We start from the raw sequence: 576716 nt of genomic DNA on the forward strand, positions 1-576716 counted from the left end.
AACCCCTACAGCACCCATGACAATCCCGAGCATCAGGAGGGTCACAACAAATGCTGCCTTCCAAGGATTGGTCCTGGGGAAGAAGGGCTCTGCCAGAGAGCACAGATCAACTCAAAACTCTTCATCATGTACACCTAGGCCACCTCAACTACCTCACATCCCAAATAACACCTCCTTGCTCCTTGCTTGTCTCTGAAGTAAGAAACACTAACCTGGGATAGAAATGGTTTCCACCCGCTCTTCACCAAAGAAAGGGTTCTTCATGGAGCAGGACACTGTTCTCTTGGAGCTGTCCCTCACAATGAGGGATGCTTCTATGTGGAACAAGCCATCATCATCTGGGGTCTCATCTTCAGATTGTGAATGGATCCTCGTTCCAATTTCATCTTCCCATTGTACCTCAGGCTTGGGAAACCATCCTTTCCCTGTGCATGTCACTTTTATTCCTTCTTCTTCTGGACCCACCATGCGTATGTGAGGACCAGAACCTAGCCCTGGGGAAAAAAGCCGTTTGTCTGAAACCTAGAATTTTTTGTTTTAGGCCAGATATCCTTAAAATTATATGAAACACCAGTGTGGGGAGAGGGACGAAGCATCCTAATTCTGAGTGGGAGTTGAGAACTTCTTTTACTGTCCCCATGAAATAGTTATGTATGTGTTGTGCCAAGTTACAGAAGACTTCTCTGGGCTTGAAACCGTGCTTATTCCTTAGCTGAATGAATACATAGTCTCCACCGAAGCATATCTGTAATTAGATTACAGAAAGATAAAGAAATGGAAGAGGAAAATTTGCCAAAGTTGAAGTACTGAGGTCCTTCTGAAAGATTTACCACGATAAACGTTCACAGAAGCCTAAACTAGATGCTTCATGGAGTCGTTTAATTGACCTGTCTCCCTTTGTAATGGTTCCAGCTTTCATGTTCTCTGTGTGGAAACTCAAAGGTGAAAGCGTCCGGGTGAAGTCAGTTAATTAAGGAGTCCAGGTGATTTCTGATTCCTCCACTCTATTCTCTCTCCTCTGTGTCATCTTTTTGACCCCCCATTTCCAACCCCGCTGCCGGAGTACTGAAGCAGCTAGCCTTTTGTTTTTAGTCTCTTTCTTTTACTGCGCACAGGCTGAATCTAGTGGGAGATCCATGGAATTTTCATCCATAGATAAGCTTGCTAATGTTCTGTTTTATAGATAGAGAGAGAGAGATGATGGTTAGATAGATATCCAGCAGGCAGATACACACAATTCTGATGTTGACGTGATGATATACATAAAGCAACACATTAGCGATTTCCATTATCTTTTTAAGAGTAAATAGCTATCCTGACTTCTAAGACTTGTTTCTGAAATTAAGACTGTCTTGTATAAACCCCTTTCAGTAGAGGGATTCAGTCCTACCCCATTTCCACAGATGTAGGAAATACAGTCGTAATCTCTGTTCATTTGTTTTTGGGGGGCAAGAATCATAAATACAAATAATGATTGGAATGAAAAATGAACTAGAAACAAGGATGACAAACAGTATAGTCCACTCATGCTCGGTGAATGTCAGTTTCATTCACATGTGCACAGTGGCCCCTCCCTTGAGCCCCTTTCAGCATTCCAAAATTTAACTTGGGTCGTGTGTTTCTGTACTTCTCTTTCACTTAGCTACGTAAGAGTTGGTTTCTGAGGCCAGTGCTCTAGTTGTAATTTTCCCTGCACTAGCATCATGCTTTTCCCAAACAATGCATTTACATTTGAGATTTGGTCATGAAGGCACTCAGGCGAGTCTCCGCCCATTGCTGTCCTTATTGGAGGCGGTGGCCTGAGAGTAGGGGTAGATTCTGGAACTATAATGATTGCTTTCAAAGTCCATAGCAACACTTTTGATTTAGTTATGCCTATCTAGCGCTCTATCAGCTCCAAGCGTACATGCCTCTTTATCTTTGTCCTATCCACAGTCCGCCTACCAGTTTACACACACAACACTCATATTTTTGTGGGGGTGATATATATTCTCAAAAAGGGACTTACCTATCACTTTCAGCTCTAAAATGGCCTCTTCGAAGTCATTGCCTTTCTTAAAGAAACACTTATAGATGCCATTGTCTGAAACTTGGAGGCTGTAGATTTTCACAGCAGCTCTTCCCTCCGTCATATAATCTTTCACCAACTCTGTTCTCCCTTTGAAATCTACCAGTTGCTCTCCCACCTGCTCCCTTCCATCCTGATACACATACACAGCCTCGGAGAACTGGGAGCGAAACCAGCGCAGCTCCATGTTCTCCACACTCATGACTGGAGACACTCGGCAGGGGAGCATGGTGTCTGCTCCCAGCATAGCGATAATGGGCTCAGAGGGACCAATCACCACAAATGCATCTGTGAAAAAGGAACGCAGTGAAAAGAGTGTCAGCATGACTGGCCTCCTGCATGCAGCATGTATTGCAATGCACATTCTGCCTAAGAAAGTGGTGATGTACAAACCAACGGGATTTCTGCAAGCTTACAATCAGCAGGGTAATGCCACATTGAATAAATGTGTCACTGCAACGGTGTGTACTTGTGGGAAGGAGGATGCTGGGAAATCACAACACTCAAGTTTGAGTCAGGGTTGTGACTTATTTCTACAGTCTTTCTACCTGCCTTTTCCTCTGTGAAGAGATTCAAACCGCACTCAAGCCGCCTCCAGTGCGTTGAGTTCACTCTGACTCATTTCAACACTATAGATAGGGTTTTCAAGATTCCAAATCTTCCCAGGAGCTAAGCCTCATAATTCCCCCACTGAATTCTGCTGAATACGAACCATTTACTTTGAGATTAGTAGCATAAAATCTAACTCATAGCACAACCAGACATCTTTTAAAGAGGTGTGTGGGTATATCAACCACTTCGACTGATTTAATAATTCTATTTTGAGGACCAGAGAGTTCACATAGGAAAAATAGAAACAAATATTAAAATATTTTACCTGAACCCCATGTGGATATCTGGAGAAGGAGCAGAGAGAGGAGGTTTCTTGTCCAAGAAAATTCCAGGGAATCTCCCATCTTTCCCATTGCAGGGAACAGAATCACATAGAGGAAGGTGCTGGGCACCACTGAGGTCTACATGAAAACAAGACCCACAAGGTGAAAAAAACAGAGCTAGCATGTTGACAGTGCTTCTGTAAAGGCCTCCTAGAACTCTCGGATCACAACTGCATTGTATTTTCCAGTCAGCATTAAAGACGGTCTTTCACATTCAAGGGAAAATGTATGTATATTAAATGTGTGTGTAAGTGTGTGTGTGTGTGTGTGTGTTTGTTGCTTTCATTTTCTAAGGGAAAACTCTTCATTTTAATAGCAGAGATAGGTCTGCTCCCAATCTCTCTAAACTCTTCCCTTAGTCAACATAATTTTGTCCTGTGGATGAGAGAAGCAATGGAGGAGGTGTCTCTAACACAAACGTTTACTCTGGTTTTGGTACAATTTCTACCTACACTTTACCACATGATTAAGTAGACAGCACTTAGTTGGTCCTTATCAATTCCCAAGGTCTTTGTCTGGATTCCCCCATTTCCACCCTCTTTTCCTTCACCCAGAAGATATTTCAGCCACACTCACATATTTTATGCTTTTCTTCCAGAGATGAAAACTTCTTGGACTTCTTACCCTCATTACTGCTGACTCCAGCACCACATACTTCCTTCCTCTTCTTCCTTGCCTGCCATCAGGTGTCTTCTATGAATCTTGCTCCAAGATACCAAGAAGAGACTGCATTTCAGAAAGTGGGTAACCCAGTCGGAGGTCGTGGGTGGTGTTTAAAGACCTTCAGCAAGTCAGAAGCAAGAATTTCAAAACTTCAGATAGTGACCCCGTGGCAATGCCCTTCTCTTTGGCCACTCTGCTGTTCTCAAAATGGAAAGTAAAATTAAATCAGGAAAGAGAACTTTGACCTGACCTGGGTCATAAATCCACCCAATTATTACATGTTAAACAAGGGTGGTGAGGATCAAAGCAATTGATATTAGTTTGGAGAAATATTATGCAGGTTAAAAGCACAGGCATTAGAACTTCACAGAACTGAACTAAAATTTAAAAAATATTGCTATCAAGTAAGTTCTACCCATAACAGTGTTTTGAAGGCTGTAAACCTACAGAAATGAATAGCTTCCTCTAGCTCTCTCAGAGAGGTGTGAGTTTGAATTGCTGGCCTTGCTGTTAACAGCCCATTGTTTACCTTATAGCACCACCAGGGCTCCTTAGTACTTGACTACCTGAGTTAAAAATCTTACCTAGGCTATTTACTAGCTCATGACAAGACACAGTGTCTGTGCCTCAGTTTCCTCATCAGATCTTGGGTTTAATAATAACTCTTACCTCAAGTTTTGGTGAGGTATACATGATTACACACACACACACCTTATTTTAAAATGTACAGGACACATGTAAGTTTTATATAAGGTATTTTATTTTAAATCCATACTCAAGTCACGTCACTATGCCTGCCATTATGGTTATACATTTCCTTCTGGCAGTTAGGACTTTTATTCTGTGAGACAGGGAACTGAAAAGACAGATATATTCAAAGTTTACAACTTTCCTCCTCTCCAGATGTAGATTTCCTCCAATGACATCTGTGTTATATCTAGGTTGAGCAGGAGAAACAGTACACCATCACTCAACAATTCTATGGACTCTTCCATCTCTCCTCCATTGTGTGAACCCTGAGAAAGAAATGGATAAAATTATTATCCTCTGTGTATATCATTCACTTTTGTTTTTAAGATCCTTTATATCCTAAAAATTATAAGATAATTATTTTCCCCACTTAGGATGACCAATAATTCTCTATTGGAATATGAGAGAATTAATAAAGCTTTAATCAACATTTTTGAAACCCTGTATCTAAGGTCAAACATCTATATACAATTTGAAAGAAATAAGAAAGCACAAATAAAACAAAAAGAATTGGCCATATACTTTAACAAAACTATAGAAATGCCATTATTAATATAGAAACAGAAATATCATTCAACTAGAAATCATTCAAACAAATAAGCTACCTTTTTTTTTAAGCTACCCTTTCAAAAGGGATGAGTTAGTCCTCAAAAACATATCCCTGACAGTAGAACTCTTACTGATGCTTCCAGATTTGAAATGAACTTAATTTCCTGGATCAACATTTAGCCAAACAATAGGCAAGTCTATAGAGAGAACATTAACAACGGAGTGCTACAAACACCTTAGAATAATAAATAATTTGAGATCAAAAGGACATCATTTATCCAAGAACAATGTTCAGAAGTAAGAAGGAGGATTAAAACAGGAATTACAGGGAGAAAGTGGGATCAGAGATGTTTCATTGTGAGGACTGCAAACGCTGAGATGACAGAAAATGTGTATGACTTGTTGGATGGACTGATCTGCTCTGTCAACATATCCAATTCACAATTAAAAGGAGAAGAAAGAACATACTATTGTTAAGTGTTGTATTTATGGTGCTAACAACATACAATAGAGTTTTAAAATTCAAAATCAGTTAGGAATTAAAAACAAAAGTTATAATTAATCAGAAACAAATAGAAAAGTTCCAACCATATAAAAAGATGTATAGATTTTAATAATAAAACAATTATGCTATATTAAGTCTTTTACTTTATGACTTGATGAGATCCCAATTTTAACAATTTTGATGGAATAGAAGAACATATAAAGGCAATTAAGATGGATTAATTGAATGATGCAATGTGATACTTGTGTGTCTCCCACTGTGTTGGAGTATCATGCTTTCCCTAAATCTGTTGATATAAATAAATCACAAAATATGTTTGCTCCAAGTGTTTCTTATGAAACGTGCTTAAGTACTGAATAATTTCTTTAGATATTTGGGTTTGCATATTTTGACATGCAACATTTTTGCATGGGAATTAGTGATGCTGCCCTATGTCAGAAAAAAACATTCAGTCTGCTGACATTAGTCCCTACTACAGGAAAGCCACACAATCTCACTGCAAACCACTCTTCTTAGAGAGGCTGCCACAGCCAGAAGGAAACAGATAAAATCAGCTTGTGTCTCCACCATGCTGAAGTGGCTGCCTTCCACAGACAACATCTGCCAACTCTTCTGTGCTTCCACTTAAAATACAATGAGAAACCAAAACAACGGACAACAACAAAATCCTCAAAGAGCAAACTCAGTGCAATCAAGTCGATTCTGATTCATGGCAACTCTCTACACAGTGAAGCGCTGTCCCTGTGGGCTTCATGTGTTACAGGAGCAGAAAGCCTCCTCTTTCTCTTGAGGAGTGCCTGGTGATTTTGAACTGCTGGTCTTGCAGTTAAGTGCCCAACAAATAACCACTCCACTCCCAGGGTTCCAATGACAACCAGGGGGTGAGTAAACAGAGGATGAGATGTATTCCAGAAGAATTTAACTCTGCCAACACCAAGCCGCTGAATGAAAGGAAATCTGAAACCCTGCTTGTCTAAAAATTGCTGTATTTTGTCCTCACACTTAAACGATACTTTTCTTAGATAATTTTAGTTTTTGTGACTATAAAGAAAATATTTTATTGGTATTTTTTTAATCAAGGAGTGACAGCTGTATGATGAAATATATGCCTTATTTTCTTTTGTAGATAACACATTACCTAGATTCTGCAGCTTTTGTTTGTTTAATCTTGGGAGCTCTAAATAATTACAAGATTGTATGTTTAAATGTCAAAATTTATTTTACACTAATACTTCAGCTTTTAAAATGAAATGCCCTTTTAATCGAAAGTTAATAAAATGAAGTTAAATTTTAGAATATAATGTATAAAGCCCTGGAGTTAGAAAACCAAAAGGGAAGAAAACCTGTGTCAGCTCTCAAGTCGAGAGAACTTAAGGGAAAAAAATCAAGTCTTGAAATTTTTCAGGATTCTTTGGGAAAAATATTGAGCAATGCAGAAAGCATCCAGGATAAAAGTAAAAAAGGAAGACAGTAGGAATATGCAGGCAATGTACCAAGAAATTGGTCGATATTCACCCATTTTAAGAGATAGGGTATAATCAAGAAACAGTGATATTTAAAGAAGGTGTGAGAGCTAAACTGAAGTCAATCACAGAAAACTCGCCCCTATGAATTGAGGGAAGACCAGCAGGAATGTGTCAACATATGAATGGAGACCACAAGTAACTTATGAATCTGTCAACGAATTTGGAACACAGCAACCTGACTAATCAACTGGAAAGGATTCATATTGTGCCATTAGCCAAGAAAAGTGATTCAGCAGAATGTTGAAAATACCAAATAATATCAATACTAATAAGGCTTTGCTGAAGGTAATTAAACATGAGAAATTCAAGCCAGATTCATAAGAGTACAAGGCAAAAAGGTCTATCACTGCTGATTTCAGATGGATCTTGGCTGAAAGCAGAAAATATCAGAAAGATATTTACTTGTATTTTATTTACTCTGCAAAGGTCTCACACTCTATAGATCATAACAAAATATAGATACGTTTTTTAATGGGAATCTCTGTGCGTTAGTCACATAATTTCATATTCACTTGATAAATAAGTCTAAGGGTGGATTATAACTTGTCCATGATCACAGCCTGATGATGCCTCCTTGTGGGCATGGACTTCTCATGAGGCTTCTGGGATCTCCATCTCTTCTTCCCTAGAGCGGGGGTACACCCTTTGTCTGCTTCACGTTCCTGCTGTTGGGCCACTCAGAGAGCAGACGAAGCCACATGAAGATGCTTCCACTGCCACTGGATCCACAAAACTTGTCACCCACTGGCCTGTGATCTTCCTGCATTTGGCATCATTGTGAGTGGCTACATGACCCTGCAGAGGAATTTATGGACTAGTAGCGGACATATGGGCTACTGTCGGACTTATGGACTTGTTCTGGAATGGGCTTGGATGTTTTCTCAATATACAATTGCTCTTTCATATAAAGCTCTTTCCTAGACATATGTGTGCATCCTTGGATTTGTTTCTCTTATCAACTTGGCTTAACACATACAGAACACTTAATTGAGCTCATGAGGAACCTGACTACTGACCACAGGACATTATTTAACAGCATAAGAAGAGACTAAACAAAATTTAAAATGCATAAAGTTATATGTAAGGGTGATGACCTTTCACCAAACTTAATCAGTATCCTGAGGAAGTAATGTAAGAAGCTGGACTATAGAAAGGAACCTGGAGCATCAGGATTAAAATCAGGCTCATTAACAACCTGCCACATGCATATCTTCTTTGCTTGCTGAAAGTGAAGAGGATGGGAAGAAATAACTGAGGAAGAGAAAAACTACAGACTTACTATAGATTACAACTCAATGTAAAGAAGACAAATCTTAACAATTGGACCAAGAAGCCTTATGGCGTTAACTGAAGAATACAATGAAGTTGTTATGGATATGATTTTGATTGTATTCATAATCAACATGCATGGAAGCAGCAATCAAGAAATAAAATGATGTGTTACATTGGGCAACTATGCACAAGACTTCTTACAAGTGTTTAAAGTGCAAAAATGTCCCTTTGCGTGTTAAAGCACTGCCTGATCCAAGTCATGGCACTATCTATCATCTCACATGCATGTGAATGTTGCACAATTAGTAAGGTGGCTATATGATTTATGCTGGTGGCAAAGAATATGGAAAGCATCAGGGACTTGTAGAAGAATGGACAATTCTGTCTTGGGCAATGAACAAGAAAATGTGGTGAAGAATGTTGATGGTCCCTGGCTATCAAAAGAGATAGTGTCTGGGGTCTTAAAGGCTTGAAGAAAAACAAGCGGCCATCTAGCTCAGAAGCAACCAAGCCCACATGGAAGAACACACCAGCCTGTGACATCATGTGGTTCCGAAGGGATCAGTTATCAGGCATCAAAGAACGGAAAATTACATCATTGTGTGCACACCTCCATGATACAATTGCCGAGGACAAACGGGTGCATAAGCAAATGTGTCGAAGAAAGCTTATGGAGCCAGGCTTTCAAAAGGGATAGTGTCTTGGGTCTTAAATGCTTGGAGGTGAACAAGCAGCCATCTATCTCAGAAGCAACAAAGCCCACATGGAAGAAACACACCAGCCTGTGTGAACATGAGGTGTTGAAGGGATCAAGTATAAGGCACCATCAGAAAAAAATAATCTTACCATAGTGAATGAAGGGGGAAGTGCAGACTGGAGACCCAAAGCCCATTTGTTGGCCGCTGGGAGATCCCCTCACAGAGGGGTCTAGGGGAGGAGATGAATCAGTCAGGTTGCAATGTAGCACCAATGAAGAATACAGCTTTCCTCCAGTTCCTAAATGCTTCCTCCCCGCCACCCCCACCCCAACTACTATGATTCGAATTCTACCTTGCAAGTCTGGATTGAGCAGAGGATGTACACTGGTGCAAATAGGAGCTGGAGGCACAGGGAATACAGGGTGGATGATCCCTTCAGGACTAGGGGTATGAGGGGCGATACTGGGAGGGTAGAGGGTGAGTGGGTTGGAAAGAGGGAACCAATTTCAAGGATCTACATGTGACCTCCTCCCTGGGGGATGGAAAACAGAAAAGGGGGTGAAGGGAGATGCCAGACAGGGCAAGATATGACAAAATATTAATTTATAAATTATCAAGGGCTCATGAGGGAGGTGGGAGCAGGGAGGGAGGGGAAAAAGAGGACTTGATGCAAAGGGCTTAAGTGGAGAGCAAATGCTTTGAAAACAATTAGGGCAAAAAATATACAGATGTGCTTTATACAATTGATGTATGTATGGATTGTGATAATAGTTGTATGAGTCCCTAATAAAATAAAAAAAATAATTTAAAAGTTTCAAAAAAAAGCCAAGCTGGCAACATTTCATCTGACATGCTTTGGTCATGTTAAGAGAGAGACAAGCCTCTAGCAAGGAAAATCCTTTTATAGTTGAGTAAAAGATCATTGAAAAGGAGGACGATTCTGAAGGAGATGGATTGACACAGTGACTACAACAAAGGACTGAAACGTAGCAATAATTGTGTGGATAATGATTCATCCAGTTGGTCTTATGGTTGCAGTAAGTCACAGCCAACTCAATGGGATCTAACATTATGAAAACACTTTCGGTCCAGGGGCTAGGATTTAATTTCAAATTTTACATAACCAAAGAAGTCAAAAATTAAAGTAACATATACCACATTATTTAGAATAGAAACAAAACTATTTTGGTGTAATAGTCTTTTTGGAATCCTGTTTATCTCTCTTAGGATGAAATGAATAGAAAGAGAAATAAGGAGCATTTCCAGGAGATGTAAGTATTAAAGAACAGATACAAATTGAAAATAGGAGGTTTTCTTACTCCTTGTGAATAACATTGGACGAGGTTTCCATCCTGCCCTCTTTCAGAATTCAATTTAGATAACTTATTGTATATTCTGATCATTAACCAGCAATGTGAATAGGCTAGCCCTCAGGTAGCAGGCCGTAGAGAGTGGATTACTACCTCTCCCAAAGGCACTACAAGGAGAAACAGACTAGCAATTGGAGACTTGCCTGTGTTTGCCCTTGATGACATTGTTTCACACCTACACATGTGACATTATTTATGGGCAAGATCTAATTCTCTTTCCAGGTGGACTTTCTGAGTAACTGGCTCTAAAGAGAGTGGTGTCATTGGTCTTCATTTCCATGGGGGTGACTCACAAGCAAACCCTTTTGGATTTATGAATGTTTCAGGACTTTCAGAAACTTTATGAAGTTTTATTAAATCTTGCTGTCGGTCTCGTTGTTTTTCCTCCAGATAGTTCATCCAGCCTGTCTTATTTAGACAGACCTGTGGAGATAATAACATGCACAGAAACAAGACAGAGGAAAACAAATATACACTATACAACAAAACAACAACAACAAACCACTGACAAAGAACAAAACAAAAGGCACCAAGAAAGAAAAGCTTGTAGTTAGTTCAAGAATCACTTGTTGGCCTTTAGGAGTGTTCTCCAGTCCAGTCTGTTGGGGCACTACACCCTGGTCCCAAAGTCCACCTTCAGCATTCCCTGGGGAACTCTCCGCTCCATTCCCTTGCTATTCCGCTGCACTCCCCCAGTGCTTTGGCTCAGTGTGGTGGGATCAGTTCAGACGCAATTCTCGCACTGTGTCTCAGGTGCTGTCCCCTGTAGCACCATGGATCAGTGAGGGACATCATGTCTCATTGTGGTGCCTATGGCTATGCATTTCTTGACTTAGGACATTTTCTAGAAAATGGTGCTCAGTTTCAGCATTTCACAGAGGTCATTTCCATTTTCAGGGAGCTGTAGCTTATTTTATTTGCAGTTTGGGTGAAGGTAGTGGTGCTGTGTCGTTTATTGCTTCATGAGTGATTGCTATCGTCTGAACTGTTGTGTGCATTTGAGGTGGTATCACCTGGAAGTGTGTGGGGACAGGCATTTGTTTCCTTCTGTTTTGAACACAGTTTGTCCTTTGGAAAGATAAAATGCCTGCTCATTACTCAGGCAGTAGAATCTGGCATTCCATTACCAAGAACCCTTTACAATACCAGAGACCCACTTTAAAAAGTTTTTTCCGTGATTTTTACATGGGCCAAGTGAACTGGAACTGTTTGAAATGATGTTGCTTTTGTTGTGCTACTTGGACAATGTTGTGCAGCTGTAACATTGAATATTATAAGGGGAAATTCATGAAGGGAGTAACCGTATAACCTATTTGCTACTTCTGAGGCTCAGTGAGTGTTTGACCTTCATCCAAGTTGGCATCCATTGGGAGAAGCTGCTTGTGGGTCAGGTAAAAAAGTGGATGAGAGCCTATCATAGACTTCAATTTTAACATTAAGGAAATGTTATTTGAGTTTTATTTTGTCCCCCGTTTCCATGAACAAATTATTTTTGAGAAAAATTTAAATGACCCATTCAAAGACTGCAATATATATATATATATATATTTATATTTATATTTATATTTATATATTTATTTAGCTGCTTTGATTTTGTAACATGTGGTGAGGATTTCTAAACCTGTAAAGAATTGCCATCTTGGAAATCCACAGGGGCAGTTCTGCTCTGTCTTCTAAGTTCACCATGATTCTGAAATAACTAGATGGCAGTGAGTAGTTTGCATGCTTATAAATGAAATTGCTTTATGATTATAAAGAATCTATGAAGTGGTTAATTTTTGACAGATTTTTGTATAAAACAAATTTAGAATCAAGATCTTTACAAGTAACTTGAATTAGATATTAAGGAATGCATTTCACTTAGGGAATAATAGAGATTATTAAGGTAAAGCCAATTTCTTCAGTTGTTTAGGTTAAAATTTTGCAAACTACTAGATCTAATGTTTGAGAGCAGCTAAAGAAAAGGAGAGCTGAGGTCTGAGCTTCTCAGGGTCCCAGGGAAACTTTATCAGAAACAAAAAAGCCATCCTAGATTACATGTAGAAATAGCCTTGGTGATGCAGTGGGCCAAGCTCTGGGAACCTAATCACAATGTGCTCTTCAAGCCCAATAGTCACTTTCAGAAAGCTCAACCTGCCTACATGCAAGTTTTCAAGCCTCCAAAACACGCGAAGCAGATTTTACTCTGTCCTGTAGGGTTGTTGTGAGTTAGGACCAACTTAATGACAAATTTATATTTTTTAATGTAGCCCTTTTAAAAGAATGACAAGGACTAAATTTAGATGAAGTAAGAAAAATAACTTTAAATGATTGTACTGGTGAGATTTATGTCAACTTGACCCTATGTGAAAGTGCAGTGCAGTGGTGGAATCCAGCCTAGCAGTCAGGTGGTAGCCTTGTGATGCTTTCGTGGGGATTTGGCATTGTTATGAGACAGGAACAACGTGTACTTCCCCTTCTAGGGCTCTTCACCTTCCTTCTTGCTGGCACTTTGTGTCTACCACCAGGAGCAGCCCCATGAGGGATGCCTGACCCTAGGTACGGTCTTTGTGCTATTTTCTCACTAACCTTGAACAAAACGACTCCGTATCGACTGGCCTATGACCCTACTGTAGTCCCATTCTTTTCTGCCTCCTCAGTCTACAGCTAGTCACATGAGTCTGAAGAGGGCACTGGATGGCCTCATGGACTCATAGACTTGAATTGTGCTAGACTGGAATAATATAAAAATTGGTCTAGACTTCTTGATATAAAGGTCTTGCTTTCACATATGAGTTTCATTGGTTTTGTATCCCAAGATAACCCAACCTAAAACAATGATTAAACTTTATTTCTTCAATGTTGCATTGTATGCAAAGAGTTTTAACATCTTTAAGTAATTTGCTGATATTGAGTTAACAAAATTTTTAATAATTTGATATTAAAAAATATATATAGGGGCATATAAAATAGTTTGTTCATTGTCCCCTTAAGAGGATTAATGTAAGAGGTATGCAACAAGAACAAAGTTTAATGTGTCATTAATGATCAGTTTATTTGATATATTTAAAGAGTTACCTCTATGAATAAGTTCAATAGTTTAAGATTTTGTAAGAATCTTTATTACTAGTAGTTGAAATTTGTCATTGCAATAACAAAAATATATTTTTATTATCAATTTCATTATTTAATAAATTCTTTGGAGAGTCTGGCTTCCAGTACAAAGATCAATTAGATTCACCAAACGACATGGTTCTGAAAAAATCTGATATCCAAGAGTCATTTCTCAGATTATTATACATCCCTGACAATTCCAAACTTCATGAGAAGTCATGTATTCTACACTTCACTTTCTTTGTGGTAGTTACCTTAACCTATGCCATTTTTGTCTTGTTTCTCACCTAAGCTACCATGGGATTATATATAACTTCCTGCATTGCTCTAAGACAGTTATGATTGTGTGACAGTCTGGATGATTTGATGTGCAGGTCCATCTAGACAAATCTGCCTATAGACTCATTAAGACATCCAAGGAGATTGCTTGTACATTACATATATTACTCTTAGTATTCATAGTGGATATTTACAACATGTGATTGTTAGTTTTATTTAATAGTTATCATTTAAATTATTTTCATTTTAACTTCTTTATTTTGAACCTAGTTACTTATCTGTACATTTATATCAGATGTTCCGTAACTTGATAGTTTGACATTATATCTGGGTTTTAAAAATTAAGATTAATTTTTGTTTTAGGTGGTATTTTTGTACAACATACTTTCTGACTCTTAATTAAATTTATTTAGCTTTATATTGGTTCCAAATTCCCATTAAGTCTTTCTTTATAAATTCTATTATTAATTAACCAGGGCCATGTCAGGTTTTGTTATCTACAGGTAAGCTTTTGCTTTGTGGACCTGTTAAAACACTTAAAAAATAAATAGACATCAAAAAAGGGTACGCTGAACTTACAAAAAGGACTTATAGGAGTAGATTTAATATTTATTTACTCTTCTTAGATAATACATTCTAGAAAACTGACAGATGTGCTTTGACCCTGTTCTACAGGGTCACAATGAGTTAGAATCGAATTGATGGCAATGAGTTAAGTTTAGTTCTTATCACTGGTATGATAATTCTATATTATTGGCTATTTTAATGATGCAATTATTAGAATGATCAAATGTTTCATGGATGTTGCTTATAAGATTATTTCTTTGAAATCTAATAAGCTGCCTGTGAAGTGGACCACAGATACATAAACTAAGCATATGAAAGAATTTTGAGTTTGTACCTTAAGACTTAAGTTTCAACCTGAGGACAATGTTGTTGCTATTGTTAGGTGCCATCAAGCTGATTCTGACCAGTAGCAACCCTAGGCATGCCAGCATCACATCTGTTCCTTTACCTGAGCCCTTGTTGCAGCCACTGTGCCAGTCCGTCTCTTTAAGAGCTTTCCTCTTTTCCCTGCCCCTCCATTTTGCCAAGCATAATGTCCTTCTCTAGGGACTGGTCTCTTCTGAAAATATATCCAAAGTACGTAAGATAAAGTCTTGCCATCCTTGCCTCTAAGGTGCAGTCTGACTTGACTTTAATCCAACACAGACCAGTTTGTCCTTTTAGCAGTTCGTGGTATTTTCAATATCCAGCACCACAATTCAAATGTACAAATTCTTCTTCAGGCTTCCTTATTCAATGTCCAACTTTCCCAATCATATGAGGCAATAGAAAATACCTCAGCTCCAATAAGGCACACTTTGATCCTTGATGTAACATCCCTGCTTTCCAGTATTCTAATGAGGTCTTGTACAACAGATATTCAACAACTCATTTGATCTTTTGACAACTGCTACCATGAGCATTGATTGTGGATACCAGCAAGACCAAAATTCTTGACTTCAATCTTTTTTTCCATTTACCATGACATTACCTACTGGTCAAGTTGTGAGGATTTTTGGTGTTCTTTATACTGGGTTGTAATCCATACTGAAGGCTGAAATCTTTAATCGTCATCAACAATAGCTTCAAGTCCTCATTTTCAGCAAGAAAAGATGTGTCTCTGTGTATTGAAGGTTTTTAATAATCCTTCCTCCAATCCTGATGTCACATTCTTCTTCATAAAATCCATCTTCACTAATGATTTGCTCAGTATATAGATTGAAGAAGTGTGCTGAGAGGATATGACCCTGTCATAAACATTTCCTGATTTTAAACCATGTGGTATTCCTTTATTCTGTTTGGAAAACTGCCTCTTGATCCATGTACAAATTCTTCATGAGCACACGTGTTTTGGGATTCCCATTCTTCTCAAGGTTTTCAATAGTTTATTGTGGTTCACACAGTCGAATGCCTTGACGTAGTAAAATTTAAGTACACATCTTTTTGGTATTCTTTGCTTTGAGACAATATCCATCAAACATTAGCAATGATATCCCTTGTTCCGCATCCTTTCCTGAATCTGACCTAAATTTCTGTCAATTCCCTGTGAATGTACTGCTGAAATTGTGATCTTCAACAAAGTTTTGCTCACATGTGATATCAATGACATTGTTCTATAATTTGAGCACTCTGTTTGGTTACCTTTCTTTGGAATGGGTACAAATATGGATCTGTATCCATCAGGTGGCCAAGTAGCTATTTCCCAAATTTCCTGGCATAGGTAAATGAGTTCCTCCAGTACTTTATCAACTTGCTGAAGGATTTCAGTTGGTATTCCATAAATTCCTGGAGCCTTGTTTTTGGCTAATATATTCAGTGCAACTTGGACTTTTTCCTTCAGCACCATTGATTCTTGCTCATATCTTACCTGCTTAAATGGTGGAAGGTCAACTAGTTCTATTTGGAACTATGACTGTGTACAATTGGAGGCTTGACATTTTTTTCTTGAGTTCTTTCCATTGCAAATATACTGAAGATGTGCTTCCCTCTTGGTTTTTTAATTCTAGGTCTTTGCATATTTCATTATAATACTTGGTTTTGTCTTTTTGAGCTGCACTCTGAAATTTTTTCCACAGCTCTTTAACTTCATCCTTTCTTCTATTTGTTTTATATGCTTTGTAATTAAGAGCATGTTTCAGGGTCTCTTTTGACATCCACATTGATCTTCCTTTCTTTCCTGTCTTTTAGATAATTTTTGCTTTCTTCATGACTGATGGCCTTGATGTCCCCCAGAACTCATATCTTCTGTCACTATTGTTCAGTGCAGAAAATATGGTCTGGATATGTTTTCAAAATTTAGAAGGGATAAACTCAAGGTCGCATTTTGGCTCGTGTGGACTTGCTTTAATGACCTTCAGCTTTATCCTAAACTTACAGGAGAATAATGATGTTCTGACCACATTCAGCCCCTGCCTACATTTATAACCTGATATTGAGCTTCACCATCTTGTCTTTCCACAATTGTAGATAATTTGTGCTCTGTGATTCCACCTGGGGAAGTCCATGTGTCTTTTATATTGTTGAAAAATGGTATTTCCTAGGAACAAGTAATTGGTTTTCTAAAACTCTATTATGCAACCTCAAGCATCATTTCTACCTCAAAAATATTTTCCAACTACTATTTCTTCCCATTTATTGCCAACAATTGCATTCCAATTGTCAATAATTATGACTGCATCTTCATTATATGTTTGATCACTTTCAGACTGAATTTGGTGGTAGAATTTGTCGATTTTTTATCACTAACCTTTTGAGTTCTCAGGTCTCTTGCTTTGTGATGGTTGGACCAGGGTGTAGCTGCCTTAGCCAGATCCCTGTTTCAGCTGACCAGGCTCACTTCCTGCAAGACATTCCCAAGGAGAAGACACATGGAAATACCCCAGTGCAGCCCTGGATGCTGGAGCAGCCGTGTGGAGACCTCTGCTAGCGCTGAGATGCTTACATGCTCACTGATTCGGCTTCATTCCTGCAGTCAGCATCATTGCGTGTGTTTTGTGACATGGAGGAAGACTTTGTGGATTGGTGTTGGACATATGGGTTAATGGGTTAATGTTGGACTTGTGTGCTGGCGTAGCACTGGGTTGGGATGTTTTCTTGATGTGCACTTAACTTTTTTATAAAACTCTCTCTTATATATAAGTTTCTGTGGATTAGTTTCTCTAAAGCACCCAGACTAGCAAACCTAGAAAATCAATCTTTATGTATTGCATCTCCTTTTTGACCACTTCCAATTTTCCTAGGTTCATATTTTGCACATTCCAATTCTGATCATTAGCAGTATCTTTGCAGCTGTTTCTCCTTACCCTGAGTCATGCCCCATTAGAAAATGAAGCTCCGGAAGGCTGCACAGCCACAGGCTTTTCCTGTTCATGTCACCACGGTCAGCTCCGTTCTGAGAAATCAGTTCCTCTACAGTGACATTTCAACTGCCTTCAGACCAGAGGGACCCATCGTTTGACACGATCTTTGAGAGTATTCTGCTTTCATTCTTTAGGCTTTCCATATCTGACAATGTTTTGAAACTATGCAGAAGCTTTGCAGTGGCTTCTTCTGAGATGCAGACGAGTCCTTCTTCATTGTCTGCTCTTAGTCTGGAAGCTCTGCGAAAGCCTATCCACTCCCAGAGAGCCTGCTGCCATTGGAAATAGTGAAAATATAAGTTCCAGCAGCACATGAGCCGCCACAGGACTTCAAACTGACAGACAAGTGGCAGTTCTAACAATTAGTTCTCATAGTGTGCTCTTGCTTGGTAGTATCATAAAATGATTGCTGGTGATGTGGGTGCTATAGCGAAATACAACGTACAAATCTGATAGTATCAACTACGTGAAACTGTGATGTCACCTTGGCATTCCTGGCTAGGGTGGGTTCAAACCTATCGATCAAGTAGCAGCTTGATGACATCTCCTTGATGTCATAAACTTTTTGTACAAGAGGGATAGACCAAGGGAAGTCTAATCTTCTGTGGCCCTTTACCTTCTGCAACAGCTGGATCACGTGTCTGATTGCTTAACGTCCTGTTGCATCATCTGCTGATCCAGGAGGCATCAGCAGACTTACTGTGGTGGATTAAGTTGGTCGATGTTGGACCTTTGCATCCACTAGCCTGTGCTCTCTGCTGTCTCTGTTCATTCTAATCTGTGTAGTATTCCAGCCAGCTGAGAGCTCCCTGAGATCCATGGAATAGCTGTTCAGGACAGGAGATGAAGTCATAAAGGAAAAGGAAGGTACTCAGAGGGGATAAGACCTCCTACCTCCTGGGTGCCTCTACTCAAAGCTTTATTAGTTCTCCAAAGGAGAAAGTTTACAAAAGTTCATATCAGGACTGTTCTAGGGCACAAGCACGACAGACTCACTATGTTCTCAAACTAACCAACTTACTGCACTTGAGTACATTCTGACTGCATGTGTTCCCTCTGACTGCAGCAAGGAATCGGCATTTGTGCTAAGCTCCTGGCACATGCAAATAGTCATGCACCCCAGGTTTACTCAAGGTTTTTCACTCAAGCAACCCTCCCAGGGGAAACAAGACAGTATTTCGCTACACATCTGCTTTCTTGGTCTACAACTCTGTAAGCAAATTCTTTATATGAAGATCTTTTGATATATAACATGTACAGGCATCATTGGTTTTGTTTCTTTATAGGACTCAGCTTAACACAGAAATAATAGTGTCTGGGATCTTGAAACAAGGGGCTATCTAAGGAGGTATTGGCTAGCCTCTGTGGAAGAAGCAATCCAGACTCAATATGTACAAAGGGATTTTTTTTTGGTATTAAGTTTGCAAAAGACTCGGGTTATCAGTGGACATCCTAAATCCATTTTGAGTCTTCATATAGCTTCAGTCTCCTCTGAATTATTTCTGACTATTAATATGGCACATGAATAACCTAGCCCGTAGGTAGAGTGCCTTACAGAGTGGATTGCTGCCACTCCCCTAGCCAGTTCAAGGAAGACTACAATTTGCGGATTTATCAGGGTGTGTCCTTAATGGAAATTAGGGTCTTAGGGTCAAATAGTCTCGAGTCACATTTTGACTCCCTTGGCTGGAGGGTCCCTGAACCAATCTTGTAAACTCTTCTAGCTAGCATCGTATATGTGGGCCCACCATGATCCCAATCTTGCTTCTGTGGTATTGTCTGCAACTGTGCTGCATTGATCTGCTGTCAGTTTATGTTCTGATTAAGTGCTGGGCTTCTTTCAATCCTTAGATGGCATAATCACAGGTTGGTTTCCCTCGTCTTTATAATGGGTGTTGTCATATCTTGTCCTGTTTAAAACTTAGTGAATGCATCTCTGTAAATTATAATTTGAGTTCAGGGCATCTTTTCTCCCCTTCAATGCATTGAACCATCAGCACACCCTATTTAATGCTCATTATGATTCCAATTAATGCTTATTGAGTAATAAAACCTTTTTTTTAATAGGTAGGTTTTCTGGGTTGAAGGTAGATTTTTAGTTACTTTTCCCCCAGGGAACTTTTTCTAAACATTTACTTCGGGTATCTGACTAAACTCTTAGTGGTCCTATAAGACGGCATTCTCCCCCCTGTGAGTTTCTGAGATTGTAACTCTTTCTGTGTTGGCATCAACTTGATGGCAGTCAGTTTGTGCTTTTGTTGTTGACCAAACTACTATTGGCTCACATACTAATATTATGTAGTAACAATCTGTGTCCTTGATTGTATTTCAGCTTAATGTGACATGAAAAAATGTGAATTAAATGTGAGAAGAATGTGAAATGGAGCACAGCTTATGTGATGGCCCGGGAGAATCACGTGTTTATTTCTATTCTATTTAAAGTCCTAACCTTCTTTGAAATTTAGAACTAAAGTTCTTGAAGGAAACCATCTACTCTTAAACCCGTTTTTCTTGCACAGCCATGCAGGTCACCTCAATTGTGAGTAATTATGTGAAAGAAAAAATCAGGCTCTCTTAGAGCTTATCTCCTCCTCCTGCACAGTGTGGGTCTAGGCTATTGGAGGTTATAAGGGAGCTACACCCAATGCTATCATTCTACATTGCAGCCCTGGTCAAAGTCCTTTAATGACTGGATTAATTCCACTTTCAGAGTCTTTGGAAAAACTGGAATGGGTCCTTGGCTTTTTGGATAAACTTGTGCTAGAAGAAGTATTCAAAAGCCAGTGTTTCCAACAGGCCTGCTTACCTCCCAGCCAAGAAGATTTTCCCCATCTAGGAATAAGTTAAAGGACTTAGGTCCCATCAACCTGCTCAGATACTGACTACAAGAACACGGAGAGCCAAGCCTTGCAGGAGTACTGAGAAACCAGAAGCTCCAGAAACTCCTGTGTTCAACTCATGTGGTAAGAGAACAATGTGTGGTGCTCTGCTCTGCAGGTGTGGATGCTGCAAAGGGAAGGGCTTGAATGCTCGTTCACAGGGTGTTTTAAGGGTAAGCCACAGAGGGGAATTTGTAAATGAGGAATAAATGAATGCAAGCAGCAATCAGTAAGATTGGCTGAAAGGAGTAGACTAGCTTTTGTGTCTAATTTTATTTCTAATCATTGAACTAGAAATTTTTGATTTAATGAGAGCCTGGGTGAGATAATTCCACTGATAAACAATAGAGTCCACAGGATGCAGGAGAATAATCTCAGGTTTACCATTCTCCACACCTGCAGAGGAAACTGGTGGTTTTCATGTAAAAGTCAGGGAAAGCAAACAACATATTGTGGTTGGAGTAGGGAAACCAGAATTTAAAAAAATTTCTTAGAATGCTTATGTTAAAGACTGTGAAGGATATATAGTGAAAAAACAAAATAGAACACAAACAAAAAAGCCACCAAACAAACGCATGAACAAATGTCCAAGGTTACTTGTAAGTCTTTGAACGAACCCTTTTTGTTTTGTTTTGTAAGAATTTTAACAGGGTTGCTTTTCTTCTACAGAGTCTCTAATTGTAAGAGTGAACACATCTGTTCGTCTGGCACACTCCATTTTCTGCTCTGAAGATGGTGGATTTTCCGTGCTTCTCTCCAGCTCGGTTTTCCATCCATCTTCTCCTTCTCCTGGCATCCACGTGCTGCACAGCAGGTCAGTGCTCTGTCTCATGCATGTTGTTAATTCATTCGTTACAATTGCTCTTTTGATGTAATCCACATAACCTGTTTCCTGTCAAAAATAATTATTCTAGTTGTCAAGTAAGGTGTGTCACCTACTATAGGAAATCCGTAGGTGCTGAGTAGGGATGGGGCAATCTCCTTCCCAAAAGCACTCCTTACTGCTTTGAGTTGTCCTTTTTAGCTCTCATAATATTAATATTTTTCTAAATTGTTATTGCGAATATTCTTTTTTGTTGTTGTTCAAGGATCATTTTGTTGGCTTTTAGGAGTGTTTTTCAGTCCTGTCTGTTGGGGCACCACGCCCTGGCCCCAAAGTCCACCTTCAGCATTCCCTGGGGACTTTGTCACTCCATTCCCTTGCTGTTCCGCTGCACTCCCCCAGTGCTTTGTCTTGATGTAGTGGGATCATGTCGGGCGCAATTCCCACACTGTGTCTCTGGTGCTGTCCCCTGCAGGGACATGGGTCAGTGAGGGACGTCATGTCTCATAGTGGGGCTGGCCATGTGATCCTCTCTGTGGACTGGCTGCTCTAATTAGGGTCATTGTCCTCAAGGCCTGGTGGGCCAAGATGTGCTCCACTCTCTCCTCCTGCCCCCTTGTGCTCCGATCAGATATATCCCTCTCCCAGGCTGCAGATTCAGTGTGGTGATCTGAAGTAAATTCTCCTGAGGGGAGGAGCAGGCGTCCTCTTAGGTCAGAGGAGCATATTCAATTTTAAGCAGTTCATTCTGGAAATAATTGTAAAAATATACTTGGTCACGGAGACTTCTGCATCAGAGCAAAGATATCGGAATCAAGATTCCGAAGTTCAAGCTGGTTGTGACCTCAGTTGAATTATCTCTGAGACTGCCCTGGCCTATAGCACACAGCAGCACAAACCAAGGAAACGTTTCCTTTGTATGATTTCTGCATCATTTCTTATGGATCAGACAGTGTTTTGTTTATTATTCATAAGGTTTTCACGTACTGGGTTTGGGAAGGAGATCACCAGGTCTTTTTCCATTGTCTTTCTTGATGTGAAAGCTCTACTGAAACCCAGTGAGCATTAGGGTCCTACCGTGAGTTGAAACTGTCCCACATGAAGTGTTTGATTAGGCCACGAGACCCTGCATGGACTTCCAGATCCACCATTCAGCGAGTAAATAAGTATGAGATCACAATAAAGACATCTTGCTATTGTATCTCTAATGTTAATTAGGCTATATATATATATATATATATATATATATATATATATATATATATATATATATATATATACTGTCCATCTGCATTGACTCTCCCATACTATGCAAGGAATAGCTTCCAAAGAGATGCGCTCACATGTATGTGTGTGCATGTATAAATCATTTGCATAAGAACGTTCACTGAAAAATTGTTAATCAAGATATTAAGTCAGAAACAGTAAAATTGTGCATCAGTGAAATCGTTTGACATTAAGCAGAGTTAAAGAAAATCAGATAAAGTTAGCTATATGTACTTAAATGATTCCTAGCCCTTGTCACAGAACTGGATATATAATAGTCCTACTTTTGTGAACTAGGAACCCTGGTAACAAGTGTGAAATGCATTAGGCTCCAAACTGCAAGGTAAATAATTTGAAACAACCAGGAGAAAGACGAGGCTTTCTACGCCCTAAAGTTACAGTTTCACAAACACACAGAAGCAGTTTTATCTTGTCCTATAGGGTCACCATGCATCCGAATCAACTTGATAGCAATGAATTTTGTTTTTGTTATTATTAATTTATGTGAAAAAGAATTCATTTTCCTACTAAATTTTCACTGAACTGTTTCATATCCTTTTCTAGATCAAATTGCTTACATAATATATACCAGTCAATGAACTAATGAGTGATATCCTTTAAGTTACAGGTATACCCTGAGATTGACACAAGATTCGAGAAAAAGAAAGGGCCATGCCCAGCATGTAGCATAAAGATCACTCTTACGCTCCCTGTGAGACTGTCTGATCAACCCTCTCTGGGACTGATGAATACTGGCAACTGTGCTCACAGGCACTGTCCTCACGGTCACCAATAAGAACATCCCTTTCTGAAATCTTTATTTTTTATCTTGGAGTCATTGCATAGGTAGGACCTTGAGTCCTGAGCAGCCACAGAACCTGCAATATTCTGATTCTCACATCCTACTTAGGGGCACCCGCCTCACCTCTCAGAGCTCTGAGCTTTCAGTAGTAAAATTAATGTTCAGGCAGATGGCTAAGATGACTGAAAGGGTCACCCTTTATAATTTAGATACAAAGTCCTTTTAAGATCTGCCACATCCTCCATCTCTTCCTTGGGCAATCCACCTACACTGTCAGCTCAAGAACATACTTCTCAATACTTGGAGCCACAGGTCTCTAAGTCTTGCTCCAATTCAGGCAGAAATATATATGTATAGAGAGATTTAATAACTTCATATTTATTTTGATACAATTATTCTTACCATATAAATCCTCCTTTTCACTTTGTAATAAAGCACTCATAATACTCTCACCTTCCAACATGGGGTAACCTAAAACTGAAGGGCAGAAATATCTGCCTATTTGCCTAAGGAAAATGATCTGGGAGACAGATATGAAAGAAGACACAAATATTTTTCATGTACCAAAATGTAGCAATGGCTTTATAAATTCCCTTGGCTCATTTAAATAACAAAAACTCTTATACAATTTTTATCTAACTTATATATGGATACTATTTGTAAATGAATAAAGAATAATAAATGAATAAGGGCAATTTAGGAAGAAATGATGGCTTTGAATGATGGTGTTGGTGAAGAAAATTAAATATAATGACTTAAACTGCTAGAAAACGTACACTAAGATTGCTCCTTAGAAGTAAATTTGGTGAGAATTCCTCTTCTGTATTTTATAACGCTCTCAAGAGGGTTCAGTCTCAGGGGAACATCATCCTTGGTAAAGTAGCAAGTTAGCAAAAAACCGAGGCAGACCTTCAAGAGATAGATAAAATGGCTGCAAACTTGTAGTTCTTGTAAGTATGAACAAAGATGGAACAGCGTTTCAATCTCGGGTCTCTGAGTCAGAAATGATTAGATTTTCCTAATAACAGCAGTTGTAAATGCATAAACAAATACGTTTCAAACTCTATAAATTGGCAACAGTTTTTACTTCCGGCAAAGCGAATGCCATGGATTGTTAAGAGGTACAAGGAGCATAGTTGACATTTAATGTCTCTTCTGCATGTGTTCTTTATCGTCTTCGTGTCATCTACTCCTTATACAGAAAACAATTCAAATAAGAAATATGTTTGAATCATTTAATAATGAAATGAAAGTTGTCCATCTCATTTGCTAGCACGTATCTTAATCTGTCTCTGATATCCATGCAGTGTTTGGGTTTACTGTCAAGGGACCAGCTGGGCCTGTTGCTGTTGTGCTTGGAGAAGATGCCACTCTGCCCTGCCAGCTCTCCCCTGAGAGGAGCGCAGCCCGCATGCACATCCGCTGGTACAGAAGCCAGCTCTCCCCTGCTGTGCACGTGTACCAGAATGGACAGGAACAAGGTGCCGAGCAGATGCTGGAGTATCGCAGCAGGACAGAGTTGACAAGAGATGCCATAGGCAAGGGGAGTGTGGCGCTGGTGATACAGCATATCCGTGTCTCTGATGACGGCCAGTACCGATGTCGTTTTAAAGATGGTGACATAATCCAAGAAGCCACTGTGAAGCTGAATGTCATAGGTATGATACTATGGTGTAGAGTGTGTATGTTAGAGTGTAAATCAGAGAAAAAATAAGGATATGTATATGTCCAACCGGCATTTCTTGTGCTCTTTCATAAGTTGCTATGCTCTATTACCTTATAGTATCTTTTCTTAAATTCCAAGTCAGACCGATTTGTAAAAATAAGGGGAAGAAAACAACACAAATTTCGTTTTCCTAAAATGCCCTGCAAAATGAATTAACTCGTATTGGTTCAGATAAATATGGACACTTTCTTCAATCATTAGTTTTTACTCCATCAGGAAAGAAAACAATCAGAAGAGTTAAACTTCTCTCCTATTTTTTATGACCTTATTTTCTTTCTGTTCCTGAAATGACCTCAAAGATTTTTTCAGTTGAAGAACAGGCTTTATGCTTCATTTAAAGTAGAATCACAGGCCACTCTCAAGTAGACCGTGAGTACTTCTGACATGTGAACTTTGGTTTAAGATCTACATACAGAAGGTCAGGCTAGGTTTCAATCTCAAAAGTTCGAGTCCAGAAAACTACAGACCTCACCCATGTGTTTACTTTCCTCAGGCTTAGGCTCTGCTCCTGAAGTATACATGACGGGACCCGAAGATGGTGGAATCAGAGTGCTGTGTTCCTCGGGAGGCTGGTTCCCTAAGCCCAAGGTGCAATGGAGAGACATGGCAGGAGTGAAGCTACCTTCCCTCTCTGAGGCCCAGTCTCAAGACGGAGATGGGCTTTTCCATGTCGAGGCATCTCTGGTGGTCAGAGAGCGCAGCATGGGCAATGTGACCTGCTCCATCGAAAACCCTCTCTCTGGACAAGAGAAAGCATCAGCCATCTTCCTTCCAGGTCGGTGAGACTCAAACCCCAATTCACAGTTGTGATGGGATTGGAGGCTGGGAGTCAGGGTCGAAAAGGAAAGCAGGTGAGTTAGAGAGAAGAAGACGTCCTCTGGTGAGTCACTCACTCTGTCTCCTTGGGCTCACGCCAGAGCCCTTCTTCCCCAGGATGTCTCCATGGAAAGCAGCCCTTGCCGGGACAGTTCCTGTGCTGGGCCTCCTCCTCATTGGAACCTGCTACTTTGGGTGGAGAGAACATCAAGCCAAAGAGAGAGAAATAAAGAAAATGAATGAAAAAGCTGACAAGAGAGAGAAAGCAAGGAATCAGATGGAAGAAAAGCTTCAGCAGAAAGGTAAAGGAGGGCAGCAGAGCTAACCAGAAGTTCATAGAAAAGCTGTTCATGTTGCTTGTGTCGGGTAGATAGAGAAACCAAAGGTTTCCCAAGGGCACCAGGGAAACACAAAGCACCAAGGAGTATCAAGAAGTGGCAGTCCTATGACAAGAAGATCCTTGAGAGAGTTTAGATTAGCAGGTATTGTTCAGGAAGCCTGCACAGCATAGCTCCTAAAGCTCATGCCATGCTCTTGATACCTCTGTGTCCGAACCTTGGCTTCTGTTTCGCTTTGTTAAAAATGGTATTCCTTACCTTGGCTTTCTATCAGCCTCCAACAGTAAGCTTCAGAAGCAACCTAAGAAATCTTCAAAAAAAAAAAAAAGAAGAAATCTTCACTTCTTGAGAGCATGGGCAGGTTTGCTAATGACTCCAGCGTACTTCCAGGATAGCTTTATGTAGTACTTGCCATGTGCTATTTGGTGTAAATGTTATCCAAACTTCCTTATTCACTTATGTATGGGATTCCCAAAGGAAGTTCACACTGAATTCGCTTCACATACTCCTTAAACTCACAGGGGAGATACAACCCACTCCGATTGATTTTATGTTTTTTCCTCTTTTAGAGAAGCTACAGAAAGAACTCAATGAGTCTTATTTCTTCTGTTAACTTATGTAGAATATTTACTTCCATTTTAACACCTGTTCTGAGCTTCTCATTATTTTTTTTCTTTTCTTCTTTTCTAGAAGAGCGGAAGGCCTTATACGATGAAGGTAGGCAACTCTGGGTTCCCATATCACTCGTTATCCTGATGCCCACAATTTCTTGGCTCTTTTCTTACAAGTATAAACTAAACACTTTTATGATAACTGATTAGAAAGGAGAGGCACATGAAGCCAGAAATTGATGTCTCACCTCATTTCTCCTGGATTTGTTCTGTTTTAGATTTGGAAAAGGCCATGCTATATCCTGGTAAGTAAGAGTCTTGTCTTACATCTTGTCAAGGGACCCTAGTATCCTGAGATTAAGTGCTATTAGGAAAACACACACACACGCTCTTGTCCACCACCTACAAGTTATTAAATCTTATCCTTACCTAGTAACATGACCAGTTGCATTTATACAGGTCTAGACAAAGACATGTACTTATGCAAATATATATATGAGAATGGGGAAATAGATCTATGTGTCTATAATTATAGGTTTATTATTAAGGTGGCAGAAGGACCTTGAGCCTCTACTCAAACACTCCCTCAATGTATGAATAATTTCTTCTATTAAATTGGCATTCTATGATGCTCACCCTCCCAACACAACCTCTGAAGCCAAAGCAGGTGAACAAGCAAATGTGGCGAAGAAAGCTTATGGTGCCTGGCTAGCAAAAGAGATAGTGCCTGGCGTCTTAAAAGCTTGAAGGTAAACAAACGGCCATCTAGCTCAGAAGCAACAAAACCCACATGGAAGAAGCACACCAGCCTGTGCGATCATGAGGTGTCGAAGGGATCAGGTATAAGGCATCATCAGGGGAAAAAAATCTTAGCATAGTGAATGAAGGGGGAAGTGCAGAGTGGAGACCCAAAGCCTATTAGTCGGCCACTGGAGATCCCCTCGCAGAGGGGTCTAGGGGAGGAGATGAGTCAGTCAAGGTGCGATGAAGCACCGGTGAAGAATACAGCTTTCCTCCAGTTCCTAAATGCTTCTTCCCCCCAACTACCATGATTCGAATTCTACCTCGCAAGTCTGGATAGAGCAGAGGATGTACACTGATGTAGATAGGAACTGGAGGCACAGGGAATACAGGGCAGATGATACCTTCAGGACCAGGGATGTGAGGGGCGATACTGGGAGGATAGAGGGTGAGTGGGTTGGAAAGAGGGAATCTATTACAAGAATCTACTTGTGACCTCCTCCCTGGGGCATGGACAACAGACAAAGGGGTGAAGGGAGATGCCAGACAGGGAAAGATATCACAAAATAATAATTCATAAATTATAAAGGGCTCATGAGGTAGGGGGGTGCGGGGAGGGAGGGGAAAAAAGAGGACTTGATACAAAGGGCTTAAGTGGAGAGGAAATTCTTTGAAAATTATCAGGGCAACGAATGTACAGGTTTGTTTTATACAATTGATGTATGTACCGATTGTGATAAGTGTTGCATGAGTCCCTAATAAAATGTTTTTTAAAAAGCATTAAGTTGTTCCAAAAGTTGATGAAATAAGATGCCACATTTTCGCTTAATTAGATATAATCAAGTAATCTTTACACTAGTTTTTTTTTAACATAACACAGCTATTCCTATCCCTCCATGATACTCAGACATGATGATTCCTTAGAGGCTTAGTATAATTGTGAAGGATAAGCTTTACCAATTTGTTGGCTGAGAGTGTCCACCCTCAGCCTTCAACACAAGAAAGCTCTGGCACAAACCCCTCCTCCAGATTGTATTATATCATTTACAACCCGTGGATCACACTAGTATCTGTACTTCTTCCTTATGGACTTGGTTGACTCTTCATCAGGATTCTGGGATATTTTAGGGACTTGTTAATTATGAAAACAAAGCAAACAATGTAGACACTTTATTCTTCAAAGAACTAAAATCCGATGACTGAAATAGTATCGGGCTTTGACTAGGAGTGTGTGAATCTAATGGAATGTTGCTCAAAGAAAAGGAAGGGCTCCCACCAGATTGAACTAAATTGAGTGAAATTCTGGTATGTCCCTTGAAGATGACTTTTTTACTGTTTTCTGACATATTTTGCTCTCTTTGTTATTTTGCTGGTTCACTTAGGGAAGAGAATGGTGAATGCAATATTTTCATCCATATGTGTAAGGTTTATTTGGGCACGAAACAGAACCAGAGATCCAATTAACAAAGTTTCAGGAGCAGGCTTTATTGAGAAGCTTGCGGGAGGGATCAGCAACTCAGGGCACTGAGTTATTGAAGCCGCGTAGTGGGAAGCTTGAGCTGTGTTTTTATACCCCTCTGGCTGTCAGGCACAGGGGAAAGGGGGGTGAATATGCCTACACAAGGGATTGTAAGAAAAAGAAGTAATTGCTAAATTTTCTGGGAGTTGGGCAAACTGGCTGAGCAAGCGTCCAGAAGTTGGGTAAGCTGGCTGAGCAAGCATCCTGTTAGTAAGAATATGCTTGTTTGGACATTTGTGGTTTATCAAAGGGAGGGGGGTGGGTGGGGTAGGTGAAGGGTTAGCTCAGGGATGGCAGAAATGGCCTGTTGTCTTAGGAGGTCTCGGAGTAAAGATAAGTATGGTACATAAGAGGCTAATGGAGGGCTGTCACACAGAGGGAGAGGGGAAAAGAGAAAGGGCCGTCCATAGGGTATTTCAAATGGACTGAGGCCGGACGGCTTCCTGGGGGGCCGCGCGTGAACGGGTGAGAGCAAGGGGTAATAACTGAGGCCAAGAAAGTCGCAGCTCTTGAGAGAGTTTGGTAAGCTGCTGCTTTATGAGACCGTTAGCTCCCTCGACCTTACCCGAAGATTGGGGGTGGTATGCAGCATGGAGTTTCCAGCAAATGTCTAGTGAGGCGTTCACTGCCTGTTGTACCTTAGATATAAAGGCCGGGCCATTGTCTGACTGGATTGAAGCAGGCTGGCCAAAACGAGGAATGATGTCTTGAAGAAGGTGAGTGACGACTACGTCAGCACTCTCAGAAGAGGTGGGAAAGGCTTCGATCCATCCTGAAAATGTGTCAACCATAATAAGGAGATATTTAAACTGCTTATGCTTAGGCATGTGAGTGAAATCTATTTGCCAATCCTGCCCTGGCAGGTGTCCCCGCATTTGGTGGAGCTGTTTATGAGGGTGTTGAGCACCTTGGCTTTTGGAGAGAGCACAAACGTTGCATTTTGCATGGACTGTGTTGATGGTGTTCTATAGCCGAGTGGGGTGAAAGATGGGGGTTAGAAATTCATATAAAGTTTTCGGCCCGATGTGTAAGAATTGTGTATGTCCGTAATTATCGCTTCCTGCTTTGACTTTGGGAGGATGAGTAGGTGGTCTTTGTACACCCACCCTTCTCATTGAGGAAGATTACAGTATTGGGTGTTTTCCTGTTCTGTGTATGTTGGGGAGTAATGGGGGACAGGAAGCATGTTGAACTAGGAACAGGAGAGGGAACTTGGGTTAATGAGCGAGCAGTATGATCTGTGAAAGCATTACCTTTAGCTACAGGGTCTCTGGAAACCTGGTGCCCTCAGCAGTGAATAATGGCTAATTTTTTTTTTTTTGGTAAGAGGATGGCTTTTTAATAGTTTAGCTATAAGCTGCCCGTTTATGATCGGGGTCCCTTTTGTGGTAAGAAAACCTCATTCCTTCCACAACATGCAGTGTGTATGAGCAATTAAAAAAAACATATTTGGAATCAGTGTATATATTTACAATACATTCCTTGGATACGGCGAGGCCCCGTGTGAGGGCAACCAATTCTGCTTGTTGTGAGGTGGTGCCTGAGGGAAGCGAGGCTGCCTCCACTACTTTGGAAGATGTTACCACCGCATAAGCTGCCTGTCGGCCTCCAGAGTTATTTACTAGAGAGCTTCCATCTACAAACAGGGTGAGCTGGGCATCTGGCAGAGGTTGATCTGTGAGGTCCTGTATAGGAGATTGAAAAGTGTGAATAATTTCAACACATGAGTGGGTCTGTTGGGGGCTTGCTCCGTAGCAGGCAAGAGAGTAGCCGGGTTAAGTAAGCTGCAGTGAGATAAAGTTATTGAGGGATTTTCTTAAAAAAGTAGATGATATAGTTGGATATGAGAGGGCCCCAGGTGAGGAAGAGCTTGCTGGGACAATAAGTCAGTTAGACGATGGGTAGAGAAAATGGTCAGGGGCTGTAATAGGTTGATCTTTCTGGTTTCGGTGGTGAGTTTGGCAGCAGCCGCAAGGACCACCCACATACAATGGGGTCTAATTGTTTGGAAAGATAAGCAACTGGGACAAGGGAGGAGCCTACCGGTTGCACTAGGACTCCTAACACCAATTGTTTTTCATCCACATACAGCAGGAATGGCCTGGAGGGGTGGGTAAAGCAAGGGCGGGAGCAGTGCAGAGGGCTTTTTGTAGCAAAAGGAAAGCATGATGCACCGTCTGAAGGGAAGTAAGGGGACCCAAGGGGGATTCGTTGACTGCCTGGTACAAGGGTTTGGCTAAAAGTGAGAAATTGGGAATCCTTTGTCTGAAGAATCCTGCTAATTCTAGAAAGGAGGTGATTTCTGAAGCAGACCTGGGAGCATAGATGTAGTGTACTGTAGATGTAGTGGAAACCTAAATCCCATCTGCAAGATAATTTGGTAGTCCCTGTCAGAAGGGCGGCATGGAATGAATGATAAATTCATGTGTACAGTGTGATCCTGATGAACTACCTAATTAATCTCTAGTTCATCTATATTTACTCACCTCGCTACTATTGTTTTTACTTGTTTTACTTCCTTAATTAAGCTTTATTTGCATACATTTATGTGCATATTTAGGATTATGCAGTACATGTAAACAAGATAGATAACCCTCCAGAAATAGTTACATGAGTAATGGCTCCGTGAGGGTGTGGAAATGGAGAGGGCAGGACAATGGGAGAATGAGGTGATCATTATACAACCTTCCTCTATGGGATGGAACATCAGAATTGATTGTGAATGGATATATTGGGTTGTAAAAGAAAATTCAAAAAACTATTGCATAACAAATAAAATAGAGAAGTTCTCTAAGAAAGAAATAGATTACTTTTATTTTCAAATAGGTGAATGTTACCACCCACTTTCACTATGTCTGCATCCTGAACTCATTACACAATGGGGTTTATAATTTACAAATAAACCATTGATTGTCACATTGACATTGCAAAGGAAAAAGAACATGCATATTTAAGAATTTGAAGATAGTACTTTAAAGGACAACATGCCCCCACCTATGCCACCTCCCCAAACTGAAGATACAGTTCTTCATGCAAAAACAATACAGTGATTTAAAGGAGTATCAGACCTTGAGTATGAGAGTGTGAATCCTTCTGTTTTACAGCTGATTTCCTATTAGAAGCCATTGAAGAACATGAGGCAGATGAACAATTCCACTAAAATGGTAACAGCATAGTGGCCCAGGGGAACACTGTGGAACTGATACTGTTGGTTTAGCAGACTGTAATTATTTAGAGGACAAGAAAGCCTTGCCTTCCTGCTGTGGAGTGGCTGGTATTTTCACACTGTTGACCTTGTTGTTTGCAGTCCAACTTGAAACAGCTGGATAGAAGAGGATGAAAAGTTAAACCATCCCCCAATCAGTTACCTCTAGGAGAGCAGAATTTGACTCATATCTTTATCCTAAGGAATAACCTGCCAATAAACAATTGAGAGTGGTTTAACTACCTTGTAAATTACTTGTAATTCTCCAAGGTAATCTACTGTTTTGTAAATGAAAGAAAGTCAGATGAAAATTTCATTGTTGTTCCTAAAAAAAAAGCCAAAAGGTCAATTTTCAAATATACACTCTGGGTGATCACTACCCTGCCATCTCTTTGACCAACTTTTCCTTGTTAAAACTCATCTATTTGGAAGTGGGCTCCTCCATTTGTAACGAGGGTCAATTAATTTGTAAATGAATTTATATATTATTCTCCATGTTTCACAGTATTAATTTTTAAACGAGGTTATTGGGCATGAAACACATATCATATTATTCAAACAAACACTCGCAGCAAGAAAGTACAATCAGTAACACAATCAATTCTTGAAATTTTTCCTTGTTCTCTTAGTCCTAAATTTGAACAGCCCATGCTCAGACAATATCTAAGGCGATACCCATGAATTTCATAATCTGGTTATGCAGTGTATAGATTTAATGACTTTGGAAATCATATACTGAAATGCACACAAAAAAGAACACAAGTAACAAAAACCCTAACAACAGTAACAAAATTAGAGAGAATCTTTAATTGAAAAGGAAGAAGATATTAAGAACTAGAACAATGTTCAAAAGTGTCAAAGAGAGGTCAAATGATAAGGTGTTCAATTTTAACCTAACAAGATCTGCTAGAGACCACTCTCCAATGCGTTCTGTGAGATACCAAGGCTGTTTCCCTTCGAGTTCTACGTTCAGAGTGGCTTCACCAATTGCTTAATCCAGGACTATAATCTCCTCATTTTTCATCGCAGTTAAATTTACATAACATTAAATGGGTCCAAAAGTTGATGAAATAAGTTGTGACATTTTCTCTTAATTAGATATTCACAGGTAATCTTTACTCTAGTTTTATTTTCACATAACAAAGCTATTCCTATAACTCCACGATAGTCAGACTTGATTCCTCAGAGGCTTTATATAGGTGAGAAGGTTAGGCTTTACCCATTTGTTGGCTGAGAGTGTCCAGTGTAGCCTTCAACACAAGAAAGCTCTGACACCAATTCCTCCTCTAGATTTGTATTATATCTTTACAATCCTTAGATTCACATTGGTATCTGTATTTCTTCCTTCTGGACTTGGGTGACTCTTCATCAGTATTATGGGGTATTTAAGGACTTGTTAATTACGAAAACAAAGCAAACAATGTAGACACTTTATTCTTCACAGAACTAAAAAATCCACGACTGAAGTACTATCAGGCATTGACTAGGAGTCTGTGAATCCAATGGAATGTTGCTCTTTTGCTGAAAGAAAAGGAAGGGTTCCCACCAGATTGAACTGATTTGAGTGAAATTCTGGTATTTTTCTTGAAGATTACTTTTTTCTGTTTTTCTGACATATTTTGCTCTCCTCAATATTTTGCAGGTTCACTAAGAGAAGAGATTGGTGAGTGCAATGTTTTCATCCTTATGAAGAAGGAGTAATGAAAGGGTGACATTCCTAGAAGACTATCGTGTGTTTCCATAAGCACCTTCAGATATTGCACTCTCTCACGATTTACCTTCCAAAATTTAGTGATATCAAACCTTTTGGGCAGACTTAACGGTTTATTTTGTGTTTTACTACATTTGCATCTGTTAATCAACTAAAAAAAGAGAAAGAAAGTTGCATTTCTTGCTAACTTTGAAGGTAAAAATGTAAAAAGGAAAGATCATGATTCCTAGTCTTAATGAATACAAGAGACTTGTTACTCATGCAGTAACATTTCTTTTATTTCCGACTTAATCTATTTAAACTCAACTTCCCTGAAGCTAGAAATATTTGTTTTTATTTGGCTTATAAGATTAGCTGCACCTAACAATTCATGTATGTGTGATATCTAAATAGAGAAGTGGGTCCAGCCTGTGTAATCATGAGGTGATTACAGGAGGAGGTAACACAAGTCCAAAAATGCAGAATCAAATTTACATAAAGGTGTTTAGATGTAGTGAATACCTAAAACCCAACTGCAAGATATTTGGGTATTCCCTGTCAGTAGGGCGACATGGAAAGGATGATAAATTCAGTGAGCAGTATGATATTGATGACCAACATAATTAATCTCTAGTTCATCAATATTTATTCACCTCACTGCTATCGTTTTTACTTCTTTAATTAAGTTAGATTTGCATACGTTCATTTGTATATATAAGATTATGCAGTAAATGAAAACAAGATAGATAACCCTCCAGATAATGGCTCCTTGAGGGTGTTGAAATTGAGAAGGAAGGAAAATGGGAGAATTAGGGGATCATATTACAACTTTACTATATGGAGTTGACAGCAGAAATGAATGTGAATGGATATATTGGATTGTGAAAGATAATTCAAAACACTATTGCATAGCAAATAAAATGGAGAAGTGTGTTAAGAAAGGAATAGATTAGTTTTATTTTCAAATATGTGAATATTAACATCTAGTTTCACTATGTGTGCATCCTCAAATCATTACACAATGAGGTTTATAATTTGTAAATAAACCAAACATTTTCATGTTGGCATTGCAAAGGAAAAAGAATCTACATTGTAAGAATTTGAAGACAGTACTTTAAAGGATAACATGCCCCCCGCCCCCAATCTGTCCCCTCCCAAACCTGAACATACAGTTCTTCATGCAACAGAAATACAGTGATTTAAAGGAGTATCAGACTTTGAGTATGAGGGTGTGAATCCAAAGGAACGTTGGTCTGATGATTAGTGGAAAGGAAGGGGTGCTGATACTTTTATATGAATGACTTGAGTTTCTCTTCTTCCCATTGAAAAATAATTCTATTTGTTTTCTAATATACTCTTGTTCTCTCTGTTACTTTGAAGATTCACTAAGAGAGAATAATCGTGAGTGCATTCTTTTCATCCATATGGGGAAAAAAGAGTATTTAAAGAGAAACCCTCCTTAAGAGCTGTAGAGGATATTTATCATTACATTGGTATTGTGTAGTCTATCATGGCCTCACCTCTTAATAATTGAGCTTCATTAATCCTCTTTGTGCCAATTAGAGAAGTAATTTTGTACTTCAGTTATATTGCATCTGTTGAAATGAGTCAAAGGAAAGAATGATGCACTTCTTGTGAATTTTGAAGGTAAAAAGTATCCACAAAGGATCAAAATTCCTAGTCTGTATAAATAAGGGAATTTTTTCTCATGGCACCACGCTCATTTCAGCCCCACTTGATGGTTCACCTGGAGGGAGAGAGAGACAGTTAATGCAAGCCCAGACTTTTATATTCTCTGGGGACATACTAGTCCCTAATCACAAGAAAGGGTTGTGATATAGGTAATGAAATAATGGGAGCAGGTGAGGTAGGGGTACCCACACAATAGGAAGAGGAGGGCTTGGGTGGTATACATGTGACAAGATGGGAGGATCCTAGATACAGAGGTGGCCTTGCTTTGGATGTCACAGAGCCGGTTTGGCTTGTTCCCTGGCTCAACTGATAGAGACCATTATCATTAGGGTGTGAACTCTGCCTACAGGAATCAAGCTAATGTTCTCAAGCCTTAGGGAGAAGCAATCAATTGACCCCAGCATCAGGGAGCAAGCTGACCCCAGTGGTGGGAGACAGCTGTCTGGCAGCCATTGCATTTAGAGAGGATGTCTGTAAACATCTGACCTCCTCCCACAAGTTCCCTTTTGTTTTATACATAGAATTAAAAAGCCACATGGGCGACATGGTTATTTTCTACACTATATTAAAAACTTCCAAGGTAAAACTTCATGATCCAATTAATATAGCCCAAAATTCAGGCTTTTAAAAACATTTAGAATCTAGGCGCTCAGGGTAAAGTCCCCTGATGTGCAATAGCTGTTTGGACCCTGTGGTGGGTTAACATAGAGTCAAATAGGAATGTCTGCTTCTATAGGGAGAATGAATCAACCAGGTGCTCACTTTAAGGCAGCATAGCACTAAGGGAGAAACTGTGGAAAAGATAGACAACCACAGGAACATGTATCTGGAGTATATCTCCAACTACCAAAGTGGTGGTCTTCCAGCCATGGAATACTAGTCTTCCAGATTCCCTCGGTACCACTCAGGGAATAAGTCCCAGTTTTATCTCCCTACAGTGCTAGTGTCCCCCATTTGCCCTTACTGCATTGCGTTTAAGATTTGATGGTGTCACGGAGGCAACATGGTCTCTCTTTATATCTATCAGCTTCCTATGGAAACGACATGGGACTGTGAGCATTAAAATTATGATGAATAGCAATACAGTCAGAATGGAGCTCAAGCTATGTGAGATACTCTGAGTCCAAGCTCGAGTATCCAACCCTTCCATGCCAGTCACCAACTGCTTAATCACATCAGAGCCAGGAGATGCCTCGAGTCTTTTTTGAATGTATAGAAAATATCATTTTTAAGCTGATCAACATCTAATGAAATGTTTCCCTCAAACCCTTGAAAATGTGTCTTAATCAAATCCCAATAATGCAATGTTATTTTGTATAGATAAGGAGTTACACAGAAATCAGTTACATTCCAATCTCATTATAGCATTGACAAGTCCAAAATCTTGAACTTTCAGCAAAACAGTCTGCAGTAATAATCCAGTCTATATTGTACAAAATGTTCAGTTATGATAGAGTCCCAGAGTTTTTCTTACACAGCGCCATCAATGGAAGAAATCTCTCAGCAGTCAGCAATTGCCATTCTCAGTGATCTGCCAGGTTTTCTTGACCTTTTGAATAACTTCAGTAACAAGACAGGGAATGTCTGGCTACACGTCAGCTTCCTTGCTTTCTTCTGGGACTTGCTGGCTGAAGAGAAATGCACCTATATCCTTTGCCTGCGAAAATATAAACAAATAGTTCCTTTCTTTGGGGTGTCATTATCCTGAAAAGGGTTCTTTATGTCCATCTTTCTACAAACTTTCTTGCGTCCTTCCGCAAAAATACAAATGCACAGCCCTTTCTTCAGGTAAATGGACCCGGATCCCAAAAGCGATTTCCATCTCCTTGGGATTTCTTAGGATCCGTTTTCTCTGGAGAAGTGAAAATGTGATTATCTGCCCTAATTGTGTTATAAGTTTTTAAGAAGGAAAAGTTTTTTTTGTTAAGTTGACCAATGAAATTCATCATACATAGGATTCCTCTTCTCCCCCTTCTGTTTTAACAATTTAGATCTCAAAGCACTGCTGTCCATATCATTTAACTTACTGTTTTTGAACCAGTAAAACTACTACTTTGATAGCCTCTATTGTTATGTAAATTCTGACTTTCAGCTCTCAGAGTATTAAGAGAGCTAACTAATTGGGAGAACTTCTTACCATACTTTGAAAGACTGAAAATTTTTAAAATAAATTTATTCATCTCTTCTTGAAATAACTTACCAAACAGACATTTATCTCCAAGCTTACCAATTAGGTCATAGGCTCAATTAAGCCTTTTTGCCTTTCAGGCTTCTCACACTGAATGATTGTACAATCTTACAACAGTCTCTCTTGGTTAACTTCCCTCATTCCTATCATGCTGGATTTAGAGGAAGTTAAAGGTAAGGTGTTAGGCTTTTCTGAATGCCCAAAAGTAATGACCCCACATAAAGAGTTTAAAAACCTTTTCCCTTCAATTTCTAATTCCATGTGGGGGCGCTGTTGTTTCCACACAACAGCATTCCAGAAGACCCCTTGATTTAATGGGTGGTCAGCTTTCTCAAGTACTCTTTCCTGATAGGCATACATTTTTACTCTAGAAATGCAAGGAAGCAAAAATTGGCTTAAGCGATCTTCCTTCTTTGTAAAGCATGGTATACAGAATTCATCACTGCCTTACCTTTTCATAATCCTGTTCAATAATTCCAGCAATACCTTGAGAATTCAGCTTGGGCTTTCCTAATAAACATCCTATAGTTCTTTTAGGTAGCGGACCCCAATTACTGCTCTTAATAATTTCTGATTCAATTATAGCTTTTGGCTTTTCCTCACAACTCTTATCAACCCCAGTATCACTTTGAATTTCTAGAGTACTTAAGTTAAACTACCTGATAAAAACTGTATTACTCTTGCAATAATAGGCTGCTTCTTTTTAGAATCAGCAAACTGCTGTGAGAGTTTCTGAGCCTTCTCTTGGTTAATCAAGGTTACAGCAGGCAGAACAAGGGCTGGGCTTTTGCCTGTTTGGGGAGGTTTGGTCTCAGCTGTTGTTTCCGTAAGATCTTTGCTTGGGCAGGCAGACACCTGGGCTCCCATCTTCTGCTGGGCAGGGTCTGTATCAAGCTCCTCCTCAATTACCTGCACTCCTTCAGAGGGGCTCAGGGACATCCCGCTATAAGTTTTGTTGGCTGGCCGTTACTTCCAGGTAAATGTTCTCTATTACTAAAGTTTAAATGACCATGCTCTGCCCAGTGACTACCTCTCTCGCAGCAGGGGCAAAATCCTGTTTCCTTGGACTCTTTCCCTGCGTCTTTTCCTCTGTGAATCGTCCTATTCTTTTGTCATATCTGCCTGCACTCTATCTGGTAATGTCCCTCTGCTCCATTTGTAAAGCTCCATTTGGCGTAGCTTGCCAAAGCAGCAGCCATGAGGTTGTCCCTGTGCTCATCTCTCCCTGCATCCCTGCATAGCCGGATATAATCTAACTGCAAGCTCTGTTCCTTGAAAGGGCGTATGACAACCTTACAAGATGTATTTGAGTTCTCAAATGCTAATGTAAAATAGGATTACCTACTGCCCCTTTGTCTGCCATATTTTTGTGGACAGCATCCAGCAATCTGGATATAAAATCTATATAGGGCTCATCATTCCTTTGCTTTACTGTCCTGTAACTTGGCCATCTGCTTCCTGATGGGATTACTTTCTCCCAGGCATTTAGAACGATTGCCTGTACCAGTGCAAACGTCTGCTCATCAAATTTTAATTGTGCCTCAATTGTGATATAATTCTCATCTCCTAGCAACCGATGAAACCCTTATAGCTATGCCCTCTTCTCATTTTTGCGTCCTTGTGCAAGAGCTGCCTCGTTCCATACCATCTGATTTGATTCTGAAGGGGAAAAATCATACTTTCGTCAAAGCTTTCCAGTCTTCTAGGATCTGATATTCTGTTAGGTTAGGTCTCTCTCTCCGGGCTAGATTTCAGCCTCGGTCCTTGGCTCCGCGCGAGAAAGATTTCACGCCGAAGTCGGGCTCATGATCCAAGTGAATTTAATGAGAGTTAAAAGAAGCTTCAGGTTTTACATGGCACCCATAGGATTCCTTTGACCATGCGGCCTGACAGAGACTTCCCCAGGTACTCAAGGATCCTTCTCCTCCTAAGAAGATGACCAGACCACCCAAGCAAGACCCTCTCTCTCTCAGTTCCTACCTTCTTAAGGGTTCCCGGGGGAGGCGTGGTGAACGACCCCAGGTTGATCCCATTGGCCAACTTGCAATCACCTGGCCCAGGTGGGCTGCTCTAGGTATAAGGGCCATCCGAGCCCACTGGTGGGAAAATCCAGCTTTCCTATGCTGGCTCTCCTGGGCATGCGTAAATGGACTTCCCAATTCCCTAAACTAAGCTGCCTAACAATTCCATATCTACCATATTCTTGATCATAACAATTATAAATGGTGAATAAGGACCATAACAAGATACTGCTTGCTTGAGATCTTTCAGAAGCTAAAAAGATTCCCTTCAGGGTGCTGCTCGTCAGGCTCCCTGTCTACAATTCTAACTGGACAAGCCATTCTGAATTCTCAGTCTGCTTCTTGAGCTATACTCATCACCATCCCTGAGAGCAAAGGTGCTTTCCTATTCCCTAACTCTTTGCTTCTCACTTTCTAGGTAAATCTGCCTATTTGCATTTCTTTGCATCTAATCTCTTGTCCTCCAGCACTGGTTTGCTTGATAGTACTATAATTCCCTGGGCTGTATTCTGGTGGGGCAGATGGTTCCACTTTGCTATCTCCTGATTCAAGCTTAGTTTTCTCAGCTACACCTAAAATCGTCTCATCTGCCTGAAATCATTCTGCCTGCTTTTCACCTGATTTGTCTGCGTAGCTTAAAGGTTTCTCACTACTCTGCCAGTCTTGATTCTTCACTCTCTCCCCTTGCAGCAGCCCCAACACTGCCTTAATCTGCACCTGCAGCTCCCAGGCCTCCATGGGTGTGCTCTGTCCTTCCCTGTGAGCTTTTTTCTTAAGTTGATGGCTACCAGATCTCCATATCAAAGCTTCCTGACTCTAGAAAAGAAAGATTAAATTTCTTTACCAATTGAAGAAACTCTTTCATCCTCTATTCCTTACCACTACGTTTTGTTACTTCAAGAGGTGGCAGAGAGTGATACCATTCTCTGTATTCTTGATCTTTGCCTGACCCATATCTCAACAGGGTTAAAAAAATTCACCTAAAAATGAATTTAAAATGATTTCCCAATTCATCCTCACTGTCTGATGAGGCTGTACAATTTTTGCACAGGTTACAACTGAAAGGAGTTGTTTTCCTATGAGTCCCCACATAATGGGGACCATCTGCCAGGGAGAGCCAGCCCCTAACACATCATCACGGGTTGAGGTGCAATTGTCCAGCAATAATAAGTAAAGATTATAGTAAAATTATAGAAAACATGAGAAATAGAAGAGAAATATTGAAATAAATGGAGTCAGACACATTTCATGGTAGCATGCTCACCTCAGCCCACTTGGAGGTTCACGTAGAGGGAGAGAGCAAATAAGTGCATTTTTATCGTGAAGTAAAATAGTTTTAGTCTTCTAACTCAATCTGATTAAACTTAACTTACTTGAAGCTAGAGATATTTGCTTTTACTTGGTGGATAAGATGAGCTGCATCTAATAATTCACATAACAGTGGCATCTAAAGAGAGAAGTGTTTTGTGAAAGTAAATAGAATTGTTTTCTCATTTCAAATAGGAGAATATTGCAGTCAGGTTTATTATTTCTGTATCCTGAATTTATTTTGCTATTGGGTTTAAGATTTAGAAATAAACTGAACATTGTGATTTGACATTGCAAAAGGAAAGCATACCTTTTGAGACAGATGCAAATTCACAAAATAGAGCAGCTCATTAGAAAAGAAAATAATTACGGCAATACTTTCTTTGAACTAGTCAAAGAACAAGAATGAAAGTAGTCCCCATCTCCAGGGTCTAGGATACCCTGGAAAGAACATAGTTTAGTATACACAGGAAAAATTCTAAAGCATACGCTGCACTACATGCACATCCTGCTTTCCCTACATGTTGTTTTAGTGGGTCCGTGGCATGGCAGTATCCCAACACCATAAGCAGGAGGGATTGCTATAAAGGACACCACTGTTTCTACAGAATTATTTTGGTGGTCAGGGAATATCCAAAGAGGTAAAACAAAAACCATGGCTTTTTGCAGGAAAACCTCATTCCTGCAGGTCCACACTCTTTCTATTTCATAGCTGATTTCCTATTAGAAGGCATTGAAGAACATCAGGCAGATAAACAATTCCACTAAAATGGTAACCGCATAGTGGCTCTGCGGAACACAGTAGAACTGTTTCTGTTGGTTTTGCATACTGTCACAATTTACAGGATGAGAAAACCTTGCCTTCCTTCTGTGGAGTGGCTGGTATTTTCACACTGTTGACCTTGTTGTTTGCAGCCCAACATGAGTCAGCTGGATAGAAGAGGATGAAAAGTTAAACAATCCTCCCAATCAGTTACCTCTAGGAGATGTGAATATGACTCTTATCTTCATCCTAATGAATAACCTGCCAATAAACAACGCAGAGTGGTTTAACTACCTTGTAAATCACTTTCATTTCTCTAAGTTCATCTACTGTTTTGTAAATGAAAGAAAGAAACTCAGATGAAAATTTCATTGTTGTTCCTAACAAAACAAAATGTTTAATTTTAAAATATGAGCTCTGGCTGATCACTATCCTGCCATCTAGGTGACCAACTTTTCCTTGGTAAAACTAATCTATTTGGAAGTGGGCTGCTCCATTTGTAACAAGGGTCAATTACTTTTAAAATGAATTTGTATATTATTCTTCATGTTTCACAATATTGATTTTTAAAAGAGGTAATTGGGCATAAAACACATATCATATAATTCAATCAATCACCCACAGCTAGAAAGTTTGTACAATCAGTAACACAATCAATTTTTGAAAATTTTCCTCTTTCTTGTAGTCCTATATGTGAACATCCTATGCTCAGACAAGCTCTACAGCGATACCCATGAAATCCATAATCTGGTTACGCAGTCTATAGGTTTAATGATCTTGGGTAACAAAATTAGAGAGAATCTTTATTGAAATGAAAGAAGATATTAAGAACTAGAACAACTTTCAAAAGTGTCAAAGGGAGGTCTAATGCTAAGGTGCTCAATTTTAACCTAGCAAGATCTGCTAGAAACCACTCTCCAATGCATGCTGTGAGATAGCAAGGCTGTTTTCCTCCTTGGTCTACATTCAGAGGGGATTCACCAAGTGCTTAATCCAGGAGTATAAACTCCTTATTTTGTTTTCCTCAGTTAAATTTACTTGACCTTAAATGGGTCCAAAAGTTGATGAAATAAGGTTCTAAGTTTTCACGTAAATAAGTATGCTCAGACGATCTTTCCACTAGCTTTTTCACATAACAAAGCTATTTCTATCTCTTCACAATAGTCAGACATTATTCCTCAGAGGCTTAATATAGGTGTGAAGGTTATCCTTTAATTGTTGGCTGAGACCATCTTCCATATTCTTCAACACAAGAAAACTCTGATATCAATCCCTCCTCCAGAATTGTATTATATCACTTACAATCCATGGATCACACTGGAATCTGTTTTTCTTCCTATGGACTTAGTTGACTCTTCATCAGATTTATGGGATATTTTAGAGACTTATTGATTACAAAAACAAAGCAAACAATGTAGACATTTTATTATTTACAGAAAAACAAAACCCCGGACTGAAGTTTATCAGGTCTTGACTAGGAGTATGTGAATCCAATGGAATGTTGGTCTTTGGTTTAAAGATAAGGAAGGGTTCATACCAGATTGCACTGAATTGATTGAAATTCTGGTATTCCCTTTGAAGATGACTTCTTTTTGTTTTTCTGACATCCTTTTGCTCTCTTTGTTATTTTGCAGGTTCACCGAGGGAAGAGAATTGTGAGTGCATTATTTTCATTCATTTGAAGAGAGAGACTAAAAGGGTGACATTCCTAGATGACTGTAGGGTATTTCCATAAGCACCTTCAGATATTGCAATCTACCATGACCTACCTCTGCCCAGTGACTACATCTCTCACAGCAGGGGCAAAATCCAGTTTCCTGGGACACTTTCACTGGGTCTTTTCCAGTATACATCATCCTACTCTTTTGTAATATCTGCCTGCAGTCTCTCTGGTAATGTCCCTTTGCTCCACATATAAAGCATCTCAATTGAGGTTTGTAGTAGGTTGCGAAAGCAGCAGCCATGAGGTTATCCCTGTGCTCATCTCTCCCTACATCCCTGCATATCCTCATATAATCTAACAGTGTGCTCTGTCCCTTGAAAGGGTGTATGGCAGCCTTAAAAGATGTATTCAAGTTCCTAAATGCTAATGTAAAATAGGATTATCTGCTGTCCTTTTGTCTGCCACATTCTTGTGGACAGCATCCTTCAATCTGGATATAAAATCTATATAAGGCTCATCATTCCTTTGCTTTACTGGCCTGTGACTTGATCGTCTGCTTCCTGATGGTATTACTTTCTCCCAGGCCTTTAGACAGACTTCCCATACCTCTGCGAAAGTCTGCTCATCAAATTTAATTGTGCCTCACTTGTGATATAATTCTCATCTCCTAGCAACTGATGAACGCCTTTATCTATGCCCTTTTCTGCATTTTTGCGTGCTCGTGCAAGGGCTGCTTTGTTCCATACCATCTGATATTGTAAAGATTCTGAAGGGGAAGTACTCTTTCATCAAAGCTTTTCAGTCTGCCGGGATTCAATATTCCATATCTGCCATATTCCTGACCATACCAATTACAAATGGTGAATAATCTGTACCACTACTAGCTACTGCTTGCTTGAGATATTTCAGTACCTTAAGGGAAAGGCAGTATATCGCCTTTCTTGATTCCCTTCACGGAGCTGCTCGTCAGGCTCCCTGTCTATAATTCTAACTTGACAAGCCTTTCTGAATTCTCAGTCTGCTTCTTCAGATATACTCATCACCATCCATGAGAGCAAAGGTGCTTTCCTATTCCGTAACTCTTTGCTTGCCAATTTCTGAGACTCACTTTCTAGGTTAAATCTGTCTATTTGCATTTCTTTGGATCTAATCTCTTATGCTCCAGCACTGGCTTGCTTGATAGTATTGTAATTCCCTGTGCTGTATTCTGGTGGGGCAGATGGTTCCACTCTGCTATCTCCTGATTCAAACTTAGTTTTCTCAGCTACACCTAATATCTTCTCTTCTTCCTGAAATTCATCCTGTCTGCTTCTCACCTGAGACAAGTCTATGTAATTTACAGGTTTCTCTCTGATCTCATGGGCTTGCTCCTAACTTTGCATGTAAAAATGTAAAATTAAAGGATCATGATTACTAGTCTTTATGAATACAAGAGATCTGTTACTCATGCAGTAAAATTTATTTTCCTTCTGATTTGATGTATTTAAACGTAACTTCCCTGAAGCTAGACATATTTGTTTTTATTACACTAGTAAGATTAACTGCATCTAAAAATTCACATTACTGTGATACCTAAGTAGAGAAGTGCTTCCTGCCAGTGTGATCATGAGGGGACTACAGGAAGAGGTAACTCATACCGAAAGCACACAACCAAATTTATACAAAGAGTTTACATGTAGTGGAGACCTAAAACCCATCTGTAAGATAATTGGGCTGTGTCTGCCAGGAGAGCGACATGGAATGGTATGTAAATTCAGTGTGTTCAGCAATTCCCAAAATCTATAGATTTAATGATCCTGGATGTCACACAGATAAATATATACCAAAATAGAATGGAAATACAAACAATAATAAAAAATTAAATAGAATATTTAATAAAAAGAATTCAGAAGATATTAAGAATTACAACAATGTTCAAAAGGGGCAAAGAGGAGATGAAATGATAAGGTGTTCAGTTCTCACCTGGTTAGAGCCCTAGACTCCACTCTTCAGTGCACACTGTGAGACACCAAGTGTATTCACCTATATGGTCTATGTTCAGAGGAGATTGATGAGGTATCAATCCACGATTATGCCCCTATCAATATTTGACCAGTTAAACTGATATAATTACAAAATGGATCTAAAAGGTGATCAAATATGATGTTTCATTATTACCTAACCAGACATACTCGAATGTTCTCTACAATAATTTCTCTCTGATAACAACTCTGTTCCCATTGCTACACTATGGTCAGAGGTTATTCCTCAGAGGCTTAATAGAAGTATGAAGTTTACCCATGACTTGTTTGCTGAGACTGTCATCCGTGGCATTCACCAAAGCGGTGTTTTGCATGAAAGCTCTGTTACCACTCCCTCCTGCATCATTTACAATCCATGGATCACACTGGAAAATGTGTTTTTTCCATGTGGACTTGGTTGACTCTTCACCTGTCCCTTAGAACGTTTTAAAGGATTTGTTTTCAACAAAAATTATTCATGGGAATATAGACACTTTATTCTTCAGACATGTTTGAAGTTGGATCAGTCTTGACTATGAATGTGTGATCCAATGAAATGCTGGTAATTTGCTTAAATAAAAGGCAGGGGCTGTGGCACATTTAACTGAATTGCTTGAATTTGTTATTCCTTTTGAGAATTACTTCAATTTGTTTTACTCATGTAGTTTTGTTCTCTGTATTATTTTTCAGATTCATTGAAAAAAGAGAACGGTGAGTGTATTATTTTCATCCATTTCAAATGAGAATCATAAAATAGCAAAATTCATCGACTTCTGAAGAGAATATCTGTCAGTACCAAGGGGTTGTGTAGTCTACAATGGCCTATTCGCTTAGTAATTTAGTGTCATTGAACCTCTTTATGTTGGCTGGGAAGTTAATTTTGTATTTTAGTGTATTTGCATATTCTTGGAGTAAAAGCAAAGAAAGATGCATTTTTTGCTAACATTTAACGTGAAATGTATAAATGAAGGATAAAGTTCATTTATCCTTATATTTATAATCTGTGCAATAAATTGTTTTTTTATCCAGTTTAATCTATTTAAAGTTAACTTACTTGAAACTAGAAATATTTCCTTTCCTTTGGTTAATAAAATGTGTTTTATCTATATTTTTCATAACTGACATACCTAAATACAGAAGTTCTTTGTGAAAATCAATAGTTTCCTCATTTCCAATAAGGGAATATTAAAGTCAGTTTCACTATGCCATTATTCTGAATTCATTACAGTATGGTGTTTATAGTTTCCAAGTAACTCGAACATTGTGATTTTGACATTGCAAAACAACACCAACAACATACATTTTTAAGACTGAGAAAAATTCACGGAAAAAGCCTAAATAGAAGAGGAAACATTATTGTCAACCCTTTCCTTACTCTAGCTAAACAATGTGGCTTTCCGGCTCATGGTGACCCTGGCGAGCAGGGAGAACTGCCTTTGTTGGTTTAGCAGACTGTAACCGTTACAGGAGGAGAAAGCCTAGTTTTTCCTCCTCTGGGGAGGCTGGTGGTTTCAAACTGCTGACCTTGCAGTTAGCAAGCCAACTTGTAACCACTGGATAGAAAAGGGATGAAAAGCTAAACAATTCTAAAACTCAGTCAAAAATAGCAAAGAGGAGAATGGGACACTTGTTTCCATCATTTATGAAGAGATAATGTGTAACCTACCATGAAAGAACTCACAGTTATTTAAATTCATTGTAAATTATTTTATTTCTCTAAGTATGTCTAATTATTTTTCTCAAAATAACCAAGGAACCCAAACAGCAGTTTTATTGTTTTTACTAAGATAGCAAAAGGATATAATACATTTTTGGAAAATATGGAATCTGTCCCATTAGTACTGTGCCACTACATAGGCCTTATTTTTCTCCTGGAAAGTCCACCTATTTGAAGATTAAATACTGCATTTGTAACTTGCTTCAATTTATTTGTAAATTAATTGTAACACTATTTAGCATGCTTTCCAATAATTATATTTTAGGACAGGTTTTTGAGATATAGTGCACATATCATATAATTTCAGCAGTAAGGCTTGTGCAATCATCACCACATTCAATTCTTAAACATTTTCTTCTTTCCTACACTACTTGTTAGGAGTTCCTGGTCTCCATTCAATCTCCTGCAGTACCCCACACTTGATGTTACCCAAAAGGCCTAGAAGCGATCCTGCAGTACCCGAAAACCATGAAATTGGGTTACTCTCTCTATAGCTTTATCCATCCTTTATGTCACGTACTGAACAATACAAAAAATCAGAACACAAATAAACAAAAAGGTCACAATCTGCAATAGAAAAGCAGACAGATGATATTAATAGCTAGAAAAATTTAAAAACGTAGGGGACATCAAATGATAATGTGTATAATTTTAATCTAGGTACCTATGCTATCCTCCTCTCTCTAATGCACACCATGTAATAACAAGGGGAGCCACCACCTTGTTCTATGGATCAGAAGGTATTCACCAGGGGTTTAATCCATTTATATATCCCCTTAATTTTTTTTTCTTCTTTTAAACTGGAAAACTTTTAAATGGGTCAAATGGGCTATAAAATCAGTTGTTACATTTTCACCTAACCAGATTTCCTGTAATCTGCTCTACAATATTCTCTGTCTGATAACGAGTCTATTCACATCCCTGTTCAATGATCAGAGCAGATTCACCAAAGGCTTAATATATACCGTATATACTTAAGTATAAGCTGACTGAATATTTTTGTTTGAAAAATTTGGGTTGGCTTATACTTGAGTATATATGGTATGTGAATTCTGTTCAGGGATTGTTGGCTTAAAAAGAAACCATCCTTCATGGACTTCTGCAAACCGGTGTTCAATATCATTCCCTCCTCAGATTTCCATTACATTATCTACAATCCATGCATCATACTGGGGGATGTGTGTTACTTCCTGCAGACTCAGCAGACTTTTTCACTCCCGCTTTGGAATGTTCTAATGGACTTTCCTTTCAGAAAATTGAAGTAAGGGAAACATAAACACTTAAGTCTTTACATAAACACAAAGCCCATGATTAAAGTAGTGTCAAGCATTATGAAATGGAATAATTCACATGACTGCTATAGCTAACTAGAGATGTGTTTTATGACTGTAAGTGGGATTGTTTTCTCATTTCAAATTGTTGAAAACTACAGTCAGTTTTACTAAGTCAGTGGCCTGAATTCATTAGACTATAAAATTTATAGTTTAGAAGCACACAGAGCATTTTGATTTCCACATTCCAAAGCAAAGTATAATTTTTTTCCATTGAAGAAAACTTTATAATAATAAAGATCATGAACCTGCAACATAAGAGTGGTTAGAAAGGTCCTAAGATTACATGAATTGAACACCATGCTCACATCATTCCTAAATGTATGACAATGAAATAAACATGAGTGAGACTTTGATTTTTTGGTACATAAAAGGGCATATTGATTGCTTTTTATTAAAAATTTTTTAAATGATGCTTAACTGAAGCAATAGTTCTCATAAAAAAAACTTACAGCCATCCATGCTGGGATAATATTTTCATGCTTTGAGAATGATGAGGGAAACAAATATACAAAAGTTCTTGACCCAATAGATGTATGTGTGAATTGTGATAAGAGTTGTACAAGCCCCCAATAAAAGTATTTAATTATAAAGAATGAAAATTATCTTGGAAAGAAATTGTACCTATCATAATTCATTCTTCTTTCTTGACAATAACACTTCCAAGAACAGCTCTTATCCCAGACTCCATAGGAAGCTTTTATCCTAGAATCCATGACTGCAAAGCATAAATTTTCAAGACATAAAATTCATGAAAAAGAGTAGCTTATCTGGACAGGACGCAATTTTGGCAGCCTGTTTCTTACTTTAGCCACACCACAGAAATGTACCCCTCGCGTCCAAAGTTGCCCAGAAAGGACGTAAATTCCACTTAACATTGGCAGAATAAAATCAGTACACTGTACTACATGTACATTCTGCCTTCATTCCACCCTGTGTTAGTGGGGACCTAGCACGTCAGCACCTCCCTAAGAACAGCAGGAGAAATGCAAGTCATCCCTCTGCCTTTTCTAGAGAATTGATTGTGGGAAATGGCAAACCTAAAGAGAAGCAACTCTGGAGAGTAACAGATGGAAAACCATGTCTCTTCCAGGACAACAATGTTTCTCTGTTACAGCTGATTCCCTATCAGAAATCACGGAAGAAAAATATCCCTAAAATGTTAAAAGTAAAGCTCTCTCAAATGAATTGTCTCTATCCAAACTCACTGCTCTGGAGGAGTCCTTTCTGAATCACAGTGACCCTAAAAGCCAAGGTAGAACTTCCCCAGTGGGTTTTGGAGTCTGCCTTTCTCCAAACAGGAAAGCCTGGTCTTCTCCTGAGAAGGGGGTGGTGGTTTCTAACAGGTGGCCTTGTAGGTAGCAGCTCAACGTGTGACCACTACAGTCTGTGTACAGTGTGAATGATGGCAGTGATGAAGGTCATATGTATATTCTTGAATTATGGAAATCTTAGAAAATTGTTTCATTGTAGATTTGCTTTAAAGTGAGAGTTCTGCAATGTGAAAGAGTGATAATACATTGAGTAGGAGAGCGTGTACAGGATATGCTGAATAAAACAGAATGAAAATTCATTCAAATATAGAATCAAATTAAACAAGGAATAGTATGCTTCTTATAGTCTTCAAAATATAAGGACACAATGACCAGTTTAAGAATTTTTGTTTTCCCTTTAAATGTAAATTTAAATTATCTTTATTTATTCTAATGAATATGTATGTAATTTTTTTTCCAGATAGAATATAGGAAAATGCAATATACTCATAATCTTGATTAGAATCAAACCAAAACAAAACCAGAAAATATGCAAATGAATCTCAGTTATTCAATTGGTTAGTTACTTTCATTTGTCTTTAATAAATTTTAGCCACTTTTCCAAAAATATTTTTGATTCCACTTCTGCCTTTTTCATTTCATGTGGTGTTTAGAGAAAATGAAGGAAGAAAAAGGCAGACTTTTGCTTCATTCAAAAACTATATCATCAAAAGAATGTCAGGCTTTCACCCTGTGTTTGTGAAACATATTTGTGTTTGGGTTTACTATAAAGGTAGCAAAGTAAAAGTAAGGATTTCCTCATAGGTCAACTGATTTACTTGCAACTTTACTTCCTTTGTAAATTGCTTCTATCTTTCCTTTTGTTGCTTTTCAGAAAAATTCAGAGAAGAATTCAGTGAGTTCTTTTCTATTACAGACACAATGTAATTGTGGGAGCTACTCTCTTAGATGATGTGAGGATGTATCTATTAATACCTTAATATTGTTGTTTCTTTGTACTTTACTCTCCTGGAACCTCATTCACTTTACTATAAAATTAAATATATACTTAAATAAAAAAAATTTTTAATTTGAGGAAAAGAAGTAAAAAGATTTTCTTTTCTTTTTTTTAAACATTTTATTGGGGGCTCATACAACTCTTATCACAATCCATACATATACATACATCAACTGTATAAAGCACATCTGTACATTCTTTGCCCTAATCATTTTCAAAGCATTTGCTCTCCACTTAAGCTCTTTGCATCAGGTCCTCTTGTTTTATTTTTCCCCTCCCTCCCTGCTCCCCCTCCCTCATGAGCCCTTGATAATTTATAGATTGTTATTTTCTCATATCTTACCCTATCTGGAGTCTCCTTTCACCCCCTTCTCTGCTATCCATCTCCCAGGTAGGAGGTCACATGTAGATCCTTGTAATCAGTTCCCCCTTTCCAACCCACTCACTCTCCACTCTCCCAGCATCGCCCCTCACACCCCTCGTCCTGAAGTTATCATCCACCCTGGATTCCCTGTGTCTCCAGCTCCTATATGCACCAGTGTACACCCTCTGCTCTATCCAGTCTTGCAAGGTAGAATTTGGATCATGGTAGTTGGGGGGAGGAAGCATCCAGGATCTGAGGGAAAGATGTATTCTTCATCGGTGCTACATCACACCGGGACTGACTCATCTCCTCCCATAGACCCCTTCTTTTCTGTAAGCAATGTAAAATATGTAAATGAAGGTTGAAAAGTACTGGCTTCAATAAAACTAGAGACTTGTTATTATGCAGTAAGATATGTTTTCCTGAATGTATTTGAAGCTAGATTATTTGAATACAGAAATCTTAAAAAATAATTCACATCATTGTTACATCTGAATAGAGTAGTGATGTAAAAGATAAATGGAAATACTGTTTCTCCTGCATCAAATAGATATGTATGATAGTGAATTTCAATCCATCAGTGTCATAAATTTATTAGACTATATTATTTCATTTAATTATATTATAAACCTCCATTGATAGCAAAATTATTTAATGAATCAATAATTATTTAAAATTTAATTTATTTTAAAAAATATTACTTAACTTTCTCTTCTGAATGATGGGAGAGAGATGTAGGTGAGGTTCTTGTCTTCCTTCACATATGAAACCCAACTCATTCCATTGGAATTTCCCTCCATTTTCCCAAGACTAACAGTAATGTAAAGGTATCTAACGTAAGCTTATATAGAACAATGTCATGATCATTCATGAAAACAATACGTTTTCAAAAAATACATGTTTACACTCTTAAAATCTTTTTAACAAGAGTGCCCAAATATTATTTAGCGAGCATCCACCTGCAGCTATCATGTGACTAAAGTAGGTAGGATCTTCACTGGAGACAGACAAGAAAGGAGGCTACCAAGAAATGACTCAGACTGTTTAATGGCAATGCATTTTGAAATTTAACAAGGAATAAAAAAGACAAGAGGTAGGAACAAAAGTTACTGTGAAAACTGAAAGGCATTTTGAAAAAAGATGGATATAAAGAAAAATTACCTGTAAAATGTAAAAAAAAAAAGTAGATACAGGACTCTAGTGTGAAGATGACCCAGAAATGGGCAGTGTTCTGTGCTGCTGCACACTGCGTTGCTCTGAATGGGCACTGAGTCGATGTCACCTAGCAACAAGACAATCCATAGCATGCTTGCTATGTGTCCTACTGGGAGAATTATTCAGATAGCCTTGATAGTAACCAGAGAATTCAACTTTTCCCTAATTTCTTCTTTTCCTGAAAGTGTCTTTCACTGCTGCGAAGTACACAAAACTATTGTCCCAGTGCCTCTCCTTGACCACATTAGTTTGGACCTACCACCCCTTGCCTTCTGTCAATTCCAACCTGACTGTCGTTAGATGCAACCCAGTCAGCTCTGACCCATAGTGACCCTATGGGCGATGGAAGGACACAGTAAACATTCCGTAGTCACCCTTACATTTGTTCCTATGCCTGGGACCATTGTTGCAGCTGCCATGTCACTCCATCTCCTCGAGGGCTGTCCTCTTTTGCATGGCTCCTGTCATTCTGCACACATGATGTCCTTCTCTGAGCACTGGTCTCTCCTGACAGGAGCAAAGAAGCTAAGAGAAGTCTTGCCAACATTGACTCTCAAGAGCACTCTGGTCTTATACTTAGGTTACAATCGAACAATTTATTATTTATTTTCCCTTCTTAGTTTTCTCTAGTAGTTCTTATTATCTGGGTTTTGATGATTGATGTTTTCCTGTGTTTCATTTGTTGTTGTCGTGTTTTTTGTTTTATTTTCCTTATATAAAATCCAGGAGAGCTAAATATAAAGAGAGTAACTAGATTAGTAGTCGTTTAGGTATACTGCAGGAAAAGGTGGAGGGCTCTGGTGAGCTAGTGATAATGGAGTCATGACTAAAAATGTTCAAAAGTCAATTGTGGTGATGAATGCCAACTGTATTCAATATATTTAACCATTGGATTGTATGGTATGCATATCACATGTCAATAAACAAAACACTGTATTTTAAAAGAGTCTCTTTTGCAGTTTTAAAAAATTCTGCACAGTTATCAATAGTGTTGGTTTTGTACATTTTTGAACTTCATGATCGTGAGAAATTTCTTATAAATTGAGAAACTCCACTGCATTGTTTTTTGCTATCATTACATTGAATGGATAAAGCCTTTAGTAAATATATAACTCACTGGATTCATCAAATAAACCATAGCTCTTCTTTCACAGGATATGTATAAGATGACAATCTTGTGAATAATGATAATATTCTGAAAGAGACCCTAAATAGCAATTATTTTGGAATTAATAGTTACCCCGATGAGGTCAAATATAGTTAGTTCACGAAATCATGTGTTTTCTTCTTTCTCTGTTTGTCCTAGAGCGCATGAATTGCCTAGAAAAGCATTATGAGTTTGTTTTTTTTCTTAATAACCTATCTCCTATCAACGTGCAGGAACACCCCAACAATTTTTTTCCCATAACATTAAAATGAATTGTAAAATTTTGCGTCAGTAAAACAATACAAAATTGGTAATTTTCCTCTCATGGTTAAAGTATTTGAAAGGTTATAGAATTCTATGTGAATCTTTTCTTGGGTCCCATCATCCATCCTACTTAATTCTATATTCTAGATACAATTCATTCTCTATATTGTCGGAATTTATTGTAGCTTTCCTGTTAGGAAAAAAGTTCCCTGACTATCTTGATTATATGTTTCAAATAAAAATAGGCTTAGGGAACACATTATTGAACTTTAGTTTATTCATGAGAAAGAACGTCAGAAGGCAGTCCTGGCTTGATTAATGTGATTGTAAAGATTACAGAAAACTTTCAGGCTAATGCATGTCTTTGCTTCTGTACTTGGTCTTTTGAATGCCCCAATTTATGCGTGTATTTCCTTTCAGGGGAAAGGAAGACTTTATTCCGGAATAGTGAATATTGATTATTTCAAAGATTACTTATTTCAAAGGACCAAATAGCAAATAGGAAGAGACAGATTTTTTTCAACCTTATGTCCCTGAGGGTAAAAAAAAAGAAAAGCCAAATATACTATTACCTATGCTCCCTCTAAGGATCGCTGGTGGTCTTACATGCTCAGGTGCTAACTAAAAGTTGGGCAAATAGAACCCACCAAACCTTCTCTGGGCAGAGGGGACAGTCGGCTTCCTTAATGGTGTGCAGTCTTAGAATCCCTTTGTGCCAGTTCCATCCTGGCCTGCAGAGTAGCTTGGAGTTTGAATGAACCCCATGACTTGAGTTAAGATCACTTTATAGGAGTGTAAATGGAAAAGGGAATCTGGAAAAGATATTGAATGCACTTTTATTTTTAAGTTGGAAAAGTGTTGGACTGAAATAATCAAGAGAAAGAACTGTTCCTATTTTAATTTTTTATTACCTTTTGTCACCTTTCTTTTATTTCCCTTCTCTTTTCTGTTTCCTGTTGTCTTACTCTCTTGCACTCTGGTGATTCTATATTTATTCCTACCTTTTCTCTCCCTTTAAAAATATCTTCCTTCTTTTATATTCATTTTTGGACTCTTACATCTTTCCTCACTTTCCTTTTGTTACTGTCTTTCTTTTCCCCCCCTCTTTGGTTTTAATGTACTTTCTTCTGGCTTTATATTTTTACACTTACACACAGATTAATGGTATTTTACTATTTTGTCCACTTGCAGACTGGCAGAATTCTTTTTTTTACCCTGGTAAGTGACATCTTTCATTTGTATATTTCTCAATTCTAAGTTCTTCTATGTTTTTAAAAGATATTTTCTTTATTTTCGTACCTTTCTATAATTCTTTAAACATACTATAATTTTGCCTTTTAAACATACTTACTTGTTGTGTCCCGTCCTGCGGGACACACGGGCAGGACCCCAGAGGGAAAGGCAAACCTGGATGAAAGAAAGACACAGAGGCATGGAGCAAGTCAAGTTGCTGATCAAGCTCGTTTATTAGGGTGAAGCTCGGGAAGGTATATATCTCCAACAAGGAGGAACTGGGAGGTGCATATTCTAATGAAGAATACTAAACAAGGGCCAATCAATTACATGTTCTGGGTATGATAATAAGGGCACTCAACAGTTCTCAACGACGTCCTCATGCAGATTAAGGTGCGCCAGATGTACTGCAAAGTCCTCCATATTCCTAATATGGTATGTTAACAAGCTAATGAATGGGCTGCGCTCTTATCCAATGGGAAGAAAGGTCAGCTTGCACAACAGCCTCGTCACTACGGGGAACGAGGGCAGCAGTCAGGAACACAAAATTTACATATAAAAACGAAACTTATTTAAGAATAGGAAGTAGGCCTAGAATTCAAGCATAGCAGGCCAAGGCGGCTTCCCACACTTACTTATCCCAATTTCCTCTTAATTCCCTTGTACATAATTCCCAACAATTTTTTGGATCATTTTCCTGGGGACTCGTACAACTCTTATCACAATCCATACATCCATCCATTGTGTCAAGCATATTTGTACATTTATTATCATTTTCAAAAAATGTTCTTTCTACTTGAGCCCTTGGTATCAGCTTCTCATTTTCCCCCTCCCTCCTCCACCTTCTCTTATCCGGAACCCTTGAAAATTTATAAAATTATTATTATTTTTACATGTCTTAGACTGACTGATGTCTCCCTTTACCCACTTTTCTATTGTCAAATGCCCTGGGAGGTGGCTAAAGATAGATAACTGTGATCAGTTGTCCCTTTCCCCCACACCTACTTCTTATGCTCATGGTATCGCTACTTTCAATATTGATCCTAAGGAGTTTATCTGTCCTGGATTCTCTGTGTTTCCAGCTCTTATCAGTACCCATGTACCCATATACATGGTCTAGCCAGAAGTGTAAAGTAGAATTGGGGTCATGATAGTGGGGAGAGTAAGCATTAAAGAACTAGAGGAAAGTTGTATGTTTCATTGGTGCTGTACGGCACCCTATCTGGCTCATCTCCTCCCCACAGCTCTTCTATAATTGGATGGTCGATTGTCTACAAATTGGCTTTTGTAAATTTATTTGGAAATGCATTTATTTTGATTTCTTCTTTAAACTTGTTTATATTGGTAATTCTCATCACAGTGTTCCTTTTATTCTTTATACAGAACCACTAGAAAAAAAGATAGGTGAGTATTTGATGTTCAACCTTACAAAAAGAGATTAATCAAAGGGATTTCTTGCTAATATTGGTTGTAAAATATAAAATAGAAATATAGAGATTCTTAATGTTTACAATTTAAATGTTTTTAAATTTTAACAAAGTCTATTTTAATCCAGCTTACTTGGAGCTAGTACCAATTTTGTTCATTACCTAATGAGTTTGGCTCCAAGCAGTAATTCACATAAAGGTTACAACTAGGCTGAGAAGAGTCTTTTTCCAAAGACAAAGGACAGATTTCGCATTTCAAATGGGTGCATGTTTACAGTCAGTTTCCAAAAGTCAGCATTGTGAATTACTGAGAGGACCAGGCAACAATGCTTCTATAGAACAATTGATTTCCTGTCTGAAGGCACCAAAAGATGAAAGAGAAGAAGAATATCATGAAAATGCTAAGATCCAAGATCTATGACACCTATTGTCTCTGTTCAAGCTCCACCCTATGAGGCAACTATTTTGACCCTCTGCGAACTGGATAAAAGGGTACAACTTCCCCTCTAGGTTTAGGTGACTGTGACTCTTTAAAACAGGAGAAATCTTCCTGGGAATCTTGTGAACTGGATCCTGGATTCCATTTATTTATCCTGTAAGTAGCATCCAAATTGAAAACCACTACATGGTAAAAGGATTGAAAACTAAGCACCTTTAAAAATCAGACAAAAGTAGAAAGCTTTCCCTCAATATTCATCCCTTTTGATGACTTAAATCAGTAAACTGTCTTTAAGCACTTCACATTTCGTTATATTTATGGTAAATTATTTTTTATCAAGTTCTGTTTTTATCAATATTTGGGGGAACCAAAACAACAGAAAGATGCTAAGAGAGGTGGGTACTGATTTCCAATTATGGAGGCATGGTGATTAGTACTCTTCCATTGCATCGATAAAAATATTTTCTATAAAACAGTCAAGTTTAACATAATCGACTACATGTCTTATTATATGAATTTTCTTGGAAATGAATTCATAAATTGTTTACCAGGATTTTAATATCATTTTTGAAAAATCATTTATTAGGGATGAATATATATAAACATTACAAAATCGAATCCATCCCTCACAGCAAAAGATTTGCTGTGAATATTCTCTTCTTCCATGAATTCCCAACTGTGATACCTATCCCCAAACCATGTTCCTTGAGACACACAGAAAACAAAACTCCAGTTATTCTCTGTAAATATTTACTGGTGTTTAATGACACACAACAAAAAGATTAGAAAAGCTACATGCAATGAAAAGTTTCAAAATCTAGCAATATTAACTAAATTAAATGGAGAAACTCATCAATCCAAGAGAAAACATCAGATATTATGTGCTAAAGCCATTTAAAAAAGGGCCAAAATTGATTTTTTTTAAAGTCTTCAATGTTCCCCTGGTTATGTCTACTAAATGGACTCTTCAAGTCACACTCTAGTCGATCAAGGTTCCTCACCACCCTGGCGATTACACAGAGGGAATTGACCAGGGGCTGTGTCCACCTCTATACCCCTAACAAGTGATTTTCCCCTAATCTTTCAAAATGATACAACAGTAAATGGGACTAAAGGAAGATCAAAGAAGACATAGGTCTAGATAAAGATATGTACATATGCAAAAATATTTATATATGAGGATGGGGAAATAGATCTATGTGCCTATATTTATAGGTTTAGTATTAAGGTAGCAGAAGGACATTGGACCTCCACTCAAGTACTCCCTCATTGCAAGAATATTTTCTTCTATTAAATTGGCATTCTATGATGCTCACCTGTCCGACACAACCGCTGAAGACAAAGTGGGTGAATAAGCAAAAGTGGTGAAGAAAGTTGATGGTGCCCGGCTACCAAAAGATATAGCATCTGGGCTGAAGGGATCAGTTATCAGGCATCAAAGAACAAAAGAATCATACAGTTGGATGCACATCTCCATGATATTATCGCTGAGGACAAATGGGTCCATAAGCAAATGTGGTGAAGAAAGCTGATGGTGCCTGGCTATCAAAAGGTATAGCATCTGCGTTCTTAAAGGTTGTAAAGGTAAACAAGTGGCCATCAAGCTCAGACGCAACAAAGCCCACATGGAAGTAGCACACCAGCCTGCGCGATCACGAGGTGTCGCAGAGATCAGGTATAAGGCATTGCCTTCACCTGGCAGGGGCAACAATGTACTTTCACATCTCTCCCCCAGGGGTACATCAACTCTTCTGCCCTGTGCCATAATTTAGTCCGAAGGGACCTTGACCACCTGTCTATTCCACAAAATGTCACACTGGTCCATTATATTGATGACATTATGTTGATTGGACCCACTAAGGAGGATGTATCAAAGACTCTAGATTCATCGGTATAATATCTGCGTACAAAGGGTTGGGAAATTAACCCAACAAAGATTCAGGTACCCTCCACATCAGTAAAATTTCTAGGGGTCCAGTGGTGTGGGGCATGTCGAAATATTCCTACTAAAGTGAAGGGTAAGCTATTACACTTAGCTCCCCCAATGACTAAAAAAGAGGCACAACGCCTAGTGGGCCTCTTCGGATTTTGGAGGCAACATATTCCTCACTTGGGTGTTCTACTTTGACCTATTCATCAAGTGACATGAAAAGCCTCCATTTTTGAGTGGGGCCCAGAACAAGAAAAGGCTCTTCAACAAGTTCAGGCTACAGTGCACGCTGCTTTGCCACTGGGACCATATGATCCAGCTGACCCAATGGTGCTAGAGGTGTCAGTTGTAGATAAAGATGCAGTGTGGAGTCTTTGGCAGACCCCTATTGGTGAATCACAGCGTAGACCATTGGGATTTTGGAGTAAAGTCTTGCCATCCTCTGCAAACAACTACTCCCCCTTTGAAAAACAGCTGTTGGCCTGTTACTGGGCCTTGGTGGAGACTGAACGCCTCACCATGGGCCACCCAGTCACCATGAGGCCTGAATTACCTATCATGAACTGGGTATTGTCTGACCCACGTGATCATAAAGTTGGACGTGCGCAGCAACACTCCATTGTTAAATGGAAGTGGTATATAAGAGATCGGGCCAAAGCAGGACCTGAAGGAACAAGTAAACTGCATGAAGAAGTGGCCCAAATGCCAACAGTCTCCACTCTTGTCACATTGCCTCCTTTCTCCCAGTCTGCACCTATGGCCTTCTGCAGAGTTCCTTACCATACTTTAAGTGATGACCAAAAAAGTCATGCTTGGTTTACGGATGGCTCTGCATGATATGCAGGTGCCACTCGTAAGTGGACAGCAGCAGCACTACAGTCTCTTTATGGGATCTCCCTAAAGGACAGTGGTGAAGGGAAATCTTCCCAATGGGCAGAACTTTGAGCAGTACACCTGGCCGTTCAGTTTGCATATAAGGAAAAATGGCCAGATGTGAGATTATATACTGATTCATGGGCTGTGGCTAATGGCTTGGCTGGATGGTCAGGGAATTGGAAGGACCATGATTGGAAAATTGGTGACAAGGAGGTGTGGGGAAGAGGTATGTGGACAGACCTCTCTGAATGGGCCAAGAAAGTAAAGTTAATTGCATCTCACATGAATGCTCACCAAAGGATTACCTCTGAAGAGGAGGACTTTAATAATAAAGTGGATAAGATGACACGCGCTGTGGAGACTGGTCCTCCTCTTTCCTCTGCCACCCCTGTTATCGCTCAATGGACACATGAACAAAGTGGACATGGCGGCAGGGATGGAGGTTATGCATGAGCACAGCAACATGGACTTCCACTCACCAAGGCTGACTTGGCCACTGCCACTGCTGAGTGTGTGTCCCATTTGCCATCAACAGAAACCAACATTAAGTCCAAGTTATGGGACAATTCCTCGGGGAGATCAACCAGCAACTTGGTGGCAGGTTGATTACATAGGACCACTTCCATCATGGAGGGGACAGCGTTTTGTTCTTACTGGAATAGACACCTACTCTGGATATGGATTTGCCTTCCCTGCACGTGATGCTTCTGCCAAAAATACTATTCGTGGACTTACAGAATGCCTCATCCACCGGCATGGCATCCCACATAGCATTGCTTCAGATCAAGGAACTCACTTTACAGCAAATACAGTGCCGCAATGGGCCCATTCCCATGGAATCCACTGGTCATATCATGTTCCTCATCATCCTGAAGCTGCCGGCTTGATAGAACAATGGAATGGGCTCCTAAAGACACAATTACGGTGCCAACTAGGTGGCAACAACTTTCAGGGCTGGGGCAATGTTCTCCAGGAAGCTGTATATGCTCTAAACCAGCGGCCAATAAATGGTGCTGTGTCTCCAATAGCCAGAATTCATGGGTCCAGGAACCAAGGGTGGAAGCTGGAGTGACATCACTCACTATTACTCCTAGTGATCCCCTTGCAGCATTTTTGCTTCCTGTCCAGCAACCCTGTGTTCCTCAGGCCTGGAGGTCCTGGTCCTGAAGAAAGGAACACTCCCACCTGGAAACACAGCACGGATTCCACTGAACTGGCAGCTGAGAATGTCCCCTGGGCACTTTGGACTTCTCATGCCTTTGGATCAACAGGTCAGGAAGAGTGTCACCATACTAAGTGGTGTGATTGATCCTGATTACCAAGGAGAAATTGGACTGGTACTACATAATGGAGGTAAAGAAGAATATGTCTGGAATCCAGGAGATCCCATAGGCCGACTCTTAGTGTTACCATGCCCTGTTATTAAAGTAAATGGTAAGTTGCAGCAACCCAATCCTAACAGGACTTATAATGACCCAGACCCCTGATTAATGAAGGTCTGGGTCACCCCGCCAGGCCAAAAACCACAGCCAGATGGGGTGCTTGCTGAGGGCAAAGGTAATACAGAATGGGTAGCAGTAGAAGGAAGTTCTAGCTATCAATTACAACCACGTGATCAATTGCAAAAGCGAGGCTTGTAATTGTCAATGTATTTTCTTTGTATGTGATTATTGCGTATATTTCCTTTGTTCAAGTATGTTATATCAGATATAATTTGACTCAGTGTGTTTTCATTTATATGTATGATAGATGATTGATGATAAGTATAAGTGTGATTTCATTAATATCTGGAAATTATATAAGTATGTATGGGTAAAGAATTGTGTACAGGTGCAAGGCTGGCAAGCAGTGGATTGCTATAGTTTATTGTGCCAGCCTGGCTGATAAACACAAGTAGGATTAATTGAAGGGCAGAGGGATAAATGGCTTGGTGAGCCTCACCTTGGTTGTTCTGTGCCTCAGTTTAAAGGGGTACACTACCTGTGGGATGCCTAGCCTGTGGACTGTGTCGCTGTACGTTGAGGTCCCTTTAAGCCCACACAATTGGAATGTTCATCTCTGGAGCTGGGGACTGACAGTTGATGACAGTTGGGGACCTGCCTTGCTGTTTGCTGCCTGGGTATATATAGCCCAGCTCTCTCTACAGAAGGGGACTGGCAACTGGTGGCTCTCAAGCCTTAAAATTCTGCCAGTGTCTCACTGCTTTATAATATAACTGTTAATTTCTTGTATTATCTATCTGTATATAATTTAATGGTTCATTTCTTGAATTATATATCTATCTTTATAAATATATAATATATTTATATTAATATATAATTACTAGCAATCTGGTTTGTCTCTCTAGAGAACCCTGTCCAACACAGTCATCATTAGAACAAAAAAAAATCTTACCATAGTGAATGAGGTGAGGAGTGTAGAGTGGAGACCCAAAGCCCACAGCAGCAATTGACCAGGGACTGTGTCCACTTCTATATCCCTAACAAGTGATCTGCCCCCTCCCCCGCCCTAGTCTTTAAAGTAATTCAACAGTAAATGGGACTAAGGGATCATCAAAGTACATGTTACAATTTCACAAGTTTTGATCTTTTCTTGTATTCTCTACCACATCTTTGTCAGATAGCAAGGCAATTCCCAGCCCTGCCTATGGTCAGTGGGAATGCTCAGAGTATATGGGGAAGCTTGCTCATAAATTTGGGGGGAGAATGTCATCCAAAACCACGTACAAGGCAGTTGTTCACCAGGTAACCTTTGATCGCATTGATGCCTCAATATCCGGGCTATATTATTTCAGAAGCTTTAATCACATAGCACAATGTACTTACAGCATAGGAATGAACCTACCTCCTGAATTTGGGGGGTGGGGTGGGCAGAAAGTTAGTCGTAGCCTTTTACAATTTGCCTGAAAGCTCTAATCCCAATGACGCCTCCAGATTTGCATTCTAGTATGTACAGTTCTAGGTTCACATGACACAGTGTGTTTCATCCACGAAAACTTCCATGATGATTCACTTGCATCTAGGGATATTTAAAGGACTCGTTTTTGACATAAGAGAAGGAAGAGAAAGTCAGACACTTGAGTATTCCCACAACCATAAAACACATGATGATAACACTGTCAGACCCAGAGGATGACAATATGACTGGAGAGGTGTAGTCGTGTTTACCATAAAGGAAAGGAATGGCTTTCTCCACATCAAATTGATAGAATTCAGCTCCTCCTTTAAAATTGCTTCTATTAGTAACTTCGATAACCTTCCTCCTTTTGTCTTTTTGCAGTAACGCTGGAAGCAGAGAAGAGTGAGTATTTTTACCTGTTCAATCTTACAGGAAGATCTAACTACAGGGCCTCAGTGCAAATGGAGAAGAAAGAGGCATTTCTTGCTAATTTTGAATATAAAATGTAAAATTGAAGGGTGACGATCCTAGGATTTAGAGTTAGAAATGACATCTTACTCCTGAAGTAAAATTGATTTTGTCATATAACTCAATGTGTTTGAACGTAGTTCATTGGTTCTACAAATATTTCCTTTATTTGGCTATTGATATTGCCTGCATTTGGTCGTTGACATAAGAATTACAACAAAGCAGATAAGAGTTTCATGAAAAATAGAATTGTATTCTTATTTCAACAAGTGGGTGAATGTTATTGTCATTGTCCCTTGGTTAGCACCGGGAATTGATGAAAGTCATGGGAAAGAGTGCTTCTATGGTACAGTTGATCTGAAGGCAATGAAAACTATCAAAAAGTAGGGTAATATCATGGAAATTCTAAACACAAAGATCTATCACACCTAGTGTCTCTGTCCAAACCCATTCCATGAGACACCTGTTTTGACACTCTGTGACCTGGAAATCAGAGTACTGCCGTCTCTCTATTTTTAGGTGACTGTGACTCTTCAGATCACCAGATATTCTGGCCTTTCTCTGGAGGAATGTCTCATAGATTCAAATTCTGGACCTTGTAGTGAGCATCCCGATTTGAATCCACTAAATGTTAAAAGGATGAAAAACTAAGCAACTCCATAAATCAGACACAAATGGAAAGTTTGACCCAAATATTCATTATTTTTGATGATATTAATAAAATCTCAGTCGACATTTTCCTCTTCTTTACGTTTTTTGGAAATTATTTTTAAGTACTTGTATTTTTTAGAAAGCATGGAGGAAACAAAACAGCAGCAAGATACAAAGAAAAGAGGGTACTGATTTCAAAACATGAGTGCATAATGATCTCTATTTGGTTGCTTGTAGATCATAAAGGTTTTCTACAAAACAGTCTACGTTAACGTGCACTACTATATTTGTTATTCTTTTCAATTTATTGGAAACGATTTTTTTCTGTTTCTTTTTAAAAATTGCTTTTAGCGAGTGGTAATTCTAATCGTTATTTTCTTTTTATTTTTTCAGAATCACTGGAGGAAAATATCAGTGAGTATTTGATGTTCAACATTATACAAAAAAGATTAATCAAAAGGATTTCTTGCTAATATTTAATGGAAAACATAAATTCAAATTATGGTGATTCCTAGTGTTTGTAATTGAAATGATTTTGCATTTTCACTCATTCAATTTGAACCTAGCTTACTTAAAGCTTGAAATGATTCTGTTCTTTAAGTAAGGAGATTGTCTATAACTAGTAATTCTGTCCAGGTTACAAGACAGCAGAGAAGAGCCTATTGAAAACACAAAGGACAGATTTGTCATTTGAAGTGGGTGAATGTTTGCAGCACCTTGAATTGCTGAGAGCAGCAATGCTTCAATAGAATAACTGATTTCCTATCTGAATACATCAAAAATGAAAGAGAAGAAGAATGTCATGAAAATGCTAAGATCCAGGATCTTTAACACCTATTGTCCCTGTTCAAGCTCCATCCAATGAGGCATCTATTTTGACCCTTGGTGACCTGGAAAACAGCTTACAACTGCTCCTGTTGGTTTAGGTGACTGTGACTCTTTAGAACATGAACAATTCTCCTGTGAATCTTGTGGACTGCCTCCTGGGTTCCAATTACTTACCCTTTAATTAGTATCCTAATTCAAAACCACTAGGTTGTAAAAGAATGAAAAATTGAGGAACTATAAAAATCAGACAAAAGTAGAAAACTTGATCCCAATATTCATCCTTTTTGATCACATGAATTAGGAAACTCTCTTTAAACACTTTTCACTTCTTTGTATTTATAGTAAATTATTTATTAATGACTTCTGTTTTTATCAATATGTGGAGGAACTGAAGCAACAGTAAGACACAAAGAGAGGAGGGTAATGATTTCCCATGATGAACGCATTGCGATCAGTACTTTGCCATTACCTAGATAAAAATATTTTCTAGAAACAGTCAAGTTTAACGTGATCTACTTACTACATGTTTCATTTTTTCAATTTATTTGAAAAAGAATACATAAATGCTTTTTCCCAGATTTTGAATATTTTTTTCAAAACTCATTTACTTGGACTGAAATATATATATATATATACAAAATCCAAACTTTCACTCACTGCAAAAGATTTGCAATCTGGAACAAACTCAATTGTGACTATTTTATTCTTCCATGAACTCTGGAATGTGTAACCCTGTCCCCAAACCATGTTCCCTGTGTTCCCTGAGATACACGGAAAGCAAAACTCCAGTTGTTCCCTGTATAGATTTAATGGTGTTGGATGACACATACTAAATAGATTAGAATAACTACATGCAAATAAAAGTTGAAAAAGCTAACAATATTACCAAAATGAAATGTAGACACTCATCAATTCAAAGGAAGGCATCAGTTATTATGTACTAAAACCATAGAAAAGGGGCCAAACGTGTTTAAAAGCAAATTCTTAAATTTTCCCATGGCTATATCTACTAAATCAACTCTCCCAGGCATACTCTAAGAGAGCTGGGTTCCTCACTTCCCTGTTGATTATACACAGGTGATTCACAAGGGGCTGTATCTACCTCTATACCACTAACAAGTGATTTCCCCCCTAATCTTTCAAAGTGATTCAATAATTAATGGGAACAAAGGCTCATCAAAAAAGGTGTTATAAATTGATATGTCTACATATTTTCTACTATTCTCTACCACATGGTTGACTGATAGCAAGGAAATTCCCAGCCCTGTCTATGGTCAGTAGAAATCCTCAGAGTATTTGGGGGAAGCGTGCCCTCGAATTTGTGGGGAAAATGTCATCCCAAACCACCTAACAGGCAGTTGTTCAGCAAGTAACGTCTGATCCCATTGACTCCTTCAGATTTGGGCTAAATAATGTCAGGAGCTTGAATCTCACAGCACAGTGTGCTTAGATCCTAAGCATGAACCTTCGCTTGAATTTAGGGGGATAAGCTCATCCATAGCCTTTTACCATCCAGGTGCTCTGCATACAAACTCTGATACCAAGGATGCCTCTAGATTTACATTGTAGTATGTACAGAAGTCGGTTCGCAGGTTAGTTTGTGTCTTCCATGAGAATTTATAAAACCATTCACTTGTATTTGGGATATTTTAAAGGACTCGTTTTTTATATAAAAGGACAAGAAAATCAGACCCTTTAATATCCTTACAGCCTCAAAGCACATGATGATAACACTGTTGGGTCTTGAGGATGACAATATGACTGGAGAGGTGTAGTGGTGTTTACTTTAAAGGAAAGGAATGGATCAAATTGATGGATTTAGAATTCAGTTCCTCCTTTGAAATTGCTTCTGTTAGTAACTCTGACAACTTTCCTCCTTTTGTTATTTTGCAGTAACATTGGAGGCAGAGAAGAGTGAGTACATTTATCTGTTCAATCTTATAGAAAGATCTAATCACAGGGCATCAGTGCAAACTGGGAAGAAAGAGGTATTTCTTGCTAATTTTTAATATAAAATGTAAAATTGAATAGGGAAGATCCGTGGGTTTAGTATTAGAAATGACATCTTTTTCCTGGTGTAAAATTGGTTTTGCCATATGACACAATGTGTTTGAATGTAGCTCATTTGATTCTACAAATGTTTCCTTTAATTTGCAATTGAGATTGCCTGCATTTGGTAATTGACATAAGAGTTACAACAAATCAGAGGACAAGTTCGTGAAAAGAAATAGAATGATGTCCTCATTTCAACAAATGGGTGAATGATATAGTCATTGTCCCTTGGTGAACACTGTGAACTGATGAGAGTAGCAGGCAAGAACACTTCTCTGGTATAGCTGATCTCATATCTGTAGGCACCAAAAACTGAAAATATTGGGATAATATCATGGAGCTACTACAAGCAAACATCTATCACAGCTAATGTCTTGGTCCAAACTCCATTCCCTGAGACATCTCTTTTTGACACCCTGTGACCTGGAGAACAGGGTACTGCGCCCTCTCTATTTTTAGGTGACTGTGACTATTCAGAGCACCAGAAACCCTGGCCTCCCTCTTTAGGAATGTCTGCTAGATTCAAATTCTGGACTTTGTAGTTAGCATCCAATTAGAATGCATTACATGGTAACAGGATAAAAATCTAAGCAATTGCACAAATCAGACACACATGGAAAGTTTGACACAAACCTTCATCATTTTTGGTGATGCAATAGTATAATCCCAGTCAACATTTTCTTCGTATTTACTTTTTTGTAATTTTTTAAGTACTTGTAGAGTTTTTTTTGAGAGAATATGGAGGAAACAAACAGCAGTAAGATACAATGAAAAGAAGATACTGATCTGCAATATGAAGGCATGATGATCACTACTTGGCCATTACGGAGATGAAAAATTTTCTAATAAAACAATCTACTTTAATGTGAACTTATATTTGTTATTAATTTAATTTTTGGGAAAAATTTATTTTGGTCTCTTCTTTAAAATTGCTTTTATTGGTAATTCTCATCACATTTTTCCTTTTATTGTTTTTTGCAGAATCACTGAAAGAAAATAATGGTGAGTATTTGATGTTCAACATTACAAAAAAAATAATCAAAGGGATTTCTTGCTAATTTTGAATGTACTATGTATATTTGAAATATGTAGATTCTGAGTGTTTATATTTGAAGTATTTCAGCACTGTAGCTCAATCTGTTTGAGCCTAGCTTACTTAGAGCTAGAAATGATTCTGTTCATTAGCTAATGAGATTGCCTGCAAGTGGTAATTTACCTAAAGTTGACCACTGAGCAGAGAACAACCTTTTTGAAAAGACATCGGAGACATTTCTTATTTCAAATGAGTGACTCTTTACAATCCGTTTCCAAAAGGCGGCATCTTGAATTGCTGAGAGCACCAGGCAACAATGCTTCCATAGAACAACTGATTTCCTATCTCAAGGCACCAAATAATGAAAGGGAGGAATAATATCATGAAAATGCTACCATCCAAGATCTATGACAGCGATTGTCTCTATTCATGCTCCATCCCATCAGACACCCATTTTGACCTTGTGTGACCTCTAAAACAGGGTACAACTGCCCCTGTAGGTGTAGGTGACTGTGACTCTAGAGCATGAGCAATCCTCCTGTGAATCTTCTGGACTGGTTCCTGGATTCCAATTCATTATCCTGTAATTAGCAACCCAATTCCAAAGCACTACATGGTAAAAGGATTAAAAACGAAGCACCTTCAAACATCAGACAAAAGTAGAAAGCTTTACCGCAATATTCATCCTTTTTGATGACATAAATCAGTAAACTCCTTTTAAACACTTGTCAATTCTTTGTTTATGGCAAATTATTATTATTTTAAAATCATTTTGGGGGGCTCATACAATTCTTATCACAATCCATACATCTATCCATTGTGTCAACCACATATGTACATATGTTGCCCTCTTCATTCTAAGAATATTTGCCTTCTACTTGAGCCCTTAATATTGGCTGCTCAATTTCACCCTCCATCCCCACTTCCCCCTACTTCATGAACCCTTCATAATTCATAAATTATTCTTATTTTGTCATGTGTTACACTGTCTGGCATCTCCCCACACCCTCTTATCTGCTGTCCATCCCCCAAAGAGGAGGCTATACATAGATTCTTGTAATTAGTTCCTCCTTTCTACGCCACATTCCCTCCACCCTCTAGGCATCACCACTATCACCACTGGTCCTGTAGGAGTCATCTGTCCAGGATTCCCTGTGTTTTCAGTTGCTATCTGTACCAATGTACATCCTCTGGTATAGCCAGATTTGTAAGGTAGAATTGGGATCATGATAGTGGGAGGGAGGATGTGGAGGAAACATTTAAGAACTCGAGGAATGTTATATGTTTCATCGTTGCTACCCTGCACCCTGACTGGCTCATCTCCTCCCCACAACCCTTCAGTAAGGGGGTGTGCATTTGGCTGCCAATGGGCTTTGAGTCTCCACTTTGCAGTCACCCACATTTACAATATATGATTTATTGTTCCTTGATGCTCAATATCTGATCCTCCCCCCCCCCCACACACACACAGCTCGTTGTCACATGGGCTGGTGCACCTCCTTCATGTGGGCTTTGCTGCTTCTGAACTAGATGGTCACTTGTTTATCTTCGAGCCTTTAAGAACCCAGACACTATATCCTTCGATAGCCGGGCACCATCAGCCTTCCTCACCACATTTGCTTATGCACACGCTTGTCTTCATTGATCGTATCGGGAAGGTGGGCACTCGCTGATATGATTTTTAGTCCTTTGATGTCTGATAACTGGTCCCTTCTATACCTCATTGTCAGACAGGCTGGTGCTCTTCTTCCATGTGGTCTTTGATGCGTTTGAGCTAGATGGCCATTTGTTTATCTTCAAGCCTTTAATACCCCAGATGCTATATCTTTTGATAGCCGAGCACCGTCAGCCTTCTTCTCCACGACTACTTATGCATACATTTTTCTTCAGCAGTCATGTTGGGAAGGTGTGCATCCTCGAATGCCAATTTAATAGAAAAACGTGTTCTTGCATTGAGTAAATGCTTGAGTGGAGGCCCAATGTCCATCTGCTGCCTTAATACTAAACCTATAAATATATGCACATAGATCAGTTTCCCCACACTCTTATAAAAATATATTTACATATGTACCTTCCAGTTTTTAGACCTCTATTAATACCCTTTGTCACCTAGTTCTTTCTTCTATTTCCTTTTACTTTCCTCTTGTCCCACTACCATGCTCAGCCTTCATTTTGGTTTCGGTTATTTTTCTCAGTTACCTTACCCTTTCTGTATTCCTAACAGTCCTCTCACACCCTTTTTGCCACTGATTTTGAATCACTTGTTGCTCTCCTGTCCCTGCATTGGTCAGCACCACCTCCTTACCCCTTCCTCCTCTTCTGCTGTGTCCCCCCGGAACCATTGGACCCATTGTTTTCTCCTCCAGACTATTCATTCCATCTATCTTATCTAGTTAGATATGTAGAGATAATAATATGCACAAAAAAATCAAGCCATAACAAGATAGGCAATGAATGAGAACACAGTGACAACAACAAAAAAGGAAACCATTTATCGAAAGAAGAATAAGTTATTAAAAGAAAAAAATTAAAAGAAAGAAAAACCTGTAAATAGATCAAGGTCTGATTTTTGATCTCTAGGCATGTCCTTCAGTCAGGTTCAATGTGGTACCATGCTTTGGCCCCAGAGTCTGTCCTTTTTACTCCCTAGGAGGCTCCCTGCTCTGCTCCCACGGTTGCTCTGCCACATGCTTTTAGTGGTTTGCCTCGGTGTCACAGGTCAGTCTTGGCCAGTCCAGAACCTGAGTATCCAGTGTTGTCCCCCTTAGGGCCCTGGGCCATCAAGGGATGGTGGGTCTCATAGTGGGATCAGCCATATTGTCCACTCTGTCCATTGGCTGTTCAGAGCAGGGATATCGTCCTTCAGGTCTGATGGGCCAGAATATGCTCCACTCTCTGTTCCTCCCACTTCATTTGCTCCCATTTGCTCTGATCAGACACGCCCCTCGCCTCTAGCTGCAGCTTCAGTGCCTTCCTCTCAAGTAAATTCTCCTGGGTTGAGGGGCAGTTGTCCACATAGCTGGTATGGGGGCCAAGCCCGCAGGCCACTCCACTGGCTCCACACTCCTTGCTGCCACACTGCATTCATCTGGAACTGGCTTTATATCTTGTCCCTCTTTTCCTGTGGAGAAACAAACAATAGCCTCCACTTGGGTGGGTTAGTGCCCTATTCCCCCATCACACATTTTTTTCTTTCCCCTTTCCTCCCTCCACCCCTATTTTAGTTGGCTACCATATGTACCCCCAGGATTTGGTCTGGCCCCTGCCATACTACCTGGAACACACCCCTGGAGTGTTTGTATAGAGTAGCTTGTTTTTAATGACTTTTGTTTTTATCAATATGTGGAGGGGCCAAAACAACAGTAGGACACAAAGAAAGGATGGTACTGATGTCCAATCATGAACGCATGGTGATCAGTATGTTGCCATGACATAGATGAAAATATTTTCTAGAAATTTGTCAAGTTTAATGTGATCTACTACATGTTTCATTTTAAATTTATTTGGAAATGCATTCATAACTTGTTTTCTAGGGTTTTAAATATTATTTTTCAAAAATCACTTATTTGGGCCGAATATATATTACAAAATTAATTCCATAACTCACAGCAAAATACTTGCAATCTTTAGCAAAATCAATTCTGAATATGACCATCTTCCATGAATTTCCGAGTGTGAAATCCCTCTCCAAACCATCTTCCCTGAGATGCACACAGAAACCAACAATCCAGTTATTCAGTGTTTAGAATTATTAGTGTTGGATGACACATACCCCAAAACCCCAGAAAATCTACATGCAAAGAAAACTTTAAAAAGATAACAATATCAGCTATATTAAAAGGAGAAGAACGTCTATCAAAAGGAAAGCAGCAGATATTATATTCTAAAACCATTTTAAAATGGGGCAAATGTGACATAAGAAAAGCCTTCAGTTTTTCACCTGGCTAAATCTACTGAATAGACTCTCCAAATGCATTTGGTAATCCACCTAAATAGTACAACAAAATAGAGAAGAACTTTGTGAAAAAAATAGAGTTGTTTTCTCATTTCTAATGTATGAATGTTACAATCAGTGTCCTGGTCTGCACCATACATTGACAGAGTACCGTGCAAGAGTGCTTCTGTGGTACATATATTCTCATATCTGAAGATAATTAAAAATATCAAAGAGTGGTGTAATATCATGCAAATTCTACAAGCAAAGATTGATCACACCAAATGTCTCTGTTCAAGCTTAATTCAACCATGCATCTATTTTTACACTATATGACCTGGAGCACCTGAAATCATGGCCTTACTCTTGTGGAGTGCCTGCTGGATTCAGATGACTCACCTTGTAATTAGCATCCTGATTTGAATCCACTGCATGGTAAAAGAATGCAAACTACGTAACTCTAAAAATCAGACAAAAATAGAGAATTTGACCCAAATCTTCATCATTAGTAAACTCGCTTTAATCACTTTACACTTCTTAATATTTATTGTAAGTTACTTTGTGAGGACTTCTAGTTTTTCTTTTATCCAAATACAAAACTGCTCTATTTGTTAATATTTTAAATTGGTAGGTATGAATTATATATTATTTTCCATGCTTTTGAATATTTTTTAAAAAGCATTTATTTGGACTGAACATACATATTACACAATTCAATCCACCACCAACAGCAAAATATTACAATTTTAAGCAATATCAGTTTTTTCTTTTTTTAATGAAATTCCTATTATGAAATCCATATCAACACACAATCTTTTGTGAGATCTATAAAGCAACCAAGAATCCGCTTCATCTGTGCATACATTTCCTAGTGTTAGATGACACTTAGCAAAAACTGAGAAAAAAATGATACAAAGAAAAAATTTTAAAGCTAACAATAGTAACTATATTAAATGAAGATACTTATATTGAAAGTAAGGTGATAGATATCATAAAACAAAGCCACTTAAAAAGGGTTTAAAGGAGATATCAAAAGAAAAAATCTTTCAATGTTCCAGCTGCTACATCTGATAAATCACAGATGTATGAAGCTTACCCATGACTTGTTGACTGAAACTACCATTCATGGCCTTCTCCAAAGCGGTGTTCAGCATGAAAGCTCTGGTACCATTCCCTCCTTCATCATTTACAATTCATGGATCACACTGGAGGATGTGTTTTTTTTTCCAAGTGGAATTGGTTGACTCATCACCTGTCCTTTGGAATATTTTAAAGGACTTGTTTTACACAAAAAATTAATTATGGGAATTTAGACACTATTCTTCAGAGAACAGCAAAACCCACGTTTGAAGTAGGATCAGTGTTGACTATGAAAGTGTGATCCAACTGGACGGTGGTCATTTGCTTGAATAAAAGACAAAAGTTCTGGCACATTTAACTGGATAGCTTGAATTTGCTATTCCTTGTGAGATTTATTTCAATTTGTTTTTCTCATATATTTTTGGTCTCTTTATTATTTATCAGATTCATTGAAAAAAGAGAAAGGTGAGTGTATTATTTTCATCCATTCCAAATGAGAGTCAGAAAATGGCCCCATTCATAGAAGTCTGGAGAGAATATCTATCAGTACCGTGGAGTTTTATTGTCTACAATGGCCCAGTCTCTTAATAATTTAGTGTCATTGACCCTCTTTGTGTTGACTGGGAATGTAATTTTGTATGTTAGTTTATTTGCATCTGTTTTGGGGAGTAAAAGGAAGGATAGATGCATTTCTTGCTAACATTGAAGGTGAAATGTATAGATGGAGGATAAAATTCTTTATCTTTATGAATGTAAGGGTTTTATAACCTGTGCAATAAATTGGTTTTTTCTCCTGTTTAATCTATTTAAAGTTAACTTATTTGAAACTACAAGTATTTCCTTTTCTTTGGCTATTAAAATGAGTTGAATATTTATTTTACATAACTAAGATATCTAAATAGAGAAGCTCTTTGTGAAAATCAATTGTTTTCTCATTTCCAATAGGGGAATATTAAAGTCAATTTTACTATGTCATTAGTCTGAATGCATTACAGTGTGGTGTTTATAGTTTACAAGTAAACAGAACATTGTGATTTTGACATTGCAAACACACACACACACACACACAATCACATAAATTTCCTAAGACTGAGAAAAATTCATGGAAAAAACTAATTAGAGGAGGAAACTTTATTTTCAACCCTTTCCTTACTCTAGCCAACCAATGTGGCCTTCTGACTCACATTGAGTCAGAACTGTCTAGAGAGCAGGGAGAACTGCCTTTGTTGGTTTAGCAGACTGTAACCATTACGTGAGGAGAAAGCCTGGTTTTATACCTAGTGGAGACTGGGAGTTTCAAAGTGCTGACCTTACAGTTAGCAGCCCAACTTGTAACCACTGGATAGAAAAGGAATGAAAAGCTAAACAATTCTAAAATCCAGTCAAAAATAGGAAAGAGGAGAATAGGACCCTTGCTTTCATTATTTATGAAGACATAACATATAACCTACCATTAAAGAACTCACCATTATTTAAATTCATTGTAAATTATTTTATTTCTCTAAGTATGTCTAATTATTTGTCTTAAAAAAATCAAGGACCCCAAACATCAATTTTATTGTCTTTACTAAGATAGCAAAAGGAGATAGTACATTTTTGGAATATATGAAATCTGGCCCGTGTGTATTTTGCATTACATAGACTTTATTTTCTTCTGGAAACTCCACCTATTTGAAAGTGAGCTACTTCATTTGTAAGCTGTTTCAATTTATTTGTAAGTGAATTTTAACACTATATTCCATGCTTTCCAATATTTATTTTTAAGACAGGTTTTTGAGATACAGTACACATACCATATAATTTCAGCAGTAAGGCTTTTGCAATCATTACCACAATCAATTCTTAAACATTTTCTTCTTTCCTATACTACTTATTATGAGTTCCTGGTCTCCAGTCACTCTCCCGCAGTACCCTCAAACCATGTAATCGGGTTACTCTCTACATATCTATCCTGGATGTTGCAAAGTGAACAATACACAAAAGCAGAACACAAAGAAACAAAAAAGCTCACAATCGGCAATAGAGAAGAAGGTAGAAGATATTAAGGACTAGAACAAGTTTAAGACGTTTGAAGGGGAGCTCAAATGTAATGTGTTTCATTTTAATCTAGTTACATATGCTGTCATCCACTCTCTAATACATGCTGTGTAACAGCAAGACCACTCCCTACTTCTATGTTCACAGGGTATTCACCAGGGGTTTAATCCATCTGTAGATCCACTTAATTTTTTTTCCTTTTAAACTTATACAACTTTTAAATGGTTCAATAGGGCAATCATATAAGTTGTTACAATTTCACCTAACCAGATCACTTGTAATCTTCTCTGCAGTATTCTCTGTCTGATGCCTGATAATGTCTATTCATATCCCTGTTGAATGATCAGAGCATATTCTCCAAGGCATAAATATATGCCATATATACCTAAGTATAAGCAAATGAAAATTTTACTTTGAAATTTTTGTGATGGCTCATATTTGAGTATATACAATATGTGAATTCTAGCCAGGAATTGTTGGCTTAAAAAGAAGCCATCACTCATAGACTTCTGCAAACCGGTGTTCACGCTGATATCATTCCCTCCTCAGATTTCTATTACATTATCTACAATCCATGGATCATACTGGGGTGGTGGTGTTACTTCCTGTAGACTCAGCAGACTTCTTCACTCCCAGTTTGGAATGTTCTAATGGACTTGTTTTTCAGAAAATTGAATTAAGGGAAATATAAACACTTAAATCTTCACATAAGCACAAAGCCCATGATTAAAATAGTGTCAAACACTATGAAGTGGAATAATTCACATGACTGTTATAGCTAAATAGAGATGTTCTTTGTGAATATAAATGGAATTGTTTTCTCCTTTCAAATAGGTGAAAACCAGCCAGTTTTTCTGTCAGTAGCCCCAATTCATTAGACTATAAGATTTGTAGTTTAGAGGCACACAAAGCATTGTGATTTTCACATTCCAATGCGAAGTATAAAATTTTTTGCCATTGAAGAAAACTTTATAATAATAAAGACCATGCACTTCCAAAAATAAGAGTGGTTTGGAAGTTCCAAAGATTATTTGAGTTCAACACCATTGTCAAATCATTCCTAAATATATGACAATGAAATAAACGTGAGTGACACTTTGACTTTTTGATACATAAAAGGACATAGTGTTTGCCTTTATTAAAGTTTTTAAAATTAGGCTTAACTAATGTTATACTTATCATAAAAATCCTTACAATTATGGATTCTGGGATATTTTATGCTTTGAGAATGATGAAGGAAACAAATGTACAAAAGTGCTTGACACAATGGATGTATGTGTGGATTGTGATAAATTTTGAACAAGCCCCTAATAAAATGATTTAGTTACAAAGAAAAAAAAGAAAATCATCTTGGAAGAGAAGTTAAACGTATCATAATTCTTTATTCTTTCTTGACAATTAATAACCAAGAAACAGTTCTTATCCCAGACTCCATAGGAAACTATTATCGCAGAATCCACGACTACAAAGCATAAATTTTTAAGACATAAAATTCATGAAAAAGAGTAGCTTATCAGAACAGGACACATTTCTGGCAACCTTTTTCTTACATTAGCCACACCACAGAAAGGTAGCCCTCACATCCAGTCAGAGTTGCTCAGAAAGGACATCAATTCCACTCAGCATTGCAGAATAAAATCAGTACACTGTACTACATGTACCTACTGCTTTCTTTCCAACCAGTGTTAGTGGGGACCTAGCATGTCGGCACTTCTCTAAGAACAGCAGGAGAAGTGAGAGTCAGGGCTCTGCCTTTCTAGAGAATGGATTGAGGAAAATGGCAAACCTAAAGAGAAGCAAATCTGGACAGTAGCAGATGGAAAACCACGTTTCTTCCAGGGCAACAACGTTTCTCTGTTACAGCTGATTTCCTATCAGAAATCATTGTAGAAAAATTTCCCTAAAATGTTAAGGGGAAAGATCTCTCAAATGAATCGTCTCTATCCAAACGCACTGCTCTGGAGGAGTTCTTTCCGGATCACAGTGACCCTAAAAGACAAGGTAGAACTGCCTCAGTGAGTTTTGGAGTCTGCCTTTCTCCAAACAGGAAAGCCTGGTCTTTCTGCTGAGAAGGGGTGGTGGCTTCCAACAGGTGACCTTGTAGTTAGCAGCTCAACTTGTGACCACTAGTCTGTGTACAGTGTGAATGATGGCAGCGATGAAGGTCATATGTATATTCTTGAATTATGGAAATCTTAGAAAATTGTTTTGCTGTAGACTAGTTTTAAATACATGCTAGTGATAGTTCTGCAATGTGAAAGAGTGATAACACATTGAGTAGGAGAGCGCGGACAAGATATGCTGAACAAAATAGAATGAATATTCAGTCAAATATAGAATCAAATTAAACAAGGAATAGTACGTTTCTTATGGTCTTCAATATATAAAGACACAATGACCAGTTTAAGGGTTTTTTCTCTTTAAATATAAATTATCTTTATTTGTTCTAATGAATATTTATATAATTTGTTTGCAGATAGAATATAGGAAAATATAATATGTTCGTAATCTTGATTAGAATCAAACAGAAAAACAAACCAGAAAATATGCAAATGGGGCTCTAAGTACGTTACCATTATGCAAAATCTTTGAATCTCTGTTATCCCATTTGTTATTTACTTCCATTTATCTTTAATGAATTTTAGCCATTTTCCAAAAATATTTCATTGATTTAACTTCTCCATTTTTTATTTAATTTGGTGTTTAGAGGAACTGAAGGAAGTAAAGGCAGCCTTTTTGCCTCATTCAAAAATTACATCATTAAAGGAATATCAGGCTTTGACCCTGTGTTTTTGTGTGTTTACTATAAAGGTAGCAAAGTAAGAGAAAGGATTTCCTCATAGGTCAACCGATTTACTTATAACTTTACTTCCTTTGTAAATTGCCTCTATCTTTCCTTTTGTTACATTTCAGAGAAATTGACAGAAGAAATTGGTGAGTTCTTTTCATTTATAGACACAATGTAATCGTAGGAGCTACTCTCCTAGATGATGTGAGGATGTATCTATCAATACCTTAATATTGTTGTTTCTTTGTGCTTTATTCTCCTGGAACCTCATTGGCTTTACTAGAAAATTAAGTATATACTTAAATATTTATTTTTTAATCTGGGAAAGAGAAGTAAAAAAGAAGACTTTCTTCTCTGTACGCAATGTAAAATATATAAATGAGCACACAATGATATGTGTTTTTGTTTTTTGATGCCTGATAACTGATCCCTTCAGACCCTCATAATCACCCAGATTGGTGTGCTTCTTCCATGTGGGCTTTGTAGCTTCTGAGCTACATGGCCGCTTGTTTATCTTTAAGACTTTAAGACCCCAGATGCTATATCTTTTGATAGAAGGGCACCATCAGTTTCCCTCACCACATTAGCTTATGCTCCCATTATTCTTCATCAATCTTATCAGGCAGGTGAGAACACAATGATATGATATTTTATTCTTTGAAGCCTGATAACTGATCCCTTTGGCACCACATAATCACACAGGCTGGTGTGTTTCCTCCATGAGGTCTTTGTTGCTTCTGAGCTAGATGGCTGCTTGTTTACCTTCAAGTCTTTAAGACCCTAGATACTATATCAAAGCAAAAAAAAAACATCATTTCATTTGGGGGCATGATAACTTTCTGTGTTTTATTGATTGTTGCTTTTTCATTTTTGTTTGATTTTCTTTACATAAAATTCATGACAGAAAAATACAGAGACTAACTAAATTAATAGTGTCTTAGGGTTATAGCAGGAAAGGTTGAGGGGATGAGGAGCTAGTGATAATGGATTTATGAATAAAATGTTCTAAAATTGTTGTGGTGATGGATACACAACTATTTTGAATATGTTAAAACCATTGAATTATTTGGTATGCAAATCATATGGTAATAAAACTGTTTTTTAAAAGAGTCTCTTTTGCCGTTTAACAAGTCTACACAGTTCACAAGAGTAAGACTTGGGTATGGTATTGAACTTTCTGATCCTCAGTATTTCTTATAAATTGAGAAACAATACTTCACAGTTATTTTGCTATAATTCAATTAAATACATAAATCAATTAGCAATATCTAACTCACTATAGTCGTCAAATAAATAGTAACTGTTCATTCACAGATGATGCATCATATGAAAATCTTGTGGGTAAATGATAATAGTCTGAAACTAACCCTACAGAGAAATTCACTGGGGAATTTAATAATTAGTCTCTTGTTAAGAAGACTTGCATTTTTCTTCTTTCCTCCCTTGCTGTAAAACACATGAGTGACTTAGTAAAGCAATATGAGTTTGTTTTTTATCTTAATAAAGAAACTCATGTCAATATGCTGAATTCCCCCCAACAAGTTTGGTTTTTTTTGCCCGTGACAATAAAATGAGTGTGAAAACGTGTGTTCTAGGAAAACATCAACAGAAAATTGGTCATTCTCACAGTTAACACCTTTGAAAGGTTAAAATATTCTATGGGCACTTACTCTTGAATCCTTCACCTCTTCTGATTAACTCTATATTCAAATAGAGACCAGGTGCCCTCTCTATTGTCTGTTTATACTGTAGCTTTCATGTTAGGAAAAGTTGCTTGCATACCTTGATTATGTTTTTAAAATAAAAACACACTTTGAGAACCTATAATTTAACTTTATTTTATTCGTGAGAAACAATGTCAGTAGGGAGCCATGGATAGACTAATGTGGTTCTAATGATTACAGAAAAACATCAGAAGAATTCATGTCCTTGTTTCTGCATCTTCGTCTTTTTGAAAGCCCAATTTATGTGTGTACTTCCTTTCAGATAAAAGGAAGGCTCAATTCCAGAATGGTAAGTGACTGAGTAATTATTTCAAAGGACCAAATGATAGCAGGAAGTGACACAGATTTTTTTTCAGTGTCAGTGCAGAAACAAAAGTCAAGTATACTCTCACCTATGGTCACTCTAAGGAGCCCTGGTGGTATTAAGAGCTCAACTGCTCACTAAAAGTTGGACAAATTGAACCCACCAGCCATTCTCTGGGAACCGATGTGACAGTTTGCTTCCTTGATGATGTCCCGCCTAGAAACCCTTTGGGGCAGTTCTATTCTGTCCTATAGAGTTTCTGTGAACTGGAATCAACTCAATGACAGTGAATTAAGATCACTTTATAAGTTTGTAAATGAAAGAGAATATTGAAGATATAATGAGCACATAGTTTTTGTTAACTTGGAACAGCCTTTCACTGAGATAATTGAAGAAAAAGAAATGTGACTATTTTAATATTTTGTTACCTTCTGTCACTCGTTTTTAAAACCCCCCCTTTCTTTACCGTTTCTTTCTATTTTACTCTGTTCAGTGCCTTGTTTGTCCAGTTTGTTTATTCCTATCGTTTGTCCCTATTCTTTCCTTCTTTCCTTCTTCATTTTCTCACTCTCACTGTTCTTTTGTTAGTATCTCTCTTCTTTTATCCTTTTCCTCTTTTGGTTTCATGTTTCTTTTTGTCTGGGTTTATTTTTATTCACACACACATATTAATGCTGTTTCACTATTTTGTGCACTTACAGACTGGCAGAATTCTTTATTGTACCCTGGTAAGCGACAATTTTCTTTTTTATATTTCTCAATTATACGCTTTAAAAATATTTTTTTAATTTACTGATATTTTAATTTGTTGCCAGTATACATTCCTCTAATCTTTGAAACATGCTATCAATTAATTTTTAAACATACTTACATGTTCTCATTCCCTTATATGTAATTCCTTACAAGTATGTTTTCCTCACATATTTTTCATAATTCCTGAATGTCTCAGATAGAAGAATACCAGGAACAGAGTATTATTGATACTATATTACAGCAGCCTTATATTCTGATTTATGGTGTGCCAAAAACATTTTTTCTTACTCTCTTTCTGTTTAATGACTGTAGAGAACTTCTTTGTACATAAAATATTCAAAGTTTATGAAAAAGCAGAATTGAAAAAAAGAAAAGGAACATTCCAAAGTCATTAGTCTCTGGCAGATGAGGTATCTTCTCAATATGTTTCTTGTGAATGTGTGTATTTAACATAGGTGCCTTGTGGTTATCCCAAGATCAGCATATTTAGTGGTCAGACAATTATCAGTCAGATGTTGCAGTTACAAAATTTGAGCCACTAAGGTTTTCCACATTAGTCAATGATTCCTTTTCTTCACTCTTTCAAATTTCAGGCAAGAGTAATGCAATTTTACCTTTTAAACTTGGCAAATTTAGGGCTTCATGTACAACCTGAAATAATGGAGTACTAGTTTAATCAAGAGGAATGCTGAGAAGAGGCATTTGTTGGATAGCTCAAAAGGACTATAGTCATTCTCAATATGTATAATCATCTTGGATTTTTGGAGAAACCACTGTAACTCAATCTCTGAAGCCTAATGATGCATCTGATTAAGAATCAGAGCTGAGAGGATGCGATTAAACTGGTACCTCATGTATGACTACCCTCTTTTGAGTCATCAAACACAAGCATTTTCAGTACACTCTGTGTGGTAAAAACTCAATCCTTGGAGAATAAAACCGGGAAAAGGAAGATCATAGAGATCCTTTATCCATAGGGCAAATGACGCAACATATGTGGAAGTGTTCCATAATTGTTAGAGATCTAACAGAATGACAACAAGTGGTGAAGTAGTTCCTGTTGCATGCTGTCAGTTTTCTATAAGTAATTAAAATGTCTTTCACTAATGCAAATATTGTTATGGGTCCTATTCAACCATAAGAGGATAAGATATTATATATAGATACCATAGCTCCAAATGCCATCCGCATTAGTGTGCTAAACTCAAAATATAAGTTCCATGGGGTTCATTCTGTCTCATACAGTCCCTAAAAGCCAGGATAGAACTCACTTCCCAGAGTATGTTTCTGAGACACCAACTCTATGGAAATAGCCTCATTTTTCTCCCACTGAACAGCTGGTGGTTTTGAACTGTTGATTTCTTGGTTACCCACCCAACATAATCCACTGCACAACCAGGCTCCTTAAGATAAGGCTAACATACCTGAAACTCAGATAATGGGTCTGGGAAAGAAACTTTCACAAGGTAACTGGTTGTGCTATGCACCCTGGATATATGTGAGGGAAAGTATCATCCAGGTGGCCCCAAAGACACACATGGAGTGCTTGGGTCTCTGTAGTGGCCATTTTTGGACCATTAAATTATGTCCCTACAACAGTAAACCTGTGTGTAATATTAGAATAGGCCACATAGATATAGCACCCATGAAGTAGTTGTTACTGCTGATTGCAAATTTCATTCGAGGACTGTGGTGGTTGATTGGAATCAAGAAAATGCTGTTAATGTAACATCTGTGTCCAACACAAGAGTCACTTTCTTGAGTTTGTGTGCAGCTTAACACACAGGTGTAACCATCGAGATGGTCAGGGGTATGTGAATGATCAGGATTCATTCGAGCTGTCTTGTGTCATTGAACTTCCTGAAATGTCTGTTGGTGATGATTGTTATGGACACCTTATACAGTTTACATTTTCACTGCATGGACTCCAAGCAGATTTAGTCCTTCTGTCAGCTCAGTTACTGGGCTTTATTGTGCCAGGGGAAGCCCGTCCCTAACACATCATTATGGGACTTTTCCCTGCAATTTCTAATTCGATGTTGGGGGTGCTCTTGTTTCCCCACACAGCATTCCAGATGATGCCTTGATTTAAAGAGTGGTCAAACTTCTCAAGTACTCTTTCCTGCCAGGCATAACTTTTAACTCTAGAAATATAAGGAAGCAAATATCGGCTTAAACGATCTTCCTTTTTAATAAACCATGGTATATCAAAATTCACCACTGCCTTAACTTTTTCATAAGACTTTTCAATAATTCCAGAAATAATCAGAACCCCTTGAGAATTTAGATTAGACATTCCTAATAAAAATTCCATAGTTCTTTTAGGTAGCAAACTCCAATTACGACTGTTAATAATTTCTGATTTAGTCACAGATTTTGGCTTTTCCTCAAAACTCTCATCAACTCCAGTATCAATTTTAATTTTTTGAGTACTTAAGCTCAAACTTCCTGTTAAAAACTGTATTACTCTTTCAATAAGATGTTCCTGCCTTTAGAATCAAACTGTTGTGAGGGCTTCTGAGCCATATCTTGGTTAATCAATCTAACTGCAGTGAGAACAGAGGCTGGTATTCTACATGTTTCATTAGGTCTGGTCCCCTGCTCTGAAGCTGGTTGATACCTGCAGTTTCTCTCCAAGATCTTGTTTGCTCTGACAGACAGACACCTTGCCTCCCATGCTCTGCTGGGCAGGGTCTGTATCAAGCTCCTTCCTCTATTCCCTGTGCTACGTTCAGAGGGGCTCAGAGCACGCCTCGCTACACGTTTTTTGGCTGGGCATTACTTCCAGGAAAATGTCCTCTATTGCTAAACTTTGAATGACCATTCTCTACCCAGTGACTACCTCTATCACAGCAGGGGCAAAATCCAGTTCCCTTGGTCAATTTCCTGCTGTGAATCATCCTGTTCTTTTGCAATATCTGCCTGCAGTCTCTCTGGTAATGTCCCTCTGCTCCACATGTAAAGCATGTCCATTTAGGTCTGGCATAACCTGCCAAAGTAGAAGTCATTAGGTTAGTTCTGTGCTCATCTATCCCTACATCCCTGCGTAGCCTGATATAATCTAACAGCATGCTCTGTTCTTTGAAAGGGCATATGGCAGCTTGACAAGATGTTTTCGAGTTCCCAAATGCTAATGTAAGAATAAGATTGTCGGCTGCCCCTTTGTCGTCTACATTCTTGTGGACAGCATCCTGCAACTTGGATATACAATCTATATAAGGCTCATCATCCCTTTGCTTTACTGTCGTGTAACTTGGCCTTCTCCTTCCTGATGGGATTAATTTCAACCAGGCCTTTAGACAGACTTCCCATACCTGTGCCAAAGTCTGCTCATAAAATTTTAATTATGCCCCAATTGTGATATTCTCATCTCTCAGCAGCTGATGAACGCTATAACTATGCCTCTTCTGCATTTTTTGCGTGCTCATGCAGGGCTGCCTCATTCCATAGCATCTGACATTGCAAAGATTTAAGAAGGGGAAAAGCACACTTTCGTCAAAGCTTTCCTGTCTGCCAGGATCCAATATTCCATATCTACCATATTCCTGACCATACCAATTACAAATGGTGAATCTGGAACACAATTAGATAATGATTGCTTGAGATCTTTCAGTCGCTTAAAAGGAATGGCAGTAAATCGCCTTTCTTCATTCCCTTCGGGGAGCTGCTTGTCAGGATTCCAGTCTATAATTCTAATGGGATAAGCCATTCTGAATTCTAAATCTGCTTTTTGAGCTATCCTCTTTTCAACCCATGAGAACAAAAGTGATGTCCTACTCCCTGACTCTTTGCCTCTCACTTTCTGAGCATCACCTTCTATGTTAAATCTCTCTATTTGCATTTCTTTGGATCTAGTCTCTTCTCCTTCAAAACTGGCTTGCTTGATAGCATTGTGATTCCCTGAGCTATATTCTGCCAGGAAGATGCTACTCTGCTATCTCCTGATTCAAACTTCGCCTTCTCAGTTACACCTAAAATCTTCTCATATGCCTGACACTCATTTTGCCTGCTTCTCACCTGATTTAAGTCTGCATAGCATAGAAGTTTCTCACTACTCTGATGGTCTTGATCCTTCCCTCTCTCACCTTGCAGTTCCTCCAACACTGCTTTAATCTGCACCCACAACTCCCAGGGCTCCATGGGTATGCTCTGTCTTTTCTTCTGAGCTTTTCTTAAATTAATTGTTACCTTTTTCCAGATCTCCATATCAAAGGTTCCTCACCTCAGAAAAGGATTAAATTTCTTTACCACGTGAAGAAACTCTCCCATTTTCTTATTCGTTACCAATACATTTTGTTTCTTCAAGAGGTAGCAAAGAGTGATACTGTACTCTGTATCCTTGCTGTGTACCTGACCCATATCTCACTCGGACTAAAAAATTCACTTAAACTTAAAAAAAAAAGTCCCCATTCACCCTCACTGTCCGATGAGGCCATGTAATTGTTACACGGGATATAGCTCAAAGAGTTCTTTTGCTACTGGGCCCCACGTTGGGCACCATATGCCCGTGGAAGCCAGCCCTTAACACATTACGGGTCCAGTAGGCACAATTGTACAGCGATAATAAGTAAAGATTATAGTAAAGTTATAGAGAGCCTGAGGGATAGAAGAGAAATACTGAAATAAATGGAGTCAGACTAAATTCATGGTAGCATTCTCACCTCAGCCCCACTTGGTGGTCCATGTGGAGGGAGAGAGAGAATCTTTAATGCTCACCAAGGCTTTTATATTCTCTGGGAACATGCAAGCCCCTAATTATAGGTGAAGACTTATGTCACAGGAAGGGGTTGTGCTATAGGTAATAGAGTCATTAAAGGGGGTGATTTAGGGGTATCCACACAATATAAAGGAGAGGGATTTTGGGTACACATGTGGCACAATGGGTAGATCCTAGAGTCAGAATGGCAGTTGGATTACCATAAAAACCTTTGGCAGTGGGGTGTAAAACCCACCTACAGGGACCAAGCCAATGGAGAAGTAATCCATTGTCTCCCGCTGCAGGGAGCAGGCCCACCCCTGTGGTGTGTTGAGACAGAAGCCTGGCAGTGACTGCCTTCAGGGAGGATGTCTGTAAGCATCTGACCTTCCCCCACATCATTACCTGTCCCAGCCCATTCAAATTCCTGCACCACAAATTGAGTATGCGCGAGAGGAGTATCTCCAAACTGAAATACAAGTTCACAAGTCACTGGTGTTTACTGACGGTCCATAATTTTCCAGAGTAAATGCTTCTCACTTCGATGTATGCCCTTATCAATTTCTATATTTTCAAAGAAATTTTGACAATATTTCCCATTTTAATGTTACTTTTTCAACAATAGATTTCAAAACTTGTCCACCCAGTCATTTCAGACATATTTCTCATTCAAGTTTGACAAAAGGTTTTCTTCTAAATATAAATTTTAGAAGAAATGTTGGAAGGTTTCTGTAATATTATGTATTGATAACACTTCCAAAGACTACTATGAATCGTTTTAGCTGGTTTATTTATATGTTTATGTATTTTTCTTAATAATTACTGTCTTGAAGCTACCTGGAGGAAAAGTGTGATATGCAATCATATTCTTATTTTCCCTAACTCTTTCTGAAATTGTACTACTTATTTTTCATAAGAATATATTTTTAAATGTTATATCTAGAAGAGTGGTTGGAACATATTTCTGTAAACATATGGCCTTTGCCAAAAATATTCAAATTTGCCTTCATAGGAAAGACAATATGAAAATTAATTAGTAATATTGTGTTCAATAATGAATTTACTTAGGGAAATGCAGTGAACTGAATCATGCCCATGTCCCACAGCTTGTATTTCTTTCCTAATTTCCAATAAGGCATTCTTTAAACCAGTGATATTACCCCATTTCCAGGATCTTTCATTCAACTTCCACTAAAAAAGTGAGTAATTATATCAAAAAAGGAGTTCTTTTTATGACAACATGTCAATTAGATGTTTTTAATTCCTTCAGATTTATAGTCACTTTTAGTCCATGACATGCTTCCAAAATATTATAGGTAATAATTTCAGCACTTTTTTATTATTGCTTGTTCAGTTGTTATTTTAGTTGTTGTTGTGACGTGAACTTCAGTTGGTTCTGCTTCCTAGCAAATTAATTTACAACTGTATGAAGTACTTCCTCTTCCTGCAGCATCCTCAAGATTGTTCTTATGTTTAAGCCCATTGATGTACTGCATTGTGATTTCAACTTATTGAAGGTCATTCTCTGTTTCCCTGACTTACTGCTTTACAAAACAGGATGTCCTCCAGGGACAGATTTCTCCTGATGTTTCAGAAGTACACAAGATAGTCTCACCATCCTCTAAGAAGCATTCTTTCTGTTCTTCCACCAACACAGATGTTTTTTCTGAACTCCATGTAACTTTCAATATTCTTCATCTGTACCATAATTCAAATATATTCATTCTACTTAGATCTTCCTTATTCAATGTTCAACCTTCATGTGCATAGGAGGCCATTGAAAATACAATTGCTTGGGTCAGACAAACAGTAATTCTCATAGTAACATTCTTGTTTTCAACACTATAGACAGGACTAGTGAGGCTGATTAACTTAATGCAATATATCATTTGATCTTTTTACTGGTTTTTCCTGGAGTATTGCTTGTGGATATAAGCAAGACTAAACCCTTGACAACTTCAATCTTTTCTCTGTTTATCCTGATGTTACCTACTGGTTCACTTGTGAGCATTTTGGTTTCTTAACATTGACCTGTAATCCATATTGAAGGCTGCAATCCCTAATCTTCATCAGCAAGTGCTTCAAATCCTCTTCACTTCCAGCAAGCAAGATTGTGTCATCTGCAGATGCAAACTGTTAATATGCCAACTTCCAGTCCTGATGCAGAACCAGACTTGTTGAGGTGGCCTATGGTGTTGGCTTCATTCTCAGAACACACCTACCTCCTCTACATTGCTTTTGCCCCCTATGTAGCTTTTAAGGAGAGATATACAGCACTTCCAATGTTACAGAAAACAAACCTGAGTGGTGACACTTCTGAAGAGGTCCCCCAGATGTGATAGCTCTTTTAGAATTTTCAAGATAGTTGCTTCTAATCTTAGAGATATGGAGAGGATACTAAGTGTTATCAAGAGAATGAGGATATGAGAAGAAGAGAGGTTGTTGGGAATATGATATTTTACTTCCATTCTAGCATTGATTTATTATTTTTTTACACACTCTTTCACCTTGTCTCCTCAAAGAAAATTTCTTTCTCTGTTGTTCAAAAAGGCTCCATTTTATGTGGTGAGACTTGCTGAACATCAACAGGCTGTTCTGTGTAATATATAAACTATAGTAATTAGTTCTTATGGGACTGTTTTATTCATTATAAACTGTTAGTTCATTGATGAATTTAGTAGAAACTTTAGGTCAGGTAAAAATGATAAATTGTAAAGATAATTTAAATGAAATGTAAATACTAGGTCAACTAATACACGTTATGTTTGCTTTTATTCAGATTGGAGGAAAGCATTTTTTAAAGCTGGTAAGTTATTTCTTGATGGTTAGGAAGAAATGTACTCCTTATACTCAGGCTCAGCATCAGAGGAAGTTGTTGGAGGAAAGCAGATATGTGAGCTTCCTGTTACTTCTGTATGAAATTATCACAGATTTCATAGTTTACACCACCATCATTGTTTAACAGTTGTGAAGGGCACAAGTATAAACATGATGGGCTGGTACGCTTGAAATCCTTTGAAAGTTCTAGGAAAGATACGTACCTTAATTATTTTTAACCTACTAGAGGTGGCCTTCATGTATTGGCTTGTGGATTATTTCCTGTAGTATTCAAAGGCAGTCACTGCAACCACTAGTCCACGTTGCATGCCCTTTCTCTGACATTGGTGCTCCTGTATCTGTGACATGAAGACGCTCATTACATGAAAATTACTGGACTGGCCTAGGGTACCCTCTTCATATTAAGATTTGTTTTACTTATTTACATTTGAGATGTACATTTTACAAATGAAATATAATGCACTCACAAGTTTTCTGGATATTGCAATAGGTACATGTTTGAAGGAATATTGTGCAGATTACCACAGCAGAAAATTGACTTCCCATGAGCACATATACATCTCTCAGAGAGTCTGAGATTTATCTTGATTATAACCTTTGCTTCCAAATCACTCTATTCTTTAAAGAGACTAAAGATCTCATTACCTTTGCAGAGAAGGTGATTCTGGGTGCAGACACAGCCCACCATAACCTCACCTTGTCTGAGGACAGAAGATGTGTCACCTGGGGAGAGATGCCTCAAGAACTACCTGATAATCCACAGAGATTTCATTCCCTTCCATGTGTGTTGGGTCAACAGCACTTCACCTCAGGGAACTGGTACTGGGAGGTGGAGGTTGATGAGAATGGAGCCTGGGACCTGGGGATTTGTAGGGATAGTGTAATGAGGAAGGGGAGGGTTGTCATGAAACCTGATGATGGATTCTGGGCCATCAGGTTTTATAAGCATGAGTACTGGGCACTCACCTCTCCAGAAACACTACTTACTCTAAGACATCGTACCACCAGGGTGTGCATTTTCCTAGAATATGAGCGTGGATGTATCTCATTCTACGATATGACAGATAATTCCCACATTCACACCTTTTCTCATTGCTCCTTCTCTGGATCTCTAAGACCTCTCTTCAGGCTTTGGTCCAGTGATTCAGGGGAGCTGAGAATCTGTCCAGTGTAAATCAACACAAATTGATTATTTCCCTGACCACCTTCCCATCCTTGTGCATGTAGACAATAATAGCATTTGCTGGTTAATGAGCATTGAAGCTTCTGGTGATGATGTTAACATTCTTACATCAGAAGCAAATTATTTGCTTTATTTTTATATTTTTGTATCAGTTTATCTTCTTCATCATTTCCTCCAAATATTAATGTGTACTGGAAAAAAGTATGGGCTGCTTATGGTATGTTTAGTTGTTTGATGTTAACATAAACATTGATATTTACCAGAGAAAATGTGGATGCCTGTTCCTTTAAATATTTGCAGCTTCAAGTCCCAGGAGCAGTCTACTCTGCAATACAATGTCATTATGAATCAGAATTAACTGATGGCAGTGTGCTTCATTTAAAAAAATTTATATATAACTGTATAATGCAATCATATCTGTTAAAACCCTTATAGCAAACTCATGGCAAAGATATGTAATGAACTTTGGTCTTTGATTACATAATGGTGTCGAAATTTCTATAATATGGAGTCTTACTAAGTTTTTGGTAATGTCGGCCTGTCAATCACAAGGTCGGGGCAGACTGACCAGCCACTCGTCGGGAGAACCATGAAGGCGTATGTTCTGATAAATAGTTTTATCCTTGGAAAGATTTTTGAGAGTCTACAAGATAGAATTAATTCCATGGAAGTGATTTTTGTTGGGGTGGGGCATACTATATAAAAGTAGGAAAGAATTATCTTTTTATGTTATATCCACCATTTTCTAATGTATGTTCATGGTGTTTTGTGCTTTATTACAAAATAGCATTCATTTATCTGTTTAAATAATTACAGTTTTCTCTGATATCTATGCCAGTATCAGCAGAAGGAAGAAACTGCTTATAAGTTTATCCTTCAGTTTCCTTTATGGAGCTTCATTATATTACATCCTTGATTCTTTTCTTTTTGGCCTTGCCATTTTCTCCTGAAAAATTAATTCATTCCTGACTTTTCCTACTTAACTTAATGGACACTTTGAAAATGTCCATATCCGAAAAATAATTTTTGAATGCATCTATGAATTTGAAGACATGTAGAGATTCATAACTTCCATGATTTCAGAATGATAAATCATATTATATCTGTAGACTCCCCAATGCAATCCCACATAGGTTTATTCACACTTCTATGCTGAGTATTGGGTTTTTAAAAAGCTACAGAGAACCTTGAAAGGCCAGCAATTAATAAAATTATTTTAATTTAAGTTCTAACATGCCCTGCCTACCTTGATTTGAAGGACCTAGATACATTTGTAATCTCCTCAGTATAACATAATATATGAATCCAAATCTTGTTCCTACTTCTATTTCTGTAGTCGCATCTGTAACTACTATGGACTCTTCTTCCACCAATCACAGTTTTGTTACAGTTTCTTTTGTACTCTGGGGTCCTTGTATGTCGCCAAATATCAGCAAGTCATTGGATGCCATCATGATCTCATGATAATGTTCTCACCCATCCTGATGATATAATTTTATCTTTGTGTGGTCAATGCCTTGTAAAAGACGAATAAAAGTTCTAATTAAATTATATTTGAAATGTGAATCATTTGTACCCTAAAACATAAGTAAGCCCTCTAGCAGTTCATCATCTTTCGAAAATCTGCTCAGTGAGTTTTGTAGGGTTGTATATTTTCTAGAACTGTCATATAAATGGAATCAAACAATTTGGAAGATACTGAGACTTGTTTTTTTCATATAGCTGACAGACATGTTACAATATAGGTTCAGTTAATTCTACAATTCCCTTCCCCTGAGAATTATCATATGGAATGTATATAGTTCGTGATGAAGAAATGGAGTATTGCCAACTGATTCATCATGAAATTGATGAAAATACATGGATATGTGTCAGTGACTAGAACCTGAAAGCTGGAATCAAGAACGTAGAAAATTCTTTGAAAACTATGACAATGGTGATAGAAACAAAGCTAGAGATCCATGATAGGATATTACAAAACCAATAACTTATGTATGGCAAATACTTTTTTTAAACAACCTAAATATTTACTGTTCACATGGACCTAATCAGATTTAATAAACAGGAATCAAATTGACTAACTCAGATTGTATAAGAAGCAGAGAGAGTGGCATAAGTATTCCTGTGTAAATGGTGGTCTTTGGACCTTGGGGGAATCCCAGTTTGGTGGGTGTCCAATTGAAAGGGACCCAGATCACCATATGGTTTGTACCTTGATGCATTCCTAGTCGTGGCATGACATGTCTTGAGCTGTTGGGCAGGGACTTGAACTTGGAAGAAATGCTCTAGGGAGTTTCGCTTTGCACCAGGTAACATGTTTAAGGCAAACATAGTTCATTTCAATGGGAGATTGTATAGCAGCAACTCAGGGTGTGCAGCTCGTGGTCGAATGGAACTGTTGGGTTTCTCTCTCCAGCCTAAATTCCAACCTCAGTCCTTGGCTCCACGCGAGAAAGATTTCACGCCGAAGCCGGGCTCCTGATCCAAGTGAATTTAATGAAAGTTCAAAGAAGCATCAGGTTTTACGCGGCACCCATAGGATTCCTTTGGCCATGCGACCTGGCAGAGACTTCCCCAGGTCACGCAAGGATCTCTCCCCTCCCACGAAGATGACGAGGCTGCACAAGCAAGCCAAGACAAGGCAAGACAAGCCAAGACAAGCCCCCTCCCCCTCTCAGTCCCTGCCTTTTCAAGGGTTCCCTGGGGAGGCGTGGTGAATGACCCCAGGTTGATCCCATTGACTGAATTGCAGTCACCTGCTCCAGGTGTAACACCCATCTGGGTCCACCGGCGGGAAAATCCAGCTTTTGTCCTTTGCTGGCTCTCCTGGGCATGTGTAAATGGACTTCCCAATTCCCTAGGCTAAGCTACCTAACATTCCCCCCTGAAGAGATATGGACCCAAATCTTTGGGGTACTGGATGACGACATCTCTAGCTGCTTCCTGCTGACAAAGGGGCGTAGTGGGGTTTTGTGTCCATACCCTTCCTACTCTGTTAGAAGGGGTTGTCCATTAAGAGCCCAGGATAGATGATTTCGAGGTGGGTTTTTTTGGAGGTGGTGGTCCTGGAGCTGGCACACTGGGTTTAGAGGCCTTTGTAACCTGAGAACTGGAAAACAAACAAACAACCGGTGAACAGATTAAGTGAGACATGGGCAAGATTGTAAGGTGGCAGTGCTCTTGAAGTTAGGTTAGTGTCACAGACTTTGGTCATTGTAAACACAGGAATGGAGGAAAGGTATTCACTGGCCTAAAGGCTGTGAGAGATCTGAGGTAGACTCATCTGTGCAGCCCTCATTTGTCCTGGGGTGGCGATGAAATACCATCCTCAGACCATCCAGTGGCTCACAGGAGTATTTGTCTGTTCCCACGGTTCCTGTGGGGGAATCTGAGGCTTCTCCACTGTGAGGAACAACTGGAAGCTGTAGAGGGACCTGGATGAGGCCAGATGACTGCAGGTATGCAGTTTGGAAAGCAGGTCTCAGCCTATGAGAGGAGCTTGACATTCAGGTATCACTAGGAAGCTGTGAGAAAAATAGAAGTTATCCCAAAGACATCTGAAAGGCTCAGTAATATGTTTAATGGCAGGTCTTCCTGACACTCCCCGGATAGAGCAGGTGCAGGGTGTGAGGGGTCCAGGGAAGAAAATAAGGACAGAGGAGGTGGCCCCTGTATCCAGATGAAAGTCCACTAACCTTCCCGCTATGTCAATGCTCACCTGAGGTTCCAGACCAGTGACAGCTATCTTATGCTGCTGGGCCATCCGGACCTGGCGCCTTCAGTCCTCCTCCTCCATCACCAGCTGCGCTTTGGCCTGTGGGTTCCTCCCCTCCAGGTTTTGGGCCTTAGGACAGAGGCCAGCCCAGTGGCCAGTCTGCTTGCAATGGATGCATGCCATCTGAGGAGGCTCGTTCCGGTCAGGGCAGTTCCTAGCGCAATGACCTGGTCGCCGGCAAATGTAGCATTTGGTACCTGGTTCAAAAGTCTGGGAAACCTGGGAGGCATTCGACGGGCATCTGCTATTGAGTGCAGCTAATATCTGGGCATGCCTAATGTCCTTTCTTTTCTCCTTTTCCTGGGCTCTAGCCTCGCTCTCCTGCTCCCTATTGTAAAAAGCCGTGGTGGCACAAGAAACCATCTCCTCCAGGGTAGCTCCTTCAGGCCTATGCAATAGTTTTTGGACTTTCTTATGAATGTCCTGTGCAGCCTGTGTGAGGAATTTGTCCTTGAGCAAGACTTGCCCCTCATAGGAGTCAATACCTAAGCAGTATGATTCTTTAGGGCTTCCTTTAGCCTCTCTAAGAAGCTTACAGGAGACTTGGTAGGTCCCTGGTGAATCGCTGTCACCTTGGCATAGTTAATGGCCTTTTGCCTGCCTGACTTTAGTCCCCCCGTGAAGCACATCAGGAAATGTTCCCATGCCCAGTTGTGCTGAGGCTTACTGTGACTCCACGCAGGGTCTGCGAAGGATACAGCAGTTTCCCCTACAAGGTATTTTTCATTCATCACATGTAACTCCTCTGCAAACTTTCTGGCACTTTTGAGCACACCCTCTTTCTCAAAATCCGTCATGGTCTGTCCTAGTATGATCATGACTTCTTTCCAGGTTAAAACATAGGCTAGGGTGAGGTGCTGGAAGTTCTCCATGTAGTTTTCAGGCTTGCTAGAGTAACTGCCCAAATCACTTTTAATCTGCTTGAGTTCATTTAGGGTAAAAGGTTTGTAAATTGCTTGGGGACCGTGTTCCCCCGCTGCCTCTACTACAGGTAGAATACTCTGGACTACTTCAGGGTTGAGACCACAGTCTCCCTCTTGTGCAGGGACCCTTAGGGGGTCCTGGGTGCACTGAGCATAAAGATCCCTATTTTTCCTTAAGAGGAAGAATGCTCTAATATACGGCATCTCCTCCCACTTTTCCATCCTTCCACAAAATAGTTGTAACTGCTGCAAAGTTGAGAGGGTAAGTGTACCATTGATTGGCCACGATTCTCCCTCTTCTAAAACATACTGCAGCCAAATGAAATTGCAGCGCATAGTCAGCCTCGGTTTCTCCAGCTTTTCCGGATAAAATCTTTCCCAATTGAACAGGATGCATCCGAGGGAGCAATCCCTGGGTATTGGTATCGAGCTGGTCTGTTCCATCTGGAAAGCAAACAACACGAAGATTACCAAGAGCTTGATGCCTCGAGCTTGGGTAATCGCACATTCAGCGCCCACGTCTGAGTGTCATGAATCTGAGGCCTTAGGCAGGTGCCCCCGCCCAAGGGAGGAGTCGGAGACCAGTTGTGAAATTCTGTTCTGACCGCTTCCAGATTCCAAACTGTGAGGGCCACTGCATGGCGTGGCAACCTGGCCTTCAGAGACGCCTGCTGGCAGGAGCAGACTTCCAAATCTCTGAAGGGAAGGGGGACATCTATCCAGCAGCTCGGGATCTCTGGCTGGAGCATCCTAGGAGTGGAACCATATTAAGAGCCTTTCCAGAAAATATCAGAGGCAGCATCATTGGAAGGTGAAAGTTAACAGCAGTTACTTGGGCCTGGCTTCCGAATGCCTTGGGCCTAGGCCTGGGCCACGGAAGAGCAGCCGGTATTAAGGAACAAACCCACACAGGTAGAACACCAACGCAGCATGTTTGGAAAACCAAGGGAAGCTAAAAGGGAATATAGAAGAAAGGGGAACATTTGGATCCGGGACTAGAGCAGGGGCTAGCTCCCGGAACCAGAGGAGGAGCTAGCTAACCAGGCACCGCCCCCCCCCCCCCATGAGGTTGGAGCGGTCAGTGCCATCTTGGCAGGGTCACATGCTCCGCTGACCCGTAGCAAAAATGACGGACACCAGGTGGCGCCATGTTGCCATGGCCCCGTGACTCACGTGGTCTGGAAAATGGCAGTCACCACTTGCAGCCTAGAGGGAGATCAGCATGGGGCAATTGAAATACAAAGAGGGTTGGGGAATGGTCTTCAGCCCACAGCATCCCAGCCCCTTCCCAGCAAGCCAGCCTGGGGAAGACATGCAAATTCCCAAGAAGGTGAGCACAGAGAGACAGACGTAAAATCCTGAACACCAAAAGAAGGAGAGGGGTATGGGAATACGTTACTGATGTCTTCATGGGTTGCCTTGAGGAGCCATCCATCTCCCAGACGTTGCCGGAGCACTTCAGCCTGAACTATTAGTTACACGCCATGTCCCAAGGGTGGGTGTGGTGAAAAGAGTTCAGAAAGTGCCCAAACCAGTGACACCAGGATTGGAGGGAGGGGAGTCCTTGGCTCGCTCTTTACCTGTGTTGATCCAAGTTGGTCACTGTACCACTTATGTTAGGTTTCTCTCTCCGGCCTAAATTCCAACCTCAGTCCTTGGCTTAACGCGAGAAAGATTTCACGCCGAAGCCGGTGAATTTAATGAAAGTTCAAAGAAGCATCAGGTTTTAAGTGGCACCCATAGGATTCCTTTGACCATGTGGCCTGGCAGAGACTGCCCCAGGTCATGCAAGGATCTCTCCGCTCCCACGAAGATGACCAGACTGCACAAGCAAGTCAAGACAAGCCAAGACAAGCCAAGACAAACCCCCTCTCCCTCTCGGTCCCTGCCTTTTCAAGGGTTCCCGGGGGAGGCGTGGTGAACGACCCCAGGTTGATCCCATTGGCTGAATTGCAGTCGCCTGGCCCAGATGGGCTGTTCCAGGTGTAATGCCCATCTGGGCCCACCGGTGGGAAATTCAGCTTTTGTCCTTTGCTGGCTCTCCTGGGCATGCGTAAATGGACTTCCCAATTCCCTAGGCTAAGCTACCTAACAGAGCTTGCATAGACTCCTGATGCCTACAGTGTCCACAGTGATGTGTCATTGGAAAAATTGATGATGGTACACTTGCAATCACCTTATATCTCAGGAAGCTGATGATCAACAAAGTTTTCCTTTGCTGCCTCTGTCAGTTTTGGTTTTTCTGCCTTTAGTTTGCTTGCTTTTTCTTGTCTTTTCTTGGATGCTAGTTGGTTTGTTGCTGCTATTGGGGAAGTTGGTCTTATGAAGTTTTAATTTGTCACAATACAACCACCACAGTAAACCTGAGCCATGCAATCCCAAGGAAAGCTGATAGATTCTGGCCCCGCAATGAACTCTAGTCCCAATTAAAGAACAGTTATTTCTGATAACACAGCCCTGCTCCATACTCACCTTCATGAAAAGATCACTGGTGGTAAAAGTGCTACACAAAAGAGTGGTGACGAAAGGAGATGATGCCTGGCTATCAATCATAATAGTGTCTGGGGTCTGAATGACTTGTACTCAAACAAGCAGCCATCGAAGCAGGAATTCTACTAAGTCACATGGAAGAACCACACTAGCTGTGTGATCCAAGTATGACAAAAGCAAAATTCAAATATGCCAAACAGAAATGCACCAGATTCTTAAATTGCAAAAACCCAATTTGTAGAAGGCTATGGAGTACAGCGTGTGCCTCAAAGCCATCTCCAGAATATCTAGCCATACTAAGCCTTTGGCAGATCCCCACTAGCCACAGGCAAGAGTATCAAGCAACTTTACTATTGGATAGGGATTATTGTTATCAGATAGGGATCACTGTAGGCAGTTTTGGTCATTTGATCTCCCACCTGACCCAACCAGAAACTCTTCTAGGTGCAAGTATTTCTTGATAGTTCCATGACAAAAATTTATTCCCTCACTTACATGTGCTTTATTGGCTATATAATGACATTTGAATGTGTGGATCATTGTAAATTATGCATAACATTGTAAGGAATTGTAATTCAGAACAGAACCTTTTTAAAATTTATATAATAGTCCCTCCTTTTTCACTTTTCCTAAACTGTCAGTTCCCACTCTCTCGCACTACCTCATTTTGTTTTTATTTGCTATTTCTCCCTCTGTTTTTCTCAATTTCCTTTTCTTTGCTTCTCTTCTTTCTATTCTATTTCTCATTTCTGGCACCACTTGAGATAGGAAATTGTGCATATGTGATGCAACTTTAACAATCACATAATAATGGCAAAGAAACTGCAATCAATCAAACAAAAATAGTTACAAACAAGTGTATCGAGCTCAGGTACAAAGAAATATCTGTTTAAAGAAAGCTTCTGGAACGCCTAGAAAAGCCATTCAGAAGAATGACATGGGGAAGAGGGGAAAAATGGAGACCAGATAGGACTCATCTGTCTGGAGCTCCTGCTGCCATACCAGAAAATTTGGCTGTCAAGAGAAAGAAACGGGGAGTTTGGGTCCTGAAATTAGAACAAGGGGACCAGGGTCCCTCCTGAACCCCCTTTTGAGTGGGATTTCCACTCACAAAGCAAACCAAGAACGCTCTAAAGAACTCTATCTATGGATGCCTGCTACACCCTTGTCGGGAGCAGCAATTTCTGCCGGCAGATGCCAGAGAGGGGAAAGAATCCCAGACACTTGTTTGGCTGCCTTGAGCTCACTGCCTGGGGAGTGGTGGTGGCATTTATCCATAATTTAGAGTCGAATAAAAAGTAGATTATAACCTCAGGTAGATTGCAGTGTGGGAGAAAATAGGTGGAAAGTCGGGAGTTCAGGAACAAATTTAGTTCCATTGACCGAGAAGGAAACAACCTCCCTGATAAGCTGATCTCACCCTATGGGGGTCAGCCTGACAGCCCCCAAATTGGACCACATCATAAGCATAGTAAAAAAGAGGGTGAAATATATATTATTGGTTTAAAACTGAAACCCAAGTCTGGTTGCTCAGCTCCAAGGAGCATGTAGGTGGAGGCTCTTAACATAAATCAGCATAAGAATAAACCTAACTGAGGAATGCCAGAACTCAGCTATAGGGCCTGGCAGCTTTTAGCATAAAAAAGACACGCTGTAGCAAATGTAATCTTTAAACAGCAAGGAGCTGCCGTCCAGTGACTGTGAGAGTCAATTTCATTGGATTTTATTCTAGCTGGCCAGGGGGATAAAAAAATAAAAAATAAAATCCTCTGATCTAGTAACCACAAGCAGACTAGATAGGACAATAAGCCCAGCATCCCTCTCAGTGATTGTACACATAGCTGGGGAGTCTCTGTCTGTGCAGGGGCCCTAGATGAGGCTGTGGGAACACCCCAGTGCCCCCCTCCTGACCCCTGCTGCAGTGCTACATACAACACAAGGCAGGTACACCAGTGAACCCAAATGACTCCTGACCACAGGTGTGAGCTTGCTTTTAAAGTAATCCCACACAGCATCTGTGGAACCCTACATCAAACGGGCACACCTCCCTGTTACTTTGAGGAAGAGTTGAAACTCTTCCAGCCTCACAGACAGGTGATCATCTCTGTTATTTCCTTACATACAACTCTATTTATTCTCATTTTATTCACTAGCCCTTCTTCTTTCCCACCACATTCAGTCTCAACTAGCTAAGGTTTGTGTTGGGATTTTATTTTCTCTTTCTGCTTTTTTCCCTCTTTCTCTTTGTCTCTTCCACTCTTTCCTATCATATGCCACTATTGGCTTCCAGGTCCCCACTCTCTGCTTAGTGAAACTCAATCCAAATAGCAGAGGGAACTCCAGCCTGCCCTCCATTAGAGTGCTCTACACCACACAAGGCAGCTGGGACAAACATCTACACCACGCTGAGCTGCTGAGGAAACCTCCGTCAGACCTCTAAGGTGATCTCATCAACTAGGGCAATTCTACCCAGCACCAGTTGGTCCTGGAATTAAAAGGGCACACCAACCTGCCATCTGGGGGCATGGTCTAAATCCTCTGGTCCTACATTCAAGCAATCAGGGATCAGCTATCTCTTTATTCTTTATTTCTGCCTTCTCTCTTTCGTCACACTTCAGCATCACAGCCGATTTAGTGAACTCAGTTGGGTTCTTCCCATTCTTTCTTTTTATTATCTTTTTCTTTATTTCCACTCTGTCTTTGCTCACTTTGCTTCTCTCTCTGCTTGTATGGTTCTCTCTGCTCTCTCTCATTCCTTTCACATGCCATTGCTGGTTCCTAGACCCCTACACTCAGCCTAGGGAAACCATGTCCTGCCAGTGCACAACCTGACCCCTAAGACAGTGCTGCACACAGGAAGAGTCAGTGCTATACACAGCAAAGCACGGAGTCAGCTATTTCTTTAACTATCTTTAAAATTCTCTCTCCGTCTCCTTCCTTTTTTCTTCTCTATTTTTTCTTTCATTGCGTTATTCTTTCATGTTTTCTTCCTTTCTCCTATCCCGCTAGCTCTTCTCTATTTCCTACCACAACCTCAGCAGATTTAGTTCTCCTTTTTTGTTGTTTATTTTCTTCTTTCTTTTTCTTTTTTTTTACTGTTTTCACCTTGGTTTCTTCTGTGAATTTTAGTTGTGCGTAGGTGAATGGGTGTCAATTTTTGAGTCAGTCAGTGTCTTCCTCTTTCTCTCATTTTCCTATCTTTTCACTCTCTTTGCTGTCACAAGACACTAGCAGCTTCCAGGCCACTCCCCTCTTCCTAGGCCAACCCTGAAGACCAAACATGGGGAGCTGTCACCCGCATTTATTGGCTTAGCAAGCAGCTGGGGAATTCATGCGGTTCTCTTCCACACACCAAGCAGCAGGTGGTTCTCCACTACAAAAATTGGGGGCATCCCCAGCCTAAATCCTGAGGCCCTACAAGTGACTGGGAGAAATACCTCACCGCCACTTTTGGGGCTTCACACTACTGCGGGAACATCCACCCAACTTCCAAGGCAATCTCTCGGTCTACGGTAATTCCCCTGCCAGGTACAGAGCTCTACACCAAGGAAGGTAAACCCACACGCCATCCTCAGCACTACTGTTGCAGAGATAAACACAACAGGTCATCCTAGGGCCTCCAAGAACTGGGTAGCCTACTTAGATATAGGCCAGGGAAGCAACAAAATCATGGGCCCATAATAACTTGACCAGTGTCACATGAGAGGAATATCCAACACGTATTCCAAATAAAAGAATTCTGGATGGATGGGGTAAGAGTGAAACCACAGGAAGAAAAACTGATACCCTGACCCCTCAGAACAACTACTGGCAGGTAGTTCAAAGAAGTACTCATAGAAATCTCCCAACAGAGAGCCCAGGGTTCTTCGACTAAGGAAGCTGGCTCGAGGCTCCTCTAAAACAACAGGAAAAGAGCAACCAGTTCCAACAGTTTCAATGAAAAATCAGGAGAAAGAGAAGACAATGCCAGAAGAAGTCATGAACCTAATGATGGGAATTGTAGAAGGAGACATTGACCTGCCAAAAAAACAAATTTTCAAAAAGCTGCTTGAAGTCATAAAGGATATGAGGGAAGCAATGCAGAAAAAAGAAGAAATGATAGAGGAGATAAAGGAAACACATCAAAGGAAAATACAAGGGTTAAGGGATGAAATAACAAAATCCAGTGACAAATTGACAGAGCTTGTGAATATGCTTGAGGAGGCAGAGAGTTGCACCAATGACCTAGAGGAAAACAAAGCAGATCTCAGCAAATTGGAAAAGCAATCAAATAAGACAATGAAAGAAGCTGAAGAAAACTTGAGTGCCTTGTGTGAGGCTATGAAAAGAAACAATATTAGAATAATTGGACTACCGGAACAAGACACAATAAAGGTGTCAACATCGAAAATAGCAAGGGAATTCTTAGAGGAAAACTCTCCCAGCTTAATAAATGAAAATCAGGGAACCATACAAGAAGTTGAAAGAACACCAGCCAGACTGAATCCCAAGAAGAAGTCACCAAGACACATAATTGTCAAATTATCCAACTATGAGGAAAGGGAGAAGATCATAAAAGCAGCTAGGGAAAAGCAAACAGTCACGTATAAAGGTACTCCAATAAGAGTATGTTCAGAACTATCAGCGGACTCTATGAAGAAGAGGAGGAAATCGAGTAACATATTCCAAAAATTGAAGGAAAACAATGGAAACCCAAGAATATTTTACCCAGCCAAATTATCTATTAAGATAGATGGAAAACTAAGAGTCTTCCCAGACAGGGACAACCTCAAAGAATATATAAAAAGAAACTCAACCCTACAAAAGATCCTAGCCGATCCAATATGGGCAGAAGTTCAACACTCACTGAGGCCAAATAAGAGACCATCACATAGAACAATTCCATCCATAGGGCGACAAACAGGAAACAGGCGCCAGGATAGCATCAGCTCAATAGTGGAAAGAAGGCACACATAAACCACACACAAAAAACAAACAGATAAGATAGGTAGATAGGAAAATATCCATCACAAAAGGTACAAGATGACATCACAGAGTCCACAGATGGATAAAATAACACTGAATATCAATTGCCTGAACTCAGGAACAAACTGGCTCAGGAAGCATAACCCGTCGATCTGCTGCCTCCAGATGACTCATCTCAAGATTACAGAAAAAAACAGATTCAGAATTAAAGGCTGGAGAAAAATATACCAAGTAAATGGTAATGCAACAAAATAAAAATCAGGAGTAGAGATATTAATATCTGACCAAATGGACCTCAAGATACAGGTCATAATAAGAGACAAGGAGGGGCACTATATAATGCTCAAGGGAACAATAGATCAAGAAGCATAATAATCATATGTGCACTTAAAGAGAGACCTGCGAAATTCATAAATCAAACCCTCCAAAAGATGAAAAAAGAGATCTCAGGCTCAACAATTATAGGTGGTGAATTTAATACACCACTCTGAAAAAGACAGAGTATTGGAAAAGAATTCCAACAAGGAGGCTAAGATCTAAACAGCACAATTGAACGATTTGACTTGATAGATATTTTCAGTGCTTTCTACCAGATGCAAACTAATTCACTTTCTTTTTAAGCCCACATGACACATATTCGAAAATAGACCACATATTGGGACACAATTCGATCTTGATTAAATTCAAGCACATAGATATTATTCAGACATCTCTCTCTGATCATTGCACCAGAAAGCTGGAAATTAACAGGAAAGAAACAGGTGGCAAAAGGTATTTATGGAGGTCTAAAGACTGGAAAGCACCTGTGTAAATATATTTATATAAGAGTGTGGGGAAACAGATCTATGTGCATATATTTATAGGTTTAGTATTAAGGCAGCAGATGGACTTACTCAATGCAAGAACACGTTGTTCTATTAAATTGACATTCCAGGATGCACACCTTCACGACACCATTGCCGAAGAAAAATGTGTGCATAAGCAAATGTGGTGAAGAAAGCTGACCATGCATGGCTATCAAAAGATACAGCGTCTGGAGTATTAAAGGCTTGAAGATTAACAAGCAGTCATCTAGCTGAGAAGCATCAAAGCCCACATGGAAGAAGCACACTAGCCTGTCTGACCATGAGGTGTAGCAGGGACCAGTTATCATATATCAAAACTAAAAATGATATCACTGGATGCCGACCTCCTTGATACAATCAATGAAGACAAGCATGTACATCAGCAAATGTGGTGAAGAAAGTTGATGGTGCCCACCTATCAAAAGATAAAGGGTCTAGGGCTCAGAGATAAACAAGTTGCCATCTAGTTCAGAAGCAACAAAGCCTACATGGAAAAACACACCAGCCTGTGTGACCACGAGCTGTCGAAGGGTTCAGGTATCAAGCATCAAGGAACAAAAAATCATATCATTGTAAATGTGGGTGAGTGCTGAGTGGAGGAGACTCAAAGACCATTTGTAGCCAACTGGACACCCCCTTACTGAAGGGTTGTAGGGAGGAGATGAACCAGTCTGTGTTCAGGGTAGCAGCAATGAAACATAAAACAATAATTCATAGAGAAAACAGGGCAAACAACCCTGGGGGAAATTTTCCAAGGTAGCCTATAAGAGGATAAAAGAATGATGATGCAGGAGGCAGAGAGAAGGGCAAATACATTAGCCACCCCAGGAAACATCATGACATATCATAGTCAAACCTTCAAATACCAAAGTCAAGGATAGAATCTGAGGAGCAGCCAGGAAAAAAGAACAGATATGTATAAAGGAAAACCTATAGCATAAATTTGGGATTTGCACAGAAACTGTGCAGGGAAGAAGACACTGGAATGGTATATACTTGTAAAGAAAGCAAATTTCTCATAACTAGATAACTAAGCAACATCAAGGCAAAAAGGGTCAAGTGTGAGGTTGCCAAGGATTTGATTGCATTTAGCTTGGATCCACACTTCTAAGGGTCTGTAAGAATTAATCCTAAAGAGGCTATGACTTGCCTTTTCAGAAAAGTAAGCATTCATTGAGAAAAAAAAAAGTGAATTAAATACAGTGTCAGCCAGCTCATAAAGGCTTGAGGTTGTGCTCTCAGATAGAATGTATATGCATTGGGCTGCAAACCATGAGATGAGTAGTTTGAAATCACCACCAACTCAAAAGGGGGAAAGATGAAGCCTTTTACTCTCATAAATCATTGAAGACTTGAAGATTTCCAAGAATATGGTGACTGAGTAACACATACCAGAGGGACTCCGCAGAAATCAGCCCAGGAGAGTAGGTAAGTAGGAAATTCAACACTGCCGGATCACAGGAGGAGCATCATAAAGATAAATAGGCACAGGTCCACAAGATTTTGAGGGACTAGGGGCTTTTGGCTTACCACAGAGAAGTCCAGCTAGGGTTTGAACTTAGCCCTGCCACTGTCGGCCAGAGCCAGAATCATTTGGAAGCAGCGCAGAGGCTTAATCTCAACACAGCCACAGTTTGTTGAATCCTCATGGAAGGGCTCAAACCCTTGCAGCTCCGCAGGCAGGGATCAGGATTCAGCTATACTGTTATGTCTGTTTCCCTCTTTTCTCTCTATCCCCCCACAGTTTCAGCAGGCTTAGTTTTTTTTCCCTCCTCTTTGTATCTTCCCTGTTCTCTCACACTCCACTCCCAGCCTCCAGACCACTCTCCTTAGACTAGGGAATTTACGCCTGCCCTCCACCCAGTTAGGTGGGCTCCACATCGTGCAGCATAGCTTGAGGCTAGGGAAAGCCTGCCTGCCCTCCACCAGGGCATAGTCCTCCCAAAATCTTCCAGTGGAATTAATGCCTGTGTGGCTAGGGGGAGATCCTATTTGTCCTCTGTGGGCCCACGTGACTAAGGGAACTTCCTCCTGCCTATTGTAGTGCCTCACAACTCCTAAGACATCTTGGCCAACACCTACCAATGTTCCAAGTTGCAGCAGTAACCTCTACCCAACCTCCAAAATGATCTAACTTACCAGGGCATTTCTGCCCACCATTTGCAATCTTCTACACCAAAGCAGGCAACCCACCAGCGTTCTGGCCACTCCTCTTGAGAGTGAAGCCACTGGAGGATAAAGTGATAGGCTAATTCCATAGTGAAATTAGCTGTAGGCAGTTCATAGAAGCATTCCTGTGAGTCTCCCAGAGAGAGCCAGTGCTCTTTGACTCACTGGAAAATGACACCTGTCTCCTCTAAAACAATGCAACACAAACAGCTATCACCGCCAATAACCTCAACGAAAAAAAACAGGAGAAACAAAAGGCAATGGCAAAAGATGTCTCGAATATAACGGCATGCATAGAAGAAGCAGGCATTGATCTGCAACAGAAAGAAATTTTCAGAATGCTTCTTGGCGTCATTCTGGATATGAGGGAAACAATGCAGGAAAGGGATGAAATGATAGAGGAGATAAAGTCCATACACCAAAGGGAAATACAAGAGCTTGGGAGAAGATAACAAAAACCAATAGCAGAATCAGGGACCTCAAGGATCAACTGGAGGAAGGAGAGAACCATACCAGTGACATGGAGGACAGTCAAGTAGACTTTAAAAATCATGAACAAAAATCTAATAAGATCATCAGAGAAGCTGAAGAAACCCTAAGAACTATGTTTGATGCTATGAAGAAAAACAACATCAGAATAATAGGATTACCTGAGGAAGACACAATAAAGAAGTCATGTGCCAACTATAGTGAGAGAATTCTTGGAGGAAAACTTCCCCAGATTAATGAAGGAAAACCAGGCAACCAAACAGAAGGCTGAAAGATCACCAGATAGACTAAATCCCAAGAAGAAGTCACCAAGGCACATAATAGTTAAACTATCCAACTTTGAGGAAAAGGAGAAAATCATGATAGCAGCTCAGGAAAAAAACAAGCAGTCACATATAAATTTTCCCAAATAAGAATATCCTCAGACATATCAGCAGAAACTGCAAAGGAGAGAGTGGAGTAACATATTCCTAATCTTGAAGGAAAATAACACAAACCCATGAATACTCTACCCAGTCAAATTATTGATCATGATTGATGAAAAGGAGTCTTCCCAGACAAGGAAACCTCATAGAACACTCTAGAAGAAACCCAACCCTGCAAAAGATCCTTACCAACCCAGTATGGGCAGAAGAAGAGCACTAATGAAGCATAAATAAGATACCGCCATATAGAACAACTTTACCCAGAGAGCAGCAAAGAGAAAACAGACCCCAGGATAGCATTGGCTAAATGGTGAAAAGAAGTCAAGAATGACACACACATACACACACATAAACACGCATGCACAACACACTAAGAAAGGAAGGTAGGAAAGCACTCAACACAAAAGCTATAGTAAGATGACATCACAGAGTCCGCAGAAGGAAATAATAACCCTGAATATCAATGGACTCAGCCACAGGTATTAAAAGACTGAGGCTAGCAGACTGGCTTAGAAAACACAACCCATCAATCTTCTGCCTACAGGAGACACCTCTCAAGGTTACAGTAAAAAAATAGAAACAAAATATCATCCTAACACAGGGACTTTTTGATTCTTTCAATTTTGACCAAGGTGTTTTCCTCTGTATGCTCCTAGGCAACAAAAGTATGTGCTCATCATTGAACCTCCACCTTGGGTTGAGAGTGCAAAGGATTCTGTGGACAGGCTGGACTGTTTGCAAAGTGACCACCTAGATTCATTTTTTGAATGGAAGTGGGGTAAATGTAGAAATGTGTTGGGACTGGTCACAGACATGTGTGGATCTTGTCCACAGAGACTTAAGAAGCGAGGAGAACATGTAGATTGGTCTGAAATTTATGGAGTTGAGCAGAAGAACCTATGACATGACCTACCTGAGGGAGGCTGATAACAATATTTGAAGATGCCAAAGGTCTCCAGTGGAAGGTGTTTTGTGGGAAACTTATTTTACACCCACTGACCTAGCATGGCATGGCTAAGACTGAATTGGCAATGACTAAATGAAGAAGAAGATGTTTAACGCTGAGCTGTTGCACATTGCTCACTAGTTTCATGAATTGCCTACTCTAGCTTTGACTTTGCATGTGGATGCAGACACATAAAGTTCCAAATTCAATGAACATCACATCAAAAATCTTGCTCTTTTTCTCAGAGCACAGAATGGATAGAAATGGGCAGCTTAGAAAATGGATACCCCAAATGGCAGTGAGTAGTGAGGGAATTTACAGTATCAAGTGGCTGATTTATAAAACGACATGGTTGTTTTTAGAGTTATGGAAGTTAAAAAGGCCAAATCCCCATTGAATAGTTATCTATTTTCTTAAAAGACCTAGGAAAGACAGGGTGTTGAGAAGATGTTACTAGGAATATAGGATTCAGTTATAAGTATTCACAAACTGTAATTGTTAGGGATATAATCTTTTTGTTTTGTTTATTTATAGAGTACAATATATAGACAGTTCTGCGATATTTTTAGTTGTATCATATTTGGCAAAAACATGATTTTTTATGATCTCTGTTTAGAGATAATTTTGTATACTTGCTATGTTGACAAATGGTGGCCTGTGATGCTTAGATTATATGTCAATGCGATGGTGAATATGTGTTGGTAAGGCAGGTATTTAACTGGTCAATTAGATGGTAGTCTGGTGCTCTCATTTTGAGGATGAACTTTCTATAAGAGTGATAGTAAGAACTTTTTCTTTAGTCTTTCACCTTGCTCTTTGTGTGAATTCTTTGTGTATCTTCAGAAGTGGCCTCATGTGGAGTGGTGACTTTGAGAGTTGTCAATATACTGCCATATCCCCAATGCCCTTGGGATCACTCAACTCAATACCTGCATGTTGTTGAACCCCTGCTTACTACTTCTCCATTTTGTATCATTGGACTTGAACTACAATACTGTACTTTGGATACGGTCTTTAAATTGGATTGAACAGGGAAAGTTACCTGATATATATAAGTATTCCTATATGTATACATCTGCACAATTGTTTAAGATTAATTTTCAAGAAGAGGAAGTAGAATTGCTAGGTCAAAATCTAAAATTGTATTTAAACAAAATTGTGAATATATATATTATAAAGTCCATAGTAGGATTTACTAATTTAAATCACCACCTACAGTGATGAGAATGTGTTTTCCCACATCAAGAAAATGAATTAATTGTTGTTTTCATTTTAATAAGGTTAAAATAAATTATAGTTTATAAGGATGAACTAATAGGAAAATATAACTTTCTATACATTCCATTTGTATTCTGTGTTATGAGTGAATGTGAGCATATTTTATATATTCATGGCCAATTTTATGTTGTTGGTGAGTAGGTAAGGAAATGGCATGAGGGCCATACATAACCTCTACATGCTATGAAAAGGGGAAGGAGAATAGAACTCAACATCATACCAAGCATACTCCTATTCTGACACCAACATTGTGATCCCAGGCACTCTGTGGCTCTCCTTGTTCCAATAATCAGACACAGCCCTTTTGTCTGAACTGTCTTTTCCCAACCCTACACAACAGAATGAAACACTTCCGGGGCATAGGCCAAAGATCCTGTTGCACCAATAAATACACAAAGGCCAATCTATCCTGCAAGTTTATCTCTGTCTGAAGGCACACAGTCTGGTTTGCTCCTTGGGCTGGGAAACCTGCTCTACCTCAAGGTGCAAGCAAAGTTTCTTCGCTGCATATGGTGGCCCAAGTACTATTCCTCTGCCACCCTTTTCACTCTTGGGTTTCTTCTTTTGCTGATCATAAGAATCTCTCTCTTTGCTTCTGAAATGGATCGTTTTATGTCCAATAAATAGAAAATTATCCAGTTACCTCATAAGAGTCCACTTTGTGTTATTTACACAATTCCACTAAAACATTTGGAAGTAATTACAGACACTATAGGTTGAAGAGTTATAACAAGTAATTTAACTTCATTGCAATAGCTTCTCCATGTTCTGCCTATACTTAGATTTAAAAAAAATCTGATTTATGAAGGTATAATTATAGTTTACAAATAATTTTGAATGCAGAAATGCAAGAATATTGATAAATGTATTTACCCCATAAACAACACTCTCTTCAAGTCATGCATTTCTGTTACTCCCAAAGTTCCCTTATGTTTTTTTGAGTCAATCCTCTCATCCATGGACCCAATACACTATGCTTTCTGTCATATCTAGAGTTTTATAGAAATGAAGTCATTCTTTTTTCCTTAATAAAAGTCACTTAATTTCATTCCCTTCTTGAAAGCATTTATAATTATCCTAAATATTGTATAAGTGTTCTGAGTATGTAATTTTTATGAGCATAAGATTTTATTTACCTTGTATTAATACCTAAAAATGTGTTTCTGGATCATATATAGTGCATTTATCTAAATTTTTAAGACACTGCCGACTTTTAAAAATTGTTTTACCATTTTATTTCCTCCAACAGTGTAAGAGGTTCCTAATTTTCACAGTTGTTGCCAATAATTTGAATTATCCAGCTTTATTATCTTCCCAAAACGTATGAATATATAAAAATTGCAATTTTGTTTATTTCATGCATTATGTTATTTTGCAGAATATTTCTAATTTGACAGAAGGAAAAGACATGTAGGACAGAGGGTTCCCGTATACTTCACTCCTGGTTTACTTTATTATTAATCCCTCAAATTAGCACGAGATGCAGAAAGCAATTGGACCTTTTTTTCCCCCTTCTTCGTGGTTCTGGTGAATCCAATGGACAAATGATGATTTGAAGGCTGATGGTTGTAGCTGGAACCCTAATGGGATAGAGGAATACCATAGGCTTGACTTGGATAATGGAAATGGAGGGTTTGTGTGCTGTTAAGGGCTTAGGCTCCTCACTGATTAGACCCTGAGATGATAGGGATAAGAAAGATAACTGCATGCACTCCTGAAACCGGAAGGGAAGTTGAATTTTTCCTATAACAAAAGAGGGTGTGAATTGGATCTTATTCACTGCAAATTCTGGTATTAAAGTTGAATGATCTTCACTTTCTTAGGCTTTGCACAGTCTGATACATTTGTTATATATTCTATTTTAATCATGAACAATTAAAATAAAAATTTCACTCAAACTTCTTACTTTTTTTAGCCAAAACCATTTTCTTAGGAGTCCTTACAGATATACTACCAATGAAGAGTTCAATCACATCACACAGTATGTTATACTTGCTGCTGCAATCAGTTTCAAAACATTTTCTTCCTTCTTGAACTCATGGACATCAGTTCCCCCTACTCTCACTCCCTACTGTAGCTCCCATTAATCATTATTCTACTTGTTGCAATAGTTTAATAAATCCTTGGTTTCATATGTTTTGTTTTGGCTTCAACCTAATAACAATGATGATGGATTTTCAAGTTCTTTTTGTGACCCATTAATTCAATCTGAATTGATTAAACATTCAATAAATATACACTGATAATGATTGGTAATTGGAATGTGAAAGTTGGAAACAAAGAAGAATCAGTAGTTGGAAAAGATATACTTGCTGATTTAAATTACTTAGGATAAAACATGATAAGGGTTTTGCTAACAAATAACCTGTGCATCACAAATTCATTTTTCATCAACATAAAAGACGGATAAACACATATGCTTAGTGAGATGCGATACACAGAAGTTGAATCACTTATATATGTGGAAAGTACAATATTATCAGTCTGAACAACGTCAAGGTGTTATTTCTCATAGCATATCAATTGTTCTTATGTAGGTTCAAGATGAAGATTAAACCATTTAAAACAGGTCCTAGAGCACCAGAAAATGTTATTGAGTATATCTCATCCGTATGTAAGGATAATCTAAGGAAATAAATCGGCACGTTGAATAGTAATGACTGAAGAGTACCTCAGTTGTGGGCTAACATCAAGGAAACCATACATGGAGAAAGAACGAGGCCACTAGAAAGACAAGAAACAAAGAAAAGACCAAAATGATTGTCAGAAGAAACTCTCAAATTGCTCTTGAGCACAGAGTAGCTATAGTGAATGGAAAAAAGGATGAAGAAAAAAACTTACATAAGATTTCAAATTGCACCTCAAGAAGACAAAGTGTTATCATGAAATGTGCAGAGTCCTGCAGTTAGAAAATTAAAAGAGAAGCCGCTCAGAATTCCTCAAGCTGTAAGAAAGAAGAAAATTTCAAACTTACTGACATGGAGTATATTTTATCTTGAAGTGACTGATACTTAAAGAAATCTACACCAAGAAATTTACTTTAATTGACAATTACTGTGACTGTTTGTTTCTTTCAATAAATTTTCAATCTCTGACAGACTGTATTAGGGTATATCTCCCCTGAGAACTTCACTTCCCTTTTGAATTGGAGATCTTGGGGCTTAAATTCAGTTCTACATGTGTCCATATTTCCCAGCAGACACCACTCCTGTGTACAGTGACACAAACATCAGTTCACATCCCCTACCAAGTATGACTCCCAGGGTTCACCTTTGGCATGGCATTCTTCTTTGTTTTCCTTCTCAGCTTCATACCATCTCTTCTTTTTTCTCTGATGTCCCCAGATGGAATCCCCTACAGCATCCATGAAAATCCCAAGCATCAGGAGGGTCACAACAAATGCTGACTTCCAAGGAGAGGTCCTGGGGAAGAAGGGCTCTGACAGAGAGTACAGTGTTCACCATAGAAGCCTAGCCCATTTCAATTTCCACATAACTCCTCCTGATTCTGTTCTTGTCTCTAAAAAAAGAAACACTAACCTGAGATAGAAATAGTTTCCATGCACTCTTCACCAAAGAAGGGGTTCTTCATGGAGCAGGACACTTTTCTCTTGGAGTTTTCTCTCAAAATCAGGGATGTCTCTATTTGCATCCACCCATCATCATCGTGCATCTCATTCAGATGGTGATGGGATCGTCTCTCTACTCTACTTTCATAACTCCATATTTCCAGCTGGAGAGATCATCCCTTCCCTGTGGATGCCACTTTTATTCTTCCTTTTAGGGACCCATCAAAGTATGTGAGAGACAGCACCCAAATCTGGGGAAGAAAGCCAAATTCCTGAACCCGAGAACCCTTTAGACTAGAAATCCTTAAAACTGTATCTAATCACCAGTGTGGTATCAGAATTCTGCGTGGGATTTGAAAACTTCTTTTACTCTCCCCATGCAATGGATATGTGTTTATGGTGCCAAGTCACAGGAGATTTCTCTAGGTTGAAGCTGATGTGAGTACTTATACCTAAGCTGAACCCATATTCTCCATCCAAGCACATCTTCAACTTGACCATTGAAATACAAAGGAAAGAACAGAGTAAAATTGACCAAAGTTAAGATACTGAGATCTTTCTGAAAGATTTCCAATGATAGATTTCCAGAGAATGCCAAACAGGAGACTTCTTGGAGTCCATGTGTTGAACTGTGTACTTGCTCCAGTTTCCATTTTGCTGATCAGTCTAATAGGTGAAATTACCCAGGAGAAGTGTGTTAATGAATGAGTCAAGGTGATTTCTGATTCTTCCATTTTGTCACCTTCCTTCTGCGTGTCATGCTTTATTTACCCAACCACACTGTCAGAGTACTGAAGCAGTCAGCTTTTGTGTTTTAACTTCTTTTATTGTCCACAAATTGGTAGATTGATGTAAGTTGTAGCCATACATGTTAATGTTCTGTTTTATAGATATATAGATATTGTGTTAGTCTTGGTAAACTAGGGAAAGAAACCACAGACACGCATATGTATATGAGGGAGTTTTATATAAAGGGTAAATGTACATTAAGAAAGCATCCCAACCCAGTGCTGTCGAAGCTCATAAATCCAACATTAGCCCATATGTCTGACACCAATCTACAAAGTCCTCCTCAATCTCATAAAACAAGTAATGATGCTAATTCAGGAGGAAAGCTGATTCAGTGAGCATGTTAGCATCTCAGTGCTGGCAGGGTTTCCCACACGGCTACCCCAGCACCCAGGGTTGCATCAGTAAGGTCCATGTGCCTTCTTCTCCGGGATGTCTCACAGAAGTGAGCCTTGCTGGCTCAAGCAGGAAACTGGCTAAGGCAACTGTACCCTGGTCTGACCATCAGAAATCAAGAGACCAAAGAACTAGAAAGGCGAGGCTCATTGAGCCATTTATATCTCCACCCTTCAATTAGCCCCACATGTGTTTATCAGCCAGTTTGGCACAATACATCTTTACTATCTCAGATATAGATATTGTGGTAGATAGAAATATACACAGAATTATGGACTTGAGGGGATGATTCCCACAATGCATTTGAAAGTCATAGCTATCCTGACTTCTAAGAACTTATGTTACTTAAATGTTTTTGAAATTTTTATCTCATTGTCTACAGCCCCCTTCAGTATACTTCCTCAGATATGGAAAATATATTTGGAAATGCAGTTCCATTATCTATTTTAGGCAATCATCATAATACAAGTAATGATTGCAAGGATAAATGAATAGAACAAATGAAGACAAAACCCAATATGGTTCACTCATGTTCTGGGGACTTCAGTGTGGCTAATATTTTTCTGCTGGCCTCTGATTTGAGGATCCTTCAACATTCCAAAATTCACCTTCATTAATGGTTTCCTTTATTTCTTCTTCACTTAGCTACTTAATAGTTATTTTCTGACATCAAGGCTATAGTTTTTAATATATTTTTCTGCAATATTAAACCACAAATTCTCCACATAATGCATTACCATTTCCCTAAACCTTAAGGCACCCTTTTTCAAAGTCTTCAGGAATAAATTTAATTTGTTTACATCCATCTAAAGTTTGATCAGATCCAAGAATACTTGCCTTTTTATGCTTTACCTATTCAAAATCACTCTCCCAAGATCAAACACATAATGCTCCAATTTTCTGGTGATGATGTATTCATATATTCTTAAATAATTACAGACTTATCAGTTTTAGATCCAAAATGGCCTGTTGAATATCATTGCTATTCTGAAATAATACTTATCCATGTCATTGTCTCAGACTTGGGTATCGTGTATTCTCACACTGACTCCTCCTTTAGTAATGGAATATTCCACCAACTCTTCTCTCCCTTTGCACACTACCAGTTTTTCTGCCACTTGGTGCATTCCATCCTCATGCACATTCACAGCCTCTGAGAACAAAGAGCAAAACCACTGCAGCTCCGTGTTCTCATCACTCAATCACTCCTGCCATGGGGACACAAGACCGTAAGCATGGTGTCTGCGCCCAGCATGGCCACAATAAGCACTCAGGTCCAATCACCAGGAATTCATCTGTGGAACGGGAACACAGTGACTGCATGAGTGTCCTCTTTCATACAGCAAATACTGTCCGCACATTTTCTGACTCACAATGTGGTGGTATACAAAGGAGATTCCTGATGAGTTCCCAGTGAGGATAATCTCACATTAAATAAATGCTTCATTGCAGTGGTGTTCAATTGCATGAAGGAGGAGAAGAGAATTGTGGGAAATGATAAAGTTCGAGGTTTGAATCAGGTTTGGGCATCAGAAAATGCATTCACCATGAAGCCAAGTTTGAATGAATAAGAAAATGTTAGTGCTGCATTTTACCTGCCTTTGCTCTTTAATGAGATACAAACCAAACCCACTGCCATCGAGTTGACTCTGACTGATATGTAGGGTTTCCAAATTTGAAAATCTTTACCAGAGTAGAGAAAGCTAATCTTCCCACCACCTGGGCAACTGTGGGTATGAACTCCTGACTTTCAGGTGAGCAGCTGAGTATCTCACTGACAGCCCCACCAGCGCTCTTTTAAAGAGGCTTGTGGGGGAGTCCACCACCCAGGCTACTGTAGCCATTCTGTTGTGAGAATCAGAGAATCCAGATAGGGAAAACAGGAAAAAATTAAAATGTTTCTACCCGAGCTTCACATGGACACCTGGAGAAGTAAGAGACAGGAGGTTTCTTGGCCAAGAAAGGCACAGGGAATTAATCATCATTCCCAATGCAGGGGACACAATAACATAGAGGAAGGTAGATGAGATAGAGACAAAAATTTGACACTCAAGCACAAAGAATATGGCTAGAATTTTCACAGTTTTTATAAAGAAGCCCTACTAAAATGGACTGATCAACAACTGCATTCTTTCACAGGCAGCATTAAGGACTGTCTACATTCAAGGGGACACACACACACACACACACACACACACTAATTTTCTAAGGAAACCCTTAAGAGCTCCATTCTGCCCACAAACTCTCTCAACTCTTCTCTTATTCAAAATTATTTTCCCTGGACTTGAGAAGAAAGGGACGTATTTCTAGAATAAACATTACTACGACTTCAGTGAAATTACTACCTGCATAATACTGCATGATCAAAGTAGATATTTTGTAGCCTGTCCTTATTAGTTAGCAGTGTCTTTGTCTGGGTTTTCCGTTCCTGCCCTCTTTCCCATCATGTGGAAAACAAACGTGTAACACTCACATCACTTGAGTTTTTCTGACGGAAATGAAACCCTCTTGGCCCTCTTACTGTCAGTGCTGCTGACAGCACCAGCACACCCGTCCTGCCATTTCCTTCTTGGCTGCCTTCAGGTGTCTGCTAGGAATCTGGTTCCAAGATAACAAGAGGAGGCCACATTTCCAAAAGAGTGCAATCCAGAAGGCAGTGTTAGGTGGGGTTTGAGGAGAGTCAGCAACTCAGAAGCAAGGCAATATTCACACAGGAAGCCCTTGTAATGCACTTGTATTTGGGCACCCGGTTTGTTTCAGAGCTGAAAGTAAAATTTAAAAAGGAAAGAGAATTTTGAACTCACCCTGGTAATAAATCTACCCAATAACTACATATTGACAAAGTGTGGAGATGATAAAAGTAAATAATATTAGTTTGGAGAAATACATTATCCAGGTTAAAAGCACACATGCTAGAACTTGTCAAAACTAAAGCAAAACACAATTGGCCTCACAATAAATTCTGACCCATAATACAGGGTTTTTGAGGCTGGGGATCTTTATAGGAGCAATTGGCCTCATATTTCACCCTCAGAGAAGTTTATGGGTTTGAATAGCTGGCCTTGCTGTTTACAGTCCATTGCTTACCTAATAGCACCAATCATTTTCTTAGAAGATGATTGCCTGGGTTAAAATCTTACCTAGGCTCTTTACTAGCTTATGACTAGACACCATGTCTCCATGTCTCAGTTTCCTTATCACACAACGGGTTTCATAATAACACCTCGAGTTCTGTGTGGGATATCCATGATTGTATAAACAGATCTCTTAGCAGTGTACAGAGCACATGTAAGTTTTCCAAGTTTTAGTTACTTTTATTTTAATGCTGTAACCGAGTCACCTTAAAATACCTGCCACTATGATGATATATCCTCTTATGACAGTTATAAGCTTCAATCTATGAGAAAAAGAATTGAAAAGACATGGGGACATTCAACTTTACAGCAGTCCCCATCTCTAGATAGAGACATGTCCTTTCATATCATCTGTCTTATAACTGTTTTTGCCAAGAGAAAAGATATACTTTAACTACTTCCCTGCCCCCCTTCATCTTCCTTCCATTCTGTCAACATATCCTTCCTTTCTGAGAAAGACAAAGAATGATATGGTTGTTTTAGGGCTCACTTTGGCAGCACATATTCTAAAATTGGAAAGGTAAAGAGAAGTTTACCCTTTAGGATTATAAAAAGAATTCTGGATTGGCATATGAGAGGATTATGAAAGATGTAAAAAACTTTGGATCTCAGAGCAAGTACAATTTAAAAGAAATCAAAAAGAGATTAGCCAAATATAAACCTAAGAACATGTAACAAAAACACAGATATGTCAGTATAACATGAAATACAAAATACCACCCAGAACCTAGAAATCATTCAAACAAACAAATAAGATACCATTCCTTAAGAAATGACTTTTCCTTCATCAAGAACATGTTCTTGACACTTGGGAAATTACTGACCTTTTAGGACTGGAAATGAGCTCAATTTCCTGCATCAATTTTTAGCCAAAACTTAGACAATTCTGTAAGTAGGATAATAACAATCTAAAGTTAAAAAAAAATCCTTGGAATAACAAATGCTTTGAGCTCAAAGGAGAAGCTTTTACCTACAAACAATGTCCACAAAGATTAGGTAAGAAGGCGGATTGAAACAGTAATCACGTGGAGCAAGCGGTAGAGACATTTCATTGCTGGATTCGAATCCGTGAGGTGAAACAAAATGTGAATAAATTGTTGAATAAAAGCATATCTGCTCTGTAAACCTACCTAATCACAATAAAAAGATAAGAAAGTACCTAATACTGTCTTGCAGTACATATATGGTTCTTAAAAAAAACAATATAATTAAAAATTTTTTTAATCAGTTGGGAATTAAAAGAGAAAGTTATAATTAATCAGAAGCAAATAGAAATTTTGACTCACAGCACATAAATTTATAGATTTTAAAATAATAAAACAATTGTGCTCTATCAAATCCTTTATTGTATCTCATCTTTTGATGAGATCGACATATTAAAAAATTGGTTAGATAGATAAGTACATAAAGGCATTTAAGATGGATTAATTGAATAATGCAATGTGAAACCTATGTATCTGACTCTTCCACTGTGTTTAGAATATCAAATCTTTCCCAGAACTGCTGATATAAATAAATCCTATAATATCTCTTTGCTCCAATGTTTCTTATGAAACTAGCTTAAGTACTGAGCAATTTCATTAGATATTTGGGTTCATATTTTTTTGACAAGTGAGTTCTTCACATGGGTCTGAATGATGCTGTCATGCTCTTGAAAAGCAATATATAGATCTGATGCTAGTCCCCCTCACAGGAAAGCCATAAAATCTCCTGTCAGACAGATCTACTGGGAGAGGTTACCAAATTCAGAAGCAAACAGCTCAAGTCAGCATGTGTCTCTCCGTGCTGAAGTGGCTAACTTCAACAGACAGCATCTGCCAAATCTCCTTGACTTCCACGCTGCTGCCATTCAAAAACCAATGACAACACAGGTGGGAAAAAAGAGAGGATGGGATGAATTCCAGAAGAGTTGAAATTTCTTCCCACTTCCAGCCCCTGCATTCAAAATCTGTAACCTTCACTTTTAAAAAGTGCAGATCTTTATGCAAGGAAATTAGGTTAACAGTTTGTCTAGAACTTTTTGTATTTTATCCTCATACTTAAGTGTCAATTTTGTGACTAAGTTAAATTTAGTTTTCACTGGGAAAAATAAAGAAAATATTCTATTGTTCAAGGAATGGCAGATGTATGATGAAATGTATGCCTTGTTTTCTTTTGCAGATAACAGATTTCCTATATTCTGAAGATGTTGTTGCCATTTATTTGTCTTGGGACTTCTAAATAGTTACAAGATTACAAGTTGGAGGTGAGTCCCAATCACATTCTCAAAATTAATATTGTTCCCCACTATATCCTCTCATAATAATGCTACCTTTAAGTTACTTCTTACAAGCACATGGCTGATTGCTGTGTAGCCGGGAGCTTTATTTGTAGGAGCAGACACATGCTATTGCTCTCTAGGCTCTGAAGACAACCCCTCCCCCTTTACTTGCCTGGGCACTGGTGTTGGGTGACTCCTCCATGATCCTCAGAGATCTTTAGGGTTAGGATACAGCCCACTTTGTTATATGGATATGATTACCTGTAATTAGAGGAGCTTACATACTCCCTGAGTATATGTAATTTTTGGTTGGAAATATATTCTGTCTCTGTGGATAGACCAGCCCCTGAAATCATGGTTGTCCCAGAGGTGAGCACTTTCATACTTTATCGTATCTGATGTCTCTTTAATTTTACCCCTCCACTACACAACTGCCCCTTGAGCCCATTCAATTGTGGGGGCTAGTGCCCTACACACAATGCTCAGAGTAAAAGGAGCATGGTTCTCTTGGCTTTAATCTCTCTGTCAGTTAGCTTTGTGACCTAAATATTGGCATGCTTGACAGACCCAACTATTACACAAGAAGATGGTCCCCTCCCCCTTCTCAATGTGCATCCATGTGACGGAAGGAATAGAAGGAAGTCAAATCCAACATGATCATTCTAGGTTCCAGCCCAGTCCAAAGGTCTTTGTGCTAGCTTTACTAGTTCTACTTTCAGAGTACCCGGAGGAATGAGAGGTAAGCTTTGACTTTTTAGTTTTACTTATTCTAGCAGTATACAGAAATCAGTGCCTCTATGCAGGTCTGTTTGCCTCCATCCCAAGAATATTTTCCCAGTCCAGGAATGAGTGAACGGCTTGGAGCCCATCAATCCTCTTGGATACTGACAGCAAGAATACTGGGAGCCACAACTCGCAAGTTCACTGAGGAAGCCAGGAATTCCAGAAAGTCCCCAGATCAACCCATGTGGTGAGAGAGCAATGTGTGGTGCTGTGAAGGTGTGCATGCTGAAAACAGAGGGGCTTGGACTCTGGTTTACATGCTGAGAGAACTCCTTTCTCTTCTCTGAGCTAAGCGACAGAGTTGAGTTTGGTAATAACCAATAAATAAATGCGAGAAGTATACACTAGATCGGCTGAGAGGAGTAGGCTAGTTTTGTGTATAATTTTATTTCTCATCTTTGAACTAGAGATTTTGAATTTCATGGCAACCCGAGTGAGAAGAAGAGTCCATAGATAACCAAGAGTTTCATACAACACAAGTGAACCCTCTACAGTTGACCATGCTCAACACATGCTCAGGAAACAGTTGGTTTTCATAAGACAGTCAAGGAAAATAGACAATGCACTGCGGTTTGGTGTAGAGGCTCCAGAATTTTAAACATATATTTAGAAATGTGTGTCTTAAAGTATATGAAGGATAAATGATAATAAACCACCCCCTGCCCCCCCCCACCAAAAAAAAGAGTCAAACAAGCGAATCAAACAAAACACCCAGGGTAGAGGTAAATCATGAAACAAAATTATTATTAGTATTCTTATTAGGTAAGAATTTACACGTTCTTTCTCTTATGCAGTGTCTCATGTTAAGAACGAGTATCTCTGTGCTTCTGACATATGCCACTTTCTGATTGCAGAAGATGGTGAATTTCCCCTGCTTCCCTCCAGCTCATGTTCTCACCCAGTTTCTCCTACTCTTGGCATCCACATGCTGCAGGGCAGGTCAGTGTTTTGTTTTCCTGTGTTTAATTTTCTTCTTTGATATTTTCAGTTGCTCCTCAAATGTAATTGACATAACCTGTTTCCCATCAAAGACAATGATTTGAGTGGGAAAGGAAGTGTGTGGTATCTACTAATAGGAAGTCTGTAGGGCAGGGTAGAAATTGGATGTTCTGCTTTATGTCAGCACTCCATACTGTTTGAGTAGTCCTCTTAGTTCACACAGCAGGTCTGTTTGTCTAAAGCATATTCAACTTATGCTGTTCCATCTTGAAATAATTGCAATTGGGTGACATGCTTTGAGTTATAGGTATTCCCTGAGATCACACATGATTAGAGAAAAAGAAAGGACCTTGCCCTGCCTCCCGCATATTGATCACTTGATCCACTGAGACTAATGGACACTGGCATCTTCCTCCAAGTTCACATGCCTTTGCCCCAGGGTCACAATAAGGATACCTGTTTCTGACATCTTCTCTTGTTTTGTTTTGAAGTCACCACATTGACTGGCCCCTGAGTCCTGAGCAGCCAATGAACCTACAATATGTTGGTCTCACGCTTTGCTCAGGGGCATCAGTCTCGCCTTTAACATAGCATTGGTCTCTGTAGTAAAATTAGTTTTCAGGCAGATGCATAAGTAATGGCTAAAGAAAGGATCTCCTTCTCTAACTTAGACACAGAGATCCCTTTTAGATCTGCGGAATTCTCTCCCTCTTCCTTGGCAATCCACCTGCGCTGTGAGGTCAAGACCACACTGTACCTCAGTACTTGAAGCCACAGGCCTCCAAGTCTTGCCTTAACTCAGGAAAACAAATGTTATAAAATCATGTTTTAGGATTCAATGAATTTATATTTATTTTTAAATAAAGCGTCTCTTACTTTATACATTCTACTTCTCAACTTAATTAAATAACTCATAATATTCTCACCCTCCAAGATAAACTAATCTAAAACTCAAGGACTGAATTCTTCAACTATGAATCTTGGAGCAGGGATCTGGCAAACAGATATGAGAGAGGAAACAAATATTTTTTAAGTTGCCAAAATATAATAAAACCTTAACAAATTGCCTTGCCCCACTAAGTTAATAATAAATCTTTAAAGGTTTATATAGTTTATATGTGACTACTATGTTTTTTTTAAGTAAGTAACAATAAATGAATATGGAAGACAAGAAGAACTGATACCTTTTATATTATGAATTTGGTGAAGAAAGTTGAATATAACATGGCCTGAGAAAAGAATGAATTTCTGTGGTAGAAACATTACAGTTAAAATGTTTCTTAGGAATAAATTTGGTGTGAGGGACTTCCCCTCCTGTACATTTCACAGTAGTCAGAAGGGGCCAATTTCCGTGGAACACCATACTTTGTAAAGTCGTAGGTCAGCAAAAAGCTCAAGGAGATACATGGACAAAGTGGCTACAAGAATGAATTTCAAAATTGAATCTATTGTAAGGAAAATGAAAGATGGAACCGTGTTTCTTTCTGTTGTACTTCATTTCCCTATGACTTGACTTTATCACTCAGCCACATTTCTAAATTCATAAATGAATAGATTTCAAACTGTCTAAAGTTTTTAATTCTTGAGAAGCTAATGCAATCTGTTGCTAATGGACAGTGAGAATGTTGTTGAAGTTTAGTTCCTCTTCTGCGTGTATTCTTTTATATAACTTCCTACCTTCAGAGAAAATAATACAAATGGGAAATGAGCTGTAATAATTTAATAATACAATACAGTTGGATTTCCATGTCATGTACTAGCACATATTCTCCTAATATGTCTCTGATATGCATATAGTGTTTGGATTTACTGTGAAAGGACCAGCTAAGACTGTGTTAGTCCTTCTTGAAGCAAATGCCACTCTGCCCTGTTAGCTCTCTCCTGAGAGGAGCAAAGCTCACATGCACATCCACTTATACAGAGCCCAGGCCTCCCCTGCTGTGCTCATGTAGGAGATGGACAGGAATAAGGTGGGGAGCAGATGCTAGAGTATCCTGACAAGACAGAGTAGCCACGAGATGCCTTATACAAGGAGAGTGTGGCGCTGATGATACATCATGGCCATGCCTCTGAGGACGGCCCTTAACAGTGTCATTTTAAGATGTTGGCATGTCCAAAGAAGCCACTGTAAAGTTGAAATTTATAGGAGTGATTCCATGGCACAGACTATGTTATAGTGTAAACAGAGCAGGGGTTTGGGGTGGAAGGATATCTATATCTCTTACCTGGCAGAGCTTGTGATCTTTCCTAAATTATTATGCTTCATTACTTTACAGTTAATTTAAAAAACTGGACAATGAAGGTAAGTCTCAATAATCTATTCTCTTAAATACCAAGTCTTGTTGGTTTATAAAAACAAGAACAAGACAAACAAATTTTGCTCCTAAAATATCCTGGAAAATGAATTCACTAATATTGGTTCAGAAATACAGACACCTTCTTCAATCATTAGTGTTCACTCAATCAGGAAAGAAAAGTAAAAAAAATAATTAAGCTTCTTTTCTAGTTTTTTTTAAATTATCTCTTTTGTTTTTAAAAAATAATCTCTTCCTGGCATAGCCCCGAAGTTCTCTCAGTTCAAGCACAGTGCAAAGGCTTTATGTTTAATTCCAAATAAACTCACAAGCCAGTCTAATTGGGCACAAGATTCTTCTTCTTTTTAAGACATGTGATCTTTGATTTAGGGATCAGTCTATTTCATCCTCTGAAATTTATCATACCAGAAAACTACTGGCCTCAGACATATGCTTTCTCTCCTCAGATTTGGGCTCTGCTCCTCATGTACATCGTGGAATCATACTGCTGGGTTCCTCAAGTGGTGAGTTCCTTAAACCCAAGATAGAATAGAGAGTTATGGCAGGAGTGAAGCTACCTTCAATTAAACTTGTCGGGAGGGATTCTCAGTCCCAGATTCAAGACGGAGATGGGCTTTTCCATTGCCCATTCCACAATTCTCTCTCTGGACAACAGGAAAAGTCAACCATCTGGGGTGATAAGGGAAAGTGGATATCAGGGAGGAAAAATGAAAAGAGTCTAAAGAGAGTTGGAAAAAGGGAACAAGATTCCTTGCTGATCTGTGTCTGATTGTGTCTCCATGTTCTCATGCCAGTGCCCTTGTCCCCCAAGATGTCTCCACGTGAAGTAGCCTTGACTGCAACAGTCCCTGTACTGGGTCTCCTCCTCATTGGAGTCACCTACTTTCTATTGAGAATACACAGAGACAAACAGAAATGGAAAAATACAGCTGGTAAGAGAGCTCATAAGAAATGTGAAGAAAATGATCCCTAAGAGCAAAGTAAGTCAGAGGAACCTGGAGATGCTGGGTATTTGAGTTGTTTGGGTGGATAATAAAACAAAAAGTTATCCAAGGGGGAACGGGAAAACAACGGACCAAGCTTTCCATAGACATGGAAATCCTATGAAGGGAACTGTGTGCCCAGATCAGAATGAATAAACCATATACAACTTTAATTAAAGTTAATAAGCTTTTATTATCCAGCAGTCGGGAGCCAGTAGAGCCTAATCCTCCCTTGACACCAATTACTTAAAATTAGAGGTTTTAATATGCTGGAATAAACAAGGCACAAGGGCAGGCGACTTCCTGCTATATGGAAAAACAGCAAGTTATAAAAATAAAACCGGGATTTACAAGTAACACCAGCAATTTCGAATATAAATTCTGTGGGTCAGCAACTACAGAAATTACCAAAAGAATTACAGTAGCTACAAAGTGGCCACACTTGGGTTAATATAAAATGACTGCACTCAGGCTAATGAGTACAATATGATTACATTGTTAAATTTCTACATTTAAGTTAAGGACAACATTAAGGTTACATTGGGGTTACCTGTGGGCATTTGCCACAGAACCACGTGATATTTTAGATTCCTAGGCAGTGTTCATGTAGTCTCTGAAATGTGCCTCCTAAAACTCATGCCAAACTTTTCTATACTGCAGTGTCCAAACCTTCCTTTCTGTTTTGCTTTATGAAAAATGTTTGCCGTATCTAAGACACAGAACATAACCATTCCCAAGGTGAAGAGTGGAGGGACATGGAGTAGAGGTCCAATGCCCATCTGTAGACAGTTGGATATCCCCTCACAGAGGGGTCACAGGGAAGAGATGAGCCAGTCAGTGTGAAGGATAACACCAATGAAACACACAAACTGTCCTCTAGTTCTTTAGTGCTACCTTATCCGGACGATCATGATCTCATGTCTACCTTACAAATCAGAGTAGACCAGAACATGCACACTGATACAGATAAGAGCCCGCAAGTCATGGAATCCAGGATAGATAAACCCCTCAGAGCCAATACTGAGAGTAGAGATACCAGGAGGATTAGGGGATGGTGGTGGGGGGGGGTGCCTGATGACAAGGATCAACTAGAACCCCCTCCCAAAGGGACGAATAACAAATGTGGGTAAGGATCGATGGAGGATGATGTAACATACGGAGATAATAATCTGTAACTTTTCAAGGGTGCATGAGGGAAGGCGGGTATGAGAAGAAGTGGGAAGAAATAGGGAGACAATATCAGGGGGTCGAGTGGGAAGAGAATGCTTTGAAAACGATGATGGCGGCATATGTGCCAAAGTGCTTGACACACTGGATGAATGTATGGATTGTGATAAGAGATGTAAGAGCCCCAATAAAAGTATATATTAAAAATGTTTGCCTTATTTTGGCTTTATAGCCACCTTCAAAGAATAAGTTTAAAATTACCTATGAAATCTTAAGTTGTTTAAACCACAGGTGTGTCTCCTCTGTGATGTCAGGGCACTTTGATGTAGCTCTTTTTAATTCAAGCTCTTTTCTATTTCACATAAATGCTACTTATATATGGAAATTTCAAATGAAGTTCAAACTGAAATTAATTTAAGTGCTCCTTAAACTAAGAGGGAAATAAAACAAATCTGATGGATTTTACATATTTTTCCTCTTTCAGACAACCTCTGGGAAGAGCTTGGTGAGTCTTATTTTTTTCTGTTGCCTTTGAAAGAATCTGCTTCTTTTTTGTAACATCTGTTCTGAGCTTCTCTTTGACAATCTCCTTCCCCCTCCCGCTTTTTCCCCAGAAGGGCAGAAGGCCTTATACCCTGAAAGTAGGTAACTTTGGGTTCCCATATCACCTGTCATCCTGCTGTTCGTTACTTTTAGCACGTCTTTCCACTTCTAAGTTGTACAAACTAATTTGATATCACTTTCTGATATTTTGTTAGAGTTTTAAATAATTGCCTGTGTATTCCCTTAGCCAAAGTTCTTAGGCTAGTCCCAATTCCCTCATTGATGGCTCTAATAGTTTTACCTCAAGGTCGTGATCCACCTTGAGTTTATTCTCATGCATGGAGTGAGGTAAGGGTCCTGCTTCAATTTTCTGCAGGGAGATATCCATTTTTTTCCAGCACCACTTGTTCAAGAGGGCATCTGCTTCACATCTGATATTCTTTTGGCCCTTATGAAAGATCAGTTTTCTGTATGCTGATTTTTTTATTTCTAAGTTTTAAGTTCTTTTCCATTGATCTGCATCTCTGCATTATAACAAAGCCACAATGTTTTGACTACTATGACTTTATAATGTGTGTTAAAGTCAGTTAGAACAAGCCTTCCCACTCTGTCCTCTTGAGGAGTTCTCTGCTAATTCTGGATTTCTTCCTCGCATACGAAGTTGGTTATCTGTTTTTCAATTATTTGAAGAAAGGTGATGGTTGATAGCATTAAGGTGATAGCATTAACCTTAAATAGTGCCAGGTCATAATTAACATTTTTATTATATTGAGTCTTCCATTCCACAAGATGTTCTTCCATTTGGTGAGGCCACTCTTGGTTTCTTGAATAGTGTTCTGTAATTTTCATCATACAAATATTTTTAAGTGAAGTACATCCCTAGCTATTCCAATTTGTGATTGGGTATTGTAAAGGGTACAACCCTTTTGATCCCCTCATCCTGGGTCTTGTCCGATGGGTATAGCAGTCCAGTAGACTTGTTTGTGGATCTTGTATCCTGCCACTCTGCCATATTCCTCTATTTTTTCCAGTATTCCCCTTGGGGACTTTTGGGATTTTCCATAGATAAAATCATATCATCTGTGAATAACAATAGTTTCATTTGTTCCTTCCCCAGGAGAATACCTTTGATGTCTTTTCTTTGCCATATGTTGTTAGCTAAAACCTCCAGCACTATGTTAAGTAAGAGTGGGGATGTGCTAGTCTGGGTACTTTAGAGAAACAAATCAATGGAAACACATGTATAAGAGAGAATTTTATATAAAGGGTAAGTGCACATCAAGAAAACATCCCAACCCAGTGCTGCCCAAACCCACAAGTCCACCATTAACCCATTAACCCTTATGTCCGACATCAATACACTAAGCCCTCTTCCATCTCACAAAACACACACTATGATGCTGACTGCAAGAAGAAAGTCTAATCAGTGAATGTGTAAGCATCTTAGCTCTGGCAGGGGTCTCCACATAGCTGCTCCAGCAGCAAGGACTGTATCAGTTAGGTCCATGTAGCTTCTCCTGGCGGATGTCTTGCAGGTAGTCAGCCTTGCAAGCTGAAGCAGGAAACTGCTAAGTCAGCTGCACCTTGGTGTGACTATGACAAAGCAAGAGACCCGAGAACTAAAAAGGTGAGGCTTGTTGAGCCATTGATACCTCCGCCCTTCAATTAAACCCACATGTGCTTATCATCCAGGTTGGCACACAAAAGTAACTACCTCAGTATACAAGGGTCAACATTGTCTGGCCCCCTTATTCAGAGGGGTTGTTTTTGTCTTTTCTCCATTAACAACCACATTGACCATTGTTTTTTCATATATAGCTTTTATTATATGGAGGAATTTTCCTTCCTTTCATATCTTCTTGAATGACTTAAACAGGAATTGGTATTGGAGGTTATTGATTGCCTTTTCTGCATCTATCGATATTATCACGTGACTCATAATTGTTCATGTCAATGTTGCAAATAATTCAAATGTGTCCTGTCCAGCAGGACATCAACAACGTGGACCTGAAAGAGGGACTGGGAATGAAGATGGACAAGGGCGCGAGAAATGGAGGCAAGGCAGGAATCTGATCAAGCCTCATTTATTGAGCTGAGAGCAGAGGTTTAAATAGCCAGCGAGGGGTTGGCACCATTATGTCACATGTACAATAAGGTACAGCTGAGGTAGCCAATAGTTGTGCATCTCCAAACAAGGAAGGAATGGCAGGCAACTGATCAAACAGGTAAGAATGCTAATGAAGCATTCCTGGTGAGCTTGGGGGGAGATGCCATCAGACATGTATTGACCAATGAGCATAGCAGCTACTAGTGTAAGATCACCAATCTTAGCAAGGGTCAGGGCAGCCACCCTCTGGCGGGAAAGGAACAAAGGGCAGAAAAACCTCTGGGCAGTTTGTATGGCGAGAGTAGATTCATGGCTAAAATCCAGGGTGGGGAGACACGCAGCTCCCTACACAAATGGTCTTTCATATGTTGAACCATCCCTGTATCCTTGGCATGAATCCAACTTGGTCATAGTGAATTATCTGTTTTATATAATTTTGTATTCTATTGTACAGTATTTTGTTAAGGATTTTTGCATTAATGTTCATTAGGGATATTGGTCTATAGTTATCTATTCTAGTAGGATCCTTTCCTAGTTTAGGTATCAAGAGTTATACTAGCTTCATAAAAGGACTTTGGATATTTTCCGTCTCTTTCTATATTCTGGAAGAGTTTGTGTAGGATTGGTGTTAGTTCTTCCCTGAATGCTTGGAAGAATTCTCCAGCGAAGCCATCTAGTCCAGGGGATTTTTTTGTTGGCAATCCCATGATAACCTTGTGTATTTCTGCTACTGATATGGTTCTGCTGATATTCTTGGCATACATTGGGGATACTCTAGTGAGGTATTGCTTTTCCAAGAATTTGTCCATGTCTTCCAAGTTGTTGAATGCATTGGAGTACAGTCCTTCATACTATTGTGTAATTATCCTTTTGATATAATTAGGGTCTTTTGTAATGTCCCCTCCTTCATCCCTCATTCTTGCTATTGAAATTTGTTTCCTCCTTTATTTGGTTAGGTTTGCTAGCGGTCTGTTGATTATGTTGATCCTTTCAAAGAACCAAGTTTTAGCAGCATTAAATTTTTCCATAGTTTTCTTATTTTCCCTCTCATGAATCTCAGCCTTGATTTTTATAATTTCTTTTCTTTTGCTATTAGTAGGATTGTCCTGCTAAATGTGCTCTAATTATTTTAAATTTTGTGATAGCATATCAAACATGAGTCTCTCTTCCTTTTTCAAGTGTGCATGTATTGCTGTCTAATTTCCTCTAATAACTGTCTTTTCTGTGTCCCAAAGTTTTTGGTAAGTAATATTCTCATTCTCATTGCTTTCTAGAAACTTCATGATTTCATTTCTGATCTCCGCCAAAACCCATTCCTTTTGCAATAAGTTATTCATCCTTCAATTGTTTGCCCTTATATTCTTAATCATTCTTTTGCTTATGTCCAGCCATATGGTAAAGTTATTGGAGAGATGTGTCTGTCTGATCTCTCTATCTTTGATTTGGTTTGTGTCCCAGAATTTGGTCTATCTTCATGTATGTGTCATGTGGACTTAAAAGCTGTGTAAATTTGTTTGCATTTGGGTGGACAGCTATGAAAATATCTATTAGATCAAGTAGTCTAATCATAATGTTTAGAACTATAGCCTCCTTGTTAAGCTAATTGCCCTGTGATCTATCCTTACTATCACAGTGGTGTATCAAAGTCAACTAATACAATTGCTGAAACCTGTAATTTCTTTTTTCACCTTTTGGAATGTTAGACTGATGAATGTCATGGTTTCTTGTTGGGTGTGTAGATATTTATTATGCCCACAGTTTATTGGTCTACTGTTTCCTAGAGCATTATATTGTTCCCTGCCTTATCTCTTGTTATGTCTTGCATCGTGAGATCAATTTGTCCAAGATTGTTATTACAACTCCCTTTTTTTGATATTGCCATTCACTTGGCTTATTTTCCTCCAGCCTTTGATTCTCAGTCTATTTGTGTCTGCAATCTTGAGACGTGTCTCCTGGTGGCAGCAGACTGTTGGGTTGTGTTTTCTAAGCCAGTGTGATAGCCTCAGCCTTTTAATGCCTGATTCCCCTCCATTGATATTTAGAGTTATTACAACTATCTGTGGACTCTGATGTCATCTTGTACCTTTTGTGTGTTATACTTGCATGTGTGTGATTCATTCTTGCCTTCTTTCCCCCCTTGAACCAATGCTGTCTTGTGGGCTATTTTGTCTTTGCTGCCCTCCAGGTGTTGTTGTTCAACGTAATGGTCTTTTATTTGTGCTCAATGGGTGCTGTACTTCTGCCTATACTGGATTGACAAGGCTCTTTGGCAGGGGTGGTTTTCTTCTAAGGCATTATTTCAGTTTTCCTGGTCTGGGAACCCTCTTCTTTCTCCATCTATCATGACAGACAATTTGGCTGGATAGAGTATTCTAGGATTTCCGTTATTTTCCTTCAATTTTTGGAGTATGTTACTCCTCTCTCTCTTTTTCTTCATAGTGTCCACAGATAGGTCTGAGAACATTCTTATTTGGATTCCTTTAAAAGTTACTGCATAATTTTACCTAGCTGCTCTTATGATATATTCCTTTTCATCAAAGTTGGATAGTTTAACTAATATATGCCTTTGTGACTTCCTGGGATTTAGTCTAATTGCTGTTCTTTCAGCATCCTGGCTGGATGTCTGGTTTTCATTAATTTAACTGGGGTAATTTTCCTCTAAGAATTGCCTCCCTAAGTTCACTGTTCACTTCTTTGTTGTGTCTTGTTCCAGAAGTCCAATTATCCTAATATTGTTCCTATTCATATGGTCAGAGTGAATCTCAGGTTTTCTTCCATTTCTCTAACTGTTATTTGTCTGCTTTCCCATTTTTTGAAGTCTGTTTGGTGACCCCCTAGGTCACTTTTGTGATTCTCTACGTCCTCAAGTCTTTTGGTGACATCAGTGAATTTGCTACTGGCTTTTGCTATATCATCCCTTAGTTCTTTTATTTCCCTTTGGCGCATGGCCTTTGTCTTTTCTATCATTTCATCCTTTTTCTGTATTATCCCCTCCTATCCTGTATGATTCCAAGCAGCGTTATGAAGATGACTTTCTCCAGCAGATCAATGTCTGCTTCTTCTATGCACATCGTTAGATTCAGGACTTCCTCGGACTTTGACTTTTGGTTATCCTGTTTTTAGTTAATTGAGGTATTTGGTTCTCCTCTTTTTTTCATTGTGGCTGATTGCTGTTTGTGTTGTGTTGTTTTGGAAGACCACGTCTCCATTCTTCAGAGTCATAGAGCATTGGGATCATTCTTTTTGGAGACACATAGCAAAGTGTCTTCAAACTGCCTGAAGCTGATCACACATTGGAGTCAGGCTACTGCTTTATCTTCCTGTGGTTTCACTCTTTACCAAGCCAAGCAGTATTATTTTATTTAGAGGGGAAATTGGATGGTCCTCTTTGGGGAGGGTGGGTGGTTCAGTGGTTTTATGCCAGTGAGGAGTGTACTGCACTAGATGATGTCATAGGAAGCTGTGTTGGAATGTCCCATAGTGGCATGGGGTATCTCTGAAGGTGTCCACGGGATTCTGCTGTCTTTGGAATGCTGCAGTTGGCAGGTGAATGTGTCCACTTGGAGTAGAGCACCACGGATGATGTGCAGAATTGTTATAGTTGTATAAATGACTTTGTAAATGAGGCAGAGGTTCCCCCAGCAGCATAGATCACTGGAGAGTGTTGGAAGAGCTGTATTAGGCCATATGAGGCACTACAGCAGTTGGCAGGAAGTTCCCACAGCCATGTAAAACCATGGAGGGTGTAGAGGGAATTCCCAGCCACTTATAGTGCCATGGAAATCGGGCATAGGTTTCCCCCACTCTAGTGGAGTACTTCAAAGGGCAGGAAGGACTTCTCCCAGTTGCTTAAAGCACTTTGAAGTGTAGCCATGAGATTCCCTGCGGCAGAAGATGGACGTGATTTCAAAACCACGTATCATGCCACAAAGATCAGGTGGGTGGGTTTTCCCCAGGCACGTAATGTGCCTTGAAATGTAGCCCTCAGTTTCCCAGTGGTGGAGGTGGGTGGAATTTCCCCAGACCCTTATTACTCCACAGAAGGCAGAGCTCCCTAAGCTGGGTAGAGTGCTGTGTATTTGCCCTAGGTAAAGGGGAGTGTCCAGGAGGCTGGCAGTGGAATGTGAGAGGATAGAAGGGAGAAAAAAAGACTGCACCCACTGAGACTCTATGGTTAAAGAGAGCAGAGAAGGAAACAATAGTATAGATATAGCTGAGCCCTGATGTCCTAACTGTGAGGATGGAGGGATTTAAAGCCTGCTCAGAGCTGGAGCAAACTGTGGCTGTGTTGAAATAAATTTGTTGTGCCAGTCGAAAGAGACCAGCTCTGGTTGAGATTGCAGCAGGTTTAAGGGGAAGTTTTAGGTTCCGTCGATAATGGTAGGTCAAAAGCCCACAGCTCCTCAAAACCTAGTGCATCGGTGCCTACTTATCTTTATGATGCTCCTGCTGTGACTAGGCAGTGTGGAATTTCCCTTTAACGACTTTCCTGTGCTGATTTCTGAGGAGTCCCTCAGGTGTGTGTTACTCAGTTTCCATTGTTTGTTTGTTTATGTAGAACTTAAACTCATTTCAGGACATAAGCTAATTACCAGACAACTGCACAGGCTGATAACTAATCTGATAGTGATAGGGAGGGTGGTCAGAGGAACCTATTCCTAATGATTATTAGAAAAATATTTTCTCTTGATAATTTACTTAGGAAAGTTGCATTAAATTATTCCTGATTACAGTGTAGCAAGCAAAGTTCTACTAAACATTTGAACTACAGGTATAGCTCTATCAATTAGTCCTGAGTAGTCTGTTCACATTCTCTTTATCTTCATTACCTTGCCATTAAAATGATGAGATTGCAACTCATATTCTTCTTGATTCTTACACTTATGGATACTTTTCATCAAGATCTGTTCTTAGAGAAGGGCAGAAGTTCTTACATGAGGGACCTTCTGAGAGGACATAAGGCATTGCTACACTCAAAAATTTTGAATATGCCCTTATCTGCCCATTTAAAAAAACGCAAATGTATCTGGTGTGTTAATACTAACCCATCTCATCTTAGAAGAAGAGGCCATGGCAGAATCAGGTGTAGTTCAAATCCCCATATGGAAGTTATCTCTGAAGACAAAGATAAATGTTCCTAATTACAAGGGTCAAAATGACAATTGTTAGGCCAATGATATTTTTCATAAGGCAAATACTTACTAAGAAGAGACCATAGGCTATAAACAGTTCAAAATATAATGATGTGAAAGGACAGTGACTATATCTCATTCTTACTTAGTAACACTATCTGTTGCCTTTGAATCAACTGAGTGTGTAAGAGTAGAGTGTTTTCAAAAGGATTTACAATAACAGATTTTTAGAAGTAGATTATCATACCTTTCTTTCAAGGCACCATTTAATGAACTTAGACCTCTCAAATTGCTACTGTAAAAACAGTAACAAGTCACTTCACTCAGGGCATCCCTCATTTGCTAACTGGTCCTTGGTTTACTGAATCTTTGAGCATTATATAGTGTCCCTCCTTGTCTCTTTTTATGGCTTGGACTTTGAAGTCCATTTTGTCAGAAATAAGATTTTCCACCCTTCTTTTTTTAAGTTTCCATTTTCCTGGTATACTTTCTGCCAGCCTTTGAGTCTTAGCTTATTTTTGGTCTTTGTGTTTAAGATGTGTCTTGCAGGCAACATATTGATGGATGTTTTCTGAGCCAATCCTCCAGAATTTTTCTTTTAATGTGTGAATTAAATCCATTGGAATCTATATATTACCACAATCTGTGGATTCATTATTGTCATACCATTTCTTGGTTTTTGGGTATTTTTCTATCTCTCTTTATATCAGTGTGCTGTGTTTTGGGGGGAAGTTTCTATCTTGTCTTCTCTTCCCTCTGAGGCCTTGTTTTCTTGGTAATTGTTGCTGGAATGTTGGCTTCTGGATGTAGATGGGTTATATCGTTGTCTGTTGCTTATGCTTGGTGGAGGTTAAGCCTTCGGCCATAGTGATTCTGCCAGTATCTTTGGCAGGGTCAGGTATCTTGCAGCATATTCTTTGAGTCTTTTCTTGTCCCGGAAGACACTTATTTCCCCATCTATTTTAATGAATAATTTGGCAGGGTAAAGGAGTCTTGGGAAGGCATTTTTTTAATTTCAGTTTTTGGAAGATATTGCTCCGCTCTCTTCCTCTTCATAATGTCTGCTGATTGTTCTGACCTTATTCGTACCTGAGCTACTTTGTGACTGTCTTCCATTCTCTTGCTACTCTGAAATTTTTCTCTTTTTCCTCAAAGTTGGACATTTTTACTATTACATGTCTTGATGAGTTCTTCTTGGGGTTTATTCTAGTTGTTGTCCTTTATCCTTCCTGTATGAGTGCCTGGTTCTCACACATTAAGGTGGGAAAGTTTTCTTCCAGAAATTCCTTCGCTATCTTTGCTGTCAAATTGTGTGGTGTGCTCTGCTCTGGTAGACCAATTATTCGAGTATTAGTCCCTTTCATAGCATCTGTCATTGATCTCAGGTAATGTTCTTCTTCTTTACATTTCATATCTGACTGTCTTTCTTGCTTGCTGAGATCTGTTTGAGTGCCTCAAGTCTAATTATAAATTCTCTAACCTTGTGTGTGGCTTCTGCTATCTCATCCATTAGTACCTGTATTTCCTTTCGGTGTGTGGACTTCATACCTTCTTTTGTTGACTTCATATCCTCTGTCATTATATTTTTATTCTGTATTGCTTCCCTCAGCCCCCATATTACTCCAAGCAGACCTCTGAAGATTTACTTCTGTGACAGATCTGTGTGTGATTCTTCTATGGGCATCATTAATTCTGCTCCTGTGTTTTGTCTCTCTGTTATTTCTTTCTTGAGAGTTATGCAGTCTGTTGATTTTTCCTAAATCCTTTAGTAGGCCCCATGTTTCTGGGAGACCATGGAGACGTTAGGTCTTTCTCTGTGTTACTAATAGGCAGGCATCCTCAAACTTTGACCTGTGGGCCACATGTGGCATGCTGAGGACATTTATCCAGCCCAGCAGGTATTTTTACCATTTGCTTTTTTACTTCAAAATAGGATATGTGAATGTGCATAGGAATTTGTTCATAGTTTTGTTTTAACTATTGTCCGGCATTCCAAAGAGTCAGAGGGATCAAGAACTGGTGCTCTGTTTAAAAAGTTTGAGGACCCCTGCTATTAAGTAAGCTTTTAGGGGGCTGCCAGCAACCTACTATAGATGTAGGTCAGACTGCCATGTAGGCAGAGTTCCTTGATGGTTCAGTGGCCAAAACTAGTGAGAAGATTTAGTGACTGGAATGGGGGCTGGAAAATACATGAATGTCCCTTGTCTCCTTTGACATGGTCTGTCAGGGGACACTTGATAGCTTTTTCCTTGTATAATTAAAAAAATAAACTAAATAAAAGATAAAGGAAAAGAAATAAAGAAGAGAAAAAAGTTAAAATGATGAAAAAAGAATGAAAGAAAAAATAAAAATTACTCCTTTTTCTCCTTCAAGTTTTAAAACTGCGGAATAAAAGCAAAGGCGGGGAAAGCCTTGCTGCCATGGGAGGTGGTGCTGTTCCTGGGCTCCAAAGCCAGGCTATGTGTGAGGAATGAATACTCTTCAGATCAAGCATGCATTCCCACGGGTCCCTATATGCCTGTAGTGTTGAGCAGGCAGTCAGAAGCTAGGCCTGCAGGAAGCACTTTACAGCGGTGACCCTCATGCATCAGCCAGAACAGGCTGGGTTCAAGAAGGCTTTTGGGACCGCTGGCGATGGGGACACTTCAGTGGCATGGGTCGGCCCAGAGCAGACAGAAAAATCTCCCGCGTGAAATGAAGGACCGGGTCTCTAGCCTCCTGCACAGCCAGGAATGATTAGCGCTCTGATGAGAGTGCTCAGGAAGCGCTTGTGTCACTGTCAGGGAATGACCGGGGTGGCTGGCGCACAGGGTGTGCTGCTATGAGGCCTCCCAGTCAAGGAGCAGGAGTGAAGCTGTCTGCGCAAGCGGGTGGACCTGGGTGCCAGTGGAGGCGTCCCAGGCGATATTGGGAGTAGTTTGCTTCCTGTCTCAAGTCACCATACCAGCTATGGGTAGACTGCAAATCAGTTCACAGGGCCCTTGGTGAATGCAAAGAGGGACCTAGCCTGGGGTCAGATTGGTACCACGTGGGGTGAGGGGAACTGTGGGAAAGGGGAACTTTTCTCCTAGTGGAGCATCATGAGTGAGCTGTTGCTGCAGGGGGTCCCGCCACAGCTACGTGTGTCTCTTGGCTGGGCTGCCAAGAAACTACTTGCATGGATACCGGGCCTTGGGGTGGAATGGGTATAGTACTGTTCAAGGCAGCGGTGGCAGTGCAGTGTGCTGGGGCTGCTCAGCCTCATGAGCTTAGATTTGCCATGGATCGGATCCCAGATCACCATTGCTCCGGCTCAGGACAGATATGTGGGGTGGGGGATGGGGTGGTCCCAGGGGGTTCTCCCACTCACCAGAATCCTTCCACTAGGCTTCCTGGACACTAAACCCACCTTGCACAAAAGCGACCTCAGTATGTGCCGCTCACCTGGGTGCCATCTTGACCCTCTCTCTTCAATCTCCTTTATCAACTTGTTTCAATTTATTTGTAAATGAATTTTAGCACTATTTTCCGTGATTTCCAATATTTAATTTTTAAGACCGGTTTTTGAGATATAGTGCACACATCATATAGTTTAATCACACACTTTCAGCAGTAAGGCTTGTGCAATCATTACCACAATCCATTCTTAAAACATTTTCTTCTCTCCTATACTCATTATGAGTTCCCAAACGCCAGTCAGTCTCCTGCAGTCCTCCAAACCATGTATTTGGCTTACTCTCTCTATAGATTTATCCATCCTGGAACTCACATACTAAATAATACACAAAAGCCGAACACAAAGAAACAAAAAAACTCACAACCTGCAATAGAAAAGGAAGTAGAAGATATTAGGAACTAGAACAACTTTAAAAAGGTCATATTGGAGATGAAATGATAACATGTTTAATTTTAATCTAGTTACATGTGCTACCATCCATTCTCTAATGCACACTGTGAAACAGAAAGACTACTCACCTCCTTGATTTATGTTCAGAGGGTATTCAGCACGGGTTTAATCCGTCTTTATATCTCCTTAACTTTTTTTCCTGTTAACTGATACAACTTTTAAATGGGTCAAAAAAGTGATCAAATCAGTTGTTACATTTTCACATATCCAGATCTCCTGTATTCTTCTCTACCCGATAACAAGTCTATTCACATCCCTGTTCAATGATCAGAGTAGATTCTTCAAAAGCCTGAATATATACTGTATATACCCAAGTATAAGCGACTGATAATTTTAGTTTGAAATTTTTGTGTTGGCTCATATTTGAGTATATACAATATGTGAATTCTACCCAGGAATTGGTTGCTGAAAAAGAAACCATCATTCATAGACTTCTGCAAACTGGTGTTCACTCTGGTATCATTCCCTCCTCAGATTTCCATTATATTATCTACAACCCATGGATCATACTGCGGAATGTGTGTTACTTCCTGTAGACTCAGCAGACTTCTTCACTCCCAGTTTGGAATGTTCTAATGGATTTGTTTTTCAGAAAATTGAAGTAAGGGAAAGATAGACACTTTAATCTACACATAAACACAAATCCCATGAGTAAAGTCGTGTCAAGTATTGACTACGAGTGTATGGAACTTTGGTAGTTTGCTCTTTCATTAAAAAAATGAAAGGGGTTGTGGCACATTTAGTTGCATTACTTGATTTTTGTTTGTTATTCCCTTTTTAAATTACTTCTATTTGTTTTTCTCGCATACTTTTGCTGTCATTGGTTTTTTCAGAGGCACTGAAAGCAGATAACAGTGTTTTACTGTCATCCATATTTAAGTTAAATAAATAATAAGTAACATTCCTAGAACAGAGGAGAGAATATCGATAATTACATTGGATTTTTATTGTCTACCATGGCTTACCTCTTAGTTATTTAGTGTAATTGTACCTCCTTTTCTGGACTAGAGAGTTAATTTTGTGTAATAATGAATTTTCATGTGGTAATTAGAGTCAAAAAAGATAAAGCAAGTAGTATTCTTTGCTAAGATTGGACATAAAATATATAAATGAAGGATGGAGATCCCTAGTCTATGATAATAAAGTACTTTTTACTTGTGTAGTAAACTTTGTTTTGTTTTAGTACTTAATCTGTTTGAATTAAGCCTAATCCATGCTAGAAATCTTTTCTATCCTTTTTAATAAGATTAACTATATCTAATAAATTCACATTGGATGCCTGAGAGTGAAGTTGTTGTACGCTGGGCTGTGGTCTGCAGTGTTGCTAGTTCATCACTAACAACACTTCCAAGAGGAAAATACTGTGTTTTCTTCTCTTATAAACAGGTACGGTTTCTGAAGCACGCTTTGACACCCTGTGAGTCAGCCTTGACTCATTGCTAGTAAGGTGGAATAATTCACATGACTGTTACAGCTACCTAGAGAAGTGCTTTGTGAATATAAATGGAATTGTTTTCTCATTTCAAATTGGTGAAAAGTTCAGTCAGCTTTACTATGGCCATACCCTGAATTAGACTATAAGATTTATATTTTAAGACCACACAATGTTGTGGTTTTCACATTCCAAAGCAAAGTATAATTTTTTTATCCGTGTAATATTTTCTTTTTATTTGTTTTATTTGTTTTTTAAACAATTTATTAGGGGCTCATACAACTCTTATCACAGTTCATACATATACATACATCAATTGTATAAAGCACATCTATACAGTCTTTGCCCTAATCATTTTTTCTCCTCTTTTCTTTTTTTACATTTTGTTGCAAAGTATAAATTTTAAGACCAAAAATTCATGAAAAAGAGTAGCTTATCAGAACAGGACACATTTTTGACAGGCCCTTTCTTATTTTAGCCACACAACAGTAATGTAGCCCTTGCCTCCAGTCAGAGTTGCTCAGAAATAATGTGAATTCCACTCAGCATTGGCAAAAATAAATCAGTACTCTGTACTACATGTACATTCTGTCTTTATTCCACCCTGTGTTACTGGGGACCTAGCACGTCAGCACCTCCCTAAGAACAGTAGGAGAAATGCTCGTCAGGGCTCTGCCTTCTCTAGAGAATTTATTGTGGGAATTGGCAAACCTAAAGAGAAGCAAATCTGGACAGTAGCAGATGGAAAACCACGTCTCTTCCAGGGCAACAATGTTTCTCTGTTGCAGCTGATTCCCTATCAGAAATCATGGAAGAAAAATATCCCTAAAATGGTAGGAGAAAATATCTCCCAAATGAATGCCTCTATCCAAACTCTCTGCTATGGAGGAGTTCATCTGGATCACAGTGACCCTAAAAGACAAGGTAGAACTGCTTCACTGGGTTTTGGAGTCTGCCTTTCTCCACTCAGGAAAACCTGGTATTCTCCTGTGAAGGGGTGGTGGTTTCCAACAAGTGACCTTGTAGTTAGTAGCTCAACTTGTGACCACTACAGTCTGGGTACACTGTGAATAATGGCAGTGATGAAGGTCATAAGTGCATTCTTGAATTATGTAAATCTTAGAAAATTTTTTCACTGTAGAGTTGCTTTAAATATATGCTAGTGAGCGTTCTGCAATGTGAATGAGAGTAATAACACATTGAGTAGGAGAGCGTGAACAGGATATGCTGAATAAAATAGAATAAAATTCCGTCAAATATAGAATCAAATTAAGCAAGGAATAGTTGTTTCTTACGGTCTTCATAATATAAGGATAAAATGACCAGTTTAAGGGTTTCAAATTTTTTTGCTTTTTAAATATAACTGCAAATTTTCTATGTTTATTCTAATGAATATTTATGTAATTTTTTGTGAATAGAATATAGGAAAATTAAATATGTTCATAATCTTGATTAGTTCTTCAAACTGCAGAAGAAACCAGAAAATATGAAAATGGGGCTCTAAGTACTTTACCATTACTTAATATTTTGGAATCTCAGTTATTCCATTTCTTATGTGCTTCCATTTATCTTTAATGAATTTTAGCCAGTTTTCCAAAAATATTTTATTGATTCTGCTTCTGTATTTTTCATTTCATATGGTGTTTAAAGAAATTGAAGGAGGATAAAGGCAGGCTTTTTGCTTCATTCAAAAACTATATCTTCAAAAGAATGTCGGTTTGACCCTGTGTTTGTGAAACATATAAGGAAGCAAAGTATAAGAAAGAACTTCTTTATAGGTAAACTGATTTACTTGTAAGTTTACTTCTTTTGTCAATTGCTCCTCTTTCCTTTTGCTTCTTTTCAGAGAAAGTGTTGATTTTTTTCATTTATAGACACAATGTAATTTTAGGAGGTTCACTTCTAGATGATGTGAGGATGTATCTATCAATACCTTCATATCATTGTTTCTTTTTAAAAAATCATTTTATTGGGGGCGCTAACAATTTTTATCACAATCCATATACACATCCATTGTGTCAAGAACATATGTACATTAGTTGCCATCTTCCTTCTCAAAATATTGGCCTTCTACTTGAGCCCTTAATATCTGCTGCTCATTTCCCCCTCCCTCCCCACTCCCCGTACCTTGTGAACCCTTCATCATTCATATGTTATTATTATTTTGTCATATATTACCCTGTCCGACATCTCCTCCTTCCCTCTTCTCTATTGTCCCTCCCTCAGGGAGGAGGCTATATGTAGATTCCTGTAATTAGTTCTCCCTTCCTACCCTCTCCACCCTCTACACTCTCTCCACCCTCCAGGCATCGCGACTCTCATCACTGGTTCTGGAGGAGTCATCTGTCCTGGACATCCTGTGCTTCCAGTTGCTATCTGTACCAATGTACATCCTCTGGTCTAACCAGATTTTCAAGGTAGTTTTGGGATCATGATAGTTGGGGGGAGGAAGTATTTAAGAACTAGAGGAAAGTTATATGTTTCATCGTTGATCCCTACACCCTGCCTAGTTCATCTCCTCTCCAAAACCCCTCAGCAAGGGGTGTCCGGTTAGCTACCAGTGGGCTTTGAGTCTCCACTCTGCAATCACCCACATTTTCAATGATATGATTTTATGTTCCTGGATGCTTGATACCTGATCCCTTCGACAGCGCGTGGTCACAATGGCTCATGTGTTTCTTCCATGTGGGCTTTGTTGCTTCTGAGCTATATGACCACTTGTTTATCTTCGGGCCTTAAGATCCCAGACGATATATCTTTTGATAGGTGCGCACGGTCTTCTTTCTTCACCACATTTGCTTATGCACATGTTTGGCTTCATTGATCATATCCGGGATGTGGGCACACACTGATATGGTTTTTAGCTCTTTGATGTCTGATAACTGGTCTATTCTGCACCTTGTGGTCAGACAAGCTCGTTTGCTTCTTCCTTGTGGGCTTTGATGCCTCTCAGCTAGATGGACAATTGTTTATCTTCAAGCTTTTAAGACCCTAGACTCTATGTCTTTTAATAGCTGGGCACCATTAGTTTTCTTCACCACATTTGCTTATGCACATGTTTGTCTTCAGTGGTTGTGTCAGGAAGGTGAGCACTCACTGATATGGTTTTAAGCAATTCAATGTCTGACAACTGGCCATTTCTACACCTCATGGTCAGCCAAGCTGGTGTGCTTCTTCCATGTGGACTTTGTTGGTTCTGAGCTAGATGGCCTCTTGTTTATCTTCAAGCCTTTAAGACCCCAGATGCTATATCTTTTGGTAGCAGGGCCCTGTCAGCTTTCTTCACCACATTTGCTTATGCACACATTTTTCTTCAGCAATCGTGTCGGGAAGATGTGCATCATGGAATGCCAATTTATTAGAACAAAGTGTTCTTGCATTGAGTAAGTGCTTGAGTGGAGGCCCAATGTCCATCTGCTGCCTTAATACTAAACCTCTAAATATATTCGCATAGATCTGTTTCCCCACACTCTTACATAAATATATTTAAATATGTACATTCCAGTCTTTGGACTTCTTTTTTTAAATAATTAGCAAAGTTTTATTTGCTCATTTTTTGCATTTAAAGTATTCTTCAATAACATCCTTGGCTTGAGATTCTTTGCCATAGTCCTTAACAACCACACAACTGCAACCAACCACTTTCCGGGGTTTTCCTTCTCTATCAATTTTGCAGAGGCCCACCCACTCTCCTAGTTTCTTGTTGTCATCAACCTTAATGAGGTTGATCTGGTGTTCAGCACATAGGGCCTCCACCAGCTTGACATACATCGGCTCATCACAGTTGGATGCAAGCACACAGAGATGAGCTTGGCGCTTGTCTAAGACTTTGGCAGCTTCGCGGATTCCACATGCTAGGCCATCGTGGATGAGGGCGGTCTTCAGCACCTCTTGTAATGCAGTGTTAACGTCCATTACACCTCCAGCAGCAATGCCTTCCTCGGCCATGGCGGTAGGTTACGGGTGGGATCGAATCTTGAACACACTGGAGCCTCCGCCTCCACACAGCTTGGCGAGGACAGGGAAAGAGCTCCAGTCTTTGGACTTCTATAAATACCCGTTATCACCTAGTTCTTTCCTCTAATTCCTTTTATTTTCCTCTTGTCCACTATCATGCTCAGCCTACATTTGGTTTTCAGTAATTTCTTTCGGTTACTTTGCCCTTGCTAACACCCTACCATGCCACTCACAGCCTCCTTGCTACTGATTTTGGATCACTTACTCCTCTTTTTTTTACATTTTATTAGGGACTCATACAACTCTTATCACTATCCATACATATACATACATCAATTGTATAACGCACATCCATACATTCCCTGCCCCAATCATTCTCAAAGCATTTGCTCTCCACTTAAGCCATTTGCATCAGGTCCTCTTTTTTTTTTATATATAAATAACTTTATTGGGGGCTCTTCTTAATGATACTGAACTGTTAAATTGCATGATATGTGAATTATATGATAATAAAACTATTAAAATAAAAGTAGTTACAGAATATTTTACAAGGATTATAATTTTTATAAGTCCCAAAGGATAAAAAATGAATATTTTCTTCCTTAATTGCTATTATTATTACTTTATTATTATTGTTATTATTATATTAACATAGGAGCCCTGGTGGCACAGTGATTAGGCATTGGACTGCTAATCACTAGGCCAACAGTTTGGAACCATCAGCTCCTCTGCAATCGAAAAATGAGGCTTTCTGTTCCGGTAAAGACTTTCAGTCTCAGAAACCCACCAGGGCAGTTCTGTTCTGTCCTGTAGGGTAGCTATGAGTCAGAATTGACTCTATGGCAATGGAATTTTTAGTTTTGTATTAACTTTTAAAATTTAAGTTGTTTACCTTTCTAAACAACATAGTGTTCTACTTAACATTTCTCTTTTCTTTTTTTTTTTAATTTTAACAATTTATTAGGGGCTCATACAATTCTTATCACAGTTCATACATATACACACATCAATTGTATAAAGCACATCTGTACAGTCTTTGCCCTAATCATTTTTTTTCTCCTCTTTCCTTTTTTTACATTTTATTAGGGACTCATACAACTCTTATCACCATCCATACATATACATACATCAATTGTATAAAACACATCCATACATTCCCTGCCCCAATCATTCTCAAGGCATTTGCTCTCCACTTAAGCGCCTTGCATCAGGTCCTCTTTTTTCCCCTCCCTCCCCGCTTCCCCCTCCCTCATGTGCCCTTTGTAATTTATACATAATTATTTTGTCATATCTTGCCCTATCCGGCGTCTCCCTTCCCCCCTTCTCTGCCGTCCCTCTCCCAGGGAGAAGGTCACATGTGGATCCTTGTCATCAGTTTCCCCTTTCCAACCCACTCACCCTCCACTCTCCCAGCATCGCCCCTCACACCCTTGGTCCTGAAGGTATCATCCACCCTGGATTCCCTGTGTCTCCAGCCCTCATATGAACCAGTGTACAACCTCTGCCCTATCCAGCCCTGCAAGGTAGAATTCGGATCATGGTAGTTGGGGGGAGGAAGCATCTAGGATCTGGGGGAAAGCTGTGTTCTTCATCGGTACTACCTCTCACGCTGATTGACCCATCTCCTCTCCTAAACCCCTGTGTGAGGGGATCTCCATTGTCCGACACTTGTCCTTCTTCTTGAGGAGTTCTCTGCTAATTCTGGACTTCTTCCCTCTCCATATGAAGTTGGTAATCTGTTTTTCCAATTCTTTGAGGAAGCATGGTGTTATTTGTATCGGGATAGAATTGAACTTATATAGTGCCTTGGGCAGAACTGACATCTTTACTATATTTAGTCTTCCAATCCATAAGCATGGGATATTCTTCCATTTGTTGAGGTCATGCTTGATTTCTTGAAGTAGTGTTTTATAATTTTGCTCATACAAATCTCTTGTTTTTTTAGTCAGGTATATCCCTAGGTATTTCAATGTGTGCTTGGCAATTGTAAAGGGTACTGCCTATTTAATCGTCTCTTCTGTAGTCGTGTACGATGTGTAGAGTAGTCCAGTAGATTTCTGTTTGTGGATTTTGTATCCTGCCAATCTTCCATATTCCTCTATTGCTTCCAACACTCTGTTTGTGGAGTTTAATGGATCTTCAATATATAGAATCATCTGCGAATAATGATACTTTTGCCTCTTCCTTCCCCAGCTGGATACTTTAATATCTTTCCTTTGTCTTATGTTGTTAGTTAGGACCTCCATATGATGTTAAATAGGAATGGGGACAAGGGACATCCTTGTCTGTTCCCCTTTTTCAGTGGAATTTTTTCATCCTTTCTACCACATTAACTGCCACATTAGCTGTTGGTTTTTCATATATGGCTTGTATAATATTGAGGAATTTTCCTTCTATTCCTATCTTCTTAAGTGTCTTAAACAGGAATGCGTGTTGGATGTTGTCAAATGGTTTTACTGAGTCTATTGATATTATCATGTGGTTCTTATAATTTTTTTCTGCTAATGCGGTGAATAATGCCGATGGTCTTTCATATGTTGCACCATCCCTGCATCCCAGGTATGAATCCCACTTGGTTGTGGTCAATTATTTTTAATATATTTTTGCATTCTCTTGGCCAGTATTTTGTTAAGGATTTTTGCATCGATGTTCATTAGGGATATTGGTCTATAGGTCTCAATTCTTGTGGCATCTTTTCCCGCTTTAGGTATCAAAGGTATACTAGCTTCATAGAAAGAATTTGGGAGTTTTCTGCCCTTTTCTATGTTCTGGAAGAGTTTGTATAGGGTTGGTGTCAGTTCTTCCCTGAATGGTTGGTAGAATTCTGTGAAGCCATCTGGCCCAGGGGATTTTTTGTTGGTAATCCCTTGGATACCTTGTCTATTTCTTCCTTTGCTATGGTTCTGTTGAGGTTGTTGACATCCATCTGGGATAGTCTAGGGAGGGATTTTGTTTCCAGATATTTGTCAATGTCTTCCAAATTGTTGAATTCATTAGAATATCAATCTTCTTAATACTGAGTAATTATCCTTTTGATTTCATTAGGTTCTGTTGTAATTTCCTCTGTTTCATCCTTCATCCCTGCAAATGTCAGTTGTTCCTTCCTTTCTATGGTTAGATTTGCTAGAGGTCTATCAATTCTGTTAATCCTTTCAAAGAACCAACTTTTAGTGGCATTAATTTTTCCATAGTTTCTTTTTCTCCCTCTCCTGTATCTCTGCTCTGATTTTTATTATATCTATCGTCTTACTGTTAGTAGGGTTGTTCTGTTGACTCTGCTCTAGTTTGTGTAAGTTTTGTGTCAACATATCATCCACGAGTCTCACTTCTTTTTTAATGTGTGCATTTATTGCTACCAGCCTTCCTCTGATAAATGCCTTTGCTGTGTCCCACAGTTTTGGTACATCATATTTGCATTCTCATTAGTTTCTAGAAACTTCCTTTGCAATAGGAAATTGTTCATCCTCCAATTTTTGACCCTTGTTTTCTTCACTGTCCTTCTGTTAATTTCCAGCTTTATGGCACAACGATCAGAGAGAGATGTCTGTATAATCTCTATGTGCTTGAATTACTCAAGTTCGACATGTGTCCCAGCATGCTGTCTATTTTTGAATATGTGCCATGTGAACTTGAAAAAAATGATTTTTTTTTGCATGTGGGTGGAAAGCTCTGAAAATATCTCTCACGTCAAATCGTCCAATTGTGCTATTTAGATCTGTAGCCTCCCTGTTCAGTTTCTTTCCTGATGATCTGTCTTTATCAGAGACTGGTGTATTATAGTCACCAACTATAGTTGTTGAGCCTGTGATATCTTTTTTCATCTTTTAGAGTGTTTTATTTACGAATTTCACAGGTCTCTCGTTAGGCACATATATGTTTATTATGCTCACTGGTTCTTTGTCTATTGTTCTCTTGAGCATAATATAGTGCCCCTCCTTGTCTCTTGTTATGTCCTGTATCTTGAAGAAAATTTGGTCAGATATTAAGATCACTACCCCTGCTTTTTTTGCATTACCATTTGCTTGATATATATTTTTTTCAGCCTTTAATTCTCAACCTGTTTTTGTCTGTAAGCTGAACACGAGTCTCCTGGAGGCAGCAAATTGATGGGTTATATTTCCTGAACCAGTCTGTTAGCCTCTGCCTTTTAATGTCTGAGTTCAGGCCATTGATATTCAGTGTTATTATATCTATCTGTGGACTCTGTGGGATGGATATTTTACCTTTTGGGATGGATATTTTTCTATCTACCTGTCTTATCTGTTTCTTTTGTGTGAGTGGTTTATATTTGCCTTCTTTCCACTATTGAACTGGTGCTGTACTTGGGGCTGTTTTCTCTTTGTCTCCCTATGGGTGGATTTGTTCTATGTGCTGGTCTCTTATTTGCCCTTGGTGGGTGTTGATCTTCTGCCCATACTGGATCAGCAAGGATCTTTTGTAGGACAAGGTTTGTTTTTATGTATTTTTTGAGGCTGTGACTGTCTGGGAAGACACTTACTTCTCCATCTATCTTAATAGATAGTTTGGCTGGGTAAAGTATTGTTGGATTTGCATTATTTTCCTTCAATTTTTGGAATATGTTACTCCATTCCCTCCTCTTATTCATCGTTTCCGCTGATAAATCTGAAATACTCTTTTTGGGGTAGCTTTATATGTGACTGTTTACTTTTCCCTAGCTGCTTTTATGATCTTCTTTTCTTCATAGTTGGATAGTTTGGCAATTATGTATCTTGGTGACTTCTTCTTGGGATTGAGTTTGGCTGGTGTTCTTTCAACCTCTTGTATGGTTGTTTGATTTTCATTTATTAAGCTGGTGAAGTTTTCCTCTAAGAATTCCCTTGCTATTGTCTCTGTTGACTTCTTTGTTGTGTCTTGTTCTGGTAGTCCAATTACTCTAATATTGTTTCTTTTCATAGCATCTGAAATGGTCCTCAAGTTTTCTTCAGTTTCTTTGATTGTCTTATTTGACTGTTTTTCCTGGTTGCTGAGGTCTGCTTGGTTGGCCTCTAGGTCACTGCTGCGATTTTCTGCCTCATGAAGCCTATTCGCTAGGTCTGCCAATTTGTCCCTGGATTCTGTTATTTCATCCCTTAACTCTTTTATTTCGCTTTGGTAGCGTTGCCTTTATCTCCTGTATTGCTTCATCTTTTTTCCTGAATTGCTTCCCTCATATCCTTTATGACTTTAAGCAGCCTTGTGAAAATTTCTTTTTGTGATAGGTCAATATCTGCTTCTTCTATGCATATCTTTAGGTTCATGACTTCTTCTGCCATTGTTTTCTGTTTTTCCTGCATTTTACTTGAAGCTGTTGGGACAGGTTGTTTTTTACGTTTTGTTTTACAGGAGCCTGGAGCTATATTCCTGAGTAGAAGATCCCTGGACTCTCTCTTGGGGGATTTGTATGAGTCCTTCTATGAACTAGCTGCCGGTAGCTGTTCTAAGGGGTCCAGCTATCGCTATATCTTCCTGTGGTTTCACCCTTTTCCTAACCATCCAGAATTCTGTTACTTGAAATGTATGTTGGATACTCCTCTCATGTGACACTGGTCGGAACTTTGTGGGCCCATGATGGCGTTGCATCCCTGGCCTACCTCTAAGTAGGCTTCACAGTTCTTGGGGCACCTCGGATGTCCTGTGGTGTTTTTCTCTGTTGCTGTGCTGCTGTTGAGCGTGTGTGGGTATATCCTCCTTGGTGTAGAGCTCTATAGCTGGCAGGGGAATTACCGTTGGCAGAAAGATTGCCTTGGAGGTTGGGAGTATGTACCCGCAGTAGCATGGAGCTCCACAAGTGGTGGTCAGGTGTTTCCCCCATTCCTTTGTAGAGTCTCAAGAATTAGGCTGTGAATTCCCCCACAATTTGCTTGGATGTTTGACCAAAGGGGTTTAGATCCTGCCTCCAAATGGATGGTTGGTGTGCCTTTTTAATGCCGGGACCAAGTGGTGCTGGGTAGAATTGCCCTAGTTGACGAGATCGCCTTAGAGGTCTGACGGAGGTTTCCTCAGCAGTGAAGCACGTTGTAAGTGTTTGTTATAGCTGCTTTGTGTGGTGTACAGGCAGGCTGGAGTTCCTCTTGCTATTTTGGTTGATTTGTCCTAAGCAGAGGGTAGTGACCTGAAAGTCAATAGTGGCATATGAAAGGAGAGAGTGGGAGAGAAGAGGAGAAAGAGGGGGGAAGGAGGGCGGAGGAAGAGGGATAAAGATGAACAAGAGAAAATAAACCCACAACACAAACCTGAGCTCATTGAGACTGCGTTCATTGGAAAAGTTAGAAGGGCTAGTGAATATAGACAGAAGAGATAGAGTGGTAGGTAAGAAAATAACTGAAACTTGATCACCTCTCTGTGAGACTGGAGGAGTTCCAACTCTTCTTCCAGGTAGCTGGATGGTATACCCCTTTGGTGTAGGGTTCCGCAGATGCTGTGTGGGGTTGCTTCAAAAGCAACTTTGCAATGTGACTAGGGTGTTCCTGGTGTACCTGCCTTGTGCTGTATATAGCACTGTAGGAGGGGCTGGGAGGGGGGCACTGGGGTGTTCCCTCAGGCCTGTCTAGAGTCCCAGGACAAGCAGGGCCTCCCCAGCTATGTGTAGAATCACTGAGAGGGAAGCTGGGCTTGTTGTCCTATCTAGATTGTTGGTGCTGACTAGATCAGAGAATTTTATTTTATTTTTCCCCCCTGGCCAACTAGAATGAAATCAAATGAAATAGTCTCTCACAGTCACTGGGCTGCACTCTTGCTGTTTAAAACTGACCTTTTATCTTTGTTATGCTAAAAACTGCCAGGCCTTGTAGCTGAGTTCAGGCATTACTTTGCTTGGTTGCTTCTTATGCTGATTTATGTTAATGGCCTCCCCTTCAGTGCTCCTAGGAGCTGAGCAACCAGATTTGGGTTGAGTTTTAGACCAATAATATATATTTCACCTTTTTCTTTTCTTTTTTTTTGCTTGCCACATGCTCTGATTTGGGGGCTGAAAAGCTGAAGCCCAGAAGGGGAAATCCAGCTTATAATGGGGCTTATTTCCTTCTCTTCCAATTGGAACTAGTTTTGCTCCCTGTATTCCCGACTTTCCGACTATTTTCTCCCACACCGGGATCTTCCTGAAGTAATAATATTTTTTCTTTTACTCTAAATTATGGCTACCCACCGCCACTCCCCTGGGCATGAGCTCAAGACAGCCAACCACGCAGAGAGCTCCGAAGTGGGATTCTCCTCCTGTCTGGGATTCTGTCCGGTCTTCCCCATCTGCCTGCAGAAATCGCTGCTCCAGCAAGGGGACAACAGGCACCTGTGGGCTCGCCAAAGCTAGAGCGCTTTAAAGCGTTCTTAGTTTGCTCTGTGAGTGGAAATCCAACACAAAAAGGGGTTCAAGAGAAACCCTGGTACCTTAGTTCTAATTTCAGGACTGCACCTCCCGGTTTCCTACACCTTACCTCCCAATTTCCTGGTGTGGGAGCAGGAGCTCCAGACAGATGAGTCCTATCTGGCTGCCATTCTCTAGCCTCCTCTGTCATTGTTTCTTTGTACTTTATTGTTCTTGAACCTCATTGACTTTATTAGGAAATTAATTATATACTTAAATAAATTTTTTTAATCTGAGGAAAGAAGTAAAAAAGACTTTCTTCTCTGTAAACAATGTAAAATATGAAAATGAAGTGTGAAAAGTCCTGGTTTTAATAAAACTAGAGACTTGTTATTGTTCAGTAAGATATGCTTTCCTGAATGTATTTGAAACTAGATTGTGTGAATACAGAAATCTTCAAAAATAATTCATGTTAGTGTTACATCTCAATAGTGTCATAAAAGATAAATAGAAATACTTTTTCTCCTGCATCAAATAGATACATATGATAGTAACTTTCACAGTATAAGTCACATAAATTTATTTGACCATATTATTACATTTAATTATATTATAAAAAATTATTGATAGCAAAATTATCGAATAAATCAATAATCATATAAAATTTATGTTATTAAAAATACTACTTAGTTTTATCTTCTAGGTGATGGGAGAGAGATGTAACCGAGTTTCTTGTCTTCTTGAACATATAAAACCCAACCTTTCAATTGGTAATATCACTCCATTTTTCCAAGACTAAAGGTAATGTAAAGGTACCTAATTTAAGATTACATAGAATAATGTCATTGCCATTTATTAAAACAATACATTTTCAAAATATATATGTACATGCATAATATGTTTGTATCAAGAGTGTCCAAATATTATTTAGCGAGTATACACACCTGAAGCTATCATATGACTAAAGTGGGTAGGATCTTCACTGGAGACAGACAAGAAAGGAGGCTACCAAGAAATGACTCAGATTGTTTAATGGCAATGAAATTTGAAATTTCACAAGCAATAAAAAAGACAAGAAGTAGGGACAGAAGTTACGAAGAAAACTGAAAGATATGGCTTTTTAAAAAAAATGGATGCCAAGAAAAAATACAGGCAAAAATGTCAAAAAAAGTAGATGCAGGAATCTAATTAGCATGATTTACTAATGAGATATTTTTGGTTGTCATAAAATTATGAGGATGGCACAGAAATGGGCAGTGTTCTGTGCTGCTGCATACTGGGAAATGTTCTGTGCTGCTGCATACTGGGAAATGACTCTATATCACCTAGCAACAAGACAATCCATAGCATGTTTGCTATGTGTCCTACTGGGAGAATTATTCAGATAGCCTTGATAGTAACCAGAGAATTCAACTTTCCCTAATTTCTTCCTCTTTTCCTGAAAGTGTCTTTCACTGCTGCGAAATACACAAAACTATTGTCCCAGAGCCTCTCCTTGACCACATTCTTTTTAACCTACCACCCCTTGCCTTCCTGTCAATTCCAACCTAACTGTCGTTAGATGCCACCCAATCAGCTCTGACCCATAGTGACTCTATGAGCGACAAAAGGACCCAGTAAACATTCCGTAGTCACCCTAAAAATTGCTCCTATGTTTGAGACCATTGTTGCAGCTGCTGTGTCAATCCATCTCCTCAAGGGCTTTCCTCCTTTGCACTGCCCCTCTCCTTCAGCACCCATAATGTCCTTCTCTGAGCACTGGTCTCTCCTGACAGGAGCAAAGCAGCTAAGAGAAATCTTGCCAACCTTGCCTCTCAAGAGCACTCTGGCCTTATAGTTAGGTTACAATCGAACAATTTATTATTTATTTTCCCTTCTTAGCTTGCTCTAGTAGTTCTTATTTTCTGGGTTTTGATTATTGATTATTTCCTCTGTTTCTTTGTTGTTGTGTTTTTTGTTTTATTTTCTTTATATGAAATCCAGGAGACCTAAATGTAAAGAGACAGTAACTAGATTAGTAGTTTCTTAGGGATATTGCAGGAAAAGGTGGGTGGCTCTGCTGAGCTAGTGATAAGGGAGTCATGACTAATAATGTTCCAAAGTCAATTTTGGTGATGAATGCCCAACTGTTTTCAATATATATAACCATTGGATTGTATATCACAAGTCAATAAACAAAACACTGTATTTTAAAAGAGTCTCTTTTGAAGTTTTAAAAATAAGTCTGCACAGTAATCAATAGTGTGGATTTTGTACATTTTTGAACTTTATGATACTGAGAAATTTCTTTTAAATTGAGAAACTCCACTGCATCGTTTTTCCTATAAGTATATTGAATGGATAAAGTCTTTAGTAAATATATAACTCACTGGATTCATCAAATAAATCATAGTTCTTTTTTCACAGAATATGTATAAGATGACATTCTTGTGAATAATGATAATATTCTGAAAGAGACGCTAAATAGCAATTATTTGGGAATGTAATAATTACCTAGATGAGATCAAATATATTTAGTTCAAGAAGTCATGTGTTTTCTTCTTTCCCGCTTTGTCCTAGAGTACACGAATCGCCTAGAAAATCAATATAAGTTTGTTTTTTATCTTAATAACTTATCTCCTATCAACGTGCAGGAACCCCCAACAAGTTTTTTTCCAACGACATTAAAATGAATTGTAAAATTTTGCATTAGTGAAATATCAATATAAAATTGGTAATTTTCCTCTCACAGTGAAAGTATTTGAAAGGGTATAGAATTCTATGCGAATCTTTTCTTAAGTCCCTTCATCTATCCCACTTAATTCTATATTCTAGATACAATTCATTCTCTATTTTATCTGCATTTATTGAAGCTTTCTTGTAAGGAAAAAGTTCCCTGGCCATCTTGATTATGTGTTTCAAGTAAAAATAGGTTTAGGGAACACATTATTGAACTTTATTTTAGTCATGAGAAAGAATGTCAGAACGTAGTCCTGGCTTGACTAATGTGATTGTAATGATTACAGAAAACCTTCAGGCTAATGCATGTCTTTGCTTCTGCACCTTGGTCTTTTGAATGCCCCATTTTATGCGTGTATTTCTTTTCAGAGGAAAGGAGGACTTTATTCCGAAATAGTAAGTATTAATTATTTCAAAGATTACTTATTTCAAAGGACCAGATAGCAAATAGGAAGAGACAAATATTTTTTCAGTCTTATGTGCCTGATGGGGGAAAAAAAAAAGGCAAATATACTGTTACCTATGCTCCCTCTAAGGTTCGCTGGTGGTATTACATGCTCAGATACTAAGTAAAAGTTGGGCAAATTGAACCCACCAAACCTTCTCTGGGCAGAGGGGACAGTTGGCTTCGTTAATGGTGTGCAGTCTTAGAATGACTTTTGGCCAGTTCCACCCTGGCCTGCAGAGTAGCTTTGAGTTTGAGTGAACCCCATAAAGTGAGTTAAGAGCACTTTATATGAGTATAAATGGGAGTGAATCTGGAAAATATATTGAACGCACTTTTTTTTAAGTTGGAAAATTGTTGCACTGAAATAATCAAGAGAAAGAAATATTCCTATTTTAATCTTTTATTATCTTTTGTCAACTTTCTTTTATTTCCCTTCTCTTTTCTTTTTCCCTTTGTCTTACTCTCTTTCACTTCTTTGTCTGATGACTATGTTTATTACTATCTTTGCTCCACCTTTAAAAATGTCTCCTACTTTTGTTCTTCATTTTTGGACTCTTCCATCTTTCCTCACTTCCCTTTTGTTACTGTCTTTCTTTTCTTTTTCCCTCTTTTGTTGTAATGTCCTCTTTCTTCTGGCTTTATGTTTTATACACTTACACAGAGATTAATGGTATTTTACTGTTTTGTCCACTTGCAGACTGGCAGAATTCTTTTTTGTACCCTGGTAAGTGACATTTTTCTTTTGTATATTTCTCCAATCTAAGTTCTATGTTTTTAAAATATATTTTTCTTTATTGTCATACCTTTGCATAATTCTTTAAACATACTACAATTTAGCCTTTTTAAACATATTTACTTATCTGATTTTCCTCTTAATTCCCTTATACATAATCCCCAACAATTTTTTGATCATTTTCTTGGGGACTCATACAACTCTTATCACAATCCATCCATCCATGCATCCATTGTGTCAAGCACATTTGTACATTTCTTGCCATTATCATTTTCAAATATTTTCTTTCTACTTGAGCTCTTGGTATTAGCTTCTCATTTCCCCCCTCCCTCCTCCACCCTCTCTTCCTCATGAACCCTTGATAATTTATAAATTATTTTTTTTCATCTTAGACTGACCTATGTCTCCCTTTACCCACTTTTCTATTGTCAAACACCCTGGGAGGTAGCTATAGATACATCATTTTGATCAATTGGCCCTTTCTCCTATTCCTCCCCCTAACACTCGTGATATCGCTATTTTATTTTTGATCCTGTGGAGTTTATCTGTCCTGGATTCCCTGTGTTTCCAGCTCTTATCAGTACCCGTGCACCATATACGTGGTCTAGCCAGAGGTGTAAGGTAGAATTGGGGTCATGATAGTGGGGAGAATAAGCATTTAAGAACTAGAGGAAAATTGTATGTTGAATTGGTGCTGTATGGCACCCTATGTGGCTCATCTCCTCCCCACAACCCTTCTGTAATTGGATGGCTGATTGTCTACAGATGGGCTTTGGGGATCCACACCCTAATCCCCTCATTCACAGTGAAATGAATTTTTGTTCTGAGTCTTTGATGCCTGAAACCTGATCCTATCAACACCTAATGATCATACAGGTTTGTGAGTTTCTTCCCTGTGGGCTTTGTTGTTTCTCATCTAGATGTCCACTTATTGATCTTCAAGCCTTCAGCTTTTTTCATTACATTTGGTTATGCACCACTTTGTCTTCAGTGATACAGTCGGGAAGGTGAGCATCATGGAATGCAAGTTTGATAGAACAAAGTGTTCTTGCATTGAGGGCGAGCGTGAGTAGAGGACCAATGTCTACCTGCTACCTGACTCCTAAACCTATAAATATATGTATAGAGATCTATTTCCCCAACATCATATAGAAATATATTTACATATGTACATGCCTATATTTAGACCAATATAAATGTCCCTTGTCTACTAGTTCTTTCCTCTATTTCCTTTTACTTTACTCTTGTCCAACTATCATGTCCAGCCTTCATTTGGGTTTCAGTAATTCCTCTCCATTACATTGAACTTGATCAAGTCTACCGGGACTCCTACACCCTACTTGCATTGGATTTTAGATCACTTGTGTTCCCTTGTCCCTGGGTTTGTTAACACCCACTTCCTTTCCCCCACCTCACCCTCTCCCATGTTCTCCTTGAAGTGTGCATCCAGTTGTTTTTCCCTCCAGATTTTTTTCCCGTCTATCTTATCTAGATAGACCTGTAGAGATAATTATATGCAAAAAATACAGAGCAAATCAAAGAAACAAAAGAGAGCAAAACAGCAACAACAAAAAACAAGGAGCAAAAAGAAAACTTCCAACAGTTGTTTTACTCACATATTTTTATAATTCCCGTTTTTTGAATACATCATCTTGAAACGAAAACAGAACATCATTTACAATATATTACAGCAGCCTTTTCTGCTTTTCATGATTGCCAAAATGATTTTTCTGTGCTTGCTTTTGTTTGTTTAATGACTTTCTTTAAATAACTATGTAAAGTAATTTTTTTATCCTCAGTGAACAAGATCATCAAAAGGTTTATGGAAAAACATAATTGAAAGATAATGGAATTTTCCTATGAACTTTTTGAAGTCACTGTGTAACTGATTGTGAAAAATCTGCTCAATATTTATTGTGAGTGTGTATGCATATAAATTGAATGTCAATTCGGTATACAAATATCAGCACATCTTGGTGGTCAGAAAATTATTAATTAGAAATTGCAATAAAAAACTTTGGAAAAGTAAGACGTTCAACCTTAGTTGACAATTCTCTTTCTTCTAGATAACTCTTTAAAGTTTCAGGCATAAATAATTCATTGAAAGCCTTTATCCATTTACTTTGGCAGTTTCAGGGCCGGAAGCACAACCTGAGATCATGTGGCTACTCAAAGATAGATGATAAGAGGAGGATGACCATTATCTTTGAACCATAATGTTGCTTCTAAATGAGGAGCAAAGCTGAAAGGATGCTGTCCAGACAGCGACATCACGTGTGATTACCTTCTTCTCGGGGTCATCAAATGTGAGAATGTGCACTCAGTCTGGGTGGTCAAAATTCAATCCTCGGAGAATAAAACTAGAGGAAAAAGCAAAAAAGAGGAAAACCCTTGGTGTTCTTTGTTCATTAGCATAGAGAAATGACATATTGTGGGAGTTTCCCATGTTTCCTGGGGAGCTTTTGAGGGAGAAGGAACAGCCACTGGTGAAAATTTTCATGTTGTATGCTTTCAGTTGTCTATGACAACTGACCAGTAGAGCTGGGGGTCCTTCAAACCCAAGAAGAACAGATATTCTCTCTATATATGTGCAAGAAGATTGAAAAATTGACCTGAAGCCAATTTCAGAGACATCATTTTGTTATAATTGAGATTTTAAAGACAGGAATGCAGTACTGCTTTGTCCGATGAGTTTTGGGTTGGAAAGAATATTTTCTGCTGAGGTGGGTCAATCTGGGGGATCCTTTTATATTGCCAGTGAGCTAGGTCTGGGGAAAGAGGCTGAACATACCTGCTACTGTCATCCACATTATGTTGCAAACAAACAAATCTCACTGCCATGGAGTTGATTCTGACCCATCGGGACCCTATGAGACATGGGAGAACTGCCCAAAGTGGGTTTCTGAGTCAGTAATTCCTTGGGAAGTAGAAAGCCTCCGATTTATCATACTGAGCAGTTTGTGGTTTTGAACAGTTATCCTTGTGATTAGCAGCCCAAGTGAACCCACTACTCAACCAGGGATAATTAATGTAAAGCTAACATACCTGACCCTCAGATAAGGGGAATGACCAAGAAGCTTCCATAATGCCTCTGGCTTTGCTGTGCACATTGAAAAATGGGGAAAATATCCTCTAGGTGGTCCCAGAGACACACAGGAAGTGCTTGGTTGGCTGCAATGGCCATGTTTGGAACATTAGCCTATTTCCCTACAACTGTGTATGTGCGTGTAAGATTTGATCAGACTAAATAGATATACGAATAGATATACTGTGAAGTAGTGTGACTCCTGGGTGGAAGTTTCTTCCCAGTACTGTGGTGTTTGCTTGGAATGAAGAAAAAGCTGCTAAGAAAACTCCTCTGTCCAACACAACAGACATTTTCTTAAGTATGTGTACAGTTTTATACACAGATGCAATCTTCCATGATCAGCGGTATATGATTGATCAGAATTCACTCTAGCTGTCTTGTTCCATGGACCTTCTTGCAATGTCTGTTGGTAGTTATTGCTACTGACAATTTATATAGGGCTGCATTTTCAGTGCATGGACTCCAAATCTGATCAGCTCTGCTACCGGGCCTCATTGCGTGACTGGCCTCATTGCGTGCCCCATCATATTTAACTTCCAGCATGACAAATTGAAGGATGGGAGAGGGGAGCACCTCTGAGCTAAAATGCTAGTTTAAAAACATTTTTCTTTAGTGAGTTTCATGCTTTTCATGTTGATCCATTTCTATATTTTCAAAGTGATTGTTTTAAGATATTTCCCATTTTATTATTACTTTTTCAAAAGTAGATTTGGTAATTCCAAGTGTCTGTCATTCCAGAAGTGTCTCTCATGCAATTTTGACAAATTATTTTCTTCTAAATAAACTTCTCAAATATTTCCTTTCAGTTACTATTATGCATCGATAACTGCATCCAAAGACTACTTTAAATATTTTACCTGATCTTTATGTGTCTATATTTCTCTTAATGATTGCTATATTGAAAGTAACTGGAGAAAGTGTGAAATGAACTTATATATTTCTCCTGGTGGTTGCGATAGTGAAGCTAACTAGAGAGAGTATGAACTTCAACCATTCTCTGTTTTATTTCCCTAACTCATTTTGATATTGTACTATTTGTTGTTACTAAGAAGCTATTTTAAATTTTTATCTCATTTTGGGAGCTCTAGAAGACAGCTTGGAACATATTTCTGTGAGAGTCAGAGTATACATTTTCTGAAGTATGGCATTCATGGTCACTACCGAAACTGTTCAAAGTTACCCTCATCAGATAGACAATCTAAAAATGAATTAGAAATAGTATGTTCAAAAATAAGTTTATTTAGAGAAACACGGTGAGCTGATTTATGTCCAGGATCCATACTTTGTATTATTTTCTTAATGCCAAAGAAATCATGCTTGAAACAAGTGCTATTTCCCCTTTTCTGGAATCTTTAATTTCGCTTCCAGGAAAAGAGGGAGTTAATTATATCCTAAAAGGAGTTTGAGAATTGCTTTGCAACAACATCTCAATGAATGCTTTCTTTTAAAAGAATTCCTTCATATTTAGTCACTTTAAGTTCATAACATGGTTTCAAAATAGCATAGGCAATAATTTGAGCACATAAAAACACATGGCACATCCTGCCCTTGTTGTTGTTGTTGTTAAGTGCAACTGAGTTGGTTCTGACTCATAATGTACCCATTTACAGCAGAACGAAATACTGCCTTTTCCTGTAAAATCCTCACTGTTGTTCTTGTGTTAGAGCCCATCTTGGAATGTCTTCCTCTTTTTCCCAGTCCTGATACTATAACAACCATGATGTTTTTCTCCAGGGACTTCTTTCTTCTGAAAAAATATCCATAGAGCAGGAGACAAAGTGTCATCATACTCTAAGAAACATTCTGTACTTCATCAAAGACAGAATGTTTATTCCTTTTGCAATCTGTAGAACTTTCAACTTTCTTCACCTATATCATAATTCAAATACATTGAATCTTCATTCATCTTCCTTACTCAGTGTTCAACTTTCAAATGCCTAGGAGACAACTGGAAGTACAATGGTTTGAATCGAGCAACACAAAACCCTTGATAACTTCATTCTTTTATTTGTTGATCCTGAAGTTAGCCACTGGTCCAGGTATGAGGATTTGGGTTGTCTTTACATTGAGTTGAAATCCATACTGAAGGGTGCAATCCTTAATCTTCCTCAGCAGGTGATTCAAGTTCTCCTCACTTCCAGCAAGCAAGGCTGTGTCATCTGCATATGCAGGTTGTTAATATACCGTCCTCCAACCCACATGCAGGACCAGGATTGTTAAGGAGGCTCATAGTGTTGGCTGGGTTCTCAGATCAAACTTGTCCCTCTAACTTGCTTTTTCCTCTCTGACTATGTAATGTTTAAGGAAAGAAATAAATGAGATGTGCTGGCAGAAAAGTGATCACATTTAACATAAGAGACTTTAGCTAGCTGACTGATTCTGAGAAATCTCTATTCAAGTATAGGTAAATGTCTTGAGTATAAATTTGACCCGTTGTCTCCAAAAGGATCCATACATAGGATGAAAACAGCAAGACAGGATAATAAATCAATGTGTGTTTGACATTTGCTTTATTGTCAGGTTTACAAAAATTAAACACTTATTTTAATTGTGTATTTCTATTGTTTTTTAAATACAGCACTTTAAATGTTAAACCAAACAAATGAACAAACTTGGTTGGCAGCTCTTCTGTAGGGTTCCCAAAATGTGATCACTCTTTTAGCAGCTTCTCAATTTTAACAGTCTATGGGTCCAATCTTATAGATATGGGGAGGAATTCAGGGTTTTTTTTAAAACAATTTATTAGAGGCTCATACAAATATTATCACAATCCATACATATACATACATCAATTGTATAAAGCACATCTGTACATTCTTTTCCCTAATCACTTTTTTCTCATCTTTTCTTTTTTTTACATTTTATTAGGGACTCATACAACTCTTATCACAATCCATACATATACATACATCAATTGTATAAAGCACATCCATACATTCCCTGCCTTAATCATTCTCAAAGCATTTGCTCTCTACTTAAGCCCTTTGCATCAGGTCCTCTTTTTTTTTCGCCTCCCTCCTCTCTCCCCCCTCCCTCATGTGCCCTTGGTAATTTAAACATCGTTATTTTGTCATATCTTGCCCTATCCGGAGTCTCCCCTCCCCCACTTCTCTGCTCTCCCTCTCCCAGGGAAGAGGTCACATGTGGATCCTTGTAATCAGTTTCCCCTTTCCAACCCACTCACCCTCCACTCTCCCAGCATCGCCCCTCACACCCTTGGTCCTGAAGGTATCATCCACCCTGGATTCCCTGTGTCTCCAGCCCTCATATGTACCAGTGTACAGCCTCTGCCCTATCCAGCCCTGCAAGGTAGAATTTGGATCATGGTAGTTGGGGGGAGGAAGCATCCAGGATCTGGGGGAAGGCTGTGTTCTTCATCGGTACTACCTCGCACCCTAATTAACCCATCTCCTCTCCTAAACCCCTCTATGAGGAGATCTCCATTGGCCGACACTTGGGCCTTGGGTCTCCGCTCTGCACTTCCCCCTTCATTTAATATGGTGTATATATATATATATATATATATATATATATATATATATATACATACACACACACATATATACATACACACACATATATCTTTTTTTTTTTTCATGATGCCTTATACCTGGTCCCTTGGCACCTCATGATCGCACTGGCTGGTGTGCTTCTTCCATGTGGGCTTTTTTGCTTTTGAGCTAGATGGCCGCTTGTTCACCTTCAAGCCTTTAAGACCACAGACACTATCTCTTTTGACAGCCGGACACCATCAGCTTTCTTCATCACATTTGCTTATGCACCCATTTGTCTTCAGCGATCCTATCATGGAGGTGTGCAGTCAATGATATGATTTTTTGTTCTTTGATGCCTGGTAACTGATCCCTTGGGGACCACTCGATCACACAGGCTGGTGTGTTCTTCCATGTGGACTTTGTTGCTTCTGAGCTAGATGGCCACTTGTTTATCTTCAAGCCTTTAAGACCCCAGTCACTATCTCTTTTGATAGCCGGGCACCATCAGCTTTCTTCACCACATTTATTTGTTCACCCCCTTTGGCTCCTGCAGTTGTGTCGGGAGAGTGAGTGTAATAGAGTTCCAATTTAATAAAAGAAAGTATTCATGCATTGAGGGAGTGTTTGAGTAGAGGCCCAAGGTCCTTCTGCCACCTTAATACTTAACCTATAAATATAGACACATAGATCTATTTCCCCATCCTCCTATATATATTTGCATGTACATGTCTTTGTCTAGACCTCCATAAATGCCCTTTGACTCCTAGCTCTTTCCTCCATCTCCCTTGACTTTCCTCCTGCCCTACTACCATGCTTTGTCGCCACCTGGGCTAGAGTATACCTCTTCTTTAAGCAACCTTACCCTTGATCATTCCCCACCAGGCCTGCCACTCCCCTCTCTCTACCATTTTGGGTCCCATGTTTTTCCCTAGTCCCTGTGTTTGTTAACACCACTTCCTTACCCCCCCTAACCCCCCACCCCAAGTTCCCCCAGAATTGTTGATCCCATTGTTTTTCCTCCAGATAGTTCATCCAGCCTGTCCTATTCAGACAGACCTGTGGAGACACTAACATGCACGAAAATAAGACAGAGGAAAACAAAGCAACAGTATGCAGCCAGACAACAAAACAACAAAAACAAACCACTGACAAAGAACAGAACAAAACAGTTCACAAGAGAAAAGCTTGTAGTTAGTTCAGGGATCGTTTGCTTGCCCTTAGAAGCATTTTCCAGTCCAGTCTGTTGGGGAACCACGCCCTGGCCCCAAAGTCCACTTTCAGCATTCCCTGGGGACCTTGCCACTCCATTCTCTTGCTGTTCCGCTGCACTCCCCCAGTGATTTGCCTCGGTGTGGTGGGATCAGGTCAGGTGCAATTCCCACACTGTGTCTCCGGTGCAGTCCCGTGTATCGCCCTTAGTCGCTGATTGGCATCATTTCTCATAGTAGGGCCAGCCATGTTGTTCTCTCTGTGGACTGGCTGCTCTACTCAGGAACATCATCCTCACGGCCTGGTGGGCCAGGCTGTGCTCCACTCTCTCCTCCTGCCCCTTCATCTGCTCCCATGTGCTCTGATCAGATATGTTCATCTCCCTGAGCTGCAGAGTCAATGTCGTCCTTTGGAACAAATTCTTTCCGGGGGAGGGGCAGGAGGAATTCAGTTTTATAAAGAGAATGAAAATATAAGAAGGAGGCAAGGGATATGGAATTTGAATGATTTATTTCCGATCTAGCACTAATTTGTGATTTTATTTGCTGCTCTCTGTTAGATTGTCTCCCCTGAGACAATTTCTTTGTTGTTGGGGGGTGGGGGGATGGGGGGGGGGCTATACTTATTGCTGTAAGACTTTCTGTATACCAATAGACTATCCCACTTAAAATATAAACTAGATGAATTAATTTTTATGGAACTGTTAGCTCATTAAGAATGATTAGTTCATTAAGAAAATTTAGTGAAGGCAAAAATCATCAAATCAAGAAAGCTGATGTTGCCCGGCTATCAAAAGACATAGCACCTGGGGCCTTCAAGGCTTGAAGGTAACAAGTGGCCATCTAGCTAGGAAGCCACAAAGCTCAGAGGAAAGAAGCACACCAGCCTGTGTTTTCATAAGGTGTTGAAGGGTCAGCTGGCATAAACCACAGAACAAAAGCGGTCATGGTGTGAAACGGTAAAGACAAATGAATACATAAATAAATGTGGTGAAGAAGGATGATGTTGCCCAGCTATCAAGAGATATAGCATCTGAGGTCTTAAAGTCTTGAAGGTAAACAAGCAGTCATCTAGCCCAGAAGCAAAAAAGCCCACGTGGAAGAAGCACACAAGTTTGTGTGATCACAAGGGGTCGAAGGGACCAAGTATCAAGCACCAAAGAACAAAACATCATATCATCATGATTGAGGGGGATTGCGGGATGGGGACTCAATGCCCATCTGTAGATAAGTGGACATCCCTTGCAGAGGGGTAGGGGGGAGGAGATGAGTCTCTCGGTGTGCAGTGTAGCATCGATGAAACATAAAGCTTTCCTCTGGTTCATAAAAGCTTCACCCTTCCCCCACTATCATGATCCCGGTAGTGTAAGCTATGATAAATTAATAATTTATAAATTATCAAGGGTTCATCAGGCAGGGGGGCATGGGAAGGGAGGGGGGAAAAGGAAAATGAGGAGCTGATTCCTGGAGCACAAGAGGAAAGCAAGTGTTTTGAGAAGGATGAGGGTAATGGATGTATAAGTGTGCTTTACATAATTGACATATGTATGGATAGTGATAAGAGTTGTATGAGCCTCAATAAAATGTTTGTTTAAAATTATCAATTCAATTTGGGATATAAGCAAAATGAAGTATTTGAAAAATAAAAAAGTTTTGACAGAAAATATGAACACTGGGTATACTAATACATATTAGGGTTTTTATTTTGTTTTGTTTCTTTCAGACTGGAGAAAAGAATTTTTTCAGGCTGGTAAGTCATTGCTTGATGGTTCAGGAAGGAATATACTTTTTAAACTCGCTCTCAGTCTCAGAGAAAGGTGTTGGAGGAGGGCAGATGCATTATCTTTCTATTGATTCTGTACAAAATTATCACAGATTGCATAATTTAAGGAACAGAACCTGTTCCCTTTTACAATTTTGGAGGACCCAAGTATGAAAATAGTGGGCTGGCCAGCCTGAGATCTGGTTTTAAAGCTACTAGATGCAGCCTTCAGTTACTACCTTGTGGCTCATTTCCAGCAATCTTCAAAGACCATCACTCCAACCTCCGTTTGCTGTCACAGCCACTTTCTCTGACATTGGTGCTCCTCCTCTCTCACATAAAGCCCCTTCTTATATTAAAACTACTGGGATGGCCCAGGGTAACATCTGCTTTTAAAAATTTCTTTCCCTTATTCGTATATTAAATTTACTTTTTACAAATGTAATATAACACATTCATGTTCTGGAGATTTGAATGTGGACATCTTTGAAGGCACATTATTTAGAATACCACAGCAGAAAAAATACTTCCCACAAGAACACATGCATCACACAGAGGTTCTGAATTAATGCTTGATAATAATCTTTCTTTCCAAGCCATTCTATTCTGTCAAGACATTAAAAAGCATATTATCTTTGCAGAGGAGGTGATTCTGGATGAAGACACAGCCAATCTTAACCTCCTATTGTCTGAAGACAGAAGATGTGTCACCTGGGGAGAGAAGCCTCAAGAACTACCCGATAATCCAGAGAGATTTCATTCCCTTCCCTGTGTGTTGGGTCAACAGCACTTCACCTCAGGGAACTTCTATTGGGAGGTGGATGTTGGGGACAGTAAGGACTGGGACCTGGGGATTTGTAAGGATAGTGTAATGAGGAAGGGGAGGGTTGTCATCAAACCTGATGATGGTTTCTGGGTCATCAGGTTTTATAAGCATGAGTACTGGGCACTCACCTCTCCAGAAACACGGCTTACTCTAAGACATCGTACCACCAGAGTGTGCATTTTCTTGGAATATGAGCGTGGATGTATCTCATTCTACAATATGACAGATAATTCCCACATTCACACCTTTTCTCAGTTGTCCTTCTCTGGATCTCTTAGACCTCTCTTCAGGCTTTGGTCCAGTGATTCAGGGCAGCTGAGCATCTGTCCAGTGCAAATCAACACAAATTGATGATCTCCCTGACCACCTGCCCATCCTTGTGCATGGAGACAATAATAGCACCTGCTGGTTTATGAGCATTGAAGTTTCTGGTGATGACATTAATATTCATACATCAGAAACAAATTATTTGCCTTAATATTATATTTTAGTTTAGTTTTTTCTTCACTAGCTCCCAAAATTAATGTGTACTGTGCAAAAGTGTGTGTTGCTTATGGTATGTTTAGTTTCTTAATGTTAACATAAACATGCATATCTGCTAGAGACAGATGAGATTGTGTGTTCTTGTAAAGATTTACAGCTTTCAAACCCCAGGAGCTGACTACTCTGCAATACAATGTCATTATGAATCAGAATTAACTGATGGCAGTGGGTTCCATTTTAATTTTTTTAATTTATATATAACTGTAGAGTGCATTCATATCTGTTAAAACTCCTATAGAAAACTCATGCTAAAGATATGTGATGTACTAGGGTCTGTGATTGCATAAGGGTGTCCGAATTTCTAGAATATAGAGCCCTAGTAGTTGGGTAACTGTCGACCTGACAATCACAAGGTTAGGGCAGACTGACCAGCCTCTGGTCAGAGGAAACATATTACTGTATGTTCTGGTAAATAGTTTTAGCCTGGGACACCCTATCTAGGGTCTATGAGATAGAATTAACTCCATGTAAGTGATTTTTTTAGGCGGGGGGCAGGTTAGATAAGAGTAGGAAAAATTATCTTTTTATGTTATAACTTTCATTTCTTAATCTATGTTTATGGTGTTTTAGCTTTATTATAAAATCACATTCATTTATATGTTTAAATAATTACAGATTTCTCTAATATCTATGCCAGTATCAGGAGAAGGAAAAACCTGCTTATAAGTTTATCCTTCAGTTTCCTTTATGTGACTTCACTGTATTTCATCCTTAATTCTTTTCTTTTTGGCCTTTCCTTTTTCTCCTCATAAATTAATTCATTCTAGTCTTTTCTTACTTAATTTAATGGATACTTTGAAAATATCCATACAGTAAACATAATTTTTAGTATGCTTCTATGAATTTTAAGACATGGAGATTCATAACTTACCCTATTTCAGAATGATAAATCTTATTATACCTGTACACTCCCCATTGTAATCCCACATAATTTTATTAGCACTTCTATTCTGAGTAATAGGTTTTAAAATGCTACAGAGAACATTGAAAGACCAACAATTTTTAAAAAAATTTAATTTAAGTTCTAACATGCCCTGCCTACCTTGACTTGAAGAACCTAGATTAATTTGTAATCTCTTTAGTATGATATAATGTATGATTCCAAATCTTGGTCCCCCTCCCATTTCTGTAAGTCCCATCTGTAACTGCGATGTACTGATCTTCCACCAATTACGTTTTTGTTACAGTTTCTTTTTTTCTCTTGGTTCCTTGTAAGTCTCCATATCTCAGCAAGCTATGGGGATGCCATTTTGATCTCATGAAAATGTTCTCACCCATCCTGATAATATATTTTTTTTCTTTGTGAGGTCAATGTCTTGTATAAGGCAAATAAAAGTTCTACTTAAATTATATTTGAAGTGTGAATCATTTGTATCCTAAAACAGAAGCCAGCCTTCTAGTAGTTCATCAACTTTTGAAAATCTGCTCAGTGAGTTTTCTAGCGTTTTATATTTTCCAGAACTGTCATATAAATTAAATCCAGCAATTTGGAACATACTGAGACTAGCTTTCTTCACACAGCAGACATGGTACAACGCATGTTAATAGTTAATCCTCCAATTCCTTCCCCCTGCGTATGATCATATGGAATGGATATACCTAGTGATGAGGAAAGTGAAGAATATTACCAACTGAATCATTGTGAAATTGATAAAAATGCATGGATATTTGTCAGTGATTGATCTGTCCCACAGGTCATCAACAATGTGGTACCTGAAACAGGGACTGGGAATGAAGATGGGCAAGAGACGCGAGAAATGGAGACAAGACAGGACTCTGATCAAGTCTCATTTATTGAGCAAAAGGCAGAGGCTTAAATAGCCAGCGAAGGGCAGCCACCATTATATCATATGGAAATAAGGTATAGCTGGGGTAGCCTATAGTCACACACCTACCAAATAAGGAATAAATAAATGGTGGGCGATTGTGCTCAAACAAGTCCGTATGCTAATGAGGTATACCGGGAGCCTAGCGGAAGTGCCGCCAGGTGTGTGTTGTCCAATGAGCATAGCGGCTGCTAACAATTGAGCACCAATCCTAGCAAAGGTCAAGTAAGTAATAACTGCAGGTGAAGCAAAGGCAGGAAGACCACTGGGCACAATTTATATGACAGGAAACCGAGAGTAAATACATGAAGGTTGTATATGGCTTTGATCCAAGGCTGAGGGACATGCAGTTTCCTACACGTCCCCCTTCTTTACTAAGAGGGCATCAGGTACAATAGTAAGCATGATCCCAACTTGGAGTGTCCCTTCGGCAGCTGCGCCTCTCTTAGGTTGTCGGGTTACTGACTCATCCTTATACCCGTCATTGGTCTCAAGGAATGCGTATTTTAAAAGCAAACCGGGGCCTGTCTTAGGTTGGTATGAGCCATACTCGATCTTACCCGTCATTGGCTGTCCAGCCCATCGCACAAGGGAAGGGGTCTGATCACTTGGGTGATTCTCAGGTGGGCCACCCGTGTTCATCATTTCCAGTTGATGGTAATGTACTTGAATAGGCTTAGCTTGAATTGCTTCAACATGCTGTTGCTTAGCTTGAATTGCTTCAACATGCTGTTGCTTAGCTTGAATTGCTTCAATATGCTGTTGCTTAGCTTGAATTGCTTCAATCTGCTGTTTTACGAACGCCACGAGTTTGTTGAACAATACAGGGCCCAGGGAAATAATGATCAGAATCACAATGAAAGGTTGAACAAAGGGGGCAATTGCGGAAAAAAGCAGGGGAGTTTGCAAGTTTAGTGAAAGTACAATTGCTGCAGTAATAGCAGTAGCAACTAAACAATATAACGAAAATACTTGCTATAAAAAAACCTTCAAAACGCTTAGGTCTGGTTAATGCTTTCTCAAATCTCTTCTAATACTTGTAACCATCTTTTTGAATATGAAGGCCCAGTAATATTCACTGGCAGCATAACAAAGGAAGATTGATACAAAATAGCAATGACAATACCTTCAGGGTCTAGGTAATACAATTAGACAAATTACAATTATTACAAGACATGCTACACTTACAATCATCACGATCTATAATGAAGTTCCCTGCCAAATGTACATAAGACGATGTTACACAGACAGTAACATTTCCTTGCAGTTTGGAGGAAGTGTTCATAAGCTTCACATTTCCAAAGTAGTCTCTATTTTCCATTTGGCAACATTTTTAAGTATTGTCCTGGTTGCCAGACCAATCGATGAGATATTTCTCTTTCGTGATGTTATACTAGATGGGCTTGTCCGTGAGACACGATCTCCACAATATGGTTTTATTATTCTTTTGAGTCTCTAGTCCACAAGGAGAAAAAGAATGCGGAGTGGATGAGATTGCATTTCCTTCACCTTGTACAGGGAAGACGTGTGTCATTAACCCACACTGTGGTTTCCAGACTCCCCAGACAGCAGGATGTCAGAGTGGTGGATCAGGAACTTAAGCCTAATACTACTCACTGTGTGTAGTCCTTAGAAGCACTTGGAGGCAAATTATTATCTGCATGGTTTGCAAACTGCACCAACCTTTCCATCAGTCACTGTGCTCAATCAGCATCCTGCAGAAAAAACACAAACATGCTCTCGTCCCCACATCAGGAGGGAGCTGGCTCTTACCATTTTCATTAAGTAGATCTTTCCATTTTAACTATACTTTGTCTTTATGTTTGGCAATCTTTTTCCAAAGGCAGTCAGCAGCAGACTGACCGTATAGATCCAAATTCAAGAATTTAAAAATAAATAAAGTATTATTAATTAAATTGGGAGAGGTAGAAGGGTATATCTCTCCCTTTTTATATTATCTAAATGTCGCTTAATAGTTTCATTGGCACGTTCCACAATACCTTGGCCTTGAGGATTATAAGGGATTCCAGTTATGTGTTTAATTCGAAAAGTCACACAAAATTGAATAAATGATTTACTAATATAAGCGGATCCATTATCTGTCTTTAAGCATTTAGGTACGCCAATTATAGCAAAACAATGTAACATGTGTTGAATAACTAAAGACGTTTTTTCACCAGTCATAAGAGTGGCCACAATCAATGCAGAGTAAGTGTCCACCGTAACATGCAAATAATTCAATTTACCAAATGAAGGAATGTGAGTAACATCCATCTGCCACAGACGTAATTGAAAAACTGCTATGACTGCATGTAGCTTAACTAATCATGCAGATTGAGCTGGAGTTTTTTTAACCATCGTATGTCCTTTATAAGAAATAGCTGCAGTTCCATTGGAGGAACTATCAGTAAATACTGTAAGGACATGAGCTATGGGTTTATTTTTACACATACTGGGGAAAACAAATAAATGTCTTTTAGCAAATTGTAACAATTTATCTGGAGGATAAATATTTGTCCCCAATCCACAAAACCCAGCAAATGCTATTCCCCATGAATCACAATTTTCCCATAACCAAGAAGTTTGGGGTCTGTCATAAGGTATGACTATAGAATTAGGGTCTTTTCCAAAATATTTAACTGTGGAGCGAGGTCAAATGCTAACAGACATCCTCCCCGAGGGCAGTTAGTCACCAGACTAGAGTAGGCCTCTAGGGAAGTTAATCACCAGACTACATGGCAGGCCTCACTCCCTGCTACCTGGCACAATAAGCTATTCCTCCCTGAGGCCTGCGACCAAGTGTTCTCACCCTACCTATAATGATCTCTATCAGATGAGTCAGAGAACAGGCAAAACTGACTCTGTGACATCCAAAGGTAAGTTTTCTGCCCATCTTATCACATGTATACCCCCAATTCCTCCTTTACTGTTGCATGTCTGTCCCTAGACCACCCCCTCTCATTACTGTATTACCTATGGCAAAGCCCCTCCCTGAGACATATGTACTCACCTGCAATTAGGGGGCTTGCACGTCCCCGGAGAATACAAAAAGCTTGGGATAACATTAAAGATGACTCTCTCCCTCCACGTGGATCACGGAGGGGGACAGAGGTGAACATACCACCATGAATCGTGTATGACTTCATTTATTTCACCACTTCCATCTCTCATGCTCTCTACAACTTCACTACGATCCCCACTCTTCATCACTGCACAATTGTGCCCACCGGACCCGCAATGATGTGTCAGGGGCTGGCTTCTCCTGATATTTAAGGGACTCAGATCTACCTTTCATCACTAATTCAGCTCTATTTTCATTTATTTTTTATTTTTTTTAAATAAGGTTTTAGAGCTCTTTTTCTTCAAGAAGCTAAATATACGCACAATAATGGTACTCCTTGCCATAATAGACCAGATGTAAAAGTACCGAGGTTTACCATACATAATGCACATAATATGTACATATATAATGTACATAATTTGAGGTTTACCATATATAATGTACATAATTTAAATATGTAAATTTACTAAATTTAAGGTTTGTTCTGCTAAAGGGGAATTTTCCCGAGTCGTATTTGGATCAGGATCTCCTTTTAAAATATCAAATAAAGGCTTAAGCTCTCCAGTACTTATTTTTAGATATGGTCTAGGCCAATTAATATCTCCTAATAATTTTTGAAAATTATTTAACGTTTGTAAGTGATCTTTTCTTATTTCTATCTTCTGGGGTTTAACAAAACCTTTTTGTAAAATATGTCCTAAATATTTGTAAGATTCAATTACTTGTACTTTTTCTTCTGCTATAACTAGAGCCTTTTTAATGCTTCTCATAATAAGTAAAAAATAAAGAGAGCCACTTTTTGGTCCCTATGAGCCATCAAAATATCATCAATGTAGTGAATGATAAAAACCGATATTTCAGAAGTGCTAACTGACTTTATAGCTGCAGTTACAAACTTTTGACATAAGGTGATGCTATTAGACATTCCCTGACATAAGACTCTGCACTGATAACATTCCATAGGTTCTTTAAAATTAACACTAGGAACAGTAAAAGCCAATCTTTTATAATTTTTGGGATCTAAGGAATGGTATAAAAACAAATTTTTAAATCTATAGTATCATTAATCCTCCTTTACTGTTTTTCCTTGCAAGCTCTGAGTAAAGGAAGGTTCAATTTCCTAATGTAGTCTGATATAATCCCACAGGTTTCCCTTTTTTCTAAAAGGTCTCAGCACTGCCTGGCAGGCAGTATTTGCATTTTCAAAAGCCAATTGTTTAATTTTTTATACAATTCCTGATTTGATTTAGACAAAGGGACAAAAATTAGCATATACTTGAAGGTTGCATAGTCTAAAAATGATGGCAATATTTTCCTTGAGAGAGTAGTTTCGTTGGTATAATTGTCTTTTAAATATTCAAAAAAGACTCAACTGTAAACGGTAATAAACACAAGCAAAAGTGATTTTATCCTTAATATAAATATTCAGAAAAACCTCTCCGTACATACAAGTGAAAGAGTATGTAATACACACACGTGCACACGCACTCATACACACACACACACACACAAACTTTGTTCACACAAACAGCTTATATCTGCTGTATTTTGAAAACTCTCAAGAAACTCTGATTTCCACAACAAGCTAATGACTCATACCCTTGCTCCCAGGCTACCGCCTTTGTTTAATCCCAGCAGGACTCCTGAGTCTCCTGCACCAGGTTTCAAATTCCTAAATCCTTATCATGATAATGTATTGACCCGCCCTCTAACTGCTCCCCTTCGCCAAGCCAAGGAGTTCCTCCTGCTGGCTTTCAAAGTCCTCAAGGTTAGCGGCTTCAGCTATGGAAGGAACTTTTCTTTCAATTTTGTTTGATCATGCAAACGAATTATTCTCCCCCCGGAGTCCCTCATGCCTAGGATCCAGGCTACCCATAAGTAAATCCCACGGACTAAATGTGTCTATGGGGACCTCACTAGGTCCCTTAACTGTTTCCCTACTTTTTGCCAAGTTACAGTATTTACAGTCCCGTCCTTAGGAAAACGAGGACATATCTTAACCACAAAATCTGAAAACTTCTCTACTCTTTAGTAGGTTATTTTTGTTCCTTTAGCTTTTAACATATTTTGAAGCATATTTACATACATACATTTATTTACTAGAAATCTGTCCCATCATTTATTACTCCCAGCTTTTCACCACTTACTCTTAATTTTTTCTGTAAATATTCTCGGCCGTCCTACTCAGTGGTGTCCGTCATGGGATTCTGTTTTCAATCACAACTTTTAACCTTCATTCTCCATGCCTTTAAAGCATCATGCAACTGTCCTACGAACAACTGATGCTGACTCAATTCTTGACACATAGTCGAGCAAAACCCACCTGGTTAGTCATTGCCGCAGGTCACAACGATGGTGTAGGGGCTTGATTAAGTCGATCGGTCGATCATTGATGACTTGCCTGCTTCCTCAGGGGGTTCAATCATTTTCAGGGCGCGTTGAACGAGGAGCGCCTCAAAGCCTCGAAGCGACAAAGGCACAGCGGCTGGATATTACTAATAAGTATTACAGCGCAGTTACAGCTCAGTTACAGCGCAGAGTTACAGCTCAATTACAGCACGGAGTTACAGCTTAGTCACAGCGCGGCGTTAAGCTCGGTCACAGCACAGTGTTACAGCTCAGATACATCTCAGTGTTAAAGCCAGATGCCAGCTGCGCAGGAGCTGAGGCTTTTCAACTCATTCGAGCCCCACGATGGGCGCCAAAATGACCCGTCCCGCAGGTCATCAACAATGTGGTACCTGAAACAGGGACTGGGAATGAAGATGGGCAAGAGACGCGAGAAATGGAGACAAGACAGGACTCTGATCAAGTCTCATTTATTGAGCAAAAGGCAGAGGCTTAAATAGCCAGCGAAGGGCAGCCACCATTATATCATATGGAAATAAGGTATAGCTGGGGTAGCCAATAGTCACGCACCTACCAAATAAGAAATAAATGGTGGGTGATTGTGCTCAAACAAGTCCGTATGCTAATGAGGTATACCGGGAGCCTAGCGGAAGTGCCGCCAGGTGTGTGTTGTCCAATGAGCATAGCGGCTGCTAACAATTGAGCACCAATCCTAGCAAAGGTCAAGTAACTAATAACTGCAGGTGAAACAGGCAGGAAGACCACTGGGCACAATTTATATGACAAGAAACCGAGAGTAAATACATGAAGGTTGTATATGGCTTTGATCCAAGGCTGAGGGACATGCACTTCCCTACAAGTGATTAGAACCTGAAAGCTGGAATCAAGAGCAGAGAATATTTGTTGAAAAGTATGATGACGGTGATAGAAACAAAGCTGGAGACTCATGAGAGGCTTTACAAAACCAATGATTTCTTTAGGGCAAATACTTTTTTTCAAGAACATACTGTTCATATGGACCTAATCAGATTTAATAACCAGGAATCAAATTGACTAACTTCAGACTGAATATGAAGCAGAGAGTGGCTGAACCAGACCTGTGTCAGTGGGGGTCAACTCCTTGTTGGAATCCCAGTTCTGTGGGTGTCCAATGGAAAGGGACCCAGATCACCGTATTTTCAGTACCTTGAGTCTTCCTTGTAGCTGCATGACATGTCTTGATCTGTTGTTCAGGAGTATGAACTTGGAAGAACTGATTCGGGAAGTTTCACCTGGTACGATTTCCCATGCTTAGGGTAAAAGAGCTCAGTCCAGTGGGAGATTGTGCTGTGTGGAACAACTCATGGTTTGCAACTCATGACGGAATGAAACCTGCACAGACTCCTCACCCTACAGTGCCTAGAGTGATGTGTCATTTGACCCATTGGAGTGATTTGTCATCTGGATAATTCTGCCTGTAGACTCATTCAGACATACAAGGATGTTGCTTGTGCTTCATAAATGTGACTCTTATATTTCTACCTCATGGGTATAGCGGACGTTTCCATTGTGTGCTTATCATGTTTTACTTAATAGGTTATCATTTATATTACTTTTATTTTTAACCATTTTTTTGAAACTAGCCACTTACCAATAAGCTTAATTCACGTAATCAGCAATATGACAATTTGACATTACATCTGAAGCTTATTAAACTTAAGATGCATTATTATGCTTCAGGTATTTTACACATAACATTCCTTATGACTTTTAATTAACTTTATTTGGCTTTACATTGGTTCCAAAATTCCCAACAAGTTTTCATTTTAAAATATTTTTTATGACCTAACTATGGTCACATTAGGTTTTGTAATCTATAGGTAATCTTTTGCTTTGTGAACCTGATTAAATACTTAACCACCCCCAAAAGGGACAACCAAAAAAGGATTATGCTGAACTTATTAAAGGGACTTATAATAGTAGATGGAGGTTCTATTTAATCATCTGACATAATATAATTATGGAAACCCACGGGTTTCCTTCAGGGTGAATCAGAGTTGCAACTGATTTGATGGTACACACATGAGAGAGATATTTAAAAATCATGAATACCTTAAATCTATATTATTGGATAAATTAATGATACTGTTGTTATTAGAATTATAAAATGTCTCTCTCAGGTTCCCTGTAATATTATCTCTCAAGAAGTTAGTAAGCTAGTGGACATGAGATGTAAATGCTATAAACACATGAAAATATTTTGAACTTGAACTGCGACACATAAGCTTCACAAGATGGTGACAGGTGAGATGAGTGCTATAGAAAAACACTGAAGAAATCTGCTGGTGCCCAGCTATCAGAAATTGTAATGGTTAGGATTTATGTCACCGAGACACTTCTGGCTAGGGATAGTGTCAGATCTGTCATTAAAGGTGCAACCTGATGTGTCGCAATCCAGCTGCAACAAGGTCCGGGGATCACTCAAGGTGGGTCACGGTGTCGGCGAGTGATAGACAGAAACTACACGACTCAAAGGTTGCGGATGACTGTTCCAATTTTATTCATGCAAAGCTTCAACTTATATGTTCTTTTTCTTGGCTTAAAGCTTATGGCCTCAGATCATACATCAGGAAATTCTCAGGCCACAAGACCATGACAAGTTACATAAATCACATCATGATTCTTGGTTAAAAATTAGTACATCTTGAAACTAAAACTTTCTCAACTACAAGGGTGACAGACACAAAACTTTTAACAATAAGTGAGCACACTGCATCCAACTAGGGCACATTGTTCTAACTATGAAATCAATATAGCATTAATACATTTCATTATCAATCACAAAAATTACTTGACAGACTTTGGCTGTTCTTTCTGTTCTTTCTTAGGCTGTTCCTCCAGGGCTTTCATTTCTTGTTCTTACTTTACCACCAAAATCCCATAAATTCAACTCCCAAAAGTCTTTCTGTACCAAGGTATGAGTTGCCTTACAATAGGTACTTTTGCTTCAGTGGACTTCAAGTTGCCTCACAATACGTAGCTTTGCCTCAGTGGACTTCAAACATCACGGAGGCCCTCTTGCTAACAATTCCATAAAACTTAAACGACTCAAAGGAACTTGTACACCTTCTTTGTTAACTATTCTTATGCCATTTTCATTACAAGCCCCTGTATAAGGTAAATCAGGGTCAGGAACTCAATCTCTCTTAGGGTGAATTCCTGGAGGGGGATGCCATATTGTATCCCCTATGCGGTAACCAATATAAGGAAAGGGAAAGACCATGGGAAGAGCACAATAAACTTTTTTAGAGTCTTGCACAGAAGCTTCCAAATGAGCTACTGAGTTTTCTGTGGGTTTTGATTGCAATAGCTCAGCCTGCTCAAGATCTACATAAATTCCTTAAGGGGGGCTCCTGGCTTCCAGGTTCTAATTTTATTATACAGTACACTTTGCACGCAGTCAGGACATGGATCTTTCAAAGCCATAGGAAAAGGAGTAACCCCAACTTCTGGGGAATATTCCTCAGTTGACATCAGTTGTTTCCTAAAAGGGGAAGTGATCAAAATTATCAGGAACCAGAGATCAGCTACAATTATTAGTAATGATGTCAGGCCAATAATTTCAAAGCGTTCATGGAAGAGACCTTCCTTGGTGGATCCTTCTTTGAAAGCTCCTCTTCCATGCGCTGACTTTGAAATGGCCCATGGTTGGAAGTGGTCTCAGCACTGATGAATTCTCCTGGATGTCACAAAACTTGTAAACTAGAGAGAGCATGTGGAGTGGAAGCCTCTTTGACCTTTCAACTTTAACAGAGTTGGAGAGTGTGTCTTGCTCAGAATATCCTGCCTATTCAGGAGCTGTCAGCAGGCTATGAAAAGTGAACTCAATCAGTGGACGTGGTATTTTTGTATCCACTAGCCTTTCCCCCACCACGCCCCCCCCCCCCCCGTCTCTGCTTTATCATCCTGTCCTTGTCCTGGATCTGCTGTTGCTTCTTGTTCATCAGCTTCCAGGCATCAGGAGAAGCCTGACAGGAACACTACTAGAATACTGATTTCCACCACTATGGAAGCCAACTCTTGATACACATCTGTTTCTATACACACCACAAACATGTGTCCCTGGTTTTGTTTCTCTACAGCACCCAAGTTGACACAGAAATAATAGTGTCAGGGGTCTTTAAACAAAGGGAAATGAAAGGAGGTATAGGCCAGCCTGTATGGAAGAAGCACGTCCGTTTAATTGAATCAAAAGAAGTTCAATGAAATTCATGAACACTGAAGGCGATGCATTATGGTTTAAATTTAAAATAATAAGTTAAAAAAGGATTCTGTTAACTGTGGACATCCTAAATTTCTTTTGACTCTTCTTATAAATTCTGTGGGTATTTAATTTTTTTCTCACCATTAATCGCAATGGGAAAAACCTTATCCCTCAGTAGACTGCATCAGAGAGTAGATTGCTACCACTCTCCTAGACAGTCTAAGGAAGACTTGCTTTTAGGGACTTGTCTGGTTGTGTCCTTAATGTAAGTTGGAATGCAAGGGTCAATAGTAATGAGTCTTATCCTGACCGCTTTGGTTTAAGGGCTCCTGAATCAATCTTGTATGTTCTTCTCTCTCAAATAATAAAGATGTCCCAACCACATTCCCACATCTGCTTCTGAATGCAGGAGGAGCACAGGACAATGGGTAGAAGCTCTTTGAATCCAGTGGCAGTGTAAGCATCACAGTGCTGATAGGGGTCTCCACGCAGGTTCTCCAGCACCCAGGGCTGCATCAAGGTAAGTCCATGTGGCTTCCCCTCAGGGATGTCTCGCAGGAAGTGATTTGCCAGCTAAGGCAGCCGCACACTGATTTAACCATCCCAGAACAAGAGACCAGAGAACCAAAATGGCAAGGCTAACAGAAACATTTATCTCTCTGCCTTTCAATTAATCCAACATGTATTTATCAGCCAGGTTGGCACAATAAACCTTAAGTGTCTCACACTATCAAGGTCCACTGGTTAATGTTGGCACAATAAACCTTAAGTGTCTCACACTATCAAAGTTCACTAGTTAATCAAGGTCCACTAGTTAATGATTATTCAACATTTACACCTGTCTCTCTCTCTCTCTCTCTCTCTCTCTCTCTCTCTCTCTCTCTCTCTCTCTCTCTCTCTCTCTCTCTCTCCCTTGATAGGTTTCTCTAGGCTGGGATTAGACATTAAGTCACTTTTTCCAACAGTATTTTTAAACATTTGTGAAAAATTATTGGTATGTGCATCATATTGCATGCAAAGCAAAGTACAAAGTTTATTATTTAGTACATTTATTATTTCTTTTGGAAATTGTGTCGGGAAATACCAGCAGAAATATGGGGGGACGTGCAGGACTAGAAAACAGGGTGAATTTATGAAGTCTCATAATTTTGATATCTAGAGTGTTCCATGCACCTCTTTCTAAAGATTTTTTTCACGTCTCTTTGATCAAACTATTATAGACCCCTTGTAATAAGGTAAAACTCTTGTAATTTGCAAGATTATGGTTACGCTATGAGTTGCAATTGACTGAATGACAGTGAGCTTTGGTTTGGTTTTTGTTGTTGACCACACTATTATTGGCTCACAGACTAATGTGAGGTAATTAGAATTTGTGTCGCTGATTATATTTCTGTTGTTAGAGACAAGAAGAAGTGTAAATTAAACGTGGAAAGAATGAAATGGAGCACAACCTATGTGATGATTCAGGAAAATTGTGTCATTATTTCTATTCTGTTATTGAAAGTTCTCAACATCTTGGAAATTTAGAACTAAGGTTCTAAGAGGACACAGTCTATTTTCAAACTCTTTTTTACTTACACAGATCAATGAGTGACCTTTATTATTACTAACTATAGAATTGGAAGACAGTGTATCAACTTTTTTCCCTTCCTCTGCTTCACCTCTCCCCTTTAGCATCATCTTTTAAGGAGCCCAGCAGGCTGGGTTTCTGAAGTGGAGGGAGGCTTTCACCCCTGAGAGTTGGAGGTGAGTCCCAAACCACATTCTCATAATTAATATTGTTCCTCACTATGTCCTACCATAATTGAGCTACCTTGAAGTTACTACTCACAAGCACATGGCTGATTGCTGTGTCGCCAGGAGCTTTATAAGTAGGAGCAGACACATGCTATTGCTCTCTATACTCTGAAGACAGCCCCTCCCCATTTACCTACCTGGGCACTGTTGTTGGGTGACTCCTCCATGATCCTCAAGGACTTTAAGGTCAGGGTACAGCCCACTTTGTTTTATGGATATGTTTACCTGTAATTAGAGGAGCTTACATAATTCCTGAGTATGTGTAATTTTTGGTTGGAAATATATTCTGTTTCTGTGGATAGACCTGCTCCTGAAATCATGGTTGTCCCAGAGGTGAGCACTTTCATACTTTATCATGTCTGATGTCTCTTTAATTTTACCCCTCCACTACACAACTGCCCCTTGGAACCATTCAATTGTTGGGGCTGGTGCCCCACACACAATGCTCAGTATAAAAGGAGCATGCATCTCTTGGCTTTGATTTTTCTGTCAGTTAGCTTTTTGACCTGAATATTGGCATGCTTGACAGAACAAACTATTACACAAGAAGATGGTCCCCTCTCCCTTCTCAACGTGCATCCATGGGACAGAAGGAATAGAAGGGAGCCAAATCCAGCCCTACCATTCTAGGTTCCAGCCCAGTCTAAAGGTCTTTGGGCTAGCTCTATTAGTTCCACTTTCAGAGTACCTGGAGGAACGAGGGGAGGTAAGCTTTTACTTTTTAATTATACTTTTTCTAGAAGTATTCAGAGATTAGTGCATCTCTGCAGGTCTGTGTGTCTCCATCCCAAGAATATATTCCCAGTCCAGGAATGAGTTAATGGCTTAGAGCCCTTCAACCCTCCTGGATACTGACAAGAATACTGGGAGCCACACCTTGCAAGTGCACTGAGGAAGCCAGGAATTCCAGAAAGTCCCCCTGATCAACTCATGTGGTGAGAGACAGAGAGCAATGTGTGGTGCTCTGCAGGTGTGTATGTTGAAAACAGAGGGGCTTGGACTCTGGTTTACATGCTGAGAAAGTTCCTTTCTCTTCTGTGAGCTAAGCGACAGAGTTGTGTTTGGTAATCATGAATAAATTATTGTTAGAAGGATACACTAGATAGGCTAGTTTTGTGTATAATTTTACTCCTCACCTTCGAACTAGAGATTTTCAATTTCATGGTAACCCAAGTGAGAATTAGAATCCATAGATAACCAAGAGGGTCCATACAACACAAGGGTACCATCTACAGTTCACCATGTTCCGCACTTGCTGAGGAAACAGTTGGTTTTCATAAGAAAGTCAAGGAAAGCAAATAATGCATTGTGGGTTGGTGTAGGGGCTCCAGAATTTAAAACATATATTTAGAAATGTATGTCTTAAAGTGTGCGAAGGAGAAACGATAATAAAACAAAACCAAATCCACACAACCAAATCAAACAAAAAACCCACAGTAGAAGTAAGTCTTTGAACGAAGTTATTATTATTGTTGTTGTTGTTATTTGTTAAGAATTTGCACTGAGCTGTCTTTCTCTCATGGAGTATCTATCTCGTTGTAAAAGCGAGTATATCTATCCTTCTGATATACTCCACTTTCTGTTTGCAGAAGATGGTGAATTTCTCCTGCTTCCCTCCAGCTCCTGTTCTCACCCAGTTTCTCCTTCTCCTGACATCCACATGCTGCAGGGCAGGTCAGTGCTTTGTCTCATGCTTTGTTTTCCTGGGGTTTGCTTTCTTTTTGATATTTTCAGTTGCTCCTCAAATGCAATTGACATAACCTGTTTCCCATCAAAGACATTTGTTTGAGTGGGAAAGGAAGTGAGTGATATCTACTAATAGGAAGTCTGTAGGGCAGGGCAGGAATGGGGTTTTCTGTTATATGTCAGCACACCATACTGCTTTGGGAAGTCCTTTTATCTCGCACAGCAGTACTATTTGTCTGAATTGTTAGTAAGCATATTCATTTTATGCTGTTCCATCTAGAAATAATTGTAATTCAGAGACATCCATTGAGTTACAGGTGTACCCTGAGATTACATAAGATTAGAGGGAAAAAAAGGGGCCATATCCTGCATTGATCATGCTGATCACTTGATCCTCTGAGGCTGATGGACACTGGTACCTTCCTCCAAGTTCACGTACCCTTTCTCCAGGGTCACCATGAGGACATCCATTTCTGAAATCTTGTTTTGTTTTGTCTTGATGTCACTGCATTGACTGGCCCCTGAGTCCTGAGCAGGAACTGAACCTACAATATTCTGGTTCTCACGCTTTGCTCAGGGGCACCAGTCTCACTTTGACATTCCATAGCTTTCTGTAGTAAAATTAATTTTCAGGCAGATGAGTAAGAAATGGCTAAAATATGGATATCCTTCTCTAATTTAGACACAGAGATCCCTTTTAGATCTGTGGAATTCTCCCCTCTTCCTTGGCAATCTACCTGCTCTGTCAGGTCAAGACCACACTGTACCTCAGTACTTGAAGCCACAGGCTTCCAAGTCGTGCCATAACTCAGGAAAATAAGTGTTATAAAATTCATTTTTATGATTCAATGAATTTGTATGTATTTTAAAATAAAACGTTTCTTTCCATATAGATTCTACTCATCACCTTAATTAAAGCATTCATAATAGTCTCACCCTCCAACACAGGGTAATCTAAAACTCAAGGACAGAAATATTCAAGTATGAATCAAGGAACAGGGATCTGGGAAATAGATGAGAGAAAAAACAAATATTTTAAGTTGCCCCCCCAAAATAATAAAAGCTTAACAATTTGCCTTGTCCCACTAAATTAATAGTAAATCTTTAAAGGTTTAATATAGTTTATATGTGATTACTATGTTTATGTAAATAAGTAACAATAAATGAATTAGAAAGAAGAGAAAACTGATGCCTTTGGATTATGATTTTTGTGAAAAAATTGAATGCAATGTCCTGAGAAAAGAATGGATGTCTATGGTAGAAGCATTGCAGTGAAAATGTTTCTTAGAAATAAATTTGGTCGGTGGGACTTCCCCTCCTGTACATTTCACAGTAGTCAGAAGTGTCCATTCTCAGTAGAACATTGCACTGAGTAATGCAGCAGGTCATCAGAATGCTCAGGGAGATATATGGACAAAGTGGCTACAACAATGGATTGCAACACTGTATTTATTGTGAGGATAATGAAAGGTGGCACCTTTTTTCTTTTGGTTGTACCTCGTTTCCCTCTGAGTCAGAACTGACTTGACTCTATCTAACAGCTACATTTCTAAATTCATAAACAAATGCAATTCAAACTGTCACAAAATTTTGCTTCTGGAATTGCTAATAACATCTGTTGCTAAGGGGCCCCGAGAATGTCATTGAGTTTTAATTCCTCTTTTGTATATATTCTTTTATATCCTTTCCTACTTTTTCATAAAATAATACAAATGGGATATGAGCTTGAATCACTTAATAATATAATACAGTTGGATTTCCATGTCATGTACTAGCACATATTCTCCTAATATGCCTCTGATATGCATGTAGTGTTTGAATTTACTGTGAAAGAACCAGCTAAGACTGTGGTAGACCGTCTTGAAGCAAATGCCACTCTGCCTGGCTAGCTCTATCCTGAGAGGAGTACAGCCCACATGCATACCTGCTAACACAGAGCCCAGGCCTCCCTGCTGTGCTCACACACCAGATAGACAGGAATAAGGTGGGGAAGAGGTGCTGGAGTATCCTGACAGGACAGAGTTGACACGAGATGCCTTAGACAAGGAGAGTGTTGTGAAGGTGATGCAGCATGGCCATGCCTCTGATGACAACGCTTAGCAGTGTGATTTTAGCGATGTGTCCCAAGAAGTCACTGTGAAGCTGCGTATTATAGGAGTGATACCATGGCACAGACTGTCTATGTTATAGTGTAAACAGAGGGAGTGTTGAAGGATATCTATATCTCTTACCTGGCAGTTCTTGTGATCTTTCCTAAATTATTATGCTTCATTACATTGCAGTTAATTTTTAAAACCAGAAAATGAAAATAAGTCTACACAATCTATTCTCTTAAATATCAAGTTTCATTTGTTTATAAAAACAATAGCAAGCCAAAACAAAGTTTGCTCCTAAAATATCCTGGAAAATGAATCCGCTTGTATTGGTTCAGATAAATACAGACACACAGTCTTCAATTATTAGTATTTACTCAATCAGGAAAGAAAACTAACAAAACAATTCAGTATCTTTTCTCGTTTTTTTCCTTGCTTCCCCTGTACTAATCCTTCCCCACTTACAAAAAAAAAAGAAAAGAAAAAACAAGAATTATCTCTTTGATTTAAAAAAAAAATCTCTTCCTGAATGCCCCTGAGCTTCTCTCAGGTCAAACACAGTGCAAAGACTAATTGTTTTAAAAGCTCACAAGCCAGTCTAAATGGCCATACGCTTCCTTTTCTTATCTTTAAGACATGTGATCTTTGGTTTAGTTGAACAGTCTATTTCAACCTCTGAAACTTTTGATACCAGGAAACTACTGGCCTCAGACACATGCTTTCTCCCCTCATATTTGCGCTCTGTTCCTCATGTATCATGACCAGCCCTGGGACTAGTGGAGTCATACTGCTGTGTTCCTCAAGTGGTGGGTTCCTTAAACCCAAGATAGAATGGAGAGTCATGGCAGGAGTGAAGCTACCTTCAGTTAAACTTGCCGGGAGGGATTATGAGTCCCAGACTCAAGATGGAGGTTGGCTTTTCCATGTGGAGGCATCTTGGGGTCACAGAGGGCAGCCTGGGCAATGTGACCTACCCATTCACAATTCGCTCTCTGGACAACTGGAAAAGTCAATCTTCTGAGGTGATAAGGGATAGTGGATATCAGGGTGGCCAAAGGAAAAAAAGGCTATAGAACTTTGTAAAAAGACATCACGACTCCTTGCTGATCTCTGTCTGATTGTATGTCCGTGGACCCAATTCCAGAGCCCGTCTCCACAAGTGAGTCTCCCGATGAAGTCACCCGGAATTGGACAGTCCCTGTGCTGTGCCTCCTCCTCAGCTGCTTTCTATGGAGAGAACATAGAGACAAACAGAAATGGGAAAGAAGAGCTGGTAAGAGAGCAGATAAACAATGTGAAGAAAATGAACCCTAAAAGCAAAGGTAAAGGCAGACAGAACAGCAAGTCAGAGGGTCATGGAGATGCTGGTTATTTGGGTTGTTTGGGTGGATAGTGAAATGAAAGGTTACCCAAGGGAGAACGGAAAAACAAGGGATCAAGCTTTCCATAGACATGGAAATCCTGTGAAGAGAACTGTTGTGCCCAGATCAGAATGAATAAACCATACACAACTTTAATTAAAGTTAATTAGCTTTTATTAGCCAGCAGTGGGGGGGGGGGCAATAGAACCTAATCCTCCTTGACAATGAGTACTTAAAGTGGGAGGTTTTAATATGGTGGGAATAAACAAGGAACAAAGGCGGATGGCTTCCTGCTATATGGAAAAAAGGAACTTATAAATTTAAACGGGTTTACAAGCAACAGGAGAAATTTCAAATACAAATACAATGGGTCGGCAGCTATGGAAATTATAAAAGGAATTTGAGTAGCTTCAAAGTGGCCACCTGGGTCAATCTAAAATGACTACACTCAGGCTAATTAATACAATAGGGTTACATAGTTAAAATTGCTACATTTAAGTTAATGACTACATAATGGTTACTGCATTATGGTTACATTGCAGTTACCTGTGGTGGATTACCACAAAACCACGTGACATGCTAGACTCTCAGACAGTGTTCATGAAGTCTCTGAAGTGATGCTCCTAAAACTCATGCCATGCTTTTTTATACTTCTGTGTCAAAAGCTTCCTTTCTGTTTTGCTTTATGAAAAAAGGTTGCCGTATCTAAGAGACATAACATAACCATACCCAAGGGGAATGGGGGTGGTCATGGAGCGGAGACCCAATACCCATCTATAGATAGTTCGACATCTTCTCACAGAGAGGTCACCGGGAAGAGATGAGCCAGTCAGGGTTGTACAGTATAGTACCAATGAAACACACGACCTTCCTCTGCTTCATTCGGGCTTTCTTCCCCCCACTATCATGACCTCAATTCTACCTTGCAAGTCGGATTAAACCAGGGCATGCACACTGCTGCAGATGAGAGCCTGCTACAAGGTATCAGGGTATCCGGGATAAGCTTCTCAGGGCCAAAAATGAGACTAGAGATACCAGGAGGATTAGGGGTGAGTGGGGAGTTGGGGGAGGGGAGAAAGTAGGAATTGATCACAAGCATCAACCTAGAACCCCCTCCCAAAGAATGAATAACAGAAAAGTGGGTGAGGGTGACAGAAGAAGATGTAAGTTATGGAAATAATAATCTATAATTTATCAAGTGTTCGTGAAGGAGGGTGGGTGGGATGGAGGGAGAAGAATTGGGGAGCTGATAGCAGGGGCTCAAATGGGAAGAGAATGCTTTGAAATTATGGTGGTGTTTTTGCTATTTTCTATTTGACATAGATGCTATCTAATCTTTCTTACGTTGTCACTTATATATGGGATTCTCAAAGGAATTTCAAACTGAATTTACTTTACTCCATAAACTCAGGAACTGATAAAACCAATCTGATGGATTTTATATATTTTTCCTCTTTCAGACACCATCTGGAAAGATATTGTTGACTCTTATTTTTTGTCTTGACTTAGGTAGAATCTGCTTCTCTTTTAGCATCTGTTCTGAACTTCTCATTGACATTATTTTCCCCCAGAAGAGCGGAAGGCCTTATGCCGTGAAGGTGGGGAACTTTGAGTTCCCAGATCACCTGTTAGCCTGGTGCCCCTGACTTTTGGCACTCCTTTCCACTTGTAAGTTGCACAAACTAATTCGACACCACTTTGTGACATTTTATTAGAGCTTTAAATAATTGATAGTGTTCCACAGCAAAAGGATAAGTAAGAAAGAACTACTACAGGAAAACTGACAATAGGGCTGGAATGAGAGTCAACATGTCTGGTTGGCCCATTCAGTATGGAGAGAGGATGAACACATTCAGAGTATTTTTAATGAGATTTGGGGGAAATAAACAGTGTCCTATTTTGTCAATACTTCTGTTAATGTTTCAGGAATACATAGAAAGTTTAAAAATGATAATGTATCATACAATTTTGTTTATGGAAAACATGCTAGCTATTGTATATATTCCCCAAAGTCAAGAACATTCAATATTCAGGAATATTAGTTTTTAAACAATCTTTCAAACACATTAAAGGTTTCAAAACATTGATCTGGTGGTAAAGAAAGTTACATATTTTTCTCCATCTATTATCTGTGTCTATGTACTGTCAGTGTTTAGAAAAGGGACGCAGAGAGGGAGGATGTGTAATATGAGGTGGGAGCTTATAGCTGTAGACATACTAGGTCACTCATGAAACCTATACTTTTGTCAAACAAATTTATATATACCAAATATTGTTCATTGTAAGGATATAAGTCACTTTAAAAATTATATTTCGGGGGGCTCCTGAAGCTCTTATCAACATCCATCCATCCATCCATTGTATCAAGCACATTTGTACATTTTTTGCCATCATTGTCAAAACAGTTTCTATCTATTGAGCCCTTGATATCAGCTTCTCGGTTTTTTTTACCTCCCTTCCCCTCCCTCCCTTCCTCACAAAACCTTGATAATTTTTTTTCAAGTCTTACACCGAGCACTGTCTCCCTTCACTCACTTTTCTAGTGTCCATCACCAGGAAGGGGGATTATATATAGATCATTGTGATTGTTGCCCTCTTTCTGCACCCACCTTATCCTTACCCACCTGATATCAGTACTCTCATTATTTTTCCTGAGGAGTTTATCTGTCCCGGATTCTAAGTGTTTCCAGCTTTTATCTGTACCCTTGTCCATACTCTGATCTAACCGGGTTTGTAAGGTAGAATTGGGATCAGCATACTTGTGGGTGGTGTGTGTGTGTGAGGGGTGGGTAGGGGAAGCATTAAATAACTAGAGGAAAGTTGTATGTTTTGTCAGTGCTCTACTGAACCCTGACTGGCTCGCATCTTCCTTGTGACCCTTTTGTAGGGGGTTGCCCAATTGTATACAGATGGGATTTGGATTTTCACTCTGCACTCCCACTCATTCACATTGATGTGATTTTTTTTGTTCTGAGTCTTTGATGCCCGATACCTGATCCCATGGATACCTTATGATCACTCTGGCTAGTGTGCTTCTACCATGTGCACTTTGTTGCTTCTCATCTCTATGATTGCTTGTTTATTTTCAAGCCTTTAAGACTCCAGATGCTATATCTTTTGATAGCCCAGTATCATCAGCTTTCTTCACCACATTTGCTATGCACTCATTTTGTCTTCAGCAATCCTGTAGGGAAGGTGAGCATTATGGAATGCCAGGTTATTAGAACAAAGTGTTTTTGCGTTGCAGGAGCACTTGAGTAGAGGGCGACTGCCCATCTGCTATTTTGAAACATAACATATAAATATATGTACATAGATCTATTTCCCTGCCATTATATAAAAATATATTTACATATATGCATGCCTCTATTTAAACCTCTATAAATGCCCTTTACTTCCTAGTTCTTTCCTCTATGTCCCTTTACTTTCCTCTTGTCCCACTATCATGTTGTGCCTTCACTCGGACTATAGCAATTTCTCTCAGTTAGATTGCCCTTGATCAAGCCCAACCAGCCATCCTATGCCCTCCTCATCATCTATTTTTTTTTACTGGTTGTTCCCTCATCCATGGGTTTAACACCCACTTCCTTCCCTGCTTCTCCTCTCCCATGTGTCCCTGCAACCGCTGTTCCTGGTGTTTTCTTCTCCAAATCGTGTATCCCACCTACCATCTACATAGACATAGAGAGACAATAATAAGCACAAAAACAAGGCAGAGGAAAACAAAACAAAAGAAAACCAAAAATCCAAACAACAAGTAAAAAAAAACAACAACGGAAATAAAAAGCCTATAAGTATTTCCAAGTCTGTTTGTTGACCTTTAGGCATATTTTCCTGTAGAGTCTGATGAGTTGCCATCCCCTGGCCCCAAAATCTATTTTTTATATTCCTTGTGTTTTATCTTCAGTATATCCCACTTGTCAATTTGTGCCTCATCTGCATTTGTGTCCTTCCCTATTTCCAATAGCCTATGGATTCCCTATGCCAACTTTCTTAGGTTTGTCCCAATTCCCTCATTTATGGCCCTAATAGTTTTACCTCAAGGTCTGTGATCAATCTTGAGTTTATTCTTGTGTGTGGAGTGAAGTAAGGATCTTGCTTCAATTGTCTGCAGGTAGATATCCATTTTTCCCCACCACCACTTGTTGAAGAGGGCATATGCTGCACATTTGATATTATTTTAGCCCTTATCAAAATCAGTTCTCTGTATTCTGATTATTTTATTTCTGGGTTTTCAGTCCTTTTCGACTGTTTTGAGTATCTGTCATTATACCAATACCACACTCTTTTGACTACTGTGGCTGTATAATATGTGCTAAAGTCAGGTAAAGCAAGCCCTCCCATTCTGTCCTTTTTGATGAGTTCTCTGCTAATTCTGGGCTTCGTCGTTCTCCATATGAAGTAGGTAATCAGTTTTTCCAATTCTTTGAAGAAAAATGATTTTTTTGCATCAGGATAGCCTTAACCTAATACAGTTATTTGGGCAAAACTGACAATTTTACAATATTGAGTCTTCTGATTCACCAGCAGAGGATATTCTTCCATTTGTTGAGGTCAATTTTGGTTTCTTGTAATAGTGTTCTATAATATTCATCGTACAAAAAATATTTTAGTGAAGTATATTCCTAGCTTTTTCACTTTGTAATTGACTATTGTGAAGGTTACAACCTTTGGGATCCCCTCTTTCGTGGTCTTATCTGGTGCATATAGCAGTCTGCTCGACTTCTGCTTGATGGTCTTGTATACTGCCACCGTGCCATATTCCTCTATTGCTTCCTATGTGGAGCTTTTGGAATTTTTCCATATATAAAATGATATCATCTGTGAATAAGAATATTTTCACCTCTTTCATCCCAGGTGAATACCATTAATGTCTTTTCTTTGCCTTATGTTGTTAGCTAGGACTTCCAGTAGGATATTAAATAAGAGCGGGGATAAGGGGCATCGTTGTCTGGTCACCTTTTTCAGTGGCATTGTTTATGTCTTTTCTCCATTGACTGTTGCTTTTTCATATATAGTTTGTATTATACTTCTTGGGGGTCTTAAACAGGAATTTGTGTTGGATGTTGTCGAATGAGTTTTCTGTATCTATCGATATTATCATGTGGTGCTTATAATTTTTCCTGCCAATGTGGCAAATTATACTGATGATTTTTCTTATGTTGAACCATCCCTGCATCCCTGGTATGAATCCCACTTGGTCATGGTGAATTATTTTTAATTTTTATTATTATTTTTATCATTTTATTGGGGATTGTACAATTCTTAACACAATCCATCCATCCATTGTGTCAAGAACATATGTACATTTGTTGCCATCATCATTCTCAAAACATTTGCCTTCTACTTGAGCCCTTAATATCTGCTGCTCATTTCCCCCCTCCCTTTGCACTCCCCCACACCTCATGAACCCTTCATGATTCATAAATTATTATTATGTCATATATTATTTATTTTATATACTTTTGAAGTCTATTGTCCAGTATTTTATTAAGAATTTTTGCATAGATGTTCATTACGGATATTGGTCTGTAGTTCTCAATTCTTGTAGGATCCTTGCCAAGTTTTGGTATAAGAGCTATACTAGTTTCATAGAAGACTTTGGGAGTTTTCTGATTTTTTTCTATGTTCTGGAATAGTTTATGTGGGTTGGTGTCAGTTCTTCCCTAACGTGATAGAATTCTCCTGTGAATCCATCTGGCCCAGGTGATTTTTTTTTGGTAATCCTGATAAACTTATCTATTTATTCTGTTAATATAGGTCTATTGAGATTCTTGACATCCATTTGGGTTAGTCTAAGGAGGGACAGTTTTTCCAAGTATTTGTCCAGATCTTTCAAGTGGTTACATTCATTGGAATACAGTCCTTCATAGTACAATGCGATTATCATTTGATTTCATTAGGGTCCATTGTAATGTCCCCTGGTTCATCCTTCATCCTTGCTATTAAAATGTGTTCCTTCCCTTCTTTGATTAGGTTTGCCAGTATTTGGTCGATTCTATTAATCCTTTCAAAGAACCAACTTTTAACAGCATTATTTTTTCCCATAGTTTCCTTGTTTTTCCTGTCATGAATCTCAGCCCTGATTTTTATTATTTCTTTTCTTTTGCTATTAGTAGGCTTGTCCTTTTGATTCTGTTCTAATTGCTTTAAGTTTTCTGTTAGCAAATCAATCATAAATCTCTCTTCCTTCCTCATTTGTGCATGTATTGCTGCCAGACTTCCTCTGATAACCAACCGCCTTTGCTGTGTCCCAAAGGTTTTGGTTTGTCATATTCTCATTTTTGTTGGTTTCTAGAAAACTACTGATTTCATCTCTGATCTGGGTCAAACCCCACTCCTTTAGCCATATAGCGTTATTAATTCTTCACTTGTTTTCCTCTGTTTTCTTAATAGTCCTTTGTTGTTTACGTCCATATGGTATAGTGATTGCAGAGAGATAAGTCTTTATGATTTCTATGTGCTTTAATTTACACAGATTCCGCTTGTGTCCTAGTATGTGGTCTGTCTTCAAGCATGTTCCATGTGGACTTGAAAAGTCTGTGAATTTGTTTGCTTTTGCGTGGCGAGCTTTGAAAATATCTATCAGGTCAATTCGTCTAATCATAATGTTTGGATCTACAGCGTCTTTATTAAGCTACTTACCCTGTGATCTCTTTCTCAGACAGTGGTGCACTAAAGTCACCTATTATAATTGTTGAAGCTGTAATTTCTTTTTTCATCTTTTGAAGTGGTAGATAGATGAATTCCATGGGTCTCTTGTTGGGTGTGTATATATTTATTATCTCACAAGTTATTGGTCTACTGGTTTCTTGAGCATTATAGAGTGTCACTCCTTATTACTTGTTATGTCTTGCACCTTGAGATCAATTTTGTCCAAGATTAGGATTGCAACCCCTGCTTCTTTTGTATTGCCATTTGCCTGTGATATTTTTCTCCAGCCTTTGATTCTCAGCCTATATTTGTCTGTAATTTTGAGATGTGTCCAGCTGATGGCAGCAGATTGACAGGTTGTTTTTCTAACCAGTGTGTTAGCCTCTGCCTTTTAAAACCTGAATTCAGTCCATTAATATTTACATTTAGTACTGTTAGTACTGTGGACTCTGATGTCATCTTGTAACTTTTATGTTGGGTGTTTTCATAACCCCCTTTCTTATCAGTGTGTTGTGCATGTGTATGTGTGATTTATTTTTGCCTTCTTTCCACCCTTGAGCCAATGCTATCTTGGCAGCTGTTTTCTCCTTGGTGACCTCTTGGTGGGGTTGTTCTTTGTAGTGATGTCTTATTTGGCCTCAGTGAGTGCTATTCTTCTGCCCATTCTGGGTTGGTAAGGATCTTTTGTAGGGCTGGGTCTCTGATCGTATTCTTTGAGATTTTCGTTGTCTGGAAAGACTCATTTCTTCATATAGATTGATACATAATTTGGCTGCATAGAGTATTCTTGGTTTTTCATTATTTTCACCCAATTTTTGGAGTATGTTACTCCACTCTCTCTTCTTCTTCACAGTGTCCTCTGATAGGTTTGAGCCCATTCTGATTTGGGTACCTTTATAAGTTACTGCTTGTTTTTCCTTAGCTGCACCTATGAGTTTCTCCTTTGCTTCAAAGTTGGATAATTTAACTATTATCAGCGTTTGTGGCTTCTTCTTCAGATTCAGTATAGCTGGTATTCTCTAAGTCTCTTGAATGATTGTCTGGTTGTCATGAATTAAGCTGGGGAAGTTTGCCTCTGAGAAACCCCTCCCTATTTTCACTGTTCACTTCTTTGTTGTGTTTTGTTCGAGTAGTCCAATTATTCTAATGCTTTATCTCTTCATAGCATCAGACATGGCTCTCAGGTTTTCTTCAGCTTTTCTGACTATCTTATTTGACTGCTTTTCCTATTTGTTGAAATATGCCTCGTTATTCTTTAACTCACTGGTATGATTCTCTGCTTCTTGAAGTCTTTTGGAAAAGTCTGTGAATTTGCTACTGGCTTTGCTATCTTGTCCCTTCAGTCTTCTATTTCCCTTTGATTTGTGATGTTTGTGTTTTCTATCATTTCATCCTTTTTCTATATTGTTTACCTCATATCCTGTATGATTCCAAGCAGCACTCTGAAGATGTCTTTCTGTGGAAGATCAATAACTGCTTCTTCAATTCATGTCATTAGGTCCAGGATTTCTTCCAACATTGCCCTTCCTTTTCCTGTTTTTTTTTTTTTTGGTGAGGTTGTTGGGGCTGATTCCTGTTTGCATTGTGTTGTCTTAGAGGAGCATGGCTCCATTCTCCAGAGAGCCATAGAACACTGGGCTGACTCTTTGGGACACTAATAGGAAAGGTTCTTCAAACTGCTTGCAACTAATTACATTTTGAGATCGGGCTACTTGTCTATCCTCCTGTGGGTTTACTCCTTCCCTAGACAACCAGTATTGTTATTTGGAGGACACATTCAATGGTCCTGTCACGGGAGGTTGGGTTGTTGGGTGTTAGCTTGTTAAGTGATTGTAGTTCCAGGAGAGTGCTGCACAGGATGATGTCACAGGAAGCTGTGTTGTTGTGGACTACGGTGTTTTGTAGAGTCTAAGGGGGTATGCCGTGATGTCTTCTGCCACCGGAGAGCTGCAGAGGGCAGTTGGATGTGCCCACTTGAAATAGAGTACTATGGATGATGAGCAGAATTGTGTCAGTTGGATAAATCGCCGCATAGCTCAGTCAGTGGCCGCTGCAGCAGCATGGATCACTTCAGAATGTTGGTAGATCTGCCTTAGGCCATATGAGCCACTATCGCACTTTTGTCATCCATGTTGGAACGTAGAGTACGTGCAGGCATTCCATCCATCATGTAGAGTACATTGGAAGCTGGGTAGAAGTTCCTCCAGCCAAGTGGAGTACCCCAAAGTGCAGGCAGGCCTTCTCCCAGCTGCTTAAAGCACCTTGGATGTTAGCTGTGAGTTTCCCTGAAGCAGAAGATTGGTGGAATTTTGAAGCCACGTGTTATACCACAGAGAGCAAGTGGGTGGGTTTTCCCCCACTGCATGAAGTGCCTTAAATGTAGGCATTAGCTCCCCAGTGGCAGAAGGTGGGTGGGATTTCACCAATTGCGTGTTACACCACAGAAGGCAGAGCTCCATAAGCTGCATGGAGGGAAGGCATAATTGCACTAGGCGGAGGGGAGTGGCCTTGAGTCCAGGAGTGTTGTTTGAGAAGAAAGAGAGGAGAAAATAAACTGAGCCCACTGAGACTGTTTGCGGAAAGAGAGTAAAGAGAGAAACAAAAGTAAAGATATAGCTGAGCCCTGATCACCTAACTATGGGGCTGGAGGGATTTAAACCCTGCCAGAGGAGCCAGCAAGCTGTGGCAGGGCTAAGGTGAAACTTCAGCCAGTCACCACAGTGGTAAGCCAAAAGCCGACAGCTCCTGAAACCCTAGTAGATCTGTGCCTACTTATCTTTATGATGCTCCTCCTGTGACCCAGCAGTGTGGAATTTTTCTCGATGACTCTGCTGTACTCATTTCTGGGGAGTCCCTCTCGTGGGTGTTACTCAGTCTCCATTGTTTGTTTATTTGTTTGTTTATGTAGAACTTAACCTCATTTCAGGTCATAAGCTAGCTACCAGACAACTGTACAGGCTGATAACTAATCTGATAGAGATAGGGAGGGTTGTCAGAAGTATCTGTTCCTAATATTTATTAGAAAAATCATCGTTCTTGATAATTTACTTAGGAAAGTTGCATTAAAATATTTCTGATTCCAGTGTACAAGCAGTGCTACTTAACAGTTGAACTTTAGTTATACCTCTATCAATTAATCCGGAGTAGTCTGGTCACATTCTCTTTCTTTATCTCAATTACACAGCCATTAAAATTACGAGATTGGAACTCATATCTTTGATTCTTACATTTATGGATACATTTCATCAAGTGCTTCACTTCTTAAAAAACATCAGTTCTTAGAGAAGGGCAGAAGTTCTAACACGAGGGAACTTCTGAGGGGACATAAGGCATTGCTACACTCAAATATTTTGAATATGTCCTTATCTACCCATTTCAAAAAAAACCCCAAAAGTATGTTGGTATGCTAATAATAACTCCTCTCATCTTAGAAGAGGTGGCCAAGGCAGAATTGGGTGTAGTTCAAATTCCCATATGGAAGTTATCTCTGAAGACAAAGATAAATATTCCTAATTAGAAGGGTACAAATGGCAATCATTATGCCAATGATTTTTTTTCCCATAAGGCTAATACCTACTATGAAGGGACCATAAGCTGTAAACAGTTCAAAATATAATGATGAAAGGACAGTGACTAAATCTCATTCATACTTAGTAACACTATCAGTTTGCCTTTGAACAAACTATGTCAGAGTAGAGTGTTTTCAAAAGGATTTTCAATAGCTGATTTTTGGAAGTAGATAATCAGACCTTTCTTTCTAGGCACCATTTGATGAACTCAGACGTCCCATATTGCTACAGCAAAAACAGTAATGATATACTTCACTCGGGGTATTCCTTATCCTAATCTGTGAAGACTGTAAAGGTCTGAAACGCATCATAATGGGGCACTTTGAGCACTAGCATACCCCAGGTGCTTCCCAAATCTGATTAATGATGGACAAGTTCATTCCTCCAGCATCAGGGTATCTTGAGACACAGCAAAGAAACACCACATGTTCTCCAGTTTTCACACACTACAGTTTATTGTATTTTTCATTACATAATTTTTACAATTTTTCATGCTATTGCTTATAATAGCATGTAACCTCATGTATTTGAATTCTTCATTCTGTTTCCTATTTTCATTTTAGGTTTTTTCCTAACCCTTCTGCCATCTGAACTTTGTCCTTGTGCAATTGCTACTCTTTGATCTCAAATAGTTTATCATGTTAAGGAGTGTAGCATAAAGAATATAACTCTTTATGGAAGTAGAAAATCTTATCTTTTTCTCATGGAGCAAATTGTGGTTTTTATCAGCTGACATTTTGGTGAGTAGACCAAAGCTCAACCATGACAACAATAGAGCTCATTATTGTGGTCCCAACTTACCTGAAATTCAGGTAAGATGGAAGGAGCAGGAAACATTCAAATTACCACTGGCTGAAGCCACTAAGTAGACTCTGCACTGCATCCTCTAAGACAGCAGGTTTTCTGACCTCCCGGGTCATTACATGGAAGGAATTCACCAGGTGCTGGGTCCACCTTTCTACCCCTGCAAGTGATTCTTTGTCCTAATCTTTCAAAGTGATACAACAACACTAAATGAGCCCAACGCTGAAAAATAAGATGTTTCAATTTGACATATCTCGATCATTTCTGATATTCTGTACTGTAATTGTGTGTGATAGCAAGGCAATTCCCATCCCTGCCTTTGGTCAGAGGGAATGCTCAAAGTATATGTTTGAAGCGTCCCCATGTATTTTGTGAGGAGAATATCTTCCTTAACCTTCTACAATCTGGTTGATCAGCCAGTAGGCTCCAGTGCTCATTCAGATGTGCATTACGTTGTGTTTGGACCACGAATCATATCACATAGTTTGCTTAGAGGGTATGTGTGAAGCATCCGCCTGAATTTTTGGGTGAGGTCCTCAGTACTCTTCTACACTGCAGGAGTTTCGCAAGAAAGCTCTGATCCCAACGACTCCCCTAGGATTACATAATACGGTGTGTAGTTCTAGGATCACATGGCAGAGAGTGTTTCTTCCTTGAGAACTTTGTTTATCGTTCACATGCTTTGGGGGATATTTTAACGGACTTGTTTTTGAGATAGATGACGGAAGAGAAATTTGGAAACTTGAATATTCCCACAACTACAAAGCCCATGATGAAAATCCACTCAAGCCTAGAGGATGACAATATGACTTCAGTGGTATAGTGGTCCCTCAATTACAGCAATACTCTTTATGGTTCACTCTTATAAAATGGGATGAATCACAGGTAATCAGAACAAATGGAGAAAGAAGGCGACATTTCTTCCTAACATTGAATATAATGTTTAAAATTGAAAGTTGAAGATTCCTAGGGTTTAAGGATAGAAGGCATATGTTCCTACAGGAGTAAAATTGGTCCTGTCATATAACTCAATTTATTTGAATGTAGCTCATTTCAAGCTACAAATGTTTCCTTTACTTGGCTCCTAAGATGGCCTGCATTTGGTAATTCACAGAAATGTGACAGCAAACCTGAGAAGAAATTTGTCAAAAGAAATAGAATAGTTTTCTCATTTCTAATGTGTGAATGTTACAGTCAGCGTCCTAGGTTGACACCATGCATTGATGGGAGTATTGTGCAAGAACGCTTCCATGGTAAAGCTGATCTGATTTCTGAAGGCAACAGAAAATATCAAAGAGTGGGGTAATACCATGGACATTCTACAAGCAAAGATCTATCACACCAAATGTCTCTGTCCAAGCTCACTTCCACCAGCATCTATTTTGACACCATGTGACCTGGAGCACAGGGAACTACTACTGCCTGTATTTTTAGGGGACTGTGACTCTTCAGAGCACCCAAAATCATGGATTTCCTCTGGTGGAATGTCTGCTGGATTCACATGACTGACCTTGTAGTTAGCATCCTGATTTGAACTCATTCAATGGTAAAAGGATGCAAAACTAGGCAACTCTAAAACTTAGACCAAAATAGAAATTTGGATACATTTTTGATGACATAAAATTGTAAACTGTCTTGAAGCAATTTTCCCATCGTTGTATTTATTAAAAATTATTTTAAGGACTTCTATTTTTTATTTTTATCAAAATGTGAGGGAAACAAAACAACATTAAGATATAAATAGCATAGGGTGCTGATTTTCAAACGTGAACGCACGTGGAAAAGTAGTTTGCCATTACGTAGATGAAAATGTTTTCTAGAAAAATAATCTAATTAAGTGAGCTACACTATGTCGTACAATTGCAAATCCATTTGGAAATGAATTCACATACTATTTTACATGCTTTTGAATATATTTTTTTGAAAATTATTTATTTGGACTGAATGTACATATTACAAAATTCAATCCATCACTCACAGAAAAATATTTACAATCTTTAGCAATATCAATTGTGAGTATTTCCTTCTTCCATGAACTCCCTCTTGTGAAATCCTTCTCCCCAAACAGTCTTCCCTGAGATCCATCAAGAGACCAAGAATGGGGTCAATCTGTGCATAGAATTTCTGGTGTTGGATGACACATACCAAAAACTGGACACAAAGAAATTTTGGAAGAGCTAACAATAGCAACTCTATATAATGAAGATACTCATATAGAAAAAACCGTGGCAGATATTATGAAATAAGTCTCTTAAAAATGGGACAAAGGAGATATAAAAAAAATCATTCAGGTTTTTAGCTGGCTGCAAATGTTAAATCACACTCCAATGTACACTCAAAGATAGCATGGTGGTTCACCTCCCTGATCATTCAATATTCAGAGGACATTCACCAGGTGATATATATATATATATATTATGCCTCACGAGTGCTTTTTTGTTTTTAAATGTCTCAAAGTGATACAACATAAAATGGACCTAAGGGCGATCAAAGAATGTGTTACATTTCCACCTATCTAGAACTTCTGTGGTCTTCTCTACCATATTTTTGGCTGACAGCACAGCGTTTGCCATATGTGCCTATGCTTAGATGAGTGCTCTAGTACATGTGTGAACCTTCTCCTTCAATGTTTGGGTAGGAATGTCTTCCATAGCCTCCTACACTCCTGGTGCTCAGCAAGTAAACTCTGACCCCTGAGTCCTCCAGATTTACATGATATGAAATACAGTCATTAGATCACAGAGCATGAGGTTCTTCCCCCATGTGAACTTAGTTGAACATTCCGTTGCACTTGGGGATATTTTAAAGGACATGTGTTGAGATAAATGAAGGAAGGGACAGTCAGACATTCCAATATTCTCATAACTGAAAAGCACAGGAGGATAATACTGTGAGATCTTGAGGCTGACAATGTGACTTTTGTGTTTTGTTGGTCTTTTTCTTAAAGAAAAGGAATGGGCTCTTCCAACATAAAACGGAATGATTTAAATATAGGTTTCTTATTTAAAGGTGCTTTTATTGGTCATTCTCATAGCTTTTCTCATTTTATTGTCTTTACAGAAACACTGGGAGCAAAGAACAGTGAGTACTGGCTGTCCAACATGATAAAAAAAGAATAATCAAAGGGATTTCTTGCTAATATTGAATGTAAAATGTAAATTAGAAGTGTGGAGATTCCTAGAGTTTATAAGTAGAAGGGACATGTTATCCAAGGATTACATTTGTTTTGTGTTTTAACGGGATCTGTCTCCACAGCAAATTGAAAGATTTACAATTGTTCCTCCTTTAAAATTGCTTGTGTTAGTAACTCTGATACCTTTTTTCCTTTTGTTATTATCAGAAACACTGGAAGATGAGAATGGTGAGTACTCAGTATGGTTCGATTTTATAAAAAGAGATTAATCCTAGAGAATCAGAACAAATGGAGAGAGAAGGCGGCATTTCTTGCTAATATTGAATATAATATGTAAAATTGAAGGGTGAATATTTCTACAGTTTGGTGTTAGAAAGAACAGCTTCCTCCAGGGGAAAAATTGGTTTTGCCATATACTGCAATTCGTTTCATCGTAGCTCATTTGAAGCTACAAATATTTCCTTTGCTTGACTGTTGAGATTGTCCACATTTCTTTTGTCCATCCCCCATGTAGGAGGTCACCTGTAGATCCTTGTAATCAGTTCCCCCTTTCCAACCTACTCTCCCACTACCCTGCCAGTATAGCCACTCACACCACTGGTCATAAAGGGATCATACGCCCTGGATTCCCCACATTTCCAGTTCCAGCCTGTACCAGTGTACTTCCTCTGGCGTAGTCAGATTTGTAAAGTAGAATTGGGATCATACTAGTGGGGGAAGAGGAAGCATTTAGGAACTAGAGGAAAGTTGCGTGTTTCATCGTCGCTACATAGCACCCTCACTGGCTCATCTCCTCCCTGAGACCCTTCTGAAAGGGAATGCCCAGTGGCATACAAATGGACCTTGGGTCTCTACTCCGCACTCCCCACCTCATTCAAAAGTATATGATATTTTGTTCTGATGATATCTGATCCCTTCGGCACCTAATGATCACACAGGCAGGTGTGCTTCTTCCATGTGGGCTTTGTTGCTTCCGAGCTACATGGCCACTAGTTTACCCTCAAACCATTAAGACCCCAGACACTATATCTTTTTATAGCCAAGCACCATCAGCTTTCTTCACCACATTTGCTTATCCACAGCTTTGTCTTCAGAGGTTGTGTCTGGAAGGTGAGCGTCATAGAATGCTAATTTAGTAGAAGAAAGTATTCTTGCATTGAGGGTTTACTTGAGTGGAGGCCCAATGTTCTTCTGCTACCGTAATACTAAACTTATAAATATATGCACATATATCTATTTCCCCATCCTCGTATATAAATATATTTGCATATGTACATGCCTTTATTTTGACCTCCAAAAATTCCCTTTGGCTCCTAGCTCTTTCCTTTATTTCCTTTGACTCTACTCTTGTCCCACTATCATGCTCAGTATTCATTTGTGTTGCAGTAATTCCTCTTGGTTCCATTACCCTTGATCACGCCTAACCAGGCCTCCTACACCCTCCTCACCACCGATTTGGGTCAGTTATTTTTCCCTTGTTCCTGGGTTTGTTAACACCACTACTTTTCCCCACCCCTTCCCCTATCCCATGTCCCCCCTGAACTGTCGGTCCCGTTGTTTCCTCTTTCCAGATTGTTCATGCAGTCTTTCTTTTTAGACAAGCCTGCGGAGATATTAACATGCACAAAAACAAGACAGAGCAAAACCAAGCACAATATACAACACAACAATACCAACAACAAACCAATGATGAAAAACAAAACAAAACACAACAAGAAAGAAAAGCTCATAGATAGTTCCAGAACTGTTTGTTGGCCTTTATGACGGTTTTCCAGTACAATCTGTTTCGGCAACACACCCTGGCTCCAAAGTCCAATTTCAGCATTCCATGGGGACCTAGCCGCTCAATTCCCTTGTTGTCCCGTTGCACCCGCTTAGTGTTTTGCCTCGGTGTGATGGATTCAGATCCTCAGCAATTCCCACACTGTGTCTCCGGTGTGGTCCTCTGTAGAGCTATGGGTCAGTGAGCACTGTCATGTCTCAAAGAGGGGCCGGCCATGCGGCCCTCTCTGTGGACTGGCTGCTCTAATTGGAACATTGTCCTCAAGGCCAAGTGGGCCAGGATATGCTCCACTTTCGCTTCCTCCCCTTCATCTGCTCCCACGTGCTCCAAAGAGCTAACAATAATAACTGTATTAAATTAAGATACTCATATTGAAAGGAAGGCAGCAGATATTGTGAAATACAGACACCTAAAAAGGGGTAAACGGAGGTATCAAAAGAAAAATGATTCCGTTTTCCAGCTGGCTACCTCTGATAAATCACACTCCAATGTATACTCAAAGATACCATGGTGGCTCAACTCCATGATCTATATTCAAAGGAAATTCAACAGCTGATTTTATATATATATGCCTCACAAGTGTTTTTTTGGTCTTTAAACCTCTCAAAGTGATACATTAAATGGACAAAAGACGATCAAAGAAATTGTTACATTTTCAACTCTCTAGAACTTCTGTGGTCTCATCTATCATATTTTTGGCTGACAGCATGGCAATTGCCATGCCTGCCTATGCTCTGAGAGATTGCTCAGATTTATGTGTGAACCTTCCCCTTGAATTATTGGATGGGACTGTCTTCCGTAGCCTCCCACACTCCTGGTGCTCAGCAAAAATGTCCTGACACCCTGAGTCCTCCAGATGTGCATTATATGTATTACAGTCCTTGGATCGCAGAGCATGGGGTGCTTCTTCCATGTGAACTTAGCAGACCATTCAGTTGTACTTGGGGATATTTTGAAGGACATGTTGTGAGATAAATGAAGGATGGGAAAATCAGACACCCGAATATTCTCACAAGGAAAGCACATGATGATAATACTCTGAGGCATTGAGGCTGATAATGTGACTTGTATGGTATGTTGGTCTTTTTCTTCCGTCATCAAACTGAAAGATTGAAATTTGATTTCTTCTTTTAACATGCTTTTAGTGATAATTCTTATACTCAGTACTCCTACTGTTAACTACTACATAGAAAAAGGATTAAAGGGTAAACAATTCTAAACTCCAGTTCAAAATACAAAGTTGACACGTGTCTTCATAAATGTTGGAGACATAGTAGTAGGTCCCATCCAATTCTTGAGATTCATTTTAACTTGCTTTATTTCTAAAGAAAGTATAATATTTTCTTTTTTGAGTAAAAGTGGGAGAAAGGAATCCACACTTCCATTATTTTTAGTAAAATACACAAAGAAGAGAGTACATTTTTCCAAACATGAACTAAGGCTATTAGTAATTTGCCATTCAGTAGAAGAAAATGCTTTCTGTGAAAGCCATCTATTTTAAAGTGAGCTACTCCATTTGTAATTTGCTTATATTTATTTGGAAAAGAATTCATATTTTATTCTCCATGTTTTCTAATGTTGTTTTCCAAAACACAATTATTTGGATGCAATCCAAATCTCATGAAAGTCAATCAATGAGTCAGAGTAAAATGACTGAGTTGTGCAATCTTTACCAAAATGGAAATTTTTCCTTATAAAAATTTAAAATTTTTCTTACTCTGTATGGTTGGTCCCACCAGCATTTAGCAACTTCATTTTCAATACTCCCTCTCCATCAGAGATGCAACCTGTGGTTCATATTGCAATCTTTTGTATTTTTTAAATCATTTTGTTAGGGACCCAAAAAGTTCTTATCCAAAACCATACATACATAATTATGTCAAGCACATTTGTACATATGTTGCCATCATCATTCTCAGAACACATGCTTTCTACTTGAACCCTTGGTATCAACTCCTCATTTGCCCCTCCCTCCCTGCTCTCCACTCCCCTCTGACCCCTTGATAATTTATAAATTATTATTATTTTTGTCATATCTTACACCATCCGATGTCTCCCCCGGCCCACTTCTCTGCTGTCCATCCATCCCCCAGCGAGGAGGTTATATGTAGGTATTGTAATCTGTTCCCCCTTTCTCCCTCGCCTCCCCTCCACCCTCCCAATATCACCCCTCTCACACTGGTCCTCAGCGGTTCATCTGTCCGAGATTCCCTGTATTTCCATTTCCTATCTGTACCAGAGTACATCCTCTGGTCCAGCTGGATATGTAAGGTAGAATTGTGATCACGTGGGGGAGGAAGCATTCAAGAACTAGAGGAAAATTGTGTATTTCAAAGATGCTACTCTGTACCCTGACTGGCTCGTCTCCTCCCCGCAGGACTTCTCTAGGGGGATGTCCAATTTCCCACAGTTGGACCCTGGATCTCCATTTCACATTCCACCTCATTCACAATGCTATGATTTTTTTTTCATATTTGATACCTGATGCCTGATCCCTTTGGTGCCTTCTGATCTCACAGGCTGGTGTGCTTTCTCCATGTGTTCTTTGTTGTTTCTTAGCTAGATGGCCTCCTGCTTATCTTCAAGCCTTTATGACCCCAGACGCTATATCATTTGATAGCTAGGTACCATCAGCTTTCTTCACCACTTCTGTTTCTGCACCCAATTTGTCCTCAGCAATCGATCGAGGCAAGACAGGCTCCTGTGTGTCTTCCTTGTGGATTTTGTTTGTTCTCAGCTGGATGGCTGCTTGTTTTTCTTTGGGACTTTAAGACTGAAGATTTAAATTTTTTTGCATTAATTCCCTATTATGCGATTTCTATCACCCAACTATCTCCCCTGATATCCGTAAAGAAACTTGTAAGTTATTTTTCTAAATACGTCTAATTTCTTTCCTTTTCTGTAAAGAAAAAGACGAGGAAACAAAGCAACAATTTACATTAAATTCACATTAAACTGAATCACTGAATTTCTGTTTCTTCTTTGTAAAATTGTTTCTTTTAAAAATAATTTTTATTATATTAAAAATATTTGAAAGATTGCCCACATATCATACAATTCAGCAGTTCAATCATACCAAGAAATATCATACACTCGTGACCATAATCAATTTTAGATCATTTTCTTTTTTATCATGGTTACATCACTTTAAAATTCATTTTGCTTTGGCCTCATAGATGTTATAACAATCCAGAAATCAGTTATATTAAGTGAACCTTTACAAAGGTATCCATCATCATTTTCAAAAATGATCAATAATTTCTCCTTATACGAAGTAAGGAACCAGGAATCGGGTTAATCTGTGCATAGATTTCCTGGTGTCAGATGACACTTACCAGAAACAGAAACAATGATGCAAAGAAAAATTTTGAAAGCTAAAAATCACATCGATATTAAATGAAGATACTTACATAGAAAATAAGGTGACAGATATAATGAAACAAAGCCACTTTAAAAAGGGTTAATTGGGATATCAAAAGGAAAATCATTCCATGTTCCACCTGGCTATATCTGTTAAATCCCACTCCAATATATACTGGATGACAGCACGATTGCTCACGTCCGTGGTCAATATTCAGAAGGAATTCACCAGGCGATGTATATATATATACACATATATATATTAATTATATGAATATATTCTGTATGTTCTAAACAGTGTTTTTAAATCTCTATCGTGATGCAACACTAAATTGACCAAAGGACTATCAAAGAAAGTGTTACATTTTCTACTATCTAGATTTTCTGTAGTCTTCTCTACCATATTTTTGTCTGAAAGCACAGCCTTTGCCATACTGCCTCTGCCTGAGTGAGTGCTCAGAGGACATGTGTGAAACTTCCCCTTGAAATATAAGGGTGGGAATATCTTCTGTAAACTCCTACACTCCTGGTGCTCAGCAAGTAAGCTCTGACCCACTGAGTCCTCCAGATTTACATGATATGATGTACAGTCCAAGGATCACAGAGTGTGGGTCGCTTCCTCCGTGTGAACCTAACTAAGTTGACCATTCAGTTGCACTTGGGGACATATTCAAGGACATGGTGTAAGAAAAATGAAGGATGGGAAAATCAGACCCATGAATGTTCTCACAATTGGAAAACACATGATGATAATACTGTGAGTCTTGAGAATGACAATATGACCTGTGTGGTTTATTGGTATTTTTCTTTAAGGATAGAAATGAAGTCTTCCCACATCAAATTGAAGGATTTAAATTTTGGTTTCTTCTTTAAAAGTTATTTTAATGACAATTCTCAAAACTTTTCTCCTTTTATTGCTTTTGCAGAAACACTGAAAACAAAGAACAGTGAGTATTTGCTGTCCAACGTGATAAAAAATGATTACTCAAAGGGATTACTTGCTCATATAGAATGTAAACTGTAAATTGAAGTATGGAGATTCCTAGTGTTTATTATTAAAAGGGGCATGTTACTCCAGGAGTAAATTCGTTTTTTTGTTTTAATGGAATCTTTGAACTTTGTTTACATGGAGCAAATAATGATAATTTTCCTTGGCTAATGAGATTGCCTGGATGTAGCACCTTACATAAAGGTTCCAGCGAAACAGAGAAGAGCTTCTTGAAGAGAGATAGAACGGATTTCTCATTTCAAATGGGTGAAAGTTTACCATCAGTCAGTGAAGGTCAACACATGAAGTGGTGAGAGCACCAGGCAACAATGCTTCCATGGATCAGCTGACTTCATATCTGAGACACCAACCGATGACAGAGAGAAGTAACATCCTCAGAAATGCTGAGAGCGCAGATCGGAGACGCAGACGGTCTCTACTGAAGCTCAGTTCTCTGTGGCATCTATTTTGACCCTCTGTGACCTGGAGAGCAGGCTACCACTGCCCCTGTAGGTTTAGGTGACTGTGGCTCTTTAGAGCAGGAGAAATCCTGGTCTGACTCAGGAGGACTGGCGCCTGGATTCCAATTACGTATCCTGCAATGAGCATCCTGATTCAATAAGACTACATGGGAAAAAGATAAAAAACAAAGCAAAACTTAACATCAGATAAAAATAGAAAGTTTGATCCAAATCTTCATTATTTTGATGACATAATTGTAAAACCCCATTCACCATTTTTCACTTCCCCATATTCAGTATAAGGTAGGGTTAAACCCTTATAATATGTTTTTTTTATAATATGGAGGAAACAATACAACAGTAAGACACAAAGAGCAGAGGGTTCTGGATTCCAATGTAAATGCATGGTGAATCATACTTTGCCGTTAGGTAGATGAAATTATTTTCTAGGAAAACAGTCTACTTCACCATGAGCCACGACATTTGTTATTTGTTCTGACCTATTTGAACATGAATTAATACATTATTTCCAATGCTTCGGAATTGATTTTACAGAAACCATTAACTGAATGTACATATTACAAATGTCTAGTCATTTCTCATAGCAAAAATTTCCAATGTTTAGCAAAATTAATTCTGATTATTCCCATCTTCCATGAATGTGAAATCCATCTCCCCAAACAATCTTCCCTGAGATGCATACAGAAACCAACAATCCAGTTATCTTGTATTATGAATTTTTGGTGTTGGATGACACATACCAAAAAGATGAGAAAATCTACATGCAAAGAAAATTTTAGAAAGCTCACAATATTAACTACATTAAAAGGAGAAGACCATCTATCAAAAAGAAAGCAGCAGATATTATGTTCTAAAACCATGAAAAAGGGGGCAAATGTGATTTTCAAGAAAGGCTTTCCGTTTTTCACTTGGCTGAAGCCATTAGTAGACTCTGCACTGCATCCTCTAAGACAGCAGGTTTTCTGACCTCCCGGGTCATTACATGGAAGGAATTCACCAGGTGCTGGGTCCACCTGTCTACCCCTGCAAGTGATTCTTTGTCGGTATCTTTCAAAGTGATACAACAACACTAAATGAGCCCAACGCTGAAAAATAAGATGTTTCAATTTGACATATCTCGATCATTTCTGATATTCTGTACTGTAATTGTGTGTGATAGCAAGGCAATTCCCATCCCTGCCTTTGGTCAGAGGGAATGCTCAAAGTATATGTTTGAAGCATCCCCATGTATTTTGTGAGGAGAATATCTTCCTTAACCTTCTACAATCTGGTTGATCAGCCAGTAGGCTCCAGTGCTCATTCAGATGTGCATTACGTTGTGTTTGGACCACGAATCATATCACATAGTTTGCTTAGAGGGTATGTGTGAAGCATCCGCCTGAATTTTTGGGTGAGGTCCTCAGTACTCTTCTACACTGCAGGAATTTCGCAAGAAAGCTCTGATCCCAACGACTCCCCTAGGATTACATAATACGCTGTATAGTTCTAGGATCACATGGCAGAGTGTGTTTCTTCCTTGAGAACTTTGTTTATCGTTCACTTGCTTTGGGGGATATTTTAACGGACTTGTTTTTGAGATAGATGAAGGAAGAGAAATTCAGAAACTTGAATATTCCCACAACTACAAAACCCATGATGATAATCCAGTCAAGCCTAGAGGATGACAATATGACTTCAGTGGTATAGTGGTCCCTCAATTACAGCAACGGAATGGCTCTCTCCACAGCAAATTGAAAGATTTAGAATTGGAATCCTCCTTTATAACTTTTCTGATAGTAAATCTAATACATTTTTTCCTTTTGCTATTTTTCAGAATCACTGGAAGATGACCAAAGTGAGTACTCTTTATGATTCACGCTTATAAAATGGGATGAATCACAAGTAATCAGAACAAATGGAGAAAGAAGGCGACATTTCTTCCTAACATTGAATATAATGTTTAAAATTGAAAGTTGAAGATTCCTAGGGTTTAAGGACAGAAAGCATATGTTCCTACAGGAGTAAAATTGGTCCTGTCATATAACTCAATTTATTTGAATGTAGCTCATTTCAAGCTACAAATGTTTCCTTTACTTGGCTCCTAAGATGGCCTGCATTTGGTAATTCACAGAAATGTGACAGCAAACCTGAGAAGAAATTTGTCAAAAGAAATAGAATAGTTTTCTCATTTCTAATGTGTGAATGTTACAGTCAGCGTCCTAGGTTGACACCATGCATTGATGGGAGTATTGTGCAAGAACGCTTCCATGGTAAAGCTGATCTGATTTCTGAAGGCAACAGAAAATATCAAAGAGTGGGGTAATACCATGGACATTCTACAAGCAAAGATCTATCACACCAAATGTCTCTGTCCAAGCTCACTTCCACCAGCATCTATTTTGACACCATGTGACCTGGAGCACAGGGAACTACTACTGCCTGTATTTTTAGGGGACTGTGACTCTTCAGAGCACCCAAAATCATGGATTTCCTCTGGTGGAATGTCTGCTGGATTCACATGACTGACCTTGTAGTTAGCATCCTGATTTGAACTCATTCAATGGTAAAAGGATGCAAAACTAGGCAACTCTAAAACTTAGACCAAAATAGAAATTTGGATACATTTTTGATGACATAAAATTGTAAACTGTCTTGAAGCAATTTTCCCATCGTTGTATTTATTAAAAATTATTTTAAGGACTTCTATTTTTTATTTTTATCAAAATGTGAGGGAAACAAAACAACATTAAGATATAAATAGCATAGGGTGCTGATTTTCAAACGTGAACGCACGTGGAAAAGTAGTTTGCCATTACGTAGATGAAAATGTTTTCTAGAAAAATAATCTAATTAAGTGAGCTACACTATGTTGTACAATTGCAAATCCATTTGGAAATGAATTCACATACTATTTTACATGCTTTTGAATATATTTTTTTGAAAATTATTTATTTGGACTGAATGTACATATTACAAAATTCAATCCATCACTCACAGAAAATATTTACAATCTTTAGCAATATCAATTGTGAGTATTTCCTTCTTCCATGAACTCCCTCTTGTGAAATCCTTCTCCCCAAACAGTCTTCCCTGAGATCCATCAAGAGACCAAGAATGGGGTCAATCTGTGCATAGAATTTCTGGTGTTGGATGACACATACCAAAAACTGGACACAAAGAAATTTTGGAAGAGCTAACAATAGCAACTCTATATAATGAAGATACTCATATAGAAAAAACCGTGGCAGATATTATGAAATAAGTCTCTTAAAAATGGGACAAAGGAGATATAAAAAAAATCATTCAGGTTTTTAGCTGGCTGCAAATGTTAAATCACACTCCAATGTACACTCAAAGATAGCATGGTGGTTCACCTCCCTGATCATTCAATATTCAGAGGACATTCACCAGGTGATATATATATATATATATATATATTATGCCTCACGAGTGCTTTTTTGTTTTTAAATGTCTCAAAGTGATACAACATAAAATGGACCTAAGGGCGATCAAAGAAAGTGTTACATTTTCACCTATCTAGACCTTCTGTGGTCTTCTCTACCATATTTTTGGCTGACAGCACAGCGTTTGCCATATGTGCCTATGCTTAGATGAGTGCTCTAGTACATGTGTGAACCTTCTCCTTCAATGTTTGGGTAGGAATGTCTTCCATAGCCTCCTACACTCCTGGTGCTCAGCAAGTAAACTCTGACCCCTGAGTCCTCCAGATTTACATGATATGAAATACAGTCATTAGATCACAGAGCGTGAGGTTCTTCCTCCATGTGAACTTAGTTGAACATTCCGTTGCACTTGGGGATACTTTAAAGGACATGTGTTGAGATAAATGAAGGAAGGGAAAGTCAGACATTCCAATATTCTCAACTGAAAAGCACAGGAGGATAATACTGTGAGATCTTGAGGCTGACAATGTGACTTTTGTGTTTTGTTGGTCTCTTTCTTAAAGAAAAGGAATGGGCTCTTCCCACATAAAACGGAATGATTTAAATATAGGTTTCTTATTTAAAAGTGCTTTTATTGGTAATTCTCATAGCTTTTCTCATTTTATTGTCTTTACAGAAACACTGGGAGCAAAGAACAGTGAGTACTGGCTGTCCAACATGATAAAAATAAGATTAATGAAGGGGATTTCTTGCTAATATTGAGTGTAAAATGTAAATTAGATGTGTGGAGATTCCTAGAGTTTATAACTAGAAGGGACATGTTATCCAAGGATTACATTTGTTTTGTGTTTTAACGGGATCTGTCTCCACAGCAAATTGAAAGATTTACAATTGGTCCTCCTTTAAAATTGCTTGTGTTAGTAACTCTGATACCTTTTTTCCTTTTGTTATTATCAGAAACACTGAAAGATGAGAATGGTGAGTACTCAGTATGGTTCGATTTTATAAAAAGAGATTAATCCTAGAGAATCAGAACAAATGGAGAGAGAAGGCGGCATTTCTTGCTAATATTGAATATAATATGTAAAATTGAAGGGTGAATATTTCTACAGTTTGGTGTTAGAAAGAACAGCTTCCTCCAGGGGAAAAATTGGTTTTGCCATATACTTCAATTCGTTTCATCGTAGCTCATTTGAAGCTACAAATATTTCCTTTGCTTGACTGTTGAGATTGTCCACATTTCTTTTGTCCATACCCCCATGTAGGAGGTCACCTGTAGATCCTTGTAATCAGTTCCCCCTTTCCAACCTACTCTCCTACTACCCTGCCAGTATAGCCACTCACACCACTGGTCATAAAGGGATCATACGCCCTGGATTCCCCACATTTCCAGTTCCAGCCTGTACCAGTGTACTTCCTCTGGCGTAGCCAGATTTGTAAACTAGAATTGGGATCATACTAGTGGGGGAAGAGGAAGCATTTAGGAACTAGAGGAAAGTAGTGTGTTTCATCGTCGCTACATAGCACCCTCCCTGGCTCATCTCCTCCCTGAGACCCTTCTGTAAGGGAATGCCCAGTGGCATACAAATGGACCTTGGGTCTCTACTCCTCACTCCCCACCTCATTCAAAAGTATATGATATTTTGTTCTGATGATATCTGATCCCTTCGACACCTAATGATCACACAGGCTGGTGTGCTTCTTCCATGTGGGCTTTGTTGCTTCCGAGCTACATGGCCACTTGTTTACCCTCAAACCATTAAGACCCCAGACACTATATCTTTTTATAGCCAAGCACCATCAACTTTCTTCACCACATTTGCTTATCCACAGCTTTGTCTTCAGAGGTTGTGTCTGGAAGGTGAGCGTCATAGAATGCCAATTTAGTAGAAGAAAGTATTCTTGCATTGAGGGTTTACTTGAGTGGAGGCCCAATGTTCTTCTGCTACCGTAATACTAAACTTATAAATATATGCACATAGATCTATTTCCCCATCCTCGTATATAAATATATTTGCATATGTACATGCCTTTATTTTGACCTCCAAAAATTCCCTTTGGCTCCTAGCTCTTTCCTTTATTTCCTTTGACTCTACTCTTGTCCCACTATCATGCTCAGTATTCATTTGTGTTGCAGTAATTCCTCTTGGATCCATTACCCTTGATCACGCCTAACCTGGCCTCCTACACCCTCCTCACCACCGATTTGGGTCAGTTATTTTTCCCTTGTTCCTGGGTTTGTTAACACCACTACTTTTCCCTACCCCTTCCCCTATCCCATGTCTCCCCTGAACTGTCGGTCCCGTTGTTTCCTCTTTCCAGATTGTTCATGCAGTCTTTCTTATTTAGACAAGCCTGCGGAGATATTAACATGCACAAAAACAAGACAGAGCAAAACCAAGCACAATATACAACAAAACAATACCAACAACAAACCAATGATGAAAAACAAAACAAAACACAACAAGAAAGAAAAGCTCATAGATAGTTACAGAACTGTTTGTTGGCTTTTATGACGGTTTTCCTTTACAATCTGTTGGGGCACCACACCCTGGCTCCAAAGTCCAACTTCAGCATTCCATGGGGACCTCGCCGCTCAATTCCCTTGCTGTCCCGGTGCACCTGCTTAGTGTTTTGCCTCGGTGTGATGGATTCAGATCCTCAGCAATTCCCACACTGTGTCTCCGGTGTGGTCCTCTGTAGAGCTATGGGTCAGTGAGCACTGTCATGTCTCAAAGAGGGGCCGGCCATGCGGCCCTCTCTGTGGACTGGCTGCTCTAATTGGAACATTGTCCTCAAGGCCAGGTGGGCCAGGATATGCTCCACTTTCGCTTCCTCCCCTTCATCTGCTCCCACGTGCTCCAAAGAGCTAACAATAATAACTGTATTAAATTAAGATACTCATATTGAAAGGAAGGCAGCAGATATTGTGAAATACAGACACCTAAAAAGGGGTAAACGGAGGTTTCAAAAGAAAAATGATTCCGTTTTCCAGCTGGCTACCTCTGATAAATCACACTCCAATGTATACTCAAAGATACCATGGTGGCTCAACTCCATGATCAATATTCAAAGGAAATTCAACAGCTGATTTTATATATATATGCCTCACAAGTGTTTTTTTGGTCTTTAAACCTCTCAAAGTGATACATTAAATGGACAAAAGACGATCAAAGAAATTGTTACATTTTCAACTCTCTAGAACTTCTGTGGTCTCATCTATCATATTTTTGGCTGACAGCATGGCAATTGCCATGCCTGCCTATGCTCTGAGAGATTGCTCAGATTTATGTGTGAACCTTCCCCTTGAATTATTGGATGGGACTGTCTTCCGTAGCCTCCCACACTCCTGGTGCTCAGCAAAAATGTCCTGACACCCTGAGTCCTCCAGATGTGCATTATATGTATTACAGTCCTTGGATCGCAGAGCATGGGGTGCTTCTTCCATGTGAACTTAGCAGACCATTCAGTTGTACTTGGGGATATTTTGAAGGACACGTTGTGAGATAAATGAAGGATGGGAAAATCAGACACCCGAATATTCTCACAAGGAAAGCACATGATGATAACACTCTGAGGCATTGAGGCTGATCATGTGACTTGTGTGTTATGTTGGTCTTTTTCTTCCCTCATCAAACTGAATGATTGAAATTTGATTTCTTCTTTTAACATGCTTTTAGTGATAATTCTTACACTCAGTACTCCTACTGTTAACTACTACGTAGAAAAAGGATTAAAGGGTAAACAATTCTAAACTCCAGTTCAAAATACAAAGTTGACCCGTGTCTTCATAAATGTTGGAGACATAGTAGTAGGTCCCATCCAATTCTTGAGATTCATTTTAACTTGCTTTATTTCTAAAGAAAGTATAATATTTTCTTTTTTGAGTAAAAGTGCGAGAAAGGAATCCACACTTCCATTATTTTTAGTAAAATACACAAAGAAGAGAGTACATTTTTCCAAACATGAACTAAGGCTATTAGTAATTTGCCATTCAGTAGAAGAAAATGCTTTCTGTGAAAGCCATCTATTTTAAAGTGAGCTACTCCATTTGTAATTTGCTTATATTTATTTGGAAAAGAATTCATATTTTATTCTCCATGTTTTCTAATGTTGTTTTCCAAAACACAATTATTTGGATGCAATCCAAATCTCATGAAAGTCAATCAATGAGTCAGAGTAAAATGACTGAGTTGTGCAATCTTTACCAAAATGGAAATTTTTCCTTATAAAAATTTAAAATTTTTCTTACTCTGTGTGGTTGGTCCCACCAGCATTTAGCAACTTCATTTTCAATACTCCCTCTCCATCAGAGATGCAACCTGTGGGTCATATTGCAATCTTTTGTATTTTTTAAATCATTTTGTTAGGGACCCAAAAAGTTCTTATCCAAAACCATACATACATAATTATGTCAAGCACATTTGTACATATGTTGCCATCATCATTCTCAGAACACATGCTTTCTACTTGAACCCTTGGTATCAACTCCTCATTTGCCCCTCCCTCCCTGCTCTCCACTCCCCTCTGACCCCTTGATAATTTATAAATTATTATTATTTTTGTCATATCTTACACCATCCGATGTCTCCCCCGGCCCACTTCTCTGCTGTCCATCCATCCCCCAGCGAGGAGGTTATATGTAGGTATTGTAATCTGTTCCCCCTTTCTCCCTCCCCTCCCCTCCACCCTCCCAATATCACCCCTCTCACACTGGTCCTCAGCGGTTCATCTGTCCGAGATTCCCTGTATTTCCATTTCCTATCTGTACCAGAGTACATCCTCTGGTCCAGCTGGATATGTAAGGTAGAATTGTGATCACGTGGGGGAGGAAGCATTCAAGAACTAGAGGAAAATTGTGTATTTCAAAGATGCTACTCTGTACCCTGACTGGCTCGTCTCCTCCCCGCAGGACTTCTCTAGGGGGATGTCCAATTTCCCACAGTTGGACCCTGGATCTCCATTTCACATTCCACCTCATTCACAATGCTATGATTTTTTTTTCATATTTGATACCTGATGCCTGATCCCTTTGGTGCCTTCTGATCTCACAGGCTGGTGTGCTTTCTCCATGTGTTCTTTGTTGTTTCTTAGCTAGATGGCCTCCTGCTTATCTTCAAGCCTTTATGACCCCAGACGCTATATCATTTGATAGCTAGGTACCATCAGCTTTCTTCACCACTTCTGTTTCTGCACCCAATTTGTCCTCAGCAATCGATCGAGGCAAGACAGGCTCCTGTGTGTCTTCCTTGTGGATTTTGTTTGTTCTCAGCTGGATGGCTGCTTGTTTTTCTTTGGGACTTTAAGACTGAAGATTTAAATTTTTTTGCATTAATTCCCTATTATGCGATTTCTATCACCCAACTATCTCCCCTGATATCCGTAAAGAAACTTGTAAGTTATTTTTCTAAATACGTCTAATTTCTTTCCTTTTCTGTAAAGAAAAAGACGAGGAAACAAAGCAACAATTCACATTAAATTCACATTAAACTGAATCACTGAATTTCTGTTTCTTCTTTGTAAAATTGTTTCTTTTAAAAATAATTTTTATTATATTAAAAATATTTGAAAGATTGCCCACATATCATACAATTCAGCAGTTCAATCATACCAAGAAATATCATACACTCGTGACCATAATCAATTTTAGATCATTTTCTTTTTTATCATGGTTACATCACTTTAAAATTCATTTTGCTTTGGCCTCATAGATGTTATAACAATCCAGAAATCAGTTATATTAAGTGAACCTTTACAAAGGTATCCATCATCATTTTCAAAAATGATCAATAATTTCTCCTTATACGAAGTAAGGAACCAGGAATCGGGTTAATCTGTGCATAGATTTCCTGGTGTCAGATGACACTTACCAGAAACAGAAACAATGATGCAAAGAAAAATTTTGAAAGCTAAAAATCACATCGATATTAAATGAAGATACTTACATAGAAAATAAGGTGACAGATATAATGAAACAAAGCCACTTTAAAAAGGGTTAATTGGGATATCAAAAGGAAAATCATTCCATGTTTCACCTGGCTAAATCTGTTAAATCCCACTCCAATATATACTGGATGACAGCACGATTGCTCACGTCCGTGGTCAATATTCAGAAGGAATTCACCAGGCGATGTATATATATATACACATATATATATATATTAATTATATGAATATATTCTGTATGTTCTAAACAGTGTTTTTAAATCTCTATCGTGATGCAACACTAAATTGACCAAAGGACTATCAAAGAAAGTGTTACATTTTCTACTATCTAGATTTTCTGTAGTCTTCTCTACCATATTTTTGTCTGAAAGCACAGCCTTTGCCATACTGCCTCTGCCTGAGTGAGTGCTCAGAGGACATGTGTGAAACTTCCCCTTGAAATATAAGGGTGGGAATATCTTCTGTAAACTCCTACACTCCTGGTGCTCAGCAAGTAAGCTCTGACCCACTGAGTCCTCCAGATTTACATGATATGATGTACAGTCCAAGGATCACAGAGTGTGGGTCGCTTCCTCCGTGTGAACCTAACTAAGTTGACCATTCAGTTGCACTTGGGGACATATTCAAGGACATGGTGTAAGAAAAATGAAGGATGGGAAAATCAGACCCATGAATGTTCTCACAATTGGAAAACACATGATGATAATACTGTGAGTCTTGAGAATGACAATATGACCTGTGTGGTTTATTGGTATTTTTCTTTAAGGATAGAAATGAAGTCTTCCCACTTCAAATTGAAGGATTTAAATTTTGGTTTCTTCTTTAAAAGTTATTTTAATGACAATTCTCAAAACTTTTCTCCTTTTATTGCTTTTGCAGAAACACTGAAAACAAAGAACAGTGAGTATTTGCTGTCCAACGTGATAAAAAATGATTACTCAAAGGGATTACTTGCTCATATAGAATGTAAACTGTAAATTGAAGTATGGAGATTCCTAGTGTTTATTATTAAAAGGGGCATGTTACTCCAGGAGTAAATTCGTTTTTTTGTTTTAATGGAATCTTTGAACTTTGTTTACATGGAGCAAATAATGATAATTTTCCTTGGCTAATGAGATTGCCTGGATGTAGCACCTTACATAAAGGTTCCAGCGAAACAGAGAAGAGCTTCTTGAAGAGAGATAGAACGGATTTCTCATTTCAAATGGGTGAAAGTTTACCATCAGTCAGTGAAGGTCAACACATGAAGTGGTGAGAGCACCAGGCAACAATGCTTCCATGGATCAGCTGACTTCATATCTGAGACACCAACCGATGACAGAGAGAAGTAACATCCTCAGAAATGCTGAGAGCGCAGATCGGAGACGCAGACGGTCTCTACTGAAGCTCAGTTCTCTGTGGCATCTATTTTGACCCTCTGTGACCTGGAGAGCAGGCTACCACTGCCCCTGTAGGTTTAGGTGACTGTGGCTCTTTAGAGCAGGAGAAATCCTGGTCTGACTCAGGAGGACTGGCGCCTGGATTCCAATTACGTATCCTGCAATGAGCATCCTGATTCAATAAGACTACATGGGAAAAAGATAAAAAACAAAGCAAAACAACATCAGATAAAAATAGAAAGTTTGATCCAAATCTTCATTATTTTGATGACATAATTGTAAAACCCCATTCACCATTTTTCACTTCCCCATATTCAGTATAAGGTAGGGTTAAACCCTTATAATATGTTTTTTTTATAATATGGAGGAAACAATACAACAGTAAGACACAAAGAGCAGAGGGTTCTGGATTCCAATGTAAATGCATGGTGAATCATACTTTGCCGTTAGGTAGATGAAATTATTTTCTAGGAAAACAGTCTACTTCACCATGAGCCACGACATTTGTTATTTGTTCTGACCTATTTGAACATGAATTAATACATTATTTCCAATGCTTCGGAATTGATTTTACAGAAACCATTAACTGAATGTACATATTACAAATGTCTAGTCATTTCTCATAGCAAAAATTTCCAATGTTTAGCAAAATTAATTCTGATTATTCCCATCTTCCATGAATGTGAAATCCATCTCCCCAAACAATCTTCCCTGAGATGCATACAGAAACCAACAATCCAGTTATCTTGTATTATGAATTTTTGGTGTTGGATGACACATACCAAAAAGATGAGAAAATCTACATGCAAAGAAAATTTTAGAAAGCTCACAATATTAACTACATTAAAAGGAGAAGACCATCTATCAAAAAGAAAGCAGCAGATATTATGTTCTAAAACCATGAAAAAGGGGGCAAATGTGATTTTCAAGAAAGGCTTTCCGTTTTTCACTTGGCTGAAGCCATTAGTAGACTCTGCACTGCATCCTCTAAGACAGCAGGTTTTCTGACCTCCCGGGTCATTACATGGAAGGAATTCACCAGGTGCTGGGTCCACCTGTCTACCCCTGCAAGTGATTCTTTGTCGGTATCTTTCAAAGTGATACAACAACACTAAATGAGCCCAACGCTGAAAAATAAGATGTTTCAATTTGACATATCTCGATCATTTCTGATATTCTGTACTGTAATTGTGTGTGATAGCAAGGCAATTCCCATCCCTGCCTTTGGTCAGAGGGAATGCTCAAAGTATATGTTTGAAGCATCCCCATGTATTTTGTGAGGAGAATATCTTCCTTAACCTTCTACAATCTGGTTGATCAGCCAGTAGGCTCCAGTGCTCATTCAGATGTGCATTACGTTGTGTTTGGACCACGAATCATATCACATAGTTTGCTTAGAGGGTATGTGTGAAGCATCCGCCTGAATTTTTGGGTGAGGTCCTCAGTACTCTTCTACACTGCAGGAATTTCGCAAGAAAGCTCTGATCCCAACGACTCCCCTAGGATTACATAATACGCTGTATAGTTCTAGGATCACATGGCAGAGTGTGTTTCTTCCTTGAGAACTTTGTTTATCGTTCACTTGCTTTGGGGGATATTTTAACGGACTTGTTTTTGAGATAGATGAAGGAAGAGAAATTCAGAAACTTGAATATTCCCACAACTACAAAACCCATGATGATAATCCAGTCAAGCCTAGAGGATGACAATATGACTTCAGTGGTATAGTGGTCCCTCAATTACAGCAACGGAATGGCTCTCTCCACAGCAAATTGAAAGATTTAGAATTGGAATCCTCCTTTATAACTTTTCTGATAGTAAATCTAATACATTTTTTCCTTTTGCTATTTTTCAGAATCACTGGAAGATGACCAAAGTGAGTACTCTTTATGATTCACGCTTATAAAATGGGATGAATCACAAGTAATCAGAACAAATGGAGAAAGAAGGCGACATTTCTTCCTAACATTGAATATAATGTTTAAAATTGAAAGTTGAAGATTCCTAGGGTTTAAGGACAGAAAGCATATGTTCCTACAGGAGTAAAATTGGTCCTGTCATATAACTCAATTTATTTGAATGTAGCTCATTTCAAGCTACAAATGTTTCCTTTACTTGGCTCCTAAGATGGCCTGCATTTGGTAATTCACAGAAATGTGACAGCAAACCTGAGAAGAAATTTGTCAAAAGAAATAGAATAGTTTTCTCATTTCTAATGTGTGAATGTTACAGTCAGCGTCCTAGGTTGACACCATGCATTGATGGGAGTATTGTGCAAGAACGCTTCCATGGTAAAGCTGATCTGATTTCTGAAGGCAACAGAAAATATCAAAGAGTGGGGTAATACCATGGACATTCTACAAGCAAAGATCTATCACACCAAATGTCTCTGTCCAAGCTCACTTCCACCAGCATCTATTTTGACACCATGTGACCTGGAGCACAGGGAACTACTACTGCCTGTATTTTTAGGGGACTGTGACTCTTCAGAGCACCCAAAATCATGGATTTCCTCTGGTGGAATGTCTGCTGGATTCACATGACTGACCTTGTAGTTAGCATCCTGATTTGAACTCACTCAATGGTAAAAGGATGCAAAACTAGGCAACTCTAAAACTTAGACCAAAATAGAAATTTGGATACATTTTTGATGACATAAAATTGTAAACTGTCTTGAAGCAATTTTCCCATCGTTGTATTTATTAAAAATTATTTTAAGGACTTCTATTTTTTATTTTTATCAAAATGTGAGGGAAACAAAACAACATTAAGATATAAATAGCATAGGGTGCTGATTTTCAAACGTGAACGCACGTGGAAAAGTAGTTTGCCATTACGTAGATGAAAATGTTTTCTAGAAAAATAATCTAATTAAGTGAGCTACACTATGTCGTACAATTGCAAATCCATTTGGAAATGAATTCACATACTATTTTACATGCTTTTGAATATATTTTTTGAAAATTATTTATTTGGACTGAATGTACATATTACAAAATTCAATCCATCACTCACAGAAAAATATTTACAATCTTTAGCAATATCAATTGTGAGTATTTCCTTCTTCCATGAACTCCCTCTTGTGAAATCCTTCTCCCCAAACAGTCTTCCCTGAGATCCATCAAGAGACCAAGAATGGGGTCAATCTGTGCATAGAATTTCTGGTGTTGGATGACACATACCAAAAACTGGACACAAAGAAATTTTGGAAGAGCTAACAATAGCAACTCTATATAATGAAGATACTCATATAGAAAAAACCGTGGCAGATATTATGAAATAAGTCTCTTAAAAATGGGACAAAGGAGATATAAAAAAAATCATTCAGGTTTTTAGCTGGCTGCAAATGTTAAATCACACTCCAATGTACACTCAAAGATAGCATGGTGGTTCACCTCCCTGATCATTCAATATTCAGAGGACATTCACCAGGTGATATATATATATATATATATATATATATATATATATATTATGCCTCACGAGTGCTTTTTTGTTTTTAAATGTCTCAAAGTGATACAACATAAAATGGACCTAAGGGCGATCAAAGAAAGTGTTACATTTTCACCTATCTAGACCTTCTGTGGTCTTCTCTACCATATTTTTGGCTGACAGCACAGCGTTTGCCATATGTGCCTATGCTTAGATGAGTGCTCTAGTACATGTGTGAACCTTCTCCTTCAATGTTTGGGTAGGAATGTCTTCCATAGCCTCCTACACTCCTGGTGCTCAGCAAGTAAACTCTGACCCCTGAGTCCTCCAGATTTACATGATATGAAATACAGTCATTAGATCACAGAGCGTGAGGTTCTTCCTCCATGTGAACTTAGTTGAACATTCCGTTGCACTTGGGGATACTTTAAAGGACATGTGTTGAGATAAATGAAGGAAGGGAAAGTCAGACATTCCAATATTCTCAACTGAAAAGCACAGGAGGATAATACTGTGAGATCTTGAGGCTGACAATGTGACTTTTGTGTTTTGTTGGTCTCTTTCTTAAAGAAAAGGAATGGGCTCTTCCCACATAAAACGGAATGATTTAAATATAGGTTTCTTATTTAAAAGTGCTTTTATTGGTAATTCTCATAGCTTTTCTCATTTTATTGTCTTTACAGAAACACTGGGAGCAAAGAACAGTGAGTACTGGCTGTCCAACATGATAAAAATAAGATTAATGAAGGGGATTTCTTGCTAATATTGAGTGTAAAATGTAAATTAGATGTGTGGAGATTCCTAGAGTTTATAACTAGAAGGGACATGTTATCCAAGGATTACATTTGTTTTGTGTTTTAACGGGATCTGTCTCCACAGCAAATTGAAAGATTTACAATTGGTCCTCCTTTAAAATTGCTTGTGTTAGTAACTCTGATACCTTTTTTCCTTTTGTTATTATCAGAAACACTGAAAGATGAGAATGGTGAGTACTCAGTATGGTTTGATTTTATAAAAAGAGATTAATCCTAGAGAATCAGAACAAATGGAGAGAGAAGGCGGCATTTCTTGCTAATATTGAATATAATATGTAAAATTGAAGGGTGAATATTTCTACAGTTTGGTGTTAGAAAGAACAGCTTCCTCCAGGGGAAAAATTGGTTTTGCCATATACTTCAATTCGTTTCATCGTAGCTCATTTGAAGCTACAAATATTTCCTTTGCTTGACTGTTGAGATTGTCCACATTTCTTTTGTCCATACCCCCATGTAGGAGGTCACCTGTAGATCCTTGTAATCAGTTCCCCCTTTCCAACCTACTCTCCTACTACCCTGCCAGTATAGCCACTCACACCACTGGTCATAAAGGGATCATACGCCCTGGATTCCCCATATTTCCAGTTCCAGCCTGTACCAGTGTACTTCCTCTGGCGTAGCCAGATTTGTAAACTAGAATTGGGATCATACTAGTGGGGGAAGAGGAAGCATTTAGGAACTAGAGGAAAGTAGTGTGTTTCATCGTCGCTACATAGCACCCTCCCTGGCTCATCTCCTCCCTGAGACCCTTCTGTAAGGGAATGCCCAGTGGCATACAAATGGACCTTGGGTCTCTACTCCTCACTCCCCACCTCATTCAAAAGTATATGATATTTTGTTCTGATGATATCTGATCCCTTCGACACCTAATGATCACACAGGCTGGTGTGCTTCTTCCATGTGGGCTTTGTTGCTTCCGAGCTACATGGCCACTTGTTTACCCTCAAACCATTAAGACCCCAGACACTATATCTTTTTATAGCCAAGCACCATCAACTTTCTTCACCACATTTGCTTATCCACAGCTTTGTCTTCAGAGGTTGTGTCTGGAAGGTGAGCGTCATAGAATGCCAATTTAGTAGAAGAAAGTATTCTTGCATTGAGGGTTTACTTGAGTGGAGGCCCAATGTTCTTCTGCTACCGTAATACTAAACTTATAAATATATGCACATAGATCTATTTCCCCATCCTCGTATATAAATATATTTGCATATGTACATGCCTTTATTTTGACCTCCAAAAATTCCCTTTGGCTCCTAGCTCTTTCCTTTATTTCCTTTGACTCTACTCTTGTCCCACTATCATGCTCAGTATTCATTTGTGTTGCAGTAATTCCTCTTGGATCCATTACCCTTGATCACGCCTAACCTGGCCTCCTACACCCTCCTCACCACCGATTTGGGTCAGTTATTTTTCCCTTGTTCCTGGGTTTGTTAACACCACTACTTTTCCCTACCCCTTCCCCTATCCCATGTCTCCCCTGAACTGTCGGTCCCGTTGTTTCCTCTTTCCAGATTGTTCATGCAGTCTTTCTTATTTAGACAAGCCTGCGGAGATATTAACATGCACAAAAACAAGACAGAGCAAAACCAAGCACAATATACAACAAAACAATACCAACAACAAACCAATGATGAAAAACAAAACAAAACACAACAAGAAAGAAAAGCTCATAGATAGTTCCAGAACTGTTTGTTGGCTTTTATGACGGTTTTCCTTTACAATCTGTTGGGGCACCACACCCTGGCTCCAAAGTCCAACTTCAGCATTCCATGGGGACCTCGCCGCTCAATTCCCTTGCTGTCCCGGTGCACCTGCTTAGTGTTTTGCCTCGGTGTGATGGATTCAGATCCTCAGCAATTCCCACACTGTGTCTCCGGTGTGGTCCTCTGTAGAGCTATGGGTCAGTGAGCACTGTCATGTCTCAAAGAGGGGCCGGCCATGCGGCCCTCTCTGTGGACTGGCTGCTCTAATTGGAACATTGTCCTCAAGGCCAGGTGGGCCAGGATATGCTCCACTTTCGCTTCCTCCCCTTCATCTGCTCCCACGTGCTCCAAAGAGCTAACAATAATAACTGTATTAAATTAAGATACTCATATTGAAAGGAAGGCAGCAGATATTGTGAAATACAGACACCTAAAAAGGGGTAAACGGAGGTTTCAAAAGAAAAATGATTCCGTTTTCCAGCTGGCTACCTCTGATAAATCACACTCCAATGTATACTCAAAGATACCATGGTGGCTCAACTCCATGATCAATATTCAAAGGAAATTCAACAGCTGATTTTATATATATATGCCTCACAAGTGTTTTTTTGGTCTTTAAACCTCTCAAAGTGATACATTAAATGGACAAAAGACGATCAAAGAAATTGTTACATTTTCAACTCTCTAGAACTTCTGTGGTCTCATCTATCATATTTTTGGCTGACAGCATGGCAATTGCCATGCCTGCCTATGCTCTGAGAGATTGCTCAGATTTATGTGTGAACCTTCCCCTTGAATTATTGGATGGGACTGTCTTCCGTAGCCTCCCACACTCCTGGTGCTCAGCAAAAATGTCCTGACACCCTGAGTCCTCCAGATGTGCATTATATGTATTACAGTCCTTGGATCGCAGAGCATGGGGTGCTTCTTCCATGTGAACTTAGCAGACCATTCAGTTGTACTTGGGGATATTTTGAAGGACACGTTGTGAGATAAATGAAGGATGGGAAAATCAGACACCCGAATATTCTCACAAGGAAAGCACATGATGATAACACTCTGAGGCATTGAGGCTGATCATGTGACTTGTGTGTTATGTTGGTCTTTTTCTTCCCTCATCAAACTGAATGATTGAAATTTGATTTCTTCTTTTAACATGCTTTTAGTGATAATTCTTACACTCAGTACTCCTACTGTTAACTACTACGTAGAAAAAGGATTAAAGGGTAAACAATTCTAAACTCCAGTTCAAAATACAAAGTTGACCCGTGTCTTCATAAATGTTGGAGACATAGTAGTAGGTCCCATCCAATTCTTGAGATTCATTTTAACTTGCTTTATTTCTAAAGAAAGTATAATATTTTCTTTTTTGAGTAAAAGTGCGAGAAAGGAATCCACACTTCCATTATTTTTAGTAAAATACACAAAGAAGAGAGTACATTTTTCCAAACATGAACTAAGGCTATTAGTAATTTGCCATTCAGTAGAAGAAAATGCTTTCTGTGAAAGCCATCTATTTTAAAGTGAGCTACTCCATTTGTAATTTGCTTATATTTATTTGGAAAAGAATTCATATTTTATTCTCCATGTTTTCTAATGTTGTTTTCCAAAACACAATTATTTGGATGCAATCCAAATCTCATGAAAGTCAATCAATGAGTCAGAGTAAAATGACTGAGTTGTGCAATCTTTACCAAAATGGAAATTTTTCCTTATAAAAATTTAAAATTTTTCTTACTCTGTATGGTTGGTCCCACCAGCATTTAGCAACTTCATTTTCAATACTCCCTCTCCATCAGAGATGCAACCTGTGGGTCATATTGCAATCTTTTGTATTTTTTAAATCATTTTGTTAGGGACCCAAAAAGTTCTTATCCAAAACCATACATACATAATTATGTCAAGCACATTTGTACATATGTTGCCATCATCATTCTCAGAACACATGCTTTCTACTTGAACCCTTGGTATCAACTCCTCATTTGCCCCTCCCTCCCTGCTCTCCACTCCCCTCTGACCCCTTGATAATTTATAAATTATTATTATTTTTGTCATATCTTACACCATCCGATGTCTCCCCCGGCCCACTTCTCTGCTGTCCATCCATCCCCCAGCGAGGAGGTTATATGTAGGTATTGTAATCTGTTCCCCCTTTCTCCCTCGCCTCCCCTCCACCCTCCCAATATCACCCCTCTCACACTGGTCCTCAGCGGTTCATCTGTCCGAGATTCCCTGTATTTCCATTTCCTATCTGTACCAGAGTACATCCTCTGGTCCAGCTGGATATGTAAGGTAGAATTGTGATCACGTGGGGGAGGAAGCATTCAAGAACTAGAGGAAAATTGTGTATTTCAAAGATGCTACTCTGTACCCTGACTGGCTCGTCTCCTCCCCGCAGGACTTCTCTAGGGGGATGTCCAATTTCCCACAGTTGGACCCTGGATCTCCATTTCACATTCCACCTCATTCACAATGCTATGATTTTTTTTTCATATTTGATACCTGATGCCTGATCCCTTTGGTGCCTTCTGATCTCACAGGCTGGTGTGCTTTCTCCATGTGTTCTTTGTTGTTTCTTAGCTAGATGGCCTCCTGCTTATCTTCAAGCCTTTATGACCCCAGACGCTATATCATTTGATAGCTAGGTACCATCAGCTTTCTTCACCACTTCTGTTTCTGCACCCAATTTGTCCTCAGCAATCGATCGAGGCAAGACAGGCTCCTGTGTGTCTTCCTTGTGGATTTTGTTTGTTCTCAGCTGGATGGCTGCTTGTTTTTCTTTGGGACTTTAAGACTGAAGATTTAAATTTTTTTGCATTAATTCCCTATTATGCGATTTCTATCACCCAACTATCTCCCCTGATATCCGTAAAGAAACTTGTAAGTTATTTTTCTAAATACGTCTAATTTCTTTCCTTTTCTGTAAAGAAAAAGACGAGGAAACAAAGCAACAATTTACATTAAATTCACATTAAACTGAATCACTGAATTTCTGTTTCTTCTTTGTAAAATTGTTTCTTTTAAAAATAATTTTTATTATATTAAAAATATTTGAAAGATTGCCCACATATCATACAATTCAGCAGTTCAATCATACCAAGAAATATCATACACTCGTGACCATAATCAATTTTAGATCATTTTCTTTTTTATCATGGTTACATCACTTTAAAATTCATTTTGCTTTGGCCTCATAGATGTTATAACAATCCAGAAATCAGTTATATTAAGTGAACCTTTACAAAGGTATCCATCATCATTTTCAAAAATGATCAATAATTTCTCCTTATACGAAGTAAGGAACCAGGAATCGGGTTAATCTGTGCATAGATTTCCTGGTGTCAGATGACACTTACCAGAAACAGAAACAATGATGCAAAGAAAAATTTTGAAAGCTAAAAATCACATCGATATTAAATGAAGACACTTACATAGAAAATAAGGTGACAGATATAATGAAACAAAGCCACTTTAAAAAGGGTTAATTGGGATATCAAAAGGAAAATCATTCCATGTTCCACCTGGCTATATCTGTTAAATCCCACTCCAATATATACTGGATGACAGCACGATTGCTCACGTCCGTGGTCAATATTCAGAAGGAATTCACCAGGCGATGTATATATATATACACATATATATATTAATTATATGAATATATTCTGTATGTTCTAAACAGTGTTTTTAAATCTCTATCGTGATGCAACACTAAATTGACCAAAGGACTATCAAAGAAAGTGTTACATTTTCTACTATCTAGATTTTCTGTAGTCTTCTCTACCATATTTTTGTCTGAAAGCACAGCCTTTGCCATACTGCCTCTGCCTGAGTGAGTGCTCAGAGGACATGTGTGAAACTTCCCCTTGAAATATAAGGGTGGGAATATCTTCTGTAAACTCCTACACTCCTGGTGCTCAGCAAGTAAGCTCTGACCCACTGAGTCCTCCAGATTTACATGATATGATGTACAGTCCAAGGATCACAGAGTGTGGGTCGCTTCCTCCGTGTGAACCTAACTAAGTTGACCATTCAGTTGCACTTGGGGACATATTCAAGGACATGGTGTAAGAAAAATGAAGGATGGGAAAATCAGACCCATGAATGTTCTCACAATTGGAAAACACATGATGATAATACTGTGAGTCTTGAGAATGACAATATGACCGGTGTGGTTTATTGGTATTTTTCTTTAAGGATAGAAATGAAGTCTTCCCACATCAAATTGAAGGATTTAAATTTTGGTTTCTTCTTTAAAAGTTATTTTAATGACAATTCTCAAAACTTTTCTCCTTTTATTGCTTTTGCAGAAACACTGAAAACAAAGAACAGTGAGTATTTGCTGTCCAACGTGATAAAAAATGATTACTCAAAGGGATTACTTGCTCATATAGAATGTAAACTGTAAATTGAAGTATGGAGATTCCTAGTGTTTATTATTAAAAGGGGCATGTTACTCCAGGAGTAAATTCGTTTTTTTGTTTTAATGGAATCTTTGAACTTTGTTTACATGGAGCAAATAATGATAATTTTCCTTGGCTAATGAGATTGCCTGGATGTAGCACCTTACATAAAGGTTCCAGCGAAACAGAGAAGAGCTTCTTGAAGAGAGATAGAACGGATTTCTCATTTCAAATGGGTGAAAGTTTACCATCAGTCAGTGAAGGTCAACACATGAAGTGGTGAGAGCACCAGGCAACAATGCTTCCATGGATCAGCTGACTTCATATCTGAGACACCAACCGATGACAGAGAGAAGTAACATCCTCAGAAATGCTGAGAGCGCAGATCGGAGACGCAGACGGTCTCTACTGAAGCTCAGTTCTCTGTGGCATCTATTTTGACCCTCTGTGACCTGGAGAGCAGGCTACCACTGCCCCTGTAGGTTTAGGTGACTGTGGCTCTTTAGAGCAGGAGAAATCCTGGTCTGACTCAGGAGGACTGGCGCCTGGATTCCAATTACGTATCCTGCAATGAGCATCCTGATTCAATAAGACTACATGGGAAAAAGATAAAAAACAAAGCAAAACTTAACATCAGATAAAAATAGAAAGTTTGATCCAAATCTTCATTATTTTGATGACATAATTGTAAAACCCCATTCACCATTTTTCACTTCCCCATATTCAGTATAAGGTAGGGTTAAACCCTTGTAATATGTTTTTTTAAATATGGAGGAAACAATACAACAGTAAGACACAAAGAGCAGAGGGTTCTGGATTCCAATGTAAATGCATGGTGAATCATACTTTGCCGTTAGGTAGATGAAATTATTTTCTAGGAAAACAGTCTACTTCACCATGAGCCACGACATTTGTTATTTGTTCTGACCTATTTGAACATGAATTAATACATTATTTCCAATGCTTCGGAATTGATTTTACAGAAACCATTAACTGAATGTACATATTACAAATGTCTAGTCATTTCTCATAGCAAAAATTTCCAATGTTTAGCAAAATTAATTCTGATTATTCCCATCTTCCATGAATGTGAAATCCCTCTCCCCAAACAATCTTCCCTGAGATGCATACAGAAACCAACAATCCAGTTATCTTGTATTATGAATTTTTGGTGTTGGATGACACATACCAAAAAGATGAGAAAATCTACATGCAAAGAAAATTTTAGAAAGCTCACAATATTAACTACATTAAAAGGAGAAGACCATCTATCAAAAAGAAAGCAGCAGATATTATGTTCTAAAACCATGAAAAAGGGGGCAAATGTGATTTTCAAGAAAGGCTTTCCGTTTTTCACCTGGCTGAAGCCACTAAGTAGAATCTGCACTGCATCCTCTACGACAGTAGGTTTTCTGACCTCCTGGGTCATTACATGGAAGGAATTCACCAGGTGCTGGGTCCACCTGTCTACCCCTGCAAGTGATTCTTTGTCCTAATCTTTCAAAGTGATACAACAACACTAAATGAGCCCAACGCTGAAAAATAAGATGTTTCAATTTGACATATCTCGATCATTTCTGATATTCTGTACTGTAATTGTGTGTGATAGCAAGGCAATTCCCATCCCTGCCTTTGGTCAGAGGGAATGCTCAAAGTATATGTTTGAAGCGTCCCCATGTATTTTGTGAGGAGAATATCTTCCTTAACCTTCTACAATCTGGTTGATCAGCCAGTAGGCTCCAGTGCTCATTCAGATGTGCATTACATTGTGTTTGGACCACGAATCATATCACATAGTTTGCTTAGAGGGTATGTGTGAAGCATCCGCCTGAATTTTTGGGTGAGGTCCTCAGTACTCTTCTACACTGCAGGAGTTTCGCAAGAAAGCTCTGATCCCAACGACTCCCCTAGGATTACATAATACGCTGTATAGTTCTAGGATCACATGGCAGAGTGTATTTCTTCCCTGAGAACTTTGTTTATCATTCACTTGCTTTGGGGGATATTTTAACGGACTTGTTTTTGAGATAGATGAAGGAAGAGAAATTCAGAAACTTGAATATTCCCACAACTACAAAGCCCATGATGATAATCCAGTCAAGCCTAGAGGATGACAATATGACTTCAGTGGTATAGTGGTTCCTCAATTACAGCAACGGAATGGCTCTCTCCACAGCAAATTGAAAGATTTAGAATTGGATTCCTCCTTTATAATTTTTCTGATAGTAAATCTAATACATTTTTTCCTTTCGCTATTTTTCAGAATCACTGGAAGATGACCAAAGTGAGTACTCTTTATGGTTCACTCTTATAAAATGGGATGAATCACAGGTAATCAGAACAAATGGAGAAAGAAGGCGACATTTCTTCCTAACATTGAATATAATGTTTAAAATTGAAAGTTGAAGATTCCTAGGGTTTAAGGATAGAAAGCATATGTTCCTACAGGAGTAAAATTGGTCCTGTCATATAACTCAATATATTTGAATGTAGCTCATTTCAAGCTACAAATGTTTCCTTTACTTGGCTCCTAAGATGGCCTGCATTTGGTAATTCACAGAAATGTGACAGCAAACCTGAGAAGAAATTTGTCAAAAGAAATAGAATAGTTTTCTCATTTCTAATGTGTGAATGTTACAGTCAGCGTCCTAGGTTGACACCATGCATTGATGGGTGTATTGTGCAAGAACGCTTCCATGGTAAAGCTGATCTGATTTCTGAAGGCAACAGAAAATATCAAAGAGTGGGGTAATACCATGGACATTCTACAAGCAAAGATCTATCACACCAAATGTCTCTGTCCAAGCTCACTTCCACCAGCATCTATTTTGACACCATGTGACCTGGAGCACAGGGAACTACTACTGCCTGTATTTTTAGGGGACTGTGACTCTTCAGAGCACCCAAAATCATGGATTTCCTCTGGTGGAATGTCTGCTGGATTCACATGACTGACCTTGTAGTTAGCATCCTGATTTGAACTCATTCAATGGTAAAAGGATGCAAAACTAGGCAACTCTAAAACTTAGACCAAAATAGAAATTTGGATACATTTTTGATGACATAAAATTGTAAACTGTCTTGAAGCAATTTTCCCATCGTTGTATTTATTAAAAATTATTTTAAGGACTTCTATTTTTTATTTTTATCAAAATGTGAGGGAAACAAAACAACATTAAGATATAAATAGCATAGGGTGCTGATTTTCAAACGTGAACGCACGTGGAAAAGTAGTTTGCCATTACGTAGATGAAAATGTTTTCTAGAAAAATAATCTAATTAAGTGAGCTACACTATGTCGTACAATTGCAAATCCATTTGGAAATGAATTCACATACTATTTTACATGCTTTTGAATATATTTTTTTGAAAATTATTTATTTGGACTGAATGTACATATTACAAAATTCAATCCATCACTCACAGAAAAATATTTACAATCTTTAGCAATATCAATTGTGAGTATTTCCTTCTTCCATGAACTCCCTCTTGTGAAATCCTTCTCCCCAAACAGTCTTCCCTGAGATCCATCAAGAGACCAAGAATGGGGTCAATCTGTGCATAGAATTTCTGGTGTTGGATGACACATACCAAAAACTGGACACAAAGAAATTTTGGAAGAGCTAACAATAGCAACTCTATATAATGAAGATACTCATATAGAAAAAACCGTGGCAGATATTATGAAATAAGTCTCTTAAAAATGGGACAAAGGAGATATAAAAAAAATCATTCAGGTTTTTAGCTGGCTGCAAATGTTAAATCACACTCCAATGTACACTCAAAGATAGCATGGTGGTTCACCTCCCTGATCATTCAATATTCAGAGGACATTCACCAGGTGATATATATATATATATATATATATATATATATATATATATATATATATATATATATATATATATATATATATATATATATATATATATTATGCCTCACGAGTGCTTTTTTGTTTTTAAATGTCTCAAAGTGATACAACATAAAATGGACCTAAGGGCGATCAAAGAAAGTGTTACATTTTCACCTATCTAGACCTTCTGTGGTCTTCTCTACCATATTTTTGGCTGACAGCACAGCGTTTGCCATATGTGCCTATGCTTAGATGAGTGCTCTAGTACATGTGTGAACCTTCTCCTTCAATGTTTGGGTAGGAATGTCTTCCATAGCCTCCTACACTCCTGGTGCTCAGCAAGTAAACTCTGACCCCTGAGTCCTCCAGATTTACATGATATGAAATACAGTCATTAGATCACAGAGCGTGAGGTTCTTCCTCCATGTGAACTTAGTTGAACATTCCGTTGCACTTGGGGATACTTTAAAGGACATGTGTTGAGATAAATGAAGGAAGGGAAAGTCAGACATTCCAATATTCTCAACTGAAAAGCACAGGAGGATAATACTGTGAGATCTTGAGGCTGACAATGTGACTTTTGTGTTTTGTTGGTCTCTTTCTTAAAGAAAAGGAATGGGCTCTTCCCACATAAAACGGAATGATTTAAATATAGGTTTCTTATTTAAAAGTGCTTTTATTGGTAATTCTCATAGCTTTTCTCATTTTATTGTCTTTACAGAAACACTGGGAGCAAAGAACAGTGAGTACTGGCTGTCCAACATGATAAAAATAAGATTAATGAAGGGGATTTCTTGCTAATATTGAGTGTAAAATGTAAATTAGATGTGTGGAGATTCCTAGAGTTTATAACTAGAAGGGACATGTTATCCAAGGATTACATTTGTTTTGTGTTTTAACGGGATCTGTCTCCACAGCAAATTGAAAGATTTACAATTGGTCCTCCTTTAAAATTGCTTGTGTTAGTAACTCTGATACCTTTTTTCCTTTTGTTATTATCAGAAACACTGAAAGATGAGAATGGTGAGTACTCAGTATGGTTCGATTTTATAAAAAGAGATTAATCCTAGAGAATCAGAACAAATGGAGAGAGAAGGCGGCATTTCTTGCTAATATTGAATATAATATGTAAAATTGAAGGGTGAATATTTCTACAGTTTGGTGTTAGAAAGAACAGCTTCCTCCAGGGGAAAAATTGGTTTTGCCATATACTTCAATTCGTTTCATCGTAGCTCATTTGAAGCTACAAATATTTCCTTTGCTTGACTGTTGAGATTGTCCACATTTCTTTTGTCCATACCCCCATGTAGGAGGTCACCTGTAGATCCTTGTAATCAGTTCCCCCTTTCCAACCTACTCTCCTACTACCCTGCCAGTATAGCCACTCACACCACTGGTCATAAAGGGATCATACGCCCTGGATTCCCCACATTTCCAGTTCCAGCCTGTACCAGTGTACTTCCTCTGGCGTAGCCAGATTTGTAAACTAGAATTGGGATCATACTAGTGGGGGAAGAGGAAGCATTTAGGAACTAGAGGAAAGTAGTGTGTTTCATCGTCGCTACATAGCACCCTCCCTGGCTCATCTCCTCCCTGAGACCCTTCTGTAAGGGAATGCCCAGTGGCATACAAATGGACCTTGGGTCTCTACTCCGCACTCCCCACCTCATTCAAAAGTATATGATATTTTGTTCTGATGATATCTGATCCCTTCGACACCTAATGATCACACAGGCTGGTGTGCTTCTTCCATGTGGGCTTTGTTGCTTCCGAGCTACATGGCCACTTGTTTACCCTCAAACCATTAAGACCCCAGACACTATATCTTTTTATAGCCAAGCACCATCAACTTTCTTCACCACATTTGCTTATCCACAGCTTTGTCTTCAGAGGTTGTGTCTGGAAGGTGAGCGTCATAGAATGCCAATTTAGTAGAAGAAAGTATTCTTGCATTGAGGGTTTACTTGAGTGGAGGCCCAATGTTCTTCTGCTACCGTAATACTAAACTTATAAATATATGCACATAGATCTATTTCCCCATCCTCGTATATAAATATATTTGCATATGTACATGCCTTTATTTTGACCTCCAAAAATTCCCTTTGGCTCCTAGCTCTTTCCTTTATTTCCTTTGACTCTACTCTTGTCCCACTATCATGCTCAGTATTCATTTGTGTTGCAGTAATTCCTCTTGGATCCATTACCCTTGATCACGCCTAACCTGGCCTCCTACACCCTCCTCACCACCGATTTGGGTCAGTTATTTTTCCCTTGTTCCTGGGTTTGTTAACACCACTACTTTTCCCTACCCCTTCCCCTATCCCATGTCTCCCCTGAACTGTCGGTCCCGTTGTTTCCTCTTTCCAGATTGTTCATGCAGTCTTTCTTATTTAGACAAGCCTGCGGAGATATTAACATGCACAAAAACAAGACAGAGCAAAACCAAGCACAATATACAACAAAACAATACCAACAACAAACCAATGATGAAAAACAAAACAAAACACAACAAGAAAGAAAAGCTCATAGATAGTTCCAGAACTGTTTGTTGGCTTTTATGACGGTTTTCCTTTACAATCTGTTGGGGCACCACACCCTGGCTCCAAAGTCCAACTTCAGCATTCCATGGGGACCTCGCCGCTCAATTCCCTTGCTGTCCCGGTGCACCTGCTTAGTGTTTTGCCTCGGTGTGATGGATTCAGATCCTCAGCAATTCCCACACTGTGTCTCCGGTGTGGTCCTCTGTAGAGCTATGGGTCAGTGAGCACTGTCATGTCTCAAAGAGGGGCCGGCCATGCGGCCCTCTCTGTGGACTGGCTGCTCTAATTGGAACATTGTCCTCAAGGCCAGGTGGGCCAGGATATGCTCCACTTTCGCTTCCTCCCCTTCATCTGCTCCCACGTGCTCCAAAGAGCTAACAATAATAACTGTATTAAATTAAGATACTCATATTGAAAGGAAGGCAGCAGATATTGTGAAATACAGACACCTAAAAAGGGGTAAACGGAGGTTTCAAAAGAAAAATGATTCCGTTTTCCAGCTGGCTACCTCTGATAAATCACACTCCAATGTATACTCAAAGATACCATGGTGGCTCAACTCCATGATCAATATTCAAAGGAAATTCAACAGCTGATTTTATATATATATGCCTCACAAGTGTTTTTTTGGTCTTTAAACCTCTCAAAGTGATACATTAAATGGACAAAAGACGATCAAAGAAATTGTTACATTTTCAACTCTCTAGAACTTCTGTGGTCTCATCTATCATATTTTTGGCTGACAGCATGGCAATTGCCATGCCTGCCTATGCTCTGAGAGATTGCTCAGATTTATGTGTGAACCTTCCCCTTGAATTATTGGATGGGACTGTCTTCCGTAGCCTCCCACACTCCTGGTGCTCAGCAAAAATGTCCTGACACCCTGAGTCCTCCAGATGTGCATTATATGTATTACAGTCCTTGGATCGCAGAGCATGGGGTGCTTCTTCCATGTGAACTTAGCAGACCATTCAGTTGTACTTGGGGATATTTTGAAGGACACGTTGTGAGATAAATGAAGGATGGGAAAATCAGACACCCGAATATTCTCACAAGGAAAGCACATGATGATAATACTCTGAGGCATTGAGGCTGATCATGTGACTTGTGTGTTATGTTGGTCTTTTTCTTCCCTCATCAAACTGAATGATTGAAATTTGATTTCTTCTTTTAACATGCTTTTAGTGATAATTCTTACACTCAGTACTCCTACTGTTAACTACTACGTAGAAAAAGGATTAAAGGGTAAACAATTCTAAACTCCAGTTCAAAATACAAAGTTGACCCGTGTCTTCATAAATGTTGGAGACATAGTAGTAGGTCCCATCCAATTCTTGAGATTCATTTTAACTTGCTTTATTTCTAAAGAAAGTATAATATTTTCTTTTTTGAGTAAAAGTGCGAGAAAGGAATCCACACTTCCATTATTTTTAGTAAAATACACAAAGAAGAGAGTACATTTTTCCAAACATGAACTAAGGCTATTAGTAATTTGCCATTCAGTAGAAGAAAATGCTTTCTGTGAAAGCCATCTATTTTAAAGTGAGCTACTCCATTTGTAATTTGCTTATATTTATTTGGAAAAGAATTCATATTTTATTCTCCATGTTTTCTAATGTTGTTTTCCAAAACACAATTATTTGGATGCAATCCAAATCTCATGAAAGTCAATCAATGAGTCAGAGTAAAATGACTGAGTTGTGCAATCTTTACCAAAATGGAAATTTTTCCTTATAAAAATTTAAAATTTTTCTTACTCTGTGTGGTTGGTCCCACCAGCATTTAGCAACTTCATTTTCAATACTCCCTCTCCATCAGAGATGCAACCTGTGGGTCATATTGCAATCTTTTGTATTTTTTAAATCATTTTGTTAGGGACCCAAAAAGTTCTTATCCAAAACCATACATACATAATTATGTCAAGCACATTTGTACATATGTTGCCATCATCATTCTCAGAACACATGCTTTCTACTTGAACCCTTGGTATCAACTCCTCATTTGCCCCTCCCTCCCTGCTCTCCACTCCCCTCTGACCCCTTGATAATTTATAAATTATTATTATTTTTGTCATATCTTACACCATCCGATGTCTCCCCCGGCCCACTTCTCTGCTGTCCATCCATCCCCCAGCGAGGAGGTTATATGTAGGTATTGTAATCTGTTCCCCCTTTCTCCCTCGCCTCCCCTCCACCCTCCCAATATCACCCCTCTCACACTGGTCCTCAGCGGTTCATCTGTCCGAGATTCCCTGTATTTCCATTTCCTATTTTTACCAGAGTACATCCTCTGGTCCAGCTGGATATGTAAGGTAGAATTGTGATCACTTGGGGGAGGAAGCATTCAAGAACTAGAGGAAAATTGTGTATTTCAAAGATGCTACTCTGTACCCTGACTGGCTCATCTCCTACCCGCAGGACTTCTCTAGGGGGATGTCCAATTTCCCACAGTTGGACCCTGGATCTCCATTTCACATTCCACCTCATTCACAATGCTATGATTTTTTTTTCATATTTGATACCTGATGCCTGGTCCCTTTGGTGCCTTCTGATCTCACAGGCTGGTGTGCTTTCTCCATGTGTTCTTTGTTGTTTCTTAGCTAGATGGCCTCCTGCTTATCTTCAAGCCTTTATGACCCCAGACGCTATATCATTTGATAGCTAGGTACCATCAGCTTTCTTCACCACTTCTGTTTCTGCACCCAATTTGTCCTCAGCAATTGATCAAGTCAAGACAGGCTCTTGTGTGTCTTCCTTGTGGATTTTGTTTGTTCTCAGCTGGATGGCTGCTTGTTTTTCTTTGGGTCTTTAAGACTGAAGATTTAAAAATTGTTTTGCATTAACTCCCTATTATGTGATTTCTATCACCCAACTATCTCCCCTGATATCCATAAAGAAACTTGTAAGTTATTTTTCTAAATACGTCTAATTTCTTTCCTTTTCTGTAAAGAAAAAGACGAGGAAACAAAGCAACAATTCACATTAAATTCACATTAAACTGAATCACTGAATTTCTGTTTCTTCTTTGTAAAATTGTTTCTTTTAAAAATAATTTTTATTATATTAAAAATATTTGAAAGATTGCCCACATATCATACAATTCAGCAGTTCAATCATACCAAGAAATATCATACACTCGTGACCATAATCAATTTTAGATCATTTTCTTTTTTATCATGGTTACATCACTTTAAAATTCATTTTGCTTTGGCCTCATAGATGTTATAACAATCCAGAAATCAGTTATATTAAGTGAACCTTTACAAAGGTATCCATCATCTTTTTCAAAAATGATCAATAATTTCTCCTTATACGAAGTAAGGAACCAGGAATCGGGTTAATCTGTGCATAGATTTCCTGGTGTCAGATGACACTTACCAGAAACAGAAACAATGATGCAAAGAAAAATTTTGAAAGCTAAAAATCACATCGATATTAAATGAAGATACTTACATAGAAAATAAGGTGACAGATATAATGAAACAAAGCCACTTTAAAAAGGGTTAATTGGGATATCAAAAGGAAAATCATTCCATGTTTCACCTGGCTAAATCTGTTAAATCCCACTCCAATATATACTGGATGACAGCACGATTGCTCACGTCCGTGGTAAATATTCAGAAGGAATTCACCAGGCGATGTATATATATATATATATATATATATACACACATATATATATTAATTATATGAATATATTCTGTATGTTCTAAACAGTGTTTTTAAATCTCTATCGTGATGCAACACTAAATTGACCAAAGGACTATCAAAGAAAGTGTTACATTTTCTACTATCTAGATCTTCTGTAGTCTTCTCTACCATATTTTTGTCTGAAAGCACAGCCTTTGCCATACTGCCTCTGCCTGAGTGAGTGCTCAGAGGACATGTGTGAACCTTCCCCTTGAAATATAAGGGTGGGAATATCTTCTGTAAACTCCTACACTCCTGGTGCTCAGCAAGTAAGCTCTGACCCACTGAGTCCTCCAGATTTACATGATATGATGTACAGTCCAAGCATCACAGAGTGTGGGTCGCTTCCTCCGTGTGAACCTAACTAAGTTGACCATTCAGTTGCACTTGTGGACATATTCAAGGACATGGTGTAAGAAAAATGAAGGATGGGAAAGTCAGACCCATGAATGTTCTCACAATTGGAAAACACATGATGATAATACTGTGAGTCTTGAGAATGACAATATGACCTGTGTGGTTTATTGGTATTTTTCTTTAAGGATAGAAATGAAGTCTTCCCACATCAAATTGAAGGATTTAAATTTTGGTTTCTTCTTTAAAAGTTATTTTAATACAATTCTCAAAACTTTTCTCCTTTTATTGCTTTTGCAGAAACACTGAAAACAAAGAACAGTGAGTATTTGCTGTCCAACGTGATAAAAAATGATTACTCAAAGGGATTACTTGCTCATATAGAATGTAAACTGTAAATTGAAGTATGGAGATTCCTAGTGTTTATTATTAAAAGGGGCATGTTACTCCAGGAGTAAATTCGTTTTTTTGTTTTAATGGAATCTTTGAACTTTGTTTACATGGAGCAAATAATGATAATTTTCCTTGGCTAATGAGATTGCCTGGATGTAGCACCTTACATAAAGGTTCCAGCGAAACAGAGAAGAGCTTCTTGAAGAGAGATAGAACGGATTTCTCATTTCAAATGGGTGAAAGTTTACCATCAGTCAGTGAAGGTCAACACATGAAGTGGTGAGAGCACCAGGCAACAATGCTTCCATGGATCAGCTGACTTCATATCTGAGACACCAACCGATGACAGAGAGAAGTAACATCCTCAGAAATGCTGAGAGCGCAGATCGGAGACGCACACGGTCTCTCCTGAAGCTCAGTTCTCTGTGGCATCTATTTTGACCCTCTGTGACCTGGAGAGCAGGCTACCACTGCCCCTGTAGGTTTAGGTGACTGTGGCTCTTTAGAGCAGGAGAAATCCTGGTCTGACTCAGGAGGACTGGCGCCTGGATTCCAATTACGTATCCTGCAATGAGCATCCTGATTCAATAAGACTACATGGGAAAAAGATAAAAAACAAAGCAAAACTTAACATCAGATAAAAATAGAAAGTTTGATCCAAATCTTCATTATTTTGATGACATAATTGTAAAACCCCATTCACCATTTTTCACTTCCCCATATTCAGTATAAGGTAGGGTTAAACCCTTGTAATATGTTTTTTTAAATGTGGAGGAAACAATACAACAGTAAGACACAAAGAGCAGAGGGTTCTGGATTCCAATGTAAATGCATGGTGAATCATACTTTGCCGTTAGGTAGATGAAATTATTTTCTAGGAAAACAGTCTACTTCACCATGAGCCACGACATTTGTTATTTGTTCTGACCTATTTGAACATGAATTAATACATTATTTCCAATGCTTCGGAATTGATTTTACAGAAACCATTAACTGAATGTACATATTACAAATGTCTAGTCATTTCTCATAGCAAAAATTTCCAATGTTTAGCAAAATTAATTCTGATTATTCCCATCTTCCATGAATGTGAAATCCCTCTCCCCAAACAATCTTCCCTGAGATGCATACAGAAACCAACAATCCAGTTATCTTGTATTATGAATTTTTGGTGTTGGATGACACATACCAAAAAGATGAGAAAATCTACATGCAAAGAAAATTTTAGAAAGCTCACAATATTAACTACATTAAAAGGAGAAGACCATCTATCAAAAAGAAAGCAGCACATATTATGTTCTAAAACCATGAAAAAGGGGGCAAATGTGATTTTCAAGAAAGGCTTTCCGTTTTTCACCTGGCTGAAGCCACTAAGTAGACTCTGCACTGCATCCTCTAAGACAGTAGGTTTTCTGACCTCCTGGGTCATTACATGGAAGGAATTCACCAGGTGCTGGGTCCACCTGTCTACCCCTGCAAGTGATTCTTTGTCCTAATCTTTCAAAGTGATACAACAACACTAAATGAGCCCAACGCTGAAAAATAAGATGTTTCAATTTGACATATCTCGATCATTTCTGATATTCTGTACTGTAATTGTGTGTGATAGCAAGGCAATTCCCATCCCTGCCTTTGGTCAGAGGGAATGCTCAAAGTATATGTTTGAAGCGTCCCCATGTATTTTGTGAGGAGAATATCTTCCTTAACCTTCTACAATCTGGTTGATCAGCCAGTAGGCTCCAGTGCTCATTCAGATGTGCATTACATTGTGTTTGGACCACAAATCATATCACATAGTTTGCTTAGAGGGTATGTGTGAAGCATCCGCCTGAATTTTTGGGTGAGGTCCTCAGTACTCTTCTACACTGCAGGAGTTTCGCAAGAAAGCTCTGATCCCAACGACTCCCCTAGGATTACATAATACGCTGTATAGTTCTAGGATCACATGGCAGAGTGTGTTTCTTCCCTGAGAACTTTGTTTATCATTCACTTGCTTTGGGGGATATTTTAACGGACTTGTTTTTGAGATAGATGAAGGAAGAGAAATTCAGAAACTTGAATATTCCCACAACTACAAAGCCCATGATGATAATCCAGTCAAGCCTAGAGGATGACAATATGACTTCAGTGGTATAGTGGTTCCTCAATTACAGCAACGGAATGGCTCTCTCCACAGCAAATTGAAAGATTTAGAATTGGAATCCTCCTTTATAATTTTTCTGATAGTAAATCTAATACATTTTTTCCTTTCGCTATTTTTCAGAATCACTGGAAGATGACCAAAGTGAGTACTCTTTATGGTTCACGCTTATAAAATGGGATGAATCACAGGTAATCAGAACAAATGGAGAAAGAAGGCGACATTTCTTCCTAACATTGAATATAATGTTTAAAATTGAAAGTTGAAGATTCCTAGGGTTTAAGGATAGAAAGCATATGTTCCTACAGGAGTAAAATTGGTCCTGTCATATAACTCAATTTATTTGAATGTAGCTCATTTCAAGCTACAAATGTTTCCTTTACTTGGCTCCTAAGATGGCCTGCATTTGGTAATTCACAGAAATGTGACAGCAAACCTGAGAAGAAATTTGTCAAAAGAAATAGAATAGTTTTCTCATTTCTAATGTGTGAATGTTACAGTCAGCGTCCTAGGTTGACACCATGCATTGATGGGAGTATTGTTCAAGAACGCTTCCATGGTAAAGCTGATCTGATTTCTGAAGGCAACAGAAAATATCAAAGAGTGGGGTAATACCATGGACATTCTACAAGCAAAGATCTATCACACCAAATGTCTCTGTCCAAGCTCACTTCCACCAGCATCTATTTTGACACTTGTGACCTGGAGCACAGGGAACTACTACTGCCTGTATTTTTAGGGGACTGTGACTCTTCAGAGCACCCAAAATCATGGATATCCTCTGGTGGAATGTCTGCTGGATTCACATGACTGACCTTGTAGTTAGCATCCTGATTTGAACTCATTCAATGGTAAAAGGATGCAAAACTAGGCAACTCTAAAACTTAGACCAAAATAGAAATTTGGATACATTTTTGATGACATAAAATTGTAAACTGTCTTGAAGCAATTTTCCCATCGTTGTATTTATTAAAAATTATTTTAAGGACTTCTATTTTTTATTTTTATCAAAATGTGAGGGAAACAAAACAACATTAAGATATAAATAGCATAGGGTGCTGATTTTCAAACGTGAACGCACGTGGAAAAGTAGTTTGCCATTACGTAGATGAAAATGTTTTCTAGAAAAATAATCTAATTAAGTGAGCTACACTATGTCGTACAATTGCAAATCCATTTGGAAATGAATTCACATACTATTTTACATGCTTTTGAATATATTTTTTTGAAAATTATTTATTTGGACTGAATGTACATATTACAAAATTCAATCCATCACTCACAGAAAAATATTTACAATCTTTAGCAATATCAATTGTGAGTATTTCCTTCTTCCATGAACTCCCTCTTGTGAAATCCTTCTCCCCAAACAGTCTTCCCTGAGATCCATCAAGAGACCAAGAATGGGGTCAATCTGTGCATAGAATTTCTGGTGTTGGATGACACATACCAAAAACTGGACACAAAGAAATTTTGGAAGAGCTAACAATAGCAACTCTATATAATGAAGATACTCATATAGAAAAAACCGTGGCAGATATTATGAAATAAGTCTCTTAAAAATGGGACAAAGGAGATATAAAAAAAATCATTCAGGTTTTTAGCTGGCTGCAAATGTTAAATCACACTCCAATGTACACTCAAAGATAGCATGGTGGTTCACCTCCCTGATCATTCAATATTCAGAGGACATTCACCAGGTGATATATATATATATATATATATATATATATATATATATATATATATTATGCCTCACGAGTGCTTTTTTGTTTTTAAATGTCTCAAAGTGATACAACATAAAATGGACCTAAGGGCGATCAAAGAAAGTGTTACATTTTCACCTATCTAGACCTTCTGTGGTCTTCTCTACCATATTTTTGGCTGACAGCACAGCGTTTGTCATATGTGCCTATGCTTAGATGAGTGCTCTAGTACATGTGTGAACCTTCTCCTTCAATGTTTGGGTAGGAATGTCTTCCATAGCCTCCTACACTCCTGGTGCTCAGCAAGTAAACTCTGACCCCTGAGTCCTCCAGATTTACATGATATGAAATACAGTCATTAGATCACAGAGCGTGAGGTTCTTCCTCCATGTGAACTTAGTTGAACATTCCGTTGCACTTGGGGATATTTTAAAGGACATGTGTTGAGTAAATGAAGGAAGGGAAAGTCAGACATTCCAATATTCTCAACTGAAAAGCACAGGAGGATAATACTGTGAGATCTTGAGGCTAACAATGTGACTTTTGTGTTTTGTTGGTCTCTTTCTTAAAGAAAAGGAATGGGCTCTTCCCACATAAAACGGAATGATTTAAATATAGTTTTCTTATTTAAAAGTGCTTTTATTGGTAATTCTCATAGCTTTTCTCATTTTATTGTCTTTACAGAAACACTGGGAGCAAAGAACAGTGAGTACTGGCTGTCCAACATGATAAAAAAAAGATTAATCAAGGGGATTTCTTGCTAATATTGAATGTAAAATGTAAATTAGAAGTGTGGAAATTCCTAGAGTTTATAACTAGAAGGGACATGTTATCCAAGGATTACATTTGTTTTGTGTTTTAACGGGATCTGTCTCCACAGCAAATTGAAAGATTTACAATTGGTCCTCCTTTAAAATTGCTTGTGTTAGTAACTCTGATACCTTTTTTCCTTTTGTTATTATCAGAAACACTGAAAGATGAGAATGGTGAGTACTCAGTATGGTTCGATTTTATAAAAAGAGATTAATCCTAGAGAATCAGAACAAATGGAGAGAGAAGGCGGCATTTCTTGCTAATATTGAATATAATATGTAAAATTGAAGGGTGAATATTTCTACAGTTTGGTGTTAGAAAGAACAGCTTCCTCCAGGGGAAAAATTGGTTTTGCCATATACTTCAATTCGTTTCATCGTAGCTCATTTGAAGCTACAAATATTTCCTTTGCTTGACTGTTGAGATTGTCCACATTTCTTTTGTCCATACCCCCATGTAGGAGGTCACCTGTAGATCCTTGTAATCAGTTCCCCCTTTCCAACCTACTCTCCTACTACCCTGCCAGTATAGCCACTCACACCACTGGTCATAAAGGGATCATACGCCCTGGATTCCCCACATTTCCAGTTCCAGCCTGTACCAGTGTACTTCCTCTGGCGTAGCCAGATTTGTAAACTAGAATTGGGATCATACTAGTGGGGGAAGAGGAAGCATTTAGGAACTAGAGGAAAGTAGTGTGTTTCATCGTCGCTACATAGCACCCTCCCTGGCTCATCTCCTCCCTGAGACCCTTCTGTAAGGGAATGCCCAGTGGCATACAAATGGACCTTGGGTCTCTACTCCTCACTCCCCACCTCATTCAAAAGTATATGATATTTTGTTCTGATGATATCTGATCCCTTCGACACCTAATGATCACACAGGCTGGTGTGCTTCTTCCATGTGGGCTTTGTTGCTTCCGAGCTACATGGCCACTTGTTTACCCTCAAACCATTAAGACCCCAGACACTATATCTTTTTATAGCCAAGCACCATCAACTTTCTTCACCACATTTGCTTATCCACAGCTTTGTCTTCAGAGGTTGTGTCTGGAAGGTGAGCGTCATAGAATGCCAATTTAGTAGAAGAAAGTATTCTTGCATTGAGGGTTTACTTGAGTGGAGGCCCAATGTTCTTCTGCTACCGTAATACTAAACTTATAAATATATGCACATAGATCTATTTCCCCATCCTCGTATATAAATATATTTGCATATGTACATGCCTTTATTTTGACCTCCAAAAATTCCCTTTGGCTCCTAGCTCTTTCCTTTATTTCCTTTGACTCTACTCTTGTCCCACTATCATGCTCAGTATTCATTTGTGTTGCAGTAATTCCTCTTGGATCCATTACCCTTGATCACGCCTAACCTGGCCTCCTACACCCTCCTCACCACCGATTTGGGTCAGTTATTTTTCCCTTGTTCCTGGGTTTGTTAACACCACTACTTTTCCCTACCCCTTCCCCTATCCCATGTCTCCCCTGAACTGTCGGTCCCGTTGTTTCCTCTTTCCAGATTGTTCATGCAGTCTTTCTTATTTAGACAAGCCTGCGGAGATATTAACATGCACAAAAACAAGACAGAGCAAAACCAAGCACAATATACAACAAAACAATACCAACAACAAACCAATGATGAAAAACAAAACAAAACACAACAAGAAAGAAAAGCTCATAGATAGTTCCAGAACTGTTTGTTGGCTTTTATGACGGTTTTCCTTTACAATCTGTTGGGGCACCACACCCTGGCTCCAAAGTCCAACTTCAGCATTCCATGGGGACCTCGCCGCTCAATTCCCTTGCTGTCCCGGTGCACCTGCTTAGTGTTTTGCCTCGGTGTGATGGATTCAGATCCTCAGCAATTCCCACACTGTGTCTCCGGTGTGGTCCTCTGTAGAGCTATGGGTCAGTGAGCACTGTCATGTCTCAAAGAGGGGCCGGCCATGCGGCCCTCTCTGTGGACTGGCTGCTCTAATTGGAACATTGTCCTCAAGGCCAGGTGGGCCAGGATATGCTCCACTTTCGCTTCCTCCCCTTCATCTGCTCCCACGTGCTCCAAAGAGCTAACAATAATAACTGTATTAAATTAAGATACTCATATTGAAAGGAAGGCAGCAGATATTGTGAAATACAGACACCTAAAAAGGGGTAAACGGAGGTTTCAAAAGAAAAATGATTCCGTTTTCCAGCTGGCTACCTCTGATAAATCACACTCCAATGTATACTCAAAGATACCATGGTGGCTCAACTCCATGATCAATATTCAAAGGAAATTCAACAGCTGATTTTATATATATATGCCTCACAAGTGTTTTTTTGGTCTTTAAACCTCTCAAAGTGATACATTAAATGGACAAAAGACGATCAAAGAAATTGTTACATTTTCAACTCTCTAGAACTTCTGTGGTCTCATCTATCATATTTTTGGCTGACAGCATGGCAATTGCCATGCCTGCCTATGCTCTGAGAGATTGCTCAGATTTATGTGTGAACCTTCCCCTTGAATTATTGGATGGGACTGTCTTCCGTAGCCTCCCACACTCCTGGTGCTCAGCAAAAATGTCCTGACACCCTGAGTCCTCCAGATGTGCATTATATGTATTACAGTCCTTGGATCGCAGAGCATGGGGTGCTTCTTCCATGTGAACTTAGCAGACCATTCAGTTGTACTTGGGGATATTTTGAAGGACACGTTGTGAGATAAATGAAGGATGGGAAAATCAGACACCCGAATATTCTCACAAGGAAAGCACATGATGATAATACTCTGAGGCATTGAGGCTGATCATGTGACTTGTGTGTTATGTTGGTCTTTTTCTTCCCTCATCAAACTGAATGATTGAAATTTGATTTCTTCTTTTAACATGCTTTTAGTGATAATTCTTACACTCAGTACTCCTACTGTTAACTACTACGTAGAAAAAGGATTAAAGGGTAAACAATTCTAAACTCCAGTTCAAAATACAAAGTTGACCCGTGTCTTCATAAATGTTGGAGACATAGTAGTAGGTCCCATCCAATTCTTGAGATTCATTTTAACTTGCTTTATTTCTAAAGAAAGTATAATATTTTCTTTTTTGAGTAAAAGTGCGAGAAAGGAATCCACACTTCCATTATTTTTAGTAAAATACACAAAGAAGAGAGTACATTTTTCCAAACATGAACTAAGGCTATTAGTAATTTGCCATTCAGTAGAAGAAAATGCTTTCTGTGAAAGCCATCTATTTTAAAGTGAGCTACTCCATTTGTAATTTGCTTATATTTATTTGGAAAAGAATTCATATTTTATTCTCCATGTTTTCTAATGTTGTTTTCCAAAACACAATTATTTGGATGCAATCCAAATCTCATGAAAGTCAATCAATGAGTCAGAGTAAAATGACTGAGTTGTGCAATCTTTACCAAAATGGAAATTTTTCCTTATAAAAATTTAAAATTTTTCTTACTCTGTGTGGTTGGTCCCACCAGCATTTAGCAACTTCATTTTCAATACTCCCTCTCCATCAGAGATGCAACCTGTGGGTCATATTGCAATCTTTTGTATTTTTTAAATCATTTTGTTAGGGACCCAAAAAGTTCTTATCCAAAACCATACATACATAATTATGTCAAGCACATTTGTACATATGTTGCCATCATCATTCTCAGAACACATGCTTTCTACTTGAACCCTTGGTATCAACTCCTCATTTGCTCCTCCCTCCCTGCTCTCCACTCCCCTCTGACCCCTTGATAATTTATAAATTATTATTATTTTTGTCATATCTTACACCATCCGATGTCTCCCCCGGCCCACTTCTCTGCTGTCCATCCATCCCCCAGCGAGGAGGTTATATGTAGGTATTGTAATCTGTTCCCCCTTTCTCCCTCGCCTCCCCTCCACCCTCCCAATATCACCCCTCTCACACTGGTCCTCAGCGGTTCATCTGTCCGAGATTCCCTGTATTTCCATTTCCTATTTTTACCAGAGTACATCCTCTGGTCCAGCTGGATATGTAAGGTAGAATTGTGATCACTTGGGGGAGGAAGCATTCAAGAACTAGAGGAAAATTGTGTATTTCAAAGATGCTACTCTGTACCCTGACTGGCTCATCTCCTACCCGCAGGACTTCTCTAGGGGGATGTCCAATTTCCCACAGTTGGACCCTGGATCTCCATTTCACATTCTACCTCATTCACAATGCTATGATTTTTTTTTCATATTTGATACCTGATGCCTGGTCCCTTTGGTGCCTTCTGATCTCACAGGCTGGTGTGCTTTCTCCATGTGTTCTTTGTTGTTTCTTAGCTAGATGGCCTCCTGCTTATCTTCAAGCCTTTATGACCCCAGACGCTATATCATTTGATAGCTAGGTACCATCAGCTTTCTTCACCACTTCTGTTTCTGCACCCAATTTGTCCTCAGCAATTGATCAAGTCAAGACAGGCTCTTGTGTGTCTTCCTTGTGGATTTTGTTTGTTCTCAGCTGGATGGCTGCTTGTTTTTCTTTGGGTCTTTAAGACTGAAGATTTAAAAATTGTTTTGCATTAACTCCCTATTATGTGATTTCTATCACCCAACTATCTCCCCTGATATCCATAAAGAAACTTGTAAGTTATTTTTCTAAATACGTCTAATTTCTTTCCTTTTCTGTAAAGAAAAAGACGAGGAAACAAAGCAACAATTCACATTAAATTCACATTAAACTGAATCACTGAATTTCTGTTTCTTCTTTGTAAAATTGTTTCTTTTAAAAATAATTTTTATTATATTAAAAATATTTGAAAGATTGCCCACATATCATACAATTCAGCAGTTCAATCATACCAAGAAATATCATACACTCGTGACCATAATCAATTTTAGATCATTTTCTTTTTTATCATGGTTACATCACTTTAAAATTCATTTTGCTTTGGCCTCATAGATGTTATAACAATCCAGAAATCAGTTATATTAAGTGAACCTTTACAAAGGTATCCATCATCATTTTCAAAAATGATCAATAATTTCTCCTTATACGAAGTAAGGAACCAGGAATCGGGTTAATCTGTGCATAGATTTCCTGGTGTCAGATGACACTTACCAGAAACAGAAACAATGATGCAAAGAAAAATTTTGAAAGCTAAAAATCACATCGATATTAAATGAAGATACTTACATAGAAAATAAGGTGACAGATATAATGAAACAAAGCCACTTTAAAAAGGGTTAATTGGGATATCAAAAGGAAAATCATTCCATGTTTCACCTGGCTAAATCTGTTAAATCCCACTCCAATATATACTGGATGACAGCACGATTGCTCACGTCCGAGGTAAATATTCAGAAGGAATTCACCAGGCGATGTATATATATATATATATATATATATATATACACACACATATATATATTAATTATATGAATATATTCTGTATGTTCTAAACAGTGTTTTTAAATCTCTATCGTGATGCAACACTAAATTGACCAAAGGACTATCAAAGAAAGTGTTACATTTTCTACTATCTAGATCTTCTGTAGTCTTCTCTACCATATTTTTGTCTGAAAGCACAGCCTTTGCCATACTGCCTCTGCCTGAGTGAGTGCTCAGAGGACATGTGTGAACCTTCCCCTTGAAATATAAGGGTGGGAATATCTTCTGTAAACTCCTACACTCCTGGTGCTCAGCAAGTAAGCTCTGACCCACTGAGTCCTCCAGATTTACATGATATGATGTACAGTCCAAGGATCACAGAGTGTGGGTCGCTTCCTCCGTGTGAACCTAACTAAGTTGACCATTCAGTTGCACTTGTGGACATATTCAAGGACATGGTGTAAGAAAAATGAAGGATGGGAAAGTCAGACCCATGAATGTTCTCACAATTGGAAAACACATGATGATAATACTGTGAGTCTTGAGAATGACAATATGACCTGTGTGGTTTATTGGTATTTTTCTTTAAGGATAGAAATGAAGTCTTCCCACATCAAATTGAAGGATTTAAATTTTGGTTTCTTCTTTAAAAGTTATTTTAATACAATTCTCAAAACTTTTCTCCTTTTATTGCTTTTGCAGAAACACTGAAAACAAAGAACAGTGAGTATTTGCTGTCCAACGTGATAAAAAATGATTACTCAAAGGGATTACTTGCTCATATAGAATGTAAACTGTAAATTGAAGTATGGAGATTCCTAGTGTTTATTATTAAAAGGGGCATGTTACTCCAGGAGTAAATTCGTTTTTTTGTTTTAATGGAATCTTTGAACTTTGTTTACATGGAGCAAATAATGATAATTTTCCTTGGCTAATGAGATTGCCTGGATGTAGCACCTTACATAAAGGTTCCAGCGAAACAGAGAAGAGCTTCTTGAAGAGAGATAGAACGGATTTCTCATTTCAAATGGGTGAAAGTTTACCATCAGTCAGTGAAGGTCAACACATGAAGTGGTGAGAGCACCAGGCAACAATGCTTCCATGGATCAGCTGACTTCATATCTGAGACACCAACCGATGACAGAGAGAAGTAACATCCTCAGAAATGCTGAGAGCGCAGATCGGAGACGCACACGGTCTCTCCTGAAGCTCAGTTCTCTGTGGCATCTATTTTGACCCTCTGTGACCTGGAGAGCAGGCTACCACTGCCCCTGTAGGTTTAGGTGACTGTGGCTCTTTAGAGCAGGAGAAATCCTGGTCTGACTCAGGAGGACTGGCGCCTGGATTCCAATTACGTATCCTGCAATGAGCATCCTGATTCAATAAGACTACATGGGAAAAAGATAAAAAACAAAGCAAAACTTAACATCAGATAAAAATAGAAAGTTTGATCCAAATCTTCATTATTTTGATGACATAATTGTAAAACCCCATTCACCATTTTTCACTTCCCCATATTCAGTATAAGGTAGGGTTAAACCCTTGTAATATGTTTTTTTAAATGTGGAGGAAACAATACAACAGTAAGACACAAAGAGCAGAGGGTTCTGGATTCCAATGTAAATGCATGGTGAATCATACTTTGCCGTTAGGTAGATGAAATTATTTTCTAGGAAAACAGTCTACTTCACCATGAGCCACGACATTTGTTATTTGTTCTGACCTATTTGAACATGAATTAATACATTATTTCCAATGCTTCGGAATTGATTTTACAGAAACCATTAACTGAATGTACATATTACAAATGTCTAGTCATTTCTCATAGCAAAAATTTCCAATGTTTAGCAAAATTAATTCTGATTATTCCCATCTTCCATGAATGTGAAATCCCTCTCCCCAAACAATCTTCCCTGAGATGCATACAGAAACCAACAATCCAGTTATCTTGTATTATGAATTTTTGGTGTTGGATGACACATACCAAAAAGATGAGAAAATCTACATGCAAAGAAAATTTTAGAAAGCTCACAATATTAACTACATTAAAAGGAGAAGACCATCTATCAAAAAGAAAGCAGCACATATTATGTTCTAAAACCATGAAAAAGGGGGCAAATGTGATTTTCAAGAAAGGCTTTCCGTTTTTCACCTGGCTGAAGCCACTAAGTAGACTCTGCACTGCATCCTCTAAGACAGTAGGTTTTCTGACCTCCTGGGTCATTACATGGAAGGAATTCACCAGGTGCTGGGTCCACCTGTCTACCCCTGCAAGTGATTCTTTGTCCTAATCTTTCAAAGTGATACAACAACACTAAATGAGCCCAACGCTGAAAAATAAGATGTTTCAATTTGACATATCTCGATCATTTCTGATATTCTGTACTGTAATTGTGTGTGATAGCAAGGCAATTCCCATCCCTGCCTTTGGTCAGAGGGAATGCTCAAAGTATATGTTTGAAGCGTCCCCATGTATTTTGTGAGGAGAATATCTTCCTTAACCTTCTACAATCTGGTTGATCAGCCAGTAGGCTCCAGTGCTCATTCAGATGTGCATTACATTGTGTTTGGACCACAAATCATATCACATAGTTTGCTTAGAGGGTATGTGTGAAGCATCCGCCTGAATTTTTGGGTGAGGTCCTCAGTACTCTTCTACACTGCAGGAGTTTCGCAAGAAAGCTCTGATCCCAACGACTCCCCTAGGATTACATAATACGCTGTATAGTTCTAGGATCACATGGCAGAGTGTGTTTCTTCCCTGAGAACTTTGTTTATCATTCACTTGCTTTGGGGGATATTTTAACGGACTTGTTTTTGAGATAGATGAAGGAAGAGAAATTCAGAAACTTGAATATTCCCACAACTACAAAGCCCATGATGATAATCCAGTCAAGCCTAGAGGATGACAATATGACTTCAGTGGTATAGTGGTTCCTCAATTACAGCAACGGAATGGCTCTCTCCACAGCAAATTGAAAGATTTAGAATTGGAATCCTCCTTTATAATTTTTCTGATAGTAAATCTAATACATTTTTTCCTTTCGCTATTTTTCAGAATCACTGGAAGATGACCAAAGTGAGTACTCTTTATGGTTCACGCTTATAAAATGGGATGAATCACAGGTAATCAGAACAAATGGAGAAAGAAGGCGACATTTCTTCCTAACATTGAATATAATGTTTAAAATTGAAAGTTGAAGATTCCTAGGGTTTAAGGATAGAAAGCATATGTTCCTACAGGAGTAAAATTGGTCCTGTCATATAACTCAATTTATTTGAATGTAGCTCATTTCAAGCTACAAATGTTTCCTTTACTTGGCTCCTAAGATGGCCTGCATTTGGTAATTCACAGAAATGTGACAGCAAACCTGAGAAGAAATTTGTCAAAAGAAATAGAATAGTTTTCTCATTTCTAATGTGTGAATGTTACAGTCAGCGTCCTAGGTTGACACCATGCATTGATGGGAGTATTGTGCAAGAACGCTTCCATGGTAAAGCTGATCTGATTTCTGAAGGCAACAGAAAATATCAAAGAGTGGGGTAATACCATGGACATTCTACAAGCAAAGATCTATCACACCAAATGTCTCTGTCCAAGCTCACTTCCACCAGCATCTATTTTGACACTTGTGACCTGGAGCACAGGGAACTACTACTGCCTGTATTTTTAGGGGACTGTGACTCTTCAGAGCACCCAAAATCATGGATATCCTCTGGTGGAATGTCTGCTGGATTCACATGACTGACCTTGTAGTTAGCATCCTGATTTGAACTCATTCAATGGTAAAAGGATGCAAAACTAGGCAACTCTAAAACTTAGACCAAAATAGACATTTGGATACATTTTTGATGACATAAAATTGTAAACTGTCTTGAAGCAATTTTCCCATCGTTGTATTTATTAAAAATTATTTTAAGGACTTCTATTTTTTATTTTTATCAAAATGTGAGGGAAACAAAACAACATTAAGATATAAATAGCATAGGGTGCTGATTTTCAAACGTGAACGCACGTGGAAAAGTAGTTTGCCATTACGTAGATGAAAATGTTTTCTAGAAAAATAATCTAATTAAGTGAGCTACACTATGTCGTACAATTGCAAATCCATTTGGAAATGAATTCACATACTATTTTACATGCTTTTGAATATATTTTTTTGAAAATTATTTATTTGGACTGAATGTACATATTACAAAATTCAATCCATCACTCACAGAAAAATATTTACAATCTTTAGCAATATCAATTGTGAGTATTTCCTTCTTCCATGAACTCCCTCTTGTGAAATCCTTCTCCCCAAACAGTCTTCCCTGAGATCCATCAAGAGACCAAGAATGGGGTCAATCTGTGCATAGAATTTCTGGTGTTGGATGACACATACCAAAAACTGGACACAAAGAAATTTTGGAAGAGCTAACAATAGCAACTCTATATAATGAAGATACTCATATAGAAAAAACCGTGGCAGATATTATGAAATAAGTCTCTTAAAAATGGGACAAAGGAGATATAAAAAAAATCATTCAGGTTTTTAGCTGGCTGCAAATGTTAAATCACACTCCAATGTACACTCAAAGATAGCATGGTGGTTCACCTCCCTGATCATTCAATATTCAGAGGACATTCACCAGGTGATATATATATATATATATATATATATATATATATATATATATATATATATATATATATATATATATATATATATATATATTATGCCTCACGAGTGCTTTTTTGTTTTTAAATGTCTCAAAGTGATACAACATAAAATGGACCTAAGGGCGATCAAAGAAAGTGTTACATTTTCACCTATCTAGACCTTCTGTGGTCTTCTCTACCATATTTTTGGCTGACAGCACAGCGTTTGTCATATGTGCCTATGCTTAGATGAGTGCTCTAGTACATGTGTGAACCTTCTCCTTCAATGTTTGGGTAGGAATGTCTTCCATAGCCTCCTACACTCCTGGTGCTCAGCAAGTAAACTCTGACCCCTGAGTCCTCCAGATTTACATGATATGAAATACAGTCATTAGATCACAGAGCGTGAGGTTCTTCCTCCATGTGAACTTAGTTGAACATTCCGTTGCACTTGGGGATATTTTAAAGGACATGTGTTGAGTAAATGAAGGAAGGGAAAGTCAGACATTCCAATATTCTCAACTGAAAAGCACAGGAGGATAATACTGTGAGATCTTGAGGCTAACAATGTGACTTTTGTGTTTTGTTGGTCTCTTTCTTAAAGAAAAGGAATGGGCTCTTCCCACATAAAACGGAATGATTTAAATATAGTTTTCTTATTTAAAAGTGCTTTTATTGGTAATTCTCATAGCTTTTCTCATTTTATTGTCTTTACAGAAACACTGGGAGCAAAGAACAGTGAGTACTGGCTGTCCAACATGATAAAAAAAAGATTAATCAAGGGGATTTCTTGCTAATATTGAATGTAAAATGTAAATTAGAAGTGTGGAAATTCCTAGAGTTTATAACTAGAAGGGACATGTTATCCAAGGATTACATTTGTTTTGTGTTTTAACGGGATCTGTCTCCACAGCAAATTGAAAGATTTACAATTGGTCCTCCTTTAAAATTGCTTGTGTTAGTAACTCTGATACCTTTTTTCCTTTTGTTATTATCAGAAACACTGAAAGATGAGAATGGTGAGTACTCAGTATGGTTCGATTTTATAAAAAGAGATTAATCCTAGAGAATCAGAACAAATGGAGAGAGAAGGTGGCATTTCTTGCTAATATTGAATATAATATGTAAAATTGAAGGGTGAATATTTCTACAGTTTGGTGTTAGAAAGAACAGCTTCCTCCAGGGGAAAAATTGGTTTTGCCATATACTTCAATTCATTTCATCGTAGCTCATTTGAAGCTACAAATATTTCCTTTGCTTGACTGTTGAGATTGTCCACATTTCTTTTGTCCATACCCCCATGTAGGAGGTCACCTGTAGATCCTTGTAATCAGTTCCCCCTTTCCAACCTACTCTCCTACTACCCTGCCAGTATAGCCACTCACACCACTGGTCATAAAGGGATCATATGCCCTGGATTCCCCACATTTCCAGTTCCAGCCTGTACCAGTGTACTTCCTCTGGCGTAGCCAGATTTGTAAACTAGAATTGGGATCATACTAGTGGGGGAAGAGGAAGCATTTAGGAACTAGAGGAAAGTAGTGTGTTTCATCGTCGCTACATAGCACCCTCCCTGGCTCATCTCCTCCCTGAGACCCTTCTGTAAGGGAATGCCCAGTGGCATACAAATGGACCTTGGGTCTCTACTCCGCACTCCCCACCTCATTCAAAAGTATATGATATTTTGTTCTGATGATATCTGATCCCTTCGACACCTAATGATCACACAGGCTGGTGTGCTTCTTCCATGTGGGCTTTGTTGCTTCCGAGCTACATGACCACTTGTTTACCCTCAAACCATTAAGACCCCAGACACTATATCTTTTTATAGCCAAGCACCATCAGCTTTCTTCACCACATTTGCTTATCCACAGCTTTGTCTTCAGAGGTTGTGTCTGGAAGGTGAGCGTCATAGAATGCCAATTTAGTAGAAGAAAGTATTCTTGCATTGAGGGTTTACTTGAGTGGAGGCCCAATGTTCTTCTGCTACCGTAATACTAAACTTATAAATATATGCACATAGATCTATTTCCCCATCCTCGTATATAAATATATTTGCATATGTACATGCCTTTATTTTGACCTCGAAAAATTCCCTTTGCCTCCTAGCTCTTTCCTTTATTTCCTTTGACTCTACTCTTGTCCCACTATCATGCTCAGTATTCATTTGTGTTGCAGTAATTCCTCTTGGATCCATTACCCTTGATCACGCCTAACCTGGCCTCCTACACCCTACTCACCACCGATTTGGGTCAGTTATTTTTCCCTTGTTCCTGGGTTTGTTAACACCACTACTTTTCCCTACCCCTTCCCCTATCCCATGTCCCCCCTGAACTGTCGGTCCCGTTGTTTCCTCTTTCCAGATTGTTCATGCAGTCTTTCTTATTTAGACAAGCCTGCGGAGATATTAACATGCACAAAAACAAGACAGAGCAAAACCAAGCACAATATACAACACAACAATACCAACAACAAACCAATGATGAAAAACAAAACAAAACACAACAAGAAAGAAAAGCTCAAAAATAGTTCCAGAACTGTTTGTTGGCTTTTATGACGGTTTTCCTTTACAATCTGTTGGGGCACCACTCCCTGGCTCCAAAGTCCAACTTCAGCATTCCATGGGGACCTCGCCGCTCAATTCCCTTGCTGTCCCGGTGCACCTGCTTAGTGTTTTGCCTCGGTGTGATGGATTCAGATCCTCAGCAATTCCCACACTGTGTCTCCGGTGTGGTCCTCTGTAGAGCTATGGGTCAGTGAGCACTGTCATGTCTCAAAGAGGGGCCGGCCATGCGGCCCTCTCTGTGGACTGGCTGCTCTAATTGGAACATTGTCCTCAAGGCCAGGTGGGCCAGGATATGCTCCACTTTCGCTTCCTCCCCTTCATCTGCTCCCACGTGCTCCAAAGAGCTAACAATAATAACTGTATTAAATTAAGATACTCATATTGAAAGGAAGGCAGCAGATATTGTGAAATACAGACACCTAAAAAGGGGTAAACGGAGGTTTCAAAAGAAAAATGATTCCGTTTTCCAGCTGGCTACCTCTGATAAATCACACTCCAATGTATACTCAAAGATACCATGGTGGCTCAACTCCATGATCAATATTCAAAGGAAATTCAACAGCTGATTTTATATATATATGCCTCACAAGTGTTTTTTTGGTCTTTAAACCTCTCAAAGTGATACATTAAATGGACAAAAGACGATCAAAGAAATTGTTACATTTTCAACTCTCTAGAACTTCTGTGGTCTCATCTATCATATTTTTGGCTGACAGCATGGCAATTGCCATGCCTGCCTATGCTCTGAGAGATTGCTCAGATTTATGTGTGAACCTTCCCCTTGAATTATTGGATGGGACTGTCTTCCGTAGCCTCCCACACTCCTGGTGCTCAGCAAAAATGTCCTGACACCCTGAGTCCTCCAGATGTGCATTATATGTATTACAGTCCTTGGATCGCAGAGCATGGGGTGCTTCTTCCATGTGAACTTAGCAGACCATTCAGTTGTACTTGGGGATATTTTGAAGGACACGTTGTGAGATAAATGAAGGATGGGAAAATCAGACACCCGAATATTCTCACAAGGAAAGCACATGATGATAACACTCTGAGGCATTGAGGCTGATCATGTGACTTGTGTGTTATGTTGGTCTTTTTCTTCCCTCATCAAACTGAATGATTGAAATTTGATTTCTTCTTTTAACATGCTTTTAGTGATAATTCTTACACTCAGTACTCCTACTGTTAACTACTACGTAGAATAAGGATTAAAGGGTAAACAATTCTAAACTCCAGTTCAAAATACAAAGTTGACCCGTGTCTTCATAAATGTTGGAGACATAGTAGTAGGTCCCATCCAATTCTTGAGATTCATTTTAACTTGCTTTATTTCTAAAGAAAGTATAATATTTTCTTTTTTGAGTAAAAGTGCGAGAAAGGAATCCACACTTCCATTATTTTTAGTAAAATACACAAAGAAGAGAGTACATTTTTCCAAACATGAACTAAGGCTATTAGTAATTTGCCATTCAGTAGAAGAAAATGCTTTCTGTGAAAGCCATCTATTTTAAAGTGAGCTACTCCATTTGTAATTTGCTTATATTTATTTGGAAAAGAATTCATATTTTATTCTCCATGTTTTCTAATGTTGTTTTCCAAAACACAATTATTTGGATGCAATCCAAATCTCATGAAAGTCAATCAATGAGTCAGAGTAAAATGACTGAGTTGTGCAATCTTTACCAAAATGGAAATTTTTCCTTATAAAAATTTAAAATTTTTCTTACTCTGTGTGGTTGGTCCCACCAGCATTTAGCAACTTCATTTTCAATACTCCCTCTCCATCAGAGATGCAACCTGTGGGTCATATTGCAATCTTTTGTATTTTTTAAATCATTTTGTTAGGGACCCAAAAAGTTCTTATCCAAAACCATACATACATAATTATGTCAAGCACATTTGTACATATGTTGCCATCATCATTCTCAGAACACATGCTTTCTACTTGAACCCTTGGTATCAACTCCTCTTTTGCCCCTCCCTCCCTGCTCTCCACTCCCCTCTGAACCCTTGATAATTTATAAATTATTATTATTTTTGTCATATCTTACACCATCCGATGTCTCCCCTGGCCCACTTCTCTGCTGTCCATCCATCCCCCAGCGAGGAGGTTATATGTAGGTATTGTAATCTGTTCCCCCTTTCTCCCTCGCCTCCCCTCCACCCTCCCAATATCACCCCTCTCACACTGGTCCTCAGCGGTTCATCTGTCCGAGATTCCCTGTATTTCCATTTCCTATCTGTACCAGAGTACATCCTCTGGTCCAGCTGGATATGTAAGGTAGAATTGTGATCACGTGGGGGAGGAAGCATTCAAGAACTAGAGGAAAATTGTGTATTTCAAAGATGCTACTCTGTACCCTGACTGGCTCGTCTCCTCCCCGCAGGACTTCTCTAGGGGGATGTCCAATTTCCCACAGTTGGACCCTGGATCTCCATTTCACATTCCACCTCATTCACAATGCTATGATTTTTTTTTCATATTTGATACCTGATGCCTGATCCCTTTGGTGCCTTCTGATCTCACAGGCTGGTGTGCTTTCTCCATGTGTTCTTTGTTGTTTCTTAGCTAGATGGCCTCCTGCTTATCTTCAAGCCTTTATGACCCCAGACGCTATATCATTTGATAGCTAGGTACCATCAGCTTTCTTCACCACTTCTGTTTCTGCACCCAATTTGTCCTCAGCAATCGATCGAGGCAAGACAGGCTCCTGTGTGTCTTCCTTGTGGATTTTGTTTGTTCTCAGCTGGATGGCTGCTTGTTTTTCTTTGGGACTTTAAGACTGAAGATTTAAATTTTTTTGCATTAATTCCCTATTATGCGATTTCTATCACCCAACTATCTCCCCTGATATCCGTAAAGAAACTTGTAAGTTATTTTTCTAAATACGTCTAATTTCTTTCCTTTTCTGTAAAGAAAAAGACGAGGAAACAAAGCAACAATTTACATTAAATTCACATTAAACTGAATCACTGAATTTCTGTTTCTTCTTTGTAAAATTGTTTCTTTTAAAAATAATTTTTATTATATTAAAAATATTTGAAAGATTGCCCACATATCATACAATTCAGCAGTTCAATCATACCAAGAAATATCATACACTCGTGACCATAATCAATTTTAGATCATTTTCTTTTTTATCATGGTTACATCACTTTAAAATTCATTTTGCTTTGGCCTCATAGATGTTATAACAATCCAGAAATCAGTTATATTAAGTGAACCTTTACAAAGGTATCCATCATCATTTTCAAAAATGATCAATAATTTCTCCTTATACGAAGTAAGGAACCAGGAATCGGGTTAATCTGTGCATAGATTTCCTGGTGTCAGATGACACTTACCAGAAACAGAAACAATGATGCAAAGAAAAATTTTGAAAGCTAAAAATCACATCGATATTAAATGAAGACACTTACATAGAAAATAAGGTGACAGATATAATGAAACAAAGCCACTTTAAAAAGGGTTAATTGGGATATCAAAAGGAAAATCATTCCATGTTTCACCTGGCTAAATCTGTTAAATCCCACTCCAATATATACTGGATGACAGCACGATTGCTCACGTCCGTGGTCAATATTCAGAAGGAATTCACCAGGCGATGTATATATATATACACATATATATATTAATTATATGAATATATTCTGTATGTTCTAAACAGTGTTTTTAAATCTCTATCGTGATGCAACACTAAATTGACCAAAGGACTATCAAAGAAAGTGTTACATTTTCTACTATCTAGATTTTCTGTAGTCTTCTCTACCATATTTTTGTCTGAAAGCACAGCCTTTGCCATACTGCCTCTGCCTGAGTGAGTGCTCAGAGGACATGTGTGAAACTTCCCCTTGAAATATAAGGGTGGGAATATCTTCTGTAAACTCCTACACTCCTGGTGCTCAGCAAGTAAGCTCTGACCCACTGAGTCCTCCAGATTTACATGATATGATGTACAGTCCAAGGATCACAGAGTGTGGGTCGCTTCCTCCGTGTGAACCTAACTAAGTTGACCATTCAGTTGCACTTGGGGACATATTCAAGGACATGGTGTAAGAAAAATGAAGGATGGGAAAATCAGACCCATGAATGTTCTCACAATTGGAAAACACATGATGATAATACTGTGAGTCTGGAGAATGACAATATGACCTGTGTGGTTTATTGGTATTTTTCTTTAAGGATAGAAATGAAGTCTTCCCACTTCAAATTGAAGGATTTAAATTTTGGTTTCTTCTTTAAAAGTTATTTTAATGACAATTCTCAAAACTTTTCTCCTTTTATTGCTTTTGCAGAAACACTGAAAACAAAGAACAGTGAGTATTTGCTGTCCAACGTGATAAAAAATGATTACTCAAAGGGATTACTTGCTCATATAGAATGTAAACTGTAAATTGAAGTATGGAGATTCCTAGTGTTTATTATTAAAAGGGGCATGTTACTCCAGGAGTAAATTCGTTTTTTTGTTTTAATGGAATCTTTGAACTTTGTTTACATGGAGCAAATAATGATAATTTTCCTTGGCTAATGAGATTGCCTGGATGTAGCACCTTACATAAAGGTTCCAGCGAAACAGAGAAGAGCTTCTTGAAGAGAGATAGAACGGATTTCTCATTTCAAATGGGTGAAAGTTTACCATCAGTCAGTGAAGGTCAACACATGAAGTGGTGAGAGCACCAGGCAACAATGCTTCCATGGATCAGCTGACTTCATATCTGAGACACCAACCGATGACAGAGAGAAGTAACATCCTCAGAAATGCTGAGAGCGCAGATCGGAGACGCAGACGGTCTCTACTGAAGCTCAGTTCTCTGTGGCATCTATTTTGACCCTCTGTGACCTGGAGAGCAGGCTACCACTGCCCCTGTAGGTTTAGGTGACTGTGGCTCTTTAGAGCAGGAGAAATCCTGGTCTGACTCAGGAGGACTGGCGCCTGGATTCCAATTACGTATCCTGCAATGAGCATCCTGATTCAATAAGACTACATGTGAAAAAGATAAAAAACAAAGCGAAACTTAACATCAGATAAAAATAGAAAGTTTGATCCAAATCTTCATTATTTTGATGACATAATTGTAAAACCCCATTCACCATTTTTCACTTCCCCATATTCAGTATAAGGTAGGGTTAAACCCTTATAATATGTTTTTTTTTTAAATATGGAGGAAACAATACAACAGTAAGACACAAAGAGCAGAGGGTTCTGGATTCCAATGTAAATGCATGGTGAATCATACTTTGCCGTTAGGTAGATGAAATTATTTTCTAGGAAAACAGTCTACTTCACCATGAGCCACGACATTTGTTATTTGTTCTGACCTATTTGAACATGAATTAATACATTATTTCCAATGCTTCGGAATTGATTTTACAGAAACCATTAACTGAATGTACATATTACAAATGTCTAGTCATTTCTCATAGCAAAAATTTCCAATGTTTAGCAAAATTAATTCTGATTATTCCCATCTTCCATGAATGTGAAATCCATCTCCCCAAACAATCTTCCCTGAGATGCATACAGAAACCAACAATCCAGTTATCTTGTATTATGAATTTTTGGTGTTGGATGACACATACCAAAAAGATGAGAAAATCTACATGCAAAGAAAATTTTAGAAAGCTCACAATATTAACTACATTAAAAGGAGAAGACCATCTATCAAAAAGAAAGCAGCAGATATTATGTTCTAAAACCATGAAAAAGGGGGCAAATGTGATTTTCAAGAAAGGCTTTCCGTTTTTCACTTGGCTGAAGCCATTAGTAGACTCTGCACTGCATCCTCTAAGACAGCAGGTTTTCTGACCTCCCGGGTCATTACATGGAAGGAATTCACCAGGTGCTGGGTCCACCTGTCTACCCCTGCAAGTGATTCTTTGTCGGTATCTTTCAAAGTGATACAACAACACTAAATGAGCCCAACGCTGAAAAATAAGATGTTTCAATTTGACATATCTCGATCATTTCTGATATTCTGTACTGTAATTGTGTGTGATAGCAAGGCAATTCCCATCCCTGCCTTTGGTCAGAGGGAATGCTCAAAGTATATGTTTGAAGCATCCCCATGTATTTTGTGAGGAGAATATCTTCCTTAACCTTCTACAATCTGGTTGATCAGCCAGTAGGCTCCAGTGCTCATTCAGATGTGCATTACGTTGTGTTTGGACCAGGAATCATATCACATAGTTTGCTTAGAGGGTATGTGTGAAGCATCCGCCTGAATTTTTGGGTGAGGTCCTCAGTACTCTTCTACACTGCAGGAATTTCGCAAGAAAGCTCTGATCCCAACGACTCCCCTAGGATTACATAATACGCTGTATAGTTCTAGGATCACATGGCAGAGTGTGTTTCTTCCTTGAGAACTTTGTTTATCGTTCACTTGCTTTGGGGGATATTTTAATGGACTTGTTTTTGAGATAGATGAAGGAAGAGAAATTCAGAAACTTGAATATTCCCACAACTACAAAACCCATGATGATAATCCAGTCAAGCCTAGAGGATGACAATATGACTTCAGTGGTATAGTGGTCCCTCAATTACAGCAACGGAATGGCTCTCTCCACAGCAAATTGAAAGATTTAGAATTGGAATCCTCCTTTATAACTTTTCTGATAGTAAATCTAATACATTTTTTCCTTTTGCTATTTTTCAGAATCACTGGAAGATGACCAAAGTGAGTACTCTTTATGATTCACGCTTATAAAATGGGATGAATCACAAGTAATCAGAACAAATGGAGAAAGAAGGCGACATTTCTTCCTAACATTGAATATAATGTTTAAAATTGAAAGTTGAAGATTCCTAGGGTTTAAGGACAGAAAGCATATGTTCCTACAGGAGTAAAATTGGTCCTGTCATATAACTCAATTTATTTGAATGTAGCTCATTTCAAGCTACAAATGTTTCCTTTACTTGGCTCCTAAGATGGCCTGCATTTGGTAATTCACAGAAATGTGACAGCAAACCTGAGAAGAAATTTGTCAAAAGAAATAGAATAGTTTTCTCATTTCTAATGTGTGAATGTTACAGTCAGCGTCCTAGGTTGACACCATGCATTGATGGGAGTATTGTGCAAGAACGCTTCCATGGTAAAGCTGATCTGATTTCTGAAGGCAACAGAAAATATCAAAGAGTGGGGTAATACCATGGACATTCTACAAGCAAAGATCTATCACACCAAATGTCTCTGTCCAAGCTCACGTCCACCAGCATCTATTTTGACACCATGTGACCTGGAGCACAGGGAACTACTACTGCCTGTATTTTTAGGGGACTGTGACTCTTCAGAGCACCCAAAATCATGGATTTCCTCTGGTGGAATGTCTGCTGGATTCACATGACTGACCTTGTAGTTAGCATCCTGATTTGAACTCATTCAATGGTAAAAGGATGCAAAACTAGGCAACTCTAAAACTTAGACCAAAATAGACATTTGGATACATTTTTGATGACATAAAATTGTAAACTGTCTTGAAGCAATTTTCCCATCGTTGTATTTATTAAAAATTATTTTAAGGACTTCTATTTTTGATTTTTATCAAAATGTGAGGGAAACAAAACAACATTAAGATATAAATAGCATAGGGTGCTGATTTTCAAACGTGAACGCACGTGGAAAAGTAGTTTGCCATTACGTAGATGAAAATGTTTTCTAGAAAAATAATCTAATTAAGTGAGCTACACTATGTCGTACAATTGCAAATCCATTTGGAAATGAATTCACATACTATTTTACATGCTTTTGAATATATTTTTTTGAAAATTATTTATTTGGACTGAATGTACATATTACAAAATTCAATCCATCACTCACAGAAAAATATTTACAATCTTTAGCAATATCAATTGTGAGTATTTCCTTCTTCCATGAACTCCCTCTTGTGAAATCCTTCTCCCCAAACAGTCTTCCCTGAGATCCATCAAGAGACCAAGAATGGGGTCAATCTGTGCATAGAATTTCTGGTGTTGGATGACACATACCAAAAACTGGACACAAAGAAATTTTGGAAGAGCTAACAATAGCAACTCTATATAATGAAGATACTCATATAGAAAAAACCGTGGCAGATATTATGAAATAAGTCTCTTAAAAATGGGACAAAGGAGATATAAAAAAAAATCATTCAGGTTTTTAGCTGGCTGCAAATGTTAAATCACACTCCAATGTACACTCAAAGATACCATGGTGGTTCACCTCCCTGATCATTCAATATTCAGAGGAAATTCACCAGGTGATATATATATATATATATTATGCCTCACGAGTGCTTTTTTGTTTTTAAATGTCTCAAAGTGATACAACATAAAATGGACGTAAGGGCGATCAAAGAAATTGTTACATTTTCACCTATCTAGACCTTCTGTGTTCTTCTCTACCATATTTTTGGCTGACAGCACAGCGTTTGTCATATGTGCCTATGCTTAGATGAGTGCTCTAGTACATGTGTGAACCTTCTCCTTCAATGTTTGGGTAGGAATGTCTTCCATAGCCTCCTACACTCCTGGTGCTCAGCAAGTAAACTCTGACCCCTGAGTCCTCCAGATTTACATGATATGAAATACAGTCATTAGATCACAGAGCGTGAGGTTCTTCCTCCATGTGAACTTAGTTGAACATTCCGTTGCACTTGGGGATATTTTAAAGGACATGTGTTGAGTAAATGAAGGAAGGGAAAGTCAGACATTCCAATATTCTCAACTGAAAAGCACAGGAGGATAATACTGTGAGATCTTGAGGCTAACAATGTGACTTTTGTGTTTTGTTGGTCTCTTTCTTAAAGAAAAGGAATGGGCTCTTCCCACATAAAACGGAATGATTTAAATATAGGTTTCTTATTTAAAAGTGCTTTTATTGGTAATTCTCATAGCTTTTCTCATTTTATTGTCTTTACAGAAACACTGGGAGCAAAGAACAGTGAGTACTGGCTGTCCAACATGATAAAAAAAAGATTAATCAAGGGGATTTCTTGCTAATATTGAATGTAAAATGTAAATTAGAAGTGTGGAAATTCCTAGAGTTTATAACTAGAAGGGACATGTTATCCAAGGATTACATTTGTTTTGTGTTTTAACGGGATCTGTCTCCACAGCAAATTGAAAGATTTACAATTGGTCCTCCTTTAAAATTGCTTGTGTTAGTAACTCTGATACCTTTTTTCCTTTTGTTATTATCAGAAACACTGAAAGATGAGAATGGTGAGTACTCAGTATGGTTCGATTTTATAAAAAGAGATTAATCCTAGAGAATCAGAACAAATGGAGAGAGAAGGTGGCATTTCTTGCTAATATTGAATATAATATGTAAAATTGAAGGGTGAATATTTCTACAGTTTGGTGTTAGAAAGAACAGCTTCCTCCAGGGGAAAAATTGGTTTTGCCATATACTTCAATTCGTTTCATCGTAGCTCATTTGAAGCTACAAATATTTCCTTTGCTTGACTGTTGAGATTGTCCACATTTCTTTTGTCCATACCCCCATGTAGGAGGTCACCTGTAGATCCTTGTAATCAGTTCCCCCTTTCCAACCTACTCTCCTACTACCCTGCCAGTATAGCCACTCACACCACTGGTCATAAAGGGATCATACGCCCTGGATTCCCCACATTTCCAGTTCCAGCCTGTACCAGTGTACTTCCTCTGGCGTAGCCAGATTTGTAAACTAGAATTGGGATCATACTAGTGGGGGAAGAGGAAGCATTTAGGAACTAGAGGAAAGTAGTGTGTTTCTTCGTCGCTACATAGCACCCTCACTGGCTCATCTCCTCCCTGAGACCCTTCTGTAAGGGAATGCCCAGTGGCATACAAATGGACCTTGGGTCTCTACTCCGCACTCCCCACCTCATTCAAAAGTATATGATATTTTGTTCTGATGATATCTGATCCCTTCGACACCTAATGATCACACAGGCTGGTGTGCTTCTTCCATGTGGGCTTTGTTGCTTCCGAGCTACATGGCCACTTGTTTACCCTCAAACCATTAAGACCCCAGACACTATATCTTTTTATAGCCAAGCACCATCAGCTTTCTTCACCACATTTGCTTATCCACAGCTTTGTCTTCAGAGGTTGTGTCTGGAAGGTGAGCGTCATAGAATGCCAATTTAGTAGAAGAAAGTATTCTTGCATTGAGGGTTTACTTGAGTGGAGGCCCAATGTTCTTCTGCTACCGTAATACTAAACTTATAAATATATGCACATAGATCAATTTCCCCATCCTCGTATATAAATATATTTGCATATGTACATGCCTTTATTTTGACCTCCAAAAATTCCCTTTGCCTCCTAGCTCTTTCCTTTATTTCCTTTGACTCTACTCTTGTCCCACTATCATGCTCAGTATTCATTTGTGTTGCAGTAATTCCTCTTGGATCCATTACCCTTGATCACGCCTAACCTGGCCTCCTACACCCTACTCACCACCGATTTGGGTCAGTTATTTTTCCCTTGTTCCTGGGTTTGTTAACACCACTACTTTTCCCCACCCCTTCCCCTATCCCATGTCCCCCCTGAACTGTCGGTCCCGTTGTTTCCTCTTTCCAGATTGTTCATGCAGTCTTTCTTATTTAGACAAGCCTGCGGAGATATTAACATGCACAAAAACAAGACAGAGCAAAACCAAGCACAATATACAACACAACAATACCAACAACAAACCAATGATGAAAAACAAAACAAAACACAACAAGAAAGAAAAGCTCATAGATAGTTCCAGAACTGTTTGTTGGCTTTTATGACGGTTTTCCTTTACAATCTGTTGGGGCACCACTCCCTGGCTCCAAAGTCCAACTTCAGCATTCCATGGGGACCTCGCCGCTCAATTCCCTTGCTGTCCCGGTGCACCTGCTTAGTGTTTTGCCTCGGTGTGATGGATTCAGATCCTCAGCAATTCCCACACTGTGTCTCCGGTGTGGTCCTCTGTAGAGCTATGGGTCAGTGAGCACTGTCATGTCTCAAAGAGGGGCCGGCCATGCGGCCCTCTCTGTGGACTGGCTGCTCTAATTGGAACATTGTCCTCAAGGCCAGGTGGGCCAGGATATGCTCCACTTTCGCTTCCTCCCCTTCATCTGCTCCCACGTGCTCCAAAGAGCTAACAATAATAACTGTATTAAATTAAGATACTCATATTGAAAGGAAGGCAGCAGATATTGTGAAATACAGACACCTAAAAAGGGGTAAACGGAGGTATCAAAAGAAAAATGATTCCGTTTTCCAGCTGGCTACCTCTGATAAATCACACTCCAATGTATACTCAAAGATACCATGGTGGCTCAACTCCATGATCAATATTCAAAGGAAATTCAACAGCTGATTTTATATATATATGCCTCACAAGTGTTTTTTTGGTCTTTAAACCTCTCAAAGTGATACATTAAATGGACAAAAGACGATCAAAGAAATTGTTACATTTTCAACTCTCTAGAACTTCTGTGGTCTCATCTATCATATTTTTGGCTGACAGCATGGCAATTGCCATGCCTGCCTATGCTCTGAGAGATTGCTCAGATTTATGTGTGAACCTTCCCCTTGAATTATTGGATGGGACTGTCTTCCGTAGCCTCCCACACTCCTGGTGCTCAGCAAAAATGTCCTGACACCCTGAGTCCTCCAGATGTGCATTATATGTATTACAGTCCTTGGATCGCAGAGCATGGGGTGCTTCTTCCATGTGAACTTAGCAGACCATTCAGTTGTACTTGGGGATATTTTGAAGGACACGTTGTGAGATAAATGAAGGATGGGAAAATCAGACACCCGAATATTCTCACAAGGAAAGCACATGATGATAATACTCTGAGGCATTGAGGCTGATCATGTGACTTGTGTGTTATGTTGGTCTTTTTCTTCCCTCATCAAACTGAATGATTGAAATTTGATTTCTTCTTTTAACATGCTTTTAGTGATAATTCTTACACTCAGTACTCCTACTGTTAACTACTACGTAGAAAAAGGATTAAAGGGTAAACAATTCTAAACTCCAGTTCAAAATACAAAGTTGACCCGTGTCTTCATAAATGTTGGAGACATAGTAGTAGGTCCCATCCAATTCTTGAGATTCATTTTAACTTGCTTTATTTCTAAAGAAAGTATAATATTTTCTTTTTTGAGTAAAAGTGCGAGAAAGGAATCCACACTTCCATTATTTTTAGTAAAATACACAAAGAAGAGAGTACATTTTTCCAAATATGAACTAAGGCTATTAGTAATTTGCCATTCAGTAGAAGAAAATGCTTTCTGTGAAAGCCATCTATTTTAAAGTGAGCTACTCCATTTGTAATTTGCTTATATTTATTTGGAAAAGAATTCATATTTTATTCTCCATGTTTTCTAATGTTGTTTTCCAAAACACAATATTTGGATGCAATCCAAATCTCATGAAAGTCAATCAATGAGTCAGAGTAAAATGACTGAGTTGTGCAATCTTTACCAAAATGGAAATTTTTCCTTAAAAAATTTTAAAATTTTTCTTACTCTGTGTGGTTGGTCCCACCAGCATTTAGCAACTTCATTTTCAATACTCCCTCTCCATCAGAGATGCAACCTGTGGGTCATATTGCAATCTTTTGTATTTTTTAAATCATTTTGTTAGGGACCCAAAAAGTTCTTATTCAAAACCATACATACATAATTGTGTCAAGCACATTTGTACATATGTTGCCATCATCATTCTCAGAACACATGCTTTCTACTTGAACCCTTGGTATCAACTCCTCATTTGCCCCTCCCTCCCTGCTCTCCACTCCCCTCTGAACCCTTGATAATTTATAAATTATTATTATTTTTGTCATATCTTACACCATCCGATGTCTCCCCCGGCCCACTTCTCTGCTGTCCATCCATCCCCCAGCGAGGAGGTTATATGTAGGTATTGTAATCTGTTCCCCCTTTCTCCCTCGCCTCCCCTCCACCCTCCCAATATCACCCCTCTCACACTGGTCCTCAGCGGTTCATCTGTCCGAGATTCCCTGTATTTCCATTTCCTATTTGTACCAGAGTACATCCTCTGGTCCAGCTGGATATGTAAGGTAGAATTGTGATCACTTGGGGGAGGAAGCATTCAAGAACTAGAGGAAAATTGTGTATTTCAAAGATGCTACTCTGTACCCTGACTGGCTCATCTCCTCCCCGCAGGACTTCTCTAGGGGGATGTCCAATTTCCCACAGTTGGACCCTGGATCTCCATTTCACATTCCACCTCATTCACAATGCTATGATTTTTTTTTCATATTTGATACCTGATGCCTGATCCCTTTGGTGCCTTCTGATCTCACAGGCTGGTGTGCTTTCTCCATGTGTTCTTTGTTGTTTCTTAGCTAGATGGCCTCCTGCTTATCTTCAAGCCTTTATGACCCCAGACGCTATATCATTTGATAGCTAGGTACCATCAGCTTTCTTCACCACTTCTGTTTCTGCACCCAATTTGTCCTCAGCAATCGATCAAGTCAAGACAGGCTCCTGTGTGTCTTCCTTGTGGATTTTGTTTGTTCTCAGCTGGATGGCTGCTTGTTTTTCTTTGGGTCTTTAAGACTGAAGATTTAAAATTGTTTTGCATTAACTCCCTATTATGCGATTTCTATCACCCAACTATCTCCCCTGATATCCATAAAGAAACTTGTAAGTTATTTTTCTAAATACGTCTAATTTCTTTCCTTTTCTGTAAAGAAAAAGATGAGGAAACAAAGCAACAATTTACATTAAATTCACATTAAACTGAATCACTGAATTTCTGTTTCTTCTTTGTAAAATTGTTTCTTTTAAAAATAATTTTTATTATATTAAAAATATTTGAAAGATTGCCCACATATCATACAATTCAGCAGTTCAATCATACCAAGAAATATCATACACTCGTGACCATAATCAATTTTAGATCATTTTCTTTTTTATCATGGTTACATCACTTTAAAATTCATTTTGCTTTGGCCTCATAGATGTTATAACAATCCAGAAATCAGTTATATTAAGTGAACCTTTACAAAGGTATCCATCATCATTTTCAAAAATGATCAATAATTTCTCCTTATACGAAGTAAGGAACCAGGAATCGGGTTAATCTGTGCATAGATTTCCTGGTGTCAGATGACACTTACCAGAAACAGAAACAATGATGCAAAGAAAAATTTTGAAAGCTAAAAATCACATCGATATTAAATGAAGATACTTACATAGAAAATAAGGTGACAGATATAATGAAACAAAGCCACTTTAAAAAGGGTTAATTGGGATATCAAAAGGAAAATCATTCCATGTTTCACCTGGCTAAATCTGTTAAATCCCACTCCAATATATACTGGATGACAGCACGATTGCTCACGTCCGTGGTAAATATTCAGAAGGAATTCACCAGGCGATGTATATATATATATATATATATATATATATACACACATATATATATTAATTATATGAATATATTCTGTATGTTCTAAACAGTGTTTTTAAATCTCTATCGTGATGCAACACTAAATTGACCAAAGGACTATCAAAGAAAGTGTTACATTTTCTACTATCTAGATCTTCTGTAGTCTTCTCTACCATATTTTTGTCTGAAAGCACAGCCTTTGCCATACTGCCTCTGCCTGAGTGAGTGCTCAGAGGACATGTGTGAACCTTCCCCTTGAAATATAAGGGTGGGAATATCTTCTGTAAACTCCTACACTCCTGGTGCTCAGCAAGTAAGCTCTGACCCACTGAGTCCTCCAGATTTACATGATATGATGTACAGTCCAAGGATCACAGAGTGTGGGTCGCTTCCTCCGTGTGAACCTAACTAAGTTGACCATTCAGTTGCACTTGTGGACATATTCAAGGACATGGTGTAAGAAAAATGAAGGATGGGAAAGTCAGACCCATGAATGTTCTCACAATTGGAAAACACATGATGATAATACTGTGAGTCTTGAGAATGACAATATGACCTGTGTGGTTTATTGGTATTTTTCTTTAAGGATAGAAATGAAGTCTTCCCACATCAAATTGAAGGATTTAAATTTTGGTTTCTTCTTTAAAAGTTATTTTAATGACAATTCTCAAAACTTTTCTCCTTTTATTGCTTTTGCAGAAACACTGAAAACAAAGAACAGTGAGTATTTGCTGTCCAACGTGATAAAAAATGATTACTCAAAGGGATTACTTGCTCATATAGAATGTAAACTGTAAATTGAAGTATAGAGATTCCTAGTGTTTATTATTAAAAGGGGCATGTTACTCCAGGAGTAAATTCATTTTTTTGTTTTAATGGAATCTTTGAACTTTGTTTACATGGAGCAAATAATGATAATTTTCCTTGGCTAATGAGATTGCCTGGATGTAGCACCTTACATAAAGGTTCCAGCGAAACAGAGAAGAGCTTCTTGAAGAGAGATAGAACGGATTTCTCATTTCAAATGGGTGAAAGTTTACCATCAGTTAGTGAAGGTCAACACATGAAGTGGTGAGAGCACCAGGCAACAATGCTTCCATGGATCAGCTGACTTCATATCTGAAACACCAACCGATGACAGAGAGAAGTAACATCCTCAGAAATGCTGAGAGCGCAGATCGGAGACGCACAGGGTCTCTACTGAAGCTCAGTTCTCTGTGGCATCTATTTTGACCCTCTGTGACCTGGAGAGCAGGCTACCACTGCCCCTGTAGGTTTAGGTGACTGTGGCTCTTTAGAGCAGGAGAAATCCTGGTCTGACTCAGGAGGACTGGCGCCTGGATTCCAATTACGTATCCTGCAATGAGCATCCTGATTCAATAAGACTACATGGGAAAAAGATAAAAAACAAAGCAAAACTTAACATCAGATAAAAATAGAAAGTTTGATCCAAATCTTCATTATTTTGATGACATAATTGTAAAACCCCATTCACCATTTTTCACTTCCCCATATTCAGTATAAGGTAGGGTTAAACCCTTGTAATATGTTTTTTTAAATATGGAGGAAACAATACAACAGTAAGACACAAAGAGCAGAGGGTTCTGGATTCCAATGTAAATGCATGGTGAATCATACTTTGCCGTTAGGTAGATGAAATTATTTTCTAGGAAAACAGTCTACTTCACCATGAGCCACGACATTTGTTATTTGTTCTGACCTATTTGAACATGAATTAATACATTATTTCCAATGCTTCGGAATTGATTTTACAGAAACCATTAACTGAATGTACATATTACAAATGTCTAGTCATTTCTCATAGCAAAAATTTCCAATGTGTAGCAAAATTAATTCTGATTATTCCCATCTTCCATGAATGTGAAATCCCTCTCCCCAAACAATCTTCCCTGAGATGCATACAGAAACCAACAATCCAGTTATCTTGTATTATGAATTTTTGGTGTTGGATGACACATACCAAAAAGATGAGAAAATCTACATGCAAAGAAAATTTTAGAAAGCTCACAATATTAACTACATTAAATGGAGAAGACCATCTATCAAAAAGAAAGCAGCAGATATTATGTTCTAAAACCATGAAAAAGGGGGCAAATGTGATTTTCAAGAAAGGCTTTCCGTTTTTCACCTGGCTGAAGCCATAAGTAGACTCTGCACTGCATCCTCTAAGACAGCAGGTTTTCTGACCTCCTGGGTCATTACATGGAAGGAATTCACCAGGTGCTGGGTCCACCTGTCTACCCCTGCAAGTGATTCTTTGTCCTAATCTTTCAAAGTGATACAACAACACTAAATGAGCCCAACGCTGAAAAATAAGATGTTTCAATTTGACATATCTCGATCATTTCTGATATTCTGTACTGTAATTGTGTGTGATAGCAAGGCAAGTCCCATCCCTGCCTTTGGTCAGAGGGAATGCTCAAAGTATATGTTTGAAGCGTCCCCATGTATTTTGTGAGGAGAATATCTTCCTTAACCTTCTACAATCTGGTTGATCAGCCAGTAGGCTCCAGTGCTCATTCAGATGTGCATTACATTGTGTTTGGACCACGAATCATATCACATAGTTTGCTTAGAGGGTATGTGTGAAGCATCCGCCTGAATTTTTGGGTGAGGTCCTCAGTACTCTTCTACACTGCAGGAGTTTCGCAAGAAAGCTCTGATCCCAACGACTCCCCTAGGATTACATAATACGCTGTATAGTTCTAGGATCACATGGCAGAGCGTGTTTCTTCCTTGAGAACTTTGTTTATCATTCACTTGCTTTGGGGGATATTTTAATGGACTTGTTTTTGAGATAGATGAAGGAAGAGAAATTCAGAAACTTGAATATTCCCACAACTACAAAACCCATGATGATAATCCAGTCAAGCCTAGAGGATGACAATATGACTTCAGTGGTATAGTGGTCCCTCAATTACAGCAACGGAATGGCTCTCTCCACAGCAAATTGAAAGATTTAGAATTGGATTCCTCCTTTATAACTTTTCTGATAGTAAATCTAATACATTTTTTCCTTTTGCTATTTTTCAGAATCACTGGAAGATGACCAAAGTGAGTACTCTTTATGGTTCACGCTTATAAAATGGGATGAATCAAAAGTAATTAGAACAAATGGAGAAAGAAGGCGACATTTCTTCCTAACATTGAATATAATGTTTAAAATTGAAAGTTGAAGATTCCTAGGGTTTAAGGATAGAAAGCATATGTTCCTACAGGAGTAAAATTGGTCCTGTCATATAACTCAATTTATTTGAATGTAGCTCATTTCAAGCTACAAATGTTTCCTTTACTTGGCTCCTAAGATGGCCTGCATTTGGTAATTCACAGAAATGTGACAGCAAACCTGAGAAGAAATTTGTCAAAAGAAATAGAATAGTTTTCTCATTTCTAATGTGTGAATGTTACAGTCAGCGTCCTAGGTTGACACCATGCATTGATGGGAGTATTGTTCAAGAACGCTTCCATGGTAAAGCTGATCTGATTTCTGAAGGCAACAGAAAATATCAAAGAGTGGGGTAATACCATGGACATTCTACAAGCAAAGATCTATCACACCAAATGTCTCTGTCCAAGCTCACGTCCACCAGCATCTATTTTGACACCATGTGACCTGGAGCACAGGGAACTACTACTGCCTGTATTTTTAGGGGACTGTGACTCTTCAGAGCACCCAAAATCATGGATATCCTCTGGTGGAATGTCTGCTGGATTCACATGACTGACCTTGTAGTTAGCATCCTGATTTGAACTCACTCAATGGTAAAAGGATGCAAAACTAGGCAACTCTAAAACTTAGACCAAAATAGAAATTTGGATACATTTTTGATGACATAAAATTGTAAACTGTCTTGAAGCAATTTTCCCATCGTTGTATTTATTAAAAATTATTTTAAGGACTTCTATTTTTTATTTTTATCAAAATGTGAGGGAAACAAAACAACATTAAGATATAAATAGCATAGGGTGCTGATTTTCAAACGTGAACGCACGTGGAAAAGTAGTTTGCCATTACGTAGATGAAAATGTTTTCTAGAAAAATAATCTAATTAAGTGAGCTACACTATGTCGTACAATTGCAAATCCATTTGGAAATGAATTCACATACTATTTTACATGCTTTTGAATATATTTTTTTGAAAATTATTTATTTGGACTGAATGTACATATTACAAAATTCAATCCATCACTCACAGAAAAATATTTACAATCTTTAGCAATATCAATTGTGAGTATTTCCTTCTTCCATGAACTCCCTCTTGTGAAATCCTTCTCCCCAAACAGTCTTCCCTGAGATCCATCAAGAGACCAAGAATGGGGTCAATCTGTGCATAGAATTTCTGGTGTTGGATGACACATACCAAAAACTGGACACAAAGAAATTTTGGAAGAGCTAACAATAGCAACTCTATATAATGAAGATACTCATATAGAAAAAACCGTGGCAGATATTATGAAATAAGTCTCTTAAAAATGGGACAAAGGAGATATAAAAAAAAATCATTCAGGTTTTTAGCTGGCTGCAAATGTTAAATCACACTCCAATGTACACTCAAAGATACCATGGTGGTTCACCTCCCTGATCATTCAATATTCAGAGGAAATTCACCAGGTGATATATATATATATATATATATTATGCCTCACGAGTGCTTTTTTGTTTTTAAATGTCTCAAAGTGATACAACATAAAATGGACCTAAGGGCGATCAAAGAAAGTGTTACATTTTCACCTATCTAGACCTTCTGTGGTCTTCTCTACCATATTTTTGGCTGACAGCACAGCGTTTGCCATATGTGCCTATGCTTAGATGAGTGCTCTAGTACATGTGTGAACCTTCTCCTTCAATGTTTGGGTAGGAATGTCTTCCATAGCCTCCTACACTCCTGGTGCTCAGCAAGTAAACTCTGACCCCTGAGTCCTCCAGATTTACATGATATGAAATACAGTCATTAGATCACAGAGCGTGAGGTTCTTCCTCCATGTGAACTTAGTTGAACATTCCGTTGCACTTGGGGATATTTTAAAGGACATGTGTTGAGATAAATGAAGGAAGGGAAAGTCAGACATTCCAATATTCTCAACTGAAAAGCACAGGAGGATAATACTGTGAGATCTTGAGGCTAACAATGTGACTTTTGTGTTTTGTTGGTCTCTTTCTTAAAGAAAAGGAATGGGCTCTTCCCACATAAAACGGAATGATTTAAATATAGGTTTCTTATTTAAAAGTGCTTTTATTGGTAATTCTCATAGCTTTTCTCATTTTATTGTCTTTACAGAAACACTGGGAGCAAAGAACAGTGAGTACTGGCTGTCCAACATGATAAAAAAAAGATTAATCAAGGGGATTTCTTGCTAATATTGAATGTAAAATGTAAATTAGAAGTGTGGAAATTCCTAGAGTTTATAACTAGAAGGGACATGTTATCCAAGGATTACATTTGTTTTGTGTTTTAACGGGATCTGTCTCCACAGCAAATTGAAAGATTTACAATTGGTCCTCCTTTAAAATTGCTTGTGTTAGTAACTCTGATACCTTTTTTCCTTTTGTTATTATCAGAAACACTGAAAGATGAGAATGGTGAGTACTCAGTATGGTTCGATTTTATAAAAAGAGATTAATCCTAGAGAATCAGAACAAATGGAGAGAGAAGGTGGCATTTCTTGCTAATATTGAATATAATATGTAAAATTGAAGGGTGAATATTTCTACAGTTTGGTGTTAGAAAGAACAGCTTCCTCCAGGGGAAAAATTGGTTTTGCCATATACTTCAATTCGTTTCATCGTAGCTCATTTGAAGCTACAAATATTTCCTTTGCTTGACTGTTGAGATTGTCCACATTTCTTTTGTCCATACCCCCATGTAGGAGGTCATCTGTAGATCCTTGTAATCAGTTCCCCCTTTCCAACCTACTCTCCTACTACCCTGCCAGTATAGCCACTCACACCACTGGTCATAAAGGGATCATACGCCCTGGATTCCCCACATTTCCAGTTCCAGCCTGTACCAGTGTACTTCCTCTGGCGTAGCCAGATTTGTAAACTAGAATTGGGATCATACTAGTGGGGGAAGAGGAAGCATTTAGGAACTAGAGGAAAGTAGTGTGTTTCTTCGTCGCTACATAGCACCCTCACTGGCTCATCTCCTTCCTGAGACCCTTCTGTAAGGGAATGCCCAGTGGCATACAAATGGACCTTGGGTCTCTACTCCGCACTCCCCACCTCATTCAAAAGTATATGATATTTTGTTCTGATGATATCTGATCCCTTCGACACCTAATGATCACACAGGCTGGTGTGCTTCTTCCATGTGGGCTTTGTTGCTTCCGAGCTACATGGCCACTTGTTTACCCTCAAACCATTAAGACCCCAGACACTATATCTTTTTATAGCCAAGCACCATCAGCTTTCTTCACCACATTTGCTTATCCACAGCTTTGTCTTCAGAGGTTGTGTCTGGAAGGTGAGCGTCATAGAATGCCAATTTAGTAGAAGAAAGTATTCTTGCATTGAGGGTTTACTTGAGTGGAGGCCCAATGTTCTTCTGCTACCGTAATACTAAACTTATAAATATATGCACATAGATCTATTTCCCCATCCTCGTATATAAATATATTTGCATATGTACATGCCTTTATTTAGACCTCCAAAAATTCCCTTTGGCTCCTAGCTCTTTCCTTTATTTCCTTTGACTCTACTCTTGTCCCACTATCATGCTCAGTATTCATTTTTGTTGCAGTAATTCCTCTTGGATCCATTACCCTTGATCACGCCTAACCTGGCCTCCTACACCCTACTCACCACCGATTTGGGTCAGTTATTTTTCCCTTGTTCCTGGGTTTGTTAACTCCACTACTTTTCCCCACCCCTTCCCCTATCCCATGTCTCCCCTGAACTGTCGGTCCCGTTGTTTCCTCTTTCCAGATTGTTCATGCAGTCTTTCTTATTTAGACAAGCCTGCGGAGATATTAACATGCACAAAAACAAGACAGAGCAAAACCAAGCACAATATACAACACAACAATACCAACAACAAACCAATGATGAAAAACAAAACAAAACACAACAAGAAAGAAAAGCTCATAGATAGTTCCAGAACTGTTTGTTGGCTTTTATGACGGTTTTCCTTTACAATCTGTTGGGGTACCACACCCTGGCTCCAAAGTCCAACTTCAGCATTCCATGGGGACCTCGCCGCTCAATTCCCTTGCTGTCCCGGTGCACCCGCTTAGTGTTTTGCCTCGGTGTGATGGATTCAGATCCTCAGCAATTCCCACACTGTGTCTCCGGTGTGATCCTCTGTAGAGCTATGGGTCAGTGAGCACTGTCATGTCTCAAAGAGGGGCCGGCCATGCAGCCCTCTCTGTGGACTTGCTGCTCTACTTGGAACATTGTCCTCAAGGCCAGGTGGGCCAGGATATGCTCCACTTTCTCCTCCTCCCCTTCACCTGCTCCCACGTGCTCCAAAGAGCTAACAATAATAACTGTATTAAATTAAGATACTCATATTGAAAGGAAGGCAGCAGATATTGTGAAATACAGACACCTAAAAAGGGGTAAACGGAGGTATCAAAAGAAAAATGATTCCGTTTTCCAGCTGGCTACCTCTGATAAATCACACTCCAATGTATACTCAAAGATACCATGGTGGCTCAACTCCATGATCAATATTCAAAGGAAATTCAACAGCTGATTATATATATATATGCCTCACAAGTGTTTTTTTGGTCTTTAAACCTCTCAAAGTGATACATTAAATGGACAAAAGACGATCAAAGAAATTGTTACATTTTCAACTCTCTAGAACTTCTGTGGTCTCATCTATCATATTTTTGGCTGACAGCATGGCAATTGCCATGCCTGCCTATGCTCTGAGAGATTGCTCAGATTTATGTGTGAACCTTCCCCTTGAATTATTGGATGGGACTGTCTTCCGTAGCCTCCCACACTCCTGGTGCTCAGCAAAAATGTCCTGACACCCTGAGTCCTCCAGATGTGCATTATATGTATTACAGTCCTTGGATCGCAGAGCATGGGGTGCTTCTTCCATGTGAACTTAGCAGACCATTCAGTTGTACTTGGGGATATTTTGAAGGACACGTTGTGAGATAAATGAAGGATGGGAAAATCAGACACCCGAATATTCTCACAAGGAAAGCACATGATGATAATACTCTGAGGCATTGAGGCTGATCATGTGACTTGTGTGTTATGTTGGTCTTTTTCTTCCCTCATCAAACTGAATGATTGAAATTTGATTTCTTCTTTTAACATGCTTTTAGTGATAATTCTTACACTCAGTACTCCTACTGTTAACTACTACGTAGAAAAAGGATTAAAGGGTAAACAATTCTAAACTCCAGTTCAAAATACAAAGTTGACCCGTGTCTTCATAAATGTTGGAGACATAGTAGTAGGTCCCATCCAATTCTTGAGATTCATTTTAACTTGCTTTATTTCTAAAGAAAGTATAATATTTTCTTTTTTGAGTAAAAGTGCGAGAAAGGAATCCACACTTCCATTATTTTTAGTAAAATACACAAAGAAGAGAGTACATTTTTCCAAATATGAACTAAGGCTATTAGTAATTTGCCATTCAGTAGAAGAAAATGCTTTCTGTGAAAGCCATCTATTTTAAAGTGAGCTACTCCATTTGTAATTTGCTTATATTTATTTGGAAAAGAATTCATATTTTATTCTCCATGTTTTCTAATGTTGTTTTCCAAAACACAATATTTGGATGCAATCCAAATCTCATGAAAGTCAATCAATGAGTCAGAGTAAAATGACTGAGTTGTGCAATCTTTACCAAAATGGAAATTTTTCCTTAAAAAATTTTAAAATTTTTCTTACTCTGTGTGGTTGGTCCCACCAGCATTTAGCAACTTCATTTTCAATACTCCCTCTCCATCAGAGATGCAACCTGTGGGTCATATTGCAATCTTTTGTATTTTTTAAATCATTTTGTTAGGGACCCAAAAAGTTCTTATTCAAAACCATACATACATAATTGTGTCAAGCACATTTGTACATATGTTGCCATCATCATTCTCAGAACACATGCTTTCTACTTGAACCCTTGGTATCAACTCCTCATTTGCCCCTCCCTCCCTGCTCTCCACTCCCCTCTGAACCCTTGATAATTTATAAATTATTATTATTTTTGTCATATCTTACACCATCCGATGTCTCCCCCGGCCCACTTCTCTGCTGTCCATCCATCCCCCAGCGAGGAGGTTATATGTAGGTATTGTAATCTGTTCCCCCTTTCTCCCTCGCCTCCCCTCCACCCTCCCAATATCACCCCTCTCACACTGGTCCTCAGCGGTTCATCTGTCCGAGATTCCCTGTATTTCCATTTCCTATTTGTACCAGAGTACATCCTCTGGTCCAGCTGGATATGTAAGGTAGAATTGTGATCACTTGGGGGAGGAAGCATTCAAGAACTAGAGGAAAATTGTGTATTTCAAAGATGCTACTCTGTACCCTGACTGGCTCATCTCCTCCCCGCAGGACTTCTCTAGGGGGATGTCCAATTTCCCACAGTTGGACCCTGGATCTCCATTTCACATTCCACCTCATTCACAATGCTATGATTTTTTTTTCATATTTGATACCTGATGCCTGATCCCTTTGGTGCCTTCTGATCTCACAGGCTGGTGTGCTTTCTCCATGTGTTCTTTGTTGTTTCTTAGCTAGATGGCCTCCTGCTTATCTTCAAGCCTTTATGACCCCAGACGCTATATCATTTGATAGCTAGGTACCATCAGCTTTCTTCACCACTTCTGTTTCTGCACCCAATTTGTCCTCAGCAATCGATCGAGGCAAGACAGGCTCCTGTGTGTCTTCCTTGTGGATTTTGTTTGTTCTCAGCTGGATGGCTGCTTGTTTTTCTTTGGGTCTTTAAGACTGAAGATTTAAAATTGTTTTGCATTAACTCCCTATTATGCGATTTCTATCACCCAACTATCTCCCCTGATATCCATAAAGAAACTTGTAAGTTATTTTTCTAAATACGTCTAATTTCTTTCCTTTTCTGTAAAGAAAAAGATGAGGAAACAAAGCAACAATTTACATTAAATTCACATTAAACTGAATCACTGAATTTCTGTTTTTTCTTTGTAAAATTGTTTCTTTTAAAAATAATTTTTATTATATTAAAAATATTTGAAAGATTGCCCACATATCATACAATTCAGCAGTTCAATCATACCAAGAAATATCATACACTCGTGACCATAATCAATTTTAGATCATTTTCTTTTTTATCATGGTTACATCACTTTAAAATTCATTTTGCTTTGGCCTCATAGATGTTATAACAATCCAGAAATCAGTTATATTAAGTGAACCTTTACAAAGGTATCCATCATCATTTTCAAAAATGATCAATAATTTCTCCTTATACGAAGTAAGGAACCAGGAATCGGGTTAATCTGTGCATAGATTTCCTGGTGTCAGATGACACTTACCAGAAACAGAAACAATGATGCAAAGAAAAATTTTGAAAGCTAAAAATCACATCGATATTAAATGAAGATACTTACATAGAAAATAAGGTGACAGATATAATGAAACAAAGCCACTTTAAAAAGGGTTAATTGGGATATCAAAAGGAAAGTCATTCCATGTTTCACCTGGCTAAATCTGTTAAATCCCACTCCAATATATACTGGATGACAGCACGATTGCTCACGTCCGTGGTAAATATTCAGAAGGAATTCACCAGGCGATGTATATATATATATATATATATACATATATATATATACACATATATATATTAATTATATGAATATATTCTGTATGTTCTAAACAGTGTTTTTAAATCTCTATCGTGATGCAACACTAAATTGACCAAAGGACTATCAAAGAAAGTGTTACATTTTCTACTATCTAGATCTTCTGTAGTCTTCTCTACCATATTTTTGTCTGAAAGCACAGCCTTTGCCATACTGCCTCTGCCTGAGTGAGTGCTCAGAGGACATGTGTGAACCTTCCCCTTGAAATATAAGGGTGGGAATATCTTCTGTAAACTCCTACACTCCTGGTGCTCAGCAAGTAAGCTCTGACCCACTGAGTCCTCCAGATTTACATGATATGATGTACAGTCCAAGGATCACAGAGTGTGGGTCGCTTCCTCCGTGTGAACCTAACTAAGTTGACCATTCAGTTGCACTTGTGGACATATTCAAGGACATGGTGTAAGAAAAATGAAGGATGGGAAAGTCAGACCCATGAATGTTCTCACAATTGGAAAACACATGATGATAATACTGTGAGTCTTGAGAATGACAATATGACCTGTGTGGTTTATTGGTATTTTTCTTTAAGGATAGAAATGAAGTCTTCCCACATCAAATTGAAGGATTTAAATTTTGGTTTCTTCTTTAAAAGTTATTTTAATGACAATTCTCAAAACTTTTCTCCTTTTATTGCTTTTGCAGAAACACTGAAAACAAAGAACAGTGAGTATTTGCTGTCCAACGTGATAAAAAATGATTACTCAAAGGGATTACTTGCTCATATAGAATGTAAACTGTAAATTGAAGTATAGAGATTCCTAGTGTTTATTATTAAAAGGGGCATGTTACTCCAGGAGTAAATTCGTTTTTTTGTTTTAATGGAATCTTTGAACTTTGTTTACATGGAGCAAATAATGATAATTTTCCTTGGCTAATGAGATTGCCTGGATGTAGCACCTTACATAAAGGTTCCAGCGAAACAGAGAAGAGCTTCTTGAAGAGAGATAGAACGGATTTCTCATTTCAAATGGGTGAAAGTTTACCATCAGTTAGTGAAGGTCAACACATGAAGTGGTGAGAGCACCAGGCAACAATGCTTCCATGGATCAGCTGACTTCATATCTGAAACACCAACCGATGACAGAGAGAAGTAACATCCTCAGAAATGCTGAGAGCGCAGATCGGAGACGCAGACGGTCTCTACTGAAGCTCAGTTCTCTGTGGCATCTATTTTGACCCTCTGTGACCTGGAGAGCAGGCTACCACTGCCCCTGTAGGTTTAGGTGACTGTGGCTCTTTAGAGCAGGAGAAATCCTGGTCTGACTCAGGAGGACTGGCGCCTGGATTCCAATTACGTATCCTGCAATGAGCATCCTGATTCAATAAGACTACATGGGAAAAAGATAAAAAACAAAGCAAAACTTAACATCAGATAAAAATAGAAAGTTTGATCCAAATCTTCATTATTTTGATGACATAATTGTAAAACCCCATTCACCATTTTTCACTTCCCCATATTCAGTATAAGGTAGGGTTAAACCCTTGTAATATGTTTTTTTAAATATGGAGGAAACAATACAACAGTAAGACACAAAGAGCAGAGGGTTCTGGATTCCAATGTAAATGCATGGTGAATCATACTTTGCCGTTAGGTAGATGAAATTATTTTCTAGGAAAACAGTCTACTTCACCATGAGCCACGACATTTGTTATTTGTTCTGACCTATTTGAACATGAATTAATACATTATTTCCAATGCTTCGGAATTGATTTTACAGAAACCATTAACTGAATGTACATATTACAAATGTCTAGTCATTTCTCATAGCAAAAATTTCCAATGTGTAGCAAAATTAATTCTGATTATTCCCATCTTCCATGAATGTGAAATCCATCTCCCCAAACAATCTTCCCTGAGATGCATACAGAAACCAACAATCCAGTTATCTTGTATTATGAATTTTTGGTGTTGGATGACACATACCAAAAAGATGAGAAAATCTACATGCAAAGAAAATTTTAGAAAGCTCACAATATTAACTACATTAAATGGAGAAGACCATCTATCAAAAAGAAAGCAGCAGATATTATGTTCTAAAACCATGAAAAAGGGGGCAAATGTGATTTTCAAGAAAGGCTTTCCGTTTTTCACCTGGCTGAAGCCATAAGTAGACTCTGCACTGCATCCTCTAAGACAGCAGGTTTTCTGACCTCCTGGGTCATTACATGGAAGGAATTCACCAGGTGCTGGGTCCACCTGTCTACCCCTGCAAGTGATTCTTTGTCGGTATCTTTCAAAGTGATACAACAACACTAAATGAGCCCAACGCTGAAAAATAAGATGTTTCAATTTGACATATCTCGATCATTTCTGATATTCTGTACTGTAATTGTGTGTGATAGCAAGGCAAGTCCCATCCCTGCCTTTGGTCAGAGGGAATGCTCAAAGTATATGTTTGAAGCGTCCCCATGTATTTTGTGAGGAGAATATCTTCCTTAACCTTCTACAATCTGGTTGATCAGCCAGTAGGCTCCAGTGCTCATTCAGATGTGCATTACATTGTGTTTGGACCACGAATCATATCACATAGTTTGCTTAGAGGGTATGTGTGAAGCATCCGCCTGAATTTTTGGGTGAGGTCCTCAGTACTCTTCTACACTGCAGGAGTTTCGCAAGAAAGCTCTGATCCCAACGACTCCCCTAGGATTACATAATACGCTGTATAGTTCTAGGATCACATGGCAGAGCGTGTTTCTTCCTTGAGAACTTTGTTTATCATTCACTTGCTTTGGGGGATATTTTAATGGACTTGTTTTTGAGATAGATGAAGGAAGAGAAATTCAGAAACTTGAATATTCCCACAACTACAAAACCCATGATGATAATCCAGTCAAGCCTAGAGGATGACAATATGACTTCAGTGGTATAGTGGTCCCTCAATTACAGCAACGGAATGGCTCTCTCCACAGCAAATTGAAAGATTTAGAATTGGATTCCTCCTTTATAACTTTTCTGATAGTAAATCTAATACATTTTTTCCTTTTGCTATTTTTCAGAATCACTGGAAGATGACCAAAGTGAGTACTCTTTATGGTTCACGCTTATAAAATGGGATGAATCAAAAGTAATTAGAACAAATGGAGAAAGAAGGCGACATTTCTTCCTAACATTGAATATAATGTTTAAAATTGAAAGTTGAAGATTCCTAGGGTTTAAGGATAGAAAGCATATGTTCCTACAGGAGTAAAATTGGTCCTGTCATATAACTCAATTTATTTGAATGTAGCTCATTTCAAGCTACAAATGTTTCCTTTACTTGGCTCCTAAGATGGCCTGCATTTGGTAATTCACAGAAATGTGACAGCAAACCTGAGAAGAAATTTGTCAAAAGAAATAGAATAGTTTTCTCATTTCTAATGTGTGAATGTTACAGTCAGCGTCCTAGGTTGACACCATGCATTGATGGGAGTATTGTTCAAGAACGCTTCCATGGTAAAGCTGATCTGATTTCTGAAGGCAACAGAAAATATCAAAGAGTGGGGTAATACCATGGACATTCTACAAGCAAAGATCTATCACACCAAATGTCTCTGTCCAAGCTCACGTCCACCAGCATCTATTTTGACACCATGTGACCTGGAGCACAGGGAACTACTACTGCCTGTATTTTTAGGGGACTGTGACTCTTCAGAGCACCCAAAATCATGGATATCCTCTGGTGGAATGTCTGCTGGATTCACATGACTGACCTTGTAGTTAGCATCCTGATTTGAACTCACTCAATGGTAAAAGGATGCAAAACTAGGCAACTCTAAAACTTAGACCAAAATAGAAATTTGGATACATTTTTGATGACATAAAATTGTAAACTGTCTTGAAGCAATTTTCCCATCGTTGTATTTATTAAAAATTATTTTAAGGACTTCTATTTTTTATTTTTATCAAAATGTGAGGGAAACAAAACAACATTAAGATATAAATAGCATAGGGTGCTGATTTTCAAACGTGAACGCACGTGGAAAAGTAGTTTGCCATTACGTAGATGAAAATGTTTTCTAGAAAAATAATCTAATTAAGTGAGCTACACTATGTCGTACAATTGCAAATCCATTTGGAAATGAATTCACATACTATTTTACATGCTTTTGAATATGTTTTTTCGAAAATTATTTATTTGGACTGAATGTACATATTACAAAATTCAATCCATCACTCACAGAAAAATATTTACAATCTTTAGCAATATCAATTGTGAGTATTTCCTTCTTCCATGAACTCCCTCTTGTGAAATCCTTCTCCCCAAACAGTCTTCCCTGAGATCCATCAAGAGACCAAGAATGGGGTCAATCTGTGCATAGAATTTCTGGTGTTGGATGACACATACCAAAAACTGGACACAAAGAAATTTTGGAAGAGCTAACAATAGCAACTCTATATAATGAAGATACTCATATAGAAAAAACCGTGGCAGATATTATGAAATAAGTCTCTTAAAAATGGGACAAAGGAGATATAAAAAAAAATCATTCAGGTTTTTAGCTGGCTGCAAATGTTAAATCACACTCCAATGTACACTCAAAGATACCATGGTGGTTCACCTCCCTGATCATTCAATATTCAGAGGAAATTCACCAGGTGATATATATATATATATATATATATTATGCCTCACGAGTGCTTTTTTGTTTTTAAATGTCTCAAAGTGATACAACATAAAATGGACCTAAGGGCGATCAAAGAAATTGTTACATTTTCACCTATCTAGACCTTCTGTGGTCTTCTCTACCATATTTTTGGCTGACAGCACAGCGTTTGTCATATGTGCCTATGCTTAGATGAGTGCTCTAGTACATGTGTGAACCTTCTCCTTCAATGTTTGGGTAGGAATGTCTTCCATAGCCTCCTACACTCCTGGTGCTCAGCAAGTAAACTCTGACCCCTGAGTCCTCCAGATTTACATGATATGAAATACAGTCATTAGATCACAGAGCGTGAGGTTCTTCCTCCATGTGAACTTAGTTGAACATTCCGTTGCACTTGGGGATATTTTAAAGGACATGTGTTGAGTAAATGAAGGAAGGGAAAGTCAGACATTCCAATATTCTCAACTGAAAAGCACAGGAGGATAATACTGTGAGATCTTGAGGCTAACAATGTGACTTTTGTGTTTTGTTGGTCTCTTTCTTAAAGAAAAGGAATGGGCTCTTCCCACATAAAACGGAATGATTTAAATATAGGTTTCTTATTTAAAAGTGCTTTTATTGGTAATTCTCATAGCTTTTCTCATTTTATTGTCTTTACAGAAACACTGGGAGCAAAGAACAGTGAGTACTGGCTGTCCAACATGATAAAAAAAAGATTAATCAAGGGGATTTCTTGCTAATATTGAATGTAAAATGTAAATTAGAAGTGTGGAAATTCCTAGAGTTTATAACTAGAAGGGACATGTTATCCAAGGATTACATTTGTTTTGTGTTTTAACGGGATCTGTCTCCACAGCAAATTGAAAGATTTACAATTGGTCCTCCTTTAAAATTGCTTGTGTTAGTAACTCTGATACCTTTTTTCCTTTTGTTATTATCAGAAACACTGAAAGATGAGAATGGTGAGTACTCAGTATGGTTCGATTTTATAAAAAGAGATTAATCCTAGAGAATCAGAACAAATGGAGAGAGAAGGTGGCATTTCTTGCTAATATTGAATATAATATGTAAAATTGAAGGGTGAATATTTCTACAGTTTGGTGTTAGAAAGAACAGCTTCCTCCAGGGGAAAAATTGGTTTTGCCATATACTTCAATTCGTTTCATCGTAGCTCATTTGAAGCTACAAATATTTCCTTTGCTTGACTGTTGAGATTGTCCACATTTCTTTTGTCCATACCCCCATGTAGGAGGTCACCTGTAGATCCTTGTAATCAGTTCCCCCTTTCCAACCTACTCTCCTACTACCCTGCCAGTATAGCCACTCACACCACTGGTCATAAAGGGATCATACGCCCTGGATTCCCCACATTTCCAGTTCCAGCCTGTACCAGTGTACTTCCTCTGGCGTAGCCAGATTTGTAAACTAGAATTGGGATCATACTAGTGGGGGAAGAGGAAGCATTTAGGAACTAGAGGAAAGTAGTGTGTTTCTTCGTCGCTACATAGCACCCTCACTGGCTCATCTCCTCCCTGAGACCCTTCTGAAAGGGAATGCCCAGTGGCATACAAATGGACCTTGGGTCTCTACTCCGCACTCCCCACCTCATTCAAAAGTATATGATATTTTGTTCTGATGATATCTGATCCCTTCGACACCTAATGATCACACAGGCTGGTGTGCTTCTTCCATGTGGGCTTTGTTGCTTCCGAGCTACATGGCCACTTGTTTACCCTCAAACCATTAAGACCCCAGACACTATATCTTTTTATAGCCAAGCACCATCAGCTTTCTTCACCACATTTGCTTATCCACAGCTTTGTCTTCAGAGGTTGTGTCTGGAAGGTGAGCGTCATAGAATGCCAATTTAGTAGAAGAAAGTATTCTTGCATTGAGGGTTTACTTGAGTGGAGGCCCAATGTTCTTCTGCTACCGTAATACTAAACTTATAAATATATGCACATAGATCTATTTCCCCATCCTCGTATATAAATATATTTGCATATGTACATGCCTTTATTTAGACCTCCAAAAATTCCCTTTGCCTCCTAGCTCTTTCCTTTATTTCCTTTGACTCTACTCTTGTCCCACTATCATGCTCAGTATTCATTTGTGTTGCAGTAATTCCTCTTGGATCCATTACCCTTGATCACGCCTAACCTGGCCTCCTACACCCTACTCACCACCGATTTGGGTCAGTTATTTTTCCCTTGTTCCTGGGTTTGTTAACTCCACTACTTTTCCCCACCCCTTCCCCTATCCCATGTCTCCCCTGAACTGTCGGTCCCGTTGTTTCCTCTTTCCAGATTGTTCATGCAGTCTTTCTTATTTAGACAAGCCTGCGGAGATATTAACATGCACAAAAACAAGACAGAGCAAAACCAAGCACAATATACAACACAACAATACCAACAACAAACCAATGATGAAAAACAAAACAAAACACAACAAGAAAGAAAAGCTCATAGATAGTTCCAGAACTGTTTGTTGGCTTTTATGACGGTTTTCCTTTACAATCTGTTGGGGTACCACACCCTGGCTCCAAAGTCCAACTTCAGCATTCCATGGGGACCTCGCCGCTCAATTCCCTTGCTGTCCCGGTGCACCCGCTTAGTGTTTTGCCTCGGTGTGATGGATTCAGATCCTCAGCAATTCCCACACTGTGTCTCCGGTGTGATCCTCTGTAGAGCTATGGGTCAGTGAGCACTGTCATGTCTCAAAGAGGGGCCGGCCATGCAGCCCTCTCTGTGGACTTGCTGCTCTACTTGGAACATTGTCCTCAAGGCCAGGTGGGCCAGGATATGCTCCACTTTCTCCTCCTCCCCTTCACCTGCTCCCACGTGCTCCAAAGAGCTAACAATAATAACTGTATTAAATTAAGATACTCATATTGAAAGGAAGGCATCAGATATTGTGAAATACAGACACCTAAAAAGGGGTAAACGGAGGTATCAAAAGAAAAATGATTCCGTTTTCCAGCTGGCTACCTCTGATAAATCACACTCCAATGTATACTCAAAGATACCATGGTGGCTCAACTCCATGATCAATATTCAAAGGAAATTCAACAGCTGATTTTATATATATATGCCTCACAAGTGTTTTTTTGGTCTTTAAACCTCTCAAAGTGATACATTAAATGGACAAAAGACGATCAAAGAAATTGTTACATTTTCAACTCTCTAGAACTTCTGTGGTCTCATCTATCATATTTTTGGCTGACAGCATGGCAATTGCCATGCCTGCCTATGCTCTGAGAGATTGCTCAGATTTATGTGTGAACCTTCCCCTTGAATTATTGGATGGGACTGTCTTCCGTAGCCTCCCACACTCCTGGTGCTCAGCAAAAATGTCCTGACACCCTGAGTCCTCCAGATGTGCATTATATGTATTACAGTCCTTGGATCGCAGAGCATGGGGTGCTTCTTCCATGTGAACTTAGCAGACCATTCAGTTGTACTTGGGGATATTTTGAAGGACACGTTGTGAGATAAATGAAGGATGGGAAAATCAGACACCCGAATATTCTCACAAGGAAAGCACATGATGATAATACTCTGAGGCATTGAGGCTGATCATGTGACTTGTGTGTTATGTTGGTCTTTTTCTTCCCTCATCAAACTGAATGATTGAAATTTGATTTCTTCTTTTAACATGCTTTTAGTGATAATTCTTACACTCAGTACTCCTACTGTTAACTACTACGTAGAAAAAGGATTAAAGGGTAAACAATTCTAAACTCCAGTTCAAAATACAAAGTTGACCCGTGTCTTCATAAATGTTGGAGACATAGTAGTAGGTCCCATCCAATTCTTGAGATTCATTTTAACTTGCTTTATTTCTAAAGAAAGTATAATATTTTCTTTTTTGAGTAAAAGTGCGAGAAAGGAATCCACACTTCCATTATTTTTAGTAAAATACACAAAGAAGAGAGTACATTTTTCCAAATATGAACTAAGGCTATTAGTAATTTGCCATTCAGTAGAAGAAAATGCTTTCTGTGAAAGCCATCTATTTTAAAGTGAGCTACTCCATTTGTAATTTGCTTATATTTATTTGGAAAAGAATTCATATTTTATTCTCCATGTTTTCTAATGTTGTTTTCCAAAACACAATATTTGGATGCAATCCAAATCTCATGAAAGTCAATCAATGAGTCAGAGTAAAATGACTGAGTTGTGCAATCTTTACCAAAATGGAAATTTTTCCTTAAAAAATTTTAAAATTTTTCTTACTCTGTGTGGTTGGTCCCACCAGCATTTAGCAACTTCATTTTCAATACTCCCTCTCCATCAGAGATGCAACCTGTGGGTCATATTGCAATCTTTTGTATTTTTTAAATCATTTTGTTAGGGACCCAAAAAGTTCTTATTCAAAACCATACATACATAATTATGTCAAGCACATTTGTACATATGTTGCCATCATCATTCTCAGAACACATGCTTTCTACTTGAACCCTTGGTATCAACTCCTCATTTGCCCCTCCCTCCCTGCTCTCCACTCCCCTCTGAACCCTTGATAATTTATAAATTATTATTATTTTTGTCATATCTTACACCATCCGATGTCTCCCCCGGCCCACTTCTCTGCTGTCCATCCATCCCCCAGCGAGGAGGTTATATGTAGGTATTGTAATCTGTTCCCCCTTTCTCCCTCGCCTCCCCTCCACCCTCCCAATATCACCCCTCTCACACTGGTCCTCAGCGGTTCATCTGTCCGAGATTCCCTGTATTTCCATTTCCTATTTGTACCAGAGTACATCCTCTGGTCCAGCTGGATATGTAAGGTAGAATTGTGATCACTTGGGGGAGGAAGCATTCAAGAACTAGAGGAAAATTTTGTATTTCAAAGATGCTACTCTGTACCCTGACTGGCTCATCTCCTCCCCGCAGGACTTCTCTAGGGGGATGTCCAATTTCCCACAGTTGGACCCTGGATCTCCATTTCACATTCCACCTCATTCACAATGCTATGATTTTTTTTTCATATTTGATACCTGATGCCTGATCCCTTTGGTGCCTTCTGATCTCACAGGCTGGTGTGCTTTCTCCATTTGTTCTTTGTTGTTTCTTAGCTAGATGGCCTCCTGCTTATCTTCAAGCCTTTATGACCCCAGACGCTATATCATTTGATAGCTAGGTACCATCAGCTTTCTTCACCACTTCTGTTTCTGCACCCAATTTGTCCTCAGCAATCGATCGAGGCAAGACAGGCTCCTGTGTGTCTTCCTTGTGGATTTTGTTTGTTCTCAGCTGGATGGCTGCTTGTTTTTCTTTGGGTCTTTAAGACTGAAGATTTAAAATTGTTTTGCATTAACTCCCTATTATGCGATTTCTATCACCCAACTATCTCCCCTGATATCCATAAAGAAACTTGTAAGTTATTTTTCTAAATACGTCTAATTTCTTTCCTTTTCTGTAAAGAAAAAGATGAGGAAACAAAGCAACAATTTACATTAAATTCACATTAAACTGAATCACTGAATTTCTGTTTCTTCTTTGTAAAATTGTTTCTTTTAAAAATAATTTTTATTATATTAAAAATATTTGAAAGATTGCCCACATATCATACAATTCAGCAGTTCAATCATACCAAGAAATATCATACACTCGTGACCATAATCAATTTTAGATCATTTTCTTTTTTATCATGGTTACATCACTTTAAAATTCATTTTGCTTTGGCCTCATAGATGTTATAACAATCCAGAAATCAGTTATATTAAGTGAACCTTTACAAAGGTATCCATCATCATTTTCAAAAATGATCAATAATTTCTCCTTATACGAAGTAAGGAACCAGGAATCGGGTTAATCTGTGCATAGATTTCCTGGTGTCAGTTGACACTTACCAGAAACAGAAACAATGATGCAAAGAAAAATTTTGAAAGCTAAAAATCACATCGATATTAAATGAAGACACTTACATAGAAAATAAGGTGACAGATATAATGAAACAAAGCCACTTTAAAAAGGGTTAATTGGGATATCAAAAGGAAAGTCATTCCATGTTTCACCTGGCTAAATCTGTTAAATCCCACTCCAATATATACTGGATGACAGCACGATTGCTCACGTCCGTGGTAAATATTCAGAAGGAATTCACCAGGCGATGTATACATATATACACATATATATTAATTATATGAATATATTCTGTATGTTCTAAACAAGTGTTTTTAAATCTCTAAACGTGATGCAACACTAAATTGACCAAAGGACTATCAAAGAAAGTGTTCCATTTTCTACTATCTAGATCTGTAATCTTCTCTACCATATTTTTGTCTGAAAGCACAGCCTTTGCCATACTGCCTCTGCTCTGAGTGAGTGCTCAGAGGACATGTGTGAACCTTCCCCTTGAAATATAAGGGTGGGAATATCTTCTGTAAACTCCTACACTCCTGGTGCTCAGCAAGTAAGCTCTGACCCACTGAGTCCTCCAGATTTACATGATATGATGTACAGTCCAAGGATCACAGAGTGTGGGACGCTTCCTCCGTGTGAACCTAACTAAGTTGACCATTCAGTTGCACTTGGGCACATATTCAAGGACATGGTGTAAGAAAAATGAAGGATGGGAAAATCAGACCCATGAATGTTCTCACAATTGGAAAGCACATGATGATAATACTGTGAGGCTTGAGATTGACAATATGACCTGTGTGGTTTATTGGTATTTTTCTTTTAGGATAGAAATGAAGTCTTCCCACATCAAATTGAATGATTTAAATTTTGGTTTCTTCTTTAAAAGTTATTTTAATGACAATTATCAAAACTTTTCTCCTTTTATTGCTTTTGCAGAAACTCTGAAAAGAAAGAACAGTGAGTATTTGCTGTCCAACGTGATAAAAAAATGATTACTCAAAGGGATTCCTTGCTAATATAAAATGTAAACTGTAAATTGAAGTTTGGAGATTCCTAGTGTTTATTATTAAAAGGGGCATGTTACTCCATAAGTAAATTCGTTTTTTTGTTTTAATGGAATCTTTGAACTTTGTTTACATGGACCAATTAATGATAATTTTCCTTGGCTAAAGAGATTGCCTGGATGTAGCACCTTAGCTAAAGTTTCCAGCTAAATAGAGAAGAGCTTCTTGAAGAGAGATAGAACGGATTTCTCATTTCAAATGGGTGAAAGTTTACCATCAGTCAGTGAAGGTCAACACATGAAGTGGTGAGAGCACCAGGCAACAATGCTTCCATGGATCAGCTGACTTCATATCTGAGACACCAACCGATGACAGAGAGAAGTAACATCCTCAGAAATGCTGAGAGCGCAGATCTGAGACACAGACGGTCTCTCCTGAAGCTCAGTTCTCTGTGGCATCTATTTTGACCCTCTGTGACCTGGAGAGCTGGATACAACTGCCCCTGTAGGTTTGGGTGACTGTGACTCTTTAGAGCAGGAGAAATCCTGGTCTGACTCAGGAGGACTGGCGCCTGGATTCCAATTACGTATCCTGCAATGAGCATCCTGATTCAATAAGACTACATGGTAAAAGATAAAAAACAAAGCAAAACTTAACATCAGATAAAAATAGAAAGTTTGATCCAAATCTTCATTATTTTTGATGACATAATTGTAAAACCCCATTCACCATTTTTCACTTCCCCATATTCAGTATAAGGTAGGGTTAAACCCTTGTAATATGTTTTTTAAAAATATGGAGGAAACAATACAACAGTAAGACACAAAGAGCAGAGGGTTCTGAATTCCAATGTAAGTGCATGGTGAATCATACTTTGCCGTTAGGTAGATGAAATTATTTTTAGGGAAACAGTCTACTTCACCATGAGACACAACATTTGTTATTTGTTCTGACCTATTTGAACATGAATTAATACATTATTTCCAATGCTTCGGAATTGATTTTACAGAAACCATTAACTGAATGTACATATTACAAATGTCTAGTCATTTCGCATAGCAAAAATTTCCAATGTTTAGCAAAATTAATTCTGATTATTCCCATCTTCCGTGAATGTGAAATCCCTCTCCCCAAACAATCTTCCCTGAGATGCATACAGAAACCAACAATCCAGTTATCTTGTGTTATGAATTTTTGGTGTTGGATGACACATACCAAAAAGATGAGAAAATCTACATGCAAAGAAAATTTTAGAAAGCTCACAATATTAACTACATTAAATGGAGAAGACCATCCATCAACAAGAAAGCAGCAGATACTGTGTTCTGAAACCATGAAAAAGGGGCGAATGTAATTTCAAGAAAGGCCTTCCGTTTTTCACCTGGCTGAAGCCACTAAGTAGACTCTGCACTGCATCCTCTAAGACAGCAGGTTTACTGACCTCCCGGGTCATTATATGGAAGGAATTCACCAGGTGCTGGGTCCACCTGTCTACCCCTGCAAGTGATTCTTTGTCCTAATCTTTCAAAGTGATACAACAACACTAAATGAGCCCAAAGCTGAAAAATAAGATGTTTCACTTTGACATATCTCGATCATTTCTGATATTCTGTACTGTAATTGTGTGTGATAGCAAGGCAATTCCCATCCCTGCCTTTGGTCAGAGGGAATGCTCAAAGTATATGTTTGAAGCGTCCCCATGTATTTTGTGAGGAGAATATCTTCCTTAACCTTCTACAATCTGGTTGATCAGCCAGTAGGCTCCAGTGCTCATTCAGATTTGCATTATGTTGTGTTTGGACCATGAATCATATCACATAGTTGGCTTAGAGGGTATGTGTGAAGCATCCGCCTGAATTTTTGGGTGAGGTCCTCAGTACTCTTCTACACTGCAGGAGTTCCGCAAGAAAGCTCTGATCCCAACGACTCCCCTAGGATTACATAATACGGTGTATAGTTCTAGGATCACATGGCAGAGTGTGTTTCTTCCCTGAGAACTTTGTTTATCGTTCACTTGCTTTGGGGGATATTTTAATGGACTTGTTTTTGAGATAGATGAAGGAAGAGAAATTCGGAAACTTGAATATTCCCACAACTACAAAGCCCATGATGATAATCCAGTCAAGCCTAGAGGATGACAATATGACTTCAGTGGTATAGTGGTCCCTCAATTACAGCAACGGAATGGCTCTCTCCACAGCAAATTGAAAGATTTAGAATTGGATTCCTCCTTTATAATTTTTCTGATAGTAAATCTAATACATTTTTTCCTTTTGCTATTTTTCAGAATCACTGGAAGATGACCAAAGTGAGTACTCTTTATGGTTCACTCTTATAAAATGGGATGAATCACAGGTAATCAGAACAAATGGAGAAAGAAGGCGACATTTTTCCCTAATATTGTAAGTTGAAGATTCCTAGGGTTTAAGGAGTATAAAGAAAGTGTTACATTTTTTACTATCTAGCTCTTCTGTAGTCTTCTCTACCATATTTTTGTCTGAAAGCACAGTATTTGCCATACTGCCTCTGCTCTGAATGAGTGCTCAGTGGACATGTGTGAACCTTCCCCTTGAAATATAAGGGTGGGTATATCTTCCGTGGACTCCTACTCTCCTGGTGCTCAACAAGTAAGCTCTGACCCACTGAGTCCTCCAGATTCACATGATATGATGTACAGTCCAAGGATCACAGTGTGTCGGGTGCTTCCTCTATGTGAACCAAACTAAGTTGACCATTCAGTTGCACTTGGGGACATATTCAAGGACATTTTGTAAGATAAATGAAGGTAGGGAAAATCAGACACAAGAATATTCTCACAATTAGAAAGCATATGATGAAAATACTATGAGTTTGTGGCTGGCAATGTGACTTGTGTGTGTATCGGTATTTTCCTTTAAGGAAAGAAATGGAGTCTTCCTACATAGAATTGAATGATTTAAGTTTTGGTTTCTTCTTTAAAAAGTGCTTTTATTGGTAATTCTCATAACTTTTCTCCTTTGATTGTTTTTGCAGGATCACTGGAAGCAAAGAACAGTGAGTATTTTCTGTTCAACATGAAACAATAAAAGATTAAGCAAAGGGATTACTTGCTAATATTGAATGCAAAATGTAATTTCAAAGTACGGAGTATCCGAGTGTTTATTCTTAGAAGGGCCATGTTACTGCAAGAGTAACTTTGTTTTTGTGTTTCAACTGAATCTATTTGAACTTAGCTTAGCTGTAGCTGGAATTGATTCTTTCCCTTGCCTAAGGAGATTGCCTGGATACAGTAATTTGCATAAAGGCTACAATTAAACAGAGAGGAGCTTCTTGAAGAGAAATAGAACAGTGTTCTTAATTCATATGGGTGATTGTTTAACATCAGCCTCCAAAAGTCAGCACCATGAAATGTTGAGAGCACCAGGCAACAATGCTCCAATGGATCAGGTGACTTCATATCTGAGACACCAACCGATGACAGAGAGGGGTAACATCATGAGAAATGCTGAGAGCGCAGAGCTGTGATACAGATGGTCTCTCCTGAAGCTCAGTTCTCTGTGGCATCTATTTTGACCCTCTGTGACGTGGAGAGCTGGCTACAACTGCCCCTGTAGGTTTAGGTGACTGTGACTCTTTAGAGCAGGAGAAACCCTGGTCTGACTCTGGAGGACTTGCTCCTGGATTCCAATTACTTATCTTGTAATGAGCATCCTGATTCAATAAGACTACATGGTAAAAAGATGAAAAGCAAGGCAATTATTAAAATCAGACAAAAATAGAAAGTCTGACCTAAATCTTCATTGTTTTTAGGATGACATAATATTAAAGCCCATTCAACATTTTTCACTTCCTTGAATTTCCTGTAAGGTATTTTTAAGTACTTCTATTTTATTTTTAGACAATATGGAGAAAACAAAACAACAGTAAGATACAAAAAGAAGAGGGTACTTATTGCCAACATAAATGCATGATGAAGCAAACTTTGCCATTAGGTAGATGAAAATGTTTTCTAGAAAAAAAATCTCCTTCCCTGTGAACTACTACATTTGTTATTTGTTCAAACTGATTGGACCATGAATTAATATACTATTTCTCATGCTTTTAATATTATTTTCAGAAAACATTAACTGAATGTATGTATTACAAAAGTCTAGCCATTTCTCACAGCTAAATATTTGCAATTTTTAGCAAAATCAATTCTGAATGTTGCCATTTTCCATGAACTTCCAAATGTGAAATTCCTCTCCACATTGAATCTTCCCTAACATGCATACAGAAACCAACAATCCAGTTATTCTGTGTTTTCAATTAATGCTGTTGGATGACACACACCAAAAAAATAAAAGAGAAAATCTACATGGAAAGGAAATTTTAGAAAGCTAACAATATCAACTACATTAAATGGAGAATATCATCTATAAAAAGAAAGCAGCCCATATTATGTTCTAAAACCATTTTAAAAGAGGGGAAATGTGAATTGCAAGAAACACCTTCAGTTTTTCACCTGGCTAAACCCACTAAGTAGAGACTCTCCAATGCATACTCCAAGATGGCAGGGTTTCTTACCTCCCATATCCCTGCAAGTGGTTCTTTTTCTTAATCTTTCAAAGTGATACAACACTAAATGGGATCAAGTGACGTTCAAAGAATATGTTACAATTTGACATATCTAGATCATTCCTACTATTCTGGGCCGTATGTTTTCTGATAGCAAGGCAATTTCCATCACTGCATTTGGTCGGAGGGAATGCTCAAGGTGTACTTGTGAGGAATCCCCATGAATTGACTGTGGAAAATATATTCTTTAACCTTCTACAATCCGGTTGATCAACAACTAAGCTCAGGTGTGTGACATTGACTCATCCAAATTTGCATATATTATATTTGGATCATGAATCACATAGCATACTGTGCTAAGAGGATATGCGGGAACCATCCTGCTGAAATTTGGGGCGAGAAGGTCATCAGTAGCCTTCTACGATGCAGGTACTCTGCAAGAAAACGCTGATCCCAATGACTCCTCCAGGATCACACTATATGATGTACAGTTCTAGATTCACATAGCACCTTGTGCTTCTCCCATGAAAAAATTGCTAACTAATCACTTTCTTTGGGGGATATTTTAACGGACTTGTTTTTGAGGTAAATGAACAAAAAGAAAATCAGGCCCTGGAATGTTCTCACAACTACAGAGACAGGATGAGAATACTCGCTGGCCTACAGGATGACAATATGACTTGAGTGGTATAGTGGTCATTCAATTAAAGCAAAGGAATGGCTCTCTCCACAGCAAATTGAACGATTTACAATTGGGTTCCTCCTTTACAATTTTTTCTGATAGTATCTCTGATACATTTTTTTCATTTTGTTATTAAGCAGAATCACTGGAAGATGGGAAATTGAGTACTCTTTATGGTTCAATCTCATAAAAAGAGATTAATCACAGAGAATCAGTGAATGCAGAAAGAAGATGGTTTTCTTGCTAATATTCAATATAAAATATAAAATTGAAGGGTGAATATTACTAGGGTTTAACAGGGCAAGATATTACAAAATAATAATTTATAAATTATCAAGGATTCACAAGGGAGGGGGAAGTGAGGAGGGAGGGTAAAAAATGAGGACCTGATGCTAGGGCTTTAGTGGAGAGCAAAAGTTTTGAGAAGGATTAGGGCAATCAATATACAGATGTGCTTTACACAATTGATGTATGTATGGATTGTGATAAGAGTTGCATGAGCCCCTAATAAATTTATAAAAAAGATCTTTCTAGAGACTGATACCAAGCAAAAAGAAAATGCATATTCCTCCAGATGTAAAATTGGTTTTGCCATCTAACTCAATTTATTTGAATGTAGCTCACTTGATTCTACAAATGTTTCCTTTATTTGAATATTGAGATTGCCTGCATTTGGTAAATCACATAAATGTGATGACATAACAGAGAAGAAATTTGTGAAAAGAAATAGAACAGTTTACTCATTTCAAATGACTGAATGTTACAGTCAGTGTCCTAGGTCGACACTGTACATTGATGAGAGTACCATGCATGAACATTTCCATGGTAAAACTGATCTGATTTCTGAAGGCAACAAAAATATCAAAGTGTGGGGTAATATCATGGAACTGCTACAAGCAAGAATGATCAAAACAAATGACTCTGTCCAAGCTCAATTCCACCAGGCATCTATTTTGGCACTGCTTGAACTTGAGCACAGGGTACTACTGCCCCTGTATTTTTAGGGGACTGTGACTCTTTAAAGCACCCAAAATCATGGCCTCCTTCTGGTGGAGTGCCTCCTGGATTCATATGACTGACCTTGTAATTAGCATCCCAATTGGAAAGCACTACATGGTAAAAGGATGCAAAGTAAGCAACTCTAAAAATCAGACAAAAATAGAAAATTTGATCCAAATCTTCATCATTTTTATGACATTCAATAGTAAATTATATTCCATGCTTCTAAATATTATATTTCAGAAAATGTTAACTGAATATAGGAATTGCAAAATTCAATCCATCACTCACAGCAAAAATTTGCAATCTTTAGCAAAACAATTCTGTATATTACTATCTTCCATGAACTCTCACATGTGAAATATTCCCTGAGATGTGTACAGAAACCAACCATCCAGTTATTCTGTGTTTGCACTTCCTGATGTTGGATGAGACATACTTAAAAATTTTAGAATATCTACATGTAAAGAAAAAATTTTAAAACTTACAATATTAACTACATAATTTGGAGAAGATCATCTATCTAAAAGAAAGCAGCAGATATTATGTTCTAAAACCATTTTAAGAGTGGGCAAAAATTATTTCAAAGAAATGCCTTCAATGTTCACTTGGTTAAATCTACTCAATCGACTCTCCAATGCACACTTTAACAGAGCAACCTTTCTCTCACCTCACTGGTTTCAATACAGAGGGAATTCATCAGGGGCTTTATCCTCCTGTACATCCCTGCAAGTGATACTTTGTTCCAATCTTTCCAAGTAATACAACACCAAATGGGACCAAAGAATGATAGAAGAAGATGTTTCAGTTTGACATATCTAGATCATTTCAATTATTCTTTACCATATTTTTTCGGATAGCAAGGAAATCTACCTATGGTCAGAAGGAATGCTCAACGTATATATGTGAACATTCCCCAGGAATTTTGTGGTGAGAATATTTACCTTAACCTTTTATCATCTGGTTGATCAGCAAGTAAGCTCTGGGGATTTTGTCTCGTCCAGATTTGCATTATACTATGAACACACAATGAATCACAGAGCATAGTGTGCTTAGAGTATATGTGTGAACTTTCCCCTTGACTTTTTGTGTGGAAATGTCATCTGTAGCCTTTTACACTACTGCTGTTCAACAAGTAAGCTTTGACGCCCAGAGTCTTCCAGATTTACATTATGTGATCCATAGTCCTTAGATTATAGAACAGGGGTGCTTTCTTCATATGAACTTAGTTGACCATTCAGTTGCGCTTGGGGATATTTTAACGGATATGTGTTGAGATAAATGAAGAGGGGGGGGATCAGACACATGGATAGTCTCACAACTGGAAAGTACATGATGATAATACTGTGAGGCCTTGAGACTGACAATGTGACTTGTGTGGTATGTTGGTCATTTTCTTAAAGAAAGAAATGAGCTCTTTCCACATCACATTGAATGATTTAAATTTTGGTTTCTTCTTTTAAAGTGCTTTTATTGGAATTCTTAGGACTCCTACTCTTAACCACTACATAGAAAAAGCATTAAAAGGTAAACAATTCTAAACTCCAGTTAAAAATAGAAAGCTAGAACCGTATCTTCCTACATTCTGGTGAAATAGTAGTAGCTCCCCTTAAATACCTTTCAATTCTTGATATTCCTTTTTAAAGCCATTTATTTCTAAAGTAAGTCTAAAAAATTCTTCTAGGAGTTAAAGTGGAGGAAAGGAATCTACACTTCCATTGTTTTCATATGATACACAAAGAAGAGAGTACATTTTTCCCAATATGAACTCAGGCTGTTAGTAATTTTCTGTTCAGTAGATGAAAATGCTTTCTGGAAAAGCCATCTATTATAAAGTGAGCTACGCCATCTGTTATGTGTTTAAACTTATTTGGAAAAGAATTCATATGTTATTCTCCATGCTTTCAAATATTGTTTTTCAAAACACTATTATTTAGATGCAAGCCACATCTCTAAAAGTCAATCAATCACAGTAAAACACGTTATGCAATCTTTACTAAAATTGATTTTGAATATTTTCTTCTTGCATAAATGCCCTACTATGGGATCTCTATCACTCAACTATGTCCCCTAAGGTCCATAAAGAAACTTTTATTATATTTTATTTTTCTAAGTATGTGTAATTTTTTTCTTGAGAAAAAGTGGAGGAAACAAAACAACAATTTACATTAAATTCACAATAAACTCAATTTATGTTTCTTCTTTGTAAAATTGATTGTATTTTAATTTTTTTATATTTTTAAAGTTTTAAAAAATTATTTTATTATGGTATCATGCAACTCTTATCTCAATCCATCCATACATCAATTGTGTAAAGCATACTTGTACATTCATTGCCCTCATCATTCTCAAAACACCTGCTCTCCACCTAGGACTCTGACAGCAAATCCTCATTTATTCCCTCTCCCTCCCTGCTCCCCTCTGCCTTATGAGCCCTTGATAATTTATAAATTATTATTTTGTCCTATATTTCCCTCTCCGACGTCTCCACCCACTTTTCTATTATCTATTCCCCATGGAAGAGGTCACATGTAGATCCTTGTAAATGGTGCCCCCTTTCCAACCCACCCTCCCAATATTATTGCCACTCACACCACTGGTCCTGGAAGTATCATCTGCCCTGTATTATATGTGTTTCCAGTTCCTCTCTGTACCAGTGCACATCCTCTGGTCTAGCAAGACTTGCAAGATAGCATTGGGATAAAGATATTGGAGTGGGTGGGGTCAGCAAAGGATGCATTTAGGAACTAGAGGAAAGTTGTATGTTTCATCGTTGCTACATCGCACCCTCACTGGCTCCTCTCCTCTCCAAGAGCCTTCTCTAATGGGATGTCCAGTGGGTCTCCACTCCGCACTACCCACTCATTCACTATGATAGGACTTTTGTTCTGGTGGTGCCTGATACCTGATCCCTTCGACACCTCATGATCACACAAGCTGGTGTCCTTTCATGTGGGCTTTGTTGCTTCTGAACTAGATGGCCCCTTCTTTACCTTCATTCCTTTAAGACCCCATACGTTATATCTTTTGTTAGCCTGGCATCATCAGCGTTCTTCACCACATTAGCTTATTCCCCCGCTTGTCTTCAGGTTTTGTGTTGGGAAGGTGAGCAACATAGAATGCCAATTTAATAGAAGAAAGTATTCTTACATTGATGGAGCACTTGAATAGAGGCCCAATGTCCTTCTGCTACCTTAATACTAAACCTATAAATATATGCACATAGATACATTTCCCCATCCTCATATATAAATGTATTGGTACATGCATATAATTGTAAAATTTTTTGGCACAAGTCAACATATCAAAAATTCGATAGTTGAATCATACCCAGAATTATCGTACATTCATTAGCACAATCATTTTTTTTAAATGCACTTGTTTGGGGGCTCATATATGTTACAACAATCCGTAAATCAAATATTTTAAGAGAACCTTGAGAAACATATCCATCATCAGTTTCAAAACAAGAGCAGCATTTCTGGAAGATGTAAGAGGTTCTATCAACAATTTGTGATTTTAATGACTGCCATAGCAATTTAGTAGTAACAGTGAACCACTAAATAGAAATTTTTGTGTGTTAATCATAGTAAAAGTAGAGAAAGGAAGAAGCATTTCTAGCCAACAGTGAATGTCAAATATGTAAACAAAGGTAGTCCCCATCTCCAGAGTCAAGGATACCCTGAAAAGAACATATTTTATTATACATAAGAACATTTTGAAAGGGTACAATGTGCTGCATGCACACTCTGCTTTCCCTACACATTGTTTTAGTGGGCCCATGGCATGCCAGTATCCCAACACAATAAGCAAGAGAGATTGCTCTATGGGACACCAGTGTTTCTAGAGAATTATTTTGGTGGTGAGGGAAAATTAAAGAGGAATCACCACACCCATTTTTTTTAAAGGAAAACATCATCCCTGCAGGTCAACAGTCGTTCTATTTTACAGCTAATTTCATATCAGAAATTATGGAAGAATATGAGAGAGATGAACAATACCACTAAAACGGGAACAGTATAGTGGCCCTGGGGAACACTGTAGAACTGCTTCTTTTGGTTCAGCAGACTGTGAAGATTCACAGGAGGAGAAAGCCTTGTCTTCCTGCTGTGGAGTGGCTAGTACTTTCACACTGTTGGCCGAGGTCTTAGCAGCCCAACTTGAGTCAGTTGGATACAAGAGGAAGTCAAGTTAAACAATCCTCCCTATCAGTTAATCCTAGGAGAGGAGAATATGACTCTTATCTTCATCCTTATGAGTAATCTGTGAATACTCAATTCAGAGTGGTTTAAGTACATTCTAAATTACATTATTTCTCTAAGTTCATCTACTGTTTTATAAAGAAAACAAAGAAAGTCAGATGACAAATTCATTGTCATTTCTAAAACAGAAATAAGGAAGTTCAATTTTAAAATATGGACTCCGGGTGATCACTACATTGTCATTTAGTTGACCCTATTTTCCTCGGTAAAACCAATCTTTTGGAAGTGCGTTACTCCATTTGTAACTAGGTTCAATTTATTTGTAAATGAATTTATATATTATTCTGCATACTTTCCAATATTAATTTTTTAAAAGGTGATTGTGCATAATCCACATATCATATCATACAATCACTTAATCAACCACAGCAAGAAATTTTCTATAATCTGTAACACAATTAATTCTGGAACTTATTCCTCTTTCTCGTGGTCCTTAGTTTGAAGCTCCCATGCTCAAGCAATCTCCCCAATGAAACCCAAGAGATCAACAACCTGGTTACAGCATCTCCAGATTTAAAGATCCTGGATGTCACATATCAAAATACATACAAAAATAGAACACAAAGAAACAAACACCTTAACAACAATAACAAAATTGACTAGATAGAATCTGTAATTTAAAAAAGACAAAGGTTCTAAGGACTAGAACAACTTTTAAATTTATCTAAGAGAGGTCAAATGATAAGATGTCCGACTGTAGCCTACTCATATCTATTAGAATCCACTCTCCAATGCACACTGTGAGATAGCAAGGCTGTTTCCCTCCTTTTTCCATGTTCATTGGGGAACTACCTAGTGCTTATTCCAGGACTATAAACTCCTAATTTTTATATGCAGTTAAATTTAAATAGAATTAAATTGGTCCAAACGATGCATAAATAAGATCCTACATTTTCACTAAATTAGATGTTCTATAATGATTTTACACTTTTTTTTTCATGTAACAAGGCTATTTCTGTCCCTCCAAGATAGTCAGGCATGATTCCTCAGAGACTTACTATAGGTGAGAAGGTTCACCTTTATTTGTTCTTTGAGACTGTCCTCTCTAGCCTTCAACACAAGAAAGATCTCATACCCGCCCCCACACCCCCAGATTTGTATTATACCACTATAATCCTTGCAGCAAACGGCACGGTATGTTTCATCCGTGTTGAATTTCATGACTCCTCATTAGAGTTATGGGATATTTTAAAGGACTTCTGTTTTTAGAAAACTGAAGCCACCAATGTAGACACTTTATTCTTCCCACAACAACAAAACTCATGACTGAAGTAGTATCAGTCCTTGACTATGAATGTGTGAATCCAATGGAATGTTGGTCTTTTGCTTAAAGCAGAGAAGGGCTCCCACCAGATTGAACTGAATTGCTTGAAATCCTGTTATTCCCCTTGGAGATTACTTCTATTTGATTTTCTGATAGACTTTTACTTTCTTTGTGATTTCGCAGGTTCACTGACAGAAGAGAACCATGAGTGCATTCTTTTCACCCTTATGAACCCCTATATCGATGCCCTCTTCTGCATTTCTGTGTGCTCGTGCAAGGAGTGCTCTGTTCCAGAGCATCTGATATTGCAAAGATTCTGAAGGGGAAAGACACGCATTTATCAGATAATCCCAGTCATCAGGGATCCAATATTTCATTTCTGCCAGTGATTTTACCATACTAATTACCCATGGAGAATCTGGACCATAACTAGATACTGCCTGTTTGAGGTCTTTCAGTAGCTTAAGGAGAAAGACTGTATATCACAGTTCTCATTTCTCTTTGGGGTGCTGCTCATAGGCTCCCTGTCTACATTTCTAATTGGATAAGTCTTTCTGAATTCTAAATCTGCTTCTTGAGCTATACTCTCTCTACCCTTGAGAGGACAGGTGCCTTCCGCATCCTTGCCTTTTGGCTTCTCATTTGTGGAGCCTCCCCTTCTATGGTAAATCTCTCCACTTGCATTTCTTTGGATCTAATCTCATCTCTCCCTCCAGCACTGACTTGCTATCTAGTATTGTGCTTCTGTAAACTATACTCATTGGGTGGCGAAGATGTTTGTAGTTCACTATCTCCATCTGATTCACACTTTTTTTCTCAGTTGTACTTAAAATGTTCTTGTCTGCCTGACACTTACCCTGCCAGGTTCTTACTTGATTTAAGTCTGCATAGCTTAGAGTCGTCCTGCTGCTATGCTGGTCTTGTTCTATTCCACTCTCACCTAGCGGAGGCTCCAACACTGCTTTAATCTGCACCCACACAACCCAGGTCTCCACGAGTGTGCTCTCTCCTTACCTGTGGGCTTTTCTTAAATTAGTGGCTACCTTATCGCAGATCTCCATATAAAAGGTTCCTCACTCTGGAAAAGAAGGATTAAATGTCTTTACCACTTGAAGAAATACTTTCATCCTCTTATTTGTTATCACTACATTTCATTCCTTTAAGAGGTCACAGAGCATAATACCTTACTCTGCACCCTTGCTCTTTGCCTGATCCACATCACTCTTGCACTAAAACACACTAAAAATAAATAAGAAACAAAAATGTGTTTTTTTCACAATTCACCCTCTCTGTCTGATGAGGCCTCACAATTGTCACAGGGGATATAACCCAAAAGTGTTCTTTTCCTCCAAGACCATATGTGATAGACTCCACATGACAGGGTATACCATCATCTAACACATCAACATGGGTCCGGTAGGTTAAATTGTAAAGCGATAATAAGTAAAGATCATAGTAAAGTCATAGAGAGCATGAGCGATAGAAGAGAGATTGGAATAATGGGGTCAGACATATTTCATGGTAGTATGATCACCATAGTCTCATTCAGGGCACCACGTGGAGAAAGAAAGTTATTGATTGCCAACCAAGACATTTATATTCTCTGGGGCCTAGGAAGCCCCGTAATTACAGGTGAAGACATACATCAAAGGAAAAGGTTCTGCTGTAGGTAATACAGTAATGGGAGGGGGTGATCTAGGGAAATGCACACAATAGGAAGAGGAGGGGTTGGGAGTATACATGTAACAAGATGGGTATACAGGTGACACTATGCCATCTTAGCATCAGAATGGCAGCCTAACTTTGGATGTCACTGAGCTGGTTTGACCTGTTCCCTGGCCCACCATAGAAACCATTATGTAACCCACCTGCAGGGACCAAGCTGATGGCCACTAGGCTCTGGGAATAAGTAGCCCATTGTCCTTAACAGCAGGAAGTTCGCCCTACTTTGATGGGATCACACAGTAGTCTGGCAGCTCACTGCCTTCAGGAAGGTAACTTGACAATCACTTACCATTAGTTGCAAGCAGTGTCCTCAGCCTAACACATATTTTGGGGAGATGACTTGGGAGAAATCTTTCTGTACCCCATATTTAGCAATATCTATGATGAATATTTTCTTTATTTATGAAGTAAGAAACCAGGATCTTTGTTAATCTGTATATATATATATATATATATATATATATATATATATATATATATATATATATAATTGTAAGGTTTATTTGGGTGAGAAACAGAATCAGAGATCCAATTTACAAAGTTTTAAAAGCAGGCTTTATTGTGAAGGTCGCAGATGCGTTCCGCAACTCGGGATATTGAGCTTAGTGAAGCCGCACAGTGGGAAATTTTAGCTGTGTTTTTATACCCCCTACTGCCAGGCACTGCGAGGGGGTGGGGGGGGGAGTTGTGCTTACACAAGGGGTTGCAAAATGGAAACAGTTGTTAAACTTTCTGGGGATTTGGTGGGAGTTGGGCAAACTGGCTGAGCAAGCATCCTGTTAGTAAGAACATGTAATTTTAAACGTTCTGGTTTACTGAAGGGAGGGGGAGGTTGGTGAGGGGTAAGTTTCAAGAACTATGATAGGGGTTCTTTGTTTCCACAGCAGGCAGTGTGTGTGTGTGTGCGATTAAAATGCATACCTGGAATCGATGTTTATGTTGACAAACTGTCCCCTAGATAGGGTGAGGGCCCAGGTGAGGGCAACCAGTTCTGCCTGCTGAGAGGTGGTGCCAGAAGGAAGCAGGGCTGCCTCTATTATTTTGGAAGATGTTACTACCGCATAAGCTGCCTATCGGCTTCCAGAGCCATTTAGTAGTGAGCTTCCGTCTACAAACAGGGTGAGCTCAGCATCTGGCAGAGGTTGATCTGTGAGATCAGGTCTGGGATTTTGGAAAGTATGAATAACTTCTACACATGAATGAGTTTGTATGGGGACCTGTTCTGGAGCAGGGAGAAGTGTAGCTGGATTAAGCAATCACAATGTGTAGAGATATTGAGGGGTCTTCTATTAATAGTAAATGGTACAGTTGAATGCGGGAGGGTCCCAAATGGGGAAGAGTTTGCTGAGATAAAGGTCATTGAGGCCGTGGGTGGAAAATACGGTGACAGGTTGTAATAAATTGATTTTTCTACCTTCAGTGGTTAAATCGGCTGCTGCCACTAGGGCTCGAAGGCACGGTGGTCACCCACAAATGTAGGGTCTAACTGTTTGGGGAGATAAGCGACTGGGATGGGAGAAGAGCCCATAGGCTGCACTAAGACTCCCAGTGCTAACTGCTGTTTTTCATCTACGTACTGAAGAAAAGGCCTACAGGGGTTTGGCAAAGCAAGGGCAGAGTATGTGTGAACCTTACCCATGAATCATAAGGGTGGGAATGTCTTCCATAGCCTCCTACATTCCTGGTGCTCAGCAAGTAAGCTTTGACCCACTGAGTCCTCCAGATTTACATGATATGATGTACAGCCCATGGATCACAGAATTCGGGGCGCTCCCTCCATGTGAACTTAACTAAGATGACTATTCAGTTGCCTTGGGGATATATTCAAGGACATGTTGTAAGATAAATGAAGGAAGGAAAAATCAGACACGCGAATATTCTCACAATTGGGAAGCACATGATGATAATACTGTGAGGCTTGAGGTTGACAATATGACCTGTGTGGATTTTTGGTATTTTTCTTTTAGGATAGAAATGAAGTCTTCCAACATCAAATTGAATGATTTAAATTGTGGTTTCTTCTTTAAAAGTGCTTTTATTGGTAATTCTCAAAACTTTTATCCTTTTAATGCTTTTGCAGGAACACTGAAAGCAAAGAACAGTGAGTATTTGCAATCCAACGTGATAAAAAAAAGATTAATCAAAGGGATTTCTTGCTCATATTGAATGCAAACTGTAAATCAAAGTATGGAGATTCCTAGTGTTATTATTAGAAGGGGCATGTTACTCCAGGCGTAAATTTATTTTTGTGTTTTTATGGAAACTATTTGAACTTTGCCTACCTGGAGCTATAGGTGATCTTTTTCCTTGGCCAATGAGATTGCCTGGATGCAGTAATTTACATAAAGTTTACAACTAAACAGAGAAGAGCTTCTTGAAGTGAAATCGAACGGTTTTCTCATTTCAAATGGGTGGGAGTTTCCCGTCAGTCTGTGAAGGTCAGCACATGAAGTGGTGAGAGCACCAGGCAACAATGCTTCCATGCATCAGCTGACTCCATATCTGAGACACCAAGCGATGACAGAGAGGAGTAATGTCTTGAGAAATGCTGAGATCACAGATCTGTGACACCGACGGTCTCTCCTGAAGCTCAGTTCTCTGTGGCATCTATTTTGACCCTCTGACCTGGAGAACTGGCTACCACTGCCCCTGTAGGTTTAGGTGACTTTGACCCTTTAGAGCAGGAGAAATCCTGGTCTGACTCTGGTGTACTGGCTCCAGGATGCCAATTACCCTGTAATGAGCATCCCGATTCAATATGACTACATTGTAAAAAGATCAAAAACAAAGTAAATTTTAAAATTAGACAAAAGTAGAAAGTTTGATCCAAAACTTCATTATTTTTTATGACATAATAGTAAAACCCCATTCAACATTTTTCACTTCCCTGCATTCAGTGTAAGGTAGGGTTAAATACTTCTTTTTTTTTTTTTCAAGAAAATAAGGAGAACACAAAACAACAGTAAGATACAAAAAGTAGAGGGCTCTGAATTCCAATGTAAGTGCATGGTGAAGCACACTTTGGGGTTAGGTAGATGAAAATATTTTCTAGGAAAACAGTCTACTTCACATGAGCTACTACATTTGTTATTTGTTCAGACTTATTTGAACATGAATTAATACATTATTTCCCATGCTTTTGAATATAATTTACATAAAACATTAACTGAATGCACATATTTCAAAATTTCTAGCCATTTCTCATAGCAAAAATTTTCAATTTTTAGTAAAATTAATTCTGACTCTTCCCATTTTCCATGAATGTGAAATCCTTCTCCCCAAACAATCTTCCCTGAGATGTATACAGAAACCAGCAATCCAGTTATTTTGTGTTTCAAATTTTTGGTGTTGGATGACACATACCAAAAAAAATGATAAAATCTACATGCCAAATAAAAATTTTAGAAAGCTCACAATATTAACTACATTAAATGGAGATAATCTATCAACAAGAAAGCAGCAGATATTATGTTCTAAAACCATTTAAAAAGGGGCAAATGTGATTTTCAAGGAAGACCTTCAGTTTTTCCCCTGGTTAAAGCAACTAAGTAGACTCTGCACTGCATCCTCTAAGACAGCAGGGTTTCTCACCTCCCGGGTAATTACATGGAAGGAATTCACCAGGTGCTGGGTCCACCTGTCTACCCCTGCAAGTGATTCTTTGTCCTAATCTTTCAAAGTGATACAACAACACTAAATGAGCCCAAAGCTGAAAAATAAGATGTTTCAATTTGACATATCTCGATCATTTCTAAAATTCTGTACTGTAATTGTGTGTGATAGCAAGGCAATTCCCATCCCTGCCTTTGGTCAGAGGGAATGCTCAAGGTATATGTTTGAAGCGTCCCCATGTATTTTGTGAGGAGAATATATTCTTTAACCTTCTACAATCCAGTTGATAAGCAAGTAGGCTCTGGTGCCACAGACTCGTTCAGATTTGCATTACATTGTGTTCGGACCACGAATCACATCACATAGTGTATTTAGAGGATATGTGTGAAGCATACGCCTGAATTTTTGGGTGAGGTCCTCAGTACTCTTCTACACTCCAGGAGTTCCGCATGAAATCTTTGATCCCAACAACTCCCCCAGGATCACATTGTACGATGTACAGTTCTAGGATCACATGGCAGAGTGTGTTTCTTCCATGAGAACACTGTTGACCGCTCACTTGCTTTGGGGGATATTTTAAAGGACTTGCTTTTGAGATAGATAAAGGAAGAGAAATTTGGACGCTTGAATATTCCCACAACTACAAAGCCCATGATGGTAATACAGTCAAGCATAGAGGATGACAATATGACTTGATTGGTAAGTGGCCCTTCAATTAAAGCAATGGAATGGCTCTCTCCACAGCAAATCGAACGAATTACAATTGGATTCCTCATTTACATTTTTTTCTGATAGTAGCTCTAATACATTTTTTCCTTTTGCTATTTTGCAGAATCACTGGAAGATGATAAAAGTGAGTAAAAAGGTATTAATCACAGATAATCAGAGCAAATGGAGAAAGAAGATGACATTTCTTGCCAATATTGAATATAAAATGTAAATTTGAAGGGTGAAGATTCCTAGGGGTTAGTGTTAGAAGATCATGATAAAGTAGCTTGTTTCTCTAGAAAACATTTTCTTCTACACAATGTCCAACTAGTGGCCATTATGCATTCACGTTTGGAAATCAGTGCCCCCTCTTCTTTGTATCTTACTGTTGTTTTCTTCCCTCCCTAGTTTCTCAAAAATATAATAGCAGTACTTAAAAATAATTTTCAAAAACATAAAGGTGAGGAAAATGTAGACTGGGATTTTATTGTTATATCATCATAATGATGAAGGTATGGATCAAACTTTCCATTTTGGTCTGATTTGCAAAGTTGCTTAGTTTTTCATCCATTTGCCATTTAGTGGATTGAAATCGGGATGCTAACTACAATGTGTGGAACTGGAATCTAGAAGGAATTACTCAAGTGTAAGACCAGAATTTCTGATGCTCTGAATAGTCACAGTCACCTAAAAATAGAGAGGACACGGTACCCTGTACCCCAGCTCACGGAATGTCAAAAGAGATATCTCATTGAATGGAGTTTGGAGTGAGACCTTAGATGGGACAGATCTTTCCTTCCAGTATTTCCATGACATGATTCCACTCTGAAAGTTTTCATTGCCTTTGGATTTGAGATCAGCTGTACCATAGAAATGTCCTTGCCCGCTACTCTCATGAGTTCATTGTGCTGACCAAGAGACAATGATTATAACATTCACACATTTGTTGAAATGAGGACACAATTCTATTTCTTTTCATGAAGGTCTTCTCTGCTTTGCTGTAACTCTTGTATCAATTACCAAATAAAGGTAATTTCAATAGCCAAGTAAAGGAACCATATGTAGAATCAAGTGAGCTACATTCAAATAAATCGAGTTACATTACAAAACCAATTTTACTTCAGGAGGAAGATGGCCTTTCTAACCCAAAACCTTAGTATTTTCACCCTTTAATTATACATTTATATTCAATATCAGAGAGAAATGCCTCCTGTATTCCCCATTTTCTCTGTGGCCTGAGATTAGTCTCTTTCCCTGAGTTTGAACAATTAAAATTATTCACCCTTATCCGTTTCCAGGTGTTCTGCAATGTAGAAAAAGTTGGAAAGTTATCAGAGTTACTAACAGAAGCAATTTTGAAGGAGGAAACACATTCTAAATCTATCAATTTGATGTGGAGAGAGCCGTTCCTTTCCCTTAAGTTAGATACATACATACATCATAAGCCATGTTGTCATCCTCAAGGCCAAACACACACATGGTATTATCATCGTGTGCTTTGTGGCTGTGAGAATACTCAAGTGTCTGATTTTCTCTTCCTTCTTTTATGTCAAAAACGAGTCCTTTAAATATCCCCAAATGCAAGTGAATAGTCATGGAAGTTCTCATGGAAGTAATACACTGCCGTGTGAACCTATAAATGTACAACCTGGAATGTAAATCTGCAGGCGTCATTGGGATCAGAGATTTCAGGCAGAAAACCTGGATTGTAAAAGGCGATGGATGAGTTTCTCCCCCCAAAATTCAGGGGGAATGTTCACCGTTCACATGTGTGCTCTAAGCACACTGTCTTCTGTGATTCAAGGTCCCAACAAAATATAACCCAAATCTAGAGGTGTCAATGGGATTAGAGTTCACTTGCTGAACAACTGCCTTGTAGGTGGTTTGGGATGGTGTTGTCCCCAAGTTCATGGGCAAGCTTCTCCCGTATACTCTGAGCATTCCCACTGACCATAGGCAGGGCTTGGATTTGCCTGCTATCCGATAAAGATGTGGTAGAGTATACTAGAAAACGTCTAGACATTTGAAACTATGACATCTTGTTTGATGATCCTTTGGTCCCATTTACTCTTGTTTCACTTTGAAAAATTAGGGGGAAATCACTTATTATGGATACAGAGGTGGATAAAGCACCTGGTGAATTCCCTCTTTGTAATGACCTGCAAGGTGAGGAACCTTGCTCTCCTAGAGTGTGCCTTGGAGAGTATATTTAGTAGATATGCGCAGGGGAAAATTGAAGACTTTCCTTATAAATCCCTTTTGGCTTCTTTTAAATGGTTTTAGCACATAATACCTGATGCATTCTTCTGGATTGATGAGTCTCTTCCTTCAAATTAGTTAATACTGTTAGCTTTTCAAACTTTATTTGCATGTAGATTTTCAAATCTTTTTTATATGTGTCACACAACCCAAGTAAATCTATACAGAGAATATCTGGAGTTTTGGTTTCTGTGTATCTCAGGGAGCATGGATTGGAAATAGGGTTTCACACTCAGAAGTTCATGGAAGATGAGCATATTCACAATTGAGTTTGTTCAAGATTGCAAATCTATTGCTGTGAGTCATGGATTGAATTGTCTTCCATATGTATATTCCAAATCAATGATTGTTTCAAAAATATTAAAGGTCCTGGAAATCTATTTATGAATTCATTTCCAAATAAATTTAAAATAATAAGACATGTAGAAGATCACATTAAACTTGACTGTTTTCTAGAAAATATTTTCATCTACATAATGGCAAAGTACTGATAGCCATGTGTTCATGATTGGAAATCAGTACCCTCCTCTCTTTGTGTCTTACTGTGGAAATGAATATTTTTCAGTTTCTTCTTTAAAATTGGTTTCATTGGTGATTCTATCATTAAACTGTGAAGATCCTAGGGGTTTGGGTTACAATGGTCATCTTCCTCCTGAACTAAAATTGAGATTGCCTGCATTTGGTAGTTGATATAAGAGTTGCAGCAAGGCAGAGAAATAGAATTGTGCCATCATTTCAACAAATGGGTGTATGTTATAGTCATTGTACTTTGGTCAGTCCCATGAAATGATGATGGTAGCAGGCAAGCATGCTTCTATGGTAGAGCTGATACTTTATGTGAAGGCAATGAAAGTCATCAAAAGATGGGGTAATGTCATGGAAATACTTCAATGAAAGATCTATCCCATCTAAGGTCTCACTCCAAACTCCATTCATCGAGGCATCTCTTTTTAAATTTTATTTATTTATTTATTTTTGAGGCATCTCTTTTGACACTCTGTGAGCAGGGGGACAGGGTACTGTGTCCTCTCTATTTTTAGGTGACTGGGACTCTTCCAAACACCAGAAATCCTGGCCTTACTCTTGAGGAATTCCTTCTAGATTCCAGTTCTACACATTGTCGTTAGCATTCTGATTTCAATCCACTAAATGGCAAATGGATGAAAAACTAAGCAACTCTGTAAATCAGACCAAAATGGAAAGTTTGACCCAAACCTTCACCATTTTTGGTCATATAACAGTAAAATCCCAGTCTACATTTTCCTCACCTTTATGTTTTTGAAAATTATTTTTAAGTACTGCTATTATATTTTTGAGAAACTATGGAGGGAAGAAAACAACAGTAAGATACAAAGAAGAGGGGGTACTGATTTCCAAACGTGAATGCATAATGGCCACTAGTTGGACATTGTGTAGAAGAAAATGTTTTCTAGAGAAATAGTCTACTTTATCGTGATCTGGTATATTTGTTATTATTTTGAATTTTTTTTGAAATGAATTTTTTTTCGGTTTCTTCTTTAAAATTACTTTTATTTGTGATTCTCATCACGGTTTTCCATTCATTGTTTTTGCATAATTGCTGGAAGAAAAGATAAGTTCGTATTTGATGTTCAACATTGTGAAAAAGGATTAAGCATAGGGATTTCTTGCTCATATTGAATGTAAAATATAAAGTCAATATATGGAGAATCCTAGTGTTTATAATTGCAATGTTTTTGCATTTAACTTAATCTATTTGTGCCTAGCTTACTTAGAGCTGGAAATGCTTCTGTTCATTAGCTATTGAGATTCCCTTCAAATAGTAATTCACAAAAAGATGCCAACTTGGCAGAAAGCAGCCTTTTTGAAAAGACTAGGACAGATTTCTCATTTTAACTGGGTGACTCTTTACAGTCAGTTTCCAAAAGACAGCAACTTTAACTGCTGAGAGCACCAGGCAACAATGCTTCTATTGAACAACTGATTCCCTATCTGAAGGCACCAAAAAATGAAAGAGAGGAATAATATCATGAAAATGCTAAGATCCAAGATCTATGACACCTATTGTCTCTGTTCAAGCTCTATCCTATGAGGTATCTATTTTGACCCTCTGTGACCTGGAGATCAGGGTACAACTGCCCCTCTAGGTGTAGGTGACTGTGACCCTCTTGAGCATGAGCAATCCTCTTGGGGATCTTGTGGACTGGCTCCTGGATTCCAATTACTTATCCTGTAATTAGCATCGCATTTCAAACCGTTCCATGGTAAAAGGATGAAATACTAAGCACCCCTTAAAATGAGAAAAAAAGTAGAAATCTTGACCCCAATTTTCATTTTTTTGGATGACATAAATTAGTAAACTTACTTTAAAGACTTTTCACTTCTTTATATTTAGGTAAATCATTTTTTAATGATTTCTGTTTTTATCAATATGTGGAGGAACCAAAACAATAGTAAGACACAAAGACAAGAGAGTACTGATTTCCAATCCTCAATGCATGGTGATAAATACTTTGCCATTACATAGATGAAAGTATGTTCTAGAGAACAGTCAAGTTTAACATGATCTACTACGTGTCATTTAAATTTACTTGGAAATTTTAATTTTACCTGGAAATGAATTCATAAATGGATTTCCAGATTTTTAAATATTTTTTCAAAATCATTTATTTGGAATATATATATATATATACACACATGTATATTACAAAATTCAATCCATCACTCACAACAAAAGATTTGCAATCTTGAGCAAATTCAATTGTAAATATTCTCTTCTTCCATGAACTCCCGAGTATGAAATTCTATCCCCAAACCATGTTTCCCGAGATACACAGAATCCAAAACTCCAGTTATTCTCTGTATAGATTTACTTGTGTTGCATTACACATATAAAAAAGATTAGAAACTCTACTTGAAAATAAAGTTTGAAAAGCTAACAATATTAACTAAATTAAAGGGAGAAACTCATCAATCCAAGAGAAAACATCAGGTAAACAAGCAGCCATCTAGCTCAGAAGCAACAAAGCCCACATGGAGGAAGCACACCAGCCTTTTTGATCACGAGGTTTTGACGGGATGGGATGTCAGGCATCATCAGAACAAAAAAATCTTACCATAGTGAATGAGGTGGGGAGTGCAGAGTGGAGACCCAAACCCATTTGTTGGTCACTGGAGATTCTCTTGCAGAGGGGTCTAGGGGAGGAGATGAGCCAGTCAAGGTGCGATGTAGCACCGATGAAAAATACAACTTTCCTCTAGTTCCTAAATTCTCCCTTCCCCCACCCCACCCCTCACCCCCACTGCCATGTTCCGAATTATATCTTGCAAGTCTGGTAAGATCAGAGGATGTGCACTGGTAGAGACAGGAACTGGAGACACAGCGAATCCAGGGCAGATGATATATTCAGGACTAGTGGTGTGAGTGGCTATACTGGGAGGGTAGAGGGAGGGTAGGTGGGAAAGAGGGAACTGATTACAAGGATCTACAAGTGACCTCCTCCCTGGGGGATGGACAGAAGAAAAGTGGGTGAAGGGAGATGTCGGATAGGGCAAGATATGAGAAATTAATAAAATATAAATTATCAAGGGCTCATGAGGAAGGGGGAAGCGGGGAGGGTGGGGAAAAATGAGGGCCTGATTCCAAATACTTAAGTGGAAAGCAAATGTTTTGATAATGATTAAGGCTATGAATGTACAGATTTGCTTAACACAATTGATGTATTTAAGGATTGTGATAGGAGTGTATGAGCCCCTAATAAAACGAATAAAAAAAGATGTTACAATTTGACATGTCTAGATCTTTTATAATATTCTGTACCACATCTTTGTCAGATAGTAAGGCAATTCCCAGCCCTGCCTAAGGTCAATAGGAATGCTCAGAGTATATGGGGGAAGCTTGTCCAAGATTTGGGGAGAGAATGTCATCCCAAACCATCTACAAGGCAGTCGTTCAGCAGGTAACCTCTGATCCCACTGACGCCTCAAGTTTCAGACTATATTATGTTGGGACCTTCAATCACATAGAACAGTGTGCTTAAAGCACATGTTTGAACCTTTCCTCTTAATTTTGGGTGAAGAAGCTCATCTGTACCTTTTTACAATCCAGGTGTTCTCCCTGAAAGCTCTCATCCCTATCACACCTCCAGATTTACATTGTATTATGTACAGTTGTAGGTTCACAGGGCACAGTGTACTTCTTCCATGAGAACATCCATGGCCATTCACTGTTGGGGGATATTTTAAAGGACTCATTTTTGACATAAATGAAGGAAGAGAAAATCAGACACTTGACTATTCCCACAGCCGCAAAGCACATAATGATTACATTGTTGGCTATGAAGATGACAATATGACTGGAGAGATGTAGTGGAGTTTATCTTAAAGGAAAGGAATGGCTCTGTCCACATCAAGTTGATAGATTTAAAACTCAGATCCACCTTTAAATTTGCTTGTATTAGAAGCTCTGATAACTTTCCTCCTTTTGTTATTTGGCAGTAACACTGGAAGAAGAGAAGAGCGAGTAGTTTTATCTGTTCAATCTTATAGGAAGGTCTAATCACAGGGTATCAGAGCAAACGGAGAAGAAGAGGCATTTCTCGATAAAACTGATTATAAAATGTAAAAATGAAGGGGGAAGATCATTGGGTTTAGTCTTAGGAAGGACATCTTCGTCCTGGAATAAAATTGGTTTTCTCACATAACTCAACGTGTTTGAACATAGCTCATTTGATTCTACGAAGTTTTCCATTACTTGGCTATTACTTGAGTTTGCCTGCATTTAGTAATTGACATAAGAGTTACAACAGATCAGAGGAGAAGTTCATGAAAAGAAAGACTTGTATTCTCACATCAAAAAGTGGGTGAAAGTTGTAGTCATTGCCCCTTGGTCAGCACCATGAATGATGGGAGTAGTGGGCAAGATCGCTTCTATGGTAGAGTTGATCTAAAGGCAATGAAAACTATCAAAGAATTGGGGTAATAGCATTGAAATACTACAAGCAAAGATCTATTCCACCTAAAGTCTCTGTCCAACTCCATTCCATGAGGCATTTCCTTTGACTCTGTGACCTGGAGAACAGGGTACTGTGTCCTTTCTATCGTTAGGTGACTGTGACTCTTCAGAGCACCAGAAATCCTGGCCTGACTCTTGAAATATGGCTGCTACATTCAAATTCTGGACCTTGTAGTTAGCATCCCGATTGGAATCCACTACATGGTAAAAGGTTGAAAAACTAAGCAACTCTATAAATCACACCAAAATGGAAAGTTTGACCCAAACCTCCATCATTTTGTTGATATAATAGTTAAATCCCAGTCATCATTTTCCTCTTCTTTATATATTTTTTGTAAATTATTTTAATTGCTTTTTTGAGACAATATGGAGGAAACAAAATAACATAAGATCTAAAGAAAAGAGGGTACTGATTTCCAAACATGAAGGCATAATGAGCACTCCTTGGCCATTTTGTAGATGAAAATGTTTCTATAAATCCAGTCTATGTTAACCTGGGCTCATATATTTGCTAATATTTCAAATTTATTTGGAAATGAATGTATTTCGGTTTCTTCTTTAAAATTTCTTTTATTGGTAATTCTCATCACTATTTTCCTTTTACTGGATTTGCAGAATCACTGGAAGAAGAGACTGGTGAGTATTCGATGTACAACATTTAAAAAGAAATTAATCAAAGGGATTTTTTGTTAATAATAAGTGTGAAATGTAAATTTCAAATATGGAGATTCCTACATTTTATAATTGAAATATTTTTGCATTTTCACTCAATTTACTTGAACCTAGCTTACTTGAAATGATTCTTTTGATTGGTAATGTGCTTGTCTGTACGTAGTAATGCACGTAAAGGTGACAACTAAGCAGAGAAGAGCCTTTTAGAAAAGACATAGGTCCGATTTCTCATTTCAAGTGGGTGAATGTTTGCAGTCAGTTTCGAAAAGGCAGCACCTTGAATTGCTGAAAGGACCGAGTAGGATCCTTCTATAGAACAACTGATTTCCTATCTGAAGGCAAAAAAAATGAATGAGAGGAATAATATAATCAATATGCTAACATCCAAGATCTATGACACCGATTATCTCTGTTCAAGCTCTATCCTATGAGGTACTATTTTGACCCTCTGTGACCTGGAGAACAGGGTACAACTGCCCCTCTAGGTGTAGGTGACTGTGACCCTCTTGAGCATGATCAATCCTCCTGGGAATGTTGTGGACTGGCTCCTGGATTCCAATTACTTATCCTGTAATGAGCATCCGAATTCAAAACCACTTCATGGTAAAAGGATGAAAAACTAAGCACCCCTGAAAATGAGACAAAAGTAGAAAGCTTGGCCCCAATTTTCATCCTTTTGGTTGACATAAATTAGTAAACTTCCTTTAACCACTTTTCACTTCTTTATATTTAGGTAAATAATTTTTTAATGATTTCTCTTTTCAATCAATATGTGGAGGAACCAAAACAACAGTAAGATACCAAGAGAGGAGGGCACTGATTTCCAATCATGAACGCATGGTGATCAGCACTTTGCCATTACGTAGTTGAAAATATTTTCTACGAAAGAGTCAAGTTTTAGGTGATATACTATGTCTTCTTATTTCTAATTTATTTGGGAATGAATTCATAAACCGTTTTCTAGGGATTTTAATATTATTTTTCAAGTATCATTTATTTGGACTGTGTATATATATACTACAAATTTCGATCCATCACACACAGCACAAAATTTACAATCTTTAGCAAATTCAATTGTGAATATTTTCTTCTTCAAAGAACTCCTGAATATCAAATACTAACCCAAACATGTTCCCTGAGATGCACAGAAACCAAAACTCCAGTTATTCTCTGTATAGATTCACTGGTGTTGAATGACACATATGAAAAAGAATAGAAAATCTACATGCAAAGAAAAGTTTGAAAAGCTAACAATATTAACTAAATTAAATAGAGAAACCCATCAATCCAAAAAAAGCAACAGATATTATGTGCTAAAACCATTTAAAAGGGGCCCAAAAGTGATTTAAAAGGAACGCCTTCATTTGTCCCCTGGCTGTATCTACTAAATGGACTCTCCAAGGCACACTCTAGGAGACCAAGGTTCCTCAGCTCCCTGGTTATTACACAGAAGGAATTCACCAGGGCTATATCCAACTCTATATCCCTAACAAGTGGTTTCCCCACAATCTTTCAAAGTGATGCAATAATAAATGGGAACAAAGGATCATCAAAGAAGATGCTACAATTTCACAGGTCTAGATCTTTTCTAGCATTCTGTACCACACTGTTGTCGGATGGCAAGACAATTCCCACCCCTGCCTATGGTCAGTGGGAATGCTCAGAGTATATGGGGGAACTTTGCCCACGAATTTGGGGGAAGAATGTCATCCCAAACTACCTACAAGGCAGTTGTTCAGCAGGTAACCTCTGATCTCTGAGCCCATCGTCTTCTCCAGATTCAGGCTATATATTGTCGGGAACTTGAATCACACAACACAGTGTGCTTAGAGCCCACATGTGAATCTTCCCCCTGAATTTTGGCCTTTTAAAATCCAGGTGTTCTGCTTGAAAGCTATGATACCAATGACGCCTCCAGATTCAGGTTCTAGTATGTACAGTTGTCGGTTCACATGGCACAGAGTACTTTTTTGATAACTTCCATGCCAATTCATTTGCATTTGGGGATATTTAAAAGGCTTTTTTTAAAACATAAAATTAGGAAGAGAAATTCCGACTTTTGAATCTTCCCCCTGACACAAAGCACATGATGATAACACTGTCCGGCTTTGAGGATGACAACATGACTTGTGATGTACACTGGTGTTTATCTTAAAGGAAAGGAATGAATCTCCCAACATCAAATTGATAGGTTTAGAATTCTGTTCCTCCTTCAAAATTGCTTCTATTAGTAACTCTGATAATTTTCCAACTTTTTATATTGCAGTAAAACTGGAAGCGGGCAAAAGTGAGTAATTTCAATTGTTCAAACTTAGAGAAAGAGACTAATCTCAGGGCATCAGAGCAAATGGAAAATAAAGGAGGCATTTCTTGCTGATATTGAATATAAAATGCATACTTGAAGGGTGAGGATCCAAGCGTCTTGGGTTAGAAAGGACATCTTCCTGCTGAAGTAAAACTGCTTTTGTCATATAACTCAAATTATTGACATAGTTCACTTGATTCTACAAATGGTCCCTTTACATGGCTATTGAGATTGCTGCATTTGGTAATTGACATAAGAGTTGCAACAATGCAGAGAAGAACTTCGTGAAGAGAAATAGAATTGTGTTCTCATTTCAACAAATGGGTGAATGTTACAATCACTGATCCTTGTTCAGCACTGTGAACTGAAGTAAGTAGCGGGCAATAACACTTCTATGATACAGCTGATCTCTTATTTAAAAGCAAGGGAAACTATCAAGGAGTGGGATAATGTCATGGAAATACTACAAGCAAAGATCTATCACACCTAATGTCTCTGTCCAAACTCCATTCCCTGAGACATCTCTTTTGACACTCTGTTACCTGGAAACAGGATATTGTGTCCTCTTTATTTTTAGGTCACTGGGACTCTGAGAGCACCAGAATCCCTGGACTTAGTCTTGAGGAATGCCTGCTAGATCCCATTCCAGACATTGTAGGTAGCATCCCGATTTGAATCCACTAAATGGTAAAAGGATGAAAAGCTAAGCAACTCTGTAAATCAGACCAAAATGGAACATTAGATCCAAAACGTCATCATTTTTGATGATATAATAGTAAAAATCCAGTCAACATTTTCCTCTTCTTTACTTTTTTGTAAATTATTTTTCAGTACTTGTATTTTTTGTAAAAAAAAATATGGAGGAAACAGAACAACAATAAGATACAAAGAAGAGAGGGTACTGATTTCCAAACACGAAGGCATATTGATCACTACTTGGCCATTATGTAGAGGAAAAAGTTTTCTAGAAAGCCAGTCGATGTTAACGGAGCTTGATTATTTGTTACTATTTCAAATTTATTTCTAAATGAATTTATTTCTGTTTCTTCTTTAAAATTGCTTTTATTGGTAATTCTCATCACTATTTTCCTTTTACTGGTTTTGCAGAATTACTGGAAGCAAAGAGGGGTGAGTATTTGATGTTCAACAGTAAAAACAGATTAATCAAAGGTATTTCTTGCTAATATTGAATGTGAAATATAAATTTGAAAATGGGGATTCCTACTGTTTATAATTGAAATATTTTTGCATTTCACTCAATCTATTTGAACCTAGCTCATTTAGAGCTAGAAATGATTCTGGTCATTAGGTAATGAGCTTGTCTGTAAGTAGTAATTCACGTACATGTTACAACTAAGCAGAGAAGAGTCTTTTTGAAAAGACATAGGACAGATTTCTCATTTCAAGTGCGTGGAAGTTTGCAGTCAGTTTCCAAACTGCTGAGAGCACCAGGAAGAACCCTTCTATAGAACAACTGATTTTCTATCTGAATGCACCAAAAATTGAAAGAGAGGAATAATATAAGGAATATGCTAATATCCAATGACACCGATTGTGTCTGTTCAAGCTCTATCCTATAAGGTATCTATTTTGACCCTCTGTGACCTGGAGAAGAGGGTACAACTGCTCCTGTAAGTTTAGGTGACTGTGACTCTTTAGAGCATGAGAATTCCTCCTGGGAATCTTGTGGACTGGCTCCTGAATTCCCATTACTTACTGTGTCATTAGCATCCAATTCAAAACCACTACTAAAAGAATGAAAAGCTAATCACCTCTAAAAATCAGACAAAAGTAGAAAGCTTAACCCCAATATTCATCCTATTTGATGACATAAATTAGTAAACTCTGAAAACCCCTTTAACTTCTTACATATGTATGTTAAATCATTTTACCAGGACTTAGACATTTTATTTTTATCAAAACGTGGAGGAAATAAATCCACAGTAAGATACAAAGAGAGGAGGGTACTGATTTCCACTCACATGCACAGGGTGATCAGTACATTGCCATTCGCATATGAAAATACTTTCTAGAAACAGTCAAGTTTAGTGTGATCTACTACAATTTGTATTATTTTAAATTAAAAAAATGAATTCATAAATGCTTTTCCAGGACTTTTAATATTATTTTTCAAAATCATTTATTTGGCATGAATTTATCTATTAGCAAATTTTGTGTATCTCTCATAGCAAATGATTTTCAAGCTTTAGCAAACACAATTCTGAAAATTATCTTCATCCATGAACTTTCTAGTGTGAAACCCTATCCGCAAACCATGATTCCTGAGATACACAGAAACCCAAACCACAGTTTTTCTCTGTATAAATTTACTGGTGTTGGATGACACTTAACAAAATATAAGAAAAAATACATGCAAAGAATAACTTAAAAAGCTCACAATTGACTACATTAAACAGAGAAACTTATTAATGCAAGAGAAAGCATCATATATTATGTGCTAAAACCATTTAAAAGGGGGCAAATATGATTTAAGAGTCTTAACTTCTCCCCTGCCTATATCTACTAAATGGACTCTCCCACGCACACTCTAGGAGAGCAAGGTTCCTCACCTCCCAGGTGATTACAAAGAAGGAATTCACCAGGGGTTTTATACACTTCTGTATCCCTAATAAATAATCCCCCCCAAATAATTCAAAGATACAACAATAAATGTGATCAAAGGATCATCAAATAATATACAATTTGACATATCTAGATCTTTTCTAGTATTCTCTTCCACATCTTTGTCAAAAAACAAGGCAATTCCCTGCCCTGCCTATGGTCAGTGGGAATCCTCAGTGTGTATGGGGTAAGATTGCCCATGACAAGAGGTAATTTCTGATCACATCAACTCTTCCAGATTTGGCCTAAATTATGTCGGGAACTTGAATCACATAGCACAGTATGCATAGAGCACACACGTGAACCTTCCCCATGAATTTTGGGAGGGAGAAGGTCATCCGTAGCTTTATACCATCCAGGTGTTCTGCCAGAAAGCTCTGATTCCAAGGACTCCTCCAGATTTACATTCTAGTCTGTACAGTTGTTGGTTCACCTGACACAGTGTGCTTATTCCATGAGAATGTCCATGACCATTCCCTTGCTTTAGGGGATATTTTAAAGGACTTGCTTTTGATATAAAAGAAGGAAGAGAAAATCAGACACTTGAGTATCCCGCAGCCAAAAGCCACATGATGATAACACTGTCGGGCTTTGAGGATGACAGAACGACTGGTGATGTATACTGATGTATATCTCAAAGGAAAGGAATGGCTCTCTCGACATCAAACTGATAGATTTAGGATTCAGTTCCTCCTCTAAAATTGCTTCTATTAGAAACTCGGATAAGTTTCCACATTTTGTAATTTTTCAGCAACACTGGAAGCAGAGAAGAGTGAGTACTTTTAGCTGTTCAATAGTATACAAAAATCTAATAACAGGACATCAGAGCAAATGGAGGAAGAAGGAGGCATTTCTTGGTAATTTTGCATGTACAATGTAAAATTGAAGGGAGAAGTTCCTGGAGTTTTGGTTAGAAAGGACTCCTTCCTCCTGGAGTAAAATTGGTTTTGTCATATAACTCAGTGTGTTTGAACGTAGCTCACTTGGTTCTACAAATTTTTCCTTTACTTGGCTCCTTTGATTGCCTGCATTTGGTAACTGACATAAGAGTTACAGCAAAGCAAAGAAGACCTTCGTGAAAAGAAAGAGAATTGTGTCCTCATTTCAACAAATGGGGGAATGTTATAGTCATTGTCTCTTGGTCAGCCCCATGAACTTATGACAGTAGCGGGCAAGAACGCTTCTATGGTAGAGCTGATCTCATACCTGAAGGCAACAAAACTATCAAAGAGTGGGGTAACGTCATAGAAATACTGCAAGGAAAGATCTATCCCACCTAATGTCTCTGTCCAAACTCCATTCCCTGAGGCATCTCTTTTGATACCCTGTGATTTGGAGGACAGGGTACTAGATCCTCTCTATTTTGAGTGACTGTGACTCTTCAGAGTACCAGAAACCCTGGCCTGACTCTGGAAGAATATCTGCTAGAGTCAAATTTCAGACCTTGTAGTTAGCATTCCGATTTGAATCCACTACATGTTAAAAAGTTTACTCAGCAACTCTGTAAACCAGCCAGAAATGGAAAATTTAACCCAAAACTTCATCATCTTTGATGATATAATAGTAAATTCCCAGTAAACATTTTCCTCTTTTCATGTTTTTTGTAAATTATTTCTAAGCACGCTTATATTTTTTACAAAATATGGAGAAGCAAAATAACATTAAGATGCAAAGATAACAGGGCACTGACTTCCAAACATGAATGCATAATGATCACTACTTGGCCATTACATAGATGAAAACGTTTTCTAGAAAAATAGTCCACATTAATTTAAGTTCATATATTTGTTATTATTTTAAAATTTATTTGGTAATAAATTTATTTTGGTTTCTTCTTTAAACTTGCTTTTATTTTTAATTCTATCATGTTATTCCTTTTATTTTTCACAGCTTCACTGGAAAAAGAGATCAGTGAGTATTTGAGGCTCAACATAAGAAAAAAAGATTAATCAAAGGGATTTCTTGCTAATATTTAATGTAAAATATAAACTGGAAATATGGAGATTCTGAGTGGTGATTATTAAAATGTCTTACCATTTTCACTCAATATATTTGAACCTAGTTTTCTTACAAGTAGAAATGATTCTGTTTCTTAGCTAATGAAATTGCCCACAAGCAGTAATTCATATAAAATTTACAACTCAGCAGAGAAGAAAGAGCCTTTTTAAAAAGACATATTTCAGATATCCCATTTCAAATTGGTGACACTTTACAGTATGTTTCCAAAAGGCAACACCTTGAAATGCTGAGAGGACCAGGCAGCAATGCTTGTATAGGACAACTCATTTCTTACCTGAAGGAACCAAAAATGAAAGAGAGGAATAAGATCATGAAATGCTACCATCCAAGATCTATGACAGCGATTGTCTCTATTCAAGCTCCATCCCATCAGACACCTATTTTGACCTTGTGTGACCTGGAAAACAGGGAACAACAGCCCCTGTAGGTTTAGGTGACTGTGACACTTTGGAACAGGAGAAATCCTCCTGGGGATCTTGTGGACTGGCTCCTGGATTCCAATTACTTACCCTGTAAGTGGCATCCCCATTATAAACCACTCCTTGGGAAAAAGACGAAACACTGAGAACCTCTAAAAATCAGACAAAAGTAGAAAGCTTCACCCCAATATTCATCTTTTTTGATGACATAAATTAGTAGACTCTCCTTCAATACTGTGCATTTCTTTATAGTTATGGTAAATTATTTTTTAATTATTTCTGGTTTTATCAATATGTTAAGGAACCAAAACAACAGTAAGACACCAAGAGAGCAAGGTACTGAATTCCAATCATGAACGCATGGTGATCAATACTTTGCCATGACACAGATGAAAATTTTCTAGAGAACAGTCAGGTTTAACATGACCTACTACATGTCTTATTATATTAATTTTTTGGAAAGGAATTCATACTTTACCAGGATATTTAATATTATTTTCGAAAAATCTTTATAAGGAAGGAATATATATATAAACATTAAAAAATTGAATCCATCATTCACAATAAAATATTTGCAATCTTGAGCAAACTCCATAGTGAATATTTTCTTCTTCCATGAACTCCCCAGTGTGAAACCCCATAGTCAAACCTGTTCCCTGAGATACACAGAAACCAAAACTCCTGTTATTCTCTGTGTAGATTTACTTGTGTTGGATGACACATATCAAAAAGATTAGAAAACCTACATGCAATGAAAAGTTTGAAAAGTTAACAGTATTGACTACATGAAATGGAGAAACGAATCAATCCAAGTGGAGGCATCAGATATTTTGTACTAAAACCGTTTAAAAAGGGGCCAAGGTGATTTAAAAGAAGAGTCTTCAATTTTCCCCCTGGTTATATCTACTAAATGGATTCTCCAAGGCACACTCTAGGAAAGTAAGGTTCCTCACCTCCCTGGTTATTACACAGAGGGATTTCACCAGGGGCTGTGTCCACCACTGTATCCCTAATAAGTGATTCCCCACCACCACGAATCTTTCAATGTGATACAAGAGTATATGGGACCAAAGAATCATTAAAGATGTAACAATTTGATGACATTACTAGACCTTTTCTAGTATTCTCTACACCATCTTTGTCTAATATCAAGGCATTTCCCTGACCTGCCTATGGTCATTGGGAATTCTCAGTGTATGGGGGGGAAGCTTGTCCATGAATTTTGGGGGAGAATGTCATCCCAAACCACCTACAAGTCAGTCATTCAGCAAGTAGTCTCTGATCCAATCGATTCCTCCAGATTTGGACTATATCAGCTGGGACCTTGAATCACATACAACAGTATGCTTAGAGCACACGTGTGAAATTCCCCCTGAATTTTGGGGAGAGAATTTCATTCATAGCCTTTTAAAATGCAGATATTTTGCCTGAAAGCCCTGATCCCTATGATGCCTACAGATTTACATTCTATTATGTACATTTGTCTGTTCACATGACAAAGTGTGCTTCTTCCATAACTTCCATGACTTTTTGCTTTCTTTAGGAGAGATTTTAAAGGACTCATTTTTGATATAAAAGATGGAGGAGAAAATCAGACACTAGAATATTCCCATAGCCAAAAATCACATGATCATTACACTGTCAGGCCTGGATGACAGTGTGACTTGTGATGTGTGCTGGTGCTTATCTCAAAGGAAAGGAATGGCTCTCTCAACATCAAACTGATAGATTTAGGATTCAGTTCCTCCTTTAAAATTGCAACTGTTAGTATCTCTGATAAGTGTTCACCTTTTGTTATTTTGCAGCAACACTGGAAGCAGAGAAGAGTGAGTACTTTTATATGTTCAATATTATACAAAAATCCAATCACAGGGCATCAGAGTAAACGGAGAAGGAGTAGGCATTTCTTGGTAATTTTGAAGACACAATGTAAAATTGAAGGGATAAGATCCTAGGGTTTTTATTTAGAAAGGACTCCTTCCTCCTGGAGTAAAATTGGTTTTCTCATATAACTCAATTCATTTGAACGTAGCTCACTTGGTTCTACAAATTTTTCCTTTACTTGGCTCTTGTGATTGCCTGCATTTGGTAATTGACATAAGAGTTACAACAAAGCAAAGAAGACCTTCATGAAAAGAAATAGAATGGTGTCCTCGATTCAACAACTGGGTGAATGTTATAGTCATTGTCCCTTGGTGAACACCGTGATCTGATGAGAGTAGCAGGCGAGAACATTTCTCTGGTACAGCTGATCTATATCTGTAGGCACCAAAACTGTTACACATTGGGGTAATATGATGGAAATACTACAAGCAAACATCTATCACATCTAATGTCTCTGTCCAAACTCCATTTAATTAGGCATCTCTTTTGACACTCTGTGACCTGGAGATCAGGGTACTCTGTCCTCTCTGTTTTCACGTGACTGTGACTCTTTAGAGAACAAGAAACCCTGGCCTTACTTTTGAGGAATGCTTGCTAGAGTCAAATTCTGGACCTTGTAGTTAGCATCCTGATTAGAATGCACTATATGGTAAAAGGATGAAAATCTAAGCAACTGCATAAATCAGACACAAATGGAAAGTTTGACCCAAACCTTCATCATTTTTGGTGATATAATAGTATAATCCCAGCCAACATTTTCTTTGTATTTACTTTTTTTGTAAATTAATTTTTAGTACTTGTGGAGTTTGTTGAGAAAACATGGAGGAAACCAAACAGCAGTAAGATACAACAAAAGAGGGTACTGAGCTGCAAATACGAAGGCATAATGATCACTACTTGCCCATTACGTAGATGAGAAATTTTTTCTAATAATGCAGTCTACTTTAACTTGAGCTTATATTTGTTATTAATTTAAATTTTGGGGGTGAGAATTATTTCTGTTTCTTCTTTAAAATTGCTTTTCTTTGTAATTCTTATCACATTTTCCCTTTTATTGTTTTTGCAGAAACACTGAAAGAAAAGAACGGTGAGTATTTGATGTTCGACATTACAAAAAAAGAATAATCAATGGGATATTTTGCTAATTTTGAATGTAATATGTATATTTGAAATATGGAGATTCTTAGTGTTTATAATTGAAGTGTTTCAGCATTGTAGCTGAATCTATATGAGCCTAGCTTACTTAGATCTAGAAATGATTCTGTTCATTAGCTAATAAGATTGCCTGCAGGGGTAATTAACATAAAGGTGACAACGAAGCAGAGAACAGCGTGTTTGAAAAGACATGAGACATTTCTTATTTCAAATGGGTGACTCTTAACAGTCAGTTTCCAAAGGCAGCACCTTTAATTGCTGAGAGCACCAGGCACAATGCTCCTATAGAACAACTGATTTGCTTTCCCAAGGCACTTAAAAATGAAAGAGAGTAATAACATCATGAAAATGCTAAGATCCAAGATCTATGACACCGATTGTCTCTGTTGAAGCCCCATCCTATAAGACATCTATATTGACCCTCTGTTACCTGGAGAACACGGTACAACTGCCCCTCTAGGTGTAGGTGACTGTGACCCTTTAGAGCAGGAGCAATCCTCTTGTGAATCTTGTGGACTGGCTCCTGGATTCCCACTACTTATCCTCTAACTAGCATCTGAATTCAAAACAGGTGCATGGTAAAAGAATGAAAAACTAAGCACCTTTAAACATCAGACAAAAGTAGAAAACTTGACCCCAATATTCATCCTTTCTGATGACATAAATCAGGAAACTCTGTTTAAACACTTTTAACTTGTTTATTTTTATGGCAAATTATTATTATTATTTAAATCATTTTATTGGTGGCTCGTACAATTCTTGTCACAATCCATACATACATCCTTTTGTGTCAAGCACAAATGTACATTTGTTGCCCTCATAGTTCTAAAAATATTTGCCTTCTATTTGAGCCTTAATATCGGCTGCTCATTTTCCCCCTCCATCCCCACTTCCCCCTAACTCATGAACACTTCATAAATCATACATTATTCTTATTTTGTCATATGTTACACTGTCTGACATCTCCCCCCTGCCCTCATCTCTGCTTTCTATCCCCCAAGGAAGAGGCTGTACATAGATTCTTGTAATCAGTTCCTTCTTTCTATACCACATTCCCTCCACCCTCCAGGCATCACCACTCTCACCATTGGTCCTGAAGGAGTCATCTGTCCTGGATTCCCTGTGTTTCCAGTTGCTATCTGTACCAATGTACATCCTCTTGTCTAGCCAGATTTGTAAGGTAAAGTTAGGATCATGATAGTGGGAGGGAGGGGGGACATGAAGCATTTAAGAACTCGAGGATAGTTATATTTTTCATCATTGCTACCCTGCACACTGACTGGCTCATCTCCCCACAACACTTCACTAAGAGGGTGTACAGTTGACTACCGATGGGCTTTCAGTCTCCACTCTGCATTCACCCACATTTGAAATATGATTTTTTTGTTCCTTGATGCTTAATATCTGATCCCCTCTGACAGCTCGTTGTAACACAGGATGGTGCCTCCTACATGTGGGCTTTGCTGCTTCTGAATTAGATGGTCACTGTGTATCTTCGACCCTTTAGGAACCCAAACACTATATCCTTTTATAGCCGGACACCATTAGCCTTCCTCACCACATTTGATTAGGCACACGTTTGTCTTCTTTGATCGTATCAGGAAGGTGGGCATTCACTGATATGATTTTTAGTTCTTTGATGTCTGATAACTGGTCCCTTCTATACCCCATTGTCAGACAAGCTGGTGTTCTTCTTCCATGTGGCCTTTGATGCTTCTTAGCTAGATTGCTGCTTGTTTATCTTCAAGCTTTTAATACTCCAGACGCTGTATCTTTTGATAGCTGGGCACCGTCAGCCTTCTTTTCCACGTGTGCTTATGCATACGTTTTTCTTCAGCGATCGTGTGGGAAGGCATGCATCCAGGAATGCCAATTTAATACAACAACGTGTTCTTGCATTGAGTAAGTGCTTGAGTGGAGGCCCAATGTCCATCTGCTGCCTTAATACTAAGCTTATAAATATATGCACATAGATCTGTTTCCCCACACTCTTATATAAATATATTTACATATGTACCTTCTAGTCTTTAGGTCTCTATAAATACCCTTTCCATCTATTCTTTCATCTATTTCCTTTTGATGTCCTCTTATCCCACTATCATGCTCGCCTTCATTTGGGTTTCAGTAATTCCTCTCCGTTACCTTGGCCTTTCTGAAACCCTACTAGACCTCTCACACCCTCCTTGCCACTGATTTTGGATCACTTGTTGCTCCCCTGTCTCTGGATTGGTCAGCACCACCTCCTTACCCCTTCCTCCCCCTCTGCTGTGTCCCCCCCCAGAACCATTGGTTCCATTGTTTTCTCCTACAGACTATTCATTCCATCTATCTTACCTTGCTAGATCTATAGTTCTTCTTCCATGTGGTCTTTGATGCTTCTCTACTAGATTGTTGTTTGTTTACCTTCAAGTCTTTAAGATCCTAGATGCTATATCAAAGCAAAAAAAATCATATAATTTGGGGGTATGATAACTTTCTGTGTTTTATTGGTTGTTTTTTTTTTCATTTTTGTTTGATTCTCTTTACATAAAATTCTTGACAGAAAAATATAGAGAGACTAAATTAATAGTTTCTTAGGCTTATAGGAGGAAAGGTTGAGGGGATGGGGAGCTAGTGATAATGGATTTATGAATAAAATTGTTGTGGTGATGAATACACAAGTATTTTGAATATGTTAAAACCATTGAATTATTTGGTATGCAAATCATATGACAATAAAACTGTTTTTTAAAAGAGTCTCTTGCCATTTAACAAGTCTACACAGTTAACAAGAGCAAGACTTGGGTTTGGTATTGAACTTTCTGATCCTCAGTATTTCTTATAATTTGAGAAACAATACTTCACAATTATTTTGCTATAATTCAATTAAATACATAAATCTCTTAGCAAATATATAACTCACTGTAGTTGTCAAATACATTGTAACTGTTCTTTCACAGATGATGCATCATATGAAAATCTTGTGGGTAAATGATAATATTCTGAAACTAACCCTACAGAGCAATTCACTGGGGAAGTTAATAATTACCCTCTTGGCTATCAACTATATTTATGTTAAGAAGAGATGCATTTTTCTTCTTTCCCCCTTTGCTGTAAAACACATGAATGACTTAGAAAAGCAATATGAGATTGCTTTTTTTATCTTAATAAAGAATCTCATGTCAATATGCTGGATCCTCCCAACAAGTTTGGGGTTTTTTGCACTGTGACAATAAAATGAATGTGAAAATTTGTGTTCTAGGATAACATCAACAGAAAATTGATCATTCTCACAGTTAATGTCTTTGAAAGGTTATAAAATTCTATGGGCACCTACTCTTGAATCCATCACCTCTTCTAATTAACTCTATATTCAAATAGAGACCAGGTGCCCTTTCTATTGTCTGTTTATACTGTAGCTTTCATGTTAAGAAAAGTTGCTTGCATACCTTGATTATGTATTTAAAATAAAAATACATTTCGAGGACCTGTAATTTAACTTTATTTAATTCATGAGAAACAATGTCAGTAGGGAGCCATGGCTAGACTAATGATTACAGAAAAACATCAGAAGCATACATGTCTGTGTTTCTGCATCTTTGTCTTTTTGTAAGCCAATTTATGCGTGTATTTCCTTTCAGATGAAAGGAAGACTCAATTCCAGAAGGGTAAGTGACTGAGTAATTATTTCAAAGGGCCAAATTATAGCAGGCAGTGACACCGATTTTTTTTTTTCAGCGTCAGTGCAGAAACAAAAGTCAAGTATACTATCACCTATGGTCACTCTAAGGAGTCCTGGTGGTATTAAGAGCTCAGCTGCTAACTAAAATTTGTACAAATTGAACCCACCAGCCATTCTCTGGGAACCGATGTGACAGTTTGCTTCCTTGATGATGTCCCGCCTAGAAACCCTTTGGGGCAGTTCTAATCTGTCCTATAGAGTTTCTGTGAATTGGGATCAACTCAATGACAGTGAGTTTTATAAGTTTATAAATGAAAGAGAACAATGAAAACATAATGAACACATAGTTTTGTTAACTTGGAACAGCCTTTCATTGAGATAATTGAAGAAAGAGAAATGTGACTATTTGAATATTTTGTTACCTTCTGTCCCTCCTTTTTTAGATCCCCGCCTTTCTTTACCGTTTCTTTCTATTTCACTCTGTTCAGTGCCTTTTTTGTCCAGTTTGTTTATTCCTATCGTTTGTCCCTATTCTTTTCCTTCTTTCCTTCTTCATTTTCTCACTCTCACTGTTCTTTTGTTAGGATCTTTCTTCTTTTATCCTTTTCCTCTTTTGGTTTCATGTTTGTTTTCATCTAGGTTTATCGTTCTACACACACATGTACACACACCGATTAATGCTATTTCACTATTTTGTGCACTTGCAGACTGGCGGAATACTTTATTGTACCCTGGTAAGTGACATTTTTCTTTTTTATATTTCTCAATTATAAGTTTTTAATTTTTTAAAATTTACTGATATTTCAATTTATTGTCATTATACGTTCATCTAATCTTACGATTATGCTATCAATTAATTTTTAAATATACTTACATGTTCTCATTCCCTTATATGTAATTCCTAAGATGTATGTTTTCCTCACATATTTTTCATAATTACTGAATGTCTCAGTTTAGAACAAAACCAGAAACAGAGCACTATTGATACTATATTACAGCAGCCTTATATTCTGATTTATGGAGTGCCAAAACATTTTCCCTGCTCTCTTTCTGTTTAAATACTATAGGGAACATTTTTCTTCTTTGTACACAAATTCTTCAAGGTTTATGAAAAAAGCAGAATCGCAAAAAATGGAACATTCCAAAGTCATTAGTCTATGGTTGATGAGGTGTCTTCTCAATATTTTTCTTGTGAATGTGTGTATTTAACTTGGCTGCCTCATGGTTATCCCAAGATCAGCATATCTTAGTGGTCAGACAATTATCAGTGAGATGTTGCAGTTAAAAACTTTGAGCCAGTAAGGCTTTCAACATTAGTCAATGATTCATTTTCTTCACTCTTTCAAATTTTGGCAAGAGTAATGCAATTTTACTTTTTAAAATTAGGGCTTCATATACAACCTGAAATAATGGAGTACTCATTTAATCTTGAGGAATGCTGAGAAGAGGCATCTGTTGGGTAGCCCAAAGGACTATAGTCATTCTTAATGTGTATAATCATTTTGGATTTTGGGAGAAACCACTGTAACTCAATCTCTGAAGCCTAATGATGCATCTAATTAAGGATCAGAGCTGAGAGGATGTGATTCAGTTGGTACATCATGTCTTACTACCCTCTTTTGAGTCATCAAACACAAGCATTTTCAGTACACTCTGTGTGGTTAAAAACTCAATCCTTGGAGAATAAAACCGGGAAAAGGAAGATCATAGACACCTTTATCCATAGGGCAAATGAGGCAACATATGTAGAAGTGTTCAATAATTGTTAGAGATCGAATTGAATGACAACGAGTGGTGAAGCAGTTCCTGTTGTATGCTGTCAGTTTTCTATAGGTAATTAAAATGTCTTTCACTAATTCAAATATTGTTATGGGTCCTATTCAACCACAAGAGGATAAGATACTATATATAAATACCAAGAGATAAAAAAACTGATCTGGAACAAATCTGAGTCACATCACCATAGTATAAGTGAGTGTTTACTGGCAGGAATGCAGTATTGATAAGTCCCATGAGTGCTGGGCTGGAAAGGAAAGTTTCTGCTGAGGGGAAAACTCTGGGAATCCATTCCAAAGTGGCAGTGAGCTGGGTCCAGGGAAAGTGGAACCCATAACTCTTAATGCCATCTGCATTAGAGTACTAAACTCAAAATATAAGTTCCATGGGGTTCATTCTGACTCATACAGTCCCTAAAAGCCAGGATAGAACTGCCCAGAGTATGTTTCTGAGACACCAACTCAATGGAAAAAGGCCCATTTTTCTCCCACTGAACAGCTGGTGGTTTTGAACTGTTGACTTTTTGGTTACCCACTCAACATAATCCACTGCACCACCTGGCTCCTTAATGTAAGGCTAACATACCTGAAACTCTGATTCAGGCTGGGAAAGAAACTTTCACAAGGCCACTGGCTGTGCTGTGCACCCTGGATATATGTGAGGGAAAGTATCATCCAGGTGGCCCCAAAGACACGCAGGGAGTGCTTGGGTAGCTGTAGTGGCCATTTTTGAACCATTAACTTATGTCCCTAAAACGTTGTACCTGTGTGTCAGTTTAGTTAGGCCACATAGATACAGCGACAATGACGTACTTGTTACTGCTTATTGCAAATTTCATCCCAGGACTGTGGTGGTTGATTGGAATCGAGAAAATGTTGGTAATGTAACATCTGTGTCCAACACAAGGTCACTTTCTTGAGTGTGTGTGCAGCTTCACACACAGGTGTAACCGTCCAGATGGTCAGGGGTATGTGAATGATCAGGATTCACTCGAGCTGTCTTGCGTCATTAAACTTCCTGAAGTGTCTGTTGGTGATGATTGCTATGGACACCTTATACAGTTTATATGTTCACTGCATGGACTCTAAGCTGATTTAGTCCTTCTGTCAGCTCATTTACTGGGCCTTATTATGCCAGGGAAAGCCCTTCCCTAACACATCATTATGGGTCTGGCAGGCCCAATTGTACACCAATAATAAGTAAAGATTATGGTAAAGTTATAGAGAGCATGAGAGATAGAAGAGAAATACTGAAATAAATGGAGCCACACAATTCATGGTAGCATGCTCACCTCAGCCTCGCTTGGTGGTCCACGTGGAGGGAGAGAGAGAATCTTTAATACTCACCAAGGATTTTATATTTTCTGGAAATATTCAAGCTCCTTAATTACAGGTGAAGACATATGTCACAGGAAGGGTTTGTGCTATAGTTAATATAGTAATGGAAGGGGATGATCTACAGGTATCAACACAATAGGAGAAGGAGGGATTGGGGGTACACATATGGCACTATGGGCGGATCCTAGAGTCTGGATGGCAGCTGGGTCTCTATAAGAACCATTAGCAGAAGGGTGTAAACCCCAACTATAGGAACTAAGCTAATGGTTGCAAAACCCACTCATGCAATGTTACAATAGATAGGTAAGGAGATACACAGAAATCAGTTACATTTCAATTACATTACAGCATTAATTGACAAGTCAAAAATCTTGATCTTTCAGCAAAGGAACAGTCTGGAGTAATAGTCCAGTCACTATTGTATAAAATGTTCACCTTTGATAGAGTCCCAGAGCGTCCCTTAGACAGCGTCAGCAATGGAAGGAATATATCATCAGTCAACAATCGCCATTCTCAGGAATCTGCCAGCTCTTCTTGACGTTTTGGATAACTTCAGTTACAGGACAGGGGCGTCAGATCACACATGAGCTTCCCTCCTTTCTTCTGGGCCTTGCTGACTAAAGAGAAATCCACCTAACTCCTTTGCCTGTGAAAATATAAACAAATAGTCCCTCTTCGAGATGTCAATAACCTGAAAAGGGAATAATGATTAATATTGGGTGACTTCTCCATCTCTTCCTTGTCCATCTTTCTCCATACGTGGTTGCTTCCTTCTAAGAGGAGTCCATCAACTTTATTCTGCAACAATATACATACATAGCCCTTTCTCCAGGTGAATGGACCCTGATCCCAAATGTGATTGCCATCTTCTTGGGACTTCTTAGGATTAGCTCTCTCCGTAGAAGTGAAAACGTGTTTGTCTGCCCTAATTTTATTACAAGCTTTTAGTAAGGAGAAAAAAATTTTTTTGTGAAAATCACTAAATGAAATTGGTCACACATAAGATTCCTCTTCTCCCCCTTCTGTTTTAACAATGTAAATACTAAAACATTGCTAGCAGTCTCAGTTACCTTGCTAGGTCTTGAACCAGTAAAACAACTAGTTAGATAGCCTTCATTGTTGTGTAAATATCCACTCCCAGATCTAAGATTAACTAAGAGGTGTAAATTGTGAGAACTTCCTACCATTCTTTGAAAGACTGAAAAAAATTGTTAATAAATTTGTTCAACTATTCTTTAAGTAACTTACCAAACAGACTTTTTTTTCCTTCAAATTTACCAATAAGGTTATAGCCTCAATTAAGCCGTTCTGCCTTTCAGGCTTCTCACACTATGATTTTACCTTCTTGCAATATTAGTCTTGGTTAACTTCTCTCATTCCTTCCATGCTGGATTTAGAGGAAGTTAATGGGAGGGTCTTAGGTCCTCCTAATTTCTCTAAAGAAATGACCCCCACATCAGTTTAAAATTCTTTTCCCTTCAATTTCTAATTCCATGTGGAAGGCTCTCTTGTTTCCCCACACAGCATTCCAGAAGACTCCTTGATTTAAAGAGTGGTCAGACTTCTCAAATTCTCTTTCCTGCCAGGCATAACTTTTAACTCAAGAAATGCAAGGAAGCAAAAATCGGCTTAAACTATCTTCCTTTTTTATAAGCCATGGTATATTAGAATTCATCACTGCTTTAACTTTTTCATAATCCTGTTCAATAATTCCAGCAATAATCAGAACCCCTTGATAATTTAGATTAGACTTTCCTAATAAACATCCCAAAGTTATTTTAGGTAGCAAACTCCAATTACGACTGTTAATAATTTCTGATTTAGTCACAGATTTTGACTTTTCCTCACAACTCTCATCAACTCCAGTATCAATTTTAATTTTTTGAGTACTTAGGTTAAAACCTCCTGATAAAAACTGTATTACTCTTTCAATAAGATGTTCCTGCCTTTAGAATCAAACTGTTGTGAGGGCTTCTGAGCCATCTCTTGGTTAATCAATCCAACTGCAACAAGAACACAGGCTGGGGTTCTGCAAGTTTGGCTAGGTCTGGTCTCCTGCTGTGAAACTGGGTGATACCTGCAGTTTCTCTCTAAGATCTTCTTTGCTCTGACAGACAGACACCTTGCCTCCCATGCTCTGCTGGGCAGGGTCTGTATCAAGCTCCGTTCTCTATTCCCGGTGCTAAGTTCAGAGGGGCTCAGAGCACGCCTCGCTACAAGTTTTTTGGATGGGCGTTCCTTCCAGGTAAATGTCCTCTATTGCTAAACTTTGAAAGACCATTCTCTACCCAGTGACTACCTCTGTCACAGCAAGGGGAAAATACAGTTCCCTCGGACACTTTCTTGCTGTGAATTGTCCTGTTCTTTTGCAATATCTGCCTGCAGTCTCTCTGGCAATGTCCCTCTGCTCCACATGTAAAGCATATCCCTTTAGGTCTGGCATAACCTGCCAAAGCAGAAGTCATGAGGTTAGTTCTGTGCTCATCTGTCCCTACATCCCTGCATAGCCTGATATAATCTAACAGCATGCTCTGTTCTTTGAAAGGGCGTATGGCAGTGTGACATGATGTTTTCGAGGTCCCAAATGCTAATGTAAGAATAAGATTATCGGCTGCCCCTTTGTCCTCTACATTTTTGTGGACAGCATCCTGCAACTTGGATATACAATCTATATAAGGCTCATCATTCTTTTGCTTTACTGTCGTGTAACTTGGCCTTCTCCTTCCTGATGGGATTAATTTCTCCCAGGCTTCTAGACAGAGTTCCCATACCTGTGTCAAAATCTGCTCATCAAATTTTAATTGTGGCTCAAATGTGATATTCTCATCTCTCAGCAGCTGATGAACCCCTATATCTAGGCCCTCTTCTGCATTTTTTGCGTGCTCATGCAGGGCTGCCTCATTCCATAGCATCTGATATTGCAAAGATTCTGAAGGGGAAAAGCTCACTTTTGTCAAAGCTTTCCAGTCTGCTGGGATCCAGTATTGCATATCTACCATATTCCTGACCATACCAATTACAAATGGTGAATCTGGAACATAATTAGATATTGATTGCTTGAGATCTTTCAGTAGCTCAAAGGGAATGGCAGTGATCGCGTTTCTTCATTCCCTTCGGGGAGCTGCTTGTCAGGCTCCAAGTCTATAATTCTAATGGGATAAGCTATTCTGAATTCTAAATCTGCTTCTTGAGCTATACTTCTTTCCACCCATGACAGCAAAGGTGCTGTCCTACTCCCTGACTCTTTGCCTTTCACTTCTGAGCATCACCTTCTATGTTAAATCTCTCTATTTGAATTTCTATGGATCTAGTCTCTTCTTCAAAACTGGCTTGCTTGATAGCATTGTGATTCCCTGAGCTATATTCTGCCAGGAAGCTGCTACGCTGCGATCTCCTGATTCAAACTTGACCTTCTCAACTCCACCTAAAATCTTCTCATCTGCCTGACACTCATTTTGCCTGCTTCTCACCTGATTTAAGTCTGCATAGCATAGAGGTTTCTCACTTCTCTGCTGGTCTTGAACTTTCCCTCTCTCACCTTGCAGTTCCTCCAACACTGCTTTAATCTGCACCCACAGCTCTCAGGCCTCCATGGGTATGCTCTGTCTTTTCCTATGAGTTTTTCTTAAATTAATCATTACCTTGTTCCAGATCTCCATATCAAAAGTTCCTGACCCCAGAAAAGAAAGATTAAATTTCTTTACCACTTGAAGAAACTATCTCATTTTCTTATTCGTTATCAATACATTTTGTTTCTTCAAGAGGTGGCAAAGAGTGATACCGTACTCTGTATCCATGGTCTTTACCTGGCCCATATCTCACTTGGACTAAAAAATTCACTTAAACATAAAAAAAAAAAATGTCCCTATTCACCCTCACTGTCCGAAGAGGCCGTATAATTGTTACATGGGATATAGCTCAAAGAGTTCTTTTTCTACGGGGCCCCACATTGGGTGCCATATGCCAGGAGAAGGCAGCCCCTAACACATCATTACGGGTCCAGTAGGCACAATTATACAGCGATAATATGTAAAGATTATAGTAAAGTTATAGAGAGAATGAGAGATAGAAGAGAAATATTGAAATAAATGGAGTAAGACACAATTCATGGTAGCATGCTCACCGCAGCCCCACTTGGTGGTCCACGTGGAGGGAGAGAATCTTTAATGTTCACCAAGGCTTTTATATTCTCTGGAAATATGTAAGCTCCCTAATTATAGGTGAAGACTTATGTCACAGGAAGGGGTTGTGCTATAGGTAATAGAGTAATGGAAGGGGGTGATCTAGGGGTATCCACGCAATAGGAAGAGGAGGGATTGGGGGTACACATGTGGCACGATGGGTGGATCGTAGAGTCAGAATGGCAGCTGGATCCCCATAAAAACCTTTATCAGTAGGGTGTAAACCCCACCTACAGGAACGAAGCTAATAGTTGCAACCTTCAGGGAGAAGTAATGCATTGTCTCCAGCTACAGGGAGCAGGCCCACTCCTGTGGTGGGTTGAGACAGCAGCCTGGCCATGACTGTCTTCAGAGTGGATGTCTGTAAGCATTTGACCTACCCCCACATCATGACCTGTCCCAGCCCATTCAAATTCCTGCACCACAAATTGAGTATTCACGAGAGGAGTATCTCCAAACTGAAATACAAGTTCACAAGGCACTGGTGTTTACTGACGGTCCATAATTTTCCAGAATAAATATTTCCCACTTTGATGTATGCCCTTATCACTTTCTATATTTTCAAAGAGGTTTTGGTAAGATTTCCTATTTTAATGTTATTTTTTCAAGAATAAATTTCAAAACTTTTACACTGAGTCATTTCAGACGTATCTCTCATACAAGTTTGACAAAAGATTTTCTTCTAAATATATTATAGGTAATAGTTTCAGCACATTTTTATTATTGGTTGTTCAGCTGTTATTTTAGTTGTTGTTACATTCCCTTCAGTTGGTTCTGCTTCCTAGAAAATTTATTTACAACCGAATGAAGTACTTCCTCTTCCTGTGCAGTTCTCAAGATTGTTCTTATGTTTAAGCCCATTGATGTACTGCATTGTGATTTCAACTGGTTGAAGGTCTTCCTCTGTTTCCCTGACTTACTACTTTACTAAGCAGGATGTCCTCCAGGGACTGATTTCTTCTGATGTGTCAGAAGTACACAAGACAGTCTCACCGTCCTCTAAGAAGCACTCTGGCTGTTCTTCCACCAAGACAGATCTGTTCTTTCTGAACTCCATGTAACTTTCAATATTCTTCATCTGTACAATTATTCAAATGTATCCATTCTACTTAGTTCTTCCTTATTCAATGTTCAACCTTCATGTGCATAGGAGGCCTTTGAAAATACAATTGCTTGGGTCAGACAAACAGTAATCCTCATAGTAACATTCTTGTTTTCAGCACTATAGAGAGGACGTGTGAGGTTGATAAACCTAATGCAATATGTCATTTGATCTTTTTTACTGCTGTTTCCTTGAGTATTGCTTGTGGATATAAGCAAGAAAAACCTTTGAAAACTTAAATCTTTTCTCTGTTTATCCTGATGTTACCTATTGGATTACTTGTGAGCATTTTGGTTTCTTTACATTGAACTGTAATCCATATAGAAGGCTGCAGTCCTTAGTCTTCCTCAGCAAGTCCTTCAAATCCTCCTCACTTCCAGCATGCAAGGCTGTGTCATCTGCAAATGCAGGCTCTTAATATGCCGACTTCCAATCCTGATGCAGAACCAGACTTATTGAGGAGGCCTATGGGGTTTGCTTCATTCTCAGAGCATACCTACCTCCTCTAATGGGATTTTACCCCACTATGTAGTTTTTAAGGAGAGAAATTCAGAACTTCCAATATTACAGAAAACAACCGTGAGTGGTAACTCTTCTGAAGAGTTTCCCCAGATGTGATAACCTTTTTAGAATTTTCAAGATAATTGCTTCTACTCTGATAGATATGGAGAGGGTCCAGAGTGTTATCAAGAGATTGAGGATATGAGAAGAAGAGAGGTTGTTGGGAATATGATATTTTATTTCAATTCTAGAATTGCTTTATTATTTTTTACACATTCTTTCACCTTGTCTCCTCGAAGAAAATTTCTTTCTCTGTTGTTCAAAAAAGTTCCATTTTATATTGGTGAGACTTGCTAAGCATCAACAGGCTGTTCTGTGTAACATATAAACTATGGGGATTGGTTCATATAGGGCTGTTTTATTCATTATAAACTGTTAGTTCATTGAGGAATTTGGTAGAAACTTAAGTAAGGGAAAATGAAAAGTTGTAAAGATAATTTAAATGTAATGTAAAGACTAGGTCTCCTAATGCACGTTATGTTTGCTTTTATTCAGATTGGAGGAAGGCATTTTTTAAAGCTGGTAAGTCATTTCTTGATCGTTAGGAAGAAATGTACTCCTTATACTCAGGCGCACCATCAGAGGAAGTTGTTGGAGGAAAGCAGATATGTGAGCTTCCTGTTGCTTCTGTATGAAATTATCACAGATTTCATAGTTTACACCACCATCTGTTAGGGTGTGGAGGGCACAAGTATAAACATGATGGGCTGGTATGCTTGAAATACTTTGAAGGTTCTAGGAAAGATACATACATTAATTATTTTTAACCTACTAGAGGTAGCCTTCATGTATTGGCTTGTGTCTCATTTTCTGTAGTCTTCAAAGACCATCACTGCAACCACTAATCCATGTCACATGTCCTTTCTCTGACATTGGTGCTCCTGTATCTGTGACATGAAGACCCTCATTATATGACAGCTACTGGGCTGGTCCAGGGTATTTTGCTTCCAAGTCACTTTATCCTTTTTTTTTTATCCTCACTTCTTTTTTTTAAAATTAATTAATTAATTTATTTTAACAATTTATTGGGGCTCATACAATTCTTTTCACAGTTCATACATATACATACATCAATTGTATAAAGCACATCTGTACAGTCTTTGCCCTCATCATTTTTTTCTCTTTTCTTCTTTTACATTTTATTAGGGACTCATACAACTCTTACCACAATCCATACATATACATACATCAATTGTATAAAGCACATCCGTACATTCCCTGCCCCAATCATTCTCAAGGCATTTGCTCTCCACTTAAGCCCCTTGCATCAGGTCCTCTTTTTTTTATCCCCTCACTCCCCATTCCCCCCTCCCTCATGTGCCCTTGGTAATTTATACATCGTTATTTTGTCATATCTTGCCCTATCCGGAGTCTCCCTTCCCCCCTCCTCTGCTGTATCTCTCCCAGGGAAGAGGTCACATGTGGATCCTTGTCATCAGTTCCCCCCTTTCCAACCCACTCACCCTCCACTCTCCCAGCATCGTTCCTCACACCCTTGGTCCTGAAGGTATCATCCACCCTGGATTCCCTGTACCTGCAGCCCTCAAATGTACCAGTGTACAGCCTCTGTCCTATCCAGCCCTGCAAGGTAGAATTCGGATCATGGTAGTTGGGGGAAGGAAGCATCCAGGATCTGGGGGAAAGCTGTGTTCTTCATCGATACTACCTCACACCCTAATTAACCCATCTCCTCTACTAAACCCCTCTATGAGGGAAACTCTATTGGCCGACACTTGGGCCTTGGGTCTCCACTCTGCACTTCCCCCTTCATTTAATATGATATATATATACATATATACATATACATATATACATATACACATACATACACACACATATCTTTTTTTTTTGCATGATGCCTTATACCTGGTCCCTTGGGCACCTCGTGATCGCACTGGCCGGTGTACTTCTTCCATGTGGGCTTATTTGCTTCTGAGCTAGATGGCCGCTTGTTCACCTTCAAGCCTTTAAGACCCCAGACACTATCTCTTTTGATAGCCGGGCACCATCAGCTTTCTTCACCACATTTACTTGTTCACCCACTTTGGCTCCAGCTGTTGTGTCGGGAGAGTGATCATCATAGAGTTCCAATTTAATAAAAGAAGGTATTCATGCATTGAGGGAGTGTTTGAGTAGAGGCCCAAGGTCCTTCCGCCACTTTATCCTTTTAAGAGACTAAAGATCTCATTATCTTCTCAGAGGAAGTGATTCTGGATGCAGAAACAGCCCACCGTAACCTCATCTTGTCTGAGGACAGAAGATGTGTCACCTGGGTAGAGAAGCCTCAAGAACTACCTGATAACCTACAGAGATTTCATTCCCTTCCGTGTGTGTTGGGTCAAAAGCGCTTCACCTCAGGGAACTGGTACTGGGAGGTGGAGGTTGATGAGAATGGAGCCTGGGACCTGGGGATGTGTAAGGATAATGTAATGAGGAAGGGGAGGGTTGTCCTCAAACCTGAGGATGGTTTCTGGGTCATCAGGTTTTATAAGCATGAGTACTGGGCACTCACCTCTCCAGAAACACAGCTTAATCTAAGACATCGTACCACCAGGGTGTGCATTTTCCTGGAATATGAGCGTGGATGTATCTCATTCTACAATATGACAGATAATTCCCACATTTACACCTTTTCTCAATGTTTCTTCTCTGGATCTCTAAGAGCTCTCTTCAGGCTTTGGTCCAGTGATTCAGGGCAGCTGAGAATCTGTCCAGTGCAAATCAGCACAAATTGATGATCTCTCTGACCACCTGGCCATCCTTGTGCATGGAGACAATAATAGCATTGTCTGGTTAATGAGTATTGAAGCTTCTGGTGATGACGTTAATATTCGTATGCCAGAAGCAAATTATTTGCTTTATAATTATATTTTTGTATCATTTTATCTTCTTCATCATTTCCTCTCAACATTAATGTGTACTGGGCAAAAGAATGGGCTGCTTATTGTATGTTTAGTTGCTTGATGTTAACATAAACATTGATATTTACCAGAGAAAGATGAGGATGTCTGTTCCTGTAATGATTTACATCTTCAAGTCGCAGGAGCAGTCTATTCTGCAATACAATGTCATTATGAATCAGAATTAACTGATGGCAGTGTGCTTCGTTTAAAAAATTATATATAACTGTGTAATGCAATCATATCTGTTAAAATCCTTATAGCAAACTCATGGTAAATATATGTGATGAACTAGGGTCTTTGATTATATTATGGTGTTGAAATTTCTATAATATGGAGTCCTACTAGGTTTTGGGTAAGTGTCGGGCTGACAATCACAAGGTTGGGGTAGACTGACCAGCCACTCATCTGGAGAACCATGAAGCTGTATGTTCTGGTAAATAGTTTTATCTTTGGTAAGATTTTCAAGGGCCTATGAAATAGAATTAACTCCATGGAAATGATTTTTGTAGGGTTAGGGCATGCTATATAACAATAGGAAAAATATCTTTCTGTGTTGTATCCTAAGTTTTCTAATCTATGTTTATGGTGTTTTGTACTTTATTACAAAATAACATTCATTTATCTGTTTAAATAATTACAGTTTTCTCTGATATATATGCCAGTATCAGCAGAAGGAAGAAACTGCTTATAAGTTTCCTTTATGGGGCTTCATTATATTTCATCCTTGATTCTTTTCTTTTTGGTCTTTCCATTTTCTCCTGAAAAATCAATTCATTCATGACTTTTCCTACTCAACTTAATGGACACTTTGAAAATGTCCATACATGAAAAATAATTTTTAATGCGTCTATGAATTTTAAGACATGTAGAGATTCATAACTTCCACGATTTCAGAATGATAAGTCATATTATATCTGTACACTCCCCAGTGTAATCCCACATAGGTTTATTCACACTTCTATTCTGAGTATTAGCTTTCAAAAAGCTCCAGAGAACAGTGAAATGCCAGCAATTATTAAAATTATTTTAGTTTAACATGCCCTGCCTACCTTGATTTGAAGGACCTAGATACATTTGTAATCTCCTCAGTATAACATAATATATGAATCCAATTCTTGTTCCTATTTCAATTCTGTAGTCGCATCTGTAACTGCTATGTACTCTTCTTCCACCACTCACACTTTTGTTACAGTTTCTTTTGTACTCTCAGGTCCTTGTAAGTCTCCAAATCTCAGGAAGTCATTGGATGCCCTCATGATCTCATGATAATGTTCTCACCCATCCTGATGATTTAATTTTAGCTTTGTGTGGTCAATGCCTTGCAAAAGACAAATAAAAATTCTAATTAAATTATATTTGAAAATTGAATCATTTGTACCCTAAAACATAAGCAAGCCCTCTAGCAGTCCATCAACTTTTGAAAATCTGCTCAGTGAGTTTTGTAGGGTTGTATATTTTCTAAAACTGTCAAATAAATGGAATCAAACAATTTGGAACATACTGAGACTAGTTTTCTTCACATAGCCAACAGACATGTTACAATGCAGGTTAGCAATTAATTCTACAATTACCTTCCCCTGAGTATTATTATATGGAATGTATATAGTTAGTGATGAAGAAATTAAAAATATTGCCAATTGAATCATCGTGAAATTGATGAAAATACATGGATATGTGTCAATGATTACAACATGAAAGCTGGAATCAAGAACATAGAAAATTCATTGAAAATTATGACAATGTTGATAGAAACAAAGCTAGAGATCCATGATAGGATATTACAAAACCAATAACTTATGTATGGCAAATACATTTTTTAAACAACATAAATATTTACTGTTCACATGGACCTAATCAGATTTAATAAACAGGAATCAAATTGACTAACTCAGATTGTATAAGAATCAGAGAGTGGCCACACCACACCTGTGTAAATGGTGGTCTTTGGACCTTGGGGGAATCCCAGTTTGGTGGGTGTCCAATCGAAAGGGACCCAGATCACCATATGGTTCATACCTAGATGCATTCCTCGTAGTGGCATGACATGTCTTGAGCTTCTGGGCAAGGATTTGAACTTGGAAGAACTGCTCCAGGGAGTTTCAGTTGGCACCAGGGAACATGTTTAGGGAAAACATAGTTCAATACAATGGGAGATTGTAATATGAAGCAGCAACTCTTGGTTTACAGCTTGAGGTGGAATGGAAATGGCATAGACACTTCACACCTGCACTGTCCACAGTGATGTGTCATTGGAAAAATTGATGATGGTACACTTGCAATCACCTTATATCCCAGGAAGATGATCAACAAAGTTTTTCTTTGCTGCCTCTGTCAGTTTTGGTTTTTCTGCCTTTAGCTTGCTTGTTTTTGCTTGTCTTTTCTTCGATGCTAGTTGGTTTGTTGCTGCTATTGGGGTAGTTGGTCTTATGAAGTTTGTCAGAATACAACCACCACAATAAACCTGAGTCATGAAATCCCAAGGAAAGCTGATAGATTCTGGGCCCCCAATGAACTCTAGTCCCAATTAAATAACAGTTATTTCTGATAACACAGCCCTGCTCCATACTCACCTTCATGAAAAGATCACTTGTGGCAAAAATGCTACAGCAAGGAGTGGTGACGAAAGGAGATGATGCCTGGCTATCAATCAGAATAGTGTCTGGGGTCTGAATGAGTTGTACTCAAACAAGCCGCCATCTAAGAAGGAAGTGTACTAAGTAACATGGAAGAAGCACACTAGCTGTGTGATCCATGGATGACAAAACAAAATTCAAATATGACAAACAGAAGTGCACCAGAATCTAAATTGCAAAATCCCAAATTGTAGGAGGCTATGGAGTACAGCGTGTGCCTCAAACCCATATCCAGAATATCTAGTCATATTAAGCCTTTGGCAGATCCCCACTAGCCACAGGCAAGGGTATCAAGCAATTTTACTGTCGGATAGGGAATATTGCTATCAGGTAGGGATCACTCTAGGCAGACTTGGTAAGTTGATCACCCACCTAACCCAACCAGAAACTCTTCTGGTGCAAGTATTTCTTGACAGTTCCATGACAAAAATTTCTTCCCCAGTTTACATGTACTTTATTAGCTATATAATGACATTTGAATGTGGGGATAATTGTAAATTATACATAACATTGTAAAGAATTTTTGTTCAGAATAGAACCTTTTTAAATTTATATAATAACGCCTCCTTTTTCACTTTCCGTAAACTGACACTTCCCATTCTTTCACACTACCTAATTTTTGTTCGTTTTTTACTATTTCTCCCTCTGGTTTTCTCAATTTCTTTTTCTTTTCTTAACTTTTTTCTATTCTATTTCTCATTACTGGCACCACTTGAGATAGGAAATTGTGCATACTTGATGCAACTTTAACAATCACATAAAGATGCCACATAAATTGGAATCAATCAAACAACAATAGTTACAAACAAGTGAACCAAGCTCAGGTACAAAGGAATTTCTGTTTAAGGAAAGCTTCTTCCCAGAAAAACCACTCAGAAGAATTATATGGGGAGGTGGGGGAAAATTGGCGAACTGATGGGACTCATCCATCTGGAGCTCCTGCTGCCAGACCAGAAAATTGGGAGGCAAGGCAAAGGAAATGGGGAGCTGGAGTGCTGAAATTAGAACTAGGGAACCAGGGTCTCTTCTGAACCCCTTTTTTGAATGGGATTTACACACACAAAGCAAACCAAGAATGCTCTAAAGAGCTCTAGCTATGGGGGCCTGCTGTGACATTGCAGGGAGCTGCAATTTCTGCAGGCAGACACCAGAGAGGGGAAAGAATACCAGCCATGAGAGGAATCTCACACTGGAGCTGTCCATGAAGTTGGCTTCCTTGAGCTCAGGCCCTGGGTACTGGTGTTGGCAGGTAGCCATATTTAAAGTAGAAGGAAAAGTAGATTATTACCTCAGGTAGATTGCGGTGTGGGAGAAAAAAAGGCGGAAAGTCGGGAGTCCAGGAGCAAATTTAGTTTCAATTGGCCTAGAAGGAAAAAAAACCCTTGATAAGCTGGTTCTCCCCCTCTGGGGGTTGGCATGGCAGCCCCCCAAATTGGAGCACACCACAAGCATAATTTTTAAAAAGAGGGTGAAATATATATTTTTGGTTTAAAACTCAAACCCAAGTCTGGTTGCTCACCTCCAAGGAGCACATAGGTGGAGGCCCTTAACATAAATCAGCATTAGAAGAAGCCCAACTAAGGAATGCCAGAACTCAGCTACAGGGACTGGCAGCTTTTAGCATAACAAAGACATGCTGTTGCAAGTGTCTCCTTTAAACAGCACAGAGCTGCAGCCCAGTGACTGTGAGAGAAAATATCATTTGATTTTAGTCTAGCTGGACAGGCGGATAAAGAAATAAAAAATAAAATCCTCTGATCTAGTAAGCACCAGCTCATTAGATAGGACAGTAAACCCAGATTCCCTCTCAGTGATTCTACACATAGCTGGAGAGGTCTTGCCTAACCAGGGACCCTAGATGGGGCTGTGGGAACACTCAGTGCCCACCTCCCGGCTACCTGCTACAGTGCTACATATAGTACAAGGCAGGTACACCAGCGAACTCCAGCATCCAAGTGACTCCTGGCCATGGGTGTGATCTTGCTTTTAAAGTAATCCCACACAGCATCTGTGGAGCCCTACATCAAACAGGCACACCACCCTACTACTTTGAGGGAGATTTGGAACTCCTCCGGCTTCACAGACAGGTGCTTAAGTCTCAGTTATTTCCTCCCCTACTACTCTATTTCTTCTCTGTTTTTCTTCACAAGTCCTTCTATCTTTCCCACCGCACTCAGTCTTTTCTTTCTTCTTTTTCCCTCTTTTTTTCTTCTTTTTGCCCCTTTCTCCTTTCTTCTCTCACTCCCTCCTATCATATGCCACTACAGGCTTCCAGGTCACTACACTCCGCTTAGTGCAAATTAACCCAAACAGCAGTTAGAATTCCAGTCTTCACTCCGTGTGAGTGCTGTACACAACATATGACAGCTGGGACAAACATCTACACCATGCGGGGCTGCTGAAGAAACCTCCATCAGAAATCTAAAGCGATCTGATCTCGTCAACTAGGGAAATTTTTCCCAGCACCACTCGGTCCCGGCATTGAAAGCGCACACCACATTGCCATTTAGGGGCAGAGTTTTAATCCCTCTATCTGTCTTTGTTCTCTTTGGTTCTCTCTCTGTTTGCTCTGCACCCTCTCATTCCTTTCACATGCCACTACTTGTTCCCAGATGCCTACACTCGGCCTAAGGCAACCCTGCCCTCCCAATGGGCAACCTGACCCCTAAGACAGTGCTGCACACAGGAAGAGTCAGTGCTACACACAGCACAGTGCGGGGCCAGCTATTCCTTTAACTATTTAAAAATCCTCTGACCTTTTCCTTTCTTTTCTCTTCTCTATTTTTTTTATTTCATTGCCTCCAGACCACTCCCCTCAGCATAAGGAATCTCTGAAGGGCCAACTAGGGGAGCTCTCACCCTCATTTATTGGCTTGGCAAGCATCTTGGGAATTCACGCTGGTCCTCTTCCTCACACCAAGCATCAGGGGTTTCTCACCTACAAAAAGTGGGGGTATCCCAAACCTAAACCCCGAGGCCCGACAAGTGACTACTGCGGGAATATCCAACCACCTCCAAGGTGATCTCTCTGTCTACGGTAAATCCCCTGCCAGGTACAGAGCTCTACACCAAGGAGGGTATATCCGCACTCCCTCAGCAGCACTACAATTTCAGAGAAAAACACCACAAGCCACCCTAAGTGATCCAAGAACTGTGAAGACTACTTAGAGATAGGCCAGGGAAGCGACAAACTCAAGGGCGCACAACAACCTGACCAGTGTCACATGAGAGGAATATCCAAGACACAATCCATAACAGAATTCTGGATGGATAGGATAAGAGTGAACCCACAGGAAGATAGGGTGATATCCTCACTCCTCAGAAGAGCTACCGAGAGTAGTTTGTAGAATACTCATACAAATCCCCCAGAGAGAGTGCAGGGTTCTTCAACTCAGGAAGATGGCTCCAAACTTCTCTAAAACAGCACGTTTACAGAAACCAGTTCTAACCACTTAAACAAAAAAGGAGGAGAAACAGAAGATAATGCTGGAAGAAGTCATGAACCTAATGATGGGCAGACAAGGAGCAGATATTGACCTGCCACAAAAAGAAATTTTCAAAATGCTGCTTGAAGTCATAAAGGATATGAGGGAAGCAATGCAGAAAAAAGATTAAATGATAGAGGGGGTAAAGGCGATGCACCAAAGGGAAATACTAGAGTTAAGGGGTGAATAACAAAATCCAGTGACAAATTGACAGACCTTGTGAATAGGCTTGAGGAGGCACAGAATCGAACCAGTGACCTAGAGGACAACCAAGCAGACTTCAGCTAATGGGAAAAGCAGCCAAATAAGACAATCAAAGAAGCTGAAGAAAAGTGGAGGGCCATGTGTGATACTGTGAAAAGAAAGAATATAAGAATAATTGAACTACCTGTACAAGACATGATAAAGATGTCAACCGCGAAAATAGCAAGGGAATTCTTAGTGGAAACCTCCCCCAGCTTAATAAATGAAAATCAGGCAACCATACAAGAGGCTGAAAGAACACCAGCCAGACAGAATCTCAAGATGAAGTCACCAAGCCACATAGTTGTCAAATTATCCAACTATGAGGAAAAGGAGAAGATCATAAAAACAGCTAGGGAAAAGCAAACAGTCACGTATAAAGGTACCCCAATAAGAGTATGTTCAGAACTATCAGCAGAAACTATGAAGAAGAGGAGGGAATGGAGTAACGTATTCCAAAAATTGAAGGAATACAACGCAAACCCAAGAATATTTTACCAAGCCAAATTATCTATTAAGATAGATGGAGAAGTAAAAGTCTTCCCAGACAGGGACAACCTCAAGGAATACATAAAAAGAAACCCAGCCCTACAGAATATCCTTGCAATTTAAATATAGGCAGAAGATCAACACTCACTGATGCCAAATAAGAGAACATTACATACAACAACTCCACCCAGAGGGCGACAAACAGGAATCAGCCCCCTGGATAGCATCATCTCAATAGTGGGAAAAGGCACACATAAACTACACACACAAAACAATCATATACGTTAGGTAGATAGGTAAATATTCATCACAAAATGTACAAGATGACATCACGGAGTCCACAGATGGATATAATAACACTTAATATCAAGGGCCTGAACTCAGGCATTAAAAGGCGGAGACTAACAGGTTGGCTCAGGAAACATAACCCATTGATCTGCTGCCTCCAGGAGACTCATCTCAAGCTTACAGACAAAAACAGTTTGAGAATTAAAGGCTTGAGAAAAATATACCAAGCAAATGGTAATGCAAAATAGGCAGGGGTAAAGATCTTAATATCTGGTCAAATTGACATCAAGATTCAGGCCATAACAAGGGACAAGGAGGGACACTATATAATGGTCAAGGGAAAAAATAGACCAAGAACCAGTGAGCATAATAAACATATATGCACCTAACGAGGTACCTGCGAAAATCATAAATCAAACACTCCAAAAGATGAAAAAAGAGATCTCAGCCTCAACAACAATAGTTGTTGACATTAATACATCACTCTTTGAAAAAGAGATCATTGGGAAAGAACCTCAACAAGGAGGCAACAGATCCAAATAGCACAATTGGAAGACTTGACTTGATAGATATTTTCAGAGCTTTCCATCTCATGAAAAATAATTCATTTTTTTCTAGCCCACCTGGCACAGTTAGAAAATAGAGCACAAGGTGGGACACAATTTGAACTTGAGCAAATTCAAGCACATAGACATTATACAGCCATCTCTCTCTGATCATTGTGCCTGAAATCTGGAAATTAACAGAGGAAAGAACTAGGTGACAAAGGGTATTTATAGAGGTCTAAAGACTGGAATGTACATATGTAAATATATTTATATAAGAGCGTGGGGAAACAGATCTATGTGCATATATTTATAGGTTTAGTATTAAGGTAGCAGATGGACATAGGGCCTCCACTCAAGCACTTAATGCAAGAACACATTGTTCTATTAAATTGACATTCCAGGATGCACACCTTCATGACAGGATTGCTGAAGAAAATGTGTGCATAAGCAAATGTGGTGAAGAAAGCTCACGGTGCCTGGCTATCAAAAGATATAGCGTCTGGGGTATTAAAGTCTCGAAGATACACAAGCAACCATGTAGCTGAGAAGCATCAAAGCCCACATGGAAGAAGTACACTAGCCTGTCTGTCCACGAGGTTTAGACGGGACCAGTTATCAGACATCAAAGAGCTAAAAATCATATCAGTGAGTGCCCACCTTCCTGATAAGATCACTGAAGACAAATGTGTGCTTAAGCAATGTGGTGAAGAAAGCTAATGGTACCCAGCAATCAAAAGATATAGCGTCTGGGGTATTAAAGACTTGTGGATAAACAAGTGGCCCTCAAGCTGAGAAGCATCAAAGTCCATGTGGAAGAATCATACTAGATCGTCTGACAAACTGTAGCAGGGACCAGTTATCATACATCAAAGAACTAAAAATCATATCAGTGGGTACCCACCTCCCTAAAACGATCAATGAAGACAAGCATGTGCATATCAAATTTGGTGAAGAAAGCTGATGGTGCCCGGGTATCAAAAGATATAGCATCTGGGTCTTAAAGGCTCAAAGATAAACAAGTGACCATCTAGTTCGGAAGTAACAAAGACCACATGGAAGAAACACACTAGCCTGTGTGACCATGAGCTGTCGAAGGGATCAGGTATCAAGCATCAAGGAACAAAAAATCATATTATTGTTAATGTGGGTTAGTGCCGAGTGGAAACTCAAAGGCCGTTTAGAGCCAACTGGACACACCCTTACTGAAGGGTTGTGGGGTGGAGATGAGCCAGTCAGGGTGCAGGGTAGCAAGGATGAAACATATAACTTACCTCCAGTTCTTAAATGCTTCCTCCCCCCCTGTACCCCGCTATCATGGCTCCAATTCTACCTAGTACAAATAGCAACTGGAAACACAGGGAATCCAGGGCAGATAACTCCTTCAGGACCAGTGGTGAGAGTATTGATGCCTGGAGGGTGGAGAGAAAGTGGTGTATAACAGGGAAATGATTACAAGAATCTACATATAGCCTCGTCCCTGGGGGGTGGACAGAAGAGAAGAAGGTGTGAACAGATATCAGACAGTGTAACATATGACAAAATAGTAATAATTTATGAATGATGACGGTTTCATCAGGTAGGGAAGAGTGGAGAGGGAGTGGGAAAATGAGCAGCACATATTAAGGACTAATGTAGAATGCAAATATTTTGAAAATGATGATGACAACAAATGTGCATGTTCTTGACACATGGATATATGTATGGATAGTGATAAGAATTGTATTAGCCCCCAATAAAATGATTTTTAAAAAAGTCTACAGGGGACGTTCTACTCTGTCTATATGGCCATTACAAGTCAGGACTGGGTATATTGCAGTGAGTTTTGGAATTTATGGAATCTGATGGCCACATCTTTTTCCCCTGGAACAGGTGGTGAGTTCAAATAAAGGCTTCAAGAATGACTTGAAGGTTGAAGGTACTTTCAAAGAGTTCACCAGAACAAATGAGAGAAGAAAAATGAAGGAAAGAAGGAACTTATAGAAATCGTAAAACTAAAATACCAGATTTTGAGAACAATTTTAATTGTCACAGAAATAGAATGCAATAATTGGACAGCCAAATGCATGAGCATGAAAGCAAATCTCTTTACTCCAACATATGATAGGATCAATCTACGAAATCAAAGGAGCTTGAAGAAAGTCTAAGAATTATGTGTTGAGATTCTAGGACACAAACAAGTAAACAATAAATCACAGAGGAAACAGAGCGAGAAATCATGAGGGGAATTTTCTTTAACAGCATATAAGAGGATAAAAGAATGATGATGCAGGAAAGAGAGAGAAGGCCAAACCAATTAGCCACCCCCAAAACATCATGACATATCATACTCAAATTTTCCAATAACGAAGTCAAGAACAGATATCGATAAAGGAAAATCTATAGCATAAGCTTGGGATTTGGACAGAAACTGTGCAGGCAAGAAGACACTGGAATGGTATATACTTGTAAAGAAAGCAAAATTTCCCATAACTAGGAAAATCCAGACAAAAAGTGTCAAGTGTGAGGTTGCCAAGCACTTGATTGTATTTTGCTTGGATCCATACTTGTAAGGGTCTGCAAGAATTAATTCTAAAGGTTGAGGTGCTCTCAAATAGAATGTATACACATTGGGCTGCTAACCATGAGATGAGCAGTTTGAAATCACCATCAACACCAAGGGGGGAAAGATGAAGCCTTTAACTCTTAAAAAACATTGAAGTCTCAAGGACTTCTGGGAAGATGGTGACCGAGCAACACATAACAGAGGGACTCCAAAGAAATCATCCCAGGAGAGTTACTCAGTGGGAAATTCAACACTGCCTGATCGCAGGAGCAGCATCATAAAGATAAGCAGGCACGGATCCAGAATAATTTGAAGGGCTAGGTGCTTTTGTCTTATGACAACAGAGGCAGGCTAAGATTTGAGCTTAGCCCTGCCACTGTCTCAGTCAGAGCCAGGACCATTGGGAGTGAGCACAGGGACTTAATCTCAACACAGACACAGTTTGCTGCCTCCTCGTGTCAGGGATTAAACCCTTTTCAGCTCCACAGGCAGGGATCAGGACTCAGCTCTATTGTTACTTTTGTTTCCCTCTTTTCTCTCTATCTGCCCACAGTCTCAGCAGTCTGCACAGGAGCTTTATCTCAACACAGCCACAGCTTAACACCAACTTTGGGATGGGATTAAACCCTTGCAGCCCCATGGGCTGGGATTTGGACTCAAGTATATTGATACTTTTCCCTCCTTTATTCGATCTATGCCCCACCATTTTCAGAAAGGTTAGTTTTTTTCTCCTCTTTTTTCTCTTCCCTGTTCTCTCACACTCCAGTCCGACCTCAAGCCCACTCTCCATAGCCTATGGCATTTACGCTTGCCCTCTACCAGGTTAAGTGAGCTCCATACCGTGCAGCATAGCTTGAAGCCAAGGAAAGCCAGCCTGCCCTCAACAACAGTTTATTCTGCCCAAAATCTTCCTTTGAAATTCCTGCCTGTGTGGCTATGGGAGATCCTATTTGTCCTCTGTGGGCCCACGTGAGTAAGGGAAATTCCTCCCGACAATTGTAGTGTCTCACACAGCCTAAGGTAGTTCGGCCAACACTCACCAATGTTCCAAGTTGCTGCAGTAACCTCCTCCCAACCTTCACAGTGATCTACCTGAACAGAGCATTTACAGCCACCATTCGCAGTGTTCTACACCAAAGCAGGCAAACCATCAGCATTCCGGGCACTCCCCTTGGGAATGAAGACACAGACGGATAAAGTGGTAGGCTAATTCCATAGTGAAATTAGCTGTAGGTAGTTCATAAAAGCATTCGTGTGAGTCTCCCAGAGAGAGCAAGTGCTCTTTAACTCTCTGGAAAATGGCACCTGGCTCCTCTAAAACAGTGCAACACAAACAGCTATCAGCACCAATTACCTCTACGGAAAAAAAAACAAAACCAGGAGAAATAAAAGGCAATGGCAGAAGATGTCCTGAAACTATTGACATGTATAGAAAAAGCAGACATTGCTCTGCTCAGAAAAAAATTTCAGAATGCTGCTTGGAGTCAGTCCAGATATGAGGGAAACAATACAGAAAAAGGGTGAAATGGTGGAGGAGATAAAGTCCATACACCAAAGGGAAATACAAGAGAATGGAAGGAGATAACAAAAACCGGTAGCAGAGTCATGGACCTCGAGAATCAACTGGAGGAAGGAGAGAACCACATTAGTGACTTGGAGGACAGTCAACAGACTTTAACAAACATGAACAAAAATCTAATAAGACCATCACAGAAGCTGAGGAAAACCTAAGAGCTATGTCTGATGATATGAAGCTGAACAACATTAGAATTATTGGCTTCCAGGAGGAAGACACAACAAAGAAGTCATCTGCAACAATAGTGACAGTATCCTTGGAGGAAAGCTTCCCCAACTTAATGAATGAAAACCAGGCAACCAATCAGGAGGCTGAAAGAACGCCAATTAGATAGTTAAACTGTCCTGCTTTGAGGAAAAGGAGAGCAGCTAGGGAAAAACAAGCAATCACATATAAAGGTTCCCAAATAAGAGTATGCTCAGACCTATAAGCAGGACCTATGAAATAGAGGAGAGATTGCATTAACATATGCCAGTAATTGAATGATAACAACGCAAACCCAAGAATAATCTACTCAGCCAAATGATTGATCAGGATAGAAGGAGAAGTATGAGTCTTCCCAGACAAGGGAAAACTTAAAGTATACATTAGAAGGAACCCAACCCTACAAAAGATCCTTTTCAAGGAAGTATGGGCGGAACTACACTCACCAAGCATAAATAAGAGATCACTACATAGAACAACCTCACCCAGAGGGCAACAAAGAGAATACAGACCCCAAGATAGCATTGACTTACAGATGGAAAGAAGTCAAGAATCACACACACACACACACACACACACACACACACACACACACACACACATGGAAACACACTAATGAGAAAGGAATGTGGGAAACGCCCAACAAAAGTTATAAGATGACATCAAAGAATCTGCAGATGGAGATAATGACCCTGAATATCAATGGTCTGAACTCAGGCATTGAAAGACTTATACTAGCAGAATGGCTTTTAAAACAGAACCCATCCATCTGTTGCCTACAGGAGGCACATCTCAAGGTTACAGACAAAACTAGGCTGAGAATCAAAGGCTAGAGAAATGCATACCAAGCAAACAGCAATTCAAAAAAAGCAAGGGTTGCAATCTTAATCTCAGATAAAATTGACCTCAGAGTGAAAACCATGAAAAGAGATAAAGAGGGACACTATATAATGTTCAAGGGAATGGTAGAAACAGAACCACTAAGCTTTGTAAACATATATTCCCCGAATGTGAGACTTGCTGAATAAGTCAACCAAACACTCTAAAAGATTAAAAAAGAAATCATAGCCTCAATAATTATAGTGGGTGACTTGAACACACCACTCTCTGACAAAGATATATCATAGGGAAAGAAACTCAACAAGAAGGCTATAGATCTCAACACTGCAATTAGACAATATATGAAAAATATCCTGGACCAAGGCTTCACTGGAGAATTCTACCAAGCAGTTAGGGAAGAACTGTCACCAATCCTGCACATACTCCTCCAGAGCATAGAAAAAGACAGCAAATTCCTGAACTTCTTCTATGACTTATATAACTCTGATACCAAAACCAGACAAGAATCTCACAAGAATCGAGAATTACAGACCCATAAACCTAATGAATATCAGTGCAAAAAAATCTTAGCAAAATACTAACCAACAGAATACAAAAGTGTATAAAACAAATAATTCCCAATTGATCAAGTGAGATTCATGCCAGGGATGCAGGGATGGTTCAACATACAAAGGACCATTAGTATTATTCAGCATATTGATATGAAAAACTGTAAGAACCATATGATAATGTTGATAGATGCAAAAAAAAGCATTTGACAACATCCAACACCAATTCCTGTTTAAGACACTTTAGAAGATAGGAATGGAAACAAAGTTCCTCTAAACAATACAAGTTATATATGAAAAACCAACAGCCAAAATGTTAGTCAATGGAGACAAAACTAACACAATCCCACTGAAAAAGGGAACCAGACAAGGATGCACCTAGTTTCCACTCTTATTTTATATCATGCTTAAAGTTTTAGCTAACAGCATAAGGCAAAGAAGAGACATGAAGGGTACTTGTGTAGGGAAGGAAGAGACGAATCTATCATTATTTGCAGATGATATGGTTTTATATACGGAAAATCCCAAAAGTTCAACAAAGGGATTACTGGAATCAGAGGAGTGGTTTGGCAGAGTGGCAGGATACAAGAACAATAAACAGAAGTCCATCGGTCTGTTATACACATCAGATAAGACCACAGAAGAAGAGATCAAAAAGGTGATACCCTTCATAAAAGCCAAATACAAATTGAAATATCTAGGGATATAGCTGACTAAAAGAATAAAAGTCCTATATGGGGAAAACTACAGAACACTATTACAAGAAATCAAGGGCAACCTCAAGAAATGGAAGAATATCCCATGCTCGTGGATTGGAAGACTCAATATAATCAAGATGTCAGTTTTTCCAAAGTTAGTACATGTTTAATGCAATCCTGATATAATTACCATCATCTTTCTTCAAAGAAATGGAAAAAAATTGATTACCAAGTTCATATGGAGAGGGAAGAACCTCAGAATTAGCAGAGAACTCCTCAAGAAGAAGGACACAGTGGGAGGGCTTCCTTTACCTGGCTTTAGCACATACTACATAGCCACAGTTGTCAAAACCACATGGTATTGGTACAATTATGGATACTCAGACCAATGGAAAAGAACTGAAAACCCAGAATTAAAATCATCAGCATACAGACAACTAACTTTGATAAGGGTCCAAAATATCTCAAATGAAAAACAGATGTCCTTTTAATAAGCGGTGCTGGAAAAAAATGGATATTTATGTGCATACAAATGAAGCAAGATGCCTATCTCACTCCATGCACAAGAAGAAATGCAAGGTGGATCAGAGACCTTGATGTTAAAACACAAACGATCAGGGCCATCAATGAGGGAATTGGGACCAACTTGAGAACTTTGGCCCAGGGAAAACACAGGCTATCAGAAATAGGGAAGGACAAAAATACAGCGGAGGCACAAATTGACAAATGGGATATACTGAAGATAAAACACTTGTGTACATCGAAAGAATTCACCAAGAGAGTAATAAGAGAGTACATGGACTGGGAAAACTTCTTTAGCAATGTCACATCAGACAAAGGTCTTACTACTACAATCTACAATACCCTGCTAACTTTCAAAAAGAAGAAAACCTAATTGACCACTTGAGAGGTGGGTAAAGGACTTGAACAGAAGTTTCTCAGGTGCAGAAATCCGAATGGCCAACAAATATATGAGAAAGTGTTCCTGATCATTAGCCATAAGAGAAATGCAAATCAAAACAACAATGAGGTGCCACCTAACACCCTCAAAGGTAGCTCAATTCAAAAAATCAGAAAGCAACAAGTGTTGGAGGGCTGTGGGGAGACAGGAACTCTCATTCACTGCTGTTGGACCTGTAAGTATGTACAGCCACTATGGAAATCAATCTGGCGATATCTAAAATGGATGGAAATCGAGCTACCATATGACTCAGAAATCCCTCTGCTGGGCATATTATACCCAGAAGAGGCAAGAAACAAACCAAGGCCAGACATCTCTGCTCCAATGTTCATTGCAGCACAGTTCACAATTGCAAGGAGTTGGAAGCAACCCAAATTTCCATCAACTGACGATTGGATTAAAAAACGGTTGTGTATACATACAATGGAGTACTACGCATCACTAAAAAACAGTGATGAACATATGAAACATATCGCTTCATGGGAGGATCTCGAGGAAATCATGCTAAGCGAAGTAAATCAGGCACAAAAGGACAAGTACAACATGAGTCTGCTGAGGTAAGCATTAAAAAAATGCAAAAGGGGCATAGCTAAAAAGCTACTGTAGACAAGCATTCTTGGGGTGAGGACTGTGTAGTATGGCAGGGACCAGATCAAATCCAGGGATGCACATGGTAGATAATTGGGGAGAAGATAGCGAAAGGAGAAAAAAAAAGGATGAAAATAAGGAAGAAAAAGGTAGCGGGGGCTTGGGGTGCTAACCCACCCAAGGGGAGAGTATTGTTTATATCTCCACAGGGACAGAGGGACCAGACTTCAACCCAGTGTCCCAACGTGTGAATGCAACATTCCGGCGTGGAGTGGGGAACCAGTGGAGAGGTCTGGGAGGCTGGCCCCAGAACCAAATAAGTGGATACCTGAGCCTCTCACCAGAATAATTTATTTCAAACGGCGGCATTGAATCTGAAGCTCTGGGAGAGGGACATATCTGAGCACACTGGAGCAGATGAAGTGGGAGTAGGAGAGAGTGGAGCACATCCTGGCACACTAGGCCCTGAGGACGATAACCCCAATTAGAGCAGCCAGTCCACAGAGAGGACCACATGGCCGGACCCACTATGAGACATGACGTCTATTCCTGACCCATGGACCTGTGGGGGACAGCACCAGAGACGGAGTGTGGGAATTGCGACTGACCAGATCCCACCCCACCGAAGCAAAGCACTCGGGGAGTGTAGTGGAACAGCAAGGGAATAGAGCGGCAAGGTCCCCAGGGAATGCTGAAAGTGGACTTTGGGCCCAGGGCATGGTGCCCCAACAGACTGGACTGGAAAACTCTCCTAAAGGCCAAAAAATGATCCTTGAACTAACTACAAGCTTTTTTTCCTTGTGTTTTGCTTTGTTCTTTGTCAGTTTGTTGTGTTGTTTTGTTGTATAATTTTGCTTGGTTTTGCTCTGTCTTGTTTTTGTGCATGTTATTATCTCCTCAGGTCTGTCTAAGTAAGATAGGCTGGATGAATAATCTGGAGGAGATAACAACGAGACCGACAGTTTCAGGGGGACATGGGAGAAGGGGATGTGGGGGGAAAGGTAGTGGTGTTAACAAACCCAGTGATAAAGGAACAACAATTGATCCAAAATGGTGGTGAGGTGGGTGTGGGAGGCCTAGTAGGGCATGATCAAGTGTAATGTAATGAAGAGGTATTGCTGAAACCCAGGTGGGGAGGGTGCATGAAAGTGGGACAGGAGCAAAATCAAGGAAAATACATGAAAGAGCTGGAAGGCAAAGGGCATTTATAGAGGTCTGGACAAAGACATGTACACATGCAAACATATATATATATGGATGGGGAAATAGATCTATGTGACTATATTTACAGGTTTAGTATTAAGGTGGCGGAAAGACATTGGGCCTCTACACAAGTACTCCTTCAGTGCAAGAATACTTTCTTCTATTAAATTGGCATTCTATGATGCTCACCCTCCCAACACAACTGAAGACAAAGCAGGTGAATAAGTAAATGTGGTGAAGAATGCTGATGGTGCCTGACTATCAAAAGATATAGCATTTGGGGTCTTAAAGGTTTGAGGGCAAAAAAGGGGCCATATAGCTCAAAAGCAAAGCCCGCATAGAATAATCACACCATCCTGTGTGATCACGAGGTGTTGAAGGGATCAGAAATCAGGCATCAAAGAACAATAAATCATATCATTGGCTGAAAATCTCCATGAAACGATCGCTTAGGAAAAACGGATGCATAAGTATGGTGCCAGGCTATCAAAAGATATAGCTTCTGGGATCTTAAAGTTAAACAAGCGGCCATCTTGCTCAGAAGCAACAAAGCCCACATGGAAGAAGCACACAAGCTTGTGAGATAACTAGGTGTTAAAGGGATTAGGTATAAGGCATCATCAGAAAAAAAACTTACCATAGTTAATGGAGGGTGAAGTGCACCGTGTAGACCCCAAGCCCATTTATCGGCCACTGGAGATCCCCTTGCAGAGGGTTCTAGGGGAGGAGATGAGTCAGTCAGGGTGGGATGTAGAACCGATGAAGAATACAGCCTCCCTCTAGTTCCTAAATGCTCCCTCCCCCCTTCCCCACTATCATGATCCAAATCTAGCTTGCAATTCTGGCAAGACCAGAGGATATACACTAGTGCAGATAGGAGCTAGAGGCACAGGGCACAGGGAATCCAGGTGGATGATACCTTCTGAGTGGCGATACTGGGAGCGTAGAGGAAGAGTGAGTTGGAAAGAGGGAACCGATTACAAGGATCTACATATGACTTCCTCCCTCGGGGACAGACAACAGCAAAGGGGGTGAAGGGAGACGTCAGACAGGGCAAGATATGACAAAATAATAATTTATAAATTATCAAGGGCTCATGTGGGAGGGGGAAACATGGAAGGAGGGGGGAAAAAAAGAAGACCTGATGCAACGGGCTTAAGTGGAGAGCAAGTGCTTTGAAAATGATGAGGGCAATGAATGTACAGAAGTGCTTTATCCAATTGATGTATGTATGGATTATGATAAGAGTTGTATGAGTCCCTAAAAATGTATAAAAAAAGAGTTGTAAGAGCCCCTAATAAAACGTTTAAAAGAATGAAAAATTATTAGCTACTGTTTTATTTAGCTCAATAGTATTTAGACAGGTGAATATAGTCAAATGATGGTCCTTAGATAACTTACATTGGCTATATGTTCCTTCACAATGGTTGAAATAACACTTGATTTTTTTGTTGTTGCTGCTTGTATTTTAGGTTCCTTGTCCCCCTCAAAGGAGCCCTGGTGTGTGGTGGGCTAAACATTTGGCTGCTAACCAAAATATAGGTGCTTTGAATGGAACTCACCAGCCATTTTACTGGGAGCAATTCTGCTGTGTCTTGCAGTGCTGCTATGAGTTGGAATGTCTGGACAACATTGGATCAGTGAATTCCCAATGTGGCTGTTTCTTTTTTTTAACTATATCTATGTTAACATATATTACTATGTAATATTTCCTAAATTTTCATAACTTTACACAAAAAAGTAATTAAGAAAATTATATGTAAGAGCAGTTGCACACTGTAGTGATTATGTATTGGACTTCTAACTGCCAGTTCAGTAGTCAAACCACCAGCCACTGCCAGTAGAGAAAAAGGAGGTTTTCTACCCTCTAAATGAGTTACAGTTTCTGAAACCCACAAGGGCAGTTCTACCCTGTGTCTGAGGTCACTATTAGTTAGGATAGAGTCTATGGCAGTGAGTCAATGATTCTACCTACACATACTCAGTCTTAATACTCATCTCCATGTGTATCTTATTTAGTTTCTGATTAATCCTACTTTTTAAAAATTTTAGTGCATATATTTCACAAATAATAAAATCCAATTGTTCAGTCGTATTAGGAAGAGTTGTACACCATTATCACAATCACAATTAAAACACGTTTGCCTTTCTGGTACTCGTTGTTAGCTCTCCATTTCCCCCCAACCTTCCCTGCCACCCACCCAAGGAACCACCAATCCAGTTACTGTCTCTGTAAGTTTGCCTATTTTGAATTTCATATACAGAACATTGAAACATCAGGACAAAAACTAACAACAGTAACAAAGTAAAACAGAGAGAAATCTCAATCAAATGAAGGCAGAAAATAATAAAAACCAGAAACATTTTAAATGGATCCAATGCATTCTGCATGATAGCAAGGCTATTCACATCCCGGGTCGATAATCAGAGATTAATCTGAGGATTGATCCACATGAATTATCCCTTCATTTTTCCCTTTTACATTGAAGCAACTTTTAAATTGGTCACAAGGGAGATTAATTGATAAGATTTAACCTAATTACATAGGCCATAATTGACTTTCCGGCACTCTTGGTCTGATGACGAGGCTATTCACAGCCCTCAGCTATGGTCACAGGTTTCACTGGAGTCTTCATCCATGTGTTGACCCTGAAAATTAATTTTGGACTTTTTTGTTCCCTGTCCGTGAGCAAACACCTAGATGCCATGTACTTCCTGGTCTATCTTATCTTTCCATAATCACTCCATCGAAATGTCTCCCTGTGACAAAGTGTTCCTGATCCAAAATACTCTCATTGGTTTCATACTCCCCTTGGTGTGTTTGGGATCATCGTCATGAAGAATATTCTTTGACCAAGAAATAAGTCTTCTGTTCACAGATTAAGTTGTGGTTATAATCAGCTAAGTCTGCATCCAAAGAAACAGAGACTGTATTTGTGAAGAAAGAAACAAAAAATAAGTCAGGCTACCAAATGAGATTGTTTAGCTCTAGGTAAGAAACAAATCTAAGAAAAGACAAAGGGAAGAAAACAGAAAACAAAGAAGAGAAGAAAGCATCCACACACAAAAGTCGCATTGCTGTTGAGTCAGTTCTGACATGTTTGATAGTGTTTATGAGGCTGTAAATTTTTATCGAAGTGGACAGCTTTATCTATCTGTCACAGAGGTTTTGGTGGGTTTAAACCACAGGCTTTTTCCATACATCCCAACACTCAGCCCATTGCATTATCAGCACTCCTTTGGAGACAAAAAGAGGAAAGGAAATGGCAGAATAGGTAAAGGAATATTTGCCCTTTGTCCATTAAGGACAGCCATAGAATGTGTAAAACATAGAAAGACAGAGCTGGCCAGGAAGATGGTGGTCTCATCTAAAAACCCGGCATCAAACACCCAAACAGGTGGCTCCCTCTTCCTTCAAATGCTGTGTTTTTACTGCTTACTCTTGTTACTGAAGTCCTGCTATACTTACACTTGCAATGTGCTTATGTTCACCTAAGTCTCCTTGGTATCAATATTCTGGTAAACTTATATAACCACAACAGTCATTCAATTTTCTTATTTAAACTAATATTCAATTCCAATATTACTAATGGCTTTGTAGTCAGAAAAGATTTGGATTTTGATAATATCTGTCTTAATACCTGTTTGCCTTGGTGAAGTAACTTTGCTTCTCTCCACCTCAATCCAACTTCATCATTATGTACATAACTACGATGCCTTAACAAGATTATTAAGATATATAATTGAGATAGGGAACAGAGAGGTTACACTATGTATTGCTCACATTTAACAGTTGATATCTTTCAGTTTTCAACAAGTATAGTGGCACTAATATCAGTGGCAATGATGATTATAATACAGTTATTAATTAATGTGCTTTTATCAAACCAAAATTTACCAATTTTTAAAATTTTCTTAAAAGGAATTACATATGGGATATTTGAATATGTTTCAACATTTGGAGGATCAAAAGATTAGGACATATTTATGGACATAGGGGGTAAATCATAGGAGGATACCATACATTACAAATGGGTAATGTACCCACAATTCTAGGAAAATTCTAAATTGGTCAAGTCATATTTGTACTTCATAGAGATGCAGTCTTAGGCCACTTACAAATGAATAGTCTTCCTTTGATTGTGCTAGCCTTCTAGTGTTATTCACATGAATATTACACCACATTATTGGAGTATAATATCAAATGTCATCTAATGCAAACACGTTTCTCCCAGCAATCTCATTCCTTCATAACACTTGTCACAATTTGTATGTTTCCTTAACTATGAAGTTAGAGGTCAGATCGGCTGTATTTTGTAGCAGATGAAATTTTGTATAAACTTCTGAATAAATGAATTAATGCTATAAAAATAGAAATATGTTAACACTTCTGCATGTATCCCATGAGACCCCATCATAAGGAGGCAAAACACTAAGGGAGTACAACAGAACAGCAAGGGAAGTAGAGAATAGAATCCCGAGGGAGTATCAAAAATAGACTTTGGGACCAGAGACACCTGCCATCTGACTTAACTGGAAAACACTCTTAAACGTCAACAAACAGACCTTGAGCTGTTTGTAGTCTTTCCTTTGTTTTTGTCATTGGTTATTTGTGGTGGTGGTTTTGTTTTCTTTTGTTGATTTGTTTTTGCTCTATCTTGTTTTGTTTTTGTGCATATTATTATCTCTGCATATCTATCTACATAAGATATCCTGCATAAACAATCTGGAGACAAAAGTAAAGGGAACAACAGTTGGAGGGCGGGGGGAATGGAAGAGGGGGACATGGGGGAAAGGAAGTGGTGTTTATACACCCAGGGACAACTCTACAACAAGTGATCCAAAATCACTGACAGGGAGGTTTTAAGAGGCCTGGTAGCACTTGATCAAGGGCAACGTAACTGAGAGGAATTACTGAAACCCAAATGAAGGCTGATCATGATAGTGGGACAAGAGGAAAGTCAAAGGAACTAGAGGAACGAACTGGAGGCAAAGGGCATTTATAGATGTCTAAATACAGGCATGTACATATGTAAATGTATTTATATATGATGAGGAGGAAATAGATCTGTCTACATATTTATAGGTTTAGTATTAAGGTAGCAGATGTACACTGAGTTTCCATTCAAGTACTCCCTCAATGCAAGAACACGTTTTTCTATTAAAATGGCATTCCATGATGCTCACCTTCCTCACATGGTCATTGAAGACAGATGGGTGCATAAGCAAATTTGGTGAAGAAAGCTGATGGTGCTTGACTATCAAAAGTTATAGCGTGTGGGGTCTTAAAGGTTTGAAGGTAAACAAGCAGCCATCTAGCTCACAAGCAACAAAGCCATATGGAAGATGCACACCAGCCTGTGTGATCTGGAGGTGTAGAAGGGATCAGGTATCACACATCAGGCATCAAAGAGCAAAACATCATATCGTTATGAATGATAGTGAGTACAGAGTGGAGACCCAAAGCCTATCTGTATGCAACTGGACATCCCCTTACAGAAGGGTCCCTGGGAAGAGACGGGCCAGTCACAGTGCAGTGTAGCAATAATGAAACATACAACTTTCCTCTAGTTCTTAAATGTGCCCCCCACCCACACACAAGCACTATCATCATTCCAATTCTAAATTAAAAATCCAGCTAGACCAGAGGATGTACACTGACTGGTACAGATAGGAACTATAAATACAAGGAATACAGGAGAGGTGTATCCCTCAGGACCAGTGATGAGAGTGGCAATACAAGGAAGGTGGAGGGAATGTGAGGGATAAAGGGGGGAACATATCACAAGGATCTTCATATAACCCCTTCCCTGGGGGACTGATAACAGAAAAGTGGGTGAAGGGAGACATCGGACTGTGTAAGACATGACAAAATAATAATTTACAAATTATCAAGGGTTCATGAGGGAGTGGAGCTGGGAGGGAGGGGGAAAATGAGGAGCTGATACCAAGGGCTCAAGTAGAAAGCAAATGTTTTGAGAATGATGATGGCAACAAATGCACAAATGGGCTTGACACAATGGTTGGATGGATGGATTGTGATCAGTTGTATGAACCTTCAATAAAATGATTAAGAATAAACAAATAAATAATAAAAGATAATACACAGGGAGAAAGGTGATCAAATGGAAGAATACGTAATCAATTGGCAAACTTCACCTGGATGCTTTCACCTATTAGCCTTTCTAGGAAAATGAATACTGGAGATTATTCAACACAATGATGCCAAGAAGCCTCTAGTTTAGCCTTCTATGGGACATCTTTAATTGGAAATATTTCATAGAATCTCAACACCACAATTTTGCCAAATTTTTCTCTGTCCCTGACCTTTGTCTTTCAAGGATCTAATTGTGGATATGGTTAGATAAAGGAAAGGTATTAGATTAGGTTTAGGGATAAGTCCTAACATCAGCTTTGACCTAGAGAAATCTCCTGTGACTTGGGACCACAAGCACATCTATTTGATGTGCAGAGTAATAGAAGCTCTCAACTCCCACTCAGAATTATGATTATCCACTTTCCCCACATTGGTGTTTAAGTACAACTTTATGGATTTCTAGACTAAAATAATCTAGGTTTCAGGAAAATTGATTTTTTTTCCAGGGCTGGGTTCAGATCCTCACTAATTTATGGTGGGTCAAGAAAGGGATGAATGAAATTCACATGTACAGGAAAAAGATGGTTTCCCCAATCTGTGGTACAATAGAATGATGAAACTTGAGAGAGGACCTCATCACTGTCTGAAGATGAGACCCATGATGATGATGGTGACTTGCTCCAAAAAGAGGCAGCCTTCACTGTGAGAGGCAGTTCCAAGAGAAAAGTGTTCTACTCTACGAAAAACCATTTCTTTGATGAAGAGTGGGTGGAAACCATTTCTAACCCAGGTTAGTGATGCTGATTTAGTGACAAGAAAGGCGTTATTTGGGGCTTGATTTGAATGGTTTTATATGATGAACGTTTTCAATCATGTCTTGGGCTCTGTTCCCTTAGGGCCTATCCTTGGGAGGTAGCATTTATTGTGATTCCAAAAAATCTCCTTTATTAATTTCTCTTATTTGTAGAATCACTCAAGACATAATTGGCTAATTTGCACATTTTCTTTGCACGTATTAGTGAGGCTTGTCCTATTAATCCTATATATAACTAGAAATTTTGATTTGTGCTTTTCTATTGTGAAGGGTAGCACCTTTTTGATCTTGTCTGTGGTATTATTCAGTGTGTGTAGCATTCTGATTGACTTCTGTTTCCTAATTTACCTGTTCATTTCTTGTGTTATCTATCTTCTCTCTCTCTCTCTAAATATATATATATATATATATATATATATATATATATATATATATATATATATATATATATATCAGAAATGTGGTTCTTTCTCACTAGAGAACCCTGTCTAACACACGTCTGTACAGGGTGTAGCACTCATAGCTTGGTGGAGGGAAAGTGGAAATGCCCTAGGCTAAGGGGAGTGTTCTTGAATTCAGCAATGGCATGTGAGAGAAAAAGGAAGAGAAAATGAAATTGAAAAAAAATATTAAGCCCACCGAGACTGTGAGGGGATAGAAAAAAGATAGAGAAACAAAAGTAATATAGCTGAGCCCCGATCCCTGACTGTGGGGCTAGAGGAGTTTATTCCATTCCCTGCAATGGCAGCAAGCTGTGGCTGTGTTCAGATAAAGCCCCTGGGCCGGCTCCAAATGGTCCCAGCTCCAGCTGAGTTAGTGGTGGGTCTAAGGTCAACCCTAACTGGCCTCTACTGTGGTAAGCTAAAAGCCCCCAGCCCTTCAAAACCGAGTGCATCTGTGCCTATTTATCTTTATGATGCTCCTCCTATGACCGGCCATGTTGAATTTCCCTCTAAGTTACACTCCTGGTTTTTGAAGAATCCCTCTGGTATGTGTTATCAGGCACCATCATCTTGGAAGTTGCGTGTCATCTTTTATTTCACCTTTCTGCCCTATAAACCCATCTCAGAGTACTTAAGCAGTTACTTTTTTTTCATATATATTTTACTGTCCACAAGCGGGTAGATCCATGAAACTAGTAGTCATATATATATTTGATGATGTTCCATTTTAGAGGAATCTAGAAGGATAGATAGATACACACAACTATGAAGTCGAGGGGAAGATGTATGTAAACCTACAGTTTAGTGACTTCCGTGATCACTGAGAGTAAGAGCTATCTGACTTCTAAAACCATATATTGCCTTCTTGTTTTCAAAATTAATATCATATTTTTGAACCCCCATCAGTATAGTTCAGTCCTAACCCAGTTTCTGAGACATAGAAGATGCATACGAAATCTGTTCCAGCATCTCTTTTAGGTAATAATCACCATAAAATGATTATTGTAATGAAAAATGAAATTGCATGAATGATAACAAAACCCGTTATGGCCGCCTCAAGTTCTGTGAATTCAAGCATTGCCCACGGTTTCATGGTTGCCCCTTTTTCAGGCCCTTTCAAGAATCCAAAATGCATCCCATTTTATGGTTTCCTTTACTTCTCCATCACTAATATAATTAATAGTTATTTGCTGACATCAGTGTTCTGGCTATAAATGTTTCCTGAAATAGCAATCCACCTTTTCTCTAAAGAATGCATTTGTAGTTTAGGCCTGTCCATTAAGTCACCCAGCTGAATCTTAATCCATTACAATAGTTACTTAGGATGCTAGCCTGAGGATAATAATGGATTCTGGGAATTATAAAGCTTTCTTTCAAAGTCCTTAATAATAAATTTAAGCCTGGACTTTTTCACAATCATTCTTTTAAGATTAAACACATAACACTCTCATTTCCTGGAGTTGATATACATATTCTCAAATAATTATGTACCTACCACTTTTAGCTCCAAAATTATTGCCTGAAAAAACATTGCCTTTCTTAAAGAAACATATATATCATTGTCTGAGTCTTGAAAACTATGGATTCTTACACAGCCTCTTCCTTCACCAATTTTTCACCCTTTGAAGTCTATCAGTTGTTTTTCCACTACTCCATTCCATCCTGATGCACATCCACAGCCCCTGAGAACCGGAAGTGAAACACTGAAGCTCCATGTTCTCCACACTCATGGCTGGAGATACACATCAGGAAAACGGGGTGTCTGCTCCCACTATGGCTATAAAGGGCCCCCGAGCCATCAACCACATGAATGCATCTGTGGAATCTATATGTTTGACTATTTTCTGTTTTAGAGGTAGATATATGGATAGAGAGATACACACAATCATGGAGTCGTGATAAACAGTGTTAGAGTATCAGAATTACAGTCCTCTGTCATACAGAAACATTTGGCAGCACGGTTTCTGGCTCACAATGTGGTAGTTTACAAAGGGTATGCTTTATGAGCACACAATAAGGATAATGTCACATTAAAATATTTCATTGCAATGGTGTTGAATTATATAAAGTAGGATAAGCAAATTCTGGGTGATCATAAAGCTTGAGTTTTGAGTTCGATTTGGACCATCAGAAAATGCATTCCCATGAAGGAGCCCTGGTTATGTGTAGGGCTGCTAGCTTCAAGGTCAGTGATACATAGTTTTTCCAAATCTGAAAATATTTATAAGCATGGAAAAACCTAATCTTTCCCCACCAAGTGGCTATGGGTTTGAACCATTGACCTTAGGATTAGCAGCTAAATATCTAACTCACAGCACCACCAAAGCTCTTTGTGGCTGAATCAACCATCCAGGCTGATTTAATCATTCTCTTTGAGAATCAGAGAATCCAGATAGAGAAAATAGGAAAATAATAAAATGTTTTTACCTGAGCTCCACCTGGAAAACTGGAGAAGCAAGAAATTAGCGGTTTCTTGGCTCCCAAAACTCCAGGGAATCTATCATCTTTCCCAATGCAGGGGATAGAGTAACATAGAGACAGGTGCTGCACATAACAGAGATAAAACAAAAGTAAGACACACAAAGTGAGAAAAACATGGCTAGAATGTTCACCGTCGTTTTATAGATGGCCTCCAACTTTCTTTACAACAACTGCATTGTCTTTTCCAGACAACATACATTAAGAACAGTCTTTGACATTCAAGAGTATGTCTGTGTGTGTGTGTGTGTGTGTGTGTGCATGTGTATCCACATTATGACCACAATCTCTCTAAACTCTTCCCTTATTCATCATAATTATGTTCTCTGGATGAGGGAAAAAAGGGAGGTGTCTCTCGCACAAACATTACTGATTTTAGTGGCATTTCTATCTAAATAATCATGCATGATCAAAGTAGATATTGCATAGTCTGTTCTGATCAATTCCCCAGGTCTTTGTCTGGGTTTTCTGATTTCTGACCTCTTTCCTGTCACCCTACACACTCGTGAAACACTCACATCTTTAGAGCTCTTCTTAAAGAGATAATCTTCAATCTCTTAACCTTACCACTGTTTTGGTATTCTGAAACCTGAAAGTAAAATTAAATAAGGAAAGAGAACTTTGACCTGACCCGGGTAATAAATTTACCCTACATGTCAGCAAAGTGTGGAGATGACAAAAGCAAGTGATTTTGGTTTTTAGAAATATATTATCCAGCACAGATATTAGAACTTGACTAAACTAAAAAAATACTTTGCCTTTAAGTCCATTCTGACCTATATATGTAAGTTTACATGTACCTATACACATATCACCGAGCACATGTTAGTTTTAGCTATTTTTATTGTAATGCCACACTTAAGTCACCTAAAATACCTGCCACTATGATTATATATTTTATTATGCCAGTTATAAGTTTCATTCTATTAGACAAAGAATTGGAAATACATGGGCAAATTCAAACTTTGCAACCTTCCTCCTACCCAGAAGTATAAATGTCCTCTAATGGCATTGTGGAAGGAGAAAAGACTCACTGCCCCTAAATGATTCTCTGACCCCATTTATCTTCCTTCCATTCTTGGAGCACCGAGAAAAGATGAACTTGTTATTCTTTGCTTACATCATTCCTTTTTGTTTGTAATATTCTGTGTCCAACAAATTCTAAGGCGATTATTTTCTTAGCTTAAGATTATAGAAATAATTCTAGATTGACATATGAGGGAATTAAGAAAGCCTTAATTAATATTTTGGAAACCTTGTATCTAATTATATACAATTTAAAAGAAAATAGAAAGCAAATGATAAAGAGATTAGCCAAAAATACAAACCTATGATACTCTAACAAAACCACTGAAATGTAAGAATAAATGTCCAAACAAAATTACTACCTAGAAACCATTCCTTCAAACAAACAAAAAAGTTCATTCAATAAGAAATGAGTTTTTATTTATCAAGATCATGTTCTGGACACATGGGCACTTATGGACCTTTCAGGACTGCAAATGAACTCAACTTCTTGCATCAATTTTTAGCCAAACCACAGACAAGTCTAACAATAACAATGGAAAGGTTAATAAATTTACAATAATAAATAATTAGAATTAAAAGGGCAGAATTTACCCATTTGAAAGAACAGTACGGGTCTGAGTGTAAAGAGAAGAGATGTATCCCAGAAGAATTGAAATTTCTTCCCACTTCAACTCCCTACATTCAAATCCCACAAATTACACTTTTTAAAATGAAGGTCTTTATGAAAGGAAACCTGAATCCCTGCTTCTCTAAAATTTTCTGTATTTTATATTCACACTTAAGTGTTAATTTTGTTTCTGAGATAATTTTATTTTTTTGCTGGGTAATATAAAGAAATTATTCTATTGTTTTAAGCAAGGAATGGAAAATGCACAAGGAAATATATGCTTTGTTTTCTTTGGTATATTATACATTTCTTATATTCTGAAGACATTGTTTGGGTGTTAGCTTGTTCATTTGTAATAGTTACAAGGTTATATGTTAAAATGACCCATACTTTTTCAACGAATAATCCATATTTTAAATTAGATACACTTTCAATGGCAAGTTAAAAAGACAAAGTCATATTTTATGATAAAATGTACAAGGACCCAGAATTAGAAAACCACACGGAAAGAAAGCATTCAGTATCTCAAGCATAAAGACCGGAAGGGAAAAAAATCCAAATCTCAAGCTGAAATTTTGAAGGGTTTTATGGACAGAATATTGAATTGTAAAGAAAGCAGGGAGAAAAAAAATGAAGAAAGACAATTTTAAAGGTAGGAATAAACAGTCCGTGAACTCAAAACAATTAGTCAATATTCGACTACTTCAAAAGGTAGTGTATAATCAAGAAACCGTATCAAAAGAAGGTGTGTAAGCTACACTAAAGGCAATAGCAAACAACACGTCTCCAGGAATTGAGAGAAGAGCAACTACAGTACTTCACCACATTGATGCAGTGCTCAAATCACCCCCTAGTCTATGGAAAGAAGTTTGGAAAACTACCATCTGCCTAAACAACTAGAAACGATCCATATTTGTGCCATTTTCAAAGAAAAGTTATTCAACAAAATTCAGAGATTATCAAATAAAATCCATAGGATCACATGCAAGTAAATTTTTGCTGAAGAAAACTGCAAATTGGTTGTAGCAATGTATCAACAGGTAACTTCCAGAAGTTGAAGCCAGATTCAGAAGAGGACCTAGGAAACCAGGTATCATTGCTGAGTTCAGATGGAGCTTGACTAAAATCAGAGAACACCAGTGAGGTGTTTACTTATGTTTCACTTACTATAGAGAAGCATTCAACTGTATTGATCATAAAAAACTATAGATAGCATTGCAAAAATGGAAGTCCAGAACACTTAATTGTACTCATGCAGAACCTAGCCATGGACCTAGTATTCCATTTGTATAGAGCAAGGAGAGGCTACCATCTTTTAAAAAAAGGAAATGGGTGCTTCAGGATTGTATCTTTTCACCATACTTAATCTATATCCTGAGCAAGTACTGTAAGAAGCTGAACTATATGCAGAAGAAGGGAGCATTAAGAGCAAATAGAGCTTATTAACTACTCATCAGATGCACATCTGCTTTGCTTGCCGTAAATGAGGAGGGCTTGAAGCACTTACTGCGGAAAATCAAAGTTACTATTATTAAGAATAAATTCAATGGTTAATTTTAACAGATATTTGTATATAGCAACTTTAAAATGAATATCTTTATAAGTATCTTTACAAGATATTAAGGAATGAGATTTACTTAAGGAATTAAAGAGGTTATTGAGGTAAAACAAAGTTTTCCAGTAAGCCAGATAAAAAGCTTTAAAATTACTAGGTCTAGGGTTTAATAGTAGCCAAAGAAAATCAAGTGCCAAAGTCAGAGCTTCATATGGTCCTAGGAAAATCATTTTCAGAATGAAAAGCCACTCCCAAATTAAGTGTTGAAAAAGCCTGAGTAGTGGAGTGGATGAAGCTCTGCACTGCCTACCAAAATTGTGGCTGTTTTTTTGTCCAAGAACCACTTTCAGAGGGACCCACCTGTCTACATGCACTGAGTTTCAAGTCCAAGAAACCTTGGGAAGTAGTTTTCACTCTGTCCTTTAGGGTTGTTGTCCATCAGGGCCAACTCAATGGCTCAGTTAATTTCTAAAAATGTAGACATCTGAGAAGAATTAGAAAGGGTTAAATTTAATCAATTAAAGAAGTATTACTTAAAATAATGACGGTTGCTAGATTTTATGTTGACTTGAACTCGTGTGAAAATGTACGGTGTGATCCAACTTGTCAATCAGGTGGTAACCTAGTGATGCTTAATTGGTAATTTGGGAGACACTGGGGATGTTTTTCACTTCCTTTGAATCTTCACCTTCCGCTTTGCCAAGACTATGTGTCTCTTCTTCCAGGGGTGACCCCCTGTGGGCTGCCTGGCCCTGGGAGCCATCTCTGTGCAGTCTTCTCACCACCCTTGGATCCACATGACTCTGTGCACCCACATGCCTTGGACCTCCCTACACCCTGCTTTTCGCATCACTTTTCTGCATCATCAGCCTGAAGCTATGTGAGTCTGAAGAGGACTCGCGAGCATCTCAGACTCATGCACTTGCATTTGACCAGGCTGGGATGCCTTTTTGTCATAATGTTATTACTCATGCATATATGAATGTCACTGATTTCCTTTCTCAAGACAACCCAGCGAGGGCTTTATAGTATACAGATGAATTTAAGGTCTTTAAGAATTTTGCTTCGATTATGGCGTGTTAGCAAATGTTTGGTATAATTGGAAATGAACATTTCTTTTAAAATCTGTGTATCTGTATCAGGTCTGCTAAATAGTGTGTTTGTTTTTTCACTTTAAGAAAAGGAGATAATTAAAAGGAATATACAAAGGGTAATAAAAGAGACATGCATCAATAGTAATGTTTAAAGTATTCATTAATGATATATTTGATATATTAAGAACTTTCTCTCTGATTAAATGTTAATAGTTTAAGACTTTGTGTAGAACATTAATATTAAATAGCATAAGTTAAAATTTGCCATTGCAGTGTATATTTTTTATTAGTTAAAAGATTTAATCCTTTTTTGGATAATCTGGCTTCCGGTACAAGGGTGAATGAGATTCACCAAAGCATATGGATTTGGAAAAGGCTGATGTCCAGGTGTCATGTCTCATAACTTTCTAACCAAGCAAAAGTTCATGGGAAGTCATTTAATCTAGACTTACTTCCCATTTGTAGCTAGCCTACGTCACTCGATGTGTGCGGTGTTCCTCACCGCAGGTGACGTGACATTTTACATAAATCCTTTATTGCTCTAAGACTGATGTGGTTGTGTGACAGCCTGGATGATGTTTTTGCATGGTCACCTGGACTATTCTGACTATAGACTCATGAAGACCCAAAGTAATCGCTTGTGCATCATAAATGCTACCCTTATGTTGTATCTGATGGTAATAGTGGGCATTTACATTATGTGATGATCATTTTTACTTCATAGTTTATTATTTAAATTATTTATAACCTTTTATTTGGAACCTAGCCTCTTAACCTATAAGTTTAATTTAGAGATTCAGTAACTACAGAGTTTGGCATTATATCTGAAAAATTTTAAACTGAAGATTAATTATTAGATTTTAGGATATATTTCCCATGACACTCCTTTCTAACGGTTAATTAACTTTATTGATCTTTTCTATGGGTTCTAAATTCCCACCAAGTCTTTCATTTTGAACTATTTTTATGAATTGCCTATGGTCACTTCAGGTTTTATCATCTACAGGTAAACTTTTGCTTGGTGGATTAAATACTGATTAAATACTTGACCAAAAAAAAAAAAAGGACAACCAAAATAGGACTATATCGATGATATTAAAAGTACCGGGAGTAGCAGACTACTTTATATTTAATCTTCTTGCATAATACATTCTTGGAATCACACAGGGGTAGCTCTACTCTGTCCTGTAGGATCACAGGTGGAACCAACTACATGGCTGTGATATTTGATATATCACTAATATTTTAAATCTATGCTATTGGCTAGATTAATGATGCTATTATTATTAGATTTATCAAAATCTCATGCAGGTTGCTGATAATATTATTTCTCAGGAAACTAGTATGCTGCCTCTGTAGTGCAAGAGACATATAAAAACATAAACATATGAAAATATTTTGAGCTTGCCCTTTAAGACATAAGATTCAAACAGAGTAAAATTAGTTCTTATAATGTGGTTCGGCTCAATACTCTTATAACATGGTAGTAGAGCAAAACACGATGGAGAAATCTGGTGTTACCCTGCTATCAGAATTTGTGATAGTTAGGATTTATGTCCTTTAGACAGTCCTGGCTAGCGATCAGATCAATCCCATCAGTCAAGTCACAGCCTGATGAAACCACCTGATGTCATAAAATTTTATATAAGAGGGAGAGACCAAGCAGCGACAAATCGTTTTTGATCCTTCACCCTCTACCAGCACTGGATCTTCTGTCTGGCTCCTTAATGCCCTGTCTATCCAGGAGTCATCAGCATGCTACCAAAAGTGGATGCATTTGACCAACTTCATATCTTTGCATCCACTAGCCTGTGTCCCCTGCCGTCGCTGCTTCCTCATCCTGGTCTGGTTCCTCGATTTCTTGTTACTTCCAATTCATTAGCTTCCAGCCCTCAGGAAAAGTCAGACCTGAACAGGACTAGATTTACCTATTTTTACAACTGTGGAAGCCAATTCTTGCTATAAATTTCGTTCTATCTACAACATATACAAGTCACTGGTTTTGTTTCTCTTGAGAATCCAAATTAACACAGAACTAATAGTGTTGGGGTCTTTAAACAAGGGGCCATCTAAGAAGGGTCAGCTAGTCTCTGTAATGAAATTCAGTGAAGAGAATGCATTAGAGTTTAAATTTTGAGTATTCAGTTTGAGAAGGCTAGAGTTAACTGTTGATATGCTGGATTCTTCATATAGATTCAGCCTCTATTGAATTCTTTCTGACTATTAATCTGCAATGTGAACACTTTTGCCCCTCAGTAGGATGCATTAGAGAGTGAATGAATACCATCCCCCTAGTCAATCGAAGGAAGACTAAATTTTATAGACTGGTCTGTATGTGTCCTTAATGGAAGATGGAGTGCTAAGGTAAAATAGTGCTGAGGAATATCCTGATTGCTTTTGTTTGAAGGCCCCCAAATCAATCCTGTATGTTATTTTCCCTGACATTACAGACATGTCCAAATGATGGTCCCATTCCTGCTTCTCTGATTTTCCTACTGCCAATCTCTATTTTTAAAAAATGATTGCCTTTCTGTAACACCTTAGATGACATTATGTTCTCATCTTGGTTTCCTTCATCTGGAAAATATGTCTTTGTCTTATCTTTTTCTGTTTAACACTTACTGAATGCATCATTGTAAATTGTAGTTTGAATTCAGTGCATCTTTTCTCCCATACAACACATCGCACTGACATGGTCCTCTATTTAATCCTTATAATTATTCCACTTAATACTTATTCAATAATAACATTTTTTGGTAGATAAAGTATCTGCTTTTGGGATAGGCTTTTAGTTACTCATCCCCAACAGTATTTGTCAACATTTGTGAAGTTTTATTGGAATATGCATTTCAAAATTGTACATCCTACTGCATGTCAATCAAAGCACATAGGATTTTTAAAAATATTTAATAAATATATTATTTCTTTTGGAGATGATCTCAGGAAGTACCAGTAGTCACTTGGGAGAAAGTAAAGGAATATAATACAGGATCAATTTATGAAACCTCATAATTTAGATATCTAGAATGACACATGTACCTCTTTATAAACATTTATTTAAAGGTTCTTTGACCAAACTCCTCTTGACCCTATAGAATGAGGTAAAATTCCTGCAGTGAGTTTTCAATACTACTGTAACTCTAGGAGTTGGCATTAACTCAATGGTAGTGACTCTCATTTTGTGGTGTTTTTTCGGGGGAGGTCGGGGGGGAATTCTTGGTTGACCAAAATACTATTGGCTCACACACTAATGTGACATAATAATAATTTTTGTCCCTGGTTATATTTCAGCCTCAAGTGATATGAAGAAGTGTGAATTAAATGTGGAAATAATGTGAAATTGAGTACCTCCTATGACATGACTCAGGGCACTTGTGCTATTGTTGTTCTGTTATTCTATTATTGAAAGTTCAAACATCTTGGAAATTTAGAGCAAAGGTTCTAAGAGGGAAAAGGCTATTTTCAACCTCTGATTTGCTTGCACAGCTAAGCAGGTTACCTGCATTGTTACTGATACTATGATAAAAAGAACACATTCCTCTTGGTTTTATTCTCTCCACTAGTTAGCCCTGTGACCTGATCATTGGCATGCTTGACAGACCCAAAAACGGCACAAGAAGAAGCTCCCCTCCCCCTCCTCAATGTGGATCCAGGTGATTGAAGTCAAAGGAGGGAGCTCAATGGAACACGATCATTCTACTTTCCAGCCCAGTCCAAAGTTCTTTGTGATAGCTTTATTAGTTTCACTTTCAAAACACCTGAAAGAACTGCAGTTGAGCTTTGACTTTTTAATTAGATTTCTTCTGGAAGTATTGAAAAGTCAGTGCGTCTCAACAGACCTGCTTGTCTGTGTACCAAGAATATTTTCCCAATTGTAGAAGAAGTTATGGTCAAGGGTTTAGGCCATTTGAAGGCAAACATCTCGGATACTGACCACAAGCATACTAGGAGCCTAACCTTGTAAGTGCACTGAGGAAACCAGGAGTTCCAGAAACTTCCCAAACTCGACTCATCAGGTAAGAGAGCAATCCGAAGGCTGGATGCTGAAAACAGAGGGGCTCCATGTAGTGAGAAAACTTCTTTTTCTTTTGGGAGCTAAGCCACAGAGTTGAATTTGGTAATTATGAATAAATTAATGCAAGAAGAATACACTAGATAGGCTGAGAGGAGTAGGCTGATTGTGTAGTTTTGTGTCTCATATTGTTTCTCATCTTTGAATTGAAATTTTCAATTGCATGAAAACATGGATGAGTCTTTGTTTACAGACATAAATTTTAGTGATGTTGTGCTCATTGCTAAGTATATTTTTAAAATTACCCCAAGATTGAGTGGCCTAAGATTGAATATGCTCATTAGCATATTAAAGCTATAAGTGTTAAAAGAACTGCTCCAAGCAGACTCAAGTGCTGATCTAAAAGACAATATCCCATTTCTACCCAAGATCCCTGAGTTGTGTTTGGCTGTGACTTCAGAGAAATCACTTGTTCCCTTGGAGTCTGCACTGGCCCGTAACGTACAGCAGCAAACAGAAGGAACTCTGTCCTACTTTGTGGCATCTCCATAATTTCTCATGGCTCAGGCAATGTTTGCTTGCGATTCGCAGGGTTTTCACTTGCTGGGTTTGGAGGTAGATCACCAGGTTTTCTTCATTGTGTGCCTTGAAGTGAAAGCTCTACTGCAACCTGGCAAGCACCACAGTCTCACAACGAGGTGCAACTGTCTCCACGTGACCTGTTTTAGGAGGTCATGAATCCTTGGAGGGATGTCCCAATGCCCCATTTAGAGAGTAAATAACTATAAGTGCACAACATTGACATTTTGCTTTTGTTTCTCTACTCTCAATTAGGCAGGAACTATAAAAACGTTTACATGTTCATCCAAATGGACTCAGAAATACTATGCTAGGAACAACATCCAAAAAGATGTATATATATATATATATATTCATTGCTAAACTGTTTATGATTTTATCAGGTCAGAGCAGTGTAATGTGCATTAGTAAAATAGTTTAACATTATGATGTAGGCATTCTTAAAGACAATGAGGTAGAGTTGGCAATATGTACTTAAGTGATTCCCTAACCCCTTATCTCAGAAACGGATATATAGTAGTCCTATAGATGTGAATTAGGAATTCAGGTCACATAGTGTGTAGTGCATTAGAGTGAGATCTGCAAGATCAAGAATTCAAAACTACCAGCCGCTGTGTGGGAGAAGATAAGGCTTTGTATTCCTGTAAAGTTCCAATTTTGCAAATGCATACAGGAAGGTCTACCCTGTCCGTAGGGGTTGCTGTGAGTCAGAATTGACTTGATTGCCATGAATTTGGTTTTGGTGTTCTTCTTCATTTAATTTATGGGAAGTAGAATTCCTTTTCCTACTACATTTTCACTTAAATAACGTCTCAGAATCTTTTCCAAATCAAACTGCATATAAATGATTACCCACAGATTTACACCAGATTAGAGAAAAAGAAAGGGCCATGTTCTGCACGCAGCATAGTGATCATTCTTCAACTTTCTGCTCAGACTATCTGATCAACCCTCTCTGGGGATGGTGGACACTATCAACTTCCTCCATCTCACATGCCCTTGCCTCAGGGTCACCGTGAGGACGTCTGGTTCTGAAATCTCCTTTTGGTCTTGAAGTCACTGCATTGAGTGTCCCCTGAGTCCTGAGCAGCCACAGAACCTACAATATTCTGGTTTTCGCGCTTTGCTCAGGGGCACCAGTCTCACCTTTCACATATCATTTGTTCCTGTATTAAAATTAGTTTTCAGGCAAATGGCTAAGCAATGAGTGAAGAAAGGATCACCTTCTTTAATTTAGACACAGAGTTCCATTTCTGCAATCTCCACTATTTTCTCCTTGGGCAATTCACCCACCTGTTAGGTCAGGACCACGGTGCCCTCAGTACTTGAAACCACAGACCTTCAAGTCTAGCTTGAACTCAGGAAAAGTGATTTGTATAAAATGGTTCTTATGATCAAATGACTTAATAGGTATTTTAAAATAAATATTTTCTTGCCTTATCAATTCTACTTTGCACCTTGAAGTGAAGCACTCATAAAATTCTCACCCTCACACACTGGGTAACCTATTACTCAAGGGCAGCAATGTCTATCTATGAACCCAAGAGCAGGGATCTGGGGCACTGATACGAGATAAGAAACAAATACTATTCAGATATCAAAAAGTAATCGTAGCTTAATGAGTTACTTTGGGCCATTGAATTAGTACAAAATCTGATATGGGCTTTTTATAGCTTATATGAATACCATTTGAATCTGAATAAGAAAATAAATGAATAAGGAAGACTTAAGAACTGATGCCCTTGAATAGTGATTTTGGTGAAGAAAATTACATATGATACGACCTGAGATAAGAACATGTCTGTGCTAGAAAAATTACAGTAAGAATGCCCTTTAGAAATAAGTTTGGGGGCACTTCCTCTCCTGTATTTTTCATTGTTGTCTGGAGGGTCCAATCTCAGGAGAACATCATACTTAGTAAAGTAACAGATCAGCAAACAGCAAGGAAGACTTCCATGGAGGTAGATGGAGAGCTAGCACCGGGGTGAAGCTGTCTTCCCTGTCTGAGTCCCAGCCACAACCTAGAGAGGGCTGTTCCATGTGGAAGCATCTCTTGTGGGAGGAGATAGCAACCTGGGTCTTGTGACCTGCTCCATCCAAGACCCTCTCTCTGGACAAGAGGAAGCATTAGCCATCTTACTCACAGGTGAGAGAGCATAAAATGGCACTGCATAGCTGAGAGGTGATAAGAGAGAGCAGAAATCCTGGGGGGGGGGGGGGAGGGGAGGAAAAGGGCCTAAAGGGAGTTAGAGAGTGAGGACAAGACGCCCTTCTAGTCTGTGTCTGATTGTGTCTCCATGGGCTCATGCCAGAGCCCTTCTCCCCCAGGATGTCGCCACTTGAAGTAGCCCTAATTGTGACAGTCGCTGTGCTGGGCCTCCTCTTCATTGGAGTCAGCTACTTTCTATGGAGAGAACGTAGAGATAAACTGAAATGGAAAGAAAATGCTGGTAAGAGAGCAGGTAAATAATGTGAAGAAAACTATACCTAAGTGCAAAGGTAAAGGTGGGCAACAGAGCAAATCATGGAAAAACTGTGTCTGTGGGTTGTGTGGGGTGAATGAAGAAACCAAAATTATCCACGGATGAAAGGCAAACGTAAGGTACCAAGCTTTCTATGAAGCTGGAAGTCCTATAAAGGGGATGAACCATGTGGGATGTTAGAGTAGTCGACAGTTTTCATGAGGTCTCTGAGAGTGACTCTTAAAAAACCATGCCACGCTCTTTCATATCTCTGTGTTCAAACCTTTGCTTCCGTCTTGCTGTGGGGAAAAAGGTTGGCTTTATTTTGGCTTTCTATCCTCCTTCCAAGAATTGAATTCTTTGAATTCTTACCTTCTCTCAAGCATGGGCACATGTTCTCTAGGACCCCATGATGCTTCTCAGGTAGCTTCTCTTAGTGCTCCTCATTTTCTATTTGGGACACACATTATCTAAGCCTTCTTACTCCCTTTGATATGGGATTCTCAAAGGAAGTTCAATTCTTTTTAAGTGCCCCTTAAACTCAGGGGTTGATACAACTCAATGTGATGGACTTTTTTCTTTCTCTTTCACACACCCTCGAGGAAGGACGTTTTGAGCCTTATTTCTTCTGTTGACTGACGTAGAATGTGCGTCCACTTTATCATCTCTTCTGAGTGACTTGCTGACATTTCCCCCTTCCCATTCTTTTGTTTACAGGAGAACGGGGGCTTTATTCCACACAGGTAGGCCATGCTGGGTGCCCATGGCACTTGTTATCCGATACCCATAATTCCTTGGCACTCCTGCCCACTTGTCAGCGCTACAAATTAATGTAATAGAGCACTGTGATATTTTATTGTAAGTTCAAATAAATGCTTGTTTTTTTTTCAGAGTTAGGGATAAAGGAGAAATTACTGCTACGGGAAAATTCACTAACAACAGGGATGGAATGAGACTGAACATAAATGACAAGCCCACCCAATATGGAGAGAGCTTGACACACATTCAGAGGTTTTGGTAAAATAAACAATTCCCTATTTTGTCAGTGGTTCTGTTGATATATCAGGAGTACGTGGAACGTTTCAAAGATGATATTGTATCATATCATTTTTCATTTGGAATAATATATTAGCTATTATTTTATAAATTCCAAATAAAGACAGCAACATTAAATATTCATGAACTGAAGCGAAAAAACAATCTTTCAAATATATTAATATTGTTTCAAAACATTTACCTAGCCGTAGGTGAAGCGGCTGTTTTTAAACCTCCTAATATCTGTGTCTATGTTGTCAGTGATTAACATACACACACACTACACACAGAAAGAGACTGAGAGGGAGAGAGAGAGAGAGAGAGAGCGAGAGAGAGAGAGAGAATGAGTAATACAAGGTTGGAGCTGATAACATACATGCTAGGTCATTATTCGTCATTATTCTTGGAACATATACTTGTACTAAACAAATTCATGTATACTAGACATTGTGCATTGTGACGAGATAAATAATTTTTTCTAATATACAACTTAAGCTCATTTGATGAAGTAAGCTAGTTACCAGACAACTACCCCGTCTGGTAAGTATTCTAATAGGGAGGAAGTTCAAATAAAGCCTACCTAATGCTTACTGGGTACATAGTTTGTCTTGATAATTTACTTAGGAACGTTTCTTGATAATATTCCGGTGCTTCCACTGTTAGCAAGCAAAGTTCTAATGAACATCTGAGCTTTAGTTATAACTCCCTCAATTACTGCTGAGTCGTCTGGTCACATTCTCTTTCTTGTTCTCAATATCCTTGGCTTTAAAATGAAGAGATTGCAACTCATGTCCTTCTTGAGTCTTACATTCATGGATACTTTACATCCAGTACTACACTTCTAATAAAAGACCAGCTCTTAGAGAAGGGGAGAGGTTCTTACCTAAGGGAAGTTCCCTGAGGATCACCACACAGGATTTATGAATATGTCCTGATCTGCCTATTGCACCGAAACCCCAAAGTATTGTGGGATGCAACTAATCACCCATCTTTATCTTAGAAGAAGTGGCCACAGGCAGTGTCAGGTGTAAATAAAGTCCCCATAAGGAACATGACTCTGAACAAAAAGATAAATGTTTCGAATTACAAGAGCCAAATGCCATGGTCAGGCCAATGGTCTTGAGGAGACCCCAGGCTGGAGAAATGATAAACTAGAATGAAATGAAAGGACAGTGACTACATCTCATCCTTCCCTAAAACACCATCAGCTGCCTCCTCATCAACTGAATGTGTCAGAGTAGACGTGTCTTCCAAAGGATTTTCCGTGATTGACTTTCAGAAGTCGTTAATCAGATCTTTCTTTCAAGACAGAATTGGAGGAACTCCAGCCTTCCATCTTTCACTTTGCATCCACAGCAGAGACCATTTACACCTCTCAGGGTGTTAGGTTCCTCATTTACATCTTCAACCATGAAGCCCATGAAGGTTTGAAAAGCACAATAATGGGGTGCTTTTAGCACTCACTTACCCCAGGTGGTCTCCAAATCTGGGTCAAGATGGACAAGTCCATTCCCCCAGCATCAGGGTATTTTGGGGGCAGAACGAAGAAACCACACCATGTCTTCTCTAGTTTTCAGACATTGCCGTTTATTGTATTTTTCCTTTAAAAATTTATAGAGATTTATTTCACGTCATTGATTGTAATCCCCAATGTAGCACTTCATACACTTCCTCCTTGTGTTCCCTGTTTTCATTTTATGTTATTTCCTAACCTTCTGCCATCTGAACTTTGTTCTTGGCAAATGCTACCTTTTTTTTTTTTTTACATTTTATTAGGGGCTCATACAACTCTTATCACAATCCATACATATACATATGCATACATCAATTGTATAAAGCACATCCGTACATTCTTTGCCTTAATCATTTTCTTTTTTTTTTAATATTTTTATTGGGGCTCATAAGGCTCTTATCACAATCTGTACATACATCAAATGAGCAAAGCACCCTTATACATTCCTTGCACTCGTCACTCTCATAATTCACCTTCCACTTGGGTTCCTGGAATCAGCTCGGTTTCCCTTTTTTTTCCCCCATCCCCCTCCCTCCCCGATCCCACCCCTGGTCCCTTGATAGTTTATAAATAATTATTATATCTTATCTTACACTCCCCGGCATCTCCCCTCACCTGCCTCCCCCTTGCCAATCTCCCAGAGAGGAGGTTACACATAGATCTCCGAGATCGGTTCTCCCTTTCTACATGCCCTTCCCTCCTGGTGTCGCCACTCCCACCGCTGGTGTTGAAGGGTTCGTCTGTCCTAGATTCCCTGTGCCTCCAGATCCCCACTGCACCGCTGTACATCCTCTGGTACAACCAGGTCCGTAAGGCAAGGTAGGATTGGGGTCATGATGATTGGGGGGGGGGAGGGAGGAAGCGTTCAGGAACTAGAGGAAGGTTTTGAGTTTCATTGTTGTTACACTGAACCCTGTGTGGCCCATCTCCTCCTCACTACCCCTCTGGAAGGGGTGTTCAGCTCTCTACAGGTGGGCATTGGGTCCCCATCATGCACTCCCCCTCTTTCACGGTGATGTGATTCTCACCACCACCCCACCTTTGATGTTGGAGACCTGGTCTCCTCTGTCCTTCATGGTCACCTATGTTGGTGTGCTGCTTCCGTGTGGGCTCGGTTGCTTCTGTGCTAGATGGCCGCTTGTTTGCTTTCAAGCCTTTAAGTTCCCAGACGCTATATCTCTCAGTAGCCGGGCACCATCCGCCTTCTTCACCACACTTGCTTATGCACACTTTCGTCTTCAGCCATTATGAGAGGAAGGTGATCACACAATGATTGTTTTTGTTCCTTTGTATCTGCTACATGGTCCATTCAACACCTTGTATTCGCTTAGGCCGTGTGCTTCTTCTCTGTGGGCTTTGTTGCTTCTGAGCTAGATGGCCGCTTATTTGCCTTCAAGCCTTTAAGACCCCAGATGCTATATCTTTTTTTGATAGCCGGACACCATCAGCTTTCTTCACCACATTTGCTTACACACACGGCTGTCTTCAGTGATCATGTCGGGAAGATGGGTATCCTGCAATGGCTGCTTAGCAGGGCGAGGTGCTATTGTATTGGGGGATTATGCATGAGGAGGCCCAATGTCCATATACTACCCTACTACTGAACCTATAAATATATGCGTATAAATCTATTGCCCCCATAATCATAAATATATTTACATATGTACATGTCTGTATTTAGGCTTCTCTGTATGCACTTTGCCTCCTACTCCTTTCCTCTATTTCCTTTCGCTTTCCTCCTGACCCATTACCATGTTTGGCCTTCATTCTGGATTCAGTAGTTCCTCTCAGTTACCTTGCTCTTGGTCACTCCCTTCCAGTCCTCCCCTCACCTCCCTCCTCTGGTTTTGAACCATTCGCTGTTCCCTTTTATTTTCCTTCTGTCCCAGTATCATGTTCAGCCTTCATTTAGTTTTCAGTAATTCCTCTTGCTTATTTTGCCTGTGATCAAGACCTGCCAGGCCTCTTACAACCTCCTCACCATCGATTTTGGATTATTTGTTGTTCCTCTTTCTCTGAGTTTTTTAACACCCACTTCTTTCCCCATCTCCCCATCTCCCATGTTCCCCTGGAATTCTCTGTTCTGTACTGTTGTTTTTGCCTCCTGATTGTTTATCCCACCATCTTATCTACATAGACCTGTAGAGATGATAATACTATGCACATAAAAAAAAACATAGCAAAGCTTGAAAACATAGCAAAACAAAAGAAAACAAAGCAACAACGTTTAAAAAAAGAAAGAAAGAAAAGAAAAACATGCAGTTAGTTCAAGGTATTTTTCTGGATCTTTAGAGTGTTTTCTGGTGGAGCCTGGTGGGGTGCCATGCCCTAGCCCAAAAGTCTATTTTTGGTACACCCTGGGGACTTCATTGTTCCGTTCATCTTGCTGTTTTGTTGGAATATCTCAGTGTTTTGCCTAGGTGTGGTTGGGTCAGTTCAGGTGCAATTCTCACACTGTGTCTCCAGTTTGGTCCCCTCTAGCACTATGGGTCAGTGAGGGCTGTCGTGTTTGTAGTGAGGCGGGCCCTATGGTCCTCTCTGTGCTTTGGCTGCTCTGAGTGGGAACGTTGTCTTCAGGGATTTATGTGCTAGGATGTGTTCCACTCTCTCTTCCTCTCCCTCATTTGCTCCTGTATGCTCTGATCTGACAGACCCTCAGTGATATGAAGGTTTTAGGAGTATAAGGCACTTCTTAGCTGTACAGCAAAACTTTTTTTCCACTAAAACTTAATCCATTTGAACTTAACATATTTGAAACTGAAAATATTTAGTTTTATTTCACTAATAAGATTTGCTATATCTAATAATTAACATAACTATATATACATATATTTAGAGAAAGAGAAAAGTACTCTGTGAAAATAGAGTATTCTCTACCACATCTTTGTCTGAAAGCAAGAAAATTCTTAGCCATGCCTAGGGTGAGTGGAGGAAGCTTGCCAATGAATTTGCCAGGAGAATGTCATCTCAAACCACCTACAAGGTAGTTTGTTCGGCAAGGAACCTCTGATCCCATCGACTCCTCAAGATTTGAGCTATATTAGATCGGGGCCGTGAATCGTGTAGCAAAGTATGCTTAGAGCACACGCGTGACCTTCTCCCTGAATTCTGGGGGCAGAAGTCATCCTTAGCCTTTTAAAATCCAGGTGTTCTGCCTGAAAGCTCTGATCCCAAGGACGTTTCCAGATTTACACTCTAGTATGTACAGTTGTCGGTTCACATGACACAGTGTGCTTCTTCCATGAGAACTTCCATGACCATTCACTTGCATTTGGGGCTATTTTAAAGGACTCGTTGTTGACATAAATGAAGGAAGAGACAAGCAGACACTTGAATGTTCTCACAGAAACGAAGCACATAACGACAACACTGTCGGACTTGAGGATGACAACAGGACTTGTGATGTACATTAGCGTTTACCTTAAGAAAAGGAACGGATCTCTCCACATCAAACTGACAGATTTGAAATTCAGTTCCTCCTCTAAAATTGCTTCTGTTAGTAACTCTGATACTCCTCCTCCTTTTGTTATTTGCAATAATACTGGAAGTAGAGAAGAGTGTGTACTTTTAATTGTCCAATCTTCTAGAAAGATTTAATCACTGGACATCAGAGCAAAAGGGGAAAGAAGGAGGCATTTCTTGCTAATTTTGAATATAAAATGTAAAATTGAAGGGGAAAGATCCTAACCTAAGGTTTAGGGCTAGAAAGGATATTTTCCTCCTGAAGTAAAATTGGTTTTCTCAAATAAATCAATTTATTTGAACGTAGCTCATTTGATTCTACAAATGTTTTCTTTACTTGGCTCTTGAGATTGCCTGCATTTGATAATTGGCATAAGAGTTACAACAAAGCAGAGAAGAACTTGAAGAACTTTGAAAATAAATAGAATTGTGTCCTCATTTCAACAAATGGGTGAATGTTATATTCATTGTCCCTTGGTGAGCAACATGAACTGATGAGAATAGTGGGCAAGAACACTTCTATGGTACAGTTGATCTTATACCTAAAGGCAACAAAAACTATCAAACAGAGGGGTAGTGTAGTGGAAATTATACAAGTAAAGATCTATCACATATAATGTCTATGTCCAAACTCCATTCCATGAGGCATCTATTTTGACCCTGTGACCTGGAGAACAGGTTACAGATTTATTTCTATATTTAGGTGAATGTGGCTCTTTGGAGCACCAGAAACCCTGGCCCTACTCTTGAGCAATGTCTGCCAGAGTCAAATTCTGACTTTGTAGTTACTATCCTGATTTGAAGCCACTACATGGTAAAATTATGAAAAACTAAGCAACTCTATAAATCAGACCAAAATGGAAAGTTTTACCCAAACCTTCATCATTTTTGATGATATAATAGTAAAATCCTAGTCAACAGTTTCCTCTCTTTACATTTTTTGTGAATTATTTTTAAATGCCTATACTTTTATGGAGAAAATATGGAGGAAACAAAACAGCATTGGAATATAAAGAAAAGAGGGTAGTGATCTCCAAACATGAATGCATAATGATCACTACTTGGCCATTATGTATATGAAAAGGTTTTTTTACAATAACAGTCTACTTTTATGTGAGATCATATATTTTTTATTATTTTAAATTTATTAGGAAATGAATATATTTCGATTTCCCTTTTAAATATTATTTTACGGGTAATTCTTATCACGGTTTTCCTGTTATTGCTTTTTCAGAATCATTGAAAGAAAAGATCAGTGAGTATTTTATGTTGAACATTACAAAAAAAGATTAATCAAAGGGATTCTTGCTAATCCGGGATGTAAAATATATATTCTAAATGTTGAGATTCTTAGTGTTTATAATTGAAATGCTTTTGCACTCTCACCCAGTCTATTTGAATCCAGCTTACTTAGAGCTACTAATGATTCTGTTCATTAGCTAAAGAGATTGCCTGCAAGTAGTAATTCACGTACAGGTTACAACTGAGCAGAGAACAGCCTTTTGGAAAAGACATGGGACAGATTTCTCATTTCAAATTGGTGAATGTTTGCAGTCAGTTTCCAAAAGGCAGCAGCTTGAATTGCTGAGAGCACCAGGCAGCAATGCTTCTATGGAACAACCGATTTCCTGTCTTAAATGCACCAAAAATGAAAGAGGAATAATATGAAAATGCTAAGATCCAAGATTTTTGACACCAATTATCTCTGTTCAAGATCCATCCTATGAGGCAACTATTTTGACCCTCTGTGACCTGGAAAACAGGGGGCAAGGGCCCCTGTAGGTTTAGGTGACTGTGACTCTTTAGAATATGAGAAAACCTACGGTGAATCTTGTAGTCTGGCTCCTGGATGCCAATTCCTTATCCTGTAAGTAGCATCCCATTTCAAAACCACTACATGATAAAAAGATGAAAAACTAAGCTCCTCTAAAAATCAGACAAATGTAGAAAGCTTGACCCCAATATTCATCCTTTTTTGATTACATAAATTAGTAGACTCTCCTTAAATACTATGCACTTCTTTATATTTATTGTAAATTATTTTTTAATGATATCTGTTTTTATCAATATGTGAAGGAACCGAAACAACAGTAAGACACAAAGAGAACTGTTCAGAGCGGGAATATTGTCAACCAGGTCTGATGAGCCAGGATGTGCTCCACTCTCTCTTCCTCCCCCTTCATTTGCTCCCATTTGCTCTGATCAGACATGCCCCTCTCCTCTAGCTGCGGCTTCAGTGCCATCCTCTCAAGTAAATTCTTCTTGGGTGAGGGGCAGTCGTCCATATAACTGTTGTGGGGGTGGAGCCTTCAGGCCCCTCCACTGGCTCCCCACTCCTTGCCAGCACACTGCATTTGTCTGGCACTGGCTTTATATCTGGTCCCTCTTTCACTGTGGAGACACAAACAATACCCTCTGCTTGGGTGGGTCAGTGCCCTATTCCCCTATCACACATCTTTTTTTTCTTTCCCCTTTCCTTCCTTCACTCCCTTTTTGGTTGGCTACCATATGTACCCCTGAATTTGGTTTGGCCTCTGCCATACTACCTGGAACTCACCCATGGAGTGTTTGTATAAAGTAGCTTTTTTAAATGACTTCTGTTTTTAGCAATATGTGGAGGAGCCAAAACAACAGTGGGAAACAAAGAGAGGAGGGTACTGATGTCCAATCATGAATGCATGGTGATTAGTACATTGCCATGACGTAAATGAAAATATTTTCTAGAAATCTGTCAAGCTTGACATGATCTATTACATGTCTTCTAATTTTTAATTTATTTGAAAATGAATTCATAACTTTTTCCCAGGGTTTTAAATATTATTTTTCAAAAATCATTTATTTGGACCGAATATATATTACAAAATTCATTCCATAACCCACAGAAAAATATTTGCAATCTTTAGCAAAATTAATTCTGAATATTGCCTTCTTCCATGAATTCCCGAGTGTGAAATTCTGTCCGCAAACAATCTTCCCTGAGATGCATACAGAAACCAACAATCCAGTTATTCTGTGTTTAGTATTATTGGTGTTGGATGACACATATGCAAAAAAACCAAAATAATCTACATATAAAGAAAACTTTATAAAGCTAACAATATAAGCTACATTAACGGAGAAGAACATTTATCAAAAAGAAAGCAGCAGATATTATGTTCTAAAAACATTCAAAAATGGGGCAAGTGTGACTTATAAGAAAAGCCTTCAGTTTTTCACCTGGCTAAATCTGCTGAATAGACTCCCCAATGCATTTGGTAATCCACCTAAATAGTACAACACAACAGAGAAGAACTTTGTGAAAAGAAAGAGAGTTGATTTCTCATTTCTAATGTATGAATGTTGTAATCAGTGTCCTAGGTCTGCACCATACATTGAAAGAGTCCCGTGCAAGAGTGCTTCTATGGTACAGCTAATCTCATGTCTGAAGACAATGAAAAATATCAATGTGTGGTGTAATATCGTGGAAATTCTACAAGCAACGATTGATTACACCAAATGTCTCTGTCCAAGCTCAATTCCACCAGGTACCTATTTTGACACAATGTGCCCTGGAGCACAGCATACTGCTGCCTCTGTATTTGTAAGTGGCTGTGATTCTTTGGAGCACCCAAAATTATGGCCGTACTCTTGTGGAGTGCCTGCTGGATTCAGATTACTGACCTTGTAATTAGCAAGCCGATTTGAAACCACTACATGGTAAAGGGATAAAAATCTAAGCAGCTCTAAAAATCACACAACAATAGAAAATTTGACCCAAATCTTCATCATTAGAAAACTCGCTTTAAACACTTTTCAGTTCTTTATATTTATTGTAAATTACTTTGTGAGGACTTCCATATTTTCTTTTTATCCAAATACAGAACTATTATACTTGTTATTATTTTAAATTGGTAAGTAAGAATTCTATAGTAATTCCCATGCTTTTGAATATTGCTCTTTAAAAATCATTTATTTGGACTGAACATACATATTACACAATTCAATCCATCACTAACTGAAAAATATTACAATTTTAGAAATATCAATTTTTCTTTTTTATGAACTTCCTATTATGAAATCCATATCAACACACAATCTTTCCAGAGATCCATAAAGCAACCAAGAATCTGCTTCATCTGTGCATATATTTCCTAGTGTTAGATGATACTTAGCAAAAACTGAAAAAAAATTGACACAAAGAAAAAATTTTAAAGCTAATCATAGTAACTATATTAAATGAAGATACTTATATTGAAAGTAAGGTGACAGATATTATAAAACAAAGCCAGTTAAAAAGGGGTTAAAGGAGATATGAAAAGAAAAATCTTTCAATGTTCCAGCTGCTACATCTGATAAATCACAGATGTATGAAAAAAAACTTCTTTTTAAATCACAGATGTATGAAGCTTACCCCTGACTTGTTGACTGAGACTGTCATTCATGGCCTTCTCCAAAGCGGTGTTCAGCATGAAAGCTCTGGTACCATTCCCTCCTCCATCCATCCTTTACTATCCATGGATCACACTCGAGGATGTGTTTTTTCCAGTGGAGTTGGTTGACATATCACCTGTCCTTTGGAATATTTTAAAGGATTTATTTTACACAAAAAATTAGTCATGGAAATGTAGACACTATTCTTCAGAGAACAGCAAAACCCACGTTTGAAGTAGGATCAGTCTTGACTATGAAAGTGTGATCCAATAGGACGGTGGTCATTTGCTTGAATAAAAGGCAAGAGTCCTGGCACATTTAACTGAATTGCTTGAATTAGTTATTCCTTATGAGATTTTTTTCAATTTGTTTTTCTCATATATTTTGGTCCCTTTATTATTTTTCAGATTTATTGCAAAAAGAGAAAAGTGAGCGTATTATTTTCATCCATTTCAAAAGAGAGTCATAAAGTGGCAACATTCATAGAAGTCTGGAGAGAATATCTATCAGTACTATGGAGTTTTATAGTCTACAATTGCCTATTCTCTTAATAATTTAGTGTCATTGAACCTCTTTGTGTTGACTGGGAAGTTAATTTTGTATATTAGTCTATTTGCATCTGTTTTTAGAGTAAAAGGAAAGAAAGATGCATTTCTTGTTAACATTGAAGGTGAAATGTATAGATGGAGGATAAAATTCTTTATCTTTATGAATGCAAGGCATTTATAACCTGTGCAATAAATTTTTTTCTCCTATTTAAACTATTTAACCTTAATTTATTTGAAAATAGAAGTATTTCCTTTTCTTTGACTAATAAAATGAGTGTTATCTTTATTTTACATATCTGTGATATCTAAATAGAGAAGCTCTTTGGGAAAATCAATTGTTTTCTCATTTCCAATAGGGGAATATTGAAGTCAGTTTCACTATGTCATTAGTCTGAACGCATGACAGTATGGTGTTTATAGTTTACAAGTCAACAGAACATTGTGATTTTGACATTGCAAACACACACACACACACATACTCAAAACCACATAATTTTTTTAAGACTGAGAAAAATTCATGGAAAAACATAATTAGAAGAGGAAACTTTATTGTCAACCCTTCCCTTACTCTAGCCAACCAATGTGGCTTTCTGACTCACAGTGACTCTAGAGAGCAGGGAGAACTGCCTTTGTTGCTTTAGCAGACTGTAACCATTACAGGAAGAGAAAGCTTGTCTTTTTCCCTTGTGGAGAGGCTGGTGGTTACAAACTGCTGACCTTGCAGTTAGTAGCCCAACTTGAAACCACTGGATAGAAAAAGAATGAAAACCTAACAATTCTAAAACTCAGTCTAAATAAAATAGGAGAGTAGGACCCTTGTTTTCAACATTTATGAAGACATAGCGTGAACCTACGATGAAAGAACTCACTATTTTTAAAATTCATTGTAAATTATTTTATTTCTCTAAGTATGTCTAAATATTTTTCTTTAAAAATAAAGGACCTCAAACATTAATTTTATTGTCTTTACTAAGATAGCAAAAGGAGATAGTACATTTTTGGAATATATGAAATCTGGCCCGTGAGTACTTTGCCATTACATCGACTTTATTTTCTTCTGGAATGTCCACCTATTTGAAAGTGAGCTACTGCATTTGTAACTTGTTTCAATTTATATGTAAATGAATTTTAACACTATAATCCATGCTGTCCAATATTTGTTTTTTAAGACAGGCTTTTGAGATACAGTGCACGTACCATATAATTTCAGCAGTAAGGTTTGTGCAATCATTACCACAATCAATTCTTAAACATTTTCTTCTTTCTTATACTACTTGTTATAAGTTCCTGGTCTCCAGTCAATCTCCTGCAGTACCCTCAAACCATTTAATTGGGTTACTCTATAGATTTATCTTTCCTGGGTGTCACAAACTGAACAATACACAAAAACAGAACACAACAAAACAAAAACACTCACAATCTGCAACAGACAAGACGGTAGAAGATATTAAGAACTAGAACAAGTTTAAGACGTTTGAAGGGGAGCTCAAATGTAACGTGTTTCATTTTAATCTAGTTACATATGCTGTCATCCGCTCTCTAATGCATGCTGTGTAACAGCAAGACCACTCCCTACTTCGTCTATGTTCACAGGGTATTCACCAGGGGTTTAATCCATCTGTATATCCCCTTAATTTTTTTCCCCTTTTAAACTGATACAACTTTTAAATGGGTCAATAGGGCGATCAAATCAGTTGTTACATTTTCACCTAACCAGACCCTTGTAATCTTCTCTGCACTATTCTCTACCTGATGACAAGTCTATTGACATCCCTGTTCAATGATCAGAGCAGATTCTCCAAAGTCTGAATATAAACCATATATACCTAAGTATAAGTGACTGACTATTTTAGTTTGAAATTTTTGTGTTGGCTCATATTTGAGTATATACAATATGTGAATTCTACCCAGGAATTGTTGGCTTAAACAAAAATAATCATTCATAGACTTCTGCAAACCGGTGTTCACTCTGATATCATTCTCTCCTCAGATTTCCATTACATTATCTACAATCCATGGATCATACTGGGTGGTGGGTTACTTCCTGTAGACTCAGCCGACTTCTTTACTCTCACTTTGGAATGTTCTACTGGACTTGTTTTTCAGAAAATTGAAGTAAGGGAAATATAAACACTTAAGTCTTCACATAAACACAAACCGCATGATTAAAGTAGTGTCAAGAATTATGAAATGGAATAGTTTACATGACTGTTATAGCTAACTAGAGAAGAGTTTTGTGAATATAAATGGAATTGTTTTTCATTTCCAATATGTGAAACCTACAGTCAGTTTTTCTATGGAAGTAGCCTCAATCCATTAGACTATACGATTTATAGTTTAGGAGCACACAAAGCATTGTGATTTTCACATTCCAAAGCAAAGTATAATTTTTTTCCATTGAAGAAAACCATATAATAATAAAGATCACGAACTTTGAAAAATAAGAGTGTTTTGAAAGGTCCAAAGATTATTTGAATTCAACACCATTGTCACATCATTCCTAAATGTTTGACAATGAAATAAACATGAGCAAGACTTTGACTTTTTGATACATAAAAGGGCATTTACTTGCTTTAATTAAAAAAATTTAAAATTATGCTTAACTAATGTAATATTTCTCATAAAAACCTTACAATCATGGATTCTGGGATAATATTTTTATGCGTTGAGAATGATAGGGAAACAAATGTGCAAAGTGCTTGACAAAAAGGATGTAGGTGTTGATTGTGATAAGGCTTTTACAAGCTACCAATGAAATTATTTAATTACAAAGAAAAGAAAAGAAAATCATCTTGAAAGACAAGTTGAACCTATCATAATTCTTTATTCTTTCCTGACAATTAATAACACTTCCAAGAAACAGCTCTTATCCCAGACTCCATAGGAAACTATTATCGCAGAATCCGCAACAGCAAAGCATAAATTTTTAAGACATAAAATTCACAAAGAAGAGTAGCTTATCAGAACAGGACACATTTCTGGCAGCCCTTTTCTTACATTAGCCACACCACAGAAAGGTAGGCCTCACCTCCAGTCAGAGTTTCCCAGAAAGGATGTAAATTCCACTTAACATTGGCAGAATAAAATCAGTACACTCTGTTACATGTACATTGTGCCTTCATTCCACCATGTGTTAGTGGGGACCTAGCACGTCAGCACCTCCCTAAGAACAGCAGGAAAAATTTTAGCCAGGGCTCTGCCTTTTCTAGAGAATTGATTGTGGGAAATGGCGAACCTAAAGAGAAGCAACTCTGGACAGTAGCAGATGGAAAACCATGTCTCTTCCAGGACAACAATGCTTCTCTGTTACAGCTGATTTCCTATCTGAAATCATGGAAGAAAAATATCCCTAAAATGTTAAGATAAAAGATCTCTCAAATGAATTGCCTCTATCCAAACTCACTGCTATGAAGGAGTTCATTCTGGATCACAGTGACCCTAAAAGGCAAGGTAGAACTGCCCCAGTGGGTTTTGGAGCCTGCCTTTCTCCAAACAGGGAAGCCTGGTCTTCTGTGAAGGGGTGGTGGTTTCCAACAGGTGACCTTGTAGTTAGCAGCTCAACTTGTGAATGATGGCAGTGATGAAGGTCATATGTATATTCTTGAATTATGGAAATCTTAGAAAATTATTTCACTGTAGATTTGCTTTAAATACATGCTAGTGAGCATTCTGCAATCTGAAAGAAAGTGATAACACATTGAATAGGAGAGCATGAACAGGATATGCTGAAGGAAACAGAATGAAAATTCAGTCAAATATAGAATCATATTAAACAAGGAATAGTATGTTTCATATGGTCTTCAATATATAAGGACATAATGAACAGTGTGGGGGTTTTGCTTTTTAAATATAACTAAGTTATCTTTATTTCTTCTAATGAATAGTTATGTAATTTTTTGCAGATAGAATACAGGAAAATGCAATATGTTCGTAATCTTGATTAGAACCAAACCAAAATCAAATCAGATAATATTCAAATGGGGGTCTAAGTACTTTACCATTATGCAAAATCTTTGAATCTCAATTATTCCATTTGTTATTGACTTGCATTTATCGTTAATGAATTTTAGCCATTTTTCCAAAAATAGTTCATTGATTCCACTTCTGCATTTTTCATTAAATTTGGTGTTTAGAGGAATGGAACGAAGTAAATGCAGGCTTTTTGCTTCATTCAAAAATTACATCATTTAAGGAATGTCGGGCTTTGACCCGGTGTTTGGGTGTGTTTACTATAAAGGTAGCAAAGTAAAAGAAAGGATTTCCTCATAGGTCAACTGATTTACTTGTAAATTTACTTCCTTTGTAAATTGCTTCAATCTTTCTTTTTGTTACTTTTCAGAGAAATTGAGAGAAGAAATTGGTGAGTTATTTTCCTTTATAGACACAATGTAATTGTAGTAGCTACTCTCCTAGGTGATGTGAGGACGTATCTATCAATACCTTAATATCGTTGTTTCTTTGTGCTTTATTCTCCTTGAACCTCACTGGCTTTACTAGAAAATTAAATATATTCTTAAATATTGATTTTTTTCCTGTGAGGAAAAGAAGTAAAAAGGAAGACTTTCTTCTCTCTATGCAGTGTAAAATATATAAATGAGCACACAGTGATATGATATTTTGTTCTTTGATGCCTGATAACTGATCCCTTCAGCACCTCATAACCCAGGCTACTGGGCTTCTTCCATGTGGGCTTTGTTGCTTCTCAGCTAGATGGCCGCTTGTTTGCCTTCAAGCATTTAAGACCCTTGATGCTATATTAAAGGAAAAAAATCATATAATTTGGGGGGAATGATATATTTCTGTGTTTTATTGGGTGTTGTTTTTTCATTTTTTGTTTAATTTTCTTTACATAAAATTCATGATAGAAAAATATAGGGAGACTAACTAATTTAATAATTTCTTAGGGTCAAAGCAGGAAAGTTTGAGGGGTTGGGGAGCTAGTGATAATGGATTCATGAATAAAATGTTCTATAATTGTTGTTGTGATGGATGCACAACTATATTTAATATATTAAAACCATTGTATCACTTGGTATGCAGATTATATGGCAATAAAACTGTTTTTAAAAAGTCTCTTTTGCAATTTAACAAATCTACACAGTTACCCAGAGTAAGACCTCAGTATTTCTTATAAATTGAGAAACAATACTTCACAATTATTTTGCTGTAGTTCAATTAAATACATAAATCTCTTAGCAAATATCTAACTCACTGGAGTTGTCAAATAAATTGTAGCTGTTCTTTCACAGATGATGAATCATATGACAATCTTTGGGGTAAATGATAATATTCTGAAACAAACCCTACAGAGCAATTCACTGGGGAATTTAATAATTACCATCTTGGCTATCAACTATATTTATGTTAAGAAGACATGCATTTTTTCTTTTCCCCTTTGCCGTAAAACACATGAATGACTTAGAAAAGCAATATGAGTTTTGTTTTGTTTTTATCTTAATAAATGATCCCATGTCAATATGCAGGATCCTCCCAACAAGTTTTTTGGGGGGTTTTTTGCCCCTGTGACAAAAAAATGAGTGTGAAAATGTGTGTTCTAGGAAAACATCAACAGAAAATTGGTCATTCTCACAGTTAATGTCTTTGAAAGGTTATAAAATTCTATGGGCACCTACTCTTGAATCCATCATCTCTTCTACTTAACTCTATATTCAAATAGAGTCCAGGTGCCCTCTCTATTGTCTGTTTATACTGTAGCTTTCATGTTAGGAAAATTACTTGAATACCTTGATTATGTGTTTAAAGTAAGAAGACATTTCGAGAACCAAAAATTTAACTTTATTTAATTCATGAGAAACAATGTCAGTAGGAAGCCATGGATTGACTAATGTGGTTCTAATGATTACAGGAAAACATCAGAAGAATACATGTCTTTGCTTCTGCATCTTCATCTTTTTGAAAGCCCAATTTATGTGTGCATTTATTTCTTTTCAGATGAAAGGAAGGCTCAATTCCAGAATGGTAAGTGACTGAGTAATTATTTCAAAGGGCCAAATTATAGCAGGCAGAGACACAGATATTTTCAGCGTCAGTGCAGAAACAAAAGTCAAATATACTGTTACCTATGGTCACTCTAAGGAGCCCTGGTGGTATTAAGAGCTTAGCTGCTAACTAAAAGTTGGACAAATTGAAACCACCAGCCGTTCTATGGGGACAGATGTGTCAATCTGCTTCCTTGATGATGTACTGCCTAGAAACCCTTTGGGGCAGTTCTATTTTTTCCTATAGAGTTTCTGTGAGTTGGAATCCACTCAACGACATTGAGTTAAGATCACTTCATAAGTTTATAAATGAAAGAGAGCATTGGAAATATAATTAGCACATGTTTTGTCTAAGTAGGAAAAGCCTTACACTGAGATAATTAAAAAAGAAATGTGACTATTTTCATATTTTGTTACCTTCTGTCACCCTTTTTTAAATCTCCCCTTTCTTTCCTGTCTCTTTCTGTGTTTATCTTTCTACATGCAAACCCACATGGATTGATGCTATTTCATTATTTTGTGTGCTTTCAGACTGGCAGAATTCTTTTTTGTACCCTGGTAAGTGACATTTCTCTTTTATATTTATAGAACCTTTATATTTATATATAAATATAACATTCTCTTTTATATTTCTCAATTCTAAATTTTTAAATAATTTGTATTTATTTATTGATAATTTATTGTCATTATGCATTCCTCTATTGTCTGAAGCTTGCCTTGCTATCAATTAACTTTTAAACATACTTACATATGCTAATTCCCTTATATATAATTCCTAACAAGTATGTTTTACCCACATATTTTTTCATAATTCCTGAATGTCTCAGTTTAGAACAAAACCAGACACAGAACATTATTGATACCATATTACAGCAACCTTACATTCTGCTTTATGTAGTGCCAAAACATTTTCCCCTGCTCTCTTTCTGTTTAATGTCTTACTAAAAATACCTGTAGAGAACGTTTTTCTTCTTTGTACACAAAATATTCAAGGTTTATCAAAAAGCAGAATTGCAAAATATGGAACCTTTGAAAGTCATTAGACTATGGCTGATGAGTTATCTTCTGAAATTTTTTGTATGAATGTGTGTATTTAACTTGGCTACCTCATGGTTATACCAAGATCAGCATATCTTGCTGATCAGACAATTATCAGTGAGATGTTCCAGTTGAAAATTTTGAGCCAGTAAGGCTTTCAACGTTAGTCAATGATTCATTTTCTTCACTCTTTCAAATTTCAGGCACAAGTAATGCAAGTTTACTTTTTAAACGTGACAAATTTAGGGCTTCATATACAACCTGAAATAATGGAATACTCATTTAATCAAGATGAATGATGAGAAGATGCATCTGTTGGATAGACCAAGTAGAATATAGTCACTCTCACTTTCGGAGAAACCAGTGTACCTCAATCTCTGAAGCCTAATGCTGAATCTAATTAAGGATCAGCACTGAGAGGATGCAATTCCAGTTGGAACCTCATGTGTTCAATAATTAATTTATTTAGAGAAATGCAGTGAGGTGAATAATGCTCATGTCCCACAGCTTGTATTTCTTTCCTAATGTCCAATAAAGCATCCTTTAAACCAGTGATATTAACCCATTTCCGGAATCTTTCATTTCATTTCCACTAAAATACTGAGTAATTATATCAGAAAAGGAGTTCGTTTTGTAACATGTCAATTAGTATTTTTTTTAGTTCTTTCAGATTTACAGTCACTTTAAGTCTATGACATGCTTTCAAGATATTATAGGTAATAGTTTCAGCACATTTTTATCACTGGTTGTTCAGTTGTTATTTTAGTTGTTGTTACATGCCCTTCAGTTGGTTCTGCTTCCTAGAAAATTTATTTACAACCGAATGAAGTACTTCCTCTTCCTGTGCAGTTCTCAAGATTGTTCTTATGTTTAAGCCCATTGATGTACTGCATTGTGATTTCAACTGGTTGAAGGTCTTCCTCTGTTTCCCTGACTTACTACTTTACCAAACAAGATGTCCTCTAGGGACTGATTTCTCCTAACATGTCAGAAGTACACAAGACAAAGTCTCACAATCCTCTAAGAAGCACGATGGCTGCTCTTCCACCAAAACAGATCTGTTCTTTCTGAAGTTCATGTAATTTTCAAAATTCTTCATCTGTACAATTATTCAAATATATTCATTCTACTTAGTTATACCTTATTCAATGTTCAACCTTCATGTGCATAGGAGTCCATTGAAAATACAATTGCTTGGGTCAGACAAACAGTAAACCTCATAGTAACATTCTTGTTTTCAACACTATAGAGAGGGCTTGTGAGGTTGATAAACCTAATGCAATATATCATTTGATCTTTTTACTGCTGTTTCCTTGAGTATTGGTTGTGGATATAAGCAAGACAAAACCATTGAAAACTTCAATATTTTCTCTGTTTATTCTGATGTTACCTATTGGATCACTTGTGAGAATTTTGGTTTCTTTACATTGAGCTGTAATCCATATTGAAGGCTGCACTCCTTAATCTTCCTCAGCAAGTGCTTCAAATCCTTCTCACTTCCAGCATGCAAGGCTGTGTCATCTGCAAATGCAGGCTGTTAATATGCCAACTTCCAGTCCTGATGCAGAACCAGACTTGTTGAGGAGGCCTATGGTGTTAGCTTCATTCTCAGAGAACACCTGCCTCCTCTAATGGGCTTTTGCCCCTCTATGTAGCTTTTCAGGAGAGAAATACAGCACTTCCAATGTTACAGAAAACAAACCTGAGTGGTAACTCTTCTGAAGAGGTCCCCCTGATGTGATAACTCTTTTAGCATTTTCAAGATAGTTGCTTCTAATCTTATAGATATGGAGAGGGTACCGAATGTTATCAAGAGAATGAGGATAAGAGAAGAAAAGAGGTTGTTGGAAATATGATATTTTATTTCCTTTCTAGCATTGATTTATTATTTTTTACACATTTTTTCACCTTGTGTCCTCAAAGAAAATTTCTTTCTCTGTTGTTCATAAAGGCTCCATTTTATATTGCTGAGATTTCCTGAACATCAACAGGCTATTTTGTATAACATATAAACTATAGGAATTAGTTCTTATGGGACTGTCTTATTCATTATAAATTTTTAGTTCATTGAGAAATTTAGTAGAAACTTTAGGTCAGGTAAAAATATTCAATTGCAAAGATAATTTAAATGTAATGTAAATACTAGGACTACTAATGCTTGTTATGTTTGCTTCTATTCAGACTGGAGGAAATCATGCGTGAAAGCTGGTAAGTCGTTTCTTGATGGTTTAGGAAGAAATGTACTCCTTATACTCAGACACGGCGTCAGAAGTAGTTGTTGGAGGAAAGCAGATATGTGAGCTTCCTGTTGCTTCTGTATGAAATTATCACAGATTTAATAGTTTACACCACCATCATTGTTAGGGTGTGGAGGGCACAAGTATAAACATGATGAGCTTGTATGCTTGAAATACTTTGAAGGTTCTCGGAAAGATACATACCTTAATTATTTTTAACCTGCTAGAGTTGGCCTTCATGTATTGCCTTGTGGCTCATTTCCTGTAGTCTTCAAAGACCATCACTGCAACCACTAATCCATGTCACATGTCCTTTCTCTGACATTGGTGCTCCTGTATCTGTGACATGAAGACCCTCATTACATGACAGCTACTGGGTTGGCCCAGGTTACCCTCTCCATATTAAGATTTGTTTTACTTATTTACATTTGAAATGTACATTTTACAAATGTAATATAACGCTCTCGCATGTTTTCTGGAGATTGCAATATGTACATCTTTGAAGGAACATTATGCAGATTACCACAGCAGAAAATTGACTTCTCATGAGAACATATGCAACTCCCAGAGAGTCTGAGACTTATCTTGATTATAATCTTTGTTTCCAAGCCACTCTATCCTCTTAAGAGACTAAAGATCTCATTATCTTTGCAGAAGAGGTGATTCTGGATGCAGACACAGCCCACCATAACCTCACATTGTCTGAGGACAGAAGATGTGTCACCTGGGGAGAGAAGCCTCAAGAACTACCTGATAACCCACAACGATTTCATTCCCTTCCCTGTGTGTTGGGTCAACAGCACTTCACCTCAGGGAACTGCTACTGGGAGGTGGAAGTTGATGAGAATGGAACCTGGGACCTGGGGATTTGTAAGGATAGTGTAATGAGGAAGGGGAGGGTTGTCCTCAAACCTGAGGATGGTTTCTGGATCATCAGGTTTTATAAGGATGAGTACTGGGCACTCACCTCTCCAGAAACACGGCTTATTCTAAGACATCGTACCACCAGAGTGTGCATTTTCTTAGAATATGAGCGTGGATGTATCTCATTCTACAATATGACAGATAATTCCCACATTCACACCTTTTCTCAGTTCTCCTTCTCTGGATCTCTTAGACCTCTCTTCAGGCTTTGGTCCAGTGATTCAGGGAAGCTGAGCATCTGTCCAGTGCAAATCAACACAAATTGATGATCTCCCTGACCACCTGCCCATCTTTGTGTATGGAGACAATAATAGCACTTGCTGATTTATGAGCATTGAAGCTTCTGGTGATGACGTTAATATTCACATCAGAAGCAAATTATTTGCCTTATTATTGTATTTTTGTTTCATTTTATCTCCATCATTTGCTCCCACAATTAATGTATACTTGGCAAAAGTATGTGCTGCTTATGGTATATTTAGTTGCTTGATGTTAACATAAACATTGATATTTACTAGAGAAAGATGTGTATATCTGTTTCTGTAAAGATTTGCAGGTTCAAGTCACAGGAGCAGTCTAGTCTGCAATACAATGTCATTATGAATCAGAATTAACTGATGGCAGTGTGCTTCATTTAAAAAAACTATATAACTTTATAATGCAATCATATCTGTTAAAACCCTTTAGCAAATTCATGGTAAAGATATGTAATGTACTCGGGTCTGTGATTGCATAATGGTGTCGAAATTTCTAGAATATGGAGTCCTACTACGTGTTGGGTAAGTGTAGGCCTGACAATCACAAGGTTGGGGCAGAGTAACCAGCCATCCATTAAGGGAACCATGAAGCTGTATGTTCTCATAAATAGTTTTATCCTTGGAAAGATTTTTGAGGGTCAATGAGATAGAATTAACTCCATGGAAGTGATTTTTGTAGGGTGGAGTATACTATATAAAAGGAAAAATTATCTTTTGTTGTTGTAACCTTCATTTTCTAATCTATGTTTTTGGTGCTTTGTGCTTTATTACAAAATAACATTCATTTATATATTTAAATAATTACAGTCTTCTCTGATATCTATGCCAGTATCAGGAGAAGGAAGAAACTGCTTATAAGTTTATCCTTCAGTTTCCTTTGTGTGCCTTCATTATATTTCATCCTTGATTCTTTTATTTTTGGCCTTTCCATTTTCTCCTGAAAAATTAATTCATTCCTGACTTTTCCTACTTAACTTAATGGACACTTTGAAAATGTCCATACAGTAAACATAATTTTTTGAATGCATCTATGAATTTTAAGACATGTAGAGATTCATAACTTCCATGATTTCAGAATGGTAAGTCATATTATATCTGTACACTCCCCAATGTAATCCCACATAGGTTTATTCACACTTCTATTCTGAGTATTAGGCTTTCAAAAAGGTACAGAGAACAGTGAAATGCCAACAATTTAAAAAATTATTTAAGTTCTAACATCCCCTGCCTACCTTGATTTGAAGGACCTAGATACATTCGTAATCTCCTCAACACAATATAATATATGATTCCCAATCTTGTTCCTACTTCTATTTCTGTAGTCACGTCAGTGACTGCTATGTACTCTTCTTCCACCACTCACACTTTTGTTACAGTTTCTTTTGTACTCTAGGTTCCTTGTAAGTCTCCAAATCTCAGCAAGTCATTGGATGCCATCGTGATCTCATGATAATGTTCTCACACATCCTGATGATATAATTTTATCTTTGTGTAGGCAATGCCTTGTAAAAGACAAATAAAAGTTCTAATTAAATTGTATTTGAAATGTGAATCATTTGTACCCTAAAACATAAGCAAGCCCTCTAGCAGTTCATCAACCTTTGAAAATCTGCTCAGTGAGTTTTGTAGGGTTGCATATTTTCTAGAACTGTCATATAAATGGAATCAAACAATTTGGAACATACTGAGACTAGTTTTCTTCACACAGCAGACAGACATGTTACAATGCATGTTAACAGTTAATTCTCCAATTCCCTCCACCTGAGTATTTTCATATGGAATATATATTGTTAGTGAAGAAATTGAAGAATATTACCAACTGAATCATCATGAAATTGATGAAAATGCATGTAGTTTTGTCAGTGATTAGAACCTTAAAGCTGAAATCAAGAGTTTAGAAAAATTGTTGAAAAAATATGAGAATGGTGATAGAAACAAAGCTAGAGATTCATGATAGGATTTTACAGAACCAATAACTTATGTACGGCAAATACTTTTTAAAACAATATAAATATTTACTGTTCACAATGACCTAATGAGATTTAATAAACAGGAAGCAAATTGACTAACTCAGATTGTATAAGAAGCAGAGAGTGGCCGCACCAGACCTGTGTAAATGGTGGTCTTTGGACCTTGGGGGAATCCCAGTTTGGTGGGTATCCAATCGAAAGGGACCCAGATCACCATATGGTTAGTACCTAGATGCATTCCTCGTAGCGGCATGACATGTCTTGATCTGTTGGGCAGGGATTTGAACTTGGAAGAACTGTTCTAGGGAATTTCCCTTGGCACCAGGGAACTTGCTTATGATAAACATAGTTCAATACAATGGGAGATAGTATTATGGAGCAACAACTCTGGGTTTGCAGCTCGTGGTCGAATGGAACTTGCATAGACACCTCACACCTATAGTGTCCACAGTGATGTGACATTGGAAAAATTGATGATGGCACACTTGAAATCACCTATATCCCAGGAAGATGATCAACAAAGTTTCCTTTGCTGCCTCTGTCGGTTTTGGTTTTCCCGCCTTTAGTTTGCTTGTATTTGCTTTTCTTTTCTTGGATGCTAGTTGGTTTGTTGCTGCTATTGGGGTAGTTGGTCTTATGAAGTTTGAATTTTTCAGAATACAACCAGCACAGTAAACCTGAGTCATGCACATTCCAAGGAAAGCTGATAGATTCTGTGCCCCCAATGAAATCTAGTCCCAATTTAAGAACAGTTATTTCTTATAACACAGCCCTGCTCCATATTCACCTTCATGAAAAGATCACAGGCGATAACAGTGCTACATCAAAGAGTGGTGACGAAAGGAGATGATGCCTGGCTATCAATCAGAATAGTGTCTGGGGTCTGAATGAGTTGTACTCAAACAAGCCACCATCTAAGAAGGAAGTCTACTAAGTCACATGGAAGAAGCACACTAGCTGTGTGAGGCAAGGATGACAAAAACAAAAATAAAATATGACAAACAGAAATGCATGAGAATCTAAATTGCAAAAACCCAAATTGTAGGAGGTTATGGAGTACAGCATGTGCCTCAAACCCATCTCCAGAATATCTAGTCATAGTAAGCCTTTGGCAGATCCCCACAAGCTACAGGCTAGGGTATCCAGCAACTTTACTATCAGCTAGGGATTATTGCTATCAGATAGGGATCACTGTAGGCAGACTGGTCAGTTGATCTCCCACCTGACCCAATCAGAAACTCTTCTAGGTGCAAGTATTTCTTGATAGCCCCATGACAAAAATTTCTTCCCTAGTTTACATGTATTTTATTGGCTATATAATGACACTTGAATGTGTGGATCATTATAAATTATGTATAACATTGTAAAGAATTGTGGTTCAGAACAGAACCTTTTTTCTTTTAATTTCTATAATAGCACCTCCTTTTTCACTTTCCGTAAACTGACACTTCCCATTTTTTCACACTACCTAATTTTTGTTTGTTCTTTGCTATTTATCCTTCTGGTTCTCTCAACTTCCTTTTCTTTGCTTCTCTTTTTTCTGTTTCTCATTTCTGGCACCACTTGAGATAGGATATTGTGCATACTTGATGCAACTTTAACAATCACGTAATGAAGCCACAGAAATTGCAATCAATCAAACAATGATTACAAACAAGTGAACCACGCTCAGGTACAAAGGAATTTCTGTTTAAGGAAAGCTTCTGGAACTCCCAGAAAAAACATTCAGAAGAATGACATGAGAAGGAGGAGGAAAAATGGCGACATGATAGGACTCATCCATCCGGAGCTCCAGCTGCCAGACGAGAAAATTGGGAGGTAAGGCAAAGGAAATGGGAAGGTGGAGTCCTGAAATTAGAACTACGGTACCAGGTATTCTCCTGAACCCCTTTTTTGGGTCAGATTTCCACTCACAAAGCAAATTAAGAATGCTTGAAAAGGTCTAGCTTTGGGGGCCTGCTGTGCCCTTGCCAGGAGCTGCAATTTCTGCAGGTAGACACCAGAGAGCGGAAAGAATCAGACTGGAGGGGAAGCTCATACCGCAGCTGTCCGTGCGGTTGATTGCCTTGAGCTCATGGCCTGGGGAGTGGTGTTGGCAGGTAGCCATAATTTATAGTTGAAGAAAAAGTAGATTATTACCTCAGGTAGATTGCGGTGTGGGAGAAAAAAAGGCAGAAAGTCAGGAATTCAGGAGCAAATTTAGTTCTAATTGGCAGAGAAGGAAAAAAGAACCCTCATAATCTTGATCTCCCCCTCTGGGGGTCACCCTGACAGCCCCCAAATTGGAGCACATCACAAGCATGATTTTTTTTAAAAGGTGAAATATATATTTTTGTTTTAAAACTCAAACCCAACTCTGGTTGGTTAGCTCCAAGGAGCACATAGGTGGAGACCCTTAACATAAATCAGCATTAAAAAAACCAAACTTAGGAATGCCAGAACTCAGTTACAGGGCCTGGCATTTTTTAGCATAACAAAGACAGGCTGTAGCAATTGTCACCTTTAAACAGCACAGAGCTGCAGCCCAGTGAATGTGAGAGAAAATTTCATTTGATTTTATTCTAGCTGGACAGGCGGATAAAGAAATAAAAAATAAAATCCTCTGATCTAGTAAACACTAGCAGATTAGATAGGACAATAGCCCAGCTTCCCTCTCAGTGATTCTACACAGAGCTGGGAGACCTTGCCTGTCCTGGGACCCTAGACAGGGCTGTAGAAACACTCAGTGCCCCCCTCCTGGCCCCTGCTGCAGTGCTACTTACAGTATAAGGCAGGTACACCAGCAAACTCCAGCACCCAAGTGACCCCTGGCCACGGGTGTGATCTTGATGTTAAAGAAATCCCACACAGCATCTGTGGAACCCTACACCAAAAGGGTACACCTCCCTGCTACTTTGAATGAGAGTTGGAACTCCTCTGGCCTCACAGACAGGCGATCAAGCCTCAGTTATCTCCTTCCCTACTACTCCATTTCTTCTCACTTTATTGACTAGCCCTTCTATCTTTCCCACTGCACTCAGTCTCAATGAGCTCAGGTTTCTGTTGGGGTTGTATTTTCTCTTTCTTCTTTTTCCCTCTTTTTTTCCCTCTTTTTGTGTCTTTCTCCTCTCCTCTCCCACTCTCTCCTATTATATGCCACTACTGGCTTCCAGGTCACTACCCTCTGCTTAGGGCAAATTAACCCAACAGCAGTCAGAATTCCAGCCTGTACTCCGTGGGAGTGTTGTACCCTTAATATGACAGCTGGGGCAAACATCTACACCACGTGGTGATGATGAAGAATCCTCTGTCAGACCTCTAAAGCAATCTCATCAAGTAGGGAAGTTTTGCCCAGCACCACTCGGTCCCGTCATTGAAAGCACTCACTTAACTATCATTTAGGGGCAGAGTCTTCATCCCTCTGGTCCCACATTCAAGCAATCGGGGATCCGCTATCTCTTTATTCTTTATTTCCCCCTTCTCCCTCTTGTCCTTCTTTACCATCACAGCCAATCTTAATGAACTCAGTTGGGTTTTTTCCCCTTCTTTCTCTTTATTTTGTTTTTCTTTCTACCCTCTTTCTATCTTTGTTATCTTCACTTCTCTCTCTGCTCGTAGGATTCTCTCTCCTCCCTCTCATTCCTTTCACATGCCACTGCTGGTTCCCAGACCACTACACTCGGCCTTGAGCAACCTGATCCCCCCAGTGGGCAGGCTGACCCCAAAGACAGTACTGCACATAGGAAGAGTCAGTCTTACACACATCACAGCACCAGCTATATCTTTAACTATTTTAAAAATTCTGCTTCCTTTTCCCTTCTCTAGTTTTTCTTTCATTGCATTCTTCTTACACGTTTTCTTCTTTTGTCCTCTCCTTCCAGCTCTACTCTATTTCCTATCACGACCTTGGTAGATTTAGTTGTCCTTTTTAGTTGTTTTCTTTTCTTTCTTCTCTTTTCTCTTTTAAAAAACTATTTTCACCTTCGATCACTGTGTGCATTTTAGTTGTGCGTGTGTGAAGGGGTGTCAATTTGCTTGGCATTATTGCCCCAGTGTGTGTCTTCCTCTTTCGCCCGTTTTCTTATCCTTTCACTCTCATTCCTTTCACAAGACAAAAATGGCCTCTAGGCCACACCCCTCTGCCTAAGAAACTCTGAAGGCCCAACTAGGGTAGCTCTCACCCTCATTTATTGGCTTGGCAATTGTCTAGGGAATTCACACTGGTCCTGTTCCCCACACTAAGCAGCAAGTGGTTCTGACCCACAAAATGTGGGGATATCCACAGCCTAAACCCTGAGGCCCTACAAGTGACTACTGCAGAAACATTCACCCACTTCCAAGGTGATCTCTCTGTCTATGGTAAATCCCGTGCCAGGTACAGAGCTCTACACCAAGGAGGGTATACCTGCACTCCCTCCTCAGCACTACAATTTCAGAGAAAAAACACCACAGGCCAACCTAGGTGATCCAAAAACTGTGAAGCCTACTTAGAGATAGGCCAGGGAAGTGACAAACTCATGGGCACACAACAACCCGACCCGTGTCACATGAGAGGAATAGCCAACACACATTCCAGTAACAGAATTCTGGACTGATAAGATATGAGCGAAACCACAGGAAGATATAGCGATAGCCTCACTCCTCAGAACAGCTACCAGCAGGTAGTTCATAGCAGTACTCATACAAATTTCCCAAGAGAGAGCCCATGGTTCTTCGACTCAGGAAGATGGCTTCAAGCTCCTTTAAAACAACACATAAACAGCAACCAGTACTAACAGCTTAAAGGAAATTGCAGGAAAAACAGAAGACAATGCAGGAAGAAGTCATGAACCTAATGATGGGCATACAAAAAGCACATATTGACCTGACACAAAAGGAAATTTTCAAAATGCTGTTTGAAATCATAAAGGATAAGGGGGAAGCAATGCAGAAAAAAGATGAAATGATAGAGGACATAAAGGCAACGCACCAAAGGGAAATACAAGAGTTAAGGAGTGAAATAACAAAATACAGTGACAAATTGACAGACCTTGTGAATAGGCTTGAGGAGGCACAGAATGGCACCAGTGACCTAGATGACAACCAAGCAGACTTCAGCTAACGGGAAAAGCAGCCAAATAAGACAATCAAAGAAGCTGAAGAAAAGTTGAGGGTCATGTGTGATGCTGTGAAAAGAAATAATATTAGGATGATTGGACTATCAAAGATAAACAAATGGCCATCTAGTTCAGAAGCAACAAAGACCACATGGAAGAAACACACCAGCCTGTGTGACCACGGGTTGTTGAAGGGATCAGGTATCAAATATAAAGGAACAAAAAATCATATCATTGTTAATGTGGGTTAGTGCCGAGTGGAGTCTCAAAGCTCATCGAGAGCCAACTGGACACCCCCAACCACTGAAGGGTTGTGGAGAGATGAGCCAGTTAGGGTGCAGGGTAGCAACAATGAATCATGTAACTTTCATCAAGTTCTTAAATGCTTCCTCCCTCTCTGCCACTGCTATCATGACCCCAGTTCCACTTTAAAAATCCGGCTAGACCAGAGGATTGCATAGGTACAGAGAGCAACTGGAAACACAGAGGATCCAGGACAGATGACTACTTCAGGACCAGTGGTGAGAGTATCGATGCCTCGAGAGTGGAGAAAACTGGAGTAGAACAGGGAAAATGATTACAAGAATCTATGTATAGCCTCCTCCCTGGGGAATTGACAGAAGGGAAGAAGGCGTCAGCAGACATCTGACAGTGTAACATATGACAAAATAATAATAATTTATGAATGATGAAGGGATCATCCGGTAGGGAAGAGTGGGGAGGGTGTGGAAAAATGACAGCAGAAATTAAGGGCTCATGTAGAGGGCAAATATTTTGAGAATGATGATGGCAACAAATGTACATATGTTCTTGACACAAGGATATATGTATGGATAGTGATAAGAATTTTATGAGCCTCCAATAAATGATTTTAAAAACAAAACAAAAAAAAGCTTACAGGGGCAGTTCTACTCTGTCCTCTAGGGCCACTACAAGTCAGGACTGAGTATATTGCAGTGAGTTTTGGAATTTATGGAATTAGATGGCCACATCTTTCTTCCCTGGAACAGGTGATGAGTTCAAATAAAGGCTTTGAACAAGCAAAAAAAGAACGACGTGAAAGTACTTTCAAAGAGTTCAGCAGAACAAATGAGAGGAGAAAAATAAAGGAAAGAAGGAACTTATAGAAATCATAAAACTAAAATACCAGATTTTGAGAACAATTTTATTTGGCACAGAAATAGAATGCAATAAATGGAAAGCCACATGCATGAGCATGAATGTGAATCTCTTTACTCCAACATATGAGAGGATCAATCTACGAAATCAAAGGAGCATGTAGAAAGTCTAAGAATTATGTGTTGAGATACAAGGACAGAAACAAACAAACAATAATTCAAAGAGAAAACTGGATAAGAAATCCTGGGGGGAAATTTCCCTGACAGCATATAAAATGATAAAAGAATGATGATGCCAGAAAGAGAGAGAAGGCCAAATGAATTAGCCATGCCCCAAAACATCATGACATATCATACTCAAACTTTCCAATACCAGTGTCAAAGATAGAAACTGAGGAGCAGCCAGGTAAAAGAACAGATATCTATAAAGGAAAATCTTTTGCATAAGCCTGGGATTTTCAAGAAACTGTGCAAGCAAGAAGACACTGGAATGATATATACTTGTAAAGAAAAGAAAATTTCTCATAACTAGATCACTCAGCAACATCAAGACAAAGAGAGTCAAGTGTGAGGTTGTCAAGAACTTGATTGTATTTTGCTTGGATCCACACTTGTAAGGGTCTGTAAGAATTAATCTTAAAGCTTGAATGTATACACATTGGGCTGCTAACCATGAGATGAGCAGTTTGAAATCACCATCAACACCAAGCGGGGAAAGATGAAGCATTTCACTCTAATCAAATGCTGAAGTCTCAAGGACTTCCGGGAAGATGGTAACTGAGTAACACAAAACAGAGGGATTCCAAAGAAATCATCCAAGGAGAGTTATTAAGTGGAAAATTCAACACTGCCGGATCCCAGGAGCAGCATCATAAAGATAAGTAGGCACAGATCCACAATATTTTGAGGGGCTAGGTGCTTTTTGCTTACGACAGTGGAGGTCGGCTATGGTTTGAAATTAGCCCTGCCACTGTCTCACGTGGAGCCAGAACCATTGGGAGCGAGAAAAGGGGGTTAATCTCAACACAGACACAGTTTTCCGCCTCCACATGTCAGGGATTAAACCCTTTCAGCTCCACAGGGAGGGATTGGGACTCAGCTCTATTGTTAATTTTGTTGCCCTCTTTTCTCTCTATCTGCCCACAGACTCAGCAGTCTACACAGGAGCTTTATCTCAACACAGCCACAGCTTAACACCAACTTGGGGAAGGGATTAAACCCTTGCAGTCCCATGGACTGGGATGTATGGTCAACTGTATCGATACTTTTTCACCCTCTCTTCAATCTATGCCCCTGCAGTTTAAGAAGGCTTAGTTTTTTTTCTCCTCATTGTCTCTACCTGTTCTCTCACCCTCCACTACGACCTCCAGATCACTCTCCATAGCCTGGGGCATTTATGCTTGCCCTCTACCAGGACAGGTGAGCTCCACATCGTGAAGCATAGCTTGAAGCCAGGGAACGCCTGCCTGCCCTCATCCCGAGTATATTCTGCCCAAAATCTTCCTGAGCAAGTCCTGCCTCTGTGACTATAGGAAATCCAATTTGTCCTCTATGGGCCCACGTGAGTAAGGGAAATTACTCCCAACTATTGTAGTATCTCACACAGCCCAAGGCAGTTCAGCCAATACTCACCAATATTCCAAATTGCTGCAGTAACCCCCTCCCAACCTTCACAGTGATCTACCTGACCAGGGCATTTACAGCCACCATTTTCAGTGTTCTATACCAAAGCAGGCAACCCACCAGCATTCTAGGCACGCCACTTGTGAATAAAGCCACTAGTGGATAAAGTGGAAGGCTAATTCCATAGTGAAATTAGCTATAGGCAGGTCACAGAAGCATTCGTGTGAGTCTCCAAGAGAGAGTCAGTGCTCTTTGACAATCTGGAAAATGGCAGCTGGCTCCTCTAAAACAATGCAACACGAACAGCTATCAGCGCCAATAACCTCAATGAAAAAGCAGGAAATAGGAAAGGCAATGAAACTATTGGCGTGTATAGAAGAAGCAGACATTGATCTGCTCAGAAAAAAATTTCAGAAAGCTGCTTGGATTCATACCAGATATGAGGGAAACGATACACACAAAGGATGAAATGATAGAGGAAATAAAGTCCATACACCAAAGGGAAATACAAGAGAATGGACGGAGATAAGAAAAACCGGTAACAGGCTCATGGACCTCGAGAATCAACTGGAGGAAGGAGAGAACCGCATTAGTGACTTGGAGGGCAGCCAACAGACTTTAACAAACATGAACAAAAATCTAATAAAACCATCACAGAAGCTGAGAAAAACCTAAGAGCTGTCTGATGCTATGAAGCTGAACATTAGAATTATTGGCTTACAGGAGGAAGACACAACAAAAAGTCATCTGCAACCATAATGAGAGTATTCTTGGTGAAGTCTCCCCCAGTTTAATGAATGAACACCAGGCAACCAATCAGGAGGCTGAAAGAATGCCAACTAGAATGAATCCCAAGAAGAAGTCACCAAGGCACATAATGGTTAAACTACCCAACTTTGAGGAAAAGGAGAAAATCATGAGACCAGCTAGGGAAAAACAAACAATCACATATAAAGGTTCCCAAATAAGAATGTGCTCAGACCTATCAGCAGGACCTATGAAGAAGAGGAGAGATTGCATTAACATATTCCAATATTTGAATGATAACAACACAAACCCAAGACTAATCTACTCAGCCTAATTATTGATCAAGACAGTTGAAGAAGTATGAGTCTTCCCAGACAAGGGAAAACTCAAAGAATACGTTAGAAGGAACCCAGCCCTACAAAAGATCCTTGCCAACTCAGTATGGGCGGAACAACACTACCAAGCATAAATAAGAGACTACCACATAGAAAAAAATCATCCAAAGGGCAACAAAGAGTATATAGATCCCAAGATAGCATTGGCTTATGGATGGAAAGAAGTTAAGAATCACACACACACACACACACACACACACATACACACACACACACACACACATATGCACAACACACCAATGAGAAAGGAAAGTAGGAAACTCCGAACAAAAGGTATAAGATGACATCAAAGAGTCTACAGATGGAGATAATAACGCTGAATATCAATGGTCTGAACTCAGGCACTAAAATATTTATACTAGCAGAATGGCTTAGAAAACAGAACCCATCAATCTGCTGCCTACATGAGGCAAATCTCAAGGTTACAGACAAAAATAGGCTGAGAATCATAGGCTGGAAAGGCATACCAAGCAAACAGCAATTTAAAAAAGGAAGGGTTGCCATCCTAATCTCAGATAAAATTGATCTCAAAGTGCAAACTATGAAAAGAGATAAGGAAGGACACTGTATAATGCTCAAAGGAATGGTGGAAACAGAACCACTAAGCTTTGTAAGCATATATTCTCCGAATGAGAGACCTGAGGAATAAGTCAACCAAACACTCTAAAAGATTAAAAAAGAAACCATAGCCTCAATAATTTTAGTGGGAGACTTGAACACCACTCTCTGAGAAAGGCAGGTCACAGGGAAAGAAACACAATAAGGAGGCTAGAGATCTAAACACTGCAATGAGACAATTTGACCTGATAGATATTTGCAGAGCTTTTCATTCAAATACAAAAATTCACATTCTTTTTTATCCTATATGGCACATATTCAAAGATACGCCATATGCTGTGGCATAAGTCAAATCTACATAAATTTAAGCACATGGAAATCATCCAGCTTTCTCTCTCTCTCTCTGAACACTGTGCCATAATGCTGGAAATCAACAAAAGGAAGACAAAGAAAACAAAAGCTAACTATTGGAGGATGTATAACTCTCTACTGCAAAAGGAGTGTGTATTGGAGCAGATCAGAGATGAAATTAGGAAATATCTAGAAACCAATGAGAATGAGCACACGATGTCCCAAAACTTATGGGACAAAGCAAAGAGGAAGTTTCATACCAATACATGTACACCTGAGAAAGGAGGAGACTCATGATTGATATATTGGCACTAAATTTACATCCACTAGAGCAGAGTCAGCTGAACAATTCTACTAATAGCAAAATAAATGAAAAAATCAGGGCTGAGATTCAGGAGAGGGAAAACAAGAATACTATGGGGAAAAGTAATACTGCTAAAGGCTAGTTCTTTGAAAGGATAAACAGAATTGATAGACCACTGGCAAACCTCACCAAAAAAGAGGGAACAAATTTCATTAGCAAGAATAAGAATAAGATGAAAGAGGGGACATACAACAGATCCTAAGGAAATCAAAAGGATAGTTACACAGTACTGTGAAAGATTATACTCCAATGAATTCAACAACTTGGAAGACGTGGACAACCTCTTGGAAAAACAATCGCTCCCTAGACTATCCTTGATGGACATCAAGAATATGAACAGACCCATAGCAATAGAAGAAATAGACACGTTTATCAAGGGATTACCAATAAAATATATCCTAAACCAGAAGGCTTCACTAGAGAATTCTACCAAGCACTTAGGGAAGAACTGTCACCAATCCTACACATACTCTTCCAGAACATAGATAAAGATGGCAAACTCCTGAACTTCTTCTATAAAGCTTGTATAACTCTGACACCAAAACCAGACAAGGATCCCACAAGAATTGAGAAGTAGAGACCCATAACCTTAATGAACATCGGTGCAAAAAATCTTAACAAAATACTAACCAACAGAATACAAAAGTGTATAAAACAAATAATTCACCATGACCAAGTGAGATTCATGCCAGGGATTCAAGGATGGTTCAACATGAGAAAGACCATTAGTAGTATTCAGCATATTGACATGAAAAACTGTAAGAACCACATGATAATATTGATAGATGCAGAAAAAGCATTCGACAACATCCAACACCAATTCCTGTTTAAGACACTTTAGAAGATAGGAATGGAGCAAAGTTCCTCAAAACAATACAATCTGTATATGAAAAACCAACAGCCACAGTGGTAGTCAGTGAAGAAAAGACTAACACAATCCCACTGAAAATGGTAACCAGGCAAGGATGCCTCTTGTCTCCACTCTCATTTTATATCGTGATGATAGTTTTAGCTAACAGCATAAGGCAAAGAAGAGACATCAAAGGTATTCGTCTGGGGAAGGAAGAGGCGAAACTATCGTTATTTGCAGATGATATGATTTTATATATGAAAAATCCCAAAAGTTCAAAAAGGGATTACTGGAATCAGAAGAGTAGTTTGGCAGAATGGCAGGATACAAGAACAACAAACAGAAGTCCATCGGTCTGTTATACACATCAGATAAGACCACAGAAGAAGAGATCAAAAAGGCGATACCCTTCATAGAAGCCAAATACTAATAGAAATATCTAGGGATATAGCTGACTGAAAGAACAAAAGTCCTATACGGGGAAAACTACAGAACACTATTACAAGAAATCAAGGGCAATCTCAAGAAATGGAAGAATATCCCATGCTCAAGGATTGGAAGACTCAATATAATCAAGATGTCAGTTTTTCCAAAGTTAGTACATGTTTAATGCAATCCTGATATAATTACCATCATCTTTCTTCAAAGAAATGGAAAAAAAATGATTACCAAGTTCATATGGAGAGGGAAGAAACCCAGAATTAGCAGAGAACTCCTCAAGAAAAAGGACACAGTGGGAGGGCTTCCTTTACCTGGCTTTAGCACATACTATATAGCCACAGTTGTCAAAACCGCGTGGAATTGGTACAATGACGGATACTCAGACCAATGGAAAAGAACTGAAAACCCAGAATTAAAATCGTCAGCATACAGACAACTAAACTTTGATAAGGGTCCAAAATATCTCAAATGAAAAACAGATGTCCTTTTAATAAGTGGTGCTGGAAAAAATGGATATTTACGTGCATACAAATGAAGCAAGATGCTTATCTCACTCCATGCACAAGAAGAAATGCAAGGTGGATCAGAGACCTTGACGTTAAAACACAAACGATCAGGGCCATCAATGAGGGAATTGGGACCAACTTGAGAACTTTAGCCCAGGGAAAACACAGGCTATCAGAAATAGAGAAGGACAAAAATACAGAGGAGGCACAAATTGACAAATGAGATATACTGAAGATAAAACACCTGTGTACATCAAAAGAATACAACAGGAGATTAATAAGAGAGTACATGGACTGGGAAAACTTCTTTAGCAATGTCTAATCAGACAAAGGTCTTACTACTACAATTTACAGTACCCTGCTAACTTTCAAAAAGAAGAAAACCTAATTGACCACTTGAGAGGTGGGTAAAGGACTTGAACAGAAGTTTCTCAGGTACAGAAATCCGAATGGCCAACAAATATATGAGAAAGTGTTCCTGATCTTTAGCCATAAGAAAAATGCAAATTAAAACAACAATGAGGTATCACCTAACACCCTCAAAGGTAGCCCAATTCAAAAAATCAGAGAGCAACATGTGTTCGAGGGCTGTGGGGAGACAGGAACTCTCATCCACTGCTGGTGGACTTGTAAGTATGTACAACCACTATGGAAATCGATCTGGTGATATCTAAAACAGATGGAAAATTGAGTTACCATAGACCCAGCAATACCCCTACTTGGCATAATCCCCCCAAAAGGCAGGAAACAAACCAAGGCCAGACATCTGTGCTCCAATGTTCATTGCAGCACAGTTCACAATTGCAAGGAGATGGAAGCAACCCAAATTTCCATCAACTGACGATTGGATTAAAAAACTGTAGTATATACATACAATGGAGTACTATGCATCACTAAAGCAATGATGAACATATGAAGCATATCGCTGCATGGGAAGATCTGGAGGAATTCATGCTAAGTGAAGTAAGTCAGGCACAAAAGAACAAGTACAACATGAGCCCGCTGAGGTAAGCATTTAAAAAAATGCAAAAGGGGCATAGGGAAAAAGCTGCTGTAGACAAGCATTCTTGGATTGAGGACTGTGTAGTATGGCAGGGGCCAGATCAAATCCAGGGATTCACATGGTAGATAACTGTGGAGGAGGTGGCTAAATGGGAAAAAAAGAATGAAAATAAGGAAGGAAAGGGCAGGGGGGCTTAGGGCGCTAACCCACCAAGGGGAGGGTATTGTTTATATCTCCACAGGGACATAGGGACCAGACTTCAACCCAGTGCCCCATGGTGTGAATGCAACATTCCGGCGTGGAGTGGGGAACCAGTGGAGATGTCTGGGGGGCTGGGTCCAGAAACAAATACTAAGTGGATGCCTGCCCCTCGCCCCAGAAGAATTTATTTCAAAGGCAGCATTGAATCTGCAGCTCGGGGAGAGGGACATATCTGATCAGAGCACATCGGAGTAGATGAAGGGGGTGTAGGAGGGAGTGGAGCACATCCTGGCCCAACAGGCCCTAAGGACGATGACTCCAATTGGAGCAGACAATCCACACAGAGGACAACATGGCCGGACCCACTATGAGACATGATGTCCCTTACTGACCCATGGACCTGCGGGGGACAGCACCAGAGCTACAGTGTGGGAATTGCGTCCGACCTGATCCCGCCACACTGAGGCAAAGCTCCTGGGAAGTGTAGTGGAACAGCAAGGGAAGAGTGCGGCAAGGTCCCCAGGGAATGTTGACAGTGGACTTTGGGGCCAGGGCGTGGTGCCCCAACAGACTGCACTGGAAAACGCTCCTAAAGGCCAACAAATGATCCTTGAACTAACTACAAGCTTTTCTTTCTTGTTTTGTTTTGTTTTGTTCTTTGTCAGTAGTTGGTTGTTGTTGTATATTGTTGCTTGGTTTTGCTCTGTCTTGTTTTTGTGCATGTTATTATCTCCTCAGGTCTGTCTAAATAAGATAGGCTGGATGAATAATCTGGAGGAGATAACAATGAAGACCGATAGTTTCAGGGGGACATGGGAGAAGGGGATGTGGGGGGAAAGGTAGTGGTGTTAACAAACCCAGTGATAAGGGAACAACAAGTGATCCAAAACGGTGGTGAGGTGGATGTGGGTGGACTGGTAGGGCATAATCAAGGGTAATGTAGCAAAGAGGTATTGCTGAAACCCAGGTGGGGACGGTGCATGATAGTGGGACAGGAGGAAAGTCAAGGGAAATAGATGAAAGAGCTGGAAGGCAAAGGGCATTTATAGAGGTCTAGACAAAGAACTGTACATATGCAAATATATGTACATATACACACACATATATATGGATGGGGAAATAGATCTATGTGCCTATATTTATAGGTTTAGTATTAAGGTGGCAGAAGGACATGGGGCCTCTGCTAAAGTACTCCCTCAATGCAAGAATACTTTCTTCTATTAAATTGGCATTCTATGATGCTCACCCTCCCGACACAACAACTGAAGACAAAGCGGGTGAATAAGCAAATGTGGTGAAGCAAGCGATGGTGCCCAGCTATCAAAAGGTATAGCGTCTGGGGTCTTAAAGGTTTGAGGATAATCTAGGGGCCATATAGCTCAAAAGCAAAGCCCACATAGAAGAAGCACACCAGCCTGTGTGATCACGAGTTGTCGAAGGGATCGGATATCAGGCATCAAAGCACAATACATCATATCATTGGGCACATATCTCCATGAAACAATTGCTTAGGAAAAACGGATGCATAAGCATATGTGGCAAAGAAAGCTTATGGTGCCAGGCTATCAAAAGAGATAGCTTCTGGGATCTTAAAGGCTTAAAGGTAAACAAGCGGCCATCTTGCTCAGCAGCAACAAAGCCCACATGGAAGAAGCACACAAGCCTGTGCAATCACGAGGTGTCGAAGGGATTAGGTATAAGGCATCATCATCAGAAAAAGAAAACAACTTACCATAGTGAATGAAGGGGGAAGTGCAGAATGAAAACCCAAGCCCATTTGTCGGCCACTGGAGATCCCCTTGCAGAGGGTTCTAGGGGAGGAAATGAGTCAGTCAGGGTGCCGTGTAGCGCCGATGAAGAATACAGCTTCCCTCTAGCTCCTAAATGCTTCCTCCCCCCACCCCCACCCCCAACTCATGATCTGAATTCTACCTTGCAAGTCTGGCAAGACCAGAGGATGTATACTTGTGAAGATAGGAGCTGGAGGCACAGGGAATCCAGGGTGGATAATACTGTCAAGACCAGGGGTGTGAGTGGCGATACTGGGAGTGTAGAGAAAGAGTGAGTTGGGAAGAGGGAACCGATTACAAGGATCTACATGTAACTTCCTCCCTAGGGGACGGACAACAGCAAAGGAGGTGAAGGGAGATGTCAGACAGGGCAAGATATGACAAAATAATAATTTATAAATTATCAAGGGCTCATGTGGGAGGGGAAGTGGGGAGGGAGGGGGCGAAAAAGACCTGATGCCAGGGGCTTAAGTGGAGAACAAGTGCTTTGAAAATGATGAGGTCAAGTGTTTTGAAAATGATGAATGTACAGATGTGCTTTACACAATTGATGGATTGTGATAAGAGTTTTATGAGCCCCTAATAAAATGTTTAAAAGAATGAAAAATTATTAGTTACTGTTTTATTTAGCCCAATAGTATTTAGACAGGTGAATATAGTCAAATGATGGTCCTTAGATAACTTACATTGGCTATATGTTCCTTCACAATGGTTGAAATAACACTTGATTTTTTTGTTGTTGCTGTTTGTATTTTAGGTTCCTTGTCCCCCTCAAAGGAGTACTGGTGCTGTTGTGGGCTAAACATTTGGCTGCTAACCAAAATATAGGTGCTTTGAACGGAACTCACCAGCCTCTCCACTGGGAGAAATTCAGCTTTGTCTTGCAGTGCTGCTATGAGTTGGAATGTCTGGACAACATTGGATCAGTGAATTTCCCAATGTGGCTGTTTCGTGTTTTACTATATCTATATTAATATATATTAATATGTAACATTTTCTAAGTTTCATAACTTTACAAGAAAAGTAATTAAGAAAATATATGTTAAGAGCAGTTGCACCCTGTAGTGATTATGTTTTGAACTTCTAACTGCCAGTTCAGTATTCAAACCGCCAGCTACTGCCAGTAGAGAAAAATGAAGTTTTCTACCCTCCCTCAAAATGCGTTACAATTTCTGAAACCCACAGGGGAAGTTCTACCCTGTGAATGGGGTCACTATTAGTTAGGATAGAGTCTATGTCAGTGAGTCAATGATTCTACCTGTACTTACTCAATCTTACTACTCATCTCCATATGTAACTTATTTAGTTTTTAATTAATCCTACTTTTTTCTTTTTTTACATTTTAAGTGCACATATTTAACAAATAATATAATCCAATTCTTCAGTCATATTAGGAAGAGTTGTACACCATCACCATAATCACAATTAAAACATGTTTGTCTTTCTGGTACTCATTGTTAGCTCTCCATTTCTCCCCAACCTTCCCTGCCACCCTCCCAAGGAACCACCAATCCAGTTACTGTCTCTGTAGGTTTAGCTATTTTGAATTTCATATACAGAACATTGAAACAGCAAAAAACGAACAACAGTAACAAAGTAAAACAGGGAGAAATCTCAATCAAAAGAAAGCAGAAAGAAAATAAAAAACAGAAACATTTTAAATAGATCCAAAGAGAGATCAAATGATAAGGTGTTAAATCTTAGCCCCACTGCTCCATCAATAATTCACTTTCCAATGCATTCTGCATGATAGCAAAGCTATTCACATGCCTAGCCGATAATCAGAGATTAATCTGAGGATTAATCCACTTGAATTATCCCTTCATTTTTTCCTTTTAAACTGAAGCAACTTTAAAATTGTTCACAAGGGAGATTAAATGATAAGATATTACATTTTAACCTAATTAGGTATGCCATAATTGACACTATGGCACTCTTGAGCTGATGATGAGGCTATTCACAGCCTTCAGGTTTGGTATGTTTCACTGGAGGCTTCATCCATGTGTCAACCCTGAGAATGAATTTTGGACTTCCACTGGATGTACACAGTTTACACAAACCAGGTGTTTACACTCTAAGCTCTGATACCATTCCCCCATTTTGATTTTTCTTTTGATATTTGCAACCCTTGGATCACACACAAGCTGGTGTGCTTACTCTATGTGGACTTGGTGGCTGCCTCACTTAGATTTCTCTTTGTTGGAAGACAAGCTTTGAAGACCTGAGATGCTATTCCTTCTGAAAGCCAAGCACTACCTAGGTGCTTCGCCACACTTTACTATAGTACCTACGTATCTTCAGGGATCTGTTCATGAAGCAGGGACCTGTGTTAAGAACTGGCACATTATAGAAGACAAACTAATGATCTGGGACATTCATTACATATAAGATATTCTTAACATATAAGATTTATGCACATCAAAAGAATTCACATAAAGAATTAAAAGAAAATTTATAGACTGGGAAATATTTAGTAACAATAATTCAGTGAAAGGGCTAAACTCCAATGTCTAGAGAAACAAGGAAAAAGGTTTCTCTCAGTGATACATCTTAAAAAGAAACAAAGTTAACAACAAAATAATAAAAAATGCACAGAAGGCATGAATACACAATTCACCCCAAATGATATCCAACTTGTCAAATGCAACATGAAGAAATGTTTGCATTTATTCACAGGAAGAGAAGTAACAATTAAAACAAGGAGATACCATATATATTTGTGTATAAATCAACTTTCCAGGCACATTTTAATGCTGTTTTTGTGGTAAATTAGGTAAAATGAGATGTCTCACTGATATTCAATGTTTCATTGACTGTGTGGGCCATAATAAACTGTGTACCACCTTGAGAGGAATGTGAATTCCAAGGGAAAAAAAATCTTGTCTCATGGATCAAGAGGCAGTTGTGCCAAGAGAACAAGGGCATAGTTCATGGTTTAAAATCAGGAAAGGTGTACATCATGGTTGCATCCTTTCACCACGCTTGCTCAATCTGTCTTCTGAGCAAATCACTCGAGAACCTGATGAAGAATGGAGCATCAGGATTGGAGGAAGGCTTGTGGACAGCCAGCGATATGCAGAGGACACAACCTCGCTTGCTGAAATTGAAGAAGACCTCCAGTACTTCCTGATGAAAATCAAGAATGGTAGCCTTGAGTTGTAGTATGGATTATAAGTCAATACAAAGAAGACTAAAACCCTCACAATTGAACCAATAGATAACATCATGATAAATCTAAAAAAAGTTGAAGTTGGCAAGGATTTTGTATTGCTTGAATCCACAATCAATGCTTATGGAAGCAGGAGTCAAGAGATCAAGATATTGATTGCATTAGGTAAAGCTGCTGCCCAAGCACTTTTTAGAACATGGAAGAGCAAGGATGTCACTTTGAGGACTAAGATACCCTTGACCCAAGTCTTATGTGCTAGGTTGAGATGACTAGAGAAAACAAATCCAGTGACACCCATCTATGTGTAAAAGACCTTTATACCAAGAAGCTTTACATATCAGGAGAATATGCCAGCCCAGCCCAAGTCAAGGTATAAATCTGATACTAATGCATAAATCCCTCTTGAGACTCGGGCAGTCGCATGCAATGAAGCGGAATGCAGAAAGATCACAGGCTGGTGGTTGCAAAGTCTTGTGGATCTAATGGTAGTGGACACATCTCTAGGACTCTGGCAGGTCTCAGCATGGTGTGTCAACAGGACGGTGAAAGCAGAGAGCGAGCAGGAGCCTGCAGGATCCTCCTTATGAGAAGGTCACACCCACAAGGAGGTACCATCAGGCTGTGACCTGATTGACAGGTTAGACTGCACCCCTATACTCATAGCTTCATGTTCACATGAAACTATGTATCTACCACACCATGGTATTCTCTTTTGCCTCACATACATGTGAAAGTTAGATTCTGAATAAGGAAGACTGAAGAAGAACTGGTGCATTGGAATTGTGGTGCAGGAGAACAATATTGAAAGTACCATGGCTGTTGAAAGGACAAACTGAACAGTCTTATAAGAAATATGGTCAGAGTGCCAATTAGAGGCAAGGATGGCAAGAGTTTGTCATACATTCTTTAAACATTTTGCGAAGAGACACCAGTCCCCTGAAGAAAGACATCCCCTTTTGTTAAAGTGGAAAGGTAGTGAAAAAGCGGGCTTTGCTTAATGAGATAAATTGATACAGTGGCTGAATCACTGGGCTCAGTCATAAGAGCGATTGTGACGATAGCACAGGACCATGAAATGTTTAGTTTTGTTGTGCATAGGTCCTATGGATTGTCTAGGACTTGTTGTCACCTTACAACAAGAAGGAGTATTTCTAAGATTTGTTCATTCACCTGGTAACTTATTAGACATTTAATATTATTCACCACTATAATTCTAAGATACCTATTTTCATCATGATAATAATAATTACTTGGTACTCTTGGTTTATAAATATGATTGGGATGATAGAAATAGAACATAAGTAGAAACAAGATTTCTAAAAGCCTTCTAAAACTACCTCTGATCTGAACGGGTCAAATTTAAGCCTGTTACCCATACAGTTAATGTTTAATTGCAGGTCATACTTTCACTTTAGCTCACGTCTTAAGAACGTTTATGGCAATGAAGAGACAGAAAGCCTGGGTAAAGCGTTAAAGGTAACCTTTGTACTTACACTACCTGTCATAAAGATAATGCTGACACTAAAGTGAAACAGGGAGAGGTAACAAACCTTAGACGTAGAGGTACACTTTGAGCTCAAACTTAACTGTAAAGCCCTAACTTTAAAAAAAATCAGTTCTTATGATATGGGCCTACTATTAGAGAGTACAGCATATGTGGTGTGAAAAGCTTGTCTTAAAACAAGCAGCTCTGTACATGAGCTTCCAGAGAAGCCCACATGGAAGAAGGACGTCAGTCTGTATGATCCAAGGATTGTACATTTCAAAGCCCACGGTCAGAGGAGGAAATTATGTTAGAGTTTAAATTCTAAGCACACTGTTTGCAGAAGTCTAGTGATGGCAATGAAAACCTGAAATCCATTTGCAGAGTTTGCATTCTGCATGGAGACTCAGCCGCTTTGAATTTTCTCAGACCATTGACTAGAGATGTGAATAGCCTCACTCTCAGTCAGAGTGCATCAGAAAATGCACTAATGAAGATAGAGTTAGGTTAAATTTTAACATCTTATCATTTGCTTTCCTTTTGGACCCATTTTAAAATGTCTTCTAATCTTTATTATTTTCTGCTTTCTTTTGAAGTCCCCCCTACCCAGTGTTTTAGTTCGAAATTGTTGTTGTTATTTTATACATGATTTCCTTTATATGAAATTCAGAATATATAAACCTATGGAAACAAAAACTAGAATAATAGTTTCTTCAGGTTATGGCAGCTAAGGTTGGCTAGAAATGGGGAGCAAATGTGTATAAAATGAAGGGAGTGTTCTAAAATGGATCATGGTGATGATTATAGAACTCTGTTTAATATATTTTGATTTTATGATACATGAAGTATGTGGCCATAAAACTGAAAAAAAGTAAACTTTTACTTCAATGTATCAAGTATCTCAAATCTCTTTTTAAAAGAAGTGTAAAAGTAGAGGCAAAGACAGAATTCCAGTTCTTACATGAACACATAATGCTATATACATGAACACAAAATGCAAATATATCAATGAGGTTCACACCAGAACTCCAAAGTTCCCCGGGTATTGGAAGAGGAGCAGTGAGAGCACCAACTGAGTGGAACATTGAAAGGAAATAGTGAGCTAGAGATGTGTTAACGGTGTGAAAAAAAATCTGAGTGTAACCTCGACAGAAATACTACTAAAAGTGTAAGGTTTATTGAACAGGCGACGCATCCATTTTGTATCCCTGGAAATATAAACATGAAGATGAGTAGCTGCAGAGGACTTGGGGGACGTGAGAAGCGCACGGCTAGAGAGAAATAACGGAAGAGAAGCCGAGCAGAAAGAAAGGAGTGAAAGCCATCAATACTGTGAATATGTGTCTGTGTTTCTACTATTTTCTCCTTCAGAAAGCAGAAGTTGTAATATAAACACAGTTTTCTCTTACCGGCACATAGGACATGATTCTGAAACTACATTAAGACCTTTACTCTCAAGGAGTTTAGGACTCTGATGAAATGATTCATCGCTATACACCTGCCAGTTCCATCATTTGAAAAACGTGCAATGAAGAAGTTGAGGGTATGCTAGAGCATTGAGAGTAGAAAGATTGAGCTATTAATTTTCATTAGACTTGTACACAATTCTGTGTGTGGTAATGTAGATTGAGAATGTAACCATTCCCTTCCCACTGGCCCCTTTCCCGTGTTTGATAACAAAAAAGTTAAAAGATGTTCATTTTTTAATTTAAATGTTGCTTTAAAATTTTTGCTTCAACAGATACTGAGCAGACAAACAAAAAGAATCCTATGCATTTGTTTGGAGGTTGCTGGTGACAGAGCATGTTTTGTACCTACCTACAATAAGATTCTGTTTTCAGAAAAGTAACACTAGAAGGAATTCTCTAAGACATTTTCAAGCTGTCCTAATTTCTTTTTCTCTCTTCCTCATTGAGAGAGGGCTATTATCATATTTAGTGACTCACTCTTAATCCCAGGACAGCATATTTTGCGGAACATAAGTAGTTTGAGTGTGCACAACAATCTCATGGGGTCAACACTTCACTTCTTATTGAGGTAATAGGGCTTTGGCTTCTTGGGAAATAATCACATTTCTATTTCTTTTATTCCACACCCCCAACGCCATTTTATTGGGAGATAATACAGATATTGTTTCATTCCATGGTTCAATCTTACCAAGCAATATTGTACAATTGCTGCCATTATCAGTTTCAAAACATTGTCTTCCTTCTTGACGTTAGTTCCCCTTTCCTCCCTGCCCCTCCTCACACACTTTTCTCTCTCCCCACAAGAATCCTTACTCTAAAGGCTCTCTCAATAGCGAGAGGTCAACACTGAGATATAGACTTGAGACAAAGAACGTGAGGTTGAGAGTGGCTTTATTGGGGTAGGGAAAGAGCTCCCGGGAGGGAAGGGAGAGCAGAGAAGGGACCAGAGTATCTTCAGCTCCTGGGCTGATTCCACGAACCAATGAGTTAGGTTAGGGAAATTACTCTCCTTGGTGGGGTAGTGGGGTATTTGTATGATTTGAGTCTGGGGACGATGCAAATGAGGTGAAGAAAGCTGATGGTGCCTGTGCCGATAAGGAGAAGGGAGGTTTCCTCCAGCTGCAGAGTCTGAGTCTTTCACAGTCCAGCTTCTTGGAATGTGGGGGACGAGGCTACACAGTCCAGCGCTGGCCTTGAGAAGCTGGGGGAAGGGGCCTGCTCAGAGAAATAAGCTCCTTGGAATGCTGGCGGCAGTGACCACAAAGTCCAGCATGCCATATTCTTTTGAGAGGATTGGGGAAGGGACTGCGCGGTCTGGACCTGGCCCAAACAAATAGGTCCATCGACCTTGGGTTTCAATACTGAAAAAAAAAAACAACTTAAAAAAATAGAACAAAAATTCAAGAGTGTTACCCCCAATGACAAAATACATGAGATAAACCCAATATGAAAATAAACCATACAGAAAATGTTGAAAACCAGATTAGACCCAGCGTGCATGGGAGGTGGGGTGGGAGGCAGGGAGTGTCAACTGACAAGGTCTTAACCAATCAAGTCAGGCTTATCATTTTTATCTCCTACAGTCATTTTTTCAATGTATTCCACTTGGTAACCAGGTTCTTCCCTAAATCACTGGAGGCATTTCCTGGGTAGATCTTACAAGTGTATCTTGGACTTCCACTGTCATCCATAGCCTTTTGCAAATGAGAATCAAACAATTTAGACTCTGAAACTATCCCCTCCTTTGACTTCAGAGTATATGATTTACTATCCTTTTGTCACTGATGTTGGTGTGCTTCTGCATATGGACTTAGTGGACATTTCACGTAAATGGATGTTTGTTTGGAAACAAGTCTTTAAGAACCCACATGTTATTATGATATCTGGTCACCATCTAATTTATTCACCACTCTTTGCTATGACACCCATATATTCTGTGTTTCCCTCATGAGGGTGAGCATCAATAAAGGCCATGGTATAAGAACCAATTGTTCTTAAATTTAAGCTAGCATTTAGTGTGAGCTCAAAATTCATTCCTAGAGCCCTGGTTTTAATCTGCTTTGCTCCCCCTTAGAGACCTCCATGATAATTTGTGGCAGAGTTTTATTGAGCACATCTTGGGAGCATAAAGATCTTCCGTTCATATTGTTATTTAAAAACACCCTTAAGAGAGAGAGATTAGACCAGAATAGACTAATTCCATATGAAAATACCTGTATTATTTACTTGTACAGAATAAATCCTTTCATGGTCAAACACTATTTACACAAACAATGGAAGTTGGTTGTTAGGGAAATTTAAAAGTAATATTCACTGAGCACGCTAGTTACAGGTTTGCCAGAATACCATCTATCTTAATACAGCTTAAAGGGCATGGATATAGTAAGCCAATGATTGTCTGCCTACTGATAGGTCAAAATTGATATAGCTCTCCTCTGCTTCTTCAAACACCATGAGTTTTTCGGTGTTAAGTCCTCAGCTTACAAGTGCATTTGAGGTAGAGTCCAGTTCATCTAGTGGGGTTTCTGCCTTGGGTCTGTCTGATGTAGTCATTGGAGCATGTTATGTGCCTTGTAGATGCGGGCTCAATGTCCCTGTGTTCTACAGCACGTGGCCTGGGTCCCCAGGATGTGCCCACTCTGGCCACTGTGGTTTATTTGGTGCATATTACCAGGGATTCAAACCAGTTAGGGGCCTTAATAATATTTTTAGTCATTTTCCTCCCCCTTTTCTACCAACAGTCATGCACTTGTGTTCCCCCAGATGTGTCTACTCCCTTTCCCCTATCCCGACTTGCCTTTCCAACCAGTATCCCTTATTTCTCTGATCGGAATGTCTACCTGTCTGGGCAAAGGTGGAGGATCATCAGAACTTTGCATGGCAGCCACTGAGTAGTGAATATCTCCTCTCCCCTTCCTTCACAATTTGATCCTAGCTGACATTAGGTGCCCTCACCAAAGAGACCTTTAAGATACATACCTAGAGAGGGAAGTGCATGGTTCCTTGGCATCAATCAGGGTCTCTACCAGGCTGTCTGGCCATGTGGCCAACAGACTGGATATACTGAAAGCCTGAGCTTGTGTCCATCCTCTTTTATACATGAACTAGAGAGGTCATTGGAGCAGAACCAAGATAATTTTCAGTGTGATCAGAAGCTAAGGAAATGGTTGCAGATGTATCAGAATTCTGGACCCTGGACCCTGAACCTCTGTTAAAAAAGGGCAGAGGGTCCCACAGCAGCTGATTCTAGTAAAGGAGTAGATGTGAGGCCTATCTGTCATGATGTAAAGGGATACATCCCTAGAGTCCCAGGCTAGGAAAACACCTATTCTGCAGGGATGCTGCCTTCGGCACAAAGACACTGGAGGAGAGGTGAGAGGTTTGACTTCCGCTTCAGTGCATGCCACCAGCCAGAAATTCTTTTATGGTTGCTTTAAAACCACCCCTTTTTGTTCACTGTTTGTGAGCAAACACCCAGATACCATCTACTTCCTGGTCTACCTTCTCTTTCCATAATCACTCCATCCAAATGTCTCCCTATGACAAAGTGTTCCTGATCCAAAATATTCTCATTGGTTTCATATTCCTCTTGCCCTTGTTGTGTTTGGGGATCGCCGTCATGAAGAATATTCTCTGAACAAGAAATAAGTCTTCTGTTCACAGATTAAATTGTGGTTATAATCAGCTAAGTCTGCATCCAAAGAAACAGAGACTGTATTTGTGAAGAACCAAACAAAACAGAAGTCAGTCTAGCAAGTGAGATTCTTTAGCTCCAGGTAAGATACAAATCGAAGAAAAGACGAGGGGAAGAAAAGAGAAAACAAAGAAGAGAAGAAAACACACACACACACAAAAGCCGCATTGCTGTTGAGTCAGTTCTGACATGTTTGATAGTGTTTATGAGGCTGTAAATTTTTCTCGAAGTGGACAGCTTTATCTATCTGCCACAGAGAAGCTGGTGGATTTAAACCACAGACTTTTTGCATACAACCCAACACTCAGCCCATTGCATTATCAGGACTCCTTTGGAGACAAAAAGAGAAAAGGAAATGGCAGAATAGGTAAAGGAATGTTTGCACTTTGTCCATTAAGGACAGCCATAGAATGTGTAAAACATAGAAAGACAGAGCTGGCCAGGAAGAGGGTGGTCTCATCTAAAAACCTGGCATCAAGCACCCAAACAATGTTGCTCCCTCTTCCTTCAAATGCTGTGTATTTACTGCTTACTCTTGTTACTGAAGTCCTGCTACACTTACACTTGCAATGTGCTTACGTTCACCTAAGTCTCCTTGGTATCACTATTTTGGTAAACTTATATAACCACAACAGTCATTCAATTTTCTTATTTAAACTAATATTCAATTCCAATATTACTAATGGCTTTGGAATCAGAAAAGATTTGGATTTTGGTAATGTCTGTCTTAATACCTGTATGCCTTTGGCGAAGTAACTTTGCTTCTTTCCATCTCAATATACCTTCATGATTATGTACTTATCTATGATGCCTTAACAAGATTATTGAAATATGTAATACAGATAATGAGCAGAGATGTTACACTATGCATTACTCACATTTAACAAGTGATATATTTTAGTTTTTAATAAATAGAGTGGTACAAATATCAGTGGCAGTGATGATTATAATACTGTTATTAATTAATGTGCTCTTATAAAACCAAAATTTACCAATTTTTAAAATTTTCTTGAAAGGAATTACATATGGGATATTTGAATATGTTTCAACATTTGGCGGATCAAAAGATTAGGACATATTTATGGACATAGGGGGTAAATCATAGGAGGATACCATACATTACAAATGGGTAATGTACCCATAATTCTAGGAAAATTCTAAATTGGTCAAGTCATATTTGTACTTTCATAGAGATGCAGTCTTAGGCCACTTACAAATGAATAGTCTTCCTTTGATTGTACTACCCACTAGTGTTATTCACGTGAATATTGCACCACATTATTGGAGTATAATCTCAAATGTCATCTCATGCAAACACGTTTCTCCCAACAAGCTCTTATTCCTTCATAACACTTGTCACAATTTGTATGTTTCCTTAACTATGAAGTTAGAGGTCAGATCAGCTTTATTTTGTAGCAGATGAAATTTTGTATAAACTTCCGAATAAATGAATTAATGGTATAAAAATAGAAATATGTTAATACTTCTGCATGTATCCCCTGAGACCCCATTACAAGGAGGCAAAACACTAAGGGAGTACAACGGAACAGCAAGGGAAGTAGCGAATAGAATCCCGAGGGAGTATCAAAAATAGACTTTGGGATCAGAGGCACCTGCCATCTGACTTAACCGGAAAACACTCTTAAACGTCAACAAACAGACCTTGAGCTGTTTGTAGTCTTTCCTTTGTTTCTGTCATTGGTTATTTGTGGTGGTGGTTTTGTTTTCTTTTGTTGATTTGTTTTTGCTCTATCTTGTTTTGTTTTTGTGCATATTATTATCTCTGCATATCTATCTACATAAGATATCCTGCATAAACAATCTGGAGACAAAAGTAAAGGGAACAACAGTTGGAGGGGCGGGGGGAATGGAAGAGGGGGACATAGGGGAAAGGAAGTGGTGTTTATACACCCATGGACAACTCTACAACAAGTGATCCAAAATCACTGACAGGGAGGTTTTAAGAGGCCTGGTAGCACTTGATCAAGGGTCATGTAACTGAGAGGAATTCCTGAAACCCAAATGAAGACTGATCATGATAGTGGGACAAGAGGAAAGTCAAAGGAACTAGAGGAACGAACTGGAGGCAAAGGGCATTTATAGATGTCTAAACACAGGCATGTACACATGTAAATGTATTTATATATGATGAGGAGGAAATAGATCTGTTTTCATATTTATAGGTTTAGTATTAAGGTAGCAAAACATCAGATTGTTATGAATGATAGTGAGTACAGAGTGGAGACCCAAAGCCTATCTGTATGCAACTGGACATCCCCTTACAGAAGTGTCCCTGGGAGGAGACGGGCCAGTCACAGTGCAGTGTAGCAATGATGAAACATACAACTTTCCTCTAGTTCTTAAATGTGCAACCCCCCCCCCCACACACAAACACTATCATCATTCCAATTCTAAATTAAAAATCCAGCTAGACCAGAGGATGTACACTGACTGGTACAGATAGGAACTATAAACACAAGGAATACAGGAGAGGTGTACCCCTCAGGACCAGTGATGAGAGTGGCAATACAAGGAAGGTGGAATGTGAGGGAGAAAGGGGGAACAGATCACAAGGATCTTCATATAACCCCTTCCCTGGGGGACTGATAACAGAAAAGTGGGTGAAGGGAAACATCGGACTGTGTAAGACATGAAAAAATAATAATTTACAAATTATCAAGGGTTCATGAGGGAGCAGAGCTGGGAGGGAAGGGGGAAATGAGGAGCTGATACCAAGGGCTCAAGTAGAAAGCAAATGTTTTGGGAATGATGATGGCAACAAATGCACAAATGGGCTTGACACAATGGATGGATGGATTGTGATGATTTGTATGAGCCCCCAAGACAATTATTAAGAATAAACAAATAAATAATAAAAGATTATATACAGGGAGAAAGGTGATCAAATGGAAGAATAAGTAATCAATTGGCAAACTTCACCTGGATGCTTTCACCTATTAGCCTTTCTAGGAAAATGAATACTGGAGATTATTCAACACAATGATGCCAAGAAACCTCTAGTTTAGCCTTCTATGGGACATCTTTAATTGGAAATCTTTCATAGAATCTCAACACCACAATTTTGGCAACTTTTTCTCTGTCTCTGACCTTTGTCTTTCAAGAATCTAATTGTGGATATGGTTAGATAAAGGAAAGATATTTGATTAGTTTTAGGGATAAGTCCTAACATCAGCTTTGACCTAGAGAAATCTCCTGTGACTTGGGACCACAAGCACATCTATTTCATGTGCAGCGTAAAAGAAGTTCTCAACTCTCACCCAGAATTATGATGCCTCTTCCCGCTACCCACATTGGTGTTTAAGTACAACCTTATGGATTTCTAGACTAAAATAATGTAGGTTTCAGCAAATGGATTTTTCCCCCAGGACTGGGTTCAGATCCTCACTAACTTATGGTGGGTCTAGAAACAGATAAATAAAAGTCACATGTACAGGAAAGAGATGGTTTCCCCAGTCTGAGGTACAACGGAATGATGAAAATGGAGGGGGATTCCATCACTGTCTGAAGATGAGACCCATGATGATGATGGTGACTTGCTCCAGAAAGAGGCAGCCCTCACTGTGAGAGGCAGCTCCAAGAGAAAAGTGTTCTACTCTACGAAGATGAAGAGTGGGTGGAAACCATTTCTAACCCAGGTTAGTGATGCTTATTTAGTGACAAGAAAGGAGTTATTTGGGACTTGAGGTGGGATGGGTTTATATGATGAGCATTTTCAATCATGTCTTGGGCTCTGTTCCCTTAGGACCTATCTTGGGAGGTAGCATTTATGGTGATTCTATAAAATCTCCTTTATTAATTTCTCTTATTTTTAGAATTACTCAAGACATAATTTGCTAAATTCCACATTTTCTTTGCAAATATCAGTGAGACTTGTCCTATTAGTCCTGTATATACCTAGATATTTCAATTTGTGCCTGTCTATTTTAAAGGGTAGCACCTTTTGTTCTCGTCTGTGGTCTTATCCAATGTGTATAGCAGTCTGATGCACTTCCGTTTCTTGATTTTGTATCCTGCCAGTCTGGCATACTCCTCTATTGCATCCAGTACTTCTCTTGTGGAGTTTTAGAGATTTTCCATATACAACATCATATTATCTGTGAGATAGTTATCGTGGCAGCCTGGCCGATAAACACATGTGTGATTAATTGAAGGGTGGACAGATAAATGTTTTGGTGAGCATCTCCTTTTGTCTCTATCTTTGATCATTGGACCAGTGTATGGCTGCCTTGCTTGTTTTGTGCCTCAAATTTGAAAGCTAAACGATCTGTGGGACACCTAACCTGTGGACTATGTCGCTGTATTTGAGGTTCCTTCAAGACCTTCTTTGCCACACAATTGCAATTTACATGTCTTGACCTGGGGACGGACTGTTGGTGACCTGACTGTTGGTGACCTGGATTACTGTTGGTGACCTGGATGACTGTTGGTGACCTGCCTTGCTGTTTGCTGCCTGTACCGAGACAGCCTGAATCTCTCTACAGAGAATTACCTGGCGGTGCTTATGACTTGAAGGACTGCCAGAGTCTCATAACTCTCTCATGGGAGTGAGTTGTACTGAGCCATTTACATTGCTTTATAATTTAACTGTTCACTTCTTGTGATATGTTAGCAATCTGGTTCTGTCTCTCTAGAGAACCACATCTAACACACATCTGTAAATAATGATAATATCACCTACACATTCCCTATGCAAATACCTTTGATGTCTTTTTTGCCTTATGCTGTTAGGGAAAACATTCAGTACAATGTTGAATAAAAGTGGGGACAAGGGGCTTCCTTGTCTGGTTCCCTTTTTCAGTGGGACTGTGTTCATCTTTTCTTCATTGACTACCACATTGGCTGTTGGATTTTCATATTTAGTTTGTATTATCTTGAGGAATTTTCCTTCCATTCCTATCTTCCTGAGTGTCTTAAACAAGAATTGATATTGGATGTTGTTCAATGCTTTTTCCACATCTATCAATATTATCATGTGGTTGTTATAGTTTATCAGTCAATGTGGCAAATGATAGTACTGGTCTTTCATATGATGAACCATCCCTGCATCCCTGGTATGTATCCCATTTGGTAATGGAGAATTATTTGTTTTATATACTTTTGTATTCTATTGGCCAGTATTTTGTTAAAGATTTTTACATCAATGTTTATTACTGATATTGGTCTGTAGTTCTCGATTCTTGTGGGATCCTTGCCTGATTTTGGTGTCAGAGTTATAATTGCTTAATAGAAGGAGTTCGGGAATTTGCCGTCTTTTTCAATGTTATGGAAGCATGTCATGTCAGTTCTTCCCTGAATGCTTGGTAGAATTCTGTGAATCCATCTGGTCCAGGGACTTTTTGATTGATAATCCCTTGATAACCTTTTCTATTTCTTCTATTGCTATGGGTCTGTTGAGATAGTTGACATCCATTGTGGATAATCTAGGGAGGGATTTTTTTTCTAAGAATTTTTCAATGTCTTCCAATTTGTTGAATTCATTGGGGTACAGACCTTCATAATAGTGTGTAATTATCCATTTGATTTCATTAGGGTCTTTTATAATGCCCCTCTTTTATCCTTGCTATTGATATTTATTCACCCTTTCTTAGACTATTGTGAAGGTTTGCCAGAGGTTTTTCAATTTTGTTGATCCTTTCAAAGAACCACTTTTAGCAGCATTCGTTTTTCCATAGATTTCTTATTTCCCTGCCCTGAATCTCAGCCCTGAATTTTATTATGTCTTTTATTTTGCTATTAGTAAAATTGTCCTGTTGTCTCTTCTCTAATTGCTATAAATTTTGTGGCACTATATGAATCATAAGTCGCTCTTTTTCATGTGTGCATTTATAGCTATGAAACTTCCACTGATAACTGTCTTTCCTATAAGTTTTGTTACATCTTGTTCTCATTCTCATTGGTTTCTAGAAATTTCCTAATTTCATCTCTGATCTGGGCCAGTACGCACTCCCTTTGCAATAGAGCATTATTCATCCTCCAGTTATTTGCTCTTGCTATCTTCACCTTCCTTTTGCTGATTTCCAGCCTTAGGGCACCATGGTTAGAGAGATATCAAACTTAAATTTATGCAGATTAACCTTATGCCCCAACATGTGCTCTGCCTTCCAATATCTGCTGTATGAGCTTTAAACGATGTGAATTTTTTTTGGTATTTGCATGAAAAGCTCTAGATCTATCATGTCAAATTGTCTAAATGTTGTATTAAGATCTTTCCCTGTGATCTCTCTTTGTCAGAGAGCAGTGTATTGAAGTCACCACTCTAATAGTTGAGGTGTGACTTCTTTTTTCATCTTTTGGAGTGTTTGGTTTATGTATTCGGTGGCTCTCTTATTTGGGGAATACATGTTTTAAAATGCGTAGTGGTTCTTTGTCTACCGTTCCCTTAAGCATTGCATAGTGTCCATCCTTAGCGCTTTCTATGGTTTACACTTTGAGGTCAATTTTTCAGAGATTAGGATTGTAACCCCTCCTTTTTTTAATTGCTGTTTGTCTGGTATACCCTTTTCCAGTCTTTCATCCTCATCCCATTTTTGTCTGTACTCTTGAGATATGTCTCCTGTAGGCAGCAGATTGATGGGTTTTGTTTTCTAAGTCAGTTTGCTATTTTCACTCTTTTAATGACCGAGTTCAGGCCATTGATGTTCAGAGGTATTATCTCCCTCTGTGAACCTCTGTGATGTCATCTTCTACATTTTGTGGGGTGTTTTTCTACCTCCCTTCATTATCAGTGTTTTGTGCATATGTATGTGTGAGTGTTTGTGTGTGTTTCATTCTTGACTTCTTTTCACCCTTAAGACAATGCTATCCTGAGGACAGTTTTTCTTTGTCCCCGTCTGGGTTGGGTTGTTCTAGGTGGTGATCTCTCATTTGTGCTTGGTGAGTGCTGTTCTTCTGCCCATGCTGGGTTCTCAAGAATCTTTTGGATGGCTGTGTTTCTTCTAATGTATTCTTTGAGTTTTTCCTTGTCTGGGAAGAATCTTACTTCTCCATCTATATTGATAGATAATTTGGCTGGGTAGAGTATTCTTGCATTTGCATTCTTTTCCTTCAATTGGAATATATTATTTCACTCTCTCCTCTTCTTCATAGTGTCTACTGATAGGTCTGAGCATCTTCTTATTTGGGAAGCTGTCTATGTGATTGCTTGTTTTTCCCTAGCTGCTTTTATGATTGTTTTCTTTTTGTCAAAGTTGAATAGTTTAACTATTATGTGCCTTGGTGATTTCTTCTTGTGATTCAGTCTAGCTGATGATTTCTCAGCCTCCTGAATGGTTGCCTGGTTTTCATTCATTAAGCTGGGGTAGTTTTCCATCAAGAATTCTCTCACTAGTGTTGTAGATGACAACTTTTTCGTGTTTTCCTCTGCTAATCCAATCATTTTGATGCTATCTCTCTTCATAGCATCAGACATAGCTCTTAGGTTTTATTTTGTTTTTTTCCAGCTTGTCTGATGATCTTATTAGATTTTTTTTCATGTTTGTGAAAGTCTGCTTGGTGGTCCTCTAGGACAGTGGTGCGATTATCTGCCTCCTCCAGTTGATTGGCAATGTCTTCGGGCCTACTACTGGTTTTTGTTACCTCATCCTTAAGCTCTTGTATTTCCCTTTGGTGTATGGACTTTATCTCCTATTTCATTTCATTATTTTCTGTATTGTTTTCCTCATGTCCGATATGACTCCAAGCAGCCATCTAAAATTTTGTTTCTGTGGCAGATCAATGTCTGCTTCTTCTATGCAACATCTATTCTATATCTTTAGGTTCAGGATATCTTCTGTCATTTCCTTTTGTTTCTCCTGTTTTTTGGCATTGAGATCGTTGGGGTTCATTGTTGTTTCTTTTGCGTTGTTTTAGAGCAGCCAGGTGCCATTTTCCATAGTTGAAGTGCACTGGCTTTCTCATCGAGACTGGTAGGAAAGCTTCTTCGAACAGTCTGTAGCTAATTTCACTATGGAGTTGACCTACAACCCTATCCTCCTGTGATTTCACTCTTTCCCTAGGCAACCAATATTCTGCTATTTTGAGGGCAAGCAGAATGGTCCTCTCAAGGCGTGCCGGTTGGTTTGTTGTGGACCCCCAAGGATGGTGCTGTACTGGGTGGTCTCACAACGAGCCATAATGGTGTCACCCATGACAGCTTGAGGTACTAGAGAGAGAATGCTGGGGTGTCCACTGCAACAGGAGTGCCACAGAAGGCTGGTGGTTTGCAAACTTTCTTGTAGAGCACTGCGAATGGTGGATGGAATCTACCTGGTCAGGTAGATCACAGTGGAGGTTGGGCAGAGGTTCCCACAGCTGCATGGAACATTGCTGAGTGTTGGACTTAGGTTTTGTGAAGGACTATGGCAGACAGGAGGAAGTCACTCATCCATGAAGGCAAGATTTCCCCTGAAGAAGGCCGGCATGATTTTCCAAGCCATGTGTTAAGCATGATGGAAAGCGGGTGAGCAGAATTTTCCTGGGAAGAAGTTGGGTGGCGTATCCTCTGCTGGAGGTCGGGGGTAGGCTTTCTCCAGCCTTGGGTTATGCTGCAGAGGGTTTAGCACTCATAGTTGGGTGAAGAGAAGATGTAAATTCCCCAGATAAGGGGAGTATTCTTGAGTTCAGCAATGGCATTTGAGAGAAAAAAGAAGAGAAAATGAAACAAAACAAAAACCATAAAGCCCACTGAGACTGTGGGTGGATAGAAAGAAGATAGGGAAACAAAAGTAATAATACAGCAGATCCCTAATCCCTGACTATGGGGCTAGAGGGGTTTAATCCATTCCCTGCAGTGGCAGGAAGCTGTGGCTGTGTTCAGATAAAGCCCCTGGGCCGGCTCCAAATGGTCCCAGCTCCAGCTGAGGCAGTGGCGGGTCTAAGGTCAACCCTAGCCAGCCTCTACTGTGGTAAGCTAAAACCCCCAGCCTTTTAGCGCCGAGTGCATCTGTGCCTATTTATCTTTATGATGCTGCTATGACCGGCAGTGTTGAATTTCCCCCTAAATAACTCTCCTGATTTCTGCAGAATCCCTCTGGTGTATGCTAGCAGTCACCATCATCTTGTAAGTAGTGTGTCATCTTTTATTTCACCTTTCCGCACCACCCCCCCTCACACACACACACATCTCAGAGTACTTAAGCAGTTACTTTTTTCATATTTGTTTTACTGTCCACAAGCGGGTAGATCCATGAAGCTAGCATTCATATATCTCTTTGATGGTTTCCATTTTAGAGGAAGCTAGAAGGATAGATAGATACACACAACTATGAAGTTGAGGGGACAATGTATGTAAAACGGCAGTTTAGTGACTCCCATGATCCCTGAGAGTAAGAGCAATCTGACTTCTAAAACCATATATTGCCTGCTTGCTTTCCAAATTAACATCACATTGTGTGAACCCCCTTCAGTATAGTTCAGTCCTAAGCCAGTTCCTGAGACAGGGAATATGCACAAGGAATATGTTGCATCGTCTCTTTTAGGTAATAATCACCATAAAATAATTATTGTAGTGAAAAATGAAATTACACCATTTATGACAAAACATGTTATGGCCCCCTCATGTTCTGTGAATTTAAGTTTTGCCCACGTTTCCATGGAGGCCCCTTTTGAGGTTCTTTCAAGAATCCAAAATGCATCTCAGTTAATGGTTTCCTTTACTTCTCCATCATTAATACACTTAATAGTTATTTGCTGACATCAGTGCTCTGGCTATAAATTTTTCCTGAGATAGCAATCCACCTTTTCTCTAAAGAATGCATTTGTTGGAAATCAATCTGGCGATACCTAAAACAGATGGAAATAGAGTTACCATATGACCCAGCAATCCCTCTACTGGGCATATACCCAGAAGAGGCAAGAAACAAACCAAGACCAGACATCTGTACTGCAATGTTCATTGCGGCACAGTTCACAATTGCAAGGAGTTGGAAGCAACCCAAATTTCCATCAACTGACGATTGGATTAAAAAACTGTGGTATATACATACAATGGAATACTATGCATCACTAAAAAGCAGTGATGAACGTATGAGGCCAATAGCAGCATGGGAAGAACTGGAGGAAATCATGCTAAGCGAAGTAAGTCAGGCACAAAAGGACAAGTACAACATGAGTCCGCTGAGGTAAGAATTTAAAAATTTTTTTTAAAAAGCAAAAGTGGCATAGGGAAAAAAGCTACTGTATACAAACATTTTAGGGGTGAAGACGGTGTAGTATGGATGAGACCAGACCAAAACCAGGGATGTAGATGGTAGATAATGGTGGAGGAGGTGGGGAAAGGAAAACAAAAGGATGAATACAAGGAAGAAAAGGGTAGTGGGGTCATGGGGCATTAATCCACCCAAGGGGAGGGTATTGTTTATATCTCCACAGGGAAAGTGGGACCAGACTTCAACCCAGTGTCGCAAGGTGTGAATGCAATATCCCGGCGTGGAGGAGGGAACCAGTGGAGAGGTCTGGGAGGCTGGCCCCAGCACCATAAATTAAGTGGATTCCTGCCCCTCCCCCGAAAAGAATTTGTTCCAAAGGACGGCATTGACTCTGCAGCTCCGGGAGATGGACATACCTGATCAGAGCACATGGGAGCAGATGAAGGGGCAGGAGGAGAGAATGGAGCACAGCCTGGCCCACCAGGCCATGATGATGATGTTCCTGAGTAGAGCAGCAAGTCCACAGAGAGAACAACATGGCTGGCCCTACTATGAGACATGATGCCCTTCAGTGACTAAGGGCGATACAGGGGACAGCACCGGAGACACAGTGTGGGAATTGCACCTGACCTGATCCCACCACACCGAGGCAAATCACTGGGGGAGTGCAGCAGAACAGCAAGGGAATGGAGTGGCAAGGTACCCAGGGAATGCTGAAAGTGGACTTTGGGGCCAGGGCGTGGTGCCCCAACAGACTGGACTGGAAAACGCTCCTAAGGGCCAGCAAATGATCCCTGAACTAACTACAAGCTTTTTTCTTGTGAACTGTTTTGTTCTGTTCTTTGTCAGTGGTTTGTTTTTGTTGTTTTGTTGTCTGGTTGTATACTGTTGCTTTGTTTTCCTCTGTCTTGTTTTCGTGCATGTTAGTGACTCCACAGGTCTGTCTGAATAGGACAGGCTGGATGAACTATCTGGAGGAAAAACAACGGGACCGACAGTTCCGGGGGGACTTGGGGTGGGGGGGTAGGGGGTTTAAGGAAGTGGTGTTAACAAACCCAGGGACAAGGGAAAAACATGGGACCCCAAATGGTAGAGAAGGGGGAGTGGCAGGCCTGGTGGGAAATGATCAAGTGTAAGGTTGCTTAGAGAAGAGGTATACTCTAGCCCAGGTGGCGATGAAGCATGGTAGTAGGGCAGGAGGAAAGTCAAGGGAGATGGAGGAAAGAACTAGGAGTTAAAGGGCATTCATGGAGGTCTAGACAAAGACATGTACATGCAAATATATATAGGAGGATGGGGAAATAGATCTATGTGTCTATATTTATAGGTCAAGTATTAAGGTGGCGGAAGGACCTTGGGCCTCTACTCAAACACTCCCTCAATGCCTGAATACCTTCTTTTATTAAATTGGAACTCTATGATGCTCACTCTCCCGACACAACGGCTGGAGCCAAAGTGGGTGAACAAGTAAATGTGGTGAAGAAAGCTGATGGTGCCCGGCTATCAAAAGAGATAGTGACTGGGGTCTTAAAGGCTTGAAGATAAACAAGCGTCCATCTAGCTCAGAAGCAACAAAGTCCACATGGAAGAACACACCAGCCTGTGTGATCGAGTGGTCCCCAAGGGATCAGTTACCAGGCATCAAAGAACAAAAAATCATATCATTGACTGCACACCTCCATGATAGGATCGCTGAAGACAAATGGGTGCATAAGCAAATGTGGTGAAGAAAGCTGATGGTGCCCGGCTATCAAAAGAGATAGTGTCTGGGGTCTTAAAGGCTTGAAGACAAACAAGTGGCCATCTAGCTCAGAAGCAAAAAAGCCCACATGGAAGAAGCACACCGGCCAGTGCGATCACGAGGTGCCAAGGGACCAGGTATAAGGCATCATGCAAAAAAAAAACAAAACTATAAAAGTGTGTGTATGTATGTGTATATATGTGTATGTGTATATGTATATATATACCATATTAAATGAAGGGGGAAGTGCAGAGTGGAGACCCAAGGACCAAGTGTCGGCCAATGGAGATCCCCTCATAGAGGCGTTTAGGAGAGGAGATGGGTTAATTAGGGTGCGAGGTAGTACCGATGAAGAACACAGCTTTCCCCCAGATCCTGGATGCTTCCTCCCCCCAACTACCATGATCCGAATTCTACCTTGCAGGCCTGGATAGGACAGAGGCTGTACACTGGTACATATGAGGGCTGGAGGTACAGGGAATCCAGGGTGGATAATACCTTCAGGACCAAGGGTGTGAGGGACGATGCTGGGAGAGTGGAGGGTGAGTGGGTTAGAAAGGGGGAACTATTACAAGGATCCACATGTGACCTCTTCCCTGGGAGAGGGACAGCAGAGAAGCGGGGAAGGGAGACTCCGGATAGGGCAAGATATGACAAAATAACGAGGTATAAATTACCAAGGGCACATGAGGGAGGGGGGAAAGGGGAAGGACGGGAAAAAAAAAAGAGGACCTGATGCAAGGGGCTTAAGTGGAGAGCAAATGCCTTGAGGATGATTGGGGCAGGGAATGTATGGATGTGCTTTATACAATTGATGTATGTATATGTATGGATGGTGATAAGAGTTGTATGAGTCCCTAATAAAATGTTAAAAAAAAGAAAAGAGGAGAAAAAAATGATTAGGGGAAAGACTGTACAGATGTGCTTTATACAATTGATGTATGTATATGTATGGACTGTGATAAGAATTGTATGAGCCCCTAATAAATTGTTAAAATTAAAAAAAAAAAGAAAGAATGCATTTGTAGTTTAGGCCTGGCCATTAAGTCACCCAGTCGAATCTTAATCCATTATGGTAGTTACTTAGAATGCTAGCCTGAGGATAATAATGGATTCTGGGATTGTAAAGCTCTTTCAAAATCCTTAACAATACATTTAATTTATTTAATTTGATTTGATCAGTCCCAAGCATACTTGCCTCTTTATCCTGGTTCTTTTCACAATCATTCTTTTAAGATAACATATATAACACTCACAATTCCTGGAGATAATATATATATATTCTCAAATAATTTCTTACCTACCACTTTTAGCTCCAAAATTATTGCCCGAAAGAACATTGCCTTTCTTAAAGAAACACTTACAGATGTCATTGTTTGAGTCTTGGAAATTATGGATTCTCATACGGACTCTTCCTTCATCAACTGTTCTCCCTTTGAGGTCTACCAGTTGTAATTCCACCTACTCGATCCCATCCTGATCCACATCCACAGCCTCTGAGAACCGGAAATGAAACACTGAAGCTCCATGTTCTCCACACTCATGGCTTGAGACACACGACAGGGAAACAAGATGCCTGCTCCCACTACGGCTATGAAGGGCTCTGAGCCATTAGCCCCACGAACACACCTGTGGAATGTATATGTTTGACAATTTTCAGTTTTAGAGGTAGGTAGATGGATAGAGAGCTACACACAATAATGGAGTCACAATAAACAGTAAATTGTGTTAGAGAATCAGAATGGCAGTCCTCTTCCATACGGAAACACATGGCAGCACGGTTTCTGGCTCACAATGTGGTAGTTTACAAAGGGTATGCTTTATGAACTCACAATAAGGATAATGTCACATTAAATAAATACTTCACTGCAATGGTGTTGAATTATATAAAGTAGGATAAGCAAATTCTGGGAGACAAAGCTTGAGTTTTGAGTTTGGTTTGGACCATCAGAAAATGCATTACAATGAGGGTGAGGTCTGAATGAATTAAAAAAGGGTGGGTGAAGTATTTCTACCTGCCTTTACTCTATAATGAAGTATAAACCAAACCCAAACCAAATCTACTGCCATTGAGCTGACTCTGATGCATACAAACACTATACATAGTTTTTCCAAATCTGAAAATCTTTATAGGCATAGATAAACCTAATCTTTCCCCACCAAGTGGTTATGGGTTTGAACCATTGACCTTAGGACTAGCAGCTTAATATCTAACTCACAGCACCACCAAAGATCGTTGTGGGTGAATCAACCATCCTGGCTGATTTAGTCATTCTCTTCGGGAATCAGAGAATCCAGGTAGGGAACATAGGAAAATATTAAAATGCTTTTACCTGAGCTCCCCCTAGAAAATTGGATAAGTGAGAAATTAGTGGTTTCTTGGCCCCCGAAATTCCATGGAATCTATCATCTCTCCCAATGCAGGTGAGAGAGTAACATAGAGACAGGTGCTGCAAATAACAAAGCTAAAAGCAAAAGTAAGACACACAAAGTGAGAAAAACATGGCTAGAATGTTCCGTCTTTTATAGATGGCCTCCAACTCTCTTTACAACAACTGCATTGTCTTTTCCAGACAACACACATTAAGGACAGTCTTTGACATATAAGGGAATGTGTGTGTGTGTGGTGTGTCCACATTCTGACCATAAACTCTCTAAACTCCTCCCTTCTTCAGCATAATTTTGTTCTCTGGATGAGGGAAGTAAGGGAGGTGTCTCTAGCACAAACATTACTGATTTTTGTGGCATTTCTATCTAAGTAATCCTGTATAATCAAAGTAGATATTACATAGTCTGGTCTGATCAATTCCCAAGGTCTTTGTCTGGGTTTTCTGGTTTCTGACCTCTTTTCTGTCACCCTACACACTTGTGAAACACTCACATCTTTAGAGCTTCTCTTAAAGAGATGAAAAAATCTTGGACCTCACCACTACTGATACCAGCAGCACGCACTTCCTGCCATCCCCTCCTGGCTGCTTTCAAAAGTCTGCTATAAATATTGCTCCAAGATATAAAGAGGAGGCCACATTTCATAAAGTGTTGAGCCAGGAGGAAGTCTTAAGTGGCGTTTTGGCAATTGACTAGTAAGAAGATATACACACCCCTTCTTAGGGCCCCTTGGTATTCTGAAACCTGAAAGTAAAATTAAACAAGGAAAGAGATCTTTGACCTGACCCGGGTAATAAATTTACCCAATATGTCAGCAAAGTGTGGAGATGACAAAAGCAAGTTTTTAGTTTTGAGAAATACATTATCCTGCACAGATATTAGAACTTGACTAAACTAAAACAAACAACACATTGCCTTTAAGTCCATTCTGACCTATAACATAGTGTTTTTGAGGCTGGAGATCTGTACAGGAGCAATTAGCCTTAAACATCTCCCTCAGAGAGGTTGTGGGTTTGAATGGTTGACCTTGACATTAACAGTCCAATACTTACCTAATAGTAACACCGGGACTCCTTAGAACCGAACTGCCTAAGGTAACATGATACCTAGGCCATTTACTAGCTAAGACTAGACATAATGTCCCTGCGCCTGAGTTTCCTCATCAGACAATGGACTTAATAATAACACGTACCTTATGTTTTGTGAGGTATCCAAGATTATATGCAACTATATGCATATATATGTAAGTATTCATGTACCTATACACATGTCACCGAGCACATGTTAGTTTTAGCTATTTTTATTGTAATGCACACTTAAGTCACCAGAAAATACATGCCACTATGATTATATATTTTATTATTCCAGTTATAAGTTTCATTCTATTAGACAAAGAATTGGAAATACATGGGTACATTCAAACTTTGCAACCCTCCTCCTACACAGATGTAGAAATGTCCTCTAATGGCATTGTGGAAGAAGAAAAGATACACTGACCCTAAATGATCCTCTGACCCCATTCATCTTCCTTCCATTCTGAGAGCACTGAAAAGATGAAATTGTTATTCTTTGCTTACATCACACTTTTTTTTAATATTCTGTGTGTCCTACAAATTCTAAGGCGATTATTTTCTTAGCTTACGATTATAGAAATAATTCTGCATTGGCATATGAGTAATTGAGAAAGCTGTAATTAATATTTTGAAAACCTTGTAAATAATTATATACAATTTAAAAGAAAATGGAAAGCAAAAAATAAAAATAGATTAGCCAAAAATACAAACCTAAGATATTCTAACAAAACCACTGAAATGTAAGAATAAATGTCAAAACAAAATTCTACCTAGTACTTAGAAATCACTCATTCAACAAACAAGCAAACAAGTTCACTCAATAAGAAATGAGTTTTTATTGATCAATATGTTCTGGACATATGAACACTTACTGACGTTTCAGGACTGAAAATAAACTCAACTTCTTGGATAAATTTTTAGCCAAACCACAGAGGAGTCTACAGGAGGAACAATAACAATTGAAAGGTAAATAAAATTTACAATAATAAATAATTTGAATCAAAAGGGCGGAATTTACCCAAGAACAATGTTCGGAAGGATTAGGAAAGAAGGTGGAATAAAACAGAAATCACACAGAGAAAACGGAATTAGAGATGTTTCATTGTAGGAATTGCAATCAGTGAGATGAAACAAACTGTGTATGAATTGTTGAATGGAAAACTGATCTGCTCTGTAAATCTACCCAATTCACAATAAAAAGTGAAGGAGAATAAGGAACATATTACTGTCATGGATTGTATGTATGGTGCTAACAATAGGCAACATAATTGTAAAATTTAAAATCAGTTGGGAATTAAAAAGAAAGTTATAATTAATCAGAAACAAAATTTCAGAGCACATAAATGTATAATTTAAAAAATAATAAAACTATGATGATATATCAAACCTTTTACTTTATGATTTGTTGAGATCCGAGTTTTAAATTGTTTGGTTAAATAGAAAATCATATAAAGGAATTAATAAGTATTCATAGAATGATGCAGTGTGATACCTATGCATCTCACACTTCCACTATGCTTAGTGTATCAAATATTGCCCATATCTGCTGATATAAATAAATCTATTTGCTTCAACTCTTCTCATGAAGCTTGTTTAAGTACTGAGTAATTTCATTAGATATTTGGGCTTACATATCTTTTGACAAGTAAGATTTTTACTGGGTATTAGTGATGTTGTCATGCTTTTGAAAAACAATTTAGTCTTCTGACATCAGTCCCCACCACAGGAGAGTCACACAATCTCCCTTCATACATACATACTGGATTGGCTAGCAAACCAAGAAGAAAACAGGTTAAGTCAGCATGCCTCCTCCATGCTGACGTGCTCACCTCAAGAGGCAGCATCTGCCAAATCTCCTGGGCTTCCACACTGCTTCATTTGAAAGAACAGCACGGGTGTGAGTGTAAAGAGGAAGAGATGTATCCCAGAAGAATTGAAATTTCTTCCCACTTCAACTCCATACATTCAAATCCTACAAACTACACTTTTAAAAGTGAAGACCTTTATGAAAGGAAGCCTGAATCCCTGCTTCTCTAAATGTTTCTGTATTTTATACTCACACTTAAGTGTTAATTTTGTTTCTGAGATAATTTTATTTTTTCCTGGGTACTATAAAGAAATTATTCTATTGTTTTAAGCAAGGAATGGAAAATGCACAAGGAAATATATGCTTTGTTTTCTTTGGTAGGTCATACATTTTTTATATTCTGAAGACATTGTTTGGGTGTTAGCTTGTTTATTTGTAATATTTACAAGATTATATGTTACAATGACCCATACTTTTTCCATGAATAATCCATGTTTTAAATAAAATACACTTTCAATGGCAAGTTAAAAAGACAAAGTCATATTTTTTGATAAAATGTACAAAGACCCAGAATTAGAAAACCACAAGGAAAGAAAGCATTCAGCATATCTCAAGGCTAAAGACCGGAAGAAAAAAAACCCCAAATCTCAAGCTGAAATTTTGAAGGGTTTTATGGACAGAATATTGAATTGTAAAGAAAGCAGGGAGAAAAAAAATGAAGAAAGACAATTTTAAAGGTAGGAATTAACAGTCAGTGAACTCAAAACAATTAGTCAATATTCAACTACTTCAAAAGGTAGTGTATAATCAAGAAACCGTATCAAAAGAAGGTGTGTAAGCTACACTAAAGGCAATAGCAAACAACACGTCTCCAGGAATTGAGAGAAGAGCAACTACAGTACTTCACCACATTGATGCAGTGCTCAAATCACCCCCTAGTCTATGGAAAGAAGTTTGGAAAACTACCATCTGCCTAAACAACTAGAAACGATCCATATTTGTGCCATTTTCAAAGAAAAGTTATTCAACAGAATTCAGAGATTATCAAATAAAATCCATAGGATCACATGCAAGTAAATTTTTGCTGAAGAAAACTGCAAATTGGTTGTAGCAATGTATCAACAGGCAACTTCCAGAAGTTGAAGCCAGATTCAGAAGAGGACCTAGGAAACCAGGTATCATTGCTGAGTTCAGATGGAGCTTGACTAAAATCAGAGAACACCAGTGAGGTGTTTACTTATGTTTCACTTACTATAGAGAAGCATTCAACTGTATTGATCATAAAAAACTATAGATAGCATTGCAAAAATGGAAGTCCAGAACACTTAATTGTACTCATGTAGAACCTAGCCATGGACCTAGGATTCCATTTGTATAGAACAAGGAGAGGCTACCATCTTTTAAAAAAAGGAAATGGGTGCTTCAGGATTGTATCTTTTCACCATACTTAATCTATATCCTGAGCAAATACTGTAAGAAGCGGAACTATATGCAGAAGAAGGGAGCATCAGGAGCAAATAGAGCTTATTAACTACTCGTCAGATGCACATCTGCTTTGCTTGCCGTAAATGAGGAGGGCTTGAAGCACTTACTGAGGAAGATCAAAGTTACTATTTTTAAGAATAAATGCAATGGTTAATTTTTAACATATATTTGTATTAGCAACTTTAAAATGAAGATCTTTATAAGTATCTTATTTAGATATTAAGGAATGTGATTTACTAAAGGAATAAAAAAGGTTTTTGAGGTAAATCAAGGTTTTCCAGTAAGCCAGATAAAAAATTTGAAAATTCCTAGGTCTAGGGTTTGATAGTAGCCAAAGAAAATCAAGTGCCAAAGTCAGAGCTTCATATGGTCCTAGGAAAAACATTTTCAGAATGAAAAGCCACTCCCAAATTAAGTGTTGAAAAAACCTGAGTGGTGGAGTGAATGAAGCTCTGTGCTACCTATCAATATGGTGGCTGTTGTTTTGTGCAAGAACCACTTTCAGAAGGACCCACCTGTCTACATGCACTGAGTTTCAAGTCCAAGAAACCTTGGGACGTAGTTTTCACTCAGTCTGTTAGGGTTGCTGTCTATCAAGGCCAACTCAATGACTCATTTAATTTCTAAAAATGTAGACATCTGAGAAAAATTAGAAAGGGTTAAATGTAATCAAGTAAAGAAGAAGAATTACTTAAAATAATGGTGATTGCTAGATTTTATGTCAACTTGAACCCGTGTGAAAGTGAGGGGGTGTGATCCAACCTGTCAGTCAGGTGGTAGCCGAGTGATGCTTAATTGGAATTTGGGAGACACTGGGAATGATTTTCACTTCCTTTGACTCTTCAACTTCCTCCTTGCCAAGACTGTGTGCCTGCTGCCAGGGGTGCCCCCCTTGGGCTGCCTGACCCTGGGAGCCATCTCTGTGCAGTCTTCTCACCACCCTTGGATCCACATGACTCTGTGCACCCACTTGCCTAGGACCCCCCTGCACCCTGCTTTTTGCATCACCTTTCTGCATCATCAGCCTGAAGCTATGTGAGTCTGAAGAGGACTCGCGAGCACCTTGGACTCATGCACTTGAATTTCACCAGGCTGGGATGCCTTTTTGTCATAAAGTTATTACTCATACATATATGAATGTCACTGATTTCCTTTCTCAAGACAACCCAGCCAGGGATTTATAGTTTAAAGATGAATTTAAGGTCTTTAATTATTTTGCTTCAATTATGGTGTGTTAGCAAATGTTTGGTATAATTAGAAATGAAAATTTCTTTTAAAATATGTGTACCTGTATCAGGTCTGCTAAATAGTGTGTTCGTTTTTTCACTTTAAGAAAGGAGATAATTAAAATATTAAAAGGGTAATAAAAGAGACATGCATCAATAGTAATGTTTAAAATCTTCATTAATGATAAATTTAATATAGTAAGAACGTTCACTCTGATTAAAGGTTAAGAGTTTAAGATTTTGTGCAGAACTTTAATATTAAACAGCATAAGTTAAAATTTGCCATTGTAGTATGTATTTGTTGTTAGTTAAAACATGTAATCCCTTTTTTGGATAATCTGGCTTTCCGTACAAGGGTAAATGAGATTCACCAAAGCATATAGTTTTGAAAAAGGCTGATGTCCAGGTGTCATGTCTCATAACATTCTAACCAATCAAAAGTTCATGGGAAGTCATTTAATCTAGACTTACTTCCCATTTGTAGCTAGCCAAAGACATTTGATGATTGCCGTGTTCCTCATCCCAGGTGACATTGCATTTTAGTAATTTATTTATTTCTCTAAAACAGATGTGGTTGTGTGACAACCTGGATGACATCAGTTTCATGATCATCTGGACTATTCTGATTATAGACTCATCAAGACACACGGAGATCGCTTGTGCATCATAAATATTACTCTTTTTGTTGTATCTCATGGTAATAATGGGCATTTTCATTTTGTGATGATAATTTTTACTTCATGCATTATTATTTAAATTATTTTAATTTTTAACCTTATCTTTTGAACCTAGCCACTTAACCTTTAAGTTTAATTTTGAGATTTAGTAACTAGAGAGTGTGGCATTATATCTGAAAGTTTTAAAACTGAAGATTAATTATTAGGTTGTAGGATATTTTTCCCATGACATTCCTTCTGACCGTTAATTAACTTTATTGGTCTTTACATTGGTTTCCAAACTCCCACCAAGTCTCTCATTTTGAACTATTTTCATGAATTACCTATGGTCACATCAGGTTTTATCATCTACAGGTAAATTTTGCTTGGTGGATTAAATACTAATTAAATACTTGACCAAACAAAAAGGACAATCAAAATAGGACTATATCGATCATATTAAAAGTACCGCTATTAGAAGACTTAGTTTCTATTTAATCTTCTTGGATAATACATTATTGGAAGCACATAGAGGTAATTCTAACCTGTCCTGTAGGACCACTGTGAGGCGAAACAAACTAGATGGCAGTGATATTTAAATTATCACTAATATTTTAAATCTATGCTATTGGCTAGATTAATGATGCTATTATTATTAGATTTATCAAAATCTCATGCAGGTTGCTCATAGTATTATTTCTCAGGAAATGAGTATGCTGCCTCTGTAGTGCACAAGAGATATAAAAATATAAATATATGAAAATATTTTGAGCTTGCACTGTAAGACATAAGCTTCAAACTGAGAACAATTAATTCTTATAATGTGGTTCGGCTCAATACCCTCATAACATGATACTTCACAACGAGTTCTAGAGTAAACCATAGGGAGAAATCTGGTGGTGCCCAGCTATCAGAAATTGTGATGGTAAGAATTTATGTCGTGTAGAAACTCCTGGTTAGCGATCAGATCAAACCTGTCAGTCAAGTCAGAGCCTGATGAAGCCACCTGATGTTATAAAATTTTATATAAGTGGGAGAGACCAATCAGGGTCAAATCCTCTTTGATCCCACATCCTCTTCCAGGACTGGATCTTCTGTCTGGCTCGTTAATGCCCTGCCGATCCAGGAGTTGTCAGCATGCTACCAAAGGTGGATGCATTTGATCAACTTCATATCTTTGCCTCTACTAGCTTGTGTCCCCTACCGTCGCTGCTTCTTCATCCTGGTCTGGTTCCTCATTTCCTTGTTACTTCCTGTTCATCATCTTCCAACCCTCAAGAAAAGTCAGACCTGAACAGGACTAGATTTACCTATTTTTACAACTGTGGAAGCCAATTCTTGCTATAAATTCCTTTCTATCTACAACATATACAAGTCACTGGTTTTGTTTCTCTTGAGAATCCAAATTAACACAGAACTAATAGTGTGTTGTCTTTAAACCAGGGCCCATCTAAGAAGGGGTCAGCTAGTCTGTGTGGAAAAAGCACTTCACACTGAATCCAATCAAAGGAGGTTTAATGAAATTCAGTGAAGAGAATGCATTAGGGTTTAAATTTTGAGTATTCATTTTGGAGAAGGCTACAGTTACCTGTCGACATGCTGAAGCTCTTGATTCTTCATATAGATTCAGCCTTTATTGTATTCTTTCTGACTTTTAATCTGCAATGTGAACACCTTTGCCCCTCAGTAGGATGCATTAGAAAGTGACTGAATACCATCCCCCTAGTCAATCCAAGGTAGACTAAATTTTAGAGACCGGTCTGTATGTGTCCTTAATGGAAGATGTAGTGCTAAGGTCAAATAGTGCTGAGGACTATCCTGATTGCTTTTGTTTGAAGGCCCCCAAACCAATCCTGTATGTTATTTTCCCTGATATTACAGACATGTCCAGATGATGGTCCCATTCCTGCTTCTCTGATTTTCCTACTGCCAATCACGATTTTTAAAAAATGATTGGCTTTCTGTAAAACCTTAGATGACATTGTGATCTCATCTTGGTTTCCTTCATCTGGATATGTCTTTTTCTGTTTAACATTTAGTTAATGTGTCACTGTAAATTGTTGTTTGAATTCAGTGCATCTTTTCTCCCATACAACACATAGCACTGTCATGGTCCTCTATTTAATCCTTATAATTATTCCACTTAATATTTATTCAATAATAACATTTTTCTTTTTTTGTAGATAAAGTATCTGTTTTGGGATAGACTTTTAGGTACTCATCCCCAACAGTATTTGTAAACATTTGTGAAGTTTTATTGGAATATGCATTTCAAAATTGTACCTCCTATTGCATGTCAATCAAAGCACATAGGATTTTTAAAAATATTTAATAAATATATTATTTCATTTGGAGATGATCTCAGGAAGTACCAGTAGTAACTTGGGGGAAAGTACAGAAATATAATACAGGATGAATTTATGAAACCTCATAATTTTGATATCTAGAATGGTACATGTACATATTTACAAACACTTATTTAGGGGTTCTTTGACCAAATTCCTCATGACCCTATAGAATGTGGTGAAATTCCTGCAGTGAGTTTTCAATACTACTGTAACTCTAGGAGTTGGCATTAACTCAATGGTAGTGACTCTCATTTTGTGGTGTTTTTTCGGGGGAGGTCGGGGGGGAATTCTTGGTTGACCAAAATACTATTGGCTCACATACTAATGTGATGTAATAATCATTTTTGTCCCTGGTTATATTTCAGCCTCAAGTGATATGAAGAAGTATGAATTAAATGTGGAAATAATGTGAAATTGAGTACCTCCTATGACATGACTCAGGGCACTTGTGCTATTGTTGTTCTGTTATTCTATTATTGAAAGTTCAAACATCTTGGAAATTTAGAGCAAAGGTTCTAAGAGGGAAAAGGCTATTTTCAACCTCTGATTTGCTTGCACAGCTAAGCAGGTTACCTGCATTGTTACTGATACTATGATAAAAAGAACACATTCCTCTTGGTTTTATTCTCTCCACTAGTTAGCCTTGTGACCTGATCATTGGCATCCTTGACAGACCCAAAAACGGCACAAGAAGAAGCTCCCCTCCCCCTCCTCAATGTGGATCCAGGTGATTGAAGTCAAAGGAGGGAGCTCAATGGAACAAGATCATTCTACATTCCAGCTCAGTCCAAAGTTCTTTGTGATAGCTTTATTAGTTCCACTTTCAAAGCACCTGAAAAAACTGCAGTTGAGCTTTGACTTTTTAATTAGATTTCTTCTAGAAGTATTGAAAGTCAGTGCGTCTCAACAGGCCTGCTTGTCTCTGTACCAAGAATATTTTCCCAATCGTCGAATGAGTTATGGTCAAGGTTGAGGCCATTTGAAGGCAAACACCTCGGATACTGACCACAAGCATACTAGGAGCCTAGCCTTGTAAGTGCACTGAGGAAACCAGGAGTTCCAGAAACTTCCCAAACTCGACTCATAAGGTAAGAGAGTAATCCGAAGGCTGGATGCTGAAAACAGAGGGGCTCCATGTAGTGAGAAAACTTCTTTTTCTTTTGGGAGCTAAGCCACAGAGTTGAATTTGGTAATAGTGAATAAATTAATGCAAGAAGGATACACTAGAGAGGCTGAGAGGAGTAGGCTGATTGTGTAGTTTTGTGTCTCATATTATTTCTCATCTTTGAATTGAAATTTTCAATTGCATGAAAACGTGGATGAGTTTTTGTTTACAAATTTTAGTGATGTTGTGCTCATTGCTAAGTAAATTTTTAAAATTACCCCAAGATTTAGTGGCCTAAGATTGAATATGCTCATTAGCATATTAATGCTATAAGCGTTAAAAGAACTGCTCCAAGCAGACTCAAGTGCTGATCTAAAAGACAATATCCCATTTCTACCCAAGATCCCTGACTTATCTTTGGTTGTGACTTCAGAGAAATCACTTGTTCCCTTGGAGTCTGCACTGGCCCGTAACGTACAGCAGCAAACAGAAGGAACTCTGTCCTACTTTGTGGCATCTCCATAATTTCTCCTGGTTCGGGCAGTGTTTTTTTTGCAATTCCCAGATTTTTCACTTGCTGGGTTTGCAGGTAGATCACCAGGTTTTCTTCATTGTGTGCCTTGATGTGAAAGCTCTACTGCAACCTGGCAAGCACCACAGTCTCACCACGAGGTCCAACTGTCTCTATATGAGCTGTCATAGGAGGTCATGAATCCCTGGAGGGATGTCCCAATGCCCCATTTAGAGAGTAAACAACTATAAGTGCACAACAATGACATTTTGCTGTTGTTTCTCTACTCTCAATTAGGCAGGACTATAAAAACTTTTAAATGTTGATCTAAATGGACTCAGCAATACTATGCTAGGAACAGCTTCCAAAGAGATGCATATATATATAATCACTGCTAAACTGTTTATGATTATATGAAGTCAGAGCAGTGTAATATGCATTAATAAATTAGTTTAATACTATGATGTAGGCATTCTTAAAGACAATCAGGTAGAGTTGGCAATATGTACTTAAGTGATTCCCTAACCCCTTATCACAGAAACGGATATATAGTAGTCCTATTGATGTCAATTAGGAATTCAGGTCACATAGTGTGTAGTGCATTAGAGTGCAACCTGCAAGATCAGCAGTTCAACATTACCAACCGCTGTGTGGGAGAAGATGTGGCTTTGTATTCCTGTAAAGTTCCAATTTTGCAAATGCATACAGGAAGGTCTACCCTGTCCGTAGGGGTCGCTATGAGTCAGAATTGACTTGATAGCCATGAATTTGGTTTTGGTGTTCTTCTTCATTTAATTTATGGAAGTAGAATTCCTTTTCCTACTACATTTTCACTTAGATAACGTCTCAGAACCTTTTCTACATCAACCTGCTTATCCATGAGTACCCACAGATTTACACCAGATTAGAGGGGGGGAAAGGACCATGCTCTGCATGCAGTATAGTGATCATTCTTCTGCTTTCTGCCCAGACTATCTGATCAACCTTCTCTGGGGATGATGGATACTGTCAACTTCCTCCATCTCACATGCCCTTGCCTCAGGTTCACCGTGAGGACATCTGGTTCTGAAATCTCTTTTGGTCTTGAAGTCACTGCATTGACTGTCCCCTGAGTCCTGAGCACCCACAGAACCTATAATATTCTGGTTTTCGCGCTTTGCTCAGGGGCACCAGTCTCACCTTTCACATATCATATGTTCCTGTATTAAAATTGATTTTCAGGCAAATGGCTAAGAAATGACTGAAGAAAGGATTACCTTCTTTAATTTAGACACAGAGTTCCATTTCTGCAACCTCTGTTATTTTCTCCTTGGGCAATTCACCTACCTGTTAGGTCAAGACCACGGTGCCCTCAGTACTTGAATCCAGAGACCTTCAAGTCTAGATTGAACTCAGGAAAATGATTTTTTATAAAATGTTTCTTATAATCAAATGACTTCATATTTATTTTAAAATAAATTTTGTCTTGCCTTATCAATTCTACTTTGCACCTTTAAGTGAAGCCCTCATAAAATTCTCACCCTCACACACTGGGTAACCTATTACTCAAGGGCAACAATTTCTATCTATGAACCCAGGAGCAGGGATCTGGGGCACTGATACGAGATAAGAAACAAATACTATTCAGATATCAAAAAGTAATCGTAGCTTAATGAGTTACTTTGGGCCATTGAATTAGTACAAAATCTGATATGGGCTTTTTATAGCTTATATGAATACCATTTGAATCTGAATAAGAAAATAAATGAATAAGGAAGACTTAAGAACTGATGCCCTTGAATAGTGATTTTGGTGAAGAAAATTACATATGATACGACCTGAGATAAGAACATGTCTGTGCTAGAAAAATTACAGTAAGTATGCCCTTTAGAAATAAGTTTGGGGGCACTTCCTCTCCCGTATTTTTCATTGTTGTCTGGAGGGTCCAATCTCAGGAGAACATCATACTTAGTAAAGTAACAGATCAGCAAACAGCAAGGAAGACTTCCATGGAGGTAGATGGAGAGCTAGCACCGGGGTGAAGCTGTCTTCCCTGTCTGAGTCCCAGCCACAACCTAGAGAGGGCTGTTCCATGTGGAAACATCTCTTGTGGGAGGAGATAGCAACCTGGGTCTTGTGACCTGCTCCATCCAAGACCCTCTCTCTGGACAAGAGGAAGTGTCAGCCATCTTACTCACAGGTGAGAGAGCATAAAATGGCACTGTATAGCTGAGAGGTGATAAGAGAGAGCGGAAATCCTGGGGGAGGGGGGGAGGAAAAGGGCCTAAAGGGAGTTAGAGAGTGAGGACAAGACGCCCTTCTAGTCTGTGTCTGATTGTGTCTCCATGGGCTCATGCCAGAGCCCTTCTCCCCCAGGATGTCGCCACTTGAAGTAGCCCTAATTGTGACAGTCGCTGTGCTGGGCGTCCTCTTCATTGGAGTCAGCTACTTTCTATGGAGAGAACGTAGAGATAAACTGAAATGGAAAGAAAATGCTGGTAAGAGAGCAGGTAAATAATGTGAAGAAAACTATACCTAAGTGCAAAGGTAAAGGTGGGCAACAGAGCAAATCATGGAAAAGCTGTGTCTGTGGGTTGCGTGGTGTGAATGAAGAAACCAAAATTATCCACGGATCAAAGGCAAACGTAAGGTACCAAGCTTTCTATGAAGCTGGAAGTCCTATAAAGGGGATGAACCATGTGGGATGTTAGAGTAGTCGACAGTTTTCATGAGGTCTCTGAGAGTGACTCTTAAAACCATGCCATGCTCTTTCATATCTCTGTGTTCAACCTTTGCTTCCGTCTTGCTGTGGGGAAAAAGGTTGGCTTTATTTTGGCTTTCTATCCACCTTCCAAGAAGGAGCTCTGAATTCTTACCTTCTCTCAAGCATGGGCACATGTTCTCTAGGACCCCATGATGCTTCTCAGGTAGCTTCTCTTAGTGCTCCTCATTTTCTATTTGGCACACACGTTATCTACGCCTTCATACTCCCTTTGATATGGGATTCTCAAAGGAAGTTCAATTCTTTTTAAGTGCCCCTTAAACTCAGGGGTTGATACAACTCAATGTGATGGACTTTTTTCTTTCTCTTTCAGACACCCTCGAGGAAGGATGTGGTGAGCCTATTTCTTCTCTTGACTGACGTAGAATGTGCGTCCACTTTATCATCTCTTCTGAGTGACTTGCTGACATTTCCCCCTTCCCATTCTTTTGTTTACAGGAGAACAGGGGCCTTTATTCCGCACAGGTAGGCCATGCTGGTGCCCATGGCACTTGTTATCCGATACCCATAATTTCTTGACCATCCTGCCCACTTGTCAGCTGTACAAATTAATTTAATACAACACTGTGATATTTTATTGTAAGTTCAAATAAATGCTTGCTTTTTTTCAGAGTTAGGGATAAAGGAGAAATTACTGCTACGGGAAAATTCACTAACAACAGGGATGGAATGAGACTGAACATAAATGACAAGCCCACCCAATATGGAGAGAGTTTGACACACATTTAGAGATTTGGGAAAAATAAATCGTTCCCTATGTTGTCAGTGGTTCTGTTGATATATCATGAGTACATGGAAAGTTTCAAAACTGATAATGTTTCATATAATTTTGCATTAGAAATCGTATATGAGCTATTAGTTTTATAAATTCCAAATAAAAACAGCAGCATTTAATATTCAGGAATGGAAACTTAAAAACAATCTTTCAAATATATTAATATTGTTTCAAAACATTTACCTGGTGGTAGGTGAAGGGGCTATTTTTAGTCCTCCTAATATCTGTGTCTATGTATTGTCAGTGATTAACACGCACACACACACACACACACACACATACCACAGGGAGAGAAAGAGAGGGAGAGAGAGAGAAAAAGAGAGAGAGAGAGAGAGAATGAGTAATACAAAATTGGAAGTGATAATATACAAGCTAGATCATTATTCATCATTATTCTTGGAACATATACTTGTATTAAACAAATTTGTATATACTAGACACTATGCATTGTGACAATATAAATAATTTTTTTTTCTGATATAGAACTTAAGCTCACTTACTGAAGTAAGCTAGTTACCAGACAGCTACCCTGCCTGGTAAGTATTCTAATAGGGAGGAGGGTCAGAGGAGGTCTACCTAATACTTACTGACAATATAGTTTGTCTTGATAATTTACTTAGGAACGTTTCTTTATAATATTCCGGTGCTTCCGCTGTTAACAAGCAAAGCGCTAATGAACATTTGAGCTTTAGTTATAACTCCCTCAATTACTGCTGAGTCGTCTGGTCACATTTTCTTTCTTTAAAATGAGGAGATTGCAACTCATGTCCTTCTTGAGTCTTACATTCATGGATACTTTACATCCAGTACTACACTTCTAATAAAAGACCAGCTCTTAGAGAAGGGGAGAGGTTCTTACGTGAGGGAAGTTCCCTGAGGATCACCACTCAGGAGTTATGAATATGTCCTGATCTGCCTATTGCACCGAAACCCCGAAGTATTCTGGGATGCAACTGATCACCCATCTTTATCTTAGAAGAAGTGGCCACAGGCAGTGTCAGGTGTAATTCAAGTCAACATATGGAACATGACTCTGAACAAAAAGATAAATGTTTTGAATTACAAGGGCCAAATGCCAGGAGTCAGGCCAATGGTCTTGAGGAGACCCCAGGCTGGAGAAATGATAAACTAGAATGAAATGAAAGGACAGTGACTACATCTCATCCTTCCCTAAAACACCATCAGCTGCCTCCTCATCAACTGAATGTGTCAGAGTAGACCTGTCTTCCAAAGGATTTCCCGTGATTGACTTTCAGAAGTCGTTAATCAGATCTTTCTTTCAAGACAGAATTGGAGGGACTCCAGCCTTCCATCTTTCACTTTGCATCAACAGCAGAGACCATTTACACCTCTCAGGGTGTTAGGTTCCTCATTTACATCCTCAACCATGAAGCCCATGAAGGTTTAAAAGCACAATAATGGGGTGCTTTTAGCACTCGCTTACCCCAGGTGTTCTCCAAATCTGGGTCAAGATGGACAAGTCCATTCCCCCAGCATCAGGGTATTTTGGGGGCAGAACGAAGAAACCACACCACGTCTTCACTAGTTTTCAGACATTGCCGTTTATTGTATTTTTCCTTTAAAAATTTATAGAGATTTATTTCACGTCATTGATTGTAATCCCCAATGTAGCACTTCATACACTTCCTCCTTGTGTTCCCTGTTTTCATTTTATGTTATTTCCTAACCTTCTGCCATCTGAACTTTGTTCTTGGCAAATGCTACCTTTTTTTTAACCTCAAATGATTTACTATGCTAAGGAATGTACCATAAAGAAAAGAACTCATAAAAAGTTCTGTAAAACACTTTTGTGAAAAAAGTAGAAAATCTTATCTTTCTTCCCTTGGGTGACTGGGGACTTGAACTGCTGATCTTCTGGTGAGCAGAACAAAGCTCACCCACACCAACATCGGTGCTCCTTGTTATGGCATCGACATGCCAGAAACTCAGACAAGAGGGAGGAAGCAGGAAACCTTCCCAATGGCAATCGCTCTGTTGGGCTTCCTGGAGGTCTGTAGGGAAAGGTGTCTTCCAGGTGGTGACAGGACAGGCGGGGGGTGCCTGCTGACCTGCCATGGCCCGCTTTTGAAGCATTACCCCATGTCCCCAAACTTATGTACATGTCTTGTGTGTAAGACTATTTCAGGCTAAATGGGCATGAAGTAGTTGGCACTACTGGGTGGAATTTTCATCCGAGGACTTTGGGTGTGTAAACTAACTTATTTTACTTAATGTCCTTAGAAAAATCCCTCTTATAAAATACAGTTAAACTAACTTCTTTCCTGACTGTAACTTCTATGGAATTTGTATAACTTGGTACATTTCTCAAAAGCAGACAGGTGGGATGCTGACATCACCTTAAAAGGGCGAGGTAATGCGGAGAGTCTTTCCTTAGGTACCATCCATTGAGCCATCAGACCTAGTGGATTGGTGTGATTTGTTGGATTGCTAACCTTAAGGTCAGCAGTTTGAAACCACCAGCTGCTCTGCAGAAGAAAGATCAGATTTTCTATTCTCATAAAGAGTTACAGTTTCGGAAACCCACGGGGGCAGTCCTATCCTGTCCGATAAGGTCCCAGTGAATCCAAATCACACTTAGTTTTTTGAGTTTTTACTGATTGGATTCACTGAGTTTTTCGTGATTGATAGTGAAATCTGCTATCTAGATAGTCAACAAAGTCAACAAAGACTTCTTAAAAGCCCGCTCTGAGATACTTGCTTGCTCTTGGTGAGCAGTGGTTTCCAGTGGTTACCTTGAAGCCTGAGTTCAAGTAAAACATTTATACATGACTCCCCAAAGTGTAAATACCCAAGCCAAAGGTATACATTCTCTATGGATTCTGATTTCAATCAAGGCACCACAAAGGCAGTCTTTTTGACCCTGCCGTGTTCTCCTTGCTGGAACACTCTTTAAATAAAACCTTCTCTTGTTCCTCTGACTCAGAGGGGGTAAATTGGCTGCACTGCTTCAAGGTAAAATACTTGCATGTCAGGTGACACATGTGCATTGTTAGTATGGGTAAAACAAAAGAAAAAATATATATATATATACACATATATACTAGAGAACAACTTGTCTGGTCTTTTCCGTGGGAGTGCTGTTTTAAATTTTCTTAAAATATCTTCCTCCGTACTCGTGTGTTCATCCTATGTCCTTTGAGGAAATCCATCAGGAACACCCCTTTAAATCACTGACATTGAGTTGATTCTAATTGCAGCAACCCTATAAGACAGGGTAGAACTCTCCCAGTGCGTTCCTGAGATGAAGTCTTTTTGGGAATAGAAAGGCTTGTCTTTCTCCGGTACAGTGGTTGGGGTTTTGGAACTGATGGACTTGAAGTTAACGGCCCAAAGTTTAACTACTAGATAGAAATAGCATGAAATGCTAGTAAGTTTTAGAAATCAGTAAATAAAAAAATAGGAAAGAAAAGATGCTGATTATCATCATCAGTTATGAAAGTATAATGAAAACTATAACAGATTTGCCTCTATTTAAATGTAATATTTATTATTATTTTCTATATATATGTTTATTTTTTTGTAGAGAAATTAAGGGAAACAGTATAATTTTATAATATTTAAAATGATAATATAGAAGAAAACATATTTTTAGAAAATATGAACACTGGGCCATAAAAACTTTAAAATTACATAGACCACATTTCATCTGTAAAAATAATCTATCTGAAACTGATTTACTCCATTTGAAATTTCCTTGTAAATAACTTTTGATATTTTCTTCAATATTTTAGCAGACTTGTTTTTGAAAAAAATGAAGGAAGTAAAAGGTAGATTTAAAAAAAATCTTTAGACAACAAAGTCCATGATTTAAAAAGTGTCAGGCCATGACTATGACTGTGTGAAACTTTATCTGGTATGTTGATCTTTAAGTTAGAGAAAAGAAACTCCCCTTATGTTAAACTAATTGACTTGAACTTGTGAAACTCCATTTGCACATTGCCTCTGTTTTATCATACGCATTTATCTTTTGTTACTTTTTGGAGACATTGAGAGACAAGAATAATGAGCTTATTATTTTCATCCATATGAAAAAATGTTAATAAAGAACAATATCCCAAGAGGATGTGAGAGGATATTTGTCAGTACCTGGGAATGTTAGAGAACAAAATACCTTAGTTCCTGGTAATTCCATTTCACTGAACCTCTTTGTCTTCATTTGAGAATTAATTTCATATTTTAGTTAACTTTCATTTGTTAATCAGAGTAAAGAGAGAAAACGAAAGATGCATTTCTTGCTACTACCGAGTCTAAAAGGTATGTTGAAAGGTGGCCAGCTCTAGGCTTTATGAGAATAGGGGACTGGTTACTTGTGTATTAAAATAGACTTTGTCTTAAAATAGAATCTGTTTGAACTTAGCTTACTTGAAGCTAGAGATATTTGCTTTGCTAACTGCTCTATGAAAATAAGTAGAATTACATTCTCATTTCAAACAGCTACATATTACAGTCTGTTTTACTATGCCAGTACCATAGATTCATTAGATTATAAGGTTTATAATTCACAAATGAACAGACTGTTGTAATGTTGACATTGTATAGAAAAATATAAATTTTTAAGACATGCGAAATTCATGATAAATAGTGTCCCAACAGAAGAGGAAACATTTTTGGCACCCCTTTTGCTGTGTCAGCCCAACAGCACGAGAAGTGTCCTCAGTTCCAGTGTCAGCACTGCCCAGAAAGGACCTGAATTATGTACACAAAAGGCAAAATAAGACAATCCGCTGTTCTGCATGTACACTCTGCTCCACCCCGCCTGTCAAATGTCAGCGCAAAAGTGGACAGATTGTAAATCAGCGCTCTATTTTTGTACAGAATTATTTGTGGGTCAAGGCAAATTTAAACAGAAACTAATCTAGAAACCAGCTGAAAGAAAGTATCTTAGTCTTCTTTTTTTAAAAAATTATTTTATTGGGGACTCATACAACTCATTTCTTTTTCTTTTTAAAATCATTTTCTTGGGGACTTATACAACTCTTATCACAATCCACACATACTTCCATTGTGTCAAGCACATTTCTACATTCGTTGTCCTCATCATTCTCAAAATATTTCCTTTCTACCTAATCCCTTGCTATCAGCTCCTCATTTTTTCCCTCCCTCCCCTCTCCTTCCTCCCTCATGAAGCCTTGATAATTTATAAATTATTATTATTTTGTCATTTCTTCCACTGTCCAACATATCTCTTCACCCACTTTTCTGTTTTCCGACCCCCAGGGAGGAAGTTATATGTAGATCCTTGTAATCGGTTCCCCCTAAGATAGCATCTTCTAGAAGGCTACAATTCTCCTTTATTTCAGCTGATTTCATATCAGAAGTCAGGGAAGACAATGACAGAGTGGAACAATACCACTAAAATGCTAAGAGCAAAGATCTATCGAGCTAAATGTCTCTGTTCAAACTCACTGACACGGAGGTGTCCTTGCTGACTCCCAGTGACCCCCGAGGACCCGGTAGAGGTGCTACTGTCATGACTGACGAACTCTTCACAGGAGGAGAAGGCCTGGTCTTTCTTCTGCGGAGTGACTAGAGGTTTCAAACTCTACCTGGCAGTGAGCGGCACAACTCACAACCGCTGGATTGAAAAAGGATGAAAAGCTAGGCAATTTTAAAACTCAATCAAAAATAGGAAAAGGGAGAGGATGACCTTATCGTCATTGTTTATGGTGACATAATGATTAATCCACTGTTAAACAATTTACAGTTATATCAATGCATTGTAAATAATTTTATATCTGTAAGTACATATAATTTTTCTTTGTGTAGAGAAAGTAGAGGAAACAAAACAATTTCATTGTTTCTTCTAATATATAAAGTAAGAAATTCATTTTTAGAGAATACCAATGATGCACGATCAGTATTCTGCCAATTTAAAGCCATATTTCCCAGTAAAAAATTTAATCTATTTGAAAGTGAGATACTCTATTTTTAACTTCATTCAGTTTATTTTTGAAGGAGCTTGCACATTACTTCCCAGTCTTTCCAATACTTACTTTTAAACAGGTCTATTGGGTCATAATTCAATTAAAATATTCTATCATTCAATCATTACTGGGAAGGATGTGTTATGTTCCTGGATTGGAGTACCTCATTTCTTGCTTTGTGGCACTGAAAGAATTCACGTGGAGGAAGCACGTTTGTAATTCAAGTGATCTTTATGAGGAAAAGGGAAGTGTCAGGTATTACTGGAATCAAAAAGGACACGCTGTTTCAGGACAGTGTTTAGGACCGCGTGGGAGACTCACAAAAGTTCACGGCTGAATGTGAGAAACCACGTATTAAAGATACAAGAACATAAGGCCACCCCCTCGGTTGCTGCACCCACAAATCCCAGGGGCCAAGAGAGAGTTGTGGCTTGGAGCAGGTCCTGGGTGGACACGTGCATGCCTGCACATGGGAAGGACTCCCACCCTCTGCCTGCAGAGTGCAGCTGAGCACAAGCAGAGTAAGACACTGGCCTGCTTGTGGCCTGTGTATTTCAGCTGTCTAACTGGGGAGGTGCAGTTGAAGGTATTGGTAGCATTTAAGCACACTTGGGCAATGTCGATGTCATGGGGCTGGGCTAAATCTGTGCTCCCAAGTGAACTTCCCACTTTGGCCTAGGGGGCATGCTCAGTCCTGCATTTTCCCATAGGTGTGCAATTAGTGTGCCTAATCTCTTTCCAACTCCTGTTTTGAGGCCCTATACAGGCACTGGGGAGTTAACTCCCCCCCTTAGTTCTTTATTGTATCTACCGATTAGTTGTACAATCCTTACAAAAGTCAACTTTTGAACATTTTATTCTTCCTTGTGCTCCTCGTTATGAACTCCCCTTCTCCAGCCTCTCTCCCATGGGACAAAGCAAGAAACCAATAATCTGGTCCCTCTGTTTATATATTTACCTTACTGTGATGTCACATATCAATAAATGCACAGAAAGAGATGACAAGGAGACAAAAACACTAACAACAATGACAAAATTACATATAGAAAAGCTACTATCAAAAACAAAGCAGAAAATTTAAAGAACTAGAATAATTTTTTAAAGGAGCAAAGGTTACAGCAAATATTAAGGTGTTCATGTTTAACCTAGCTACGCCTGGATACAGTAATTTGCATAAAAGTTGCAGCTAAACAGAGAAGAGCTTCTTGAAGAGAGATAGAATGGTTTTCTCATTTTAAATGGGTGAAAGTTTACTGTCAGTCTGTGAAGGTCAGCACATGAAGTGGTGAGAGCACCAGGCAACAATGCTTCCATGGATCAGCTGACTCCATATCTGAGACACCAACTGATGACAGAGAGGAGTAACGTCATGAGAAATGCTGAGAGTGCAGAGCTGGGATGCAGACGTTCTCTTCTGAAGCTCAGTTCTCTGTGGCATCTATTTTGACCCTCTGTGACCTGGAGAGTTGGCTACCACTGCCCCATAGGTTTTGGTGACTGTGACCCTTTAGAGCAGGAGAAACGCTGGTCTGACTCTGGAGGACTGTCTCCAGGATTCCATTTACTTACCCTGTAATGCGCATCCCAATTCAATATGACTACATGGTAAAATTATCAAAAACAAAGTAATTCTTAAAATCAGACAAAAATAGAAAGTTTGACCCAAATTTTCATCATTTTTGATGACATAATAGTAAAATTTCATTCAACATTTTTCATTTCCCTATATTCACTGTAAGGTATTTTAAAGTATTCCTATTTTACTTTTAGAGAATATTGAGAGAACAACACGACAGTAAGATAAAAAGAGCAGAGGGTACTGATTTCCAACATAAACACGGTAAAGAGTATTTTGCCATTAGGTTGATGAAAATGTTTTCTAGAAAAGCAGTCTACTTCACGGTGAGCTACTACATTTGTTATTTGTTCAAACTTATTTGAACATGAATTCATACATTATTCCCCATGATTTTGAATATTATTTTTAAGAAAATATTAACTGAATATCCATATTATAAAATTCTAGCAATAACTCATAGTAAAACATTCACAAACTTTAGCAAAATCTATTCTGAATATTGCCATCTTCCATGACCCGAGTGCGAAATCCCTCTCCCCAAACAATCTTCCCTGAGATGCATACAGAAACCAGCAATCCAGTTATTCTGAGTTTAGAATTATTGGAGGGGGATGACACATACCAAAAAAGAAATAGAAAATCTACATGTAAAAAAATATTAAAGAGCTAAGGGTATTAAGTACATTTTTCATAGCAAAATTTTTCAATTTTTAGCAAAATTAATTCCAATTATTCCCATCTTCCGTGAATGTGAAATCCCTCTCCCCAAACAATCTTCCCTGAGATGCATACAGAAACCAACAACCCAGTTATCTTGTGTTATGAATTTTTGGTGTTGGATGACACATACCAAAAAAAATGAGAAAATCTACATGCAAAGAAAATTTTAGAAAGCTCACAATATTAACTACATTAAATGGAGAAGACCATCCATCAACAAGAAAGCAGCAGATATTATGTTCTAAAACCATGAAAAAGGGGCGAATGTGATTTCAAGAAAGGCCTTCCGTTTTTCACCTGGCTGAAGCCACTAAGTAGACTCCGCACTGCATCCTCTAAGACAGCAGGTTTTCTGACCTCCCGGGTCATTACATGGAAGGAATTCACCAGGTGCTGGGTCCATCTGTCTACCCCTGCAAGTGATTCTTTGTCCTAATCTTTCAAAGTGATACAACAACACTAAATGAGCCCAAAGCTGAAAAATAAGATGTTTCAATTTGACATATCTCGATCATTTCTTGTATTCTGTACCATAATTTTGTGTGATGGCAAGGCAATTCCCATCCTTGCCTTTGGTCACAGGGAATGCTCAAGGTATATGTGTGAAGCATCCCCATGAATTTTGCAGGGAGAATATCTTCCTTAACCTTCAACAATCCGGTTAATCAGCAAGTAATCTCTGGTGCCCTTGGCTCGTCCAGATTTGCATTATATTATGTACGGACCACGAATCACATAGCATACTGGATAAAGGATATGTGTGAACCTTCCACCTGGATTTTGGGGAGAGAAGGTCATCAGTACTCTTCTACAATCTAGGTGTTCCCCAAGAAAGCTCTGATCCCAATGACTCCTCCAGGATCACATTATATGATGTCCAGTTCTCTGATCACAGAGCATGGAGGGCTTCCTCCATGTGAACCTAGATGACCATTCAGTTGCCCTTGGGAATGTTTTAAAGGACATGATTTGAGATAACTAAAGGAAGAGAAAATCAGACACTCAAATCTTCTTACAACTGTACAGCACATGATGATAATAGTGTGAAGCCGTGAGGCTGACAGTGTGACTTGTGTGGTCTATTGGTCTTTTTTTTTACAGGAAAGAAATGGACACTTCCTCCATCAAATGGAATGATTTAAATTTTGGTTCCTTCTTTAAAGGTGTTGTTATTGGTAACTCTGACAATGTTTCTCCCTGTATTGTTTTTGCAGAATCACTGGAAGCAAAGATCAGTGAGTACTTGATGTTCAACGTGATAAAAAAATGATTAATTGAAAGGATTTCTTGCTAATATTGAATATAAAATGTAAATTAGAAGGATAGAGATTCCTATTGCTTATAATTAGAAGGGACATGTTACTCTAGGAGTAACTTTGTTTTTGTGTTTTAGCTGAATCTATTTGAACTTTGCTTTCTTGGAGCTAGAAATGATTCTTTTCCTTGGCTAATGAGATTTCCTGGATGCAGTAATTTACATAAAGTTTACAACTAAACAGAGAAGAGCTTCTTGAGAAGAAATCGAATGGTTTTCTCATTTCAAATGGGTGAAAGTTTCCCGTCAGTCTGCGAAAGTCAGCACATGAAGTGGTGAGAGCACCAGGCAACAATGCTGCCATGGATCAGCTGACTCCATGTCTGAGACACCAACCGATGACAGAGAGGAGTAACGTCATGAGAAATGCTGAGAGCGCAGAGCTGAGATGCAGATGGTCTCTCCTGAAGCTCAGTTCTCTGTGGCACCTATTTTGACCCTCTGTGACCTGGAGAGCTGGCTACCACTGCCCCTGTAGGTTTAGGCGACTGCGACGCTTTAGAGCAGGAGAAATCCTGGTCTGACTCCGGTGGACTGGCTCCAAGATTCCAATTACTTACCCTGTAATGAGCATCCCGATTCAATATGACTACATGGTAAAAAGATCAAAAAAGCAAATCTTAAAATCAGACAAAAATGGAAAGTTTGACCCAAATATTCATCATTCCTTATGACATAATAGTAAAATCCCATTCAACATTTTTCACTTCCCTATATTCACTTTAAGGTATTTTTAAGTACTCCTAGTTTATTTTTAGACAATATGGAGAAAACAAAACAACAGTAAGATACAAAGAGCAGAGTGTACTGATTTCCAACATAAATGCATGGTGAAGCGTACTTTGCAGTTAGGTGGAAGAAATACCTTCTGGAAAACAGTCTACTTCACAGTGAGCTAGTACATTTGTTATTTGTTCAAATTTTTTTGAACATGAATCCATACATTATTTACCATGCTTTTGAATATGATTTTTTCAGAAAACATTAACTGAATGTACACATTACAAAGTTCTAGCCATTACCCATAGCAAACATTTGCAATCTTTAGCAAAATCAATTCTGAATATTGCCATTTTCCATGAACTCACAAGTGTTAAATCCCTCTCCTCAAACAATCGTCCCTGAGATGCATACAGAAACCAGTAATCCAGTTATTCTGTGTTTAGAATTACTGGTGGTGGATAACACGTACAAAAAAAATAAAAGAGATAGAGAGACCATTTACATGCAAAGAAATTTTAGAAAGTTAAAATATTAACCATGTTAAATTAAGATCATCTATCAAAAAGAAAGCAACAGATATTATGTTCTAAAACCATTTAAAAAGGGGGCAAATATGATTTGCAAGAAAAGCCTTCAGTTTTTCACCTGGCTAAAGCTACTAAATAGACTCTCTAATGCAGAGTCTAAAATAGCAGAGTTTCTCACCTCCCCAGTAATTATACGGAGAGAATTCACCAGCGGCTGGATCCATCTGTATAACCCTGTAAGTGATACTTTTTCCTAATCTTTCAAAGTGATACAACCCTAATTGGGACCAAAGGATGAGCAAAGAATATGTTACAATTTGACATATCTAGGTCATTTATAGTATTCTGTACCGTCTTATTGTCTGATAGCAAGGCAATTCCCATCCCTGCCTTTGGTCATAGGGATTGCTCAAGGTATATGTGTGAATCGTCCCCATGAATTTTGCGGGGAGATTATCTTCCTTAACCTTCTACAATCCGGTACATCAGCAAGTAATCTCTGGTGCCCTTGGCTCGTCCAGATTTGCATTATATTATGTATGGACCACGAATCACATAGCATAGTGGATAAAGGATATGTGTGAACCTTCCACCTGGATTTTTGGGTGAGAAGGTCATCAATACCCTTCTACAATCCGGGTGTTCCCCAAGAAAGTTCTGATCCCAATGACTCCTCCAGGATCACATATGATGTACAGTTCTAGGATCACTTACATAATGAGCTTCTCCCAAGAGAACTTTGTTGACCGTTCATTTTCTTTTAGGGATGTTTTAAAGAACTTATTTTTGAGGTAAATAAATGAAGTGAAAATCAGGCTCTTGAATGTTCTCAGAACTACAGAGATAGGATGATAAGACTCTCCGAACTACAGGATGACAATATGACTTGAGTGGTAAAGTTGTCTTTCAATTAAAAGATAGGAATGGCTCTTTCAATATCATTTAATGATTAAAATTCTGTTTCTGCTTAAAATTGCTTCTTTTAGTAATTCTGATACATTGTTTCCTTTTGTTATTTTGCAGAATCATTGGAAGATGACAAAAGTGAGTACTCTATATGGTTCAATCTTATAAAAAGGGATTACTCACAGATAATCAGATCAAATGGAGAAAGAAGGTGGCATTTCTTGCTCATACTGAATATAAAATGTAAAATTGAAAGGTGAAGATTCCTAGGGTTTGATGTTAGAAAGGATATCTTCATCCAGGAGAAAAATTGGTTTTGCCATATACTTCACTTAGCATGAATGTAGCTCATTTGAAATACAAATGTTTCCTTTTCTTGACTATTGACATTGCCTACATTTGGTAATTCACAAAAAGGGTACAACAAAACATAGAAGAGCTTTGTGAAAAGAAATATAATAATTTTCTCATTTCTAATGTGTGAATATTACAGTCAGTGTCCTAGTCAGCACTGTACATTGAGAGGGTACCGTGCAAGAATGTTTCTATGGTACAGCTGATCTCATACCTGAAGGCAAAGAAAAATATCAAAGAGAGGGGTAATATCATGGAAACACTACAAGCAAAGATCTATCACCCTAAATGTCCTTGTTCAAGCTCAATTCCACCACGCATCTGTTGTGACACTATATGAATTGGAGAACAGGCTACTGATGCGTCTGTATTTTTAGGTGACTCCCACTCTTTAGAGCATGAGAAATCCAGGGCCTGCTTTTGCTGAGTGCCTGCTAGATTCAGGTGACTGACCTTGTCATGAGCATCCCGATTTGAAAACTACAAGATACAAGGACGCAAATCTAAGCAACTCTAAAATTCAAACAAAAATAAAAAGTGAGACCCAAATCTTCATCATTTTTGATTACATAAATTAGGAAACTCTCTTAGAACATGTTCACTTCTTCATATTTATTGTAGGTTATTTTTCAAGGACTTCTATTTTTATTCTTATCAACATGTGGAGGAAACAAAACAATAGCAAAATAAAAAGAGATGCGGGTTCTGATTTCCAAACTTGAAGCTAGGTGATCAGTAGTACTTTGCCATTATGTAGATGAAAATGTTTCTTGGTAAAACAATCTACATTACCAAGAGCTACTACATTTGTTAATATTTTAAACTTATTTGGAATGAATTCATATATTATTTTCCATGTCTTGAATATTATTTTTCAAAAATAATTTATCTGGACTGATTATCCATAATACAAAGATCAATCCATCACTCAAAGTAAAAATTTTTCAAACTTTAGCAATATCAATTCCAAATATTTTCTTTTTCCTAGCACTTCTTATTATGAAATCCATATCTCCACATCATCTTCGCAGAGATACATAAAGACACCAAGCATCCGGTTAATCTTTGCATAGATTCCCTGGTGGTGGATGACACTTACCAAAAACTTAGAAAATCTACATGAAAATATCATTCTTAATGGCTAATGATATAAACTATATGAGAAGGAGAGACTCATCTATCATAAAGAATGTGGCAGATATTATATTCTGACAACATTTAAAAAGGGGGGGAAATGTAATTTTAAAGAAAAGTCTTCAATTTTTCACCTGGTTACATCTATAGAATCAACTCTCAAATGCATACTCTAGGATAGTAAGATTACTCATCTGCCTGCTTATTATACAGAGGGAATTCACCAGGGGACAGACCCACCCGTATACCTCTACAAGTGAAAATTTCCCCTAATCTTTGAAAGTGATACAACACTAAATGGCACCAAAGGACGATCAAAGAAGATATTACAAGTTGACATATCTAGATTATTTCTTGTCTTCGCTACCGTATTTGTATCTGATAGCAAGGCAATTCCCCTCCCTGCCTATGGACGGAGTGAATGCTCAGGGTATATGTGTGAAGTCCCGCGTGAATTTTGAGGGGGATAGAATGTCATGCCTAACCTGCTACAATCTAGTTGTTCAGCAAGTATACTCTGGACCCAGTGACTTTTCCAGATTTACATATTATGCATGGACTGTGAATCACATAACATAGTGTGCTGAGAGTGTATTTGTGAACTTTCCCCCTGAGTTTTTGGGTGAGAAGGTCATCCATAGCCTTCTACAATCTGGTGGTTCTGCAGGGAGCCTCTGATTCCAATGACTCCTGAAGAATTGCGTTATGTTATGCACAGTTCTAGAATCCCCTTGCATATTCTTCTTCTTCCATGAAAATTCAGTAGACCATTCACTTGCATTTGGGGATATTTTAAAAGACTTGTTTTGGAGATAAACTAAGGAAGAGAAAATCAGGCATTTGAATATACTCACAACTGAAAAGCATATGATGATAATATTATCATACCTTGAGGATGACAATGTGACTTGCATGGCATAGTGGTCTTTCAATTTAAGGATTTGAATGGCTCTTCCATATCACCGAATGATCAAAATTCAGTTCCTCCTTTAAAATTGCTTCTGTTGGTAAGTCTGATAAGGTTTTTCCTTTTGTTATTTTGCAGAATCACTGAAAGAGGAGAAAGGTGAGGACTCTTATGGTTCAATCTTACAAAAGAGATTAATCACAGGGAATCACAGCAAATGGAGAAAGAAGGCATCTTTTCTTGTCAATATTGAATATAAATGTAAAATTAAAGGGTAAAGATTCCTAGGGTTTAGGATTAGAAAGGACATCTTCATCCAGGAGTAAAATCGGGTTTGCCATATAATTCAATTTATTTGATCGTAGATCATTTGAAGCTACAAATATTTCCTTTATTTGGCTCTTGGGATTGCCTTCATTTGGTAATCCACCTAAATGGTACAACAAAACACAGAAGAGCTTTGTGAAAAAAAATAGGACAGTTGCCTTATTTCTAATGTGTGAATGTTACAATCCGTGTACTAGGTCAGCACCGCACATTGAGGGAGCACCGCATAAGAATGCTTCCATGGTACAGCTGATCTCATATCTGCACGCAACGAAAAACATCGATTGGGGAAATATCGTGGAGCTGCTATAAGCAAAGATCTATAACCACAAATTTCCCTGTGCAAGCTCTATTCCACAAGGCATCCATTTTGACACTCTGTGACCTGGAGCACAAGGGGCTACTGCCTCTGTATTTTTTAGGAGACTGTGACGCTTTAGAGCAGCGGAAATCATGGCCTTCCTCTGGTGAAGTGCCTGCTGGATTCTAATTACTGACCTTGTGATTAACGTCCTGATTGGAAACCACTACATGGTAAAGGGATAAAAACGTAAGCAACTCTAAAAATCAGACAAAAATAGGTAATTTGACCCAAATCTTCATCATTAGTAAACTCTCTTTAAACACTTTTCATTCCTTAATATTTATTTTAAATTGCTTTGTGAAGACTTCTATATTTTATTTTTATTCAAATGTGGAGCTACTATATTTGTCATTATTTTAAATTATTAAGAATGAATTCTATATTCTTTTCCATGCTTTTGAATATTGTTTTTTTAAAATATTTATTTGGACTGAACATACATCACTAACAGCAAAACATGTGAGATTTTTAGGAATATCAATTCTTAATATTTTCTTCTTCCACGAACTTCCTTTCATGAAATCCACATCAATCTTTCCTGAGATGCATAAAGCAGTCAAAATAAGTTTCATCTGTAAATAGATTTCCTGATGTGGGATGACACATACCCAAAACTGAAAAAAGTTGACACAAAGAAAAACTTTTAAAACTAACAATAGAAACTATATTAAATGAAGATACTCTTATATGGAAAGTAAGGCAACTGATATTATGAAACAAAGCCACATAAAAAGGGGACACAGGGGATATCAAACAAAAACACATTTTATGTTTCAGTTGGATACATCTGTTAAATCGCACTCCAATCTATACTGGATGATAACACCATTTCTCACCTCCCAGATCAATATTTAGGCGGTGTTCACCAGGTGATTTATATATACACATTATATATAAATTATATATGTATATTGCATATATACTCTATATTCCTCCAAAGTTTTTGTTTGTTTTTAAATCTCTCGAAGTGATAGAACCATAAACAGAGCAAAGGACAATTAGCGAATGTATTACATTTCCAGCTATCTAGAAATTCTATTGTCTTTTCTATCATATTTTTGTTTGCAAGGCAATTGCCATACCTGCCTGTGCTCTGAGCGAGTGCTGAGAGTATATGTGTGACCCTTCCCCTTGAATTCTTGGGTGGGAATGTCTTCCATAGTCTTCTACACTCCTGGTGCTCAGCAAGTAAGCGCTGACCCGAGTCCTCCAGATGTACATTATATGATGTACAGTTCTTGGATCACAGAGCATGGGGGGCTTCCTCCATGTGAACCTAGATGACCATTCAGTTGCCCTTGGGAATGTTTTAAAGGACATGATTTGAGATAACTAAAGGAAGAGAAAATCAGACACTCAAATCTTCTTACCACTGTACAGCACATGATGATAATAGTGTGAAGCCGTGAGGCTGACAGTGTGACTTGTGTGGTCTATTGGTCTTTTTTTTTACAGGAAAGAAATGGACACTTCCTCCATCAAATGGAATGATTTAAATTTTGGTTCCTTCTTTAAAGGTGTTGTTATTGGTAACTCTGACAATGTTTCTCCCTGTATTGTTTTTGCAGAATCACTGGAAGCAAAGATCAGTGAGTACTTGATGTTCAACGTGATAAAAAAATGATTAATTGAAAGGATTTCTTGCTAATATTGAATATAAAATGTAAATTAGAAGGATAGAGATTCCTAGTGCTTATAATTAGAAGGGACATGTTACTCTAGGAGTAACTTTGTTTTTGTGTTTTAGCTGAATCTATTTGAACTTTGCTTTCTTGGAGCTAGAAATGATTCTTTTCCTTGGCTAATGAGATTTCCTGGATGCAGTAATTTACATAAAGTTTACAACTAAACAGAGAAGAGCTTCTTGAGAAGAAATCGAATGGTTTTCTCATTTCAAATGGGTGAAAGTTTCCCGTCAGTCTGCGAAAGTCAGCACATGAAGTGGTGAGAGCACCAGGCAACAATGCTGCCATGGATCAGCTGACTCCATGTCTGAGACACCAACCGATGACAGAGAGGAGTAACGTCATGAGAAATGCTGAGAGCGCAGAGCTGAGATGCAGATGGTCTCTCCTGAAGCTCAGTTCTCTGTGGCACCTATTTTGACCCTCTGTGACCTGGAGAGCTGGCTACCACTGCCCCTGTAGGTTTAGGCGACTGCGACGCTTTAGAGCAGGAGAAATCCTGGTCTGACTCCGGTGGACTGGCTCCAAGATTCCAATTACTTACCCTGTAATGAGCATCCCGATTCAATATGACTACATGGTAAAAAGATCAAAAAAGCAAATCTTAAAATCAGACAAAAATGGAAAGTTTGACCCAAATATTCATCATTCCTTATGACATAATAGTAAAATCCCATTCAACATTTTTCACTTCCCTATATTCACTTTAAGGTATTTTTAAGTACTCCTAGTTTATTTTTAGACAATATGGAGAAAACAAAACAACAGTAAGATAAAAAGAGCAAAGGGTACTGATTTCCAACATATATGCATGGTGAAGCGTACTTTGTTGTTAGATGAAAATGTTTTCTAGAAGAACAGTCAACTTCACGGTGAGCTGCTACATTTGTTCAAAAATATTTGAACATGAATTTATACATTATTTCCCAGGCTTTTGAGTATGATTTTTTGGAAAACATTAACTGAATAAACATATTACAAAATTCTAGCCATATTTCACAGCCAAATATTTGCCATCTCTAGCAAAATCAATTCTGAATATTGCCATTTTGCATGAACTCCCGAGTGTCAATTCCCTCTCCCCAAACAGTCTTCCCTGAGATGTATAGAGAAACCAACAGTCCAATTATTCTGCATTTAGAATTGTTGGTGTTGGAAGAGACATACAAAAACAGAGAAAATCTACATGCAAAGAAATTTTTTAAAGCTAACTATATTAACTACATTAAATAGAAAAGATCATCTATCAAAAAGAAAGCAGCAGATATTTTGTTCTACAACAATTTAAAAGGGGGATAAATGTTATTTTCAAGAAAAGCCTTCAGTTTCTTGCCTGTATAAAGCCACTAAGTAGACTCTCTAATGCATAGTCGAAGGTAGCAGGGTTTCTCACCTCCCCTGTCATTATATGGAGGGAATTCATCAAGGGCTGAATCCGCCTGTTTATCCCTGCAAGTGGTTCTTTTCCTAATATTTCTAAGTGATACAACACTAGCTGAGACTAAAGGATGATAAAAGATATGTTTCAATTTGACATATCTAGATCATTTCTAGTATTCTGTACCATATTTTTGTCTGATGGCAAGGCAATTCCCATCCCTGCCTTTGGTCACAGGGAATGCTCAAGGTATATGTGTGAAGCATCCCCATGAATTTTGCAGGGAGAATATCTTCCTTAACCTTCTACCATTCGGTTCATCAGCAAGTAGGCTCCGGTGCCATTGACTCGTGCAGATTTGCATTATATTATGTTCAGACCATGAATCACATCGCATAGTGTGCTCAGAGAAAAAGTGTGAACTGTCCCCCTAAATTTTGGGGTGAAAATGTCATCAGTACTCTTCTACACTCCAGGAGTTCCGCAAGAAAGCTCTGATTCCAACGACTCCCCCAGGATCACATTATATGATGTACAGTTCTAGGATCACATGGCAGAGTGTGCTTCTTCCATGAGAACTTTGTTGACCTTTCGCTTGCTTTTTGGGATATTTTAAAGGACTTGTTTTTTAGATAAATGAAGGAAGAGAAATTTGCACACTTGGATATGTGCACAATTACAAAGCCATGATGATAATACAGTCAGGCCTAGAGGATGACAATATGACTTCAGTGGTATAGTGGGCTTTCAATTAAAGCAACGGAATGGCTCTCTCCACAGCAAATTGAAAGATTTACAATTGGATCCTCCTTTAAAATTGCTTGTGTTAGTAAGTCTGATACATTTTTTTCCTTTTGTTATTATTCAGAATCACTGGAAGATGAGAAAGGTAAGTACTCTTTATGGTTCAATCTTATAAAAAGAGATTAATCCTAGAGAATCAGAGCAAATAGAGAAAGAAGGCGGCATTTCTTACTAATATTGAATGTAAAATTAAAGGGTGAAGATTCCTAGGGTTTGATGTTAGAAAGGACATCTTCTTCCAGGAGAAAAATTGGTCCTGTCATATAACTCAATTTATTTGAACATAGCTCATTTCAAGATAAAAATGTTTCCTTTACTTGACTATTGAGATTGCCTGCATTTAGTAATTTACATAAATGTGACAACAAAACAGAGAAGAAATTTGTGAGAAGAAATAGAATAGTTGTTTTTCATTTCAAAGGTGTGAATGTTACAGTCAGCATCCTAGGTCGACTCCATACATTGATTAGAGTACTGTGTAAGAATGCTTCCATGGTATAGCTGATCTGACTTCTGAAGGCAATAAAAAATATCAAAGAGTGGGGTAATATCACAGAACTGCTACAAGCAAAGACTGATCACATCAAATATCTCTGTCCAAGCTCAATTCCACCAGGCATCTATTTTGACACCATATGACCTGGGGCACAGGGTACTGCTGCCTCTGTACTTGTCAGTGACTGACCCTTTAGAGCACCTGAAATCATGGCCCTACTCTTTTGGAGTCCTTGCTGGATTGAGATGACTGACCTTGAAATTATCATCCTGATTTGAAACCATTACATGGTAAAAGCATGAAAACTAAGCAACTCTAAAAATCAGAAAAAAATAGAAAGTTTGATACAAATCTTCATCATTTTTATGACATAAAATTGTGAACTCTCTTGAAAGAATTTTCACTCCATTATATTTATTATAAATTTTTGTTTGAGAATTTCTAGTTTCTATTTTTGTCAAAATGTGGAGGAAAGGAAACAACAGTGAGATACAAAGAGAATAGGGTACAGATTTCCAAGCTTGAATGCATGAGGATAAATTATTTGCCATTACGTAGATGAAAAGTTTTCTAGGAAAACAATCTACTTTAGTGAGCTACTGCATTTGTTATTATTGTAAATTCATTTGGAAATGAATTAATAAATTTTTCCATGATATGAATATTATTTTTCAAAAATCATTTATTTGGACTGAATATACATATTACAAAATTCAATCCCTCATTCACAGAAAAACATTTGCAATCTTTAGCAATATAAATTCTTAATATTTATTCTTTCATGAACTCCCTATTGTGAAAACTTTCTCCCCAAAAGTCTTCCCTGAGATCCATAAAGAGACCAAGTCTCTGGTCAGATTTTCTGGTGTTGAATGACACATACCAAAAATTAGAATGACTGGACGCAAAGAAAAATTTTTAATCGTTTTATTAGGGGCTCATACAACTCTTATCACAATCCATACATATGTCAATCGTATAAAGCACATTTGTACATTCATTGTCTTCATCATTCTCAAAACATTTGCTCTCAACTTAAACCCCAGGCATCAGCTCCTCATTTTTTCCTTCCCTCCTGGCTCCCCCCTCCCTCATGATAATTTATTTATTATCTTGTCATATCTTGCCCTGTCTGAAGTCTCCCTTTACCCACATTTCTTTTGTCCACCCCCCAGGGAGGAGGTCATCTGTAGATCCTTGAAATCAGTTCCCCCTTTCCAACCCACCCTACCTCTACCCTCCCAGTATAGCCACTCACACCACTGGTCCTGAAGGGGTCATGCGCCCTGGATTCTCCACATTTCCAGTAACAGTCTGTACCAGTGTACCTCCTCTGGTGTAGCCAGATTTGTAAGGTAGAATTGGGATCATGATAGTGGGGAAGGAGGAAGCATTTAGGAACTAGAGGAAAGTTGTATTTTTCATTGTTGCTACATTGTACCCTGACTGGGTTGTCTCCTCCCTGAGAATCTTCTGTAAGGGGATGTCCAGTGGCATACAAATGGGCCTTGGGTAGCCACTCCACACTCCCCCGCTCATTCACTATGATAAGATTTTTTGTTCTGATGATGCCTAATATATCTGATCCCTTTGACACCTCGTGATCACACAGGCTGGTGTGCTACTTCCATGTGGGCTTTGTTGCTTCTGAGCTAGATGGCCGCTTGTTTACCCTCAAACCTTTAAGACCTCAGACAGTATATCTTTTGATAGCCAAGCACCATCAGCTTTCTTCACCACATTTGCTTATTCACCCGATTTGTCTTCAGAGATTGTGTCTGGAAGGTAAGCATCATAGAACACCAATTTAATAGAAGAAAGTATTCTTACATTGAGGGTTTATTTGAGTGGAGACCCAATGTCCTCCTGCTACTGTAATACTAAACCTACAAATATATGCACATAGATCTATTTACCCATCCTCGTATATAAATATATTTGCATATGTACATGCCTTTATTTAGACCTCCAAAAATTCCCTTTGACTCCTAGCTCTTTCCTTTATTTCCTTTGACTTTCCTCTTGTCCCACTATCATGCTCAGTCTTCATTTGTGTTGCAGTAATTCTTCTTGGTTCCATTACCCTTGATCACGCCCTACCAGGCCTCCTACACCCTCCTCATCAATTTGCATCAGCTGTTTTTCCCTTGTCCCTGGGTTTGTTAACACCACTACCTTTCCCCACACCTTCCCCTCTCCCATGTCCCTCCTGACCTGTTGGTCCGTTGTTTTCTCCACCAGATTGTTCATCCAGCCTTTCTTATTTAGACAAACCTGCGGAGATATTAACATGTACAAAAACAAGACAGAGCAAAACCAAGCACAATATACAATAAAACAATAACAACACCAAACCAATGACAAAAAGCAAACCAAAACATAAAAAAAAAGAAAAGCTTGTAGTTAGTTCCAGGACTCTTTGTTGGCTTTTGTGAGTGTTTTCCAGTACAGTCTGTTGGGGCACCATGACCTGACCCCAAAGTCCACCTTCAACACTCTATGGGGACCTCACTGCTCAATTCTCTTGCTGTTCTGTTGCACCCACTTACTGTTTTGCCTTGGTGTGGTGAAATCAGATCCAGCGCAATTCCCTCACTGTGTTCCCTGTAGGACTATGGGTCAGTGAGCACTGTCGTTTCTCATAGTGGGGCTGGCCATGTGGTCCTCTCTGTGGACTGGCTGCTCTAATTTGGAACATTGTCCTCAAGGCCTGGTGGACCAGGATATGCTCCACTCTCTCCTCCTCCCCCTTCATCTGCTCCAGGGTACTCCAAAGAGCTAACAATAGTAACTGTATTAAATTAAGATACTCATATTGAAATGAAGGCTGCAGATATTATGAAATAAGGTCATTTAAAAAGGGGTGAAAGGAGATATCAAAAGAAAAATAATTCCGTTTTTCATCTGCCTACCTCTGATAAATCACACTCCAAGGTACACTCGAAGATACCATGGTGGCTCAACTGCCTTATGTATTCAAAGGAAACTCACCAGGTGTGATATATAAATATATATAAATTGTATATGAATCACAAGTGTTTTTTTTTGCTTTTAAATTTCTCAAAGTGATACAAAATTGAAGGGACAAAAGATAATCAAAGAAAGTGTTACATTTTCAATTATCTAGAACTTCTGTGGTCTTCTCTATCATATTTTTGGCTAACAGCATGGCAATTGCCATACCTGCCTATGCTCTGAAAGAGTGCTCAGAGTTATGTGTGAACCTTCCACTTGAATTTTTTGGTGGGAATGTCTTCCGTAGCCTCCCACACTTCTGGTGCTCAGGAAATAACCCCTGACCCCCTGAGTCCTCCAGTTGTGCATTACATGAATTACAGTCCTTGGATCACAGAGCATTGGGGTGCTTCTTCCATGTGAACTTAGCTGACCATTCAGTTGCACTTGGGGATATTTTAAAGGACATGTTGTGAGACAAATGAAGGAAGAGAAAATCAGACCCTCAAATATTCTCACAACTGAAAAGCACATGATGATTATACTGTGAGGCCTTGAGGCTGACAATGTGACTTGTGTGGTATGTTGGTCTTTTTCTTAAAGAAAAGAATGGGATCTACCCACATCAAATTGAATGATTTACATTTTGGTTTCTTCTTTAAAAATATTTTTATTGGTAATTCTTGCACTCAGTACTCCTACTGTTAAACACTACAGAGAAAAAGGATTAAAGGTAAACTATTCTAAACTCCAGTTAAAAATAGGAAGTTGATCCGTGTCTTATCTTTTAGGCGTAAAGTGGGAGAAAGGAATCCACACTTCCATTATATTTAGTACAGTACACAAAGAAGAGAGTACATTTTTCCCAATATGAACACAGGTTATTAGTAATTTACTATTCAGTAGAAGAAAATGCTTTCTGTTAAAGCCATCTATTTTAAACTGAGCTACTCCATTTGTAATTTGCTTACATTTATTTTGGAAAGAATTCATATGTTATTCTCCATGCTTTCTAATATTGTTTTCCAAAACACAATTATTTGGATGCAATCCACATCTTATAAAAGTCAATCAATCGGTCAGAGTAAAATGACTGAGTTGTGCAATCATTACCAAAATGGATTTTTTTTCTTTTAAAAATTTAATTTTTTTCTTTCTTTGTATGGTCCCACCAGAATTTAGCAACATCATTTTAAATACTACCTCTCCATCAGTGATGTGACCGGTGGGTCATATTGCAATCATTTGTATTTTTTTATCATTTTATTAGGGGCTCAAAAACTCTTATCCCAAATCATACATACATAATTGTGTCAAGCACATTTGTGCATATGTTGTCATCATCATTCTCAAAACACATGCTTTCTACTTGAACCCTTGGTATCAACTCCTCATTTCCCCCCTCCCTCCCTGCTCCTCCCTCCCCTCTGAACCCTTGAAATTTTATAAATTATTATTATTTTTGTCATATCTTACACCATCCGATGTCTCCCCTGCCCACTTCTCTGCTGTCCATCCATCCCCCAGCGAGGAGGTTATATGTAGGTATTGTAATCTGTTCCCCCTTTCTCCCTCGCCTTCCCTCCACCCTCCCAATATCACCCCTCTCACACTGGTCCTCAGCGGTTCATCTGTCCGAGATTCCCTGTATTTCCATTTCCTATCTGTACCAGAGTACATCCTCTGGTCCAGCTGGATATGTAAGGTAGAATTGTGATCACATGGGGGAGGAAGCAGGAGAAATCCTGGTCTGACTCAGGAGGACTGGCGCCTGGATTCCAATTACGTATCCTGCAATGAGCATCCTGATTCAATAAGACTACATGGTAAAAAGACAAAAAACAAAGCAAAACTTAACATCAGATAAAAATAGAAAGTTTGATCCAAATCTTCATTATTTTTGATGACATAATTGTAAAACCCCATTCACCATTTTTCACTTCCCCATATTCAGTATAAGGTAGGGTTAAACCCTTGTAATATGTTTTTTAAAACTATGGAGGAAACAATACAACAGTAATACACAAAGAGCAGTGGGTTCTGAATTCCAATGTAAATGCATGGTGAATCATACTTTGCCGTTAGGTAGATGAAATTATTTTCTAGGGAAACAGTCTACTTCACCATGAGCCACGACATTTGTTATTTCTTCTGACCTATTTGAACATGAATTAATACATTATTTCCAATGCTTCGGAATTGATTTTACAGAAACCATTAACTGAATGTACATATTACAAATGTCTAGTCATTTCTCATAGCAAAAATTTCCAATGTTTAGCAAAATTAATTCTGATTATTTCCAACTTCCGTGAATGTGAAATCCCTCTCCCCAAACAATCTTCCCTGAGATGCATACAGAAACCAACAATCCAGTTATCTTGTGTTATGAATTTTTGGTGTTGGATGACACATACCAAAAAGATGAGAAAATCTACATGCAAAGAAAATTTTAGAAAGCTCACAACATTAACTACATTAAATGGAGAAGACCATCCGTCAACAAGAAAGCAGCAGATATTGTGTTCTAAAACCATGAAAAAGGGGCGAATGTGATTTCAAGAAAGGCCTTCCGTTTTTCGCCTGGCTGAAGCCACTAAGTAGACTCCGCACTGCATCCTCTAAGACAGCAGGGTTTCTGACCTCCCGGGTCATTACATGGAAGGAATTCACCAGGTGCTGGGTCCACCTGTCTACGCCTGCAAGTGATTCTTTGTCCTAACCTTTCAATGTGATACAACAACACTAAATGAGCCCAAAGTTGAAAAATAAGATGTTTCAATTTGACATATCTCTATCATTTCTGATATTCTGTACTGTAATTGTGTGTGATAGCAAGGCAATTCCCATCCCTGCCTTTGGTCAGAGGGAATGCTCAAGGTATATGTTTGAAGCATCCCCATGTATTTTGTGAGGAGAATATCTTCCTTAACCTTCTACAATCTGGTTGATCAGCCAGTAGGCTCCAGAGCTCATTCAGATTTGCATTACGTTCTGTTTGGAGCACGAATCCTATCACATAGTTGGCTTAGAGGGTATGTGTGAAGCATCCGCCTGAATTTTTGGGTGAAGTCCTCAGTACTCTTCTACACTGCAGGAGTTCCGCAAGAAAGCTCTGATCCCAACGACTCCCCTAGGATTACATAATATGGTGTATAGTTCTAGGATCACATGGCAGAGTGTGTTTCTTCCTTGAGAACTTTGTTTATCGTTCACTTGCTTTGGGGGATATTTTAACGGACTTGTTTTTGAGATAGATGAAGGAAGAGAAATTCGGAAACTTGAATATTCCCACAACTACAAAGCCCAAGATGACAATCCAGTCAAGCCTAGAGGATGACAATATGACTTCAGTGGTATAGTGGTCCCTCAATTACAGCAACGGAATGGCTCTCTCCACAGCAAATTGAAAGATTTAGAATTGGATTCCTCCTTTATAATTTTTCTGATAGTAAGTCTAATACATTTTTTCCTTTTGCTATTTTTCAGAATCACTGGAAGATGACCAAAGTGAGTACTCTTTATGGTTCACGCTTATAAAATGGGATGAATCACAGGTAATCAGAACAAATGGAGAAAGAAGGCGACATTTCTTCCTAACATTGAATATAATGTTTAAAATTGAAAGTTGAAGATTCCTAGGGTTTAAGGATAGAAAGCATATGTTCCTACAGGAGTAAAATTGGTCCTGTCATATAACTCAATTTATTTGAATGTAGCTCATTTCAAGCTACAAATGTTTCCTTTACTTGGCTCCTATGATGGCCTGCATTTGGTAATTCACAGAAATGTGACAGCAAACCTGAGAAGAAATTTGTCAAAAGAAATAGAATAGTTTTCTCATTTCTAATGTGTGAATGTTACAGTCAGCGTCCTAGGTTGACACCATGCAGTGATGGGAGTATTGTGCAAGAACGCTTCCATGGTAAAGCTGATCTGATTTCTGAAGGCAACAGAAAATATCAAAGAGTGGGGTAATACCATGGACATTCTACAAGCAACGATCTATCACACCAAATGTCTCTGTCCAAGCTCACTTCCACCAGCATCTATTTTGACACCATGTGACCTGGAGCACAGGGAACTACTACTGCCTGTATTTTTAGGGGACTGTGACTCTTCAGAGCACCCAAAATCATGGATTTCCTCTGGTGGAATGTCTGCTGGATTCACATGACTGACCTTGTAGTGAGCATCCTGATTTGAACTCACTCAATGGTAAAAGGATGCAAAACTAGGCAACTCTAAAACTTAGACCAAAATAGAAATTTGGATACATTTTTGATGACATAAAATTGTAAACTGTCTTGAAGCAATTTTCCCATCGTTGTATTTATTAAAAATTATTTTAAGGACTTCTATTTTTTATTTTTATCAAAATGTGAGGGAAACAAAACAACATTAAGATATAAATAGCATAGGTTGCTGATTTTCAAACGTGAACGCACGTGGAAAAGTAGTTTGCCATCACGTAGATGAAAATGTTTTCTAGAAAAATAATCTAATTAAGTGAGCTACACTATGTCGTACAATTGCAAATCCATTTGGAAATGAATTCACATACTATTTTACATGCTTTTGAATATATTTTTTCGAAAATTATTTATTTGGACTGAATGTACATATTACAAAATTCAATCCATCACTCACAGAAAAATATTTACAATCTTTAGCAATATCAATTGTGAGTATTTCCTTCTTCCATGAACTCCCTCTTGTGAAATCCTTCTCCCCAACAGTCTTCCCTGAGATCCATCAAGAGACCAAGAATGGGGTCAATCTGTGCATAGAATTTCTGGTGTTGGATGACACATACCAAAAACTGGACACAAAGAAATTATGGAAGAGCTAACAATAGCAACTCTATATAATAAAGACACTCATATAGAAAAAACCGTGGCAGATATTATGAAATAAATCTCTTAAAAAGGGGACAAAGGAGATATAAAAAATCATTCAGGTTTTTAGCTGGCTGCAAATGTTAAATCACACTCCAATGTACACTCAAAGATAGCATGGTGGTTCACCTCCCTGATCATTCAATATTCAGAGGAAATTCACCAGGTGAGATATATATATATATTATGCCTCACGAGTGCTTTTTTGTTTTTAAATGTCTCAAAGTGATACAACATAAAATGGACCTAAGGGCGATCAAAGAAAGTGTTACATTTTCACCTATCTAGAACTTCTGTGGTCTTCTCTACCATATTTTTGGCTGACAGCACAGCGTTTGCCATACGTGCCTATGCTTAGATGAGTGCTCTAGTACATGTGTGAACCTTCTCCTTCAATGTTTGGGTAGGAATGTCTTCCATAGCCTCCTACACTCCTGGTGCTCAACAAGTAAACTCTGACCCCTGAGTCCTCCAGATTTACATGATATGAAATACAGTCATTAGATCACAGAGCGTGAGGTTCTTCCTCCATGTGAACTTAGTTGAACATTCCGTTGCACTTGGGGATATTTTAAAGGACATGTGTTGAGATAAATGAAGGAAGGGAAAGTCAGACATTCCAATATTCTCACAACTGAAAAGCACAGGAGGATAATACTGTGAGATCTTGAGGCTGACAATGTGACTTTTGTGTTTTGTTGGTCTTTTTCTTAAAGAAAAGGAATGGGCTCTTCCCACATAAAATGGAATGATCTAAATATAGGTTTCTTATTTAAAAGTGCTTTTATTGGTAATTCTCATAGCTTTTCTCATTTTATTGTCTTTACAGAAGCACTGGGAGCAAAGAACAGTGAGTACTGGCTGTCCAACATGATAAAAAAAGATTAATCAAAGGGATTTCTTGCTAATATTGAATGTAAAATGTAAATTAGAAGTGTGGAGATTCCTAGAGTTTATAAGTAGAAGGGACATGTTATCCAAGGATTACATTTGTTTTGTGTTTTAACGGGATCTGTCTCCACAGCAAATTGAAAGATTTACAATTGGTCCTCCTTTAAAATTGCTTGTGTTAGTAATTCTGATACCTTTTTTCCTTTTGTTATTATCAGAAACACTGGAAGATGAGAATGGTGAGTACTCAGTATGGTTCGATTTTATAAAAAGAGATTAATCCTAGAGAATCAGAACAAATGGAGAGAGAAGGCGGCATTTCTTGCTAATATTGAATATAATATGTAAAATTGAAGGGTGAATATTTCTACAGTTTGGTGTTAGAAATAACAGCTTCCTCCAGGGGAAAAATTGGTTTTGCCATATACTTCAATTAGTTTCATCGTAGCTCATTTGAAGCTACAAATATTTCCTTTGCTTGACTGTTGAGATTGTCCACATTTCTTTTGTCCATCCCCCATGTAGGAGGTCACCTGTAGATCCTTGTAATCAGTTCCCCCTTTCCAACCTACTCTCCCACTACCCTGCCAGTACAGCCACTCACACCACTGGTCATAAAGGGATCATACGCCCTGGATTCCCCACATTTCCAGTTCCAGCCTGTACCAGTGTACTTCCTCTGGCGTAGCCAGATTTGTAAAGTAGAATTGGGATCATACTAATGGGGGAAGAGGAAGCATTTAGGAACTAGAGGAAAGTTGTGTGTTTCATCGTCGCTACATAGCACCCTCACTGGCTCATCTCCTCCCTGAGACCCTTCTGTAAGGGAATGCCCAGTGGCATACAAATGGACCTTGGGTCTCTACTCCGCACTCCCCACCTCATTCAAAAGTATATGATATTTTGTTCTGATGATATCTGATCCCTTCGACACCTAATGATCACACAGGCTGGTGTGCTTCTTCCATGTGGGCTTTGTTGCTTCCGAGCTACATGGCCACTTGTTTACCCTCAAACCATTAAGACCCCAGACACTATATCTTTTTATAGCCAAGCACCATCAGCTTTCTTCACCACATTTGCTTATCCACAGCTTTGTCTTCAGAGGTTGTGTCTGGAAGGTGAGCGTCATAGAATGCCAATTTAGTAGAAGAAAGTATTCTTGCATTGAGGGTTTACTTGAGTGGAGGCCCAATGTTCTTCTGCTACCGTAATACTAAACTTATAAATATATGCACATAGATCTATTTCCCCATCCTCGTATATAAATATATTTGCATATGTACATACCTTTATTTAGCCCTCCAAAAATTCCCTTTGGCTCCTGGCTCTTTCCTTTATTTCCTTTGACTCTGCTCTTGTCCCACTATCATGCTCAGTATTCATTTGTGTTGCAGTAATTCCTCTTGGTTCCATTACCCTTGATCACGCCTAACCTGGCCTCCTACACCCTCCTCACCACCGATTTGGGTCAGTTATTTTTCCCTTGTTCCTGGGTTTGTTAACACCACTACTTTTCCCCACCCCTTCCCCTATCCCATGTCCCCCCTGAACTGTCGGTCCCGTTGTTTCCTCTTTCCAGATTGTTCATGCAGTCTTTCTTATTTAGACAAGCCTGCGGAGATATTAACATGCACAAAAACAAGACAGAGCAAAACCAAGCACAATATACAACAAAACAATACCAACAACAAACCAATGATGAAAAACAAAACAAAACACAACAAGAAAGAAAAGCTCATAGATAGTTCCAGAACTGTTTGTTGGCTTTTATGACGGTTTTCCTTTATAATCTGTTGGGGCACCACACCCTGGCTCCAAAGTCCAACTTCAGCATTCCATGGGGACCTCGCTGCTCAATTCCCTTGCTGTCCCGTTGCACCCGCTTAGTGTTTTGCCTCGGTGTGATGGATTCAGATCCTCAGCAATTCCCACACTGTGTCTCCGGTGTGGTCCTCTGTAGAGCTATGGGTCAGTGAGCACTGCCATGTCTCAAAGAGGGGCCGGCCATGCGGCCCTCTCTGTGGACTGGCTGCTCTAATTGGAATATTGTCCTCAAGGCCAGGTGGGCCAGGATATGCTCCACTTTCTCCTCCTCCCCTTCATCTGCTCCCACGTGCTCCAAAGAGCTAACAATAATAACTGAATTAAATTAAGATACTCATATTGAAAGGAAGGCAGCAGATATTGTGAAATACAGACACCTAAAAAGGGGTAAACCGAGGTATCAAAAGAAAAATGATTCCGTTTTCCAGCTGGCTACCTCTGATAAATCACACTCCAATGTATACTCAAAGATACCATGGTGGCTCAACTCCCTGATCAATATTCAAAGGAAATTCAACAGCTGATTTTATATATATATGCCTCACAAGTGTTTTTTTGGTCTTTAAACCTCTCAAAGTGATACATTAAATGGACAAAAGACGATCAAAGAAATTGTTACATTTTCAACTCTCTAGAACTTCTGTGGTCTCATCTATCATATTTTTGGATGACAGCATGGCAATTGCCATGCCTGCCTATGCTCTGAGAGATTGCTCAGATTTATGTGTGAACCTTCCCCTTGAATTATTGGATGGGACTGTCTTCCGTAGCCTCCCACACTGCTGGTGCTCAGCAAAAATGTCCTGACACCCTGAGTCCTCCAGATGTGCATTATATGTATTACAATCCTTGGATCGCAGAGCATGGGGTGCTTCTTCCATGTGAACTTAGCAGACCATTCAGTTGTACTTGGGGATATTTTGAAGGACACGTTGTGAGATAAATGAAGGATGGGAAAATCAGACACCCGAATATTCTCACAAGGAAAGCACATGATGATAATACTCTGAGGCATTGAGGCTGATAATGTGACTTGTGTGGTATGTTGGTCTTTTTCTTCCCTCATCAAACTGAATGATTGAAATTTGATTTCTTCTTTTAACATGCTTTTCGTGATAATTCTTACACTCAGTACTCCTACTGTTAACTACTACATAGAAAAAGGATTAAAGGGTAAACAATTCTAAACTCCAGTTCAAAATAGAAAGTTGACCCGTGTCTTCATAAATGTTGGTGACATAGTAGTAGGTCCCATCCAATTCTTGAGATTCATTTTAACTTGCTTCATTTCTAAAGAAAGTATAATATTTTCTTTTTTGAGTAATAGTGCGAGAAAGGAATCCACACTTCCATTATTTTTAGTAAAATACACAAAGAAGAGAGTACATTTTTCCAAACATGAACTAAGGCTATTAGTAATTTGCCATTCAGTAGAAGAAAATGCTTTCTGTGAAAGCCATCTATTTTAAAGTGAGCTACTCCATTTGTAATTTGCTTATATTTATTTGGAAAAGAATTCATATTTTATTCTCCATGTTTTCTAATGTTGTTTTCCAAAACACAATTATTTGGATGCAATCCACATCTCATGAAAGTCAATCAATGAGTCAGAGTAAAATGACTGAGTTGTGCAATCTTTACCAAAATGGAAATTTTTCCTAATAAAAATTTAAAATTTTTCTTACTCTGTGTGGTTGGTCCCACCAGCATTTAGCAACTTCATTTTAAATACTCCCTCTCCATCAGAGATGCAACCTGTGGGTCATATTGCAATCTTTTGTATCTTTAAATCATTTTGTTAGGGACCCAAAAAGTTCTTATCCAAAACCATACATACATAATTGTGTCAAGCACATTTGTACATATGTTGCCATCATCATTCTCAGAACACATGCTTTCTACTTGAACCCTTGGTATCAACTCCTCATTTGCCCCTCCCTCCCTGCTCTCCACTCCCCTCTGAACCCTTGATAATTTATAAATTATTATTATTTTTGTCATATCTTACACCATCCGATGTCTCCCCTGCCCACTTCTCTGCTGTCCATCCATCCCCCAGCGAGGAGGTTATATGTAGGTATTGTAATCTGTTCCCCCTTTCTCCCTCGCCTTCCCTCCACCCTCCCAATATCACCCCTCTCACACTGGTCCTCAGCGGTTCATCTGTCCGAGATTCCCTGTATTTCCATTTCCTATCTGTACCAGAGTACATCCTCTGGTCCAGCTGGATATGTAAGGTAGAATTGTGATCACGTGGGGGAGGAAGCATTCAAGAACTAGAGGAAATTTGTGTATTTCAAAGATGCTACTCTGTACCCTGACTGGCTCATCTCCTCCCCGCAGGACTTCTCTAGGGGAATGTCCAATTTCCCACAGTTGGACCCTGGATCTCCATTTCACATTCCCCCTCATTCACAATGCTTTGATTTTTTTTTTCATCTTTGATATCTGATGCCTGATCCCTTTGGTGCCTTCTGATCTCACAGGCTGGTGTGCTTTCTCCATGTGTTCTTTGTTGTTTCTTAGCTAGATGGCCTCCTGCTTATCTTCAAGCCTTTATGACCCCAGACGCTATATCATTTGATAGCTAGGTACCATCAGCTTTCTTCACCACTTCTGTTTCTGCACCCAATTTGTCCTCAGCAATCGATCGAGGCAAGACAGGCTGGTGTGTGTCTTCCTTGTGGATTTTGTTTGTTCTCAGCTGGATGGCTGCTTGTTTATCTTTGGGTCTTTAAGACTGAAGATTTAAATTTTTTTTGCATTAACTCCCTATTATGCGATTTCTATCGCCCAACTACCTCCCCTGATATCCATAAAGAAACTTGTAAGTTATTTTTCTAAATACGTCTAATTTCTTTCCTTTTTTGTAAAGAAATAGACGAGGAAACAAAGCAACAATTTACATTAAATTCACATTAAACTGAATCACTGAATTTCTGTTTCTTCTTTGTAAAATTGTTTCTTTTAAAAATAATTTTTATTATATTAAAAATATTTGAAAGATTGCCCACATATCATACAATTCAGCAGTTCAATCATACCAAGAAATATCATACACTCGTGATCATAATCAATTTTAGATCATTTTCTTTTTTATCATGGTTACATCACTTTAAAATTCATTTTGCTTTGGCCTCATAGATGTTATAACAATCCAGAAATCAGTTATATTAAGGGAACCTTTACAAAGGTATCCATCATCATTTTCAAAATGATCAATAATTTCTCCTTATACGAAGTAAGGAACCAGGAATCGGGTTAATCTGTGCATAGATTTCCTGGTGTCAGATGACACTTACCAGAAACAGAAACAATGATGCAAAGAAAAATTTTGAAAGCTAAAAATCACATCGATATTAAATGAAGACACTTACATAGAAAATAAGGTGGCAGATATAATGAAACAAAGCCACTTTAAAAAGGGTTAATTGGGATATCAAAAGGAAAATCATTCCATGTTTCACCTGGCTAAATCTGTTAAATCCCACTCCAATATATACTGGATGACAGCACGATTGCTCACGTCCGTGGTAAATATTCAGAAGGAATTCACCAGGCGATGTATATATATATATACACATATATATACATATTAATTATATGAATATATTCTGTATGTTCTAAACAGTGTTTTTAAATCTCTATCGTGATGCAACACTAAATTGACCAAAGGACTATCAAAGAAAGTGTTACATTTTCTACTATCTAGATCTTCTGTAATCTTCTCTACCATATTTTTGTCTGAAAGCACAGCCTTTGCCATACTGCCTCTGCTCTGAGTGAGTGCTCAGAGGACATGTGTGAACCTTCCCCTTGAAATATAAGGGTGGGAATATCTTCCGTAGACTCCTACACTCCTGGTGCTCAACCAGTAAGCTCTGACCCACTGAGTCCTCCAGATTTACATGACATGATGTACAGTCCAAGAATCACAGAGTGTGGGACGCTTCCTCCGTGTGAACCTAACTAAGTTGACCATTCAGTTGCACTTGGGGACATATTCAAGGACATGTTGTAAGAATAATGAAGGATGGGAAAATCAGACCCATGAATGTTCTCACAATTGGAAAGCACATGATGATAATACTGTGAGGCTTGAGAATGACAATATGACCTGTGTGGTTTATTGGTATTTTTCTTGAAGGATAGAAATGAAGTCTTCCCACATCAAATTGAATGATTTAAATTTTGGTTTCTTCTTTAAAAGTTATTTGAATGACAATTCTCAAATCTTTTCTCCTTTTATTGCTTTTGCAGAAACTCTGAAAACAAAGAACAGTGAGTATTTGCTGTCCAACGTGATAAAAAATGATTACTCAAAGGGATTACTTGCTCATATAGAATGTAAACTGTAAATTGAAGTATGGAGATTCCTAGTGTTTATTATTAAAAGGGGCATGTTACTCCAGGAGTAAATTCGTTTTTTTGTTTTAATGGAATCTTTGAACTTTGTTTACATGGAGCAATTAATGATAATTTTCCTTGGCTAATGAGATTGCCTGGATGTAGCACCTTACATAAAGGTTCCAGCTAAACAGAGAAGAGCTTCTTGAAGAGAGATAGAACGGATTTCTCATTTCAAATGGGTGAAAGTTTACCATCAGTCAGTGAAGGTCAACACATGAAGTGGTGAGAGCACCAGGCAACAATGCTTCCATGGATCAGCTGACTTCATATCCGAGACACCAACCGATGACAGAGAGAAGTAACATCCTCAGAAATGCTGAGAGCGCAGATCTGAGACGCACACGGTCTCTCCTGAAGCTCAGTTCTCTGTGGCATCTATTTTGACCCTCTGTGACCTGGAGAGCAGGCTACCACTGCCCCTGTAGGTTTAGGTGACTGTGGCTCTTTAGAGCAGGAGAAATCCTGGTCTGACTCAGGAGGACTGGCGCCTGGATTCCAATTACGTATCCTGCAATGAGCATCCTGATTCAATAAGACTACATGGGAAAAAGACAAAAAACAAAGCAAAACTAACATCAGATAAAAATAGAAAGTTTGATCCAAATCTTCATTATTTTTGATGACATAATTGTAAAACCCCATTCACCATTTTTCACTTCCCCATATTCAGTATAAGGTAGGGTTAAACCCTTGTAATATGTTTTTTAAAAATATGGAGGAAACAATACAACAGTAAGACACAAAGAGCAGAGGGTTCTGTATTCCAATGTAAATGCATGGTGAATCATACTTTGCCGTTAGGTAGATGAAATTATTTTCTAGGGAAACAGTCTACTTCACCATGAGCCACGACATTTGTTATTTGTTCTGACCTATTTGAACATGAATTAATACATTATTTCCAATGCTTCGGAATTGATTTTACAGAAACCATTAACTGAATGTACATATTACAAATGTCTAGTCATTTCTCATAGCAAAAATTTCCAATGTTTAGCAAATTTAATTCTGATTATTCCCATCTTCCGTGAATGTGAAATCCCTCTCCCCAAACAATCTTCCCTGAGATGCATACAGAAACCAACAATCCAGTTATCTTGTGTTATGAATTTTTGGTGTTGGATGACACATACCAAAAAGATGAGAAAATCTACATGCAAAGAAAATTTTAGAAAGCTCACAATATTAACTACATTAAATGGAGAAGACCATCCATCAACGAGAAAGCAGCAGATATTGTGTTCTAAAACCATGAAAAAGGGGCGAATGTGATTTCAAGAAAGGCCTTCCGTTTTTCGCCTGGCTGAAGCCACTAAGTAGACTCCGCACTGCATCCTCTAAGACAGCAGGGTTTCTGACCTCCCGGGTCATTACATGGAAGGAATTCACCAGGTGCTGGGTCCACCTGTCTACGCCTGCAAGTGATTCTTTGTCCTAACCTTTCAAAGTGATACAACAACACTAAATGAGCCCAAAGCTGAAAAATAAGATGTTTCAATTTGACATATCTCGATCATTTCTGATATTCTGTACTGTAATTGTGTGTGATAGCAAGGCAATTCCCATCCCTGGCTTTGGTCAGAGGGAATGCTCAAGGTATATGTTTGAAGCGTCCCCATGTATTTTGTGAGGTGAATATCTTCCTTAACCTTCTACAATCTGGTTGATCAGCCAGTAGGCTCCAGTGCTCATTCAGATTTGCATTACGTTGTGTTTGGACCACGAATCCTATCACATAGTTGTCTTAGAGGGTATGTGTGAAGCATCCGCCTGAATTTTTGGGTGAAGTCTTCAGTACTCTTCTACACTGCAGGAGTTCCGCAAGAAAGCTCTGATCCCAACGACTCCCCTAGGATTACATAATACGGTGTATAGTTCTAGGATCACATGGCAGAGTGTGTTTCTTCCTTGAGAACTTTGTTTATCGTTCACTTGCTTTGGGGGATATTTTAACGGACTTGTTTTTGAGATAGATGAAGGAAGAGAAATTCGGAAACTTGAATATTCCCACAACTACAAAGCCCAAGATGATAATCCAGTCAAGCCTAGAGGATGACAATATGACTTCAGTGGTATAGTGGTCCCTCAATTACAGCAACGGAATGGCTCTCTCCACAGCAAATTGAAAGATTTAGAATTGGATTCCTCCTTTATAATTTTTCTGATAGTAAGTCTAATACATTTTTTCCTTTTGCTATTTTTCAGAATCACTGGAAGATGACCAAAGTGAGTACTCTTTATGGTTCACGCTTATAAAATGGGATGAATCACAGGTAATCAGAACAAATGGAGAAAGAAGGCGACATTTCTTCCTAACATTGAATATAATGTTTAAAATTGAAAGTTGAAGATTCCTAGGGTTTAAGGATAGAAAGCATATGTTCCTACAGGAGTAAAATTGGTCCTGTCATATAACTCAATTTATTTGAATGTAGCTCATTTCAAGCTACAAATGTTTCCTTTACTTGGCTCCTAAGATGGCCTGCATTTGGTAATTCGCAGAAATGTGACAGCAAACCTGAGAAGAAATTTGTCAAAAGAAATAGAATAGTTTTCTCATTTCTAATGTGTGAATGTTACAGTCAGCGTCCTAGGTTGACACCATGCAGTGATGGGAGTATTGTGCAAGAAGGCTTCCATGGTAAAGCTGATCTGATTTCTGAAGGCAACAGAAAATATCAAAGAGTGGGGTAATACCATGGACATTCTACAAGCAACGATCTATCACACCAAATGTCTCTGTCCAAGCTCACTTCCACCAGCATCTATTTTGACACCATGTGACCTGGAGCACAGGGAACTACTACTGCCTGTATTTTTAGGGGACTGTGACTCTTCAGAGCACCCAAAATCATGGATTTCCTCTGGTGGAATGTCTGCTGGATTCACATGACTGACCTTGTAGTGAGCATCCTGATTTGAACTCACTCAATGGTAAAAGGATGCAAAACTAGGCAACTCTAAAACTTAGACCAAAATAGAAATTTTGATACATTTTTGATGACATAAAATTGTAAACTGTCTTGAAGCAATTTTCCCATCGTTGTATTTATTAAAAATTATTTTAAGGACTTCTATTTTTTATTTTTATCAAAATGTGAGGGAAACAAAACAACATTAAGATATAAATAGCATAGGTTGCTGATTTTCAAACGTGAACGCACGTGGAAAAGTAGTTTGCCATCACGTAGATGAAAATGTTTTCTAGAAAAATAATCTAATTAAGTGAGCTACACTATGTCGTACAATTGCAAATCCATTTGGAAATGAATTCACATACTATTTTACATGCTTTTGAATATATTTTTTCGAAAATTATTTATTTGGACTGAATGTACATATTACAAAATTCAATCCATCACTCACAGAAAAATATTTACAATCTTTAGCAATATCAATTGTGAGTATTTCCTTCTTCCATGAACTCCCTCTTGTGAAATCCTTCTCCCCAACAGTCTTCCCTGAGATCCATCAAGAGACCAAGAATGGGGTCAATCTGTGCATAGAATTTCTGGTGTTGGATGACACATACCAAAAACTGGACACAAAGAAATTTTGGAAGAGCTAACAATAGCAACTCTATATAATAAAGACACTCATATAGAAAAAACCGTGGCAGATATTATGAAATAAATCTCTTAAAAAGGGGACAAAGGAGATATAAAAAATCATTCAGGTTTTTAGCTGGCTGCAAATGTTAAATCACACTCCAATGTACACTCAAAGATAGCATGGTGGTTCACCTCCCTGATCATTCAATATTCAGAGGAAATTCACCAGGTGAGATATATATATATATTATGCCTCACGAGTGCTTTTTTGTTTTTAAATGTCTCAAAGTGATACAACATAAAATGGACCTAAGGGCGATCAAAGAAAGTGTTACATTTTCACCTCTCTAGAACTTCTGTGGTCTTCTCTACCATATTTTTGGCTGACAGCACAGCGTTTGCCATACGTGCCTATGCTTAGATGAGTGCTCTAGTACATGTGTGAACCTTCTCCTTCAATGTTTGGGTAGGAATGTCTTCCATAGCCTCCTACACTCCTGGTGCTCAGCAAGTAAACTCTGACCCCTGAGTCCTCCAGATTTACATGATATGAAATACAGGCATTAGATCACAGAGCGTGAGGTTCTTCCTCCATGTGAACTTAGTTGAACATTCCGTTGCACTTGGGGATATTTTAAAGGACATGTGTTGAGATAAATGAAGGAAGGGAAAGTCAGACATTCCAATATTCTCACAACTGAAAAGCACAGGAGGATAATACTGTGAGATCCTGAGGCTGACAATGTGACTTTTGTGTTTTGTTGGTCTTTTTCTTAAAGAAAAGGAATGGGCTCTTCCCACATAAAATGGAATGATCTAAATATAGGTTTCTTATTTAAAAGTGCTTTTATTGTTAATTCTCATAGCTTTTCTCATTTTATTGTCTTTACAGAAACACTGGGAGCAAAGAACAGTGAGTACTGGCTGTCCAACATGATAAAAAAAGATTAATCAAGGGGATTTCTTGCTAATATTGAATGTAAAATGTAAATTAGAAGTGTGGAGATTCCTAGAGTTTATAAGTAGAAGGGACATGTTATCCAAGGATTACATTTGTTTTGTGTTTTAACGGGATCTGTCTCCACAGCAAATTGAAAGATTTACAATTGGTCCTCCTTTAAAATTGCTTGTGTTAGTAACTCTGATACCTTTTTTCCTTTTGTTATTATCAGAAACACTGGAAGATGAGAATGGTGAGTACTCAGTATGGTTCGATTTTATAAAAAGAGATTAATCCTAGAGAATCAGAACAAATGGAGAGAGAAGGTGGCATTTCTTGCTAATATTGAATATAATATGTAAAATTGAAGGGTGAATATTTCTACAGTTTGGTGTTAGAAATAACAGCTTCCTCCAGGGGAAAAATTGGTTTTGCCATATACTTCAATTAGTTTCATCGTAGCTCATTTGAAGCTACAAATATTTCCTTTGCTTGACTGTTGAGATTGTCCACATTTCTTTTGTCCATCCCCCATGTAGGAGGTCACCTGTAGATCCTTGTAATCAGTTCCCCCTTTCCAACTTACTCTCCCACTACCCTGCCAGTACAGCCACTCACACCACTGGTCATAAAGGGATCATACGCCCTGGATTCCCCACATTTCCAGTTCCAGCCTGTACCAGTGTACTTCCTCTGGCGTAGCCAGATTTGTAAAGTAGAATTGGGATCATACTAGTGGGGGAAGAGGAAGCATTTAGGAACTAGAGGAAAGTTGTGTGTTTCATCGTCGCTACATAGCACCCTCACTGGCTCATCTCCTCCCTGAGACCCTTCTGTAAGGGAATGCCCAGTGGCATACAAATGGACCTTGGGTCTCTACTCCGCACTCCCCACCTCATTAAAAAGTATATGATATTTTGTTCTGATGATATCTGATCCCTTCGACACCTAATGATCACACAGGCTGGTGTGCTTCTTCCATGTGGGCTTTGTTGCTTCCGAGCTACATGGCCACTTGTTTACCCTCAAACCATTAAGACCCCAGACACTATATCTTTTTATAGCCAAGCACCATCAGCTTTCTTCACCACATTTGCTTATCCACAGCTTTGTCTTCAGAGGTTGTCTGGAAGGTGGGCGTCATAGAATGCCAATTTAGTAGAAGAAAGTATTCTTGCATTGAGGGTTTACTTGAGTGGAGGCCCAATGTTCTTCTGCTACCGTAATACTAAACTTATAAATATATGCACATAGATCTATTTCCCCATCCTCGTATATAAATATATTTGCATATGTACATGCCTTTATTTACACCTCCAAAAATTCCCTTTGGCTCCTAGCTCTTTCCTTTATTTCCTTTGACTCTACTCTTGTCCCACTATCATGCTCAGTATTCATTTGTGTTGCAGTAATTCCTCTTGGTTCCATTACCCTTGATCACGCCTAACCTGGCCTCCTACACCCTCCTCACCACCGATTTGGGTCAGTTATTTTTCCCTTGTTCCTGGGTTTGTTAACACCACTACTTTTCCCCACCCCTTCCCCTATCCCATGTCCCCCCTGAACTGTCGGTCCCGTTGTTTCCTCTTTCCAGATTGTTCATGCAGTCTTTCTTATTTAGACAAGCCTGCGGAGATATTAACATGCACAAAAACAAGACAGAGCAAAACCAAGCACAATATACAACAAAACAATACCAACAACAAACCAATGATGAAAAACAAAACAAAACACAACAAGAAAGAAAAGCTCATAGATAGTTCCAGAACTGTTTGTTGGCTTTTATGACGGTTTTCCTTTACAATCTGTTGGGGCACCACACCCTGGCTCCAAAGTCCAACTTCAGCATGCCATGGGGACCTCGCCGCTCAATTCCCTTGCTGTCCCGTTGCACCCGCTTAGTGTTTTGCCTCGGTGTGATGGATTCAGATCCTCAGCAATTCCCACACTGTGTCTCCGGTGTGGTCCTCTGTAGAGCTATGGGTCAGTGAGCACTGTCATGTCTCAAAGAGGGGCCGGCCATGCGGCCCTCTCTGTGGACTGGCTGCTCTAATTGGAACATTGTCCTCAAGGCCAGGTGGGCCAGGATATGCTCCACTTTCTCCTCCTCCCCTTCATCTGCTCCCACGTGCTCCAAAGAGCTAACAATAATAACTGTATTAAATTAAGATACTCATATTGAAAGGAAGGCAGCAGATATTGTGAAATACAGACACCTAAAAAGGGGTAAACGGAGGTATCAAAAGAAAAATGATTCCGTTTTCCAGCTGGCTACCTCTGATAAATCACACTCCAATGTATACTCAAAGATACCATGGTGGCTCAACTCCCTGATCAATATTCAAAGGAAATTCAACAGCTGATTTTATATATATATGCCTCACAAGTGTTTTTTTGGTCTTTAAACCTCTCAAAGTGATACATTAAATGGACAAAAGACGATCAAAGAAATTGTTACATTTTCAACTCTCTAGAAATTCTGTGGTCTCATCTATCATATTTTTGGCTGACAGCATGGCAATTGCCATGCCTGCCTATGCTCTGAGAGATTGCTCAGATTTATGTGTGAACCTTCCCCTTGAATTATTGGATGGGACTGTCTTCCGTAGCCTCCCACACTGCTGGTGCTCAGCAAAAATGTCCTGACACCCTGAGTCCTCCAGATGTGCATTATATGTATTACAGTCCTTGGATCGCAGAGCATGGGGTGCTTCTTCCATGTGAACTTAGCAGACCATTCAGTTGTACTTGGGGATATTTTGAAGGACACGTTGTGAGATAAATGAAGGATGGGAAAATCAGACACCCGAATATTCTCACAAGGAAAGCACATGATGATAATTCTCTGAGGCATTGAGGCTGATAATGTGACTTGTGTGGTATGTTGGTCTTTTTCTTCCCTCATCAAACTGAATGATTGAAATTTAATTTCTTCTTTTAACATGCTTTTCGTGATAATTCTTACACTCAGTACTCCTACTGTTAACTACTACATAGAAAAAGGATTAAAGGGTAAACAATTCTAAACTCCAGTTCAAAATAGAAAGTTGACCCGTGTCTTCATAAATGTTGGTGACATAGTAGTAGGTCCCATCCAATTCTTGAGATTCATTTTAACTTGCTTTATTTCTAAAGAAAGTATAATATTTTCTTTTTTGAGTAATAGTGCGAGAAAGGAATCCACACTTCCATTATTTTTAGTAAAATACACAAAGAAGAGAGTACATTTTTCCAAACATGAACTAAGGCTATTAGTAATTTGCCATTCAGTAGAAGAAAATGCTTTCTGTGAAAGCCATCTATTTTAAAGTGAGCTACTCCATTTGTAATTTGCTTATATTTATTTGGAAAAGAATTCATATTTTATTCTCCATGTTTTCTAATGTTGTTTTCCAAAACACAATTATTTGGATGCAATCCACATCTCATGAAAGTCAATCAATGAGTCAGAGTAAAATGACTGAGTTGTGCAATCTTTACCAAAATGGAAATTTTTCCTAATAAAAATTTAAAATTTTTCTTACTCTGTGTGGTTGGTCCCACCAGCATTTAGCAACTTCATTTTAAATACTCCCTCTCCATCAGAGATGCAACCTGTGGGTCATATTGCAATCTTTTGTATTTTTTAAATCATTTTGTTAGGGACCCAAAAAGTTCTTATCCAAAACCATACATACATAATTGTGTCAAGCACATTTGTACATATGTTGCCATCATCATTCTCAGAACACATGCTTTCTACTTGAACCCTTGGTATCAACTCCTCATTTGCCCCTCCCTCCCTGCTCTCCACTCCCCTCTGAACCCTTGATAATTTATAAATTATTATTATTTTTGTCATATCTTACACCATCCGATGTCTCCCCTGCCCACTTCTCTGCTGTCCATCCATCCCCCAGCGAGGAGGTTATATGTAGGTATTGTAATCTGTTCCCCCTTTCTCCCTCGCCTTCCCTCCACCCTCCCAATATCATCCCTCTCACACTGGTCCTCAGCGGTTCATCTGTCCGAGATTCCCTGTATTTCCATTTCCTATCTGTACCAGAGTACATCCTCTGGTCCAGCTGGATATGTAAGGTAGAATTGTGATCACGTGGGGGAGGAAGCATTCAAGAACTAGAGGAAATTTGTGTATTTCAAAGATGCTACTCTGTACCCTGACTGGCTCATCTCCTCCCCGCAGGACTTCTCTAAGGGAATGTCCAATTTCCCACAGTTGGACCCTGGATCTCCATTTCACATTCCCCCTCATTCACAATGCTTTGATTTTTTTTTTCATCTTTGATATCTGATGCCTGATCCCTTTGGTGCCTTCTGATCTCACAGGCTGGTGTGCTTTCTCCATGTGTTCTTTGTTGTTTCTTAGCTAGATGGCCTCCTGCTTATCTTCAAGCCTTTATGACCCCAGACGCTATATCATTTGATAGCTAGGTACCATCAGCTTTCTTCACCACTTCTGTTTCTGCACCCAATTTGTCCTCAGCAATCGATCGAGGCAAGACAGGCTGGTGTGTGTCTTCCTTGTGGATTTTGTTTGTTCTCAGCTGGATGGCTGCTTGTTTATCTTTCGGTCTTTAAGACTGAAGATTTAAATTTTTTTTGCATTAACTCCCTATTATGCGATTTCTATCGCCCAACTACCTCCCCTGATATCCATAAAGAAACTTGTAAGTTATTTTTCTAAATACGTCTAATTTCTTTCCTTTTTTGTAAAGAAAAAGGCGAGGAAACAAAGCAACAGTTTACATTAAATTCACATTAAACTGAATCACTGAATTTCTGTTTCTTCTTTGTAAAATTGTTTCTTTTAAAAATAATTTTTATTATATTAAAAATATTTGAAAGATTGCCCACAAATCATACAATTCAGCAGTTCAATCATACCAAGAAATATCATACACTCGTGACCATAATCAATTTTAGATCATTTTCTTTTTTATCATGGTTACATCACTTTAAAATTCATTTTGCTTTGGCCTCATAGATGTTATAACAATCCAGAAATCAGTTATATTAAGTGAACCTTTACAAAGGTATCCATCATCATTTTCAAAAATGATCAATAATTTCTCCTTATACAAAGTAAAGAACCAGGAATCGGGTTAATCTGTGCATAGATTTCCTGGTGTCAGATGATACTTACCAGAAACAGAAACAATGATGCAAAGAAAAATTTTGAAAGCTAAAAATCACATCGATATTAAATGAAGACACTTACATAGAAAATAAGGTGACAGATATAATGAAACAAAGCCACTTTAAAAAGGGTTAATTGGGATATCAAAAGGAAAATCATTCCATGTTTCACCTGGCTAAATCTGTTAAATCCCACTCCAATATATACTGGATGACAGCATGATTGCTCACGTCCGTGGTAAATATTCAGAAGGAATTCACCAGGCAATGTATATATATATATATACACATATATATATATTAATTATATGAATATATTCTGTATGTTCTAAACAGTGTTTTTAAATCTCTATCGTGATGCAACACTAAATTGACCAAAGGACTATCAAAGAAAGTGTTACATTTTCTACTATCTAGATCTTCTGTAATCTTCTCTACCATATTTTTGTCTGAAAGCACAGCCTTTGCCATACTGCCACTGCTCTGAGTGAGTGCTCAGAGGACATGTGTGAACCTTCCCCTTGAAATATAAGGGTGGGAATATCTTCCGTAGACTCCTACACTCCTGGTGCTCAACCAGTAAGCTCTGACCCACTGAGTCCTCCAGATTTACATGACATGATGTACAGTCCAAGGATCACAGAGTGTGGGACGCTTCCTCCGTGTGAACCTAACTAAGTTGACCATTCAGTTGCACTTGGGGACATATTCAAGGACATGTTGTAAGAATAATGAAGGATGGGAAAATCAGACCCATGAATGTTCTCACAATTGGAAAGCACATGATGATAATACTGTGAGGCTTGAGAATGACAATATGACCTGTGTGGTTTATTGGTATTTTTCTTGAAGGATAGAAATGAAGTCTTCCCACATCAAATTGAATGATTTAAATTTTGGTTTCTTCTTTAAAAGTTATTTGAATGACAATTCTCAAATCTTTTCTCCTTTTATTGCTTTTGCAGAAACACTGAAAACAAAGAACAGTGAGTATTTGCTGTCCAACGTGATAAAAAATGATTACTCAAAGGGATTACTTGCTCATATAGAATGTAAACTGTAAATTGAAGTATGGAGATTCCTAGTGTTTATTATTAAAAGGGGCATGTTACTCCAGGAGTAAATTCGTTTTTTTGTTTTAATGGAATCTTTGAACTTTGTTTACATGGAGCAATTAATGATAATTTTCCTTGGCTAATGAGATTGCCTGGATGTAGCACCTTACATAAAGGTTCCAGCTAAACAGAGAAGAGCTTCTTGAAGAGAGGTAGAACGGATTTCTCATTTCAAATGGGTGAAAGTTTACCATCAGTCAGTGAAGGTCAACACATGAAGTGGTGAGAGCACCAGGCAACAATGCTTCCATGGATCAGCTGACTTCATATCCGAGACACCAACCGATGACAGAGAGAAGTAACATCCTCAGAAATGCTGAGAGCGCAGATCTGAGACGCACACGGTCTCTCCTGAAGCTCAGTTCTCTGTGGCATCTATTTTGACCCTCTGTGACCTGGAGAGCAGGCTACCACTGCCCCTGTAGGTTTAGGTGACTGTGGCTCTTTAGAGCAGGAGAAATCCTGGTCTGACTCAGGAGGACTGGCGCCTGGATTCCAATTACGTATCCTGCAATGAGCATCCTGATTCAATAAGACTACATGGGAAAAAGATAAAAAACAAAGCAAAACTAACATCAGATAAAAATAGAAAGTTTGATCCAAATCTTCATTATTTTTGATGACATAATTGTAAAACCCCATTCACCATTTTTCACTTCCCCATATTCAGTATAAGGTAGGGTTAAACCCTTGTAATATGTTTTTTAAAAATATGGAGGAAACAATACAACAGTAAGACACAAAGAGCAGAGGGTTCTGAATACTAATGTAAATGCATGGTGAATCATACTTTGCCGTTAGGTAGATGAAATTATTTTCTAGGGAAACAGTCTACTTCACCATGAGCCACGACATTTGTTATTTGTTCTGACCTATTTGAACATGAATTAATACATTATTTCCAATGCTTCGGAATTGATTTTACAGAAACCATTAACTGAATGTACATATTACAAATGTCTAGTCATTTCTCATAGCAAAAATTTCCAATGTTTAGCAAATTTAATTCTGATTATTCCCATCTTCCGTGAATGTGAAATCCCTCTCCCCAAACAATCTTCCCTGAGATGCATACAGAAACCAACAATCCAGTTATCTTGTGTTATGAATTTTTGGTGTTGGATGACACATACCAAAAAGATGAGAAAATCTACATGCAAAGAAAATTTTAGAAAGCTCACAATATTAACTACATTAAATGGAGAAGACCATCCATCAACGAGAAAGCAGCAGATATTGTGTTCTAAAACCATGAAAAAGGGGCGAATGTGATTTCAAGAAAGGCCTTCCGTGTTTCACCTGGCTGAAGCCACTAAGTAGACCCCGCACTGCATCCTCTAAGACAGCAGGGTTTCTGACCTCCCGGGTCATTACATGGAAGGAATTCACCAGGTGCTGGGTCCACCTGTCTACGCCTGCAAGTGATTCTTTGTCCTAACCTTTCAAAGTGATACAACAACACTAAATGAGCCCAAAGCTGAAAAATAAGATGTTTCAATTTGACATATCTCGATCATTTCTGATATTCTGTACTGTAATTGTGTGTGATAGCAAGGCAATTCCCATCCCTGCCTTTGGTCAGAGGGAATGCTCAAGGTATATGTTTGAAGCGTCCCCATGTATTTTGTGAGGTGAATATCTTCCTTAACCTTCTACAATCTGGTTGATCAGCCAGTAGGCTCCAGTGCTCATTCAGATTTGCATTACGTTGTGTTTGGACCACGAATCCTATCACATAGTTGGCTTAGAGGGTATGTGTGAAGCATCCGCCTGAATTTTTGGGTGAAGTCTTCAGTACTCTTCTACACTGCAGGAGTTCCGCAAGAAAGCTCTGATCCCAACGACTCCCCTAGGATTACATAATATGGTGTATAGTTCTAGGATCACATGGCAGAGTGTGTTTCTTCCTTGAGAACTTTGTTTATCGTTCACTTGCTTTGGGGGATATTTTAACGGACTTGTTTTTGAGATAGATGAAGGAAGAGAAATTCGGAAACTTGAATATTCCCACAACTACAAAGCCCAAGATGATAATCCAGTCAAGCCTAGAGGATGACAATATGACTTCAGTGGTATAGTGGTCCCTCAATTACAGCAACGGAATGGCTCTCTCCACAGCAAATTGAAAGATTTAGAATTGGATTCCTCCTTTATAATTTTTCTGATAGTAAGTCTAATACATTTTTTCCTTTTGCTATTTTTCAGAATCACTGGAAGATGACCAAAGTGAGTACTCTTTATGGTTCACGCTTATAAAATGGGATGAATCACAGGTAATCAGAACAAATGGAGAAAGAAGGCGACATTTCTTCCTAACATTGAATATAATGTTTAAAATTGAAAGTTGAAGATTCCTAGGGTTTAAGGATAGAAAGCATATGTTCCTACAGGAGTAAAATTGGTCCTGTCATATAACTCAATTTATTTGAATGTAGCTCATTTCAAGCTACAAATGTTTCCTTTACTTGGCTCCTATGATGGCCTGCATTTGGTAATTCGCAGAAATGTGACAGCAAACCTGAGAAGAAATTTGTCAAAAGAAATAGAATAGTTTTCTCATTTCTAATGTGTGAATGTTACAGTCAGCGTCCTAGGTTGACACCATGCAGTGATGGGAGTATTGTGCAAGAACGCTTCCATGGTAAAGCTGATCTGATTTCTGAAGGCAACAGAAAATATCAAAGAGTGGGGTAATACCATGGACATTCTACAAGCAACGATCTATCACACCAAATGTCTCTGTCCAAACTGACTTCCACAAGCATCTATTTTGACACCATGTGACCTGGAGCACAGGGAACTACTACTGCCTGTATTTTTAGGGGACTGTGACTCTTCAGAGCACCCAAAATCATGGATTTCCTCTGGTGGAATGTCTGCTGGATTCACATGACTGACCTTGTAGTGAGCATCCTGATTTGAACTCACTCAATGGTAAAAGGATGCAAAACTAGGCAACTCTAAAACTTAGACCAAAATAGAAATTTTGATACATTTTTGATGACATAAAATTGTAAACTGTCTTGAAGCAATTTTCCCATCGTTGTATTTATTAAAAATTATTTTAAGGACTTCTATTTTTTATTTTTATCAAAATGTGAGGGAAACAAAACAACATTAAGATATAAATAGCATAGGTTGCTGATTTTCAAACGTGAACGCACGTGGAAAAGTAGTTTGCCATCACGTAGATGAAAATGTTTTCTAGAAAAATAATCTAATTAAGTGAGCTACACTATGTCGTACAATTGCAAATCCATTTGGAAATGAATTCACATACTATTTTACATGCTTTTGAATATATTTTTTCGAAAATTATTTATTTGGACTGAATGTACATATTACAAAATTCAATCCATCACTCACAGAAAAATATTTACAATCTTTAGCAATATCAATTGTGAGTATTTCCTTCTTCCATGAACTCCCTCTTGTGAAATCCTTCTCCCCAACAGTCTTCCCTGAGATCCATCAAGAGACCAAGAATGGGGTCAATCTGTGCATAGAATTTCTGGTGTTGGATGACACATACCAAAAACTGGACACAAAGAAATTTTGGAAGAGCTAACAATAGCAACTCTATATAATAAAGACACTCATATAGAAAAAACCGTGGCAGATATTATGAAATAAATCTCTTAAAAAGGGGACAAAGGAGATATAAAAAATCATTCAGGTTTTTAGCTGGCTGCAAATGTTAAATCACACTCCAATGTACACTCAAAGATAGCATGGTGGTTCACCTCCCTGATCATTCAATATTCAGAGGAAATTCACCAGGTGAGATATATATATATATATTATGCCTCACGAGTGCTTTTTTGTTTTTAAATGTCTCAAAGTGATACAACATAAAATGGACCTAAGGGCGATCAAAGAAAGTGTTACATTTTCACCTCTCTAGAACTTCTGTGGTCTTCTCTACCATATTTTTGGCTGACAGCACAGCGTTTGCCATACGTGCCTATGCTTAGATGAGTGCTCTAGTACATGTGTGAACCTTCTCCTTCAATGTTTGGGTAGGAATGTCTTCCATAGCCTCCTACACTCCTGGTGCTCAGCAAGTAAACTCTGACCCCTGAGTCCTCCAGATTTACATGATATGAAATACAGGCATTAGATCACAGAGCGTGAGGTTCTTCCTCCATGTGAACTTAGTTGAACATTCCGTTGCACTTGGGGATATTTTAAAGGACATGTGTTGAGATAAATGAAGGAAGGGAAAGTCAGACATTCCAATATTCTCACAACTGAAAAGCACAGGAGGATAATACTGTGAGATCTTGAGGCTGACAATGTGACTTTTGTGTTTTGTTGGTCTTTTTCTTAAAGAAAAGGAATGGGCTCTTCCCACATAAAATGGAATGATCTAAATATAGGTTTCTTATTTAAAAGTGCTTTTATTGTTAATTCTCATAGCTTTTCTCATTTTATTGTCTTTACAGAAACACTGGGAGCAAAGAACAGTGAGTACTGGCTGTCCAACATGATAAAAAAAGATTAATCAAGGGGATTTCTTGCTAATATTGAATGTAAAATGTAAATTAGAAGTGTGGAGATTCCTAGAGTTTATAAGTAGAAGGGACATGTTATCCAAGGATTACATTTGTTTTGTGTTTTAACGGGATCTGTCTCCACAGCAAATTGAAAGATTTACAATTGGTCCTCCTTTAAAATTGCTTGTGTTAGTAACTCTGATACCTTTTTTCCTTTTGTTATTATCAGAAACACTGGAAGATGAGAATGGTGAGTACTCAGTATGGTTCGATTTTATAAAAAGAGATTAATCCTAGAGAATCAGAACAAATGGAGAGAGAAGGCGGCATTTCTTGCTAATATTGAATATAATATGTAAAATTGAAGGGTGAATATTTCTACAGTTTGGTGTTAGAAAGAACCGCTTCCTCCAGGGGAAAAATTGGTTTTGCCATATACTTCAATTAGTTTCATCGTAGCTCATTTGAAGCTACAAATATTTCCTTTGCTTGACTGTTGAGATTGTCCACATTTCTTTTGTCCATCCCCCATGTAGGAGGTCACCTGTAGATCCTTGTAATCAGTTCCCCCTTTCCAACCTACTCTCCCACTACCCTGCCAGTACAGCCACTCACACCACTGGTCATAAAGGGATCATACGCCCTGGATTCCCCACATTTCCAGTTCCAGCCTGTACCAGTGTACTTCCTCTGGCGTAGCCAGATTTGTAAAGTAGAATTGGGATCATACTAGTGGGGGAAGAGGAAGCATTTAGGAACTAGAGGAAAGTTGTGTGTTTCATCGTCGCTACATAGCACCCTCACTGGCTCATCTCCTCCCTGAGACCCTTCTGTAAGGGAATGCCCAGTGGCATACAAATGGACCTTGGGTCTCTACTCCGCACTCCCCACCTCATTAAAAAGTATATGATATTTTGTTCTGATGATATCTGATCCCTTCGACACCTAATGATCACACAGGCTGGTGTGCTTCTTCCATGTGGGCTTTGTTGCTTCCGAGCTACATGGCCACTTGTTTACCCTCAAACCATTAAGACCCCAGACACTATATCTTTTTATAGCCAAGCACCATCAGCTTTCTTCACCACATTTGCTTATCCACAGCTTTGTCTTCAGAGGTTGTGTCTGGAAGGTGAGCGTCATAGAATGCCAATTTAGTAGAAGAAAGTATTCTTGCATTGAGGGTTTACTTGAGTGGAGGCCCAATGTTCTTCTGCTACCGTAATACTAAACTTATAAATATATGCACATAGATCTATTTCCCCATCCTCGTATATAAATATATTTGCATATGTACATACCTTTATTTAGCCCTCCAAAAATTCCCTTTGGCTCCTGGCTCTTTCCTTTATTTCCTTTGACTCTGCTCTTGTCCCACTATCATGCTCAGTATTCATTTGTGTTGCAGTAATTCCTCTTGGTTCCATTACCCTTGATCACGCCTAACCTGGCCTCCTACACCCTCCTCACCACCGATTTGGGTCAGTTATTTTTCCCTTGTTCCTGGGTTTGTTAACACCACTACTTTTCCCCACCCCTTCCCCTATCCCATGTCCCCCCTGAACTGTCGGTCCCGTTGTTTCCTCTTTCCAGATTGTTCATGCAGTCTTTCTTATTTAGACAAGCCTGCGGAGATATTAACATGCACAAAAACGAGACAGAGCAAAACCAAGCACAATATACAACAAAACAATACCAACAACAAACCAATGATGAAAAACAAAACAAAACACAACAAGAAAGAAAAGCTCATAGATAGTTCCAGAACTGTTTGTTGGCTTTTATGACGGTTTTCCTTTATAATCTGTTGGGGCACCACACCCTGGCTCCAAAGTCCAACTTCAGCATTCCATGGGGACCTCGCTGCTCAATTCCCTTGCTGTCCCGTTGCACCCGCTTAGTGTTTTGCCTCGGTGTGATGGATTCAGATCCTCAGCAATTCCCACACTGTGTCTCCGGTGTGGTCCTCTGTAGAGCTATGGGTCAGTGAGCACTGCCATGTCTCAAAGAGGGGCCGGCCATGCGGCCCTCTCTGTGGACTGGCTGCTCTAATTGGAATATTGTCCTCAAGGCCAGGTGGGCCAGGATATGCTCCACTTTCTCCTCCTCCCCTTCATCTGCTCCCACGTGCTCCAAAGAGCTAACAATAATAACTGAATTAAATTAAGATACTCATATTGAAAGGAAGGCAGCAGATATTGTGAAATACAGACACCTAAAAAGGGGTAAACCGAGGTATCAAAAGAAAAATGATTCCGTTTTCCAGCTGGCTACCTCTGATAAATCACACTCCAATGTATACTCAAAGATACCATGGTGGCTCAACTCCCTGATCAATATTCAAAGGAAATTCAACAGCTGATTTTATATATATATGCCTCACAAGTGTTTTTTTGGTCTTTAAACCTCTCAAAGTGATACATTAAATGGACAAAAGACGATCAAAGAAATTGTTACATTTTCAACTCTCTAGAAATTCTGTGGTCTCATCTATCATATTTTTGGCTGACAGCATGGCAATTGCCATGCCTGCCTATGCTCTGAGAGATTGCTCAGATTTATGTGTGAACCTTCCCCTTGAATTATTGGATGGGACTGTCTTCCGTAGCCTCCCACACTGCTGGTGCTCAGCAAAAAAGTCCTGACACCCTGAGTCCTCCAGATGTGCATTATATGTATTACAGTCCTTGGATCGCAGAGCATGGGGTGCTTCTTCCATGTGAACTTAGCAGACCATTCAGTTGTACTTGGGGATATTTTGAAGGACACGTTGTGAGATAAATGAAGGATGGGAAAATCAGACACCCGAATATTCTCACAAGGAAAGCACATGATGGTAATACTCTGAGGCATTGAGGCTGATCATGTGACTTGTGTGGTATGTTGGTCTTTTTCTTCCCTCATCAAACTGAATGATTGAAATTTGATTTCTTCTTTTAACATGCTTTTAGTGATAATTCTTACACTCAGTACTCCTACTGTTAACTACTACATAGAAAAGGATTAAAGGGTAAACAATTCTAAACTCCAGTTCAAAATACAAAGTTGACCCGTGTCTTCATAAATGTTGGTGACATAGTAGTAGGTCCCATCCAATTCTTGAGATTCATTTTAACTTGCTTTATTTCTAAAGAAAGTATAATATTTTCTTTTTTGAGTAATAGTGCGAGAAAGGAATCCACACTTCCATTATTTTTAGTAAAATACACAAAGAAGAGAGTACATTTTTCCAAACATGAACTAAGGCTATTAGTAATTTGCCATTCAGTAGAAGAAAATGCTTTCTGTGAAAGCCATCTATTTTAAAGTGAGCTACTCCATTTGTAATTTGCTTATATATATTTGGAAAAGAATTCATATTTTATTCTCCATGTTTTCTAATGTTGTTTTCCAAAACACAATTATTTGGATGCAATCCACATCTCATGAAAGTCAATCAATGAGTCAGAGTAAAATGACTGAGTTGTGCAATCTTTACCAAAATGGAATTTTTTCCTTTTAAAAATTAAAATTTTTTCTTTCTCTGTGTGGTTGGTCCCACCAGCATTTAGCAACTTCATTTTAAATACTCCCTCTCCATCAGAGATGCAACCTGTGGGTCATATTGCAATCTTTTGTATTTTTTAAATCATTTTGTTAGGGACCCAAAAAGTTCTTATCCAAAACTATACATACATAATTGTGTCAAGCACATTTGTACATATGTTGCCATCATCATTCTCAGAACACATGCTTTCTACTTGAACCCTTGGTATCAACTCCTCATTTGCCCCTCCCTCCCTGCTCTCCCCTCCCCTCTGAACCCTTGAAAATTTATAAATTATTATTATTTTTGTCATATCTTACACCATCCGATGTCTCCCCTGCCCACTTCTCCGCTGTCCATCCATCCCCCAGCGAGGAGGTTATATGTAGGTATTGTAATCTGTTCCCCCTTTCTCCCTCGCCTTCCCTCCATCCTCCCAATATCACCCCTCTCACACTGGACCTCAGCGGGTCATCCGTCCGAGATTCCCTGTATTTCCATTTCCTATCTGTACCAGAGTACATCCTCTGGTCCAGCTGGATATGTAAGGTAGAATTGTGATCACGTGGGGGAGGAAGCATTCAAGAACTAGAGGAAATTTGTGTATTTCAAAGATGCTACTCTGCACCCTGACTGGCTCATCTCCTCCCCGCAGGATTCTCTAGGGGGATGTCCAATTTCCCACAGATGGACCCTGGATCTCCATTCCACATTCCCCCTCATTCACAATTCTATGATTTTTTTTTTCATCTTTGATATCTGATGCCTGATCCCTTTGGTGTCTTCTGATCTCACAGGCTGGTGTGCTTCTCCATGTGTTCTTTGTTGTTTCTTAGCTAGATGGCCGCCTGCTTATCTTCAAGACTTTATGACCCCAGACGCTATATCATTTGATAGCTAGGTACCATCAGCTTTCTTCACCACTTCTGTTTCTGTACCCAATTTGTCCTCAGCGATAGATCGAGTCACGACAGGCTGGTGTGTGTCTTCCTTGTGTATTTTGTTTGTTCTCAGCTGGATGGCTGCTTGTTTATCTTTGGGTCTTTAAGACTGAAGATTTAAATTTTTTTGCATTAACTCCCTATTATGCGATTTCTATCACCCAACTATCTCTCCTGATATCCATAAAGAAACTTGTAAGTTATTTTTCTAAATACGTCTAATTTCTTTCCTTTTTTGTAAAGAAATAGATGAGGAAACAAAGCAACAATTTACATTAAATTCACATTAAACTGAATCACTGAATTTCTGTTTCTTCTTTGTAAAATTGTTTCTTTTAAAAATAATTTTTATTATATTAAAAATATTTGAAAGATTGCCCACATATCATACAATTCAGCAGTTCAATCATACCAAGAAATATCATACACTCGTGACCATAATCAATTTTAGATCATTTTCTTTTTTATCATGGTTACATCACTTTAAAATTCATTTTGCTTTGGCCTCATAGATGTTATAACAATCCAGAAATCAGTTATATTAAGTGAACCTTTACAAAGGTATCCATCATCATTTTCAAAACATAGGTAAGAGCTGCATTTCTGGAAGATGTGAGAGGATATGAATCAAGCATTTGTGTTTTTATTGTCTACCATAGCCTACCTCTTAGAAACTCATATCATTGAATATGTTCATATGAATTTTCATGTATTAATCATAGTAAAAGAAGAAAAAGCATTTCCAGTTAACATTGAATGTAAAATATATACATGATGGTAGTCCGCATCTCCAGGGTCAAAGATACCCTGAAAAGAATGCTTTTTATTATACATAGGAACATTGTGAAAGAGCACAATGTGCTGCATGCACACTCTGCTTTCCCTACACATTGTTTCAGTGGGACTATGGCATGTCAGTATCCCAACACAATAAGCAAGAGAGATTGCCGTACCGAGCACCATTGTTCCTAGAGAATAATTTTGGTGGTGAGGGAAAATATAAAGAAGTAACCAAAAAAACGGTTGTGTTTTTTTTATGAAAAAAAAATCATCCCTGCAGCTCAACAGTCCTTCTAGTTTATAGCTGATTTCATATCAGAAATTATGAAAGATCATGAAAGAGATGAACAATACCACTAAAACGGGAACAGCATAGCGGCCCTAGGGAACACTGTATAACTGCTTCTGTTGGCGTAGCAGACTCTTAACGATTTACAAGATGAGAAAGCCATGCCTTCCTGCTGTGGAGTGGCTGGTACTTTCACACTGTTGGCCTACATTTTCGCAGCCAAATTTGAGTCAGCTGAATAGAAGAGGATGGCAAGTTAAACAATCCTCCCTACGAGTTAATCCTAGGACAGGAGAATATGACTCTAATCTTCATCCTAATGAGCAACCTGAGAATATGAAACACAGAGTGGTTTAAGTACATTGTAAATTATGTTATTTCTCTAAGTTCATCTACTGTTGTGTAAAGAAAACCAAGAAAGTCGAAAATTTCATTGTCGCTCCTAAGATGCAGAAACAAGAAAGTTCAATTTTAAAATTTGGACTCCGGGTGATCACTGCATTGTCATTTAGTTGACCGCATTTTCCTCGGTAAAATCAATCTATGGGAAGTGAGAAACTCCTTTTGTAACTAGGTTCAATTTATTTGTAAATGAATTTATATATTATTCTGCATGCTTTCCATATTAATTTTTAAAAGAGGTTATTGTGCATAATCCACATATCATATCATTCAATCAGTCAGAGCAAGAAAGTTTGTACAATTGGTAACACAATCCATTCTGGAACCTTTTGCTCTTTCTTGTGGTCCTGAGATTGCCATGCTCAGGGAATCTCCCCAAGGAAACCCAAGAGATCAACAACATGTTTAGAGCATCTCCAGATTTAATGATCCTGGATGCCAGATACATACAAAAATAGAACACATGAAACAAACACCTTAACAACAACAAAATTAAAAGGAGAGAACCTGTACTCATAAAAAGACAAAAGTTTTGAGGACTAGAACAACTTTCAAAAATGCCCAAGTGAGCGCAAATGATAAGGTGTCCAATTTTAGTCTAGTCGGTTCTGCTAGAATCCACTCTCCAATGCACACTGTGAGATTCCAAGGCCATTTCCCTCCTTGTTCTATGTTCTGAGGGGATCCTCCAAATGCTTGATCCAGGATGATAAACACCTCATTCTTTTATGTAGGTGAATTTAAATAGCATTAAATTGGTCCAAAAAGTGATGAAATAAGATGCTACATTTTCACTTAATTAGATGACCTCTAATCATCTTTACACTAGTTTTTTTTTCACATAACAAAGCTATTTCTTTCCCTCCACGATAGTCAGACATTATTCTCCAGAGACTTAATATAGGTGAGAAGGTTAGCCATTACTTGTGGCTGAGACTGTCCTCTCTAGCCTTCAACACAAGAAAGCTCACCTATCACCAACTGCGCCCCAGATTTATATTATATATAACATTGTAACCCTTGTATCATGCGGGAAGATTTGTTTCTTCCACATGGAATAGCTTCACTTTTCATTAGAGTTATGGGATGTTTTAAAGGATATAGTTTCTTAGAAAACTGAAGCCACCGATGTAGACACTTTATTCTTCCCACAACAACAAAACTCATGACTGAAGTAGTATCAGTCCGTGACTATGAATGTGTGAATCCAATGGAATGTTGGTCTTTTGCTTAAAGCAGAGAAGGGCTCCCACCAGATTGAACCGAATTGCTTGAAATTCTGTTATTCCCCTTGAAGATTACTTCTATTTGCTTTTCTGATCAACTTTTCCTTTCTTTGTGATTTTGCAGGTAAGCTGAGAGAAGAGAACCGTGAGTGCATTCTTTTCACCCTTATGAACCCCTACATCAATGCCCTCTTCTGCATTTCTGTGTGCTCGTGCAAGGACTACTACCTTCCACAGCATCTGATATTGCAAAGATTGTGAAGGAAAAAGACACGATTTTGTCAGAGATTTCCAGTCAGCCAGGATCCAATGTTACTGTTACATCAGCTAATTTACAATACTAATTAAAAATGGTGAATCCGGACCAGAAGTAGATACTGCCTGTTTGAGGTCTTTCAGTAGCTTCAAGGGAAATGCAGTGTATTGCTGTTCTTGTTTCCCTTCTGGGTGCTGCTCCTCAGGCCCCCTGTCTCCAATTCTAATGGGATAAGTCTTTCTGAATTCTAAATCTGCTTCTTGAGCTATACTCTCTCCACCCTTGAGAGCAAAGGTCCCTTCCTACTGCCTGACTCTTTGCTTAACCCTTAGGGAGCATCACCTTCTATGTTAAATCTCTCCACTTGCATTTCTTTGGATCTAATCTCATCTCTCCCTCCAACACAGACTTGCTCCATAGTATTGTGCTTTCCTAGGCTACACTCTGGTGGTGACACGCATGCATCTAGTCTGCTATCTTCTTCTGATTCAGACTTCCTTCTCAACATTGTACTTAAAATCATGTCATCTGCCTGGCACTCATTCTGTCTGTTTCTTACCTGTTTTTTAAGTCTTCTTAGCTTAGAGTCTTCTCACTGTTGTGATGGTCTTGTTCTTTGGCTCTCTCACTCAGTAGAGGCCAACACTGTTTTTAATTGGCACACACACAGGCCAGGTTTCCATGAGTGTGCTCTGTCGTTCCCTGGTGGGCTTTTCTTAAGTTAATGGCTACCTTATCCCAGACATCCATATGAAAGGTTCCTCAGCTGGAAAAGAAGGATTAAATTTCATTAGGACTTGATGAACTCTTTCTTTCTCTTATTCTAGGTATCAATGCATGATATAATATCATACTCTGTTTCCTTGCTCTTTGCCTGACCCATATCACTTTCAGACTAGAAACACAATAAAAAAATAAGAAACAAAAAAAAAGATTTTTTTTCACAATTCACCCTCTCTGTCTGATGAGACAGTACAATTGTAATACAGCATATAACTCAAAAGAGTTCTTTCCCTATAAGACCACATGTGATAGACACCACATGACAGCGTATACCAGACCTAACACATAATCATGGGTCTGGTAGGTTAAATTGTACGGCAATAATAAGTAAAGATTATAGTAAAGTCATAGAGAGCATGAGAGACAGAGGAGAGATTGAAATAATGGGGTCAGACCCACTTCATGGTAGTATGCTCACCTCAGCCTCATTTGGTGGTCCACATGGAGAAAGAGAAAGATTAATTGCAAACCAGGGCTTTTATATTCTCTGGGGACATGGAAGCCCCCTAATTACAGGTGAAGACATACATCAAAGGAAAGGGTTGTGCTATAGGTAATGCAGTAGTAATTGGAGGGACATGATCTAGGGCTATTGATTCAACAGGAAGAGGAGGGTTTGGGAGCATACATGTGATAAGATGGGTATACATATGACAACTTAGCTTTAGGGTGGCAGCCTAACTTTGGATGTCACTGAGCTGGTTTGACCTGTTCCCTGGCCCACCATAGAAACCCACCCTGCAGGGACCAAACTGATGGCTGATAGCCTCTGGGGGGAAGTAGCCCATTGTCCTTAACAGCAGGAAGTGGGCCTTACTTGTGCTGGAACCAGACAGGAGTCTGGCAGCTGACTGCCTTCAGGAAAGTCACTTGACAATCATTTATCATTAGCTGCAACCAGTGCCCTAAGTCTAACATATATTTGGGGGAGACGACTTGGGAGAAATCTTTCTGTGTACCATATTTAGCAACATCTATGATGACTATATTTTTCCTCTATGAAATAAGGAACCAGGAATCTGGTTAATCTGTGCATAGATTTCCTGTTGTCGGATGACACCAAAAACAGAAAAAAAAAATGATGCAAAGAAAAATTTTGAAAACTAATAAACCTATCTTTATTAAATGAAGACACTCTTACATCAAAAATAAGGTGACAGATATAATGAAAGAAAGCCACTTTAAAAGGGCTTAATTGGGATATCGAAAGAAAAATCGTTCAATGTTTCAGCTGGCTAAATCTGTTACCACACTCCGACATATATTGGATGACAGCACGATTGCTCACCTCCCTCGTCAATATGCAGAAGGAATTTACCGGATGATTTATATATATATAAAATATATAAATTATATGAGTGTAGTATGAACATATTCTCTTTTTGGTTTTTTTGTTTTGTTTTGTTTTTTAGTATGAATATATTATGTATGTCCTCAACAAGTGTAATTTTTTTTGTTTTAAAATCTCTAAATGTAATGCAACATTAAATGGACCAAAGGACTATCAAAGAAAGTGTTACATTTTCTACTATCTAGACCTTTTGTAGTCCTCTCTACCATATTTTTGTCTGAAAGCATGGCATTTGCCATACTGCCTCCGCTCTGAGTGAGTGCTCAGAGGACATGTGTGAACCTTGCCAATGAATGATAAGGGTGGGAATATCTTCCGTAACCTCCTACACTCCTGGTGCTCAGCAAGTAAGCTCTGACCCCCTGAATCCTCCAGATTTACATGATATGATGTACAGTCCAAGAATCACAGAGTGTGGGGCATTTCCTCCATGTGAACCTAAGTTGAGCATTCAGTTGCACTTGGGGACATATTCAAGGACATGTTGTAAAACAAATGAAGGAAGGGAAAATCAGACTCAAGAATATTCTCACAATGAGAAAGCACATGATGATAATACTATGAGGCTTGTGGCTGACAATGTGACTTGTGTGTGTATTGGTATTTTCCTTAAGGAAAGAAATGGGCTCTTCCCACATCAAATTGAGTGATTTAAATTTTGATTTCTTCTTTAAAAGTGCTTTTATTGGTAATTCTCATAGCATTTCTCCTTTTGTTGTTTTTGCAGGATCACTGGAAGCAAAGAACAGTGAGTATTTGCTGTCCAACATAATAAAAAAAAGATTAATCAAATGGATTTCTTGCTAATATTGAATGCAAAATGTAATTTCAAAGTATGGAGATTCCTAGTGTTTATTATTAGAAGGGACATGTTACTCCACGAGTAACTTTGTGTTTCAACTGAATCTATTTGAACTTAGCTGAGCTGGAGCTGGACTTGATTCTTTCCCTTGGCTAAGGAGATTGCCTGGATACAGTAATTTGCATAAAGGTTACAACTAAACAAAGGGGACCTTCTTGAAGAGAATTCGAACAGTGTTCTTAATTCATATGGGTGATTGTTTAACATTAGTCTCCAAAGGTCAGCACCTTGAAATGTTGAGAGCACCAGGGAACAATGCTTCCATGGATCAGGTGACTTCATATCTGAAAACACCAACCAATGACAGAGAGAAGTAACGTCATGAGAAATGCTGAGATCACAGAGTTTTGATGCAGACCGTCTCTACTGAAGCTCAGTTCTCTGTGGCATCTATTTTGACCCTCTGTGACCTGGAGAACTGGCTACAACTGACCCTGTTGGTTTTGGTGACTGGGACCCTTTAGAGCAGGAGAAATCCTGGTCTGACTGGTGGACTGGCTCCAGGATGCCGATTCCTTACCCTATGATGAGCATCCCTATTCAATACATGGTAGAAAGATCAAAAACAAAGCAATTCTTAAAGTCAGACAAAAATAGAAAGTCTGACCCAAATCTTCATTATTTTTGATGACATAATATTAAAGCCCATTCAACATTTTTCACTTCCTTGTATTTACTGTATGGTCTTTTTAAGTACTTCTATTTTATTTTTAGAAAATATGGAGAAAACAAAACAACAGTAAGATACAAAGAGCAGAGGGTTCTGAATTCCAGTGTAAATGCATGGTGAAGCATACTTTGCCATTAAGTAGATGAAAATGTTTTCTAGAAAAACAATCTACTTCACTGTGACTACTACATTTGCTATTTGTTCAAACTGATTGGAACATGAATTAATATATTATTTACCATGCTTTGGAATATTATTTTTCAGAAAACATTAACTGAGTGTATGTATTACAAATGTCTAGCCATTTCTCACAGCTAAATATTTGCTATTTTTAACAAAATCTATTCTGAATATTGCCATTTTCCATGAACTCCCGAATGTGAAATCCCTCTCCCCATTGAATCATCCCTAACATGCATACAGAAACCAACAATCCAGTTATTCTGTGTTTACAATTAATGCTGTTGGATGACACATACTGAAAACAAAGAGAAAATCTACATGCAAAGGAAATTTTAGAAAGCTCACAATATCAACTACATTAAATGGAGAAGATCATCTATCAAAAAGAAAGCAGCAGATATTATGTTCTAAAACCATTTAAAAGGGGGATAAATGTGATTTTCAAGAAAAGCCTTCAGTTTTTCACCTGGCTAGAGCCACTAAATAGACTCTCCAATGCATACTCCAAGATGGCAGGGTTTCTCACCTCCCACATCCCTGCAAGTGGTTCTTTTTCCTAATCTCTCAAAGTGATACAACACTAAATGGGACCAAAGGATGATCAAAGAATATGTTTCTATTTGACATATGTAGATCATTTCTAGTATTCTGTACCATATTTTTTCTGATAGCAAGGTAATCTCCATCACTGCCTTTGGTCAGAGGGAATGTTCAAGGTATAATTGTGCAGTGTCCCCATGAATTTAGTGGGGAAAATATTTTCTTTAACCTTCTACAATCCAGGTGATCAGCAAGTAAGGTCAGGTGTGTGACATTGACTCACCCAGATTTGCATTATATTATGTTCGGATGATGAATCACATAGAATACTGTGCTTAGAGGATATGTGGGAACCATCTCACTGAAATTTTGGGTGAGAAGGTTATCAGTCGCCTTCTATGATCCAGGTGTTCTGCAAAAAAAGTCTGATTCCAATGACTTGTCCAGTATCACATTATATGATGTGTAGTTCTAGATTCACATAGCATCTTGTGCTTCTCCTATGAGAAATTTGTTGACTAATCACTTTCTTTGGGGGATATTTTTGTTCATTTACCTCAAAAACGGACTTGTTTTTGAGGTAAATGAACAAAAAGAAAATCAGGCACTGGAATGTTCTCACAACTACAGAGATCGGATGAGAATACTCGCTGGCCTACAGGATGACAATATGACTTGAGTGGTATAGTGGTCATTCAATTAAAGCAAAGGAATGGCTCTCTCCACAGCAAAGTGAATGATTTAAAATTGGATTCCTCATTTACAATTTTTTCTAATAGTATCTCTGATACATTTTTTTCATTTTGTTACTATGCAGAATCACTGGAAGATGGGAAAGGTGAGTATTCTTTATGGTTCAATCTCATAAAAGCGATTAATCACAGAGAATCAGAGCAAATGCAGAAAGAAGATGGCATTTCTTGCTAATATTCAATATAAAATGTAAAATTGAAAGGTGAATATTATTAAGGTTTGACAGGGCAAGATATTACAAAATAATAATTTATAAATTAACAAGGGTTCACAAGGGAGGGGGCAGTGAGGAGGGAGGGTAAAAAATGAGGACCTGATGCAAAGGGCTTTCGTGGAGAGCAAAAGTTTTGAGAAGGATTAGGGCAATCAATGTACATATGTGCTTTACACAATTGATGCATGCATGGATTGTGATAAGAGTTGTATGAGCCCCTAATAAAATTATTAAAAAGATATTTCTAGAGATTGATACCAAGCAAAAAGAAAATGCATATTCCTCCAGATGTAAAATTGGTTTTGCCATCTAACTCAATTTATTTGAATGTAGCTCACTTGATTCTACAAATGTTTCCTTTCCTTGACTATTGAAATTGCCTGCATTTGGTAAATCACATAAATGTGACAACATAACAGAGAAGAAATTTTGAAAAGAAATAGAATAGTTTACTCATTTCAAATGCCTGAATGTTACAGTCAATGTCCTAGATTGACACTGTACATTGATGAGAGTACCGTGCAAGAACGCTTCCATGATAAAGCTGATCTGAATTCTGAAGGCAACAAAAATATCAAAGTGTGGGGTAATATCATGGAACTGCGACAAGCAAGAATGATCACAACAAATGACTCTGTCCAAGCTCAATTCTACCAGGCATCTATTTTGGCACTATTTGACCTGGAGCACAGGGTACTACTGCCTGTATTTTCAGGGGACTGTGACTCTTTAGAGCACCCGAAATCATGGCCTTCCTCTGGTGGAGTGCCTCCTGGATTCTGATGACTGCCCTTGTAGTTAGCATCCCAATTGGAAAACAATACATGGTAAAAGGATGCAAAGTAAGCAACTCTAAAAATCAGACAAAAATAGAAAATTTGATCCAAATATTCATCCTTTTTTATGACATTCAGTAGTAAATGCTCTTGAAACAATTTTTTTCACTTCAGTATATTTATTATAAATTATTTTAATGACTTCTATTTTTTATTTTTGTCCAAATGTGGAGGAAACAAAACAGCAGTGAGATACAAAGAGAGTAGGGTCCTGATTTCTCAACATGAACACATGTGGAAAAGTAGTTGGCCATTAATTACGTAGATGAAAACGTTTTCTAGAAAAAAAATCTACTAAGTGAGGTACTGCATTTGCTATTACTGTAAATTTATTTGAAAAATAATTTATATATTATTTCCCTGTTTTTGAATATTGTTTTTCACAGATCATTTATTTGGACTGAGTATTCATATTACAGAATTCAATCTGTCATTCACAGAAAAGCATTTCCAATCATTAGCAATATCAATTCTGAATATTTCCTTCTTCCATGAACTCCCTAGTGTGAAATCCTTCTCCCCAATCTTCCCTGAGCTCCATAAAGATACCATGAATCTGGTGAATCTGTGCATAGATTTTCTGGTGTTGGATGACACACACCCAAAACTTAGAGTGAATGGACACAAAGAAATTTTGTAAGAGGTAACAATGGTAACTCTATTAAATGAAGATACTCATATCGAAAAGAAGGAGGCAGATATTATGAAATAAAGCCACTTAAAAAGAGGTCAAAGGAGCTATTAAGAGAAAAATCATTCAGGTTTTCAGCTGGCTGCATCTGTTAATGACACCCCAATGTATACTTGAAGAGAGCATGGTGGCTCACCTCCATGATCAATATTCAGAGGAAATTAACCAGGTGATTTGTGTGTGTATAGATTTATATATATATATATATAATATTCATCGCAAGTTTTTTTTGTTTTTAAATCTCTCAAAATGATACAACATTAAATAGACCAAAGGACGATCAAAGAGAGTTTTACATTTTCACCTATCTAGAACTTCTGTGGTCTTCTCTACCATATTTTTGGCTAACAGTGCGGTGTTTTCCACACCTGCCTGTGCTCTCAGTGAGTGCCCAGACTATATGTGTGAACCTTCCCTTTGAATTTTTGGGTGGGCATGCCTTCCATTGCCTCCTACACTCCTGGTGCTCAGCAAGAAATCTCTGACTCCCTGAGTCCTACAGATTTACATAAAGTGGTGGACAGTTCTTGGATCACAGAGCATGCGGTGTTTCCTCCATGTGAACTTAACTGACTATTCTGTTGAACTTGGGGATATGTTCAAGGACAGGTGTTGAGATAAATGAAGAAAGTGAAAATCAGACACTCAAATATTCTCACAACTGAAAACCACATGATGATAACACTGACAATGTGACTTGAGTGGCATATTGGTATTTTACTTAAAGAAAAGGAATGGGCTCTTCCCACATCAAACTGAATGATTTAAATCTTGATTTCTTCTTTAAAAACGCTTTTATTGTTAATTCTTATAACTTTTCTCCTTTTATTGTTTTTGCAGAAACACTGGAAGCAATGAACAGTGAGTAATTGATGTTTACCATTATGAAGAAAGGCTAATTAAAGGGATTTCTTGTTAATATTGAATATACCATGTAAATTTGAAGTATGGAGATTCCTAGTGTTTATTATTAGAAGGGACATGCTACTCCAGGAGTAATTTTGTTTTTGTGTTTTAACTGAATCTCTTTGAACTGAGCTTACTTGAATCTAGAAATGGTTCATTTCTTTGGCTAATAAGATTGCCTAGATATAGTAATTTACATAAAGTTTACAGCTAAAGAGAGAAGAGTTTCATGAAGAGAAACTGAACAGTTTTCTCAAGTCAAATGGGTGAATGCTACCCGTCACTCTCCAAAGATCAGCACCATGAATGGATGAGGGCACCAGGCAACAATGCTTCTAGAGAACAGCTGGTGTCATATCTGAGGGGAACAAAGAATGACAGAGAGGAGTAATGTCATGAGAATACTGAGAGCACAGGTCTGTGACACCGATGGTCTCGGTTCAAGCTCACTTTTAGGAGGCATCTCTTTTTACTCTCTATGACCTAGAGACAGAGTACTACTGCCCATGTAAGTTTCAATAATTGTGAATCTTTAGAGCAGGAGAACTCCTGGTCTGACTCATGTGGAAGACTACTGGATTCAAATTATTTATCCTGGAATTAGCATCCTTATTCGAAACCACTACAGTGTAAAAAGAGGAAAAACAAACCAACTCTAAAAATCAGACAAAGATAAAAAGGTCGACCCAAATCTTCACCATCTGTGTTGACACAACAGTAAATGCCTATTCAGCATTTTCAGTTCTCTATATTTACTGTAATGTATTTTAAGTAATTCTCTATATTTTTTAAACATGGAGGAAACAAGGGTTTGATACAAAGAGAAGAGTGTACTGATTTCGACACATGAACGCATAGTAATCCATAATTTGCCATTGGGTAGATGAAAATGTTTTCTAGACCAAGAATCTACTTCAGTTGCTATATTTGTTATTTGTTCAAACTTATTTAAAAGTGAATCCATAAATTATATTCCATGCTTCTGAATATTATTTTTCAGAAAATGTTAACTTAATATAGGAATTTCAAAATTCAATCCATCACTCACAGCAAAAAATTTGCAATCTTTAGCAAATCAATTCTGGATATTACTATCTTCCAAAAACTCTCACGTGTGAAATCTCTCTCACCAAACAGTCTTCCCTGAGATGCATACAGAAACCAACTATCCAGTCAATCTGTGTTTACATTTACTGGTGTTGGATGACAGATTCTTTTAAAAAATTAGAATATCCACATGTAAAGAAAAAATTTATAAATTGTTAAAATAAAAAAAAATAAACCCACAGGGGCCTTTAAAAAAAATAAATAAATAAAGCAAAAATATTCCCCCCCAAAAAAAGAAAAAATTTAAAAGCTAACAGTATTAAACTGGAGAAGATCATCTATCTAAAAGAAAGCGGCGGATATTATGTTCTGAAATCATTTTAAAAGTGGGCAAAAGTTATTTCCAAGAAATGCCTTTAATTGTTCACTTGGCTAAATCCACTCAATCGACTCTCCAATGCATACATTAACAGAGCAAGCTTTCTCACCTTACCGGTTTCAGTACACAGGGAATTCATCGGGGGCTTTATCCTCCTGTATATCCCTGCAAGCGATTCTTTGTTCCAATCTTTCCAAGTGATACAACACTGAGTGGGACCAAAGAATGATCAAAGAAGATGCTTCAATTTGACATATCAAGATCATTTCTAGTATTCTTTACCATATTTTTTTCTGATAGCAAGGCAATTCCCATCCCTACCTATGGTCAGAGGGAATGCTCAATGTATATATGTGAACAGTACCCAGAAATTTTGCAGTGAGAATATTTACCTTAACCTTCTACCATCCGGTTGATCAGCAAGAAAGCTCTGGGGATTTAGACTCATCCAGATTTGCATTATATTATGAACACACAATGAATCACTGAGCATAGTGTGCTTAGAGTATATGTGTGAACTTTCCCCTTGACTTTTTGGGTGAAAATGCCATCCGTAACCCTCTACACTCCTGGTGCTCAACAAGTAAGCTCTGGCGCACTGAGTCCTCCAGATTTACATGATATGATGTACAGTCCTTGGATCAAAGAGCATGGGGTGCTTCCTCCATGTAAACTTAGTTGACCATTCAGTTGTACTTGGGGATATTTTAACGGACATGTGTTGAGATAAATGAAGGGGGGGGGGAATCAGACACATGGATAGTCTCACAACTGAAAAGCACATGATGATAATACTGTGAGGCCTTGAGGCTGACAATGTGACTTGTGTGGTATGTTCATCTTTTACTTAAGGAAAGAAATGGGCTCTTCCCACGTCAAATGGAATGATTTAAATTTTGGTTTCTTCTTTAAAAGTGCTTTTATTGGTAATTCTTGCACGTAGTACTCCTACTCTTAACCACTACATAGAAAAAGGATTAAAAGGTAAACAATTCTAAACTCCAGTTAAAAATAGAAAGTTGACCCGTGTCTTCATAAATTCTCATGAAATAGTAGTAGCTCCCCTTAAATCCCTTTCAATTATTGATATTCACTTTAAATCATTTTATTTCTAAAGTAAGTCCAATAAATTCTTTTAGGAGTGAAAGTGGAAAAAAGGAATCCACACTTCCATTGTTTTTAGTATGATACACAAAGAAGTGAGTACATTTTTCCAATATGAACTCAGGCTGTTTAATTGGCTGTTAAGTAGATGAAAATGCTTTCTGGGAAAGCCATCTATTTTAAAGTGAGCTACTCCATCTGTTATTTGTTTAAATTTATTTGGAAAAGAATTCATGTTATTCTCCATGCTTTCAATTATTGTTTTTCCAAACTCTAATATTTAGATGCAATCCACATTTCTAAAAGTCAATCAATCAGTCAGAGTAAACAAGTTGTACCTTTTCACAAAAATTGATTTTTGAATATTTTCTTCTCGCATAAATGCCCTACTATGCGATCTCTATCACTCAACTACCTTCCCTGAGATCCATAAAGAAACTTGTAAGTTATTTTATTTTTCTAAGTATGTCTAATTTTTTTCTTGAGAAAAAATGGAGGAAACAAAACAACAATTTACATTAAATTCACATTAAACTGAATTTATGTTTCTTCTTTGTAAAATTGATTGTATTTCAAAAAATATTTTATTGTTATTTTTTAAGTCTATTTTAATCATTTAATTAGGGGCTCATACAACTCTTATTGCAATCCTTACATACATCAGTTGTGTAAAGCACATGTGTACTTTCATTTTCCTCATCATTCTCAAAATGCCTGGTCTCCACCTAAGCCCCTGACACCAATTCATCATTTTCCCCCTTCCCTCAACATTCGGCTCTCCCTCATGAACCCTTGGCAATTTATAAATTATTATTTTGCCCTATCTTTCCCTGTGAGACATCTCTTCCCTTCACCCACATTTCTATTGCCCATCACCTAGGGAGGAGGTCACATGTAGATCCTTGTAATTGGTTCCCCCTTTCCAACCCACCCTCCCACTATTATGGACACTCACACCACTGGTCCTGAAGGGATCATCCGCCCTGGATTCTCTGTGTTTCTAGTTCTTCTTTGTACCAGTGAACATCCTCTGGTCTAGCCAGATTTTCAAGGTAGAATTGGGATCATGATAGTGGGGGGATTGTGGTCGGGGAAGGAAGCATTGGGAGCTAGAGGAAAGTAGTATGTTTCATCGTTGCTGCATCACACCCTCACAGGCTCATCTCCTCCTCAAGAGCCTTCTCTAATGAGATGTGCAGTGGCCTGTGAATGGGCTTTGGGTCCCCACTCCACATTCCCCACCATCATTCATTATGATAGGATTTGGTGTTCTGTTGATGCCTGATACCTGAGCCCTTCGACACCTCGTGATCGCACAGGCTGGTGTGCTTCTGCCATGTGGGCTTTGTTGCTTCTGAGCTAGATGCCTGCTTGTTCACCTTCAAGCCTTTAAGACCCCAGAAGCTATATCTTTTGATATTTGGGCACCATCAGCGTTCTTCACCATATTTGCTTATTCCTCTGTTTTGTGTTCGGATATTGTGTTGGGAAGGTGAGCAACATAGAATGCCAATTTAATAGAAGAAAGTATTCTTGCATTGAGGGAGTACTTGAGTGGATTCCCAATGCCCTTCTGCTACCTTAATACTAAACCTATAAATATATGCAAGTCGATCTATTTCCCCATCCTCATACATAAATGAATTGGCATATGTACATATTTTTTAATTTGGCACAAGTCAACATATCACAGAGTTCAATAATTGAATCATGCCCAGAATTATCATACATTCATTACAACAATCAATTTTTTTAAATGCATTTCGTTTGGGGTTCTTATATGTAATAACAATCCATAAATCAATTATATTAAGCGAACCTTTACAAATGTATCCATCATCAGTTTCAAAGCATAGATAAGAGCAGCATTTCTGGAAGATGTAAGAGGTTCTATCAATAATTTGTGTTTTTACTGTCTATCATCGCCTACCTCTTAGCAATTTAGTATCACTGAACCTCTAAATGGGAATTTTCATGTGTTAATTATAGGAAAAGAAGAAAAAGCAAGAAGCATGTCTAGCTAACATTGAATGTAAAATATACACATGAAGGTAGTCCCCATCTCCAGGGTCAAGGATACCCTGAAAACAACATATTTTATTTTACGTAGGAAAATTTTTGAAATGGTACAATGTACTGCATGCAGACTCTGCTTTCCCTACACATAGTTTTAGTGGGGCCATGGCATGTCAGTATCCCAACACAATAAGCAAGAGAGATTGCTGTACGGAGCACCATTATTCCTAGAGAATAATTTTGGTGGTGAGGGAAAATTAAAGAGGAAACACAAAACCCATGGTTTTTTTTGAAGGAAAACGTCATCCCTGCAGTAAACAGTCCTTCTATTTTACAGCTGATTTCATAGCAGAAATCATGGGAGAACATGGTAATAGCATAGTGGTCCTGGGGAACACTGTAGAACTGCTTCTGTGGGTTTAGCAGACTGTCACGATTTACAGGACAAGAAAGCCATGCCTTCCTGCTGTGGAGTGGCTGGTACTTTCACACTGCTGGCCTAGCTCTTAGCAGCCAAACTGGAGTCAGCTGAATAGAGGAGGAAGCCAAGTTAAACAATCTCCCTATCAGTTAATCCTAGGACAGGAGAATATGATTCTTATCTTCATCCCAATGAATAACCTGAGAATATGAAACACAGAGTGGTTTAAGTACATTATAAATTATGTTACTTCTCTAAGTTCATCTACTGTTTTGTAAAGAAAACAAAGAAAGTCAGATGACAATTTCATTGTCGTTCCTAAGATGCAGAAATAAAGTTCAATTTTAAAATATGGAATCCGGGGAATTATTACATTGTTACTTGGTTGACCATATTTTCCTCGGTAAAACCAATCTATTGGAAGTGAGCTACTCCATTCATATCTAGGTTCAATATATTTGTAAATGAATTTATATATTATTCAGCATGCTTTCAAATATTAATTTTTAAAAGAGGTTAGTGTGCATAATCCACATATCATATCATTCAATAACTTAATCAATCACAGCAACAAAGTTTGTACAATCAGTAGTACAATCAATTTTGGAACCTTTTCCTCTTTCTCGTGGTCCTGAGTTTGAACCTCCAATGCTCAGACAATCTCCCCAATGAAACCCAAGAGATCAACAACCTGGTTACAGCATCTCCAGATTTAATGATCCTGGATGTCACATACAAAAATACATACAAAAATAGAACACAAAGAAACAATCACCTTAACAACAATAACAAAATTGAATAGATAGAATCTGTAATCATAAAAAGACAAAGGTTTAAGGACTAGGACAACTTTCAAAATTGTATAAGGGAGGACAAATGATAAGGTGTCTAATCTGCTAGAATCCACTCTTCAATGCACACTGTCAGATAGCAAGGCTGTTTCCCTCCTTGTCTTATATTCAGTGGGAACCACCAAGTGCTTATTCCAGGACTATAAACTCCTCATTTTGTTATGCAGTTAAATTTAAATAATATTAAATTGGTCCAAAAGATGATGAAATAAGATGCTACATTTTCACTTAATTGGATGTTCTCTAATCTTTCCACTAGTTTTATCACATTACAAAGCTATTCTGATCCATGCCCTATAGTCAGACATTATTCCATAAGGGCTTAATATAGGTGAGAAGTTTAGCCATTACTTGTTGGCTGAGATTGTCTTCTATAGCCTTCAACAAAGAAAGCTCTGATACCAATCCCTCCCTGAGATTTGTATTATAACACTATAAACTTTGGATCACACGGGGAGGTGTGTTTCTTCCATGTGGAATTTCTTGACTATTCATCAGAGTTATGAGATATTTTAAAAGGCTTCTGTTTTTAGAAAACGGAAGCAACCAATGTAGACACTTTATTCTTCACAGAACAGCGAAAACCCATGACTGAAGTAGTATCAGGCCTTAACAATGAGTGTGTGAATCCAATGGAATGTAGGTCGTTTTCTTAAAGCAAAAGAAGGTCTCCCACCAGATTTAATGGAATTGCTTGAAATTCTGTGATTCCCCTTGAAGATTCCTTCGACTATCTTTTCTGATATACTTGTACTTTCTTTGTTATTTCGCAGGTTCACTGACAAAAGAGAACCGTGAGTGTATTTTCCTCACCCTTATGAACCCATATATCTATGTCCTCTCTGAATTTCTGTGTGTTTGTGCAAGGGTTGCTGATATTGCAAAGATTCAGAATGGGAAAGACACACATTTATAGAGAATTACAGTCATCAGGGATCCTATATTCCATTTCTGCTAGAGATTTTACCATACTAATTACAAATGGTGAATCTGGACCATAACTAGATACTGCCTGTTTGAGGCCTTTCAGTAGCTTAACGAGAAAGACAGTATATCCCAGTTCTCGTTTCCCTTTGGGGTGCTGCTCGTCAGGATCCCTGTCTACATTTCTAATGGGACAAGTCTTTCTGAATTCTAAATCTGCTTCTTGAGCTATACTCCCTCCACCCTTGAGAGGAAAGGTGCCTTCCTACTCCTTACCTCTTTACTTCTCACTTGTGGAGCCTCCCCTTCTATGGTAAATCTCTCCACTTGCATTTCTTTGGATCTAATCTCATCTCTCCCTCCAACACTGACTTGCTTGATAGTATTGTGCTTCCCAAAATTATACTCTGTGGGTGGCGCAGATGTTTCTAGTTCACTATCTCCTTCTGATTCACACCTCTTTCTCTCAGTTGTACTTAAAATTTTCCTTTCTGCCTGACACTCATTCTGCCTGTTTCTTACCTGATTTAAGTCTGTATAGCTTAGAGTCTTCTCACTGTTGTGCTGGTCTTGTTGTTTTGCTCTATCACCCAACACTGTTTTAATCTGCACCCACACAGCCCAGGTTTCCATGAGTGTGCTCTGTCCTTACCTGTGAGCTTTTCTTAAAGTAATGGCTTCCTTATCCCAGATCTACATATAAAAGGATCCTCACTCTGAAAAAAAAATTAAATTTCTTTACCACTTGAAGAAATTCTTTCATCCTCTTATTTGTTACCACTACATTTTCTTTCTCTAAAAGGTGGCAAAGCATGATACCGTACACTGTATCCTTGCTCTTCGCCTGATCCATATCACTCTCAGACTAAAACACACTAAAAATAAATAAGAAACAAAAAAGATTGTTTTTTTTTCACAATTCACTCTTTCTGTCTGATGAGGATATACAATTGTCACAGGGGATATAACTCAAAAGCGTTCTTTTCCTACAAGACCACATTGATAGACACCACATGACAGGGTATACCAGCCCCTGACACATCATCACGGACCCGATAGCTTAAATTGTGCTGTGATAACAAGTAAATACTGTAGTAAAGTCATAGAGAGCATGAGAGATAGAAGAGAGGTTGAAATAATGTGGTCAGACACGTTTCTTGTTAGCATGCTCCTCTCAGCCTCATTTGGTGGTCCACGTGGAGAAAGACAGAAAGAGATTGATTGCTAACCAAGGCTTTCCTATTCTCCGGGGCCTTGGAAGCCCCATAATTACAGGTGAAGACATACATCAAAGGAACGGGTTCTGCTGTAGGTAATAGAGTAATGGGAGGAGGTGACCTGGGGCAATGCACACAATAGGAAAAGGAGGGATTGGGAGTTTACATGTGACAAGATGGGTATACACGTGACACTATGCCATCTTACCTTCAGAATGGCAGTTTAAATTTGGATGTCACTGAGCTGGTTTGACCTGTTCCCTGACCCACCATAGAAACTATTATCAGTAGTGTATAAACCCAACTTGCAGTGACCAAGCTGATGGCCACTAGGCTCTGGGAAAAAGTAGCCCATTGTCCTTAACAGAAGGAAGTGGGCCCTACTTGTGATGGGATCACACAGTAGTCTGGCAGCTGACTGCCTTCAGGAAGGTAACTTGGCAATCATTTACCATTAGATGCAAGCAGTGCCCTAAGTCTAACATATATTTAGGGGAGACGGCTTGGCAGAAATCTTTCTGTTTCCCATATTAAGCAATATCTATGATGAATATTTTCTTCCTTTATGAAGTAAGGAACCAGGATCTTTGTTAATCTGTATATATATATATATATATATATATATATATATATATATATATATATATATATATAACCAGGGGGGAGAGCAATCATTAGCTAATGAGATTGCCTGCAAGTAGTAATTCACAAAAAGATGACAACTTGGCAGAGAAAAGCCTTTCTGAAAAGACTAGGATAGATTTCTCATTTCAAATGGGTGACTCTTTAGAGTCAGTTTCCAAAAGAGAGTATCTTTAATTGCTGAGAACACCAGGCAACAATGCTTTTATAGAACAACTGATTTCCTATCAAAAGACACCAAAAATGAAAGAGAGGAATAATATCATGAAAATGCTAAGATCCGAGATCTATGACACTGATTGTCTCTGTTCAAGCTCCATCATACGAGGCATCTATTTTGACCCTCTGTGACCTGGAGAACAGCCTACAACTGCCCCTGTAGGTTTAGGTGACTGTGACCCTTTAGAGCAGGAGCAATCCTTCTGTGAATATTGTGGACTGGCTCCGGTATTCCAATTACTTACCCTGCAATTAGCATCCCAAATCAAAACCACTACATGAGAAAATGTTGGAAAACTAAGCAACTCTAACAATTAGACAAAAGTAGAAAGCTTGACCGTAATAGTTGTCCTGTTTGATGATGTATATTAGTCAACTCTCTTGGAATAATGTGCAATTCTTAATATTTATGGAAAATTAGTTTTTCATGACTTCTGTTTATATCAATATGTCGAGGAACCAAAAGAACAGTAACACACAAACAGAGGAGTGTACTGATTTCCTCCAATCATGAACGCATAGTGATCCATACTTTGCCATTACATAGATGAAATATTTTCTAGAAAGCAGTCAAGTTGAACGTGATCTATGATATGTCTTATTATTTTAAATTACGTTGGAAATGATTTTTAATCATTTTTATATATTTGATATTATAGTTCCAATATAATTGATTTGGATCAAATATATATACATATATATTACAAAATTCAATCCATCATTCATAGCAAAATATTTACAATCTTTATTACACTTAGGGTTTGGGTTGGATTAAGTTAGGGTAAAGAAAAAAAAGATTTGCACTCTTGAGCAAACTCAATTGTGAATATTCTCTTTTTTCATGCACTTCTGAGTGTGAAATCCTATAGCCAACGTCTGTTCCCTGAGATACACAGAAACCAAAACTCCGGATATTCTCTGTATAGGTTTACTGGTGTTGGAAGACACACATCAAAAAGATTAGAAAATCTGCATGCAGAGAAAAGTTTATAAGTTAACAATATTAACTAAATTAAATGTAGAACTTCATCAATCCAAAGGAAGGCATCAGATATTACGCATTAAAACCATTTAAAAGGGGGACCCAAAGTGATTTAAAAGCAACGTCTTCACTTCTCCCCTGGCTATATCTACTAAATGGACTCTCTAAGGTACACTCTAGGAGAGCAAGATTCTTCACCTCCCTGGTCATTACACAGAGGGAATTCACCAGGGGCCTTATACACTTCTGCATCCCTAACAAGCAATATTCTCCCCCTAGTCTTTCAAAGTGAATCAAAAGTAGGTGGGACCAAAGGATCATAAAAATCCAACTCCTAGGGTTTAGGGTTAAAAAGGACTTCCTCTTGAAGTAAAATTACTTTTGTCATAAATCTCAAATTATTTGAACGTAGACCATTTGATTCAACAAATTGCCTGCATTTTGTAATTAAAATAAGAGTTACAATAAAGCCAAGAAGAGCTTAAAAATGGAATTTTGTTCACATCTCAACAAATGGGTAAATGTTGTAGTCATTGTCCCTTGGTCAGCACCGTGAACGGATGAGACTATTGGGCAAGAACGCTTCTATGGTAGAACTGATCTCACATCTGAAGGCAATGAAAACTATCAAGGAGTGGCGTAATGTCATGGAAATACTAAAAGCAAAGATCTATCACATGTAATGTCTCTGTCCAAACTCCATTCCATGAGGCATCTCTTTGGATTCTGTGACCTGAAGAACAGGGCACTGTTTTCTCTCTGTTTTTAGGTGACTGTGACTCTTCGGAGCACCAGAAATCCTGGCCTAATTCTTGACAAATGCCTGCTAGAGTCAAATTCTGGACCTTGTAGTTAGCATCCTGATTTCAATCCACTACATGGTACAAGGACGACAAACCAACCAACTCTATAAATCAGACCAAACAGAAAATTTGACCCAAACCATCAACATTTTTTGATGATATAATAATAAAATCCCAGTCAAAAATTTCCTCTTCGGTCCTTTTTTTGTGAATTATTTTTAAGTAAATGTATTTTTTGGGAGAATATATGGAGGAAACAAAACAGCAGTAAGATACAAAGAAAAGAGGGTTCTGATTTTCAAACGTGAATGCCTAATGATCACTACTTAGCCATTTCGTAGATCAAAATGTTTCCTAGAAAACAGTCTACATTTACGTGAGCGCCTATATTTGTTAAAATTTTATGGTAATTTGGAAATGAATTTATTCTGCTTTCTTCTTTAAAATTGCTTTTAGCGGTAAGTCTCATCGCTGTTTTCTTTTCTTTCTTTCTTTTTTTGCAGAATTACAGGAAGAAAAGATCAGTGAGTATTTGATGTTCAACATTATACAAAAAAAATTAATCAAAGAGATTTCTGGCTAGTATTAAAAGGAAAATGTAAATTAGAAATATGGTGATTCCTAGAGATTGTAATTGAAATGTGCTTGCGTTTTCACTCATTCTATTTAAACCAACTTACTTAAAGCTACAAAGACTCTGTTCATTAGATATGGAAATTGTAAGTAGTAATCTACATACAGGTTAAAAGAAAGCAGATAAGTGCCTTAGAACAGTCAGGTATAATATAATCTACTACATGTATTATTATTATACAATTTTGGAAAGGAATTCATAGTTTACCAGGATATTTAGTATTATTTTCAAAAAACCATTTATTGGAAGGAATATATAAATATTAAAAATTTTAATCCATCACTCACAGCAAAAGATTTGCAATCTTGAGCAAACTCCATAGTGAATATTTCTTCTTCCATGAACTCCCCAGTGTGAAACCCTATAGTCAAACCCTGATCCCTGAGATACACAGAAACCAAAACTCCAGTTATTCTCTGTGTAGATTTACTGGTCTTGGATGACACATATCAAAAGGATTAGAAAAACTACATGCAATGTAAAGTTTCAAAAGCTAACAGTATTAACTAAGTTAAATGGAGAAATGAATCAATCCTAGTGAAGGCATCGGATATTTTGTACTAAAACCATTTAACAAGGGGCCAAGGTGATTTAAAAGAAGAGACTTCAATTTTCCCCTGGCTGTATCTACTACATGGATTCTACAAGGCACACTCTGGGAAAGTAAGGTTCCTCAACTCCCCGGTCATTACACAGAGGGATTTCACCAGGGGCTGTGTCCACCACTGTATCCCTAATAGGTTTTCTCCCCACACCACCACCACTAATCTTTCAATGTGATACAAGAGTAATTGGGACCAAAGAATCGTCAAAGAAGATGTTACAATTTGATGACATCACTAGACCTTTTCTAGTATGCTCTACACCATCTTTATCTGATAGCAAGGCACTTACTAGACCTGACTATGGTAAGTGGGAATTCTCAGTGTATGTGGGGTAAGCTTGTCCATGAATTTTGGGGGAGAATGTCATCCCAAACCACCTACAAGTCTGTCATTCAGCAAGTAATCTCTGATCCAATCGACTCCTCCAGATTTAGACTATGTTAGCTGGGACTATGAAACACATACAACGTTATGCTTAGAGCACGCGTGCGAACTTTCCCCTGAATTTTATGGGAGAAGCTCATTTTACAATCCAGGTGTTCTGCTTGAATGCCCTGACCCGATGACGCCTACAATTTACATTCTATGACGTACATTTGTCTGTGCACATGACTAAGTGTGCTACTTCCAGAACTTCCATGATCATTCGCTTTGTTTAGGAGAGATTCTAAAGGACTCCTTTTTGATATTAAAGAAGGAGGAGAAGATCAGACACTTGAATATTCCCACAGCCAAAAGCCACATGATGATAACACTGTCGGTCCTTGAGGATGACAGTGTGACTTGTGATGTATACTGATGTTTATCTCAAAGGAAGGGAATGGCTCTCTCCACATCAATCTGATAGACTTAGGATTCAGTTCTTCCTTTAAAATTGCTTCTGTTAGTAACTCTGATAAGTGTCCACCTTTTGTTATTTTGCAGCAACACTGGAAGTAGAGAAGAGTGAGTACTTTTATCTGTTCAATATTATACAAAGATCTCATAACAGGGCATCAGAGCAAACGGGGAAAGAAAGAGGCGTTTCTTGGTAATTTTGAAGACACGTGTAAAATTGAAGGGAGAAGATCCTAGGGCTTAGATTTAGAAAGGACTACTTCCACCAGGAGTAAAATTGGTTTTCTCATACAACTCAATTTATTTGAACGTAGCTCACTTGGTTCTACAAATTCTTCCTTTACTTGGCTCTTGTGATTGCCTGCATTTGGTAATTGACATAAGAGTTACAACAAAGCAAAGAAGACCTTCGTGAAAAGAAATAGAATGGTGTCCTCGATTCAACAAATGGGTGAATGTTATAGGCATTGTCCCTTGGTGAACACCGTGATCTGATGAGAGTAGCAGGCAAGAACGCTTCTATGGTAGAGCCGATCTCATACGTGAAGACAACGAAAACTATCAAAGAGTGGGGTAATGTCATCGAAATACTGCAAGCAAAGATCTATCCCACCTAATGTCTCTGTCCAAACGCCATTCCCTGAGGCATCTCTTTTGACACCCTGTAATCTGGAGGACAGGGTACTGGGTCCTCTCTATTTTTAGTGACTGTACATCTTCAGAGCAACAGAAACCCTGGCTGACTCTGGAGGAATATCTGCTAGAGTCAAATTCCATACCTTGTAATTAGCTTCCTGATATGAATCCACTACATGTTTAAAGTTTTACTCAGCAACTCTGTAATTCAGCCAGAAATGGAAAGTTGGACCCAAACTATCATCATCAATGATGATATAATAGTAAAATCCTAGTCAACATATTCTTTGTTTCCTGTTATTTGTAAATTATTTCTAAGGCCTCATATATTTTTTTAGAAAATATGGAGAAATAAAACAATGGTAAGGTACAAAGACAACAAGGCACTGATTTCCAAAGATGAATGCATAATGATCACTACTTGGCCATTACATAGATGAAAATGTTTTCTAGTAAAATAATCATATATTTGTGATTATTTTAAAATATATTTGGTAATAAATTTATTTTGTTTTCTTCTTTCAACTTGCTTTTATTTTTGATTCTATCATGTGATTCCTTTTATTGTTTTGTAACTTCACTGGAGAAAATGATCAGTGAGTATTTGTTGCTCAACATTAGAAAAAAAGATTAATCATAGGGATTTCTTGCTAATATTGAATGTAAAATATAAACAGGAAATATGGAGATTCTGAGTGGTTATTATTAAAATGTCTCACCATTTTCACTCAATCTATTTGAACCTAGTTTTCTTAGAAGTAGACATGATTCCGTTCCTTAGCTAATGAGATTGCCCACAAGTAGTAATTCATATCAATGTTACAACTGAGCAGAGAGGAAAGGGCCTTTTACAAAAGACATAGTTCAGATTTCCCTTTTCTAATTGGTGACTCCTTAAAGTCCGTTTCCAAAAAGCAGCACCTTGAATTGCTGAGAGGACCCGGCAGCAATGCTTGTATAGGACAACTCAATTTTTATCTGAAGGTACCAAAAATGAAACAGGGTAATAAGATCATGAAATGCTACCATCCAAGATCTATGACAGCAATTGTCTCTATTCAAGCTCCATCCCATCAGACACCTATTTTGACCTTGTTATACCTGCAAAACAGGGAACAACAGCCCCTGTAGATTTAGGTGACTGTGACTCGAGAGCAGGAGAAATACTCCTAGGGATTTTGTGGACAGGCCCTTGGATTCCAATTACGTACCCTGTAAGTAGCATCCCAATTATAATCAACTGCTTGGGGAAAAGATGGACCACTGAGAACCTGAAAAATCAGAGAGTAATAAAAAGCTTGACCCCTATGTTCATTCTTTTTGATGACATAAATTAGTAGACTCTCCTTTAATACTATGCATTTCTTTATAATTATGGCAAATTATTTTTTAATTATTTCTGTATTTATCAATATGTCTAGGAGCCAAAACAACAGTAAGATAAACAAGAGAGCTGGGTACCGAAATCCAATCATGAACGCATGGTGATCAATACTTTCCCAAAGGACAGATGAAAACTATCTAGAGAAAAGACAAGTTTAACATGACATACTACATGTCTTATTATATTAATTTTGTTGGAAAGGAATTCATAGTTTACCAGGATATTTAATATTATTTTCAAAAAATCATTTAAAAGAAGGAATATATATAAACATTAAAAAATTGAATCCATCACCCACAGAATAAGATTTGCAATCTTGAGAAAACTCCATAGTGAATATTTTCTTCTTCCATGAACTCCCCAGTGTGAAACGCTATAGCCAAACCCTGTTCCCTGAGATACACAGAAACCAAAACTCCAGTTGTTCTCTGTGCAGATTTACTGGTGTTGGCTGACCCATATCAAAAGGATTAGAAAACCCACATGCAATGTAAAGTTTGAAATGCTAACAGTATTAACTAAGTTAAATGGAGAAACGAATCAATCCAAGTGAAGGCATCGGATATTTTGTACTAAAATCATTTAACAAGGGGCCCAAGGTGATTTAAAAGAAGAGTCTTCCATTTTCCCAGGCTATATCTACAACATGGATTCTCCAAGGCACACTATGGGAAAATAAGGTTCCTCACCTCCCTGGTTATTACACAGAGGGATTTCACCAGGGGCTGTGTCTACCACTGTATCCCTAATAGGTTTTCTCCCCACACCACCACCACTAATCTTTCAATGTGATACAAGAATAAATGGGACCACAGAATCTTCCAAGAAGACGTTACAATTTGACCTCATTACTAGACCTTTTCTAGTATTCTTTGCACCATCTTTGTCTGATAGCAAGGCACTTCCCAGACCTGCCTATGATCAGTCGGAATTCTAGGTGTATGTGGGGGAAGCTTGTCCATGAATTTTGGGGAGAATGTCATTCCAAACAACCTACAAGTCAGCAAGTAATCTCTGATTCAATAGGCTCCTCCAGATTTGGACCATATTAGCTGGGACCTTGAATCACATACAACAGAATGCTCAGAGTACACGTGTGAACTTCCCCCTGAATTTTGAGGGAAGAAGGTCATTCATAGCATTTTACAATACGGGTGTTCTGCCTGAAAGCCCTGATCCCTAAGACGCCTACAGATTTACATTCTATGACGTACATTTGTCTGTTCACATGACAAAGGGAGCTTCTTCTATGAGAATGTCCATGATCATTCGCGTTGTTTAGGAGATATTTTAAGGACTCCTTTTTGATATAAAAGAAGGAGGAGAAAATCAGACACTTGAATATTCCCACAGCCAAAAATCACTTGAGGATAACACTGTCGGGCCTTGATGACAGTGTGACTTGTGATGTATACTGATGTTTATCTCAAAGGAAGGGAATGGCTCTCTCCACATCAATCTGATAGACTTAGGATTCAGCTCCTCCTTTAAAATTGCTTCTGTTAGTAACTCTGATAAGTGTCCATCTTTTGTTATTTTGCAGCAACACTGGAAGTAGAGAAGAGTGAGTATTTTATCTGTTCAATATTATACAAAGATCTCATAACAGGGCATCAGAGCAAACGGGGAAAGAAAGAGGCGTTTCTTGGTAATTTTGAAGACACATGTAAAATTGAAGGGAGAAGATCCTAGAGTTTGGGTTAGAAAGGACTTCTTCCTCCAGGAGTAAAATGTTTTTCTCATGTAACTCAATTAATTTCACCGTAGCTCATTTTGTTCTACAAAGTCTTCCTTTCCTTGGCTTTTCTGATTGCCTGCATGTGGTAATGGACATGAGGATTACAAGAAAGCAAAGAAGACCATTGTGAAAAAAAATAGAATGGTGTCCTCATTTCAACAAAGTCATTTACCCTTGGTCAGCCCATGAACTTATGACAGTAGCGAGCAAGAACACTTATAGAGTAGAGCTGATTTCATAACTAAAGGCAATAAAAACTATCAAATGGTGGGGTAATATCATAGAAATAATGCAAAGAGAGATCTATCCCACCTAATGTCTCTGTCCAAACTCCATTCCCTGAGGCATCTCTTCTGACACCCTGTGATCTGGAGGACAGGGTACTAGGTCATCTCTATTTTAGTAACTGCGACTCTTCAGAGCCCCAGAAACCGTGGCTTGACTCTGGAGGAATATCTGCTAGAGTCAAATCCCAGACCTTGTGGTTAGCCTCCTGATTTGAATCCACTACATGTTAAAAGGTTTACTGAGCAACTCTGTTAACCAGCCAAAAATGAAGAGTTGGACTCAAACCTTTATCATCTTTGAACATATAATAGTAAAATCCCAGTCAACATTTTCCTCTTTTCGTATTTTTTGTAAATTATTTCTAAGTGCTCACATATATTTTTGGAAAATATGGAGAAACAAAACAACATTTAGATACAAAGATAACAGAGCACTGATTTCCAAACATAAATGCATAATGATCACTACTTGGCCATTATATAGGTGAAAATGTTGTCTAAAATAATCGTCTACTTTAATGTAAGTTCATATATTTGTGATTATTTTCAAATTTCTTTGGTACTGAATTTATTTCATTTCTTTAAAATTGCTTTTATTTTAAATTCTCATCATGTTTTCCATTTTATTGTGTTTGCAGATTCACTGAAAGAAAAGACAAGTGAGTATTTGATGTGCAACATTACAAAAGAAGATTTTTCCAAGGGATTTCTTGCTAATATTGAATGTAAAATATAAACTGGAATGGTTGAGATTCTTTGTGTTTATCATTGAAATGTCTCCCCATTTGCACTCAATCTATTTGAACCTAGTTTTCTTAGAAGTAGACATGATTCCGTTCCTTAGCTAATGAGATTGCCCACAAGTAGTAATTCATATAAAGGTTACAACTGAGCAGAGAAGAAAGAGCCTTTTTCAAAAGACATAGTTCTGATTTCCCATTTCAAAACGGTGACTCCGTGGGTCCGTTTCCAAAAGACAGCACCTTGAATTGCTGAGAGGACCAGTCAGCAATGCTTGTAAAGGACAACTCATTCCTTACCAGAAGGTTCCAAAAATGAAAGAGGGGAATAAGATCATGAAATGCTACCATCCAAGATCTATGACAGAGATTGTCTCTATTCAAGCTCCATTCCATGAGACACCTATTTTGATCTTGTGTGACCTGGGAAACAGGGAACCAGAGCCCCTATAGGTTTAGGTGACTGTGACTCTTTAGAACAGGAGAAAGCCTCCTGGGGATCTTGTGGACTGGCTCCTGGATTCCAATTACTTACCCTGTAAGTGGCATCCCCATTATAAACCACTGCTTGGGAAAAAGACGAAACACTGAGAACCTCCAAAAATCAGACAAGAGTAGAAAGCTTGATCCCAATCTCCATCCTTTGTGATGACATAAATTAGTAGACTCTCCTTTAATACTATGCATTTCTTTATAGTTATAGTAAATTATTTTTTAATTATCTGTTTTTAATCAATATGTTGAGGAACCAAAACAACCGTAAGACAACCAAGAGAGCAAGGTACTGAATTCCAATCATGAACGCATGGTGATCAGTACTTTGCCATGACACAGATGAAAATATTCTAGAGAACAGTCAGGTTTAACATGATTTACTACATGTATTATTATATAATATTTATGGAATGGAATTCATAGTTTACGAGGATATTTAATATTATTTTTGAAAAATCTTTATAAGGAAGGAATATATATAAACATTAAAAAATTGAATCCATTATTCATAGCAAAAGATTGGCCATCTTGAGCAAACTCCATAGTGAATATTTTCTTCCTCCATGAACTCCCCAGTGTGAAACGCTATAGCCAAACCCTGTTCCCGGAGATACACAGAAACCAAAACTCCAGTTATTCTCTGTGTAGATTTACTGGTGTTGCCTGACCCATATCAAAAGAATTTGAAAACCTACGTACAATGTAAAGTTTGAAAAGCTAACAGTATTAACTTAGTTAAATAGAGAAACGAATCAATCCAAGTGAAGGCATCGGATATTTTGTACTAAAACCATTTAACAAGGGGCCAAGGTGATTTAAAAGAAGAGTCTTCAATTTTCCGCTGGCTATATCTACTACATGGATTCACCAAGGCACACTCTACGAAAGTAACGTTCCTCACCTCCCTGGTCATTACACAGAGAGGTTTCATCATGGGCTGTGTCCACAACTGTATCCCTGATAGGTTTTCTCACCACACCACCGCCACTAATTTTTCAATGTGATACAAGAGTAAATGGGACCAGAGTATCTTCAAAGAAGATGTTACAATTTGACGACATGACTAGACTTTTCCTAGTATCCTCTACACCATCTTTGTCTGATAACAAGGCACTTCCCAGACCTGCCTATGGTCAGTAGGAATTCTCCGTGTATGTGGGGGAAGTTTGTCCATGAATTTTGGGGGAGAATATCATCCCAAACCACCTTCAATCAGGCATTCATCAAGTAATCTCTGATCCAATGGACTCCTCCAGATTTGGACTGTATTAGCTGGGACCTTGAATCACATACAACAGTATGCTTAGAGCACACATGTGAACTTCCCTCTGAATTTTGGCGGGAGAAAGTCATTCATAGCCTTTTACAATCCAGGTGTTCTGCCTGAAAGCCCTGACCCTATGACGCCTACAGATTTACATTCTATGACGTACATTTGTCTGCTCACACGACAAAGTGTGCTTCTTCCAGAACTTCCATGATATTCGCTTTGTTTGGGAGATATTTTAAAGGACTCTTTTTTGATATAAAAGGAGGAGAAGATCAGACACTTGAATATTCCCACAGCCAAAAATCACATCATGACAACACTGTCAGGCCTGGATGACAGCGTGACCTGTGATGTATATAGCTGTTTATCTCAAAGGAAAGGAATGGCTCCCTCCACATCAAACTGATAGATTTAGGATTCAGTTCCTACTTTAAAATTGCTTTTACTAGTAATTGGGATAAATGTCCACCATTTGTTATTTTGCAGCAAATCTAGAAGGAGAGAATGGTGAGTACTTTTATTTGTTCAACATTATACAAAGATCTAAGGACAGGGCATCAGAGCAAACGGAGAAGAAGGAGGCATTTATTGGTAATTTTGATGACACATGTAAAATTGAAGGGAGAAGATACTAGGGTTTGGGTTAGAAAGGACTCCTTCCTCCAGGAGTAAAATGGATTTTCTCCTGTAACTCAATTTATTTCAACGTAACTCACTTGGTTGTACAAATATTTCCATTTCTTGGCTCTTGTGACTGCCTGCATGTGGTAATGGGCATGAGGGTTACAAGAAAGCAAAGAAGACCATTGTGAAAAAAAATAGAATGGTGTCCTCATTTCAACAAAGGGGGGAATGTTATAGTCATTGTCCCTTGGTCAGCCCATGAACTTATGACAGTAGCGAACAAGAACACTTACGTGGTAGAGTTGATCTCATAACTGAAGGCAATGAAAACTATCAAAGGGCGGGGTAATATTTTAGAAATAATGCAAGGAATGATCTATCCCACCTAATGTCTCTGTCCAAACTCCATTCCCTGAGGAATCTCTTCTGACACCCTGTGATCTGGAGGACAGGGTACTAGGTCCTCTCTATTTTTAGTGACTACGACTCTTCAGAGCCCCAGATACCGTGGCTTGACTCTGGAGGAATATCTGCTAGAGTCAAATTCCAGACCTTGTGGTTAGCCTCCCGATTTGAATAGACTACATGTTAAAAGGTTTATTGAGCAACTCTGTTAACCAGCCAAAAATGGAAAGTTGGACTCAAACCTTCATCATCTTTGAATTTATAATAGTAAAATCCCAGTCAACATTTTCCTCTTTTCGAATTTTTTTGTAAATTATTTCTAAGTGCTCACATATTTTTTTGGAAAATATGGAGAAACAAAACAACATTTAGATACAAAGATAACAGGGCACTGATTTCCAAACATAAATGCATAATGATCACTACTTGGCCATTACATAGGTGAAAATGTTTTCCAGAAAAATAGTCTACTTTAATGTACGTTCATATATTTGAGATTATTATGAAATTTAATTGGTATAGAATTTATTTCAGTTCTTTAAAATTGGTTTGATTTTGAATTCTCATCGTTTTTCATTTTATTGTGTTTTCAGAATTACTGAAAGAAGAGAAAAGTGAGTATTTGATATGAAACATTAGAAAGAAGATTTTTCAAAGGGATTTCTTGCTAATATTGAATGTAAATATAAACGGGAAAGGTTGAGATTCTGTGTGCTTATCATTGAAATGTCTCCCCATTTTCACTAAATCGATTTGAACCTAGTTTTCTTAGAAGTAGACATGATTTCACTCCTTAGCTAATGAGATTGCCCACAAGTAGTAATTCATATAAAGGTTACAACTGAGCAGAGAAGAAAGAGCCTCTTTCAAAAGACATAGTTCTGATTTCCCATTTCAAAACGGTGACTCCTTAAAGTCCGTTTCCAAAAGGCAGCACCTTGAATTGCTGAGAGGACCAGTCAGCAATGCTTGTAAAGGACAACTCATTCCTTACCAGAAGGTACCAAAAATGAAAGAGGGGAATAAGATCATGGAATGCTACCATCCAAGATCTATGACAGCGATTGTCTCTATTCAAGCTCCATTCCATCAGACACCTATTTTGATCTTGTGTGACCTGGGAAACAGGGAACCAGAGCCCTGTAGGTTTAGGTGACTGTGACTCTTTAGAACAGGAGAAACCCTCCTGGGTACTTGTGGACTGGCTCCTGGATTCCAATTACTTACCCTGTAAGTGGCATCCCCATTAGAAACCACTGCTTGGGAAAAAGACGAAACACTGAGAACCTCCAAAAATCAGACAAGAGTAGAAAGCTTGATCCCAATCTTCATCATTTGTGATGACATAAATTAGTAGACTCTCCTTTAATTCTATGCATTTCTTTATATTTATAGTAAATTATTTTTTTATTATTTCTGTTTTTAATCAATATGTTGAGGAACCAAAACAACCGTAATACAACCCAGAGAGCAAGGTACTGAATTCCAATCATGAACGCATGGTGATCAGTACTTTGCCATGACACAGATGAAAATATTCTAGAGAACAGTCAGGTTTAATATGATCTACTACATGTATTATTATATAATATTTTTTGGAAAGGTATTCACAGTTTACCAAGATATTTAATATTATTTTTGAAAAATCATTTATAAGGAAGGAATATATATAAACATTATAAAATTGAATCCATCACTCACAGCAAAAGATTTGCAATCTTGAGCAAACTCCATAGTGAATATTTTCTTCTTCCATGAACTCCCCAGTGTGAAATCCTATAGTCAAACCCTGTTCCCTGAGATACACAGAAACAAAAACTCCAGCTATTCTCTGTGTACATTTACTGGTGGCTGACACATATCAAAAGGATTAGGAAACCTACATGCAATGTAAAGTTTGAAAAGCTAACAGTATTAACTAAGATAAATGGAGAAACGAATCAATCCAAGTGAAGGCATCGGATATTTTGTACTAATACCATTTAACAAGGGGCCAAGGTGACTTAATGGAAGAGTCTTCAATTTTCCCCTGGCTATATCTACTACATGGATTCTCCAAGGCACACTCTAGGAAAGTAAGGTTTCTCACCTCCCCGGTCATTACACAGAGGGATTTCACCAGGGGCTGTGTCCACCACTGTATCCCTAAAAGATTTTCTCCCCACACCACCACCACTAATCTTTCAATGTGATACAAGAGTAAATAGGACCAAAGAATCTTCAAAGAAGATGTTACAATTTGATGACAATACTAGACAATTTCTAGTATCCTCAACACTATCTTTGTCTGATACCAAGGCACTTCTAAAGCCAGCCTATGGTCAGTGGGAATTCTCAGTTATGTGGGGGAACCTTGTCCATGAATTTAGAGGGAGAATATCATCCCAAACCACCTCCAATCAGTCATTCAGCAAGTAATCTCTGATCCAATTGACTCCTCCAGATTTGGACCATATTAGCTGAGACAATGAAACACATACAACGCTATGCTTAGAGCACGCGTGCGAACTTCCCCCAGAATTTTATGGGAGAAGCTCATTCATAGCCTTTCACAATCCAGGTGTTCTGCCTGGAAGCCCTGACCCTATGACGCCTACAGATTTACGTTCTATGACGTACATTTGTCTGCTCACATGACAAAGTGTGCTACTTCCCGAACTTCCATGACCATTCGCTTTGTTTAGGAGAGATTTTAAAGGACTCCTTTTTGATATGAAAGAAGGACGAGAAAATCAGTCACTTAAATATTCCCACAGCCAAAAATCACTTGATGATAACACTGTCGGGCATTGATGACAGTATGACTTCTGATGTATACTTGTGTTTATCTCCAACGAAAGGAATGGCTAACTCCACATGTAACTGATAAATTTAGGATTCAATTCCTCCTATAAAATTGCTTCTGTTGGTAACACTGATAACTGTCCACCTTTTTTATTTTGCAGCAATACTGGAATCAGAGAAGAGTGAGTACTTTTATCTGTTCAATATTATGCAAAGATCTAATAACAGGCCATCAGAGCAAATGGAGAAGAGGGAGGCATTTCTTGGTAATTTTGAAGACACATGTAAAATTGAAGGGAGAAGATACTAGGGTTTGGGATAGAAAGGACTCCTTCCTCCAGGAGTAAAATGGATTCTCTCATGTAACTCAATTTATTTCACCGTAGCTCACTTGGTTCTACAAATTTTTCCATTCCTTGGCTCTTGTTACGGCCTGCATGTGGTAATGGACATGAGAGTTACAAGAAAGCAAAGAAGACCATTGTGAAAAAAAAATAGAATGGTGTCCTCATTTCAACAAAGGGGGGAATGTTGTAGTCATTGTCCCTTGGTCAGCCCATGAACTTATGACTGTAGCGAGCAAGAACACTTATATGGTAGAGCTGATTTCATACCTAAAGGCAATGAATACTAATAAAGAATGGGATAATGTGTTAGAAATGCTGCAAGGAGAGATCGATCCCACCTAATGTCTCTGTCCAAACTCCATTCCCTGAGACATCTCTTCTGACACCCTGTGATCTGGAGGACAGGGTACTAGGTCCTCTCTATTTTTAGTGACTACGACTCTTCAGAGCCCCAGAAACCGTGGCTTGACTCTGGAGGAATATCTGCTAGAGTCAAATTCCAGACCTTGTGGTTAGCCTCCTGATTTGAATCGACTACATGTTAAAAGGTTTACTGAGCAACTCTGTAAACCAGCCAAAAATGGAATGTTGGACTGAAACCTTCATCATCTCTGAATATGTAATAGTAAAATACCAGTCAACATTTTCCTCTTTTCATATTTTTTGTAAATTATTTCTAAGTACTCACATATTTTTTTGGAATATATGGAGAAAGAAAACAACATTTAGATACAAAGATAACAGGGCACTGATTTCCAAACATAAATGCATGATGATCACTACTTGGCCATTACATAGGTGAAAATGTTGTCTAAAATAATCGTCTACTTTAATGTAAGTTCATATATTTGTGATTATTTTCAAATTTCTTTGGAATTGAATTTATTTCACTCTTTAAAATTGCTTTTATTTTAAATTCTCATCATGTTTTCCATTTTATTGTGTTTGCAGATTCACTGAAAGAAAAGACAAGTGAGTATTTGATGTGCAACATTAGAAAAGCAGATTTTTCCAAGGGATTTCTTGCTAATATTGAATGTAAAATATAAACTGGAATGGTTGAGATTCTTTGTGTTTATCATTGAAATGTCTCCCCATTTGCACTCAATCTATTTGAACCTAGTTTTCTTAGAAGTAGACATGATTCCGTTCCTTAGCTAATGAGATTGCCCACAAGTAGTAATTCATATAAAGGTTACAACTGAGCAGAGAAGAAAGAGCCTTTTTCAAAAGACATAGTTCAGATTTCCCATTTCAAATCGGCAACTCCGTGGGTCCGTTTCCAAAAGACAGCACCTTGAATTGCTGAGAGGACCAGTCAGCAATGCTTATAAAGGACAACTCATTCCTTACCAGAAGGTACCAAAAATGAAAGAGGGGAATAAGATCATGGAATGCTACCATCCAAGATCTATGACAGCGATTGTCTCTATTCAAGCTCCATTCCATCAGACACCTATTTTGATCTTGTGTGACCTGGGAAACAGGGAACCAGAGCCCCTGTAGGTTTAGGTGACTGTGACTCTTTAGAACAGGAGAAACACTCCTGGGTACTTGTGGACTGGCTCCTGGATTCCAATTACTTACCCTGTAAGTGGCATCCCCATTATAAACCACTGCTTGGGAAAAAGACGGAACACTGAGAACCTCCAAAAATCAGACAAGAGTAGAAAGCTTGATCCCAATCTTCATCCTTTGTGATGACATAAATTAGTAGACTCTCCTTTAATACTATGCATTTCTTTATAGTTATAGTAAATTATTTTTTTATTATTTCTGTTTTTAATCAATATGTTGAGGAACCAAAACAACCGTAAGACAACCAAGAGAGCAAGGTACTGAATTCCAATCATGATCGCATGGTGATCAGTACTTTGCCATGACACAGATGAAAATATTCTAGAGAACAGTCAGGTTTAACATGATTTACTACATGTATTATTATATAATATTTTTTGTTTGGAATTCATAGTTACGAGGATATTTAATATTATTTTCAAAAAATCTTTATAAGGAAGGAATATATATAAACATTAAAAAATTGAATCCATCATTCATAGCAAAAGATTTGCAATCTTGAGCAAACTCCATAGTGAATATTTTCTTCCTCCATGAACTCCCCAGTGTGAAACGCTATAGCCAAACCCTGTTCCCGGAGATACACTGAAACCAAAACTCCAGTTGTTCTCTGTGTAGATTTACTGGTGTTGGCTGACCCATATCAAAAGCATTAGAAAACCTACGTACAATGTAAAGTTTGAAAAGCTAACAGTATTAACTTAGTTAAATGGAGAAACGAATCAATCCAAGTGAAGGCATCGGATATTTTGTACTAAAACCAAATAACAAGGGGCCAAGGTGATTTAAAAGAAGAGTCTTCAATTTTCCCCTGGCTATATCTACTACATGGATTCACCAAGGCACACTTTAGGAAAGTAAGCTTCCTCACCTCCCTGGTCATTACACAGAGGGGTTTCACCAGGGGCTGTGTCCACAACTGTATCCCTGATACGTTTTCTCACCACACCACCACCACTAATCTTTCAATGTGATACAAGAGTAAATGGGACCAGAGAATCTTCAAAGAAGATGTTACAATTTGACGACATGACTAGACTTTTCCTAGTATCCTCTACACCATCTTTGTCTGATAACAAGGCACTTCCCAGACCTGCCTATGGTCAGTGGGAATTCTCCTTGTATGTGGGGGAAGTTTGTCCATGAATTTTTGGGGAGAATATCATCCCAAACCACCTTCAATCAGGCATTCATCAAGTAATCTCTGATCCAATGGACTCCTCCAGATTTGGACTGTATTAGCTGGGACCTTGAATCACATACAACAGTATGATTAGAGCAAACATGTGAACTTCCCTCTGAATTTTGGGGGGAGAATGTCATTCATAGCCTTTTACAATCCAGGTGTTCTGCCTGAAAGCCCTGATCCCTATGATTTACATTCTATGACGTACGTTTGTCTGCTCACACGACAAAGTGTGCTTCTTCCAGAACTTCCATGATATTCGCTTTGTTTGGGAGATATTTTAAAGGACTCCTTTTTGATATAAAAGAAGGGGGAGAACATCAGAAACTTGAATATTCCCACAGCCAAAAATCACATGATGATAACACTGTCAGGCCTGGATGACAGTGTGACTTGTGATGTATACTGGTGTTTATCTCAAACAAAAGGAATGGCTTCCTCCACATCAAACTGATAGACTTAGGAATCCATTCCTCCTTAAAATTGCTTTTGTTAGTAACTGGGATAAGTGTCCACCTTTTGTTATTTTGCAGAAAATCTGGAAGCAGAGAAGGGTGAGTACTTTTATTAGTTCAATATTATACAATGATCTAATAACGGGGCATCAGAGCAAACGGAGAAGAGGGAGGCATTTCTTGGTAATTTTGAAGACACAATGTAAAATTGAAGGGAGAAGATCCTAGGGTTTGGGTTAGAAAGGACTCCATCCCCAAAGAGTAAAATGGATTTTCTCATGTAACTCAATTTATTTCAACGTAGCTCACTTGGTTCTACAAATTTTTCCTTTCTTTGGCTCTTGTGATTGCCTGCATTTGGTAATGGACATGAGGGTTACAAGAAAGCAAAGAAGGCCTTCATGAAAAGAAATAGGATGGTGTCCTCGTTTCAACAAATGGGGGAAAGTTATAGTCATTGTCCCTTGGTCAGCCCCATGAACTTATGACAGTAGCGAACAAGAACACTTACATGGTAGAGCTGAACTCAGAACGGAAGGCAATGAAAACTATCAAAGGGTGGGGTAATATCATAGAAATAATGCAGGAACGATCTATCCCACCGAATGTCTCTGTCCAAACTCCATTCCCTGAGGCATCTCTTCTGACACCCTGTGATCTGGAGGACAGGGTACTAGGTCCTCTCTATTTTTAGTGACTGTGACTCTTCAGAGCCCCAGAAACCGTGGCTTGACTCTGGAGGAATATCTGCTAGAGTCAAATTCCAGACCTTGTGGTTAGCCTCCCGATTTGAATCTAGTACATGTGAAAAGGTTTACTGAGCAACTCTGTAAAGCAGCCAAAAATGGAAAGTTGGACTCAAACCTTCATCATCTTTGAATATGTAATAGTAAAAATCCCGGTCAACATTTTCCTCTTTTCGTATTTTTTGTAAATTATTTCTAAGTACTCACATATTTTTTTGGACAATATGGAGAAACAAAACAACATTTAAATACAAAGATAACAGAGCACTGATTTCCAAACATAAATGCATAATGATCACTATTTGGCCATTACATAGATGAAAATGTTTTCTAGAAAAGTAGTCTACTTTAATGTAAGCTCATATGTTTGTGAATATTTTCAAATTTATTTGGTATTGAATTTATTTCAGTTCTTTAAAATTGGTTTGATTTTGAATTCTCATCATGTTTTTCATTTTTTTGTGTTTGCAGATTCACTGGAAAAAGAGAAAAGTGAGTATTTTATAGGCAACATTAGAAAGAAGATTTTTCCAAGGGATTTCTTGTTATATTGAATGTAAAATATAAACGGTACAGATTGAGATTCTGTGTGCTTATCATTGAAATGTCTCCCCATTTTCACTCAATCAATTTGAACCTAGTTTTCTTGGAAGTAGACATGATTGCACTCCTTAGCTAATGAGATTGCCCACAAGTAGTAATTCATATAAAGGTTACAACTGAGCAGAGAAGAAACAGCCTTTTTCAAAAGACATAGTTCAGATTTCACATTTCAAATCGGCGACTCCGTGGGTCCGTTTCCAAAAGGCAGCACCTTGAATTGCTGAGAGGACCAGGCAGCAATGCTTGTAAAGGACAACTCATTCCTTACCAGAAGGTACCAAAAATGAAAGAGGGGAATAAGATCATGAAATGCTACCATCCAAGATCTATGACAGCGATTGTCTCTATTCAAGCTCCATTCCATCAGACACCTATTTTGATCTTGTGTGACCTGGGAAACAGGGAACCAGAGCCCCTGTAGGTTTAGGTGACTGTGACTCTTTAGAACAGGAGAAACCCTCCTGGGGATCTTGTGGACTAGCTCCTGGATTCCAATTACTTACCCTGTAAGTGGCATCCCCATTATAAACCACTGCTTGGGAAAAAGACGAAACACTGAGAACCTCCAAAAATCAGACAAGAGTAGAAAGCTTGATCCCAATCTTCATCCTTTGTGATGACATAAATTAGTAGACTCTCCTTTAATACTGTGCATTTCTTTATAGTTATAGTAAATTATTTTTTAATTATTTCTGTTTTTAATCAATATGTTGAGGAACCAAAACAACCGTAAGACAACCAAGAGAGCAAGGTGCTGAATTCCAATCATGAACGCATGGTGATCAGTACTTTGCCATGACACAGATGAAAATATTCTAGAGAACAGTCAGGTTTAACATGATCTACTACATGTATTATTATATAATATGTTTTGGAAAGGTATTCACAGTTTACCAAGATATTTAATATTATTTTTGAAAAATCATTTATAAGGAAGGAATATATATAAACATTATAAAATTGAATCCATCATTCATAGCAAAAGATTTGCAATCTTGAGCAAACTCCATAGTGAATATTTTCTTCTTCCATGAACTCCCCAGTGTGAAATCCTATAGTCAAACCCTGTTCCCTGACATACACAGAAACAAAAACTCCAGCTATTCTCTGTGTAGATTTACTGGTGGCTGACACATATCAAAAGGATTAGAAAAACTACATGCAATGTAAAGTTTGAAAAGCTAACAGTATTAACTAAGATAAATGGAGAAACGAATCAATCAAAGTGAAGGCATCGGATATTTTGTACTAAAACCATTTAACAAGGGGCCAAGGTGATTTAAAAGAAGAGACTTCAATTTTCCCCTGGCTATATCTACTACATGGATTCTCCAAGGCACACTCTAGGAAAGTAAGGTTCCTCACCTCCCTGGTCATTACACAGAGGGGTTTCACCAGGGGCTGTGTCCACAACTGTATCCCTGATAGGTTTTCTCCCCACACCACCACCACTAATCTTTCAATGTGATACAAGAGTAAATGGGACCAGAGAATCTTCAAAGAAGATGTTACAATTTGACGACATTACTAGAATTTTCCTAGTATCCTCTACACCATCTTTGTCTGATAACAAGGCACTTCCCATACCTGCCTATGGTCAGTGGGAATTCTCCGTGTATGTGGGGGAAGTTTGTCCATGAATTTATGGGGAGAATATCATCCCAAACCACCTTCAATCAGGCATTCATCAAGTAATCTCTGATCCAATGGACTCCTCCAGATTTGGACTGTATTAGCTGGGACCTTGAATCACATACAACAGTATGCTTAGAGCACACATGTGAACTTCCCTCTGAATTTTGGGGGGAGGAAGTCATTCATAGCCTTTTACAATCCAGGTGTTCTGCCTGAAAGCCCTGATCCCTATGATGCCTACAGATTTACATTCTATGACGTACGTTTGTCTGCTCACACGACAAAGTGTGCTTCTTCCAGAACTTCCATGATATTCGCTTTGTTTGGGAGATATTTTAAAGGACTCCTTTTTGATATAAAAGAAGGGGGAGAACATCAGAAACTTGAATATTCCCACAGCCAAAAATCACATGATTATAACACTGTCAGGCCTGGATGACAGTGTGACTTGTGATGTATACTGGTGTTTATCTCAAACAAAAGGAATGGCTTCTTCCACATCAAACTGATAGACTTAGGAATCCGTTCCTCCTTAAAATTGCTTTTGTTAGTAACTGGGATAAGTGTCCACCTTTTGTTATTTTGCAGAAAATCTGGAAGCAGAGAAGGGTGAGTACTTTTATTAGTTCAATATTATACAATGATCTAATAACGGGGCATCAGAGCAAACGGAGAAGAGGGAGGCATTTCTTGGTAATTTTGAAGACACAATGTAAAATTGAAGGGAGAAGATCCTAGGGTTTGGGTTAGAAAGGACTCCATCCCCAAAGAGTAAAATGGATTTTCTCATGTAACTCAATTTATTTCAACGTAGCTCACTTGGTTCTACAAATTTTTCCTTTCTTTGGCTCTTGTGATTGCCTGCATTTGGTAATGGACATGAGGGTTACAAGAAGCAAAGAAGGCCTTCATGAAAAGAAATAGAATGGTGTCCTCGTTTCAACAAATGGTGGAATGTTATAGTCATTGTCCCTTGGTCAGCCCCATGAACTTATGACAGTAGCGAACAAGAACACTTACATGGTAGAGCTGAACTCAGAACTGAAGGCAATGAAAACTATCAAAGGGTGGGGTAATATCATAGAAATAATGCAAGGAACGATCTATCCCACCGAATGTCTCTGTCCAAACTCCATTCCCTGAGGCATCTCTTCTGACACCCTGTGATCTGGAGGACAGGGTACTAGGTCCTCTCTATTTTTAGTGACTGTGACTCTTCAGAGCCCCAGAAACCGTGGCTTGACTCTGGAGGAATATCTGCTAGAGTCAAATTCCAGACCTTGTGGTTAGCCTCCCGATTTGAATCTAGTACATGTGAAAAGGTTTACTGAGCAACTCTGTAAACCAGCCAAAAATGGAAAGTTGGACTCAACCTTCACCATCTTTGAATATATAATAATAAAATCCCAGGCAACTTTTTCCTCTTTTCGTATATTTTGTAAATTATTCCTAAGTACTCATATATATTTTTAGAAAATATGGAGAAACAAAACAACATTTAGATACAAAGATAACAGGGCACTGATTTCCAAACATGAATGCACAATGAGCACTACTTGGCCATTACATAGATGAAAATGTTTTCTAAAAATAGTCTACATTAATGTAAGTTCATATATTTGTGATTATTTTTTAATTTATTTTAGTTTCTTCTTTAAACTTGCTTTTTCCTATTCTATCATGTTATTCCTTTTATTTTTTTTTTTTTTGCAGATTCCATGGGAAAAGCAATCAGTGAGTATTTGATGCTCAACATTTGAAAAAACGATTAATCAAAGGATTTCTTGCTATTATTGAATGTAAAATATAAACTGGAAATGTGGAGATTCTGAGTGGTGATTATTAAAATGTCTCAACATTTTCACTCCATCTATTTGAACCTAGGTTTGTTACAAGTAGAAATGATTCTGTTTCTTAGCTTATGAGATAGCCCACAAGTAGTAATTCATATAAAGGTTACAACTGAGCAGGGAAGAAAGAGCCTTTTTCAAAAGTCATAGTTCCGATTTCCCATTTCAAATTGGTGACTCCCTAAAGTCCGTTGTCAAAAAGTAGCACTTTGAATTGCTGAGAGGACCCGGCAGCAATGCTTGTAAAGGACAACTCTTTCTTACCTGAAGGCACCAAAAAGGAAACAGAGGAATATGATCATGAAATGCTCCCATCCAAGACCTAAGACAGCAATTGTCTCTATTCAAGCTGCATCCCATCAGACACCTATTTTGACCTCTGTGACCTGGGAAACAGGGAACAACAGCCCCTGTAGGGTTCGGTGACTGTGACTTTTTAGAACAGGAGACATCCTCCTGGGGACCTTGTGGACTGGCTCCTGGATTCCAATTACTTACCCTGTAGGTAGCATCCCCATTATAAACCACTGCTTGGGAAAAAGACGAAACACTGAGGACCACCAAAAATCAGACAAGAGTAGAAAGCTTGATCCCAATCTTCATCCTTTTGGATGACATAAATTAGTAGACTCTCCTTTAATACTATACATTTCTTTATAGTTATGGTAAATTATTTTTTAATTATTTCTGTTTTTATCAATATGTCGAGGAACCAAAACAACAGTAAGACAACCAAGAGAGCAGGGTACTGAATTCCAATCATGAAAGCATGGTGATCAGTACTTTGCCATGACACAGATGAAAATTTTCTAGAGAAGAGTCAGGTTTAACATGACCTGCCACATGTCTTATTATATTAATTTTTTTGGAAAGGAATTCATAGTTTACCAGGATATTTAATATTATTTTTGAAAAATCATTTATAAGAAGGAATATATATAAACATTAAAAATTGAATCCATCATTCACAGCAAAAAATTTGCAATCTTAAGCAAACCACAAAGTGAATACTTTCTTCTTCCATGAACTCCCCAGTGTGAAACCCTATAGGCAAACCCTGTTCCCTGAGATACACAGAAAACAAAACTCCAGTTAGTCTCTGTGTAAATTTACTGGTGTTGGATGGCACATATCAAAAGAATTAGGAAACCTACATGCAATGAAAAGTTTGAAAAGCTAACAGTATTAACTTAGATAAATGGAGAAACGAATCAATCCAAGTTAAGGCATCGGATATTTTGTACTAAAATCATTTAACAAGGGGCCAAGATGATTTAAAAGAAGAGACTTCAATTTTCCCCTGGCTATATCTACTACATGGATTCTCCAAGGCACACTCTAGGAAAGTAAGGTTCTTCAGCTCCCTGGTCATTACACAGAGGGATTTCACCAGGGGCTGTGTCCACCACTGTATCCCTAAAAAGTCATCCCCACCCCCCTCCCAACCACCACCAGTAATCTTTCAATGTGATACAAGAGTAAATGGGACCAAAGAATCATCAAAGAAGATGTTACAATTTGATGACAGCACTAGCCATTTTCTAGTATCCTCTACACCCTCTTTATCTGGTACCATGGCACTTCCCAGACCTGCCTATAGTCAGTGGGAATTCTCAGTGTATGTGGGGGAAGCTTGTCCATGAATTTTGGGGGAGAATATCATCCCAAACCACCTACCAGTCAGTCGTTCAGTAAGGAATCTCTGATCCAATAGACTCCTCCAGATTTGGACTATATTAGCTGGGACCTTGAATCACATATAAGAGTATGCTTAGAGCACACGTGTGAACTTCCCCTAAATTTTGGCGGGACAACCTCATTCATAGCCTTTTCCAATCCAGATGTTCTGCCTGAAAGCACAGATCCCTATGATGCCTACAGATTTACATTCTATGACGTACATTTGTCTGCTCACATGGCAAAGTGTTCTATTTCCAGAACTTCCATGATATTCACTTTGTTTAGGAGATATTTTAAAGGACTCCTTTTTGATATAAAAGAAGGAGGAGAAAACCAGACACTTGAATATTCCCACAGCCAAAAATCACTGATGATAACACTCTCTGTCCTTGAGGATGACAGAACAACTTGTGATGTGTACTAGTGTTTATCTCAAACGAAAGGAATGGCTCCCTCCACATCAGAAAGATAGATTTATGATTCAATTGCTCCTTTAAAATTGTTTCTGTTAGTAATTGGGATAAGTGTCCAACGTTTGTTATTTTGCAGCAAAACTGGAAGCAGAGAATGGTGAGTTCTTTTATTTGTTCAATATTATACAAAGATCTAATAACAGGGCATCAGAGCAAACGGAGAAGAAGGAGGCATTTCTTGATAATTTTGAAGACACAATGAAAAATTGAAGCGAGAAGATCCTAGGGTTTGGGTTAGAAAGGACTCCTTCCTCCGGGAATAAAATGGATTTTCTCATGTAACTCAAATTATTTGAAGGTAGCTCACTTGGTTCTACAAAGTTTTCCTTTCCTTGGCTCTTGTGTTTGCCTGCATTTGGTAATGGACATGAGGGTTACAAGAAAGCAAAGAAGACCTTCATGAAAAGAAATAGAATGGTGTCCTCATTTCAACAATGGGGGAATGTTATAGTCTTTGTCCCTTGGTCAGCCCCATGAACTTTTGACAGTAGCGAGCAAGAACACTTCTATGGTAGAGCAGATCTCATACCTGAAGGCAATGAAAACTATCAAAGAGTGGGGTAATATCATAGAAATACGGCAAGGAAAGATCTATCCCACCTAATGTCTCTGTCCAAACTCCATTCCCTGAGGCATCTCTTCTGACACACTGTGATCTGGAGGACAGGGTACTAGGTTCTCTCTATTTTTAGTGACTGTGACTCTTCTAAGCACCAGAAATCCTGGCCTGACTCTGGAAGAATATCTACTAGAGTCAAATTCCAGACTTTGTGGTTAGCCTCCCGATTTGAATCTACTACATGTTAAAAGGTTTACTGAGCAACTCTGTAAACCACCCAAAAAGGGAAAGTTGGACTCAAACCTTCACCATCTTTGAATATATAATAATAAAATCCCAGTCAACTTTTTCCTCTTTTTGTATATTTTGTAAATTATTCCTAAGTACTCACATATATTTTTAGAAAATATGGAGAAACAAAACAACATTTAGATACCAAGATAACAGGGCAATGATTTCCAAACATGAATGCACAATGAGCACTACTTGGCCATTACATAGATGAAAATGTTTTCTAAAAATAGTCTACATTAATGTAAGTTCATATATTTGTGATTATTTTTTAATTTATTTTAGTTTCTTCTTTAAACTTGCTTTTTCCTATTCTATCATGTTATTCCTTTTATTTTATTTTGCAGATTCCATGGGAAAAGCAATCAGTGAGTATTTGATGCTCAACATTAGAAAAAACGATTAATCAAAGGATTTCTTGCTATTATTGAATGTAAAATATAAACTGGAAATGTGGAGATTCTGAGTGGTGATTATTAAAATGTCTCAACATTTTCACTCCATCTATTTGAACCTAGGTTTGTTACAAGTAGAAATGATTCTGTTTCTTAGCTAATGAGATTGCCCACAAGTAGTAATTCATATAAAGGTTACAACTGAGCAGGGAAGAAAGAGCCTTTTTCAAAAGACATAGTTCTGATTTCCCATTTCAAATTGGTGACTCCCTAAAGTCCGTTGTCAAAAAGTAGCACTTTGAATTGCTGAGATGACCAGTCAGCAATGCTTGTAAAGGACAACTCTTTCTTACCTGAAGGCACCAAAAAGGAAACAGAGGACTAAGATCATGAAATGCTCCCATCCAAGACCTAAGACGGCGATTGTCTCTATTCAAGCTGCATCCCATCAGACACCTATTTTGACCTCTGTGACCTGGGAAACAGGGAACAACAACCCCTGTAGGTTTCGGTGACTGTGACTTTTTAGAACAGGAGACATCCTCCAGGGGACCTTGTGGACTGGCTCCTGGATTCCAATTACTTACCCTGTAGTAGCATCCCCATTACAAACCACTGCTTGGTAAAAAGACGAAACACTGAGGACCTCCAAAAATCAGACAAGAGTAGAAAGCTTGATCCCAATCTTCATCCTTTTGGATGACATAAATTAGTAGACTCTCCTTTAATACTATACATTTCTTTATAGTTATGGTAAATTATTTTTTAATTATTTCTGTTTTTATCAATATGTCGAGGAACCAAAACAACAGTAAGACAACCAAGAGAGCAGGGTACTGAATTCCAATCATGAACGCATGGTGATCAGTACTTTGCCATGACACAGATGAAAATTTTCTAGAGAAGAGTCAGGTTTAACATGACCTGCCACATGTCTTATTATATTAATATTTTTGAAAGGAATTCATAGTTTACCGGGATATTTAATATTATTTTTCAAAAATCATTTATAAGAAGGATATATATAAACATTAAAAAATTGAATCCATCATTCACAGCAAAAAATTTGCAATCTTGAGCAAACCACAAAGTGAATACTTTCTTCTTCCATGAACTCCCCTATAGGCAAACCCTGTTCCCTGAGATACACAGAAAACAAAACTCCAGTTAGTCTCTGTGTAAATTTACTGGTGTTGGATGGCACATATCAAAAGAATTAGGAAACCTACATGCAATGAAAAGTTTGAAAAGCTAACAGTATTAACTAAGATAAATGGAGAAACGAATCAATCCAAGTTAAGGCATCGTATATTTTGTACTAAAACCATTTAACAAGGGGCCAAGGTGATTTAAAAGAAGAGACTTCAATTTTCCCCTGGCTATATCTACTACATGGATTCTCCAAGGCACACTCTGGGATAGTAAGGTTCCTCACCTCCCTGGTTATTACACACATGGATTTCACCAGGGGCTGTGTCCACCGCTGTATCCCTAATAGGTTTTCTCCCCACACCACCACCACTAATCTTTCAATGTGATACAAGAGTAAATGGGACCAGAGAATCGTCAAAGAAGATGTTACAATTTGATGACATCACTAGGCCTTTTCTAGTATCCTATACACCATCTTTATCTGATAGCAAGGCACTTCCCAGACCTGCCTATGGTCAGTGGGAATTCTAGGTGTATGAGGGGGAAGCTTGTCCATGAATTTTGGGGGGAGAATGTTATCCCAAACCACCTACCAGTCAGTCGTTCCGCAAGTAATCTCAGATCCAATAGACTCCTCCAGATTTGGACCATATTAGCTGGGTCCTTGAATCACATACAACTGTATGCTTAGAGCACACGTGTGAACTTTCTCCTGAATTTTGGGGTGAGAATCTCTTTAATAGCCTTTTACAATCCAGGTGTTCTGCCTGAAAGCCCTGACCCTATGACGCCTACAGATTTACATTCTATGACGTACATTTGTCTGCTCACATGACAAAGTGTGCTACTTCCAGAATTTCCATGACCATTTGCTTTGTTTAGGAGAGATTTTAAAGGACTCCTTTTTGATATAAAAGAATGAGGAGAACACCAGACACTTGAATATTCCCACAGAAAAAGGCACATGATGATAACACTGTCGGTCCTTGAGGATGACAGAACGACTTGTGATGTATACTGATGTATATCTCAAACGAAAGGAATGGCTCTCTCCACATCAAACTGATAGATTTAGGATTCAGTTCCTCCTTTAAAATTGCTTTTCTTAGTAACTGGGATAAGTGTCCACCTTTAGTAAGTTTGCAGCAAAACTAGAAGCAGAGAAGGGTGGGTACTTTTATTTGTTCAATATTATACAAAGATCTAATAACAGGGCATCAAAGCAAACGGAGAAGAGGGAGGCATTTCTTGGTAATTTTGAAGACACAATGTAAAATTGAAGGCAGAAGACCTTGGGCTTGGGTTAGAAAGGACTCCTTCCTCCTGGAGTAAAATGGATTTTCTCATGTAACTCAATTCATTTCAACGTAGCTCACTTGGTTCTACAAATTTTTCCTTTCCTTGGCTCTTGTGTTTGCCTGCATTTGGTAATGGACATGAGGGTTACAAGAAAGCAAAGAAGACCTTCGTGAAAAGACATAGAATGGTGTCCTCATTTCAACAAATGGGGGAATGTTAGAGTCATTGTCGCTTGGTCAGCTCCATGATATTTTGACAGTAGCGAGCAAGAACGCTTCTATGGTAGAGCTGATCTCATAACTGAAGGCAATGAAAACGATCAAAGAATGGGATAATGTGTTAGAAATACTGCAAGGAAAGATCTATCCCACCTAATGTCTCTGTCCAAACTCCTGAGGCATCTCTTCTGACACCCTGTGATCTGCAGAACAGGGCACTAAGTCCTCTCTATTTTAGTGAGTGCGACTCTTCAGAGGCCCAGAAACCGTGGCTTGACTCTGGAGGAATATCTGCTAGAGTCAAATTCCAGACCGTGCATTAGCATCCCATTTGAATCTATTACATATTAAAAGGTTTACTGAGCAACTCTGTAAACCAGCCAAAAATGGAAAGTTGGCCTTAAACCTTCATCATCTTTGAATATATAATAGGAAAATCCCAGTCAACATTTTCCTCTTTTCGTATTTTTTGTAAATTATTTCTAAGTACTCACATATTTTTTTGGAAACTATGGAGAAACAAAACAACATTTAGATACAAAGATAACAGGCACTGATTTCCAAACATAAATGCATAATGGTCACTACTTGGCCATTACATAGGTGAAAATGTTTTCCAGAAAAATAGTCTACATTAATGTAAGTTCATATATTTGTGATTATTTGGAAATTTATTTGGTATGGAATTTATTTCAGTTCTTTAAAATTGCTTTGATTTTGAATTCTCATCATGTTTTTCATTTTATTGCGTTTGCAGAATCACTGGAAGAAAAGACAAGTGAGTATTTGTTATGCAACATTAGAAAGAAGATTTTTCAAGGGGATTTCTTGCTGATATTGAACGCAAAATATAAATGGGAAATGTTGAGATTCTGTGCGATTATTATTGAAATGACTCCCCATTTTCACTCCATCTATTTGAACCTAGTATTCTTAGAAGTAGACATGATTCCGTTCCTTAGCTAATGAGTTTGCCCACAAGTAGTAATTCATATAAAGGTTACGCCTGAACAGAGAAGAAAGAGCCTTTTTCAATAAACATAGTTCAGATTTTCCATTTTATATCGGTGCCTCCTTAAAGTACGTTTCCAAAAGGCAGCACCTTGAATTGCTGAGAGGACCAGGCAGCAATGCTTGTACAGGACAACTCATTTCTTACCTGAAGGCACCAAAAAGGAAAGAGAGGAATATGATCATAAAAGGCTACCTTCCAAGATCTATGACAGCGATTGTCTCTCTTCAAGCTCCATCCCATCAGACACCTATTTTGACCTTGTGTGACCTGGGAAACAGGGAACAACAGCCCCTATAGGTTTAGGTGACTGACTCTTTAGAAAAGGAGAAATCCGCCTGGGGATCTTGTGGACTGCCTCCTGGATTCCAATTACTTACCCTGTAGGTAGCATCCCCATTATAAACCACTGCTTGGGAAAAAGACGAAACACTGAGGACCACCAAAAATCAGACAAGAGTAGAAAGCTTGATCCCAATCTTCATCCTTTTGGATGACATAAATTAGTAGACTCTCCTTTAATACTATACATTTCTTTATAGTTATGGTAAATTATTTTTTAATTATTTCTGTTTTTATCAATATGTCGAGGAACCAAAACAACAGTAAGACAACCAAGAGAGCAGGGTACTGAATTCCAATCATGAAAGCATGGTGATCAGTACTTTGCCATGACACAGATGAAAATTTTCTAGAGAAGAGTCAGGTTTAACATGACCTGCCACATGTCTTATTATATTAATTTTTTTGGAAAGGAATTCATAGTTTACCAGGATATTTAATATTATTTTTGAAAAATCATTTATAAGAAGGAATATATATAAACATTAAAAATTGAATCCATCATTCACAGCAAAAAATTTGCAATCTTAAGCAAACCACAAAGTGAATACTTTCTTCTTCCATGAACTCCCCAGTGTGAAACCCTATAGGCAAACCCTGTTCCCTGAGATACACAGAAAACAAAACTCCAGTTAGTCTCTGTGTAAATTTACTGGTGTTGGATGGCACATATCAAAAGAATTAGGAAACCTACATGCAATGAAAAGTTTGAAAAGCTAACAGTATTAACTTAGATAAATGGAGAAACGAATCAATCCAAGTTAAGGCATCGGATATTTTGTACTAAAATCATTTAACAAGGGGCCAAGATGATTTAAAAGAAGAGACTTCAATTTTCCCCTGGCTATATCTACTACATGGATTCTCCAAGGCACACTCTAGGAAAGTAAGGTTCTTCAGCTCCCTGGTCATTACACAGAGGGATTTCACCAGGGGCTGTGTCCACCACTGTATCCCTAAAAAGTCATCCCCACCCCCCTCCCAACCACCACCAGTAATCTTTCAATGTGATACAAGAGTAAATGGGACCAAAGAATCATCAAAGAAGATGTTACAATTTGATGACAGCACTAGCCATTTTCTAGTATCCTCTACACCCTCTTTATCTGGTACCATGGCACTTCCCAGACCTGCCTATAGTCAGTGGGAATTCTCAGTGTATGTGGGGGAAGCTTGTCCATGAATTTTGGGGGAGAATATCATCCCAAACCACCTACCAGTCAGTCGTTCAGTAAGGAATCTCTGATCCAATAGACTCCTCCAGATTTGGACTATATTAGCTGGGACCTTGAATCACATATAAGAGTATGCTTAGAGCACACGTGTGAACTTCCCCTAAATTTTGGCGGGACAACCTCATTCATAGCCTTTTCCAATCCAGATGTTCTGCCTGAAAGCACAGATCCCTATGATGCCTACAGATTTACATTCTATGACGTACATTTGTCTGCTCACATGACAAAGTGTTCTATTTCCAGAACTTCCATGATATTCACTTTGTTTAGGAGATATTTTAAAGGACTCCTTTTTGATATAAAAGAAGGAGGAGAAAACCAGACACTTGAATATTCCCACAGCCAAAAATCACTGATGATAACACTCTCTGTCCTTGAGGATGACAGAACAACTTGTGATGTGTACTGGTGTTTATCTCAAACGAAAGGAATGGCTCCCTCCACATCAGAAAGATAGATTTATGATTCAATTGCTCCTTTAAAATTGTTTCTGTTAGTAATTGGGATAAGTGTCCACCGTTTGTTATTTTGCAGCAAAACTGGAAGCAGAGAATGGTGAGTTCTTTTATTTGTTCAATATTATACAAAGATCTAATAACAGGGCATCAGAGCAAACGGAGAAGAAGGAGGCATTTCTTGATAATTTTGAAGACACAATGAAAAATTGAAGCGAGAAGATCCTAGGGTTTGGGTTAGAAAGGACTCCTTCCTCCGGGAATAAAATGGATTTTCTCATGTAACTCAAATTGTTTGAAGGTAGCTCACTTGGTTCTACAAAGTTTTCCTTTCCTTGGCTCTTGTGATTGCCTGCATTTGGTAATGGACAGGAGGGTTACAAGAAAGCAAAGAAGACCTTCATGAAAAGAAATAGAATGGTGTCCTCATTTCAACAATGGGGGAATGTTATAGGCATTGTCCCTTGGTCAGCCCCATGAACTTTTGACAGTAGCGAGCAAGAACACTTCTATGGTAGAGCAGATCTCATACCTGAAGGCAATGAAAACTATCAAAGAGTGGGGTAATATCATAGAAATACGGCAAGGAAAGATCTATCCCACCTAATGTCTCTGTCCAAACTCCATTCCCTGAGGCATCTCTTCTGACACACTGTGATCTGGAGGACAGGGTACTAGGTTCTCTCTATTTTTAGTGACTGTGACTCTTCTAAGCACCAGAAATCCTGGCCTGACTCTGGAAGAATATCTACTAGAGTCAAATTCCAGACTTTGTGGTTAGCCTCCCGATTTGAATCTACTACATGTTAAAAGGTTTACTGAGCAACTCTGTAAACCACCCAAAAAGGGAAAGTTGGACTCAAACCTTCACCATCTTTGAATATATAATAATAAAATCCCAGTCAACTTTTTCCTCTTTTTGTATATTTTGTAAATTATTCCTAAGTACTCACATATATTTTTAGAAAATATGGAGAAACAAAACAACATTTAGATACCAAGATAACAGGGCACTGATTTCCAAACATGAATGCACAATGAGCACTACTTGGCCATTACATAGATGAAAATGTTTTCTAAAAATAGTCTACATTAATGTAAGTTCATATATTTGTGATTATTTTTTAATTTATTTTAGTTTCTTCTTTAAACTTGCTTTTTCCTATTCTATCATGTTATTCCTTTTATTTTATTTTGCAGATTCCATGGGAAAAGCAATCAGTGAGTATTTGATGTTCAACATTAGAAAAAACGATTAATCAAAGGATTTCTTGCTATTATTGAATGTAAAATATAAACTGGAAATGTGGAGATTCTGAGTGGTGATTATTAAAATGTCTCAACATTTTCACTCCATCTATTTGAACCTAGGTTTGTTACAAGTAGAAATGATTCTGTTTCTTAGCTAATGAGATTGCCCACAAGTAGTAATTCATATAAAGGTTACAACTGAGCAGGGAAGAAAGAGCCTTTTTCAAAAGACATAGTTCTGATTTCCCATTTCAAATTGGTGACTCCCTAAAGTCCGTTGTCAAAAAGTAGCACTTTGAATTGCTGAGATGACCAGTCAGCAATGCTTGTAAAGGACAACTCTTTCTTACCTGAAGGCACCAAAAAGGAAACAGAGGACTAAGATCATGAAATGCTCCCATCCAAGACCTAAGACAGCGATTGTCTCTATTCAAGCTGCATCCCATCAGACACCTATTTTGACCTGTGTGACCTGGGAAACAGGGAACAACAACCCCTGTAGGTTTCGGTGACTGTGACTTTTTAGAACAGGAGACATCCTCCAGGGGACCTTGTGGACTGGCTCCTGGATTCCAATTACTTACCCTGTAGTAGCATCCCCATTACAAACCACTGCTTGGTAAAAAGACGAAACACTGAGGACCTCCAAAAATCAGACAAGAGTAGAAAGCTTGATCCCAATCTTCATCCTTTTGGATGACATAAATTAGTAGACTCTCCTTTAATACTATACATTTCTTTATAGTTATGGTAAATTATTTTTTAATTATTTCTGTTTTTATCAATATGTCGAGGAACCAAAACAACAGTAAGACAACCAAGAGAGCAGGGTACTGAATTCCAATCATGAACGCATGGTGATCAGTACTTTGCCATGACACAGATGAAAATTTTCTAGAGAAGAGTCAGGTTTAACATGACCTGCCACATGTCTTATTATATTAATATTTTTGAAAGGAATTCATAGTTTACCGGGATATTTAATATTATTTTTCAAAAATCATTTATAAGAAGGAATATATATAAACATTAAAAAATTGAATCCATCATTCACAGCAAAAAATTTGCAATCTTGAGCAAACCACAAAGTGAATACTTTCTTCTTCTATGAACTCCCCTATAGGCAAACCCTGTTCCCTGAGATACACAGAAAACAAAACTCCAGTTAGTCTCTGTGTAAATTTACTGGTGTTGGATGGCACATATCAAAAGAATTAGGAAACCTACATGCAATGAAAAGTTTGAAAAGCTAACAGTATTAACTAAGATAAATGGAGAAACGAATCAATCCAAGTTAAGGCATCGTATATTTTGTACTAAAACCATTTAACAAGGGGCCAAGGTGATTTAAAAGAAGAGACTTCAATTTTCCCCTGGCTATATCTACTACATGGATTCTCCAAGGCACACTCTGGGATAGTAAGGTTCCTCACCTCCCTGGTTATTACACACATGGATTTCACCAGGGGCTGTGTCCACCGCTGTATCCCTAATAGGTTTTCTCCCCACACCACCACCACTAATCTTTCAATGTGATACAAGAGTAAATGGGACCAGAGAATCGTCAAAGAAGATGTTACAATTTGATGACATCACTAGGCCTTTTCTAGTATCCTATACACCATCTTTATCTGATAGCAAGGCACTTCCCAGACCTGCCTATGGTCAGTGGGAATTCTAGGTGTATGAGGGGGAAGCTTGTCCATGAATTTTGGGGGGAGAATGTTATCCCAAACCACCTACCAGTCAGTCGTTCCGCAAGTAATCTCAGATCCAATAGACTCCTCCAGATTTGGACCATATTAGCTGGGTCCTTGAATCACATACAACTGTATGCTTAGAGCACACGTGTGAACTTTCTCCTGAATTTTGGGGTGAGAAGCTCTTTAATAGCCTTTTACAATCCAGGTGTTCTGCCTGAAAGCCCTGACCCTATGCCGCCTACAGATTTACATTCTATGACGTACATTTGTCTGCTCACATGACAAAGTGTGCTACTTCCAGAAATTCCATGACCATTTGCTTTGTTTAGGAGAGATTTTAAAGGACTCCTTTTTGATATAAAAGAAGGAGGAGAACACCAGACACTTGAATATTCCCACAGAAAAAGGCACATGATGATAACACTGTCGGTCCTTGAGGATGACAGAACGACTTGTGATGTATACTGATGTATATCTCAAACGAAAGGAATGGCTCTCTCCACATCAAACTGATAGATTTAGGATTCAGTTCCTCCTTTAAAATTGCTTTTCTTAGTAACTGGTCCACCTTTAGTAAGTTTGCAGCAAAACTAGAAGCAGAGAAGGGTGGGTACTTTTATTTGTTCAATATTATACAAAGATCTAATAACAGGGCATCAAAGCAAACGGAGAAGAGGGAGGCATTTCTTGGTAATTTTGAAGACACAATGTAAAATTGAAGGCAGAAGACCTTGGGCTTGGGTTAGAAAGGACTCCTTCCTCCTGGAGTAAAATGGATTTTCTCATGTAACTCAATTCATTTCAACGTAGCTCACTTGGTTCTACAAATTTTTCCTTTCCTTGGCTCTTGTGTTTGCCTGCATTTGGTAATGGACATGAGGGTTACAAGAATTCAAAGAAGACCTTCGTGAAAAGACATAGAATGGTGTCCTCATTTCAACAAATGGGGGAATGTTAGAGTCATTGTCGCTTGGTCAGCTCCATGATATTTTGACAGTAGCGAGCAAGAACGCTTCTATGGTAGAGCTGATCTCATAACTGAAGGCAATGAAAACGATCAAAGAATGGGATAATGTGTTAGAAATACTGCAAGGAAAGATCTATCCCACCTAATGTCTCTGTCCAAACTCCTGAGGCATCTCTTCTGACACCCTGTGATCTGCAGAACAGGGCACTAAGTCCTCTCTATTTTAGTGAGTGCGACTCTTCAGAGGCCCAGAAACCGTGGCTTGACTCTGGAGGAATATCTGCTAGAGTCAAATTCCAGACCGTGCATTAGCATCCCATTTGAATCTATTACATATTAAAAGGTTTACTGAGCAACTCTGTAAACCAGCCAAAAATGGAAAGTTGGCCTTAAACCTTCATCATCTTTGAATATATAATAGGAAAATCCCAGTCAACATTTTCCTCTTTTCGTATTTTTTGTAAATTATTTCTAAGTACTCACATATTTTTTTGGAAAATATGGAGAAACAAAACAACATTTAGATACAAAGATAACAGGCACTGATTTCCAAACATAAATGCATAATGGTCACTACTTGGCCATTACATAGGTGAAAATGTTTTCCAGAAAAATAGTCTACATTAATGTAAGTTCATATATTTGTGATTATTTGGAAATTTATTTGGTATGGAATTTATTTCAGTTCTTTAAAATTGCTTTGATTTTGAATTCTCATCATGTTTTTCATTTTATTGCGTTTGCAGAATCACTGGAAGAAAAGACAAGTGAGTATTTGTTATGCAACATTAGAAAGAAGATTTTTCAAGGGGATTTCTTGCTGATATTGAACGCAAAATATAAATGGGAAATGTTGAGATTCTGTGCGATTATTATTGAAATGACTCCCCATTTTCACTCCATCTATTTGAACCTAGTATTCTTAGAAGTAGACATGATTCCGTTCCTTAGCTAATGAGTTTGCCCACAAGTAGTAATTCATATAAAGGTTACGCCTGAACAGAGAAGAAAGAGCCTTTTTCAATAAACATAGTTCAGATTTTCCATTTTATATCGGTGCCTCCTTAAAGTACGTTTCCAAAAGGCAGCACCTTGAATTGCTGAGAGGACCAGGCAGCAATGCTTGTACAGGACAACTCATTTCTTACCTGAAGGCACCAAAAAGGAAAGAGAGGAATATGATCATAAAAGGCTACCTTCCAAGATCTATGACAGCGATTGTCTCTCTTCAAGCTCCATCCCATCAGACACCTATTTTGACCTTGTGTGACCTGGGAAACAGGGAACAACAGCCCCTATAGGTTTAGGTGACTGACTCTTTAGAAAAGGAGAAATCCGCCTGGGGATCTTGTGGACTGCCTCCTGGATTCCAATTACTTACCCTGTAGGTAGCATCCCCATTATAAACCACTGCTTGGGAAAAAGACGAAACACTGAGGACCACCAAAAATCAGACAAGAGTAGAAAGCTTGATCCCAATCTTCATCCTTTTGGATGACATAAATTAGTAGATTCTCCTTTAATACTATACATTTCTTTATAGTTATGGTAAATTATTTTTTAATTATTTCTGTTTTTATCAATATGTCGAGGAACCAAAACAACAGTAAGACAACCAAGAGAGCAGGGTACTGAATTCCAATCATGAAAGCATGGTGATCAGTACTTTGCCATGACACAGATGAAAATTTTCTAGAGAAGAGTCAGGTTTAACATGACCTGCCACATGTCTTATTATATTAATTTTTTTGGAAAGGAATTCATAGTTTACCAGGATATTTAATATTATTTTTGAAAAATCATTTATAAGAAGGAATATATATAAACATTAAAAATTGAATCCATCATTCACAGCAAAAAATTTGCAATCTTAAGCAAACCACAAAGTGAATACTTTCTTCTTCCATGAACTCCCCAGTGTGAAACCCTATAGGCAAACCCTGTTCCCTGAGATACACAGAAAACAAAACTCCAGTTAGTCTCTGTGTAAATTTACTGGTGTTGGATGGCACATATCAAAAGAATTAGGAAACCTACATGCAATGAAAAGTTTGAAAAACTAACAGTATTAACTTAGATAAATGGAGAAACGAATCAATCCAAGTTAAGGCATCGGATATTTTGTACTAAAATCATTTAACAAGGGGCCAAGATGATTTAAAAGAAGAGACTTCAATTTTCCCCTGGCTATATCTACTACATGGATTCTCCAAGGCACACTCTAGGAAAGTAAGGTTCTTCAGCTCCCTGGTCATTACACAGAGGGATTTCACCAGGGGCTGTGTCCACCACTGTATCCCTAAAAAGTCATCCCCACCCCCCTCCCAACCACCACCAGTAATCTTTCAATGTGATACAAGAGTAAATGGGACCAAAGAATCATCAAAGAAGATGTTACAATTTGATGACAGCACTAGCCATTTTCTAGTATCCTCTACACCCTCTTTATCTGGTACCATGGCACTTCCCAGACCTGCCTATAGTCAGTGGGAATTCTCAGTGTATGTGGGGGAAGCTTGTCCATGAATTTTGGGGGAGAATATCATCCCAAACCACCTACCAGTCAGTCGTTCAGTAAGGAATCTCTGATCCAATAGACTCCTCCAGATTTGGACTATATTAGCTGGGACCTTGAATCACATATAAGAGTATGCTTAGAGCACACGTGTGAACTTCCCCTAAATTTTGGCGGGACAACCTCATTCATAGCCTTTTCCAATCCAGATGTTCTGCCTGAAAGCACAGATCCCTATGATGCCTACAGATTTACATTCTATGACGTACATTTGTCTGCTCACAGGACAAAGTGTTCTATTTCCAGAACTTCCATGATATTCACTTTGTTTAGGAGATATTTTAAAGGACTCCTTTTTGATATAAAAGAAGGAGGAGAAAACCAGACACTTGAATATTCCCACAGCCAAAAATCACTTGAGGATAACACTGTCGGTCCTTGAGGATGACAGAACGACTTGTGATGTATACTGATGTATATCTCAAAGGAAAGGAATGGCTCTCTCCACATCAAACTGATAGATTTAGGATTCAGTTCCTCCTTTAAAATTGCTTCTGTTAGTAACTGGGATAAGTGTCCACCTTTTGTTATTTTGCAGCAAAACTAGAAGCAGAGAAGGGTGGGTAATTTTATTTGATCAATATTATACAAAGATCTAATATCAAGGCATCAGAGCAAAAGGAGAAGAGGGAGGCATTTCTTGGTAATTTTGAAGACACATGTAAAATTGAAGGCAGAAGACCTTGGGCTTCGGTTAGAAAGGACTCCTTCCTCCTGGAGTAAAATGGATTTTCTCATGTAACTCAACTTATTTCAACGTAGCTCACTTGGTTCTACAAATTTTCCTTTCCTTGGCACTTGTGTTTGCCTGCATTTGGTAATGGACATGAGGGTTACAAGAAAGCAAAGAAGACCTTCGTGAAAAGAAATAGACTGGTGTCCTCATTTCAACAACTGGGGGAATGTTATAGTCTTTGTTGCTTGGTCAGCCCAATGAACTTATTACAGTACCGGGCAAGAATGCTTCTGTGGTAGAGCTGATCTCATAACTGAAGGCAATGAAAACTATCAAAGAGTGGGATAATGTCATAGAAATACTACAAGGAAAGCTCTATCCCACCTAATGTCTCTGTCCAAACTCCATTCCTTGAGGCATCTCTTCTGACACCCTGTGATCTGGAGGACAGGGCACTAGGTCCTCTCTATTTTTAGTGACTGCGACTCTTCAGAGCCCCAGAAACCGTGGCTTCACTCTGGAGGAATATTTGCTAGAGTCAAATTCCAGACCTTGTGGTTAGCTTCCCGATTTGAATCTATTACATATAAAAAGGTTTACTGAGCAACTCTGTAAACCCGCCAAAAATGGAAAGTTGGCCTTAAACCTTCATCATCTTTGAATATATAATAGGAAAATCCCAGTCAACATTTTCCTCTTTTCGTATTTTTTGTAAATTATTTCTAAGTACTCACATATTTTTTTGGAAAATATGGAGAAACAAAACAACATTTAGATACAAAGATAACAGGGCACTGATTTCCAAACATAAATGCATAATGATCACTACTTGGCCATTACATAGGTGAAAATGTTTTCCAGAAAAATAGTCTACTTTAATGTAAGTTCATATATTTGTGATTATTTTGAAATTTATTTGGTATGGAATTTATTTCAGTTCTTTAAAATTGCTTTGATTTTGAATTCTCATCATGTTTTTCATTTTATTGTGTTTGCAGAATCACTGGAAGAAGAGAAAAGTGAGTATTTGATATACAACATTAGAAAGAAGATTGTTCAAAGGGATTTCTTGCTAATATTGAATGTAAAATATAAACGGGAAAGGTTGAGATTCTGTGTGCTTATCATTGAAATGTCTCCCCATTTTCACTCAATCGATTTGAACCTAGTTTTCTTAGAAGTAGACATGATTCCACTCCTTAACTAATGAGATTGCCCACAAGTAGTAATTCATATAAAGGTTACAACTGAGCAGAGAAGAAAGAGCCTTTTTCAAAAGACATAGTTTAGATTTTCCATTTTATATCGGTGACTCCTTAAAGTCTGTTTCCAAAAGGCAGCACCTTGAATTGCTGAGAGGACCAGTCAGCAATGCTTGTAAAGGACAACTCATTCCTTACCAGAAGGTACCAAAAATGAAAGAGGGGAATAAGATCATGGAATGCTACCATCCAAGATCTATGACAGCGGTTGTCTCTATTCAAGCTCCATTCCATGAGACACCTATTTTGATCTTGTGTGACCTGGGAAACAGGGAACAACAGCCCCTGTAGGTTTAGGTGACTGTGACTCTTTAGAACAGGAGAAACACTCCTGGGTACTTGTGGACTGGCTCCTGGATTCCAGTTACTTACCCTGTAAGTGGCATCCCCATTATAAACCACTGCTTGGGAAAAAGACGAAACACTGAGGACCTCCAAAAATCAGACAAGGGTAGAAAGCTTGATCCAATCTTCATCCTTTGTGATGACATAAATTAGTAGACTCTCCTTTAATACTATGCATATCTTTATAGTTATAGTAAATTATTTTTTAATTATTTCTGTTTTTAATCAATATGTTGAGGAACCAAAACAACTGTAAGGCAACCAAGAGAGCAAGGTACTGAATTCCAATCATGAACGCATGGTGATCAGTACTTTGCCATGACACAGATGAAAATATTCTAGAGAACAGTCAGGTTTAACATGATTTACTACATGTATTATTATATAATATTTTTGAATGGAATTCATAGTTTACCGGGATATTTAATATTATTTCGAAAAATCTTTATAAAGAAGGAATATATATAAACATTAAAAAATTGAATCCATCATTCATAGCAAAAGATTTGCAATCTTGAGCAAACTCCATAGTGAATATTTTCTTCTTCCATGAACTCCCCTGTGTGAAACGCTAGAGCCAAACCCTGTTCCCGGAGATACACAGGAAGCAAACTCCAGCTATTCTCTGTGTAGATTTACTGGTCTTGGATGACACATATCAAAAGGATTAGAAAACCTACATGCAATGTAAAGTTTCAAAAGCTAACAGTATTAACTAAGATAAAAGGAGAAATGAATCAATCCAAGTGAAGGCATCGGATATTTTGTACTAAAACCATTTAACAAGGGGCCAAGGTGATTTAAAAGAAGAGACTTCAATTTTCCCCTGGCTATATCTACTACATGGATTCTCCAAGGCACACTCTGGGAAAGTAAGGTTCCTCACCTCCCTGGTTATTACACACATGGATTTCACCAGGGGCTGTGTCCACCACTGTATCCCTAATAGGTTTTCTCCCCACACCACCACCACTAATCTTTCAATGTGATACAAGAGTAAATGGGACCAGAGAATCGTCAAAGAAGATGTTACAATTTGATGACATCACTAGGCCTTTTCTAGTATCCTATACACCATCTCTATCTGACAGCAAGGCACTTCCCAGACCTGCCTATCGTCAGTGGGAATTCTAGGTGTATGTGGGGGAAGCTTGTCCATGAATTTTGGGGGGAGAGTATTATCCCAAACAACCTACAAGTCAGTCGTTCCGCAAGTAAACTCTGATCCAACTGACTCCTCCAGATTTGGACTATATTAGCTGGGACCTTGAATCACATACAACTGTATGCTTAGAGCACACGTGTGAACTTTCTCCTGAATTTTGGGGGGAGAAGCTCTTTCATAGACTTTTACAATCCAGGTGTTCTCCCTGAAAGCCCTGACCCTATGACGCCTACAGATTTATATTCTATGACGTACATTTGTCTGCTCACATGACAAAGTGTGCTACTTCCAGAACTTCCATGACCATTTGCTTTGTTTAGGAGAGATTTTAAAGGACTCCTTTTTGATATAAAAGAAGGAGGAGAACACCAGACACTTGAATATTCCCACAGAAAAAGGCACATGATGATAACACTGTCGGTCCTTGAGGATACAGAACGACTTGTGATGTGTACTGGTGTTTATCTCAAAGGAAAGGAATGGCTCTCTCCACATCAAACTGATAGATTTAGGATTCAGTTCCTCCTTTAAAATTGCTTTTGTTAGTAACTGGGATAAGTGTCCACCTTTTGTTATTTTGCAGAAAAACTGGAAGCAGAGAAGGGTGAGTACTTTTATTTGTTCAATATTATACAAAGATCTAATAACAGGGCATCAGAGCAAACGGAGAAGAGGGAGGCATTTCTTAGTAATTTTGAAGACACAATGAAAAATTGAAGGCAGAAGACCTTGGGCTTGGGTTAGAAAGGACTCCTTCCTCCAAGAGTAAAATGGATTTTCTCATGTAACTCAACTTATTTCAACGAAGCTCACTTGGTTCTACAAATTTTCCTTTCCTTGGCCCTTGTGATTGCCTGCATTTGGTAATGGACATGAGGGTTACAAGAAAGCAAAGAAGACCTTCGTGAAAAGAAATAGACTGGTGTCCTCATTTCAACAACTGGGGGAATGTTATAGTCTTTGTCGCTTGGTCAGCCCAATGAACTTATTACGGTACCGGGCAAGAACGCTTCTGTGGTAGAGCTGATCTCATAACTGAAGGCAATGAAAACTATCAAAGAGAGGGATAATGTGTTAGAAATACTGCAAGGAAAGCTCTATCCCACCTAATGTCTCTGTCCAAACTCCATTCCCTGAGGCATCTCTTCTGACACGCTGTAATCTGGAGGACAGGGTACTAGGTTCTCTCTATTTTTAGTGACTGTGACTCTTCTAAGCACCAGAAATCCTGACCTGACTCTGGAGGAATATCTACTAGAGTCAAATTCCTGACTTTGTGGTTAGCCTCCTGATTTGAATCTACTACATGTTAAAAGGTTTACTGAGCAACTCTGTAAACCAGCCAAAATTGGAAAGTTGGACTCAACCTTCACCATCTTTGAATATATAATAATAAAATCCCAGGCAACTTTTTCCTCTTTTCGTATATTTTGTAAATTATTCCTAAGTACTCACATATATTTTTAGAAAATATGGAGAAACAAAACAACATTTAGATACCAAGAAAACAGGGCAATGATTTCCAAACATGAATGCACAATGAGCACTACTTGGCCATTACATAGATGAAAATGTTTTCTAAAAATAGTCTACATTAATGTAAGTTCATATATTTGTGATTATTTTTTAATTTATTTTAGTTTCTTCTTTAAACTTGCTTTTTCCTATTCTATCATGTTATTCCTTTTATTTTATTTTGCAGATTCCATGGGAAAAGCAATCAGTGAGTATTTGATGCTCAACATTAGAAAAAACGATTAATCAAAGGATTTCTTGCTATTATTGAATGTAAAATATAAACTGGAAATGTGGAGATTCTGAGTGGTGATTATTAAAATGTCTCAACATTTTCACTCCATCTATTTGAACCTAGGTTTGTTACAAGTAGAAATGATTCTGTTTCTTAGCTAATGAGATTGCCCACAAGTAGTAATTCATATAAAGGTTACAACTGAGCAGGGAAGAAAGAGCTTTTTCAAAAGACATAGTTCTGATTTCCCATTTCAAATTGGTGACTCCCTAAAGTCCGTTGTCAAAAAAGTAGCACTTTGAATTGCTGAGATGACCAGTCAGCAATGTTTGTACAGGACTACTCTTTCTTACCTGAAGGCACCAAAAAGGAAACAGAGGACTAAGATCATGGAATGCTCCCTTCCAAGACCTAAGACAGCGATTGTCTCTACTCAAGCTGCATCCCATCAGACACCTATTTTGACCTGTGTGACCTGGGAAACAGGGAACAACAGCCCCTTTAGGTTTCGGTGACTGTGACTTTTTAGAACAGGAGACATCCTCCTGGGGACCTTGTGGACTGGCTCCTGGATTCCAATTACTTACCCTGTAGTAGCATCCCCATTACAAACCACTGCTTGGGAAAAAGACGAAACACTGAGGACCTCCAAAAATCAGACAAGAGTAGAAAGCTTGATCCCAATCTTCATCCTTTTGGATGACATAAATACTTTAATACTATACATTTCTTTATAGTTATGGTAAATTATATTTTAATTATTTCTGTTTTTATCAATATGTCGAGGAACCAAAACAACAGTAAGACAACCAAGAGAGCAGGGTACTGAATTCCAATCATGAACGCATGGTGATCAGTATTTTGCCATGACACAGATGAAAATTTTCAAGAGAACAGTCAGGTTTAACATGACCTGCCACATGTCTTATTATATTAATATTTTTGAAAGGAATTCATAGTTTACTGGGATATTTAATATTATTTTTCAAAAATCATTTATAAGAAGGAATATATATAAACATTAAAAAATTGAATCCATCATTCACAGCAAAAAATTTGCAATTTGAGCAAACCACAAAGTGAATACTTTCTTCTTCCATGAACTCCCCAGTGTGAAACCCTATAGGCAAACACTGTTCCCTGAGATACACAGAAAACAAAACTAAAGTTAGTCTCTGTGTAAATTTACTGGTGTTGGATGGCACATATCAAAAGAATTAGGAAACCTACATGCAATGAAAAGTTTGAAAAGCTAACAGTATTAACTAAGATAAATGGAGAAACGAATCAATCCAAGTGAAGGCTTCGGATATTTTGTACTAAAACAATTTAACAAAGGGCCAAGGTGATTTAAAAGAAGAGACTTCAATTTTCCCCTGGCTATATCTACTACATGGATTCTCCAAGGCACACTCTGGGATAGTAAGGTTCCTCACCTCCCTGGTTATTACACACATGGATTTCACCAGGGGCTGTGTCCACCGCTGTATCCCTAATAGGTTTTCTCCCCACACCACCACCACTAATCTTTCAATGTGATACAAGAGTAAATGGGACCAGAGAATCGTCAAAGAAGATGTTACAATTTGATGACATCACTAGGCCTTTTCTAGTATCCTATACACCATCTTTATCTGATAGCAAGGCACTTCCCAGACCTGCCTATGGTCAGTGGGAATTCTATGTGTATGTAGGGGAAGCTTGTCCATGAATTTTGGGGGGAGAATGTTATCCCAAACCACCTACCAGTCAGTCGTTCCGCAAGTAATCTCAGATCCAATAGACTCCTCCAGATTTGGACCATATTAGCTGGGACCTTGAAGCACATACAACTGTATGCTTAGAGCACACGTGTGAACTTTCTCCTGAATTTTGGGGGGAGAAGCTCTTTCATAGCCTTTTACAATCCAGGTGTTCTGCCTGAAAGCCCTGACCCTATGCCGCCTACAGATTTACATTCTAAGACGTACATTTGTCTGCTCACATGACAAAGTGTGCTACTTCCAGAACTTCCATGACCATTTGCTTTGTTTAGGAGAGATTTTAAAGGACTCCTTTTTGATATAAAAGAAGGAGGAGAACACCAGACACTTGAATATTCCCACAGCCAAAAGGCACATGATGATAACACTGTCGGTCCTTGAGGATGACAGAACGACTTGTGATGTATACTGATGTATATCTCAAAGGAAAGGAATGGCTCTCTCCACATCAAACTGATAGATTTAGGATTCAGTTCCTCCTTTAAAATTGCTTCTGTTGGTAACTGGGATAAGTGTTCACCTTTAGTTATTTTGCAGCAAAACTAGAAGCAGAGAAGGGTGGGTACTTTTATTTGTTCAATATTATACAAAGATCTAATAACAGGGCATCAGAGCAAACGGAGAAGAGGGAGGCATTTCTTGGTAATTTTGAAGACACAATGTAAAATTGAAGGCAGAAGACCTTGGGCTTGGGTTAGAAAGGACTCCTTCCTCCTGGAGTAAAATGGATTTTCTCATGTAACTCAATTCATTTCAACGTAGCTCACTTGGTTCTACAAATTTTTCCTTTCCTTGGCTCTTGTGTTTGCCTGCATTTGGTAATGGACATGAGGGTTACAAGAAAGCAAAGAAGACCTTCGTGAAAAGACATAGAATGGTGTCCTCATTTCAACAAATGGGGGAATGTTAGAGTCATTGTCGCTTGGTCAGCTCAATGAAATTTTGACAGTAGCAAGCAAGAACGCTTCTATGGTAGAGCTGATCTCATAACTGAAGGCAATGAAAACGATCAAAGAATGGGATAATGTGTTAGAAATACTGCAAGGAAAGATCTATCCCACCTAATGTCTCTGTCCAAACTCCTGAGGCATCTCTTCTGACACCCTGTGATCTGCAGAACAGGGCACTAAGTCCTCTCTATTTTAGTGAGTGCGACTCTTCAGAGGCCCAGAAACCGTGGCTTGTCTCTGGAGGAATATCTGCTAGAGTCAAATTCCAGACCGTGCATTAGCATCCCATTTGAATCTATTACATATTAAAAGGTTTACTGAGCAACTCTGTAAACCAGCCAAAAATGGAAAGTTGGCTTTAAACCTTCATCATCTTTGAATATATAATAGGAAAATCCCAGTCAACATTCTCCTCTTTTCGTATTTTTTGTAAATTATTTCTAAGTACTCACATATTTTTTTGAAAACTATGGAGAAACAAAACACATTTAGATACAAAGATAACAGGCACTGATTTCCAAACATAAATGCATAATGGGCACTACTTGGCCATTACATAGGTGAAAATGTTTTCCAGAAAAATAGTCTACATTAATGTAAGTTCATATATTTGTGATTATTTTGAAATTTATTTGGTATGGAATGTATTTCAGTTCTTTAAAATTGCTTTGATTTTGAATTCTCATCATGTTTTTCATTTTATTGCGTTTGCAGAATCACTGGAAGAAAAGACAAGTGAGTATTTGTTATGCAACATTAGAAAGAAGATTTTTCATAGGGATTTCTTGCTGATATTGAACGCAAAATATAAACGGGAAATGTTGAGATTCTGTGCGATTATTATTGAAATGACTCCCCATTTTCACTCCATCGATTTGAACCTAGTTTTCTTAGAAGTAGACATGATTCCGTTCCTTAGCTAATGAGTTTGCCCACAAGTAGTAATTCATATAAAGGTTACACCTGAACAGAGAAGAAAGAGCCTTTTTCAATAAACATAGTTCAGATTTTCCATTTTATATCGGTGCCTCCTTAAAGTACGTTTCCAAAAGGCAGCACCTTGAATTGCTGAGAGGACCAGGCAGCAATGCTTGTATAGGACAACTCATTTCTTACCTGAAGGCACCAAAAAGGAAAGAGAGGAATATGATCATAAAAGGCTACCTTCCAAGATCTATGACAGCGATTGTCTCTCTTCAAGCTCCATCCCATCAGACACCTATTTTGACCTTGTGTGACCTGGGAAACAGGGAACAACAGCCCCTATAGTTTTAGGTGACTGTGACTCTTTAGAAAAGGAGAAATCCGCCTGGGGATCTTGTGGACTGCCTCCTGGATTCCAATTACTTACCCTGTAGGTAGCATCCCCATTATAAACCACTGCTTGGGAAAAAGACGAAACACTGAGGACCACCAAAAATCAGACAAGAGTAGAAAGCTTGACCCCAATCTTCATCCTTTGTGATGACATACATTAGTAGACTCTCCTTTAATACTATGCATTTCTTTATAGTTATGGTAAATTATTTTTTAATTATTTCTGTTTTTATCAATATGTCTAGGAACCAAAACTATAGTAAGACAACCAAGAGAGCAGGGTACTGAATTCCAATCATGAACGCATGGTGATCAGTACTTTGCCATGACACGGATGAAAATTTTCTAGAGAACAGTCAAGTAACATGATTTACTACATGTATTATTATATAATATTTTTGAAAGGAATTCATAGTTTACCGGGATATATAATATTATTTTTGAAAAATCATTTATAAGGAATGATTATATATAAACATTATAAAATTTAATCCATCACTCACAGCAAAAAATTTGCAATCTTGAGCAAACTCCATAGTGAATATTTTCTTCTTCCATGAACTCCCCAGTGTGAAACCCTATAGCCAAACCCTGTTCCCTGAGATACACTGAAACCAAAACTCCAGCTATTCTCTGTGTAGATTTACTGGTCGTGGATGACACATATCAAAAGGATTAGAAAACCTACATGCAATGTAAAGTTTCAAAAGCTAACAGTATTAATTAAGATAAATGGAGAAACTATTCAGTCCAAGTGAAGGCATCGGATATTTTGTACTGAAACCACTTAACAAGGGGCCAAGGTGATTTAAAAGAAGAGACTTCAATTTTCCCCTAGCTATATCTATTACATGGATTCTCCAAGGCACACTCTAGGAAAGTAAGGTTCCTCACCTTTCTGGTTATTACACACATGGATTTCACCAGGGACTGTGTCCACCGCTGTATCCCTAATAGGTTTTCTCCCCACACCACCACCACTAATCTTTCAATGTGATACAAGAGTAAATGGGACCAGAGAATCGTCAAAGAAGATGTTACAATTTGATGACATCACTAGGCCTGTTCTAGTATCCTATACACCATCTTTATCTGATAGCAAGGCACTTCCCAGACCTGCCTATGGTCAGTGGGAATTCTAGGTGTATGTGGGGGAAGCTTGTCCATGACTTTCGGGGGGAGAATATTATCCCAAACAACCTACAAATCAGTCGTTCCGCAAGTAATCTCTGATCCAACCGACTCCTAGAGATTTGGACTATATTAGCTGGGACCTTGAATCACATACAACTGTATGCTTAGAGCACACGTGTGAACTTTCTCCTGAATTTTGGGGGGAGAAGCTCTTTCATAGCCTTTTACAATCCAGGTGTTCTGCCTGAAAGCCCTGACCCTATGACGCCTACAGATTTACATTCTATGACGTACATTTGTCTGCTCACATGACAAAGTGTGCTACTTCCAGAACTTCCATGACCATTTGCTTTGTTTAGGAGAGATTTTAAAGGACTCCTTTTTGATATAAAAGAAGGAGGAGAACACCAGACACTTGAATATTCCCACAGCCAAAAGGCACATGACGATAACACTGTCGGTCCTTGAGGATGACAGAACGACTTGTGATGTATACTGATGTATATCTCAAAGGAAAGGAATGGCTCTCTCCACATCAAACTGATAGATTTAGGATTCAGTTCCTCCTTTAAAATTGCTTCTGTTAGTAACTGGGATAAGTGTCCACCTTTTGTTATTTTGCAGCAAAACTAGAAGCAGAGAAGGGTGGGTAATTTTATTTGATCAATATTATACAAAGATCTAATATCAAGGCATCAGAGCAAAAGGAGAAGAGGGAGGCATTTCTTGGTAATTTTGAAGACACATGTAAAATTGAAGGCAGAAGACCTTGGGCTTCGGTTAGAAAGGACTCCTTCCTCCTGGAGTAAAATGGATTTTCTCATGTAACTCAACTTATTTCAACGTAGCTCACTTGGTTCTACAAATTTTCCTTTCCTTGGCACTTGTGTTTGCCTGCATTTGGTAATGGACATGAGGGT

The 576716-nt window shown here is 38.5% G+C and overlaps 3 protein-coding genes across 3 annotated transcripts in view; 1 reads left to right on the forward strand and 2 right to left on the reverse strand.

The window, feature by feature from the left end:
* Positions 1-4359, reverse strand: part of LOC142452590 (butyrophilin subfamily 1 member A1-like) — a 7819-nt gene extending 3460 nt beyond the window's left edge. Inside the window, exons 1-5 of the mRNA XM_075553841.1 lie at positions 4336-4359; positions 2946-3081; positions 2009-2356; positions 213-494; positions 1-89 (exon numbers count right to left, since the gene is read on the reverse strand). The exon at positions 1-89 is cut by the window's left edge and continues 79 nt beyond it. Of these exons, the coding sequence (XP_075409956.1) occupies positions 1-89; positions 213-494; positions 2009-2356; positions 2946-3081; positions 4336-4359 (879 nt within the window). The remainder of the gene's footprint in view (positions 90-212; positions 495-2008; positions 2357-2945; positions 3082-4335) is intronic.
* A 20342-nt stretch (positions 4360-24701) lies between these two features.
* On the forward strand, positions 24702-34040 carry LOC142452591 (butyrophilin-like protein 1). The gene is made up of 6 exons (XM_075553842.1): positions 24702-25041; positions 25603-25884; positions 26027-26227; positions 26954-26980; positions 27153-27179; positions 33982-34040. Exons 1-6 carry the CDS (start codon positions 24795-24797, stop codon positions 34038-34040), a joined length of 843 nt encoding a protein of 280 aa, XP_075409957.1. The 5' UTR covers positions 24702-24794.
* Positions 34041-140398: 106358 nt separating this feature from the next.
* LOC142453045 (small ribosomal subunit protein eS12-like) lies at positions 140399-140864 on the reverse strand. Its single transcript, XM_075554172.1, has one exon. It carries the CDS (start codon positions 140830-140832, stop codon positions 140434-140436), a length of 399 nt encoding a protein of 132 aa, XP_075410287.1. The 5' UTR covers positions 140833-140864; the 3' UTR covers positions 140399-140433.
* Positions 140865-576716: the final 435852 nt, after the last annotated feature.

The sequence above is a fragment of the Tenrec ecaudatus genome, chromosome 7 (assembly GCF_050624435.1).
Source record: "Tenrec ecaudatus isolate mTenEca1 chromosome 7, mTenEca1.hap1, whole genome shotgun sequence".
NCBI classification, from domain to species: Eukaryota; Metazoa; Chordata; class Mammalia; order Afrosoricida; family Tenrecidae; genus Tenrec; species Tenrec ecaudatus.

Bases quoted from the DNA above. Each gene is read 5' to 3' on its own strand.
- LOC142452591 (XM_075553842.1), top strand. From the start codon at position 24,795: ATGCACATCCGCTGGTACAGAAGCCAGCTCTCCCCTGCTGTGCACGTG. The intron at 26,981-27,152 runs GTAGGCAACTCT...GTTCTGTTTTAG, and splicing joins GAAGGCCTTATACGATGAAG to ATTTGGAAAAGGCCATGCTA. The intron at 27,180-33,981 runs GTAAGTAAGAGT...AATATTTTGCAG, and splicing joins AAAGGCCATGCTATATCCTG to GTTCACTAAGAGAAGAGATT.
- LOC142453045 (XM_075554172.1), bottom strand. From the start codon at position 140,832: ATGGCCGAGGAAGGCATTGCTGCTGGAGGTGTAATGGACGTTAACACT.